Raw genomic sequence first — 576,716 nt, 5'->3', positions numbered from 1 at the left:
ACTAAGTCTCTAATAGTGGTGTTCACACACGCACAGTGATCTCTATAGGTCAAAAAGTGCACTGCAGATTAAAATATTATGTTTTTGAAATAATATATGATGTTTTTTAATTCGTTAATTAATTGAAAGTTAAATATTTTACCTTTTTTAAAAAATGTATAATGTAGTTCATAGAATAGTTCACCTAAAAATAAAAAAGTGAATGGGTGCCGTCAAAATGTGAGCCAAGAAAGCTGATAAAAACATTGATGGTTTAAATAATGCTAACTGATAATAATTTATGGGCTGGAGTCATGGATCACTTCTGGATTATTATGATTTATCAGCTATTTGAACTCTAATTCTGATGGCACCCATTCACTGCAGTGGTGAAAAAGTGATGTAATGCTAAATTTCTTTAATTCTGCTCTGATAAAGAAACAAACCCTTAAATCTTTTATATATAATGCATTGTAAAAAGTTTTAATGCATTAATTATGCCTTTATAATGCATTGTTGATGTCTCATGAATAATTGTGTCCACAGTTATTAAAATAAATTATAATTAATAGTTGCACCTTTAGAAAGTATAATGCATTATACCACAAACTCATGACAAACAAACCTTTAGATGTTATAATGCGTTTTAACTTTGGCTACAGTTATTTATAAAAAGATAATACATTATCATGTACATTACAGTAACCTTTATAATGAATTATGCATAAAGGCTTTAAGTAAAGTGTTACCACAAACTTATCTGCATCTTGGATGTTCTGAGGGTGAGAACGTTTTAAGATAACTTTGCTCACATGCAGTGCCGAGTTCAACCAAACTAATGAAAGTATTTGATGCCATTCTACTTGTCAAATTCACATTTTAAATGAGTCACTTTGCTATCCATAATATGGCGTGTTATGAAAGACAGAGCTCTTAATTAAAGACTAGAATCCCTCCACCTCTGCTGTTATCCTCCTGTGGTCAGCCTGCCCTGGACTCCAAAAGTCGAGATCAAAAGGTTGACCCGAGGTGCGTACTGATAAGTCGAGGGGCTTGGCTGCTGCTATAAACCTCTCACTCATTATCGCTGACCTGCACTAATCAGGGGAGGAAGGAGGCCATGACCCGCTCCGCGATAGACTCCCACCAAAATATATCAGCAATTATCCCAGCCACAAACCTGCTAAATTACACACCCCTGCGAATCATTTGAAAAATGCACTGAGAGCAAGACGCCCAAAAGCAACTGATACAAGTGATGTAATGTATATGGATGACAAAGATTTAAACATAAAAAGTATCTAGATTTTTATTTCTTTCATAACTGCATGCAACTGAATCTAGATTATTTAAAGGGGACATATCATGAAATCTGACTCTTCCAACGTTTTAGCACCATGACCTTCACATGACCTTTTAAAACGTTTTTGACATAAACGTGTGCATTTGACAGTTTAAGCGCAATATGACATTAAAGAGAATTTAGTTTAGTACTCACATGCCATGTGACAGCCGCTTTCTGTGTGAGCGCTTCGAATGTGTATGTTTAGAAAACGCTGTATCAGAAGTTTAATCTGATATGGCTTTAAAACGCATGATTTCAGCACGATAGGCATGATAATCAAAACCAAACAGATTTGGTCGAGTTTTTTGGTAGAGTATCTGAGGTATGAGCTGTAAAGGCACAGTCCTATTCTGGAAAAGGGGGCGGGGAGGAGCAGCTCATTTGCATTTAAAGAGATATTTATGAAAAATGCGTTGAGAGCTACACGTCCCGAGTAACTGATACAGGTGACGAACTGTATACGGACATCAAAGATTTAAACATGAAAAGTATCCAGATTTCTATTTCTTTTATGCATGCACTTTCTGTTTCATAAGTTTGACTGAATCTAGATTATTTAAAGGGGACATATTATGAAAATCTGACTTTTTCCATGTTTATGACCTTCCATGATCTCCACATGACCTTTTATAATGTGTTTTTAACATAAACTTGTGTGTATTTGACAGTTTAAGCACAATAAGACATTAAAGAGTAGTTAGTTTAGTACTCACATGCCCTATGACAGTGCGCGTGCTTCGAATGTGTGCACTCAAAAAACCCTATATCAGAAGTTTAAACTGATAATGGCTTTAAAACCCATGATTTCAGTGCGATAGACATCATAATCAAAATCAAACAGATGTTTTTTGGAAGAGAATCTGAGGTACAAGCTGTAAAGGTACAGTCCTATTCTGGAAAAGGGGGTGGGGAGCAGCAGCTCATTTGCATTTAAAGAGACGTGCACAGAAACAGCTTCCACTCAAAATAGGCATTTTCAAAATGATATAATACATGATCTGGGGATATTTTGAGCTGAAACTTCACAGACATTTTGTAGGGGACACCTGAAACTTATATTACATCTTGTAAAAAGGGACATAATAGGTGCCTTTTAGGGGGTCTATTGTTGCAGTTTAGGTTTTGGGTTTCGTCATGCCCTAAAAAACACACCATCTTTTGAAATTCACAGTTTTTTCAGATAATTAATCATGAGATAAGAAATAATGAGTATTTTCTGTGGATGGAGGTATTTTTGCCCACCTATGATGTTACAAGGTGTCAGTCATAAAAAAAAAAAAGCCTTTTGCTCAGCAATTTAAAAAATAATAAGTTTCATTTATTATTTAATGGGTGACTGGGTGGCTGACATTTGATTACATTTGAGTTTGCAGGGGTGAAATGAGTTGTCATCTGGTAGCAAATTTCCCTCGTGTAATTTACTATTCAGTAGTTTGGGGTCAGTAATATAACAGTAAAGGCCAATTCACATTGCACCGGCAGATGCCGACCAACACGGACAATCACTAGATTACAGTACGTCGCTTCTCAGACATTCCATGACCCAACAAGTGCCAATTCAGCAAGTTCAATTGGTGAAAATGAGCTCCAATAACGAACAGACACAAGGAGTAACACTGATCCGACAAGACCTGATGAAGTGTCTGTAGGCGTTTGTCAGTGCGTTGTGAACTGACCTTAAGGTGACTAAGAATAGAATAGAATAGAATAGAATAGAATAGAATAGAATAGAATAGATTGAACAGAATAGAACTGAATAATCTTCATTGTCGTTATGCACAAGTACAATGAAACTCTGTTTGGCTTCTCCCCTGTAATTGAAAAAGAAAACTAGATAAAAGCATAAGAAATCTAGATGAGAATATAAAAGAGCTAGATAAAATGATTTCTGCTTTAGGTAAATGCTGTTCTTTTGAACTTTCTTTTCAAAAATATAAAAAGAGGAATACCACCTACGCATACATGATGTGCTGTTGACACAGGAGCTGGAGTTCTGATGTAGAACATTCTTCTCTGTTAGTTCATCATCTGTATATTCTGGTTCAAGTAAGTAAGGCTGGGCTAAAAGCCTTACATCATCCTTTGTCGAAATCCTTAGACATGTTTACGAAGACGTGTGCATCGTCTTCTGCTTGTAAACAAGGCGCAGCGCTTCCTGGTTCTACATCAGAACGCTGGCTCCTGCATCAGCAGCACCACATGCATGCGTCGTAGTTCTCTCCTGAATGTACATCGAGGACTGACACGGAAGAGAGGAAATTGTTGAATAAAGTTGTTATTTTAGTTTTCTTTGTGCACAAAAAGTATGTCCTTACTACCTTTCTGGGCCTTGAACGTGTCAGTTGCATTGCTGTCTATGCAGGGTCAGAAAGCTTTCGGATTTCATCAAAAATATCTTAACTTTGTGTTCTGAAGATGAATGAGGGTCTTACATGTTTGGAATGACATGAGGGTAAGTAATAATGACAGAATTTTTCAAGAGACTTTCAAGAGAACCCCACACTTTTGATACAGTACTGTATGGCCCACTCCTGATAACTTTTTTATAGCTTTTGCCTTTTACTAAAGGAAATATTCCAGAAATCATTGCCTCAGCTCTGTTACATAGCAGAAGCACTGTCAGTGTGAAAACATAACGTGAGCCTGCTGTTGTAGGTACATTTCTGCAATGCAGGAGGCACAGCATGTGTGAAACAGACCTTAGGCCCGTAATTCTGGCGGACTCCGAAGCTTTTCCCACACATATTCTGACAGCTTGTGGTCTTGCATGTCTTTTTCGTGCTTTCTCCATCACTCTGATCCCCCGTCTAAGGCTCAGCTTCCTCTCGGACTCCTGGAGCTGTGCAGGCGGGCGAATCTGATCTCTCCGTTATACCCCTCTCCCCAATCTCCTCTCAGCTCAGCGCCGACCAGTTCCCTGATCCCCCCTAATTCACTAATCCACTTCCTCTTACAATTAATGTCTGCAGGAGATCGGCTCAGCCGGGCTTTTTCCAGCGGGATGATACTTCTCACATGGCTAAAACGAATATCTCTTTTTGCTTAGAGAAACAAGGAGGACTGAGAAATTGGATCATTTGAACAGGGTGAGGAGAAACTCTGTAGAAAGCGGATTGAGACTTCAGAAAAAGTGCAGAAGGAATAGAGCCTGTATCCGCCCCCGTTTTCTGTCTGCGGTATGTAAGTGGCACATATTCATTTTGGTGTCCTGCTGCAAGTAGCATTTCAGTGCTGAACTTATGCGATAACCCAGAAGTAATTCTATTTTCTGTATAGAGCCACAGCTCTGTTATGCAGCAGAAACTCTATCTGTGTGAAAGCTCAATGCGAGCCTGCTGTTGTAATTGTGCGGCTTCATTTATGTTCTGAAGAAGCAAGATTTGTGAAACAGGCCTAAATTGTTTGTGTTGTCAACACTAGGTTTAGAAACGGAGAACTGGATTTTATTCCGAACTGAAACATATCAGATCCCAATGATGAAATATACAGCTACCAGTGTAGTTTGTTTCTCAAATAAGTGACTCTTATGAACCATTTCTTTGTAATAATTTAAAAGCATGCTGTTTTTTTTTTTTTCATAAGTTTAGAACATACAGCACAGCCAGTATAGCCTGATACTTGATTGATTGACTCTTATGATTTAGATTTTTTTAGTGAATCAAAACTGTCTGACCGTAGTAGTTTGATTCCTAAGCAAATGATTCATATGATTCTTTTTAGTGAATCAAATGCAGTAATGAATAGACTAAAAACTGATACTGACAATTCTGTTACACAATACATGATGATGTGTAGTTAAAAATATACTGGCAGTAGTGTTTTTTAGTTGTTTGTTTGTTTTTTGTAATGCAAATTTTTATTAATATGCAATATTTTTATCAATATGTAACATTTATGCTGTCTCTAATAAGACTGAAAAATCGTTTAAAAATGAGTGTAAACTGACCTTCAGCAAGGATTTACTATATTAAAGTTATGTCATCATTTGGTAATGAAATTGCATTTCTTTTTTTTTTTTTCTCTTCCAGATTTTACTTTATTTTTTCTTCCAGTTTTCTCCCTCAGACATACTAAAAACGTATTAACTATTAAGAAATCAGATTTTAAGAGGAATGGATCTACAGGGTTAAAACTTACTGACTGGTTGTTTATTTCACCGTGTGTAGTCAAAGAAACACAAGTTTTAGCAGTAATACTGTATTTGAAATAATAATAATAATAATAATAATAATAAAAAATAAAAATAATAAGCATTTTAAATTTAATATGTTGATAAGGCCAATGCTGAATCTAGACTAAAACGTTTGGATGAACTGATTTCTGTAAGAGTTTGTTAAATTTGTTTAATATAATTAAAAGTGTCATCATTTGGTAATGAAAATCTATTTTTTTTTTCTCTAACTGAAATTAAAATATTAAAATAATTAAAATAACTAATTCTCCTGCTGAGGAACCAGATTCATTAAGAGAAAACAAATCGGGATGTGTTGCATTCCTTAAACATCAATGGTATGTTTATGAAGTGTTGAGTATGACTTTAATATTCTGTTGTGGCAAATGTCACCCACTCAGTCTCAGACTTAACTGTCAGTTGAGTGCTAATATTACAAACACCCATAATGTCACAGCGAGTCTTATGAACACATATATAGTGGCATGCTCTGTCTTTGAGCTGTTCTGTAAATGTTGGTGTTTGTTTTTCCGCTCTCAGAGGATAGTTTTGGCATTACGGAGAACATCCCTTCTCCTTCCCAGCACCACCCGATGGGGTGCTTTTTTAATGAGATGGCAGAGAGCCACACAGACCCGGGCTCTCCCAGCAGAGCAGGCACAAGTACAGACACCCAGGGGAGCGCGGATCAATCTGCTAATCAATCAGACTGGAGCACCGCTCATAACGAGGATTTATTAAACATGCTGTGCAGTTACATGACTTCACATGCAGTCATTCATGTTCAACTGCCATATCAAAAAGAATGACTCTTTATTAATTATTGAACGTTTATAGTGTCAAACGTGATTCAGCACATCTGAGCCTGGATTCTATAAACAAGTGAATTGCATTACACAGATTTATCAGTTAATAGCTGTTAGCGATAATCTAAAGCAATTTCTGCTTATTACAGTGTTCCTCATTAGGGAAATGCTTTGTAAGTTTTAGCCGGAGATTGTAAAGGCTCCTAATGACCATGCTGGTTAGGTTCCTTAGAATGTTGTTTCCTTAAACTAAAACTATTGGGAAAAAATTGTAAAAAATACTGGGAAAAAAAATCTAAATATTATATAACAAATTTAAACTTATTTCAATTAGTTGCCAAGACAAAAATTTTAATAAGCACTAGATTTAGACTAAAACAACTAAATATAATTGATATTTTTTTAACTATATATATAAAAAAAAATAATAATAATAAAATTATAATAAATAAAACTAGCATGAAAACGTAAACTGAAAATATAAAAAGAAAAGCTAATTCAAAAATGCTAATGTTTATTTAATGGTATATAGATAACACCGAAATAACAATGATTCCTGATGCAGGGACAGACCAGGATTATGGGATAATGCTTTCCTGTTTCTTCCAGATTGATTTAGCTGCCATCTCCACACACTTTAAGCTGTCACTTCTCTTTCGAGAGTCCATCCATCAATCACTTTGTCATATTTCTTACAATAAACAGTGACGAGTCAGGCTATCAGGTATGCAAGACGTAAAAAGGCAAAGAAGACAGTTTAATCTGTCAGATTTACCTTAGACAATTCAATTCATCTTGTAAATTTGCTTTTTGTTTATGCGAAAAAATTAGCTTGTAAACTGGTTGTGACAACTGATATGCACATGCTAGAAACAGTAAAGGCTATTGTAAGATAGTTTATTTAAATATTCATTCAGAACTGCATAGTTATGTACATATTTTTCAGATATCCTACCGGTTTGTGACTGATCTAAAAGCAGACAGGGTGTAGGAGGAGGAGACAGGACACTCATGGAAAAATAAATAGGAGACATTGAAATGCGAAATAAAGATTTTTTTTTGCATTATCTGAGCTAGAAATGTCACAATTGATATTGATTTAGTTATGACATTAAAACAGTTTTTAAGATTTTCACAGGTACTTTTTATTTGTTTATTTATATATTTATTTGGATATTTGGCGGTTGTGGCTGTTATCTATCTATCTATCTATCTATGTATCTATCTATCTGTCTGTCTGTCTTGTTCTCGTTCGATCATTTTTCTCATTTTATCGTTCTATTGTTTTGTCTCTCAGTATATATCTGTCTTACCATTTCTTTCTCGTTCTGTGATCGTTCTGTCATCATTCTATCTATCTGTTTTTCTATCTTTTGTTCTGTCTATCGTTTTGTCTATTGTTCTGTTTATTTTTTATCTATTATTCTGTCATTTTATCTATCATTCTATCTATCGTTCTATCATTGTTTTATTGTTCTATCTATCATTCTGTCCATCGTTCTATCTTTTTATCTATTGTTCTATCATCGTTCTATCGTTCTATCATTTTATCTATCGTTCTATCATTCTGTCTTTCATTGTATTATTTTATCTATCTATTGTTCTAGCATTTTTCTATCGTTCTGTCATTCTTTTATTCTATCATTCTCTGTCGATCTATCATTTTATCTATCATTCTGTCTATCATTCTATCTTTCGTTCTGTTGTTCTATCATTGTTCTATTGTTCTATCATACTATCCATCGTTCTATCATTTTATCTATCATTTTATAATTTTATCTTGTTGTTCTATCATTGTTCTATCATTCTGTCATTCTGTCATCGCTCTATCTATCATTTCATCTATCGTTCTAACGTTCTATTCTTCGTTCTATCATTTATTTTATCATTCGATTGTATCTTTCATTCTATCATTTTATCTATATGACGTTGTTGACGTGTTGTTCTATCATTGTTCTATCATTCTGTCATTCTGTCCATCGCTCTATCTATCATTTTATCTATCGTTCTAATGTTCTGTCCTTCATTCTATCATTTTATCTATCATTGTATCATTGTTCTATCATTGTTCTATCGTTCTATCATTTTATCTAGCGTCCTTTCTGTCATTCTATCTTTCGTTCTATCATTTTATCCATCTTTCTATCTGTCGTTCTGTCTGTTGTTCTATTGTTCTATCATATATCTATCTATTCTATGTGTCTATTGTTCTATCTGTCATTTTAGCTATTGTTTTGTCATTCTACTTTTCCACCTATCCATCCATCCATCAAGTCGCATTCATTTTTTTGCAATTAATTATTATGCGTTATTGTTATTAAAATAACAATATTTATTAAAATAATTGTCATTAATATGCCACAATTATTAATACAAATTATTTCTGCAACAGTGCTCTTTACTCGTCTCGAAGTGAATTACTATATTAATGGCTACTTTAGTAAAATGAGTGGTTATTAATATTAACTAAGGATTTGGTGTTGATGAAGAGAGAATTGACCCTTACTGAGGAAAGTGATGTCCTGTACACTTTAATTATATTACAGTTAATCACATTAATGATATAATATAAATTGTAAATAATTGTTGCTTTTTGACAGCTTGTAATTTACTCTAAGGTTTAAGAAAATGAAATTGGTAATAAAAAAATAAAATTAATACCCACCGAGAAAAGCAAACCGCTGGTAGGGGCGGTCCATTACTGCTTGAGGGGTCACTCCTCTGACTCTCTCAATCTAATCAATGGCAGACAATGAAGCAGACTCATCTAGTACGTGACATCACATATTTTTCATGGCTCTTTATCACGCTATGTTCTCCTTGCTCTCTCTATCCACTCATCTGTATCCCAGCAACCTCGTTGAGATCCCCAGGTCTAAATGAGCTGATCTTCTCTGCTTACCTTAGCCCCTATCAATCAGCCTAAGCTGGACTCGATATCCAATCAGCTGTGAGGAAACGTCTGCACTTTAGGCACCGGTGATCCAGAGTGCAGCTCCACTGCCGCTGGTCCAGAGCCAGAGAGGACTCCAGGGGCCCGGCGTGTGTGTGACAGCGCAAAGGCTCTGTGGCTTAGGCCCTGCTCAGTCAGGACTAATCCCCCCAAAAGCAATTAACACCCCGGTGCAGTGTGGGTAAACAGGGAAGGTGGCTGGGGAGGCATAACTGTCTCTCCACACAGTGCTCCAGGTGTGAGAGAGCGTCTCATTCAGCTCCGAGATTGTGTTTGCCCCTTGACTCCGCTCGCTGTGTGGGATTAGTCTGCCAAACCTTGGGAGAGAAAAGAGAGCGGGAGAGAGGGAGAATAGGTGAGTGACAGGTCAGGGGATGATCTTTTAGCCGAGGTCTTTGGTGTGGACCCAGCCATGTCATCCTCCTTATTAAAGACTCCTCTTTCTCTTCATGCACATGCCAACCATATTATCGCTATTTCTGTGACCTGTTGCCATGAAGGCCAGTTCACTGGCAGACAATCAGATTTGCTTGGCAGAATAGGCAAAAACTTGTGAATCTGCTAATGATCGACCTGGAAGAGAAGGAGCTTTTTAAACAGATTTATTTTGTGGAGATTTATTTACATATTTATGTAAATTTGCTTTGTTCATCAACCATTTCTTGCATCAAAAAATTATTTTAACAAAACTATTTTTGTAGATTTTCCCTCTTCATTTTTTTCAGTGTTTATCAGGGTTCCTTGTATCACAAAGGCATTTTGTTTAATATGGCCATTGTTGTAGATTTATTTATTTATTTAAAAATGTAATCAAATGTTCATCCAGTGCTTTTTGTGTCAAAAACAGTCATTGTTTTGTTAAACATAAACTATTTATTTTATTTTATTTTATTTTATTTTATTTTATTTTATTTTATTTTATTTTATTTTATTTTATTTTATTTTATTTTATTTTATTATTTTAATGAAAATTTGCAATGTATATCCAAGGCTTTGATTTCCCCCCCTTCATTTTCTTATGAAAATTGGCTGCATTCATCAAGGTTTCTTGCAACACAAAGGCATTTTGTTAAACATTACCATTTTTATTTTATTTTATTTTATTTTATTTTATTTTATTTTAATGAAAATTTGCAATGTTTATCCAAGTCTTTTTGTATCAAAAACATTAAAATCATTATTTTGTTAAAAATAAACTTTTTATTTATTTATATATTTGTAGATGTCCCACCTTCATTTTCTTATGAAAATTGGCTGCATTTGTCAATGTTTCTTTTATCACAAAGGCATTTTGTTAAACATTACCATTTTATTTTATTTTATTTTATTTTAATGAAAATTTGCAATGTTTATCCAAGGCTTTTTGTATCAAAAACAGTCATTATTTTGTTAAAAAATGAACTGTTTATTTATTTATTTATTTGTAGATTTCTCACCTTTATTTTCTTATGATAATTGGCTGCATTCATCAAGGTTTCTTGCATCACAAAGGCATTTTTATTAAACATTACCATTTATTTATTTGTTTGTTTGTTTGTTTATTTATTTTAAAGAAAATTTCATCCAATGTTCATCCAGTGCTTTTTTTCATTCAGTGTTTATCCAGTGTCATTGTTTTGTTAAACATAAACTATTTATTTATTTATTTATGAAAATTTCGACATACCCTAACTTTCTTGAACCAGAATACACAGAGTTCAGGCAGAGCAAGGCAAGACGAGCGTTTGACATTTAAAATTATTTAAATTGTATTATTTTAATGAAAATAACCGATCGTTTCGCTAGATAAGACCCTTCATCCTCAGCTGGGATGGTTTACAACCGCATTTGGGATCGTTTGAAGCCATTTTTAAGCTGCGTTTTGGAAGTTCAAAATCGGGGCACCATATCAGTCCATTATATGGAGACAAATCCTGAAACGTTTTCCGCAGAAAACATAATTTCTTTACGACTGAAGAAAGAAAGACATGAACATCTTGAATGAGTACATTATATGTGAATCTTTGTTTTAGAAGTGGACTTCTCCTTTAAGTCATTAAAAACAGCATCGCGTTGCACAAATTGCTGATGCACACTGTTAATGCTCCCCCTTTCCATGTCTCAATAACTCATTCACCAACAGCCTCTTCCATCATTTTAATTTGAAGCCGTCTTGTATTTTTTTATTGACTGGTGAGATATGATACACAATAGCACAGACAAATACAAATACACTAATACACACACAGACTTACAGTGTTCATGTAAGCAGAGTGGATCGTGGGGAGGCCTGTGATTGATGCTGCCTCATTTAGAATGCAGAGCACCCAACACTCAGTGAGAGAGAGAGGAGCTGGTGGCAAGGAATGGGATGTGGAAACTGACACTAATTTATCTGTTGGATTGAATCTCATGTATTACAGAAGAGCGTGACTGCTCTCTCTGATATCTGTGTACCGTGACAGATACGGGTGGCGAGAGAAATGCGACACGGGGGAGAGCGGAGCGAGTGTGTGTGAGCAGTTTGGCATTTGTGGTCAAATGCATGTGCAAACACAGTAAACTGTTAGTTTGTTTTTCCAAATTAGAGCTGAAAAAATATTGAAAGTTTCTAAGGAAACTAATTTGACTGTGCAAAATGTCAAAGCCAAATCTTCCCATTATAATCAGTGATGCTGTCTACACTAGAAGCATCCAGTGCAATTTAGATTCTTCTGAATACTTCCGTTTCTAGTTTTCCGTTTCTAGATGCACTGCATTGCTACTCCTTTTTACATTTTTATTGATTTTTTTTCTTTTTGTTTTTTCTGTCTGATTTGTTTATTTATTTTTTTAATTATATTTAAATACGTTATACATACTATATTATTAAATTATTAAATTATTTATTTATTTATTTGTTTGTTGTAGTACTGGATAATGAACACTAATTTAATAACACTGTACAAATCTTACAATGTATATAGATTTTTATACTTTACATATGTACTGTAGTCATGCCTAAATTGTTTTACTTTAAGAAATTAATTTAATTTAAATGTTATTTATTTGTTGTTTATCAGAATACTTGATAATTTGAACATTGGCCAATCATCAGTTAAAAGTCAAAACATTACAGATAATTATTGCTTATTTTATTACATTTTTAGTGTAGGTTTTTTAAATATTTTAAATGAGCTTTAATAGTTTAATTTTTATATTTTTATCACTTTTTTATATATATATATATATATATATAGTTTCAATGAAATTTTATTTATATATTTTGCGTTTTCATTTTAATTGTAATATATTTTTCTAAATATTTTTATTTTTCATTTTTAGAATATTTCTTGTTTTTTATATTTTAAATTAGTTTTATTTATATACTTATTCATTTTTGTTTTAGCTTAATTAATAGTATTTAAGTTTTTTGTATAGTTTTTCAATATTTTTCTGTTTTTCATAGCTTTTATTTATATATTTTGAGTTTTTATTTTAATTTTAGCATACGTATTAGTCATTTAGTTTTGTCATTTTTTTTTTATTCTTTTTTATAAATATGTCTGTTTCATTTATATTTTTTTGTAATATTTCTTGTTTTTTAATATTTTAAATGAATTTTATTTATTTATTTATTTATTTATTTTTTCATTTTTATTTTAGCTTAATTAATAGTAATTTACTTTTTTGTAATTTTTATTATTTTTTCTACATATTTCTATTTTTCATTTTTATTTTTCTTATTGTTTTAAATATTTTCAATTAGCTTTTATTTATGTATTTTGAGTTTTCATTTTAATTTTAGGTTAAGACAGTATTTTTTTTTATAAATATGTCTATTTTTCATTTTTATATGTTTATATTTATAATAGTTTTTATTTTTTACATATTTTAAATGAGTTTTTATTGATATATTTTGTTTTCATTTTTATTTTGTCTTAATTAATAATATTTTTTATTATTTTATTCTGAATATTTCTATTTTTCATTTTTAGACTTATTTGTTTATTTTTAAATAAGCTTTTATTTATATATTTTGAGTTTTTCTATTTTAATTTTAGCTTAAGTATTAGTAATTTAGTTTTTTATATTTCTATTTTTCATTTTTAGATTTATAATATTTCTTGTTTTTTTTTTTTTTTTTTATTGAGTTTTAGTTTTAGTATTATTAATTTTAGTAGTTATTTAGTGCCCAATATTGTTTTTTTTTTTTTTTTTTTTTTTTTTATTTCAACTAACTAAACAATTTTAATAGTTTTGGTTTTTGTTATCAATAAAAACACTGTGTTATTTGCCAGAATTTGAATGTCAGCGCATCACAAATTAGAATAACTTAACTGTAGCATTACAGCCTTTTGCTATTTCTGACCTATATGCTAATGTTATTTGTTGGCATCACCATATTTAGCAATATTAGCATTATTGGAATAATAGTAATTATAGTAGTAATTCATGTTTTTTCATTTGTGTTAATAAAGAAGAACATATACTAGAAGTTATTCAAAGTTATCACCGTTTAACTTCAACCTTCACAGCTGAGTGATCAAAGATGGAGGATGGTCATTTGTATAGAACTGGACAGCTGAACCAGAGACCGCAGACAGAAACCATCCATTCCCCCCTGTAGGGACAGTAGTTTCTATCAGCACACAGATATCAGATAGCTCTGTACAGTCAAATGTGGCCCTCGTGCATATACAGTGTCTGATTCACGGCTGTCACACTGTCCTGCGCTGCTCACGGGTCTCCTTACATTGAACTTGGATGATGGGCGAATGAAGCAGTGGGATGCATTAGTCCTCCACGAGCCTGACGCTAATGAAAGATAATGGTGCTAATGGTCTTTCTGTCTGATCATCCAGTCACTAATCATAGTATTGCTCTGACAATGTTAAATCTACTCAGCGATTGTGCATATGTGCTTTAGTCACCCGTAAAGTCTACAGAGACAATGTCAAGTTCACCCATAGTCCACCCAAAAATGCTCTTTTCCATATGAAAGTGAATGGAGACGGATACTGTAAAGTAATTTAGGGTGATAAATAATTTATTATTAATTATTATATTATTAATTTTATTTATTTATTGTAGAATACCTGATCATTTGAACAATGGCCAATCATTAGTTAAAAGCAGATAATTATAGATAACTATTGCTTATTTTATTACATTGTAATTTTAATATAGGTTTTATTATATTTAGAATTAGTTTTTATTTATATATTGTCATTTTCCTTAGTTTTTTTCTAAACATTTCTATTTTCATTTTTGTATTTTTATCATAGTTTTTATATATATTTTAAATTATTTTTAGTCATATATTTTGAGTATTAGTTTTTTTCCTAAATATGTCTAATTTTCATTTTTTAAATATTTCTTGTTTTTTATTTATATATTTTGTGTTTTCATTTTTATTTCAGCTTAATTAATAGTAATTTAGTTTTTTATAATTTTTATTAGTTTTTTTTAATATTTGTATTTTTTATTTGTATATTTCTTGTTTTTTGTAATATTTTAAATATTTATATATTTTGAGTTTTCATTTTGATTTTAAGTATTAGTAATTTAGTTTTGGCATTTTTATTAGTGTATATTTTTATAATATTTCTTGTTTTTATTTTTTTAATATTTTAAATGAAATTTTATTTATATATTTTGTTTTCATTTTTATTTTAACTTAATAGTGATTTAGGTTTTTTTGTAATTTTTATTTTTTTTCTGTGCATTTCTATTTTTCATTTTTATATATATATATTTTTTTTTATATTTGAAATTAGTTTTTATTTTTGTATTTTGAGTTTTCATTTTAATTTTAGCTGAAGTATTAGTCTTTTTTTTGTCATATTTTTTTCGTTTTTTTCTAAATGTCTATTTTTCATTTTTATATTTCTTGTTTTTTATTTAGTTATTTATTTATTATTGAAACTGTAAAGCTCCAAAATGGCACAAAAAGCATGATAAAAGTAGTCCATATGATTGTTCCGAAGTCGTACGACAGTTTGCATGAGGAACATATAAAAATTTAAGTCAATATTAATGGAAAATATGTATGATATGCTGTAGCGCTCTAATTAATTTACTCAGAATGGCCATTTGGAACTAAACCTGTAACATTTGCATTATTGTAAAGTGTTGTATTGTGAAACACAGTGTTTAGTCTCATTAGGTCATGTTTTGATGGAGAGAGGTCATAATTGGCTTGTTGTTCTGTGGGCAGATGCCCAAGGCGGCGATCCAGAGATTGCACACTGCAAACATCTCACACATGCTCATGGTGAACTTCAACAGAAACAGCCATGCTCTGTTGCTCTGCACCCATAAGAGGGGAGAATGAGAGGACTCGGTGGAGTAAAACAAAGATAAAAACTCATCGAATGAGAGAATAAAACTTAAAAATAGCTGGAAGAGAGAAAACCTGCCAGAGAGGTCACAGCCAGGGTTTTACTCAGTAAAGTCAAATTGTAATTAATAGAGGCATCAGCAATAATCAAAACATGAACATTTATTAATAAGCAATTTAAAAAATGTTTATTATTTAAAGTGCCCCTATTATGGATTATGAAAGGTTCATATTTTCATTTTGGGAGTCCCCAACAACAGGTTGACATGGATGAGAGGTCAAAAAACACCTTCATTGTCTTATAGTATGCATTTGTTTTTACCTTAATGACTCCCAAATGGTTCGCTCAACGATTCATTTCTTCCTTTGTTTGAAGCTAATCTGCGGTGATTGGTCTGATGACCCAGTCTGTTGTGATTGGTCTACTGAGTGCAGCGCATTTCAGAAACAGAATTCCCATCACCATTACTTAGCCCACAGCTCCGTGGTAAACACCCAAACAGCCATAGTATATGAGTTAGCCTAACAAAAAAGTTTTGACTTCTGAAACTTACAGGGTGTTTTCGTAGTACAATGACTTTTTATGTCAAATGATCAGGGGAATTTGGTTTTCTCAGTTCATGACCCCTTTAAAAGAGAAATCCACTTCCAAAACAAAAATTGACAGATAATGTACTCATCCCTTGTCATCCAAGATGTTCATGTCTTCAGTCGTAAAGAAATTATGTTTTTTGAGGAGAACATGTCAGGATTTATCTCCATATAATGGACTGATATGGTGCCCGATTTTGAACTTCCAAAATGCAGTTTAAATGAGGCTTCAAACGATCCCAAATGTGGTTGTGAACGATCCCAGCTGAGGAAGAAGGGTCTTATGTAGCAAAACGGTCTGTAATTTTCATAAAAATAATACAATTTATATACTTTTTAATGTCAAACGCTCGTCTTGTCTTACTCTGCCTGGACTGTTTTTTTCCTGTTAATGACAGTTAGGGTATGTCGAAAAACTCCCATCTCATGTTCTCCCTCAACTTCAAATTCACCCTATATTGCTGTTTTACCTTTTTGTTGATGGTGTTTAATCTTCTTTGCATGTTCACTTTGCAAAGACTGGTTCGGTACTTATGCAGTGATGTAGGATGATTTTGAAATGATTTTTGAAGTTGAGGGAGAAAATACAATTGGAGTTTTTCGACATACCCTAACTGACAAGACGGGCATTTGAGATTTAAAAGTATTTAAATAGTATTTTTTAAAATGAAAATACCAATTGTTTCGCTAGATAAGACCCTTCTTTTTCAGCTGGGATTGTCTACAACCGCATTTGGGATCGTTTGAAGCCACATTTAAACTGCATTTTGGAAGTTCAAAATTGGGGCACCATAGCAGTCCATTATATGGAGAAAAATCCTGAAATGTTTGCTGTCAGTGAGATTCCAACTTTGTCATGTCTGTGCTGTTATCATTTTAGTTGCGTTGTGGACTTTTTAAAAGTATATTATTATAGTTATCGAACATGCCTCGAGAGTATGAATCCCCAAATTTCCAAGACTGGTATCTTGAGCAGTTTCTAGAGGAGACACATGGTATTAGTTTGAGGCTGGAATATCTGTTTTACCAATGGCAGAAAACAGTCATCTTTTTGCAGCTCCAATTGGTGATTCTATTTTTGAGTTTTCATTTTGATTTTAAGTATTTATAATTTAGTTTTGGCATTTTTATTAGTTTATATTTTATAATATTTCTTGTTTTTATTTTTTTAAATATTTTAAATGAGATTTTATTTATATATTTTGTTTTAATTTTTATTTTAACTTAATAGTACTTTTTTTTCTATGTATTTCTATTTTTCATTTTTATATTTCTTGTTTTTTATATTCCAATATTTTTCATAGTTTTCATTTTAATTTTAGCTGAAGTATTAGTCATTTAGTTTTGTCATATTTATTTATTTATTTTTTTCCTAAATGTCTATTTTTCATTTTTATAGTTCTTGTTTTTATTTATTTATTTATTTTTTACTGATACTGTAAAGCTCCAAAATGGCACAAAAAGCATGATAAAAGTAGTCCATATGATTGACTGGTATCTTGAGCAGTTTCAGAAGTTGCTTATCTCTAGATGAGACACATGGTATTAGTTTGAGGCTGGAATATCTGTTTTACCAATGGCAGAAAACAGTCATCTTATTTGCAGCTCCATTTGGTGATTCTAGTGGTGTAGAAATGATACACTTCACCTTTAAGCAAACCTCCATTTGATCTGCGTTTGATCCCCTTTCTGTCTAGGAGAAACAATTGAGATATTACAGAGATCTCATTTCCTAGGAGAGTTTCCTGTGCAATCATGTTCCTTCGTGGCAGCTCGTTTATTAAAGAGAGAAAATAAAGCACAGCCCTGATGGGTCGGGTACGAGTGTGATGTGCACGAGGGGGGATGTTTGTGCCCTATTAAGCTCACCTTTTAGCTGCAGTGCAGCACTAATGTCTATTAGCCTGGACGCTTGATGGCCTACCGAGTGTCATTAGCAAATCATAAGGCATTTTCTCCTAGTTCGTCTCAGAGAGTGCCGTAATAATGCAGTATTCTTCACCTTATTAAATTTCACTCCTTATTTTTATTTCAGTAGTTTTGTTGATGCAGCAGAGAAGTACTGTTGTTCTTTTCTTCAGTGTTTCAAAGGAAGTTTCATTCCTGTTCCAGCTAATCAGTAGCACCACCCAGGCGTACAAAAGAGTTTTAGACAGGAACTTAAACCGCTCAAATGAGCTTGAACCACACAGACATGCACATCTTCACATACAGAGCGTGTAATACATTTTTGATTTCTTTAATGAGATTATGTTTATGGGTGGATGTGGACAATCAGTCATCTCTACAGATCCTGTGTGTCATCCATCTCTTCATTTAGGATCTAAAGGTTAGAGTAACTGAATAATTATATGCATCTTTTAAACCTTTTTTTGTCAGTGTTAGAATAGCAAGCAAGCCAATTAACCATGAATCCAACATGCAAGAATTATCTTTGAGATTTGCAAACATTTTCTGGTGTTAACTTCCATGCAGCCAGCCACAAGAGGAGGTCTTCGTTGCTTAAGCACATCTCCTCATATGCAGTCACAGAGCAGGACGCCGTACCAAGCCTGGGTTTTGCATATATTTGTGATTTGAGGATCCAGCGACAGAACTCAAAGATAAGAGAAAATGAAAGAGAGAGTGTGACACACGCAGAGCGATAGAGCACTAGTTAAAGTAGTACAGAGATCCTGGCCGCCTGCCAATCACTCTCCCCTGCTTTCCTATCTTTCCTTCTCTGTGGTTGTTTCTCCATGGGAGAGTGAGCAGGTGTGTGAGAGGTGGGTGTCGGGGCTTCTCGCTGCTCCTGTCAGCTGTGAGGAGGGTTTTCCTGCTCAACAGCACCTCGTTCCTGTTGCTCAGCATCTGATTGGGATGCACAGGCGTTTCAAAAATGATGTAAACTTTACGAAATCCTAAGTTAAAGGAATAGTTTACCCTTAAATTCATTATTATCAGTCATTATTTACTCATGTTTTTCAAAACCTGACTGACTTTCTTCCCTGGGACAGAAAAGAAGACGAATGAAAGACAAATGGTCTGTCTTTTTTTTTTTTTTTTTTTTTTTTTTTTTTTTTTGTCTATACAGTGGAAGTTAGATGTGTACTAAACTTTAGACCCCATTGACTTATGGACGTTTTTATTATTCTGCAGTAGAAAGAAATGCATTTTGTTTCTCTTGCAATCTCTGTGGTGACACTTACAGCGTGTGAAATATTCCTCATATTAAGTAAAAACGAATATGAAAACTTAAGGAACAAAATCACAACAGTTTTCTATTGTATCTCTTATATGATTCTGCAAGTTACTAAATTACTGTGTACTGTTTGTCATAAATATGCAAGAAAAAATCATTTTAAATGCCACTGATTCATTCATTCATTCGTAATTAGCAGATGTTGAAATAAATAAATAAATACATTTTAAAGTAAATAAATAAATAAAACTGCAAATTTCACACAAAAAAATGAACATTCTGTAATCATTACTCATGTCATGTTTGTTCCAAACCTGCATGGCTTTCATTCAGAAGATATTTAAAAAAATTATTTGAAGAATTTTCAACTATTTATAATACAATGAAAGTCCAATGAAAGTTTTAATACAATAAAAGTGGGGTCCGAAACAGCAGTGAAATATTCCAATATTAAAGTCACCAGTTGGAAGCTTGAGCAGGACAAAAAAAAAAAAAAAGTTAAAAGTTAAAATCACAAAAATTTTCTTTTTTGTATATTTCGTATGATTCTGTGAGTGACTGTATGACTATGTACTTTTTGTCACAAATATGCAAGAAGGAAAAACTAAATTAAACAAATAATTTTATTATATGTAATAAAATATGCAAATTACAATATTATGGCTGGTAAGAAACCTGTATTTATTTATTTGATTATTTATTCTTTTAATTATTTTCTATTTACCCACAAATGCAGCCCTTACACAAATACAGAAAAAAAAAAAAAAAAAAAAAAAAATCAGTTTTATTGCTGGTAAGAAAAGTTAAGTTTAAGTAAGTAATTATCTCTGTTTCAATGTTGGCATAGTTTGTTTTGTCCTTGTAGTTCAGTATGGAGTGAGTGAGCTAAAAACAAATTTTGCACAAGAAAATCTACACTGTTCTCTTCATTGTATGAACAAAAACTCTTTTTTGTATTCTACAGTAGAAAGAAATGCATTTTAGTTTCTTCACTCTCTGTGGTAACACTTACGGCATATATTCCTCATATTAAGAAAATACGAATATTAAAACTTAAGGAACAGTTTTCCATTGTATCTATTTTATAATTCTGCAAGTTACTTAATTACTATGTACTGTTTGTCAGAAATATGCAAGAAAAAATTAAGCTAAAAATATATAGCTATATATAGTTGTATAAAAAATAAAATGCTATTCATTCATTCATTCATTCATTCAACCATAATTGGCAGATGTGGAAATAAATAAATAATAAATAAAATGTACCAAATCGAAAATAAATAAATAAAAAGCAAATTTCACACAAAAATGAACATTCTGTAATCATTTCTCGCTGTCATGTTGTTCCAAACCTGCATGGCTTTCATTCACAAGATATTTTAAAAATATATTTGAAGAATTTTCCATTTTTAATACAATAGAAGTTAGTGGGGTCCAAAACAGCAGTGCATTATTCTGATATTAAAGTCACCAGTTGGAAGTTTGAGGGGGGGAAAAATAAATTTTAAAATTTTAAAAATCACAGTACTTTTCTTTTTTATATACTATATGAAATAATTTTATATTTCATATGAGTGACTGTATGACTATGTGCTGTTTGTCACAAATATGCAAGAAGAAAAAAACAACTTAATTAAACAAATGGTAATAAAAAATGCAAATTACAATATTATGGCTAGTAAGAAACCTGTATTTATTTGATTATTTATAATTTTAATTATTTTCTATTTACCCACAAATAAGAAAGCTCTTACACAAATACAGCAAAAAAAAAAAAAAAACAGTTTTATTGCTGGTAAGAAAAGTTGAATTTAAATAGCAATTATCTCTGTTTCAGTGTTGGCATAGTTTGGTCCTCGTAGTGCTGTGTGGATTAGTGAGCAAGCTAAAAAAACAAAACAAAAAAAAACAAACAAAAAAAAATATGCACAGAAAAAATCTACGTTGTTCTCCCAATTTGATTGCGGCCCTCGGTGTTCCAGGAGCCCAGGGGAGCAGTGAGTGTGAGCAGGGTTTGGGGACAATCCACTCTGAGTCTTGTAAATTAGATTTGCAAGACACTTACTGGCTGAAAGCAACACATTCTTTAAGAGCGTGTGACCTCTAAATGAAAGGTTTTTAATTGCTGTACAAAGGGTGGCTTTTTAGAAGCAGGGGAAAGGTAAAAGAAGAAAAAAATAGTGAAAGAATGCAATATTCTCATTTGATTCTGAACACAGAGCATGGCTGAGCCGCGGGTATCAGGAAGGAGACAGTTTGATGCAGTGTGACAGAGATCAGGCTGTGTTTAATGATTTCCTCTCTTCACTCTGCACATCTCATTGTGTTTGGTCCGTCACGCGCTTGCTCCGTTAATAACGGCGCTGGATGCATCTTTACACTGATTGTGTTTGCTGCGTGTTTGGCTGTTCTTTTCCACAGAGAGCCACAGGGACAAGGACAGACTCTGTGATTTTATCTAAAACAAAGTCTAGATAAAGGAATCTTTAGTATTCATGTGCTTAGTGCTTTCTTTTCAAAATTATATAGATATAGTGAGCCATCCAATGCTATACTGAAAGGTTTTGTAAAAAAAAAAAAAAAAAAAAACCTTTCAGTAAAAAAATAGTTCACCCAAAAAAAAAAAAACCAAAATGTTTCTTTATCAGAACAGATTTCCAGATCCAGCATTACATCACCTGCTCACACTAGTAAAAAAGTAATAGATTTAAAATGCATTTATTGTTTTTACTAAGTATACACTGTAAAACACAATTTGTTGAGTCAGCTTAAAATTATTTGTTACCCTGCTGCCTTAAAATTTTAAGTTCAGTCAACTAAAATAAGTTTAGTCAACTTGAAATGTTAAGTAAGCTGCCTTCAATTTTAAGTTGATTTAACTCAAATATCTAAGTTGTCACTTAGTATAATTTAACATTTCAAGCTGAATAAACTTTTTTTGAGTTGACTGAACTTAAAATTTTAAGGCAGCCATGTTACAAATTATTTTAAGTTGACTCAACAGATTGTTTTTACAGTGTAGTTCAAGTCTATTAACATATTTACTGACATATTACTCAAGACTTACTGATATAAAAATTGTAATTAAAATGCACTTTTTTTGATATTAAGCCTAAAATGTGTTTTAATGTCTCTGTTGATGAAGATTGTATGATCAAAATATTTAAAGTGTACCTAAAGAATACTTGCAATAGTTCCACTTTAGCACAAACAAATATACTTAGGTATCTTTAGTTGGACCTCAGCACTACTTCCACACAATTAAAGTGCATTAAGTACAAAATTAGTTGTTCTAGTTTTGCAGACTTTAAGTATACCAGTTAAAGTACACTTGCAGGGTGTTTTTATTAAGTTCATAATATGTAATGTATTTGTAGCATTCTAAGCATGAAATAAATGTATTTTAAATAGATTTTAGTATATTTAATTTTCACTGGGGCACCAATGGATCCTCTGCAGTGAATGGGTGCCATCAAAATGAGAGTTCAAACAGCTGATTAAAACATCAAAATAAGTACACAAGGAATACACACAACTCCAGTCCATGAGTTTACATTTTCTAAAGAGAAAAGCTGTGTTTGTGAAAAACAAATCCATCATAAAGATGTTTTAACTTCAAACCGGCTTTATCCATAATATTGCTTTCTTGTCTGAATCAGAAGAGAAATATTCACAGATCAAGCTTGGTTTATGACTGAGAACAGTCCAAAACTGTTAAATATAAAATATGTCAGTGGATTTTGATATGAGAGGATAACAAGGAATGGACTTTTTTCACTGGAGTAAGTGTTATTATGGATTCTGGACTGGTATTTTGGCCAGAAGCAACGGTTTAATGTGTCTTACAAAAATTAACTAGCTTTTCACTTCACAAGACATTAATTGATGGACCAGAGTCATATTATAGATTATTGTAATGTTTTTATCAGCTCTCATTTTGATGGCACCCATTCACTGCAGAGGATCCATTGGTGAGCAAGTAATGCTAAATAAATAAAAATTTTGGCCAAAGGAGGATGCATTATTGTACTGCATACTTTTTGAAACAGCCTTTGCATGCAGATAGCCTTAAAATACTGCCTGTGTAAAAAAAAAAAAAAAAAAAAAAAAAAAAACTAGATTTTTTAACCAATTACAGTATATACAATAATAACATAATCTAGAATGTAATAAGTGTGATTCTGCATAAAAATCAGTAAAGCTCTCTTATATTAATGACAGAGATCATGCCGTTTTATACATCCTGTCTGTGAGATTAATGTAAAGTTTGTCCTCAAACTAAATAGCGAATGTATCTGCTGTTATTAGTGCATATGGAGAGAAATATAATGATCTCATTAGTATTCTTAGGTGGTTTTTATGGAAAGTGCATTTCATTCTCATTAGGATAGACCTTGATACAATATCAACATGGAAAGCTTAAAATTTTACTTATATGGAAATATGGAAATTTTCCAGTTTTAGAAAGGCATGAGGCACATTAGACTGTACTATTATAATGAAATAGTTTTTAAATTGGTTTATGTTTTGAAATTAAATTTTAGTTTAATTTTAATCTAAAAATAGTTTACTCAATCTATTGACATGTCAGTCTGCTGTTTGTTAATTGGGCGGATGTTCTGCACAGAATACGTTTGATTCAGTCTTGTTTGAACATAAAGTAATTAATTTATGTGTTTGTATTGAGTTTTTATATTTTAATCCATATTTACTACTTTAGTTTAGTCATTAGCAGACACATTTTCACTAATTGTTTGTCTTTAAGTCAATCAAAAGAAATTGCTTCGTAAGGATTTGTACACGTCAAGTTAAATGTGTAAATACATTTACATTTTAGAAGCTCTCCATACGTTGGTATTGTATGCCTCAGTGCCATGCTTGTAAAAATTGAATGCTTACTTTCCATACTTTGAATACTGATTAGATGAGTTGGAGAGTAGAGGAATAAGGAGGAGTTGAGAAGCAAAGCATTTAATTGACAGCGTCAGGAAACTGAGTGATAGATTGCCTGATTACTGCCCTGGCAAGGCTGGTCTCACAGATGGTGCATTAACAGCTGCCCTGTGCCCAAACAGCATCCCGTCCCTTCATTCCTCCAATCTGCATTCATCCTCTCTCATCACCCCTACCTGTCAGTTTCCGTCTCGCCTCAGTCCTTTACGTCCTCCTGATTTAGTCTTCTCTAGAGTTCAGAGAAATTTCTTTTTCAGAGGAATTTCTTTTTAGCAGAAGGCTTTCTTTTGCCTTAATAATGTTTGCTTTGGTCAGATGGAGTCGGTGCAGTGTGGATGTTAGGATGCAATAAAAACGTAATAGTAATACTAATGAATAATGTATTTTATATGTTCTAATTAGTGCTTAGCTCATTTGAACAAACCACTAACTCTAAGTATTAAACGTCAACACACAACCTAACCATTACCGTTTATGTCAGGTGTATGTGTGTGTGCGTTTACACAGTTTGGACAGGTGCGCTCCCTGTTGCACTGTGTGGGGATTACACAGTGGTGAAAACCAGTGCCAAACTCCAGCAGCGAGAACACACTGCCCGAGCTGTGGGACCTTAATATCATATCATTAATAATATTGGTTTTTATGCACACACACATTCACTTTTCCACCACCAGTCCCTAATACTGAACCTAGAGAACAGGTAGTTATGCACAGTTAAACTATGGCGGCTATTTTATATGCTCTATATGGATATGAGTACTATATGCGTTTATGCCCTTGGGCACAAGCATTAGCCATGCCAGCAGTGTGATTCGTATGTAAAACACCATTTCTGGATCTTGTGGTGTTCAAGACTGGAGTAATGGCTGCTGATAATTCAGCTTTGCCATCACACAAATAAATTACATTTTAAATACATTCAAATAGAAAACAGCTCTTTCAAATTGTAATAATATTTTACAATAGTACAGTTTTTACTGTATTTTTGATCAAATAAACGCAGCCCCGATGAGCATAAGAGTTTTAAAAACATTTTTTAAAAATCATACTGACCCCAAACTGTCTTAAGCATAAGTATCAGTGTTGGTGGTTGGTCTAATGATTTCTGTGCACTAATGAACCTCCAAAGCACAAGATCGCAAAGCAGAGATGATTAAGTGATCAGTATGAAAATGTACTATATACAAATGGTAGCAGTGTGTTCCTTTCTTTCCTCCATGCCCTTTTCAAATACCACAAAAGATTAAGGCAGACAATAGAGACCTGAAGCAAATTTCTCTGTAAAAAGCATGTCCGTTTTTGCATATAATGTGATACTGTGCATTTGGATTGCATAACATTCATGCTTTTGGCAGATGCTTTTATTCAGAGTGATTTATAGTGCATTCAAGATAAACATTTTATCAGTTTATGTGTTCCTTGAGAATCAAACCCTTGACCTTGGTGTTGCTAGCTGGCTGTCTCTGATCAGTGCTGTTATTTTTTTACTCAGTTTAAAAATGTGGATTAAAGCAATAAGTCCCAATAAACTGGTTTACAGTCAATTTAGAACTGTTAGGTTAGGTTAAGATATACTGATAGGAACGACACAGAGCAGTACTAAGTACACTGTAAACCATTGCTTTTATAAAGCAGTTAGTTGCTTTTATAAAGCAACTGCACTTAGCCCACTCATTAAATCAAAATTTACAATGAAATTTTTTTTTAAACAAATTCTTTGGTGCAGTAATACTTATGAAATGAGTCACAGCTGTATGATTGCAATGGATTTAAACGCAGCTCAACCAGTCATAATCTGACCAGGACTATGCATTTTTACAGTGGTTTGCGAAAGTATTCATACCCCTTAATTTAATTCACGTTTTGTTATGTTGCAGGCTTATGTTAAACTGCTTTAAATTACTTGTTTTGTACACGTTAATCTACACCCCATACACCATAATGACAAAGCACAAATAAGGTTTGTAACAACTTATTAGAAATTAAAAAACTGAAAAGTTTCCATTGCATAAGTATTCATACGCTTTCCTGGGACACTTGAAATTTAGCACAGGAGCACTCATATCGCTTGTAGACGTTACTACACTTCAAGTGGCGTTAAACTGTGGAAAGTATGATTTGGAAAGGCACACACCTCTCAGAAAAGGTCTAACAGCTGAAAATGCATATCAGAGCAAAAACCAAGCCCTGAGGTCAAAGTAACTGCCTGTAGAGCTCAGAAACAGGCTTGAGTTCAGAAATCAGAAAAAAAAAAAAAAAAATCTGCTGCATTGAAGGTTCACAGAAGAATGTAGCCTCTATTATCCATAATGGAAGATGCTTGGAACAACTAGGACTCTTCCTAGAGCTGACCTCCTGGAGCTTGCTTATACTGGTGACCAAGATGCTGATGTTCACTCTAGTTGAGCTCCGTGATCATATATGCAGAAACTTACAGAAGGATAAACATCACTTCAACACTCCACCAGTCTGGTCTTTATGGCGCTGTGGCCAAACTCACTACTCATCACCTGCAGAGTACCATCCCAATAGTAAAGTGTGCTGGTATCAGCCTCATGCTGTGGGGCTGCACCAAAATATTGAGATAGCCTTAATGAAAACTCAGTCCAGAGCATTCAGAACCTCAGACTGGGCAGAAGGTTCACCTTCCAACGGGACAATGACCCTAAGCACACAGCAAGATTAGCTTATGGACAACTCTATGAATGTGCTTGAGTGGCCAAGCCAGAGCCTTGGCTTAAACACATGTTTTTTGAAGAAACATGAAAATGTCTGCCAGCCCCCATCCAAGCTGACAGAGCTTGAGAGGTGAAGAGGTGAGGTGAAGAATGACAGATAATTGCCAAATGCAGATGTGCAAAGCTTGTCGCATCATACCCAAAAAGACTTGAGGCTGTAAAGGTGCTTCAACTAAGTGCTGAGTTATTACTGAGTGAATACTTATGCAAATGTACTTATTTCAGTGTTTTATGTTTAATACATTTGCAAACTTGAAACAAATCTGTTTTTGCTTTGTCATTATGGTGTATGGAATATAAATTGATGTGGGGAAAAAAGTAGTTTAACAAGGCTGCAACATAAATCGTAAAAAAATATATATATATATATATATATATATATATGAAGGGGTATGAATACTTTCTAAAGGTACTGTAAATGAAAGTTGTATGTATTGTAATTTGCCTTGCTTTAATATTTGTAGTCAATTCTATTGATTCCAAAATACACACACCTTTAATACCTATAAACAGACAAGTGAACCTGCTTAAATTTGGTGTTGGCAGGCACTGGAGCATAAATAATTAACAAGTTTGCTATGCTTATTTCAACCACTATTTTACTTGTGTAATCATGTTTAATATGTTTTTTGTGATGCCTGGAGTTCACTTTCTACTTAAATGATTCGTGTCTTCAAAAATTGTCCATTGATTTTTACCATTGTTGTGTTTTGTGCACCAGCTCTTGAGGTTTGTGTGTGTGACTGGGTCTTGACGTCCCAGCAATAATAACAAATCATTAAGCTGTTTGAAATCTGTATTTTTAAGAGACATTACTTCAGTTTTCAGTGTCAAATGGTCCTTTAGAAATCATAACACGCTGTTTTGGTGCTCAAGAAACATTTCTTATCATTATCAGTGTTGAAAACAGTTGTTTTATATGTTTGCAGATAACGTGATGCATTTTTTGAAAAAGCGTTTACATTTTATTTAAAAGTGTTATTTTTGTTTGAAAACTCTATGTAATTGATTTGAAATTGAAGTATTTTGGAGCATATGTCATTTATGATCAATCTTTTGCATCACTGCTGAATTAATATATAATTTGACATACGTAATAAAAGTGCAGTGAACCGTACAGTGTGTGGAAATCACCAGCCTCATTCTTCCAATTCCCAACAGTCATATTTAGTAAATTGTGGAAGCAATTTCTCACATTCATCTCATGGTTCCATTTCTCTCAACCCTTTTTGCATAATTGCCTGATTTCCTCTCACGTCGGTGATGACAATTTCCTTTTCTTCTCATCCTCCTCTCTGTAGACAGCTCCATTTATTGCTGCCATTTGCAGGAGCCGCAGGAGGCTCGTCTTAGTGGACGCGCTCTGTCTTATCCTCAGCTTGGATGGTTGAAGGACCATCTGCTGTGAGGAATTTCGAGCCGTCCCGAAGTGGAGAGGCCCAGCGCGTGACGCCTCGCTGTGCAACCGTTCTTCCTCTCTTCTACCATTGTGTACCTTCTGATTCGGCCCACACACTCCCACTCACCCCCTGGCTTGCTTTCCTCTCCTTTTCTCCTCCCTTCATCTTCTATGATGGAATTAGAAAGGGTTAAGAGCAAAAGCGTCTGGTGGACCTCGCAGCAGACGGGTTGTCGCGCTATGCCTCTCAGCGTAAAGTGTCAAACGCAGCCACCTGCGCAGCTCCAGGCACTGTCTGAGGAAACAAATCGCACACGCCGCAGTCGTTTCTTAAATGTTCAACCTTTCTTTCACCCGCTTTCTTTGTGTTTCCATCTCTCAGCTCTGATCTTTCTGCTAATCTCACCCCTTCTTACTCAAACACGCGTGTACGCGCTTGCCTCCCACTTATCCGGTGAATAACTCTGCATTCGTCTGCTGTGGGTGAAGATGAGGCCATCGTTTGGGGTGTGAGAGCAGTCAGCCCAGGGCTTGGCGTTTTTGTGAAGACTTCCTCCTCAGAGCAGCTGCTCAGACCGTGTCCATCTTAACCTTGACCTTAAACATTTAACAGGTTGTCAGGAGGCTGTCAAAATGTTTCTATATTTGATCCTTGACTAGTTTTTAAGGCCCTGTGCGTGAAACAAATATCATTACTGCTTTTGTATGTTTTTTTTCTCTCTTTCTTCTCCACATGTCTTAACATGATGGGATGCTGTCAATTTTATGCTGTGCAACAATAAGTTTGAACATGCAACTTTGTTTGTAGACAGAAATTTTGGACCTTTAGCAATACTTAAAAGAAGAGAAAAGTTGTTTGTGATGTATTTATGATTATGTACAGTGCAAAAATTTGGAAACATCCAAAATTTGAGTTTTTTTTTCATGTTTTGGACATCTTAAGGCCACCTAGGCTGCATTTATTTAATCAAAATTACAATAAAAATAGTAATATTGTTTAATATTATTACAATTTAAAATAACTATTTCATTCGTTCCATTGAATTTTCAGCAGCCATTACTCCAGTCTTCAGTGTCACATGAACCTTGCTAATTAACATTTCAAGTAACATATTGAAAACATTATTATTTTTATGGAAAATACATCTAATACAAATCCTAATGAAAAATGTTGAAATAGCATATTATGGTTCCTTCCCTAGATGAGTGACTTATGATTGTGAATACATGAAGGTACTTTACGTATGTTACTGAAATGTTGTCTGACTCTTTATTTTCAGATTTACTAATGCACTTGTCATTTTATCATGTTGTGTTATGGAATGCTAGTCAGAATGAAGATATTACAGATACTACAGAGACTTGACTTGAGTTTTTTAGTATATAGAATAAAATCCATGTGCTATGGCTCTGAGAGGAAACTTCAAGAAGAATATTTTAAAGATATAATGTAAATGTTTCTTTTTATCTCTTTCTGTAAATCTTTAGTGAAAGCTTTGTTGCTTGAAAGATAGAGTGTGTTAGTATGCTTTCCTCTTTTCACTTCTTTTCCTTGTCATTGTCGTCATCAGTGAAGAGAATGGAATATGTTTCTTCTTTATTGAAGAGCTACATATTTTTATTTCATTTTATTGTGAAGTTGTAAAGAAATAACTTGCCAAAACCTGAATGACTTACTGAATAACACAGATGGTAAATATCTATATCATGCTGTGCAAGTGAAATGTGACCATGGCTGTCAAGCAAGATATTAAGTTATAATAGTTTTCCAGAACAAAAATTTACAGATAATGTACTCACCCTGTTGTCATCCAAGATGTTCATGTCTTTCTTTCTTCCGTCGTAAGGAAATTATGTTTTTTGAGGAAAACATTTCAGGAATGTTTTCGATAGTTGACTTCTATGGTGTCTGTGAGTTTGAAATTGCAAAATGCAGTTTAAATGCAGCTTCAAAGAGCTCTAAACGATGCTAGATGAAGAATAAGGGTCTTATCTAGCAAAAAATAAACAGTTTTTATACATTTTAATCTTAAATGCATGTCTTGTCGGGCTCTACATGTACTCTGTGCATTCCAGTTCAACACAGTTAGGGTATGTCAAAAAACTCCCATCTCATTTTCTCCTCCAACTTCAAAATCATCCTACGTCACTACAGAAGTCCCGACCCAGTGTTTACAAAGTGAACATGCAAAGAAGATGTTAAAAGTTCTTTCTGGAACCATTTAGACAGAAAATGTTCTTCTATGGCATTGTGAAGCACCTTTATTTTTAAGAGTGTATGGCTTCAGAAGAGTTGGAATATCAGACATGGATCATATAAATTACTTTGAAGCTTTTATGGACAGCCCCTGGTCCCCATCGACTTTTATTGTATGGAAGAGAGCAGAGGAAACATTCTCCAAAACGTCTCCTTTTGTTGTCCCATTGGGAGAATGAATAAATGATGACTGAATGTTCAGTTTTCAGTGATCTTTCACTTTAACCTCCCTCACGTTTAATGTTGCGAAGCTAGTATTGTTTTCTTTTTGTTCAGCTCTAAGTATCACGTGAGACTGTTCACCCAGAAATGGAAATGCATGAGGCAGGTAGAAAGATTTGATTTGCGTTTGTACTTGACACCGCTGGAGGATCAGGCATCCATGCCAGCAGTACGGGTCTGTAGGTTTGCCAATCAATGAAAGGATTTGGGTTTCACTGCCAAAAAGCAAAAGGAAAAAAATAAAGGCATCGCCGTCAGGTCCTACCGTTCGAAAACAGACGTATCCTCCACAAAGGCATCTCCTTGCCAGAAACACAGAACAAGTCAGTCTATAATATGGCCTTTGTGCAGGAAACAAACAAAACGGGCCCTTTTGAGAAATGAGTTTTCTTTCTCATATCACAAACGCAATATCTTTATCCTTCCTCACTCTGCTGTAGTTTTTTGAACTTCATCCCATGAGAAGTCGCAAGAATTCATATGAGATGCCTAGAGTTGGGTTGTGCAAAAATCAACCTAAACCTAAATGTAAATCATTATGGTAAAAGAAAAAAAAGTTGTTTCATATGATCAAAGCCAGTATAATCTCATACGAATGAAGTATTATTGAAGTAGAAATGTGATTCCAAGAAACAGGTTTACAGAAGAAATAATAATAAATTTCATTGATTTGTCACATTACACTGTATCTTTGTTAGTTAAAATGTTCAAAAAAGTGCTTCACAAATAAATTTTACTTAAAAAAGTTTGAATTAAATATCATGTGATGTTGCCATCTTATGAATTATTGTGAGTTGTCACAACTGTGTTGTGTTTTTCCTTCTTTTTTATGCCATTTTGGCAATTTTGAAAGCACTTGTTAAAGTGTAATTGGAATTTGACCATCAAACAAAATTTTTTAAAGAGAGAGTTTACCAAAAATGAAACATTTCATCATTTACCCACCATCATGTCAGAATGATTTTCAAAAAGTATGACTTTGTTTCTCTTTTGTGGAATACAAAAGAAGATGTTTTGAGAAATGTCAGTGTTTTTTTCAAATGAGGGCAAGTAAGCAATGAAAGAATTTTCAATTTTGTGTGAATGATCTCTTTGAGAATGTCATGGTGTTTTTGATTCTCTGTTCTTTTTGCAGTTAGTGATCTGCATTGAAATAACTTCTTTTTATGAATGTTTTTTTTATGAATCGCATGTTGTGACTCTCAGCAGTTTGAAGCAGCCATTGTCTAATAATCGTCAATGTTCCTTCCCCGCTTGGACTGCAAAATGTGCACTTCTTTTCTGATCTCTAAAAGGTCACTGAGTTGGGACCTCTCACGTATTCAATTTGTTTCCTGCCGAACATCCACCTCTTATGGGGTTTTTGTGCTCCTGAACATGTGCAGCCCAGCAGAAGCACCATATTACTGGTTCTGGCTGAACTATTTACAGTCTTTTAAAATAGATTTACTGGATAAAAGTCGAATGCAATGTGTTGCGAGCCTGTCGCAGTTCCAGGAAATATTACATCTGGGTGCCCCCGTTGTCAAGCAGTGTTAAATGTGAGATGAAAGCTTTTGTGTGTGATGTAGCCTACTCTTCTGCTGTTTCTCCTCATTAAACTATTAACGACACACTTTCCTTCGGGCCATCTTATCCTGTCAAGTTAGTCATGGAGGAAGGTCAGAAAGAGAAAGATACGAAGGAAACATATGGATTTTGAGAGCAAGTATAAGAGCTGTTAAAGACAACTGCCTCTTTATGAGGAGTAATATGCTGACGGGATGATGGATTCTTCTCATAACCCCATCAAGTTGCTTTCATGTTCACTGTTAAAGTGCCATGATATTAAAATTGAAGTTTTGTGGCTTTTAGTTCATGTCCATTAGCTTTGAGGTCATCCTTATGCTAGTGTACTCTAAAGTTGTCAAAAGTCACCTTTAGAAAATATAAGCATTTGTAATGGACTTTTCTGGTCTTCACCAGGACAACATTACAAAGATATTCAATTCATAACTTAAAGGAAAAGTTAACTTCCAGAACAAAAAATTACAGATAATTTACTTACCCCATTGTCATCCAAGATGTTCATGTCTTTCTTTCTTCGGTCGTAAAGAAATTGTTTTTTGAGGAAAAAAATTCAGCAGTGTTCTCCATATAGTGGACTTCTATGGTGCTGGCGAGTTTAAACTTCCAAAATACAGTTTAAATGCAGCTTCAAAGGGCTCTAAACAATCCCAGACAAGGAAAAAGGGTCTTATCTAGCGAAACAATCGGTTATTTTCTAAAAAAAAAAAAAAAAAAAAAAAAAAAATTATTACGTTTATATACTTTTTAACCTCATATGCTCGTCTTGTCTAGCTCTGCGTGAAATCTGTGCATTCCGGTTCATGACATTTAGGGTATGTCGAAAAACTCTCATTTTCTCCTCCAAGTTCAAAATCATCTTCATAGTTGCTTGTCAAATTGCTGATGAATTTTCAGTTTCTGGATTACTAATGTCATCAAACTGATTTGCAAAAGTAATGATTGTTGTCAAACTCGTTTCCCGCACTGTCATTGGTCGGTCAAGAAGATAGCCCCGCCCAAAACTATTGGTTGAGCTACTGATTCTATTACAGCTGTCAAACGATAAATCGTGATTAATAACATCCAAAAACATTTTGTTTATATAATATACATGTGTATACTGTGTTTATATATTTTGTATATATATAAATAGACATACAGTATATATTTTGAAAATATGTACAGGTATATATTTATATTCATATAATTTATTATAATAAATATTTTTAATATATAAACATATTTTTCTTAAATATATAGGCCTACTGTTCATGCATGTGTGTGTATTTATATATACATAATAAAAATACACAGTACAATGAAATTTTTTATTTTAAATGCAATTAATCAGTTGACAGCATTCGTTTCTATGTAATACTCAATGCTCAATAAATGATAGTATTGCCTTTATGGTTCCTTTTTTTCATCCCGCTTTTGATTTAAATTTCTGCTTGTGCATTTAAGGGCTTGACAGAGACCATCTTGTGTCTTTGACTTGATCTCTTTTTGACATGCGTACATATTCAGCAGCCCATGGTTCAGCATCTCAATTAAGCTTCAAACACACCCGCACACTCTCGTGACTGACAGGATGTAGTTCCTCCGTGCGCACATGTACGTGTCCGTCAGCTGCTGCGTCATGGAGACAGCCCTTTCGATCTGTTTTTTTCTCAAAGCACTGCTGGTATCTTCTGTCTATCTGTGTGACTTCTGCTCCTCACCCTGATTTCTGACGTCTGGGCAAGAGTGAGTGCACAGATCAGTCATGGGAGGGATTGTGAAATGTCAAATACGATCTCTGGAATTGTGATGCTTACATGTAAAGCAGCGTTTTTCAAACCGGTCCTGCGAGCACCCCCAACACTACACATTTTCTGTGTCTTCCTCATCTATCACACCTGATTCAAGTCATCAGCTCATTAGTAGAGACAGCAAGACCTGAAATGGGTGTGTCAGATATGAGAGACCTACAAAATGTGCAGTGTTGGGGGCGCTCGCAGGACCGGTTTGAAAACCACTGATGTAAAGCATTAAATTTGTCTGTTAAAGGAATAGTTCATTCAAAAATGAAAATCCTGTCATTAATTACTCACTCTCGTGTTGTTCCAAACCCATAAGATCTTCGTTCAACTTCGGGAACAAAAATTAAGATATTTTTGATAAAACCAAAGAGATTTCTTACCCTGCCAGCAACGCAACTGACAATGTTCAAGGCCCAGAAGGGTAGTAAGGGCATTGTTAAACTGGTCCATGTGACATCATTGGTTCAACCTTAATTTTATAAAGCTACGAGAATTTGTGTGTAAAGAAAACAAAAATAATTACTTTATTCAACAATTTCTTCTCTTCCGTGTCAGTCTTCAATGTTCACTCTCGACAGTACCGTGCATCATTCATTTTTGGGTGGATTATCCCTTGAAGTTAAAAGCATTGACTCCACCTTAAAATGAAAATTCTGTTATCATTTAGTCAGCCTCACGTTGTTCCAAAAGTGTATGATTTTCTTTCTTCTGCTGAACACAAAAGACAATATTTTGAAGAATATTGATAGCCAGAGTTTTGATTCCCATTGACTTCCCATTGATTTTATTTTTTGTAGATTACCAGTTATTACCAACATTCTTCAAAATATCTTCTTTTGCCTCTGAAATGACATGAAGGGGAATAAATAATGACATAGTTTTCATTTTTTACATAGACTATGCCTTTAAAGGTCCTTTAAAGTGATAGTTCACTCCAAAATGAAATTATTGTTATAATTTTCACTTAAATTTGCCATCGTGTTGTTCCAAACTATGACTTTCTTTCTTTTATGGAATACAAAGGTAGAAATTTTGAATAATTATTGCTGTAGCCGTTAGACTCATTAGAAAGGTTGTGTGATGATCATCAGTGCAGATCTACTGTGTGATTTTTATTTTTATTTTTTTTTTCGTTTCTCTGACTCATGGTCCAGATGTTTAGACCTATCTCTGTTTTATTTCTCCCAGCATGCTCTTTGGCTTTGTTTGAACACACAGCAGCAGACAGGGACAGCGTTACTGAAGGCAGAGTTGGCTGACACTCTGACAGCTTTTTTTTTTTTTGGCATCATAACTTGGTTTGACTTTGAGCTTCACAAACTATTACAGACCCTCCTGATGGGAATGCCAACAAGTCCCCCCCAAAAGTTTTTGATGCCTTTATAGAAGAGTTCATCCAAAACTGACAATTCAGTCATTATTTACTCACCCTCTTGTTATTCCAAACCAGTCCTAACTTCTTTTTTTCATGGAACTCAAAATATGTTTTACAAGCTGCTAAAGCTCTTAAAAAGACAGCAAAGCACTGTAAAATTAGTCTGTTTGACTTGTTTTGCTATTTTCCATGCCTTTTGAAATCATATTATATATTTTGAGTGAATTTAAATCAATATTAATTGGAAAAACTTGACCTTTACTATAGTTCTCAAATCATGTTTGCAAAACCAATAGCTTTTGCAAACATTAACGTGAAAAAAAAGTGTATGGACTACATTTATTGTGCTTTTAGTTTTTTTTTTTTAAGCATGAGCCCCTGAGAATGAATAAATGATGGTAGAATTTTAATTTTAGGTGCACTATTCCTTTATTGACTTTTTAATGAAAGTTATTATAAAGTATTATCAAAACGGTTCTCTCAGATGTTTGACTTTCTCATATTCTCTTTCTCTACCACAGTACAACTTCAGTCCCCAGCTTAAACCATAATTTCTTCAGCAATTCAATCTTTTACCATCTTGCTTTTACCTTCAAAACGAACCTGTCCTGCAGAACTCAAGCATGCATGAACCAGACCGCCCGAGGAAAATGAGAAAACGATTAGGCTGAAATTATAGGAATCACTGACCATTTAGCTGAAATTACAGACTACAAAGGTGATTGTCAAAACCAGCTTGGTGTCTAATAACAAATCATTTAGGCGACATTAATCCCAAGTCTGTTATTAGACCAGCCCTTTCCTCCTTGCAGGAATCAAAGCCTAGCTCAAGTTGCTTCCCTTTCTCTCCCATCTCATCTGTGGCACTAAAGGTAATGCACTTTGAAATCAGTTTTTCTTTATTTCTTTCTTCTCTGGCAGCTGAAGTTGTGAGGGTATCACGAGGACAAAGGGAGGTCACTTGTGTCACGCCGCGACCGTGCACGAGAAGCATTATGTGGATACGTGTCATATAAAAGCAGCCTGTTTCAATATTTCTCTCCGCTCTGGTATTGGCCAGATATTGTGAATCCATGACCTCAAGACTCCTGTGCTCATATGCCATATTCTCAGTCTAATAACAGATGCCAGAAGCACAGAAGAAAAGCGCTACCGTCATTTTAAGTTCGTTCTTAAAGGAATAGTTTACCCAACAATGACAATTTACTCATTTACTCACTTGCATGTCATTCTAAACTCAAATGCAGCTATTTTGAAGTGCAGACAGAAACATTTTGTAGAGCTTATGCAGTTTTTTTCTATATAAAGGCCATGACTGTCAATCTTCAAAATTACAAAATTATATTTCATGTCTTTTTGGAGATAAAAAATATATAAACCCCACACATTACTCAAGTTTGCATCATCAAAAAATATTTTAACGAGCAATGTTTAGTCAGTCGACCTTCCTCAATAAGCCATGAGGAAGCTCAGTTGACCAAAATGTTGCTCATATTTTTTTCTTATATTTTTCAAGTTTATATTGTATTGTTATGGATTGATTTGTGTGTGTGAGAGCCATTATATATTTTTAATGCCTTCTGAATTACAATTTAAGATGCTGTCAACCTAAATTTTGCCTTCAGGAGACGTGTCAATATAATGTCAAATTCTTACTAATATGTATGTAGCAGGGGCGTTTCCTTCGAGGAGGCTGGGTAGGCAATGCCTCCCTAAAAATATTGGATGTCCATTGAAAAATTCATAGTACACAAATAAAAAAAATGCCAATATTACAAAATACAACATTAAAAAGTATATAAATCACTTTTCAATCAGTCTGAACGAATAGTATAACGGTGTTAATGGAAAGACTAATTTTAAAAAGTAAGTAAACAACTCACACATTTAGATATAACTACTTTGTCACATCAAACTTAAAATGGCGTGAAAACATGATCTGTGGGAGTTTTTATTGAGTAGTCAGCTTGGTGAAATTTTAAATCTCTGTATCTGTGACCAGTATATACAGAGCTGCAATAAGTAATGATCTGAAAAAATGCAATATAGTTCAAAGTTAGCTATTAAAAAATAGCTGAACATAAGTTCTCAAATAAAATATGGGCCTTTTGTTTAAATTGTTACTGCCTTGAGTTATTTTGGAATAAATGTAAAAAAAAATAATAATAATAAAACAACAATAATACAATGCCAGTATTACAAAATATAACATTAACATTTGTACAAATAAGTTTATTATTTTTATTTATTTATTTTTTATAAAGAAACTGTCCAACGGCGACACCAGCAGGTAAAGGTACATTGCGATATGATTGGATATGACTGGTTTTGTTCGGCTGTGATTGGTTCAAGCGATAAATCCTGCCTCTTGTATTTGTGTGCAGTCCGGGTTTGCGAATCAGTCTGAATGAACAATAATGGTTTTAAATTGGAGGATTTAAAGGGTTTTAAATTAATTTTAAAAAGTAAGTAAACAACTCACAAATTTAGATATAACTGCTTTGTCACGTCAAATTAAGACTTAAAATGGCATGAAAACATGATCTGTGGGAGTTTTTAGTGAGTAGTCAGCTTGGTGAAATTTAAAATAAATCTCTGTATCTGTGAACAATATTTACAGAGCTTTGACTGATGATCTGAAAAAAAGCTAAAATAGTTAAAAGTTAACTATTAAATAACTGAACAAGTTCACAAATAAAATATATGTTTAAACTTACTGGAATAAATGTAAAATGCTTAAAAACGGTAACTTGATAAGATGCATACTTGGCTTTGATAAATAGAATATAGATTACATTGTTAGTGTAAACATAAGATAGAATTGTTTCTTTTTCTGATAGTGGAAGTTATGTATTGTTTTTATTTAAAAAGCTTCAAATTAGCCCCATTGTGTTTAACTGAAAAGAGTATCAGCATACAGGTATAGCATGAATATGAATATGAGTAAGTAATTGAAAGGAATGAGAGAATAAATAGACAGAATTTTCAGTTTTGGGTGAACTATCTTTTTAAACTGAGAGGATATACTTCATAAACTTGTTCTCCCTTGCAATTGTTCTTTTTTTAGTAGCCTTTTTTTTTTTTTTTGTTAGTTTGAGAGAACAGTGGTCACTTTGTCTGGCAGGCTAATTAGTAAAAGCATCAAAGTGCTTTTGCTGTCGTTTTAGATGTGAGAATCAAACCAAAACAGTGCTTGCATCCAAATTCAGCATCACAGACAGTAAAGTAATTAATGCTGTGGTCGCCACCTCACGCATCTTTAATTCAGCACATATTACATAAAAGCTACTTGATGTACTGTAGCCCAGTTCTGGCAGTTGGGTCTCTGTGTTCATATCTGACCCTCGAGAGAGGCCAGACATCTCTCTTTCCTTTCATATCCTCTGATCTTCCACCAGCCCCATCTTTTCATCTTAACTCTTCCTCTGAATATATCACTAAGGCTCTTATTCCTCCACTCGTTCACTCGCTCACTCCGTCTCTGCCTCTTTTCTCTGTCCTTTTGTTTTTATCTCAGTGGTTTATTGTCTGTGTGTATATGCACATGTTTATGATAAGGCTGGGTGGTGTGACTGTGTACACCAAGCAAGAGAGGAAATCTGAAAGCCGGGAGAGATTTTGCTACATCATTTATACCATGGTAGATATTACTGCACGGCTGTCAGCGAGCAGAACCGATTTTTGTTATTTGCACGTCAGAGGGATGAACAAAGTCGAAGTCCAAGGCCTTGAATGTGGTAGTGGTGTTGCTGTCTCTGCAGTGTCAGAAAGCTCTCGGATTTCATCAAAAATATCTTAATTTGTGTTCTAAAGATGAACAAAGGTCTTACAGGTTTGGAATGGCATGAGGGCAAGCAATTAATGACACAATTGTCATTTTTGGATGTGCTATCCCTATAAATGAGATATTTTAGTATCAGATACATAGCATAATAAGAGTACAAGTTTAATGTGTTTTCTTGTTCATTCCCTTTTCTCTCTTTCATTTAGCTAAACCGTGGGCTGCTGATAACCATCTAAGAAAATAAGTTTTGACACATCCAAGTCTAGCTGGAAAACTTAATGTAAGCATATTTGAATTCCGTGACACAAATAACATCTAAGTTAACTCAAATATCACATCTTTTTGGTTCGTATGCAGTTTCCATCCTCACGTGGCAGCGTGATTACATTTTCATGACTCGCTTTCAACCAGCACAACTGCTTTTACTCATCTCTATCTCTCTGTTCACAGCATATGCATTATTAGTAACTCATAAAAGTCAAGGCACACAGCATGGGGCTGCTGAAATGTGAATACTCAGGGTGATATGTTACATCCCTTCCACATTTCATCTTTCAGTCTGATTATCACTGTTGCACCTTTGTGTGTTGAAGAACTGTTTTAAGTGGCATACCTTCTGATATAGAATCTGCCAGACTTGAACATTCTTAAGGCTGGCCTTCATCTCTATCTAATACTGCTACAGGTCAACTGGTACTTCTACAGTTGAGGTTAAAAGTTTACATACAGCTTGCAAAATCTGCAAAATGTTAGTTAGTGATCATACAAAATGCATGTTGTTTTTTTATTTAGAACTGAACTGAATAAGACATTCCACATAAAAGATGTTTACATATAGTCCACAAGAGAAAATAGTAGTTGAATTTCCTTCAGGTCCTACAAATTCTATGGTTTTTCAGCATTTCTGTGTATTTGAACCCTTTCCAACAAAGACTGTATGGTTTTGAGGTCCATCTTTTTTACACTGAGGACAACTGAGGGACTCATATGTGACCCTGGACCACAAAACCCGTCATAAGGGTCAATTTTTTTTTTTACTGAGATTTATACATCATATGAAAGTTGAAAAAATGGCTTTCCGTTGATGTATGGTTTGTTAGCATGGGACAATATTTGGCCGATATACAACTATTTGAATATCTGGAATCTGAGGATGCAAAAAAAGCAAAACATTGAGAAAATCGCCTTTAATGTTGTCCAAATTAAGTTCTTAGCAATGCATATTGCTAATCAAAAAGTTTTGATATATTTATGGTTTGAAATTTACAAAATATCTTCATGGAACATGATCTTTCTTAATATCCTAAAGATTTTTGGCATTAAAGAAAAATTTATAATTTTGGCCCATACAATGTATTGTTGGCTGTTGCTCCATATTTACCCGTTCAACTTATGACTGGTTTTGTGGTCCAGTGTCACATATGCAACTATTACAGAAGGCTCAAATGCTCACTGATGTTTCAGAAGAAAACACAATGCATTTTTACATTTGAAGATCAGGGTAAATTAAACTTATTGTGTCTTCTGTGAAACATGTAAGTATCATTTGTAGCTTCTGAAGGGCAGTACTAAAAAAAAAAAAAGGTATTTAGGCAAAATAAGAAAATGTACATCTTCAATCTGTTCAAAAGTTTACATCCTCCGGCTCTTAACACATCTTTTTTTTCTTCTGGAGCATCAGTGAGCATTTGAACCTTCTGTAATAGTTGCATATGAGTCCCTCAGTTGTCCTCAGTGTGAAAAGATGGATCTTAAAATCACACAGTCATTGCTGGAAAGGGTTCAATTCCAGAAATATACTGAAAAACCAAAGAATTTGTTGGACCTGAAGAATTTTTCTGAAGAACATTGGGCAGTTTAACTGTTCAGGACAAACAAGGGACTCACGAACAACTATCACTGAAAAAAAAAAAAGAAAAAAAAAAGCTGTGAATCATTCAGGTGACAACACAGTATTAAGAATCAAGCATATGTAAACTTCTATCTATCTGCATTTTTAGTAACCCTATCATTGTTGTAATTGTGTTACTGTTCACTCCAGTGTTTATTTACAAGAATCAACACATTGCAAGTTTGAATTTCTCTACAATATTCTGTGCGATAAGTGTTTCTGCTCTATTTTATTCACGGGGCCGAGCCCCCTCTGTCATGGCCCCTGGTCCTAACCTTCATCTGGTGTAGTTGGAGAGGAACGGACCCTCTGTTATTCAGCAAAGGTATGGGCCGGGCCTGATTCTTACCTCAGGCTTCGGCCACAGCTGGTGAAGGCAGGCCTTGGCAGTTTTTTGAGCCCAGCACCAAGCTGACAGGCTTCGAGACCTGACCTCACACCCTGAAACCCACTCCAAGGTGACATGTCCTGGCCTGCCCCTTCGAGCCTGTCTTTCCAGTTTGATGTATTGCCATTATGTGGGAATGGCATCGCTTGAGGACAAGAGGACTCAAGGACTGATTGTGAGTGGGGTGGGGGCTGCAGGGGTGTTTGGACCCATAGCAAGGACCCTGTCCAGCCCTCTAAGTCCTGACATAGAGGCAGGAGTTGTGGCAGCCGGCCCTTAACCATGTGTGTGCCCAGTGCTGGCAGCCCTGTTTCTCTGCTCTCTCTCGTCCCCGTGTCAGATGGCATGATTCGGGCAACGTTCAAGAGCTGCCAACCCGACTGTCTGTCTCCCTGTGGCAGTTCCTAATCTCTCACTGCGACGGAGAGGTCACCTCCCGAACGCCAGCTGACTCTTCAACGCTCATTCTCCGTCCTCTAATATATTGCTTCTTCTTCTGCGTTGGCCATCTTATTAGAAGGAGCTCCAAGTGATGGATGTAGGTTGTATAAACAGTCGAAGATGATGTCTTCAGGGTTATCTGCTCTCTGCTCATCTGCCAAGTCATTAAGCCGAGAAGCATCCTCTACCAGTAGTAACAGCTTGCTGATTTCACACCTTATTTTTCCTCATAAAAAGAGATTGATCTGCAGAGAGTTCTCGAAGCGAAAGGCCCACCCACACACCACAAGCTGCGGCTCCTGCTTTTATTTTGCTTGTGGGTAAAACAAGCGTTCTTAAACAAGCTTGTATTGAAAGGTCCTCATAATATAGTCTAACTCTGAATATATTTTTAACATGTGACCCTGGACCACAAAACCAGTTGTAAGTAGCACAGGTATATTTGTAGCATAGCCACAAATGCATTGTATGGGTCAAAATGATCAATTTTTCTTTTAGGCCAAAAATCATTAGGATATTAAGTGAAGATCATGTTCCATTAAGATATTTTGTGAATTTCCTGCCGTAAATATATCAAAGCTTAATTTTTGATTGGTAATATGTAGTGCTAAGAACTTAATTTGGACAACTTTAATGGCGATTTTCTTAATATTTAGATTTTTTTCACCCTCAAATTCTAGATTTTCAAATAGTTGTATCTCAAATAATGTCAAACCATGTATCAATGGAAAGCTTATTTATTAATTTTTTTCAGATGATTCATAAATCTCAATTGCAAAAAAAATGACCCTTATGACTGGTTTTATAGTCCAGTCACATATAAGAATATTTTAGGAATATAATGCAATATAATACAAAATTGGGCAAAATTAAAAACTTAAAAATTGGCAGAACATGACAGAAATGAAATGACCTAATGGAATTTATGTAATCCTAATTCAAAAGAATAAATAAAAAAAATAAAATAATAGCAAGACTCCAATGTTAGAGCAGATTTTATTGATTTTAAACTTTCCATTAAGCAATTTTTGGAAATGTCTACAGAATAGGAAAATTTCTGGAACCCAAGCTGATAAAAAAAAGCGGGCTTTTTTTAACTGACTGTTTTTATCAGCTTCAAGGACAAGTGCCACGGTTCTAATAGGGTTGAAGCACAATGTCCCGAGGCCTCTTGTGACAGCAAAAGTTTGAGGAACAAGCTGGGATGTTGCTCAAATGTTGCACAGAAAGTGTTCTTATTCATGGTCGTTTCTTCTGCGCTAAAATGTTCAAAGGCTCAAGTGTATCGATTGAAAATCGAGATGTGTCTGTTTTACTATTGCTCAGAGCAGAAACGCACCAAGGACAGACATGTTAAGACTGAGTTATTAAAGACACGATTCTTTTGCCATTTACTGTTCCATTATATCCCGAATACGCAGCTATTGATTTTGGCCTGTCTGGAGAAGGATTTTGTTGATGTTGTTCGACATCTTTTTGTGTTATTAATATTCCTAAATTGTAAGCATTGCATGAACCCCATTGTTACGACCAACCTCCCATCTGCCATTTTTGTTCTCAAGGTCCATGTAAACTATAGCCAGTCACATCGGCTAGAGCAAAGCTGTTTCTGTTAGGGCCCAACCAGACAGAAAGAGTTGCCGTGCTTCTACAACATATCCACAGGATCCTGTCAATCACTCTGGAACATACAGACTTCAGACCTTCGGCTCCAAATGCCCCATTTAATCCGGAGGACATAAAAACGTCACATATGGGGAAAATGAGAGAAGCTCTGTGTAAATAGTCTTATGAGAATATATAGTATTTTAGATGTCTGGAGGCAAAAATCTAATCCTTCAGGGCAGAAAATGACATCTTGGTGCTTGCATTTCTTTTCCAGCAGGATATAAATGTTTAACTATTTAATTTTGAGTGAGACTCCTGTCCACCTGTTAGTAATTGTGCTGGAATCATGCTTTGGGGTGTTACAGGCTGTGTATACAGCAATGTGAACACTTTAGTGATGTTATCTGAGCATTGCTCTGTCATGCGGTACCATGGGATTGCCTGATGCCTGGCTGGCAGATGACTTCCCGAGGAACTCCCACAGTACATTTGCTATCAGTACTGATGAACCAGATATGAGTCACCCCTGTAAATGTCTGCAGCAGCTCCAACCAAAGGTCAACAGCAGCAGACGATGCGAGAGAACGTAACTGAGAAACCATTACGTCTATTTTAGCAACCGACTGACAGCTAGCAGAAATCATTCGTTTGAATGAGTTGCCATGAAGCATGACCGTGACTTAAAGAAATGGAAGTGATACAGAGGAAAATATTTGTTTGCTGTCGATTGGTATTGATTTATAGTATAGCATTTAAAGGAGACGTTCACTTTTAGAATGAAAATTTCCGGATTATTTAATCATCCCCATGTTATCAAAGACCTTCATGTCTTTCTTTCCTCAGTCGAAAAAAAATGAAGGTTTTGAGGAAAATATTCCAGGATTTTTCTCCATATAGTGGACTTCAATGGTGGCCAACGGGTTGCAGTTTCAATGCAGCTTCAAAGGGCTCTACAAGATCCCAGCCGAGAAATAAGGGTCTTATCTAGCGAAATGATTGGTCATTTTCAAAAAAATTTAATAAATAAATAAATAAAAAAAAAAGATATACTTTTTAACCACAAATTCTCATCTTGAGAACTGAAGTCAAACGCCCTTTACAAAAAAGTGTAAAACAATGATGTTGGATGATTTTGACATTGGAGGAGAAAATGAGATGGAGTTTTTTTGCCCTTACCAAATACAAAATGCAAAATACAATTTAAATACTTTTTAATCTCAAACACTCGTCTTTCCTTTCTCTCTATGAACTCTGTGTATTCTGACTCAAGACAGTTAGGGTATGTTGAAAAACTTCAATCGTATTTTCTCCCTCAACTTCACAAATCATTTCAAAATCATCCTGCAGAAGTGAACATGCAAAGAAGATCAAACACCCTTAATAAAAAAGGTAAAACAGCGATATAGGGCGATTTTGAAGTTGAGGGAGAACATGAGATGGGAGTTTTTCGACATACCCTAACTGTCACGAACTGGAACAAAAACAGTTAAGGCAGAGTGAGACAAGACGAGCATTTGGCATTAAAAAGTATATAAATTGTATTTTTTTTAAATGAAAATAACCAATCGTTTCGCTAGATAAGACCCTTCTTCCTCGGCTGGGATCGTTTACAACCGCATTTAGGATTGTTTGAAGCCACATTTAAACTGCATTTCAGAAGTTCAAAATCGGGGCACCATATCAGTCCATTATATGGAGAAAAATGTTGAAATGTTCATTCCTCAAAAAACATTATTTCTTTATGACTGAAGAAAGAAAGACATGAACATCGTGGATGACAAGGGGGTGAGTAAATTATCTGTAAATTGTTGTTCTGGAAGTGGAGTTCTCCTTTAATTTCTTTGCGACTGAAGAAAGACATGAACATCTTGGATGAAATGGGGGTGAGTAAATTATCAGGAAATTTTCTTTCTGGAAGTGAACTAATCCTTTAAGTCGATACTAAATATTCCTATTCAGTTTGTCCATAAGGATTTAAAAGTGCTTTTTTTTGCCGAATTAACTCTCATCCCATGATGCATTGTGAATGACATAAGCATATAATTGTATACACAAAAAAAGAAGGAAATTTTGGGTAATGTACTATTTCACCATCAAAATATACTACTGATTAACACTCATGCCTAGTACATACTGTATGTCCTAAAAGATTTTGCTAAAAATCAGTTTTTTTCTATTGAGAAAATTATGGGCAATTTTGTTTCTGAAACCCTCTATGCAACTTTTCATTAGGAAACATGTTCAAGATGATCATGAGAGTAATGAAAGAATGTAGCCCTTTTCTTTACAATAGAAGCTTCTTTTGGGGCGAACCTTCAGCCCTGAGATGAAAATTTGTTAAATAAGCTTTCATAAGCCATAACTGATGGCTGACCATGAGAAACGGCCATGATGAACAATTGGCCTGTGTACATGGACACAAAACGCGCATTCACATCATTTCAGGCTGGAAAGTATTTTTTTAAACTCTCTATCTGGAACCCTGCGTTTGCGTGTTCTGTTGACACACATTGATTTAGTAAAACTGAATTTCTTCAAATTCCAGAGGGAATGACCTAGTGTTTCATCTTGTGTTTGGGAAAAATCTAAATTACATCTGATATTACTGAATAAAACAGCTGAACTTTCATTTCACTTCTGTACAGTCTACAATGATAATGCATCTCTGCAATAGAATGAACTGTAATGAATAGGGAAGATCAGCGGCTCTGGCTCTAATCCTGTTTGTAGCGCTTATAGACATTTTGTCCCGTGATGCTGACAGGATCTTTTAGATTGCTTTGGGATTTGTGTTTGCAGAACAAACAGATGCTGGATGAAATATTTGGATATATATTAATTTGATTTAGAATACCTCTGTTCCAAAAACCTAGTCAGCAGGCCTACTGCCTAATACACACAACTACCTATTATGATGGAACCTTTTTAATGTGGATATTTAAATAAATATATATAAATAATTATATGTTTTTAAAATACATATAATAAATATTACATTAAATTCAAATTGTTTTTTAATTAAATGTTTTAATTTTTATTTTTTAATCTATATACGCTATCAGTCAAAAATATTTTTTTAAGAAGTCTCTTCTGCTCACTAAGCCTGCATTTATTTGACCCAAAGTACAGCAAGAACAGTAAAATTGTGAAATATATTTACTATTTAAAATAACTGCTTTCTGTTTGAATATATTTTAAAATTTAATTTATTACTGTGATTTCAAAGCTGAATTTTTAGCATTATTACTCCAGTCACATGATCCTTCAGAAATCATTCTAATATTCTGATTTGCCACTCAAAAAAACATTTATTATTATTATTATGTTGAAAACAGCTGAGTACATTTTTTTCAGGTTTCTTTGATGGATAGAAAGTTCAGAAGAACTGGAGTTATCTGAAACAGAAATCTTTTGTAACATTATAAATGTCTTCATTATCACTTTTGATCAATGTAAAGTATTCTTGCTAGATAAAAGTAATAATTTCTGTAGTTTCTTTCCAAAAGAAAAAAAAAAATTACACTGATTCCGAACTTTTGAATGGTATAGTGTATATTGTTACAAAAGCTTTGTTTTTTTTTCAGATAAACACTGATCTTTAGATCTTACTATTCATCAAGGAATCCTGAAAAATGTACTCAACTGTTTAAATATTGATGATAATAATATTAAAAATAATAATAACGTTTCTTGATCAGCAAATCAGCATATTAGAATGAATTCTGAAGGATCATGCGACGCTAAAGACTCGATTAATGATGCTGAAAATTTAGCTTTGATCGCAGGAATAAATTACATTTTAAAATATATTCAGATAGAAAGCAGTTATTTTAAATAGTAAAAATATTCCACAATATTTTGCTGTACTTTGGTTTAAATAAATGCAGGCTTGGTGAGCAGAAGAGACATCTTAAAAAAAACATCACAAATCTTACTGTTCAAAAACTTTTGACTGGTAGTGTATCTATTAATTTATTTTTATATATTTCCTACCTTTCGTATTTGAAATACACCTGTAATGCTGTCTACATAGGCAGCTCACTAGGTTTTGGAACAAAGCAAATTTGTATGCTTTTGACATCTGCCATTCCTTGTTGTGTGTAACTTGCTGAAAGAAAATGCATTGTATACATAATCTAACTTGAACTGTACATCTGTTTAGAAAAAGCCAGCCTGTGACTGGTACTGTCTGTGTGTCTCAGTCTCAGACATGAGGAAAACGCAGTTTGATTGGACAGTCACGGTGCCTTAGGATAAAGAGTAGCACGGCACGTGAGCCAGAGCATTGTTCAAGACTTCATCATCATAAATGAAACATTTGTGAGGCGGCATTCATTGGGTGTCATCTGGTTTCTGATGGATTCTTGTCACAAATTGGCCTCTGTCTGCTCACAGCTGTTGCGAGCTAGTAAATGACTGTCTGCGATGACATTGGCTTAGCCCCGCTGTAAAAACACTGTCTGGAGTGGATTGAGACACCCATCATTCGCTTGTTAATGTTAATGTGCTATCAGTGAACTTTCATGGCTGTGTTCAGAATAGCGTACTACCATACTGACATACAGTAAGGGGTGGTTTTGGATGTAGTTACTAACTTAGAAATGATTTATATATGGGACTGTCCTTGTAATATTTATTCTTTTGACTAGTGTGATTGAACTGCCAATACTTGAGAAATTTTACCGAACTTTGAAACGTTTAGTGTTACATAATGCATGGATTTTACTCTATATTGGCAGTATATATTGTACCTTCACAAGCATCTTTTATTCACTACAGTTCCTTATCTAAGAGCATGACTCTCCTGTATCACCAGGGGAGCATCACTTCATACAGCACTGGCTATTTTTCCAACACAGTACCACAGTGTCAGTATCTTAGGGTGGTATTTTGGCTCTTGTGTCTCTGCTCTGCCTGATGTCTGTGTTTAATGGTCTCTTCTCACTGAACTTTAGCATAGTCTGGAATAAAACAGCAGGAATGGAGTGATGTGTGTTGGTTTAATGTGATGTTGGCTTTACAAACAATGCGTCATTGACTAACTGATGCAATTCCAAGTCAAGTTCACTTTTTATCGGGGTCAATCAGTGCGAGGTTGGTTTGGACAGGTCCAGATGGATTCTCCCAGAGCTGTAGAGGTTTAGCAGATGCGCTCTTAAATGTTTTGCCTGGCCAGCCGTTCAACTCCCTCAGTACCGGCACTATGATATTTCGTCCTTGAAGCATCAGATGCCAGCTTGGTTTTACTGAATAGTAGACAGAACAGAGCCGGTAAACTGCTTTCAAATGATTTCAAATTATGACTTGACTGGCATTTTTAAGCTTGCCGTCACAGATAATTTATTATGGAAATGGTGGATGTTAAAATTTATGGAGCTTTTTTTTAATTTTGTATTACGTTTCAGATGTACATTTTCCTCTATATTGTATATGGTAACCTTTTTCTATATTTTTCTTTGCAAATTACCTGGCACCTTTACTTTAATTCTCATGCCATTTATAATGTTTTGGAAAGATTTAGTGCATTTCAGACATACATTTATCAAACATTTTTTTATGTGTATGATAAAAAAAAAAAAAAAAAAAAATATATATATATATATATATATATATATATATAAGTATAGAAATTAATAATGTTACAAAAGCTTTAAATTTCGAATGAATGCTGTTCTTTTTGAACTTTCTATTCACTGAAAAACCCTTAAAAAGTTTCACTATTTTTCTCAAAAATATAAACAACTGATTTTAACACTGATAATATTTTTTTCCTGAGTACAAATTCAGCATATTAGAATGTGGGTCTGGGTTCTGATAAAAAAATTCTTGATTCAATTTGATTTGATTCTGATTCACAAGCTTGTGATTCAATTCGATTCGATTCGATTCAATATCGATTATTTTGGATATATATCAGGTACAGTAGCTTACATGCCAATTTTTCTCAAGGAAAAAAAATCTCAACTAATGCTGTAAAATCAACATGAGAATCAGTTGGTACTACTACAGTAATACTGAAGGTTAAAATTAAAATTAACTGATTTGTATACAAACACTTAAATGACACTATTAATAATAAAGTTACAATTACACAATTATATTTCTACTCCCATTTGTTTTTAAAAAAAATTTTTAACATTTAAAGGGGTCATCGGATGCAAAACTGACTTTTACATGTTGTTTGAACATGAATGTGTGTTGGCAGTGTGTGTACACAACCACCCTATAATGATAAAAATCCACCCACTGGTATTTTTTTTTAATCTTTATAAGTAATATCCCCTTTTTCAACTCCCCTTGTTGGTGTGACGTCACACCGACCAAGGCCGCTCTCACGACAGTTGATTGACCTGGCCATCTTACCATGACCCCCCTTGAATGAGCAGTAACAGTCCGATCACCATTGTTTCGATGCCGGAACAGGGACGTAGACAACAATGGCTCCTAAGCGATTGAGGTGTTAGGTTGTTGGATGTAATAATGAACATAGTCCTCATTTACTCCTGACATCTGAGCCGCTGAAGATGCAGTGGATTGCGTTTGTTTGTGAAGGGAATGCGCCTCCCGATCTAAACAAATGCGTCTATGTTTGCTCAAATCATTCAAGATCAAGCTTCACTTACAGCAGAAGTGAGTATAAGGGTTTTTTTTATGAATCTTTGCAATCACCTTTCCTAATAACGTGCTAGTTAGCAAGTTTAGCGGCTAAACGCGGCTAAATGCGGCTAAAGTAAACAGGCTCGCCACTCCACAGAGAGAAGAGAGGGGCGGGGCGAGCAGAGCTCATTAACATTTAAAGAAACATCGACCAGGATGGTTTTTGTAGAGCTGATTTTGGCAAGGTAAAAAAGGTGTTTTTTTTACACTACTGTTGAGAAATTTTAACCAAAGCATGCTATAGATGTCATTAAAACCATAAAGAATCATATCAGCTTGTGGAAAATGGGCATCCGATGACTCCTTTAAATGTTTGCTGTCAACAAAACCATAACGTAAATATTGAAGAAACAGTAAAAGTTGTAATGAAATATGATATGTAGTGTATATATTTAGCAAAATGCTTATCAGAAGAAAAAAGGAAAATCCTGAAGGTTTAGAACAACATGAGGATGAGTAAATGATGACAGAATTTTCATTTTTGGGTGAACTATCCCTTTAATGCATTTCTCCTGCATTGTTTCTTTCTTTAAACCTGAATCATTATCATCCAATTTTCAGGCAAATCACCTCCCACGCATAGTGATCCAGTCAGAAATGCTCATTTGAGAACCCAGGTAACCTCATTTGGTCTGAAGTATACCTCCACACCTACATCGACATATTGGCTGCACGCTTACTCACACAAGATGTGACGGAGGGCACGTTCTTCAAATGAGTTTTAGTATTGTTTTGCAAATTATGAATGCCTTAATGTACCGTGCCATTTAACAGGGCTCAGACAGCAATTAAGACTCTTCTTCGGAGAGGTCGTGACAAGCTGTTGAGCTCTCAGAAGCAAGTTAGAAGAAATGGTGAAAAAGGAACCAAAGGCACGCTGGCGGCAATGAAATGAAAGCAGACAATCTGGTTTTAAATGGAATTCGGCTCTTCACGTTACCACTCATTAGAAAATACAGAAATGAGGTTGGCTGCACATGCTAGTTTTTTGAGTTTCCAAAAGTGATTATTCAGTTTGTGAACTTCGAAACAAGCTTGTTTTGTATTTCTTTGGCTTCATGCCTCTTTCCCAAAAATAAACATGCGTGGATGCTAAATTACTATACATAAATTGTAAAAATACTCAAATCCATCAGTAAAAAGCACCCATGTTGCTGTTTAGCACTAATTTATTTGAGTCTTAGAATGATGGAATGCATTCATTCCCTCAAGCAGGATCTCACCGTGAGGCTTGTGCACTTTTATTGAATTTAATAATAGACATAATGGGTAGAAATGATGCTTAATGTAGATTCGGTTCATTCTCATTAACAACCTACGAGTGCTGTGATTAGCAGGCACTTCAGTGAGGCAGCGATATAGACATCAGCTTCCCTACATCTAACACTTTACATGTCTAGACTTTAAATGGTGAGCAATCCTCACAAAAGAACGTGGAGGATTTTTAATAACATGAGACGGCCGTTTGATGGAGCATTACTTACAAGCCATTGAGTTTATCATTACACCTCAACATTATTCCACCCTCCCTCGGTTAGCGCGCAGCTCTAGCGCTGCCTAATTCACTTAATTCCTTGATTATCGATTCCACGGGCCTCTGGGCAGAAAGGTCAATGTTTTCCTTGTGCTCACCTGAAATTTAAAATGTCATTCAAAATGAGGAGGCAGCCACCAAGCAAAAATGGCCTCTTCAAAGGGCAATGGCCTACTAATAGAGACCTAGGCTGACGCTTACATGCACGTGCGCATACGCTCAGGGCTGATCACACAGGACACGTCCGCTGAAAAAAATTGGCTTGGGGTTTACTTTGAAATTCACTTAGAAATTGCTAGTAAATTTCACAGATAATTACAAAAAATGGCAAGTAACATGTTGAATTAAATGTGGAATTTTCAAATAGAAAGACTGAATTTTACAGTTTTTTTTATGCATAAATGAAACGGCTTCTTGGACTATACAGACATGTAGAGGTGATAGCAAGCCTGTAAGTGCACATTAACTGTGTCATTTGGGACATGGCTATTTTTGTTTTAGTTTATCATCTGTGCTAGTTTGTAATTGTTGTAATTATCTTTGAAACCATACTTTAAATGGTGGTCATTGCGAAACGTTTTGCTGTTTTTTTTTTTTTGTTTTTTTTTTGTCATTCATCATTTCTAGAATTAATCCTGTAAAGCCTGACATATGAAATTAAAATGAATAAATAAATCACATCACAAAGAGTTTCAGACAAATGTAAATACAGCAAAGATTATTGGACAATGTTTTACAAGAAAATACTATTTCAGTTTTGCTTCAAAATGTCAAATTAAATGCAGTGCACTTGCCATTTCTTTGTAATTATTTGAAAAATGTACTTACATTTTTTTTCTTTACAAAATGTACATAATTTCTGAATGAAAAAAAAGACAATGCACTGCAGTACACTGATGATTGTACAAAATAAAATAAATAAAATGCAAAATAAATAAATATATTGCATTAAAAAGAGTTTCAGAAAATGTAAATAAAGTAAAGATTATTGGACGTTTTACAAGAATGTTTTACTTCAAAATTTAAAATTTAATGTAATGCACTTGCCATTTCTTTATAATTATTTGGGAAATGTACTTTAATTTTTTTTAGGGTTTGCGATTAATCGCATACAAAATAAAAGTTTGAGTCTGCCTAATATATGTGTGTGTACTGTGTGTAATTATTATGCATATATAAATACAAGCACATTCATGTATATATTTAAGAAGTATTTACAAGTATATGTATTTATTGTATTTTTTATAGAATTTATATTATATATAAATAAAAGTATTTTGTACATAACACATTTCTCTTAAATATATACATTATTTTTGTGTATTTATATATACATAATAATTACACACAGTACATACACATATATTAGGCAAACTTTTATTTTGTATGCGATTAATCGTTTGCCAGCCCTCATTTTTTTATTTACAAAATGTACATAATTTCTGAATAAAATGGGAAAAAAGACAATGCACTGCAATACAATGATGATTGAGAGATGTACAAAAAATAATAAATAAAATAAATAAATTAATTAATTAATTACATTAAAAAGAATTTCAGAAAATATAAATACATCAAAGATTATTGGACTATGTTTTACAAGAAAATAGTTTTCAGGTTTACTTCAAAATTTGAAATTTAATGCAAAAAAATTTTAATGGAAAAAAGACAATGTACTGCAATACAATGATGATTGAAAGATGTACAAAATAAATAAATAACATTAAAAAGAGTTTCAGAAAATGTAAATGCAACAGAGATTATATTGGACAAATTGGACAATGTTTTACAAGAAAATACTATTTCAGTTTTACTTCAAATTTTCAAATTTAATGCAATGCACTTGCTATTTCTTTGTTAGTGTTTGGTAAATTTACTTTTTTTATTTACAAAATGTACGTAATTTCTGAATAAAAAGGGAAAAAAGACAATGCACTGCGATACAATGATGATTGAGAGATGTATAAAATAATTAATAAAATACAAAATAAATAAATAACATTAAAAAGAGTTTCAGAAAATGTAAATACAGTAAAGATTATTGGACAATATTTTACAAGAAAATACCATTTCAGTTTTACTTAAAAATTTCAAATTTAATGCAATGCACCTGCCATTTCTTTGTAATTATTTGGGAAATTTACTTAATTTATTTTTTATTTTTTTTATAAAATGTACATCATTTCTGAAAAAAAAGGGAAAAAAGACAATGCACTGCAATACAATGATAACTGAGAGATGTACGAAATAAATAAATAAATAAAATCTACAGACAATCAAGTAAACCTAAGTTGCTTCGGTCCAGTAATTGTTCATTTTGAAATATTAATAACAATATAGATACAACAGTTTCTTTTTAAAAAATCAATACAAGTTTCACAGCAAAACAACATCTGTACCACAACTTTTATTAATTTTTGCATGTTAAAAAACAAATGCAACCTCACGCTGTGTCATTCACGTTTACACACTGCATTTAAAACTTTCGTGAAGACATCATGGAAAAAATCGGATTGTTTTTCGCATCAGAAAAAACGCATGAAAAGTTCAGACTCGGTGAGTAACAACCTTTAGAATCAAATTTGACACAGCAGGCTTTATGAAATGAATAGTTCAACACAAAGCAAAACAAATCAATGTCAGTTTTATAACAATGGAGCAGTTGCATGAGTCTTGGGATGCAGCATCTTCAGTCTAGAGTGGTTATATTAACAGTGGCTGTATGGGAGAATACTCATAAATCCACCTTCCGTTCAGTTCTGTTGCATTTTGATTTTTTTAAAAAATTCATTCTGTGTTGCCTTTACTTGTTAACTAAAAATAGTTCAACAGGAAATGTGGTGTATCATACATTAAATGTGAATGTGAATGGAGAGATTCTAAAGGCGAATTCGAGAAAGTCTGTGCATTATTCTGTCTTCTGTTCACCATCCCTGATTTATTCAGCACTAGATGCCCATCTCCACACCGCCAGCACTTTTGTATTTGGTTATGCTAATCGGATCCCAGACTTTAATTCTCAGTGTAGCAAGATCACTCCAGGTGAGGGAAACCACACTATACTTCTTTATTAAAAGCCTCAATCTGTCTCAGCCTTCTCCTATCATTTTCCAGTGTTACAAAGTATTATAAAGTATCCTTATGATAGGATGTGAGGGCTTCCAGGCAATTGTACCCACATGTCTGCTTACTGAGAAATTTTATGAACAAAACTTACTCAGAAGTCAAGACTTCAAATCCATACTGGCTTATACTATCTTGTGTAATTCAAACAGAGGATGCTTAGCTATGAACAAGCCTGCACGGATTCTGCACTCACAGAATCTTCTTAGAAAGCAACACAAATTTCTAGAAAATGTAAAGTTTGAAAAAACGTAAAAAATTAGTTTAAGTTTATTAAATATTAAGGTAATTTGATGATGATCATGATATGTGTGTTTTTGTTTGTTGATGCATTTATTCGTTCAGTTATTCGTTGATTTGTTAATTCATTTAATAGATAGAATGATTGACAATAATCAAATGAACTACTATTTTTTATTTATAATTTATTTCTTTATCCATTCATTCACTCATGATTGATTGATTCATCCATTTATTTCATTATTTTTTGTTAGTCATTGTGTAATTTATCCATTCTTATCCATCCATGAACTTTCTTTTTTTCTTTCTTTCATTATTTTAGTCAGTCATCAATTAGTTTGTTCACTGATTCATTCATTCATTCATTCAGTAGATAGATGCATGAACAAATGGACATTTTTTTATTCATTCATTTTCATTTGTTTTTTTTATTATTTTATTTAATAGATTGATGAATAGATAATTGGGTTAACTTTCTTTTTCATTCACTCACTCACTCATTGATTCGTTTATTGATGCATCCATTATTTATTTAGTCAGTCATTAATTAATTTGTTCATTCATTCATACATTAATTTACATAATTTATTCATGTAATAGATGTGTTCACAAACCAACACATTTATTCATTCATTCATTCATTCATTATATTCATTTGTTTTATGCATTAATTTATTTAATAGATTGATGAATGGATAACTGGAATAACTTTCTTTATCATTCATTCATTCACTCACTCACTCACTCATTGATTTGTTCATTGATGCATCCATTATTTCTTTAGTCAGTCATTAATTAATTTGTTTATTCATTCATTCATGTAATGATGTGTGAACAAACGGACACATTTCATTCATTCATTCATTCATTTTATTCATTAATTTATTTAATAGATTGATAAAAAGATAATTGGATTAACTTTATCATTAATTCATTCACTCACTCACTTAGTCATTGATTCATCCATTACTTATTTAGTCATGTGTTAACTAATTTGTTTATTCATTCGTTCATGTAATAGATAGATGTGTGAACAAACAAAATATTTTTTTCATTCATTCATTTTATTCATTTGTTTTATTCATTAATTTGTTTAACGGATAGGTTGATGAATGGATAATTGGATAAACTTTGTGTATTTCATTCACTCATTGATTCATTCACTCATTGATTGATTTGTTCATTTATTCATCCATTGTTTATTTAGCCAGTCATTAGTTATTTACTTTGTTGATTTATTCATCCATTCATTCAATAGACAGATTGATGAATGGATAATTGGATTAACTTTTTTTTATCATTCATTCATTCATTTACTCACTCACACATTGATTTGTTCATTGATTTATCCATTATTTAGTCAGTCATGTATTCATTTGTTTGTTTATTCATTCATTCATTCATTCATGTAATAGATAGATGTGTGAACAAACCAACACATTTTTCCCCATTCATTCATTCATTCATTTTATTCATTTGTTTTATTAATTAATTTATTTAATAAATAGATTGATGAATGGATAATTGGATTAACTTTCTTTATCATTCATTCATGCATTAATTAATTCATTCACTCACTCACTCAGATTTGTTTATTGATTCATCAATTATTTATTTAGTCAGTCATGTATTAATCCATTTGTTTATTCATTTATACATGTAATAGATGTGTGAACAAACCAACGAAATATTTTTTTACATTCATTCGTTTAATGGATAGATTGATAAATGCATAATTGGATGCATTTTCTTTATCATTCACTCATTCATTCACTCACTCATTGATTTGTTCATTGATTCATCTGTTATTTATTTAGTCATTAATTAATCAATTTGTTCATTCATTCATTCACTCTTTTTATTCATTTGTTTTATTCATTAATTTGTTTAATGGACAGATTAGTTAATGAATAATTGGATAAACTTTGTGTATCATTCATTCACTCATTGATTGATTTATTCATTTATTCATCTATTGTTTATTTAGTCAGTCATTAATTATTTACTTTATTCATTCATTTAATAGATAGATGCATGAACAAACAAATTTCATTCATTCATTCATTGTAATAGATATATTGATGAATGCATAATTAGATGCACTTTCTTTCTTTATCATTTATTCATTTGTTCAGTCAGTCAGTCACTCATTGATTGATTAATTCACCCATTGTTTATCTAGTAAGTGAATCATTCATTCATTCATTCATTTTATTAATTAGTTTTATTCATTATTTCATGTAATAGATATATTGATGAATGGATAATTAGATGATCTTTCTGCTTTATCATTCATTCATTTATTCATTCGTTCATTTAACAGATAGATACATTAACAAACGAACAAATGAATTTTGTTCTTTCATTCGTTCATGAATTATGGTGAGTGAAATCAGAAGGCCGTCCTGTAATGTTTTGCAGCAGCACATTCATCTTTGTGCTCTTGAGCGAGGCACTTAACCCCGGGTTGCTCCAGGGTTATTGTTCCTGTGAACTGTCGCTTCTTACTTACATCACTTATCTCCTCGCAGCAAGAGAAACCAGTCGAACATCTGTGGAAACACGCTCTCACACACATTACACTTTTCTATTACACAACATGCTGGAATAGTCTGATGTGATTTTTGTGACTTTGTTGGAATGTTGTCATGATCTGTCTTCACCTTCTTCAAAAAGGTTATGTTATGTAAGACACTGGCCCTTTTCACACACCTATCTATTACAGCACTGTCAAATTTGGCACTGCTCGAGTGTGTTGGGTATTTTGGGGAAGTCGTCACAGTTGGACAGCATTTGGGGTCGTATTATGGTCAACTGCTGTAGTGAGGCAGGACATCACCTTTTTGGGATTGATTTAAGTTACCGCAAGCTCAGATTTGGAGTTGGAAAATATATATATATATATATATATATATATATATATTTTTTTTTTTTTTCCAGATATTTTTTTTAAATTATTTTTATAGATTTAGATGTATTATAAAAGCTTTAAACATTTAAATTGATCAATTTGTATTTTTTTAAAATACGTTCTTAATAGTTATTTGCTTGGTGTTTATAAAATAGATTTTTTCTAGGTGTTTTAGAAAACTTGTTTCTATTGTCTCCACATTGAAGAATCCAAACAAATTATACACTTCACCTTTAAGAGTAGCAGAGGTTAGCAAAAGCATCTTATCCTTCTTGCTTTTTCTTCCCTGTATTTCCTGAGGGGCTTTTCACAGCATGCCACACTCTCTGGGATGCTCGTTTGGTCTGACCGGTCCTGCTGTACTTGTCTAAGAGGAAGGAATAGGGAAAAAAACTGTCACAATGTGCAGAGTTTTCATTCCTCAAATAAAAAACAGATGCATCCGTCAAGGTTAGCTTAGAACCTATGGATTTACTGCCATCATTATTTTCAAGCAATATTATTTTAATCATTAATCTCTAACACACATTGTATCCTTCAAATGAGATTTAGAGGAAAGCAATAAGGCTTTGCCACAGCACTCAGATAATATTACTGCACTGTCAGGGGCCATGGGGAGGCAGGGCCCCAGGCCAACTGCAGGCAGAGAGAGAGAGAGAGAGAGGAAACATACTGGCTTCAAAACAAAAGGTAAAACCTCTCAGCAGTTAAAATGCTTACCAAAACTCTGAAAATATAAAACTGGATAAGTGTCTCTTGCAGAGATACTGTTTTTTGTGGTGTAAATATTTGCTCTGACAACAATTTGATTCAGGTATAATGCTTTACAGAAAGGTGAAATGCCGTTCATACTAATTTTCAGTCTACAGTTTTTTTTTTTTAATTTTATAAAAGTATAAAACAGTATAAAATGTATTACTTATTGTAGACTTTTTTTTTAAGTTAGTTTGTATATGGCCTGCAAATTTAGTCTATAAAATAAGTTATGTATTTATGTTTTAAATACGTTTTAGAATATAAATGATTGTAGACTTAATTATCATTAGATTTTTTAAAACTGTAATCAATGCATTTAATTTTCAGATTGACGCATAATAATTTTTATACATCTGTTTATTTCATTTTTAGATAAAAATTCAGTTAATTAAAATATTATATGGGAATTTTTTTATATCGCAAAATGTAATCTGTTACTCAAGTCTTTAAAAAAAAAAAATATTTTGTACAGTACAGAATTTCTGTACTGTACAAAAGTTAAATCGATATGTTGAGTAATCGGCTAAATTTAGTCTAAAAAGTAAGTTACCTAATATTAAAGTCTTTTAAAATAGCAATTTTATTTTGTATTTTTTATACAATATAGAATTGTCTAATTATGGTATTTTTTAAAAATAATTATTATCAATTTTTGACAATAATTGAATCAGTGAAAGCGATTGGAAGTCTAGCCTGTAGGTGATTTACTTAATATATATATTTTTCTTTTTCTTGCTTTTTTCTTTTTCTATATTGTATTTTTATATACACAATCATTTTATGCATTGAATTTTATTATTTATTTTTTTATTTTATTTTGACAATAATAGTCAGTTAAAATAATATATGAACTAACTTACTGAATTTAGTGTGAAGGGTAAGTTACCTGATAATGTAGTCTTTTAAAATTGTAATATTATATTGTAAATATTTTTACAATATAAATTATTGTATGCTTAATTATATTCAGATTTTAAATTCTGTAGTCAATGCAATTATTTTTCAGATTGATGCATAATCAATTTTTGACAATAATTGAGTTAAATACATTATTAAATAACTTGGCAAATTTATTCAGAAAAGTTACTCAATATTGACATTTTTTAAAATATTAAAATATATATTTATTGTAGACTTAATTATAATTTTTAATTCTGTATCCAATGCATTGAATTTTAAATTGCAGTTTAATCATATTTATACGTTTTATTTTTTTGACAATAATTCAATCAGTAAAATCAATATGTTGACTAACTGGCCAAATTTAATGTGAAAAGTAAATTACTCAGTATTGATGTCTTTTTTTAAAATATCAATTTTATTTTGTATTGTTTTATATAATACAGAAATGCCTAATTGTGTTCTAAGTTTTAATTTAATTATCAGAATTTTTACAATAATTTAATCAATTAAATCAATATGGACTAACTAGACAATTTTAGTTTGTAGGTGATTTTCTATATTGTAAATATTTTAAGTTTTAATTATAATTTTAAATTCTGCAACTGATGCATTGGATTCTCAGATTGCTGCAAAATCATTTGTACACCTCTGTTCTAATGCATTTCAGGAAAGTTTTTAAGCAACTTTTTGCTTATAAAGCAAGGAAATGCTTGAAATTGTTTAAAGAGTGAGTCTCCATGATTTGTGTCTAGAATGGTAACTTTTTCATTAGGCATCACGATTTAGTCAGCACTACAAAAACAGCAACACGCGGTTCTGTTTTTGCAGGAGCGGTCGCTCTGTGTGTGTCCCTGCCCATCGAAGCGCCACCGCAGCCAGGATCAGGTAAACCTCCGCTGAGGCTCGGGTACAGACGTGCTCTCTCTGTAATGACAGTGATAAAAGGTCAGAGCACATGTCGACCCACTTTAAAGAAATTGAGTTATAAAGACTGGCCAGTTGAAGCTCGTAGTCCTTCATTTTGTGTCATCCTCTGGCAGCCGTTTGAGCCTCAGATGTGAAGTGTCTGGGCTGGTATAATGAGAAACAGTGAGAGACGGAGCGGACGGCCCCCCTCTACGGAAACCTCCGTCCCTGCCTCACTCCGCCGCTCCGTCTCAAAACTCGTTTCCAAAGTCATCCTGCAGTTCTCTCTCGGAGTCTCTTCATTATGGTGGGTGGCAGATGGAGGGTCTGCTGAGCTTGAGCTTTATTCATTGTGACTTGTTTTTCATTAGTGCCTAATTTGACGTCAGGAAGCATAACTGCCAGGAGCCAAGGGGTATATAACAATTATGGCACACGCAGGTTAGACCCTCACACCCGCCTTCAGGTACACATGTGTGTGTTTGCTTCTAGTTAGTGGTAGACTTGAGGATTCATTAATGTTGGTGTGTTCAGCGAGCGATTGTAAATGAAGAGAATTTGTTACAGATGTTATAGGTGTCAAGCTCTTCATAATTTGTGCATCATTAGTAAGTTGTTTAAGTGGAATCTGGTCAGAGTCATGGCCTACTCTGATGCACTGAGTCATGGTACTCATATAGGCCATGCAAGTTTGAGTCTGGCTTTCACTACAAAAATAGTTTTTAATCAGTATTTTGTCTTGTTTTCCACAGAAATAACTTAAAAAAGACTAATTTGCTTTAAGACTTCAGACTATGTATAACACTAATACACTAATTATATTAAAAACAAATTAGCAATATAAAATTGCATTTTTTTTTTCTGTAACCATTGCAACCGTTTTATTTATTTAAAAATTTTTTGTATTTTTAATTTCTTTTTTTATATAGCATTTTTAACAATACTACTTTACAGTATTAAATAGGAAAACAGTGTGTCAGTAATGCAAAAGGACAACAGTAAACACTGTTTTCAGTTTTCAGTTAAAGGCAGTTTGTCATTGAATTTATATTTTTTGAATTTTTTTAAATAATTTAATTAATTAAATTATTATATGAACTAACTCGCCCAATTAAATTATAAACGTTACTCTATGTTGAAGTCTTTTAAAATAGCTATTTTATGTTGTAAATATTTTTTTACAATATAGAATTGCTTAATTATTGCAGACTTGATTATAATTTTAAATTCTGTAACAAATGCATTGAATTTTCAAATTGCAGTATAATCATATTTATACCGCTTTGTTTTATTTTTGACAATAATTCAATTAGATAAAATCAAAATGTTGTCTAACTGGCCAAATGTAGTCTGAAAAGTAAGTTAAGTATGTATATTTTATACAATATAGAACTGCCTAATATACTAATTATATTAAAACAATATAAAATTGTTATTCTAAAACTGTCGTACCAATCCAACTGATTTTTTTTTTTTTTGACAATAGTTCAGTTAATTAAATTATTATATGAAATAACTCGCCAAATGAAATCAGAGAAGTTACTCATTATTGAAGTCTTAAAATAGCGATTTTATGTTTTGTGCAATACAGAATTGCTTAATTATTTATTAATTGCAGTATAATCATATTTATACTGCTTTATTTTATTTTGACAATAATTCAATCAATTAAATTGATATGTTTACTAACTGGCCAAATTTTGTCTGAAAAGTACAGTAAGTTACTCAGTATTTAAGTATCTTAAAATTATTTTATTTATATATATATATATATATATATATATATATATAAAAAAAAACAAATATTTATTTATTTATTTATTTTCTTCCTCCAAAGATATATGCAATTTAAAATATATAGTAAAATCAATTTTTAAAGTATATTTTACTGGCAAGCAACACCAAAGTACTGATTACATTCAGTCAGTCATTTATTTATTTATTTTTGTGCTTTTCAACTTCCTGATTATTTCCATCCTATCACTGTCTACTACAGGTCTGGCTCTAAATAGAATTGGTAGGAGGTTAAAAGGTTGGAATCAGTAAACATTACAGATAGTAACACTATTCCTCTGTTCTTCTGCTGGACAGCTCTGCAGTGAGGAGGTTTTCTGCGCTCCTGTCTCAGTTGATTGGGCCCAGAGTGCACTGGGCTTTCTGTAGTGTTGCTCTGGAAGGGAAGTCTGCACGTTTAAAGAACTCCACTTAAACCACTTTTTTTTGACTGCACGTTGTCATGTTTCCCCTTAACTGAACCCAAGAGCTAAAGGCCTCATGGGTCAAAAGCATGGCAGCTCTAACAGAAGCTCTGATACTAGAGAATGCGAACAGGTCTTGCGTAAAGGTGAGAAGGTGACCGGTTAAATCATATCCAGGTTTATTATTGTTTTGAATTTAGTTTTATCTCTTTTTTTTGCTTTCAGTTAATCCTTTCAGTTTAGTTGACTTGTAGTTTTCAGTCCATGACTGTTCATTGTAACTGCAATGTTATTAGAATATATTACAATATATTTTAATTTTAGTTACTATAGTTTATCTTTTTTTAATGTGTTTTTTGTTTTTATTTTAGTTGTAATTTTTAGTATTTTTGTGCTGCCAAAATTAATCATTTACATAGCAGCATTTCTTCTTTTTTTTCTCTTAAATAAGGCAGATTATACAGTTTGAAGACTTTACAGTAGATTATGTATTCGAAGGGGTCATCGGATGCAAAACTCACTTTTATATGTTGTTTGAACATAAATGTGTGTTGGCAGTGTCTGTACACATCCACCCTAGAATGTTCAAAGTCCACCCAGGTTTTAAATATAAATAATATCCCCCTTCTCAAATCAAGCCATTCTCAGCTTCTTGGCTGTGTGACATCACACAGACCAAGGCCAATCCCAGGACAGTTGACTGACACTGCCGTCTTACCCTAGAACCGCCCTGAGTGAGCTGTCGACAGTCCGCCGTTGTTTCGTCACCGGAGCAGGGCAAGACAAGAATGTCACCTAAGCGATTGAGGTGTTTTGTTGTTGGATGTAATAATGAACATAGCAGTCATCATTTACTCCTGATATCTGAGCCGCTGAAGACGCAATGGATTACATTTGTTTTTGAAGGGAATGCACCTTCCGATCTGCATAAATGTGCCTATGTTCGTCTGAATCATTCATGGTCCAGCTTCATCTACAACAGAAGTTAGTATAAGTTTCTTTAATAATTGTTTTTGCAAACTGCCTTTCCTAATAATGTGCTAGTTAGCAAGTTCCACGGCTAAGTGCAGCTAAAGTATGGCTTGTCACCCCACAGAAGGGAGGGGTGGGGTGAGGAGAGCTCATCATCATTTAAAGGGACGTGAATAGGTCTTCTTTTACACTACCATTAAGAAATTTTAACCAAAGCATGTTATAGTGTTTTCATTAAGACCCTAAAGAATCATATCAACTTGTGGAAAATGGGCATCCAGGGACCCCTTTAAGAATAAAACTAAAATTAGTATGTGCCAGTTTTTATTTTATTTTAGCTCTTTTCGGAGTTGGTTAATTAAAATGTTTAATTAGTTTTTGTTTTGATATTTATTAACACTTACAGCACTGAACAAGCTTTATGTGTGGATTCAAGTTAACAAAAAAAAACTGCTCTCAGCTGTTTCTCTTGCAGTAAGATTGAATGGAGATCAATTACCGTGTCTGCTTCTCAGATTTTTCTCCTGAGAATATCCCATTACTATATGTTTCTGGTAGTGTTTCAGAACAAATAATGTCTTAGACTGTTTTCAAACTAGGCAAGACACCAAATTATTCAGTTCACTTTCATTTTCTATATTGTATGTCAACAACAATCTCATTTGTGTGTGTGTGTGTGTGTGTGTGTGTGTATATGTGTATATACACATATCAGATGTCCCCAGAAAGATAGTAATACCAGTCAATTCTGACCTTGTGGGGACATTTTTAGGTCCCCATGAGGAAACAGGCTTATAAATCATGCAGAATGAGTTTTTGTTCAGAAAGTAAAAGTGTGCACAGTCTCCTGTGAGGGCTAGGTTTAGGTGTAGGGTGATAGAATATACGGTTTGTACAGTATAAAAACCATTACACCTATGGAAACAACGTGTGTGTGTGTGTTTTCTGATATATATATATATATATCAGAATATATATATATGGCTTACTGTATGAGGACACAAATGTGTATAATGACATGGGTACTATAACATAAACATGGTTTATGAGGACATGTCCTGTGTCCCCGTAAACCAGAAGGCTTCAAAAACATGCTAAATTGTGTTCTATGAAATTAAAAAATGCTAGTAGTTTCCTGTGAGAGAAAAGTTTAGGTGCAGGGTGATTAAAAAATACAGTTTGTACAGTATAAAAAAACATTATGCCTATGGCGAGTCCCCATAAACCTCATATGCAAGTGTGTGTGTGTGTGTGTTTAATCTCTCCTAAAGGTGCTTTAGGAAAAAACATCTGAGATGCTTAAACGCAACCGCACTGAGATCTCCAAAAGTCTAACTTCTGGGTTAGTTTTCCTCTGGGGAATCTCAAAGTAGTTGTGCTGCCCTGGTTAAATGCATCAAGTGTCTGTAGGCTATTGCAAAGCACTAGATATTAGCATACAATGTGATGTACAGCTCAGTTTTATCGATTGAAGCAAGGCTGCCGCTGTAAAATGTCTCGTACACCCATGCGCTCTGAAAGCAGAGGTCTCTGAAAGGCCTTGTTGTTGCGTCACCGTCGGAGGGCGTATGAACTGAACTGCTCTGTTCAGCTGCCAGCTGAGATCTGTAAGTCTATTCAATTACCTCAAACACCTCCGAGATCAATGGCTGTATTTCTTCCTCGCGGTGAGTTAAGCAATTCATCTTGTATTAGTAGTGACACGGTCTTCCAAGAAATCAACTCGGCTTTCATCTTCATTCTCGTGTCCCAGGCGATGTATCGATTCCTGATAGGAAAACAGTGAGAGGGGAAAAGAGCAAGAGGGAGTGTCGGTGAGATTGAAGGAAGCAGAAAATGCGAAAACAAAGTGAAAACAGCCAGTTCTTGCTGCGAAAGTGGCTTCCGTGCCAGAAACGAAGCCCGGGGCCTAATTTCCCATGGCTCCAGGCTCAGGGCTAATTTGTGCAAGTGAAGAGACTGACCTCCTTGAAGATTAAACAATTAGCAGCTCCTGAGCTCTCAATGAACACAACCAGCGAGCCTCGGGAGAAGACGACAAATTAGAGCCGGCCCGAAAGAACCTCTGGGATGTGTGCTGCACTCCTCCTGTCTGTCCTGGGTTGGGATAACACCTGAGACCACCTTACACTCTCAGGACGTTCTTGATTGACTTGTGCATAAGAGGTCTGAATTGGATTTTTCTGTTGCAGCAGGACTTAGTTACAACAGTTGAGCCTGTAGAGGTTAGAACTGGATTGAAACTCCCAGAAATGGTTGATTAGCTCAAATGGAAGACACTAAACCCATTCTCCTTTGGCTCGCGATGCTTTAATGACTTCTCGCTTCGTTCCATTGTGTTCGATAGCATCCTCTTTCTGCACCACGTAGCCTATTTGTTCCGTTTCTCCCCAGCAGCACTGGAACAGACACAAGTCATTAATAAATGGCCAGGCGTAGCTTTTACCGATGTTACGGAGATGTAGTGGGTCTGTTCAACCTGCATTACCATCACCTGCACAACCCTGCTGTAATTCAACACCAAGGCTGAGTGTGAAGGAGAGGGAATTGCCCGGTGTGTTTGACGGGGATATTTTGGCTGGGCTGTAATAACATGTCAAATTAGCATTTCTCCAATTCTGCACGTACAAAGGCCAGGCTGTAATTGCTTTAACCTGCAGGTTCTTTGTGGTGATGTGGTAATGAACACTTTCAAACAATAACAACACATCCATATTCCCTCAGCGGCTCTGTCCTTGTTTAAAGCGTGAAGCTAATTTATAGAGCTCATGTTTGTCTGTTTCTGCTGGAGATACAGATTGTACTGTCAAATTTTCATTTTTAGGATTGGTAGCTGTGCTTGTTTGCACACTGCATGAAGATATAATGAGGAAATTAAAGGTAAAGTTTATCATTTGTGTACCTCTAGTGGCACCAGACGGCATTCCATTCTGCTTGAACGCGGACATGATTACCTTTGCCCTGAGCAGTCGTGTAGGTTGAACTTGAACTGAGAATGTGAGTTCATAGCCTGTACTAAATATGATTGAATAGAAGTAGTGCAATATCAAGAAATATCTTTTCTGTTGAGTTAAAGTTGTACCAAAAAAGTAGATAGTTTAATCTGATTCACAACCACATGGTTCTTATGAACCAATTATTTTTAGTGAATCAAAAGCATGCAGCACAAACAGTATAGCCAGGGTTGGGGAAAGTTACTTTTAAAAGTAATACATTACAATTTTGCGTTACTCCCTAAAAAAGTAACTCATTACATTACTTAGTTACTTTTTATGGAAAGTAATGTGTTACATTACTTTTGTGACACTTTTTAAATCTGGGCAGGGCTTGCTTCTTTATTTTTAATATAAAAATATATATTTTTGGCACAGAAAAGCCTTTTCACACCAAAAGTGAAATGAATTCACCTCAGGCTGAAAGAAAAATACATTCATGCAGGAGAAGATCATTCTTCAGTAATAAACAAAAACAAAAACATGAAGCACAAATGTTAGTTTATCTAACATAATTTTTGCTTATTCATGCTGTTGAACTGGATCATCGAAGGTCAGCAGCAAAGACACTGATTTATAAAACGGGGTTAAATACATAAAGAATATTTGTATTATTTAACATATTTGCATTTCACTGTTTTTATTAATTTGGAGGAATACTGAATCTGTTTTTGTGAGTGAGATAAATTAATGCATGTTCACATTTAGTCTAAAACTAACATCATGGTTACTTTTGATTTCCAGAGAAGAGACTTGTCAATCAGTAAATGGGGAAAAAAGTAACTGGTATTACTTATTTGAAAAAGTAACTCGGATGTTTCCTTAGAAATTCAAAAGTAATGCGTTACTTTACTAGTTACTTGAAAAAAGTTACCCCCAACACTGAGTACAGTCCAATTCACAAACAAATAATTCTTATTAGACAGTTTATGTATTGGATTAAAAACATGCAGCATGAACAAATAAATGATTCTTATGAACCAGTTATTTTATTGAATCTAGAACATGTAGCATGAACAGTATAGCCTGATTCACAAGTGATTCTTATGAACCAGTTCTTTTAGTGAATCTAAAACATATAGCATGAACAGTATAGCCTGATTCACAAACATGATTCTTATGAGACAGTTTATGCAGTGAATTAAAAACATGCAGCATGAACAAATAAATGATTCTTATGAACCAGTTATTTTAGTGAATCTAAAACATGTAGCATGAACAGTATAGCCTGATTCACAAACATATGATTCTTATGAGATAGTTTATTTAGTGAATCATAAACATGCAGCATGAACAGTATAACCTGATTCACAAGTGATTCTTATGAGCCAGTTATTTTTAGTGAATCAAGAACATGCTGCATGAACAATATAGCTCAATGCATAAGCAACTGATTCTTATGTGAATCGTTTATTTAGTGAATTAAGAACATGCAACATGAACAGTGTAGCCTGATTCACAAATGATTCTTATAAGCCAGTTATTTTTAGTAAATCAAGAACTGCAGCATGTGAATCAAGCAGCATGACTGGTGTAATCTGATTCAAAAAGTGATTCAGTTCTTTTAAAGAAAAGCTAAAAAAAAAAAAAAAAATTTTTAATATGTTTGAAACACTGCCATGTATAATTTCTAAAGCTTAGTTGATACTCAGTCCAACAGTGGTATTTGGGTTACCTTCTTCAAAGTTGCTTGAAAGCAGTCAATTCAATTGCACTTTCAAATGCAATTTTAATGCAATAAAATGATACATTTCACTCTTTCTATAAGAAAAAAAAATCAAGTGAACTCAGATATGAAAGTAGATCAGCCCAGATGTATATTTGACATCTATTGTAAGCAGGAAACATAATCTGGAATTTATATTCACTAGTGGTATGGCATTTTGTTTGGCACGCAAAAATTTGTGACATCAAGGTAGAACATAAAGATGACTGTCTGAAAGGCCAAAAATTTGAGCTGAAATCTCAGAGCTAGTACAAGTGGTGTCCTGCATTGCCAAGTAATCTAAAAAAGCAGTATTTTACCTTGATGGCTCTGATAGCTTTTACTGTTAGCCCTGCTTTTCATCACACCAACCCTTTCACCCACCATATACATATTATATTTTACAGGTTGAATTTGTGCCCACCTCTAATGTAAGTCTAGATTGCCTCCTCAGTGGAGTTCTATTGCTGTTCCTGCCATGACTGCATTGGCGGAGTGTTTGTATATCTTTTTAAATGCCAACCACTTGCAGTTTACATTCCTCTGCGCAGCATTAAAACAAATTATAATCGATTCAAAGCATAATGAGCAAGACAGGCCTACACAAATTAAAAGGAAACAGCCAACATCCAGAAAGCAAAGTCTAGAGCCCGTACTGGCTCTGCATGTTCATAATGAAAGAGGTCAAGGAAACCAATGCAATCCCGCTTTCATTAAAACGTTTGCGTAACCCCCCCAACCCATCTGTCATGATGTCTCTTACATGTAAAGCTCACGGCTAGGATATGAAGCGGGCCTTCAGGCAGGTTGTGATGTATGCGAGAATCATTCATCCACTTTCTGCCTTCCATTAGAAAGCACACTGAGGGAAAATGGGAGTTTGCTGATTCCGGAATATTTGTCTTTAAGTCATATGTTTTATTCCTGCGAGGTTGGAAATTGAATCCCTTTCAGTCTATGAGTTGGGATTTAAAGTCTGTGTAAAGCAATATTAAATATGTGTTCTGAGTTTATCACAGTACAGAAGAATGTGTTATTAACCACTGAGTTGTTTGCTACCTGAATTCAAATTTAGGAATTGATTTGGATTAAGTTTCAAAAATGTTCTCTGTTTCATTCTGAATGACACAGAACCCAGCAATGCAGTAACTGAGATGATTGCACTTCACTCCTTTGTTTAAATGTGCCATGGTGACCACTTTACTAGGTACAGATGGTTTCTTGCTGGAACTTCAATATAATTGAGATACAGACTTTTAATGCAGATGATGTCATATGACCGTGACGAGGGCAAGCAGATGAAATTAGCATGAGGGGGAATAGAAATGTTATGTGGTCAGACCCCAGTTTTGCAAGCTGTAAGACAGATGAATGGAGAAATGAGGAGAACAGCCCACCCTGTCATAAGTGGTCTACAGTGATGGATCGCAGAGATTAGTGTTACATCTAACAGCTCGCCCATTGCTGTGGTAGCACAAGGATTTTTGCATGCTGTGATGATTTTGGGCATTCTGCATAATTATTTAATTTTGAAGGCCTTTTGTCTAGTGACCTAGTATGAGTAAGATGAGACACTGTTTTTGTTTGTTTGTTTGTTTGTTTCCAATTAGTGGTGCACAATTTTGTTTCATTTTGCTTTGCTTTTTTTCCATTTTGTTGATGTCTTGCTTTTGATTTGCTTTTGTTTATACTTTTTTTCTCTAATTAGTGTAGCTTCTAACATAATTGACACTTAAAAGTGTGTAGCTTATTTTCATAAGCAGTCCAACTTAATTTTTTGTCAAACAGACAATGAATATGAAAAAATTAATTAATTAATATACAGTGCTTTGCGAAAGTATTCATACCCCTTAGTTTTTTTTCACGTTTTATGGTTCTAAAAGCTGTGGACTGGGTTTTTTCATCTCTATATTTCTCTCTCTATATTTTGGCGTGATGAGCTTTACTTCTACTTTGATGAGTTCCTCAGTCCCAGCATGAGGCCGCTACCAGCGCACTTTTTTTGGGATGGTACGCTGCAGGTGATAAGCAGTGCCTGGTTTCCTTCAAACATGATGCTTGGAATTGAGGTTCATCAGACCAGAGAATCTTGTCTCTCACAGTTTTTTAGGTGCTTTCTTGCAAATTCCAAGTGTTTTCTTGTGTCTGCACTAAGGAGAGGATTGAGTTTGGCCACACTGCCATAAAGCCCAGATGGGTGGAGTGCTGCAGTGATGTTTGTCCTTCTGTAGGTTTCTCATATTTCCACATATGATAATGGAGCTCAACTAGAGTGACCGTCAGCTTCTTGGTCACCACTTTAGCCAAAGCTCTTCTCAGTTTGGCCAGGAGGCCAGGTGTAGGAAGTCCTCCCTGGTGAAAAAAAACAGCATATGCTGGTGGGTATGTTTTGATGCTGGGGTGCTGGTTAGGTAGGTTTTGATGCTGGTTTAGGCTGGTCCTCTGCTGGTTTATGCTGGTCCTTGACCAGCAACATGACCAGCTAAGGACCACTGTTAGTCCACGGTTCAATATGTACCTCGGTTTTTAACCACGGTTTTCGGTTCGTCATTGCATGTCATTAGAATGGAAGATGCTCTGCGTGTGTTGCTTTTTCAAATATACGCGGGGAAGCGTTTCCTCATTTCAGCATGTGAAATCGCGGGCGCACATACAGCAAATTCCGAGAGAAATAAAACAAGGAAGTTATTTAAATGCAAAACCGCAATTCACAAGCGCGTATTGAACCGTGGATGTCGTACCGAACGGTTCGATATTATATTGAGAATTGTGACATCCCTAGTGAGCTGACACAATCTTGTTGCTATATCATATGGCACCCACCAAAAGCATTATGGCAGCAAGGTTTGCATATGTCATTTACATTTTATTATATATAAATCTAGTTGTTTTCTACAATGAAGCATTGTCACGTAAAATTATGATTTTGTATATTCAACTTGGCCGTGTGGAAAAACTGCATGGAATCCTTTACAGAATCTTCTTGTTACCTTTGGGATATTTTCTGCAGTAGCACATCTGGAATTAGGGAGCCACTAACCTCTTTTAAGCCAAGAAGTTGGTCTGGAAGCTCCAAATAAGCATTGACGGGTCATTTATTCATTCCCTGCCTCCTCCTTATCAGTCCCACATTCCACACACACAAAAACACACATTAGATTCCCTTTCCCTTGTAGTGGAAGATGTCCCTTTCCTTACAGCTTTCATGTACATTCTATTCCTGAGAAAAATTAACCGGAGAAATCCTTACCCCTATTTAATGACAGAAACGGAAGAGGGGGAGGAGCCGGAGGCTCAAGCCGCTGTAATTAATGAGGACTGTTCGCTTACAAGATGAAGATTCATTTCACAGGCCACGTGAAGGGATGAGATGGCCTCCTGCATGAAGGATACACCACAACACTCCGAGCAGGCTGGGGGTAATTGATGACGGGGGCGCCTCTGCCGTAAATGTGCTGTAAAAGCCATTAGGAAGGGTTTCAGTCACACCCGTCTGATGTCTGCACAGATAGGCCAGCTCGAGAGAATGACGAAAACAGAACAGAAGTGCTCCTCAGACACAAAGACGGTCTTTTGAAACTGAGTTCCCACCAGCTGTCAGCACATTTCTTGCACTCTCTAATTGCCAATGACCTAGTGCTCTGAAACTGAGAGTTGCCATACAGCAGCAAATTAAATGCCTTTGGTTGCGGCCTCCATGTGATGGGCCTGTGATAATAAATATTCCTGCTATTAGCGGATGACATGGATTTATGACTCGATCAACATCACCAAAAATAGGATGTGGGCCTTCGTGAAATGGGAGGATGGGAATGCGGGTCTGTCCTTGGTTTAAGCAGTCTCTGTGCCTCGGCATATGTGGCTTGTATCTATATACTGTAAATCTAGCCTGAAATTGTGTATTGCAACTAAATGCTGTTAATTATAATGGATTATTGTAAATGTAGATTCTATTTCTGTATGTATGATAATATAAGACGAGAAAGCTTAAAAACAAAATTGTTTCACTCTCACCGCGAATGCAATAAACCAAAGCTTATTCCCTTCAAATTCCTGTCAGAATATGCTGAGGCCTTTCAGAGTGGAAGTTTCCATCCTGATACATTCTTCTGTCCCAGAGGTATGTCTTTTTCTCTGCCTGGTGTCAATGAGACTGCATTTGGGATTCTGGGTAATAAGGCGTGGACCACGGTCAGCACAGCTCATTCGACTGAGAACACTGTGAACTCTAGTACTTTGGCTGCACATTTTGAGATGTAGGAAAGAGAAAACAAGAGAGATAAAGGAGCCTGTTTGCTTTCAGACTGTGCTGTCCTTCTCCAGGACACACAAGAGGCCAGCGGTCAGGAACAAATGGTCTGAGGGACAGACTGTATGCTGTAGAATGAAACATCCCTCTCCAAATAGGCCCACATCCCTTTTAGTAACACTGTGATGTCACTGATACAGAAATTCTATTGATGTATGGGTATCAGTTGCATTTTTACATTTATTGTCTTTTTAAAGGGATAATTCACCCATTTTTTTTATGTCGGTTAACCACCCCTGTGTTTCTAAACCTGTATGATATGTCTTTTTTGCCTTTTCAAGGCTCTAAATTAATTAATTAATACAGGAATACATAAATAGTTATATTTTATGTGTATCTGTCTTCTTTTTTTTTATTTACTTTTTAAATGATTATTATTAAAAGCTTTTCCCTCACTTTTATTGAACGCACAAAATATGGAAGCCTGTTTCTGCCACTGAATAAAAAAAAATTTAAAAAAAAGGTAATTGCGATTACCTCACAATTCTGACTTTTACTCAGAATTGTGAAATATACAATCGGAATTGGGAGTTATAAAGATAGAATTGTGAGATATAAGCTTTTCCCCCCTCAAAATTGGACTTTATAACTTGCAATTGCGAGTTTATATCTCAGTTCTAAGAAAAAAAGTGAGAATTGAGTGAAAAAAAGTCAGAATTGTGAGATGTAAATTCTCAATTCTGTCATTTTTTTTCCCCAGAATTGAGTTTATATCTCGCAATATCTCGACCTTGCAAGTTAAGTCAGAACTGTGAGATGTAAACTTCTTTTTTCCCCTTAAAATTGGACTTCGTAATTCTTAATTGCGAGTTTAAATCTCACAATTCTGATAAAAAAGTCAGAATTGAATGAAAAAATCTGAACTGTGTGATATAAACTCACAATTCTGAAAAAAAAAAAAGTCTGAATTGCATGAAAAAAAACTGAACTGTGTGATATAAACTCGTAATTGCAAGAAAAAAGGCAGAATTGCGTTTTTTTGCGCAATTTTTACTTTATTTCTTGCAATTGTATGTCACGTAATTTTGAGTCAAAAAAGTCAGAATTGTAAATTTATATCTCACAATTCTAACTTTATAACATGCAATTAAGTTTATGTCTTAAAATTCTGAGAAAAAAAAGTCAGAATTGTGAGATAAAAGTTGCAGTAACCTGTTTTGTTTTGTTGTTGTTTTTTTATTTAGTGGTGAAAATGGACTTCCATAACAAGAGCTGTCAAGGTGTTCTTGAAAAATAAATAAATAAATAAATACATAATGTTTGTCTCGGAGGGAAAATAGTCATATGGGAACAATATGAGAGTGAGTAAATAATGACAGAATGTCATTTTTGAATGAATTATTCAGAGTGAACTTTTTTGGGTGAACTGCCACAATATGCTGTTAAAACAAAAAATTGGGCTGACAGCAAAACGGCATCCAGTCAAAACCAGTTTAAGAGGTTTAACTCAAGCTTAATCTGAGCCCTCTAGTGAATCTGATACTATTTTCATGATCATTTCATGAGACATTTACTTGATAAATGCCCTCTTCGGGTACTTCAGAGAGCAATAAACCTATTATTTATAGGTGCACAAGCCTTCGGACAATTGTTAATGTCACTGTGTCCTGACCTCACGGCTGAGTTCAAAGCTCTAGTGCTCAGTCGGCCGAGTCAGCCCGCTAAAGTGTTTATGATACTAATATCAGCCGGTCCCATATGGAGAAGGCAGACCCATAGACTAGTGACTGGGACGGTAGAGGACACGGTTACCGGACCGTAGCCCTGTCACGCAGAGATGCAATCATGACTGTCATTATTACCATTTAGTCCTTCACCAGATGCCCTCTTAACAGGCGACCAAACCTGACTGCAGTACGCCTGCATGCATCCCACCATCACCATTCCCCTCCAGCGATCGGCTCTTCTGATCTTCCAATCAGCTCACGTCCTCTAAGCCGATGCATTGATGATGTTTACTTCAGGAAGTGACATTTGCAACTTTATTTAGTTCAATGAGTTGCCGGCTATTGGCATGACCTTTTCTGCCATTGCTGTGGGTCCAAAAAGCCTTAGAGACGCCGACTTCTTTTCTCACTTATATTGATGTTCAATAAGCCCCTGTTCTTCATTGATGAAGTCATTTTGCGCAATGCTTATGAAATGCATCGACTAATAGAGGAGTGTTTAATTCCAATGAGAATATTTATAAATATACGAGAGTGAAGTCGGAATTGATGAGAATGGAGGTCGTGTTTATGCCAGGTTGTTTATTAGTGGGTGTGATATGAAACTCAAAATGCTATTTTGTTTGTGTGCTGACAAATATTTTGGTCCCTTGTCAGGCTAGATATCAAAAATCCGTTTTTCGGGTTTAATCAGGGTTAAGTTTCACATTTGAGATGTTTTGCTGGGAGTGAATAATGACAGAATTTAGTTTTTAATTTTTTTTTTTTTTTTAGATTTTCCATCATGTGTCTCAAGCAAGCATGCGCTTACTATCCTGTTTAAATTCCCACTGGCTGCACCTTTCAGATGCAGCTCTAAAGGCATCTTTCACTGTGATAAGGAAGTGCTTTATGTATTCCGGTCATGTCGGATATACACACACCTCCCTGACAAATGCAAGGCCGGCAGGAGTTAGAACTATGGGGGGATGATAAACAGTTTTGTTTGTGTATCTGTGACTGAGTAAGGAAAGAGAGCATTTTATTTCTTTGATGAAACGCATTAGACATGTGTTGGGATTGAATCAGGTATGCTTCAGCATGCTATAGTAAGAAAATTAATTCATAAAGAACTAAATAAAAATGTTTCAAAGCTACCCATTTTTAAATCAAATTTTTTTTTCTTTGTTTATTTATAAGACTACAGAAGCAGCAAAGCAACATCAACATTTTCTTTATTTATTTCAAACAAGAATTGATTTTTTTTGGCATTGCAGTGGTTTTTAAATTTATTCTGCAAACACCATATGTCTGCAAAATACATGAAAAATGAAAAATATTCAAGGCTTTGTGCTTAAGTGCTGTTCATGTTCTATTCTCTTACTGTGGAGGTCCACTTTTTCAAGTTTGTTCTTTGTGATATAAATAATGCCACCTTTGGGGTTTAGAAACTATAAAAGTAAATAATACCTTTCCCACATACTCTAAAAATTGTGTGACAAAACAATATTTGCTCATACGACCACACATATTTATTCATTACTAGTCGCTACGTTCCAAAACCCAGTAGGCTGCCTACATAGGCAGCATTTTAAAGCATCATAGACACAAAGCCTATTAGAGAAGTTAAACCCATAATGCACTGCATTGAGCTCTGTGAGAAAAAAAAATCCAAGGCGATGGGTGAAGTATGGAAGCCCATTTCCACCACTGAAATAAAAAAAATGTAATTGTGACTTTTTCCTCACAATTGCGAGTTGACATCAATCAGGAACAATTTTGACACAATTATGACTTTTCTCAGAACTGCATGATATAAACTTGCAATTGCAAGTTATACAGTCAGAATGGCGAGAGATAAATTCAGACTTAATATTGTGTGACATAAACTCATTAAGTCAAAATTGCAAGATACAAACTAGCAATTTTTACTTTTTTTTTCAGAATTGTGAGATTTAAACTCAAAATTGCAAGTCCAGTTCTGAGGGGAAAATAGACTGACATTTTTTTAGAATTGTGAGTTTAAATCTCACAGTTCTGAAAAAATAAGTCAGAACTGCGAGTTTGTATCATGCAGTTCTGAGAGGAAAAAAATCTGAATTAAGAGTGAGATAGAAAGTCAGAATTAATTTACCCCAATGGTAAAAGAGAATTAATTTACCCCAATCCATAGCAAAGAGAACAAGATATTATAAATACATTTTTAAATCCCACAGTACCAAAATGTGTCTGTAAAGTAATTCAAATTGATTAAAAATGTATTATTTTTTTATGTATTTTATGCTTGTCACAGTATCTCATTAGCTTAGTAACATGCTAATGGCAAACTCAAAATAGATCACTTATGAGATTCTTTTTCAGATAGTATGCTTCCTTAGAAATCTGCTGTCTATGTAGAGTTCATTACGTCTTAGAACAGAGTAATAATCTTTGCATTCATTGATTAGAATATAAAATTCAGATTTGAGATTCATGCCCCAATCCATCATTTATGATCCAAAACACAGTTCTGCAGTCAGAGGCATAAACTGGAAATAAAGATGCCATTTCTTTGTGTTGTTTGAATTGTGTGCATCAGAAAGGAGGTTTGCTGAGGGGCAGCTTCTCCAGCACAGCAATCTTCTTCTTTATTGAAAAAGACAAATGAGGGGGTTTGTAAGCAGACGTGCTTCATTTTAACATCTACTGTGGCCCATGGCAAAGTAGCGTGCAATCAGCGAATGTCAAGTATGCCGTGTTGTCACGTGATATTTACCTGTGGTTTATTTACAAAAAATGAGTGTTTATAAAGAGACACACAACACCTCTTAACTCTAAAGATCAGGTAGTTAAAGCTCTGAAATGATCACAAATGAAAATTCTGACATGATTATACTTTCATTGCAGGTTGGTGGTAAAACATAGCTCAGTCTGTGATTTCAGTACAGTATATTTTGCCTCCCTTGTGATTTTGATGTTGGTAGCCTTTTTTAAAGTGGGTTGGCTGTCAGATATGGTATAGAATGAAACCTCCTCCCTAACAAAATTATATCCCACAATTCACCTGTAATCTCACAACGGAGCCCCCGAGGGTGCAATAAATGTTTATTACCACTAAGCTTCTTTCACAATACCTTCTTCTCCCTAATGCATGTTAAGGGTTATTGAAAACACCTGACCTGAACTTATTTCAGATCTTATATTCTTCTCAAAATGTGTATTTTTGTTTAGTAGGGGAACTGTGTTTTTTGTTTTACCAATAATCTGAAGTATACTGAACGGTTATTTGTGTTTGTGTTCATTACTAATGAAAATTTAGAGCTTTAAGGTTTTTAAACAACATAACAGCATAAAATCAGAATTTATCATATTTACTTTCCAAAAGTGCATTCAGTAATTTTTTTTCTTCTTAAAATGTTTTAGGCAGAGAAATAAATAGTACTTTTGACCACTTTCAAGCTTCTAAATGGATGTAAAAGCACCATAAAATATTATAAAATTAATCTAAATAAATTGTGCATTATATTTCAAGACTTCTGAAACTATACAGCATAACGAGTTAAATTAAAGTCATGAATCATTGAAAATCTGGACATCTTGTGCAGCTCTTCCCGGAAAGTTCATTAGAAAAGTGGAAATGTTGTGAACGAATCATTCTTTTGAGGCAAATCTGTTCAACAAATCATTTGAGCTAGTGCACAAAACTGGTCTCAACTTAATCATGAATTGAACTGATCTGAAGTTTAACTGAATGATTGATGGTTAACAGCAAACAGGACACTTTTCCCTCTTTTTGCGTTCCACTCAATGGAGAAAGTAGGGTTGCCAGGTTTTCACAACAAAACCGGCCCAGTTGCTATTCAAAACTAGTCCATTACTTTTCGAGGGGGTCCCCTGTTACTGTTGCTGCAGGTTGTTTTTGATGTCCGCAGGTTTAAGCGACCCCAATAACAACATACTTAGCCCTGGGATGCAAATTTACCAGGGGAACCCCAACAAAAAATTCATAGTTTACACCCTTGAAAGCGTGGAACTATCCCCCCGATTGGGCTAGTTTTGAGTAGCATTTGTTGTGAAAACCTGGCAACCCTGTTGTCGGGATTCCCCTGGTAAATTGGCATTCCGTGGCAACAGTGTTAAAGTAGCTCATTTCTGTGGGAAAACTGGAAGAAAGTCATATGGGTTTGAGGGTGGGTAAATGATGAAAAAGTTTGATTTGTGGGTCAAATATTTCTTTAAAATGAAAGCTTGCAGATGTGGCCTAGAAAAAGTAGATTTATTCTACATAAAGCGGGTCTTCCCCTCATTCTGTGAGAGCGTGTTAATGAGCACATGATAAATAAGGTCTCTGTTGCTGAATGTTAAGAAACTAGCATAACATACATTACTCAAACAGCTGTAGCTGTATATCAAGTATAAAAGGAAGATGCATAGCTGCATTGTCAGTCTAATCATATGGTGTTGTAGTGCATATGCTGACTCTCCTTTCTCTCTCGGTCTGTCTTTCTGGCGGCCACAGAGCGGGTGGCATGGGATAGGCGTGGATGTGCTCGTGGATGTTGTGACAGTGGTTCAGTGAGGCGTGAGAGGGAGGGTTACACTCTTGGCTCAAAGGCAATGCCAGCTGATGCAACAGATGGCAAATGTCTTTGATTGGTGCAAGGTGTTTGATGAGCAGAAATGGTTCTGTTTAATTACTTGTCAAGTTGTCCGTCTGGGGCTGGAGGCTTCTTGTCTGTCTTAGAGGCTTGTGGGACTTCAGGCCTGATTGAATTGCAGTGCTGGATGGACTGAAGCACCAAGCAGTTCCTGCATCTGTTGTCTGCACCATCAGAATGTAATTTCTCTTTCTTTTTTTTTTTTCTTTTCGCAGTATGCACTGGCACAGAGAATAAGCTGAGTACTCTGTCAGACCTGGACCAGCAGTATCGGACCCTTCGCAAATACTACGAGAACTGCGAGGTGGTGATGGGTAACCTGGAGATCACCAGCATCGATCGCAGTCGTGACCTGTCCTTTCTTAGGGTAAGTACTCTGAGTGAGTCTTTTCAGGTTCCCCACATGGATTTTGCATAGTATTGTGTGTTTTCCGTAGTGTTTTGATATTCTATGCCATCTCAAAGTTGAAGTTTCAAGATGATAATTACACTTAGGCCCAGTTTTATAGACAGGGCTTAGCCTAAACCAGGATTAGGCCATAGTTCAATTAAGACATTTAAGTTTTGCCTTAGAAAAAAACACTGCTGGTGTGCATCTTGAGACAAAACAAATGCACTGATATATTCAGTCAATGCAAGTTTCTTTCAGTTGAAACAGCTCAGACTTACATTTTAGTCTAGGACTAGGCTTAAGCTTTGTCTATAAAACCGGGGGTTAGTATTTTAATTACCATTTCTGAACTCAGGTGTAATTTCAACCTGCTGGTTTTTGTTCAGTTGTTGTTTTACAATAGATTGCTTTTAAAGCAATTACCCTTACCAAAAAGTGGTATACTTCAAGTTTATTACTTAAGTAAAGTTCAAGTATATTTTTAGGTATACTTTGTGTGGTAAGTATACAAATATTAGTGTACTGGTAGTATACTCATAAGTGTACTATTTCAATATTACTTGGGACTAAATTGGCCCACTTTTTTTCTAGTATATAAAAGTATATTTTTAAAGTATAGTTGAAGTATAACAGTAGTAAACTTTGAGTACACAAGAGGTTTACATCAAAGGTTTTGTACTGCAACTACACTAAAAGTAAACTTCAATGTATACTGGTAGTTTACTAATTAAATATGTGTAGCAGCATTTTAAGTACACTTTGAAGTATAGTCTCAGTACACTACTATTTTAGTAGTTTTATACTGCAAGTATACTCAAGTTTTCTTTAAGTGAACATCATACTTCAAGTATACTACTATGTCCCTATTTAGGTATTAATTTGTATATATTTTGTTATATGAATATCTGAACATACAAAACATTAAAAGAAAGAACAGGGTATCTGCTTGTAAACAAAAACATTTTATTCTAGCTTCATGCATTCTTTTTAAACACTTGAATGTGGGTAAGTTTTATAAATAAAAAAAAATAAATAAATAAATAAACAACATTTTTAACAAAAAGCTGAAAAAAAAAAAAGATTGAGTCCAACATAGGGCATATCTGCTCAGTAGGTCTGTCCAATGATATGCTTTTTCATAGTCTGCACTTTTATGCTATTTGTTCATGCAGTCAGTATTTGAAGTCAGATAAAAGCAACCAAAACGATCCTGCAATTCAGACGGGAGAGATTTCTGTGAGTTGTAAAGTGCATGGAATGAGAATGATTTGTTCACTTAAAAGATTAGAAAGTGGTTTGTTTGTGACTGAAACGCGACTAGTGAAGAAAAAACGATAGATGAGAGTCTGACCTCACTGCTCGTCTCCCCCCCATTGCAATAGCCCCATCTCCCACATATCAGTTCGTGTCATGATGAAGATAATGGGTAGTCAGAGAAAGGTCAGGGATCTTTTCTTCAGGAACAACATAGGTATAAATATTGTGTGTCCAGACGTGACTAGCGAACCTTCCTGTACTTCCTTGCGAGCACAGTGCCAGCTTGTGAATTATCACACATCCTTTGCCTAATTAATTTCAGTTGGTTAATTTGAGCTAATGAAGGAGACCTTCATTGGGTTGTTGTAGCTGAGCTCGAAACCTGATCGCATGATGAAAACGCACCTGTGGGAACTTGCGAAATATGTAGCGGCAAAATGCTAAATACGTATCGCCATGTATGTTTCGTGACATATTCGAAGCGAAATGTCCATTGATTGGTGCCAAAAGAGTGTTTGTTTGCTTTTTCCCCCAGAGCGGATAAACAGGTTTTATGTAACATTGGTTTTGTATGTATCACTGCAGTTCTGACTTGAAACGTCTGTTGAGTGGCGCTATAACTCTAATTTTAAAATAACGTACCATCTGCACATACCCAATAGTATGAACAAATGTGAATGTGATGTAAAAACACAATTACAAGCATGTTGTTTTAGCTTATTTCTCGATCTCTCATCTTTCAGCACTTTCATGGTGAGTCATGTTTTTCACGGGATTCGTACCCAAGGATTCCGCATCGTTGGTCCAATTCTGTGACGGCTGAGCTACTGAGGAAGCTTGTTACATCTGGAAAGTAAAACATATGGAGTAATCATGACTTTGTATGAAAACGATTACAAGTGCTTGCTATTTTACTGTTTCTAGTGTTTATTTCTGTTGCAAACTGCAGTGAAATGTACTTTGCAAAAAACTTCCCAAAGGTATGTTTTCGTCATTAGAACAGGTACTGTTGCTCGAAATAGTTTTGGCGGTTTAGAATAAAAATAATAAGTTGAACTAGTTGCTAATTGAACTGCTTATATTTATTGCATTTGAGGCATTAGATATTGTTTGGTTATTAAAGCTATAAAAAATTTAGCTATAGAGTCACTAAGTTGAACTCACGATTGAATCTTTTTGGTTGATTCGGTCCATACAACCAGTCTGAATAATCTGTTCACTAAAGTAGAATTTTCTGAATAATAAGTGAATCTTTCTTTTGAGTCTAATTTTGTCAATGAATCTAGTTCAGTTCAGTCCAGTTGATCCAGTTCACATCACCACTTCAGTGAACAAAGCATTCATATTGGTTTTGTGAACTGGGTCAACCGGTTAATTTAAAATAATTGATTCAAAATAAGTTTTTACTCATTAATCAGACAATTCTACTTCAGTGATCAAATTGTTCATATCAGTTTTGTGAGTTGGTTTAATCAATTCAGTAAAAAAAAAAAAAAAAAAAGATTTGATTCAAAAGAATGATTCACTCATGAACGGATCAATTTTTTTAATCTTTAAAAAAAAAAATAATAGTAATAATAATGAATTATGAATGATTCATTCCCTCAAGTAGCAATGTTCATTTCATGAGTAAATTGCTTGTTTGTGTCAGTTCTTTTAAGTGAATTAATGTATATAGTTCACAAAAACAAAAACTAAATGGACTATTTGGGTTCTCCAAGCACTGATCCATTAATTCAGGCTTAAATGTCTTCACAAATCTATTTTTTGTCAGCTTTGCATCTTAAGAAATGTGGTCACTATGGACATTATATTTAGAGTGAAAAAAGCAGCATGTAATGACATGAGGGTGAGTAACAATTTCCTGAATTTTAATTGTAAGGTGAAAAATTGCTTTTAAGGCTCAAACAGAGATGAATAGTTTATCTAAAGAGGATCTTAGTGCTCAGGACAGCATTTCAAGTTGTCCCGTCTGATATCAGCCTTGCAGGTTCATCAGTTTTTTCCTTAGAGTCTGTTTCTCCATTACTAATTGTTCTGGAATCTGTTTTAGATGAGTTGAAAACACACAACATCACCCTGCAGGTCAGGAAGACTGTGCAGCTGTGCAGGGCAAACATTGGCCTCCCACTGAGGTAATTGGCCAATGCGATAGCTGGTATCAAAGTAAAAGCGTTGATAAACTGAGTCATATTATTGCTCAGGCTCAATGGGATAATGGGTAGGGAGAAGAACACATTCTGTGCTTAGGCATCGATCTAAAAACAATTCTGGTTCATGTTTATTTTATAGGGGAGCATAGTGCGCCATAACACACTCCTAGGAAGAGGCTTTTAACATTTAGACTGCCATCTTTGTAGGCCAATGAGGTGTTGATGTATCTAGAGGCACTCAGTTGCACAGGTTAATTGAACTTGTTAATTGAAAACAACAGCAGGGGCAAAGGGTGGAGTCACATGTGTATTTTGGTTAGGATTTTTAATATTTTAAAACATTAATATCACGCATCCCCAGGGTCTTCACGTCAGTTGGGGAAAACTTCACCTTGAAGAGACAAGAACGAGGAGAAGAGAAATCTTTTCAGCAGTTGACTAGCCGTCTCTTGGGTGATGGAAACTGATGCTTTCCGTTTTAAAGATAGCTGGAGATTGATGGCCACTTCCAAAACAGCCAGAATCGCTTTAGTGGTAAACAGAGTTCATCTTCTCGTGCCTTCAGGGCTGATGAATTAAACCCTCCATGTGATGAATAACTGTAATTCTGCCCTCTTAAAATTTCCACATTTCTCTTTTAAAGGCAAAGGTTACATAGCATCCCAGAGTTGGATGGTTTGCATGGTTGTGCAGTCCATGTGGACAGTTGCTGGGTTTCCATCCCATTTATGCGCATTTTCAATTTGCACTTAAGAAAACCTGAATTTAAACACTGGATGTTCGCATAAACTCAAAATTTGCATAAGGTTTATGCACTAGGCTGAGGTGGAGTTTAAGTTGATGGAAATATTTTTCTTTTTGCAAAACAGATGTGGAATTTTCATCATTTGGGCACATTTCTGCTCTTTCTCTGAAAAAAAAAACACTTGGTTTGGCTTAATGCTCCTGTATGCTGTGCAATGTTTTGCAATCTCTTTTGTAGAATTTTCCAAAACACTTTTAAATGGATAGCTCACCCAAAAATGAAAATTCATTAATTACTTATCCTCATGTTGCTCCAAACTTGTAAGAATTTTGTTCAGTTTCGGAACACAAATTAAGATATTTTTGATAAAAAATCCAATCCACTGATGTCTCATGGACTACTTTAACCATGTTCTTACCAGTGTTGGTCACGTTACTTTAAAAAAAAGTAATTAGTTATAGTTACTAGTTACTTCTCACAAATAGTAACTGAGTTAATAACTGAGTTACATCATTATAAAAGTAACTAATTACCAGGGAAATTAACTGTTGTGTTCAAATATACCTTAAGAAAATTAACCATGGTTTTACTACAAATAAATAACAAAAAAACATAGTTACTATAGTTAAACCATGGTAACCACAAATTAATCATGGTCTTGCTACAATAAACATAGTTTAACCATGGTATTTGTAGTAAAACTATAGTTATACAAATGGTAATCAATGCATTAAAATCATGGTTGCTACACTTTTACTATAATAAAACCTTGGTTATTTTCGTAAGGGATTTCAAATAACTTGGATGCCCCAAATATAAAATATGGTACATTAATAAAACATTGTACACTAATCTAAACTATTTTTAATGTTGCTGTGGGACAATGTGAGAGACACCTTCCAGGGGCTAAATATCACTTTACTGGGGTCACTTCAACCTGTGGACATTGTGGACACTGTTAGCCCTCTGGGGTCTTACTTGTTACTGAAAAAAGTAATGCCGTTAGTAACGTTGTTTATTCATAACGCCTTTATTCCCATCATTCTGGGACTTGAACGTAGTAGTTGCATTGCTGTTTATACAAGGTCAGAAAGCTCATCAAAAAATGTCTTAATTTGTGTTCCGAAGATGAGCGAAGGTCTTATGGGTTTGGAATGACATGAGGGTGAGTAAATTACTAATTAATGACAGAATTTTCATTTTTGGATGAGTTATCGCTTTAAAAAATGCAAAACATTTTCTATGGAAATCCAGCTGTTGACACCCTCTTGTAATGATCCACCGTCGTTGATTAGGCCGTCTTTCGGCCCTCCATCGCATATAATGCATTATATGCTTAGTTCGGGATTTAATGAGCCGATATAGAGTTAATAACCGGTTATCATTTCCAAGAGGAAAGCGTAAATATTTCCACAAGGCAGCATGTCATTAGGCTGAAGATTAGATACTGCAGAGTGCCTAGAGTGTGAGGTCTGATTGGAAATATTACTAGATACGGTGTTGCCATGGAGCCCTGACAGGGACCAGAACCGTTCTTCTTTTTAATTTCACGTCTCTTTTTCCCATTGACTGTCTCTGTCTTTCTTTTTCTGCATTTTCTTTCTTTTTCCTCATGTTGTCGGTTCTAGTCAGTTCAAGTGGCTTCACAAAAAATGATGTTACTAGAATAGCTTTTGGATCCTGAGCTGAAGTGATTGCAAGTTATCTTTTGGCACTGTAGCACTGCTGTGACTTTGCTAAAGGGTCACCGGCCTTCAACTGTCAGTGACATTTTGCAGATTTAGAGTAGGAGCATATAACAAGGCTGCTAGCAGTAGCATTAACATACATCATGTCATTCCTAACAGATCAGTAGATTTGCCACTTAAAATGGTGCTGTTATGCTTTTTCACTTTTTGAATTTTAGTCAGTGTGTGGTGTATATCTTTGGGCATAAAAAAGATCTACAAAGTTACAAATCTCAAAGTCCACTCCAAAGGGAGATATTTCGTTTTTAAAAATCTCTTTTCAAGAACTACAACGATAGTGATGTCACAACGTGGGTAATTAGAATCTCATTAAATTAAGTCCCGCCCACAGAAATTTGAATTGTTGGGGGGTGGGTAGAGACAAGGTGGTGGATTAGTCTGACTTTAGTGATGCAGCACGGAGAGCTGTATATGACTTCATTCAATCTGAGTTATATTAAAATTTATCCTGGGTGTTTCCCCTCATCAGTCCAAAACAAGTCCAATAATGTGCATCCATCCATAATAAAAAGTGCCTCACACGGCTCCGGGGGTCAATAAAGGCCTCCTGTAGCAAATCGATGTGTTTTTGTAAGAAAAATATCCATATTTAAAACGTAAGAATCACTTTAATCTAGCTTGTGCTAGTTGTACACGGAACCTGCTTCTTTGACAAGGGGCGTGGCAGTAGTGAAACATCATCTAAGCTGTTCGCCAATCGCAACGCAGTGAGACCGCTAACCAATCAGAAGGCGGGCCTTCATTAAACCCGGAACTAATCGAGCCATTTGTGCCAGGCTGGGAGAAATGTATTGTAATAATGTAAATTATGTTAAAAATAACATTTTTTTGAACCACCAAGCATGAAAGCATGTTCTAGTACACCTTCAAAACAAAATCAAGACTTTGTAAAATAGCATAATGGAACCCCTTTAAATAGAATTTACTCCTGAGATGGCAAAACTGAATTTTCAGCATCATTACTCCAGTCTTCAGAGTCACATGATCCTTCAGAAATCACCCTAATTTGCTGCTCAAGAAACATTTCTTATTATTATCAAGACCAATTCTGGGTGATTTATGATTATTTCAAGTCTTACATAAGTAAATTCTAAATAAAACAATTGCAGAGGAAAAGAAACTCCATGCCCTCCATTGTTTTTCAGAGCCTGAGGCATTTCTGAGTTCGGATGGGCTGAAGGTTACTACTGTCAGATACATTCACCTCCACTTCATATAAACTTTCTTATTTGTTTGCTGACTCTAAATATTGATTCATATAAATCTTACCTTGGAATAGAGAACATTTAGGAAGACTTTCCTGGCAAATACTGTCTAAGCAGCCGTTGTTGTGTGGGTTGTGGATGCTTGGTTCTCTATTTAACCCTTAGAATATGCAACTCATTCTTATGGAGATGAGCTACAATTTGCTTCCATAAACTTCAAAGTATTTGAAAAGAAATAAGTTTTGTTTGCTTTTTTCAATAGCCTAGTAAACTACAGTCTACTGCTTATGTAGTAATAGAGCCTCATAAGAAAGCTGAAATCGTAGCTGATTATTGTTTGATATTTGTGTATAGTTGTTTTAGCAATGGTTATAAATAGCGTTAAGTTAAAGACCATGGTGTTGCTTATGGTGTTGCTTTATACAAGAACGAATAACCATAGTCTATATTTTGTGATGAAGTGGATTTCCTATTTTAGAAAAGTAAAGTCAAAATTAAGTAATGTATGAGTAATGAGTAATGTAAATACTGGATGTACTTTGAAGGTCTAAATTTTATGTAGGAATAAGTATAATTTTTGCATTAGATATGTAATTGAGTAGAAGTCAGTTACAGTAGTGTTTCTAAATTCCTAATTAAGTACAATAATGAAGTAATGGTAATGTCTAGTTTTTCCAGGGCCAAGTGCTTCAAATGTGCTGCTTTAGATCAGCTGTGATCGGAGAGACGTTTTCACAGTGCCCTTCAATATTAATGAAGACTGATGAAGTGTTTGGGAGCCCATGTCTTTCAGCTCTGCCTAGACGGGATTGACAATCGCAATTAGCAAACTCTCAAGTTCATTTCCATCACTTTAATATGACACGGAGGCAGGCTTAAAACGAGAGAAAAAAGGAGCATGAGAGAGGAGGAGAAGTTCATATGCTTTGGGAATAACATGTAAAATATTAGTGCAATTAGAGGAAGCCAAAAAAAAAAAAAAATCCTTTTCACAGAAAATCATATCTTGCCTGTCAGGTGTAATAAAGCAATGAATCATTAAAGGCAATGTATTGTTGTTATTATTATTATTATTATTATTATTATTATTATTATTATATTTAATATTAATCTATTAATAAATAATATTAATATGCAGTTTATTATTATTATTATTATTACAAAAATTTACTCAGTAGAATGATGGAGATTTAATATTATTGTTATATTTAATATTAATCTAATAATAAATAAAATTAATATGTAGTTTATTATTATTATTATTATTATTATTATTATTACTATTATTATGATTATTGGCACCAAACATGGTACTAAATCTGTTTATACCAAAGTAAACAAAAATGTACTCAACTGTGGAATGATGGAGATTTAATATAATTATAATATTTAATATTAATCTAATAATAAATTATATTAATATTTAATATAATATTAATAGTTATTATTATTTTATTTATTTATTTTAGTATTTATTATTATTGTTGTTGTTGTTATATACAAAAGTAAACAAAAATATACTCAACAGTGGAGTTCTAAAGATTTATTAATATAATATTTACTATTAATTTAATAATAATAATAATTATTGATGTTATAATTATTGTTGTTATTAAACACCAATATTATGTTTATTATTAAAATGTCAGTATAAAAGGAGAAAATATTAAAAGATACATTTTTGTATACTACTACTACTAAGAGTAATAGTAATAATAATGTTAGTGTTATTGTTGTTGTTTTTAAAATGTCAGTATTTACGAATATTTTTATTCACCTCTGTACAATAAGCAAATTTAAGAATCGTGTTGAGTTGCCACTTGGAGCCAGTTGTAAAATCTGGTTCTTTCAGTGAAACAAGTTGAGAATCGCTAAAACTTTTTACCTCATATTTATGCGTGCACAGTTTACCCGAGTTTTGGAAGAAATATAAACACTCCCACACATGCATGTAAAAAAAAAAGAGGAAGAGAGAGATCTCTTTCTCAGCTCATGGACCGCTCTAGCATCTCCTCACTTCTCCTGCCTACGGCGAATGTCAGCACAGGTTCACATTCACAAAGGCTCGGCACACGCGGCGGTGCTGCAGTCAGGGATGTCTCACTCCCCGTAATGATGAGTGTCGTCCAGCTCTGGCAGAGCGACAACACCTCAGGAGACAGTGAGTAAGAAAGAGCAGGTGTTTGAGCTGAAAGAAGAGACAGTGATACAGTGAGACAAGGGGAAGAGTAACAGGCAAGCATTATAGCATTTTATTTACCAGAGTGTTGGTTTGTATGTGTTTGGGAGCAGTCAGTGTTTGTCAGCAGAAGGAAACTCTCATTTGAGGATGGCTAGCAGATATATTTTGAGGCCATTGCATCATGATGTTACGGTCTACAGAAAGAAGGATGAAAGAAATTCAATTTAGAAGTCTACATTTACTGTCAGAATAACCACTGGAAAGTCCAGGTTGTGGTAGTTGGCTGATCCGTGCAGGAGTTGATGTGCATGACCCTCGTCCCTTCACGGCAGGAAAGTACTGCTGAGGTTGTGCTGGTCATGTGTTCAATAATGGCTGGGTCAGTGTTTAGTGGAGAGGCTGAAGTTCACAGGGTCTGTCCTGACTCTGAGTGTCAGGAAGATGTATGAGCTGTAGTCAGGGCACATCCTCCCCTCACAGTGCACACTAATGATGCTACAAGCCCTGATGGACACCTTCATTACAGTCAGATCCATCATACCACTGTTGCTTCACTCCACACCAGTCTTGAGAAAGCCACTTTCAAACTGTGTCTTGACAAACTGCAACTACACATGAAGTAATTCAATTACAGTCATGCTTCTCTTTTTAAAGAGTTTGATACAATAAACGTTATACAAGTTATGATTCATTGACTGATGTGAAGTCCAGGTGGAACTTAATTGTTCTGGATCTGAACTGTTAATTTGTAACATCTGTTGAACATGGAATTCATTTATTTATTGATCTATTTATTTATTTATTTATTTATTTATTTTATATCTATGAGCAAAGCTTGCAAAATATTTATTTTTTATTTTTATTTATTTTTTGTCTGCATATCAACATAGTATGAACATTCAGTGGGTTTTGTGTACTAAATAAATCAATTTGTGTTTTTAAATGAAAAGTCTTAAACATAATAAAATTGGATCTGTATAATAAATGTAGATTTTATCTGAAATGTTAAACTATGCACTTTTTTTTTAGTCAGGTTGAGGCATTTTACCATGTTTATAAGTAATTTTATACAATTTAATGTGTACTTTTATTGGCTTTTTATTTCATTTAATGTTACTATTTACATTTTTGCTGTTTTCTGAAATCTTTTGTGTTTCATAATTGAAAATTGTTTTATTATTATTATTATTATTATTATTATTATTATTATTGTTGTTGTTGTTGTTGTTATTATTATTGGCACCAAACATGGTACTAAATTGATTTATTATACCAAAGTAAACAAACATTTACTTAACAGTGGAATGATGGAGATTCAATATTAATATAATATGTAAAATTAATCTCATTATACATAATATTCATATTTATATCTTTATTAATAATAATCTTTATTAATAATATTTATTATCATTATTATTTTATGATGTTGTTGTTGTTGTTGTTATTATTATATTTTTTCTATTATACCAAAGTAAACAAAAATATACTCAACAGTGGAATGATGGATATGTAATATTAATCTCACGATACTATATAATAATAATAATCATATTTAATATATTAGTAAAACTTATTGTTATTATTATTATTAATAATACAAAATAATTATAATTTATATAAATATATGTAATATTAATCTCATGAGACATTAATATTTAACATATTAATAGTATTTATTATTATTATTATTATTATTATTATTATTATTGTTTTCATGATCATCTAATGATACATAATATTAATATATTGTTATGATTTTTTTTTTATTTTTTTTTTCATTTTATTTTATTTTATTTTATTTTATTTTTGACCAAACATTGTACTAAATCTGTTTGTTATATCAAAGTAAACAAAAATATACTCAAAGTATATACCAAAGCAACAGTGGAATAATGCTGAAAATTCAGCTCTGCCATCAGGAACAAATTGTATAAAATATATTCAAGTTATGTTTAATGTATTTTTGATCACGTAAATGCAGCCTTGGTGAGAAGAAGAGATAAATATTCAAAAACATTTAAATATCTTACCAACCCCAAACTTTGAAAGGTAGTATATGTGTTTACACTGAAAATATTTAGTGGAGTAAAAGTGTGACAACTAGCCCCGGTCTCTCCTCAGACAGGAAGGTGACTTTCAACAGAGTGGAGGCATGTTGTGAAGGTGACAGGCTCCTGTGTGTGCCGGGAACTTCCTCCGTGTTAACTGAGATGTCTTACACCCACCACAGCAGAGCGCACAACCTGACAAGCACTCTGCGTCTCTCATATACACTTTCCAATCCCCGAGAAAGGAGAAGCAGACAGATAAAGAGAGTCAAAGAGAAAGAGAGAGAAACCAGATAAAGACGAGGAGAAGCGTTGCTTTCTTATCTCAACAGAACAGCGGTCATTGAATAAAGAGCATGAGAGGAAAAGCAGCAAGGGAGTCACAATAGTCTGTCCGGGGCCGCACTTACACTAGCCGCCTCGTTTTCCTATCTCCCGCCGTTCTTCCATGGCGAGAAGGTGAATCTGGGACTAGGCCACGCTCGCACGCTAAATGAAATCAATTTACTCACTCCGGGCTCTCGGTATGGGTCGTGTCAGGCTCACCGTGCCTACAATGGCTGAACATACTTTATTAACCGCTGCTTCCTGATAACAAAGCCATCTGGAATTAAGTAGAGATATCCCACCATCCACACACTCCTCGCTTAAAGGAACTCGTTCACAATATGAGACGGCTTTTAGTGGCTTCTCTGGGGCGCTGTTGGGGAAGCAATTCATAATCACGTCCAGACATTGTTTTTGTCTTTAGTCCAAATCTAAGTCAAGTCTCTTTTTGGTTTTCATTTTGGTGCCAAGAGAGGAAGGTTTACATTTTATTAAAATATTTTTTTTTTCTTTTCTTTTCTTTTCTTTTCTTTTCTTTTCTTTTCTTTTCTTTTCTTTTCTTTTTTTTTCTTTTCTTTTTTTTTCTTTTCTTTTCTTTTCTTCTTTTTAAGTTTTATATTATGAACTATTATTCAGAAGTGGGCGAACAATTCATAATCACACCCAGGCATTGTTTTAGTCCAAAATCTAAGTCAAGGCTCTTTTTGGTTTTAATTTGTGTGGTTACCAAAAAAAGAGTGTTCACATTTTATTTTATTTTATTTTATTTTATTTTATTTTATTTTATTTTATTTTATTTTATTTTATTTTATTTTATTTTACTTTATAATTTTTAGGTTGCATGGTTATATTATATTATATTTTGTTATATTATATTATATTTTTAAACTATTATTCAGAAATGGGGAAACAATTCATAATCACATCCAAACATTATTTTATTTTATTTATTTATTTTTTTTGTATATTTGCAGTTGGCTGCTGGGTTGATTTATTATATTAATTGATTATTATATTATATTATATTATATTATATTATATTATATTATATTATATTATATTATATTATATTATATTATATTATGTTATTAAACTATTATTCAGAAGTTATAAAACAATTTATAACCATGTCTAGATATTATTTTATTTTTTTATTTTTTTTATTTTATTTCATTTTATAAACTATGGGAAAACAAATAATAATCACATAATCCTTTATTTTATTTTATTTTTATTATTTATATTATGAAGTTGTATTTTCTTATTGTATTTTTACAGTTGGTTGCTGGGTTGAATTGCAATATTATATTATATTATATTATTAAAGTATTATTTAGAAGTTATAAAACAATTTATAACCATGTCTAGACATTATTTTATTTATTTATTTTTAAAATCTTATTTCATTTTATAAACTATGGGACAACAAATAATAATCACATAATCTTTTATTTTATTTTATTTTATTTTATTTTATTTTTATTTTATTTTATTTTATTTTATTTTATTTTATTTATATTATGAAGGTGTATTTTCTTATTGTATTTTTACAGTTGGTTGCTGGGTTGATTTGCAATATTATATTATATTTTATTATATTATATTATTAAACTATTATTTAGAAGTTATAAAACAATTTATAACCATGTCTAGACATTATTTTATTTATTTTTTAAATTTTATTTCATTTTATAAACAATGGGAAAACAAATAATAACATAATCTTTTATTTTATTTTATTTTATTTTATTTTATTTTATTTTATTTTATTTTATTTTTATGATTTATATTATGAAGGTGTATTTTCTTATTGTATTTTTACAGTTGGTTGCTGGGTTGATTTGCTATATTATATTATATTTTATTATATTATATTATTAAACTATTATTTAGAAGTTATAAAACAATTTATAACCATGTGTAGACATTATTTTATTTATTTTTAAAATTTTATTTCATTTTATAAACAATGGGAAAACAAATAATCACATAATCTTTTATTTTATTTTATGTTTTTTTATTTTTATTATTTATATTATGAAGTTGTATTTTCTTATTGTATTTTTACAGTTGGTTGCTGAGTTGGTTTGCTGATATTTATTTTATTTGATCAAAAATGCAGGAAGAACAGTAATATTGGGAAATATTATTACATTATTATATTAAAATATTATATATATATATATATATATATATATATATATGTATGTATGTATATATATATATATATATATATATATATATATATATAATTTCTATTTTCAGATATTTTAAAAATAACTTCATTTATCTAAATTTATTTTTTAAATTTTATTTCATTTTATAAACAATGGGAAAACAAATAATCACATAATCTTTTATTTTATTTTATTTTATTTTTATTATTTATATTATGAAGTTGTATTTTCTTATTGTATTTTTACAGTTGGTTGCTGAGTTGGTTTGCTGATATTTATTTTATTTGATCAAAAATGCAGGAAGAACAGTATTATTGGGAAATATTATTACATTATTATATTAAAATATATATATATATATATTTCTATTTTCAGATATTTTAAAAATAACTTCATTTATCTAAACCAACCTCCTTTATCTGAGAAGTTGCCAGTGGTCTGTAACCTAAAATCATTTCATTTGCCTTTACATTTTTGTAGAATACAGTGTGGCAATAGATGAAATAGCAGTTTTGTAGAAGCCACTTGTTTATCTGCTCATTACGGTAATGATTTTCAACTAAAGGACATGAAACCAAAGCACCACATACTGTATGGCTGTATAATAATGCAAGAAACAAGTAACAGCGAGAGCACAGAAGACTCTTTATCTAAACTAAGTGTCAAAAATAAGAACAAATACCAGTCTCAGACTCCAGTGTTTTTATCTCTGCTTGTACTGCAGACTCAGACTGAACATAAACACTTTTTTTCTGAGTATAAAAGTGTGCTGCTCTGTGTTTAGTGAGGTAAGTGTTATCCATCGATCACATTTGTAATGGAAGAAAGTAAGTGGGTCAGAACCTGGTGCAATGACATTACCTCTTTTTCCACCTGCTGTCTTCCACAGCTGGAATTGGTAATATCTTTCTCCTTTTGGTTGATGGATATGCTTAATATTGGTCTATAGTTTTAAGATGGAACAGCATTTACAACCAAATTTACCTCTATAACGTGGCATATTTCAAGATTCAGCCCCCCTTCAAAATCTGATTACTTTGGATTCCAAAGTTATGCCGTTGGCTGAAAAAAAAAAAGTTATTGTTTATTTGTCAGTGCTTGATCTGAAATCCTACAATGCCCCTTGATAGTTAATCATAAAAATATTGTATGTCAGTCAATCTCTTTTAAATTATATAGACAGAAACAACAAATGAGAAAGTTGAACATTTGTCTCTTTTTTTTCAGTTCTAAACTAAGATTTTGTTATTCATTCTCTATGGTTTCTAGGGTGTTAGTCTACTAATTGGACATAGTATTCAATGTGTTACATCACAGAAATATCAGAACACTAAATTGTGTGTTATATGGTAAGACAGATACAATAAAACTATTTTATTGTTACTGTAATATTATTACTGTAATTACTATATTATTATTACTATTTTAAAATCAATGATGATGTTTAGTTGTCAGAAAGTAATAATAAAAATAATTATAATAATTATTATTAGTATATATATTTTTTTAATATCCAGATATTAGATATTATTATATATGTAAAAATAATAACAACAACGACAACAATATTAATATTAAATATGTTGACGTTAATATATGATCTATTTATATTAGTATATATTTTCCATTGTACTGTTTAATTATTACTGTTTTGCTCGGTCAGTTTTAATATTTATATTTTTTATTTATTTTATTTTATTATTTTATTTTGCTTGATTTTAACATTTTAACATTGTTACCTTTTATTTTGTTTTATTTTATATGCACTGATAGTATTAAACATTTGTTTTATTATTTTATTTTATTTTATTTTGCTTGATTTTAACATTTTAACATTATCTTTTATTTTACTTTATTTTATATGCACTGATAGTGTTAAACTTTTATTTTATTTTATATTAATTCATTTTATTTTATTTATTTAAATAACATTTATTTTATTATTTTATTTTATTTTTATTTTTATTTTATTTTGCTTGATTTTAACATTATTATCTTTTATTTTATAGAACATTTATTGTATTTTATATTTATTTTTTATTTATTTATTTATTTTATTTTAATTTATTAATTTATTATTTTATTTTTTATTTTATTTTATTTTATTTTATTTTATTTTATTTTGTTTCATTTTATATGCACCGATAGTGGCCAAATTTATTTTATTTTATTTTATTTTATTTTATTTTATTTTATTTTATTTTATTTTATTTTATTTTATTTTATTTTATTTATTTTATTTAATTTTGTTTCATTTTATATGCACCGATAGTGGCAAAATTTATTTTATTTTATTTTATTTTATTTTATTTTATATGCACCAATAGTGTCAAACAATTCTAATCTGGCATTACAAACTGTGATTTTGTGATGCAACTGAATCTCACTGCAGATTGGAACCTACTTTTGAGGAGGCTTGAAGGTGAACCATGAAGGGTGAAGGTCAGGTTCACTGTTAAAATGCTAATGCTTCAATTAAAAAGGAAGGTCATTTCAGAGGTAGATAAATTTTACATTTTGATGAATGACTTCCGACATGCACAGATGAACCATGCACAGCAAGACCATAAATGCAGTTAAAAAATCAAAATAAGATCAATCCGATTCAATGTTGACTTGTACGTCTTGTTTTGAAAATCAGTATTAGAACTAATAATCTCTCAGAACAAATTGTTTTCAGGTGCCAAAGAGAATAGGAAAAAAAACAATTCTGTGTTTGAGCTTGTGAAACAAGAAGAATGTGCTCTGCTGGGGGTTTTGCTGGTTTTATAGCAGTCAAGACAAAGGAGCTGGCTGTAGAAAGGAGGCCCTGAGGACGGAGTTTCAGAGGAAGGACAGAATGGGTAAACAATGGAAATGAAGACTAATACCTGCAGAAAGAGGGCTGAACAGATGCGACACGCTCTGACGCATGATAGGACTGCCTGAGCGGCGTGTCCACACCAGACCGGCTCTCTGCAGAGAGGGTGACAGTCAGACAGGTGCGTGCGAGAGGGTGTGGGTATCTGCGTGTGACAGCGAGACGCCGGGACGGCTGAGAATCCATCTTGTTTTACAGCAGTCTAGCTAAGCCACAGCCACGGCGCTCCTCTGTTTCTATTAGAGCGGGGGTCCTTGAGCGCGATGGGCTGGTCTTTGTGCCGCTTGACTTTAATTATGATTGGTCGGCGCTTGTCCCTCTGACCTTGTTTCGAGGCAGAGGAAACAAATCACGGCGAGGGAACGTGAACGAAAGAGTCTGTTTTTTAAGCAAGGACTAACCTGCCTTTAAGAGATGTTCATTAGAAAGATTAAAATATCGTTTATTCTGCTTAAACTATGGTGCGACGTAGCCTCGCCGTAATTCGTTTAGTAAACGAATGGCTATGCGCGGCGTCCGGTCTGTTTACTGCCCCCCTCCCTGTCTAACACTTTCACACAATAACTAGTGGCTGTTTAAATAAGAACTCATTAGAATTACATAGCCATTTAGCTAAGTGACATTGGGTGTAATTGTACCATCCATCAATTGCTGTGTGTAATAACACACTTGGAAGAGCTGAATGTTGATTAGCCGGTGGCCAATTTCTCATGTAGCTGAAAAATAATGACTGAGAAAAGGGCCATGGGGGCAAGGTGAAATTGCCCTCTGAGGAGCCGGTCACACTCGCTGACCTGTGCGGGCTAAATTAACTTCTTTTAAAACCAATGAAGACGTCGTCATTAGTCCCGTGTGTGACCCAAGCCGCTCGTAACTTGTCTTCTGCTGAGCATTACGCTCATAAATAAAGCGGTGACTGGGGTAGGTTGTCACACAGGGTTGTAGTATAATAAGTGTTATTGCAGGAACAGGTTTGAATCATATACGTTGTCACATTTGCTTTAAATGATTTTTTTTATAGGCTTAAACAATGAAATAAAAAGCAAACCGCAAAAATGCAATATATATGTGTGTATATGTATGTATGTATGTGTGTGTGTGTATATACATATATTATTGTTTTATTGAATGAACTTGTTATATTAGTCCAAAATTAGTCCTTGTTATGTATATATATATATATATATATATATATATATAGTATAGAGAGTATAATAATAAAAGTAATAATTTAACATGTTTGCATTATTACTATGAAACCATAAAAATGCATGTATGAATGTATTGCAAAAAATACACATTATGTATATATATATATATATATATATATATATTAATATTATATAAATATAAATAAAAAATGTTTTTTAAACTGTTATCGATTGAATTTGAGATATATGGTAAAACATAAAACTATAAAACAACAATAATAATCATAATATATATTGTCCGTTAAAAATCAACAGTAATCAGCAGTAACTGTTCAGTTGTCAGAAAATATATTTTGTAATAATAATAATTATTATTTCTGCAAATTATATTATATTATTATATATCGTATTTTGCATTTTTCATTATATAACATTAATAATAATTTAATGTTTTATTATTATTATTATTATTATTATTATTAATAAACATATTTTTCCTTCTTTTTTATTGACTGAATTTAAGCTATATAGTAAAACATACAATAAAACTATATTGTCTATTAAAAATCATCAGAAATCAACAGTAACAATTTAGTTGTCAAAGAGTAGATTTTGTAATAATAATAATAATTAATTATTATTATTATTATTATTATTATTATATACATTATTTTTATACATGTTTCGTATTTTTCATTAAATAATAATAATAATTGGATTATTATTATTAACAAACAAAAATACAATGTGTGTGTGTGTGTGTGTGTGTGTGTGTGTGTGTGTGTGTGTGTGTATATATATATATATATATATATATTGTTGTTGTTACATTTTTATATATTATTTTATATTTATATTTATAATTTTAGATTAGATTAGATACTGACATATGCCTTTTTAACTGTTGGCATGTTTCATCGTGACAACTTATCCCATACAGTGTGATGCTACTGTGGCATGTTGTCTCAAAAGGTACATTTTTAGCTTTTTTAATAGCCAAGACTTCGTTATCTGCCTGTATAGAAATTTTCAAACAAAAATCTTTCTTGTAAATATTCACTGGAGTGTGACAACTAACCCCGGTCTCCCTTAAACTAAAATCTAAACTGATTAGCTGTCTTTTCCCCCCTCATTTCAATGCTTATCTTTTCCATTTCCTGTCTTTTTTATAATTTCCTCATTTATTGCTCCTCGTTCTTAACTTGCCCTTCTCTCTTTCGTTTTTAATTTCCCTCATTCTGTCTGTTTCTGTCCTGAGGCGTTAGCATGTGCAGTGTTTGCCTGTGAGGCTGCCTCCTGTGTGTTGTTGCAGCTTAATAGGGACAACAACAGCGCCACACATTCCCCTCTCTCCTGTTGCCCTTTCTCTCTCTGCAGAGAGGACCATCTGAAATCCAATTGCCGGGCTATAATTATGGCTTTAACTAGGGACCAGTGCAGCCATTAATCAAGTTCACCAAAAAGCACAGGCTCTGCCCGGACTGTTTCTCCCACTCCTCGTCTCTGAGCATGTGTGGGCTAAAAATCACACAGAAATAGTGCTGTGGTCCTACCTGCTCCAATCTCTATTCATTGATAATCTCTCCCCCAGGAATGTCGGCCTGTTCCTCCTACAAAGCTATCGTATGGCTTCAGCACAAGTCGTAGACCACTTTCACACTGCTTAATCTGGATTCCCACAGCCTTTGACCAAAGAATTCACATGATTTTTCTTTTACAGTCACTTGTGATTACTGGATTGCTGGACTTTTTTTATCATAGTGATTTTACTTGTGAAAAGCAATTTTCTGCCATAAAAATGTGAAGTGAGAGTAACTAGATAAAAAGTATAGTATATATGCAACATACACATTTCTCTGACTTTTAAGATGGTTTAAGAAGTTTTTACCATGATTTTTAAGTTTTTCTTGAACGCTTTAGAACACTTTATTCCTTGAAAAACTTTTACTGCTGGCTAGATTTGCATTTCTTAAAGGAAATGCTAGAGCTATGCATTGTGTGATAAACAGGGTCCTATGATTTCCACAGTGCGGAAAACATGAGCAGAATCGTGGAATCCAGTCATAGAAATGGAATTTACTGTGTAACACGGAATTTGCCAAATTTGCACTTGAGCATTTTACCGTGTCTTTTGAGAAAAAAATCATCATATCATATGCAAATAGATACTTAAAGTTCTTCACAGCAACCCATCAAAATAAAAGTTTGTTTTAACTTGAAGAAACTGTGACAGAAATATATAGGCCTAATGATAGTTATTAATTTTTTTTAAAACATTCTTTTTTTTTAAGAAATATTTTCCAGAATAATTTACCAAAAACAATTTAATAAATAGATAAAATGCACAACACAGTATTTCATAAATAAATAAATAAATATGACACCATTAAAAATTCTAAACTCATTAGCTGTCTTTTCCTCCCTCATTTCAAGAAAAGTAAATCCAGAAAAGTAAAAATTAATTATAATTTATATATATATATATATAATTCATAGATTTCATAGGGCCCTAGATAAAGCTTGATTATAATTTACTATGGACAAATAAAATATAATATCTTATATAAAAATATCATCACTGGGAGGTCTTAAATCTGAAAGTGATTTTCTTAAAAGCACTCTTGACATCCTAATGTCACTAACTTTTGCCATTTATTCATTCGTTCGTTCATTAATTCATTTACTCATTCATTCATTTTTAGAATTTAATTTACATTAGCATTAGAAATGGTCTTTGAATGGATGAACTTCTGCTTTTTTTTTTACTTTATATAATTTCCACCCTAAGTGCACAATGCATTTTTAAACTTTGTATTCTTTACTCTTTATTATTCATTCAATTTGGCATGAAATGGAAACTAGTCTTTTGGCACTGGCACTAAAAAAATGATGTTTGTCTATTTTTTATTCCAGTGCCAAAACCAAAATTCAATTCTATGGCAAACTGAGTAGATATTAAAGGGTAAAGTTAAAAAAAAAATCTAGTGTCTAGTGCACCAAGAGCTAAAATTATCTCCTGAAATGAGTTGAAATGAGTTTGAATGGAGATTGGGCAATTAATTAATTGCAGAAAAGTGTAGAGGAAGAACAAAAAGACATATGAAGGTTTTTTCAGTACAATGATCACCCTGTAAGCTCTGTAATTAGGTGAGGAAATGTTCTCTACGCTTCTCACACTGTAGTTGGCCCAAGTGCCGAGGACACTCGCTAACCTCACTTTGATTTGTGGGAGCGTGAGGCAGTGGCACGGCACCTGCCCTAATGAACGGGGTTATAATTGAGATGGAACGAGCCGCAGATATATTCAGCTAAGTAACACGCCGCCCCGCCGGCTAAAAGAGTTCAACATGAGAGCGGTCCCCTTTCATTGCAAAATTTTGAAACAAAGGCTACTTCACGGGGAGGGGAAGGAGAAATTAAGACGCATTTCTCGCTTCTTCCCTTAAATAGAGGCGACAGACTAATTTAATTGCTCATCAGCTAATGATGCTGTTTTAAAGCGCTAATATCCCTCACTCTGACAGCAAGGCCGATAAGAGCGCCGACGGAACCAATGAGGGAACAGCGGTACACCAAGAAAGAGAACGGGAGGGAAAAAGAGAAATAGGGAGCAAAACAGAGAACGGTTGTGTAATTACAGCCCTTTACTGTGAAATTAAAGCATTGTCACAGAGCGTGCCAGCTCCTCCCCGCGCCAGTGTTAGGACTTCATCTTCCCCTCATAAATACAGTCAGAGCTGGGTAATTATAGACGTTTTGTATAGTTTTAGGCGCGAATAGCAATGAAAGGCAAATTGCTCGTTCTCTTTCTTCTTTTGTTCGTAAGTAGTCAAATTCAAATAATAAAAAACCGAGCGAGCGGGAAAGTGAAGTGGCTGCGTGTGAGTAATGTGCATTTGAAAAGCCAGTTATTTCCAGAGCCGCCTGTAAATCTGGATGCGGCCGGACGGAGTTCTGACAGCATTGCAACCTTTAGAAAATTTGATGATAATGCCTCAGACCTCTGAATGGATGCGGGCCTGAATTTATTGCCTGGCCGAGAGAGCTTTTCTCGGGAAAGCTCGTAAATTTACCTGTAGGGATGGTGAGCGCACTGTTTAAAGAGAGCGATTGACTGTGCCGAAACGTGCCATGTGACACCATCGCAAAACCAAACACGTGTATGTTTCCTGCCTAGACCGGGGTGAATTTTAACATTATGGCTGGTTTATGCTGGTTAAGTTACACTTGGCTGGTTAAGCCATTTAAAAAATGCAATAGAAAACTCAGAAATTGGTAGGCAGCAAGTAACAATAAATTAAACATAAGATTTTGAATCAGAAGAAAAAATCTATATTTTCTTGTAAAATGTACTTAAATAACATCTTTTTTCCCCTCTCTCTCTCTCTCTCTTTACAAATGTATGAAGAAACAGCAAGTAACATTAAATTAAAAACAAGATTTTGATACAGAAAAAAGCAAGTAATATTTTTTTGTAAAATGTACCTAATCTCCAAATTTTTTTACTCTTTACTTTTAACAGCTACGATTTTGACAAAAAAGAAAATGGTGTAGAAAACTCAGAAATTATTACTAAATTTCACAAACAGTTACAAAGAAACAGCAAGTAACATTAAATTAAACGTGATTTTGAAGAAGAAAAAAAATCAAGTAATATTTTTTTGTAAAATGTACTTAAGTAATCTTCAAATGTTTATACTCTTTTTAAAAATGTACAATTTTGACAAAAAAAAAATTGGTGTAGAAAACTAAAATTAGTTGTAAATTTCACAAACAGTTACAAAGAAACAGCAAGTAACATTAAATTAAACACAAGATTTTGAAGCAGAAAAAATCAAGTAATATTTTCTTGTAAAATGTACTTAAGTAATCTCCAGTTTTTTTTTTACTCTTTACTTTTTACAACTACGATTTTGACAAAAACAATGGCATAGAAAACTCAGAAATTATTACTAAATTTCACAAACAGTTGCAAAGAAACAGCAAGCAACAATAAATTAAACGTGATTTTTAAGAAGAAGAAAAAAATCATGTCATATTTTCTTGTAAAATATACTTGAATAAAAGTCATATTTTCTTGTAAAGTGAAGTAATCTTCAATTTTTTTACGTTTTACAAATTTACAATTTTGACCAAAAAAAAAAATGCCATAGAAAAATTAGTAGTAAATTTCACAAAAAGTTAACATTAAATTAAATATGCAGTTTTGAAGCAAAATGTTTTCTTCTAAAATGTACTTAAGTAATCTTATTTTTTTTTACTTTTACTTTTTACAAATTTACAAGTTTGACAAAAAATAAAACATTTTTTACAGTCTTTAAGTATTTATTGCCTCATATTTTGAAACCTAACAAAATTCATTGTGTAAAACCTGAGCAAACTTACATTTTTTAATTGAAGAATGTGCTTTTTTATTTCTTTATTTCTTTAATATATTTTGATATAATGCAATCCCATGCATACATTTTTAATTGTGGCTTAAATCCACAACATTTTTGGAGCCACCTTAAAAGGGCAGATGTGTATTTATAGCAGCCCTGGATCTTATTTCGTAGAGCTTTGACGTTTAGTGCACCTGAACATTGTATATACGTCACAGTGAATAAAAGAAGCTTGCTTTTAGCTGTCTTTTGTTACTAATGGATTGTGGTGCCTGATAAACTCCACTGCCTCTGTTTGAACCCAAGAGATCGGTTGTGTTTCAGCAAACTGTTTTTAGTTACTGAATCCAATCAATGCAGAGAGCTATAGAGACTTTGTGTCTGTCCAGGTGCTCTGATCAATAAAAAGGCCACATTAACCCTCTGTAAGGTGAACACGGGCTCATTGAATTAAAGACTCTTAGCGTAAAAGCACAACCCTCTCTGTGTAAAGGAGCATTCATCCTGACAGCGATGAAATCACTGCAGACCACCAGGTTATTCTTGCAATGTAGCACATTTTCAAGCCGCCGTTATTATTTTCTTAAAATAGTAGGTAAAATATTAGACTTTTGTTAAAAGAATGAAATCATATTTTAGGCTTTTTCTGTTTTGATTATAATATCAAAATTAAAGTTCATCCAAAAATGAAAATTCTGTCATTAATTACTCTCCCTCATGTCGTTCCATAAGACCTTCATTCATCTTTGGAACACAAATTAAATTATTTTTGATTAAATCCAAGATTTTTCTGACCCTGCATAGACAGCAATGCGACAAACATGTTTAAGGCCCAGAAAGGTAGTAAATATATCATTAAAATAGTCCTTGTGACATCTGTTCAACTGTAATTTTATTAAGCTACAAGAATAATTTTTTGTGCACAAAGAACACAAAAATAATGACTTTATTCAACAATTTCTTCTCTTCAGTGTCAGTCTTCGATGCGCGTTCACGAGAGTAACACGACGCATGCGTGTGGTGCTGCTGACACAGAAGAAGAAACGTAAATAAAGTCCTTATTTTTTTTCTTTGTGCACAAAAAGTATTCTCGTAGCTTCATAAAATCAAGGTTGAACCACTGTGAACACTGATGCCACATGGAGTCTCTTCTAAGGCATTGCAAGAGCTGATAAACAGTTACGTAGATGCTTCAGAAGAGTTTGCAACCAGATTTCTTGAGGGAAATCTTTTGTAAATGCTGGCCATTCTCCCGGTAGTTAATGTTGTCTGTCTCTGACAGCTAGAGAGAACAGAGAGAAAAACTCTCAGCAGCTCTTGATTTTATTAAACAAAAACCTATTAGCTTACTAGCTAATATCACTGTTGCATCTATTAAACTATTCTCTGCAGGCATCAGGATAACAACCCTGTGGCGTGAACGTTGAAGCTAAAAACTGGGTTTGCCAATAACTCAGCGTGATTTGACACCCTATTTGAAAACACCTCAGCAGTGGTAATGATTGGCTAAGAAAAAGACACAGCAGAGGTTAGGCTAATTAGCTTTCAGATCATCAGCCATCCACACAGGCAACATCCCTCCCTTTGAGTACTTTTAAAAAATCGGTGAATCAATTCACAAACCAACAATACTCAACTAATAGTCTTAGTGCAGTGCAGCAAGACTAGTAGGTGTTAGTTCCTGGCTATTTCAAGTTAGTGTGCTACGGTTGCCTCCTTGGAGTAACACCACGTAGTTTGGTTATTAACGTATGTCTGATGTCAAAAATAGGGCTTATTCCTGTTGCAAAGTGTATTCGTTTTTATTATTTCTTATATGTGACCCTGGACCACAAAACCAGTCATAACGGTCAGTTTTTTGAAACTGAGATTTATACATACTCTGAAAGCTGAATAAATAAGCTTTCCATTGATCTGAGGGGACAAAAAAATCAAAATATTGAGAAAATCACCTTTAAAGATATCCAAATTAAGTTCTTAGCAATGCATACTACATATTATAAGTTTTGATGTATTTACATTAGGAAATATTTAAAATTATGACCCATACAATGTATTTTTGACTATTGCTACAAATATACCCATGCTACTTAAGACTTAATTTTGTGGTCCAAGGTCACATATGGCATTGAAAACGTGACTTGCATCGCTGTGTTTAAGTTTCAGGTATCAAGTTCAGAAGTCAAGCGTCTCAAGAAACAGTACATGAGATAAAGTGGGTTACGTCCCATCGGTGTTTATAGTAATGGGGACAACTGAGTTGCAGGTGATACTGAGACAGATAGTTTTGACCTCAGATGCATTACGGTCTTATCTCCCATTAGTGGTAGCTGTTAAAAAAAGACTGACATGCTGGAGAGGACCTCAAAGGCTTACTGCTGAAATTTAGTTTTAGAGAAGAAAGTCACAAATGATTTTTCTTCAATATCTCAATTGTTTTATACCTTATCTATCCCTAAAGGTGCATACTGGTACCTTAAAAGTACATGTTAAAGTGTACATTTAGTTGAGGTCAAACGTTTATATATACCTTGCAGAATAAGTGTTAATTATTTTACCAAAATAAGAGGGATCATTCAAAATGCATCTTATTTTTTATTTAGTACTGACCTGAATAAGATATTTCACATAAAAGATGTTTACATATAGTCAATGAGAAAATAATTGATGAATTCATAAAAATGACCCCGTTCAAAAGTTTACATACGCTTGATTCTTAATATTGTGTTGTTACCTGAATGATCCACACCTGTGTTTTTTTGTTTGTTTGTTTAGTGATCGTTGTTCATGAGTCCCTTGTTTGTCCTGAACAGTTAAACTGCCCACTGCTGCCCACAAATTCTTAGTTTTTTCAGCATTTTTATGTATGTGAACCCTTTCCAGCAATGACTGTATAATTTGGGATCCATAATTTCAAACTGAGGACAACTGAGGGACTCATATGCAACTATTACATAAGGTTCAAATGCTCACTGATGCAAAGTGAAAACTTTGAATTTGAAGATCAGGGTAAATTTAACTTATTTTGTTTTCTGGGAAACGTGTAGCTTCTGAAGGTCAGTACTAAATGGGGAAAAAATGTGATATTAAGGCAAAACAAGAAAAATGTACACATTTGTATTCTGTTCAAAAGTTTACACCCCCCAGCTCTTAATGCATTGTTTTTTCTTCTGGAGCATCAGTGAACATTTAAACCTTCTGTAATAGCTGCATATGAGTCCCTCAGTTGTCCTCAGTGTGAAAAGATGGATCTCAAAATCATACAGTCATTGTTGGAAAGGGTTCAAATACAAAAAAATGCTGAAAAACCAAATAATTTGTGGGACCTGAAGGATTTTCTGAAAAACAGTGGGCAGTTCAGAACAAGGGACTCATGAACAACTATCACAAAAAAAAAAAAAAAAAAAAAAAAAAAACAGCTGTGGATCATTCAGGTAACAACACAATATGTAAACTTTTGAACAGAATCGTTTTTTTCTAAATTCAGCTATTGTTTTCTTTCGTGGTCAATATGTAAATGTCTTTTATGTGAAATGTCTTATTTAGGTCGGTACTAAATAAAAAAAAAAAAACATGCATTTTGTACGATCCCTCTTATTTTGCAGATTCTGGAAGGTGTATGTAAACTTTTGACCTCAACTGTATTAGTACTTGCATGGTTCATATGAGTACCCTTTGAAAGGGTACAGCCCTTATGATAGCTCTTGTGCCTTTTTCTGACGGTAGATCAATGTAAAAATGGCTGCAATGATCAAAAAAGCAGCAAACACATCTCTTAATGGCTAATATGTGATCAGGAGGCCTAAAAGGAAAGCTTATTCCTTTCCAGTTTAGTCTAATAAGACATACCATTTCATCCTCATAACACAGATCTATGACAAACAGCTAAAATTAGTTTGTGTGACTAAATGAGCAATATTCTCTCGGCTAAATGAAATCGGTGCGTAATTCAGTAACAGCAACTCGTTCCAGAGAGACTATTAGATTTACAACCCTAAAGCACGTTCATCATAACTTTACTTTGTAATATTCACAGATCACGTAAATAATTGAAAACGCTCTTATCATTTTGTAATTATTTTGGATTAATATGACAAGGCCGTGCGTTCACAGGGCACGTTTCTCTCGTTTCTATGCCGCCCGAAGGGGTTAAACTAATGAACAATGACTTCATTTAGCATTTTAATTTAGATGCAGCGGATCTTATGAATATTCATATTTTTGAAAATAAGCAATTAACCTGATGCTGTTGTTGATATCAGGGGAAAAGTCATTCAAAACCAATCAGAAGTAACGGGTTTTCGGAGAAGTTTCACTCAGGTGCATTTCGCATTAGACCGTCTCTCATGAGATGCCCAACAAAACCTTTCAGTGACTGAAAATAAGCTAGTGAATAACAAACTTATCACTGCCTTTACAGAAGCTTTAAATGGCCACAGAATCATAAACAAGCTTTTTGTGACTCTAAATGACTGTGAATGAAGCCGTTTGAAAGGCACATTGTTTTCATTGTGATCTCCATCTTCAGTCATCAGAGACGACTCTCAAGGACTACTTGACTTTGTCTTTTGTAACAAACATACAGGTTAAAATGTTAAACAAAAAACAGAGAGTTAAAAATAATGGAGATTGACAAGGCTGAAAAATAATAATCATTTTGAGATTTTATAAAATAATATAGAAATTAATTATATATTTTTAAATTTTAATCTTATATCTATATGTATATATATATATATATATATATATATATATACATATGTTTGAAAGTGAAATAATTTTTTTTTTATTTATTTGCATTATTAAAAGTATAGAAAATAGAACTAATTTTATTTATATATTAAAATATTATGTTATAATAAAAGTGTGTGTGTATACACAAAAATGCAACTGAATATTACTTTTTTTATTTAAGTTAGAATATGTAAAATTATTTGTAGATATAATTAGATATATTTTATATAATAAATATAAAAAATGTATTAATGTTAAACAAATGTATTATTTAATACAAAATAATATAAAAATGTACATGCAGTATGTAATATTTTTACAAATATATATATTATTATATTGTGAACGGCGCTCTCTGTGGTGGACACCATGCTGGTGTGATTACCACTACTGGATGAAGATGTGTAGTGAGAACCGCAGCTCTAATTGAATAATTGCCATTCACCCAAACGATCCCAGTGCGGATCCTCTTCTCATCAAAAGCGTGCAATATTAACCATGACACAGGCAGAACCGGACGGTAATTAATGCACCAAATCAATTACAAATCACTCCATTTGGAGAATTCCTGCAGGAGAGCCCCTCATTATCAGGGTACTGATGGAGTCCCGCTCCCAGGAGGAGAGACACTTCTCTTCTTTAGCTCGCTCGGAACGCAGTGTTAGATTTACACTACTCAAGGAGGATGTTTGGAGTGTCAAAGTCACAGATCTGTACAGGCTGTTCCTCTCTTCTGCTCAATCATCTGTCCTAAAATCCCTGAGATGGAGAATAAAGAAATATGATTGACATGAAAGGACATCTTAAATGTGAATGTGTCTAAACTAATGTAACACGTAAGAGGACTGTTGGTTCTTCTCTGTGGTGGGAAAGGCAGCAGTGTTGTCCTGGGCTTTCAGTTGAGGACCACTTAAAGGAATAGTTCACCCAGAAATGAAAACTACACTATGATTTACTCACACTTTTTTCTGACGATTACAATGTGAGTTATATTAAAAAATGTCCTGGATTTTCCTAGCTTTCATGGCAGTGAATGGGTGTTGAGATTTTGAAGCAAAATAAAGTGCCCCCATCCATCATAAAAGTGCTCCACTCGGCTCTGGGGGGTTAATAAAAGCTGGTGTTTTGTTTTGCTCTCTCCACTGCGCTTCCGCTGTCGCCTACATCCTGTGTCATCTAGTGTAACGTCACCCTCTTGTGAACGTGTGCACAACAGCTAGTGGAAGCCAGAGATGACTGTTTATAAAGTTTTAAATATGGATATTTTTCTAATACAAATGCATCGGTTAACGTCAGAAGGCCATTATTAACTCCCCGGAGCCACGTGGAGTACTTTTTTATGATGGATGGATACACTTTATTTTGCTTTAAAATCTCAACAGCCATTCACTGCCATTATAAAGCTTGGAAGAACCAGGACATGTTTTAATATAACTCATTGTATTTGTCTGAAAGAGAAAATATACACTTGGTTCGAGGTTGAGTGAATCATGAACTGTCCCTTTAATGGAATTACAGTTGTAAATACCCATTTATAGGCTTATATTTTGTATTTTAAGACTATTTTCTAGAAATATTTACTAATTAAATACTCATGAAATATTTACTAATTAAGGTTATATCTTTTTTTCTACCCATTATTAGAGTAATATTCAATAATGTCTGAGGAGAAATATTTTCAATTTAATTTATATTTATTTTATTTTTATTTATTTATATTTATATTATATATTTATTCAGATTCCAAAGCAGCATTAAACACATTTAATAAACATTTTAATAATTAAAAAAATAAATAAAGTTAGACTTCTGCTGCATGGTATAGCACTACTCTGTCAACTTTGTTGAAAAATGGCTATAAAAAAGTTTAGGAATGACATTAGACATTGAATTGCATTGTCAAACCATGTAGAAATGTCTTTATAGACTAATTATAATTAATGTGTTTCCTCAGAGATCAATGTGGGATTTCATCCTGGGAATTTACAAATTATTTAGTGATTTTCAGAGCACAATCAATCAATAAAAATCAAAATTTGTTCTCATCATTTGGCAGTTTGCAGTTGGAGTTTGTAGGGGTTTACAAAATTCAGTTCGGTTACGACACAGTGGTGTCATGATTCGGTACGTTTTCGATATAGCAAAAAGAAAGAAATGCCAGAGAAATTTCCTTGATTTGTTTTTTGTTTGTTTTGTTAAAACTAACATCATAAAGAATGATTTTTTTTTTTTTTTTTTTTTTTTTTTTTTTTACGAGGTAGCTAATTCGTACAAATTCGTACAACATCACTCAAACAAATTCATACAATTTTAACAAAAATGTACATATTTTATGAGTTGCACAAATGCGTTTGAATTTGTATGAATGACCTACACCTAAACCACCCCTAAACCTACCTGTCACTGGAATTGTACAAATTTGCACGAGTGAAGTCGTACAAATTCGTACGAATTAGCCATCACGTAAAATATGTACGAATTGGTCATGAGATAGCGTTGGCCGAACAACAGACACATCTCAGATCAGCAGCATGAGTCGGATTTGATTTATCACGTGAGGAGAGTGAGTCGAGCTGACTAGTGAGGTGAGAAAGACAAGAATGTGGCGAAATATTTAGTTTCGAAATAAAGTACAAAAGCACCTGCTTTAAAAATGTTTTAGACATTAGAAGGCCTTTTGACTTTTGCCGTTTATCTAAGATGCATTTTGAAGCTTTTTTTAACATTTCTTATTTGGTTCCACCGTGTTTGCTGATTTTCAGTGTTCTATATTTAAACTCTGTGTATGTTATTTGTTATTTTATATTAGGCCTATAGCATAGTGTATTTGTATTCATTTTATTATTAAATGAATCATTCTATGTTTAATATAAGTGAGTTTGTCATACTGTTTTGTTGTCAATTCAATCAATTGACGCTGAACTGCAGCTGATTTGAAAGTGAAAGTAAAATGCGCATGTACCAAACGGTACAATTATGTGTATCATTATATTAGTATGATATACCATACGCTATACCATAGCCAGTATTTGCTGCAGTGAGTGTGAAGTCGGTGTGATTGGGACGGCTGTGGTGATGACTAAGTATTTTTCCAGAAACAAACCACAAAATAGCTAAAAGTAAGTGAAATCTTAAGCGTCTGAGCGCCGCGATGCCAATAGAAGATGACCGGAACTTTTTCACAGAGCAGGAGAATCTTGATCCTTCTCGTGTCTGGAAAATCTGCTTTTCAACCCCCGTAACAACCCAGCTGAAGAGACCTTTAAAACTCAAGGAGAGCGAGCATTTTTAAATCGTGATTTAACATCTGCTTTAGAGACAGAGAGTCTGATCTGCCACCTGCCAGGGCAAAGCTCATACATCATTGTCTGCTGCCGATGATGTCATTTCCTAGATTCACTTGGCCACAAAGTTAAAAATTCTTCAGCCGCTGAAGACAAGCAGGGTTCGGGTGCAGTGCAGGGCACATTTTGACATTCTACACACACTGAGCCAAACCTCAAAATTTAAGGTTAATGCATCAGAAGCAACTGATCATTTCCTGGCAGTTTCTAGACAACATCTTTTTCCATTGAGTGACCTTTCATGAATGCAAACATCGGGATCATTTTTATTTTTTTCTTTTAAACCAAGAAGTCAAAATAACGAGGTTCACCATGTCTGTGAGAAATCTACCAAGCGTTTGAAACAGCGGCACAGGAAGTACATCTAGAACTCTGCCCTGCAATAGTGGAAATCCTTGTGGTGGCAGATCAAATAAAATTGTGAAGGTTTGTCCCAAGCACTCCAACTCTTGTCAGCATCACATATTTAACATCTCAGTGTGCAGAGGACAGGATAAAAAGGAATCGGACACAGACAGACTCTATGTCATCTGAATCAAAGAGCAAATGCTTTTGAAGACAAAATGGAGCAGATATATTCACTTTGACTAGGGGGATACTGTATGAGGATAGACGATGTCTGGAGGCAGGAAATTTCCATTTAAAGGAATAGTTTACCCACCTCTTTACCAGCAAATGTGAATGGTGATTTATGCTGCCAAAGAGAGAAAAAAAAAAATCCATGATGCATAAAACATAGAAGTAATGAAGTCTTTTTTTTTTTTTGAAAGACATTCATTCTTATATTCAGAAGGCTTGCATTAAATTGTTAAAAGAAAAAAAAAAGTAAAAAGCATTCACAATATCACAAAAGATTTCTATTTTAAATATATGCTGTTCCTGTGAAGTTTATTCATCAAAGAATCCTGAAAAAAAATCATGGTTTCCAATATAATTATTCATATTGATATTCCAGTATCAAAAGCACAACTGTTTTTAAGAATGATAAGAAATGTTTCTTGACAATCAAATTAGCATATTAGAATGATTTCTGAAGGATGCTTCATGTGATGTTGAAAACTGGAGTAATAGTTAATTCTGATAATATTTCACAATATTACTGTTTTTATAGTAGTTTTAATCAAATACACTACATGCATTCATTTGATCCAAAGTACAGCAAGAACAGTACAATTTTGAAATATTTTTGCTATTTAAAATAACTGTTTTCTATTTGAATGTATTTTAAAATGTAATTTATTCCTGTGATTTCAGAGCTGATTTTTTAGTATCGTTACTCCAGTCACATGATCCTTCAGAAATCATTCTAATATTCTAATTTGCTGCTCAAAAGATAAGACACATTTTTCACTATTCACTTTCATTGTAAAATAGAGAAGATCAAACATTCTACTGAATCTCCTTTTGTGTTTCGTGGTAGGTTTCTGGGTACACTATTTCTTTAAAGAGAGGCAGAAGTTTTTCAGTGGCAGATGTGAGCACATGTTGAGGGGAAACAGCAAAGGGAAGTGATCTGTATCATGAGTAGAGTCAGCAGGAGGAGATGGCTATCGCTCTTAATTACTGTTGTGCCCAATCAATACCATAGGAAGTCAAGCATGCTTCATTGTGGGGTGCTGAAGCGAAAGCTTTTATTAAGTGTAGATAAAACAAATAGATGAATGATTATATTAAGACATCTAAGGAAACACTCTGTTTTTGTGAGATATCTCCCAGCAGTGAATCACAATAAATCGACACGCACACACACACACACACACAAACGTCTCTAGAGAGAGGATGAGAGTGCCGTATTTAGTGTCATAGCAGTTCTGCTGTTGTGATCTTTAGTCTGCTGGGAAAAGGTGGAAAGTGGAGGAAACAGGATAAAAGACAGACTTCCTGCGGAGTGACAGGTTTTCTTTCTCGCAGTAATCAAGGCTTTTAACACACAATCCCAGTCAGCCTCCATCTTAGAATGTGGCATCCCTGTAAGAGCGCCCACACTTTCCGACCCCCTCGGAGTGTGAGATGAAAGAGTTTGTATGATCCAAAGGGACCACCCACTCAATCTGAACCGGGATCCCGTAATGAGCTTCGCACCTGTGACTAGACCTGCATACACAGATGTTTGGAGCTGCTCTTCAGGACACTGCTTCCCATTAAACTGATTATAAACTAAACAATTGTGCAAAGAAGCACAATTAATACAGACAGACAGACAGAATCTGTGAAAATGTGAAAATAAGAGAGATCATACAAAATGCATGTTATTTTTTATTTAGTACTTTGCCCACAAGACAAAAAACAAGCTGAAATTATTAAAATAACCCCCTTCAAAACTTTAGGAACCCTTGGTTCTTAATACTGTGTGTGGTTACCTAAATTATCTATGATTGGTTTTTTTGGTTTTGTGATGGTTGTTCGTGAAACACAATGCCGGGCCGGGGGGTGAAGACTTTTTGAATTTGAAGATCAGTGTAAGTTGTACTTAATTTGCCTTCCAGGAAACATGCAAGTATCTTTTGTTGCTTCCGAAGGGCAGCACTAAATGGAAAAACATTATATTTCAACAAAATAAGAAAAATTTGGACAGCTTCATTCTGTTCAAATGTTTTCACCCCCCGGCTCTTAATGCATCATGTTTCTTTCTGGAGCATAAGTGAATGTTTGAACCTTTTTAATAGTTGTGTTTGAGTCCCTCAGTTGTCCTCAGTGTGAAAAAATCATAGATCCCAAAAGATCCCAAAATCAAAATAGTCACTGCTGGAAAGGGTTCAGATATGCAAAAGGTACTGGAAAGCTGAAGAATCTGCAGGACCTGGAGGATTTTTCTGAAGAACAGCGCTCAGTTAAACTGTTCAGAACAAACAAGGGACTCATGAACAACCATCACAAAACAAAAAAGATCATCTAGGTAACCAAACACAGTATTAAGAACCAAGGGTTCCCAAACTTTTGAGGGGGGGTTATTTGAATAATTTCAGCCAATTTTTGTCTTGTGGACTATATGTAAACATCTTTTTATGTAAAATATCTTACTCAGGACAGTACCAAAAAAAAATAACATGCATTTTGTATAATCTCTCTTATTTTGTTAAAATTATTCACATTTTCACAGATTCTGCAAGGGGTTCCCAATCTTTTGCATACCTAGATAGATAGATAGATAGATAGATAATAGATTATTTACATAATGTATCAGTACATCTGGAAAATCTTGTTCAATATCCCAAAACGAGTGTCTGGGTACACACAGATGGAGCACTTCTGTGCCAGACATGTTTCCCAAACATATTTCAGGCGGTGAAATATAAAGATATCATGTTGGAGCATCAACACACGGCTGAGCCAGATGGTTTGAAAAAGCATGTTTGCTAAAACAGAGCCCAAAGCTCCATTAATGATCGGTGACATCATTGTAGCGGTGGGCGGCTGTCTGCTCCTGTGGCGTCTACTCCGTGTGAGATAGTGGTCCATGGCAGCAGTGCGAAGGAACAGGAAAAATCTCTATAGGAAGTGTTTACAGTGCTGTCAGCTCTTAGTGACAGCTCACTCCACCTTCAAAACATGTCATCCGACTCTCTCTTCTCTAAAATGACAGGTTGATCCCTCTGGAGGTGCAGCTATTAAAGCGTTTTACAACAAGCGCGGTTGTTTTCGATAGTGTGTAATCGTCCGTGTCCTGGGACTTTTAGAAGATATGAGAAATATAATTTCTTTTTTGCCTTTCAGTGATATTGCATTTCCCATTGCCATATGCACAAATAATGCACATCACCTCAGCTTATTTCTTCTTACACAAGATAGGCTTCTAACGTGTAGCCGTAAAGTTTATTGTCTCTACATCATGTTTTGTTTTGTTTTTCCAGTGACTCAGCCACATTTTAGGCCATATATTCACTACCGTTCAAAAGTTTGGGGTCAGTTAGATTTATAAATGTTTTTGATGAGTTATAAATGTTTTCTTGGTGAGTTTCTTATGCTCACCAAGACCTGATTCATTTGATCAAAAATACAGTAAAAAAGTAATATTGTGAAATATTATAATTTAAAATAACTGTTTTCTGTTTGAATACATTTAAAAAATTTGCTCCAGTCTTCAGTGTCACATGATCCTTCAGAAATCATTCTTATAAACTAATTTGATGCTCTAGACACATTTTTTATTTTCAATTTAGAAAACATTTTGAGTCATTCCATGTCAAATCAACCAAATTTTAAGAACTTCCCAGCTCAATTTATTTGGTTGAATTGACACGGAATGATTTTATTTTATTTTATTTTATTTTTTCATTATACATTTTGTTCAGGATTCTTTGATGAATAGAAAGTTCAAAGAACAACATTTGAAATAGAAAGTTTTTGAACTATCATTGTGACTATCTTTATTGTCACTTTTGGTGAATTTAACAATTTCTTACTGTATAAAAATATTAATTTCTTTCATTAAAAAATTAACAGTAATGTATTTGTGGTCAAATAAAGCAATAAGCCCCAAAAAGCTGTGGTTTACAGTGAATTTATAACAGCTAAGGGGCGTTGTTAGGCACGACGTGAAGTAGAGTGACTAAAATCCCCCTAGCTGTTATAAATTCACTGTAAACCACGGCTTCACGGGGCTTTTAGCAAATTGTTATTCCTTTTTATGTAGTAAGGTTTCACAAAATAAAACAGAGCAAATGAAGTGTAATGATATAAATAAAAACAGTAACATAAGCTGTGTCTCATTACGAAGGATGCACCCTCCGAAGGCTGCATTCAAAGACTACATACGTCATAGAGGCTGTCTCATTTCAGAAAAGCAAGTAGGACACTCCAAATGCGACCTTCGAATGTGTCCTCCTTTCACAGGAATTCAGAAGATGCATGCGGTATATTCTTTGCGTCGCCGTAACCAACGGTCATTTATTAGAAAATAAATTGCGATTCCTGGCAGATGTACACACAAGCGACGATGTGGTGTTTAAATATAAAATAATAATTTTCCTTTATTTATTTAGTGTTAGAGCTCAACTAGGTGGCCGCAGCGTGACACAACAATTGTGGAGTCCAGTGTAAACTGTTAATGTGTTGTCATAGCAACGTGATACTTCCTTTTTCCTTTTCCGTCCATCCTACGAAGGCCGTCTGTTTTAATTCTAGGCTTTAGGACACTCCGCATACGCATCCTACAGAGGATGCGACCTCCAAAGGATACGACCTCCGGAGGGCGCATCCTTCGAAATGAGACACAGCTAATGTAGTACTTCAGAAACAGTTGTGGTTTCAACAAAGTGGTTGCCAAGCAACACACTGAAATAAACAAAGGTGTATGTTTGTAGAGTAATTTACAACAGCTTAGAACACGGCTCAACCAATCAGAATTAAGGACCGGAACTATCCATTTTATAATGAGTGCTAAACTCTAACAACTTTTTCACAGAAGTGATTTTTAACACGGTTGTGCTTGTTTAATCTCTTGTATTGCTCTAGTCTTTTCTTTAATGGAATCATTTTCACTCAAATCAGTATTGTCTTGTGTTTAATCGTATGTTTCTCCCATAAAGGTTTGGATCACTTGTTTGTGACTTCAGGGTGTCTAGGAGGCTTCGGAGTAAATATGAAGAGATAATGTTTCATTGTTTTGTTTTTTTTTTGTTTTTTTTTTTACCGTCTTCTGTTGTTTTTCAGTAAGGCACTCGTGGGCTTCACAGATAGAAACAGTGTTTGTATGTTTACCTCAGAATGTAGCTGTACAAGCAGCAAGGTAATATTCCAAAATGCAGCAATCTATTTTCTTAACATGCAGTATGAAATTACAGCGAACACCTCTCTGTCTGTCATGCCTGTGCCTGAGTTTCAAATATTTGCTGTCACAGAGTGTTTTGTGGTAATCAACATATCCTGCAGGCTTTGCTTATCAACGAGCCTGACATGAGTCTGTTGCACTGTCTAAACCAATGAGAATCAAGCAGAGCGCTGTGCTGCGCCTCTCATTCACAATTCCTCTCACAATGGAAGTCTGGCGTCTCCGTCAGTCCACGCAGATTAGACAGATGACATGTTGTATGTTCTCTGGTGACAGGAATATCCACACAGGCGTTTTATTAGAGAAGTTAATTGGCTTAATGTAGCTCAAGGGTTTGTTTACATTTATCATTCCTATTCATAAAACAATGTCTTTGTGAAGCAAAAAGTAAAGTAAAAAGAGATTGTAGTTTCTTTAGTTGTACTTCGGTTTAGTTCGTTCAGGATAGAATGTCCTTATGTTTTTGGTTGAAGGGTGAGATGAAACACATCAGAGGCATCTTTGTGAGATCAAACTATCGACACAAACATTATTTATTTCGTGTGTCACTATTTGAAGTAAACGTAAGGGAGAGAAATAAAGGATCACGGAGCTGGAATGAAGAGCGTTTGATAGATCGAACAATAATAGTATTTGGGATGGGAATTGGGGAGTTCTCGTTTTGATTCAGATTCTAATTATGTCGTTTTTTGGCTATCACACTGTATATAAATCAGAATTGCAGATGCAGGAAAGTTTTGTCTTTGAAGAATTGTTAACAGAATAATGTGATTGAAGTCATTCAGCACTTGTATTATTTATTATGTTAATCAGTTATCCCACACAACAGTGGTTCTCATCCTTTTTGACTCCAATGCCCCATTGTCTACACCAATATTGGAAGGCAATGACTTTTCTAGTTGTTGATATCGGAACTCCAACTGTTTCAACGTTTGTATCACTCCACTTGCGGTATTTCTGACAGTGAGTGTCATGGGGGGCTCCCAAATTCACTATAATTTTATAAATAACACTGTTTATGTGTAACGGAATGTAGTTTTTTTAGGCAGAAATGTACTTGTTTAGACTTCAAATATGATGTTTTTTAATAAAGATGATGTCTATTTGAAAATTTGCTGTGAAGTTTTTGGAGATGTGAGCTCCAGGGTGTCAGCAGCCATTCAGGGCTCATGAAGCCGCCAAGAGCAGCCTTAACTTGGCCAGTTCTTCTGGAATTTGCTGCTGGCTCTGATGTCTCTATAGTGGTTAAAGATGAGATATAAATCATTTTGGGTAAATCTAATGGGCAGTGTTTGGTCTCATTAATCTATTATTTGTTCTAGAGCAAATAGTTTTTGGCTGAAGGCAAAGTCTCATCACACTGTATTTTATGTAACTTCAGTACTGTATATCAGAGCGCTGTCTTTGCCATTTTGACTAAATTGCCTAGCAGATTTCATGATGGCTGTTGTTGATGTTTATTAAATATTATTATTCAATACATATTTTCTATAAATAACGGTAGTATTGGGAAACTGTGTGTGTTCGTGATGTTGATTAGTTTCATTGTTTCGTCATTAGATGGCAACAAGGGACTGTTTTTATGAGTGAGCCAGCAGTAAAGACTTTTATATTGAAAGAGATTGAAAAGCTGTTGTAAACAAGGAAGTGGTTTTTACCTTCAACAACAGCTTGTAAGATGCAGCCAACAAATGCTTTGATCAGTGCTGTCATCGGAAATCACCCTTAACAGATAAAAGGATAGTACGACAAAGATATCGATTCCACAGTGAACATTCAAACTGAAGTTTTATTGTGAATTTGAGATTGAGCTAAAGAATGAATGCTGTAGTTTGGGCTCCGCTGTTAAATTGTCAAACTGAGATTTGAATCCAGGGCGGAAGGAAGTAGTTCTGCACAAAAGAGGGGTTTTAAAGACACTTTGTTATTGTTTTTTTATGTACTTAAACTGGCCGGCTAACTGTGGTATAAACGCAATAGAGGGTTTGCATTTACCCAGATGCGCGGCCATATTGGAGATACTCAGATTTAAACAACAGCATAGATTGTGCGGTTAATGTACTACATAGGTAGCTCTGCTAATTTATGCTGTCTAAACAACGGAATAAAACGTGGAAGCTGCTTAATCATATAGAAATGAACTTAGTAAACAGGAAAGGGTGCAATATTTTGACAAACTAAAATTAATAGGTGATAAAGATATGTACAAGCAGTATTTATTAAGATATTAGCCTAATATTTCACCTACCTGACTAGAAATGATAAGAAGAAACATGAATGTTGTCAAGATTCTTGCCCTGGAAATCCTGGTTCACTTTGGCCAACCACAAACGACTTCTTTCCTCAGACGGTCTTTTGCACTCTTCTTCTTAATTTGTTAAGTATACACTGTTTTGGCAGTGTATAGTACTTCACATGTTTTTTTCCTGTTCCGACCGATTAGTACAGCCCAAAACAAGACAATAATTGACCATTTTCAGCAGCAATAATTAGCAAAATTTGTGAGTTTTATCCGGTTCAGTGGCATTGTTTATGTTCTGTGCCACCAATATGGCCGATTGATGATATGGCCGTAGATATGGCTACTTGTGTGATATTGTTCATATATACATACATGCATGCAAACACATATACATATTCTTAAAGGGCCCTGTCCCGCAATATATTATAACATGGATTGCTTGCTTGAAATACATTTGTGAATGTAATACTTGATACTAGCCATGAATAGGGTATAAATTAGAGCCAAAAGTGAACGTTTGATGTGTTAAAAAAACATTTACCTTTTATTGTAGGTTCATTTTGTTAATAATAATAGTTTAATAAACAATTCTTATAAAAAAAAAAAAAAGCAGCCTTTAATGCCTTTAAAAAAGCATCAGGAAACCAGCTTGTACTATATTCATACCAAGTGCCATCTGGATGGTGAGTCAAAGAACTTCGTTAATGAATAATGACTACCAACTCTGCTAATAAGTAATTATAATAATCAGAATGAGTATTTGCATAATGATAAATATGCACTCATCATAAAACCCATATAGAAATGTAGTGGAGAGATGCTGTGCTTGTATTTTCTAAGGGTAGGATTCATTAGCATAAGGACACGCAGTGATCCAAACCCTGGAAGTTCTGGATGTATGTCTCCGCCCACCCTTCCAAAAGACACAACAAGATCTATATGTATGTAAATGAGCACTAATTAGCATAATGGTATACACAGGGTCATGGTGTCGCTATATGTTTACACTCCCTCTTTTATATCTCTCTCAATCTCTCTTTGTCTGGTCTGTCCTCCTCTCTCGTTTTCAACCACTCTTGTCTTCTCTGAACTGGAACAGGTGGAGTATTAATTATGCATTAAAATATACAGAGGACCAACTATGATCCACTCGACTGCAGCGCTGCCGCTCGCCTCGTCCTCATCTCTCTGTCCATCTCAGCTCGGTTCTCTCTCTTCATTCCACACTTGTTTGTGGATTGCAGGAGTTTATTTCCACACTGAGCACGTCTCGGGGAGTGAAAAGGGGGTTTTGTTTTTGCGGCACACTTCCTCTACCCTCGACACTCTACCGCTGAGAAAAGTCAGAATCCCTGGAAATCTAGTGAATCTGTCCATATCTCTCTTTTACTTTGTTCACTGCTGTTTTCTCTGACTGCCTTTGAATGGAAGGCCCAAGGCGAATTCACTAAACAGTTGTGACCTTTGCGCACCAGATTTTTCCACAAAATCAAGTGTCTTATTCACTAATTCCTCACACTCTTAAAAATAAAGGTTCCAAAAGAGAGTTTTCACAGTGATTCCATAGAACTAATTTAGGTTCCCCTAAGAATTTAGAACTCAGACATTTTCCACTCTAAGGAATGTTTTGTGCAACGGAAAGGTTCCATGAATGTTAAAAGTTCTTCATGGAACCCTGAATGCCTTTAATTAATGGAGATAAACATTGTAACTGACTGTACTTCCAGTATCAACAAACTATATCTAGAATCCATGTTGTAATTTGAATGGCAACATAATGTAGACTCACTTCAGATGATCTGGTCTATGTTCCTGTATCTTAAAATAACTTCCTAGTCCATATAACAGCATCTTTACCAGCACTAAGTTGTCTTTCAAAGCTCAGATGCCCTTTTCTTGTAAGTATCATGAGAGTTTGAAGTGGACCACTGTCATCAGAGCTTCCAAACCCAACATCAGGGCTCCCATATCTCCTGCTCTCTCCTCACGCCTCATGGAGGAGTGTGAGCTGTATTTATAGATTGGCTTTATCAGGACTGTAGGCCTGTTTCCTTCAACAGGCATCAGAGGGGTCCAAATGGCTTCTAGTGCTGGGTGTATCTTTAAGTGCTCTATTAGACCGCCTTTTTAAGAGTCTCTCTCATTGGCCTCTAAAAGCATCTTTGGCGTCTGTAGTTGGTTTGTAAGTACATCAGATACAGTAAGATATGTAGAAATGCTAAGAGAAATGCTTTTTATTAAGTAGAAGTACTACTTGTCAGCAAGGATGCATTAAATTCATCAAAAGTGATAGTAAAAACATTTATAATTTCCAAAAATTATTTTGAACACATTTTTAATTTCTGTATTTCATTAAAGAATGTTCAGTGTATCACATGAATCTGGCATGTTTTCAAAATTTTGAATCGTGTTTTTAACATAGAAATGTTTCTAAAGTGCCAAATAATCATATCAATAATGAGTAATTGACATAGCAAATAGCTGTTTTAAATTTGATTATTTCACATTATTATTGTTTTTGTTGTATTTGTTATTAGCATTGGTGTACCTGAGAAAGTTCTTTCAAAAACATTAATATTATATATAAAATCTGATATTTTTCTAACTATTTATTTTTCTAATGAAAAAAAAAAAGGCAAGGATTTGTCTGAAAAATAAAAATGAACAGTTTGGAATACAAATCTAACCCTGAATTGCAATCATACACATTTAAACTACTTTTTTAGACGTGTGTTTACCAAAAAAGTCCCAAAAAACCCCCAAACTTTAGCTTTGAATTTAAACAGAGATGTAAGTCTGTAAGTTGTTTTTCACTCTGTAAAGGATTGATCGCCTTGAGTGCAACATATACAAAAATGTTGAAATTTCTATACTTACAGATGAACGCATACGTCCCACACAAAGCAGCAGTGGGAGGTCGTCCTTTTGTTACAGCTAGAGGTGTTCTTGACACCAGAGCGCTAACTCTGCCTTTACATTAGAGGTAAAGGTGTTAGAAGTTAAAACAGAATGAAGCATGGCTTTGTGTGTCCATTGATCTCTATAGCAGCTCAGGTTGGATGTGTTATGTTTAACAACAGGTAGAAAGAGCTCCTCATTGATGCCATGTCATTAGCTATAAACTGTGCTTGTAATCACAACAAGGTGTTTACCTTTATTTATGTGTTTCATTATTGAGCAAACAGCAAGAAGAAAGAGGGCCCCGTCCTTTCCCTCTCCTCCGTTCTCTTCTCCCACTCTGGGAAGTATCGATCCACTGGCCTGAAAATAACAAATTAGTTTGAGAAAGAGGAATTAAATGGTGCTGGAAAGTGAATGCGGGAAGCCCAATAGGCTGCGTGGAAAATCTCTGCAAAGTAATCCTTTAATTAAATTAGGAGAAGTACAACAAAGATGTTGCTGTTTTTTTTCCTCCACCCTCTACTTTCCCCCTCTCTTTCATGTCTTTTAGACAGCAGCAGGTTCCAGAGGTTGCTAGGTAACTGGGATGGGTTTAGTTCCCGGTGGCCAGGGGTGAGGGGGTTGTTGGCAGGATGTGGCGAGTGCATTGGCTTTTTGTTGGCCGTAAGGAGAGGAAGAGGAAATGGAGGGACCACGGCAAGGTCAAAGGCTTGGCCAGTATTCGTGCTTTCATCCAAATTCAGATGCTGTGATGGGATCAGAGTATGCTAGTGGAGTGGAGTGACAGCATTTTTTGTTTTCTGCTCCTTGCTCTGGTGAAGTTCACCACATAGCCAAATATTAATGGGATGGTACCGAATTGGTTATTGATATTAGAGAATATTAAAATTGGTGCACTGATATGATCCTTGTTTGTCGTTAATATCACAATGCACATTTTTGTGACATTATGTTGACAGTATATTACAGTTTTTTTAATCTCTTGCATGCTGATTGTTAAAAGCTTGTGAAAGACAAGTTTTTGCTTCAACTGCACTGCTTTTCCATTGTGTTTCTAGGTAAACATGTTCAAGGAACTGTTTGAGCATTGAATTGGCATCTCTCATCTTTTACAGCATCTTTTTGAGGCCCTCAGGTTAAAAGAAGGTCAATTTTTTTAGACCTGTTAATTTAGGGCCCTGTGAAATCATTGTATTTTATTTTTTTCTGGATTCTATGTTTTATGATTTAATACAATTTTGTAGTCACAAATTGTGTCTAATGAAATTAATTAATAAAACTTTTAACAATTTAATCAGTCTTTCAAAATGTAATCAGATGAAAATCTAACAATTAATTTATAACAAAACTGCATTTTTAAGATTCTGCACAAGAGAATGAATTAAAACATGGGGAAAAACATGAAATAATATCTTGGATGTGTGATATATAATATATAATCCTTAATTTAATAATATTATTATAACTTTGAGAAGTACATTTCACGTTTCAGTTTATATTCAATGGTAGTGAAATGAATCAATAAAACTTTAACAATTTAAGCAGTCTTTTAAAATGTAATCAAATAAAAATATAAAAATTAATCTTTAACAAAACTGCATTTTTAAGATTCTGCACAACAGTGTGAATTAAAATACGGAGAGACAAAAAAAACATGAAAAATATGGAATGATATCTTGGATGTGTGATAAATAATAATTATAATAATCGTATTATTATATCTTTGAGACGTACATTTAATATGTTTCTGTCATAATTTCTTCAAGTAAACCAAAGGATGATTTTGGTGGTTTGTTGTGAAGATGATTTGACGGTAGTTTAGTGAAATTACTTAATAAAAGTTTAACAATTTAATTAATCTTTTAAAAATGTAATAAAATGAAAAATAATAATAATAGTAATTTATAACAAAACTGCAATTTTAGGATTTTGTACAACAGTATGAATTAAAACAGGTGGGGAAAAATACAAAATGTTAAATATTTTACCAAAATAAGAGGGATCACACAAAATGCTTGTTATTGTTTATTTGGTACTGACCTGAATAAGATATTTCACATAAAATATATTTACATATAGTCCACAAGAAAAAATTATAATTGAATTTATAAAAATTACCCAGTTCATAAGATATTTCACATAACCCATAATAAAAACGTTTATTTTTTTTAATATTACAAAACCTTGGATAGTGTCTTTCTGACACACTATTGCAATGGCCTGCTAATGTGTTACGCTCTTGATGAAGCAGCATCAGAGTTGTAAAAAAAAAAAAAAAGTGCTCTCTTCTCCGGTCCACACTGTGCTTATACTCTGTACAGGGTGTACCAATGTGTCCTCATACAGCTCCGTAGATGCTATTTCCAGCTGGTCTGCTCTCCGTACCTTCTCGTCGGAAGTCCTGTAACCCCACTTGACACAATCCTCGCAGCGCACATCAGTGATACCCCACGTACACGCGCAGGAAGTGCTTCCTGCAATGTCCCCGCAGCTATTAGAACAGTTCATTAGCCCAGATAAATGACTGAGGCTCTGACTGGCCTTCTAGCGCTGCTGCTAAAAAGAGCTCACGTCTCTGCCCATTAGCCGGACATGGCGGACGATGACAGCGGCAGGACCAGCCCTGTCACGCTGCATGGGTCCCGAGATGAAGCTTACGCTAACTGACGGCTGTCAGTGAGAACACTCCCCGATGTTAGCGCTTCCTCAGGGCTAATTCTGCCCCCCAACACGTACACACACACACATTCAGTGTCATCATTCACAGCAGGAGGCGCTCTGTCAGAATGAATGAAACTGTGTCTGCCTTAATGACAGGCACGGTGACGGCACCAGTATGTCACGGCGAGGGTCTCGCGGATGTGGTTGGATGGATTCGAGTCATCCCCATGATCATTATCTGTCTAGTAGAGGGTAGAGAGAGAGATAGTATAAAAAAAAAGAATAAGACAGAGAGCGAGAAAAAAGACCCTCTGGCTCATTGTGTCCTACTGCTGCCCAGACTGGTGCCCACTCCCAACACTTCAGCTAATGATTGTATGATGAGCCGAGTGGCTTGAGGTGACTCTACATCTAATGTTACATCACGACCACTTCACATTTCACCTGTTTTATTGAGACACCAACACTTTTCAGCAGAATCCTGTGGGAAGGGCTCTTTTTCATAAGATAACTGACCCTGCTATCTAAACCAATAACCATCTGGTCAGACAAACAATTTTTCTTGCAAGTTTTTACAAATATTGTACCAAAAAATACACTCTAGCCTTAATGGGTGCCTTAAGGTCAAAGTATACAGTACTTCATTTTTTACGTGTACACAAGGGTCCACGGACAGTGCTTCTGACGCGAATTTCATCACCAGAATAGTGCATGCGTACTGTGCGCATCGTACAGTTTTTGAAACCGCACATACTTTTGACGCACAGGTCACATGTGCGTTGACTTGGTTTTGCACTAATTAGTTATTCCACAAGGTGGCAGCACTGACCCGGGCCATTTCACAGTAGAAAACAAAACTAGAAGGAACAACAACAAAATAACGGAGACTGCAACAACAATAGACAGCCACACTGATGAGCACTGGTTTGAGAGGGTTAAGAGTTAACTAAGACTTTAGTTTAAAAAAGTACAAAGACATTTTTATCGGTCATAACTTCTGGAGAAAAATAGAGGAGATGATGGACAAAGATGAAGCTTCCTAGAGCGCATGTGTCAACTATGGAAAGCCAGCAAGCTCAACAATGTGTACACTTGAACACAAATTTGAACGTCTAAATTTGAACATCCTCGACGTGCACTGCAAAAAATGCCAAAATATCTAAAAATTCTTAAATCAAGAAGGACTTTCTAGACAAGCAAAAATTATTGTCTTGTTTTCAGAAAAAAAGAAATGAAGTTTAAGTGAGTTTTTGCTTAGAACAAGCAAAATAATCTGCCAATGGGGTAAGCAAAATAATCTTACTTCAAGCAGAAAAAAAAAGATTATTTTGCAGTGTGTTGTTTATACGTAGAATGTGTGTTGTTTGCGTATTGATTATGTATTGATTTTTCACGTGTTCTATGCGTGAAGAACGCGTTCCCAATGTGTTGTTTGCATGTTCAAATTTGCATGTTTTTGAGCTTTCTGGCTTTTCATAGTTGACCGTCTATGTTCGCATACACCTCAAATCGACTATACTTTCAAAGGCTACTCTTACAATTGTGACCCTGGACCACAGAACCAGTCATAAGTTGCACAGGTATATTTGTAGCAATAGCCAACCCATTGTATCTTTTTTTTATGCCAAAAATCATTAGGATATTAAGTATAGATCATGTTCCTTGAAGATATTTTTTAAATTTCCTACCATAAATATATCAAAACTTAATTTTTGATTAGTAATATGCATTGCTAAGAACTTTATTTGGACAACTTTGAAGGCGAATTTCTCAATAATTTTTTTTTTTTTTTTGCACCCTCAGATTTCAGATTTTCAAATAATTGTATCTCAGCCAAATATTGTCCTATCCTAACAAACCATACATCAATGGAAAGTCTTATTTATTTGTTTTTCAGATGATCTATACATCTCAATTTCAACCCTTATGACTGGTTTTGGGGTCCAGTGTCACAGTTGTGCAAAAATGAAGTATTCTTGGGCTGTTAGCTAACTAAACAGACAAAACGTGTAAACTCATTCTTGTCTGTCGTTAATTTCACAAAGCACATTTTTGTGACAATTCTATATTACAGATTTTGTCAGTTTTGATGTTAAAGTTGTTTGAAGTATGTATGTTAAAAGAACATTTTATTTAACTGTTTTGAGAAAAAAATGTTTAAAAAAGAATTTTTTTTTTTTTTTTTTTTTTTTTTTTTTTTTTTTAAAGTGTGGTTGTCACCACACTCATTTTCACCATTTGCCTCTTTTTTTATATACTTAATATTTTATGTAACTTTCTTCCTTACTGTTAAATGCTTATAAACACTGTGTACTTAATAAGTAGTGCAATTGCATTAAACAGACAAAACTTAGCTATCTGTCTAAAATTACTGATTTTAGTTTTTAGTTATCTAGGATACACACAGAGATTTTATTTCTGTACGATAAAGGATAATTTTATTTCAGTTTCTGATTGTTTTTCTATATTATATATAATAAATAATATGATTTTGTTTTGCTTATCCTTGTTTGCCGTTAATTTCATAAAGCAAATTGTTGTGATTTTGCTCACTTTTGATGTTAATGTTGTTTGAATTATTAAGTACTTTTTTATTTTCATTTTAATTTTAATCATTTTAATTAAATATTTTACTTCTGTATGGTAAAAGAACATTTTATTTTACTGTTTTGTTTTTTGTTTTTTTTAAAGGGTATTTTAATGTTTGGTTGTCCCCACACTCACTTTCACCATTTGCCTTTATTTATTTATTTATTTATTTATTTATTTAGTACATAATATTTTATGTCACTTTCTTTCTGACTGTTAAGTGCTTCTAAACAGTATTTAACAAGTAGTGCAGTTGCATTATGGGCCCTTACGCTTTTAATCAAAGAAACAGGTAACAAAAATACCTACTCTATTCCCAACCTCACACTATTCTCATACTCTCATACACTTAAAACAAAATGGTACAATATATACAGCGTATATATTTTTCCATCTTAATCTCTCTTTTTTTAATCTTGTTAATTGGTTTCCAGCACCTCCAGTTGATTCTTATTTGTTAATATTATGTTAAAGATTAATGTATATGCGTTATTCTTTCCGCAGTCCATTCGTGAGGTGACCGGCTATGTGCTTGTGGCGCTGAATCAGTTTGAGTATCTGCCCTTGGAAAATCTGCGCATCATCCGCGGCACCAGGCTCTATGAAGACCGCTATGCCCTGGCTATCTTCCTCAACTACCGCAGAGACGGCAACTTCGGTCTCCGTCAGCTTGGCCTTAAGAACCTCACAGGTACAATATAAGTCTATGAATCCATAGGTCACATGATCTGTGTTAATTTTTTTATTCTCAGTCCCTCTCTTGCTCTTCTTGTACTTAATGTACTTAATTGTGCAAAAATGACATTGCTTTGATCATCACGTCTTTGTTAAAGATGGTTTGTCGTTTGCTTTGATATCCACTTTTAATGCATCGATCCCCTCGTGAAATCACTCATCATGACATTAATAACTGCTGAGAATGCATGTCTGTCATATACAAACACATAGAGTAAATTTCACTGGTCCAGGCCTTTGTGAAGTCGGTGGGTGCTCTCCCATCTCTCTCGAAGGATAGAGAGGGGAAGTATTCATGAATATGGATATCATAATAAATTGATTTCTCACAACTTCCATCAGAAGTGCCTTAGCTGGTGTTTGAGCTGGTGGATGGATGAGGGCCGACGCAGGCAGTGAAATACAGCTAAATATCTGCACCTGGAATTGAATCCATAAAACTCAGTGAGAGGTTTGGTGGGGAACGCTGGAGCTTGACCAGCTTGATGATGGCACTGCTCTCATATGAACCAAGTCTTTATTATAGCTTAGATCTGTCAGTTTTGCAGGAGCGGTAAAGGCTAATAGACTTGCAGAGGCTGAAAGAGTTAGAGAGGGTGCACTGGATACTGTTTACATAGTACTGTAAAGTCTGTTGTAGCACAGTAAAGTTTAACTCTTTCTTTAGGCCATGTTTGTAAAATATATCATGAATATTTCAGTGGCAATTGCTTTAAGACTACTCTGGAAGTATGTATTTCCTGAAAATGTAAACAAATTTTTTCTATGTACAAATACTCTCTAAATACCATAAATACTGTATACACTATCGATTGGTGTCGTTAAATATTTTTACGTTTTTTTTCCCCCAGCCAAAACTATAATACTGTGATGCTTTTTGTACAGGATTCATTACCGAATAGGAGGTTAAAAAAAGTTTATTTATTTATTTTATTATGTGAAACATCTTTATTGTCACTTTTGATTAATTTAATAAATCCCTGCTAAATAAGTTTTTTTTTTCAAGAAAATAAAATCTTACTGACTTTTGAACTTTTGAACAATGATTTTTAATTTGTAATTTGTCAAACTCACAAAAGTTACGTAAAACCAGTAATATTGTAAAATATTTTTAGTTTAAATTGTAATATTTTAATATTTTTAAATGTAATTTTACTATAGTCTTCAAAGTAAAATTACTCCAGCGTTCAGAGTAATAATTTTCACTTTTTAATTAATGTCAACCTCTCAAAAACTGCATAAAACCAGTAGTTGTAAAACATTTTACAGTTTAAATTGTAATATTTTAATATCTTTAAATGTAATTTTACTCTAGTCCTTAGAGCAAAATTACTCCAGCCTTCAGTGTAATATATTTTTTTAATTAATATGTCAAACTCACAAAAGTTACATAAAACCAGTAATATTTTAAAAAATATTGTAGTTTAAATTTTAATGTTTTAATATTTTAAAATCTAATTTTACTCAAGTCTTAAGAGTAAACTTACTCCAGCCTTCAGATTAATATTTTAATTTTTGAATTGTCAAACTCACAAAAGCTGCATACAACCAATAATATTGTAAAAAAAATTGTAACAGTTTACCTTTTAATATTTTAATATTTTTAAATGTAATTTTACTCTAGTTTTAAAAATAAAATTACTCCAGTCTTCAGAGTAATATTTTTAATTAATATGTCAAACTCACAAAACATGACACCAGTATTATTGTAAAATATTTTAGTTTAAATATTAATATTTTAATATTTTTAAAAGTAATTTTATTCTAGTCTTCAGAGTAATATTTCTTATTATAAATGTTGAATCCAATCCATTTTATTTAGTATTCTTTAATGAATTAAAATAACATTATTCTGTGCCACTTACTTTCTTTTCAGTCAAATATTAAAAACTATCAAGGCCATTGTCATTTACATATATTCATTTTTATATCTAAAACAGTTTACAGTAAATCATCAGTTTGTGTTATCAAGTATTTATATATTTTTTTATCAGTTTGTGTTATCACATGGAATCAAACCCATGACCTTGTTGAATAACTTATACGTTTAAAATATATAATGTAAGTTAAATCTTTTTTTCACTATAGGATTGCTCATTCTTCTTAAAGGAAGAAAGCATGATGTATTTCCCATTTAGACGAGAAATAAAGACATGAGGGTAAACGTCCTTTCCATTCGTTGCTCTAATTACTGCAGTTTGTCTGTGAAGGACCTCTTTTCAACAGCCCTGCTCTTTGTTCCATCCCTTTTGCGTGCTGCCTATTAAATATTCTTTAATATTGTTCGGTTAGAGTGCATTAAAATGTTGTTCATTTCACTGCAAGGTCATACATGCAGTATATGCTCATTCAGAGGCTTTTCAATTCAGAAGTTTTTGAATCAGTAGCTAAATTTAAATGCATGCCTCACCATGAGGTTAAAAAAATATGAGGCCCAACATAAGACAGACACCAAACCTCTATGGAGTCTGACGCTGTAGTAAACAAACATTACGTACAAATGACAGTGTTTAACATCTAATTTGACAGATGCATGTTGCATAATTCAGAACAGAGATGGTGAGTTGGGGGGGTTTGATTTTTTTGAACGTTTCTCTGTACTTTCTGCTTCACTGCCAAGGCCGGTTGGAAATGTCTCTTACTCACAATACCTGATTATTGCTGTTACACAACAGCCTCGCTTCCTTCTGATTGGTTAAAAGCACATATAAGTGCATTGGCCTGACATTTACCATGCCCTGCTTTTGTCTTCTTTAAGAAATGACAAGTGGTATGTTTCTCCTCAGCTGTTCCTCCAGACACATCAATGGCGGCACAGTCTATAATAGCTACTGGAGATGGTGGTGAGAATTGTCTGTTTATTATGGCTACACTTTGGAAACTTAACAGGACCAGAACTGCATTAGATCAAACTGGTAATCTTAACCAGTGGTGATTACCAGTCAGTCTTCAGTGTGTGTAACCAAGATGCTGTTGGGCTCAGAATTGTAGGCAGTGCCACTTACTTTCTTTTCAGTCCAATATTGAAAACTATTAAGGCCATTGTCATTTACATATATTATTTTGTATTATCAAAAATAGCGTGCAGTGTTTATAGTAATCATCTTATCAGTTTGTGTAATCACATTGATTTAAATCCATTACCTTGTTGAATAACTTATATGTGAAAAAAATAATTATGGTAGATATCAAATGTGGCTTTATTTATTCTACACAAATGGTTGCTAAAACTTTTTTCCACTGAATTGTGATACACATTCTTTTTTTCTTTTTTTTTTTTAAATAAGTTTAACCACCATGAAGTTTAATAAATAATTCAAATACGTTTAGATATGGAGTTTAAAGGTGTTTTCTTTCTTTTTCTTTCTTTCTTTGTTTGTTTGTTTGTTTGTTTGTTTGTTTTAATGTTAAATACTTTTGTCTATATAGACTACCATTCAGAAATTTGGCGTTTGATTTTTTTTATTTTTTTGATCATTTTTTATTTTATTTTATTTTATTTTATTTTAATTGTTTTAATTTATTTTAATTAATTAATTTATTTATCTTACACTTCTTACACTGAAAAACAGTTTTCACTCAGAAGACATAAATAATTATAAATAATAACTAGAAATAATAATATAAATCATTACAAAGAATTGCCAAGTAAGATATTAATAAATATAAATAATATTGGCAAGCAAGACAATAAATATAAATAATATCGGCAAGTAAGACACAGAATATAAGTAAATATAAATAATAATACAAATAATTGCAAAGAATCAGCAAGTAAGACACAGAATTACAGTTTTGAAATAGAAAGATTTTATTTTATTAAAAATAGAGGGGGGGAATCAACATTTTATTAATTCCCCTGATGGCAAAGCTGAATTGAAGTCCAAAAGCACAGAATTTATTTCAAAATAGAATTTTAAAAATGTGATAGTCTTTTAATCAATTTAATGCATCCTTGTTGAATATAAGTATTAATTTTTAAAAAATTCTGACCTCAAACATTTGAACAGTATTTATCTGTAGATTACAATAATGGACAACCATAACTGCTAAAAAATGTTTATCTTTATTGCAATGCAAAGTGCTTTGAATAGTAGTATATGCCAAATGGTTGTAAATGTGTAGTGTATCCCAGCTTAAAGGAGAAGTCCACTTCCAGAACAACAATTTACAAATAATTTACTTACCCCCTTGTCATCCAGTATGTTCATGTCTTTCTGTCTTCAGTCGTCAAGAAATGATGGTTTTTGAGGAAAGCATTTCAGGATTTTTCTTCATATAATGGACTTGATTGGTGCCCTGATTTTGAACGTCCAAAATGTAGTTTAAATGCAGCTTCAAAAAGCTCTAAACAATCCCAGCCAAGGAAGAAAAATGACATGAAAAATGACATGAAAAATGTCTTATCTAGCAAAACAATCTGTCATTTTTTTTTTTTTTTTTTTTTTTGAAAAATAAAAATTTGTATACTTTTTAAGCACAAAAGCTTGTGTAGCACAGGCTCTGGGATGCGCGTTCTTGAGTGATTCGTTCATTTTTAACAGATCTTTAATGTGACTCGGGAAGAACGAGTCGTCTCGGGGAGTGATTCATTCAGTCGTTCATGCGTAACATCCTATTAGGTTCTGCACTGGAATTAGTTCACCTGTTTCAAGTCTTCGGGTTTTTCGAGTTGTTCGTTCATCTTATGAGGCTGTCACGAGATGAACAAACGGCTCAAACCCAAAAACTTTGTGAAGTGCGGTGAGCTAATCATACAATAAAGACCCAGGTAAACAATGAATTAATGTTTTCTGTTTCTTATAGCATTATAGTTTTGTCTTGTTTGTAGTGTGATCAACGTTTGTGTAAGCAGTAGATGTGTTAGGGATGTAACACGTAACATTTTAATTATATTTTGTTAAAATGAACGAAATGACTCGAAAAAAGATTTGTTCATTTTGCTACATGACTCAAAGGTCTGAGTCGGTAAAATGATCCGAACTTCCCATCACTACTACGAATCACATCTAAGTTCATCGTCTGTGTACTCTGGCTCAAAAAGGTAGAGAATGGCGAAAAACTCCATCTTATTTTCTCCTACAACTTCAGAATCGTCCGACATCGTTGTAGCTTTTTGTTTGTAAACAGCGTTTGACTTGCTTGCACTTAGTTAGTCTTTGCGCGTTCGCTTTGTAAACACTGGGTCTGTAGTTCTGCCTACGTTCCTCACGACCTTTTCGGGGCACCAATCAAGTCCATTATATGAAGAAAAATCCTGAAATGCTTTCCTCAAAAACCATAATTTCTTTACGACTGAAGACAGAAAGACATGAACATCTTGGATGACAAGGGGGTGAGTGAATTATTTGTAATTTGTTGTTCTGGAAGTGGACTTCAATATGCAGAGTCAACTACAAATCATTTGTAGTTTTATTCCTAGAAGACTGGCAGACAAATGAATAAAAAGCAACATTGTAAACAGACTGGATTTCTACACCTCACATTTTGTTTCTTTTTTTTTTAGTTTTTTAGTTTGAATAAAGTCTGTATCTGTGCCGAAGGGCAGATTATGATGTGCAATCTGCTTAGATAGTTAACCCAGCGCACATAAATGGTTCAGGAACACTGTCTCGCACTTTTGGAACAATGTTTCTGGTCCATGAAACATCTTCATTTCACTTGCTCTGACTAGGCAAAGGAAATAGAGCAGAGAGAGAGAGACATGGCATAGCAGGTCGGGTAAATAATTCAAGCCGCGTGTATTGTTCCATTTACCCAGTCCCTCTTCTAGAGTCCACTCGACGCAGCATACATAACCCAAATGCCAGATTGCAATGCTTACATCACTTAAAGCCTAACTGTGTTGCATTTCATGCTGTATTCTTGGAAGATGACAGTGTTTAGGAACGTCCAGAAGACCAGGTGCTCCCAGAGGAGCGTGATCTCCTGTCTTAGGCAGACTAACAGGGAACAGCAAGTGGAGTCAGGGAACGTTTGAAATCCCAGCCAAGCCCACAGGGAAGGAGACAACACAGAAGCTCTGCTTTCTCGTTTACTCTCTCTCTCTCATCTGTCTCTTCCTTTGCCTTCATTTATTATTTTCCTGTTCACCCAATTTTCTTTGTGAAATCTGCTGTTGCTGCCCCCTTACCTTTAACTGTATCTTTCTCTTGCTTTCATTGAGGAGTATCCACCTTTTTCCTCAATGCGGATGTAAGCCTATTGGTGAGACTTCCGGTTCATTAACTGCTATAGGGAAATAACGAGAAGTATAACAACGTGCAGTAACTGGTAAAACAGTTTGCACTACAAACCAGTGTGTTCATAATTAAGATAATACATTAAAATAATATGGTAAGACACACCAATTTGCAATATCAAGCAGCAAAACGAGCTGTTTTGTACAGCTAAAAATAGCTGGATATGGATGAGACTGGAATCCTCATACATAAAATTTACAGAAGAAGAAGGTGGATAGCGAGGGATTTTGGGGCTTGAAGAAACTGCATGTGCAATGTTAGAGATAGAGACGATCATCAAAAACAATAATAATCAAAAAGGGAGACAATGTGGAGACATTTTTTTTTTTAAAACACTTAAGCAAACAATAGCCTTTAAAAGTACTTTAAATACATATATAATAGCAATGAGGCAATGATAATTGGTTCAAATAAAGTATCAAAAGCAACTAGTCATATGGTTCTATTGAACAAAACTGTGAAAATACATTATGTATTATAAACAACAGAATTAATGTACATTATGCATAATATCAAATGCCTGCAGAGGGCACCATACTATATATTGGCCATTATAATATATTATATTTGGCCGTTTCTTTTACGATAGAAATGCTACAGCCACTGTAATTTCATAAATATGTGGACATCAAAACATGTAAACTCAAGGTGAGGGTTTGAGCTTTTATTTTGAAATCGCGACTGAGAAAGATAATAATGTATTCTCCTGTGTTTGCGCAGGTTTATAAATGGTTTACCTTATAAATCTAATAAAATGGTGCACATTGTTCCCAGATGAACGTCATAAGCAACTCATAGCTTATGCAAAGATGTAGTTATGCAAATGATAACAGATTGTGTGGAGCGTTTATTGTGAACGGAGCTGCTCTGAGATGCACATAACTTAAAAATAAATAAAGCACATATTAAACCCGCAGCGCATATAGTTATTTAACTGAATCGTACCGTGTGTGAATTCGCAATAGCATTATGCTTTATTATGATTTTTTGTGGATTTAATATGACATGCAGCATTGGAAAATAGTCTAATAATGTGTTTCATGATTTCTCATCCGTGGAATTCGCTACTTCCAGTATTTTGCTGGTTGCTCGACATTGGAAACTGCAGTTTGGCTTCCCAGCGTATTTGGGACTTACACAACAGGTACAAAGCAGTGACTGTAGTTATTTCCACCATGGTTGATAGCACCTTGTTGTTATTCGCACAAGTGATGTGATGCGTGTATTTGCTTCGCATTTGGCGGGAACAACAAAGTGCGATCAACCATGGTGGAGATAACTACGATTGCTGCTTTGTACCTGTTGTTACATTTTACTGCTGCATATACACTGACATTTTTTTTAAATTATTGATAGCAGCATCTCTGTAGCCATGCTGATAAAATACAACTGCAACTGATTTTAACTGTTTTCTTTGCTCCAGATACCTATATCATAAATTTCGAGATAGAATAACGCATCGTGTTGATATTTTTCAACTTGTGCAGAAGACACAATTGAGGCAAATATCCTACCTGGTCTCAAAAAAGTACCTGGGGGCATTTTGTCGTGAGACGTGAAATACGTAACAATAAGTACATTTCACTGCAGTTTCCAAAAAAATTAACACTAGAGGCAGTAAAACTCAGACACCTTTTACTCCTTTTCACACAAAGTATGATGTACAGTTTCGATTAATAAAGTGCAATGTTCACACAATTATTTGAAGAATATGATATGACTTATGACTTAAAAACAATTTTAATATGCTGGGAGATTTGAAAACCGATGCTTTTGAATGTTAGCATCACATATTCGGCTTCATATCTTTGGATTTTCATAGACGTAGGTTTGTTCGATAGCTTACGCAGTACGAAGATGTACTTGAGAGGTGAAGAGCTCCTGTATGAATCCTGTGTAACTACAGTTAGACAAAACAGTTCAAATCTGCACACAAGGAAGATTTAAATGGCACACTTGCGTCAACAAATGCGTTTTTATATCAGTTTATTCACACTATCGGGTAGGTTTAGGGTTGGGTTTGGTGTAGGGCATGTTTCCAACACAATAGAACATTAACTTTTAGCAACAGTCCCCGGTTATTTGAACTCTGAGCCATGTACTTGAAGCAACATAATAAAAACATAGCAATACGTACCTATATCAGTGAATAAATACATGCCAGGGTTCACGTATTGAACCTGTGTTTTAGCGCCACTCAGTAGACATTTCTCTTTGAAATTGCTGTGAAGTGTGCAGTAAGGTACGTAAAAATGGTGTTGCAGAAAAGTACCTGGCACAAATTTGCCTCTATTGCATTGACTTTATATGTATTCTGCTTGTGTGTATTCTACTTGTGTGTATTGGTGATGTGACGCAAATGTAACATTTCATCAAAGTTTACTACTACTTGTTGGAAATACTAGGTTGGAAATAAAATGACACTTTAAAGCAACAGCTAAGTTAGTTTCGTAGCTATTTTTAGTGACTTACTCCCAACACTTTTTTTAAATGTTGAACTCAGTCAGCTCCCTGTAACCCTGAGACAGATCAAAGCTGGAACAGAGCCCAGCAACATCTCTCTCGCTTTCGCTATCGACTATCAGCTTGTCAGACCTACACATTACGAGTCTTTTGATCCCCTGTCACATTATCATGTCATTCCTCTCATAGTAGTTCTCCAGAGATGTGTAAAGTGATCAATACCATCCATAAATGATATCTAAGAGAATAAAGGCTATTAACTGCTCTGGGTCTAATCCCGAATCCGATCAAACCGGCTTGTCGGCATCGCCACAACAGCTGAAATCCATGGGGGTAGAAATTGCCCTGGATAAAATCAATTTGTCGCTGGTATATTCTGATATTGCTCTATTGATTTTTGGAGAGGTGGTGTGTGGGAGACACAGTGATGTGGTGCTTGGGCTCTGGTCGCAGGACTTCCCTTGTGACTGGCTTTCAAACGTCCTCCCTGCTGGGTTATTAAGTCGGAGTCAATGGAGTGAGCTATTTGAGCTATTCATTTAAATGCGAAGTGGAACAACGCTACATTCAATTTGCCTTGAAAAGCATTTGAAACGTTTGAATGTTGTTGATTAAGGATTTTTTCATTACATAGTTTTCTCTTTTTTCATTTCTTTCTAATAGTTTTTAGCTTTTTACATCTCCTATGTCTTTTCAGCTGGTCTCCACAACATGATGTGATTTGTATAACCGACGACGTTCCTTTTTTTTGTTGTTTTTACAGTGTTTAATGTATAATGAATCAAATGCTACATTCAAACATTTTAATGTAACAGTGAATAAATAGCGCAATGTTATAATGAATTATAGCTTACTATTATTTCTGAAAAGATATAATGGATAAGAAATGTGCATCGCAATGTGTTGTGCATACAGGCTTCAGCTTCTGTCAGTCCAGAAAGAGCTGTGTCCTCTTGTGTTCGTATCCTCAAAAGCCTCGAGAGGCAGGTGATTTGTAATAATTATACCTTGTCCCACCGCTGAGGCAAAGGTTAAACTTCGCATCCTTTCTTTGACATTTCAAAGTTGTGTTCTGTTGTCATTTTCAAAAGAATTAGAATATTTTTTTCATGCGTAGACAAACATTTTTTACTCAACATTTCTGCAGCTTTGTTTTTTTTTTTTAAGCCAAACACAAATGCTGTTTAGATAGTAATTACCTCACAATAATAACAGCCTCCATAAGAACACATGGGTGTGTAAATTGAACACAGTTTTTCTCTTTGTGTTCTCCGTCTTTTAGAGTTTTTGTAGTTCTGTGTCCTTTTCTTTCTCTTTCTTTCTCTTTTGCCCTTGATGACAGCTTTTGATCACATTCTTTTCTTTTCTACCCAGAATCCAAATAGAAAATGATCAATGTCAAATGTGTGTGGTTCATGTGCACTCATCCATTTAATGATCTGTTTGTTGGTTCATTTCTTGATTTGTTTCCTCATCAATTTGTTTGATCCTTTTCTTCATTTGTTCATTAATTAGTTCATTTTTATTATTTATTTTATATACAAGCTATCAGCTTTTTTATTTTAATCTGAAAAGCTGTAGTAACTTATGGCATTGTGGGTACATCTTTATAACTGCATTCTTGTAAAGGAAGGGTGCGACTAAGCATTTACTTACTTTACTTTCCTCTCAGGAAGTGTTTTATTATTATTTGATCTGCAATTCATAATTTAGTCTTTGATTAGCCGTATTATTTGATATTATCATGAATCTCTGATTGCCTCTTACACACTCAGCGTTGTAGTTGCGCTGCTCATTATTCTTATTTTCAGCTGTGGAAAATGGGTTTCAACTTCCTGTCCTTCATGCAAGCTATTTATTTTCCTGCCTTTTAGAACAAATTATCTTGAAAGAGGACTTTGTTTTTGTCAAGGTTTGTGTCTGCGCCGTCTCAAGGTTCTGATTTTGTACTGTACGCTAGTAATTTTTTAGGATGTTATGGATTGTTCTGTCGTCTTTCTGGCCGTCTTTAACTTGATCAGAGGCTTTTTGTATTAGGTAATGGTGGGTTTTTGTGAAGTTCATGGCCTTTTGTTCACTACAAAAAAACAAAACAAAACAAACAAACAAAAACACACATACACACTTTCAGCTTTGCTCCTAACCACTTCTTAAAGGAGTCCTATTATGCTCTTTTACAAAATTTTTTGATTTTGTTTTAGGGGTGTACTTGAACATGCTCTCATGCTTGGTGGTTCGAAAAACACATTATTTTTCACATAATTTACATTGTTACAATACCTTTCTCCCAGCCTGGCACAAATGGCTCGATTAGTTCCGGGTTTGATGAAGGCCCGCCTTCTGAAAAAACAAAATGTGTTGTGATTGGTTAGCTGTCCCAGTGTGTTGTGATTGGTGAATAGCTTAGATGGCGTTTCAGTACTGCCACGCTCCTTGCCAAAGCAGCAAGTTCTGTCTGCTACGTTATAGTTAAGGATATATTAAATTATAGCTGAAGCTACAGTAGTGTTGGGTCCTATCGTCAGCCTGCCAGATCGCAATATATATTATTATCGTGCAAATTTATTTATTTACATACTTAGTTTCATTGCCCGAAACCAGCTCCAGCATAAGGCTAAAAGCAGCCAAATGTTTTTAATATGACTGTTTGTATTTAACATGACAACAATTGAATAAAAACATTATAAGTTACTAATTATAATGCTTACATTTCCTTAGTTATTCAAAAAGCAGCTACAGAAAACGAGCAAAGAACATTAACATTGTCAAAGAACATCATCATTAATTAGTCTAGCCTAGTCTAATGCATTTTAAAAGTTTATGCATTTTAAAAAACACTTACATTCTAAGTGAAACTATTTGCACTGTATAATGAATAAATCTCTTACCACACACTGCAGACATCTGCGGCGCATTACACTGTAAAAAACAATTTGTTGAGTCAACTTAAAATAATTTGTAACCTGGTTGCCTTAAAATTTTAGTTAGTCAACTCAAAAAAAGCTTATTCAACTTGAAATGTTAAATTATACTAAGTGACAACTTAGATATTTGATTTGAACCAACTTAAAATTTTAAGGCAGCTGGGTTACTTACCCATCTGTTAAGTTTAGCAAACACAAATATCTAAGTTGTTACTTAGTACAACCCCCCCCATTCTGTTCTGTTCAAAACCAGTAAGACCTTCATTCATCTTCTGAATACAAATGAAAATATTTTTAATTAAATCTGAGAGCTTTCTGACCCTGCATAGACAACAACGGAAATACATTCAAGGCCCAGAAAGGTGGTAAGGGCATTTTGTTAAAATAGTCCATGTGACATCAGTGGTTCAACTGTAATGTTATAAATCTACGAGAGCACTTTCTGTGCGCAAAGAAAACAAAAATAACATTCATTCAGTAGTTTCTTCTCTTCCATGTCAGTCTCTTCACGAGAGTACCACGACGCATGCTGGTTAGCCTATATATAATCAGTTATACTTCATGAATGAAAATGTGGCGTATTTCATTCAGTCACAACTGCAATTAGGAAATATTGGTAAATAGTCTCTAAACTTTGATACTTTCCATCCATATCCAACTCTACACACATACTGTACGTGCACGTACACAAGACCAGCCCTTTATTTTTGCTCTTTAAAATACCTGCACCTGTTCAGGGAGAAAATCTCAATGATCGTGCTTTAACCTCATTGAGTCTCATGAAAGCGTTCTGGAACAGCACACCAGAGATGAAAGACAAAGAATGAGAAAAGAGGAAGATCAGCCTATGACTGCCTCAGACACATGTCTGTCTCGTACTGCTTCTCTCTTTCCCCGTTTCGGTTCTTTTTCGGCTCAGTGCAGTCTGTGTAAAGGGACCCGAGAGGAGGAAAAAAGAAAATTACTTTTGTTGGTGCTTGCACAACACTCATTTCCATCTTTCTCGCTGAGGCTTCCAGACCCCAGGTCACTTCCAATTGTGTGTCTAATTGATTACTTCCCATGCAATTACGTTTGTGTCATACTCGATTTTTCACTGTTTGAGGCGCAGGGGAGCGATCCTCCTTCTGAAGGACAACAGTTGCACTGCAGCAAATCTAGAATGTGGCTGTATTATTAATCTTTTGGCGCAGCTGTAGTGCAGTAATAACCAGCGACATAAACCGCAAACGCAAGGTTACAGAGGTGGAAAGGACGGTGTCAATGACGGGACTTTTTCTCCCTGGGCATTGAGGAAAAAGGACAGTGTTATGATTCTGCTCATTTGCAACAGCACAAACAAGTGCTTCTTTATTAGGCCTTGGAAAAGACTGTTGCCATGTTTTTTTGTCTTAACATTTCCCACTTTCATATTCTTTGTGCTTTTCACTTCTTAATTTTGCTGACTGTTTTCAAGCTCATTAACCGAAGCTTTTGGGAATTATGTAAGCTATGAGAAAAGAATGTAATGAAATATTGATGTCCATCCACAGAAGGACTTGGGAAATTTTAATCATTAGAAAAATTTGACCCTTCTGCCCTCACAAAGGAAAGAAAAGTGTGTGGTGGTAATGTATGGAACCTGTTTTAAAAATGACCGCATACATCCTTAGTTTTTGTAATATAATTTGTTACATTTTAAGACGTTTCTTTTGCATTCATCGGTGTGAAGGAAAATAAATAGTATGTGAAATAAAATAAAATAAATAAAACAAAAATAGTTAGTTGAAGTTAAAAGTTTGCAATTATTTATTAACATTTTGCAGCATTTTTCATATGCAACTATTACAGAAGGTTCAAATACTCACTGATGCTTCAGAAGGGAACACAATGCATTAAAGGCTGGTGTGTGTAAACTTTTGAACAGAATGAAGATGTGTACATTTTTCTTATTTTGCTTAAATATCATATTTTTTCCATTTAGTACTGCCCTTCAGAAGCTACAGAAGATGCTTACATTTCTCAGAAGACAAAATAAGTTATATTTACCCTGATCTTCAAATTCAAAAAGTTTTCACCCCTCGGCTCTTAATGGATTGTGTTTCCTTCTGAAGCATCAGTGAGCGTTTGAAACTTCTGTAATAGTTGCATATGAGTCCCTCAGTTGAGCCCAGTGTGAAAAGATGAATGTCAAAATCTTACAGTCATTATTGGAAAGGGTTCAAATACACAAAATGCTGAAAAATCAAAGAATTTGTGGGACTTGAAGGATTTTTCTGAAGAGCAGCGAGCAGTTTAACTGTTTAGGACAAACAAGGATTCAAGAACAACTAAAAAAAATAGTGTATATATATTTTGAACAGCGTCGTTTTTTTTAAATTAAACTATTATTTTCTCTTGTGGACTATATGTAAATGTTTTTAATATCTTATTCAGGTCAGTACTGAATAAAAAATAACATGCATTTTGGATGATCCCTCTTATTTTGGTAAAATAATTAACATTTTGCAGATTCTGCAAGGTGTATGTAAACTTTTGACTTCAGCTGTAGACAGACAGACAGATAGATAGGTAGATGGATAGACATGGTAGTACAACTGTAGTAAATACACTTCTCTTTCTAACTGCAGTGTGTTTGTATATACAGAACACATGCAGAGTGTACTTTCTTTCTCCGTGGGGATGAAAGGATGACAGAACTGCAGAGAAGAAACAAAGCCCTGGGAAGTGGAGTAGAAAAATGGAAGAATCCCTTTTTAAAAGTTGCCTGTATTTAAAGCCTATGATGTGAAGAGAGAAAAAAGAAAAGCGGTAATTACGCAGAGATCAAATAGAGAGCGTGGGGCTAGTGCTAATACCCACTCGCCCACCCCAATCACTGGAGAAACCAGGCCCATTAATAATGAATCTGGTGTCATCATTAAGAATCTGAATGATTAAACATATCTCCTGGCTTCAAACACCACTTTTCACAGTCAAAAAAGAGAACAAAAGTCTATATACACACACATATGGCTAACACATACATTAAGTAAAACTGTAATGATGTGAAACATATATGAAACATGCTAGGGATACAGATCGTAGTATTAGGAAAATAAATCTTTCATGTTCTGCAGAAGAAATAATTATATGCAGGTTTGGAAGGGAGAGTAAATGATGGGAGAATATTCATTTTTTGCTTGAACTGTCTTTGTAAAGATGAAGTGTGTAATTTCTGCACCATTGGTTGAAGCAGAAGTTTAAATGTCAGGTGCTTAAACACACAGAACAATGTTTTGAAAGCTCCACAGAGCCCCTGAATTGCTTATTTAATATTATGTCTACACATTAATGTGAGAAAGTAAAAAGTCATTTAACTTTAAAAACTTACATGACTTTTTTGAAGTATGTCTAATGCTTTCATCTGCAAATTAGAATGCAGTAACATGTTCTGTTTAATTCTTGGTAATATTTTTAAATCCATTCAGCAGAATTTCACAAGTTTCCCTCACAATTCATGCAGTAAATGTAGAAAAAAGTGTGTGGAATATCTAATAATAACATTGGATGTCATCTGTAACTTAATGGGCAAACAACAGCCCATTCCATGAGTCCATCAACTATTCTAATGTATGTGTAGCTTTTCATGGCCCTGTAGTTAATTCAATTAACTCACTGATGCTCCAGAAGGAAACACAATGCATTAAGAGCTGGGGTGTGTAAACTTTTGAACAAAATGAAGATGTGCACTTTTTTCTTATTTTGCCTAAATATCATATTTTTTTTCATTTAGTCTGCCCTTCAGAAGCTACAGAAGATGGTTACATTTCTCAGAAGACAAAATAAGTTAAATTTACCCTGATCTTCAAATTCAAAAAGTTTTCACTCCCCGGCTCTTAATACATGAGTGAGCATTTGAACCTTCTGTAATAGTTGCATATGAGTCCAACAACAGCCAATTCCATGAGTCCATCAGCTATTCTAATGTATGTGTAGCTTTTCATGGCCCTGTAGTTAATTCAATTGCATGAAGCATCCCGAGACAACACGGCCAATTAACATCACCCCATTCTGTGTACTGTAAAAAGAATCCCGGGAAAGAGAAAGTAGAGCACACCACAGAGCTGTTATATAATCTGAGGCAGGTGGAAAGAGAACTGTGGCTTTACCATCAGGATGAACTGAGTGCCAGTGTGGGAAATAACTGCCTGATTTATCTTTGACAGATTGATGATGGGAGATATTAAGCTTTGTTCATTCGTTAATGAATATAACAGCACAGTAGAGGTTGCAATTGTTTGACCACACTAGCTGAATTAAAGGGATAGTTCACTTAAACATTTTGGCGTTATCTCACCCTAATGCCCTGTATTGTTTTATTTCTTTTTTGAATAAATATTAAAGACTTTGTGAACTGTTATTTCCATACACTGAAAGAGTATGGTAATTTATACTGCCAGTTAGGATCTACATTTACATTTAATCATTTAGCAGAAGCTTTTATCCAAAGCGACTTACAAATGAGAACAATAGAAGTAATTAAACCAACAAAGGGGCAACAATATGTAAGTGCTGTGACAAATCTCAGTTGGTCTAACATAGTAGGTTTTTTGTTTTAAATTGAAAAAATATAAAGTAAAATAGAAAGTCTTGACATGTAGACAGGAATTTACAGAAATTTAGTCCAGGATAATCTTACCGTCTGCTATTCATTTAAAATAAAATAAAATAAAATAAAATAAAATAATAAATTTTTTAACTGATATAATAGAAAGTGATTGTATTAATGGGTCAAGTGTTGACATGTAAATAGGAATTAACAGAAATGTAGTCACGGAACATGTGTAAAATACAATTTTATATACATATATATATATATATATATATATATATATATATATTTTTTTTTTTTTTAATTGATAAAATAGAAAGTGCTTGTGATAATGGGTCAAGTGTTGACATGTAAACAGGAATTAACAGAAATTTAGTCCCAAATAATCTTACCACCTGCTATTCATTTAAAATTAAAGTATAAAAATAAAATAAAATAAAATAAATAAAAAATAAAATACAATTTTAGAAAGTAGGAATTAACAGACATTTAGGGTAATCTTACCATCTGCTATTCATTTAAAATAAAAGTAAAGTGCAAAATAAAATAAAATAAAATAAAACAATGCAATTAAAAAATTAAATTTAATAAAATAAAATACAAATAAATTTAGATAAAATTACATACAAATACTTTTTTTTTTTTTTTTTATTGATAGAATAGAAAGTGCTTGTATTAAATTAATGGTCAAGTGTTGACATATGTATAAACAGGAAATAACAAAAAAATATTTCCGGATTATCTAGCCATTGGCAGTTTATATTTGTGTTAATGTGTAAAGTAAAATACAATTTATTTATTTATTTATAGACTAGAAAGTGCTTGTATTAATGGGTCAGGTGTTGACTTACATATAAACAGGAATTTAGTCCCGGATAATCTTCCTGTCTGCCTGAGCTCTCAGTAGTCCTTTATATTTGTGTTAATGTGTAAATAAAATAAAATAAATGTTTTCTCACACAAAGACTTCATAAAGCTTGGAATATACTACATGAGTTGTATATACTACATTCATGAAACTTTTATGGTGCCTATTTTCCCTTTGGTGCCTAGCAGCTATAAATCTTTACTCCTTTTCATTGTATGGAAAACAGAAGCTCGGACATTATGAGTTAAATACAAGTAGTGAGTAAAAATGATGATTGCAATGACCTTTGAAGCCTCTATCATGTCATTTGAGCTAACTTTGAGCTAGCCTGACTTCATCTTTAGAGGAAGGACATGTTAAACTGACAGAAATGTGAGTGTAACATATCATTATACCTGTGTTAGTGTGTTTTAGCTCCAGTGTTACGAAAGCTTTGACGTGCACACATTTTCGATTCCCCCATTTGTCTCCATTACCCGTAAGCCTCTGTTAATGGAGTCAAAGAGTCTCTAGGGTGTTGTTAGCACCTGACTTTACCGTTTGATTCGAGCCTTTGTAAAATCAGTCATTACGCTCCAGCCCGAATGCACGCTCGCGCAAGCATTTTGACACAAATAGAGCTGTTCTGTGACCTCACGATATTGCAAAATAACTCTGTATGTTTATGCCGTTGATTACACGTGTGCAAGCAAAAGCTCACAGTTGAGAGAAAGAGGAGCGAAAAACAGGGTGGGAAAAAGTAGAGCGGCTATGGTTGTTGAATAATTCAGGACTAGCAGCACATGGGGCTTCAGGGCCAGCCGGAGTGCAGGAACTCCAGCCACTGATGAGCAGTGTGCCCGAACCTCACCTTTGTCCTGCGCGCACACACATACACAGACACAGTGTGTATCAGCAGCGCTCATAAAACAGCAAACCCTACTCATCTGTCCACTCCGAGCTGTTTCAGCCCTCCACCCCCTCAGATATCAGACTTGGGCCTCATTAAAAGTTAATGTGAGGCGTGCGAAGAATTTTAATGTCAATTAATAATCAAAACAGTTTCCTCCACAGCCCTGCGGCGTTATTTTAGAGCCGAAAACCAGGGCATTCAACACAACGCACCCACAGCAAAGGCTGCAGGGTGCGCGAAGCATCAAACGTGACCTCCGTTATCCCGCTACAGACCTGATCGGTTCAAACCAATGCGTAGCGGGTGATCGGCGCTGGGTTGTGGGAAACGCTTCCTGGCAGGTGTGTGACGCTGTGGCGGATGTTTGAACAGCGGTGTGTTGCGCTTGCCAGCGGTTCTGGCTGGGTTTCAGTCCGTTCACAAGCCAAAGTCTGTGTCATTGGCATCGATAGCATGCAGAGCTGAAGCCTATACGCACACAAACACTTACGCTTTTAAGTGACACAGACACTACAGACTGATAAAAGGCAATCTCCATCTCCGCTAGTCCTCCTGTTCTCGATGTCGTCTCTAATTTGGCATTGTTTCATCAAGCCTGCAGCAGGAAACGTTAATGAAACATTTAAGAGCGCTAAGTCAGTTACCTCACAGACCTCTTGTTTCAGAGGGAATGTGATAGAATGATCGTTCTGCATAAGAGATATTTTTATGTGAAAATGGAAGTAGCTGACCTGTATTTATTAAAATATTTAAAATAAAAGGTAGTGATTTGAAGGATGAGAATGGTTCTGGTTGAAAATTAAATATCCTTCGGAGATATGAAGGATGCAGTACTACTCTATAGGTAGTATATATATAACACTTTACAATAAGGTTCATTAGTTAACATTAGTTAACATTAATTAATTTTAGTTAACATGAATTAAGAATGAACAATACTTTTACAGCATTTATTAATCTTAATTTCAACATTGACTAATGCATTATTAAAATCAAAAGTTGTGCTTGTTAACATTAGTTAATGCACTCTGAATTAACTTGAACTTACAGTGAACAACTGTATTTTCATTATCTAGCATAAAGAATTGAGAAGATTGATAAAGATTGATAAGTACTTTAATATTGTATTGTTCATTGTTTGTTCATGTTAATTCATGTTCAAGTCATTAACTAACATTAACCAATGGAAACTTATTGTGAAGTTTTACCAATATAATAGAAATAAAAATAAAATAAAACTATATTGAGGCTAAATAGAAATAATAATAAAAAATAATAAACATGACAAAAGCACATAACAAAAAATTAAATATTATTTACAACTTAATCTTAAAAAACATAGGAAAAAATAGGAATCTTGCCTGTTTAGTATTAAAATTACTAAAACTAAAACTGAAACACTAACTAAATAAAATGAAATATAATAACATAAACAACAAAATTAAATAAAACATTACATAAAACACAAAAAAGGGAAATTGTTGCCTTAGCAGCTAAAATACAATAAATACTATTATTTCTACAACTAAAACAGAAATACTAAATAAAATAAAAAATAAAAAAATATATATAAATATTATATAGAACTTGAACTTTTAAATTAAAATTACAATGAAAACCAAAAATATAAAATTAAAATTCAATATATAGTAATAAATACTATAATAGTATATAAATAACACTGTTTTTAGGTCTGTTTTTTGTGAGAATTAGAATTTATTATCTGATAATCATCTTCGGTTCTCACATGACACTCATGGTCAATCGTGATGCTAAAAAAAAAAAAATAAGTAAATCAAAAAACAAAAAACAAAAAACAAAAAAACAAATATAGTGCACAAGTCATATGTTATGATACGGTATAAATTACTAACCACTTTTAGTATTTGGAAAACAGCAGCTTGCACATTATATCTTTGTGCTCCAAAGGAGAAAGTGTATGACTAAAAGTTCATTCATGGGTAAACTGTTCCTTTAAATGTATTTAAAAATGTATAATCCTAGGGAGTCCATAAATAAAACAAAATTCTCCAAAACTCTCTGTATAAAGAGCAGCTGGTTTTATAGTTAATATAATGCTGATTGTGATTTGAAGAATAAGAAAGAATTTGAATGATTGTGGTTAAATATGCCTGACAATGATTTTTATTTTATTTTATTTTTAAAAATGTGTGATATTCATTATATACATTGATATTCTCAGACACATTCTAATGTATGGGGGAAAAATTAATATATTAATATATGTAATATTTTAGTATTAAACCTAAATTATTGTTTTGATGCTTACATTTTTTTTTTTTTTTTTTAAGTATTTCTTTTTTAATCGCATATATTTATATATTTATCGCATATATGAAAACAAAGTATACAATTCAAGTCATACTAGTTGTATTGCTACCAAGTGCCTCAAACAAAAAAAAAATTATTAGAGATGTGATGCCTCTAACCTGGTTACAAGTGATTAGTTCAGCACGGTGCTTTTTAAAAATTGCTTTGTTCCAACATTGACCCTTAGAAACGAATCAGATTAGAATTGGCAATTTTAGCTAAGCCTTACCATTTCTGTGTGCAATATGCATCAGACGGTCAGTGAATGACTGTTCAATAGTCCATGAGTGTGCTGGCTGAGACTAGAGACTGTATAACGTTCATTTAATTATAGAAATGCTTCTGCAATATTATGTAAAGTATTTGACTGTAGCAGTTCTACGTATACATATCATGCACAATAATCTTATTAATAATATATGGGTGCATGGCAGCACTGTAGGGAATAACTGAAAAGACTGATGGGGTTGGAAATCAAAGCAGACAAGAAAATAATTGGAAAATACCAAGAAATCACAGGCCGCCTATTAGTTATTCTCTTTTTCCTGCTTCCTGATTGGCTAGCGAGGCGATAACTAGAAGGAAGCAGGTGAACTTAACTGGGACTACCTGTCCTGACCACCACAGAGTCACATCAGACGCCACCACGTAACATGCCCAGTGACATAGAAAACAGCAGAAGGAGCAAGAGAAGCAGAAAGCAGCTGGTGTGCATCTGGAGTGGTAAATCGAGTGTGCGTCGACTCTTGTGTTTCAGATAAACTGGCACAGCAAGGTCTTTGCTGCAGCATCCCCGTCTCCCTCCGTGGCTTAATAATTAATGTATTTATTTTTTGCATAGTGGCTCACAGGGATGAGGTTCAGGGGCTGCACTGAATGCAGTGGAGGGTAATAGGACATGAATAGCCCCTGCTGCTGCTACGGCCGTCCTGCCAAGCGCTCAAGCTGCCCAGGTGGGGTCTGCCATGCGGATGAATGCTCGATGCTAAATATACCCCTAACTCCTCCCTCACTTCCCCACCTGGCCTCTTGTTTACTCTCAGAGCACATCTGAAATCACTTTTCCAAATACAGACAATTTCCTCATCCAGCCCTCTTACATCATTTTTGCAGCGCTACACGTGAACTCGTTTTTAATGTGTTACACAAGGCATTTTAAGTCATATCTAGCTTCAGTAGCAGAGCAAAGTTCTGGTGTCAAAAGTGGAGTTTAAATTCACTTTAACTTGGGATTGGAATTAATGAGTCTGGTTGTTTCAGGGATGCTTTCTTATTAGTTTTTAATAAAAACTAATTTTCTAATGTAATAAAATTATGAAATATTGTCATTACATTTGAATGTTTTTTTAAAGAATTCTTTAATGTTAATCAAGGCTGTATTTACTTTCGTAAAGCATTTTTTCAAAATAGAAATATTTTCTAAAAATATAAGTCTTTGCTATCACTTTTTATCAATTTAACACATCCTTGGTGAATAAAAGTATTAAATTCTTTCGAAAAAAGAAAGAATAAATATTTGCTGACTACAAACTTTTAAATGGTAGTTTATATTGTTACAAAAAATGTCTATTTTAAATAAGTGCTGTTCTTTTAACTTTTAATTTATTAAAGAATCCTTAAAAAAAAAAAGCACAAGTTCCAGCAAATATTAAGCTGCACAACTGTTTTGAACATTTATAATAAATCAGCATATTAAAATGATTTCTGAATGATCATGTGACACTGAAGACTGGTATAATCATGCTAAAACTTCAGTTTTGCATCACAGGAATACATTGCTGTTTTTTTCTTCCTTTTTTATAAGAAAAAAATTATATACATATGTATATAATGTATATAATATATAAATAAATCTCCCTCATATACTAAATATTATATAGTCCTTCATGTATATTTACTATATGAAGGATGTACATCATTTATATTCCTTTTCAAGCTGTTATAAAATTCAGAGGTTGATTTCAAAGGCATTCCTGGCTTCTCCTGTAGGCTAGCAGGGGAATGCTGACCTCTCCCTGAGTTTAAAAGAGGTCACATTCCAGTCATCTGTATTCAGGTGCTCTTTTGTTTCAGTTAGGCTTGGCTTTTTTTCTCTTTCTCTTTGTGGAGTTCCTGGGGACAGAGCTCATTGCAGTGCTGGTGTGGGGTGAACAGAGTCCCGCTCTGATATCTGAAGTGTCACTCAAAAGCCAACGCTGGCCCCTTCTCTCTCTACCTATGTTTTTCATTTTGGTTTTTATTTAAATTGAAGCATGCATTTAAGCTCACTTGTTTTCTCTGATTAAGCCATTGTGCAGTTAAGGAGCCGTTTTGCAGTGGCCAAAGAAAGAGAGAATGGATGTGTGAATTACTATTCAGTGTTAACAACAGGCTTCTCCACAGCAGAAACTGTAAAACACAGTTTGTTCTTAATCATTCTTTTTGCACAAAAAACAAAAAAGTGAAAATACTAAATATTACATCAAATTAATGTCATATATAGGCTATAAATCTGCAGTACATTGTTTTTTGTTTAAGTTGATTTTGCTGCTATGAGGAAAAGAAGTAATCGCGCCGGTGTACACAAACACAAAACATATCAGTTTCAGGCTTCTAGCATTGCTAACTTGACAGTGCAGTTGGTACTTTATCAAAATAAAACACAGTGAACCAAACATCAGCGCACCCGCCTCACTGTGTCACCGTTAGAACGCGACTAAAGTAAAAAGTCTACAATTTACATAATAAATAATAGTTTAGCATTTGGATGCTTTGCAAGTATGGAAATATTATGGAATATTTGGATTTGTGTCAACTGAGAGAGGTAGAGTGCGCAGACAGTTGAGTGCGCAAGCCTTTAAAATAACGTTATAGTCCTTTGTCATTGAGAGACGCGTTCAGAATCAACACATGTTCACTAGTGGGCTTTGTTTTCAAGTGCGCAACTCCTGGCATTTGCTGTTCTTCTGCCAGCGGTTATCAAATAGCGTTACTGCCGGCGCCCCCTTCTGGATTGAGGGTGAATTGCCTGTATTCGTTGTAAGGCCTTATGCACCGAACCGAGAAGCCCGTACCGTGATGGTTCGGTACAAATACATGATTCGGTACGAATACCCTCTAACAGTGTTGGGGGTAAGCATTACAAGTAACGCGAGTTATGTAATATTATTACTTTTTCCAAGTAACTAGTAAAGTAGCACATTACTTTTTAATTGACAAGAAAATGTCTAAGTTACTTTTTTCACGCCAGTTACTTTTCCCCTCATTTATTGATTAAAAGCTCTCCTGTCCCCATGTTGAGAGAAATCAGGAGTAAGATGTTAGTTCTAGAATAAATGTGAACATGCATTAATTAACTGAATGAATACACGTTTTGAACGAATCGTGTAAACTAATGATTCAAAGGTTCATTCATAAAGCGAGCCATTTACTTAATTCCTGAATGAATCAGCCATTTGAACGAATCTGATGAATGAAGGAATGACTCATAAAGGCATTTACTGCCACCAGATTTAGTTTCTTATTTAGAGTATCATGTCATTAAAAAAAAACTAATAATAAAAATAAAAACATTAAAGGGATAGTTCACCCAAAAAAAAAAAAAATTCTGTCATTATTTGCTCACCCTCATATCGTTTCAAACCTTACTTTAGTGGAACATGAAAGAAGGTATTTTGAAGACTGTTAGTAACAAAGCTGTTATGGTTTGTATAAACAAATAATGCTGAGATGTTTCTCAAATTATCTTTTTTTAAGTTTCATAATTTACGTTAGGACATTGCAGCCTAAATGTTTATGAATACTAAATTTTGTGTTGAATCAAATAAAATATTTCTTTTTAAAGCTACAATTTGTAATATCTACTTGATACTTTCTCAGTTAACACAAAAATAGCTTTAAATAATCTTTTGTGGGTATTTTCACATTCAAATGAATTTTGCGATTAATTAAATTAATTAACCGGAACAATATGATTAAAATGTTTCATCTAAATGTTCAACTGACAGCCCTAATATATATTTATATATATATATATATATATATATATATATATATATTATGTTATTTATTATTTTTTTTATTAGAATGATAGATTTTCTTCAAATCATAGAGGTCATTGAAAGATATTACAGAGAGATTATGTAACATTATCTCCTAACATTGCACTAAAGCCATATTCAGACACTCCGCACTGCTCTCTCTCTTAAAAAATCATTCATCACAGTGATGACCTGAAGTAACTGCGTTCAAATCCTCCGAATGCACGTTGTGTACAGTTTTGTGGACAGCGGTCTTAATCTGTGTTCGTTATCTGCAGACAAACCATTGCTGTATATTCCCTTTCCAATAGGCCTGTGATTCAGAAATCTATTCCCACAAGTGCGCCACTGCATGTAGTGATTTAACTGCTCTAATTCAACAAGCTCACCTACCCGACCCAGATATGTAACATAAAAGGTTATTCCAGTTACTAGAAATGAGAGTCTTACCCTTTGCCCTCGCTCATTTATACCGCTACTCCTTTCTATTCTTTTCTCAGATAAATAAGCAGATGCTCCCTGCCCTAGATAATTCCATAAGCCTTTAATCTTAGCCATTTTTCATAAAGATTCATCGGAAACAATTGCGTGTGGGATAACAAAATTTAATCAGCCAGCTTTAAACACAATTACCACCCTGAGGAAGTCAAGGGGGCAGAGAGGATTGTTGGTAAAACCCACCATCTGAAGCTGTCATCCATCATGTTTGTGTATATATACTGCATCTATATTTATTGAGCCGACTAGCCTTGAACCCTAATACACCTTGTAACCCAACAAACAACTCCAAATAAGACTGGGGTTCAAATGCTTCCGCAGTAACTGTTCATAAATATATGTTATAGTGTATTGTGAGCATCTGTCATTGCTTTTAAACCACTGTTACTACACAGTTTCCCCCTCAGTGTTCAATATACTTTCAATTCTTTCTTTATTGCTTGTATATCACACCGTCACTGTGACAATTCCCTTATAACAGTTGCCAATAAAAATTGCCCTCCTGTAGAAAGAAAGGGTGTCCTATTTTTTCCACCACCATTTTTTACTTTTTTTATTTGTATCAACCTTGGTTGGATTTGAAAGGGATTTATTTCAATGCAGCTCTTGCTTGTTATTTATTGCCTTTGTCATTGGTTTTTCAAGAGTTGTTATCGAGTTGGTCTTTGTCCCTCCACAGCCTGAGCAAAAAAAAAAAATGATGCATTGAGTACTACAAGAGGGTCCTTGGTTCAGATGAATTCCAAGGACCGAAACAGACACATGTAACCAGCAGAACATGTTCTCCTGTCAGCGCCCATCACATATGGGCCATCAGTGGGCTCCCATGATGCTTTGCCTGCCGTGGCCACTCATGCTTGAATGTCAACAGTGTCTCGTTAAAAGTGCATTTGCTCACAGCCGGCACGGCAAGAGCGCCTGCTGAACTACTCCCGCACAGGTCCTCGCCTTCCCCCTTTCTCTCTACCGAACGCCTGCGGCATCAACTCCTCATAAATGCTTTTATGTAGTTAAATTAAAGCCGTTGTTCTTTTCAGGTCAGTAGTTAAATACATAAAAGTGCAATTAAATTCAAATGGAGTCTGTCTGTGTTTTATTTCTAGTTTGCCACCCCTGTTTCTCTAGATTTATGTGAGCTCTTGTGCTCTGACCTTGGCTGAGGTGTTCATGGTAAGCCCATCATTGAAGCTTCTTATTATTTTAGCTAAATAGCATGTAAGTGAGCAGTGGTACACAACTTTAAGCTTTTGTACTATGGTTCAATAGTTTGGGGTTGGTAAAATCTTTTTGAAATAAATTCAGTTTTATTTAGCAAGTAGACAAAACATTTATAATGTTACAAAATATTTCAAAACATGCTGTTATTTTGAGCTTTCAGTTCATTAATATTCATTAAAGAATCCTGAAATCTACAAATGCATCACAGTTTCCACAAAAATATCAAGCAGTACAACTGTTTTCAACATTGATAATAAGAAATGGTTCTCATTAGCATATTAGGATGTTTTCTGAAAGATCATGTGACATAATAATAATTTCACAATATTACTATTTTGATCAAATAATTAATTTTCATTATAGTTTCATATATAGTCAATAGTTTGTCATTTGCTAATTTGTTGGTTTTACTTTTTGAAATTTCTTTTAGTTTTAATTTTATAAAATGTTACTAAAGTAACATTTTAGTGCACAGTTAAACCAAATCATCAGCGATTTTAATATATTAATTTAAAAGTGTCGACATTTAAGACAAACATGCTAAAATGGTGTTTTCTGTAAATTCTTTATACTTTTCACCAGTTTCAACTTAAAAACTTTAAGTTTAGCAGCTGCCTTAACATTTTAAGTTAAATCAACTTAAGAGTACAAGCTGTTTAAACTCATTTTATTGTAATGAGTTAAAATGACTTTTAAGGCAGTTGCTGAACTTACGTTTTTAAGTTGAAAATGGTGAAAACTTTTTACAGCATAGTTATAGATAAACTGCCGTTCAAAAGTTTGGGATTAGTAAGATTTTTTTTTTGGTTTTTAATGTTTTTTTTGTTTTGTTTTGTTTTGTTTTTTCTCTTATGCTCGTTGAGGCTGCATTTACTTGATCAAAAAAAAAAAAAAAAAACCCTGAAAAACTGTAATATTGTAAAATATTATTATAGTTGAAAATAATGGTTTTCTATTTTAATATATTTTAAAATATAATTTATTCCTGTGATTCAAAGCTGAATTTTCATCGGCCATTAGAAATCATTCTAATATGCTGATTTATCACTTTTATTATTAATGTTGTAAACTGTTTTTCTGTATTTTTTTTTTTTTTTTTTGGAACTTGTGATTCTTTTTTCAGGATTCTTTGATTAATAAAAAAAACGTAATGTGTTCAACATAGAAATCTTTTCTAACAGTGTAAGTTTATGCTATTTTTTTTGAACATTTGATATTTCAATTGAACATATCCTCGGTGAATAAAAGTATTAATTTCTTAAAAAAAAAACAGTTATAGAATAGAAAAAATAGAAAACAGTTATTTTACATTGAAATAAACATTGATAATAAATCAGCATATTAGAATGATTTCTGAAAGATCATGTGACACTGAAGACTGGAGTAATGATGCTGAAAATTCAACTTTGATCACAAGAATAAATTATATTTTAAAATACATTCACATAGAAAACAGTTATTTTACATTTAAATAGTATTACTGTTTTTTCAGGATTTTTGATCAAATAAATCCAGCCTTGATATAAAGTCAATAATAAAGTTAGTCTCGCACATTCTAAGTAGCGTGTAACTTACTTCAGATGTGCATTTGTGTGATGTAAGTTGCAATATTATGTTTATGTTGTATATCTGATTAATTTCATATGTGCATAGGAAGCATTTGAGTGAGTTAATTAACAGGCTAGCAAAACACTTCCATTTATTGATGTTCATTCACTCTTCAGCTTCAGCTCATGTAGCTCGTGGGGGTCAAATCCTGACATTGTTGATTATAGGATTATTTGAACCATTCATAATCCTCCTAGATTTTTTTTCTTCAAAAATCATTGCATTAATATCATGTGGTGTTATTTTTTTTCTCACCATATTTTCATCAGCAGTATGCTCAGTTGAAAGTCTTCCTGTAGCTCAAGCAGTAGCAATGCCAAGGTCATGGGTTCAATTCCCAGGGAAAGCAATGCAAATGCAATGTAAACTGTTTGAATTCATTTTTAAGATTAGCCATTGTTATCTGTAAATCTTAAAACACACACATACAAAAGTCCCTTGAGTAAGAGTCCAAAGTACACAAAAGTACTTGACCGATACCATTTGAAATGTATCAGCTAGTAAGAACATTTCAGGTAGTTTTCCTGAGAAATCACCCCTATCTCTGAAGGTCCTAGACTCTATAAACCATGAAAAAGATCACAGAATACTATTATTTACCTTTTATCTGCCTGCTTTTGAGTCATTTCTGTCGGTCAGTTGTGATAAGAGGCTACCAGACACAAGGAAGGAATTACTTGTGTTTTTTTCTCAAATTGGACACAGAGGGACACAAAATCTTCAAATTTCCGGTAAAAGATATGTAAGAATCCATAAAATGTCTTGCCAGTTCTCTCTCTTAGGGCTTGTTTAGCACAAAAGAATAAAGGCAGCGTGACAGATATCACCCACAACTGTGGAAAGAACTATACGTTTTGGTTAAACTACAATTAAGTGTTTATTTTTCTCACAAACTCCTGAGGTACTTGCGTTTTTTGTTCTCCTCATTGGAAAGAAAAATCACTCTGTGTTCCCTCTCGTTGTTTGCTCAACTTTACTCATTGCATTTTTTACCCAGACAGCATCTCCTTGGTAACGCGGCTGGAGAGGCCAGGCTGTGTGGTGCAAAGCCTCACTTTGATGGATGGCGCAGAAGATCACCTATTTGTACAGTGGCGGCAGGGGAAGTTGGCACAGCCTGGCATATCATTCCTCATAAGCCCGGCCAGGCTCAGTCCCTCTGTGCCACACGCAGAGCCAGACTGCTGGCAGTGACTGGCGTAAGGCCGGGGTGATGTTGGCACTCTCTGATGAATAGGCGGCCATATCTATGCCCGATTGACTTGATAACCCTATAAAAAAAAGGGTTGCAGTGAATGTGGATTAGGACTCTGTGATTGTTAAAGAAGACACTCGATTAGTGTTGATCTTCCAGTTGTACTAATGAAAGGTCCTGCGTACTACATACTACATCTCTGGCGCTAATATGATGTCCTGTTCTGGTCTGTTTAATTAAACAAAACTTGTTTTAAGCTCAAACCATCATCTGTTAGCTTACAGAGGCAGTGTTCTTTAGTCATCATAAACTATGCTTCTATCCAAAGTTGTGCAGAAAATTAGAGTATTGTATAAAACATTTGCTAATAAAGCACCGTTTCCATCTTAGGTGATTAAGAGAGCAATATCATCACTTCCTGGGAAACTGACGCAAGGTATTAAAAATAAAAATGAAAGCTGCGATCGGGAATGCTCTTTTTTCCTACATAATAAATGACTTGTGTCTACGAGTGCACAGACAAGACGCAATAACAAGCACTGTCAAGCTATCTTGTGTTTGGAGGCGGAATGTAATTGTGTGAGAGAGTTCTTGGAGGTAATTCTACAAATTCTTTTTGATGATAGACTTTCACTCAGGCATTTTAGAATTATTAAACAACATTTCAGATGGTGTGCGATGAGACTGGTGCACTCATTAGTTCAGTTATCCAATCATAGAATCTGTTGATGCACGTCATATTTTTTGGTTGCAAATCGAGGAATTTATTTAGTGAATGTGCTTCCATTGTAGTTTATGTTTCTTATCATTAACAATGTATGCACTACCAGTCAAAAGTTTTTGAACAGTTAGATTTTTGATGTTATTTAAAGAAGTCTCTTGTGCTCACCAAGCCTACATTTATTTGATCCAGAGTACAGCAAAAACTGTAAAATTGTGAAATATTTTACTATTTAAAATAGCTGTTTTCTATTTAAATATATTTTAAAATGAAATTTATTCCTGTGATCAAACCCACATTTTCAGCATCATTACTCCAGTCTTCAGTGTCACATGATCCTTCAGAAATCATTCTAATATGCTGATTTGCTGTTCAAGAATTTTTATTATTTTATTTATTTATTTATTATTATCATCAACATTTAAAACTGTTGAGTAATTATTTTTTTCAGGATTCTTTGATGAATAGAAAGATCCAAAGATCAGCATTTATCTGAAATAAAAAGCTTTTGTAACATTATACCATTCAAAAGCTTGGAGTCAGTATTATTTATTTATTTATTTATTTATTTATAGGAAAGAAATTATAGAAATGTATAGTTTTGTTTAGCAAGGATTGATCAAAATGGGTGATAAAGACATTTATAATGTTACAAAAGATTTCTGTTTCGGATAAATGCTGTTCTTCTGAACTTTCTATTCAGCAAAGAAACCTGAAAAAAATCTACTCAGCTGTTTTCAACATAATAATTATATATATATATATATATATATATATATATATATATATATATATATATATATATATATATATATATCATTTTTTTTAAAGCAAATCTGAATATTAGAGTGATTTCTGAAGGATCATGTGACTGTAGTAATGATGCAAAAAGTTTTGAAATCACTGAAATAAATTACATTTTAAAATATATTCAAATAAAAAAAATGTTATTTTAAATAGTAACAATATTTGACAATTGTACTGTTTTTGCTGTACTTTGGATCAAATAAATGCAGGCTTGGTAAACAGAAGAGACTTCTTTAAAAATCATTATAAATCTTACAGTTCAAAAACTTTTGTGTATATAGCCACGTTTCATTTTAGGTATTTATTATTAGGAATAACTCCTTGAGATGTACCATCTCGTTTTCGAGGGGGTCCCAGAACACAATGCAATACAATCACAACATAAAACAAAACAAAACACCCATTAAGAATACATCTTTAAACAACACTAAACACAAACGATAATAAAGAGGAAAAAAATAAATAAATTAAATACCGAAGTGCAGCAGTAGGAAATTCTGATTAAAAATGGCTTAAAATATATATTTACTGTGCATATTTTCTATGTGTATTAGTATCATGCCAATAGTTCAGCAATAGCTGAATAACTTTTATTGAAGTCAGTTATCGAGTTGAGTCTCCTGATTTTTATAATTCATAGAGTTGTGTTCCAAATCAGTCACTTATGATGTTCCATTTCAGTTAGGATGCTGAATATGTAAGCAGTAGACAGTAAGGCAGTTCACTAGGTTTTGGATAAGAGCCAGAGATTCTTTTTACTCTAACATGCTCCAAGTTCAGCCATATTTTTAGCGTGCAGACATGTAGAAATGATGTACATTACATGTGTTTGCATGTACAGCATTTCCCAGTGACTGACATTAATGTTTTCACTTCATTTGAGACAAAATTGAATCTGTAGCTTTTACAGACCCAACAACAAGTCAAACAGTCATTCAAATGAAACCAGCTGTCATGACTGTGGAGAGAAACGTTTTACTGAACTCAGCGCCAGTGCTGGCATCTAGACTGTGTGTGTGTGCTCTCCTACCCCTCCAGCTGTGTGTCCTTTGATACAGGTAGCTTGCCTGCCAATCTGTGCCAGCTGAGAAACTGAGATTAGGTTGATAATGTGGCCTGTTTTTACAGATTTATCTTTTAAATTTCATTTTTATGCTATAGGCTTAAATAAATAAATATTAAATGTAAATGTCAAACGGAAATGAAAATACTAAATGCAATCATTAAATCTAAAATCTAAATATCAAATCGAAATGTTAGATCTAAACCTATAAATGTTTACCGGTTAAGCACATGATTTATGGCTGACTTTTTTCTATGGAAATATTATACAGAGATATTTTGAAGAATGCTGTTGTCCATACAATGAAAGTCAATGGGGTCCAAAACAAAACTGACTTTCACTTTATGAAAATAAACTAAAATAAAATAAAATAAATATATATATATATATATATAATCTTTAGAAAACAAAAAACAGCCCTAGTCTCTGCTAATGCAAAAGTTTGAAAAACAAGTTCAAGTAAAGTACAACAGGAAATAGCATTGAGTGCTTTGAATGTTGTTTTTGAGAATGATGGACCTTTGAGTAAGGAAGTTAACTAATTAGATGGACTTGTGCAACAAGCTTCACCCGCAAAGTCTGGTGTACCATTTTCATGATGTAAACACATACCATTATTTGCTTTAGTGTTTAATCTTCTCCTGTATGATTAATGTTTTGTTATAATAACATAATAGGTGCTGGCAGAGCCTCTGTGGTCTTCAACTGCAGACTCTCTCTTTCCTTTTTATCTGATGTATACGATAAGGTTCAGTGAAGCTGGAGAGAAATTGTCCGTAGAGACAGAAAGACAGCGTTCCCGTGTCTCCTTCAACCGGTTGGGCCGTCTGAGGACCCCTGCTGAGTTCTGCCATTGCATTTATTTGTTTTTCCGATTCTTGCCTCTAGGAAAGCGCAAGACATTTGCGTTCAGCCCTCCCAGCATGTCAGATGCGGAGAACACTAAAATTAATTTATCCATTGAGCGACAGGTTTCTCAATGCCCTGTAGAGAGAGGGGAAATACACAATAACACCGTCTCCAATCATCCATGGAGTACAGTTTAATCAAGCTTTTGTTAGGCTATTATCAGTTTCAGATGGCCCGTGGTTATGAATACGTCTCATCTGTTCTTCCGCCACACGGCTAATCTCCTGTAGCCGTGAAAAAGAAATCCAGTGCAGTAAATAATGCAAATCTGTTATAAGCTCTCTAGTGTTTTTGTCCACGCAAGTGAGGATTACTCCAGACACGTTAAGATCATAATGTTCATTGTCGTCTGGTGTGCCCGAACAGAGACGTCTCGCTCGTGAACGCACGGGGAGGGGAACGACAGATTGATTTCTCTCCAAATCCGGTGATCCGTGTGAGACAGTATGATGCATATTAGGGCAAAGGATTGAGAGGCGTCTCCCTGCAGATGAAATATGAAATTACAAACCTGTTAGCGCTGCTGTCCAGAATGTCGGCACTCCAAATCCAGGATGGATCCGATTCTGACATTGTCTGGGAATGTAATCATTTCCTTCCCTCTGTTTGTGTCTGCCGGGAGTAGACATCTCTCAGAGGAGCGAAAGAAAATTGGGAGAAATTCAATGAAGAGAAAATCAAAACAAAAACAGATTAGGGTTAATAATAGTAGGAAGAGTTTAATTTGTCTAGCCTCTTTGTTAAAGGGATAGTTCATCCCAAAATGAAAATTCTGTCATTATTTATTCACCCACATGTCATTTTAAACCTGTATGACTATGTGTTGTGGTACTCTTGTGAATGCGCATCAAAGACTGATATGTAAGAGAAGAAACTGTTGAAAAAAACAACGGGCCTCATTCATGAAACACGAGCAGAACAAATTTTTTTGTTCAAATCGTTCATAAAGCCGTGCTGACGTAAATTCTCGAATTCATATAAATGTTTGTATTTTCAGAATGTTAGTTGGTATGAAAGAAATATGCACCTGCTCCTTACCACGTTTAAATGGTGCATGAAATTTTTTGTGTTCCTTCTGGCAAACTAGTGACACTGAATTTTGATTAACTGCCATAAAAATTACTTAAAGTTCATTTGCCCTTGCCCTCTTTTGAAATTTTTCATTTTTTTTTTTTTTTGTAGCTGTGTTGATAACTTTAGGGGTGTGTTCACACTTGTAGTTTGGTTACTACAAGAAATATACGTCAGAATCTTCCCTTGCCTACTTTTTCACAGCGATTGGTTGTTGCCCGGTGTTTTCCGCTCGAGATTTGCATAAAGTTAAGGAATGGCCAAGTTTTTTGATGCTCTCAGCCACTCTTAGCGCTTTTCTCAGTGCCGCTTTCAATCCCATAAAGCACCACACGAGCGTTTAAGTTCAATTTACACAGGAATGAATTGCAAACAAATTCCAATGTTTTTACTACCTTTCTGGGCGTTGAATGTGGCAGTTGCTCTGCTGTCTATGCAGGGTCAGAAATCTGTTGGATTTCATCAAAAATATCTTAATTTGTGTTCTAAAGCTTTGAACAAAGCTCTTGTGGGTTTTGAACTCAAAGTGAGTAATTAATGACAGAATTTTTATTTTGGGATAAACTCCCTTTAAGCTTTAAAACTTCAGTGCCTATTCATTGTAATTGTTTAAAAATAATGAGGAGTTCAGATGCTAAAGACTCTAAATCCATCTGACGTATTTCTTTAAAATTAGCATTTCTTTCTGGCTACTTTGTATAGGTTTCTATGTAAGTACCAGTACTTCTGATTGGGCTGAGGCTGAATTTTAGCGAGTTTGAAGTATAAGTATTTGATGGATGCATAGTATGTGTCAGGAACATTCACTCAGTATCATTAACTCATTTTTGACCAAGATGGCTTTTAGCTGGATTTGCATCTGAACTCTTCAAATGACTAGTGCATCATTCAAAATTTCACCTTTTGTGTTTCTCACAAGTCATACAGGTTTAAAATAACATGAGGGTGAGAATTTTCCTTTTTGAGTGAGCTGTTCCATTAAAGCATCAGTCTTATCTGTCTGTGGATTCCAACCTGAGAAGTAGGCCAGTACTGACACTAGAGGGTCAAAAAGAGTCATTGAGTGAAGAAATCAAATTATTTTATACATTATCTTTGCTCTCCGGGGAGCCTCACCTTGTTCTTTCCATGTAACGTAAGATAGTGATGAGGTCACCTTCAGTGGAATGAAAAGCTCAGAGGTGTCCGCTGACATAAGTCATTAAGTAGTCAGTAGTGTTTTATTGTTGTTGTCTGTGTTTTAACAGAAATTCTGAATGGAGGGGTGTACGTGGACCAGAACAAGTTCCTGTGTCATGCCGATACCATCCACTGGCAGGATATAGTGAAGAATGCTCGTCCTGATCACCTGGTTGTGCCATCTAATAGCAGCAGCTCATGTGAGTACTGATCAGTCAGAGTGTGATTTGTTCAACCTGATCTCACAACGAAAACATACCTGTGGTGCGAAATACGTTCCACCATGTACGTTTCGTGACATTTTTGATGTGAAATGTCCACTGAGTGGCATTAAAAGTGTTTTCCAGAGGAACAGATGAACATACATATAGTATGTTTTATGTGACGTTGGTTTTGTACGTGTCACTGCAGTTCTGACTTGAAATGTCCATTGAGTGACTTTTTTTCAAATAACGTACCATCTGCACTACACCTAAACCTACTGGATAGTATGAACAAAAGTGAATGTGATGTAAAAACACAATTGCAAGCATGCCGTTTTAGCTTATTTTTCGATCTCTCATCTTCTACTCTTTTATTGTGAGTCATGTTTTTCAGGGGATTCGTACCCAAGGATACCGTATCGTAAGTCCAATTCCATGCTGGCTGAGCTACCAAGCAAGCTTGTAACACTCGGAAAGCAAAACATATGGAGCTGTAATCATAACTGTGTACAAAAACAATTACAAGTGCTTGCTGTTTTACTGCCTCTAGTGTTCATTTCTGATAGAAACTGCAGTGATTTGTATTTATTGGTACGTATTTCGTGTCTTGTGAAAAAGGTCCCACAGGTACGTTTTTGTTATGAGATCAGGTAGGATTTGTTGATGCACTACTGTTCAGGTTTGCTTACCATGGCTGCACTTATTTGATTCAAAATACATTGAAAATATATTGTGACATTTTTTGTATGCTAAAATTTTATCACTGCGATTGCAAAGCTGAATTTTCAGCACCCATTACTGCAGTCTTCAGTGTCACATGATTCTTCAGAAATCATTATAGTATACTAATTTGGTTCTCAAGCATCTTTTATTATAATTATTAATGTTGAAAATAGTTGTGCTGCTTGATATTTTTGTAGAAACTGTGATACTTTTTCAGGATTATTTGATGACTAGAAGTTTCAAAAGAACAGCATTTATTTGAAAAAGAAATCTTTTATATCAGTGTCTTTATAATGTATTTACAGTCACTTTTGATCGATTGTGTCCTTGTAGAATGTAATGAATTTCTAAAAAAAAAAAAAAAAAAAAAAAAAAAACATACTGACCCCAAACTTATTATAAAAGTATAAAAGTATAAAAGTATCCACCCACCTATCCACCCAAAATTAAAATTCAGCCACTATTTACTCAGTCCACACCTACAGTTGGGGTCAAAAGTTTACATCCCTCTTTCAGAATCTGCAAAATTGGATCATACAAAATGCATGTTTATTTAGTAAAAGCTGTTTACATATAGTCCACAAGAGAAAATAATAACTGATGGACTCATATGCAACTATTACAGAAGGTTCAAATGCTCACTGATGCTCCAGAAGGAAAAACCATGCATTAAGAGCCAGCTGTAAAAACTTTTGAACAGAATGGAGATGTGTACATTTTTATTATTTTGCCTAAATGTCTTTTTTTTTTTTTTTCATTTAGTACTGCCCTTCAGAAGCTACAGAAGGTAGTTGCATGTTTCACATGAGACAAAATAAGTTAAATTTACCCTTGTCTTCAAATTCAAAATTTTTTCACTCCCCCGGCTCTTAATGCATGGTTTTTCCTTCTGGAGCAACTATTACCTTCTGTAATAGTTGCATGTGAGTCAGGGCAAAAAAAAAAATTGCATTTTACTGGACACAAAAAGAAAAACTTGTTCCTTTTTTATCATACAATGAAGCTGAGCTGTCAAGCTCCAAAAGCATTTTAAAAACACCATTACACAGTTCATGTGACTATTTTATGCTGTTTTCATTTGGTCACTATAGGCTGTTATTGTATTTTTAAAAAGAACAAAATTTCACCTTCTGTGTATCATGTTTAACAGCATATGGCACAAGATGAGGGTGAGCTGTAATTTCGGGGTTAATCTTTAAAGAAAAGCTCATTTTTACAGCTCTTAATAATTTGGAGAACGTGTCCAGGCTCACGTTATATCCAATCTATCAATATTCTTGATTTGTTTTGCATCCCCACTCTCCAAATCAAGGGTGTTGAATTTGTAATCCACTATAATCTCTTAGTGTTTTGGGGGAGGGATTGTCCTCATTGATTTTTTTTAGTTATTTAGTGAGTGTATTTACATTGGCTGTTTAAAAAAAACAGCAGGGAATAAGCAGTGCACCTTTCACCAATTAAAATGCAATCCTGCCCTTCAAGCCAATGCTTATCAATTACTGTTTTCCAATATCTGTAACCTTCAGATTAGGTTAGAAGCAAGAATGAGAACCAAAGAGAAGCAGATTGTGACGATCAATGTAAACATTAAAATCAACCTAATAAGACCTTGAGCATTTCTGTCATTATTTAAGTTCAGTTTCAAACCTGAATGACATTCTCATGGCCAGGAGCTTCCAAGCTCAAAAAAGCAGCATAAAAGCTACTACTTTCATATGTTGCTCTTGGGTCCTCTTTGGAGCTATACAGTGTGGAACACCATCTAATTTCCATTGTATGATAGTAAGCAAATGAAGATGGAATTTTCATTTAGGCTGAGCTATTAGAAAGGCAATGGAGCAGCCCTTTCTCACCATATTTCATGAAACTTTACAGCGAATGACAGAGAAATCAAGTACTGAGAGTGTAAAAAAGGTGATGTTTAAAAAGAGGAGATAGTCAAAAGTGCCTGGCCCATGTAGTTGAACAGACTAAGCCACTAGTGTAATTACTCTTAACTGAAGTGGAACAGGGACAGAGGACAACACTCCATCAGTCAGCCATGCTCACACTGCAATTACCCAACAGTCAATTAAGCTTGGGTGGCAGAACAGCCACCGCAGATGAGTGTAGCAAAGCCATACGGGCCATCTCCTCTGGGGCAGGGAGGATTCGGGCAGAGCTCTAGAGAGTCGGGGAGAACATTGTTCTGTCAGTCAGCGACGACTCTTTCCCGTTTCATCAGAAAAGGGTCAGTGCGGATGAAAAGAGTTCTGTCCTAAAGCGGAATGATCCAGATTGCCGTTACTGCAATGAAACATTATGACAGTGTATGAGCAATATGATGACATAATGGTACGGATAGTGTGATGAGAATGCACACCTAAAAATGTAATTTTAAGTCAACATTTGACTTTTTAAAGACACTGAGTGAATGTAATTTTAAATAAATATTGTTTGTTTGTGTAATATTTTAGTAAAATGCAGTCATCTGTAATGACTAAATGTTTTATCTTTCCTGGTTGCAGGTCAGAGGTGTCATAGAGGATGCAATGGACGCTGCTGGGGGCCAAAGGAGGACCAGTGTCAGAGCTGTGAGTATCAGAAACTCATTAATGACTTCATAATGGTCAAAAAAGTGGGTCAGTGAGAAATAACACTTCCAGAAATCCTTGCATTCAAATTTATCCTATTGAAATGAATGGATTCACAACGTAAATTCTACTTTTCAGTTACCAGACCAGACCTTTAACCAATACACCACCATCCTTTTGATGATCAGAGTTTTTTTTTAGTCATTTTGCTATTTGAAAATGAAACAATAAAAATAAAAAGTTCTTATCCCAGAATCATGGCCTAGCTTTTATCACACATGTGCTAATGATCTGCTAGTGTTTATCCAGGCAATATGAGTTCAAATCTAGCTTGTGTCATTTCCCAGTCCCATTTCCCAGTTTTCTGGTCTTTATACTACTGTATCCACCAAATCAGCCAAATAAGTTGCTTTCACAATATGTTAATATGTTGCTTATTTGGTGTAACGGATAGAACACTTTCACATTTATTGAAGGAATTTGAACTGAGTTTAAATATTATATTATATTATATTATATTATATTATATTATTAAACGCCTAATTAATAATTGAACTGTTCTGTTTTTCTTTTTTTAGAATTTAATTATTATTTTGTTCATATATTCATTTTTTTTTTATTTTTCTAGGTTTAGGTAAAGAATGACACAGCACTGTAAAAAATATTTTCTTAGGTAACATAAAAATGTAAAAAAAAAAGAAAAATTCAATAAGTATATCAGCTGAAATTTTAAAAAGCTATAACAATATTTTTGTGCGTAGAAAACTAAGATTAAAATTAAAGGTTAAGATTAAAATTAAAGGGATGGTCTACCGGCATTTTTCGAAGACTTGATTGTGTTTATGGGGTGTAACCCCAGTAGCATGTGTATGCTTCGTTTTTTAAAAAAATCACATTATTTTTCACATATTCTACACTGCTGTTCTGTTCTCCTAAACACAGCCTGTTGACTTCCTGGTTCCTCCCTCAGAAATTCGCAGTGGGCTCAGATTGGTTTGCTGGCCCAGTGTGTTGTGATTCGAAAAAACGACTAGTGCATGTGTGCATGTGCGTGCGCCCCTTACCATAACAGGAAGCTGCATGTTCCTGGTGGCGGGGTTTATGTAAATTTCAGGGTTTGTGATGTCACTAACCCAGGAAGTAGCTTGTTGTAAGCCTTAAAAAGCAAATTCTGTAAAAGACCATTTCTCCCTTTGCATTGAACTTTGAGCGTCGTAACTGTTTCTTTGCAGATGGTGTTTATGCTTAAACAGCCATATTTCACACTAACTAAAGTTAAAAAGGTGAAATTGTAATCTATGACCCCTTTAAGTTCAACCACTGATGAACCACATGAACTAGTTTAATGATGTCCTTACTACCTTTCTGGGCCTTGAACGTATCAGTTCAAAAAAATCTCTCAGATTTCATTAAAAAATATTATAACATGTGCTCCGAAGATGAACGAAGGTCTTACAGATTTGGAACATCATGAGGGTGAGCAATTAATGATAGAATTTTAATTTGGGGTAAATATCCCTTGAAGTTAAAGTTACAAGTTAGAACTGTAATGTTTGGTATAACGTATGGTTTTGCTCAGCAATAAACCCAACATTGGTTGAGACCATTTTATAAAAGCATTAGGCCACTCAAAGCCACGCATTACAGTGATTTTACCTCAGTTTAGGGGGATTTAGGCACTCTATTTTAAGGCTCTAGAACACTGTAACAAACAACCCTTTAGTGGCTTTTTAATAATTTTAATATTTCATATTACTTTGCATAGCATACCTTATCAAAAAGAATGGAGTAAAAAAATCTCTGTGTAGTAAGTTTTACTCATGAATATAATATCTAGAGTCTGCAAAGGTAGCCGCCAGAATGAGGTGAAGAGTCGTTCCACTCCGTGAGAGTTCTCCAGCTTTCTCCGCAGGCTTGGTACGGCACCTCCAGCAGGCCGTGGCACGTCGCTGCCCTCCCAGTGGGGGATAATTTAAGAGAAAGAGACGGGCAGCTTGACTCTCCCTCTCCTCTCACATGTAACAGCAGAATCCAGCTGCACTTAAAACTATCGAGATTAATTACTTCAGGTCCCTCAAAACTTTCACACGTTGCCAGATCCTCTGTCTCTGTCTTGCACACTTCCTCTCAACAAGCTTGATCACAACACGCTATAACTCTGATTTCCCCTGATGTGCTCTTATAATGCAGTCAAATGCTAAGTCAGACTGCTCAAAAACATGTCATTACCACTGCTTCGAAAATCTCACTAATGCATCCGTAAGGATCTCTTTTTAAGGACAAAACACTCAACTTGTACTGGATTTTTTTTGCCACTCTATTGGCAGTTAGTTTGCATTACAGTCCTCTTGTGTCATTAGCATGAGCTGGAAGAGATGGAAAGCTAATAGGAAGGCCCACACATAATATGCACAAGATCATTTCTGCAGAAAATGTTCCACTACATTTGAATGCCTTTCATTGACAAAGTTATAGATATTCCCATATTCATATGCAGTTCATATAGAGCCAAACAGGAGTTTGAAACCATCCTGTGGTCTCCCATCACTGTTTTATTGAATTTAGGGGTGAATTTGTCAATATTTACAAAAAATAATATATATATATACATAATTAATATAAAATATATATAAATATATAATATATATGTTTTACTTTTTTTAGCATAAGCTTTATTATTATTATTTTTTTTACGTTTCAAGATTTTCTGGATGTTTCAAGTGCAGAAAATCTGGTGATTCTGTCTGGACCTGCTAATAGTATTTCTGTGAGAGCATGTATCTGTATTCACGACAGTTTCATCACACAGATGAGCAGAGCAGAGCAATTTCCTTTTCCAGAATGGCAGGAAAACTCATGTACCTGAAATTTGTACTGCCCTGGTGATATCATCATTTATTCATGTAATGGACAATCATTTTTATAGACTTCTCCATATAGTAAAATTGTATGGCGGGTCAAGTAGGAGAAGATGAGCCTTTCCCTTTCACAAATACACCCTAATTAATCATAATGTCCCCCCTGCTTCCTCTTTCCTCTCTTTTCTGCAGATGTACCTGTCATTTCACTCTGTCCCTCCATCTGGGTACCAACACACCCTCATTCTTCTCGCTCAGTTTTGTTTTCATTCCATCTTCAAGACCTCTGAGAGAAAATCTGTTACTGATATAGAGAAACCATTTATTTGAACAGGCGCTTCTGTCTCTCTGTGGCTGTGTTCTAAATCTAGCAAGCATACTAACTAAAATGGAACTACATAAGTAACAACTCCAAACTTTGTGCACAATAGACTCTGCACACAGCTGTTTTCAGTAGAGTTTTGCATTAGCTTGTTGCTAAGTTAACTTTGTGAAGCTCCTTACAGTATACAGTAAATGTGGTTCACAGCACACAATATTGAAAAGTAATGTAATATAAAATATCCATATTCTTTATTACATTTTATTTGTTGAATTAATTGTTTACAGTACTGTTCAAAAGTTTGGAGTCCGTCATTTTTTAAAAAGAAATCAATACTTTTATTTAGCAAGAATACATTAAACAGATTTTTTTTTTTTACATTATTGCAAAATACTTTTATTTTTTCTTAAAAATGCTGTTTGTTTGAATAAAAAAACTGTTATTACAGTTAACACTTATTCTAATAATATTTCACAATATTACTAGTATTTTTTAATCAAATAAATGCAGCTTTGGTGAGCATAAGAGACTTAAAAAAAAACCCTGAACTTTTTAATATATTTATGTTATTTTTAAACAAATTAACACTTTTATTTAGCAATGATGCTTTAATTGATAAAAGATATTTATGATGTTGTGAAAGATTTAAACTGTTATTTTGAATTTTCTGTTTATCAGTGAACCCTGAAAAAAATGAAATTATTGATTATTGAAATAATTGTATACAGTACTGTTTAAAAGTGTGGAGTCAGTATTTTTTTAAAAATAAATTAATACTTTTATTTAGCAAGGATGCATTAAACTAAAATAAAAAAAAAGATTTTTACATCATTACAAAATATTTCTATTTTTTTTTCTTTTAAAAAATTCTGTTCATTTGGAAAAAAACAAAGCAGCACAACTGTTTTAACACTAATCATACTAATAAATGTTTCTTGAGCACCACATTAGCATATTACAATGATTTCTGAAAATTCAGCTTTGCCTCCACATGAATAAATAGAATTTTAATATATAGTAAAATAATATAATTGTAAATTATATTATTCCATTTATTTTAATTCTAACAGTTATTCTATTTTTTTTGTTTTGTTTTTTTTTGTTTTTATTTGTTTGTTTTCAGCTTTGGTAAGCATAAGAGAAAAAAAGAAAGAAAAAATCTGTAGTAACCCCAAACGTTTTTATTATTTTATTTTATTTTAAACAAATTAACACTTTTATTTTATTTATTTACCATTTATATGGTAAAGTTTGTGTAACTATTTTCCAAAAACACACATAACAGCATATAGGTTTGTAACAACACAAGTAAATAATGACAAATTTCAAATTTTTCTGTGATCTAAAAATGTTGCAGACATAAGCAGCTCACTAGGTTTTGGAGCAGAGCCTGTTCTCTCGTTCTTTTTTTGTCTAGTATGTTCTGATCTCATTTAGATAGTCCTAAGCAAACCTTTGCACCACCTCCACAAAGACACTACATGTCACCGCACTGCACCAGATAAGTCTGTTCCCTCTCCTCTCCCCTCATCTCGCCATCCTCACCTTTCTTCTCATCATGGCGGTTAAATCCGCAGCTCGCCTCGCCACCAGCCGCCTAGCTTGAGTAGTCTTAATTGTCGAAACGATAAGGACGAAGTAATTGGAGAACTGTGCGACTGTGAAATGGATTTGAGTTCCATCTCGCACTAATGAAGCTATTTAGTAAGTTGAGAGCGTTAAACATTCTCGTCGGATTTTTGCCTAGCTTTCCTGTCATTTTTGCAAACTTAAATCTGAATTTCTCTCCAACCCAGTGGATACTGAGTAAATATTTCAATCTAGTGTATTCAAATAATGTTTTTTTTTTTATAATTAGATTTGGAATCAATTTGTGAATTGCTAAATGGGGATTACATCTAAACAAGAGCGGCGCTTCTTGACCTAAAATGTGTCTGCGCCATAAAACGCGGCAGTTGAACTGCTAATGAAACTCTCAGAGGCTAAATATTCTGTGCTTTATAGTCTTCTGTGTACTTTATCAGATTGATGGTGTGTAATTGCCAGAGCCGGATGTTTTTTAAAAAGCGTGTTTTATGGCAAATGAATCAACATATCATCGCTCTTCTGAGTGGGCCTTTAGTTCAGTGCGATGTCTTTTGTTTTTGTAAAATAGCCCATTTTGTGTGTATGCCGTAATGGCTTGCGCTGCCATAATGGCAGTGGTAAAGTGGTGTCTCAGAGGAAGGCCAGTTCACATCCATTGAATCTGTTCATATAAAAACTTTTATACACATGCCTCTCATAGTGTATTGAATATGTATCTTTGCATAGAAATACATATTGTTCAAGTCTTATAGGGAGGCTGTTATGGCAAGGGACACTTATGTATGTTAATAATTCAAGAAACTTTTCTATTGACATTTGTGACCCTGCACCAAAAAAAAAACTGAAATTGAGAATACATCATCTGAGTAAATAAGCTTTCCATTGATGTATGGTTTGTTAGGATAGGACAGTATTTAGCTGAGATGCAACTGTTTGAAAATCTGGAATCTGAGGGTGCGAAAAAATCTAAATATTGAGAAATCACCTTTAAAGTTGTTCAAATTAAGTTCTTAGCAATGCATATTACTAATAAAAAAAAATAAGTTTTGATATATTTACAGTTGGAAATTTACGAAATATCTTTATGGAACATGGTCTTTACTTAATATCCTAGTGATTTTTGGCATAAAAAATCGATAATTTTGACCAATTTATGTATTGTTGGCTGTTGCCTTTAAAATGACTTAAAATACATATATAATAACAAAGAGGCAATAACAATTAGTTCAAATAAAGTATTAAAAGCGAGTAATAATCATACTGTTTTATTGAACAAAACTGGTAAAATACATACCTCCAGTTTCACGGACAAGGCTTAAAGGAGAAGTCCACTTCCAAAACAAAGATTCACATATAATGTACTCTCCCCCTTGTCATCCAAGATGTTCATGCCTTTCTTTCTTCAGTTGTAAAGAAATTATGTTTTTTGAGGAAAACATTTCGGCATTTTTCTCCATATAATGGACTGATATAGTCCCCCGATTTTGATCTTCCAAAATGCAGTTTAAATGCGGCTTCAAACGATCCCAAATGTGGTTGTAAACGATTCCAGCTGAGGAAGAAGAGTCTTATCTAGCGAAATGATCGGTTATTTTAATAAAAAATAATACAATTTATATACTTTTTACTGTATAAACACTCATCTCGTCTTACTCTGCCTGGACTGTTTTTTCTGGTTCCATCTCATGTTTTCCCTCAACTTCGAAATCGTCCTATATCGCTGTTTTACCTTTTTTGTTAAGGGTGTTTGATCTTCTTTGCATGTTCACTTTGCAAAGACTGGGTCAGTACTTCTGCAGAGACGTAGGATGATTTTGAAATGATTTTTGAAGTTGAGGGAGAAAATATGATTGGAGTTTTTCGACACACCCTAACTGTCTTGAGCTAGAATACACAGAGTTCAGGGAGAGCAAGACAAGATGAGCGTTGAATTGTATTTTTTTAATGAAAATAACCAATTGTTTTGCTAGATAAGACTCTTCTTCCTCAGCTGGGATCGTTTACAACCGCATTTGGGATCGTTTGAAGCTGAATTAGGAATTAGGCTACACTAACGCTGGGGAACCCCACCAAAAAATTTGATTTTTTTTTTTTTTTTTTTATTTATACATATAAAAGCTGAATAAATAAGCTTTCCATTAATGTATAGTGTGTTTGAATAGGACAATATTTGGTACAGTTTGGTACAGATACAGTTTGAAAATCTGAAATCTGAGGGTGCGAAAAAATCTAAATATTGAGAAAAATGCCTTTAACGTAGTCCAAATGAAGTTCTTAGCAATGCATATTACTAATCAAAAATTAAGTTTTGATATATTTACAGTAGGAAATTTACAAAATATATTCATGGAACATGATCTTTAATTAATATACTATTGTTTTTTGGCATAAAAGAAAAATCGATCATTTTGACCCATACAATGTATTGTTGGCTATTGCTACAAATACACCAATGCTACTTAAGACTGGTATTGTGGTCCAGGGTTACATTTTAGTTTAAATGTTATAGAAACGTATTTGGGAAAGTGTGTATAATAAGAGCTGAGATACTCACTATAAATTCCCTGTTAGACTTTGTTACAGTTCTTTTAAAACATTACTAATTTTTAGTTTTTAATGGCCATTTTACTTTCTCTCTGATCCTTAACAAATAAACAAGTTGTATCTGTTTGACTTTCATCGTGACTGGGTGGGCCATGTTTCTGATCACTGATGTGTAAATGCGGATGACCATGTGATAACTTATTCATGTAAAGTTGCAGAAGTTCACAGCTTAGTTTAAATAAATTCTCTTTTTGTACTGTGAAACAAGTTCTTAAAGTAATAGCATATTTCGGTAATCAGTGCATCTTGCATGAATATTTAAAATATAAATATTCACTTAGCATGAGATCATAAAAATTGGATGTATAGTAATTATACTAAAATGTTTTAAGTAGTTTTAGATGAAGTGTAGCATGTTACCCAGCAGGAAACTGCTGCCACAGCTTGAAATTTTTAACAACACACCCAGATCTGTGTACGTCTGAATTCTCTCACGCTTAGAGAGTCTTACGAACTCTTGATAAGAATTAACACACATTTGAAAAGGGGCTGTGTGGTGTGCAGTCAGCCCGAACAAGCATGCACATACAAATGCTGCTGTGGAAATCCAATTACAGCATTTTACAACCACCATGCTAGTAACACACACACCCTCACATTCATGCGGGAGCTGAGAGATAAATAACAATGACAGTCTTTGTACGGTTTGAGTAAGGAAAAACTTATGTAAATGTGATTTTGTACATTGCTGCGTTCCAAAACCACTATTCATCACGTAACCATCACAGTGGCTAGTTTCAGGTATCTTTCAAATTAGCTTTTGAGATGGAGCAACAGTTACTGAGTAAAAGTCAACATGTATACAGCTACTTCTGTTCAACTTCTGCTCAAAAGTTCAGAAAGGTCCCTAAGATTTTTGTTCACAGGTGAAGGTTATAATAAACCCAAACTCACAGCAATATGCAGAGATGGAGTTTAAGGTGCTCCACACATGTAAATAATCACTGTTTGTGTGAAGCAGATTTAACTCACTGGAGCCGCTCTAAGACGCATGTACTTAATCTGCACACATGAAATTGTAGCGTTTGTGAATTCAAAATAGTATTATGTTTTAATTATAAGTTTTAAATGCGTTTAGTATATCATTTAGCCTTGGAAAACAGTCTTATAATGCGTTTAATAGATTCTCGTCTGTGGAATGCGCTACTTCCGGTATTTTGCCCGTTACTCGACACGGGCAAAATGCAGTCGATGATTTTTTTTTTTTTTTTTTTTTTTTTTTTTTTTTTTAAACGAGTACTCGAAATGTATGGAGGAATCATGACAGTCCTAATTGTATTTAATTCCAAACTAGTTAACGCTTTTCCTTAGCAAGGATGCCTTAAAATAATAAAAGTTGGCAGTAAAGACATTTATAATGTTATGAAAGATTTGAATTCTGTTCTTTTGAATTTTCTGTTTATCAAAGAATTCTGAAAAAATATACTGTATTTCAAATTTCACCAACGTATTAAGCAGTACAACTATTTTAAATGATCCTGGCAATCCTGGCAACGTACTAAAAGCTACAGTACGTTAGCCAAGCTTTCATGTCTGCGTTTGCATCCTTACGGTTCATAAAGGATATTTCTGGCCTTATTTCAGAAAGCTCCCCAAGCTCATTCAGCAGCTACACCGGAGATGTATTTTGCGTGCCATATGGTAGGAATTACTGGGAATGTCTATATTCATTACTATGAGGATCACAAGCAGAAATAGGGAAGCAGCGCTGCTCTGTGATCACCATCACTCTGCAGTTAAAAGACTCCACATCCCCAAATGTTCTCCTTGGTTAGAGCTCTGTTTACTCACAGTATGACTCTTACTGGCATCCAGACAGCTGTGTGGTACGATGAGGCGTTATGGTTAAAGAAATGCAAACTGTCATCAGAAAATGCATATTTCACTGACACTATCTCTATTTCTTTCTCAGTGACGAAGACAGTGTGTGCCGAGCAGTGTGATGGCCGCTGTTTTGGGCCGTACGTCAGTGACTGCTGTCATCGTGAATGTGCTGGGGGCTGTTCGGGACCAAAGGACACAGATTGCTTTGTATGTCTTCAGTAACACTCGCAAACACTCAATCATAGTAGGGACTGCAGTGTCTAGTCGATTAGCTCTTATACTAGGTGATGTTTTTGCTCTGTGTTGACTAGTTACAGATCACATGACTTGAGTTTGTTCTATATGGTGACAGCAGGACGAAAATTCTTCTGTCCACAAACTGTGTCCTTGTGTATTTGCCTGTCAGTAATCCAATATGAAGAGTTTCAAAGACTGAGTTCACTAGCAATTTTGCATGTTACTATTTTAATACCATTTCTTTTATTACACACAATGCACACAGCTGTATTATGCCCATTTCAGACCATTACATGTCATCGTTTCTCCACTGCCAAAGAGGATGTGTTAAATTGGACAATAGGCCTTGATATTAGAGGTACTAACATAAGAAAAGCCAAAATTTGAGCAAGTAGATCTCTATTAATTTTTGTGAATCCATGCTCTCTTTTTATTCATAGTAAGATGCCAGTGATGCACGAAGGAAATAGGATAAATTAAACTAGAAATTCTCGAGGGCACAAAAAAAGTTTCTTGTGTGCATGCAAAAGTCTGTGTTTTTTAATATTATTTGTTTTTTATTTTAGGGGCTCTGTATGTTGTCACTTCGAGAAAATCAATGAAAAAAACCTGAGAAAATACAAATATTTACAGATGACTTGACTGTTTACCAAATATGAAGTTGAAAGTAATGCTGTTTGAATTATTTATGTTACATATGGACTACAAATCTACTGAGAGTTTTGTATATTTGAGTCTGGAAAAGTATGGACTTTTAAAATGGAGAATGTTTAGGAAATCTGGCATCATAACTTGAGTAAAAAGTTAAAGGTAACATTTAAAAAAAAAAAAATTATCAACATTAGTTCACCCTCTGGGTTCTGTGGGATTTTTGGACCCCAGCAGACAAAATGAACTAACTTTTGATCATAGTTAATGTTCATTTCAACATTTACTAATACATTGTTAATAAAATTATTTAATGGACCTGAACTAACATTAACTAACAGTGAAGAGTTGTTGTTGTTGTTTAACTCCCTGGGTTCGACAAATGCTCAAGCGCGGTTTGTGACAGTTTTTTTCTGATAACTCCTAAAGGAACTTCAGTTACTCATTTGTCATTTTTGATCGTACAGATAAGAGCAATAACTGTAAAAGGCCTACTTTTATTTGTATACACATAATAATAACAGCAAAACTTTGTGCTTTTATAAAATAAAGAAAACAAACAGAGGTTAACAAAGATTAATAAATACTCTGACAAATATGTTGTTTATTGTTTGTTAATGCATTTAATAATGTTAACTTGGGACTTTTTTTATGGAAGCCTGTTTCTGCCACTGAATAAAAAATTATAAAGGTAATTGTGACTTTTTATCTCATAATTCTGACTTTTTTCTTACAGTTGTGTTTTACAAACTCACAATTCTTACTTTTTTTTTATATGAACTTTTATATGTAATTGTGACTTTTTTCTCAGAATTGTTTATATCTCGTAATTCTGACTTTATAACAATTGTGTGTTCAGTCAGAATTATGAGATATAAACTCACAATTCTGAGAACATATCAGTCTTTTTTTCATATCATATCTTTTTTTTTCCCTCTCAAAACTGGGCTTTCTAACTCTCGCAATTGATATCTTTTTTTTCCCCTCAAAACTGGACTTTGTAACTCGCAATTGTGAGTTTGTCACACAATTTTGAGAAAAATTTAAGAGTTGTGAGAAAAAAGTGAGAATTGCAAGATATAAACTCAATTTTTGCAATTGTGTTTATATCACGCAATTCTGAGAAAAAAATTCTGAATTGTGAGTTCATATCACGCAATTCTGACTTTATAACTTGCAACTCTAAGTTTATATTCCACAATTTTGAGAAAAAAGTCAGAACTTTTAAAGTCAGTTTTTTAATGTCAGCAGCACTTGGGCAGTGCGAACTTCACAAACTTTTATTGAACCTGTTTATAATTTAAGAGGATCCAAAGAGCATCTTGAGCTTCAAAGGAAGCAACAACATTTGATTCTTTGTACAGAGGAGTTAAATATGCTCAGTGACACAACTTTTATTTGTAAAGCATACAAATATTGCAAAATGTAAACTTTGTTTTATTGTTTTTGTCATTAAATTTTATTTTTCTAAAAATTCAACAAACATTTCACTAGTCATCTGGGTTAATTGTCATGTAGTTGTACAAGCCCTAACTTTACATCCGGCGTCAACATACCCACGCACAGCCCTCTTACAGATGTCTCAGTATGTAATAAATTTTTTCCCCCAAACACACAGACACTCACACAGGGTCTGTCAGTCATCTGCAGCTTTATCAGCCGTCCCATAAACCTGCAATTGTAGAAGTGTTTCAGTAACAGCGGTAGACCCATTCCAGCTCCCTAACCTTATCTTTGAGTTTTTGTTCAGCTGTGATATTCACTTCTTCAAAAGAGATCCATGTTGCCTACAGATGACTCGCTTTTGACCAGAAATCTCCCTATAGGAAATGTTCTTTGCACTGGAGATACCATTAAAATCTCATTTCCTCCCACAATGCCTTGCTGTGAATGAGAGTGGGGGCCACACCTCCGTAGATCTTTTGTTACATGCTGCCTGGGCAGATCCCGACCGTCTCTGACTGCTCCTCGCGCCTCCGGCCCTTGGAGAAAGCGATTTATCGCACCTCTCTGGTTTTTTAATTAGTTATCCTCAGCTGTAATCATTGATATTGTACTTCTCAATTGTTCCCTTTTAATTGAAAACGCACTTTCACGGCATGCATTGGGATTTGGATCAATGCCTTTAATTTTTTTTTTTACATCTCAGCAACTCTAAGACAGAGAGCAGTTCTCATGTGTTTCTGAAGTCTGATTTATAAAGCAAAGAGCTTTTTCTATTCCATAAGCCTGTTTGAATCAGTATTTATTAGTAGCATTGCTAAATATTGCTTTTATGTAATATTGGTTTTGGCTGAAATACCTTGTGGGTTGAAGCTGATTAGTAAAGCTGTTTTGACATTCTTCTAATGTTCAGTTTGTCAGCAGTTTTATTAAATAAATGTGTATTTCTGTCAATAACCTTGTTTCTTTCTGTCTAGGCCTGCACTAATTTCAACGACAGCGGTGCGTGTGTGACGCAATGCCCTCAGCCCTTCGTCTACAACCCCACCACGTTCCAGCTGGAGCACAACCCGCGGGCCAAATACACATATGGAGCGTTCTGCGTCAAAAAATGCCCACGTAAGACAGACAAAGAAAACGAATACAAACATGTGTATGCTCACACGCATGCTTCTAGCCAGATCTTTCACTCACATAAATGGATATCAGGTGCCACGTCGAGGCGCGTTCACATTCGGGAATGTAAGCATGTTTCAGATTGAATGCAAATGAGGCGGATCGGCTGCACCTGAGTCCTCGCGCTCCTCTGAGTCCCTGATGTGGTGTGGGACGCAAGTAGAGCCCCAAGAGTGAGACTGTCTGCTAAATCTCACTCAGCTTCTTCACCTCTGGTTTCCCCATTGACTTGAGTGAGAAAAGAAGGAAAGAAAGAAAGTGTATTTGTATGCCAGGGGTCTTCAACAGAGTATCTGTGGCGGTACTGCAGGGGGTCCACCAATTTTTGTTTGATCTAAATATAATTAATGTGAAAATATCAAAATATGCATTTAAAAACTACATTAAGTTAACCCTCATGTTCTGTTGAGAATTATGTTTATTTTTGATTCTAGAAACCAATAATATTTCTGTAAAAATTTTACTAAATTTATTTTATATTTGCATGATTTTATTAAGTTACTTAAATCTTAGTAGAGCGACATTATAAGACGATGCATCCTTTTTTTTTTTTTTTACCCCTTTTCATGTGGTTTACAGAAATGTGACTGGGATCAAATATTTATTTATTTATTTATTTATTTATTTTTTTTATTAGCGCTTTTTTCACGATACATATCGTCGCAAAGCAACTTTACACCAAATTGACATTTTTACAATATATGTAGTAGTAGCTTGATGTACATATGGTAGAGATGTGTGGTAAAGATCAATTAATGACGTAATCAAACAGACAAAGAACACTATAAATTAGTAGCAGAATTCGGTAGTGCTGTATGATGTTTCAGGGTTGGTATCATCTGAAGTCCTCTGTGGGGCTGGCATCATCTCTTTTGTCCCCAACAAAAGCACAGTTTTCACAGAAATATTAAGCAACAAAACTGTTTTCAAAACAAATGGATCTTGATCATCAAATCAGCATATTAGTATGATTTCTCAGAATTGTTTATATCTCATAATTTTGACTTTATAACACACAATTGCTAGTTGTAAAGTCAAAATTTTGAGATATAAAATCACAATTCGGAGAACATATCAGTCTTTTTTCCTCTTAACACTGGACTTTATAACTTGCAATTGCGAGTTTATATCTCACAATTCTGAAAAAAAAGTGAGAATTGCAAAAAAAAACAAAAAAACAAGTGAGAATTGCAAGATATAAACTTGCATTTTTGTGAGTTTTTATCTTGCAGTTCTGACTTTATTTTTCACAATTGTGAGAAAAAATAATTTTTTTGTAAGTATATATCACGCAATTCTGACTTTATAACTTTATAACTTCCTTCGTAAAAGTTTTTATCACGCAATTCTGAGAAAAAAAGTCAGAATTGCGAGATAAAAACAGGCTTCCATACCTCTTTGAGTGCTACCAAATTAAATTCAAAACTAACATGAATTTCAGAATATCAGAATTTTTTTTCATTACAAATTATATGATCAGATAGCATCAAATATTTTGTCCCCAACAAAAGCACAAAAGATCTTGATCATCAAATCAGCATATTAGTATAATTTCTGAAAGATCATGTGACTCTGAAGACTGGAGTAATAACTGCTGAAAATTCAGCTTTGTCTTCACAGGAATAATTTACATTCTGAAATATATTAATTAGAACACAGTTGATTTACACTGTGATATTTCATAATATTAGTATTCTTACTAACTGTAGTTTGATCAGATCAGCCAGCCATATGAAACTTAAGCGGTTTATAAAATGTTGTGTTTAATCAGAAATGTCATAGATTATCAACTTGATATTTTAATAATCAGTATGTTTTTGAGCTACTAAATTGTCTAAGCTATTTAATTGCCTGAACTAAATTCCCACAGTCATAGATAACCTCGCAATATCAGGGAATTTGAAACTGTAATTTCCAGGTTATGCAAATGAACAAGACCCTAAAATATTTAATTGGCTAGCAGGCTAGAAATTGCTCTTTTTGAGTGGCAACTCTATAAATATCATGAACATATGGAAGACTAATAGAAATTCATTTGTTGAGACGTGCAGGAATCCTGCTTGAGACCCCAAACAGAACATAAGGGTTAACTTCAACCACAGCGCAATATTTTATTGTCCATTGAACATTAAAATGTATCAAATATAATTGAAATGTCATGTTTTATTGGCTTTGCAATTTCAGCACCATGACAAAGAATGTAATGCAACACATTTTTAAAATAGAGGATTCCGGTTTCTTTTCTGTTTCTCTTTCCGATGAGAATCAACCTGATGGTAGGGGTGGGTGATATAACACGATTAACCAGTAGAAATTTGTCATCGGTAGAGATCTCAGATACACTCTCACGTGACTTTGCTGTGCTACATGGTCATGAAAACTTATCGTTTGCATGTGTTTTTAAGCACTGTGGTTTAAAATCAAGTGATTTTAAGCTGTTGTAATGCAATCGGCAGCAAAAGAGAGCTCATTTTGCTATATGTGGGCGCGCATGTGAAGGTGGTGCTGATAGAACACGGAGGTTATTTTTCCTGTTTAATAGGCCTTGAACGGTTAAATGCACACACTTGTATGTGTCTTTGCAAGTATTCTCGTAAACACAGTAAATTAGGTCTAAAGTAGAAGTTCACTTTTAGAGCAAAAAATTCCAGATAATTTACTAACCCTGTTGTTTTCCAAGATGTTCATGTCTTTCTTTCTTCAGTCGTAAAGAAGTTATGTTTCTTAAGGAAATGGTGCGACTCTGTGTAATCCGGGTCAAAACAGTTAGGGTATGTTGAAAAACTCCCATCTCATTTTCATCCTACATCGCTGTTTTACCGTTTTTTTGTAAAGGGTGTTTGATCTTTGCACGTCCACTTTGTAAACACTGGGTCTGTACTTCTGCAGCAATGTAGGACGATTTTGAAGTTGGAGGAGAACATGAGATGAGAGTATTTCAACAAGATAGACAAGATGAGCTTTTGAGGTTACAAAGTATATAAATTGTAATTTTTTTTAGAAAATGACCAATTATTTCACTTTATTTCATATTTATTTTTATTACCAATTATTTCACCTTTTTCTTTGGCTGGGATCATTTAGAGCCCTTTGAAGCTGCACTGAAACTGCATTTTGGAAGTTCAAACTAAGGGGCACCATAGAAGTCCACTATATGGAGAAAAATTCTGGAATGTTTTTCTTAAGAAACATAATTTCTTTATGACTGAAGAAAGAAAGACATGAACATCTTGGATGGCAAGGGGGTGAGTTCATTATCTGTAAATTGTTGTTCTGGAAGTGGACTTCTCCTTTAATAAGAAGAAATATCAATTTACTTTACACAGTGAAGAATATGCAGTGTTTTTATACATTTAATTATGCAATATAGGTGGCATATCTTATTTATTGTTCTGCAGTAGTTTTTTTTTTTTGTACTATAGCTTGTAATTAGTTTATTTAATCGCAGACTGTTTACTTGTTTTCAGTGAGCTTGAGTTGTTTTTTTTTTTTGTTTTTTTTGTGATGTTGACACTAGCGACAAGAATTATGAAAATTCTTTTGCATCAAACATTTTGTTATCATAAAGACCTTATTTGAAGCAAATATATGTATATTGTGATATATACAATATCACCATTAAATAAAACTACTCATATCGTCATATAAGATTTTGGATATATCGCCCACCCCTACCTGATTGGCCAATTATCTAGGAGTAGGAATCTGTCATAGCCCCTATCATATTTTTCATTGAAACAATGAAAGTTTCCCTTGAACTGACCTGACTTCTTTAGAAAAGAGAGAGAACGGTGAAAAGAGTAACAGCGGAAGAATGTAAGGGAGCTGTGATAACAGTGATGATAGGTGAGCATGAGTGCCATTATTTCCCTTTGCTGGACCGCCACTGCTGCAGAATGAAGGGTTTGCACACTGACAGACGCCCACTCCAGTGCTCAGTCCATGATGTATGTTATTGCGCAGTACTCAGAGACCCTGCCCAAAACCCAAACCACCCTCCACAGTCACGCAAGGCCATTTTATTCAATGTGGTGACAGTGAAATTCTCAGTTTGGCTATGTTTCTTTTGCCTGTCAGGGTTCTGAGGGTGAGGGCTGTGTTTTTACCTAGGGTTATTTGTTCTTCTGGCGCACATGTTAAATCTAGTGCCACGTAGGAGTCTGAGATTCACGTTACATGTAAGAGGTGAAGAGAGACGTCCATCTTTCTTTATCTGTCCCTCCCTGATCCCCTCTCTTCTCTCTGGTGATGGATGCCACACTGCACAGTCACCGCCGGAAATGGGCTCTTTCCATCACGCACACACACACACCACAGTCATGGTCCCCACTGCGTCTGTGCGGATGTGTTAATGGTTTTTGTCTGAGAATGGATGTTTCTTCTCTACCATTTCAAAATGTCAATGGCCTTTTTCACAGAGATTGCTTAGAGTTTGTTCAGGGGCACACCGGCATCTGACCGTTTGTTCTGCCTCTGTGTGTGGTGTGACAGATAACTTTGTGGTGGACCACAGCTCCTGTGTCAGAGCCTGTCCCAGCAACAAGATGGAGGTGGAGGAGAACAGGATCAAGATGTGCATCCCCTGTACTGATATCTGCCCAAAAGGTAATTACATGCATCATCAAAGCTCACCAAAATGCCATACATTAGGGCTGCCACAAAATCAAATTTCCAGCTGTCAGTGCCAATACTAATGAAATTTAACAATGTGTGATACCAAAACAGAAGCTACTGAACACACTCCTTTATTTGTATAATTTTAGCATGATTTATACACATTTATAGCATTTAATAATATATTTATTATTTTAAGTTTATATTATATATTATAAGTTTATATATTTACAAAATATTAATATACATTTATATTATATCATTATTTATATATACTGTATACAGTCAAACCAAAATTTATTCAGACAGCTTCAACATTTCTCACATTATCACAGTTTATTTGCTATAGTTTAGAAAATGGTAATAAAATATGAAAAGAACTCAGAGTTAAACTGTGTCAGAACAAATTCATCTTTATAATGTCAGATAACTTTGATAGAAAGGTATGTAATGGATTATAATCAACCAAAAATTCAGACAACTGTAGTATGACAATATTTACACAACTATCAGTACTTTGTTGACCAATTACCAAGCAATGCTTAATTTTGTTCAGTCTCTGGTGTAAAAAGATTGCATTAGCAATTAAAGAAAAACACATGGTCAGGTCAGAGTGTCTAAATAATTTTTGGTCCCAAATTTTTATCAATTTTACTGGTAGTCCACTGTACAAAGAATTTTTGGGTGTAATATCTCACAGTTTACTTTATTTTGCTATCACTAGTTACATAAATGAACCATAGTGTCCTGCACCCTCTAGTAAAAAAAAATCAAAAATGATATCTGTTGTCTGAATAATTTTTGGTTTGACTGTACATTTTTTCTTTGAAAACAAAGAAATTAAACTATTGAATGTAATATATAACTAAATGACAGTTAAAACTACATGATACTACCGATGCTAGACTGGTATTGTTTATTTACTTATTTATTTATAAGCATAAACTTGTAGTGAAGTTTTCAAGTTACTCTTTTTATTTTTACTACACCTACCTTTATGGCCATTAGCTGGTCTAAATGGATGATGAGCTAGAAAACGTGCTAGACCTCAGGTTAACATACTGTAACATACTTTGGTTAAAATTTCTCAATGGTTGTGTAAAACAACACCCTTTTTACCATGTCAAAAACAGCTCTGTGCACATCGACTTTCGGGGCATGTCTCTTTAAATGATAATGAGCTCCAGCTTATCCCACCCCTCTCTTCCATGTATGGCTCAGAGGTAGTCTTATTCAAATAGCTAACTATCTACATAGAAACTGACTGCAAATTGAAACAGCTCACTGGATGACATAGTTTTAGACTCAGGAAGCCCATAACAAACTGCTTCTCTGAGCTGGCAGATACGCCAGAAACCTAACTAAATGCAAAAAAGCTAAAAAAGTTCAAATTTTATCTGATGTCCCCTTTAAGTTGAAATGGCCTGATTTTCAATAAGGATCTGGATCTTCTTCAACCAGTGCAAGATGCTTTCAGTATCGTATCATTTTAGCTCAGTTGATTTTTTTTCATGACAGAGGTGATGAACACAAAGTGACCACCAGCCTCGAAGAATAAATAACTATCAAATTAAACATTTTTCAATAGTGTGACATGTCATTCAGCTGTTATCAGGATAGTGCAGCCCTTCCAGTAAACAAGCTACTTTGTCCAACAAGCAGCGGTGTATTGTGTCAAAACAATGCGTTACAGTACATGTATTGTGCACAGCGAACAGAGGCAATAAACGGTCTTCTAGAATGTCATCGCTCATTTAACATAGTGTAGTCTAATTAATTTAAAGTACTGCACTAACTGCGAAATTAAAAAATCTCTTTATGTATTTAAAAAGATATTGCTCTTTTAAATAACTTCTTTGTTGTTAAAAAGCTAGTTCATCCCAAAATGAAAATTCTGTCATTAATTACTCATCCTCATGTCATTCCAAACCCCTAAGACCCTCTTTCATCTTCAGAGCACAAATTAAGATAGTTTTGATGAAATCTGCGAATGCACTGTGAGGACTAACATGGAAGAGAAGAAATAGCTGAATAAAGTTATTTTTGTTTTCTTTGTGCACAGAAAGTATTGTCGTAGCTTCATAACATTACAGTTAAAGCACTGATGTCACATGGACTATTTTAACAATGTCCTTATTACCTTTCTGGACATTGAACGTTTTGTGCTGCTGTCTATGCAGCCTCAGAAAGCTCTCAGATTTCATCAAAAATATCTTAATTTGTGTTCCGAAGATGAATAAAGGTCTTGCAGGTTTGGAACGACTTGAGGGTGAGCAATTACTGCCAGAGTTTTAATTTTTGGGTGAACTATCCCTTTAACTTTTTCTTAGTAGCTTGGAGCATAGTTAGCTTAGTTAGTTTCCCCGAAAGTGTAGCTGACTTTAGTTTAATGACTTCAGATAATGAGTAGAAAAATGAGTTTTCACAGTTTTACAGCAGTAACAGTAATGGTATATTATAGAATGTTACTTTGGTCAAAACATTGCCTACCAATTTCTGACATTCACCACTGAGTAATTATTCTTTCTCCCATTTTCATCAAACATGATCTGAAATCTCTGTATTACAAAACTTTCTGGTATGTTTCAGCATGCGACGGGATCGGCACTGCCAGCCTTCAGATGGCTCAAACGGTCGACTCCAGCAACATCGACAGATTCATCAACTGCACCAAGATCAACGGAAACCTGGTGTTCCTCATCACAGGCATTAAAGGGTGAGAGTGGCTCCTTCACACCCTCCGTCGGCTCGCTTCACATCCATTACACTCTGCTTTACAGCTGAATATCGGATATTGGATTGTCGGAAGCCATTTGACCTATCCTGCTTCTTTATATCAGATAACATCAGCTTTAATGATACAGGAGGGGATTCATGTAGGAAAAAAAGCACTAGAGAAACCCTTCACATCATGGCTGTGTAAAAGAAAAAACTACACTGGCCGGTTTAATAGCACGCATTAACAGCGCCATTAACACACTTTGCGAGTTTAGACAGTCAAGCAAGACCTACGAGACCCTCTACTGATTCTCAAGACGGCTGCAGTTAATGTGATTTTATATGAGAAGTGCACTGCCCCCTCTTTATATAAGTGCTGTGAAATATTTGATTGTCAGACTGTCAAGAAGTCATTTGACCTCTGGTTGACCCATTCCCTCCAGTGGCCTTTTTCTGATCCTGCTGCGCCTGATTGGCCGGCCCTCTAACCTCATATAGCTGACTCTGCTCTTAAAGAGCAATCCAGGGCCAACAGCCGCAGCATGCTGGGAAAAGCCATGTGCACATATACACACATCCTGATGACAGATGACATCATCTCCACCACAAACTGTGATATGGAGTGCACATATTTCTTACACGTATTCCCCACACACACTCTCACACACGCTGCGTCAGCAGGTGTTCTGGACACATCCTCCCCGAAGATCTCCAGCTCAGTGGTGCCTTTAAAACCTGCTGTACTGCTCAGCAGAACAGCATAGAGATTTGACTTAAAGAGAAAAATGTAGACAATTCAGCATATTGGGTCAGCTGTTGATAGTTTGCACTTCTTGATTCTCTAATAATAATGGGCTTGTAGTTAGGTTTGGGAGCTTGTTACATAATCAGCTTCATCTGTTAGCAAAATGGCGGTAAAGTGGGGTAAGATGATCCATTTTTTACTTATGTGGTCCTCAAGATAAGGGAAAATGAGGCAGAAGTACAATGAAAAGATATATAATAAATTCAGTTTCCTATCAGTTTAAGTTATCAGAACGTATCTATGACAAAGGGTTCTAAAAATATAGTTTCTTTAAAAAAAAAACTGTTCCTGTGGCTCAATTTGCCCCAGGTTAGGGGTAAGTTGATCCGAGTCAGGGGGTAAGATTCACCATATGGGTGAAAACTGACCATCTGACTCAATCTGATTCAGACCCATGTGAAATTTTAAAGATAACTTACCTCTTTTAAAAACATAATAATCAAATTTCATTTTACAAAGTCATATTTCTTTTCTTAAAGCTAACTTAAAATAAAACCAATCAAATGAAGTTTCATTTTCAGTCTTTAAATGTTTGCATTTGTGAAACAATGTGTTGAACGCCAAAGTTTTAATCTTCCCAGAACCAGACTAAGCAGAGAGTTTGCTGAGTAAATTTTAATAAATAAATGAATTAGAATAAAGAAATAAATGTCACTGAAGCTAATAAATATTTTAGTGAAAAGATTCTTGGCATGGGACCTTTTCTGCAATGTCCATCCAGCCATTAGGGACTACAAGTGGAAAGGTATATTTGATTATAATGTGATGAAAAGCATCTTCTGGTTCTCAAAGCAAGATTTGGTGCACTTGTACACTATCCCTATCAAATAAACTACAAATAATATCTGTATATATAATAAACAAACCCAGTTGTGTAATATCACATTAAAATGCCAGTTTATACTTAGAAATCTAACTTCAGCATGGGGTAAGTTAAAGTGCTGACTCAACTTACCCCAGAGCATTTGGCTCACTTTGCCCCATAGCTGGCATTTTCGAAAAAAAAAAAAAAAAAAAAAAACTAGCTTGTTTACCGATTCAGGCTAATATTTAGCTAAATGATTTGCATGGTTTTATACTTTGCTAAATCACCTAAATGCATCACATATTTTTAGACCTGGATACATTCGTTTTGAAGTAACAGCCATTACATCTGTTATGCTAAAATTTTACTTTGACAATCCAAAAAATAGTTTTTAGAGTAAATGCCTTCCACACCTCCCATTTTTCTCCTTTTCACAGTCTGCCAGAAATGATGTGTTATTCCAAAATACATGGTCACATGACAGTAAAAGTGTACAGTTGCCAAGACACAGGCTTGGGTCAACTTACCCACTGGCTCAACTTACCCCACTGTCTCCTACTGCATATGTATATTTGCATCAATCTGCATGTCTTTTACAGGGATGTGTACCACAACATAGAGCCCCTGGATCCAGAGAAACTCAACGTGTTTCGCACCGTTCGAGAGATCACTGGTAAGTTACAGTAGTATAGTATCATGTTGTTAGCTTAGCAACGTGCTAACACAAAGTGAAATCAGTCGCTAAATAGGTTCCATAACATTTAGGGTGCTAACATAGAAGGTAGGAAGCAAATCATCATCTTATGTTTTAGAACAGAGCCTTTAATATGCTTTCATAAAGAAAAAAAAAATAGCTGATTCACATGTCTGGATTTACATAATCCACATGTCTTATTGAGAAATACATAAAAAACACATGGAACAAAGCACAGAGGAAGATGTAGTGTTTGTGCGTTTGTAGATTTGTGTGTGAGGGAGTGTGTGTTTGTACGAGTGTCCATTTCTCAGCGGGGAGGCCCTATATATGATGAATACATGATGAGGGAGATTTCTTCAACTGAGGAGTGCTTCCCAGAGGAGAGCAGGGTTCTTGGCTCGCAAGAAACATGAAAGCAGTTGAAAACAGTTCGCTCTCTCTCTCCCTTTCACTCTTTACCTCTCTCGTTCTCTCTTGCGGTGGTGACAGCGAAGAGGGCTCTCCAAGTCAGTGAGGCATGCATGTCAGGCTGTCACATCTATATGCAGGTGGCCACAGTCTCTGACAGAACAATGTCTTCACTGGCAAGGTGTTATTTCTGCTCTGTGACCCCAGCTTGAAGACTTTGACAGATTCGGAGGCGCCTGCTATATGTATTTCTTTACAGTGGGTTTTTAAATTGAATGTGTTTACTCAGTTTGACTGAATTCGGTGTACTTTTTTGGCTTGAAGAAAATTCTTCACATGAAGAAGGTCATCTAGCTGTCGGGAGTTGAAGTTGCAAAGAAAGACCCTTCAGATGACTGTAAAACGCAAAACCCCTGTTCCTTAGCACCAACCAAGTCTGTTATTTAATTTTTGTATGACTTCCAGTAAACCCCAAACAACTCTGACTGACATTAAACGAACATTTCACAGCCTCACTCGGATGCTTCCCCACCAGTATTTGAAGATTTGGGGAAATGCCTGCGGCTCTTGCCAGCACTGCCTTCAGCTCAAGCCCTGTGTGAATCATTTCTCTAGAGAGATGGACTGAAGAGGCTGACCTGATTTACCCTCTGCTCTGTCTAAAGCCTTGAGGGAGGGGTTAGCGCTGGGAGATACAGCTAGAAAAATATATCACAGTAGTTTGCAGCCTTTTAATAATGATATCTGATATATTTCTCTAAGTGTATTTATTTCATGTTTGTGCTCTAAAATTGGCTTGAAAGCATGATTTGGTTTTTTTAGTTTGTTTTTTTGTTTTATTTTTCCTTGTAAATCCTTTTTTTTAACCAACCAGACAGTATTTCAAAGTATATTCAGAATGTTAATTGCAAAAAGCAACAAAATCCAATTTCAAATGTCTTATACACTATTTTTTTCTATATGATAATTTTAAATATGTATAATATAAACATATATATATATATATATATATATATATAATTTTAATTATTTATAAAGTTTCAAAGTTTGAGGTTGGTAAGTTTTCTTTTTTTATGTTTTTGAAAGAGAGTTTAAAAAGCGAGCATGCATTTCAATGCATTTCAATGCCCCGCATATTAATAGCAGCTCCCTGATGCCTGCAATTTATATACAGTATAATTACCTAACAATATAATTGCGAGAGAAGGCACTGAAACATTTTATTTCTCCCATCGTGTACTTATTCCCTTTAGGGGTTCTGTAGTACGTCATTTCCTTTCCGAACATAGTATTTGGATTTGAGCACATCCCTTATGCATCAGTCTAAATCATCAATCAATGCCTTACAATCTAAAATAACTTTTTTTATTTTAATATATTTAAAATAGAATTTATTCCTATGTTAGCAAAGCTGAATTTTCCATAATCATTACTCAGGTTTCAGTGTCAAATTATCTGATTTGGTGCTTAAGAGACATTTCTTATTATTATCTTATTATTTTTTTCTTTTAATTGGGATTCTTTGATTAATAGAAAGTTACAGTTAGAAACAGCATTTATTTGAATTTAAAAACTTTTGTAACTTGTAATAAATGTCTACATATTGTATTTTACTAAACTAAATGTGACCCTGGACCAATAATAAGTAGCACAGATATATTTGTAGCAATAGCCAACAATACATTGTATGGGTCAAAATGATCTATTTTTCTTTTATGCCAAAAATCATTGGGATATTATGTAAAGATCATGTTCCATGAAGATATTTTGTAAATTTCCTACCATAAATATATAAAATTTTACTTTTTGATTAGTAGTATGCATTACTAAGAACTTAATTTGGACAACTTTAAAGGTGATTTTCTCAATATTTTGATTTTTTGCACCCTCAGATTACAGATTTTCAAATAGTTGTATCTCAGCCAAATACTGTTCTAACAGACCATACATCAATGGAAAGTTTATTTATTCAGCTTTCAGCTCAATTTCAATTAAAAAAATATGACCCTTCTGATTTTGTGGTCCAGGATCACAAATAGGTAAAATATGTTGGCGCACATCTATAAACTCTCTGTTGTCAGCAGCTGCATTTTGTGTTACTCAATCTCATTTGCAGCAGTTCCCTTTGCGTTTCTTGTGTGCAATTCATTTGTGGGGCAGCATCGCTCTCCTGATGTTAGTCTGGAGCCGACAGGTGTTCGCTGGGACCTCGTTAGCACTATTAGCATGATGAAGTCTTGCCTCCACACATAAAATAAACAGATTACAACACAGACAGGCAAGCAGCCCACTCTCAAGGCACTGCACACACACTCCTTCAGACTTCCCATCGCACAGTTTTGTCATTAAGGCAATTAGTGTCAGCAGACACCACGCTAACGACACCTCACTGAGGCACTTCCTCTAATGTGCTTTCACAACCTTAGACGAAATGACAGCAGGAAAATAGAATATCTGAAGCGTTTAACCCCATTTCAGACCTTGAATCTGAAACGATCAGTTTCTAGAGTGAACATGATTGCATTAATAATAAACAGCCTGGCTATCAACAACGTAAAAAGAAACCAAGAACTCAATTAATGGCAGAATATGTCAAATTTGGATGGTTTATGATTTATTGATGCCATTTCTATCTCTTTTAGAAAGCCATCACTGGAGGCAAATGTCTTCATCAAAGGGCTACATTAATATTTACTGTAGTCCGGTAGACATGTTAATGAACGTGGAATCCAAGCTTAATTTTAATGAAGCTCAACAAAGCAGGCCAGGATTGTTAACCGCAAGTTGTGGGCTAGAGATATGACCATAAACTCTGAACAGGAATAATATTTGCATTAGCCTTTTAACACAATGCCCTCTGAAAGTAATAAATTAGTTCAAAGGCAATCAAATATCAGTTGTTACTGAAAATATGCACCATCCATCCTTTGCATTGTTAAAGTAATTGGAGTAATTTATGTTCTCCTTGTCCTTGAATAAGAAAGTCCTCTCTTTTTTTCTTTCTTAGGGCTTGTTTGTCTTTTCTTGGTGTATGCACAGAATTGTCTTCCTTTCAATAATTCATTTTTTAATCCATTATTAAAATGTCTCTGTGATCTATACCTATCAGCTCTTCAATCTGCATTAAATAAGCTGAGGTAGATGCAGGATATGAGCATAAAATATAGCTAGGCACCGTATAGCGGTGTATATTTTTCAAATAACTCTTTTATTGTCACTGTTAATGACTTTAATACCCCTTTAATAAGGGAATCAAATTTTTTGAAGTACTACATTTCACTTCATGATTACATTAGGTGAATCACTTGTGTCTGCTGTGTTGGCTGATGGTTTGGCTCACTGAGTGTGTCATCTTGTGTTTTCCAGGTTTTTTGAACATCCAGTCCTGGCCAGAAAACATGACTGATCTGAGTGTCTTCTCTAGTCTGGCAACCATTGGAGGCAGGTCTCTCTACAGGTAAGATCCAGGGCTCACTCTTTGTTGCCAGCTCCAGAACTAATCCCCCTTTTTCTCCTATTTCCAAAGGTCTATTACTGCTTTCAGGTGCACCTGGGAAACTCAAAGTCAGGCATTTATTATTACATGTCATGCATTCAAGTCGGAAACATAACATGGAAGTAGCTAAACAAACTCTAAAAATTATATTGTGAACAATAAACCTGAATATCTACATCTGAATTCAAAATAGTGAGAATTATTCATTTCTATTACTTATGTACACATGGTATGAAAAGTAAAAGGTTTTACTATGAAATGTGATTGTTTTAGCCTAATTGTGTCGTCCTTTTGCGGTTCCGTAATCTAATTAAAAAAAAAATGCAGTTTACAATATTTGTTTCCCTAGTAAAAAAAGTAATGTAAATACATTTATTTTATACTAATTATAGTTCAAGTCTGTTAACCTATTTACTGACATATCGCTCAAGACCTACTGATATAAAAATTTTCATTAAATTTTATTTAGAGTACTGCTTGTGCACAATGCACATTTCTTAACATTAGGACTAAAATTTGTTTTTAATGTCACTATTGATGAGGATTGAATGATATTTAAATGATACCAGTCTTTAAGTGCAAAGTATTTAAAGGAGAAGTCCACTTCCAGAACAGCAATTTACAGATAATGTACTCACCCCCTTTTGTCATCCAAGATGTTCATGTCTTTCTTTCTTTAGTCGTAAAGAAATTGTTTTTTGAGGAAAATATTTCAGGATTTTTCTCCATATAATGGACTGCTGGTGCTCCAAGTTTGAACTTTCAAAATGCCGCTTCAAACGATCCCAAATGCAGTTGTAAACGATCCCAGCTGAGGAAGAAGGGTCTTATCTAGTGTGACAATTGGTTATTTTCATTTTTAAAATACAATTTAAATACTTTTTAATCTCAAACACTCTTCTTGTCTTGCTTTGCCTGAACTCTGTGTATTGTGGTTCAAGACAGTTAGGGTATGTCGAAAAACTTCAATTGTATTTTCTCCCTCAACTTCAAAAATAATTTCAAAATCATCCTACATCGCTGCAGAAGTTCCGACCGAGTCTTTGCAAAGTGAATGTGCAAAGAAGATTGAACACCCTTAACAGAAAAGGTAAAACAGCGATATAGAGTGATTTTGAAGTTGAGGGAGAACATTAGATGGGAGTTTTTCGACATACCCTAACTGTCATGAACCGAAAAAAAAGCAGAGTTCAGGCAGAGCAAGACAAGATGAGTGTTTTATATTAAAAAGTATAAAAATTGTATTCTTTTTTTAAACTAACTGATTGTTTCGCTAGATAAGACCCTTCTTTTTTGGCTGGGATCATTTACAACTGCATTTGGGATCGTTTGAAGCCGCATTTAAACTACATTTTAGAAAGTTCAAATTCGGGGCACCATATCAGTCCATTATATGGAGAAAAATGCTGACACGAACATCTTGGATGACAAGGGGGTGAGTACATTATCTGTTCATTTTTGTTGTAGTGTCAATCACTTTCCTTTAAAGTAAAATCAATATGCCTAAGTATACCTTTAGTTGGACTTTAACACTACTTCCGCACAATTAAAGTGCATTAAGTACAAAATTATTTGTTCCAATTTGGCAGACTTTAAATATAGCAGTTTAGTATACTAAAAGTACAATTGCAGGGTGTTTTTAAAATATGTATGTTTTTTAATATATTTAGCATGAAATAGATGTATTTTAAATACATTTTAGTCTATTTATTTTTCACTAGGGGAAACAGAGAATGTGCAAAGGTATAATTTATGTGTTATCAATAGTGATTCACAAGTTGGCTGGTTTGTGTTCACCAGCACTAATGTTGTGACTAATTTTTCTCAATTTCTTTTCTAATATTTGCTGTTTACTCATCTGCATCATTCTTTTAGTAAATTGGGCTAAAACAGCGCAGACGGCATGTGCAAGTAAACAGTGTAATTCATTCTTAGCGAATCCCCTCTTTTGAGTTTTCTAAAGAGGCTGAGGCTTTATTGCCAAGAGTTCAAAGAGTACGAATGAAAAGCTGTATTCACACAGTGCAACACCCATTTGCTTAGAGTTAAAGAGTCAGGAGAGACAGAAGAGAGCGGGAGCACAGATCCGTCAGGCTGTTTTAACATTTGTGGGGTCATTTGTTGAAAGCTGTACCACTGTACCAATTACCGTCTGTCACATGATGAGCTCTGTGTCTGATGTGTCTGGCACTGGCTTTCGGCCCAAAACGCAGAGAGAGAAAGGTAGAGAGAAAGAGAAAAAACAGAAGGGAAGTCTCTAAGAGGCAGATCAGCGAGATGAGAGCGATGTCAGTGTCTGAGTGCACCTGCACGTTCGGCTGCCGCTCTCTGACTCTCCACTGACGGCCGTCTCAAAGCCCCTTTGATGTGCTCTTCAGCACGCCTGCCTGTGATTAAAAACACCGTTGTGATTACGCCTCGGCATTAACCGATCTCATCACATCTGAAGTGGGAGATCCTCAGCGATGCTAGATAGGGGACGCAAGCTAAACACTTGCTTTAGAAATGCAACAGCTTCTCCCAGATTGACAAATCGCCCGTGCCTTTTGTTCATGAAGCCATCAACCTGGCTTTCTTTGTGTCAGATCTTATTCTTTTGTTTCATTCTTATTCATTCTGATCTTTTTGTCAGAATGTGTCTCAAAGTCTGCAAGCTAAACAAAGTTTGGTCTTCTTTGTTGTTTTGGATGTTAAAATTATGGCTGTCAGTTTATTTTGTTAATATAGATTGGCTCGTTATTTAAAAAGTAAAGAAAAAAGTTATTATATTTGATTTATTTTAATAGTTTTTTCAGATAGATAGATATAGTATTTCCTAATTTTTCTGTGTGTTGGAATTTTCACACCAAAAATGATGTTCATTATTTAAAAAGTAAATAGAAATAAAAAAATTATAAAATCTATAAAAATATAAAATTGAAAAAAAAATTAAATTTTTGCATTTTTAGATTGTAGTTCCTAATTTAATTTTTGTGTTTATATATGAAGTTTATTTGCAAAAACAGATAACTGTTTTTTTAATTTTATTTAATGTGTATTATTTAAATTATAAAATATATAAAAATATAAAATAAAAATTGTTGTATAGTTTATGTTAATAGTTTTGCACATCTATATAGATAGATAGATAGATAGTATTTCCTAATTTGTGTGTGTGTATTGGAATTTTCACAGCAAAAATTATGTTCATTATTTTATATGTTATATATTTAAATATGTTTTAATCATTGTTGAATTTTCACCTCAAAAATTTTATATGTGATTACATTGATTAAATATTGTGTATTTGTGTGTGTAAAATGTGTATTCAGTTATGACATTTGTAACCCTGGACCACAAAACAAGTCAATGTTTTAAAATAGAGATTTATACATCTCTGAATAAATAATAAATAAGCTTTCTATTGATGTATGGTTTATTAGGAAAACTATTTGAACATCTAGAATCTGAGGGTGCAAAAAAATCTAAATATTGAGTAAATCACCTTTAAAGTTGTCTAAATGAAGTTCTTAGCAATGGATATTACTAATCAGAAATTAAGTTTTGATATATTTACAGTAGGAATTTTACTAAATATCTTCATGAAACATGATATTTACTTAATTTCCTAATGATATTTGGCATAAAAGAAAAATCGATAATTTTGACCCATACAATGTATTTTTGGCTATTGCTACAGATACCTGTGCTACTTAAGACTGGTTTTGTGGTCCAAGATCACAAGATTCATAATTAAATGAACCCCTCATTAAAATGTTAAGCGTAACCTCTTCTGTTTTTTCTCTTGTGTCCAGTGGCATCTCTCTTCTGGTGCTAAAGCAGCAATGGATTTCCTCACTGAAGCTGCAGTCTCTCAGTGAGATCAGCGCTGGAAACGTGTACGTCACCAACAACAGTCAACTCTGCTACTACAACACCGTCAACTGGACGCGACTCTTCCGCACCAACACCCAGAAGGCCCTGATCCGCAATAACCGCGACCCCAAAGAATGCAGTGAGTCCATCGCTGTGTTTTACTACAGTTCCATTCGGCTTTAAGATAAATTAGTCATAGCCTAGCACAGCAAGTTATTTAAGTCAAGCAATACCTACTAAGAAAAAAAGCAGTTATTGACAAGCATCAATCTGCAGCAACTGACCTTAGAGAAGATGTCTTAAGGTTAGGATCATTTTCAGGCTCCCAGCTGCTGTTTGTCCTGGTTCACCGGAGCCACCGAGAGAGTTCACGACGTCTCACGCTGAGCTTGCTGACTTTGAGGCGGTAAACTCGGTCACTTTGTAAGGTGCTGGTGCAGCTCCCTCATACCTGTCGTTCTGCCTGGGTCAGTGCACCTCACTGAGCCTAGCAGGGGTCTTGAGAGCCCCGGGTTCCTCTGCAGATGGAGGGGGTCAGGAGGTGTCAGATGATCAGAGTCTCACTCTGCTGTGAAAGACGAGTACTGATGCAAGCCCCCTACTACGTACTCCCTTTTTACCCTTCAAAATCACCCCGAGATCCAGAACACAGAGTTCTGTGAGTTTTTCTTTTTTTTTTTTTTCCTGAAAAAAGACCCCAAATGCCTCAGGTTCATGCGAGGACCGCCAATGTAATTGCCCATTCTCTGCTTTAAAGGAGAAATCCACTTCCAAAACAAAGGTTCACATATAATGTACTCACCCCCTTGACATCCAAGATGTTCATGTCTTTCTTTCTTCAGTCGTAAAGAAAAGAAATTTTGTTTTTTGAGGAAAACATTTCTGCATTTTTCTCCATATAATGGACTGATATGGTGCCCCGATTTTGAACTTCCGAAAGACAGTTTAAATGCGGCTTCAAACGATCCCAAATGCAGTTGTAAATGATCCCAGCCAAGAAAGAAGGGAACGATTGGCGAAATGATTGGTTATTTTCATAAAAAAAAAAACAATTTAAATACTTTTTAATCTCAAACACTCATCTTGCCTTTCTCTCCCTGAACTCTGTGTATTCTGACTCAAGACAGTTCAGGTATGTCGAAAAACTCCAATCGTATTTTCTCCCTCAACTTCAAAAAGCATTTCAAAATCATCCTACATCACTGCAGAAGTACCGACACAGTCTTTGCAAAGTGCACATGCAAAGAAGATCAAACACCCTTAAAGGGGTCATCGGATGCTAAGTTCACTTTTACATGTTCTTTGAACATTAATGTGTGTTGGCAGTGTATGTACAAATCTACCCTATAATGATAAAAATCCATGCAGTGGCTTTTGATTAATCTGTAAAAATAATATCCCCTTTTCAAATCGAGCCATTCTCAGATGGCTGTCGTTGTGGAGTCACACGGACAGAGGCCGCTCCCACGATAGTTGATTGACATGAGAGTCTTACCTCAGATCAGTTGTAACAGTCCAACCTCCATGTTTTGATGCTGGAGCAGGGATGTAAATTAGACAAGAATTGAGCAATTGAGGTGTTGTGTTGCCAGATGTAATAGTGACCGTAGTGGTCGTCATTTACTCCCGACATCTAAGCTGCTGAAGATGTAGTGGATTACGTTTGTTTGTGAAGGGAATGCGCCTCCAGATCTACATATATCCGTCTTTGTTTGTGCGAATCATTTGTGATCCAGCTTCACTTACAGCAGAAGTGAGTATAAGGGTTTTTTTTAATGAATCTTTGCGATTGCCTTTCCTAATAATGTGCTAGTTAGCAAGTTTAGCGGCTAAATGCGGCTAAAGTAAACAGGCTCGTCACTCCACAGAGAGAAGAGAGGGGCGGGGTGAGCAGAGCTTATTTGCATTTAAAGCAGCCTTGACCAGAATGGGATGATTTTTGCAGAGCTGATTTTGACAAGGTAAAAAGGGTGTTGTTTTACGTTGTCATTGAGAATTTTTAACACAAGTATATTATAGACTTTTCATTAAGACCCTAAAGAATCATATCAACTTGTGGAAAATGGGCATCCGATGACCCCTTTAACAAAAAAGGTAAAACAGCAATATAGGATGATTTCGAAGTTGAGGGAGAACATGAGTTTTTTCAACATACCCTAACTGTCACAAACCGGAAATAGTCCAGGCAGAGTAAGACAAGACGAGCATTTGGCATTAAAAAGTATAGAAATTTTATTATTTTTATTAAAATAACCGATCGTTATGCTAGATAAGACCCTTCTTTCTCGGCTGGGATCATTTACAACTGCATTTGGGATCGTTTGAAGCAGCATTTAAACTGCATTTTGGAAGTTCAAAATCAGGGCACCGTTTCAGTCCATTATATGGAAAAAATGCTGAAATGTTCCTGAAGAAGGAAAGACATGAACATCTTGGATGACAAGGGGGTGAGTACATTATATGTGAATCTTTGTTTTGGAAGTGGACTTCTCCTTTAAGTCCCTCCATAAACGATCACAGGGAATTAATTGCAGAGAGACCCTGCAACAATTTCTGACATTTCAGATGATTTTTTTTTCTAGGGGAAGCTGTAATCACCACAGGGAATTTACTTTCACCTCTGTCTTTCTTTTCTCGCTGCTGAGTGATGTTTATGACTATCTAAAAAGCAGTTTTTCCCCCTTCTTTTCTATTGCACAGGATGTTGTGATGCAACAGCAATCATTAATGTCTCGCAGCAACCATAGCCTTTTGTAGGGCTTAGCGATCCCCCTGGCTCTTACCTATCTCCCTGGAAACCAACCCAGCACTGCGCTTGACGTCAACACAACCCAAATTGTGTGTTTTCAGCCAGGTTAAAACTTTGAAGTTGGCATCTTTTTGATCCATCTGCCACAAACGTACAGCTGAAAGGGCTTCCCACTTCTCTGTGTCGCTCCTCATGCTGTTGGGTACCTGCTCTAAGCACCAAGTTGGTCCTTGAACTCGTGCATGCTGTTCAATTGAGAAATGCTGGGCTTTTTCTATACTGCTCTCTGGAGTGCTTTTGCATGTTGTTGCTCATTCATTTATTGATTTTTGCAAATAAATGTAACTGTGAGAAAAATAATTCCTTGCAGGTGTTCAGCAGTGCTTACAGTAAAACAAAACTCTCCTTAGGGAATCAGTCCTTAAAATAACATTGTGGAGGTTTTCATTCTTTTCTAATTGAAAGCAGTTTTTTCCCTTACATATTTGTTAGCAGCATAACTATTTGAGTGAAAAGTTGAATTTAAAAGCATACATGTATGTCGAAAGTTTAGTATTTAAAATTATGGTCAATTTGATTAATTATTTAAAAAGCAAAGTTTATAAAATGTAAAAAGAATATATATATATATATATATATATTAGGTTGCTTTGATGAATAAAAAGTGAAGAAGAACAGCATTTATTCAAAATAGATATCTTTACTATCACTTTTTATCAGTTTAACATATCGATGCTGAATAACAGTATTAATATCTTTCAAACAAAGAAAGAAAGAAAAAATTTACTGACCCCAAATTTAAAACGGTAGTGTATATTGTTACAAACAACCATTTTAAAATAAATGCTGTTCTTTTTAACATTTAATTCATCAAAGAATCCTAAAAAGGTTTCACAGTTTCCAAAAAAAAGATAATATATCAGCATATTAGGATCATGTGCCACTTAAGACTAAAGTAATGATGCTGAAAATTCAGCTTTTCATCACAGGAATAAATTATATTTTTAAAACATATTAAAATAGAAAACTGCTATTTTAAATTGCAATAATATTTTACAATATTACTGTTTTTTCTGTAAAAACAAATGCAGCCTCGATGAGCAGAAAAGATTTCTTTAAAAACATTAAAAATTTTACTGATCCCAAACTTTTGAACATATATATATATATATATATATATCATATGAATAATTATGACTTCTAATACATATAATAATATAATAGTAATATTTTAATAAAATATTTTATCATATAAATAACTGTAAATTATATAGTTTTAATTAATAAAAATGCTGTATTTTAGTTATTTAATTATTTAGTTATGATTAAAAATCCCCTAAATTTGTAATTTGCATTATTTTCATTTATTTATTTTTAAATATATTAGCTGCATAAATTTAAAAATGGATATTGACATTTCTAGTAATTGATTTGTCCCCATTTTTCACAGTTGTGCTGCTTAATATTTTTTTGGAACCTGTGATACTTTTTTTCAGGATTTTTTGATGAATAAAACATTCAAAAGAACAGAATTCATTTAAAATAGAAATCACTTTCCAAAAAAAAAAAAAAACCTGTCTCCAGCATTGATAATAAATCAGAACATTAGAATTTTTCATGTGTTTTTTCATTTTTTTTTAATGTTTTTTCAATTTTTCGTTTTTCATTTTTCATGTGTCAATTTCATGTGACACTGAAGACTGAAAAGTAATGATGCTGAAAATTCAGCTTTGCATATGGAAGAATAAATTCTATTTTTTTAAACATATTAAAATAGAAAACCACTATTTTAAATTGAAATAATACTTCACAATATTACTGTTTTTTCTGTATTTTCAATGAAATAAACGCAGCCTCGATGAGCAGAAAAGACTTCTTTAAAAAAAAAAATTTAAAAATCTTACTGATCCCAAAATTTTAAACAGCAGTGTACAGTGTACCCTCCAAAAGTTTGGAAACACCCCTGGCAAAGTGTGGTTTTGGACGATATCAGCATAAATCCTTATCATTTTTTGGTGCAAATACATTAAAGTAACTTGACATTATCATTGAAGACCAGCAATAATAATTTTCATTTTGATTACATAATAATGGCAATATATACATGTCAAAGTCAGACATGTCCCTTTGCCAGCTGTGATGCCTGGTTACTGGTTTAAACTTGGCCCAGGTTTTTAAAAGATTTTTGTGTCAGCACACCTTAATAGCTTCAACAATTGATTGGCAATTACAACTTTTGGAGGGCAATGTGCAAATCATATGAATAACTATGACTTATATATATATATATATAATTTTAATAAAAGTGTTATGTTATAGTTATACTTCATTAATTTCATTATACATAAAACCACCAAATATGCAATTTGTATTTTATATATATATATATATATATATATATATATAGTACTAATGTTCTTCTTACATATTATATTAGCAGCATAACAATTGGAGTAAAAGTTACATTTGAAGATGTACATGAATGTCGAAATTTCTGGTATTTGATGTGTCCAAAGTTTAGTCGTTTTTGTTGTTTTGTATGTTTTAAAATTATGGTCAAGTTATTTTATAAGTTATTTTCTAAAATAAATAAAAATATTATATCATATAAATAACTGTAAATTATATAATTGTAATAACAAATGCTGTATTTTAATTATTTCATTATTTAGTTATGTCTAAAAACCCACCAAATTTGTAATATATATACATGAAGAGTTCAGATGCAAAACCAGCTAAAAGCCATCTCGGTCAAAAATAAGATAATGATACTGAGTGAATGCTCCTGACACATAGTATACGTCCATCAAATACTTCTACTTCAAACTGGCTAAATTCCAGCCTCAGCCAGTCAGATGGATTTAGAGGCTTTTGCATCTGAACTCTTCATATATATATATTTTTTTTACATATTATATTAGCAGCATAACCATTTGGGTAAAAGTTACATTTAAAAATAGATGTTGAAATTTCTAGTAATTGATTTGTCCCCATTTTTCTTTAATGTCAGCAGCACTTAATCAGCATGAACTCCACAAGTTCTTACTGTGAAATCCAGCCCCCTGAGCTTAAATGGAAGCAAGCACATCTGACTTTTTGCTCACAAGTGTGCTTACATTTGACCCTCTGTATGCTCTTTGGTGATGAAATTCTCATTACGAGTTCCAGAAGTTTGTCTGTTAAAGAGGACGTCTGTGAGACATGCAGAAGTTGTGTCAGCAGTTTTTTAAAACGCTCTCCCAGCTGCTGCAAAATCCAGCGCCCCAGTGGGTGGGCGCCTGGACCATCCTGTCCTCATTTCAAATTGAAATACACCGGTTCATGTACAGCCAACTTCTTACAAGCGTAATACATCCATGACCGGACAAGTAGCATTTTTCACAGATGGTGTGCGCATTGTGTTCAATCACAGTTTTACACAAGATCTTTTCCCTCTATCAACTGGATGTTTCCCAGGGGTGGACTGACAGCACCATTCTGAGACAAATGTGCTGTAGATTGAAATGCAGCTACGGAGAGAAATTAGTTTTCCTTCGTGACACCTTGAAACAGGTGATGTTTTGTTTGGGTGGAAAAAAGTAAATTAGAGCAATCACCCTTTAAAATTGTATTACTGATTTAGAATGAATAAATATTTCTTGCACAATTTGCATTTAAGCAAACATAAATTCGACATTTTACTCTAAAAATATATTAGTATGGAATCTATTGGAATAATATTTATAAAAATAAATACGAAATCTAAAAAAGAAATTATATTAAAATTACATTTAATTATATACACATTGAAAACTTAAGAAATGGTTCTCTGTGTTTACAAGTGGTGCATTTATTTGATCAAAATATGGTTTAAAAAAGTAATATTGTGAAATAGTATTAAAATAACTTTGTTTTTTTATTTAGTTTTAATATATTTTAAAGTCTAGTTTATATCTGAATTCTTCTTTAGAAATCATTGTAATATTTTTAGTTTATATTTTTGTAGAAACAATGATACATTATGGATGAGAATTTCTATCAATTCTATAAACGTCCAATTAGAAATGTATATACATTTAAGAGAAAGGCATTAATGCTCTTGTATTAATAGTCGGCATATTTTTTGCAGTTTTGGATCGTATGATATGTGACCCGCTGTGCTCTGATGCTGGCTGCTGGGGTCCGGGGCCCGACCAGTGCCTGTCCTGTCGCTTCTTTAGCAGGGGACGTACCTGTGTCGAATCCTGCAACCTGCACGAAGGGTAAGTTGTCAAATGCCAGACTCCCACAGATATATAATATACAACTCCGCAACACTTTATTTGTGCAGAACTTTAACTACATGAATCTACAAATCTCAAGTATCACAGGTGCACCCAAGCTGTGTTGTAAAATTATTTGCATACGCTTCGAGACATTGTTTATTAATGTTCGCTTGTATTCCTAAGATTGAACTATAGCTAGCTCCGTTCTCCAGGGATTTCACCAAGATTCATGTCTCCATCCTTTAGACAAACAATAACAAAACAGCAGAGCAGCACGTCCCCTGGCTTTGGAGAGCAGGTTGCAATGATGAAACATAAGCTTGGTTGAGCTGGAAAACAAATAACAGTGTTTGGGTGAGCTAGATGAGCTGGGTACATCTCTTACTTCATATGACGTCTACACCAAATACAGTGGTGTGTGGAGCAGCGTGACAGAATGAAGAACTGAGTAAAGCCTTGGTTTTGTTTTCACAAAGGCATAAAGATTTAGGGCAGATAAACAGACACACGCACGTACGAGTGTTTCTTCAATTATGGGCACTTTTGACCCTGTGGACTTTTAAAAAATAAACTTGTTTAATAAACTCTTAAAACACTTTTTAAACTTACTTAGTTTGTGTCTACTAGCAGTGTCCGACAGCAGATGCATGAATTATAATGTCATTATTTCTTTGGGGGGGGGGAATCACACGCAATAATAAGTGGTTTTATAACATAATTTGTTAATAACTTTAAGACAGTAAAGGGTTAGTTCACACAAAAATAAAAATCCTGTCATTAATAACCTGTAAGACCTTCGTTCATCTTTGGAACGCAAATTAAGATATTTTTGATGAAATCTAAGAGCTTTCTGATCCTGCATAGACAGCAATGTAATTACCACATTCAAGGCAGAAAGGTAGTAAGGACATCGATAAAATAGTCCATGTGACATCAGTGGTTTCAACCATAATGTTATGAAGCTACGAGAACAATTTTCATGGACAAAGAAAAGAAAAATAATGACTTTATTCAACAATTATGTGTGTGGTGCTGCTGACACAGGAGCTGGCATTCTGACTTATGTTTGACAGACTGGTGACAAATATAAAATAACATAATCTAAATTTTAAAGGTATAGTTCACCCCAAAATGTAATTTCTGTAATCATTTACTCACCCTCATGTCATTCCAAACCTGTATGACTTTCTTCTGTGAAACACTAAAAAGGTCAAAAAATGCCTCACTGCTTTTTTGTTCAAGCAATGCAAGACAGTAGTGTCCAGTGTTTTTTTTTCTTTTTGAACCCCATTGAATTTCATTGTATGGACAAAAACAGTTGAAACATTTTTCAAAACATCTTTTTTGAAGAAAAGAAAGTCATGCGGGTTTGGAATGACATGAGTAGGGCCCTATGAAATTCCGTTTTATTTTTATTTTCAAATTCCGTTTTAATTTTTCTGGACTCCCTTTTAATGGTTACATTAAATTAAATTAAATTAAATTAAATAGTAATAATCAAAAAGCATGTCTAATTAATTAAAATCATGAAGCTTAAACAATTTGTCATCATGTTACCAAATTCTTTTTTAACACGTCTAATTATTTGAATGCATAAAAACAAGTTTAATTTATTCTTACAATGTTTTTTTTTTCTGATTATCAAATGAAGGCATAAAACATTTAAGTTATCTTTTCATTCATGAAAATTAAACCAATTTTATTTACTATTACAATTAAAACACTGAAGAAATATTGTATGATTATTCCTTAAAAAAATAAGCTTTTAATAGTTTTAGTAGTAGTATTACGTACATTCTGCTGAACAGTAGGAATGTATTTCTGCTACAGTGAAATCACCACAAGCGTCACGCACTTCAGTATGAGTAGTAAACAAAACCGCTAGTCTGCACCATTCATTAACACAGAGACACACAGAACATGCAGGATTCATATTTAAATAGTCTTTTTGCAGCTTAATATTTACAAATGTTAGTAAATATCACGATTTGATTGAAGTATAATGACCTTCTTTTGATTAATCCATACAAACTTTGACCAATTCCGTGACTGTGTTTAACTGTGTTAAACTGTAAATTCCGTTTTTATGACTGGATTCCATGATTCTGTCTGTGTTTTCCGCTTCGCGGAAATCATAGGGTCCTACTTGAGTAACTTGAGTTACTTGAGTAATTGTAACTTTGGCCATGTCCACACTAATACGTTTTCATTTGAAAACACATATTTTTCTCTCCGTTTTGGCCTTCAGTCCAAACTGAGAACGCATTTTTGTTAAGGAAAACTAAGCTTTTTGAAAATGCTGTCTAAAGTGGATAAATTAGAAAACGCCGTTTTCACGTTGTAGTGTGGACTTGTGAAAACGGAGGCTTTTGAAAATAATGACACTTGTTTAGTCATTTGATGCATATTGTACCAATAGACATCTTTATACCGGTAATTGTGCCTGTTATGTGCTATTCACTTTCACGCCGTTGCTAAAAATAGTTACTTTGTACACTCTTGAATTTACAGTCCTAAAAAGATGACAGATAATTTACTTACAATTGCTGTCCTACGGCTAAACATGAGGGCAGCTGCTTTTTATATCAAACCTGAGTGAGTGCGACATTGACGCGTCAGTAAATTACAAGATATTTCCGTAAATATAATGGTCCTGCCAGAAAAATTGCGTAAAAACCTATCCCGTCTGTCCCGTCTGTATCATCTCAGTGAACTTTTATGAGGTTTTACCCATGCACAATAAGGCAAATTTAATGTTTTCCAATGTTTCAGTGTGGATGAGAAACTTTTGGAAAAAGCTTATGTGGACAGAGAGCGTTTTAAAACGAAAACTCCTTTTTCAGATACATCCGGATTAATGTAGATGTAGCCTTTAAATGATGAACTATCCCTTTAAAGGCATTTAAAAAGTAGGAAAATATGTAGTAAAATATGTTTCAAGCCAGATGACCTTCATTTAACAAAAAACGATTTAATAAAAGCAAAGATGCTGTAGATATACAGTACAGTGTTTGACTAATCACACATGAAAGTAGAGTGGGCGGATTATGTAGGGCAGAGAAAATTGTGCCAAAGCACTCTAGAAAACATATTTTGTAAGTCTGTGTCTTTTCTTGTTGTCCTTTCTTGTTTTGTGTGCAGTCCGTAATATATAGACAGTTTATTTATTTATTTATTGTCTTTGTGTTATTTCACAGTACCCAGTGTCTTTATCTCATCATAAATTCCCTAAACAGCTCAGGGTAAAATGAATCATTTTTGTTTTCAGCGGCAAGTTGTGTTATGGATGCTGGTGTGCTGATGTCCTCTCAAGCTGCTGTCTTAACCAGCCAGCTTACCTATACCAGAAAACCCACCAGCACTAACCCAGCACTGAAATGATTTTTGGTTAGCGATTGTCTAATTCCTCAAAAAAATGGTTTGGCGTTGTTAAGCTCTTTCAGATTTGAAATAAGTAAACACTAAAGTTGTTGATCAGTGCAGTGAAGAAGGTAATTTACAGATTGGTTTTGAGTTCCCTTTTTATTTGTTGTGTGCTTACGTACTGCTCGAAGGGAAGGACGAATATCATCTTTTGATTGATTTGACTGAGCAAAGCAGTGAAATTTATTTTCTCCCTTGCCCAGAGCTAAAACAAGACAATAAACAAACAGCATCCACTTTCTAAAACAACAGCATCTGCCCGTTTAAAACGGGAGCTCGTTCTCAGTTTTAACTAGGACAAACATGGATGCATGCCTGTTTTTTTATATGTATGCCATATCCATGTTGGTTGATAGTGAGTCAGCACCAGGGATCGTGCACCCTGCGATCGTCCCACATGATTTTTTTGCCTTGCAGACTGGCCAGCTCTAGGCCCAAGCTGCTCACCAGGCCCTATGTGGTCGAGAAGCGGGAGGCGGGTTTGGAGAGGTACGGCACTGCCACAGACGCATCACTGTCTCGCACTGTCACGTCTGCCTACTCACCCGTCCCACACACGTCACCCAGTGCACCGATATCTGTACTGTTTGTGTGTGTGTGTGTGTGTGTGTGTGTGTGTATATATATACACATATATATATATATATATATATATATATATATATATGTTTTTGCAGGGTGATCTCAGAGTCTGTGTTTCTCTGTCTCTCAACTGGTTGTCGACCTCTGCGGTCACACTCGCTGTTCGCACAAGATGATTCACTCTGTAGTTGGGAACAAACAACCAAAAAAAAATGAAGAGAACTGCTGTGGTGTGTTTGAGCTTTGTATGAAAGTTTTTGAAGATGATTATGACAGTTTTTGTTGTGTGGTCTGCACAACTGGTCTCAGGTGATTGGATCACAAGTGGTTAGTGATAAATACAGGTAAATCATATCCAGATGGCTTTGTGATCCAGTCACTCTAATGCATCGCATTTGTAATTGCTAAAGCTCAGTTTTCAGTGTAGAAGGGAGGACATTATGATTCTAGAGTTTGGGGTCAGTCAGTTTTTATACAGTAAAGGATTAGTTCACTCCAGAATTAAAATTTCCTGATAATTTACTCATCCCATGTCATCCCAGAAGTTCATGTCTTTCTTTCTTCAGTCAAAAAGAAATGAAGGTTTTTGAGGAAAGCATTTCAAGATTTTTCACCATATAGTGGACTTCGATAGGGACCAATGGGATGAAGGTCCAAACTGCAGTTTCAATGCAGCTTCAAAGGGATGATCCCACCTGAGGAATAAGGTCTTATCTAGCAAAACGATTGGTCATTTTCTAAAAAAAAAAAAAAAAAAAAAAAAAAAATGTATGTACTTTTTAACCACAATTGCTCATCTTACACTAGCTCTGCAATTACGTCTAAGACTTTGCGCATTGTGTAGTTAGAAAGGTCACGCACGTCTGTACTCCGGTACAAAAGGGTAGAGTAGGCCGAAATACTCAATGTTATTTTCTCCTCCAACTTCTAAATCATCCAACATCGCTGTTTTATCTTTTTTTTGTGAATGGCATTTGACTTTCTTTGCACATTTTCTTTGCAAACACTAAGTTGGTACTTCCACCTACATCACACGTGACCTGATTATGTACTGCGTGAAGTTGAGCTAGTAAAAGACAAGCATTTATGATTGAAAAGTATATTCTTTTTTTTTTTTTTTTTTTTTTTTTTTTTTTTAGAAAATGACAGATTGTTTCATTAGGTAAGACCCTTATTCCTCAGCTGGTATCGTGTAGAGTCCTTTAAAGTTGCATTGAAACTGCAATTTGGATCGCTGATCCACATTTAAGTCCATTATATGGAGAAAAATCCAGGAATGTTTTCCTCAAAAACCTGAACATGAACATCTTGGATAACATAGGGTGAGTAAATTATCAGGAAATTTTAATTATGGAGTGAACTAATCCTTTAATACTGAAATATAAACTTTTATACCGCAAAGACACATTAAATGTGCATTAAAAGTGACAGTAAAGACATTTCTGACATGTTACAAGAGATTTATATTTCAAAATAAATGCTGTTCTTGTCAGCTTTCTATTCATCAAAGTATCTTGGAAAAATTCTATCAACTTTTAACAAACATATTAAGCGGCACAACTGTTTTCAACTTTGACATCATAAGAAACTGAGAATATATCATTCTGACCCCAAACTTTTGAGCAGTAGTTTATCTTTGTATTTAGCTTGTGAATAACACTTCTGCTGTTATTCATGAATTATTTCAGCCAGGTCATGTTAATATTTTTTCCTCGTAGTATTAATACATTTCATGTTGGATTTTAGAGAGAACACAGAGTGAACCAGAAAACATGTGGTAGAAACCGAACATGCAAACACCACTGAGCCTGTGAAGTTAACGTTTACATAAAGGGAAAAAGAAAAGTCCTTTAATGATAAGAGGGTCTTCAAAAAGCTTTCTTCACAGTCTATTTAAAATGTGCTGTGCCTTTTAGATAAAGAATAATTAATTGTCATTTAATTTAGCACTCATTGAGGTACCACGTCAATAGTAATAAAAAAAGTCGTCTTTGCTATGCATATTTCTCTCTCTCGCTGAGCCACCATCCACCACTTGTCACGCCAACGGATGTCAGCTTCTAAAATGTCACTACCGTCTTCAGAGGAGTGATGGGACCGGGAAGCGACTTTGTTTGCCCGTATTGAACCATTTTGTGATCATTTGTTTCAGAGGTCCCTGGCTGATTTCCTCAGTGTGGTGCTTTGAGGTGTCCCTGAATGTGCTTGATGAATTGTCACCTCGATAGGTGGTGAAGGCTGACTGTTTGCTTTTGGTCAATAGTAACTGTGTTTGCCAGCTGTGGCAGCCGTCTGAGAAGTGCTGTAAACACCCGGCGGATGTGTTAGATTCCACTGTTGCCTCCCTACGGCCTTGCAGCGCCTCAGGCGCTGAATTCCCTTCGGCTGCACTTTCACAATCTACCAGTCTGTTTGTGTGTGATAGTTTTTTTTTTACTGCCTGTGATTCAGCCTTTCCTCATTCAAGTCTTAAAATCTGAAGTGTATTTAATGACCTGCAATATCTGGTCTGAAAATGGACTGTTGTCTTGACTTTAAAAGGCTAGTGATTGAATAGTCTAGATCCTTGGGTAAGAATTCCTGGAAACTTTGAAAATTGACATGCTGTTTTTTCAGTCTAAACCTTGAGTGTTCTGAAGTGGTCGTTATATGTCATTGTATGTCATTGTGTTATGTTTCCTCATGTTTGTCTTTGTTCCCTTTCTCTTTCTGTTTTATAGGGATGTACGTGAGTTCGCAAATGGTTCAGTTTGCCTGGAGTGTGACGCGCAATGTGAAGTAGCAGATGACGACGGTCTTACTTGCACTGGGCCTGTGAGTTCAATCTCATTTCTACCCTGCTACACTTACAAAACAATAAGCTTATAAGTCTTTAAAAACAACAAGACAAGCAAAAATGTACCATGGTGTTTTAGACATTGTTTTTGAGAGTGCCACCATAAAAATGAAAGTCTGTCATTAATTACTCACCTTCATGATATTCCAAACCTGTAAACCAAACTTTTATTTTGACGGGTTGCCGTAAATACCTTTACATTTCTGTGTGTATATGATATGACGATAATTTCTCTCAAAAGAAACTGCAAACTGCTCATGAAGAAACTTCACAGCAGTTCTGGAAATGTTGTTCATGTATTTATGTGCTCATTTGGTGATACAGCAGATGCTGAAATCACTGCAAGCGGCAAGCGCTTTTCAGTATGTGTGTAGTAAACGAAACCACGTATTGTCGGCCATTCACATACATGGAGACATGAAAAACATGAACGATTCATATTTAAATAGTCTTTTTGCTTAATATTTAGAGATACTAGTCCATTTCACAATTTGATTTAAGTGTAATGACCTAATAATTGATTAATACATCCAAACTACATAAAGGATATTTGTTTTATTTAACATATTTAATTATTGTAGGGTTGCATCATATTCTAAGTTTGCATTTCACAGGTTTTTTTTTTCATTTTGAGGAGTACTGAATCTGTTTTAATTAATGCATGTTCACATTTAGTCTACACTACAGTAACATCATGTTTACTCCCAATTTCCCGACAGGAGACTTGTCAATCAATAAATGGGGAAAAAAGTATTTGAAAAAGTAACTCAGATATTTTCTTAGAAATTCAAAAGTAATGCATTACTTTACTAGTTACTTGAAAAAAGTAATATTATTAAGTAACTTGAGTTACTTGTAATGCGTTACCCTCAACACTGGTCACATGGACTATTTTAACAACGTCTTTCTGGGTCTTGAACGTGTCAGTTGCGCTGATGTCCATGCAGGGTCAGAAAGCTCTCGGGTTTCATCAAAAATATCTTAATTTGTGTTCCAAAAAAAAACATTTAAAAAATAGAATCCAGAAAAATTTAAATGCAATTTGGAAAAAAATAAAATGGAATTTGGGAAAAAGTAAAGCTTTCATAGGGCCCTACTATCCCTTTAATGCAACTAAACAAAATTGCTGAGACTATAATATTATATTATATATATATATATATATATATATATATATATATATATATATATATAATAAACGTATGTATACACTACCCTCCAAAAGTTTGGAAACGCCCTAGAAAAGTGGGGTTTTGGACAATATTGGCATGAATCCTTTTTAATTTGTGATAATTTTGCACTGATAAGTGACATCACAAACTACGAAAACATATTTTATTACATAAACAGTTTATACATAGAAAAAACTTAAATTTTCGATCCATCAAAATATCCACCATTAGCAGCTGTTACAGCTCTGCATAATCTGGGCCTAAATTCATTGTATTCTAAACTTAATTGGCAATCAATTGTTGAAACAATTAAGGTGTGCTGACCCAAAAATCTTTTAAAAACCTGGGCCAAGTTTAAACCAGTAACCATGTATCAAAGCTGGCAAAGGGGCATGTCTGACTTCGACATGTATATATTGCCATTATTATGTAATCAAAATAAAAATAATTATTGCTGGTCTTCAATGATAATGTCAAGTTACTTTAATGTATTTGCACCAAAAAATGATAAGGATTTATGCTGATATGCAAAACCACACTTTGCCACTTTTCCAAACTTTTGGAAGGCAGTGTGTGTGTGTGTATATATATATATATATATATATATATGATATTGTTTAATTTATATATATATATATATATATATATATATAGTTTTAGGTGTTTATATATTGTGGTGGCTAAAATAAAATAAAAAAATATATCTGTTGTAGCAGAAAAGAAAAGAGCTTTTATTGGATATACCATTTGAATCTTTTTGATCTGATTCTTTCATGTCAACAAGTTGTTGTTATACTGAGATTTTGCAAGTTCACTCACCAAAGCAGATTTTTCTTGCATTTGGCACTTGGTAATTGTTAATTTTGTATTCTGTGAGTATGTTTCTTTCATTTCAGTGCAATCTCTTTCAATATCTATTAGCTTAAAGCACAAACAGAGCTGAACAGCAGACACTGCCTTCGATTGGCTTGGTCCAATGATTAATTGAATCCCTTGTTGAAGTGTACTTTTGCTGCCGTGGGATTGATTTTGCTTCTTGTTAATTTAGTGAGAAAGTAGATTAAGTTGCCTAATCTTGGCAAGTGTTTACAGAGAGTCCTGCCCCATAGGAGACACCTGAGAGTGGGGTGAATAAGCTGTTTGGATGTCCATGAATCTGATCAGGTTAGAGAGACATTACCACAGATGGGCTGTGTGCTCAGCACTGCCCCTTTTTCAAAACAGCCTCAAGCACTTTAAATTGATGACTACATGACAAGGTGTGTACGGCCGTATGCTTGAGTGTGTTGCCGAATGAGGATTTAGCCGATCCGTCTCTAATGCGCTGAGGCCTCAGGCTGTTGTCTGCTTGAGTCAAACAGAAAGGTCTCGCAAATGACACGATCATGAGCCCTCTGAGACTCATATCAGCGCAAACATAGACAGAAACAAACTCTCTAAAACTGAGTGCGTGTCCAGAATTGCTTTTTCCCCCCTCTAAGCCTGTGCCTAAAAATTTTGATGACAAATTCTCTTTTTCATGCAGATTTTGCTTGATCACAGCCTGTTATCTGTTCATTTCTGAAGTGGCACTAAATGTGCCGCCAGCCAACCAACACAATCGATCAAACTAATTTCGCAAAGATTTCTGTTGTCAAATTAAAGTCAAACTAATTTAGCAAACTAACAATCAAACTAGTTTAGCAAAGATTTCTTTTTTAAAATATAAAAAACATATCTACACGGTCCTAAATTAGACCACGAGACAAAAGAGAGGCACTGAAGTTATCAGACTTTTTCCAGTAAGGACTTTTAACACACATACACATACATAAGCCTCTCAGGTGTAGGCCAGGCTTAGCTAAGCTGTTAAAATGTTTGTTGTTATTAGCATAGATTAACTGCTGAGTGTTGTAATCTACCTGTGAAACAATCAGCAACATCTGTTTCACAAAGGCATAATTAAACAACACCAACAAACAGTGTTTTGTGCATGGAGAGGAAATGGAGATTTGTGTGCAGCAGGTGTCTGGAGAAGTGGCACAATTAACAGAGAAAGTGATTATGCTTTCTAGCTAACCTAGCGTTGGAGGAGCTTTACATCCACCTTTATCTATATGCCAAGCTATGCATGATTTTGGCGCTCTCAGTGTCAGAAAATTGATGCGCTGGGCCATCGTATTTCTTACCAAGAAGTACAGTTAATATAACGCGATGTACATAAGGTGTTTGATTAATGCACTATGTGTTTTATCTTACGCATCCTCAGAGAATGATGGGAAATGTAGTGCTATAGAAAAGCTTGTCATCTCATAAACCAGTTAAATGTAGTATTTTCTGGCAAGCTTTATACTAACGTGCCGTGCATGCAAACCAACTTGTACAGTCAACATTCGCAATTAAAACTTAATTATGACCAATACTAATTTGCTTCCGCTAGGATTCTTTAATTAATGTGCCCCCAAACTCAATGAATATCCATAGTTTCCCCACTGGTAATTACGACATTCTGGTGATGTTCATGCATGCATGCTATTCTCATAAGTACAATCATTTTGATAAGACTTGAAGGTAGAATAAATGCAATAGATTTATTAATATCTAAAATGAATAATGCATTGCTGAACAGAGCAGCATACTAGTCATGAGAGATTTGCCCTAGTTGTGGATGAATGTTTATTCATTTATTTTGTTTTTAGGCACTTAATAGCAATAGTAGAGGCTGGATGAGAAATGATGAGGATAGCTCAGCCAAAAATAACATTTCTGTCATTATTCTCATGTTGTTTCAAACATGTATGAGTTTTCAAAAGAAGATATTTTGTAAAATGTCTTTTTATTTTATTTTATTTTATTTTATTTTATTTTCAGTTAATGTGTATTTTATTTCCAACTACAAAACCGTTCAAAAGTTAGCAGGCTACATTTACTTGATAAAAAATACAGTAAAAACAAATTCTATTTTTTTTTTTCATTTCAATTAGAGTGTATTTTATTTCCAACTACACAACCATTTAAAAGTTGGGGTCTGTGAGATTTGCTCAGCAGGCTGCATTTATTTGATAAAACTACAGTAAAATCAACAGTTTTCTGTCATCATTCTCATGTTGTTCCAAACATGTATGACTTTTCAAAAGAAGATATTTTGTAAAATGTCTTTTTGTTGTCTATACAGTGAAAGTATTGTGCAGGCCAGTATTTTATTTTTTATTTTTTATTTTTTAATTTTATTTTATTTTTCAGTTAATGTGTTTATTATTATTTCCAACTACAAACCGTTCAAAAGTTAGCAGGCTGCACTGACTTGATAAAAATACAGTAAAAACAAATTTTATTTTATTTTATTTATTTTTATTTTATTTTATTTTATTTATATATTTTATTTGTCAGTTAATGTGTACTTTATTTCCAACTACACAACCATTTAAAGGTGGTAAGATAAGCAGGCTGCATTATTTTTATTTATTTTATTTTATTTTATTTTATTTTTCAGTTAATGTGTTTTTTATTTCCAACTACAAAACTGTTCAAAAGTTAGCAGGCTGCATTTACTTGATAAAAAATACAGTAAAAACAAATTTTATTTTATTTTATTTTATTTTATTTTATTTTATTTTATTTTATTTTATTTTATTTTATTTTAGTTAATGTGTTTTTTTTTTTTTTTTTCCAACTACAAAACCGTTTAAAAGTTAGCAGGCTGCACTGACTTGATAAAAAAAAAAAACAGTAAAAACAAATTTTATTTTTTATTTTATTTTATTTTATTTTATTTATTTTATTTGTCAGTTAATGTGTATTTTATTTCCAACTACACAACCATTTAAAGTTGGGGTCAGTAAGATAAGCAGGCTGCATTTATTTTATTTTATTTTATTTTATTTTATTTTATTTTATTTTATTTTATTTTTCAGTTAATGTGTTTTTTATTTCCAACTACAAAACTGTTCAAAAGTTAGCAGACTGCATTTACTTGATAAAAATACAGTAAAAACAAATTTTATTTTATTTTATTTTATTTTATTTTATTTTTCAGTTAATGTGTTTTTTTTATTTCCAACTACAAAACCGTTCAAAAGTTAGAAGACTGCACTGACTTGATAAAAATACAGTAAAAACAATTTTTATTTTATTTTATTTTATTTTATTTTATTTATTTTATTTTATTTTATTTTATTTTATTTATTTTATTTGTCAGTTATTGAGTATTTTATTTCCAACTACACAACCATTTAAAGGTGGGGTCTGTAAGATAAGCAGGCTGCATTATTTTTATTTATTTATTTATTTTTTTATTTTATTTTATTTTATTTTTAAGTTAATGTGTATTTTTATTTCCAACTACACAACCATTTGCTCAGCAGGCTGCATTTATTTGATAAAACTACAGTAAAAACAATAATATTGTGAAATTTCAATTGAAAACAGTTTTCTATTGTACAATAATATAATATATAATATCATAGCATAATTTATTTAATATTCTTATGATGCTGCATAATTTTTGGGGGCAACCATGATACATTTTTTCTGAACCTTTGATGTATAGAAAGTGCAAAAGAGCAGTGTTTATTTTAAATAGAAATTTTTGTAATATTATGTTTTTTGTTGTTGTTGTTGTTGTTTTTTTTTACAAATTGAAATATTTATTTCTTTAAAAAAAATAACTTTGAACAGTAGTGTATCCCTTTTAATATGGATGGAAAATTGTAGGTTGGTGGACCCAAAGCGGCGTCTGTTGCGCGTCTGGGTGCCGTCTACAGCTTTATTGCATCAGAGGCGGTTTACAGCGTGAAATGAAGAGCAGCTGTAATTGCTGCAAGGCATTTATTCATCTCTCACAAGAGATTCACTCATAAAGAAACACACATCAGCCTCAGTCTCAATGAACACAGACAGATGCACTCACATACAGATGTTCCTCAAGGTTATGTGGGCGCCGTGTGCGTTTTCCACCCTTAATAGAACAATACAGAGCATCTCTTCCTATTGTCCAGGAAGCGTTATTTGTCTTTCTGGTTGATGAGGTGCTGGGATGACTCAAAGGGTGCTCATATTGATATCCAAGCTAACAATTCCCCCTCTTCGGTCTCCCCTCTCCATATTACCGCTATAAATCCTGCGCCGGCTGATTGTTATGGTCATTGTGTGTGTGGTGAGGAATGGTTATTATCCGCAGTTGCTGGTATTTTATGTGTCTCTTTTCTCCTCTTTCTCTCTCTCTCTTGCAGGGTCCTGATCACTGTGTTAAATGCCTTCACTTTAAAGACGGACCCAACTGTGTGGAGAAATGCCCTGATGGCCTACAGGGAGCAAACAGCTTCATCTTCAAATATGCTGAGGCCAACAATGAGTGTCACCCCTGCCATGTCAACTGTACCCAGGGGTATGAAAGTGTTTGTTAAATGTTTGCAATTTGTGAGTGTGTGGGAAATATATCTGCAGCGGTCCAACTACTTCCTGTGCTTGTTTGCCACGTCAGTCCTAGCCTCAGGAAGTTCGGCTAGCCTATTTGTCAGCGCACTGACCCTTTTTAGAGCACTTGTGTCCTCGGAGCTGGCTGTGCATAAAGCATCATTAATTTTAGAGGAAGGAGTTTGCCCTTGCTGCGTCTCTGCCATCCAACTTTAGTTTAAATGATAACCATCAAGCTCTCCGAATTTATCCGGCTGGGCACCTGCAACTTAACCTCATCCCCTTGGGGTTACATAAGAGACGGCTCAGATTTCCTGCAGGAAAACATTATCCGCTCGAGGAATCTTCACACTGACTCATGGATTCACTTTTCTTCCTCCTGTGTCACATGAAAGCCCTCGACTGCTGACTGTCGTATCTTGAATCTCTGTCAGCCTGGGACGATTAGTGACGTTGAGCCTTGAAACGCTAGCGGTGAGCTGACAAAGCTGCGAGCATCAGGATGGAAGGGCAGGCGCTCAGATGTCAAGGAAAAGACTGAAGAGACACTGTTATTAAAATAGGTCTAACACTGTTAGATTAGTGATGAATTGTGGCAATATAAAATTAAGGAGCACTGAAATGATTTTAATGTGCTTTTTATTTGATCGTTAAGTTGTCTAAAGATAGTCATTAGATTAGATTGACAATCTTTACTTGTCTTGCGAGTATGAGAGCATTTAGATGGAGGACTTTGATGTAAACAGCATCTTTGATTTAAACTTCAATAGCAAGAATGTTGCTGTATGATGTTCAAGAATATTTTTAAACTGTTTTTTTTTTCCTCAAATTGATTCTTAGCTTAAGACCCTGATACAGTGATTCATGTGTAAACATCAGAATTTTTTATTTTTTAAAATAATTAAGAAATGTTCATAAGTTCAGCACTTTTATTGCCATAAAGACCATAAATGTACAATATTATGTACAATATAAATAGTATAAATACTTATAATTTCTTATACATATATATTTATATCTATCTTTATGTGTGCCATCATTTCAGAAATGAGGGGGACAGAAATGTCAGATATAATATTACCTTTTTTATTATTCTAACTGACAGGTTTTATTTATTTATGTTTGTTTGTATGTATGTATTTATTTGTTTTTTTTGTTTTTTTTACAGTTTTTTTTAATCAAAAAAATTGGCAATTTTATTATTTCGTTATATACTACACTTTTTTTCCATTTTTATCACAGAATAAGGCAGGAAATATATTTTATAGTTTCTGTAGGCTACTGCTACACACATAAACCATACAGTATATTGTCGCAATCGTACATATTGTCTTCACATTTTTTATTCTACTTAGCTACAGCGTTAACTGGATGTCTTTGTCTATATTAGTTTTGTTTTTGTTTTTTTAATTATTAACAAAAACTAAATACATGTATATAACAGACATTATACATGATATAAACAATTTTAGACTAGAGGGGCTGTACGAATACAAGTACAAATTTATATAAAAAAATATTGAAGCATTTACACATTTTCACAGTTTTAATTGCTTTTTGTTTCATAGAAAATCGTATAGTATCAATATAATGCTCCATTTCCTTCCTAAAGGAGAAAAAACACAGGAGAACTTACATATTAGGGATTTCCTGGCACGTCATAAGTTATTAATTCTGTGAGTCCATTTTGGACTTCCTGCATGACAGCGCCCTCCGGCTTCGAGTATGAATGAAACATATGCTACATGAGAGTGTTTAACGCTCCATAATGGTCACATCGCTTCATTTTGCATATGAATAAAACACCAGGTCATGCATAGACTGTTTTCTCTATAAATTTAAATCTAGATTTATTCACACTGGCCCCTGAAAACCTCTACATTAACACACTTGCAACCAAAAAAAAAAAAAAAAAAGCGGGAGATTCTATGTTAATTTAACGAATTTATAGTTAATTTAAAGAATTTGTAACTAGCTTTGTATAAAGACAAAAGTAATTGGAATCACCGCATTTAGATTAAATGTGACCCTGAATCTGGAATCTGAGGGTGCAAAAAAATATATATATATATATTGAGAAAATTGCCTAAAAGTTGTCCAAATTAAGTTCTTAGCAATGCATATTCCTAATCAAAAAAAGTTTAGTTTTATATATTTATGGTAGAACATTTACAAAATATCATTATGGATCTTTACTTAATACTTTTATTGGCATAAAAGAAAAATTGATCATTTTGACCTATTAATGTGTTGTTGGCTATTGCTACAAATATACCCGTGCAACTTATGACAACTTATGGTTTTGTGGTCCATGGTCACAAATAATTGTGTGTGTGTGTACTGGTATTCACTATTTACTATCCAAAGTACAGTAATACCAGTAAATGTAACAGTCAAGTACATTTTTTAGGTCCCAATGAAAAAACAAGCTTATAAATCATAGAGAATGAAGTGTTTTGAAAATCTAAACATGCAGAAAGTTTTGTGGTTTAGAGGTAGGGTTAGGGTAAGGGGATAGAAAATACAGTTTATACAATATAACCATCATTATGCCTAATGTCCCCATAATGACACACACACACACACACACACTGGAATACCAATATATAATGTATAATATGTGTGTGTAGCTCTCTTTATGTTTACTTTGTTTTATGTTAATTCATATTCTTTATCGTTTCAGATGCACAGGACCTCGTCTGCAAGACTGCATTGGCATGATGGACAGGTACACACATTTTAATATATATTTGGGTGTTTTTCACCTTTAATGGACAGGACAATATAAGAACAGACAAGAAACAATGGAAGTGTAGAGAGCAGTGCAGGACCGGGAAAGGACCTTGAGTTTGGACTCAAACTAGGATCACCTGCGAATCCAACAACACACATTTTTAATATATCATTTTTATTGTACCTACTACAAGTCCAAACTCGAACAGCAAGATGTCCTGTAGCAGCACTGCTTTCACACACATACACACACACACACACACAGTGACTTCCACTGTCAGAAGGTTTGCAAGGTCAGAATTCTGGCACCAGTTTCTCTCTCATCTTTATTTTCTGTCTCGCTCGGCCTCCCTTAAGCCATCATTTATTCATGGCATCTATTTTGGTGTTCTGCCCAATGTCCAGCACTTGATTCTAGTCACACTGGCATCAATAGAAAATCACTGTGTCTGGAGATCCTTGACACCACACACTTCTACACACACACACACACACACACACTTTGAGTTATGTCATAGTGGTAATTCAGCTGCAAGACTACATTAAAAATCTCAGGGTTTTTTTTTTTTTTTAAGCTCTAAAGAAAAGCACTCATGTAGAAAGAATAATTTTAATATTTAATAGCTAATTTAATGTTTAGTTTTTTTATTTTAATTATTAGGTCACTCACTAAAAAAAAGCTAATTTGTGATTTTGATCAAGTTTTGATTCAGTTATAGTACAATATATTAATTCATTTATACAATATATGTTATTCTACAATTTAATTGAATTTAAAAACTCAGAAAATAGAGACATTTTCACTAGTTGTTTCCCATTGTACATTGAAATTCACTCTCCACTGCTTGCATACAGTACAAAGCTCTCGGTTTGTCAAACCCAGCTGCATCTGATTGGTTCATTCTTGTGCTGATGACATCATTAACACACACATGGCTCACTGTTTTAACGCCAGCTGCCTTTCAACATACAGCTCTGCTTTAACACAAGAACGTGAGATGGAGAAAAGGAAAGTTATATAATGACCAGGCCACAGTTCTGTGATTAATGTGCTGCTGAGAGGCCTGCGCGTGTGTGTGTGCATGCACATTTGCTTCATGGCATATTTGATAAATTGATATCACTTTCTTTTGCTCTCGTGGGAGAGCTGGAACAAAATACCATTAACTGCTCAGAGCAAATGCGTTTGCTGTTTCAGATCTGCCATTATGTTACACACAGTCCTGCCAGGGCAGGGAAGCCGAAGCTAGAATTCATTTGTCTCGGCCTTGGACGTCACAAACACAGGCAGTTCACGGGATCACTGGCTGCATATTGAAAACAACTAGGGCAAAAACTTCTCACAAGCTTCAGTCTGATTGTCTCTCTTTAGATGCTTGGAGACAGGGTGCACAGGTTGATGTCCACTTGTTTAAAGGTTCTTCATTAAGTGCTTCTAATGATGTTTTTTTGTGCCTAGAATGAGCTGTAATGTGAACTAGGCTTTATATCAAGACTGTGTGCTTTCTCTTTCACACACATACATAGTTCTGTCCTGCCCTAATAGTGTATTATAGAACAAGAGTGTGTGCTGGTTGTTTGGACAGACTATCAAAGTAAAGGCTACAGGGAGTAATCCTGATAAAACACATGCTATCCTTGGAGACCAAACAAGCTCAGGAGAGAATTGAACATCTCTAGTGTGGATGAGGTGAGAGGCCTCAACAGCCTGTAGATTCAGAAAAAGATGATGTTTTTACAAAAAAAAAGCATGAGTGACCATTTAATAATATTTGTATATACGCTGTGGTTCAAAAGTTTGGGATCAGTATGATTTTAAAGTTTTTAAATAAGCCTCTTATGCTCATCAAGGCTGCATTTACTTTATCAAAAATACAGAAAAAATATTTATTGTGAAAAATATTATTACAGTTTAACAGAATGTTTTTTTATTATTATTTTAATATATTTTAAAATATAATTTATTCCTGTGATGATCATTATTCCAGTCTTCGGTGTCACATGATCCTTCAGAAATCATTCTAATATCCTGATTTATTATTTTTATTATCAATGTTGGAAACAGTTGTGCTGCTTATTTTTTTTTCAGGATTCTTTGATAAATAAAAAGGTAAAAAGTATAACACTCATTCAAAATAAAAATCTTTTCTAGCAGTATAAGTCTTTGCTATCTCTTTTCGTCACATCCTTGGTGAATAAAAGTATTAATTTCTTTCAAAAAGAAAGAAAAAACATTTACTGACCACAAACTTTTAAATGATATTTTATATTGTTACAAAAGATTTCTATTTTAAATAAATGCTGTTCTGTTTAACTTTTTTTACATTTATTAAAGAAACATAATACAGGTTCCAACAAAATATTAAGCAGCACAATTGTTTTCAACATTGATAATAAATCAGAATATTAGAATGATTTCTATAGGATCATGTGACACTGAAGACTGGAGTAATGATGCTGAAAATTCAGCTTTGCACTACATGAATAAAATACATTTCAAAAGAAGACACATAGAAAATGGTTATTTTACATTGAAATAATATTTCACAATATTATAGATTTTTCTGGATTTTTGATCAAATAAATACAGCCTTGATGAACAAAACAAACAACAACTTCTACTTTTGAGAGGCAATGTACACTGTAAGTATATTTAACATTTTAAATGTATACATATTTCATATAAAACATTGAGTCATTAGGCTACATATACGGTCACAAAAAATAGTCATCATTCACTATCGTTCAAAGTTCTTATGTTGGCCAAGTCAACATTTTTTTTTATAAAAATACAGTAATATTGTGAAATAATATTGCAATTTCAAATAGATGTTTTATGTATTTTAAAATGTATTTTACTCCTGTGAAGGCAAAGCTGAATTTTCAGCAGTCATTACTCCAATCTTCAGTGTCACATTATCATTCAGAAATATTATTTAAATTTATTAAAAAGAAAAAAGAAAATTCCTCATTAACACCCCAGTTTTGAACAGTAGTGCATATATTATTTATATATTATATAATATTATTAAATTTAAATATTATGTTAGGTTGTTAAATTATGTATGTATTATTATTTTTCTTCTTGCTAATATAATACTATCACAAAAAGGTTTCCACATATATAATATGGGATGAGTGGGTTATGTCTTGTCTTGTCTGTGGCATTAGAATCACCACCAGACCTTCAAAAATCCCATCTTAAGCTCTCTGTAATGTGTATTCTAAGTGTTTCTCTCCAGACTCTCTCTTGCACATTTGGAAAAGACATGGCAGGTTACATAAAACAAGATGTCAGACATCCTGTCCTCCTTCCCCTGCAATATACGGCAGTGCCACGCTACGTGCTGACAGCAATGCAGCATCAACATAATTGCCTGCTCATTGTCAGTGCGAGAGAAGCTCCCTCACGCATGTGGGATCTATACACTCACACAGGCTTCGGAGGGTGATGGTATGCACTCGGCTGTGGTGTCCGTGGCTCATAAGCTTTGTATTGTGACTGCAGATCAATATCGAATTAACGGGAGAGATTCTCATCTCGCCCAGAGATAATCTAGCAGTCTTTCGCTCGTCATGCCTGGGCAATGCTTCACTGTCCTCGCCTTATTGGGTGGGATTTCATTTCCATTCCACAAACATACAGTTCCAAATTTACACAGGAAGAAAGACCAAACACAAAGGCACTAAACCCTTTCGTATAGAGCTATACACACAGATAGCATCTGGACAAGCACAACAGAATAGAGCAAAACACAAGCGTTTCAGGATGCATTTTAAGTCAAGGCTTGCTGCCAGCCTGCTGTAAATAAGATATTAAATGTGCTGTAAGTGATTTGTTTTATTGAATTAAAAAAAAAACAGTGAGATATCACTGAAATATGAGCCCTGAGAAATCATTACTCTGTAAACAGCAAAAAAAATGTCATGAGGCCAGTCTGCACTTTTTTAGCCAATCCTAAATATGCAATGCATGCAATAAAAAGTTATTTTGCGTTTTATATGCTATTTTAAACATGCAGTGCTGGATCTAGTTTTGAGATGCCAGAGATTTCCATCTGATGCATGTTTATAAAATGGCACATTCTTTGAGCATTTATTTATTTTCCCCTGATAAACTAAAAAAAGACCTTAATTTATTTGTCCTGCCTTTCTGATGGCAGCTCTACTTTTTATCCATGTGATGTTATCAATAAGGATGAAGAGGTGCAGAAACAATTAGATAGTAAGATTGGCAGTGCGAAGAGTTGGGTCTTAATGAAAGGCCTTTAATAGGACAGCGTAAGCTGTATATTGTATGCAGTCGGTGCTGATTTAGTGCTACTGTCTTCTGTGCTAACTGAATTAGGCCTTTCATTAATGCTAAGGGAACACTTTTAGATAGAGATTCAAACTGAAAGCTCAAAGTACAGCCCAGAGAAGGCTGATGCAAGATGACAGCAGTCGGAAAGGCTTTTTGCAGATACATCCAACCAAATATCTCCTTTCCGTCTGAGAGTAGGCTTTGTTCCGGTTCCTGCTCATTTATGGGATATTGGCAATTCTCAGCCCCCATCTCTGATGGCTTTCTCTACTGATCTGTTCTGCTCTTTTGTTCTGCTGTAGTATGTCAGTGTCTCTCAACTGTAAAGATACGCCTGCTGAGGTTTTCTGAAAGTGTTCAATTTAGTAAATGAATAAATAATTAAATATACAGCACAGGTCGTTATTTATTTAGAAATAAGTTTCTTATGCTCACCAAGGCTGTAATTATTTTGTTCTTTTAAATTGCAATAATATTTCACAGTATTACTGTTTTTACTAGATATTTTGCCTTGGTGAGCATAGCAGACAGTATTATGTATCCCATACTTTTGACTAATAGTGTAAATGATTAAATAAATAATTAGATGTTTTAATTTTTTTATGCCAACTTTTATTTTAAGAAAGTCTGATGTTCACATATCTTGGTCATGAAGCAGAACCAGTTAGGAAGCACTGGTTTGTGTGTTATGAGACCAATTACCTAGTACTTTATTGTTATTGCACATGGCTAATGTTTGTTTTCTCCCTTATGTTTCCCTCAGGACTCCCCTCATTGCGGCTGGGGTTATTGGGGGGTTGTTTGTGGTGATCATCGTCGGCCTGAGTGTTGCTATATCAGTGAGGAGGAAGAGCATCAAGAAGAAGAGAGCCTTGAGACGCTTCTTGGAGACTGAGGTTAGACACAGTCCATCTTCTTTTCCTGTTTTTTTTTTTTTCCTGTTTTTTTGTTGTTCAAGCTTGGATTCAGAAAACAGACAGAAAACATCCTAAAGACTATTCTCTCAGCCAATTCCATGGGGCCTGAAAACCCGAAGGAAAATGAGAGCAAATCAGAGACAGAACAAGAAACCAGAGAAGCGATGGTGACCCATGGCACTCTGTATGTCTCTTAAGATGGTTCCTTTGAGAGGAAGTACCCACCAGCAAGAGAAGATGAGTCAGGTCATTTCCTGATTAAATTTAGAGTTTCATAAGTTGAGAAAGCAATCTGTGCTGGGTTAGTCATTGTATTCTGTTTGTTTTACACAAGGCAGTTTATGAGCCTCCCTCCATGTTTGCAGTTCATAATCAGATTTTTTCGTTTTTTTTTTTTTTTTTGGTTAACACATGAAGTTATCCAAAAATAAATAAATAGAATAAAAAACATATTAAAGTAGGATTTAGTGTGTTATTATGCAGTTGGTTCCATGAATGTGGTAGACTTTGTTTTACGTTTTATGTACCCCTATTTTGCTAGGGTATTGTAGCTGCATGTGAATGCAAACAATCTGCAAAGTTGTAAAGCTGAAAGTGCACGATATTGTCTCCCAAAAGAAAGAATTGACTCTGAACAGCCTGAGTGAGCCATTAGTAATTTGAATCCCACTTCCGTTATGGCTACACGTTACGGCATAACACATTTGCATAATGCTCACCTGTGTTCTACATTGGTCGGGTGCGAACAATTTGACCTGCCCTCGAATACGTCATTTTGCTGACGTCTGCTTCTCGAATCTTAGCGAGTTCAAAGCAGGATTCACGAGGCGCTTGCTCTTGAAAGATGGCTCAGTACCCAGTTTATTGGACCAGCTGGCTCCACTGAATCATAACCTGTAAATATGATAAATAATAGATGCTTATATTTGTAATCAAGAGTTCAAAATATGAAATTATGACAACGTGCGCATCTTTTCTGACATGCACTGTACGTAGTAGAATGATCACAACAAGACTGGGCCATCTTACCAGTCAGGGCAGAGTAGGCTCACAGAAAGGAGGGGTTTAGAGAGACTGAATCTTTGAACTGCTTCGAACGATTCGTTTGAGAATCACTGGAAAATGAGGTGATATTATGCATATTTTGAGAAAACAAAAGCATTGTTTGACTTTTTATGCATGTGAATTTGTAGAATATTCCCAAAACAATATTATGAACCTTAAAATTTTTGAAGCTTTTAAAGCATTTTAAAGCTTTAGAGGTACCCCATGTTTTTGTTCAAAGACCTGTTAATTGATATTGTTATTTGTATGCAATTATCAAAAGCTTAATATTTATTTTAAAATATTTTTTATATCATTTTAAATGACAAAATAGCAAAATTCACAAATTAAGGTATTAAACTATATTTTAATGTTCCAAATTTTGACAGCAAATTTGCAAAAATTGCAAACCTCGTAGAAAATAAAATAGAAACTAGTTCATGTAATATTCAGTTTGACCTCCTGAGCTTGTTCATCATCATTTTATGAAGGTTAACTACTTCCTTCCACCAACATTTAGTTAAAAGAAATTCTCTTTCAAGCCATCTTTTGTAACCTATTTATGGAAAATGGCAATTAACTATGATTTCAATAACTGAACAACAAGTTCTTTGGACAATTAAAACCTCATTCAAGCTGCTTTTGATTACTACATGAACCTATGAACATTTTATTCCAGTGCCGAGGATAATAGCCTTTACTTGGACCTTTTCTAAAGTGATTGTATGTGTTAATTAAATAAACATTAATGAAAAATCTTGTCTTAGCTAGTGTGCTGATGGCCTCACTTATGGCTTATTTTTTCCTTTTAATGCTTACTGTCTTTCCTTCTCATTTGCCTTTTTCTGTCTGTCCATCCTTAATATCATTTTTTTTTTCATATCAGGATAATTACATCTCTTTGGAGCGTTTTTAGATTGATTTTATATGTTAAACATTAATGAAAAATCATGTCCTTGTTAGTGTGATAATGGCCTCTCTCATGGCTTGTTTTTTCCCCCTTCTTAATGCATACTGTCTTCCCTTTTCACATATTCATTCCCGTTCTATCCATCCTTCTAATATCATGGTTTATTTTTCATATCACAGTGTGGGTGGAGGGTTCATAAGAGTGCAGGTTGCGCAAGGATCCCGCGTTCCTGTGCCCGAAGGTTCTGACCCCTCCTCTTCATGCATGCATATATCCGTATGGCCTCAGGCTTTGAATGGAGAGTATAACACTCTCCTCAGACACTCCACAAAGTGATCTGGAGCAAGCCCACGCATGCCACATAAGAAAGCACATGTGTGTGAAAATGGACATCATTATATATGCCAATACCACATGAACATTCCCATATCTCCATTTTCACCAGAATGGGGTGCTCCCATCACTATAAATTCATATTGCTTTGGAGCACTACAGTGCCGCCAAGGTTTCAGCACCACGGACAGCTCCTGGTCTGTGTTTCAGCACCGCCTGCAGCGGACAGCTCCCCGGATCACAGCTCGTCCCTCCCCTAGCTCTCCTCCGCCTTCTGTGTCCAGGCTCCTGATTTACAATTCCATTTAAATGAAGAAGCGCTATTGTTTTTTAATCAGGCGGATGTGATGAGCCGAGGGACGCCACAAAGGGTCGATAGAACGGCTGATTTACGCTCTCACTCGATCTCTCATTCTCTCTTACGCTTCCCAATCTCTCTCCTACACACTCTCTCCGTTCATATTTTTATCAGGTTAACCTTCTCTCTTTCTGTCTTTCTTTCCTGTATCTTCTCTCGTTGCTTTTCCCTCTTATCTCTGTCCCCCTCTCTCTCGTCGCATTTCAATAGTTCTCTTATCACCAGGGGTTTTTATGCATTGATTGAACTACCAAACTCTGATATGCGCCACATAATGGCACAGAAAGACAATAAATTACAGGGAAATCATACACTATGGTCTATGCTCTTCAATTTATTTGAGTTAAGGCCGAACGTTCATTGATTGTCCAGATTGATTGTAGCATCTCTGACGGCGTCTCCCTTGCTTTGTGTGTCTCAGTTGGTGGAGCCTCTGACGCCCAGCGGTGCGGCCCCGAACCAAGCACAGCTGCGCATTCTGAAAGAGACCGAGTTGAAACGGGTGAAGATCCTGGGAGCCGGGGCCTTTGGTACAGTTTACAAGGTAATGACATCAGAGAGGAAGGGAACTTAAATACATAGTTCACTCAAAAATGGCAATTCTGTCGTTAATTACTCACCCTGTTGTCGTTCCAAACCCGTAAGACCTTTGTTCATCTTTGGTACACAAATTAAGATATTTTTGTTGAAATCCGAGAGCTTTCTGACCCTGCAGTCACTGACATGTTCAGTAATATTTCACAATATTAGTGTATCTATCAAATTAAAGCAGGTGTTAGTGAGTTTTTTTTTATTAGTATTTGAATCCGTTTTTATTTTTATATTTTTAGTTAAAATTGTAGGAGTTTTGTTGTCTGTTTTTGTTATTTATTGTGTAGTTTTTTGTTCTATTTATTTATTTTCAGTTTTAGTAATTTTTTTATGTAATAATATTTCACATTATTGGTGTATCTATCAAATAAAAGCCAGTGTTAGTGAGTTTTGTTTATTAAAATTTTAATCCATTTTTATTTGTATATTTTTCTTTTTAATTTTATTTTTAGTTAAAATTGTAGTAGTTTTGTTGTCTGTTTTTGTTATTTATTGTGTAGTTTTTTGTTTTATTTTATTTATTTATTTATTCATTTATTTTCAGTTTTAGTAAATTTTTTGTGTAATACTATTTCACATTATTAGTGCATCTATCAAATAAAAGCCAGTGTTAATGAGGGTTTTTTTAAATTAATATTTTAATCAGTTTTTATTTTTATATTTTATATATTTTAATTTTAGTTTTTTTTTTTTTTTTAATTGTAGTTTTGTTGTCTGTTTTTATTTATTGTGTAGTTTTTTGTTTTATTTATTTATTTATTTATTTATTTTCAGTTTTAGGTCATTTCTATGTAATAATATTTCACAATATTAATGTATCTATCAAATAAAAGCCAGTGTTAGTGAGGTTTTTTTTTTTTTGTTATTAATATTTAAATCCGTTTTTATTTGCATATTTTTCTTTTTAATTTTATTTTTGGTTAAAATTGTAGTAGTTTTGTTGTCTGTTTTTGTTATTTGTTGTGTAGTTTTTAGTTTATTTATTTAGTTATTTTCAGTTTTAGTTATTTTAGTACATAAAACGAAATTAGAATGAGTGATGGTGCCTTGGCACATAGCTCAAATTTATTTATTTATTTGTGTTAACTTTTGTGTTACTTTTTCCCCAAGTAACAAAAATGTCTTTTAATGGTTTTAGTAGTAATTCAGTTTTAGTAAACCTGAAAAAATAATAACCCTGAGAAATTCAGCCTTGGTGAGAGACTTTTTTCAAAAAACATTAAAAAATTGACCAACACAAAACTTTTGATCTGCAGCATAGTTCAAATCAAAAACGTGAAAATATCCAACAGACTCACTTTGAAGGAGATATTTGAAGGTAGGCTTTTTTAGTCCACCTTGCAACCAGCTGAAATTACCTAAAAACCACCAAAAACACCTTAGCAATGTGGTAAGAACATGGCAGAAAACCATAACAACAACCTAGTGAGTTTTGCATTAGTTAGTTTTGTGTGAATTTTGCATGAACATTCACATTTTCTTCAAAAATAACAAGATGCATTTCTACCCGGTTCGCACTAAGAAATATCTTTTTGTAATTCCAGGGCATCTGGGTACCTGAGGGCGAGACTGTGAAGATTCCCGTTGCCATAAAGATCTTGAACGAGGCAACGGGCCCCAAAGCTAATGTAGAGTTCATGGATGTAAGTGTCACCCAGTTGCAAGGCTTGCAGCTGTAGTTTGTGTAATTCCACTAAGCGAATATTCAGCTCTTTGCTAGTTCAAAAGGAAAAATGCATGTAAACCTCAAATTGGCCTATCCACTTAGATGATGCAAGGACTATGAAACACTTACCAAAGGCCTTTCGCACCCATGATGAGTGCAATCTAAAACAGGTTACTTTTGCCTACATGTTCACGTTTGCTCACTTACATGTAGATGCGGCTCCGTTTCGACGGCATGTGTTTGTCTTGAGTGAGATATCTGTGCATATGTACATGTATTGAGAGTGCTCTCTCCATGACTCCCCCATGTAAGGTATTTCCCACAATTCATCAATGTTAATGGGCAGAATATTCTTAGGGGTTTGCAGATGAACAGATCCACTCATACTGCGCGCAAACCGCACAAGCATGTGAAAGCAGATCAGACATGTAGACGCTGACCCCCGCTGTTGATTGGGCGAGCAACGTGCGCGTACGCAATCATCTCAGCAGCTGGAGAATAGCAGGAGCATGAATGCTCATTATATAACTGTCAAGTGTGTAATTTTATGTAGTGCTCAGATAATGGGTTTGTGTGTGTGTTTGTGGATGTAGGATGTGTGTTACATACTGTTTTAGTTTTTTAAATGTTCAAACAAACGTAAGAGGATCCCTCCAAGGCCTGAAATCATATTAATGGCAGAGGCATCTTTTATTGCAGTAATATAACCTTATGGCCTGAGGTTTGGATATTATTTCTGAATTATCCCCTTAGCTGTTTGTGGAAATTATATGTATTTTTTACGTTCTGTGTTTTCTTAGTCCCTGATACTTTTATGCCCTGTGCCATCTATTGTTTGGACCACAGGTTAAATATGTTGGATATAAACTGGAATTAGCATCGTAAATGTGCTCTCGTTTAGTGCGATGCTGCACACACATTTCTAATTTCTGTGCTGAAAGTAACTGAAATAGGCTTAGGACTCTTTCAGAATATCATAGACGATCATTGTACGTATGCATTGTTAGTGATTTATGGGTAGTAAGGCTACGTTGTAGATTCTCCAGCTTATGCAAGTGTCGTTAAACAAAGCGAATAAATTCTACACTCATTTTGCAGACTATAACTATGGGGCTGTTTCACAGATGAATCTCAGTGGGACGTCATGGGTGTGTGTGTGTGTGTTTCTACATGCATGAAGTGTTTCAGAACCAATCTGTGATAAATTGTCTGTACTGAATCTGTTTGTAAATGTAAGACGTGTGCACTTTTGAAAATTGAAATTGAAGCATCCTGTCATTTGGTAAATATAAGACACTTTTATTCAGCAACAATGCATAAACCCTTTAACTGTCACCATCCCGTTGGAAAGGTCAAAGACTCCTTCATAGATATTTTACCGTATTTTAGTGTTACAAATTATGTAGGAAAATTAATAGATTAATATATGTCAAGAGTTCAACTTAAAAATATCTACATCATAACATGAGTTCTGACCTTTGTCAGAAAAGACTTTCTTTGTTGCCTTTTTCCCTATCACATTTTAGAAATCCTAAGCAATTATATATCAGTTCAAAACTTAAAATCTCAAAGTTCATCCTTTGAAAGGCATTTTAAAATCAGACATTGCATTACCATGGAAAATGTACATCAAAATCATATTACAAAATGTTTTTATTCATGAATTATAAAAATGTAAGTCTAAAAAGTGCATTTTTAAGTCTGTGTTTCAAAAATGGGAGTGACAGTTAAAGGGCTAAATTGACCAAAAGTGACAGGAAAGACAAAAAATTACTTTTTGAAATAAATGCTTTTCTTTCATTTTATTTATCAAATAATGGGGAAAAATGCATCAAGGTTTTACCACAAAAATGTTAAAGGAGAACTCCACTTCCAGAACAACAATTTACAAATAATTTACTCACCCCCTTGTCATCCAAGATGTTCATGTCTTTCTGTCTTAATTCGTGAAGAAATTATGGTTTTTGAGGAAAACATTTCAAGATTTTTCTCCATTTAATGGAGTTTATTGGTGCCCCAATTTTGAACTTCCAAAATGTAGTTTAAATGCGGCTTCAAAGGGCTCTAAATGATCCGAGGAAGAAGGGTCTTATCTAGCGAAACGATCTGTCATTTTTTTTTGGAAAATAAAAATTTGTATACTTTTTTAGCACAAAAGCTGGTGTAGCACAGGCTCTGGGATGCGCGTCCACAACACTACGAACTATTAAATCATCGTTGAAAGGTCACGCGGAACTACAGACCCAGTGTTTACAAAGCGAACACGCAAAAACTAAGGAAGTGCAAGTAAGTGTGCTACACGAGTCTTTGTGCTTAAAAAGTAAACAAATTTTTAAGCACAAAAGCTTGTGTAGCACAGGCTCTGGGATGTGCGTCCACAACACTACGAATCACATCTAAGTTCATCGTCTGTGTACTCCGGCTCAAAAAGTTAGAGTATGGTGAAAAACTGACATCTGACATCGTTGTACCTTTTTGTTTGTAAACAGCATTTGACTTATTTGCACTTTGTTAGTCTTTGCAGGTTTGCTTTGTAAACACTGGGTTTGTAGTTCCACCTACGTTCCACGTGACTTTTTGACGTGATTCAATAGTATGTAGTGTCGTGAACGCGTATCCTGGAGCCTGTGCTACACGAGATTTTGTGCTTAAAAAGTAAACAAATTTTTATTTTCCAAGAAAAATGGCAGATCGTTTCGCTAGATCAGACCCTTCTTCCTCGGCTGGGTTTAGAGCCCTTTGAAGCTGCATTTAAACTACATTTTGGAAGTTCAAAATCGGGGCACCAATGAAGTCCATTATATGGAGAAAAATCCTGAAATGCTTTCCTCAAAAACCATAATTTTTCCACGACTGAAGACAGAAAGACATGAACATTTTGGATGATAAGGGGGTGAGTACATTTTTTGTAAATTGTTGTTCTGAAAGTGGAGTTCTAAGCAGCACAACTGTATTCAACGCAGGTAATATTAAAGGGATAGTTCACGCAAAAATGAAAATTCTGTCATTAATTACTTACCCTCATGTTGTTACAAACCCGTAATTCATCTTCGAGAAACAAATTAAGATATTTTTAATGAAATCTTTCTGACCCTGCATTGACAGCAATGCAACTGATACGTTTAAGGCCCAAAAAGGTAATAAGGACATCATTAAAATAGTCCATGTGACATCAGTGGTTCAACCATAATTTTATGAAGAATAATTTTTTGTGTGCAACAATTTCTTCTCTTCCAAGGTTCAGAAAGTACCTTGATGCAAAGTATTCTCGTAGTTTTATAAAATTATGGTTGAACCACTGATGTCACATGGACTGTTTTATCGATGTCCTTACTATCTTTTTGGGCATTGAACGTGTTAGTTTCATTGCTGTCTATGCAGGGTCAGAAAGCTCTCGAATTTCATCAAAAATATCTTTATTTGTGTTCCAAAGATGGGTTTGGAACGAAATGAGGGTGAGTAACTAATGACAGAATTTTTATTTTTGGGTGAACTAATGCTATAACTAATGTTTCTTAAGCACCAAATCAGCATATTAGAATCATTTCTGAAGAATCATCTAGCACTAATGACTACAGTAACGGCAGCTGCACATTGAGCTGTTCCATCGCAGGAATAAATTACAGTTTAAAATATATTATATATATAGACTTTCAAAAGTATATAGGGTACAATGGTGCTAAAGGCACACCCTAAGATGTGCTTTTCACTGCGCCCAAAGTGGATGATTGCAGAAAAATATATACATTTGTATTGAACATTTATGGAGCAACAGATTTTGTGTGAAAATAAATCATACAAGTCATTTATTTTGTTTAAAAATCTTATAAATGTATGAGGTGGCAAGGGGGGCCTTTTTACCTCATACACAGGGTAAAGGGCTCACCAGCGTAGGGTAAAAAGCATGCAGTATTGATACAAATACTTTAGCTAAAATAATGTTGTTTTTTTTTTAAATAATGTCTAAGTTTAGCACTTTAGCGATTTTTCTACTTTTTCTGCTTATTTTGATCAATAAAATATTAGTTTTTGTTCAAAAAATACACTGTCATTAAAATATGTTAATATAAAACATATTTTAAATTACACAAAGTCATTTTAAAATGTAAAGATTCTGAAAGCACTGAATGAGATCCCATAGTAATTAAATATAGATTTACAGTAGTAACAACAAAAGATATTTTATTATATGATATGATTATTTCATGTTTTTAAATATGATGGTTTTATTCTAAACATGGTGATTATCTCTAAGATGAACACCCAACATAATATATGATGTTTACCATCTGAATCTGACAATGTCATGTCAACAAATGGAAAAAAGTCAGACATCTGTTAATTATCATGTTAATTATTGTGCCTTTTAGCCCCAACAGCAGGGGCGCCTTTTACCCCAAATACCATACTTTTACATGTTCTTTCGTTATTTAAAAACTGCTGCTTTAATTATCTTAATTATCGATTCTCATTTGCTAATTAAATCTGCAAAATTTCAAAAACACCAAATTTTAGATCAAGCAAGCACAGAATTGACTTTGATCTGCTGCCTGCAGTCGCGTCAGAGATCAGGCAAATTTGCATGTGTCTCTTGAAAAGCAGATGTTTTTGAAAATGGTACGCCACATTTTTCTGCCATCTAGTGGGTTAGAGGAAAATAATATCAAAGGTGCCTTTTACCCCGGGGCGCCTTTAGCCCTGGTCTACCCTGTATTTTTTTGAACGTTTTCTGTACTTACCAAGCTTCAGGTGTTTTATTTACGTTCTGTAAAATCGGTTATAGTTTCTTGTGCTCTGAGCTCATTTTTTGTTCCCTCCAGGAGGCTCTGATCATGGCCAGCATGGAACATCCTCACTTGGTGAGGTTATTGGGTGTGTGTCTAAGCCCTACCATTCAGCTGGTCACTCAGCTCATGCCCCACGGCTGTCTGCTGGACTACGTGCACGAGCACAAAGATAACATCGGCTCCCAATTACTGCTCAACTGGTGTGTTCAGATCGCCAAGGTAAGACTTAAAGACCATGAAGACCACTCTTACAGTATGTATCTAATCTTTTTGCCTTTGATATGGCTCGTGTTTTATTAAAAGGACTACTAATTTCATTAGATGTGAAAAGAAATTAGAAAGAAATGACTTGCTGCATGTTTAAAGTAAAAGTGTTAAGATGTGTTTGTTTGTCTGCTGTTTGAACTTGCATTAAAAAACTGTTCAGATGTTCACTCAATCCTCCCAGTCATGCAGCGAGCATCGTTTTGCCATATTTCTTTGATTTTGGACCCCCACCCCGTCTGCTGTCTGTACCGCTCTGTTTATCTTCCTCCCACACCAACGGTGGTCATATTTCCTCCTCTCTGTTTTTCCCAGACTAGGAGTGCATGTGAATGATCTCAGAGCAGCAGCACCTCAAAGGCTGCTGGGATAGATAAGCCGCGCACACGCACGCTCTGTCTGATCTGAGCTCCACGTTGTAACTGTGAGCTTTGCTTTGTGTCACTCGAGAGGAAAACTTCTGACACCTTTGAGATGCAGAACTGTACAGTATATCAGCTCTGTGTGGGGGGTTTGAAAAACAATGATTTAACAGAACAGTAACAAAGCAGCTATTTCAGGAGTGATTGTTTACAAAACATTCTTAAAAGGGAAGAAAAAACGGCTCTTGAATGCAGTTATACAGGAGTTGCATCACAGCAGGTGGTAGCTGACATGACAGTTAATGCAATGACTGCAGTATGAACTGATGTACTTTAAAACTTTAAAAGTATTCACAGTCTGAATTGTATTTGATGATTTTACAAAGACAGTGATAAAAGGAAGTATACATGCACTATATTTTAAAAGTTTGGGCTCTGTAAGATGTTTTTTTTTATATTTTAGAAACAAGTCTCTTATGGTGACCAAGACTTGTTGTAGAAACTATAATAAATGAATAGAAGACAGTACTGTGTACTGTCACTTTTGATCAATTTAAAATGTCCTTGCTCAATGAAAGTGTTAAAGTTCTTAAAAAAAAACTGCCCCCTAAATTTTGAACAATAGTCTGAAAACTGATTTGACTTTTTATTTAATTTTCATTTCATTGAATCATTTAATTTTTACTTTGTATATAGTATATACAGGCTGTAGGTGAGCATACCCATACATTTCAGCACAATTGCAAGTGTAATATTGCATTAAGAAGTTATAACTTAGTATTGCCAGTTACCTTGTCTATTTTTGCTCTGCCAACAGAAATAATTCAGAATGAAAAAGCCAAGGCACAAATAAATCAAGTGTTTCTAAATGAAACACTTGAATGAATGATTCAGTGACTCACTCAAAAACTTGTGTGGCTCCCGAATGAATCAGTATTTTTGAACAAGTCGGTTGAATGAGTGATTCAGTGACTCACTCAAAAACGTGTGTAGCGTCTGAATGAATCAGTGTTTTGGAAAAATCGGTTGAATTAATTATTCAGTGACTTAGTCTTAACTTGTGCAGCTCCTGAATAAATCAGTGTTTTTGAACAAATTGGTTGAATTAGTGATTCAGTGACTCACTCAAAAACTTGTGTGGCTCCTGAATGAATCAGTGTTTTTGAACAAATCGGACTCACTCATAAACTTGTGTGGCTCCTAAATGAATCAGTGTTTGTGAACAAATTGGCTGAATGAATGATTCATTGACTCACCAATAAACGTGTGTAGCTTCTGAATGAATCAGTGTTTTGGAAAAATCAGTTGAGTGAATTATTCAGTGACTTACTCTAAACTTGTGCAGCTCCTGAATAAATCAGTGTTTTTGAACAAATCGGTTGAATGAGTGATTCAGTGACTCACTCAAAAACTTGTATGGCTCCTGAATGAATCAGTGTTTTTGAACAAATCGGACTCATTCATAAACTTGTGTGGCTCCTGAATGAATCAGTGTTTGTGAACAAATGAACTGAATGAATGATTCAGTTACTCACTCATGAACTTGGGTGGCTGTTGAATGAATCATTGTTTTTGAACAAATCGGTTTAAATGATCCAGTGACTCAAAATGAATGAATCAATGTTTTTGAACAAATCGGTTGAAGGAGTGATTCAGTGACTCACTCATCAACTTGTGTGGCTTCTGAATGAATCAGTGTTTTTAAACAAATCGTTTAAATGAATGATTCAGTGACTCACTCATAAACTTGTGTGGCTTCTGAATGAATCAGTGTTTTTTTTTAACAAATCGTTCGAATGAATGATTCAGTGACTCACTCATAAACTTGGGTGGGTTCTGAATGAATCAGTGTTTTTGAACAAATAAGTTGAATGAATGATTTAGTGACTCACTCAAAAACTTGGGTGGCTCAGAATGAATCAGTGTTTTTGAACAAATCGGTTGAATGAATGGTTCAGTTACTCACTCATAAACTTGGGTGGCTTCTGAATGAATCAGTGTTTTGGAAAAATCGGTTGAGTGAATTATTCAGTGACTTACTCTAAACTTGTGCAGCTCCTGAATAAATCAGTGTTTTTGAACAAATCGGTTGAATGAGTGATTCTGTGACTCACTCAAAAACTTGTATGGCTCCTGAATGAATCAGTGTTTTTGAACAAATCGGACTCATTCATAAACTTGTGTGGCTCCTGAATGAATCAGTGTTTGTGAACAAATGAACTGAATGAATGATTCAGTTACTCACTCATGAACTTGGGTGGCTGTTGAATGAATCATTGTTTTTGAACAAATCGGTTTAAATGATCCAGTGACTCAAAATGAATGAATCAATGTTTTTGAACAAATCGGTTGAAGGAGTGATTCAGTGACTCACTCATCAACTTGTGTGGCTTCTGAATGAATCAGTGTTTTTAAACAAATCGTTTAAATGAATGATTCAGTGACTCACTCATAAACTTGTGTGGCTTCTGAATGAATCAGTGTTTTTTTTTAACAAATCGTTCGAATGAATGATTCAGTGACTCACTCATAAACTTGGGTGGGTTCTGAATGAATCAGTGTTTTTGAACAAATAAGTTGAATGAATGATTTAGTGACTCACTCAAAAACTTGGGTGGCTCAGAATGAATCAGTGTTTTTGAACAAATCGGTTGAATGAATGGTTCAGTTACTCACTCATAAACTTGGGTGGCTGCTGAATGAATCATTGTTTTTGAACGAATCGGTTTAAATGATTCAGTGACTCACTGATAAACTTGGGTGGCTGCTGAATGAATCGTTGTTTTAAAATGAATCAGTTGAATGAATAACTCAGTGACTCATAAAATTGTGTGGCTCATGAATGAATCAGTGTTTTTGAACAAATCAGTTGAATGAATGATTCAGTGACTCACTCAAACTTGTGTGGCTCCTGAATGAATCAGTGTTTTTGAACAAATCTATTATGAATGATTCACTCATTCAAACAGACTCACTCCACCTACTAGCATAGTGATGTAGCATGCAAAAAGAGTACTTTGAAATATTTTCACTTAATCATTTTAACTAAAAGAAGTTCATGTCAGTCACTAATGATGTAAGTGTAGCTTTGTATTGTACAGATGAATAGAGAAAAAGCAGTGCTGCATACATTTAAATGTTCGATTCAGTTTAGATGAATCTCATGCATTTAAATCGTAGCTTTAGAAGGCTAGTTGGTATTCAGGCATTTTGTTGCTGTACTCACATGACCACTTCACAGGCTTTCCAAATCAGCCTTACAGAATAAAAATTTTAGGCGCAATACTTTTGAGAAATGTTAACCTGAAGTGATACAATTGGAGGTTATTATTTATGTATTAGACTCACCTCATAAGAGGCCTTTCTAAGAGCGGGCTGCGATGTGGGAGTAAAATCAGACTGTGTCTGCCCTGTTCTTTTCAAGATAATGGGTAAAACGAGCCAAGGCTTTAGAAATGTCACCTCATATACTCATAGTGTTAAATTGCTGGCTTCAGAATAATACCTTAAATCGACCTTTCACTGGTGCATTATACAAAAATATAGAGGGATATTTTAGTGAGCCAATTTTTTGGACATATTCAGTATATTAAGCCTCATTGCAAACAGTTGCTGTGATTGTTGATGCCGTTAATCTTTATCAGTAAAATAGGGCTTTAGTATCTCTAAAACTGTTCATACTTTTTATTTTAATCCACTGCACAAAGTTGGCCAGTTACTGTGCACACTATACACAACTCATTTTGAAAAGAAAAAATATTTTTTTTATGTTTTGTTTTGGTCCATACATTATTGATGAAGCAAAACCGTGGTATATACATTATTTACAAGTACCTTATTACAGACATAGAACATGTTGTTTTTGCAATGCCCTCTTCATGCAGCTCCTCTGACATATAAACCCATACTCAAGCACAGTGTTTGTGAGTGTGTGCCTGCTTGTGTGTGTCTTAGGCCACCTGGCTGTGAGGGGCTTCATCTAATGAGGCCAGAGGAAAAGAAAAACCGTCAAATAAACAAAGAAAAGAGACAGTGAAAATGCTGTCTTTCACCAGGAGAGTTTTGAGCACTAGACTTGAGAGATTCTGTGTTTTATAACAGGAATAGACACAGTTGTTGGAGACAATGGTGAACTGTCCATTGTCCAAGTACAATTGTACTTGGACATATTTTAACATGTGTGTCCTTCTTCTTGCAGTGTACAAAACAGTCTTCTTAATACTTACAATGCAAGCCTCTAAAAGTGCTTACAAACTTAAGGGCTTGGTTTTTTTTTTCAATGTCCATTCTGGTCAGTACTTTACATTTTTACTTGCCCTGCAAACTTTTTCTCTGGACCCACCACAAAAGAATAGCATTACCTATTTTCATTCATTCAAGAAACTTTCTATTTTCCTTAAATGTTTAGTTTTCTTTACACCACTTATTGTGCATTTATTTATTTATTGCAAACACAACTGTAATGTTGGCTATAATAATGATGGACAAAAATCATTTGTAGTTTTCAACACAGTGTTATTGATACTTTAAGTCTGTTTTTGCACATTTGACAAAACCTCAACAGTGTTAGCCAGATGGATATCATTATTCTGGTGTCAAATCAGACAAATTTGCCACAAAATAGTTTAAAATACATCACAGAAACCTAAACGTTACAGTTGCAATTTGTGATTTTCTGTGAGAACATAGCACTGACCCAAAGGCTGGCCTGAAACTCTCTTACACTGACCCTGGGTCAGCAGGCCAAGTTTATTGTTGAGCCCTGCAAAGTATTGTCTACTGGAACCTGACAGAGTGATTGTTCTTCTGGAAAGGGTAATGTAAAGTAGCACAAAAAAGAGAGAAGAGAAAGAGATCAAATAAAGTGCAAGAGTAGGATCTGAAGAAACATTAAACAAAAGTGGTTTTAAGAAGTGTCCTTGTAGAAGACTACAAGCCTATTTTACATGGTTTGTCTAACTGTGCCCAACATGTTAATGGCAGAATGAGAGTCAGTGGACTCTTTATGCAATTGATTATTGATGAAATCAGGCATGAACATAATTTTGATGAGTTGATTATTATGAGATGAGATTGGCTGGAGGTGCACTAAATCAGCATTTGCACTTTTTAATTTCTTCCACACGTGCTCTGTTAATGAATTGCACATAGATGTCTGAAATAGAATCTGTGTGATCAGAATCTGTGAGAGACGGCTACAATTTATTATCAAATATCTTTTAAAAACCTGGGCCAAGTTTAAACCAGTAACCAGGCATCACAGCTGGCAAAAGGGGCATGTCTGACTTTGACATGTATATATTGCCAATATTATATAATCAAAATGAAAATTACAATTGCTGATCCTCAATGATAATGTCAAGTTACTTTAATGTATTTGCACCAAAAAATGATAAGGATTTATGCTGATATCATCCAAAACCACACTTTGCCAGGGGTGGTTCCAAACTTTTGGAGGGCAGTGTACTTTCAAAGTACTAAAATATACCTTTAAGGTACTAATATGTACTGTTTAGGGGTAGGTAAGGTACCAAAATGTACCGCCCCAGCGACAGAACTGTGCCGTTTTTTCTGAGAGTGTATGCTGAATTATCAACTAAGATGTTAATTTTGTTATGTTAGTTTTTGGTTTAATTTATATTCAAACTAATGAATCCTTAACTTTGAAATCAGTATGATCAACTTTTTGCCTTTTACAAAGTAAAATTGGATTAAAAATACAACAAATCTCATAAATTACACGTGAAATATTGTTAAACATTTATTTGCTATGTATTTACCTCTAAAAAAAATTAAATAAAATAACAAAAAAAACATCTATATTTACGATTTAGATGTAAGTAAAATCTTAATAGGTCAATATAACCCTTCTAATTAAATTATTATTACTGTGTTTCGGTAGTGACAAATTTGGAGAGAGGACAAACTTTCTGAAAATACAATGTGAGAAATAACTGTACAGTTACTAAAATTGTGTACCTTGGATGTTATATAATTTGCATACATACACATTTTTTTTTCCAAGATGTTTCCATCTCTGACCTTTGACCAATTCTGCTGAATGGCCCATATCAGAATGGCTTAGTAATTATTAGTGAGCAGGTGACATCTTCAAGTAAAGATCTTGTCGAGTGGTACAAAGCAGCACCATCTTTCAAATTAACATTGTGGAGCTGACAACCATCTGCAGCCATGCAAGACTGAAGTTCCCCTCAAAATACTAATTGTGAGGCACTGTACCATAACATTCATGCAGTAATTACACATTTGGTTGTTGTGTTTTGAATGTTTACCACTAGAGTCTGTATTTTCTAAGTGGCATTCAGGAAAGCAGCTTAGAGGTGTAATTGTTAAGGAAACAGACTGTGACACACGACAAGCGACAGCACAGGCAAACAACAGACACACAGCATGAAACAGCAAAATGTTCACACATGCCTGCACACTCATTAAGCCTGCATCCCATGAACTGATTTTTCAGATGTAAAGCTTCATCTGCATAGTCGTTCGAGAATCAGAGAGAGCCGGTTTGTGTGTCTGTGGCTTTCAGGGAGTACTGAGTTAATGGCCCTGCCGACTGTCCGTCAGTTTTCAGCAAAGCGTATTTCCTACAGCAAGCCCCAAAGGGACAAACACACATTACAGTAGTTTCAAGTAATTAGAAGTTAAAATTTTGGTAACTGAAAGTGATGTCTGATTTGTTTACTTTATAAGTAGTCTTTCCATATCTACAAGTTTGACTCACTTTGGCTGATATATATACAGTTTACATACACCTTGCAGAATCTACAAAATTTTCATTATTTTACCAAAATGGCAAGGGTGAAACAAAATGCATGTTTTTTTTATTATTATTTTGTATTGACCTGAATAAGATATTTCACATAAAAGACGTTACCACAGAGAGAGAATAACAGAAAATAATAGTTGAATTTATAAAAATGACGAAGTTCAAAAGTTTACATACGTTTGATTCTTAATACTGTGTTGTTACCTGAATGATCCACAGCTGTGTGTTTTTTTGTTTGTTTGTTTGTTTGTTTGTTTAGTGATAGTTATTCATATTCATGTTTGTCCTGAACAGTTAAATTGCCTGCTGTTCTTCAGGAAAATCCTTCAGGTCCCAGAAATTCTTTGGTTTTTCAGCATTTTTGTGTATTTGAACCCTTTCCAACAATGACTGTATGATTTTGAGATCCATCTTTTTACACTGACGACAACTGAGGGACTCATATGCAACTATTACAGGAGGTTCAAATGCTCACTGATGCTCCAGAAGGAAAAACGATGCATTAAGAGCCGGGGGTGAAAACTTTTGAACACAATGAAGATGTGTACGTTTGAATATCATATTTTTTCAATTAGTACTGCCCTTCAGAATCTCCAGAAGATACTTGTTCCCCAGTAGACAAAATAAGTTAAATTTACCCTGATCTTCAAATTTAAAAAGTTTTCACCCCCCGTATGATCTTTCTTATTTTGGTAAATTAACATTTTGCAGCTTTTTTGTTTTTTTACTGTGTCGTTACCTGAATGATCCACGGCTGTGTTTTTTTGTTTAGTAATAGTTGTTCATGAGTCCCTTGTTTGTTCTGAACAGTTAAGCTGCCCGCTGTTCTTCAGAAAAATCCTTCAGATCCCAGAAATTCTTTGTTTTTGGGGGTTTTTTGTGTATTTGAACCCTTTCCAACAATGACTGTATGATTTTGAGATCCATCTCTTCACACTAAGGACAACTCTTATGCAACTTTACAGAAGCTTCAAATGCTCACTGATGCTCCAGAAGGAAACACAATGCATTAAGAACAGGGGTGAAAATTTTTGAATTTGAAGATCAGAGTAATTTTAACTTATTTCGTCTTCTCAGAAACATGCAAGTATATTCTGTAGCTTCTGAAGGGCAGTACTAAATAAAAAAAAAAAAAAAAAAAAAAAAAAAAGATATTTATGCAAAATAAGAAAAATGTCTTAATCTTCATTCTGTTCAAAAGTTTACACCCCTGGCTCTATATATACAGATATTTAAAGTCAGATATTTTGCATCCAGTCCCTTGCCTCCTCTGTGAAACAGACTTGACATAGTTCTGCCGTCAGGAAGAGAAAATTTCATTGCAGGTTACAGGGTTCTTATTAAGTTCAGTAATCATACTGATACTGTCACAGGCAACAATTATGCCTTTTATCCTTTCATGGTTCATTTCATCAGAGGAAATCTTGGAATCAACCCATTCTTCATGTCTGAAGTTAAGCCAATTGAATTTTCAATAGATGAAATTAAATAGACGCTTGATATTCAATGGTTTTAAGTTGAGATGACAATCGTCTGGCTTCCAACGTGCTAATTATAAGCTTCAGATTGACCATAGAGTAAGACATCTAAAGATGTCTTGCAATTACACCTTTCCTGAACAATGTAACCTAATTAGCTAAATAAAGCCGTAATTTAACATTGTGGATATGTCAGCCCACTTGGCTCGTACCTGAACCTAGATCTCTCCTGTTTGAATTAAACCTTTAAAGCATCCACTGGGTGCTGCCAACCCAAGACAAACAAACGCATGCAAAGCAATTTACTTTAAAGGCCATCCAGACAGATCTTTTCCAATATTCATATGAAATATATTTTGTCATTCTCCCACACACAGTCATTCGTCTCACATCTCCTTCCTCTTCACTCTTTCTCAATCTTGTTCTTTTTCGATGTGGGTCTCCTGAAATTTTAAACAGGTAAGAGAGAGGAAGACAGCACAGGTCTCAGGGAACATGGAGGATTTCTCAGCTCAGTAGACCTGCAGACACTAGAGCGACTCGCTAGTGTTAGAGATGAAGTTAAAGGGGCACCAACAGTTTAGCAGGGGCTTCGCTTTCAATTATCTGGATATCAAAACTGCCATCTAACAGAGCAGCTTTAATTGCTTTGACCTTGGTGGATCTGGCAGTGGTTTGTGGTGGGAAATAGAGGGTACATGGTGCTGTCGTTTGCCCTGTCATTTCTGTGAGCGTGTGACGTGCAAACAGCTGCAACTTTCCAAAGAGATGAACGTTTATTGAGTTGAAGAAAGGAAGGATGTTTATGTTTTGTTTTTGGTGTGTTCTAAACCCTAGTGAGTAGCCTACATAGACAGCATTTTAAGGCATAACAGGCACACTCCTCTCTAAATGTGTCACAAACATTATCTTCCCCCGTATGAGACTATTGCAACGTAGCTTTGCATGTATTATTAAGCAGGGCTGTTAAACTAGACTAAAATTATTAAAACTATGCTAAAACTAAAACTATAAAACATTTTTGATAGTTGAAATACACTTGAAATAAAATTAAGTAAATAATAAATGAAAAACTTAAACTAAATGAAAATTAGAAATGATGCTTAGCAAGTGAAATAAGTTTGACATACTGATATTACTAACTGGAGAGAAATAAAAACTTTTGAACTTAAACTGATGAACTTAAACTGATATGAAAAATTGAACTTAAACTGATATAGAAAATAAATTAAATGATTAAAAAAATAATTAAAGCGTAACAACATTACTAAAGTAACTAAAATGAAAGCTGAAAATATACAAATAAAAGTGAATTATAATAAAATCAATTAATAAAAAGTGTTAAAATGAATGCAAAATTAATGAATAATGTTAAAATAACACTGATTCTTAGCAGGTAATGCGATCCCAAGATGCACTGTGACAAGCTCAGTGAAAGAGAAATATTATATCATGGATATATTTTATTCAGTATTATTATTCATTATATTATATTTCAAATCAAGTTAATCAGAAGTAACCAGAGAGTTACAAAAAATAGATATTTCAAATAAATGTTCTTTTGAACTGTCAATAAATATTATTATTATTATTATTAATAATAATAATAATAATAAATGTTTCTTGAGTACCAAATAAGAATATTAGAATGATTTTTAAAAATCATGTTAAAAAGGCTATTTTTAATTACATTAAAATATATATATATATTTATTTATTTATTTATTTATTTTACTGTTTTACTGTTTATTTTATTTTATTGTTTTATTTAATTTTATTATTTTATCATCATCTAAATTTTATTTTATTTTATTTTATTTTATTTTATTTTATTTTATTTTATTTTATAATGTAATCCCAAGATATAGTGTGATAAGCTCAGTAAAAGAGAAATGTAATATCACAGATATATTTCATTCAGTATTATTATTCATTATATTATATTTCAAATCAAATTGATTAGAAGTAACCAGAGAGACTTGTACACACAAAAAAAATATATATTTCAAATAAATGCTGTCCTTTTAAACTGTAATTTTCAACATTGGTAATGATGATGATGATAATAATAATAATAATAATAATAATAATAATGTTTCTTGAATAACAAATAAAAATATTAGAATGATTTCTAAAAAAAAACAGCTATTTTAAATAAAATAAAATAATTTTCAATAAAATAATTTTTAATGTTATCATATTTCACAGTTGTACATAGTAGCTAGTTTTGTTTTTTGTTGTTTTTGTTTTTGTTTTTACTGTATTTTTCATCAAATAAATGCAACCTTGGTGAGCATATAAAACTTTTTTTTTTTTTTTTTTTTTTTTTTTATCATTTTATTTTATTTATAATGGAATCCCAAGATCCACTGTAACAATGTCAGTGAAAGAGAAAAAAGATCACGGATATATTTCATGCAGTACAATTATTGATTCTATTATATTTCATGTAATATCAGGGTTGGGTAAAAATCACAATTTAAAGGAACAGATCACCCAAAAATGACAATTCTGTCAGCATTTATAATTTCCAAAACTGTATGACTGACCTTTTTCTGAGGAACATAAAATAAGATGTTTTGAGAAATGCATTTGAGTTATTTGTCCATACAGTAGACGTGTGTGTGTGTGTGTGTCAGAGAAGAAAGAAAAATCAGGTGATGACAGACAGGTGATCAAATTTTTGGGTAAACTATCCCTTTAAGACAGGGGTGTCAAACTCAGTTTCTGGAGGGCCGCAGAGCCCTGCTCCAACACACAAAACATAGTTTTTAAATGAGCCTGAAGGACGTGATTAGCTGTATCAGGTGTGTTTAATTAGGGTTGGAGCTAAACTGTGCAGGGCTGTGGCCCTCCAGGAATTGAGTTTGACACCCCTGCTTTAAGAATTTGGACCCGTATTGAATTGGCTGCACCTACTACAGGATTTTGAATTTGTATTGGAATGACAAGAAGCGAACATTACTCATAATTGCTTTTGTCAGACTTAAAGAGCAATAGAAACATGTGAGTCATTTGCAAATGCAAATCTAAACGTCTAATTTGAATATAAACGGTTTTCCTCTTGCCGTTTCATCAAGGCCTCTGCAATTAGCTGGAGACGATAATGACTTGGATCGATTGTTGTGCTATTTCATCAGGTCAAGTTAGCCATATTTACCACAGGCAGCCATCTGTTATGCTCTAGCGTGTAGAGAAAGGATGACTAGCCATGTGGCTGCATTCAGAGCGTATCACGGACTGCTCACTGGCCGCTCGCACGCAGACAGACAGCTGGGAGCACAGATGCACATTTGGAGCTGAAATGTCTGGGAAAATACAAGAGGTTTCTGAATCTCTGACTGACACTTAGCGCTTGTCGGTTGCTATTGAGCTTTTCCGCCAGGGCTGCAATTCCCTAACACACAGGGTTTTAATTTGTTTTAAGTCAGTGCTTTGAGAGCTTATGGGTGGAAATAAACTGTGGAAATATATACACAGCCAATATGAGACCCCCTGAGGCACATGGACAAAATTAATGATTAATAGACTGGAGCTTAAAGAAAAAAAAATGTTGTTCCAACCTGTATTTTCTCTCTTTAGTGCAATAAAAATGGAAAAATAACAAAAACGAAACTGTAAGAGTATAACAGAATTAATCCATATGATTAATTGTTCCTATATTTAAAACTTGGAGCTAAAAATGGGATTTGTTTTCTCCCCCTTCTTTAGCATCATCTTCATTTAGCTCTGACACACAGTACCTGTCTGGCATGATCTCGCACCTTTCTCCCACGTTCTTTTGTTTTTCTATTTTCTCTATGTTTCTGGCTCGTGCGTGTGTAGTCCGAGCCAGGTGTTTGCTGTCAGAAGGAGTTTTTTTTTTGGCTCTGAAACACAAAATGCGCACACACTTGGCATAGCGCTTTAAGTTAAAGGAGCGTAAGAATGGATGTGCTGTGCCGCCTCAAGCAAAATGACTTTTTCACTTCTCTCATTTTTCTCATTTCTGAACAAAATGCTTTTTGTTTGTTTGTTTTATTTTTCTTCCAGGCATGCGAACATCAGCTGAGCCATCCATATGCAGAGGCCTTTATGGGCTTACAGATGAGTTTAGTGTCACGTTCTTGACCTGTAAGAGGAAAAAAAAGAGAAATGCTGATAAATCGCCACAGAGAACTTGAAACTGGTATTACAGTCATGAATGGGTGGTGATTAGCGTAATTTGTTTTTATTCAGCAAGGATGAATCAAATTGTTCAGAAGATAGATTTGTGCGTTGTTACAGGAAAATCTATTTCAAATGTTGGTCTTTTGAAATTTCTTGCGCACCAAATAAGAATAATAGAATGATTTCTGAAGAATTCATTCAGAGACACTGAAAAAGGCTGTTTTAAATAAAATATTTTTTTATCAATTTATTTTTTATTTTTAAATATTTTTTTCATCACATAAATGCAGCCTTTTTATTTTATTTCATTTTATTTCATTTTATTTCATTTTATTTCATTTCATTTTATTTTATTTTATTTTATTTTATTTTATTTTATTTTATTTTATTTTATTTTATTTCATTTTATTTTATTTTAGATGAGCTCCAAATAAGTATATTAGAATGATTTCTTAAGAATTATGTGACACTGAAAACTATTTTAAATAAAATATTTTTTAATTTAATATAATTTCACAATAGTACTATTTTTTTACTGCATCAAATAAATGCAGCCTTGGTGAGCATAAGAGACTTAAAGATCTTACTGAATCAAATTTTGGAACCTTTTTTACAAATATAATTACATTTTATTTTATTTCATTTTGTAATTTTTTTTTTTTTAATTATTTTATATGAGCACCAAATAAGTGTATTAGAAGGATTTCCTAAGAATTATGTGAATTTTTTTTTTAAATAAAATATATTTTTTTAATATAAAAAACATTTCACAATAGTACTTTTTTACTGTATTTTTTATCAAATTAATGCATTATTGGTGAGCATATGAGACTTGAAGATCTTACTGACACCAAACTTTTGAGCTTTTTTTTATTTACTTGTTTATTTTTTTATATATTTCTATTTCTCTATCTCTATTTCACTTTTTACTTTTTTTAATTATTTTATTTTATTTTAAATGTTTATTTTATTTTATTTTGTTTTATCATTATTATTTTTTCACTTTAGATGAACACTAAATAAGTATATTAAAATGATTTCTTAAGAATTATATAACACTGAAAACTATTTAAAATTAAATATTTTTTAATGTAATAAAATTTCACAATAGTACTGTTTTTACTGCATTTTTCATCAAATAAATGCAGCCTTGGTGAACATAAGAGACTTAAAAATCTTTTGCCCCAAAGTTTTAAACGTTTTATTATTTATTTTATTTTATTTTATTTTACTTAATTAGCACCAGCCCAAAAGATTATTTATAGCGAACCGTTAAGTCTACCACCAGCACAAAAAGTTACATAACGCAACAAAACCGTAAGACATCATAAATATGATTGGACAAGCCTTTGTAAAATACCCAATATTCACACACCAATGACATTTCATTACATTTCCCAAAAGCCTTATGCCGATGCCCTTATCATGGCTGCCACAGAGGTTTACTCATTGTTGCAGTGGAGCCAGAATGGCCTCAGAGGAAAGGCACGTACATCCCCTTCCCTGAAAAAAATACATACAGGCCCCCGGCGCCAGACACAACCTGCAATATTGATTTGCGAGACCAGCTCCTAACAGACACTAGAGCACCGAGCTGGGTTTTGAGGAGGAGACAGGTGTGTATTATTTACTGTGGCCCAAGGAAGGCCAGACCTCGCTCTGAATCTGTAAACAATTGTTCATGCCGGGTCATAGACAATGAAGAACTGGGGGGGAAAAGGAAAGAAAAAGACTCTAAAATTGGGCAGAAGCCAATGTTGTTAGAAGGGAGAGGAATAGGCTGACGTGCCAGTGAACTATCTGAGATCATATCGAGAGTAAATTAATCACCCAGTAAATGAGAGTTAAGCTCTTCTTTGTGCCCTGGTGTAATACCACATGAGACAAAGGACGACTGCATGACCTTACAGCAGATGAATTCATGCTGGATTCAGTGCTTTGATTTAAAGGAATAGTTTGGAAAAAACGGAAATGATGGCATTGATTGCTCATCCTTAAGTTTCTTTCTTCTGTCGAACAGAAGGATGTGCATTTCCATACAAATATAGTAGAAAATCTCCAAAAAAGGACCAAAAAGTAGTCTGCATGTCTTGCACTCATACATGACTGAATTTATTCTTTCTTTCTTTTGAGGTCTTTGCACCAGCTGTGACCTCATTTTGCTCACATAATCCAGAATCTTTCCATTTCGGAGAGTATAAACAGAGAGAGCTCTTTATGATGATGGTTACTATAGATTTAATATTTGAATTATAGCTGTCATTTGAAACCTGTTCTGTCATCCGTCTTTTTTTGTCACTCCCAGTGTGATTCCCTAAGAATGTGTCTTCTCCCACCGAACGGTTAATGTGTTGCCAGGCATCCGTTACAGCTTAAAGAGACGCATCCAGGCCAGCAAATTGAGCAGTAAATTGGCGGATATGAGGTTCAATTAACAGCAACAAGTCATTTGAAGAGAGTGACGGCATCCTAGAGAGAGTGCGAATGTGTTTATCATTATCATTCATTTTTCCTTAAACGTTTAAGTCTGAAAAGTGGAAGTCATTTTTAACCTCAAAACATTGAGCTCCATTTTGGATGGCATTTCGATTTGTATTATATTTATTTTTCTAAATGTTCTTCTGTAATAAACAGTTATATACTGCTGCTCATAGCATCACTCATAGTAGATCTTGGGAGGTTTTAATTTGATTTTGATTTTTGGGTATTGCTGGTTTTGTGGTCTAGGGCCACATATGTAGTAGAAAACCCATAAAAGATTTACGTCATTTAAAAAATCCACATCATTTTATACATATTTTGGATTATAGGAGGCACCATTTTTTCGATGACATCAAATGGTTGCACTTGGTGATCTACTGGCACTACATGTCTATATTTTTACTGCAACACAACTCGGAAAATAAAACACTGATACAATGCCAGATTGTGCACTTTCGGTTGTAATTTTCAGTCGAGGGGCAACAAGAAAAGCAGTTTAAGTCTTCACTGCTTTCCTAGCGATAAGAAGAGGAGAAAAGAATGGGAAGATGCCTGTGGATGAATAAAACTTCCTAAAGACCCATGTCTTTGTTCTCTTAACTTTAGCACTGATTCCTTTGAGGCTTTAGTAGAAAGAGCTCACAAACGGCAGAGCTTACAAACACTAGATGCCATCCTGGCAGGATGTAAACATGCAGACGCTTGTCATGACACCACAGCCACCGAAGGAGTTTCTTAGTGCATTTCACTCAATATCCGGGGGCATTTAGACTTCTTGTGGGGAAAAATACATTGCCCTCCACAAATATTGGCACCTTTGGTAAATATGAGCAAAGGCAGCTGTGAAAAATAAATCTGCATCGTTTATCCTTTTGATCTTTCATTTAAAAAATTCACAAAATTCTAGCCTTTCATTTAAGGAAAGTGGGAGAAAATCTCATAAAGAAATAAAGAAATAAATAAGAGGAACACAACGGCCAAATTCCATTAATTGTCCATCACAATGAGTAAAACCTTGTAGTTCTGAACACACACACACACACACACACACACACACACTACGAACACACCCCTGTGCCATTGCTCTAGTGCCCGGGGAGCAATTGCCTTGCTCATGGTATTGAAGGTGGAAAGAGCACTGTTCATTCACAATCCTCACCTTCAATTCCTGCCAGTGTGGGAATCGAACCAGCAACTTTTGGGTTACAAGCTCGACTCTCTAACTATTAGGCCACGACTGCCACTGAGCTTCACAAAATATAAAATGGCTGTAAAATAGAGCTAAAGCATTGAAAATCCCCATTTCCACCATCAGAGCAATAATTAAGGATTTCCAATCAACAAAAGATGTTACAAATCTGCCTAGAAGAGGACATGTGACTATATCGTCCTAATGCACGTTGAGGAGGAGAGTTTGAGTGGCCAAAGACTCTTCAAGGATCACAGTTAGAGAAATGCAGAGATTAGTTGAGTCTTGGGGCCTGAAAGCCTAAAAAAAGGTCAAATATCCCTACATCACAACATGTTGTTCAGGAGGGTTTCAAGAAAAATCCTGCTTGCTCATACAAAACCAAACTCCAGCATTTTCAGTTGTCAGATGCAACTGAAACTTCAAATGGAACTTGATTCTATGATCAGATGAAACAAAAAAACACTCAAGATGGGTTCGATGCAGCAGGGATAAAAAATCCCCTCATGCCCACGGTTAAATGTACTGCAGGGTCTTTAATGTTGTGGGCCTATTTTTCTGCCAGAGATCCTGGAAATCTTGTTCAGATGCATGGCATCATGGTTTCTATTAAATACCAACAGATAAAAATCTAAACCTGACTGCCTGACTGCCTTGGTTAGACCTTTAATCAGGACAATGATCCAAAACAAACACAAAAATGTGTCACTAAGGACAAAATGAAGCTTTTGCCATGGCCGTCCTAGTTTCCTGAACCCTATAAAAAAATGGTTGGGGTGAAACGAAGAGGGAAAGCACCAACATGGAGCTGGGAATCTGAAGGATCTGGAGTTATTCTGTATGAAATAATGGTGCCAGTATTTGTGGAGGGCACTGTTGATGGTATGGCATTTGGTTTAAGCCTGCGCTTATATCCATCGCCACCTGTAAGCTCAGTAGCTGTGGTCATCCTGTCAGTATTTTATTTTCCAAGTTGTGTTGTGATATAAATAGTAACAGGTAGCACCAGTAGCCACTTCATCAAAATAATGGCGCCCCATGGTCTAAAATATGTATGTATGACTTTCTTCTGTGGAACAGAAAACAAGATCTATCAAAGAATGTCTCAGGTTTTTCTGCAATGAAAGTCCGAAGTAGTTTGGGCCTCAAAATATCTTCTTTTGTGTTTGGTGCAACATGAAGGTGAATAAATGATAACAGAATTTTTATTTTTGGGTGAACTATCCATTTAAGGAGATCTTGTGCTAAAATATGGTATGGAGGAGGCTTTGTTGTATTTGTACTTATGACTCCATTGCATGATTCAGTGTTTGTAGGTCAGATCAGAGGACAAAAAAGATGGTGTGTTTTGGGTGGGGGTGATGCCCCCTCTCCCCTATTGTGCCCCCCACACTGTGTCGTTAATGAATTTGGCCCCCCACCCCCAAGGCCTCCACAGGTCTCCAGGTCTCCAGGTCTCACCTGATTGAGAGGAGCACGTAGGTCTCGCTCCTCCCTCACACCGAGCACATTACCAAGCCCATCTGGTGCCCTGTGCCCCATGCCAAGTACAGCCCAGTCCGTCAGGACAAGGTCATGTGTTGGCATATGTTCTGGCACACCGTTTCCTTCCCTGAAGGCCCAATACCTGAGATCAGAGCAGTGTGCTGTGAAGCCAACTAGAGGCGTCACTAGATGTAATGTTACCAGAGAAAGAGAGAGATCACTGTAAAGGACTAGTACAAAATCAAAATCGGTGTTTCAGTACTGCCACGCCCCTTGTCAAAGAAGCAAGTTCTGTGTACAGCTGTTAGCGCAAGCTAGATTAAAGTGATAATTATGTTTTAAATATGGATATTCACTACAGGTGACCTTTATTGACCCCCAGAGCTGTGTGAGGCAATTGTTATTATGGATGGATGCATATTATTGGACTTGTTTTGGACTGATGAAGAGAAACACCTGTCTATGCAGTTCTAAAGCTTGGGAATGCCAGGATAAGTTTTAATATAACCCTGATTGCATTCATCTGAAAGAAGGAAGTCATATACACCAAGCATGCATGGAGGGTGAGTAAATAATAATACGCTACAGTAGTGTTGGGTCCTATCATCAGCCTGCGAGATTGTGCTAATTTATTTTAATTATTCACATATTTAGTTTCATTGCCCGAAACCAGCTCCAGCATAAGGCTAAAAGCAGCCTAACATTATCAAAGAACATCATCACTGATTAGCCTAGCCTATTCTAGTGCAGGTGTATGCATTTTAAAAAATACACTTGCGTCATAAGTGAAGCTGTCTACACTGTATGATAAATAAATCTCTTACCACACACTGCACACGTCTGTGCCGCATTACGGCTCCGACGCGGCAAGCAGAGTAGATCGCGGCTTCAGCATGTGTTTTGACCCCCTGTACTGCACACGTCTGCGGTGCGTTACTGTTCTGAATCGGCCACTCTAGACAATGCTTGTGTTTATTCCTGCCGCGCTGTGGCTCGTTGAAGCAGCTCTCTTCGCTGCATTGCTAACCCACCCCCCAGCAATTCAAATTTCCGTAGGTGGGATTTAATTTAATAATATTCTAATGGACCGTGTTGTCACAACATTGCAATCGGAAAACAAACGCTGTAGTCCAAAGGAGCTGTTGTAGTTATTTAAAAGGGATTTTTTAAAAATGAAATATCTTTCTTTGGAGTGGACATTGCGATTTGTAACTTTGTAGATCTTTTTTATGCCCAAAGATACACACCACACACTGACTAAAATTCAAAAAGTGAAAAAGCATAACAGCACCCCTTTAACTAGAAGTCATATTGGATTTTTACTTTGTTTTCTAATAAAAATGTGACCCTGGACCACAAAACCAGTCATAATTGAACATTTTTTAAAATTGAGATTTATACATCATCTGAAAGCTGATATAAGCTATTCACTGATGTATGGTTTGTTAGGACAGGACAATATTTGCCTGAGATACAACTATTTGAAAATTTGGAATCTGAGGGTGCAAAAAAAAATCAAAATGTTGAGAAAATCCCTTCTAAAGTTGTCCAAATAAAGTTCTTAGCAATGCATATTACTAAGCAGAAATTAAGTTTTGATATATTTACTGTAGAAAGTTTGCAAAATATCTTCATGGAACATGATCTTTATTTAATATCCTCTTGATTTTTGGCACAAAATAAATATTGATAATTTTGACCCATGTAATGTATTTTTGGCTATTGCTGCAAATTTACCTGTGCTACTTAAGTGTGGTCCAGGGTCACAAATAATATCTATAACTTAAATCAGGATTTCTCATCCTTTGTTTGTTTGTTTGTTTTTGGTATATCTTTGTTTTTAAAAGAAGTCTCTGATGCTTTCTAAAGCTGCATTTATTTTATCAAAAAATACAATCAAAACTGTAATATTGTTAAATATTATTACAATTCAAAATAACCATTTTCTTTATTAATATATTTTAAAATACTAAATTTCTGTGATGGCAAGCAGCTATTACTCGAGTCTTCAATGTCTTCTCACTGTGTTTTTGCGACTTTTAATTTAACTGCTAATATTATGTATTATAATATGTAATATTGTCTTATTTATAATTATCAGATAAATTATTATATTTAAAGGATTCTTATTTCTTTACTCATTTCTTAGATCATATAAAACAATCAGATTAGTTTTCCTGGTTTTAAATAGGGGCATCACCCTATAAAAATTAAGATCCACTGCATCAAATAATTATTCTGGCAAGTAGTTTATCATAAATAAAGGTAATAATTTATGAGAAAGGTAATCCTATATACCAGCTGTAACAGCTTCATTTCTGTCTAATGCAATCAGATTTTAGAGCTACTAGAACGCCACACACAATACAGTGCATGCAGGCCAAAATCAATTCATCAAGACGAGTAAAATCTGGGAACACTTACAATTCACCACTTATATCATTAGAAAGACATTATGATGACAAGGCTGTGGTATCATTATCATCATTATGTAATTTTCACTGGCGTATAAGCTTCAAACACTGGGTATACAAATGTACAGCTCTTTTCATGCTTTTAAAACTGACTTAACTGAAAGAGTCTGAACTTCAAAAGTTGTTTTTTGTACGTTTTTGTTAAAGCAAGCAGAACTGAGCAAAACATAGCGTAACTAACATAGCTCAGCACTATATGTATGGTGACTCTAGAGTCTTGGCTGTAATGGATTAGCTGTAAATAGGAATGACAGATTAATGTTAATTCCATGATTTACAAAGCAGGTGTCAGTGATATGTTGAAGGATGTGATCAGGGTCCTGCCTCTCCTGCCTTATTCTTTTTCTGTCAGCGTCCAGCTCGGTTTCGCTGTGGCCCGGTTGTCCTTCTCCTGTCTAAGTTCCCTATTGGTATTCTGTCACTCTGAGCGCTGCTGAATGGGTAGTGAAGTGTGACGGACAGAAGCCAGGCTCTCACACACAAGGGCACACACACACACACATATACACTCACACCGCTACAAACAATGACACACACTTCCAATTTCCTCTTTTTGGTCTCTTTCCCTCCATTTTATTGAATTTGAATGCTAGGTAGGGAAATAAAACAACATGCTTGTCACTAAAAACTCTTTCTGTAGTAAACTTGTTCCGCAAAATCATGTTGGTGTTGATTAGCATGGCCTTGTTTCTCTGTGTAATACTTGCTGGAATTGCTCTTGGCAATTATGTGTGTATGTGTGTGCCCTTTTGTAGTTGTGTATAGAAACTGAGGAGAATTTGGAAAGAAATCACCAACTTTCAGCATACAGAACTTGGAAACGGACCACTGATTTTTACTAAAGTAACCACAATCCCACCATAAGCTGCACAATGAAAGAAAATAGCACAGAATTATAAAGGCTTAAAGATGATGTAAGACAGTTCAGTTGTTTTTCTAACTTCCTTTGGAATTAAATCACCCACGTTACAATGTTGAACATTTATTCACAGGCTCAGAGTATTGAAAAACAGAGCATGATGATTGACATGACAAAAGTGGCAGTGTACAGTAAGGATGCTGCCAAGTGGATTTTGAATGCAACATTCAAAGAAAAATGTACAAACATGTTTTTATATATATAAATTAAAGGGATAGTTCACCCAAAAAATGAAAATCAGCGCTCCAGGGATCCTAGGTGTATATGACTTTCTTCCTTCCTTCTTTCAGATGTATCCAGTCTGTTATATTAAAAATTATCCTGGCACTTCCAAGCTTTAGAATGGCAAGGATGGGTGTTTCTCTTCATCAGTCCACAACAAGTCCAATAAAGTGCATCCATACATAATAAAAAGTGTCTCACACGGTGATTAAATCTAGCTTGCGCCTACTGATGGTACACGGAAGCCTTTCAAGGCAGATAATGTACGTCGATGATTAGTGATGAATACAAATGCGCCTTGGAGATAGGTAAACACAGCACCGGTCACAAATTATAAGTTCAAAACGAGGATTTGTAAAGAAAAATGTTGGAGGATTCAATATAAACCAAGAAGAGAAAAGTTTTCCTTTGCTCCTGTAAACAAATGTTGGTTTGTGTGAGTCACCGGCGCAACGCCGATGTCTTACGTCATCCACCCGGAGCTGCTTCCATGTACGACCAGTTGACGAAAGCTAGATTAAAGTGATTATTACATTTTAAATATGGATATTTTTCTCACAAAAATGCATCGATTTGCCACAGGAGCCCTTCATTCACCTCCCAGAGCCATGTGAGGCATTTTTTATGATGGATGGATGCACTTTATTGGACATGTTTTGAACTGATGAAGAGAAACACCTGCCTATTGCCATTCTAAAGCTTGGAAGTGGCAGGATAATTTTTAATATAACTCCGATTGGATTAGTCTGAAAGAAAGAAGTCTTATACACCTAGGATGCCTGGAGGATGAGTAAATAATGGGTTAAATTTCATTTTTGGGTGAACTATACCTTTAATACTTCTATTTAGTAGGGATGTATTAAATTGATAAAAAGATTGAAAGTTGAGACTTGTTTGTAACAAAAGATTTTTATTTTAAATAAATGCTGTTCTTTTGAACTTTCAAATATTTAAACATCAAATCAAATATTAAATATATCAAACATCACATATTGTGTGTAAGTAATAAGTGTAATATATACGTCTAAAATGCTGAGGCAGAAATTACACATTGACACTGAGTTACAACTTCATTTTTAAGACATCCTTAATTTCATGCCTAGTATTTAAAAAATTTAAAAAAACCTGTAACCAATCCTGAATTTGACTGTTTTCGTGTCATTAACACCACAACATGGCTATTTAATGCAGCACAGCTTGCAGAGACATAGAGACTCATGCTGTAAGACTTCCTGAATAGTTTAAAGCATACTTATATTTCTACCCTTAATTTCTCTTTTGTGTATTATCTCTATGTACTGTTCCTCATTTCTTTGTTGCCATGCTCTTCTCTCTCTCTCTCTCTCTCTCTCTCTCTTTTTCTCACCACCTGTCATTGTTTGGTACACCCCGTCCTCCTCCTCTCTGTGATTGCACCAGTAGTCTTCAGTGGCATGTTTACACAAACTACTTAAACAGGCCTCTCTTTTGTCAGCCATGTTGTGCTGCTCAGCTTTTAATTAGCCCTTTGTCTGTGCAGCATGCCGCTCTTTATTATTTTTCCTGTGCTTGCGTTGTGTTCTTTCCAAACACTGGCTTGAAAATTGGTCACAGAGGGAGTGTATCGCCTGCCTTCTGCAGCCAGTGTGTGTGTGTGTGTGTGTGTGTGTTTTGAGAGATTCTTTAACCTCTATTAATGCACAGTCCAGGTGCTAGATAATAACATGCTTGACAGAGGAAAAAGAGACATCATTTCTAATAAGCATTTCTTATTCCTAAGAAATGTCTAATTCTTAGTCTAATTCACCAAGCAGTTGTACAAAACAAGGGGGACCAGAAGTCTCAAACGAGGACACACAGACTGTCTTTAGAACTAATGCAAATTTTTTAAATAAACATATTACTTCATGGTTATTCACCGGGCATTTAGTTAATACAAGTGTAATATGATCCTTCAGAAATCATTGTAATATGCTGATTTGGTGCACAAAGATAATTTCTTATAAATGAAATAGTTACGGAAACCGTGATACTTTAAATGTTTGAGACAAGTAAGATTTTAAAAAAAGGACACTATTTCTTTTATTCAGAATAAAGGATGCATTAAATTGATCAAATGTAACACAAATTGAGAATGTTACAAAAGATTTAGAATGTTACAAAAGTTGAAAAAATGCTGTTCTTTTGAACATTCTATTATTCAAAGAATCCTGGAAAAGTATCACAGTTTCCACGAGAATATTTGGCCAAAAAAAACTGTTTTCAGCATTGATAATAAGAATCATTATTAATAACTGAGCACCAATAATATTTGATAACAATAAAGTATCAAATCAACATACTAGAGTGATTTCTGCAAGATCATGTGACTGAAGACTAGGGTAATGGCTGCTGGAAATCAGAGGAATAAATTACATTTTAATATATATATTCAAACAGAAATCTGTGGAAGCCCATTTCCGCCACTGAATAAAAAATTAAAAAAGGTCATTGCAACTTTTTTTTCACAGAATTGTGAGTTTGTGTCTTGCAGTTCTAATTTTGTAACTCACAATTGCAAGTTTATATCATGCAATTCTGATTTCTTTTCTTAGATTTGAGTTTATATCTTGCAATTCTGACTTTAGAACTTACAATTGCAAGTTTATATCATGCAGTTTTGAGAAAAAAGTCAGATTTGCGAGTTTATATCACAATTCTGAAAAGAACGTCAGATTTGTGTTTACATCTCACAATTCTGACTATATAATTTGCAATTGCGAGTTTATATCACACAATTCTGACTTTATTTCTCATTTATCATCTGTTAATTTCTTATTCACAATTTTATAATTGACTTTATATCTCACAATTCAGAGAAAAATTCAGAATTACGAGCTTGTATCATGCAGTTCTGATAAATAAGTCAGAATTGCGAGATGCAAACTCGCAATTACGAGAAAAAAGTCAGAATTGTGAGATAAATGTCACAATTACCTTTTTTTATTTCTTATTCTGTGGCGGAAACAGGCTTGCCTAGAAATCTCCCTAGAAATTTTAAATTCTAGTAATATTTCAAAATACTACTTTTGAATTAATTCAGCATTTGACAGCTTAAGAGATAATTAATTCATGAGATAATACATACATACATGCACACTTTAGACCAATAGTGTATATTAAGCTAAATCATATTTTTGTAAATCATAGCTTAAAAAAAAAAAAAAAAAAAAAAAAAAAAAAAACCTTAAAGGGGTCATCAGATGCCCATTTTCCACAAGTTGATATGATTCTTTAGGGTCTTAATGAAAAGTCTATAATATACTTTGGTTAAAAATTCTCAAAGGTAGTGTAAAACAATACCCTTTTTACCTTGCCAAAATCAGCTCTGCAAAAATCATCCTGTTCTGGTTGAGGTTGCTTTAAATGCAAATGAGCTCTGCTCGCCCCGCCCCTCTCTTCTCTCTGTGGAGTTGTGAGCCTGTTTACTTTAGCCACATTTAGCCACGTTTAGCCGCTAAACTTGCTAACTAGCACGTTATTATGAAAGGCGATCGCAAAGATTCTTAAAAAAAAACCTTATACTCACTTCTGCTGTAGGTGAAGCTGGATCACAAATGATTTGTGCGAACATAGACGGATATATGTAGATCGGGAGGCGCATTCCATTCACAAACAAAGGTAAAACACTGCATCTTCAGCGGCTCAGATGTTGGGAGTAAATGACGACCTCTATGTTCATTATTGCATCCAGCAACACAAAACCTCAATCGCTCAATCAGAGATATTCTTGTCTAACTTACATCCCTGCTCTGGCATCGAAACAATGGAGGTCGGACTGTTACAGCTGATTTAAGGCGGGTCTGAGGTAAGACGCTCATGTCAATCAACTATCGTGGGAGCGGCCTCTGTCGGGGCAGGCATTTCAGAATGGCTCGGTTTGAAAAAGGGAATATTATTTTTACAGATTAATTAAAAACCACTGCATGGACTTTTATCATTATAGGGTAGATGTGTACATACACTGCCAACACACATTAATGTTCAAACAACATGTAAAAGTAAACTTTGCATCCGATGACCCCTTTAAAAGGATAATTAACCTAAAAACAACAAAAAAGAATGTTTCAACTGCTTTTACACTGAAAGTCAGTGGTGTCCAAACTAACACTGAACCCTACTGACTTTCAATATATGGAGAACACAGAGATATTTTCAAAATGTCTTCATTTGTCTTTGACAAAATTAAGTCAAACAAGTTTGGAACAACATTTTGGCTAAACTATCCCTTTAAATCTGATGCAGTTGGAATGCTGATGCTCTTAATGTGCTAAGATGGTCAATACAACCTTTTTGGACATGACTGCATTTTCAGACAGGAATTTGAATAGCCTGAAACTTTCAAGGTCAAAGTCCCTATTTTGTCCTAAAAAAGGGATCTTGCAATATATTGGAGTTAGTATGACAAAAGTTATAATCGATAGTGAGATCTCCCCTCCAATTTTTGTTGATTGTCATAATTTTTTTCAAGCGGCTGGTTTGTTGACAGTACTGGAATTAATGGAATGGTTTTGTGGTGGTAAAACTGTTCAGAAAGGACATTCGGAATGCTGATGATGACACCTGCAAGGGTAAGCCTATCACACGGCTCTGCGCAACTGAAATAGCAGGGACAGATTATTTCGGGAAAAGATGACTGAATCTAATCCCAGTCAGATGTGGTTACAGGTATAAGAGAGGATAAAGAGTGTGGATGAGGGTGAAGAGACAGGAGGACTGAATCACTTTCTCTGCGGTGGATCCTCACAGGTCACCTTCCTCACTCTTTACTCAGAGATTATTCCCAGTTTTATTTCACAAGCACACATCCTCCACAGAGACAGGAAACGCACAGAAGGCTTTAGGTTTTGAATTCGGAGAAGTTCACATCACTGCAAAATGACAAACACTTAATAAGTGACAAACACAATTTAAATCTGTCTCTTAGGGAATGGAGGACATCATTCAAAAGGTCAAAAGCGAGTTGGGAGGGAAGTTAATTTAATCACAGCAGTTTATGGGGGAAGCAGTATGGACGTAGATATAGTAATCCAATAATGATGAAACAGGAGGATTTTTCATTCCTTTAAAGCTCTCGTTTTGAAATATGATTACTAAACATGGAGACAAATCCTTTCTGAGATTCCTTGGGTGAGTGCAAGAATGATCTTTCCTTTCTGAGGGTCTTCAACAGAGGCCCATTGGGGGGTCTGTCATGGTACTACAGGGGAATCGTTGATCTGTTTGATCTTAACCTTGTTTTTCGGGGGGAAGATGAAAATATGCATTACAAAAATTAAATATTTAATTCAACTGAGGCTAAAGTAGAGCTAAATTTAAGCAAAGTATGCATTTTCATTATCCTTCCAGCATTAAAATGTATTAGGTCAATTAAAATGTAATATATAAGTAAAACTGGTTATCAATGCATATTTCCCAATTCACTGTTAATTTTTGATGTTCATTTTGCATATTATAAGTGAGAAAGAATTAGTTATTGCTGCAAATTATATTAGGAACTCCCTTTATAATTTACGCCAATAGTTAAGAATGTGTTTAAAAATCTTGCAGGGAATTAACTTTGTAACATTCTGAACATATATGTATATTAAATATTAACAGCAGGCTCAAACCTATGCACTTTAGTTGCTATTTAAGAGGTAAGTCAGGATTAGTGGTGGGTGATTTTCAGTGACTCATTCAGGAATGAATGAAGTGACTGTTGCAGAAAGTAAGGTGTTGGATCATTTACTCAAACGAAGGGGTGTGCGATAATGACAAAAATGATATCTTGATATTTTCTGTATTTTTAATTGATCTTAATTAGATCATATTTTGCTGAGCGTGTTATTGTGCTGGTACTTTGGCATGTTTAGGACTGCCGTGGATAGCTGACTCCCAAAGCTTCTGATATTCTACATATTCTATGCGGTGATTCGTTTGCAGGAGTAACAAAAAAGAACTTTTCCAATATGGTTAAATTGGTTTTTACTTTTTATCTGCATTCTTACCTTTATAAGGCCAATGTTTTTCCAACCTAATTAAAAGTATACATCTTTTGTGTAAATGTTTATCTTTTGTGTAAATTCTTATATTTGAGTCATTGAGTCATTCATTCAATCGATTTGTTCAAACAGCTCATTCATACAATAACAAAACACAATTGTGTTCCTCAGAGACGTAAACAGTTCTGCTGTGGCTTTTTTTGAAACTATTTTTGTTGACAAAATAAGGCCAAAACAGGAATTTGCATCTAAAATGTAAGTCAGTTAATATTAACTTGTCTTTTGGACATAATGTCAAATTGCATTTCGTTCAATCAAGAATTGCGATTTTATCGTAGACCATATATATCACACAACCCTGGACCAAAAAAACAGTCATAACGGTACATTTTTTAAATTGAGATTTCATCATCTGAAAGCTGAAAAATAAGCTTTCCATCAGTGAAAAGTGGTTGGCGTTTTTCAGTGACTCATTCAGGAATGAATCAAGTGACTGTTGCAGTAAGTAAGGTATTGGATCATTTACTCAAACGGGTGTGTGATAATAACAAAAAATGATATCTTGATATTTTCTGGACTGAGATTTCATAATCTGAAAGCTGGTTAATAAGCTTTCCATTGATGTATGGTTTGTTAGGATAGGACAATATTTGGCCAAGATACAACTATTTGAACATCTGGAATCTGAGGGTGGAAAAAAAAAAATCTAAATATTGAGAAAATTGCCTTTAAAGTTGTCCAAATGAAGTTCTTAGCAATGCATATTACTAATCAGAAATTAGGTTTTAAAATATTTACGGTAGAAAAATTACTAAATACCTTTATGGAACATAATCTTTACTAATCTCCTAATGATTTTTGGTTTAAAAGAAAAAAATGATAGTTTTTGGCTATTGTTACAAATATACTCATGCTACTTAAAGGAGAACTCCACTTTTAGAACAACAATTTACAAATAATTTACTCACCCCCTTGTCATCCAAGATGTTCATGTCTTTCTGACCAATCATTTCGCTAGATAAGACCTTTCTTCATCGGCGGGGATCGTTTAGAGCCCTTAGAAGCTGCATTTAAACTACATATTGGAAGTTCAAAATCGGGGCACCAATGAAGTCCATTATATGGAGAAAAATCCTGAAATGCTTTCTTCAAAAACCCTAATTTCTTAACGACTGAAGACAGAAAGGCATGAACATCTTGGATGACAAGGGGGTGAGTAAATTATTTGTGAATTGGTGTTCTGGAAGTGGAGTTCTCCTTTAAGACTAGGGTCACAAATAATTTGAATTCACTGATTTATTCATGAATGATACACCAGTGCCAGTGTGTTTCTTGAAGACACAAAGCGGTTCCTATACTGCCTTTGTTTGGAACTATTTTGTTGGTAGACTAAAACTAGACACATGGCAGTATTGTGTAGAAAATATAAGTTGCTCTGCATTGACTTACTGAACTTCTGAAAAAAAAGCAACATCCCAGCGTTCCAGCAATATTCAGAACAACCAGTATTTGTAACAGCAGTCTTGCACATGTGATATTGTGCATATTGACTATTGTATATCCCATTTCCTTTTAGTTGATTCAGTGACAATTTGATAAGACTCACCTTTATGCTCTGAAAGAATAGTTCATAAGAATCATTTGTTGGTGAATTGGACTAGTGATGCTTTGTTTCTTTGTATAGTCCACAAGGACTGCTTAAAAGAAAGACATGTTTTCTTGCCATTGTTTGGCAGTACATGCCCTTTTTATTCCACACTGAAAACATAAAACACTTAAAACATGACATCTTTTGTTCATTACGCACTTGTGTCACAAAGCAGTGCAGTAAACAAGTGGTACATAAGGAAAAATATTTAACAATGTTAAATACAATAATATGGCACTAAATGCATGTTGCAGTCTATTAGTTTATGATTAATGTTATGTTATAGGCCAGCAATACAATTACACAAACAAAAATTTGAAGACACATGCTCTATACTGCTACATACTAACTTAAAGTGATTTGTGGTCACCCATGTTTTGTATTAACCTTGAACAGCAATTTGTGTCCCTTTGTAAATCTCTGCTGGCCCTTATAAACACATTAAGATGTAGAATCCCCAGACTGAATGTCATATTTAAAATGGGGTTGCCTTCAGCTCTTTCATAAAGTCACTTGTTCCCTTGTCAGGGCTCTTCATACACATTCTCACGTATACAACAATCTCTGTTGCTCTATCAGCACGTCCACTGCATTAATGGACTGTGTGAGCCATTGATTTCTAATTACACTGAAGTCCACTCTGGGGATAAATATTGTGTGGCGCGGCCATCTTGTGGCTTATTGTAATCAGAGTGGGTATTGATTGGCTGTCCAGGCTGCAGAAGTAATCTGTTTTAAATACACTGGGACCGGAGTGAATGGGCCAAAACGGCCTGTGCTCTGACTGTGGAATGGGTTCAGATTTAGTCCTGCGAGAGACGTAAAACAACTGAGAGGAACCGCAGTGCACTGCTTACTCACACTGAACTATAGGAAAACACAGTGCAGCTTGTGTTTTTAAATACATGAGGATATGATAGTTTGGGTTATCAGGATGTTGTTTGAGAGCATTTGGCTCTGTTCCAAAACCTACATAAGCAGCATGAAATGGAACCTCATGATGTTTTGGAACACTTTAATTGGATTCAGAATTGGCTTTAAAAGAGTTTGGTGTCAGCATGTTGCTAAACTAAGAAACACATACAAATTTTGGGTATAGTAGGCTGTATTTAATTCATCTAGTTGACTGCTATACCTAATATGTGACCCTGGACCACAAAACCAGTCATAAGTAGCACGGGTAAATTTGTAGCAATAGCCAATAATACATTGTGTGGGTCAAAATGATTGATTTTTCTTTAATGCCAAAAATCATTAGGATATTAAGTAAAGACCATGTTCCATTAAGATATTTTGTACATTTCCTACTGTAAATATATTAAAACTTATTTTTTGATAAGTAATATGCATTGCTAAGAAATTCATTTGGACAATTTTAAAGGCCCTTAGATTCCAGATTTTCAAATATTTGTATCTCGGCCAAATATTGATCTTAACTAACCATATATCAGAGGAAAGCTTATTTATACAGATGATGTATAAATCTCAATTTTAAAAAAATGACCCTGGGTTTGTGGTCCAGGGTCACATATTTCTGTAACGAAAATCCTTAGTAAATATAACAGTCAGTATACAGTAGTCAACATTTGAAGTGGATCAAAACTTTTCATCAAAGTTGTCCAAAAACCAAAACATAATACACATTCTTGTCTTAGGTCAACTTTGATGATTTTTTGTTTGATCCACTGCAAATGTTGACTACTGTATAGTCAATCTATTTGAATAAATATAGACTATAGGTTAATATTTCTGTATTGTATTTATAGATTTTACATTACCTAAATATAAAATACATCACTTTGAAATAAAAAAAAAAATGTGCGTATGGTTTTAGGGTTCACAAACAGCCAGGAGTCGATTTTAAAATCTGACCACTGCCAATGAATTGTTTTTGACAAAATGCTTTTTGTAGGACTAAACCTTTGTCTGTGTGGCTCTGGTGTTCTCCCCTGACTAGTATGGCTCTTGAGAGCACTCCAGCTCTATCTGTCTCCATGTTTTTGAGAGGCCGCCATGCTAAAGCTGCCTCTGTCTGTGGCCTAAATGCAAAAAGTGCTTCCCTTTTTCCTGTCTCTTAACCTTCCTTAATTATTGCAGAAATTAAAACAGCTAAATTGATGTAAAAAAATAAGACTTGAAAAGCCATGCCAGCGTGACGTAATCACTTTTTATGGGGTACAAACAAGCACTTTCCCCATTTGCAGGTACAGCTGTGCAGAAGTCAAGATTATTTACCCTGAAACGTACATTTCCCTCCTCTCTACCTCAGCTCTGCAAACGCAAAGATAATTGCATTTTGATAGACGATTAATGTTAATGTAGGCTCATTAATCTTTGAAAAGCTCTTAAGACCATGTCTTTGGTGAGACGTGCCTGCAGTGCGTGCAGAAGGAAGGAGAAAGGCAACAGAAAGGCTGCCAGTCGTGGTCATTTGTTCTGATTGTCACTTCCTTTGTGTATGTTCATGTTTGCTTCAGAAGCCTGTCATTTTCTGAAAGCATTTGGTTTTTGTATGAGCAAAAGTATGTTTCTTCAATTCTGTGTGCTATGTACAGTACATCAAAAAAACTGTGAACAGACTGGAATACATAAATGTGCTGTCTGAAACTAGTTTATTGCTAGCTAATGTTGTGTGATTGATTTTAAATGGGGACACTGGAGCAAAATTCACTTTTACATGGTGTTTAATGTGTCTTAGCAGTGTGTGCACAACCACCTGCAATGATAAAAATCCATTTACTACTTTATTTATTCCCTAAAAACCTTGATAGTCTTAATTATCAAGCCGTTGTAATTTTCTGAGCAGTATGATGTCATATTGCTCAAGCCCCGCCCACGACCGCTGACTGACTGTCCCGTGTTAGCATGTTCTCGCCCTCAGCCAGTTGTACACAGTCCACTGTACATTTTCTATATGAATATATTTTTTAAGTAATTTATTCCTGTGATGACAAAGCTGAATTTTCAGCAGCTGTTACTCCAGTCTTGAGTGTCAAATGATCCTTCTAATATGTTGATTTTGTGCTCAAGAAACATTTTTATTATCAGTGAAAACAGTTGTGCTCCTTAATATTTTTGTATGAACTATGCTACATTTATCAAAGTTCCAAAGAACAGGATTTAATTAAAGTAGAAGTCTTTGTAACATTCTAAATGTTTCTGCTGTCATTTTCAATCACTTTAATGTGTCTTTGCTGAATAAAAGCAATCATTTCTTTAAAAAAAATCTTACAGACCCCAAACTTTTGAATGGTAGTATATGTCTAGATGTGATACAGTCCTGTGAAATGTGGTTATGGTTGAGTATGGAGAGAAGGAAGTGAATTTCTTTTCCTTCAGCAGGCACAGAGGGTGTAATCCCCACACCATTACCTCGGATTACACTTGCTTGCTGGGGAAAGATTGCAGACGCATGGCATAAAGAGATTTGTTCCCTCCTTCTCCACAGTTCTGCAGATATTTGTGTATTTCAAAGCAGATTTAGCATTTCTTGCACAACCCTTTAGGACTGGGGTGCCCAAACTCGGTCCTGAAGGGCCGGTGTCCTGCAGAGTTTAGCTCCAGCCCCAATTAGACACACCTGAACCAGCTAATCAAGCTCTTTCTAGGCATTCTAGAAACTTCCAGGCAGGTGTGTTGAGGCAATTTGTAGCTAAACTCTGTAGGACACCCTCCCTCCAGGACTGAGATTGGGAGCTCCATTGGACTGGACACTTACCTCAACCCTGAGGGACATTAAGGGCTTATTGTTTCATTATCTTCTACAAATCCCATTCACACTATCCTCATATGTGGCCGTAGTCACTTTTTACTGTGGGAGAGACATCATAATGGCTTGTGTTGCATGAAGACTTGACCATTATTTTTCTTTCAGTATTGAATGAATTATGTATATTTATAGTGATTATAATATAATGCTGTACTGGATTTATTTCCTACTGATTTAATCACAGTGCATTCTGGGATTGCTACAAAGGCCATAATGAGGTATCTTTAGGGACAGCATAATTAAGATGCTTAGAAAACAATGCCTTTGAAACCTGCCTCTATAGGCAGCTCAGTTGGTTCTGGTAAAGAACATTTGTTTCTGAGCAACATGCTAGTCTTGTTAGTAAAGCATCATCCTCTTTCCCAGCTTAACCCAAACCCATTTGAATACGGTTGAAATAAACCCCTTTCTTCATTCTCAGCCAGTCCACTCATATTCTCGGCTCATCTTAAATTGGGGGATTTCTCTTTCAAAGCTGCTGCTGCCATCATGTTAATAAGTACAGTGGGAAACGCTCTCAGATCTGTCTGTGCTGCAAGTCTTGAGTCTAGACTGTTGACATGCCGCAAAGCGAGCCACTTTCCTCATTCATTATATGTTTTATGTGTCAGTGGTTTGTTCCCAATTAGATATGAGCTCTCACTCAGGTTTGACATATAACCATTTGATTAGCATAGATATGCTTTTCCTTGGGAAATGAGAAGAATATCCAGCAGATTTGGCTATTTTTAAAGAAAAGTACTCCTTTTATGTGTTTTGTACTTCAAATAAAAGCAGAAAATCAGATTTTTATCTCCAGTCATTTGAATTTAAAAAGTCCATTGAAGACTACAGTGCATACAAGCAGTTTAGCAACAAGATGATAAGAAACGCCTATGGAACCACAGGTATAAATAAGTGTTTTGCATAATTTGTAGTCTGACGCTAAACCTTATTTAGCATAACAGTAAGTAAATAGTAAGATTAAAAAAAGTGAATGTCATAAAATTAGTTCAGTTGAAATACAGAAGAACTCTGGAACTTCTAGTTGTATATGAACAGCATAATTGTTCATATTCTGATATTATCAGCAGTTAAAGGAGAAGTCCACTTCCAAAACAAAGATTCACATATAAGATGTTCATGTCTTTCTCTCTTCAGTCATAAAGAAATTATGTTTTTTGAGGAAAACATTTTAGGATTTTTCTTCATATAAATGACTGGTATTTTGTTTTGGAAGTGGACTTCTCCTTTAATCAGTGTTGTTAACTACATATATAATAATAATAACGTGATTAAAATATTTTAACATGCTGATACTGCTCAACGGACCTGTACAGCAAATTACAGTCCATACAGTTGACTGTTGATAAATATGATGCAGGGCAACAACTTCAAAAATTGAGTTATTTTAGATAAAATTTGTTTTATCTATTTACATACATCACATATCACACAATATCACACTGGCAGCAAAAGCAATATGACACGATTGCTAATTTTGTCCTGATCTATCACAAGCTTAAATGTGATTTTATACAACAGATTAGTAAATAAGAAGTTGGTATTTTGTTATGTTTCTGAATGAATCTTCGTTTTGTACAAATCGTATCAATTAATGATGCAAAGGCCCATTCAGAAACAGGGCCATTTACTTCATTCCTGAATGAATCGGCCATTTGAATGAATCGATTGAATGAATGACTAAGAAAGACATTTACCGCCACCTGCTGGCAGATTTAGTTTTTTATTTAGGGTATCATTTAATTTAAAGAAAAAAAATAGAAATATAGACATTAAAGGGATAAACCCTCATTTACTCACCCTTTAATGTTGTTTCAAACCTTTCTTTTGTGGAACATAAAAGAAGGTAGTTTGAAGACTGTTGGTAACAAAGCTGTTTTGGTTACCAGTGACTTTCATTGTATGAACAAAAAATACTGAGATGTTTCTCAAATGATCTTCTTTCATGCTCCATAGTGTACGTTAGGTCGTTGCAGCCTAAATGTTTATGTGTAATAAATTTTGTTGAATCAAATACAATTTTTAAATTAAGTCAAAATTTAAAATCAAATACAAAATTTAAATTTATGAAGCTACATTTGTAATGTCTATACTTTCTCATTTAACATGAAAATAGCTGTAAATAATATTTTGTGGGTATTTTCAGTCAAAATATATTTGGCGATTCATTAATTAATTACATTACATCATGTAATGAATTAGATTAAACATTTTAATCAACTGACAGCCCATTTTAGTTGTCTTGCAAGAAAAGTTCAGGGTTTTTGCTTTATCATGTGCAAAAGACACAAAAATGTGAGGATTTTTGTTCCTTTCCAGAAATAGCCGAATCTGTTATTTCCCTTCAATTCCTATAAAAATGAATGCACTACAAGGATTTCCCCCAGTATATGATGCATTGCCGACTGTGTCTATAGCAGCAGCAACAGCAACATGGTGCTTTAAATGTGATGTAATACACTTTCCACCTATGAATAAATTCTCACAGCTATTTGATATTAAAAGCGCTTGTAACCAGACTCTTTCTGTGATGACGGACGCAGTCTTCTCATCTCAGAGAGCACCTGTGATGGGCTACACTGGACCTCTCAAATTGTATTTCCCCACTTTTACAAGCTCGCTCTCACTATCTCACTTTCTTAGTAAAACCATTTTACCACAAGCTGTCCTTAGCTCTCCACCAATCACATTAAGATTTAAATTTCATCCAGCCAGCGGCTCAAGGGCACTTGAAAGCCCCGTTGAAGGAAGAGTAGAGAGGCTGTTTTCTTGCGAATGGATCGTGGCCCTGCCAAAGGCCTCCATGCTGTGGTTTGGACTTAAATCGATTACATGCATTGTTCGCTCCTCCAGAAAATTGATGTCTGGAGTTTTCATTGTTTTGCGATACACGGCCACGCCTGAGAAGAGACTCATCGCTTATCAATGTGAACAATCTCCATTAATAATACTGTGGCTTTTTTCCAGTGCAATCCCTCCACAAAGTGTCTTTGAAAGTGATGGTAGAACAAACAAACTTTGATTTTACTGCTAATGCCTTCTTCCTCACCGTTTAATTTTAAGGCTGCAAACTCTTCCTCATAATGAATCTTCATTTTATCTTGACACTAATGCAGAAATACATGAAGAATTTGCTTAGCCTATGAGAGCTAATGACGCTATCATATGGATTTAAATGTATATTTTGCAGTAATATCTTGTAGTCTTGCAGTACACCTTATTTAGCACCTTAAGTAAATAATAAATAAGACAAAGTGGATGTCATAAATTTAATTTGTTCAACTGAAATTTTCTTAACCAGCAATCTGTAAAACTAAGTACTGCAGATGTACACAATTTTATTCAAATGTCTCCAAAGTTTGGGATTTTTTTTTCTTTAAGTGAGTAGCTTGAGATTGTATCATCACACTTGTGGTAGTGTTAATGATGACTCTGATTGTCACACAATCAAACCATTAAGCTATAGTCACTGTAATTGATCATTTTAAAAATGTGTGTGTTTGTGTGTGTGTTGATACAGGGTATGATGTACTTGGAGGACAGGAGACTTGTGCACAGGGATCTGGCAGCTCGGAACGTCCTAGTGAAGTCACCCAACCATATTAAGATCACTGACTTCGGTCTGGCTCGCCTTCTGGATGCAGATGAGAAAGAATACAACGCAGACGGGGGCAAGGTCAGTGTCACATGACCCCGACAAGACAAAGGGGAATTCACTGACCTCTTTGCATAGCATCATTTTTTATATACTCTTTGTGCTGGAACAACAATGCTTTGAGTAATCAAGAAAAATGCTGCACTTAACATTCAGCTCTGGGTTTTAGAACACAACCTCTAATGACAGGCTAATTAACAATGGTTGCTAAGGCCAAATGTACACTACAAGACAGAAGGTTGTCTCTGTGCATGCATTTTAAAACTGACAGGTTCTTAAAGGGATAGTTCACACAAAAATGAAAATTCTGTCATTAGTTACTTACCTTTATGTTGTTCTAAACCCATAAGATCTTTATTCATCTTCGAACACAAATTAAGATTTTTTTTTTTTTGAAAAAAAATGAAATAGATGTTTACATATAGTCCACAAGACAAAAAAAATAGCTAAAATTATTAACAGTTGTAGATCAGCTACGTTCCCAAACTTTTGAAGGGGGTTATTTTAATATTTCAGCTATTTTTCTCTCTTGTGGACTATAGTACTATAGTAGCATCTTTTATGTAAAATATCTTACTCAGGACAGTACTAAATAAAATATAACATGCATTTTGAATGATCTCTCTTATTTTGTTAAAATTTTCACAGATTCTGCAAGAGGTTCCCAAACTTTCGCGTGCCACTGTATATTGTCCTCTAGTTTTATGTTAGCAGCATAAATGTTCATAACTGTTGTAATTAATATACCAAAACCAGCTTTTTGCATTAAAATGTAATCATAACCACCATGCTATTACAGGTGGTAAAATATAAAGCCACATGATGAATAAGTGTTTATTGTAAATGGCCTTTCCCTAAAACATGGCCAGTACTAATATAGACAGTGCACAGGATCAAACACACAAATACAAAACACCATCAGCGTAACTCACATGACACTAACATAGTGCAGAAAACATAAACTAAATAACATAACATGTTACATACATTAATGGTAACAAAAATGAGAAGATACCAAACTATTTGTTTAAAATAAATTGAGAATGTCTTTTTATTGTTCTGCAGCATATATTATACAGTTTTTTTTACTGTAAGACAACATGTTATGTTAAACCATTTACAGTTTTCACTGTATAACTTACAGTTAAAGGAGAAGTTTACTTCCAGAATGAGAATTTCCTGATAATGTACTCACCCTCATGTCATCCAAAATGTTCATGTCTTTCTTTCTTCAGTCAAAACGGATTACAGGATATCATTAAAGGAGAACTCCACTTCCAGAACAACAATTTTCAGATAATGTACTCACCCCCTTGTCATCCAAGATGTTCATGTCTTTCTGTCTTCAGTCGTAAAGAAATTATGTTTTTTGAGGGAAACATTTCAGGATTTTTCTCCATATAATGGACTGATACGGTGCCCCGAGTTTGAACTTCCAAAATGTAGTTTAAATGCATCTTTAAACGATCCCAAATGCTGTTGTTAACGATCCCAGCCGAGGAAAAAGGGTCTTATGCAGTGAAACGATCGGTTATTTATATACTTTTGAATGTCAAACGCTCGTCTTGTCTTGCTCTTCCCGACCTTTGTTTTTTTCCAGTTCATGACAGTTAGGGTATGTCGAAAAACTGCAGAAACTGCATTTTGAAAGATCAAAATCAGGGCACCATACCAGTCCAATATATGGAGAAAAATCCTGAAATGTTTTCCTTAAAAAAACACATTTTCTTTATGACTGAAGAAAGAAAGACATGAACATCTTGGATGACAAGGAGGGGTGAGTACATTGTCTGTATATTGTTGTTCTGAAAGTGGACTTCTCCTTTAAAGGATTTTTCTTCATATATTGGACTTCAGTGGTAGCCAACGAGTTGAAGGTTCAAATTGCAGTTTCAGTGTAGCTTCAAGAGAAGAAGTCTTATCTAGCACAATGATCTGTCATTTTCTAAGAAAAATACAAATGTATATACTTTTAAACATCAAATGCTCATCTTGCACTGGCTTGACCTCATGCATTGTGTAATCATGCACATGTGACGTCGGAAGTACCGACCCATTGTGTACAAAGCGTGCAAGAAATTCAGACGCCCTTTACAAAAAAGGTAAAACAATGATGTTGGACAATTTTGAAGTTGGAGGAGAAAACGAGATGCATTTTTTGCCCTGCCCTACCTTTTTTAACCTAAGTACAGAAGAAGAACTAACCGTGCATAACTTTTACAACATTATTACACAATGGGTGAGGACGCGCATCGCAGAGGTAGTACAAGATGAGCATTTGTGGTTAAAAAGTATATACATTTTTAATTTTTTTAAGAAAATGACCAATCATTTTGCTAGATAAGACCCATACTCCTCAGCTAGGATGGCATAGAGCCCTTTGAAGCTGTAATGAAACTGCAATTTGGACCTTCAACCCGTTGATCCCTATTGAATGTTTTCCTCAAAAAACGTAATTTCTTTGCGACTGAAGAAAGAAAAAAAAGACATCTTTGATGACATGGCGGTAAATTAGCAGGAACTTTTAATTCCGGAAAATGAACTTCTCCTTTAACCAAGTAACAGTTTTTCTGTATTTTTTGCCATATCCTGTATACACAATATAATTAGACTTTTGATGGGTGACCAATAAGGACTAGTAACTAGTAAGGAGCTAGTAACCACAAGTAACCCAATAGCAACACTTAAAAAACCCTAAAATCGTGGTGAAGAGTTTTTCACAAGCAGGCGTCACTCTTCCATCCTGTACCTATTCATTTCAAACAAACTTCCACCCACCTGCTACTGTGTCCTTTTCCTGCACTTCTCTTCATGTACACACTGATTCAGTCTTATCCCTCTGAATCTCCCACTTGGTGCTGTACCAGAATAGAGCACCCTGGGACTGGATCTGTTCTGTTCAGTTCCATTCATCTACCATTTTAAATCAGCCATGTTTGTTCTCCTACACAGGAGAAACTCTAAAGCTTCAGTGTGGTTTGATAGCGAGCAGCACTGCACACACATTTAGCCCAACCTGTTTCTTATTTTCTCTCCAAAGCAAAAGATGAAAAGAGTCTCAGATATCACTGATTATTCCATTGCTGAAATATTAACTTTGCAGACTTTATATATAATTCATGATTCTGTGATAAGGTTTGGTTTTAGCGATGTAAGCTTTGAAGAAACTTTGTCAAGCTGCGTAAATAAACAATAAAGCAGTGCTTGCTGTGCTTACTTGATGAATGCTAACTTTATTACATTTTCATGTACTGTATCATCCACTGATATGTTCCCTTTTGTTTGGTCAGATGCCTATAAAGTGGATGGCCTTGGAGTGCATCCACTATAGGAAATTCACCCACCAGAGTGACGTATGGAGTTACGGTGAGATGAGCCTTTTTTGCAGTTAGCTGCAACACTGACCTGACAGTCTCAGCACACGCCTACAAGCTTTGTAAATGATGTTTATTGGATTTTCTTCCAGGAGTTACTATCTGGGAGCTGATGACATTCGGAGGAAAGCCGTACGATGGCATCCCTACCCGAGAGATTCCAGACCTGCTGGAGAAAGGAGAGAGGCTCCCTCAACCTCCCATCTGCACTATTGACGTCTACATGGTCATGGTCAAATGTAAGGGAGTTTTGCACATCTCAGATTATTATTTTTTTGTTGTTGTTCTTCACACCCATGATACATCTTGGTAGAAGGAAACCTTATGAGTTTGTAACACAGGTCAGTGATCTTTGAATCTTGTAGTTGCACAAAAGTAAACTGCTACATAAGTATCGATAAGAAATTGTAGACTCATAATTAAGACATTTTATGATGTAATGTTTTTATTGTGATAAAAATATTTTATTTTATTTTATTTTATTTTATTTTATTTTAATTATGATGACAGTGTTTTAGTGTCATCCTAAAAAATAAAAGTTAAAAGTTAGTCGTAATATTTTGAGAAAAAAGTCCAGACTACAAGAATAAAGTCGTAGCAATAGGAGAATAAAGTCAAAATATTTTGAGAAAAAAAACGTCAAAATTATGACAATGAAGTCGTAGCAATACAAGAATAAAGTTGAAATATTTGGAGAATAAAGTAATTGTTCATTGAAATAAAGCTGACATGAAATAAAAATAAAATAAAATAAAATAAAATAATTTCAGATAAATGCTGTCAAAGAAGTATAAACTCCTACTTGAACACTAAATAAGAACTGCTACCAAGATGTGTTATGGGTGTGAATTAAATTAAATCAAATTAAATTAAATTAAATTAAAATATCAGATGAAAAACTAAAGCAAAATTAGATATATTGCACAGGAAACTAAAGTAAAATTAAGTAAAACATTGTTAAAATACAAAAATTTTAAATACAAAAAAAAGTTGACAACTTAAAAAAAAAAGTAAAAAATCTGTTGATCAGTGACACTTTTTCAGTTCCAAACACTCCTTCAGATTCTAAACAACAGTGTTGTTATTGTTAACTAAAACTATTGAAATTGTTAATTGAAATAAAGCTGACATCAAATAAAATAATAAAACCAAACAAAAAACTTACAAAAATTACAAAAACTTAACCTGAAATAAAAGTAAATTACATTTAAACAAAAAAATATTAATTTAAATGAAAAAAACTATTATCATATATAATATATTTACAGCTCTTTTTCTCTCAACTTGTTGATCAGTTTAAGTGTGTCACGAAAATAAAATAAAATAAAATAATAAAATAAAAATATCAGATGAAAATGTAAAGCAAAATTAGATATATTGCACAAGAAACTGAAATAAATTTGAAAGTAAAAAAACAAAAAGGTAAAGTATAAAAATGACTAAAACTGAACGTGAAATAAAAATAAATTACATTCAAACAAAAAAAAACAAGTTAACTGAAAAAATATATTTTTTCATATTATATAATATTATTTTTTTACAGCTCTTTTTTTGTTTCAACCGGTTGATCAGTTTCAGTGCAATGTCATGTAAAGAAAAGAAAAGAAAATAGATCAGATGAAGACTTTGAAGCAAAATTAGATATATTGCACAGGAAAATGAAATAACATTTAAAGTTAAAAAGAAAAAAATGAAAAGTTCAAACTAAATCTGAAACAAAAATGAATTAATTAATGCATTAATTAAAATGAAAACTTACAAATGTGAATGAAATTAAAATGAAAACTGAAAATATAAAATCTAATTAAACATATCTAAATTCTATTATTGTATATAAATAATAATAAAATAAATGACAAGCAAACACCAAATGGCATAACTCACGGTGTGCTGTAGTACTACAAAAAAAACACACACACACATGATCCTAAACTTTATCTCCATACCTAAATCTTTATTTGGTTAGACAGTGATTAATCTTTTCTGAATCATTAAAATATTGGTGTCTGGGACACTGTGAGTCATGAACTAAACAGCTATGGAAATGTATTCTCACTTGAAACAAAGTAGAGGCTTGGACCTGGAAACAATATTATGGGACAGAATTATGTTTACAGAATTTACCAATAAAGTCTCTGAAAAATGTAATTCCAGAAGAATTAACTTAAGAAATATGAAGCTTGCAGTTTTGTTAAATGGCTTATTTTAATTGCTCCATACAAAATATGTTATTTAAGTTGTTAATGCACTCTACTGTTCTAGGCGGATGAACTTATCAACTTATCAACATATTATGTGCAGTATTGTAAACACATTTTCTATTGTTTTAAAAATAGAGGGGAAAATGCATTTCACAGATGCTGAAGCCAGAACCTTCTTTTAAACGTACAGAAAGCTCACAGCATTGTTTATCCATTGTGTTCTACTTTGCTGACTGAAGTTGTGCTATGCGTTTCCCTCCAGGCTGGATGATAGATGCAGACAGCAGACCCAGATTTAAGGAGCTTGCAGCAGAGTTCAGCCGAATGGCAAGAGATCCACAACGTTACCTAGTCATCCAGGTAAGAGCCTTACAGCTGGGCTCAAATGGCTATGATATGCTCTACAATAATAAAATATAAAACTAAATAAAAGAACAACTGATAAATAAAACACGTAAGTGTCATAATAGCTTGTTTCTCCGTATAATACATGATATCTCAAACCTGATGCTCTCTGTGTCAGGGGGACGACCGCATGAAGCTTCCCAGCCCCAATGACAGTAAGTTCTTCCAGAGTCTGCTAGATGAGGAGGAACTGGAGGATCTGATGGATGCCGAGGAGTATTTGGTTCCACAAGCCTTCAGTATTCCTCCGCTGGCATACACAACCAGATCACGCATGGACTCCAACAGAGTGAGTGTACTACCCGATCACACAGAGTAATTTAATAACCACGCTCTGTCAGAGACAGTATAGCAGAGACGGGCCTCTTGTATTACAATGAATGGGGTAAACTGAAATGCCCAATTTAAAAGCGCTATTAAAGGAAGTCATGTCTTCCAAATAAAAGAGCCAGTCTGCAAAGACATTGCCTGGTCTTTACAACAGCTCGTGATTTTTTGTGGCAAAATGTGAACTGGCTAGAACAAACCTGAAATATAATAAATGATTTTTTTTTTTTTTGTGGTGAGTGTTTATATATATATATATATATATTATAAGATGCATACGTTTTTTTTCCAGCAAGGATGCATTAAATTTATCAAAAGTTAAAAGATTTTTACAGTTGCATTTCTGAGAAAAAAGTTAGAATTGCAAGTTTTTATCTCACAATTCTGTGGGAAGTCAGAATTGCCAGATATTAGTTTTTTTTCTCAGAACTGTGTAAAATAAACTCGCAGTTATGAGTTATAGTCAGTGTTGCGTAATATATACTCACAATTGCAAGTAAAAACTCAGAATTGCGAGATTTAATCTCACAATTCTAAGTCAGAATTTGTGAGATATAAACTCACAATTGCGAGAAAAGTTCAAATTGCAATTCTGACTTTATAACATGCAATTGTGAGTGATTAAGTCATAACTGTGAGACACAAACCTGCAATTCTGAGAAGGTCAGTCTTTTTTTCCCCTCAGATCTGGACTTTATAACTCACAATTGTGAGTTTATGTGTGAGTTATGCAATTCTAACTTTATTTACCACAATTGTGAGTTTAAATCCTGCTATTCTGACTTTATCGTGCAATTCTGATTAAAAAAAAATCAGAATTGTGAGTCTATATCTCACAATTGTGCATTTATAACTGTCAATAGCCAGTTTATATCTTACAATTCTGAGGGGGAAAAAGTCACAATTGTGAGACAAAAAACTCACAATTACCTATTAATATTTTTTATTCAGTGATTCATTGGATTGTCATCATTGCAGCTCTTCAAAGTTCTTATCACTTCATCTGAATACTTGAAATCATAGTAAGCCCTAGGTTTCTATTTTGGTAAAAAGTTTAGAGAGAATCAATTCACTTTGGTGGCACTCTTCAGGATAGCATGAATCCTGTCAAATATTGAAATATGTCTTTAGCAGGCAAAGGACAAGAGGTTGTTGATGCGTTGATACATACATCATGCATCCACATTTGGGTATTTTGCACATATTTACATATTTTAGGATACCTTTTACATTTTAATGCACTTTTAGTTCTCACTCCATGAAGCTCTATTTATTGCTTGTCTAAGGCTGAATTGAGTTTTCAGACGAGTCCATCATCTAACTGACGTTGACCTTGGAGTGGATGGATGCTCCCCTAGCCAATTAAGTGCCGCCCACGCGAGCATCCCAGAAAGCCCAGCCCACCATTCCTGCGCTGACAGATGCTCCGCTCTCCCAGAACGAACCTGTCTGCCGTTGAAATAAAAAATCACGAACGCAATGACAAAAGAAAAGGAAGTCTCATTCAATAATGCCCCCCTATTGATAAATGCTAAGATTCACACAGTCTTTATTTACAGGTGCTAATTTGTCTTAGCATTTTCAAAAGCAGCAGTGCTTTTGTGACATGCATTAAGGTTTTTCTGTGGAGCGGAGGGAAAAAAATAAAGTTGCCTCTAATACGTGTACCTATAATGGGCTCCACGCCTGGGCTTTCATTACAGAGGCATGCCAGTGTAAATAACTGGGTCCTCACTAAAGTGAAGATGATATTTGCCCATAGACAGGAAGTCCAGAGTGGGTATTTGCTTTGCGTTAGTCAGCCATGAGCATGTTATTAACTGTTGGTGTGCGCAGCGGCAATGGGAAAGGACTTCCGAATTGGGAAGCGTCTCGAACAGCTCTTAACTGTAACTTAGAAAGACAAAATCTCAGGGTTCAATCAGTCTTTGCCAGGGACTTAGAGCGGATTTAGCAAGGGTGTGAGTGTGTGTGGGAGGGGTGGGTGTGATGAAATGTTTCCTCTTTTCGCCTGGACCGTGTTCGCTAACTATGTGTGCCATTTTGCATTCTAACTTGCGTTTTGTTTTCGTCTAACTGGGAGAGAAAAGAGAGTGAGCGGTATGAATATCAATGAGGGACATCAATCCTTCAGAGCCTCTTTGGAACATTACAGAAATCTTTCGCCTGCAGTTTGCCGTATAAACTGAGCTTTGGGAAAACAAAACTCTGCCAAATAACCCAAACAGCGGATTGCAATATTAACTCAAATTCATCTCTACTCAACATGTTTTGAAGTTTGAGCATAATGGAAAAAGCACATTTTTGTGCATGTGTATTTGAGCTTGGTCAGTGGGTTGTAAATGTTTAATGGGATACTGGGATAAAAGCTAACATTAACAACTAAACAACTACTTTATATATATATATATATATATATATATATATATACAGCAAAAGCAGTATTTTAAAATGTAATTAATTCCTGTGATCAAAGTTAAATTTTCAGCATCATTACTCCAGTCTTCAGTGTCACATGATTGTTCAGAAATCCTTCTAATATGCTGATTTGCTGTTCAAGAAACATGCTTTTCATTATTTTGGGAAGAAATTATAAAATGTAATGCTTTTATTTAGCAAGGATGCTTTAAATTGATCAAAGGTGATGATAAAGACATTTATAATGTTACAAAATTACAAATTTCCATTTCAGATAAATGCTGTTCTTCTGAATTTTCTATTCATCAAAGAAATCTGAAAAAAATCTACTCCGCTGTTTTCCACATAATAATAATAATAAATGTTTGAGCTGCAAACCAGAATATTAAAATGATTTCTGAAGGATGCTAAAAATGTGAAAATGACAGATAAATTCATTTTAAAATATATTTAAATAGAAGAGAGTTTTTTTAAATAGTAAAAATATTTCAGAATTGTACTATTTTTGCAGTACATTGGATCAAATAAATGCAAGCTTGGTGAACACAAGAGATTTTGACTGGTAGTATGTATAGTCAAAACCAGTCATAAGGGTCAAGTTTTTTTAAATTAAAAGCAGAGTAAATAAGCTTTCCATTGATGTATGGTTTGTTAAGATAGGACTATTTGAAAATCTGGAATCTGAGGGTGCAAAAAAATCAAAATATTGAGAAATGCGGCTTTGAAGTTGTCCAAATTAAGTTGTTAGCAAAGCATATTACTAATCAAAAATTAAAGTTTTGATACATTTACGGTAGGAAATTTACGAAATATCTTCATGGAACATGATCTTTACTTAATATCAAAATGATTTTTGGCATAAAAGAAAAATTTATCATTTTGACCCATACAATGTATTTTTGGCTATTGCTACAAATATACCTGTGCTATTTAAGACTGGTTTTGTGGTCCAGGGTCATGTATATATTAGTAAATAGAGTTAGTAAATTCCTCAAAAATGATATAAGTATGGCTGTGTGGTATGAATGAATGTACCTTTTGATTGTAGAAATTACTTTAAAATGTAAATATTGAAAAAATGTTTTTTAATTCATTATTAATTTGTGTAAAATATATTGTTTTATTCCTTGCATTCTGCAAATTTAATTTACTGAATACTCAAATGCAATTTCTGAGGCCTTTTATTCACAAGGTTATCCAGTAATGGGAATTACCATACTTATTTAAATATACACTTTCAGTTCTTTGTAAAAGAAATTGCCTGCTATTATATGTACATACATACAATTACTCATTTCGTGATAGGACATTTTAAAGGGATAGTTCACCCAAAAATGAAAATTCTGTCATTAATTACTCACCCTCGTGTTGTTCCAAACCCCTAAGACCTAACCCTTTAATTAGTATTCTCTTTAAAAACAATTTAAAATACCATCTTATACCCTAAAAAAAATAGTCCTTGGCCTTTTTGATACAGTCCTGCTGCCACAGTACTTAAGTTCACAGCAAGAACAGGAAACAAAGAAAAGCAGATGGAGAGAGTTTAAGGATTAGGAATAAGAAAAAACAAATAGTTTAATTGTGATGAGATTTCTAATTGCATCAGGAGAGCTGTGTTCCTACACTCTCGTCTGTTCATTCACTGTTGCCAAGTTTTCATTAAATCTCATAAACTGTATTAATATTTGGAGCCTCGCTAGCATAAAATATTTGCCTCTCTTGAAGTGTTTAATTGTAAAGCAAACAGAAATAGATCATGTCGAAGATACTAAAAAGGCTCATTTGTGTTTCCGCAGAACCAGTTCGCGTACCAGGACGGCAGCTTCGGCATGGAGGAGATGATGGCCACTATCCCGCGGGTTGTGGCTGTGTCCGCGGTCAGCCCTGGCTGTTCCACTCAGAAGCAATCTATGGCACAGCAGGGGGCCTCGGGGCCCTCAGAGGCATTTGAAGACAGTCGCTGTAATGGTACTCTCAGGAAGAAGGCTTCACCCAGGGCGAGCACTGGGGAGGACAGCAGTGGCCAGCGCTACAGCGCAGATCCAACTGTGATACTGTGTGAGCGTGGAGCCAGAGCTGAGACCGACCAGGATGGATACATGAGCGCCATGCAGGACAAAAAGCCCTCAGGTACTCGAACGATAAACTAGAGCGAGCAAGAGTGATAAAGGAGATCTGTTATGCTTTTTGCACTTGAAATTATTTATCTAGTGTCATTTATTCTCAGTTGTCTTTGTTCAGTTATTCACACTGTACATGTTTTTACCCAGTGGTTAGTAATTAATCCTGTGTAGTCATGTTTTGAGATTTTACTTTGTAAATTTAAAAACCCTGGGTTAGTGTTCTCGCATATTTACAAGGTTAATAATATTGCCTGAACAAATACAGTACAAAACCTTTGCTTGTTCATCTGTGTAAATTTCACCTTACCCACTCTGATCATTTTAAAAGGATAGCTCACCTAAAAATTTAAATTCTGTCATTTACTTACCCTCATGTGATTTCACAACTGTCTGACTTTCTTCTGTGGAGCACAAAAAGATGTTTTGAACAATGTTGGAAGCCAAACAAAGTTGTGGAGACCACTGACTTTCATTGTACAGGCACAAAAATACTGAGACATCTCAAAATATGTTCTTTTATCTTCCAGAGAAGACAGAAAGTCATACAGTGAATGATGACAGAATGACAGAATTTGCTATCACTGTGACCTTCCCTTTGACTTTCCCTTAAAGGAGAAGTTCACTTCCAGAACAAAAATTTGCAGATAAGGTACTCACCCTCTTGTCATCCAAGATGTTCATGTCTTTTTTTCTTCAGTCGTAAAGAAATTATGATTCTTGAGGAAAACATTTCAGGAATTTCTCCATATTGTGGACTTCAATGGTGCCTTGAGTTTAAACTTCCAAAATGCAGTTTAAATGCAGCTTCAAAGGGCTTTACACGATCCCAGCCGAGGTAGAAGGGTCTTATCTAGTGAAACAATCGGTTATTTTCTAAAAAACATTTACAATTTATATACTTTTTAACCTTAAATGCTCGTCTTGTCCAACTCTGTGATGCACATGCGTACTTTGTGTAATCTGGGTCAGTATATAATAGTATAAATTGTAAAAAAAAAAAAAAAAAAAAAAGTATAAAATAAAAGATCCCTTCTTCCTCGGCTAGGATCGTGTAGAGCCCTTTGAAGCTGAATTTAAACTCCATTTTGGAAGTTCAAACTCAGGGGCACCATTGAAGTCCATTATATGGAGAAAAATCCTATAATGTTTTGCTCAAGAAACATCATTTCTTCACGACTAAAGAAAGGAAGACATGAACATCTTGGATGACAAGAGGGTGAGTAAATTATGTGTAAATTTTTGTTCTGGAAGTGAACTTCTCATTTGTAGGGAACACCAGGTATTAAAACTTGTAAGGCTTAATATAACATAAATTATGTCTCTTACTGAAATATGTGAAAGATTTACATTATTTAAAAACAAAAACACACAGACACATTGTTTATACATATTTTGGACTATGGGGGGAATATGAATATAAGCGTAGGCTTAAACCAAATGCTGTAACATCGATTTTCCCCACAAGGAGTCTAAATCCCCCAGATACTGAGTGAAATCTGCACTAAGAAACTCCTTCAGTGGCTGCTGCATCATGACATGCGTCAGCATGTTTACATCCTGCCAGGATGGCATCTAGCAAGATGTTGATCTTTAGGAAGTTTTATTCGTCCACAGGCATCTTCCTATACTTTTCTCCTCTTCTCATCACTAGGAAAGCAGTGCAGACTTACATCGCTTCTCTATTTGCCTTCGATTGAAAATTACAACCAAAAGCCGCACAATGTTGCATTGTATCAGTATTTTATTTTCCGAGTTGCAAGTTGTGTTGTGGTAAAAATAGCAACAGGTAGCGGCAGTAGCTTACAGAGTGCAACCATTTTACATCATCAAAAATATTGGCGCCCCCCCATAGTGCAAAATATGTATAAAACTATGTGGATTGTTTAAATAATTTAAATCTTTCATGGGTTTTCTACTACATATTTCAGTAAGAGACATAATTTGTGTTATATTAAACCATATGAGCCTTAATACCCAGGGTTCCCTATAGGCTACATTTACACAACAATGTAGCCAAAAACTAACCCCTGCGCTTTTAAAAAGTTTTACATATACACAACAACATTTTCAAAACGATTCACATTTACACATATCTGCGAAAACTGCCAAAAACGCTGTATTACTTATGCCAGGCCAGTAGTTGGCGTGCTGTTTGTTCGCGCTTGCCTTTAAAATCGACACATACTGTGTGTGTCTACATACCTAGCACATACTACGCATGCACATGACATAACCGTTTTCAAAGATTCCAGTTTTGGGTGTTTTTTAAAAACTTGCACTTTGAAACCCGTTTTCAAAAGTATGCGTTTTCAGTCCCCAAAACCCCATTGTCGTGTAAACGAACAGGCAAAATGCATAAAAGGTTACCTGTTTTTGACCGAAAACACTGTCATGTAAACGGCCCCTAAATGTTCAAACTATTTTGCATTACATTGCTACACACAATTTGCTACCACAAATTAGTTAGTGCCCACTAAAGCTGTTAAATGTATTATCAAGCAGTTTTCATAACACTGGGTTCAAAGCAGTGATTAATCCCTTTGAAATGTCAAATAAATGTTACACGTTGCTAAGACATTAAGAGTTCAGGATAGTTTGAAAAGAAGCTATTGAATCTTGGGCTAATTTGTGTTAATTCTTGCACAGTCATGGGCTCACTAGCACACTTTGTAACCTCAATAAAAATTTGCATTCTTCTGTAAAGTATGCTGAAGTAAACTCTAGGAAAAAAATGTTCATGGAAAGAGCTATAACTCTAGGACTTCAGAGAGCATTCTGTTGAGCCTGTATAGAAATCCTGCTGAGATCAATGGTAGTCGGCTTTACTTTAGAGCACTAGCTGCCACAATGTTCTCAGCCTGCCATCCTCCTCTCTTCTGACAGCTCTTTTCTTTTCTCATACAGATTATCTCAACCCTGTGGAGGAGAACCCCTTTGTCACCCATCGCAGAAACGGAGAGGTCCACACTCTTGAGCGAGGTTACCACAGTACCGCCAACGGGCAGCCCAAAGTGGAGGACGAGTATGTCAATGACCCGCTGTACCTCAACACCTTCCATAACTCTGGGGAAAAGAGTCACGACGTATTGCGGAAGAACGGTGTCCCGGCACACACGGCAGCGGCGGCGGTAGCAGTAGTAGCGGCAGCAGCGACTTCCAACAGCCAGAGCCTTTCCCAAACCATGCAGCCAGCGGCATCCAATGCCCACGTCACAACACAGCCTGTCTACCAAGGCAAACAAAGCATCTCCACCCTCTCAGGCCACACCCTCCACTCTGCCCATCCCGGGCACACCCTCCATCCAACACACACCCTCCATCCCGCTCACTCCGGGACCATCAAGGCCGACATAAAGCCCAAAAAGACATTTGACAATCCCGAGTACTGGCAGCACAGTCTTCCCCCCAAGGCCACTCTACACAACCCGGAGTATCTGCAGGACTGCAGCACACGCTTCTTCTACCGGCAAAACGGTCGGATTCGACCCGCCGTCGCCGAGAATCAGGAGTACCTGTCCGAGTATGCGCTAAAACCGGGCACCGTGTTGCCGCCTCCGCCCTACCGCCAGAGAAACACTGTCGTGTAGCAACAGCGGCCGAGACAAACAAGGAAAGGTTGAGGTAAAGAGAGAGTCTCACCCTGGCTCTCACACCAGCATCCCGATCTCTCCGCTCCTCTCTGAACTGGATTTAACACCCAACCTCCAATGACCTGGAACTGATTCACTTGAGTGAGCTTCTCATCCAGAGGCATTGGTCACAGATGGCCACATCAATCAAAGCTCCTTCCTGCTTGTCTCCTCACTTCAATCACCATTAAGACCTGTTTCCCCCTACCTGAGCCCAACTTTTGAAAGGCGAAACTCTTCCCAGCATTTGGTAGAGTTACACTCATCTCATTGAAAGCAAGTACTGACATTGACGTGCAACGTGGGTCGATCCATTCTTTTGTGCAATTACATAAATGTTTTGATTTGAAGCTACAATATGATCTGCTGTAATTTATGACTTCAGTTAGCATAGTTTATTTTATCACTCCATACATTTAATGTCGTATTGGGAATATCGTTGTGGGCCCCAAATGGTCCTCAATGTCGCCTACTAATTGAGACTCAAACAAAGGCTGTATACTACGTGCTGTTATGTACAACCAAATGTATGTTCTTTACAGCATGGTTTCAACTGGGACCTTTGATCACCACGTTCTCAAATGGCACATTTTCAAAAGACATTCTGTTCAAAATATCTCCATAATTCATCTACACATGCTCAAACAAGACACTTTTTATTACTTCAACTAAGCTGTTCTCTCTCATTTTTGATTCGTGAGTAAAACTGGAACAATTCCCAACTGGAAACAGTCCTATGGTCCGCATTATACGACATGCGTAAATGCAACTTGATGAAGACAAGCGCTCCGTGCTGAGAACAGTATCAGCCCGCATATGAATGAGACCGTACAGCAGCCCACCACAAAATCAATAACTTCATAAAAGCAGATCTGCAACAGTCTACTGTAATAACGTTTTTATTGTTGATCTAGCCAGCATTGATCTGTATGCTCGCAGAATTGTCACCTTAAGGTAGCCTTCCTTATTTTGTCATTTAACGTGTGGAACGAAAACCCAGATTGGGTCTACCTTGAACTTTAGAAGCTGAAATCAATACTAGCGATCCACGTAGATGGATGTACGGCGGCAAATGGATATTTACACAGCTACGGAGGCCTAGGTTTGCACGGACGACTCGACAGCACACGACGCCTGGCTCCTCTTCTGAAACATGGCCGGAAAACTGTTCTAACTATATAAACTTCACCCACATTGTGAGTCGATGAGGTGCACAAGACTTGCGATCAAGATGGCAGCTTTTTCTAGCTGGGTTTATTAAAACTGCAACAAGAAGACAGGAGTACCATCATGCAGTACCGTGAGGAACAAAATGAGAAGGTACGAATGGAATATTTGCCCTGAGGTCAGAGATGAGACTGCTTCAAATCTGTCAACTCCATTTGAACTGTCTCCCATAAGAAGCGTCTCATGGAGCTTAGTCGGGCATGTTGTTTTTCTCAAATGGTGGAAATCAGTTACATCTTCAGTAAAAACCACGCCATCCAGGTTTCTACGGCCAGATTTGTGTATAGTTTTGAACACTGCCAGTCACTATGCTTTTCCGCTAAGAGGAATAATGATGTTGTTTTGCTGGTTTGGAGATGTGAAATGGTTTTATAGCACTTAACAGCCTGGCACAGCCGCATGAGTTTGTTTTAAACACCAACGGCACTGATTGAATACTCATTTGTTATAATCATAGCTACATGACGATAGCGAACACCACCCGCCCACATACGTTTGTTTTGCTCTATCATTTTTTTTCTCTTTGTATGCTTTTTTTGTGCTTATGAATATGAAGGTTTACGGTTACATGGAGCACTTTAATTAATGAACATCACAAAGACAGAGCGGAGTTCTTTTCATTGTGGGTATTGCTGTTCCCATGTGATAACAGATTAGACAAATGACATTTTTGGCTCTCTACTGGAAACAAAATCAGGGAATGTTAGTGACGCGCAGTAATTTTGCCAAACACAGATGTTTACTAATTGAAGTATTTATCTCAAGCTTTTAACCTTAAAAATAATGCAGTTAGAGCAGAGTTTAAGGTGGGTCGCAGTAAATGAGTGCTAAGATTACCTATATAACAATAAGACGAGATGTCTTTACAGGACAAAACTGATACTTGAAATTGCTTCATTTTAGCTCCTATAGAGTTTGGAAACTAGTTTAATTAGCAGTTATGAAGTAAAGTGTGTAGAACTAAGGCCAAATGTTATTTTTTTCATCTTTCTTGTATTTATGATGAACCTGAGGATTCTGGTTGAGGTTATGAAAAGCCCAAAGAAGTGCAACCTCTATTAAACCCTCTTGCGTACAGTTTCCAAGACGGTTGAAGCTTTCAGTTACCATCTCTTAACCCAATTAAAGGCAAGGACCATGTGCATATGCTACTGATAAAGTCACCACAGGTCAAAATCTATATATGTAGCAACTGCTGTGAATACAGGGTGGGTAAAGATCTAAATCCATCAAGTGAGGAACAACTAGACCAAAATGGAGGTAGGAGAATGCCTGAAATGTAAGGGTTACTGTTTGCGAAGACTTTCACTTCTGTTAGAGACTGTTAGAGGATGGAATTCATTCTCTTTGGAAACATTTCCACTTTCTAGAAACTATAGGAAATGAGGTTTGAGCACAAACATTTTGTCTCGCTGCACATTGTTCATTGGTGACTCACTTTTAGCTGAATCTAGAAGAACATGAGAAGACATTTTGACATGAGCTTGTGTATATATACTTGAAGGGGCTTGAAGATAATTATGTGAAGAGTAGCGAGATATTGGTGAAGGCTTATATTCCACTTTTTTTAAAAAACATTGCTTTAAATATATGAAGGCTGAGTTCACTGAGTTCCAGTGCTAGACACTTGAGTCAACTCTTTGAAGTGCTTAAGTATGCTTTATTACACTGCACATCTAGATGTAATGTCTGGCTGTCATGCTCTTCTCCATTATTCAGTCAATGGGTTTCCATTCAAAGTCAAAGAGAACAAAATCGTCACTTCCTGATAAACTAAATATCACTAGGAAAAGTAGGAGAAGCCACTGAATATAATAATTTTCATATATAATAAATTACTTGAGCCTCAGAGTGAGCAGACAAAACACAATAAATGCAGTCATTGCTTCTTTCGGAAGTGGATGCCTGTTGTTAGGGAACGCAGTCGAATTATACAGACTTTGCTTGGGCATTTAAGAATGGCCATAACAACATTTCAGAAGCTACAAGATCGGTCCGCTGGTTAGTCAGGTTATGCCGTGCCATAGCACAAAGTCACATGACTTATTTGCTGCGCATGAGTTTCCATCTCCTTTTTTTTTTTTTTTTTTTTGCACAAGTCAAAAAACACCTCAAGTGAGGTTTTTTGTCAAGTGAAATTTTTTGCGAATTATTAATAATAATAATTAATAATGCACAACACTGTAAAAATGTCTAATGGGCCATTCACACAGAACGTTTTTCCATTCCAATGCGCTACTTTTCTATTATTTTTCTGTGTAAACACGCGATTGACGAATGTGCATGACCTTTACGGTCGCATCTTGCGTCTTTTGCAGCGCCTCTCACATGAGCGCCGCGTGTTCAAGACGCCTTGTCAGCTTAATAAGAATTTCAACTTTTACATGCAGCACCGCTCATCAATGTCAGTTCCAAAGCAGTGGACCAATCAAAGAATACCCTGTTTGTATTCCCTGAATTATATAATCTTTCTTTAAGCGATTATCACAGAAATATCTCTGTCAACTGAATATTGTCGTTATTGCATCACGTCTCAAAAGCGCGTCTCGAAAACCTTGCGTTCTACGCTGCGCTTTTTTAAAAACCATTCTTGAGCGCTGCGTCTCACGTTTTTAGGCGCAAAGACGCATTCTGTGTGCATGGAACCTAAAAGGAATTTTAGAGTGCAACATGAGGAGATCTAAATGTAATGCCGCAATCGACACTTTCTATTCATTTTCACTTTTTTAGCAACAGACGTAATAGATTTTATTTATGCAGGGGCATTTTTGTCCAATTTAGTGGCATTTTTGCCCCAAGTCCCTGTGGCCAGGGAAAGGCTAATCCTTCCCCAGCCTTACACACCTTACGCTGCCTATGATTTTACAAAATTTTGTATCTGGTTAAACTGGATTGTTGAAAAATGTGGCCAGAGTTGCCAGGTTTTCACAACAAAACACATCCAAGTATTACTCCGAAGTAGCCCAAACGTGGCCCAATCGCGTTTTGTGGTGGGTCCCCCAGTAAAAAGCACGTTCTGTGGGGGTAAAATGCACTTTTTTTGGTGGGGTCCCCTGGTACCATTCGCATTCCTGGGGCTAAGTATAACATTTTTGGGGTCGCTTCAACCCCCGGCAACAGTGTTAAAGTAGCCCAATTCCACGGGAAAACCGCAGACTTGGCAACACTGAGTGTGGCATTTTGAGTTGTGTTAAGTGGCACAACTGTTTAGTGAATTCACCCTTTGATCTTTATTAATTAGGTTTTTCTCCCTCATTTTTGCCATACACATCAGCTAGTTGCAATATATATGATTTAGGCACATACAATTCCCTTAAAATGTTTTAATAGACCCTACAGCTCTTTTATAATGATCATGTCATCATATATTTTACAGTATAGAGAGGCAATAAGCTTTACAAAATAGTTTATTACATTACTGTTAAGGTACAGTATGTTAGGGCACTTAATGTTTAAGACCAACGATGAAATTAATTTGCAGTGTTATTGAGTCTGCCTTTGCGTCAGATGCAAACAAGCAGAGGTTTGTTCTTTTGGGTCCTTTTCATGTGCCCCCCCCTTTCTTTGTATTTCCTTTTATAATTTCTTTAGAAATGCTCACTGGAACTTATTTTGCATGTGGCAAGGTAGTCAGAAAGTATCGGTAGACTAAGCACAGTTAAAAAAAAAACAAAAACATTTTATATTACAAAGGACAAATAAGGGGAAGAAAAACACCTTCCTGCAACTGACATTTGGAATGGTTGTTCCTCATGATTTTACTACTGTATGTCAATGAGAAAATGTGAATAGTATTTTTATAGACAGTTGAATTGGCCAGATGTATTTGTAAATAGCTGGAAACTTATGCTCTTTTTGGACTGACCTTTTTTCCCATTATGTTTTGTTCACTTATATTGTGTGTGACCGGTTATTCTTATTTGATGGCTGTATATATCTGTAATTTGAACAGCACATATTTGATTTTGTAGATCTTGCAGGTTCTTTTAGTACTTCGGTGTGTTTTTTCGTGACCGTATGTAGCCCGGCTTGGTGCTTTTTGTGTTCCTTAACCTCTGCCCGTGTTCAAGAGGTAGATGTTTTTGTTTTTTGTTTTTGTTTTTTTTCTGTCAGGTATAGCCTCTCTCCATCACCCCACAATTTTCTCTTTTGTACAGAATTCAGCGTGGGGAATCTGCAGCTGTGTGACGATAGCATTTGTATCTCCCAGGAATCTCTCTCAACTCCAGTTAGGCTTTTCCTGACTTTAGTCCTGGTCATATCGGTAGTGTCTAGCTCTTTCTCAGTATGTAATTCATATTCATGCACAATCTCCCATCTCTTCACATCTGCAGCCAACCGCGCCGTGAGCTCAGGCTTAGCCGAGGGCTCAGAGCGCAAAAACGGTGAAAAATGACAGTCGCCGAGCTCAGCCTTCTCAAATACATCCGCCATGGTGTTCCTCCAAGAGATTCATAAGTCAGAGTGTATTACTCACACTGTCAAGTGGACTAATTGCCTGGAGTGTTCATTTGGCCGCGTTGTTATTGAGCGACGGCTCATCAAAACTAAAGTCAAGTCTTGTCATTTTTGACGCCCATCTTCAGCGCTGGTCACAGTAAATTTCCTCACCACAGCTTTCCCATTCCCCAAAGCTAGAGCATTTAAATACTGTTTCACAGTTTTGTTACCTGAATCTATATTTTTAATTTAATATAAATAAATAAATAAATACAACACCTGATGTGTGCGTCCGAGTGTTTTTTTTTTCATCTGATGCGAATGCATCTCACGTTCTTTGCACATGACATTAAGATGGCTCAGAGATTTTTGCTTTTTGAATGTCAGATTTTGACATTTTTTCCACAGCATTTTGAATGTCTTGATGGATCGTGAGAGTCCGTCAAGTCTGCATCATCTGAAGGCAATGATTCAGAATTTCACTCTGTTAAAATCAGATATACCGCTTCCGAATGCTTTCAGATTTTAAAATCACATACTTTGTAAGCATCACAAAAAGGTGGGATATAACATCAAAATGTCACAGTGAACTGCTGGATGTTCTGGCCGTGTGCTGTTGACTGCATATTCATCGCTTTGCTTTAACAGAAGAACTCAGAATTGTTTTATATGGAGATGTGAAGTAGTTTCAGCATTTATAGTTGCTAGTCAGTGCTTTTATTGTGCTTTACACTGCAATCTGATGAAAGTTCTTGCACTTACCTGAATTGCATTGCAACCACCTTAAAACTTAATATCTTTGATAATCACAACACAAGATGATAAAGCGTGATTATTTTTGTTGTGTGCTTGCATGACAGATTCTGCTCTTTTCCCCGCAGTGACATTTTATGGCGTTGTCACTGGAAATCCAATATTGTAAGAGGGTGTGATCAGTATCGTCTTTCTTTTTTCCCCCCTCTCATACTGAGTCAAATCACTTTTCTCAAGCACATAATTGAGTGTGATAGACGCAATCCATCATTTTCCCAGCCCTCCCTTTTTTACCTGTGACACTCTGTATGGATTTTCCCTTGAAGAGAAATGATCAGAATTTCTGGATCTAAATACGACCCAATCTCTCCAGCTGTGACGATTTACTGCCGCTGTTTTTGTACCTGTTTTTCTGAAAAACTGCATTCTACCTTAAAATAATTCGTTTGATTGGGTAATATGTTCTAAATTAGGATCAAATTAGATGCTTTCATATTACTCATGTGTGAACAGAACCTGAAAAATGCCAGAAAATTAACTCCAGCAATCCTTCGCCTGCATGCATAAATAAAAATTCTGACATCATTTACTCAGTATGGTGTCATTTTTTATTTTTTCAAAATTTCTTAAGATTCTCCACACAAATAAAAGCATACAGGTTTAAAATGACATGGGTGAGTAGGGGAGAATAGGGTAAGATGAGCTATTTTTTACTTGTGTGGTCCTCAAGATAAAGAAAAATGAGGCAGAAGTACAATAAAAGTATATCAAGTAATTTCAGGATGTTTCTTATCGTTTTAAATTATTAGAATGTATCTATGACAGAGGGTTCTAAAATTATGGCTTCTTATTTCAAAAAGTGTTCCTGTGGCTCCATTTGCCACAGGTTAGGGTAGTCAGTGGGTAAGATGAACCAACTTGGTGAAAACTGACCGACTGAATCTGAACTTAATAATCAAAACAGTCATATTTCTTTTCTTAAAGCTAACTTACAAGCTAGCAAAATAAAACCAATCAAATGAAGTTTAATTTTCAATCTTTAATTGTTTGCATTTCTAAAACAATATGTTGAACAAGTTTTAATCTTCCCAAAAATAGACTAAACAGAGAGTATGAATTAGAATAAAGGAATAAATATCACTGAAATTATTAAACATTTTAGTCAAAAGATTCTTGGCATGGTAGCTTTTCTGCAATGTCAAACTGGCCATTAGGGACTACAGGTGGAAAGATACATTTGCTTATAATGTGATGAAAAGCATCTTCTGGTTCTCAGGGAAGGATTTGGTGCGCTTGTAAACTGCCCCTATCAAATAAACTACAAATAATATCTATATATATGATAAACTAACTCAGTTGCATAATATCACTTTAAAATACTTCAGAGATTTAACTTCAGTACCTTATGGGGGGTAAGTTAAAGTGTTGGCTCAACTTACCCCACAGCATTTGGCTCACTTTGCCCCATAGCTGGCATTTTGGAAAAACTAGCTAGCTTACAAATTCAGGCTAATATTTAGCTAAATGATTTGCAAGGTTTTATATGTTGATAAATCACCTATATGCATCATAAATATTTTTAGACCTGGATAAATTTGCTTTGATGTAGCAGCCATTACATCTGTCATGGTAAAATTTTACTTTGACAAGCAAAAAACAGTTTTTTAAAGTACTGTAAATGGGTGCCTTCCACTCTTCCCATGTGTTTCTCCTTCTCACAGTCTGGCAGAAATTATGTGTGATTCCAAAATACATGGTCACATGACTGTAAAAGTGTACTGTTGCCAAGATACAGGGGGTGGGTCAACTTACCCCACTCCCCCCTAAATGATAATAGAATCTTCATTTTTGGCTGAATTCATACAATTTGTACACGCTCACTAAAATTAGACAATAGAAGATTGGAAAGGGGCTTACCTGGTCTGATGAGTCTTGACTTCTGTTGCGACATTTGGATGGTAGGGTCAGAATTTGGTGTTAAACAACATGAAAAGTGACCAGAAAACCAATCATAAGGTTCAATTTTTTGAACATCAGATTACAGAGATTTAACTTAACTTCAGTGCCTTATGGTGTGGTAAGTTAAAGTACTGGCTCAACTTACCCCACAGCATTTGGCTCACTTTGCCCCATAGCTGGCATTTTGGAAAAAAATTAGCTAACTTACCAATTCAGGCTAATATTTAGCTAAATGTTAGCTAAATGTTAGCTAAATGTTAGCTAAATTTGCTAAAATTTGCTTGATGTAACAGCCATTAAATATGTTATGGTAAAATTTACTTTGACAGCCCAAAAACATTTTTTTAAAGTACTGTAAATCCGTGCTTTCCACTCTTCCCATGTGTTTCTCCTTTTCACAGTCTGGCAGAAATGATGTGTGATTCCAAAATTCATGGTCATATGACTGAAAAAGTGTACAGTTGCCAAGATATAGGGGGTGGTTCAACTTACCCACTGGCTCAACTTACCCCACTCAACCCTAAATGATAATAGAATCTTCATTTTTGGCTAAATTCATACAATTCCTACACGCTCACTAAAATTAGACAATAGAAGACTGGAAAAGGGCTTACCTGGTCTGATGAGTCTTGACTTCTGCTGCAACATTCGGATAGTAGGGTCAGAATTTGGCGTTAAACAACATGAAAAGTCACCCTGGATCAGAAAACCAATCATAAGGTTCAATTTTTTGAAACTCAGATTTATACATCAGATTACAGAGATTTAACTGCAGTGCCTTATAGTGGGGTAAATTAAAGTACTGGCTCAACTTACCCCACAGCATTTGGCTCACTTTGCCCCATGGCTGGCATTTTGGAAAAAAATAGTTAGCTTATCAATTCAAGCCAATATTTAGCTAAATGTTAGCTAAATTTGCTTGATGTAACAGCCATTAAATCTGTTATGGTAAAATTTTACTTTGACAACCCAAAAGCAGTTTTTTTAACCTAAATGGGTGCCTTCCACTTCTCCCATGTGTTTCTCATTTTCACAGTCTGGCAGCAATGATGTGTGATTCCAAAATACATGGTCACATGACTGTAAAAGTATACAGTTGCAAAGATACATGGGGTGGGTCAGCTTACCCAGTGGCTCAACTTGCCCCACTCTCCTCTAAATAATGATAGAATCTTCAGTTTTGGCTGAACTTTTCCTTTAAAAAGTTGTGAGAAGGCTGGAATACACTGGTTTTCTGGTTTTGTGTGTGAAAGTAGCTAACGATCACTTCAATAATATTATTAGTTGTTCATTACGTCTCTCATATCCAAATTCAAGACTACAGTGTTTGCTTTAGTAATCCTTTTTAAAAATAGCCCATATTATAAAGAATCGCCTTTAGAAGTTACATGTACCCAGATAATATACTGCAGCTGTCTGCATTAATGAAGCAACTAAACCATGGAAGAGGGCAATGGTGTTCTTTTTCACAACAGCGCAATGCTATTCTATTTTTCACATTGTGGAACTGAGCATCTTCTTTTCCATAAATGCAGAGATAAATGTTGTGCTTCGTCATGTGGCAAGAAAGTGTATGGCGCTAAAGGCGATAGAAGGCATTTTCCAGACTACGCAGCCTGGTGTTACTGAAAGCCCTGTCGGTACATCAGCACGCGCTGCGTTCGTGATTGAGTGGGCCCGGTATAGACCACTAAGCAGAGGAAGAGTTCCCCTGAGAGCTTTCATTATAGGACGCATATTACATTCCCTGCAGTGGAGAGATGAGGCGCAAAAGCCACCAAGCAAGAGTCTTTCATTTTCCCTCAACGTGCCCATCGATATGCCTCAGCCTACAGGTAACCTATGGGCCAATCTCTAGAGCAATCTCACTGACTGAATCCCATTACAAAATATAATTTTTGAATGTAACAGAATGATTGCCACCAAACACTTTAGCATTTCATATTGGATATTTTCCCAGCTGCTGCGGTTGAGAAATGCTATAGTCTGCTAATGTGTTAAAATGTAATGAAAGCTCATGCATTACAAGTTCACATATATATATATATATATATATATAGTTTGGCTATTTACCTTATCATTGTCCTGTCAGCCCCTGCAGGAAAAATATCGTAACTTCATCATCTGCCAGCAACAAGCATTTTTCTTCTCTGACAGCCATTCAAAAGTATTTGTGCATTGAAAAAAAATGGCAAGCAATATATAAATCACAAACGTTTCATTATATTATATAAGATATTTTACCAGTGCACTTAGGAGCATGAAAAAGCTTTTTCCGGGCTCTCAAAATCATGAAAAGCGTTCTGTTGCCTTTGACGTCAAAGCTGAGATAGTCACCAGTGAAGGTTGTGTGTGTGTGTTCTTATGGTGCCATCAGCCAATCACTTCTGTCATGATATAATTTTTTCTGCGTCTCTTAGTCATAAGTCACATAGCTTCTCATGATATTACAGAACTACTTGGTTTTACCCTGTAAAGCCTGACATATGAAAAAAATAATAATATATGGAACAGTTTATTGAACCTTTAATATTTCTAAAAAGAAATCTTAAAAGTTTGCATATGTTTCAAGTATTACTATATTTGATACATGAGGCTTTTATCATAAAAAAATAATATGGAGCTCATACTAGGAAGAAAAAAAAATGCATTTACAGAGAATGTTCCAAAAAAGAGAAAATATTGAGTGAGCAGCAGTTCTGTGGGTGAAAATGCCTTGTTGATGCTGGAGGTCAGAGGAGAATAAGCAGACTGGTTTGAGCTGATAGAAAGGAAACAGTCAACTCAACTCAAATAACCACTCGGTACAAACAAGGTATGCAGAAGAGCATGTCTTATATGCACAACACGTCAAACTTTGAAGTGGATGGGCTACAGCAGCAGAAGACCACACCGAGTGCCTCTCCTGTCAGCTAAGAACAGGAAACCATGGCTACAAGTCATACATGCTTGCTAAAATTAGACAATAGAAGATTGAAAAAGAGATTCCTGGTCTGATGAGTCTCGACTTCTGCTGCGACATTCGGATGCTAGGGTCAGAATCTGGTGTTAAATAACATGAAATGTGACCCTGGACCACAAAACCAGTCATATTTTTTTTTTAAAAAAAGGCTTAATAAATAAGCTTTCCATTGATGTATGGTTATGGATAGGACAATATTTGGCCAAGATACAACTATTTGAAAATCTGAAATCTGAGGGTGCAAAAAAATCTAAATATTAAGAAAAATTGCCTTTATAGTTGTCCGAATGAAGTTCTTAGCAATGCATATTACTAATCAAAAATTAAGTTTTGATATATTTACAGTAGGAAATTTACAATACATATTCATGGAACATGACATTTACTTAATATCATAATGATTTTTGGCATAAAAGTAAAATCAATCATTTTGACCCATACAATGTATTTTTGGCTATTGCTACAAATATACCCATGCTACTTAAGACTGGTTTTGTGGTCCAGGGTCACAAATCATGTATCCATCCTGCCTTGTATCAATGGTTCAGGCTGGTGGTGGTGTAGTGGTGTGGGGATATTTGCTTGCCTCACTTTTGGCCCCTTAGTACCAATTGAGCATTGTTTAAATGCCACAGCCTGCCAGAGTATTGTTAATGACCTTGTCCATCCCTTTATGACCATAGTGTACCCATCTTGTGACAGCTACTTCCAGCAAGATAATGCGCCATGTCACAAAGCTCAAATCATCTCAAACTGATGAGAGTTCACAATACTCAGTGGCCTTCACTGTCAATAGATCTCAATCCAATAGAGCACTTTTGGGATGTGGTGGAATAGGAGATTCACATCATGAATGTGTAGCAGAAAATCATGCTATCATGTCAGTATGGACCAAATCTCTAAGGAATGTTTCCAGCCTTTTGTTGAATCTATGCCAAAAAAATAAATGGATAGTTCACCCAGAAATTAAAACTACCCCATTATTCACTCACCCTCAAGCCATCCTAGGTGTATATGACTTTCTGCTATTAGACGAATATAATCAGAGTTATATTTAAAAGTGTTCTGGCTCTTCCAAGCTTTAAAATGGCAGTGAATGGGTGTTGAGGTTTTTTTTTAGCAAAATGAAACGTATCCATCCATCATAAAAAGTCCTCCACACGGCTCCGGGGTGTTAAAGCGGTCCTATTAAGTCTTTATTTTGTTTTGGGGATGTACAGGATCATGCTCTCATGCTTGATGGTCTGAAAAATGCATTATTTTTCACATAATTTACATTATCACAATACCTTTCTCCCCAGTCTAGCACAAATAGTTCATTTAGTTCCAGGTTTGTTGAAGGCCCGCCTTCCAAAAAACAAAATGTGTTGTGATTGGTTAGCTGTCCCAGTGTGTTGTGATTGGTGAACAGCTTAGACGGTGTTTCAGTACTGCCACACCCCTTGCAAAAGCAGCAAGTTTCATCTGCTCCATTATAGTTAAGGATATATATAGTAGGTATAGTTGACGCTACAGTAGTGTTGGGTCCTATTGTCAGCCTGCAAGATTGCTTATATATGATATTATCGTGCAAATTTAATTATTTACATACTTAGTTTCATTGCTCGAAACCAGCTCCAGCATAAGGCTAAAAGCAGCCTAAAGTTTTTTATATGACTTAATTTGTATTTAACATGACAACAATTGAATAAAAACGTACATTTCCTTAGTTATTTAAAAAGCAACTACAGAAACGAGCATCATCACTGATTAGTCTAGTGCAAGTTTATGCTTTTTAAAAAAACACTCATGTTATAAGTGAAGCTATCTGCAATGTATAATGAATAAATGTCTTACCACACACTGCACACATCGGCGGTGCGTTACGGCTTGTGTTTATACCAGCCACACCAGCGTCCCAGAAGCGGCTCTCCACGCATCACTAAAGTTAGGCTAATCCCCCACCTCGCCGCTACCCACCCTTCAACCATTAAAATTTCCGTAGGTGGGATTTATTTTAATGATATTCTAATGGGCCACTTTGTGACATCATAACACCTGGAAAACAAAGCTGTAGTACAAACAAGCCGTTTGTTGTAGTTCTTGAAAAAGGTTTTTTTTTTAAAAAAAAAAAAAACGCAATATCTCCCTTTGGAGTGAACTTTGAGATTTGTAACTTTATAGATCTTTTTTTTATGCCTAAACAAACATACATGTATGCTATGCCTACATCTAACTTCATCCACTGGAGCACCACTCTCTTGTAAACGCGAGTATGATGGTTAGTGGAAGCTAGAGAATACAGTTTATAAAAATTAAATATAGATATTTTTCTTAAACACATCGATTTACTTCAGAAGGCTTTTATTAACCCCGGAGCCATGTGGAGTATACTTTATGATGGATGGATGCACTTTATTTTGATTCAAAATCTCAACACCCATTCACTGCCATTATAAATCCTGGAAGAGCCAGGACATTTTAAAATATATATATATATATATATATATATATATAACTCCAATTGTATTTGTCTGAAAGAAGAAAGTCATATACACCTAGAATGGCTTGAGGGTGAGTAAATCATTTTATTTTTTGATAAACTATTCCTTTAAGGTCATTCCGAAGGCAAAAGAGGTCCAACCTGGAATTAGCAAATAGCCAGTGTGTGTACATACTGCAGATATGAGTGTGATGCGTAGGCTATATATTTGGTATGATGTTATGCCACATACCTCGGTAGCACACTTGATTGCACCAGCAGCTGCTGAGCCTTTGAAACACCCATTTCCAAAGAGAAAGTTTTCAGTGCAGAGGGAGGGAGAGACTCTGTTGAACACAATGTCTCATTAGGCTGAATAGGGAATGATGCCCGTCTCATTTTATTCATCAAACCTGGAGAGATGCAACAGAGGTAAACTGTGGTTATAGAATTGTCTGTCAATTTACAATGACTGTTTTTTGTTTTAGATTTCTTCCTGCGCATACTTGTTTCTCTTAAATCTTTTCTTTCCCTTTTATGAAGGAAACATCGTTAGAAATGTTCATAGTTATATCTTTAAAAAAAAATCATGCAAGCTTGTCTAAGTGGAACGGCTAAAGCGAAGAAAATTACCCCAATTATTTCTCTCCCACAACAGGATCATTCTCCAGGTCAGCTCCATCCTCAGGTGCTGCTTTTAATCACAATTAGCAATCAGGAAACAGCCGTCATGCAAAGCCGTGGCAGGACGTGCGTTTGCATGTTTGTCTTGGTAATTACTGCGCAGCCTGCGTGTGCTGCGCCAGTCTGAAGTGATCTGATCTTCAGACGTTTGCTGCCTCATCTTTCTTTCTCTGTGTAATTGTTCCATGGCTTTTTCGAGGAAGCTCACACATTTGCTCTTTGTAAATGAGCTGAGAGTCTTTCTGCTCGCTCGTGAGCATGATCAGCAGCGTTTGATTGAGAATTTAAGGCCTATCAGTTCTATTCTTCAAAGGCTTGAGTCAGCGTTCAGTTCGTTTGGTTGGTCTACAATGCTTTTAGGGTGTGTTCACAATTCTAGTTCAGTTCTCTTGGTTCATTTTGTCCGGAACTAAAAAAGAAAACAAAACATTTGGTCCTGGTCTGCTTAGAGTTCACAGGAACCTAAAGATACCGAACCTAAAAGCATAGTGATATGTTCACAACCTGATTGGTCGGGTTGAATGACATATATTTCATGACAGAACTCGTTGCGTGTACATGTTATTTTATTTTCACTACCTGTGAACTTTATCTCCTTGTTGCCCCACGTTTCCATTGTCAAATCATGTCACATAGCGTCACAATTTATCATCCTTACATCCTGTTTTTGGTTCGTTTAGAAGTATTTGGCCTGTGTTCCCTTCATATTTCATTTGAACCGCACCAGAGTCCTTTTGGAAGCGGGCCAAGACCCATCTTTTTAGTGTTCTCATTCTGCTTGTTTGGTGCACACAAGGGTTTGGATGGCAGCGTTCACAGCGTCCAATATTATTATTATTATCCGTCAGAAAGAGGCTAGGTGCTTAACTTTAACAATGTAGTGTGGACAGATGCTTCTGGGATGTTTCAGAAACTTGGCGCGGAGTGGCTGGCATAAACACAAGCACTGAGTACTAGAGTGGCCGCGATCTGCTCCTGTGGCCATGTCAAACAGTGTAGATAGCTTCACTTACAACGCAAGTGTTCATTAAAATGCATAAACTCGCACTTGACTAGGCTAGACTAGTCAGTGAAGATGTTCGTTGATAATGTTAATGTTCTTTGCTTGCTTTTTGAATAACTAAGGAAATGTAAGCATTATAATTAGTAACTTACAATGTTTCTATTAAATTGTTATCATGTTAAATACAAATTATTCAAATTAAAAAACAGGCTGCTTTTAGCCTTATGCTGGAGCTGGTTTCAGCCAATGAAACGAAGTAAATTATTAAATAAATTAGCACGATAATATCATGTATCTGCGATCTCACAGGCTGACGATGGGACGATACGAAAATCACCCAACACTAGTCTCTGCCTGCTTCCACACAAACTCTGGTGCAAACTCTGGTGCAAATATGAATGCAACACGGCCCAAATACTTCTAAACGAACCAAAAACAGGATGTAATGACAAGATGCGACACTATACGACATGATTTGATGACGTGAAATGAGCACTGTATGCAAAACAAAATAAGGGCAAATGTGGAGCATCAAGGAGGTAAAGTGCCTTTTATGAGCTCTTTGTGAGTTTGCAGGCGGTGAAAATAAAATCACGTACACACAACAATAAGAGCGTTAGTCACATTGGGTATATTCAAGTTCAAAGCAGTGCTGAGCAGACCAATCAGTGAATGGGTACTTTGGTGTCATAAACCAATCAATCTGCGCAGCACTGCTTTAAGTCAAACACACCTTTGAATTCAATCACAAAATATATGTCATTCAGTCTGACCAATCAGGTTGTGAACATATCACTACACCTTTAGGTTTGATATTTCTAGATTTGCTGTCAAAAATGCCAGTGTGAATACTAAGCGGACCAGGACCAAATGTTTTTTTTTTTTTTTTTGGTCCAGACCAAACGAACCAAGAGAACTGAACTACAAGTGTGAACGAACCCTAAAGGTTCTTGCACGCTGAGTCTGAAATTTTCATATGCGTTTCTTTGTATTTGTTAACATTTGTTACGCACAGAACATCAAGGTGTCCAAACACCTCTCAAAATGCTTGCTACAGATGTGAAAACGCAGAAAATAGAACACGGTCCAATTTTTTTAAGACAGACAAAAGTTTCTGATGCAGTGTGTAAACATGTCGTATTTTTTTTTAACATGCAAAAATTTCAAATACCAGTGCTGGGGAGTAACTAAGTAAAAGTAGTGACACTACTAACTTTCACTACATTTTTCAGTAGTGTGAAAGTTTCTGATGCAGTGTGTAAACCCCTGGTGAAAAAACCAGCATATGCTGGTAGCTATGTTTTGATGATGGGATGCTGGTTAGGTATGTTTTGGTGCTGGTTTAAGCTGGTCCTTTGCTGGTCTATGCTGGTCCTTTGCTGGTTTATGCTGGTCCTTTGCAGGTTTATGCTGGTCCTTGATCAGCAACATGACCAGCATAAACCAGCAAAGGACCAGCTTAACCCAGCACCAAAACATACCTAACCAGCATCCCAGCATCAAAACATAGCTACCAGCATATGCAGTTTTTTTCACCAGGGACATGATTGACACAACGTGAGGTTGTATTTTTTTTTAACATGCAAAAATTTCAAACGACAATTTCCGACTCAGCAATTACCTTAACAATACACCAGAGTTTGTTTTAATCGAACCAAACATGACACGTGTGAAAACACCCTAAATGATGTGAGCTGTATCTTTGCGTGCTTCCGATCACACCTATTCAGATGCAAGCAGCTATGTTTTTCTGACTGCTGCTTGTAACCAGATAATTTGTTTTCGTGTATCAGTTCAGTATTCTTTGCATTTCTCGCAATGCATCCCTGGCAGACAAACACATCTTTACAGCGTCTTCTACTGTATCATTCATTTTTCGTGTGACAGTCTTTCTTTTGAACAAACCTGCATTACGTTTGCTTCAGAAACAACTACATTAAAACCAGAATATTTCACACAATTTGTACACTTTTAATTGTGTATCAAAATGTTCAGCTATTATTATTATTTATAGTCGCCTTTTTGGGTTATTAGTCATCAAATCCTCAGTAAAAAAGTGTAAGTGTATTAGTAGTGATATGAGGTGCACATTTAATTTATCTGATAAACAAGTTTATTCACCAGATCATTTTTATGTTTCAGGTCTTTTAAAGTTTTATCTGCACATGACCAAAAGTGATGATGTCCGAACATTTTAGTCTGTAAGTAGCCCATTCATTTTCACCAGTTTATAAGCTTGAACAGTCACTTACAAAACAGTGGTTTAAACGTTATTAATTTTACATTTTGTGATTACATTTTACATCCAAAGTGACTTACAATGCATTCAAAGTTGTTTGTTCAGTTATACTTTTGAAAGCAGCCTAAATAATTGTCAAACCAATCCTCAATAGATATACATCTGAAGCTGTTTTTTTGTTTGTTTGTTTGTTTGTTTGTTTTTTGAATTGTAATTATGTCAGTGATTAAAAGCATTCATTTCAGTTCTTCTCTACAATTGGAACCACTACCAGCCTCAATTTTGTATGTAATATCAAGCCAAAAGGCTTCCTTGGTGCCTGGCAAGTAAACAATCCAAGACGTGGCCTTTATGACCGCTAGTGCCAACAAACTGCTCTCTCATGAGTCATACCTTCCGTGCTGCAGGTGGGTGATGAGACACATCTCTACAGAGACAGCCGTGAGAAACTACGTGTGAGAGAAAAGAAGCCCAGAGGTCCTTTGGCCATCCTAGGTCAGCATCATCTTCCTCTTCCACTTCATCACCTCTCCATACTGCCGCATGGAGATCAGCTGCTAGCTCCAAGAAGTTCCTGAATATAGTTGTCAGTCCAGAAAATGTCTTTACACATATCCCAAGAGAACAAGCAATGAATGGAAATTTATACAATGAAAAATGCAAGGCACTGGGAAATATATTCAGTCATGAACTCTACTAATAATGTCTTCATGGCTACAGATAAATATCTTCACAAAAAAGCCAAAATGGCACATGCTGGAGCCAAAACAAACCTCCAAGGAAACCAAACACTTTCTTTTTCTCCCTCACACATATGTGCTGTAAATACCAGTGCTGGGGAGTAACTACGTAAAAGTAGTGACACTACTAACTTTCACTACATTTTTCAGTAGTGTGAAAGTGCGTTAAAAATAGTGTAGCTTTTTAACAAGCATTTTTCCCAAAAGAAACATGATAAAACATTACATGTATTTCTCACACTGAGCAAACAACTTTGCAACAGAGCCAATAATCAAACTTGTTCTCAAATATTCATTTATTGAATGAGTCAGAATAAGCTGATTTTTACCCAGTTGTGAGCATTTAGCTGTTTAGTACAACATTTTAACACTTTAGTTTAAGTTGTAAATTAAGCATGGTTTAGTAGTAGTTAAATCTTAAATGTATGCCCATTAATATGTTTTTACATTATTAATTTCTTCATCTAAAGTATAGTTGTTTAGTCTATTTAGTAGCTTATAGTAGCTGTTTGTTTTCAAAAGAGAAGTTTTACTGTTATGTTACTACTTTTATATTATGTGTAGCTTCCCCAACACTACAGTTTTTCCTTCATATCTATATGACTCCCTGTAGATCCTCCATAGGGACAGCAGTATCAAAGATTGAAGATTTTCCACAGATTGGTGGTTGGTGCTGAGAAAGGGCCGCCTACTCTTTCTGTGCCTTATTGGTCCAGTTTTCCTTTAGAAAATGAGCATCAGCCTAAAGCAAACTCTTGGGAGTTCCTTCAAAGCAGTAATATCCCTGCAGGATAAATGCGAATGTCCTCTGACAGCGTTATTGGGTTTTTAACGCCGTAATAACCGCTTCAGTGCTGGGTCTCAAGTCAACATTTCCCCGTCTATGGCCTTTCGCTAAAGCAAAGTGGCTTCAGTAATTTCAGAGCGAAAGCTTATGTCCAGTAATTGTAGGATCTGAGCCATTATGACTAGGCCCAGAGCCAGAGCGAGCTGCTAATGCACATCATTAGCATGTCGCTCCCGCTCATAAACAGTCGTCCGACCGCTGTGTTGACTGCATGTTTGCGTCTGGGTTCTAACAAAGTGATGGCATTGGATGTGTGATGTCAGCGACTAATTCATTTCCATTCTGCTCAGCCTCAGCCCCGCCGGTGACAAATTAGCCCAAAAAATCTGAAAAATGAAATCAACCGTGACATCAGTTAATTAATTTCCCTACATATTATCATCTCATATTGTGAAAGTTTCATCTAATCAGGAAATGGAGGGGTTATGTCACCTTTGTGGCTGATATTAAAATAACCTCACTCATTCATTTTTCCATATGTTGGATGTTAGAATTTTGCTGATATAAGATGAACACAGATTATACTCAGTGGTGTAGCAACTTTAGTCCGAATAGACCAGTATTGTTGACCAGGTCAAAAGTTTACATACAGAATCCGTGAAATGTAAAAACTTATTTTACAAAAATAAGAAGGATCATACAAAATGCATGTTATTTTTTATTTAGTACTGACCTGAATAAGATATTTCACATAAAAACGTTTACATATAGTCCACAAGAGAAAAAAATTGTTAAATTTATAAAAATGACCCCGTTCAGAAGTTTACGTACGCTTGATTCTTAATATGCTACCTGGATGATCCACAGCTTTTTTTTTGTTTGTTTGTTTAGTGATAGTTGTTCATGAGTCCCTTGTTTGTCCTGAACAATTAAACTGCCTGCTGTTCTTCAGAAAAATCCTTCAGGTCCCATAAATTCTTTGGTTTTCCAGCATTTTTGTGTATTTGAACCCTTTCCAGCAATGACTGTATAATTTTGAGATCCAACTTTTCACACAACTGAGGGACTCATATGCAACTATTACAGAAGGTTCAAATGCTCATGATGCTCCAGAAGGAAACACAATACATTTAGAGCCAGGGGGTGAAAACTTTTTGAATTTGAAGATCAGGATAAATTTATCTTCTGTAGCTTCTGAAGGGCAGTACTAAATGAAAAAATAGGATATTTAGGCAAAATAAGAAAAATGTACACATCTTCATCTTTCAAAAGTTGACACCCCTGGTTCTTAATGTATCGTTTTGTTTGTTTGTTTGTTTGTTTTTTTTTTTACTTCTGGAGCATCAGTGAGCATTTGAAGCTTCTTTAATAGTTGCATATGAGTCCCTCAGTTGTCCTCAGTGTGAAAAGATGGATCTCAAAATCATACAGTCATTGCTGGAAAGGGTTCAAATACACAAAAATGCTGAAAAACCAAAACAGCTGTGGGACCTGAATGATTTTTCTGAAGAACAGCAGGCAGTTTAACAAACAAGGGACTCATGAACAACTATCACTAAACAAAATAAAACAAAACAAAAAAACACAGTATTACACAGTGAAATATCTTATTCAGGTCAGTTCTAAATAAAAAATAACATACATTTTGTATGATCGCACTTATTTTGGTAAAATAATTAACATTTTGCAGATTCCACAAGGTGTATGTAAACTTTTGACCTCAACTGTAGCTTTTATTTATTTATTTATGCATTTATGTATGTCCATATGTATTTCTTTATTATAATTTTAAGTTTTAGTTATTTTACTACATCAAGTTCAACTAAATAAAAATGAGAAATGTTGACCTGGCAACTGTCTGAAATAAAAATAAATTACCGTTTTAGTTTTAATTAACTATAATAACCCAGGGATTTAATTTGACAAATAAAGACAAGACTGTGAGGGATAAAAGCAAATTCTATCTGTTCGATAGTTTGTATCATCTAATTAATATTCATGAGCCAATCTGATATGTTCCCTCACTTTGTCACCGTTTCCACACCCCTGATTATGAGACACCATCTTATCCTCTCATTTCCCTTCCTCTCATCCAAACTACAGGCAGACTCCGGTAAACAGACGTATTATTTTATTCTCATCACAGAACTGTACCTCCAATTACCTCTGCTTCAGACAAGCCCGTAGCTCTAATGGCGGTGCACACACATACAGCATTATTACATAAATATGCCCACAGACAGCATAAACACACAATCATGCATCTCGGTGCGAGCTGGAGCCTGTGGATCATTAGCGCTTTTGAAGACATGCTTAGCTCCACACTTTGCACAATTTGCCACAGAGTTTTGTTTACTTTTCCATACTGCTGCATACCGTGCTAATAAATAATACATTTTCAGAACAAATGGACAATAACGTTGTGCTGCGTCCTATACAGACATGACAAACTAAAGAGATAAAAGCTGTCTGTTTTATGCAAATCTCAGTTCGGAGTTCAAGAGCTACAGGCGCGTAGCCACACCCATCATGGATTCTTATTGGTTGGTTTTAAACACCTAACATCATCCTGTTATGACTGTCGTTGCATGTCGTTTAAAAACGTCCAGACAATATTTTTTGCTGACTGATAGTGATGGGAAGTTCGGATCATTTTACCGACTCGGTCCTTTGAGTCTCGTTCAGCAAAATGAACGAATCTTTTTTCGAGTCATTTCGTTCATTTCGTTCATTTTAGCAAAATATAATTAAAATGTTACGTTTTACCTCCCTAACACATCTACTGCTTACACAAACGTTGATCACACTACAAACAAAATAAAACTATAATGCTATAAGAAACAGAAAAGATTCATTCATTGTTTACCTGGGTCTTTAGTCTATGATTCGCTCACCTCGCCTCTTATCTGACAAGTTTTCGGGTTTGAGTTGTTCGTTCATCACGTGACAGCCCAATTAGCTAACCAACGCAGTCTGAGCCGGAAAGAGAATTGATTAGTTCATCTCTCGAGTCCTCGGGTTTGAGTCGTTCGTTCATCACGTGACATCCCCGTAATGTTAACCTATGCAGCCTGAGCCGGAAGGAGAATTGATTAGTTCATCTTTTGAGTCTTCGGGTTTGAGTCGTTCGTTCATCACGTGACATCCCCGTAATGTTAACCTATGCAGTCTGAGCCGGAAGGAGAATTGATTAGTTCATCTTTTGAGTCTTCGGGTTTGAGTCGTTCGTTCATCACGTGACATCCCCGTAATGTTAACCTATGCAGTCTGAGCCGGAAGGAGAATTGATTAGTTCATCTTTTGAGTCCTCGGGTTTGAGTCGTTCGTTCATCACGTGACAGCCCCATAAGGTGAACGAACGACTCTAAAACAGGTGAACTAATTCCAGTACAGAACCTAATAGGATGTTGCGCATGCGCGACTGAACGAATCACTCCCCGAGGCGACTCGTTCGTCCCGAGTCACATTAAAGATTCGTTCAAAATGAACGAATCGTTCAAGAACGACCCATCACTACTGACTGATAGCTAATGGCTGTTGTTTCCTGAACGCGAAAGTCTCGTCTGACTGGAACAATGCTTTACATTTCTGGTCTCTGGTGTTTCTTGTAAAATAGGGGTTATGCGCCATAGATATGTATAGATGCCCCATTCGACTGCTCCAAGCATGTAGATGTGTCTGTCATCTTGTAATGGTCAACTTGACATCCTTCACCATACTATGGGTTTGCAGACCATCGGCTGTGCAGGTCTCGTGGCTTCCGGTTCACACGTTTTGCATATTCTTCGTTAAAGGAGAAGTCCACTTCCAAAACAAAGATTCACATATAATGTACTCACCCCCTTGTCATCCAAGACGTTCATGTCTTTCTTTCTTAAGTTGTAAAGAAATTGTTTTTTGAGGAAAACATTTTTCTCCATATAATGGACTGATATGGTGCCTCGATTTTGAACTTCCAAAATTCAGTTTAAATGCAGCTTCAAATGATCCCAAATGCGGTTGTTGTATCCCAGCCTAGAAAGAAGGGTCTTATCTAGCAGAACGATTGGTTATTTTCATGAAAAATAATACAGTTTATATACTTTTTAATGCCAAACGCTCGTCTTGTCTCACTCTGCCTGGACTGTTTTTTTTCCGGTTCATGACAGTTAGGGTATGTTGAAAAACTCCCATCTCGTGTTCTCCCTCAACTTCAAAATCGTCCCATATTGCTGTTTTTTATTTTTTTGTTAAGGGTGTTTGTTCTTCTTTGCATGTTTACTTCGCAAAGACTGTATCTGTACTTCTGCAGTGATATAGGATGATTTTGAAATGATTTTTGAAGTTGAAGGAGAAAATACGATTGGAGTTTTTTGACATACCCTAACTGTCTTGAGCCAGAATACACAGAATTCAATGAGAGTTTCTTCCAAGTGAATCTTTGTTTTGGAAGTGGACCTCTCCTTTTTTAAAGCTGTTTTACTCAATATACCTTAAAAGTAGATACCAAAGATGATCATAACCAATGTCCATCACATATGTGGACTGATATCTAAAAGTTTATTTTTTATTTTTATTCTTTTCTTTTTTAATATTTAGATATAAAAAAAATTGAATAAAACGTGAACAATAAAAAACAGCTAGCTAGTTTAACTGATTACCTTAAAAGTCAATAGATATCACCATTATTTAATACGGCTATTAACATGTTCTCTGACAAGTGGATGTGATGAGACCTGTTTCCAAGGTTTGGTAAGGTGACGTTCAACATATACCCTATTAACGTTTATATATATATATATTATTCCGAGCCAATAATATAATGCTAAAGTTTGCGGGATTTTGTCCACAAAATGATAAGAGCGAGCATTATTTTTAGGGCTGTCAAACGATTAATCGTGATTAATCGCATACAAAATAAAAGTTTGAATAAAAGTATATGCGTGTGTACTGTGTGTAATTATTATGTATATATAAATACACACAATTTAATGTATATATTTAAGAGAAATATGCTATTTATGTAAAAAATATGTGTATTTATATATAATATAAATTATATAAAATTATAATAAATACATATACTTGTAAATATTTCTTATATATGTACCTGAATGTGTTTTATATATATTGTATATATATATATATATATATATACATAATAATTGCACACAGTACACACACATTTATTAGGCAAACTCAAACTTTTATTTTGTATGCGATTAATCGCAATTAATCATTTGACAGCCCTAATTATTTTATTATTTCACACAAAGTATTTTAACTTAAGTGCTGCAAGCCATGCTTGTTTTTTTTTTTTGTCATCGTTATGCAAGGCATACAGTGTCAAACACAGACAGATTTGCTGGTGTGCAAAACAAGTACTTTACAGGAATTCCTTAAACTTAGTAATGTTACTGTGACAGCCAACAACTATGGAAGCCCTTTGCCGCCACTGAATAAAGAATAAAAAATGGTTATTGTGACTTTTTATCTCACAATTCTAACTTTTTTTCTTAGAATTGCTTAATACAAACTGCAATTCTGACTTTTTTTCTCATTGTGAGATACAGTCTCACAATTCTGTGAACATATCAGTCTTTTTTCTCCTCAGAACTGGGTTTTATAACTCGCAGTTGCGAGTTTATATCTCAAAATTGCACGAAATAAAGTCAGAATTGGGAGATATAAAAATTTCTTGCAATTTTGAGTTTATATCTTGTAATTCTGACTTCATAACTCACAATTAGTTTATATCCCACAGTTATGAGGGGGACAAAGTCAGAATTGCGAGATAAAAAGTCACCTTTTTTATTTTTTTTATTCGGTGGCATAAACGGGCTTAAACAACAGCACAGCTTAACCATGCGTACATTTTCACATTTAGTTATATTAAAAAGTCTCCGTTTAATTAAATCAGTCAATATTTTCTACACCTCGTTTTAACACGGATTTCTACGGAGATCGGAAGACGAGATCATATAAACGGAAGTTCGAATCCATCATGGCGGCGCTCATCGGTCACTCATGCAAAAGGAGAATAACACGTGCCAACGAGAAAAGCGAACGTCTCGATTGTGAATGAACTTAATGTTTCATCTTGTTCTTGAAGGAGGATCTGCTGTGGTGATCCACAAAAAAATAAAAGGTAGCAGTTATTCAATTCGTTACGTGAGTCAAACAAGAGAGAAGGAGGGAGAAAATTATGAATATGTAAGCACGACTGGTGGAATTCAATAACATTTTTGTAGGCTTAAAAAAAAAAACACTTAAGATGCTTAAATACTATTTGGAGTATCCCATCTAACGTTTGTAGGCACGTACATTTTAATAAGACTAGTTTTGGTTGATCGACTCTTTGAATGATTCAAATGACTCAACTATACACTAAAACACCGCATGTAAATTATGAACTCTGTGAAATGAATCAAAAGATTCGACTCATTGATGAATCAATAATGAAATAAACAGCCAAACACTAACACACGGTTATACTGTAATATCTTTTAATATTTGTTCACAACTAGGTCTTAATAACTATATTTCTCGATTTACCTCTGGCTGTGAATCTCATTTCCTTTATTTAATATGTTTGTATTCATACTTCCAACTAATGCTCAAAACGCTTCCCACGTGGCTCTTAGTTCTCACATATAAAGTCCATGGGTATCAGGCAGTCCTGCTGAGAGCTGTCTCTGAACGGAGTCCTTTTTAATGAAGGATTTAGAGTCCACTAAGGCTTGTGTTACTGCTAAAGAGATCTATCTGCTGTAGCTCACACGTATATATTCAGGTTTCCACTAATTTCTTCAAGAATCAGTATTGCCAGAGTGTAGAAATTATGCCCTTGTATGCAATTTATGGCAACAATATAATGTGCTGTGATAGTTAGCCATAAAACTGAAAAGGCAAGAGGGTTATTTTTGTATTGTTTATCTTGGAAAGGCTAATTGAAGTGTCACAATTCATTATACAAGCTGTGTCCTCCACCCGTCCAATGGCAAACGACAGTATCAATCTCCCTCTTTGTCTCCTCACATCACTATCCCAGCATGACTTTGTGTAGGAGTACAAGTCTGTTTCTATATTCAGAAAACTCTTCCTTCATCTCTTTCATAAGTTTGATTCTCAGGGAATGCAGGAACTGCATGAATTACTTTGTTAGCTTGAATTCTCTGCTAGTCACTTAGGATAAAAGCATCTGTCAAATGCTCAAATGTATGTGTTGTGACGTCAAAAAAGGCCAGATGTTCAGATGATTTTCAGCATGGTATATTATTCGTTTAGGTGCTGTTAGAAGCCGGAAAGAAGAAAATGCTGTGAAAGTCGCTCTTTGTAAAATCGCTGCACCCTTGGAGGATTGCTGTCGGAAATGACAAACTTTCAGCGACTGGTTGAGCCAACAAGTGTTCCAGACACTCATAGAAATGCCAATCCATCCAAAGGTAGGCTCCCACGGGCTTCATACCATCTTTTGTTCTTGAAGTGAAATAATATTATATCAGCCTGGTCTCCCACCCGAGCTTCATTTGTTATTGCCAAGCATATTGTGGCAATGCTGGATGTTAAAATGTCAAAGAATTACAGTGCTATCCCGCACAAATGAGGGGCATGAAATGTTATTGCTTTTCTCATCTGCAGATAAATCAAAGGTGATGACATGTTAATCCGGGCTGATAGACTGATGACATGTCTTCCTGACAAATGGCTACTGTACGTTCAATTCGCCCTTTTTTCCTGCTCTGTTCCACAGTCCTGTAATTGCCATTTAAAAGTTTTTAGGGTTAAATTGATGGATGTCAGTCTGAACAGTGCGTTACGTCCTTCTATTGCACTTTAATTTATCCTGACATCAATCATTTACCCCCGCAAGCTTCATTACGGACAAACTCTACGAGAGGGAGAGAGCGCTCTCGGTTTTGTCCTTGTATCAGAATTGCCGTAATATCAAATCCTGTTTTCTCTCCTGAGCAGCCGAACAAAGGGATGCGTTATTACGTATTGCGTTCATGCAATAAACATCACTGCAACTCGACCCTCCATTCCAATATTTTTAATCGTTTGTAGACATGCAGCACAAGCCAAACAAAACCTACAGGCCTACAACAAGCAACAAATTTGATCGGGCAACTATTGTAGAGCTTCCCCTACCTTACACTATAACAATACTTATACACTTATAATGAATGCAATGACATGTAAATCAGTTTTAAAGTGAAGTATAATAATACATGGTTAATAACTTGTAATCCAAATTTAATTAAAACTGCAAGCGGACGTCATGACACAACTAGATCAAAATTAGATCAGTCCCACTATAATCAACAACGCTGTCTACATTTTAAATACCTGGCATGCAGTTTAGAAAGTTAATGTGAGTGATAAAGTTTAGTTGGTTTAGTTAATGTATATGTCCTTCATACAATGGAAGACAGTGGTGTCTTATGTTGTTTAGTTTTAGAATTATTTACATGCTAATTTAACGTCATTTTTGATAGTTTTTGTTTAAATATTACTATTGAGGTTTAATTAAATCATTAAATTAAATCGCCCAATTAGAAGCAAATCATTGCAGAAAAGTTCTCTGGAGTCTTATTAGCAAAAGTTGTTAAAACCAAGTTGAAGTTCTATTGTTGATTGGAACAGGATGTGAAAAACGTTCGAGTTACATTAGAAAGTTTGACCACTTGGTGGCACTATAACAGGAAAAAAAAAACATGAAAATTGCTGTAACTATGCATGTGTTAGTCTGAGTGACTTGAAATTTGCCATGCAGTGCCTTTGACCAAGGTGCCACCAATACGTAGGAGGGGATTGGTGTACATTGAAAAGCATGGCTGCCATCAGCCAATCAACTTTGAGCACCTATTAGATAAGGTTAACAGAGGCCGACCGGAAAGAAACTCAATGGGCCTGTTTGACTCATGGCCCCAGGGGTCTGTGAGAAATTTGAAAGAAATTGGTCACTAGGTAGTGTTGTCGTGTTTTACGCCTCGTATCCACCTTTTTCTGAACACGGAAGTCTCGCCCGACTGGAGCGGTGCTTTATATTTCCGGTCTTTGGTGTTTCTAGTCAAATTAACATTTTTTCCGAGCCAATAATATATATAATAAGTAAAATAATATTCTTTGGCCATTTTAAGACCCCTTCTTGAATCAGGCATGTGTTTTTTAATCTACAAATAAATGCAGCCTCGCTTGAGCAGAAGAGACTTTTTTTAAAACATTAGAAAATATTAAAGATCCCAATTTGAACACTATGTTTTATCTTAACAGAGCAACAGTAAGATTACAATACTAACATTTATGAATGTTGACTTATTTTGGTGGAAACCTGCAAGAAGACCTCAGAGCTTCTTTTTGTTGGCAGCAGCAGATTCATAAATGATTCTCATTACGCTGTTTCAGCGCAGATTTTCCTCATGCTTTGGACTTGGAGCTCTGGCTAACGAGCTTGTGCAGCGCTGTCAGAATACATGCAATTCATGCATGTATTAGAAAACAACGCTCAATGACTTCTATTGCTGCATGTTGCCAGGGACTGGTGACGAGAGGTTACTAGTGGGTGTTCTCACCACTGTTTGCCTTGACAGGTAATCAGGTTTCTTGCTGCTAAATTCAAACATTTTAGAGGCAAACGACTAAATATAATATAAATATAAATTAAATCTGTACATACAAACAAAAACGAATGAGAAGCAGAGCCTACTTTTTTTCATTGAGTATGTTTATCTATGGCTGAGAGAGGAGAACGATCACATGAGCTCTACCGTCTTCTTTCCTATTGGCTGTCGCTCCCGAAAGTCGCTCTTCATTTGCATAAAGTTGAGGGATTCTGAACTTTGTTGCGTCACTGGACACGCCCCATCCGGTCGCCAACGGTCGCTGTAGCTCGATGTCGTGCTTGTCACCGGAAATCACCAGCTCTCCATTGAAATGAATGGGATCGCGTCGCTTTGTCGCTGCCTGTCGCTTGTAGTGTAAACGGGGCTTCACTCTCAATGTCACTTTGTTGCTGCCTGTCGCTTATAGTGTGAACGGGGCTTAAAGCGGCAAGAAACGTCCACTAGCAACCTCGTCGCCAGCCCCTGGTGACAGAAGTTGCTACTAGTGTGAATGCAGCGACAAAGCGTCACAATCCCATTCATTTCAATGGAGAGCTGGCGATTTCCGGCGACAAGAGCGACATTGAGCTACAGCAACTGTTGGCGACCGGATGGGGCTTGTCCAGCAACGCGACAAAGTTCAGTTCAACTTTATGCAAATGAAGAGCGACTTTCAGGAGCGACAGCCAATAGGAAAGAAGACGGTAGAGCTCATGTGATCGTTCTCCTCTCTCAGCCATAGATAAACATACTCAATGAAAAAAGTAGGCTCTGCTTCTCATTCGTTTTTGTTTGTATGTACAGATTTAATTTATATTTATATTATATTTAGTCGTTTGCCTCTAAAATGTTTGAATTTAGCGGCAAGAAACCTGATTCGCTGTCAAGGCAACCAGTTGTGAGAATGCCCACTAGCAACCTCGTCGCCAGCCACTGGCGACATGCAGTGACAGAAGTCACTGCTAGTGTGAACGCAGCTTTAGTGCGCACCTCTATTTGATCGCGTCACGGTTGGACCACACTAATTTTCACTGCATAGACAAAAATAGTTGATAGAAAGTCCATAGTTTAAAGTGACATGGTTTTGAATGTTAACAGAATTTTCCTTTAAATTATCCCTTCATGTACTGTTAAAAAGAAACCATTGCATTCAGATTTCAGTGTACTTAATGGCTTTGAGGATTGGATATGACAGTGTGTTTCCCCTGCAAACTTTTTTTTTCTGTAGATCAAACAGTAGAGCATGGCACTAGCAACGCCAAGGCCGTAGGTTTGATTCCCACAGAATACATTAACTGATAAAATGTGTACTTTAAATTCAGTGTGAAGTTGCTTTGAATTAAATTGTCTGCCAAATGCACACATAAACACTAAAGAAAGGCAAACAGAACACTAGCATTTGTCATGAGAAGATTACTATAACAGCAGAAACAAAGGTCGTGCTTTTGTGCGCCACAGGGCAGTGCCAAAAAACTCTAACCGTCGCTATAGTACCATGAGTTGTTTTCTCCAGCGCTGTGCAATTGAAGCCTTCCTGTGCAAACCTTTGCTCCTCTTTGTTTGTCTTCCTTTACTAGCAATTAGACTCATTAGTCAGAGTGTGTGTGATACAATCATGAATTAGGATGCTCATTAGTGGAAGGAGTGCTGATGAGCAGGCTCATTTTACTGATGTAAGGTGTGTAACGTCTCTTGTCTCCGAGCTGATGACTGTTCTAGTGGGACGTGGCATGGACTAATCTCTCTTTCTTAACTTTTTCTCTCTTGCACACTCTCAAACAGCAGAACACTTTTAAAACACTCCTGGAAAACTGTTTTGGAATATCTCGGACCAGCAACAAACCATCTGGTCATAGCAATGCAAGCTGGTTTTTGGAGTAGTAATGGCCAGCTAGAAACCATCTACCATGTTCTTAAACACAACCAACATCTAAAGCTGGATTTTCCAGCAGGACATACACCCTCTAGTGTAACTTTTGGGTGTAATGAGGGTGTATTATCACAGAATGTGTCATACCAAGGTTTGACGGTTCTCTCTCAGGCTCCGAAATAGACAACAATAAGGACTGTCTTTCTTTCTGGGGTAATGGTAGCTCTCCTCCTGGTCTCACCTGTGCTCCTCTGAGAGAGGGTTATGGTGTTGCACGCTTCCCTATTGCTTCAGTGATGCTAAATTACTGCCGTTACTCAGTACCGGAGAGAAAGAGAAACCCAGGCAGCGCTCACAGAACTCACAAATTCTTCATAATATTGTAATTATGGAAGCAGGAGGCGGACAACAAAGCAAACAACAAAGCTTAGAGAGGAAGGCAAGGAAAGAGAGGTCGAAGGAACAAGGCACGTGTACAGATTAACTGAAAACAATTAATATCCCCTGATTAAAGCTCTTGATTTCTTTTGTTTATATTACTCTGGCCTGAAAATGCTCAGACATACTTTTCTCTGACGGCTGTGTTCTATTTTAGCTCTTTTTAGTATTTCTCAAGCAAATCCATTGCCCTATAAATGTTTGCCCTGGGTTCTGAAGGAGTTACCATGGTTACTGCTGCTCTTGTAAGTTGGTAGACAGGAAGGAGGCTTGAGTTAAGCTGTCCGTCCAGGGCTGATGGCAGACTCAACACCACCTTGAGGACAAGGAAAATATTGCAGTGTTTTTGCCTACATTAGGGGTTTTCTAATTGGGTTCCAGGGACCTCCAAGAGGCCTGCATGCGGTCAGTGGACAATAACAGTATAATATATAACAGTATAATACATAAAAACATAAATAACAGTCTAATAACAAAAACAAACTTAAATTAGTTCAAATGAACGTTGACATTGTTTACTGTTTATGTTGGTTTCTTGGTTAGAAATAATGAATCACTTTATTTTATTAGTCATGGCTGTTAATATAATGAAACAACTGATTAATAATTGTGATTAATTGTAAAATGATTGTAAAAATGTAATAATTGTAAAAAATAATTGTGATTTATTAATTTCCTCTTGGGTTTTTGTCTAAGAGAGCTCTAATGTGGAAAATGGAAATATTTTTTCCGGTAATACTTTACAGATTTTATATATTTTTATATCTTTTTTTTTTTTCCATTTTAAAATATTATAAGTACACTTCTAATTAAGAAATTATTTAATTTTACTGTGCTGGTTTTTGAACAGATTTTTAATGCTTTTTAAAGAAGCCAAAATACAGCAAAGCAGCAAAAGAGCAGTAATATTGTGAAATATTTTTACAATTTTAAATAACTGCTTTCAATTTTAATAAATTTTAAAATATAATTTATTCCTATGATTAAATCTAAATATTCAACATCATTACTCCAGTCTTCAGTGTCACATGATCCTTCAGAAATCATTCTAATATGCTGATTTGCTGTTCAAGAAACATTATTATACTCATTGTTATTATTATTATTATTATTATCATCAATATTTAAAACAGCTGAGTACATTTTTTTGAGTATTCTTTGGTGAATAGAAAGATCCAATGATCAACATTTATATATGAAATAAAAAGCTTTTTTAACCTTTTAACCTGACATTTGTGCTTTTTTCAATTACATTGAAACAATTACATTGTTTCAAACTTTATATAGACATTTCTAATGTAACATAAGATTTCTTTTTCAGATACTGTAAATGGTGTTTTCTGAACTTACTATTCATCAAAGAAGCATGAAAAATTCTACTCTGCTGTTTTCAACAACAGCAACAGTAATAATAATAATAATAATAAATGTTTTGAGCAGCAAATCAGAATATTAGAATGATTTCTGAAGGATCATGACTGGAGTAATGATGCTGAAGTTTCAGCTTTGAAAACACATCACATAAATGACTTTTTAAAATGTATTCAAATAGAAAGCAGCTATTTTAAATAGTAAAATATTTCAAAATCTTACTGTTTTTGTACTTTGTATAAAATAAATGCAGGCTTGGTGAGAAGAGAGTTCTTTAAAAAAACATTAAAAATATTTACAAATACTTTTGGCTGGTAGTGTGTATATGAATATATCCAATAAATTGTACAGTATAAATGAGTCTTTAAATATTAAAATGTATTTTTTTATGGGGGTCTGTGGGAAAACCACTGACCTGAATTTCCTCTGTACCTCTTTAAGCCAGTCGTATCATAAAACATCAATTTCTTTTTGATCTTTTGAGATAAAAGAACTTGATGTATATTAAAACATACTACAACTTTCTCTCCAGTCCAAAAGAATTACTGAAAATAAGCTACAAAAGCATCTCATTCTGTACTAGTGCAAGACAAATGTGTTATTGCTGCTATTAAACGAAAAACTCAATGTAGAGACCCAAAAATCACTTTATTTTATGTGTAGAACCTTATTTCGTGCTGCTTATGAGTGCGTGTGACAGCCGTACGATCCTCTCATCTTCTTCCTTTCTTCTGTCTAATGACCCCTGTGTTAACACATTCACCTCTATCCTAAGATGAACAAAAGTTTACTGACTGCAGTGCTGTTCTTCCCTTAATTCACAGCTGAACTGTGTACCGCTGTGCCGCATTCTCACCTATTGCACATGTTTGGTCTGTGGGGATGCACTTCTTGACCTCTCCCTCCTCTCAGTTTGATGCGAGTGTCTTTTCTTGGCTCCATCCACCTGTTGTACCTAGAAAATTTCAAAGAAAGTTCACTTCCAGAACAAAAATTTACAGATAATTTACTCAGCCCCTTGTCATCCAAGATGTTCATGTCTGTCTTTCTTCAGTCGTAAAGAAATTGTGTCTTACACTTTTCCAAAATGCAGTTTAAATGTAAATTCAAAGGGCTCTAAACGATCCCAGCCGAGGAAGAAGGGTCTTATCTAGCAAAACACTCTATTTTCTAAAAAAAAAATTACAGTTTATATACTTTTTAACCTTAAATGCCCGTCTTGCCTAGCTCTGTGATGTGCATGCATACTCTGTGTAATCCGGGTCAACCTACAGGTAGGTTGAAAAACTCCCATTTTTATTTTTTTCCCCTCTAACTTCAAAATCGTCCTACATCGCTGTTTTACCCTTTTTTTTGTAAAGGGCATTTTCACCTTCGTTGCACGTTCACTTTGTAAACACTGGGTTGGTACTTCCGCAGCGATGTAGGAAGTTGGAGGAAAAAATGAGATGGGATTTTTTCGACCTACCTAACTGACGAGCATTAGAAGTATATAAATTGTATTTTTTTTTTTTTTTATAAAGATAGCCGATCGTTTTGCTAAGATCCTTCTTCCTCAGCTGGGATCATTTAGAGCCTTTTGAAGCTGCATTTAAACTACATTTTAGAAGTTCAAACTCATGAGCACCATAGAAGTCCATTATATTGAGAGCATTTCTGATTTTTTTTTTCTCTCAAGAAACATCATTTCTTTATGACTGAAGAAAGAAAGACATGAACATCTTGGACGACAAGGGGGTGAGTAAATTATCTGTACATTTTTGTTCTGGAAGTGAACTTCTCCTTTAATGAAAGACACATGTTCATTTACGTTCGGTCACGTTCCACATTCACAGATTATTAGTTACTGGGTTAAGCCTAATGTTAATGGAGTAGGAAACATAGAAGAGGCTGTAGATAATGAAAGGGAGCTGCGTGAGGTCCAGAAATTAAGGAGTTTAAGACATTTGAACCTATTAAACAGATTATACGTCTATCCCTTATAGCCATTTGCATTTCATTTGCGTACATCTAAATATGATGTCTACTCTGATTAAGGTCTGTAACCTTACTTCAGCCTTGCTCCACAGTGTCTGTATGTAATTCAGTAATGTTGGACCTGGAGAATTGGTCTGTTGACTGACGTATCTGGTCTGCTGAATGATAATGTCGCGTATACCTGAGATCTGTCTAAAAATAAAAGGAGTTTCATAGCCTTGTGGATTTCTCCAGGGGAGGTGCCATTTGAAAAGTGCCCTGTAAAAGTTATGCTCACTATGACAGGCATATATGCCTGGGGTGGTGGTGAAATTGACTTCAATATTGCTGTTAGTCAGTAAATAGAGCATTGCGAATATTGGCTGCTATTTTTACATTTTTAGAGATCATCTGGTACGATCATCTTATATAAGACAATATCCTCACGTACTTGAAAGAGAAGGCCTCTTTAGGAGATGGCAAATGTTTTATAAAACATCTAAAAATAAGATGCGATCATTTTTTCCTGACATGTGCTTTCTAATCTCGTCATTTGTATTAAAATGTCTTTGTTTTTATCTTTGTGTCATATACTGAATTTTCATCACACAAAGTAAGAAATTCTCAAAATCATAAAATAAAAAGGTTAAGTCTCATTCTCACTGAAAAATTATTATTTTATTGTATTTATACATAATGGGTGTACTGCTTTTAGCTCCATCATTATTTACATTTTTAAATTTCATTTTATTTAATAGTAGGGGTGTAACAATACACTCACTTGATTCAGTTTAATATACAATATGGTTCTCGTGATGGGATGCTCTCAGATATGCTGATACCTTTGATGTCAAAATAGAGTTAAAATTACAGTATTTTATGCTAAATTAAAAATCTGCCAAAATTAAATTTTGGGTGAACTGTACACAATACATTTTGTTGCTATCCATGATACATATTCTTGCCTTTTTGCTTTTTTTTGACACCCTTAGGGCTGGGCGATAAATCGATAACGTTAATTATCGTGCAATATAAATTTCCTTGATAACCGATAACAAACGATAACAGCCACACTAACTATCCGCTCGGATCAAAGTTCAAATGAGTCTCGGTCACACAAATTCAGCAAAGAACACAATAACTTTGTTTATAGCCAGATGAAACAGTGCTGGCAAACAGGAGAGACACTGTGCGCAGCAGAAGCTTTTTAATTTACAAATCGCCATCATTTAGTATAGATTTACTGTAGTAGCACAAACTGCACCATGGTATTTTGTCAGAAATGTGGGTATTGGTGTCAAATTTTATTATATTATTAATGTAGACGTATTAAATGTATTGAAGGAGGAGTAATGGAATATAATTACAGTATGTTTTTGTGATTAAGCAATAGTGTTTATGCATTTATACTAAATGTATTTAGACCATTTTTTTTATACAAGTACCTAGAAACCAAATTAAATTTTTACCATGGTATTGCTATATTTGTGGTTTTAACTGTGATTATCATGATCTAAATGTATGCTACTATGGAAGACCAGTGGTTAAAAAAAAAACTGTCAGAATAATTAAGTTTCACTCTATAAAAATGAAGTTGCTACAATTTTTACAGATTTTGATAATAAACATAAATCTACATCTGCATCCTAACTCAAGCTGCTATTAAATGTGTATTTTTTTTAAGAGACCAAAAAAATTGTTATTATTAATATTATCAGGCAACACAAACCTGTTTCTTGATTTGAAACAATATTACTTATTAGAACATGCAGAACTAAGAAGTATTTTTTTCTATTAAGATATTTTGTTATGGAAAAATGACTGGAAAAATGTAAAGAATTCAAAAACGTTTGTCATTTTCTGATGATAAAGAATAGTTTAAAACCACAGTTAACCGTCTGGTTTTTACAACTTTCACATTGGAGCAAGAATCTGCCTTTAAACTTGAAGAAATAAAACTTTGAAATTTATCGTGATAATTATTGATATCAACTGATATGAAAAATGATTGTGATCATTTTTTGGCCATATCGCCCAGCCCTAACCCTTATACAATAGTATGTTATTTTAGACTTTTCTGTATTATAATAGAAAAATTATAATCTTCTGAACACAACTCTGCTTTATGATGCATTATGTAAGTGTTATGTGTCCCACCCATTATGATAAAAATGTCACTCGCGATACAAAAAAATCTTAATGGTCCTAAAATGGGTTTAGTTTTTGTTATGCAGAATGTTAAAGTGATAGTTCACCCAAAAATAAAATTTCTGTTATATTAATTACTCACCCTCATGTCGTTCCAAACCCGTAAGACCTTTGTTCATCTTCAGAACACAAATTAAGATATTTTTGATGAAATTCAGGTGTAATTAATGACAGAATTTTCATTTTAATTATTTTATTCGTTTAGTTGATTTAGGAATGAAATGTGACCTGCATTCTTATTAGTTACTCCACGTTAAACCGTCTGCCCTCTGAAAATGAATAGCATACTGTACGTGAAGCTTGTGTTAACAGTGAGAATTGCATCACGGGCTGAATGTAACCTCCCCATAAAACTATTCTTTTGACACTGCAATTCTGGGATTCTGACGTTACAGAAATCTGATAGACTGAACAAATAACGCAGTTCAGCGTTTGGGATTTCTTTGCTGTCGCAAGGATGCAAACGAGTGAAAACTCTTTATGCGTGAGAAGAAAATCCACTCTTAGTACTTAACGTCGACTGCTTGACATTATTTCTTGAGATTAAATAAACAATTTGCCACAAACAGACTGACAGGTCTGTGAGTAACATCTCTCTGGAGTGGTGCACTGAAAAGGGAGTAATTTCATTTCATGTGTAAATATCTGCTTGGTGTCGGCAAGAGTAGATTCACCAAAAGCTGAGCTGACAGCCCAGACAAGCAATTACTGTTCGTTGTATAGTTTACAGGTGATGGACATGGAGCAGAGAACCTCAGACCAGACACGGTTCGCAAACGGATGAGGACAACCTGCGAGAATCAATGTGCGCTTCAAATTCAGAGCCTAGTGACAGGGAGATGAAGTGTGTTTGTCTGCATTTCCATACGTGCTGAGACTCCAATCGAGTTATACACACACGCAGGGAAGATATCTGTTCCGGGTGTGATGTCATGTTTAGGAGTGTGTGAAGTAGACGGTCTCCTGCGGTGGAGTTGCTTTCACTTGCCAGCATGCTTGTTTAAGAACTCACCTGGCTAAAGGCTGAGATCATCTCCAGATTGAAGATTCTTTTGGGTCGATTTTTTTTTTCTGAGTGCACATACCCAGCATGCTAGAGAAGGGAAATGAGGTGGAAAGAGATTAGCCCACCCATTGATCAGTGCTGCTCAACTGTTCATCCAGAATTTTTACTCTTACTGCCTGTGCAAAAGGTCTTTTTGCATATCATGATGGCAAGATTCAGTGGCTGTGTACATGGTATTTCATTCCGGTGGTCTGGGATGTTGATTGCATATGGCAAGTGATTCCTCTTAAAGAGACAGTCACAAATGTTTGAATGAGAAAGCTAAATTATTTCTAAAAGGAACCCTGGGTATTAAACTCCTGAGACCCTGCGTCTTATATTTTAGTGTATTTCTCTGAGACTGTACATGCCAGTTTGTCTGTCCTAGCTTGGATGTCCTGTGCAGAGCACATTCAGGGCTTTTTAGAGATACTGAATGTTTGGATGTTTCACCATCACCATTACCACTCCCTCTCCTTGGTCTTCAAAAATGTCTAATATTTATTTGGTGACACTCTTATGGAAATATGATAGTATTTTGTAATTATCATTTAAATCTGACTAATTTTTAAAATGTGTGTCATAAATCAACATCTCAGGAAAATGTTATGGTGTTTCAAATCAAAATATGATTTCTGTTACGAAACGGGACGTTGATTTCATACATGTCCTCATATGAGGACACTGGGACTAATAGCATGTTTCTAATGCATTCTGGGAGACAACAAATGAATAGGGAAAGAATTTTTTTTCAATATTCCTATGAAATATATATTATTATGAAAATCTTGTCAATTATTACTCCCATTATTACACTTCTTTTTTTCATTACATGTTGCCCCAAAAACGCGTTAATATCCAAATTAGATTTTATAGATTTTATAGAATTTGGAGTTTATAGATGCATTGTATATAATTAGTGAAACAGTTTATGGCCATTTTACACAATTTGCATGAAGAAAAATGGTATATAAAATCATTCTATTATAACATAGTTGAGATTCATCTTTATGCAAAGTTTGGTTTAAAAAAATCCTAAAAACTAAAAGTATTGATTTAAAAAAAAAAAAAAAAAAAAAAAATCAATTGTTTTTGCCAATATATGTTTATTCATGTCGTCCTGATGTCCTCTACCAAGAACATAGCATAACCTATGAATGAGATAACATTTACATTTTTTGTTTTCATTTTATTAATGCTCTAAACAATGTAATGACATTACATACATACAAAATACATTTTTTTTACTAAATTCTTTTCCCGGGTCTTAGGAGTTTAAGACTTGTATGGCTTAACATAACGTAAATGATGTCTCTTACTGAAATATGTAGTAGAAAACCCATGAAAGATTTGCGTTATTTAAAAAAGAAAGACATCTTTTTAGAAAGAGCTTACAAATGGCAGAGACAAGAAACGCTAGATGCCATCCGGGCCGGATGCAAACGTGCTGACGTCTATGAAACTTCATGACGCCGCAGTTTCTCAGTGTGGATTTCACTCGATGTCTGCGTGGGTTTAGACTCTTCGTGTGGAAAAATCAGTGGTACAGCATTTGGTTTAAACCTACGCTTATATCTATCGGCATCCATTAGCTCTTTCAGTAGCGTTGGACATTGCTTTATTATTATTTTCCAAGTTGCGCTGTGGTAAAAATAGCAAAAGGTAGTGCCAGTAGTTCACAGAGTGCAACCATTTCACATCATCGAAATAATGGTGCCCCACATAGTCCAAAACATGTATAAAACGATGTGAATTTTTTTAAATAACGTAATTCTTTCATGGGTTTTTCTACTTTATATTTCAGTGAGAGACATCATTTGTTATATTAAGCCATACAAGTCTTAATACCTGGGGTTCCCTTAAAGGGTTAGTTCACCCAAAAATGAAAATTCTGTCATTAATTACTCACCCTCATGTTGTTACAAACCTGTAAGACCTATGTTCATCTTCGGAACACAATGTAAGATATGTTTGATGAAATCCGAGAGGTCTCTGACCTTCGTAACAGACAGCAACAGACTGCTTTTGGTTAATGGTACTACCATGTTTAAGGCTCAGAAAAATACCAAGATGATCTGCAAAGTAGTCCATGTGACATCAGTGGTTCAACTGTAATTTTTCGAAGCTGCGAAAATACTTTTTTGCGCAAAGAAAACAAAAATACCGACTTTATTCCACATTTTCGCCTCTACTGCGTCACTTGTTCATGAGAATACCCCAATGCATGTGTGTGGCAGTGCTGACCCAGACCAATAGATTTCAATAGCTTTCATTGAGCGTGCATCTTTCTTTGCGTTTAAACAACGTCATAACAGCGGATCTGGGTCAGCGCCGCCGCCATACGCTTGCCTTGTGGTAACGTGCTCTCGTGAATGCATGTCCACAAGTGAAACAGTAGAGACAAAAATGTGGATTAAAGTAATTATTTTTGTTTTCTTTGCACAAAGAAGTTCTTGTAGCTTCTTAAAAAATTACAGTTGAACCACTGGTGTCACATGGACTACTTTGTTGATCATCTTGGTACTTTTCTGAGCTTTGAACGTGGTAGTACCCTTGCTGTCTATGGGAGGTTTTGGTTGTGTAGTGTTTTTGTTTTCAAGGCTGTTACTTTTGGTTAATGTTTTATGGCAGTTTTGTCTTTCTCTAGCTTGTTATACATGTCAACTTGACTCACCATACCACTAAATTATTCAAACTGAGCTTCTCGTCAAATAGAAACATTAAGTATGGCTGCATCCAAAAACGGATACTTCTCTACTATATGTGACCATGGACCACAGTACCAGTCATAAGGGTACATTTTTTTTAAAAATGTTATCATTCATTGTCTGAAAGTGGAATGGTTTGTTGGGATAGCACAGTATTTGGCCGAGATACAACTATTTGAACATCTGGAATCTGAGGGAGAAAAAAAATCAAAGAACTGAGAAAATCACCTTTAAAGTTGTCCAAATGAAGTTCTTAGCAATGCATATTACTAATCAGAAATTAAGCTTGCATATATTTACGGTACGGAATTTGCTAAATATGTTCATAGAACATAATCTTAACATCTTAATGCTTTTTGGCATAAAATAAAAATCTATAATTTTGACCCATACAATGTATTTTTGGCTATTGCTACAAATATACCTGTGCTACTTAAGCCTGGTTTTGTGGTCCATGGTCACACATAGTAGGTGAAAAGCAGTACGTGAAAATAGTATGTCAGAATTCACAGTATTCATAAAACAGTCAGGCTGTGTCTAAAATCACATGGTCTCTGAGTAGGTGCTTCTTTGAATGAGTAATTACTCAGGGACCGCTACAGAGGCTGCTGCTTTGCATTCAAGTTATCGTTCTACACGACTGGTTACAAACTGTTGTATTGTGGCCAAGAAAAACAAAGCTTTTGAAACATAATGACTATTTCCCAAAAAGTTTTCCACACAGAAACGCCCATATACATTTTGGATATATTCTAACAAATCACATATTACTTCCTAATGGCAATTTATTCTCAGTTCCTTGTCACAGAGCGCTGTCTGATTGCCGTTTAATGAAATACTTTCACAAATCGTGTCCTGTGGGAAATGTCCTAGTGCAGCGCCGACGAAGCAAGAATCCTCGATAAGGTAATTGATAGATTGAGTGTCCCACCTCCCCTCCACTGAGCTGAAGAGTGCCGCCCTCTTCTGTGCATAAAGGGGCATTATGGGTGAAGCTGGTAAGGGAGAACATTTTTTGTTTTGGGTTGTTCCATTAATGTGATTAATGAACTAATTACTGAGATGGGAAACGAGAGGTGAGGTGTGAGCATGCATGAGGATGCGAGTATGTGATTGTAAACCTGAAATAGTGTCGCACATAAACACAGACAGCATAACAATTATGTGCAGACACCTTTGCTGTGTTCCGTTGATCTATAGCCGTCGCTGACGTAATGCAGTTTGAGTCGATAAATGCACCCACTGTAATATTGTTACAGTATGTTGTCATATTGTCATACTTTTGCATCAGTCTATAACAGTTGCACAGGTCCTCAGGAGCTTTCCAAGAGCTGGTCATCTAGGAGATTTATGTATAGGCTGAAATGAACACTCCAGGGAAATGGCTCCATAAATCCAATGAAACTTACATTTGTACCAACAGTAATCACACAAGCCCAAAACACTTTTATGGATCCCCTCTGACTCTGGTTTAACTTCTGCCCCTGGCAATGGAATGTTTTGTAGGCCTATGACGTATGGTTCTCATAAAAATTTAGTTGGGAACATATGAGCTTTATGAAGGAATAATTGAACATCTAGTTAAGAAAAAGACAAGAGCTCTGTTATTTGTTTACTAGGACTTTAAATGGGAATGCAGGGGCTTCTAAGTGGGCAGTTACCTTTGCGTCCTCGACTGAATGTTGCATAAGATGATGCATAAGTATGCTACTGAAAATGTGTTGTGTGACTTGTGTTGTATTTCTATAATTTTTTAACTTATTTGACAGTCTGACATGTATTTATTTATTTTTGTATGAGAGAAGTATAACATTCTCACTTAAACTACAGTTGCAAAATGGCACTAGAAATGGAAGGATGAGTTCTTATTTGTAAATCACTTCAAACTTATTTTCAGTGAATCGTTTTAAAATTTATTAGAATTGTCAGAAATGTTCAATTTCTTTGACCTTTTTTCATGTATACTGAAAAAAATATTCTTGTAAAATTCTGTGTTATTTGGTGTTTCTCTGTAATTATGTGAAATGTAATCACTATTTCTGAGTGGATTTAAATTTTGCAAAGTTTCAAAGTACATCCTACACCATTTTTTCAGTGTATTAAATAATTTTATAAAAATATATGAATAAAAATAGCTGTATATATTGGTGCACATAAGCAAAATTAAATTGATTCATCTGACAGAAAAATATTCATCTTTTTACATATACTAAATACTACTGTGGCCTTTTAGCGCCACATTAAAAAATCGAAGATTACGAGATTAAAGTCAGAATATTTCCAGAATAAAATTGAAATGTTTTGAGAATGAAGTCGAAAACATTTTGAGAATTAATTCTTAGCAATTACGTTATAAAGTTATAATATTTTGATTCCGGTGGCCTGGCAACTTCTCCCAGTGTTCCCAATCCGTGACATTTGCATGCGCAGGCTATACTCTCAAAATATTATAACTTTAATTCCTAATTTCAGCTTTATTCTCGAAACATTCTAACTTTATTCTTGAAACATTCCAACTTTTCAAAACATTTTGACCTAATTCTCATAAATTCACTTTATTCGCGAAACATTCCGACTTTCTCGAAACATTCCGACTTTTATTCTTGAAACATTTAGAATTTTTTTCTCAACATTCCGTCTTTATTCTCGTAACATTCCGACTTTTCAAAACATTTAGACTTAATTCTCATAATTTCACTTTATTCGCAAAACATTCCGACTTTATTCGCAAAACATTCCAACTTTCTCGAAACATTCTGACTTTATTCTCGAAACATTCCAACTTTTCAAAACATTCCGACTTTATTTGCGAAACATTCTGACTTTTATTCTCAAAACATTCCGACTTTATTCGCGAAATATTCTGACTTTCTCGAAACATTCCGACTTGTAATCTCAAAACATTTCAAATTTATTCTCGAAACATTCAGACTTTTCAAAACATTTCAACTTTATTCTTGTAATTTCGGCTTTATTTCGAGTTTATTCTCAACATCTTTAATTATAAATTTATATTCTTATAATCTTTAACTTTATTTTTTTTTAACATGAAACTAAAACGCCATCATAGAGTACTATAGCAACGAAAAGTTGATAAATATCTAGATCACCCAGCACTAGTTAATGTACGCACAAAGAGCATAGCAAAAGCAATAAGAGTAGGTCTACTTTATGTATTAACCTCTGCAGAAACATGTCTTCATGTACCTTTTTATTTTGTTTTGCTTTGTTTTCTGTTCTGAGAACAGCTAAATCTCTATAGCAAACACAATAAAGTATTAAACTTCCCTCCAGGAGCAAAGTCTACAAAGCTATTATTGTTTTTCCCATTACTGGTTTCAAACAATCCCACATCTTGTCCTGTGCAGAATTAGTGGGTTGGCTTGAAGGCCTGTGACGGACGTGAAACAGTCTATAAGTTAAAATCCCTATAAGCAGTTATAGTTCGCCTGTCTTCTTTGTAGTGAATCCATTGTTGCCATTTTGATATTAGTGGAGATTGCGTGCCAGCTGCCATGTCGAGGAGTGCCAAGGCAGATGGGATAGCAGCAGGAGGTATTTTGGGAGTGAGGAAAAATACATGCAATGTGGTGAGGAATCTGTCCTTCCTTTCTCTCGTTCTTTTCTTCTCACAGTAAGGGCTGTTTAATCCACTGATTCCCTACCTGGCCACAGCAAGGAGAACACTCCTGTATTCATTAGTAAAGCACTACTTCTCTTTAATATGGAAAGTAGATTTTTGATCTTTTACATCTCTTTCCACCTCAAGAGTGAATAAAAATTGTCACAAATCAATTGCCCATTCGCAAAGAACCGCCCCCTCCTTTTGTTACTGTTGGTATGTCTGACAAGCCATCTCTGACAAGCACTCTCATGCAACACATCAGTGAAAAATACATTGTGGAGCAAAGAGGACACTGACAATGTGCCGACACACAAAACAGAGCAGGTTACTTTAGGTATGAAACAAAGTCTCAGCTTTTGTCATATACAGTTTTGTGGTTCTTGTGCGGTGATAAATCACAGTAGCACCTCAGTTCAAGTGGCACATGTACCGATCATGTCTTCCTTTTTACTGGTTACAGCACAAAATAAACATGAATGAGGGTGTATTGTATGAATTTTATAGCCCCCTCCCCCTCAGCTACGTAACTAATGACATGCGAGTGCGTGAAGCGTTCAACATTCCACATTTGTTTTTTTTCATTAAGTGCATCATCTGGGTATTTAAAGTGCACTTTTTTCTGGAATCTTCAGTGTGTGTATATATATATATATATATATATATATATATATATATATATATATATATATATATATATATATGCGCAGTGGTAAGATTAACATTTTACTTTAAGATTTAACATTTGTAGATGGTCTAAAGCAAAACAGTTGTAAAAATTCATAAAATCTTTTAGAGCACGTAATTTGTTTAAAAAATGTAACATATTACACATAAATGAATAAATCAGTATATATAAAATTATTTAACTTACAAGTGTCAGGCTGCTGTACATCGATTCACAAAAATAAACTGAATGAAAAGATTCGGTACTGAGCTTGTTTTGAGTTTGAGGATGCTCACTAATAGCGATTAGAAGTCTGATTTGTTTCCACGAAAAGGTTCTTTTGGATAGATCTTTTTAATGAACCAGTTCAAAAATGATTCAAAAGTTATTTTACAGTGGAACGGCCTTATATTGTCTGGTTTTGAGCGCTGCACGACAGAAGTGATCGAGGGTGTTGATCCTATTTCCATCTTAAGTAAAATGCAATTTTTTAAAACTTTCTATCAGCCAATGATAATTCTGAAAGAAAACGCAGCGAGCACAGATCAGTGGCCGAGAGCGCATCTGATTGACACAACCACGAGCTCTTATATCAGTGGTGTTGTTAATGTTCTGGTTATTTTGTTTCAGTGTACAGTTTAATTTTACGCAAAGCATACCGTTGAAGTAAACATCATTCAGCTGAACTGTGCCTTGCTCGATTTATGCAATAAATATACGTTCGATTTATGCAATAAACGCATGTCCACTGCTGCGCTGTGGGCTATGACTAATTTCAAGGCCAGTGCAGACATTCAATTTAAATACAGAAATGTATCATAATTTTTAAAAATAAAGCTTTGTGATATGGCTCCTTTCTAAGACCTTTATAACCTACAGTCATTGCGAAATTAGGTTCCTCCACTCTAAAAAAAAAAAAAAAAAAATCGAAAACAACAGTGAGGAATCGATTCTTGGAATCGAATCCTATCGATTCCAGAACCAGGAATTGGAATCAGACTTGATTCCTAAATTTTCGGAATCGAACAGCCCTACTGTTTATAGTGTAGGAGGCGGGACGCTTCGGATTCTAGAGAGCATTTGATTGGACAGAAAGTTTGATGAAACGCTAAAGTGCAGGTGATGCCATCAAAATCATTGATTCATATTGGCGTTAGTTAGAGACTGTAAGTTTTGAATGCTTATATCACGTAAATGTGAATTTTGTCATAGTTTTGGAGCACACTAGCTTATAAACAACCTTAAGGCTAACACATTCATACTAAAATCCAAAACACTTAAGTTTTGATTTCATGGGGACTTTAAGTGAGTGATCCTTTTTCCTTGACTATGTGAAATAAACCACCTCTGAGTTATAAGTCCGCTCTGACCACCCTTATCCCTTGTTTTATTTCATTTATTTTATTATCGGTTACTTTTGTTTTTTGTGTATAATTTAATTAGGTTTTTTTGTATTCGTTTGTTTTTGTTTGTTTGGAAAGGATGACGAAGCATCCGTCTGTGGGTCATAATCTGCTGTACGGTGTCAACAGCGCTAATTAATTTCATCACAGACTCCCTGCATAATATAAAACTGCTGTTTGCAGCATGTCTCTGCTATGGTTGTTCTGAATTAAAGTATCGCCTCAGGAATGAAACTATTCACTGGTTTTAAACACCCAGTGGATGCTTCTGTTACGATCACAACTGTAGTCAGCTGTACTTGCCCAGAGGGGACGGCTGTCACCACGCAAAAACGCAACGCAGACAACCGTACTGTCAGTTAAAATAGACCTCACACTTTCACACGCTCTCTATGTCAGTTGTCCCTCGTCTCAGAAGAGAAAAAAAAATCCCTTCTCATGGCATTTCCAATTGGGACAGAGATTTTGTGTTTGTAGAAGATTCTGTTTATTTTCTGTCTGGCCCAAAGCCTGGATCAGAGAAGATGAAAAGGCTTAGTTGCGTAAAGCTCTCCTCCTTGCCGCTACATTTGCAGTAGTTATTCATTCATGACAAAACCCATTCACGCCTTGACAGGTTACGCTCCTCTGATGTATGGCGCCTGTTCCCAGTGATGCACTGCTCAACCCTAGGCTCGCTCGCCCGGTAGCGCTTCGTGTCTGACGGCTGCCGTCGCTGCTGGCTCGGGTGGGCAGAGTACGGCGCTGGCGTTTGATACACAGCACAGGAAACTCGCTGATGAGGGCAGCCATGGAGAAATGTGTTGAGATCACTTTTACAGAGTAATAGCTGGTCGCTGCGTTATGAATATGAATCTGTCGGGAAAATCAAAGTTTTCCTGCTTGCTTGTGCCATTTATTCAGATTTCACCACCTGAACACAAATCCTCCACTGTTTATTTGTCAGAGCTTGTGATTGCAGAGCTTCATGACTCAACGTGATTTACTGTAGCCACCTGAAAACTTTAGCGCAGGTCGTTTTCCACCCAGTGGGTGACATGTAATACTACAAGAAAGTTTCTAAATAATGTTTTTTTTTGCACATGTACAAATATCATTTTGAATATGCAAAGTCATTGCATGTGCACTGATGCAGCATTGCAATGTACAGCGCAGGACCAGGATTGAAAACCATCATCTAATTTCCCAAATTTAGGACAGGTTATCACTGAGGAAAAGTCCTCCTCTTTTTTTTTTTTTTTTTTTTTTTTTTTTTTTTAATCAAATGCAAGTTCATGTCCCCGTCACATTTTCTTGGTTAAATAAACATTACTTACACTATCAGAAAAAGAAGAAAAAAAAATTATTTTGTATTTTTACATTAACAGTGTAATCAATATTCTGTTTATTAAAGCAATGTATGAATCTCATCAATCTCATCCAAAAAAAAGCATTTTAAATATACTCAAAATAAAATAAAAATAACTCAAGGCAGTAACCATTTAAACAATGTATTTTATTTGTGAACTTATATAACTTGTATAGCTTCTCTATTCTTTTTGTATTCTATTTATTTGTTTTCTTTTTATTTATTATATAATAAACTAAAAAACACCTCTAACACTAGCTTGCTCTATTCATTTTCTATTGTTTTTCTTTTCATTTATTATATAATTAACAAAATAAAACCCTTGCTACGTGCACTGCATTAGGCTAACTGAGACTTGTCATAGCACTTGCGTATCATTGCTCTTTTGTTGATTTTGATTGCTTCCATTGTACTAATTTTTAAGTCGCTTTGGATAAAAGCGTCTGTTAAATGACTAAATGTAAATGTACACTACCGTTCAAAAGTTTGGGGTCAGTAAGACTTGTAATAGTCTTTAAAGAAGTCTCTTATGCTCATCAAGGCTGTATTTATTTGATTAAAAATATAGAAAAAAAAACAGTAATATTGCAAAATGTTTTTACAATATAAAATAATGTTTTTTATTTTAACATACTTTAAAATAGAATTTATTCCTGTGATGAAAAGCTAAATTTTTATCAGCTGTTACTCCAGTCTTAAGTGTCACATGATCCTTCAGAAATCATTCTAATGATGGATGCGGATTTATTATTAGAATGATCAATGTTGGATAATATCAACAGTTGTGCTGCCAAATATTTTTTGGAACCTGTGATTTTTTTTTTTTTTTTTTTTTTTTTTTCAGGATTCTTTCATGAATAACAAGTTTAAAAAGTACAGTGTTTATTCAAAATATAAATATTTTATAACAATGTAAATTATTTATTATTAACTTTTAATAAACTTTTAATTATTAACTTAATACATCCTTGGTGAATAAAAGTACTAATTTCTTAAAAAAAAAAAAAAAAAAAAGAAAGAAACAATAAAAATGAACTGACCCCAAACTTTTGAACGGTAGTGTATATTTAGCTATTCTTTGTTTTTGAATTTCTCAGATCATCAGACATCAAAGCTCGGCTAATATTGGTCACAGACACAGAGATTTACTTTTTTATAAAACTGATTACTCATTAAAAACTCCCACAGATCATGTTTTCATGCCATTTTAAGTCTTATTTTGACGTAACAAAGTGGCTATATCTAAGTATGTGTGTTGTTTACTTTTTAAGTTAGTATTCCCATTAACGCCATTATATTGTTCATTCAGACTGATTTGTGCACACAGATCATGTACAAAGACAAGAGGCAGGATTTATTTCATGAATGAATGATCATGGCCGATCACAACAGTCATATCACATCACAGTGGAGGTATTGCCTCCTCTCATGTGACTTTCCCCCATTCATTCTTAATTACCCACCCCCACACACACACCAAACTCACCGAATCCTTTATATACAATTTTAACATTTTTAGTTTAAATGTGCTTGTGCCAGGTTTACAACACATGACTCGGTTTCATAGTTTTAAAATAACAAAAATATAGATTAATATCTACTCTGTGCTGTGCTTGTCTGGGTTTTAGTAATACATTAAAAGTCTGACAACATTATCTCCATTCCGAATTTATTTTCCTAAAATTAATTCACCTCACCAGTGTGTGACAGTGACAGAACCTTTGGAGCCACTGCAAAATTACATACTAACATTATGCATGGCTATGAAACACTTTTATTTTTTTATTTATACTTTTATTTATTTATTTCTTTTACGTTTATTTATTTGAATTGTGTAACATTTTTAAAGGTTTTAAAGCTTTATCATCTAATTAATACAGATACTGGAAAAGATAAACTGATTTTGGCCTGGGAACATATTACTTATTAAAAAACTGCAATAAGACAGTATTTTTCGTTGTAAAAAGTCATGTACTGCATACTGTAAATGTCTACATTTACAGTCATTGTACATTTTAGTTCTTGCATTCTCTTGTTTGACTTTTGACTTATACAGTTGAGGTCAAAAGTTTACATACACCTTGTAGGATTTGCAAAAAGTTGCTATTTTTTTATTTAATACTGACCTGAATAAGATATTCCACATAAAAGATACTCACATATAGTCCACAAGAGAAAATAATAGTGATTTTATAAAAACGACCCAGTTCAAAAGTTTACATTCACTTGATTCTTAATACTCTGTTGTTACCTCTTTTTGTTTAGTGATATTTGTTCATGAGTCCCTTGTTTGTCCTGAACAGATAAACTGCTTGCTGTTCTTCAGAAAAATTCTTCAGGTCCAACAAATTCTTTGGTTTTTCAGCATTTTTATGTATTTGCACCCTTACCAACAATGACTGTGTGATCCATCTTTTCACACTGAAGACAACTGAGGGACTCATATGCAATTATTACAGAAGGTTCAAACACTCACTGATGCTCCAGAAGAAAAATGATGCATTAAGAGCCAGGGGCCGGTTGCACCAGCTAGGCGTTTAAAAAAAAAAAAGCTGGGTGTAAGCCCTACGCTGGGCTTTGCAACGTCCAACTTTACGATAAATATTTACACCTGTTGCACCAGCTAAAACTACGATCAAGTGCAACTACTCCCAGCATAGACGATGCGAGTCCACGCCAACACATTCTTCTGCAGCGATATCTGAGACAGCACCCACGCTGCAATGGCTACAACTACTAATATAAAACTGAATTGCTCAAGACATCATAACAAGTGAAGCCACCGCAAAATAGTTTCATTAACTAAATATTTCCTAACAAGTCCATGTTTTTGTATCTGAGGTTGCCCTGCACATTCATGACTTTTCACTTTTCACACCTACCTTTGACTAGGCGTAAGATTTAGTCTCAGACGTAGCACTACACCGAGATGCAACGTGCAACGTGTATAAATTCTACGCACGACTTAAAACGCATTTTACGTCCAGCCTAGTCTTACAACTGGGTGTACGTCCAGCTGGTGCAACCGGCACCGGGGCTGTAAACTTTTGAACAGAGCGAAGATGTGTACATTTTTCTTTTTTTCCTAAATATCATATATATATTTTTAAATTTAGTACTGCCCTTCAGAAGCTACAGATGATACTTACCTAATTTTTAAATTCAAAAAGTTTTCACCCCCTGGCTCTTAATGCATTATTTTGTCTTCTGGAGCATCAGTGAGTGTTTGAACCTTCTGCAATAGTTGCATTTGAGTCCCTCAGTTGTCCTCAGTGTAAAAAAGATGTATCTCAAAATCATACAGTCACTTTTAAAAAATAGCGGCCCTAAAGTCTGTATGAGTTAGTTAATGAATCATTCACTCATCAGATTTGTTCAGACACACTGATTCATTCCATAATTAAACAAGTAACTGCCATTACGAGTGAGTCACTGAGTGTTTACCTCATTCAACAACTCTGATTCATTCAGGAACAAAATACCATTACTGTGTTCAGTTTTTTAAAAAACCGAGTAGTAGGTAGTTAATTACACAAAATAGTACCTACTTGTAATCGCCTATTTGGTAGATGGAGTTTTCTGTCCATAAAATTTTTTGAACGACCCTGCAACTTTTCTATTTATGTAGCAAAAAACCTCTTGTCATGTTCCATCTACTCAGTGACTGTTACCCAGTATGTTCAAACTGCATTGAGAAGCAGCAGCAAGGCTCTGTCTGCAGAGATGAGAACACTATGCTACACTGCCAGGCTTGTGTCTCTCCTCTTTTAGCATATTCCTGTAGTCGCCTCTCGTTCCTCGTCTCTGGTTCTCAAGCCCAGGCTAGCATTGTTCCTCATTTCTTATACATGGTTTTCTCTAGCGTTGCTGCTCCTGCCAGACAGCGAAAAACGAGCCCGGCCCATTAAATCTGTGTTTACTAGAGAACTCTTCTACAACGCTGCTGAATGCTACACGCAGATGAATAAAACATCGCCCCTGACTCTGCCTAGGAGAGGCTGACATCATAAGTCAGGACGAGACTTACTGTCATAGTCCTAAAGTAGGTAATGAAGTCAGGTTTGCTGCCGAGGTGCCATTCATGTGCAGTCGGCTGGTATAAGTAATTCTCTGTCGTTTTGTATAACAGCAGTGCAAGCTACACTTTAGTTTTGAGGCCAGAACAAAGTTTGTCAGGTCACTGGTACAGTACCAGACAATATAAAGATGTTTTTAACAGTACATGACATTTCAATTTTATTTCCTAATATGATTGGAACGCTTTGTTTTCTGGACATTTTTTTCACCAGAGCAAAGCATTGCAATCTTCACCCAACACGTGCATTATTTTACAACTGCATTCATTCTGCACTAAATATTTGTAATTCATTTACCAATTCCATTAATTTACCAATGAGTTATATGAACAGAGATATAAGAAATAAACAGAGATACAAATGCTGTTTTATTGTCAGTGAATTCACTTACATGCACCATAGAATACAATACTTACACTAATCACCCTATTAAGATTTGCAGCATGTTTTCATTTGCTAGTATTGAGCTGGTGAAGCCGTGTCTCGAGCAGCATCATTGCATTGATGCTCAAGACGGCAATCAAAGCTTGTTGCCTTGGTCGAGTACCATGTAAAAGGCTCTTAGATCAGCTTATGGGACTCGCACTGAAATAATGCAACTTGGAAACATACTTTTGCCTCTGTCATTAACAAAACGCAACGACTACATAAAATTCAGTCCCACAAAAATTACACTTACATGTGTTGTAGTGGACTTTGTCCCCGTGTTACCTTATTACCATGGCAACAGTGAATTAAAATCAGATGTTTGGAACCACAAAACTATTTGGAGGTGAAGAGAGGATTCTGCGGGCGAAGGTCAGAGGCATTTCGAACTAATATTAACATCATTGATGGCAACTAAACCGCATAATTACAAACCTCTCACCAATGCAAATCCATTGTAAACAGTGCCATGACAACACATTACCCCTTCATTTCCAGGTTTGTGTATCCACAGAGAGTTAATATTAGCTTCAGGAGAAGCTAATGGTCCATCTCTGTTTATATACTTTGTATGGAGGGGGAGGTTTTTGCTAATTGTCTCTGTTGTTGGCACAATATCAGACCAGGACTCTTTCCAGCTGGTTTAGCCAGTGGTGCAAAAAGAGAATAAAATAAGAAAGAATAAAAAAGATCAAAAGCACTTAATCTTGAGCCTCCAGAAAAGATAGTTCTTTGAAAAGATTTGAAAGCAGAAATTTTGCAGCAAGTGGACGCAACACTTTAGTTCAATGGATCTCTGTTGTACGGTAAGAATGCTGAAATTAGGAAGCTATTCAAATGGGCTTCTTCAGGGAATATTTTACTTTGTATCTGTGTGATCTGACCTCTGCCATGCTTTCAGAGTCTTCTTTTGAGGTTTTCAATTGAAGAACTGGTCCAAATTCCTTGGAAGGATATGAATTAAACCCCTTCTGTCCTTCTGCCAAGCACATGACCCTCTCTTCTCGAGGGAAATGGCTTACTGGCTGGACTTCCCACCATAGTATCTCATGTTTATCAATGACCTACTCAAAGGCTGGATGATAAAATGTCTCTATCACATGATTTGCATTTTTATATATACAGTGCAGGTCATTAGGGCAGACTTTTGAAGGGATTTTTAGCTGTAATCAACAGATTAAGATTCTAATGAATGATGTCAAATGTATAGGTTTGAATTAATTAATCATACATTAATGCATGCATATTTGGATGTTTCTATAGTTATTGGTAACTTTATTAAAATTAACAAAACTAAAGTTTTTGTTACATGAGCCATTTGTCCACATCTTCATTTATTCTGTTCTTTTCAAATACTTTTCATGTTTATATTTTAATTATATAACCTTGTCTCAGACCCATACTTTCAATTTTAAGTTATGAAAATATTACCCCAGTAAGAAATAAAGTATTCTTGAATGCACTACAATACTTAAATACAAACAAGTAGATTTGAATTACATTCTTGTTTTTTGTACTAAATAAAATTGTAAAAGATATACACAATACTAATTAAAAGTATCTACTTCAGTAGTACTTTAATGCACTTGAAGAAGTAAACTAAATACCACCAATATTTAAACAGATTTTTAGTGCATGAAATAAAGTATACTACTGCAAAACATATAGAGAGGAGTTTTATTAGAGTATTCTTAAAGTGATTGTTCACCCAAAAAATAAAATTAGCCTATCATTTACACACCCTCCAGGCATACTAGGTGTATATGACTTCTTTCAGACAAATCCAATTGGGAGTTAAATTAAAAATTGTCCTGGCACTTCCAAGCTTTAGAATGGCATGGGTGGGTGTTTCTCTTCATCAGTCCAAAACAAGTCCAATAAAGTGCATCCATCCATAAAGAAAGTGCCTCACATGAGTGTACTGATGCGTTTTTGTAAGAAAAATATCCATATTTAAAACGTAATAATCACTTTAATCTAGCTTGCGCAAACTGGAAGCACTTCTGGGAGGATGACAATACTTCGGCATTGCGCATGCGCCAGTGAGTCTCGCACAAACCAAAATTTGTTTACAGGAGCAAAGGAAGCAAACCAGTCTCCTCTTCGCTTATATCAAAATCCTCCCACATTTGTCTTTACAAATCCTTGCTTTGTACTTGTAATTCGTGACCATTGTTTTGTTTTGATCTCTCCATGGCGTGTTCACGTTCGTCCTTTCTAAATGTGGCGCATGTGCACCGTCGACCTCCTATGTCATCCGCCTGGAGCTGCGTCCATGAATGACCAGTTGGCACAAGCTAGATTAAAGTGATCATCATATTTAAATATGGTTATTTTTTCATACAAAAAATGCATTGATCCACTACAGGAAGCCTTTATTCACACCATGTGAGGCACTTTTTATTATGGATGGATGCACTTCATTGGACTTGTTTTGGACTGATGAAGAGAAACACCCACCCATGCCATTCTAAAGCTTAGTAATGCAAGGATGATTTTTAATATATAACTGATTGGATTCATCTAAAAAAGGAAGTCATATACACCTAGGTTCCCTGGAGGGTAAAGGAGTAAATAATGGGCTAATAATATTTGTTGGGTGAACTAACCCTTTAAAATTGTGCTTTGAATGGTTTAAAAATGAGTTCAATCTTAGTAGACTTTATACAGTGATCATAAGTACTGCTTAAGAAGTACTAAAGAATCATTTTTAGTATATTAAATACAAAATTAGTGTGAGAAAATAGAGAACTTTATGGAAGTGTGCTAAGTGTTCTGAAATAGTGACGTTAATTATGATCATACATATAAAAATCAAACAAATAAACCTTTTATTTAGACGTCAATTAGTGTCTTTTCCATAACTACCAGTTCAGTTTGTTTTTTGTATGTCTGTTTACTGAGGAAAATGTGTGGGATTTATAAATCATCTGAAAGTTGAATAAGCTTTCCTTTTCCAAAATACAACTATTTGAAAATCTGGAGCCTCAGGGTTCAAAAAAATCAAAATATTGAGAGAATTGCTTTTAAAGTTATCCAGATGAAGTTCTTAGCAATGCATATTACTAATCAAAAATTAAACTTATTATCCTAAAGATTTTTGGTATAAAAGAAAAGTCAATAATTTTGACCCATACAATGCTTTTTTGGCTATTGCTACAAATTACACCCATGGTACTTAAGACTGGTTTTGTGGTCCATGTTTCTAGTATATTTGAGTCAGTGATATTTATAGAGTCAGTTACATTAGTAGACATAAATAAATCAACAAATAGATAAAAAAAAAAAAAAAAAAAAAAAAAAAAAAAAAAAAAAAAAGTAGTGCAAGTTTGTTTCTGAATTTCCACAAGGCATTTTTTAAATGCATTTTTCCCTAAATGGCCATGAGCACTAATAAAATATGTTAGATAAGCAAAAGTCTTAAAGAGTTTCTTCCACTAGAGCAAAAACAGCTGCAGTCTGGTGTCCTCTGGTGACAGACTTCTTCCACAGAAGCAGCCCTAAATCAAGCACTTCTCTAATGTTCATTTCTCTCTTCCCCTGCTGACTCCCCCAGAAATGATAGTATTTACTTGCTTTCGGAGCCTTCTCTAACCTGCTATATCCATCTCTGAGATATACCATCTGATGTCACCCGTGTAACTCATTGAACCTATCCTGTAAAAAATGAGCGGCTTTGCATTGGAGATGAAAGCGCTGGCGTCTGCCTGCTGTTCAGATGAGAGGGGCTTTAATGTGCTCAAACCAAGTTACAAATCTTCAGAGACAAGCGCAGCCACAGAATATTAACGGACGGTGGGGGAGGCAGAAAAACGTTGACGCAACCAGGTGATAGCAAAACAGTTTGTTGTTTTTCTTAGTGCTACCGCAAAGTTCCAGTTAAGTCCATTTTTTGCCAATGTTGTAGACTGTCAAAAAGTTGGACTGTCTTACATGATAATATGATGTTTTTGGTTCCCTCTGCAAACACTTTTGAATGTGTGATCCACACTTTTACCGTTATCACACCTGAGAATATAGGTTCATATCACCCTATAGCAAAACAGAGGGAAAATGTGAGTGTTATTTTTCAAAATTCAACAGACTGGACAGAAAATGTTATGAATATATACTGTACTGCATGAGAAAAGATAAATTTCTTTGCCTTTATTTCCTTCTATTCATTTCATTATACAATACTATTAAGTGTGTGTTATATATAATACATAATATACACAAAATGCATTTTCTGTACATTTTTCCAAACAACCAAAAAAGAAAAAGAAATACATACGCTACCAGTCAAAAGTGTTTGAACAGTATGATTTTTAATGTTTTTAAAGTCTCGTCTGCTCACCAAACCATTTATTTGATCCAAAGTACAGCAAAAGCAGTACAATTTTGAAATATTTTTACTCTTTAAAATAACTTTTCTATTTAAATACATTTTAAAATGTAAATTCCTGTGATTTCAAGGGTGCATTTTTAGCATCATTACTCCAGTCACATGATCATTCAGAAATCATTCTAACGATCTATTCTGATGTGCTGCCCAAAAAAAAAAAAAAATAAATAAATATTATGTTGAAAACAGCTGAGTAGATTTTTGTCAGGTTTCTTTGATGAATAGGAGGTTCAGAAGAACAGCATTTATCTGAAATTTTGTCTTTATCATCACTTTTGATCAATTTAAAGCATCCTTGGTAAATAAAAGTATTAATTTCTATAATTTCCTTCCCAAAAAAATCAGCATATTAGAATAAATTCTGAAGGATCATGTGACACTGCAGACTCGATTAATGATATAGAAAATAAGCTTTGATCACAGGAATAAATTACATTTTAAAATATATTCAAATAGAAAACAGTTATTTAAATAGTAAAAATCAATAATTTTTTTCACAATATTACTGCTTTTGCTGTATTTTGGATAAAAAAATGCAGGCTTGGTGAGCAGACTTCTTAAAAAAAAAAAAAGAAAAATCTAAAAATTTTGACTGGTAATGTAGATAAACAAAGTAAATTAAAAAAAAAAATGTAAAGAAAAAGAGAAACATTTTGTTTTGTATCATTTCCATTTCACTCAAACTTGTATGACTTGTATGCAAGACAAAAGATATTTTTGCAAACACTTTAGACCCCACTACATGAAAGGACCAATTACAATTTCAGAAAGCCTAGTTCAGAAATGTTTCTTTCACTCTGGCAATTTCATCCAAAATCTCTGAATTGGATTGGTTGTCATACTGACTAGGGAGCAGACCACGATACCCGGTTTGTTTATTGTAATGGAGCGTTCTTGTGTTGTGACGTTCAGTATCACTTTAGTTTCCGGGTCTCTTCCTCTCTATGTGCAGATGTTTAAGCAACAGATGGTCTCACTCTGATTTCATGCTTACCACAACTCCACAAGGATGAAATCCCTTCTGGAGCAGTCACAGCCAGCAACTACTGTGGTGAATAAAAGTCATTTTGGCTGTCTGCGGGTAAATATCTATTGTGAGTGGTGCGCTTTTAATGTGTCGCTCCCGGCAACAGAGTGAGATGTTGCTCCTGAGCTACGTGTTCAGAAAGACAAGTGTGTCTGATCGGGAAAAAAACTAATTGAATGAATGTTAAATAGAAGAAAAGAACGAAACAAAGCAAAATGTGAATTAAATAAATCTGGTAGAGGTCATGGCATTAGTGAACTTTCTGAACTCTGCTGATCTTTCAAATAACTGATTAAAGGCAGCACTGCTTTGAGATTCCTCAAGCATTCTGGACTGGGGTTTGTTCTAATCTCTAACCTTAAGTAATAAAGTTCTGTAATTAAATGAGCTGCTTAAAGGAATAGTTATCCCATAAATGAAAATTTGCTTAAATTGTACTCACCTTCAGGCTATCCAAGATGTAGATGAGTTTGTTTCTCATAACATAACAGATAATCATAATCATAACCGATTTGGAGAAATTTAGCATTACAGCACTTGCTCACCAATGGATACTCTGGAGTGTATGGGTGCAGGGCAGTACAAAATTAAATAATATGACATTTAGACAAAATAAGAAAATGTACACATCTCCATTCTGTTCAAAAGTTTTCACCCCCCAGCTCTTAATGCGTTGTGTTTCCTTCTGGAGCATCAGTGAGTGTTTGAGCCTTCTGTAATAGTTGCATATGAGTCCCTCAGTTGGATCTCAAAATCATATAGTCATTGTTGGGAAGGGTTCAAATACACAGAAATGCTGGAAAACCAAAGAATTTGTGGGACCTGAAGGGTTTTTTTCTGAAGAGAAGCAGGCAGTTTAACTGTTCAGGACAAACAAGGGACTCGTGAACAACTATCACTAAACAAAAAAACACAGCTGTGGATAATTTAGGTAACAACACAATATTAAGAATCAAGAGGATGCAAACTTTTGAGCCAGGTCTTTTTTTAATAAATTCAACTATTATTTTCTCCTGTAGAATATATATAAATATGACTTTTATGTGAAATATTGTATTTGTATTATCCTTTTTGTTTTTAAATAGTAAAATAATTAACATTTTTAATGATTCTGAAAGGTGGATGTAAACTTTTGACCTCAACTGTAGATGTTTTTAGCAGATATTCTGATGACACCCATTCACTGCAGAGGATCTGTTGATGAGCAGGTGTAATGCTTTATTTCTCCAAATGTGTTCCCATGAAGAAACAAAGTCATCTACGTTTTGGATTGCCTGAGGTTGAGTACAAAGGACTACTTGACCCAAAAATGAACCTTCTGTCATCATTTTTACTCTTTCTTCTGCGGAACACAAAATCAGATATTTTAAAGACTGTTTTATCTATATAATGAATGTCAATGGATTTCAAAACAACACTGGACCCTACTGACTTTCAACAAACAAAAAAAAGACTGTGTCAAGCAAAGTCATTCAGGTTTGGAATGATGGGAAGGTTGACATGAAGACGAAAGAATTTTCAATTTCATATTATCTTGCATGTAAAAGGTGGCACACATAGCGAGTCCTGTGACATGCCTGTCCCTCATATGGCACCGTCTGATCATCTGACTGTCATCTGGGGTCACACTTCATAAACCAGAACAATGGCTTTTATTAAATCCGGCTCTTTCACTCTGATCTCTCGCCCTCTTACACACACACACAGGTACGTGGGGAGGGAGCGCATTGTCTTTGAGTGTCACACTTCTGCGTAGATGTGCTATCATCGCCAGCATGTATCAGTCACGGTAATGACAACAATGATGATTGAATCAGTTTGTAATTATGGATGCGTGCCGCTTGTCTCTTTGCTCCTACACGGATAAATCGGAAATGCTTGAAGGAACAGTGAGAGCCAGGAACGTGCTGCGCCTTATCATATCCAAAAAAGGCTGCATGCAGAATAAATAGTCCTAATTGGAGGAAGACGACAGCAGCAGGCGTCTTTCTGTGTAACCTCATTTGAGCTCACGGCGCTTGTGTTTGCTCATTTAGTGTAACCTGATAAAAAGAGCTCTCAGGTGTTTCTGTCGAACAGTGTGCTCATGTCCTGAAAAAAAAAAAAAAAAACAATCAAGCAGAACAAAGTATTGAAGTGACTTCAGATACTTGGTAAATATGTTCAATGGGTAGAAAAACGTGTGATGAGTCCTGCAGATCCTTACTGCCTGTTTTGGTCTATTTATATGCTTTTCTAATCAGTGTAAAAGCAACTGAAAGGATTCAGGATTGGTTAGTGCTATGCAATAATGCACATATTCAGTTCACATATTCTGAACTCTTCAGGTCAGGTGTAATGGCCATCAGCAAATGAGTGTTTTGTTACACTTGAGTGCTAGAGTGTGTTCAAAAACTTGCTGCCTACTTTAAGATATTACACTGTACAAATAAAGAGCGTTTCAAAAGGTACTGTAGTTAGCAAAATTGTGCTTCCTCTTAGTCTTAAGATAATCACATATTTACCAAATTCTAAAGCACCAGTGCATGCAACTTTTGCAGATGGATTTCTAAATAATGTGTGGACACTTTAGGGTACTGGGACAGTTCACCCAAAAATGAAACTTACCCCATGATTTACTCACCCTCAAGCCATCTTAAGTGTATATGACTTTCTTCTTTCAGATGAATACAATTGAAGTTATATAAAAAAAATGTACTACTCTTCCAAGCTTTAAAAATGGCAGTAATTGAGTGCTGAGAATGTAAAGGAAAATAAAGTGCATCCATCCACCATAAAAAGTACTCCACACAGCTCCGGGGGGGTTAATAAAAGCCTTCTGAAGTGAATCAATGCATTTGTGTTAAAAAAAAAAAAAGTCATAAACTGTAAGGTCTAGCTTCCGCTAATTGTTGTATGCTCATTTGCGAGAAAGTGACGTTCCAGCAAATGACGTGGGCTGTAGGCGAATGTGGAAGCACAGAGGAGAGAGAGCAAAACAAAACACCAGTCACAAATTAGAAATACAAAACAGGTTTTTCAGAGAAAAAATTCAGAGGATTTTAAATACAAGCCAAGAGGAGATTGGTTTTTCTTTGCTGTGAACAAAACTTGGTTCTTGCAAGACTATCATATTCTCACTAGAGCTTATGCTACACATATGATAGTTAGTTAAAGATTACGGTTTATAAGGTTGTAAATAAGAATATTTTTCTTACACAAACACATGAGTTTGCTTCAGAAGGGCTTTATTAAAGAAGTCCACTTCCAAAACAAAGATTCACATATAATGTACTCACCCCCTTGTCATCCAAGGTGTTCATGTCTTTCTTTCTTCAGTCATAAAGAAATTGTTTTTTGAGGAATAAACATTTATGCATTTTTCTTAATATAATGGACTGATATGGTGCCCCAATTTTGAACTTCCAAAAGGCAGTTTAAATGCGGCTTCAAACGATCCCAAATGCGGTTGTAAACAATCCCAGACGAGAAAGAAGGGAACGCTTGGTGAAATAATTGGTTATTTTCATGAAAAAAAAAACAACAAAAAAAAAAAAACAATTTAAATACTTTTTAATCTTAAACGCTCGTCTTGTCTTGCTCTCCCTGAACTCTGTGTATTCTGCCTCAAGACAGTTAGGGTATGTCAAAAAAATTTCATTTTTGTGTGAACTATCCCTTTAAATCACCTTTTTTTCTGTACATTGTAAGAATGTGTAAATTTAATTACATTCAAAAGAAAATGAGAAACCAGCTAGCATCTTTTTTTTTTTTGTTTTGTTTTTTTTTGTTTGTTTTTTTAGAACAAACATTACTCTTGCATACACTTGAGGTATTAAAGAATTGGTCCGCTTTCAAAAAAAAAAAAAAAAAAATCTCTTGATAATTTACTCACCCCCATGTCATCCAAGATGTTCATGTCTTTCTTTCTTCATTCGCAAAATCACATTCAAGTAAGGGATCCGCACTCGCTCAATCTTTTCAATCACTATTAATCCATTTAAATCTTGCAACGGTGCATTCAACAATCAGACGTTTTGGCAAAAAGCCTCCTTCAGTGGATCATAGTGACATTTCCCCACAAGAAATTTTAAAAAAGTAAAGTACCAAGATCGCCCAGTAGAGAGTCACATGACAGATGTTCCTAATTATGGCCTTAATTGATCAATCAATTAAACAATTTCAGAACAAGCAACCAAAGATAATTCCAAAACACTCACCACACCGAAGCAACACAACAATACAGGCACAAACAGAAAACACACATTACAAACAATCCATGAAAATGAAAAAGAATCTCTATCAAAAAAGTGGAAGTGGGGAATGAGCCGACGCAGCCGTTCATTAGTCCGTATCGTATCGCCCCCGGTAACCAAACAAAAACAGTGTTAAACATCTTTTTCGTACCTAAAGAAAGCAAGAAAGATCAAAATCCTCATTTAAACCCAAGGGAGATGGACTTTTTAGTCTAAACATCCAATAATCTGTTACCACCTCTTCTGAAAATTGTTACTTTTTCGATACCTATACAACTTAAATCCTTAATGTTATGACTGCAATCATGAAAATGTCTTGCTATTGGTGAATTCACATCACGTCTCCTGATAGCAGATTTATGTTCACCAATACGAATTTTTAGCTGGTGACTCGTTTTCCCTATGTAAATAAATGGACATGGACATTTTAACATATAAATCACATTAGATGTAGAGCAGGTAATTAGTGATTAACTTCATACTTTAAACATGTTTGTGTATAGCTCTTTAAACCCATGCACAAGGTCTTCTGTATTCACAAAGAGAATGATCTGTGTTATAATTATGAACACATCTGAACAAATCTGTTACTTTACACACACTGGCATGTTCCCAACACCTCTGCACAGATCCAAGAGCCTCTAATTGGTCATACCTCCTCCTGTCTGGGATCAATAATGAATGTATCTGAGCTAATAATAAGCCTAATTTGGATGGAGTGCAGTATAGGTTCAGATGAAATGATGATATGTACACTAATGGCAAGGAGGTCCTTGAAGTATTTCAAAGACCAGCCTCTCTGAGCCAGAAGAAAGACATGAAAATCTCAATGGCAGCTGTACTAAAGACTCTGATATCTCTCTCTTTCCCCTCTCCAAATGAGTCTTAGCATTCATGTTTATATAACAGTGAAAGACACGCAGAAATTAGAACATATATTAGTCACGGATATACACGTATCATGAATTTGATCACTATATGTATACGCATATGGACAGCTCACCTAAATAAATGCTGTCATCATTTACTCACTCTGATTTCATTCCAAACCCATATGACTTTCGTACTTCCACAAAACAGCAAAGGAAGATTATGCACAAGGTCTGAGGTGCTCTCTTTCATAACAATGCAAGTGGATTTGAGTTTCAAGGCGAGAAAACGGCATCATAAAAGTCATCAATACGACTGCTGTGTCTTCATCAATATGATATTCAATGGAATTTATTCAATGGAAATCTAACTGGACAGCGGCAGTCACCATTCACTTAATGGAAAAGAGCAGCTTGATATCTCCTTTTGTGTTTTATAGAAGAAAGAAAGGATTTCATAAGACTTCATTTTGACTCCAACTATCCCTTTAACACACAGTAATGAATTTTTAAATCGCTTTCTCTCTGTAGAGCGTCAAAAGAAGGCTGTCAGCTTTGTGCTAACAAACCTGTTTAAATCTCACAGCGCAACGAATTATATATATATAAATTCTAATATTTTCCCGTTTACATCATATCCCAATGAAAGCATTATCTTAGTAGGGTGAAAGTGTGGTTTGGTCTTTCCCCTTTGTTGCCTAAAATAAAAACAGCATTTGGTAATGTGTAATTTGGCATGCGTCGGTACCGGTAAAAATGTATGGCAACAGACTTCAACGTGGTCTTATTCAAGAGCCTTAAAGTCTTACTAGATAAACTAGTGATCATTTCGCTTTAAATTCTTGTTGACATAAATTTCTTATTAACTGTTCCAAGCTTTGAAGTCTGGGCATTAAAGCATCCAAATGTTGCAGCTGCTCTGTTTTCATCCACTGCTCTTTAATGTTTTAAGAGAGCCAAAAGGGTACATGACTAACAACACCCTATGTGACTCTCACATGATATCATGTGGATGTTTTTGATAAGGTGAGTGAGGAAGGTTGACAGCTATGTCAAGAACAATTTTTCAGACCCAGAAGCAGCAATAGTGCCCTCTGCTGGTAAAACAGCCCTACTGAGAGCACAGCAAAGGCACAAGGACTGACAAAAATCATGTCAACACCCATTAGTAGTAGAGAGGTTAGTGTAATTTCAGTAGACTACAGGGAAAACAAATGTTGAGAATATCTTTTATTTATCTTAATCTTGTCTAGTTTGCATCTTAATTGTTCAGTAGTGTTTAATATACTGTAAGCCATAGTTGACTTGGGTGACTTCCAAAATAGACAAATTCAAACTCAACAGCCCAATTTTTGTTTTGTTTTAACAACAACAGTCTTTACAAGCTTGGCTGCATGAATGGCAAGACTACATCACAGGAGAAGTAGTGGGGTGAAAACCAAAACTAAATGATAGGAACCATTGAACACCAAGAAGAATCATGTCCAGACAACAGAACTACTACAGCAAAGGGACAGCAATCCTCAGTGGGATTGGTCACCCAAAAATGAAAATTCTGTTATCAGTTACCCTCATGTATATGGGTGGTATGGGTATATGGGCTTATATACCTATAAGACCTTTGTTCGTCTTTGGAACCCAAATTAAGATATTTTTAATGAAAGCTGAGAGCTTTCTGACCCTGCATACAGTAAGGGAAACAATTATTTGATCCCCTGCTGGCTTTGTACATTTACCCACTGACAAAGAAATGATCAGTCTATCATTTAAATGGTAGGTTAATTTTAACAGTGAGAGACAGAATAACAAGAAGAAAATTCTAAAAAATGCATTTCAAAAAAGTTATAAATCAATTTTTCCTTTTTAATGAGTGAAATAAGTATTTGGCTGCATCAATATTCATTGACCACTGGATATTTGTTAAGTTGTTAGGAACCTTATGTCAGGTTCAGCAACCTTTAGTTTAAACTGATTATCATTTGTTTTACTCGTGCTTCCCTATTAAATCCATTCACGCTGAAAGCTCTTTTGCCACTCAGTCTGGCTGAGGAGGCATGTCCCGGCGGGAAAGTGACGTCAATGCATACCCTCTATACTCTCTTAAACGGAGTGCTCCTAATCTCAGCTTGTTACCTGTATAAAAGACACCTGCCCACAGAAGCAATCAATCAATCAGATTCCAAACTCTCCACCATGGCCAAGACCAAAGAGCTGTCCAAGGATGTCAGGGACAAGACTGTAGATCTACTCAAGGCTGAAATGGGCTACAAGACCATTGGCATCAACTCAAATAATCTTCTTCCCTCACTGTAGACAGCAATGCTACTGGCACGTTCAAGACCCAGATAGGTAGCAAGGGCATTGTTAAAATATCTATGTGACATCAATGGTTCAGTTGTATTATGAAGCTACGATAATACTTATTGTGTGCAATGGAAAAAAAAAAAATAGCAATTTTTTTGGCCAGGCTTACTTATTTGAACTAGAATATACAGGCAATACAGGGGCAGTCATGGCCTAATGGTTAGAGAGACGGGCTTGTAACCCAAAGGTCGCTGGTTCAGCACTCTTTCCATCTTCAATACCATGACTGAAGTGCCCTTGAGCAAGGCACTGAACCCCTAATTGCTCCCCGGGCGCTGGAGCAATGGCTGCCCACTGCTCCGGGTGTGTGTTCACAGTGTGTTTGTGCGTGTGTGTTCACTTCTCATTGCTGTGTGTGTGCACTCGTGATGGGTTAAAAGCAGAGGACCAATTTCGAGTATGGGTCACCATACTTCACAATACGTTGTCACTTTCACTTTCAATAACTAAAAAGAGATCAACGTTTTACATCAGAACGTTGGCTCTTGCATCAGTAGCACCACATGCATGTGTTGTGTTACTATCTAGTGTTGCCAAATTGGATCAATGATTTCCAGTCCAAAATTTCAATCTCAAACCCACCCACTCCAACAACAACAACAACAACAACAAAAAACTGTAAAAACTTTAACTGTCAATATAATGTGATGGAATATTATCATGTCACTCAAAGTTAATAAGGACCTTTTTTAACTACTTAAAACAAAATATAAATAAATTTCACAGGTAAATGGATTAAATCAGTAACAAAAAACATGAGAGAATGACCAAATATGATTAATATGGTCTTTGCAAGCAGACACTGTCAAAACGGCAACAAAGAAATTAACCGACACCCTTGAAAAAACACATGCCTCCTTTTCAGTTTTAACAGTCAGAATAAGCCATTTTAAAGTACCCAAGTGATTGAAAAAGAAACATAATTAGCAGGTATTTCACACTCGTTCATGCATACACCATGACAGTCAGAACATTCATTAATACATAGGCTACTGTACGATAATCCGACAATAAAAAATTAACAACTATAATGCGCTTACCTTCGTGTAGCACTTTAACTTCAGACAGAACTAGAGGAAGTCTTTTGTGAAGTACATATTTTAGAACCTAATACTGAACTTTGCACAGTCGGAAATAATCAAGTCCAGCAGCTTTCAAGGATACCAATCTGGAATATTTAAAATATAAAAGAGAGGATTGTATAGACCAGGGGTGGCGAACGTCGGGAGAGCCGCAGCCCTGCAGAGTTTTGCTTTAACTCTAATCAGACACACCTGAACAAGCTAATCAAGGTCTGAAGGCTTACTAAGAAGCTATAGGCAGGTAAGTTTTATTAGGGATGGAGCTAAACTCTGCAGGGCTGCGGCTCTCCAGGACTGGAGTTCGCCACCCCTGGTATAGACACAGATATTTAGTTTTGATTTTGATTAATTTATTCAACTGTGGTCTGATTTTGAAGTTGCAGTGATATTAAAGCGTCATCTCTTTCCACAGGTGTGGGGATTCACGTTTTGAGAGTTGAGAGACTCTCCCACTCTTTACCATGTATTTATATAGGCATTGTGATCACTTAAACATTCAATTATTCAAATATCATAATTCAAATATCATAATTCAGTTATACATTCAAATTCAGTTTTGAATGTATAACTGAATGTATCATAATTCAGTTATACATTTAAAATCTGATCTTTTATCATGCTAAAAACCCATCACTCGTGAATCATCATATCTATCTGCTGATCCCTAGTGACTGGCTATAAGTGTGGCTGTCTACGTCAACATCAGCATCAGCAGCCTCTTCAGGCTGTGTGTTTAGTAATGACGTGAATACTGACTGGATGCAGTACATGCACACTTGGGCTTGTTTGTTAACCATTTAGCGTATACAGTTTAGATGTTTGAAAACTGCCAAACTGACCCCAAACCAGCCCAAGCCAATTTTTACCCGCACAATCAAATTCAAAACCGCCCAATCTGGCAACACTGGTACTCTTGGTACTAACACGGAAGAGAAGAAAGTCATTATTTTTGTTATTCTCATAGCTTCATAAAATAAAGGTTGAACCACTGCTGTCACATGGACTATTTTATCGATGTCCTTACCTTTCTGGGCCTTGAATGTGTCAGTTGCATTGCTGTCTATGCAGGGTTAGAAAGTTCTCAGATTTCATCAAAAATATCTTAATTTGTGATCCAAGGACGAACGAAGATCTTATGGGTTTGGAACGACATGAGGGTAATTAATGACGGAATTTTCATTTTTGGGTGAACTATCCCTTTAAGACTATGTTTCCACAAAAAAAACAACCACAGTTCACCCTAAAGACTTGCTGTTGCTAAAACTGTAATCACAGACACCAATGCTAAAATGCCATGTCATGATCATAAAACCTGGGCAGTTAAACTTCAACATCTGCCCACTTGAATATTATCAAACCAGCTGGGGCAATTTTAGAGAAGAGTCAGAAGCTGATTCCCTCCTCCAAAATTTCTAAAGAAACTGGCAGACAACATCCAACTGGAGACTATTCAAAAGTTGCAAGATTCTATTCTAAGACCTCAGCAAGCTGTATTGAAAGCAAATGGTGGTAAAACAACTAAATAGACCAATATTTTCTATTTCCCAGGTGTTCAGTTCACATTTTTTCCAACCACTGCAAATCTGTGAATAATTTCAATGCATTTTTATTTGCATAGTGCTTTAGTGCAAAATGCATAAAAGCAAAACAGTAGCAGACTATAGTTAAAATAATAATAATTAAAAAAAAAGCTGCACACTGTATGAGGCATATGTTTACTGAATAGCATGCTGGAACAGTGTGTGATCCAGTTGCATATACAAGGCCATAATTTGGCATAGAGGGTGACAACCGAACATGAGAGCAGGTGAAGTGCCTCCTGATGGATATAGGAGGATCTAGATTGTTGGAATGTTTGGCCTTCCCTTGAATTTCTGAGCAGATTCTGATCTGCGATTTACCAGAGAACAATAAAGCATCTGGTTGTCATAAAGTCCCTTTCTATGTGGCTGTTTCGCAGTCACTCATTGTGCCTGGTAATTCCAGCAAATTATCCATCCACCATCCACTCGGAGAGCGTACAATGTATTGTTCCCATGTAGCAATTCAAGAGCACTGAACTGTAGAAACTTACTTTTAAAGTAATCATTGCAAAACCAAGCTGTGAGAAAACCACAAATCTGGGTTGCTTGTGCCTTACTGAATGCACACTAAATGAATGTGCGAATGTGTGTGTGTGGGCGGGTGTGTGTACGGATAATTGTGTTTGTTGTGGTGGCTGTCCTGCTCATGGACTGACGCTACTGCAGGTGTGTGTGAGGAACAAGTGAGACTCAAGCAGAAGGGTGATGTGATCACACTCACTGTGCCCAGCAGGGGTGCGGAAGTCCGGCACTGGCAACATGCTAGTGACATGTGACGGACAGGAGGGGGTTTTCACTGCACATCCCGGTGCCAGGAACATGTGCCAGGCAGAGGACGGCAGGCAGCACTGCCTATGCCAACCTGTCTCTCCACGAACAAGGTGCAGGTCTGGAAGACAAAGTGACACAATCACAATTAGGGCTGGGTAAAAATATTGATTTCCCAATTTATTGTGATCTTCATTTGAACATTTCTCAAAATCTCAAGATCGATTTCTCACTCTATGTACACTACCAGCCAAAAGTTTTTGCACAGTGAGATTTTTAATTTTTTTTTTTGTTTGTTTTGTTTTTTAAGAAGTTGCTCCTGCTCACCAAGCTTGCATTTATTTGATCCAAAGTACAGCAAAAACAGTAAAAATCTGATATATTTTTACAATTTAAAATAATTTTCTATTTAAATATTTTTTTAAAATCTAATTTATTCCTGTGATTTCAAAGCTGAATTTTTAGCATCATTACTCCAGTCACATGATCCTTCAGAAATCATTCTAATATTATGATTTGCATGCTTATCTTTGAACAGCAAATCAGCATATTAGAATGATTTTTGAAAGATAGTGTGACGCTGAAGACTGGAGTAATGATGCTGAAAATTTAGTTTGATCACAGAAATAAATTACATTTTAAAATATATCCAAATATAAAGCAGTTTTTTTAAATAGTAAAAATATTACACAATATTACTGCTTTTGCTTGGTGAGCAGAAGAGACTTTTAAAAACAAAAAAAAAAATCTTACTGTCTGAAAACTTTTGACTGGTAGTGTAAATGCAGATGTTACTGCTTCTTGATGAACTTTACTCACTTGACTGCATAGTTTGGGGCACTGCTGTTAATTTACAAAATTAATATTCATAATATACCAAGTTAGGGTCCAATAATAAGTAATGGATTTTTGTGCAGGAGACCAGATGTCACTTTTAATTGATGTCAATGGAGAAGAGGTTTTTTTTTAGGCAAAACAACTATCATTTTATAAATGGACAGCCTTTCTGCTAATCTTCAATTTGTTTTGGATTAATATTTAAATTTTTTTTTACTATTTTATAAGAGATGTCAGGGACAGTTTTTGTCAAAGGTTTCAGTTTATGGCGCTGCTGTCATGGTGTACGCAAACAGTGATTGGCTGTCAAATCTGATAGAAATTCAATGAATTTTTACGAATTTTTGTTTTTTTTTGTTATTGCACACAAAACATGTTTTTGTAGTTTCATAACATTACGGCTGAACCACTGATGTCACATGGACAATATTAATGATGTCCTTACTACCTTTCTGGGCCTTGAATGTGTCAGTTCTGTTGCAGTCTATGCTGGGTCTGAAAGCTTTCGAATTTCAAAAATATCTTAATTTGTGTTCCGAAGATGAACAAAGGTTTGGAACGACATGAGGGTGAGTAATTAATGACAGAATTTTAATTTTTGGGTGAACTGTTCCTTTTAAGCATTTACCAAAACAAAACAAAGGCCAGGCAGCTTTTTTTAATATTTCATCTGGATGTTGAAAACAACCTTGAACATCTCGTGACAAATGGCTAAATATTTGACAAATAAAGAACACGATTCTTAATGCGGTCTTCTTTAGCTCACCTTGAAGAAGAGAGAATGCTCCATTCTTGTTTCTTTATGGAACCAACCAACATTTTTCCCAGCAACAGACATATTCCACAGTGTAGCTTATGAATCGCCAATTAAATATAAGAGCAGTATTGCTTTTGCAATTAGGTGTTGATAGGGTGACAGAAATGATAAGACAGGTGCGTTCTGCGCTTGTGTCTCTAAGAGCCATTTCTCAGGCCTGTTTTAAAGTGGAGTTTGTCTAGTAAAAAAGAAAGGGACATCAGAGAGTGCGGCCCTAAAGCACGTACCATGTTCTCATTACTGCTAACAGCCTTGAGCCTGCCTTCCCATTATGGAGAATTACGTACAATTGTATCAACTATTGGTCACGCAAGGCAGAGCAGGCCCGTTCTCTTTCCCTTGATCTCATGTGGGGAGTTTTTTTCTGCTTTCTGTTTATGGATTTGTCCTGAATCTCTAATGGCAGAGTCCTGCTAAATTATGCTGGTTTGGTACTGGTCTAGCTGATAGACTTCTAGTGTTGGTGACCCTGGTATCTTTCACTTTTCAAATAAGAAATTTTTATCTAGCCATCTTTTTAAAAACTCTCTCCTCAGCTTTAAACAAAAGTATCATCACCTTTTTTCATCCTCCACTTTACCCCATTCAGCATCTTGTCTTCCCACCCCGTCCCTCTCTCCGGCTGCAGGTTGGGAATATGAATTACCTGACTGGCAGTAGGCGTTCTGCTTGGCTGACAGCTGTCATGAACACACGGGATGGATGGAGAGAGACAGAGAGGGATGAGCCTGTCAGTTCCCCTCCCTCACTCGCTCCCCTTCCTTCTCTCGAGGCATTTCACTCCTTTAAGCAGTTGTATAATGAAGAGCTTCCTCCTGCGGTTCTTCCTGTTTAACACGGGGCAGTGGAGCAGGCATTGTAGGCCACCACCTCTCTCGCTCTTGAGCAGACTACTTACTGCGATACTGCACTTTAGGGTAATTCCCCCAAAATCACTGGGTCTCTGTGGTGCTGTCAACACATTACTCTGTTTAAGTCGGACATATCAACATTAACTCAACCAATCGTGTTGGTTTGGGGCAGGACTGTATGTTTGTGTGACAGATGGAAAAGTGTTTGGGAAACCGGTTTGAAATTATTTTTTGCAATTGTGTTTGGTTATACTGAAGGGGGTCCTTGTTTGGTTGATTAGTAGGGTCCCATTAGCACATTTTTGGATGGTTCTCAAAGGGATGGTTGGATGGTTTTCCAAAACTGACAATTGTGGTCATCATTACTCACATTCATGTAGTTCCAAGGCTGTATGACTTTCTTTATTCTGTGAAACATAAAATAAGATACTTAGACATCTTTTAAGCAGCAGTATAAAACATTGAATGGAAGCCCGTTTCTGCTACTGAATAAAAAATAAAAAAGGTAATATTGACTTTCTCTCACAATTCTTACATTTTCTTAGAATTGTGAGAGATAAACTCACAATTTTGAGTTATAAAGTTAAAATTGCAAGATACAAACTTACAGTTCTGACTTTTCTTCTCACAAATGTGAGCAATTCTGACTTTTTTCTCATAATGGTGAGATATAAACTTGCATTTTTTTTCAGAATTGCAACATTATTACTCACAACTGTGAGTTTGTCACACAATTCTGAGAAAGATGTCAGAATTACGAGTTTATATCACACAATTCTGAGAAAAAAAAAGTCATAATTCTGAATTTGTCTCGCAATTCTGAAGAGAAAGTCAGAATTCTGAGTTTATATCTCGCAAATTTGACTTTCTCACAATTGTGACTTTATTTCATGCAATTGTGAGAAACATGTCAGAATTATGAGTTTATATCACACAACTCTTAAAAAAAAAATGCACAATTTAAACTTGCAATTGCAAGAAAAAAGGTCAGAATTGTGAGATAAAAAAAATTGCAAATACTCTGTTTATTTTTTACTCAATGGCGGAAACGGGCTTCCATAACATTGAGACATTTTTCAATTTCAAATAAATGCTGTTCCTTTGAATTTTCTGTTGTTCATAGAATCCTGAAAAAAGTATCACAGGTTCCACAAAAATTAACACAAGTATCACAAGTGTTTTCAACATTGAAGAGTCAGAAAGTTTCTTGCACACCAAATCAGAATATTAGAATGATTTCTGAAGGATCATGTGACGATGCAAACTGGAGTAATGGCAGTTGGAAATTACATTTTAATATTGGCAGCCTTGGTAAGCATAGGAGATATTTTTGACTTACCGACCTAAAACATTTGAACGGTAGTATGTCTTTATACAATAAAATCCGAAGTAACAGCATATGATATAAAAATTCTCAGATTATTCCTACAAACTACAACTGAGAAAAATGCCAACGATTAGCTTTTCTCCATAGACCTCTTGGGGTCACATTTCATATATAAATGGCTAAAAAAGGCTAATGGGACAGGTTGATGCTTTGGTGCGACTGGTAGCTGAAATGGCCGTGGGAATTCTTTGCGAACATGCCCCGTGCGTATGGGCCATGAAAACTAATTAATCCAGATAGTCTGGTAAATGTCACAGGCAGACATATGGAGGAACAGAGGGATCCACGGAGCCCCGTCCTCCTCGTAAATTACCAAGGCCGCTGAGTAAGATGCTCCAGCACTGCCCCAAAGAGATAGGGCCCGTACATTTGATTTTCCCCCACTTAATCTAAGCTAACCATCTGTGAAAGAGGGGAGATGTGGCACTCCAGCCAAATGGGCTGACTTCATAATCAGGAGGTCCTTCCAATTATTGCTTAATGTACCACGGTATTATAGTGCGTGCCATTCTGTCCGGGCAGCTTTACATTTCAGTTTTCCCGGCATCCATATCACCGTTACAGTGAGCAAGCTCACGGTCATCCTCATTAGCCGGCTGGTTGGGTCCAAAACGATAAAACCAGCGTAAAGAGCTCTCTGGAAAGCTTCTGCTTCCCTCTGTGCAGCGAAATGGCTTCCTCTCGAAACCGGTGTAAATTGCATTCGCCGTTCTGGGTGACTTCATCGTGCGACTTACAGATTTGCCATTTGAAGCAAATGGCGCAGTCATAAAGTCAAGGCAAAATTTTGAAAGCTCACAAATCTGCAAATAGGATAGTTGTGGGCGATAACTGCGGGTTCATGTGAAGTGTCGGTATTCTTTCACCGAACAATTCCTTGAATTGTGCGCAAACCTACTGGTTGATCTCTTGTGTAACGCATTAATATTTATAGTAGGCCTGGGTTCGAGGGTTTCGCCGATTCTCAACTCATCTTATATGATCCCTCTCTTCAACTCTGTTGCTCTCTTCATCTCTCCTTTCTTGTGACTCCAGTGTCTTTTAAGGAGTGCAGTCATGCAAGGATCCATTAGGCAAAAACCAATTTCACACAGAGCCAATTTCATAAATATTGAAAGTGAGCCCACCCTCAGCCCTGCTTGAGTGGCTTTAGAGGGATATACAAAACCATCAACAACAGGCCCGGCTTTAGCACCCCTCTCCACTCACGCATTTTATTAAGCTTCACTCAACAGATTACAAAAGCTCACCTCACAACAGCAAGATGCCAAGCCTAACTGATTGGCTGCTACATCCGAATTTTTTCCCCACACAGAGAAAGTTTTTTGCTTACCATGAGGACATTAGTTTATTAGGTACAATGTGGAAGCCCAAAATAATCTGCAAATACTGTACCATGAAGCGTTAGTTGGCATCTTTGAGTCTACTGTAGTACCTTAAAATGTTACCTACATGTTGGTAGGGATAATGCACAGCTAGTTGCTGAAAAAGATTCTGATAAACATTTGCATTCAGCCTGCCATGTAGATAAGAGACCCAGCTCCTGCTGCAGAAAACATCCCTCAAACCATGACACTTCGTCCTCCATCTTTCACTGACGTCTTTACACACTTAGGCTTCGGTCTTTCCTCAGCTTGACATCAGACTTAAACTTGATCTCATCTCTAAAGTAAACTCGGACCAGTTCTCCTCTCTGCACAATATGCTTCTCAGCAAAGGTGAGCTTAGCCTTTTGATTCTTTATGCTTTCAGCACTGAACTGGCAAGCAATTCCAGCTGCAGTGCTGAACCGATTCCTCATTGAGAGTCTGCTTTATCCTGTCTTCTTGTGTATTTGTCTTACATGGGTGACCAGCCTTTTTGGGGAACTTAAATTCTCTTGCAAAAAAAAACAAAAAAAACCAAAAAAACACATTTGTGAGCAAACACAAAAACATTAAAATATAATTTTTCTCCAATAAAAATTTTCTCCATAATTTTTTTTTTGTTGCTGTTAAAATCCCCAAGTCAAGATACCACATATCATAAAATGAATGACAAACTCTTTAGGAAAATTGGTTGCATAATAAAGGCACATTAAAATCAATTACAATATGCAATGTTTCATTTTATATTATCAGTATGAATATTCAATATAGTGCCTAGCCTTATTACTGTAGCATATAAGCTGTAGTGATTAAATTAAAGGCCACAACGCCCATGAATAAAATAAAAAAATAAATAAATAAAAAAATGGCATCCATTACATACGGAATGTGAGTCTAGTGCACCTTGCATATGCTCTTTACTATCAGTTCTGAGAAAACATTCTTTCACATCGCAAGGAGAATTAATATTTTAAAATTATATCTCAAATAGAATTAATTATTCAGTGGGTGTTTGTTAAAAAGAGATGCAAAGGGAGGGAGCAGGTTCAGTGCTGTGAGAAAGGAACTCAGAAAGAGACTGAGATAACAGGAGAGAAAAACACGACGTAGCAAAGAGAATTGGATGTGGGCTGATGTTTAACTAAAAGTCACAGAGGAGAAGTAATCAGCCTGTAAGCATCTTGTTTCTCCCTCTCTAAAAGTGTCTAGCAAAATGAAAACATGGAAATGTAGGCATTACTGTATACTGTATGCACGCTGGAGTTTGTAGAAAACATTTCAGAACACAAGCAACATAACACATCAAATACATTCTTATGTAAAGGAGAAATGAGCAGAATAAGACAATCATTAGAAAAACTTTGCATAATGAACAGAATGGAAGTGAGAATTGAAATGATACACCTGTAGAGAATCCTTGAATAGATCAATCATGAAAATATTTGCAATATTAGACTATGTCTTTAGTTTTATCAAGTAGCAGTGTGTGAAAATTGTGTTGTCATATATGGAGTACTGCAGGGCTCAGTATTAGGACCATTACTTTTCACCCTGTACATGCTACTCTTGGGCACTATATAAATAAAGGTGACTTGACTTGACAACTTCTATGTATGTTGCAGCTATGAAAACTTCAGCACTGTTTAAAATCCCAAATATTTTAAATAGCCAACGCAGAGAGCTTCCTTAAGCCAACCACTATGGGTTTTCAGAATGAAAGATTCTTAATGTTATACATTTGGCCACCCCAGTCTTGAATATTTGATTACATCTTAGAGAAAGATATTGCAACTAAGAAAAAAAAAAATCCTCAATTTGAAGATAACCTTGAGAGAATTATTAGGATACAGAGCACATGAGCGCATGTCTGGAGGCAGGGGGATCCTGCAGCTGACTGGTACTGGGAAAAGGCTTTTGAGAATATTGTAGTTCAGATATTGATTATCCGCCCTGGTCTATTAGCTGACACAGTTCATCAAGTGCAACAGTTGTAGGAAAACAGCCTGCAGAGAGGAACAGGTGAGAAAAGGGAAAGACCCCTTCTGCTCTACATACCCATGGTATGAGCCACATGTTAGGAGAAACATTACAGCTCTTACTGGCAGTCTTTAGGGGTTCAAGCACATAGCGCTGAAACCCTATTGTAACTGTTAGAATGGCCAAGGATCTGCTATCATCGTGTAAAACTGCTCATGCAGACCAAACCATAAGTCTAGAGACTTGAAACTTGGCAGGATCACTCATAACTCCTAAACCGTCAGTCGTAGGCTCAAGTGTCTAATGCAGTTGGAATCCTTGGCTCACACCGGACAAAACGTATGCCTCAGATTCAGTCGTGAGCTTGCAAAATTTTGGGGTATTTTGGATTTGGCTACTTTTTTGACGAACTAGTCCTAGGTTTTCCACCCGATCGGAACCAGACCAGTGCAGAAAGATTCACTCTGGAGAGTGAATATCTATAATTAAATTTAAAAAGTTGAACTTTTGACTCACCGTCGCAAAGAGACTCCAAAACGTTTGAAAGGGGCTTTTTGTAAAATTTTAGTAAAATGCCTGTAACTCCTAAACAGAATGTACACATACGTAAGAGCTCAATCTGAGGTCACAGGAAAAATAAATAAAGAAATCATGGAGTGTGACCACTTTGTGGTGCTATAAGAGGGAAAACCCTTAAAAATGGCTATAAATACACAACCATTTGTTCTATCAACATGAAAATTGCTATGCACAGTCGTGGTCCAAAGTGCCACAAGGAAGTTTGAGCACCTATTAGACAAGGTTAACAGAGGCCGATCAGAACAAAAATGGCAGGAAATCTGTAGCTAAGTGGAAAAAGAATTTCCCTTCCCTCTGTGCTCTGTTGGATGCAAATCTGGCCAGATCACAATGTGTGTGATGCAGAAGAGAAACAGCTTGATGGTGGTGGCCAATTTTGTTCCAAGTATGGCAGTGGCTCCTGTATAAACCAAAAATAATGTTACTTTTATAAAATTTGTTCTCATTTTGCATTGTTCTGTTGTATCTATCTATCCGTGTGTGCGCACGTGTCCGTGTTTTTGTGACATATCAGGACACAAATCTGTATTATGACATGGGTATGACATGGGTATTATAAGGAGAGGGCTTTGAGGACATTCTTCTTTTCAAAAGGCTTATAAATCACACAGAATGATTTTCTTTTTTTTGAGAAAGTAAATATGTGCAGTTTCCTGTGAGCGCTAGGTTTAGGTGTAGGATTGGTGTGTGTGTGTATATATATATATATACAGTACTGTGCAAAAGTCTTAGGTCACTAGTATTTTCATCAGCTAAAAAATGGTTTAAAGTCAGTTAAATTCGGTCTTTTGCTGTTGTGTGTCAGTAGGAAATATCAGGTTACATTTCCAAACATTCATTTTGCCATTAATTGTAATAATCCAGTGAGATTTTTGTTTGCACAAGGAGTCTGACAATAGCGAGTGCTCCACACAGAGATCTGATCTCATCATCATCCAGTCTGTCTCTGGAATGACATGAAGAAACAGAACAAACTCAGACAGACTAAATCCAGAAGAACTGTGACAAAGTCTCCAGGATGCTTCAAGAAACCTACCTGCGAAGCTGCAGCACTGTTAAAAGTTTTAGGCACTTGTGTAAAAATGCTGTAAAATGAGGATGCTGTCATAAACAGATTTTCTTTATCAATTACCTTCTATTAACTAAATGAAATCAACATTTGGTGCGACCATTCTTTGCGTTTACAGCAGCTTTTGCCCTAAGTGCACATGCGCAAAATTTTTCAGGTAGCTTTGTAGGTAGGTCTCTTGAAGCATCTTGGAGACGTTGCCACAGTTCTTCTGGATTTACTCTCAGTTTGTTCTGTGTCTTCATGTCATTCCAGGAAGACTGGATGATGATGAGATTAGATCAGTGTGGAGCACTGGCTGTTGTCAGACTCCTTGTGCAAACAAAAATCTCACTAGATTATTACAATTAATGGCAAACAGAATGTTTAGAAATGTAAACCGATATTTTTTTACTGACATACTACAGCAAAAGATAGAAATAACTAACTTTAAACCATTTTTTAGCTGGTGAAAATACTAGTGGCCTAAAACTTTTGCACAGTACTGTATATACATATATACACCTCATTTATCCTTTTCTTTGTATGGGTAACGTTTATGAAGCTTTTGTTGTATTTCTTTTTTTTTTTTTTTTTGTCCTTTTGAAGATAGCTGTGGTCACTATGAAAAATACTTGTATAAAAAAAAAATATTTTTATTATACAGACAATAATGATGTATACATGAGGATGACTAAATGATTAAAAAAGTAATTTTAAAAACTATGCCCTTAATAAAATCATTGTATTATTGAGTTTAACCACCACAAACAATGTAGCATGATTTAGGTGTTTTTAATCCAAACAGGAAGTCCATTTTCAGGGCCCTGTGCATTTTTTAATTTTACTTTAAGCACAAGTTTGAGTTTAACGGCAGTACTGAGTGTCTTACTGTCGTTGGAATACAAATCACTTCTTTTAGTTGTGTCTAATTATTTATATTTTCATAAAACAAGGGAAGTAATACTACAGGCAGTGTTGTTATATGAAATGCAGAGTGGCTCATTTAGGTTTTTTAAGTCGTCACAGAAAATATGACAGGGAAATTGTCGAGCTACGTTTCTGGTTTTCTGAGACAAGGTATGACTAATTAGGGTTTTAAATTCTTCATAAGAGACAGTAATTTTGAACAGTAATTTCAGATAAGAGCACGGAGAAAATAAGAAGTGAATTAAAAAGCGGACAAGTATGAAACCAAGCTGTGAGCAGCATCAATTTACAATAACAGACATAAAATGGCTTGTCTTTGTGTGCAACACATTGGCTCCTGCAGTGATTTAAGCATGCTCGTATACAGCTGTTTCTTGCTTGTTTGTCTACATCAGCACCTATTGTGGGTAATAATGCACAGGATAAAATGTGTTGACGTTCACTTCCTAGACTGATTGCTCATATTGAAGGCACATTAGAAACAGCCTGTTATTCATCCGACAAATGTGGTTCTTTGAATGGGAATAAAACAAATTGATCATCATATTGCATTTCTACAGTATACCAGGTGAGAATATACTTTATGCGCATTAGATCAGTGGTTCCTAAACTCATCAATTAAGATCCGTTTATATGGTTAGATGCATTTTATTACCATTGTGTAGAAGAATGTACAGTGTTGTAGAGCTAATACCACATACTATGAAATTAGAAAATCTAACTGAACCCAGCAAATGAAATAAAAATCTTTAACAATTACAAAAAGGATATCTTACCATGTGTTTTACAGGAACTGGTAGATGTTGTCCTATTAAAACGGCAGGAAATCTGCAGCAGAGTAGAAAAGGAATTTCCCTTCCCTCTGTGCTCTGTTGGATGCAAATCTGGCCAGATCACAATGTATGTGATGCAGAAGAGAAACTGCTTGATGCCTGGTGGCCAATTTTGTTCCAAGTATGGCAGTGGCTCCTATATAAACCAAAAATAATGTTACTTTTACAAAATTTGCTCTCATTTTGCATTGTTCCGTTATTGACCACCTGTTAGACCAGATTTTGGAATTTTGGAAACACCTACTTATGCTTTATTATAAGTTTTTTCCACGATTTAGATTATGGTAAAGTCTGAAACAAGACAAATGGAAGCAATACAATACAGTAAAACACAATACTGTTATATATAATATAATATAAAGCAATTATGCACTGTTCTAAAGCAGAACGATACATTTAAACATCAAAAGGTAGAAAAAGGGGAAAAAAAAAAAGTCTCCATTGTTTCCCTATTATTAGAAATTGAGCCCAAGCGTACTAATAGCCTGGAGTTCTTTCAATGCAATGACAACCATCATGGTAATGTCATGAGTTGAACATGAAAGACGTATTCTGTAATTTCCCTAAAGAAAAAAAATTGATATCTCCCTTTCCTGACATCTCTTCTAAGTGAGATCTAGGAACATAATGGCCAAATAAATCAGATGGCACTTAAAAACACCTATCATTTATCTATTAAACTCTCTTGAAGATACCAGCACGTACCTTACAGGACGGTACGCGCCATGCCTCATCCCTGCCCCATGGATAATTCATTAGCACAGCATGAGAAACCAATGTCAATTAGCGGGCCGTTTTTTCTTTCTTCTTCACACAGCAGGCCTCCTTCAGCTCAGGCAGGTGCCGTGCATTATTCAGTATGGCTGAGTCTGCATGCTCGATCAGCGTGGGGACAGAGACAACTGCAGCTGCCCGGCCTCCTCCGAGATCCTTTGAGAGATGGCTGAAGGTTAGATCACCATCGCCACGACACTTTCCTTAATGAGCTTCAGCTCAATTTGTTCCCACCTGCGGTGAGGCAGCAAGAGTAGCATCACGAGCTTCACTCATCTGTGCTAACGGAGGGTTAAAAATGGCAAAAAAAAAAAGATGCAATTACAGTCATCTGGGTTTCTTTTTTCCGCAGACCTTCTCAAGCAGTGATAAACCACTGAATTCAGGCTATTCAACTTCAGAAAGTTCAGGGACCACAAAGCAAGGACCAAGTTCCTGTAGTAATTATTTTATAATATTAAGGGGGAGTTTGACCAAAAGCTGATATCGCACTGATTTAAACAGTATGCTTATGCTTTTATAAATATTGTATTTTAGTAATGCCTATTTTCCAAATTAAAGGTATTTCATATCAAATGATTCTTAATTAAAATACAATTTTTTAAGAATTCTCTTATGCTCATTAGGGCTACATTTTCTTGTTTAAAAAAACAGTAATATTGTGAAATATTATTATAATTTCAAATAGCTGTTTCCTATTTTAATATATGTTAAAATATAATTAATTCCTGTGATGCTAAGCTGAATTTTCATCAGACATTACTCCAGTCTTCAGTGTCACATGATCCTTCAAAAATCATTCTAATATGCTGATTTTATTACTTATTATTATATAATTTTATTATTATAAATCATTTTTCTAACAATATAAGTGCTTTGCTATCACATTTTTATCAATTTAACACATCGTTGATGAACACATCTTTCAAAAAAATTAAGAATAATAACTTACTGACCCCAAACTTTTAAATGTTATGAAAGATTCCTAACTTAAATAAATGCTGTTCTTTTTAACTTTTTATTTATTAAAGACTCCTGAAAAAAGTATCGTAGGTTCCAGCAAAATATTAAGCAGCGTGACTGTTTTTAACATTGATAAATTAGCATATTAAATGATTTCTGAAGGGTCATGTGACACTGAAGACTAGAGTAATGATGCTGAAAATTCAGCTTTGCATCGCAGGAATAAATTCTATTTTAAAATATATATTAAATATATTAAAATAGAAAACCACTATTTCAAATTGTAATAATATTTTGCAATATTACTGTTTTTTTCTGTATTTTTAATCAAATAAACGCAGCCTTTATAAGCAGAAAAGACTTCATTAAAAGTCATACTGATCTCAAAATTTTGAACGGCAGTGTATATATGTGTATGATATATAATAGCTTGTCAAGACATTTAAAAAAAAAAATGAAACTGAATGAATTTATGAATGTGAAGTGACATGACTTCACAGCTTAAATGGAAATGTTAGTTACATGGCCCATGTATGAGCCAAATTACCTAAACTGCAGCATGCAAAGAATGTCAAATATAGATGAAATATGTATTCTTTGCCTCTGGCGTATACAGATGAATGGCAGCGCAATCTCCATCCTGAGGCAAAGTCTACATCTCCATGTGCGATTGGACCACATTTAATAACATACGCACACACACATAGGCCTACATATATAGAGCAAGTCTCTTATTAATCTCTGGCTTCTCAGAGCAATATCTTGGGGCTGTACTGATAGCCATACTAACACATTTACATGATGTCTTTCATTCCCTCTGAACCCTAAGAGCTTTATAGGTAGGGGGAAAAGCACTCTGTATCTCATTAAAGAGCTTTTAGGTTACATGTACCATGGTACAGTGGGATCAACATCAATCTAATATCATTCTAATCAACGCTACACTGCTTTTTATAATATAATACACCGCCGACCCTCAGAGAGGCAACTGTGATTCCGTTCCCTTAAAAGTACACCGCTCTCCTGTTGGCCTTGTTTAAGTTTCTTATACAGTAATCTCAACCCTATCAAATTTCAACATTTAATTTTCCCAGCTAAATTCAATCAAACGTTCAGCCTTGTGTGACTAGCTAATCATGACCCCTGGAAGCTCAGCATACAGCGCTCTAATCTCAGAGGTCCTCACCGAGAGGCAGCACTAAAACTCATTCATGTATAATTAAAAGTTCTCACCGCAAACGGAATATCGAGGCACGTCGGAATCCTCCGAGAGGTTTCGCGTGGCGGGGAAAATATCACGCACGCCGTAATGTGTCTCGGTAATTATGCTCGGCAGCTTTTCTCGCCTCTGTTCTCCCTCTATCGCTTTTCATTTTTGAGTGGTAATAATATGAAGAGGGTTAAGGATCCATTTTGACACTGTTGTCAGCAACGATGTACCAAGTGCCCCTTAGGGTCCACAAGTCATTACTCTGTACGCCCATTCTGCGACAGTTTAGCTGCTAAACAACAGCCGGAGGCGATATAACATTTACGCGGGCAAACACAAGTCTTATTTGTCACATACGGCCTGTTTGGTTTTCCTTATTCACCAGAAAAATAACTACACAGTATTTAGGGTAGTTTTACACTATAGCACTTTTTTTTAACTAATAAAAGTAATAGCTTCGCCCTGAGTCTGGCAACGTGAGAGATGCTTATTAGCATATTATCCTCTTGTGGGCTCTTTTTATAGACAAATTCTGGCTAATGCCGCGAGTTTTCTCTAGGATGTGTTGAAATTGGATAGGACTATTAGGTGAAGGCTGAGATAGTTTGAGTTCAGCTTGTTTTCGAGCCTGTAGACTATTCCTCACAGGGTCTAACGACAAGACGCGTTGTCCCGTCCTTTAGACTTAATGGATGTAGACAGGTCTGTGAAAAAGGATGCTATCTGTGCAGTCCTGCCATCTGTAAAGAACTTAATCAGAGCCCCTGACTAAAACAAATTAACCTCCATTTGCTTAAAGAACACAGCAAGACCCCGTCAAACTCTTTGCGCGGTAAACACAGCGCTTTGCACTTTAGGCAAATTTGGATCATTTGATTCTTTGGAGAATTAACTTCAGTTGCTGTGTGGCGGCTCTGTTCTCTAACCCAGAGCACATAGGAAATTAGCCTGAGGCAGATCTTCAGCAAGTCTAAACCTGCACTAATGACTGAACAGGAAATGCACTGCCTGTTCCCTCACTGGCCTACATGTTTTGAGCATTCATCACACAAGTCAATCATACAGAAACCATCAAACCCTAGTTTTATACATGAAAGGAAGATAACACTTTACAATAAGCTTAATCATTAACTCACCTTCATGTTGTTCCAAACCTGTATGAATTTCTGTCTTCTATGGCACTAAAAAGATATACTGTTATACACCACTGTTCATTGTTGCTTTATATTTGATCATAATGCTTTGTTCAAACTAATTTTAATTTATATAACTTGAGTGAAAATGTAAAAAATGCTGTAAATGTACTGTCTATTGTTATATAGGGCACATGTCCTCTTTTTGGACCTACGGTCGCCATTCATTGTCTGCGTTTTTGTATTAAAGCCTTGCACGGGACTGTTTTCTTAAACCCGCTCCCGCAGTCATTCTAATATTCTAGTATTAAAATCTAGTTTAAATCGCTTTAGATGCAGCTGGTGTTTGGATGTAGGGTTGCCAAATCCACATTTTTTCCACAGAACTGGGCTGATTTTAAACTGTTGCGGCGTCTTGATTTTCTCCCGTGGGTTAAAGGTTTGAAATATTGCATAAATTACATCTGACTGAAATGCTTGTGTTAAAACATTTTGCGTTCTACCTATGATAAAAGTCTGGTTGATAAGTTTTGTGAAGGATGGCCACTGTGATAGCTAGGGGAGAGCGGGGACGAAAGTACCATTTTTCAGAAAAACATAATTTAAAAAGATAAAGTTGTAGACAGAGATATATTTTTGCTGTGGCCTATAACTCAGAAGTGTGGTCTTTTAATACCAGGTGGTATTTTGTAAAAATGAAGAAAGACTTCAGTATAATTTCAGTTTGAACATAGGTTGCACAGTTACTTTTGACCCCGTTGATTGGCACTACGGGGGTACACACAGGTGCAAAAGTAACACAACAATAAAAGCTAGATTTTTTTTTTTGTGTTACTCTTGATTTATTAAATATACATGATGATGACCTTGTTAATATGTAACTGCAAACATACTCTGTCCTTATTCTTTGCAAAAAATGATTACATTTTCCTTTTAAATTTGTTTAATCAAATGTTTCAAAACTTGAATTGTTTAAATTATTTATTTATGCAACTTTTTATTAAAAAAAAATAACAATGAACAATATGAAAATTAAATTAGCACAATATAAATTCTCAACATAATTTAACAGTAGGCCTATTTATATTTCCATCTAGTTGTTTGTATATATGCATAAATTCAAAATGTGCATAAAAACATCTGGAAACACTGCAAATTCATAGGTGGAGGTGGAAAAGCTAAAGTATGGCTACAACCTAAATATGACTAAGGTAAATGCGATGTAGCAACAGCCCTGAGACTGATATTGACTGATAGGCTTATATCCAGAAACGCCCAAAGTGGCTGAATCAGACCTTTGTCTGTCTTTCTGATCCTCACTCTTGGCACATTCTTTTGGTATAATACAACACAAACATTTATAATAAATGTTTTAATAAACGATGCAAGACACAAAGTGCAATTAGCATGCTTCGGGACAAAAACACTTTTTGTCACTGTAGGGGGACAAAAATAACAAGTATTACTTTCATCCCGACAGGAACTCTTGACATTTAAATCCGATTTACTTCTATACTGAAAAACTCTAAAAAGCCAAACTGCAGGATGTATTACAGCACTAAATAACATGTAAATTAATCATTACTGTGACACATGAAATGAGAAACAACACAATTAATTTGAAAAAAAATTACCGGTTCCATAATTTACTTACTATATTTGAAAACTGCTTTCCAGACCTAACCGCGGGAAACAATGATGAAATCACGTGATATTTCTCAGCTCCATCAAGGGTTGCATGCTGAATGTGCTGTCATAGCGTGGAAAGCAAATATAGTCCGGGCTCTGAGAATATAGCGTTACTTTCGTCCCCGCTCTACCCTAGTTTGTGTTTACAATTAATCTGCATAAAGGTGACTGTAAAATATGTAGTTCAGGTATGGAAATGACATATTTTGAGTTTTGATATAGAATATGTAACAGTAACATTAACAGTAACATTATGAAATATTTTTGCAATTTAAAATAAAAATAAAAATTTCTCTTAATATACTTTAAAATACAATTTCTGTGACACAAAGCTGATTTTTCCAGTCTTCAGTGTCACATGATCCTTCACAATTTTTTTGATTTATCAATGTTGTAAACAGAATGGTTTCTGAAGGATCATGAGACACTGAAGACTGGATTAATGATGCTAAAAATTCAAATTTGCATCACAGGAATAAATTTTATTTTACAGTATATTAAATTAAAAATTGCTATTTTAAATTGCAATAATATTTTACAACATGTTGTTTCTAGGGTTTTTTCTTTCTATTTATTTATTTATTTCCCCACTAATTTATGTGTTATCAGACATAAGTGGCAGTAATGGCAATGCGATAAAGGTAAATATAATAACCACATTAAAGTCTGAATTAATATAGTTAATTACTATTGGTAATAAACCTATATCACAATGTTTAAGAGTGCTAAACAACTTGCACATAAACTTAATTGGTTTATCTGGTGTACAGCTGCTTAAAAATCAACTTAACCACTTAGATTTCAGAAAAGGGTTAAAAAAAAAAAAAAAGTCATTCAACAGTCATAACCCTACACATACCTACCTTTTAGGCTTTCATTTGAATAAAATGCTTTATTTAATTAACCTTGCTATGCTCAACTTCATTCCACACATTACAATTCTGCAGATTTTCCCCTCAAAATCAAAACAGAAAATGGAATTTAAAAAAAGAGCGAGTTTCCGTCTGGGCCTGATAATAAGCAAACACAAATAACACCTGTTGCCGCTGCTGCGTGTTTAGGCTGCACAGAACCTGCATTAGGCTGTTTGTTTCATCAATATATTCTACAACACAGTAAAATAACACCAGGTTTTTATCCATTTGTCTTCCATTTGAGCAGATGTACAGCACGGAGCTGTTTTGATCCGACAGCTGCAAAATAGCAAGAGGGTCAAAATGGGCACATTCAGCATAATGCCTTAACATGCCCCGCTGTAAATGAATGGCCATTAGCCAATACGAAATGGCTTAAATATGAACTCCATCACTGCCACATGGGTGCCCCCTCATCTGGCTGGCATAAGGTGCCATCTGCCTGCTGGTGTTTCAAAAGCCTGTGTGCCAGTTCAGTGATTCCCATTGATCTAATGAACCTAAAGATTCAATCTGTAACTGCTTAAACAGAGATCCTCGAACCATAAGAACTTGCATTTAAGAAATAGTTCACCCAAAAAATTGTCTTTATTCACTACCATGATGTGAAACACAAAAAGTGAAATATTTCAATCTTTCAGAAGCAAACCGTCCCTTTAAGTGGTCAAAAATATATAGATTTCTCTGGTTTCTGTTTGTCTACAAGTACTATAAAATGACTTCTCACACTCTACTGCTGTTTTTCCCCAATTTCGGTTTAGTTTATCCCTTTCTGCAATCTCTTCGTTATGAGCTGTGACATGTAGCATACTTAGCTCCCACACAAACACAGATGTGTTAGGATTTAATTATGGCATCAATATCTAGACCGCTAGATAATGCGCAACACTCTAGTGAGCTGTTTGGTCATAATATTAGCTTTTTCCAATTAGCACAGAGTTTAAGTGATGTTTAAGTGATAAACATAATGTGTGTGCAGAGTAATGCTAATAGGTGTGCTTGATATTTCTATTACTGGCAGGCTAATAAAGCCGAATGAGGAATCTCCTAAGAAGCTTGAAATGTTTCACTCATGAATGACAGTTTGAGGTTAGAGTAAATGGATAAATAACATTGCACCAATTAGGAAGCTGCTATAAATGTTCTACTTTTAAATCCATGAATTTATCTGAACTCAATATCTCCCGTTTGTGATTTTCCAGTAAGATGAAACATTTCAAATTAAAGCACGAAATAAAAGGCTATGAAATGGTGCATAAATATTTTGAGTCTTTTATTAGATACTCCATCTCACTAAACATGTTAATTATAAATGACCTGTTCTTGAAGATCTGCTCTAGCGTAAAATAACTTTCTGTGATGTTCGTTAATATTTATTGAGGAAAGTCTAGACATATCCTCCGATCTCACTCTGGTAAGAGGAACAAACATAGACGCATTTGTAGAAATCCTTATCTTTTTGTCTAATCGTCTGCTACTGTGTGCTGAGAACAGCAGTTTCTCGCTTTTTGGTACACTGAACAGACAGTGCTGAGTGTTAAAAACAGCCAGAAAGCTTCAACACTCTCACATTGGCATGCCACATTCAGCCTAATACATTTTGGATACAAGTAGGGTTCAAATGACAGCTCGCCTGTCTTGGTCTCTTACTTTTTCACCTAAAAGAAATGTGGACATTGAATATTCACAGATTAAGAGAAGTGGACAAACATTTAGAAATACCTGTATTTGTGACAACGACTGTAGCAGGGCTCAACAATAACGACAGACCGGTATGGTTTACAAGTTGATATGAATTTATAGCTGTCATGGAATTACTTTTTTGTAAAGAAATTCATGTAAAATAAACGTTCAAATGAATTAAAAAATATAAATATTAATACAACTTCAATTCAATACAATAAATATTATATAAATATTAGGGCTGGGTTTTGACACAAATGCCATGATTCGATTTGACTCTGATTCACAAGCTTACGATTTAATTTGATTTCCAATTCGATATCAGTTATTTTGGATATATGCAAGGTACAGTACATGGCTAATTTTCTCAAGGAAAAAAAAAAAAAAAAAAAAAAAAAATCTTTAAATGAACTAAAAAAAAAACTTTAAAAAAACTAATGCTGAAAAATATACATGAGAGTCTGTTGGTACTACATTACTATAATACTGAAGGTTAAAATTAACTGACACTTAAATTACACTCAATGAAATTTTTATAAAGTTACTATTACATAATTATATTTCTACTACAAATTCATTGGTTTTTGAAATATGAACATTTATAGTTAAGGGCAAAAGTTTACATACACTGTGCAGAATGTGCAAAATGTTAATTATTTTATCAAAATAAAGTGAAATCATACAAAACGCATGTGATTTTTTTTTTTTTTTTTTTTTTTTTTAAATGTATTTTTTTTTTTATTTAGTACTGACCTGAAGAAGGTATTTCACATAAAAGATGTTTACATATAGTCCACAAGAGGAAAATAATAGTTGTATTTATAAAAATGACCCTGTTCAAAAGTTTACATACACATGATTCCTAATACTATGTTGTTACCTGAATGATCCACAGCTGTGTTTTTTGTTTAGTGAAAGTTGTTCATGAGTCCCTTGTTTGTCCTGAAGAGTTAAACTGTCTGCTGTTCTTCAGAAAAATCCTTCAGGTACCACAAATTTTTTGGTTTTTCAGCATTTTTGTTTATTTGAACCCTTTCCACCAATGACTGTATGACTTTGAGATCCATCTTTTCACATTGAGGACAACTGAGGGACTCATATGCAACTATTACAGAAGGTTCAAATGCTCACTGATGCTTCGGAAGAAAAAACGATGCATTAAGAGCCAGGGGTGTAAACCTTTGAACAGAATGATGTGTTTTTGTTATTCTGAAGAAGACAAAAGTTATATTTACCCTGATATTCAAATTCAAGAAGTTGACACCCTTGGCTCTAAATGCATAATTTTTCCTTCTGGAGCATCAGTGAGCATTTGAACCACCTGTAATAGTTGCATATGAATCCCTCAGTTGTCCTCAGTGTAAAAGATGGATCTCAAAATCATACCGTCACCATTGGATAGGGTTTAAATACACAAAAATGCTGAAAAACCAAAGGATTTGTGGGACCTGAAGGATTTTTCTGAAGAACATCAGGCAGTTTTAACTGTCAAATGGACTCATGAACAACTATCATTTAACAACACAGTATTAAGAATCAAGCGTATGTAAACTTTTGAACGTGGTCATTTTTATAAATTCAACTTATTTTCTTTTGTGGACAATACACTGGAAAAAAAAAAAAAAAAAAAAAAAGCAACAACTTAAAATTTTTTGGGTAGCATGAACACTAAGTTGAAACATTTTTTTTTTTTAGTTAACTCAACTCAAATATTAAGATTTTCCATGTAGCACAACTTAACATGTCATGTTGACTAGACTTAATTTTAAGGCACCAAGAACACAATTTTTTTTTTTTTTTTTTTAAACAGTGTAAACGTCTTTCATGTGAAATATCTTATTCAGGTCAGTACTGAATAACAAAAAGAATATACAGAATTTGAAATCTGAGACTTTGTTTCATGTCAAAAGTAACAAATCACAAAGCTTATTCCAATTTATTGGATGGAAAAAAGTGCACTGCAAAGTTCTGTTCTTTAACTGAAAACAGACTAGACTAATCGATTTTCATGGGATTTACTAATATCATTTCGTAAAAATGAGAATTGATTAAAACTGAGAAATCAATATTTTTTTACCCAGCCCTAATCAATACACACCACAACTATAACAGCACATTGGAATAACTTTGAAGTGATTTTCACAAATTTTTTTCCCCTATATGATGAACTATTAAAACAATGACAGCCAATCAGAATCCATCTTGCTTTGAAGAGCTTGAGCATTTGAAGCAGCAGATATAACTGCAGCTTGTGCTTATCATAAACAGAATGCAATCATGCGTTGGTATGGAAGCTACATTACATTAACTCATCTTTATAGTTATCTTGCTTAGTGTGAATGGCTTTTTACTGTTGAGCCCTGTCTAGTTAGATTTATGATTTATAAAAACAATTGTTCATCTGACCCCTGATGGATAACACCAACTGGCTAATTTTTGAGTTAAGTCCCCTGTTTTAGAGGTTACAAGTTAACCATGCAGCAGAGCTCTCCGACAGTCTGGGCTCACGTTGGCGGTAGTGGAAAAGGCTGGTGGCGTCTAAGTCACTGGAATACCTAATGGCTTCTGCAAACAGCTTTACTACCTGCAGAAAAGAGAAACGGGTATTTAATGCTAGAACAAAAATGATTTATGATACATTTAAGAGAGAAGGCTGACCTGAAAGTTAGTGATAAGTGGTACTCCATAATCCACCGCCATTCTGCGGATCTGGAAGTTGTCCTTGAGGAACTTGGTGTTGTTATTAGGTAAGTTGACCACTAGGTCAATGTGTCCTTCACTGATAAGTCTATTCAGAACATAATGCAAAGAGTGATTTATTAAAAATCTTCTTACAATTTTACAGTAGTACACTAAACCTTAAACTGTGATCCCAATTCTTAAATAATGTACATTAAGACGCGATAATAGCTCGTTCTGATTTCTAAATGCAATTAGCCAAATCTGTGATCCAACTTTAGTAAACAACAAAATAGTGTAATAAGACTGCAACCCTTGAGGGTTGATGGCAGACATACTTGAAATATCTCAGCATGCTCGAGTGCTAGAGTGAGCTTTCAATGAAGGCATTTTGCTACGACAGAGCTGTGCACCAGAGTAGAATGCTAACGTAAGTGACACAGATACTTGAACGCCTTAAAAATGACTGGATCTGCTGTTGACAGACTTGGCTTCTGGGGTCTCACAACAGCCGATCGGTGACTGTCATAGCTAAATGTTTCCGATAAACAAAGCCAACAATCAGGGCATGAAAGCAGTACTAATATAGCATGCAGCAGTAGTTATGTGTAACACAAATATATAGTACTATGCAGTACTACTGTAATGTACAGTAGCGACGCTACAAATTTTTTTCCAGTCACTCGAATGCTATTTGAATGTTTGGGATCATTAACAAAAAACAGTTACCACTTAGCACCAAAGCACATTAAAATGTTTAAAAGTGACAGTAAAAACATTTATTATATTTCATAAGATTTTTATTTCAAATAAAAGCTGTTCTTTTGACATTTAAATTAAGCTTCCTAGGAAAAATTTCATTATTGTTTACACAAAAATATTAAGCACCACCCGCTTTCAATGTTTAATAAGAAATGTTTCTTGAGCACCAAATCCGCATATTAGAATTTGCCATCATAAAATTATACTTTAAAATAAATATACTTTAAATTTGAATAATGTTACCCAATAATTTACATTTTTGATCAAATAAATGCAAATAAAATAAATGCTTTGATATATAATATATATTTGGTATATATAAAAACTACCAACCCCAAAGCTTTTTGCACAATGAGTATCACAGTCTTCCAAAAATATTAGTTACAGACAGGCCTAATTTTAGTTTTCTTTTCTTAAAGGAGGGTAAATTGTGAATTTTAAATTAAAATAGGGCTGTCAAATGATTAGTTACAATTGACTGCATGCAAAATAGTCTTTGATTACATAAAATATGTGTGTGTATATTAATTATGTATATATAAATACACACACATATGATTTAAAAATATATGAATATTTATATTTGCATATTTTATATTTATATACTAAATATTGATATGTACATATAACATTTCTTAAATATATAAAAGCATCTGTGTATATACACATAATAAATATACACAGTATACAATATTGTAGGTAAACAAACTTTTGTTGTTTAATCACGATTAATCATTTGACAGCCCTAAATAGAAAAAAAAAAAAAAAAGTAATTTTTAAAAATTAAAAAAATAAACAAAAATGTAAATTAAAATCAATCAATAAAAAGTATTTATTAAAGTGCAATTTTTATTTTGTTAATTTCAATATTTCAATGCATGCATATATATATATATATATATATATATATATATATATATATATATTTTTAAAATGTCTATTAAAGTGCTATACAAATAATAATAATAATAAAAAAAAAAATATATATATATATATATATATATATTATTTTTTTTATTATTATTTTTTTTTTATTATTATTTTTTTATTATTATTATTATTTGTATAGCACTTTAATAGACATTTTAAAAACATTAAGTTGAATATTTATATCAATTGAAAGCTGTACTAGAAATAAAATTAAATTATTTGGTACTCCGAAAGCCAAAGTACTCACCTGCTGATGGTGGGTAAGGCTGTATTTTTGCTTTCACTGCTCGGCCAAGCAACAGGGATTGTTGGAACATCATTAGCAATGAGCCAAGCTGATGTACCCTCTGTGGCATAGAGCTAAAGCCAGAAAAACACAAGCAGATTTGTTCTTTATCCATGCAACATTTGATTCAGCTAAGAAAAAAAAAAAAAAAAAAAAAAACTACTACAGAGTGTGTGCAACTGTTTTGGTTCATGACTGTAAATCAAACCTAATGAAGTGAATGGAAATAACACCTTAAAGCCCTCCTCATGAAGCTGATGAGCAGTGGACAGGAAGTTGGGCCTGAATGAATGCTGGAAACAAAAATGTAAAATAACTGAGAAAGCAGAAAGAAAAAGATAAGCGCACAGAAAAACACTTCAAAGCTAAAAGGTCAGGCAGTCTGTGTGGATGGACGTAGAAGAGAAGACTATTTCTAGAAGAAAAGTCTTCCTCTAAGCACTTCCAGATCAATAGCGTAGCTCTGTGTTCACGGAGACTTAACCACGGGCTGGTAATCAGGCTTTAAAAAGCATGTCAGATCTGCAGTCCCCAGGTACGGCCATCAGGCATGTAGCATCACCAGAAACCAGGGGTTTGTTTCGAATGGGAATTTCATGCTCTCATTCATACCTGAGACTCCATTAGAACACAATGCCGTCTGAACATCGTCAATGACCCTGACAAGATATTTGATTTCCACGCTGAGATTGGGCATGAATCGTAAACATCTGAGAGAGCACAGGAGGAAATGAAAGAGGGCATGTCGATGATGATATTACATCAAAACATAAAACAAAGCCTCTGAATTCCAGTGTTATGGTCAAGGAATAAAATGATGTGTGAACATCGCACAGTTACACCAAAGGAAGGTGCACAACAAAAACATTTTGCCTATAGAAAACCAGAAAAACGGACTAAGCGCTTAGTATTTTAAGCTTTTCAAAATTTCTTTATAAAGCCTGTTTTCATCATGAGGTTTAGTTGCACTAGCTGAATTTGGTAAGACATTTCACTGTGATTCTCAGTCATCTGAAACCCACCAAAATAAAAAAGGAATATTGAGAGTACATAAAACACTGTAACAGAGTGATTCAGGATGCATTTCATGAAGTAACTTTACCCAGTGAATATATGTGATTGTGTATTCACCCCTTTGGGACGGTTACATGTTTATGTGCAGCTTTAGGGAGATTTACATGCAATAAATGTAAACTGTTCTGCACTTGCTTGCTTATTTTAGTAGTTATTTATGGATAGCAATCAAATTTTGTAATACGTGGCTCCATGTTGGATGAGGAAAAAATTTCAAGGAGTACACAGAATATATGCATAATATACATTCAGATTAACAGTCTGTCATGATTGATCTGATCACAGTTATTGGATCCAATCGCAACTAAGATAACTGCACAATTATTATTATTATATCAAAATGTTAATTCATACAAAAAAAAAAAAAAAAAAAGCCTTGTGAGTTTCATCAAACTGCATTATATTATATCATATCATATCATATATATATTATATTATATTATATTATATTATATTATATGTGACTCTGGACCACAAAAACAGTCATAAGTAGCATGGGTACTCACCTGTAGCAATAGCCAACAACATATTGTATGGGTCAAAATTATTGATTTTTCTTTTATGCCAAAAAACATTGGGATATAATTATTATATCATAATATGTCATATATTATTATTATATTATATTATTCTTAATGTGCCTTAAAGGGGTCTTCGGATGCCCATTTTCCACAAGTTGATATGATTCTTTAGGGTCTTAATGAAAAGTCTCTAATATACTTTGATTAAAAATTCTCAATGGTTTTGTAAAACAACAACCTTTTTACCTTGTCAAAATCAGCTCTGCAAAAATCATCTCATTCTAAGTTGTTCCTTTAAATGCAAATGAGCTCTGCTCACCCCGCCCCTCTCTTCTCTCTGTGAAAAGACGGTTTACATTAGCCGCTAAACTTCCTAACTACCACGTTATTAGGAAAGGCGATCGCAAAGATTCATTAAAAAAAAAACAAAAAAAAACCTTATAATCACTTTTGCTGTAAGTGAAGCTGGATCATGAATGAGTCGCGTGAACATAGACGGATGTATGTACATCGGGAGGCACATTCCCTTCACAAACAAATGTAATCTACTGCATCTTCAGCTGCTCAGATGTCGGGAGTAAATCACGACCACTATGTTCATTATTATATCCAGCAACACAACACCTCAATCGCTCAATCGGAGATATTCTTGTCAACATCGAAACAAAGAGGGTGGACTGTGACAGCTGATTCGAGGTAAATCGCTCATGTCAATCAACTATTGTGGGAGCGGCCTCTGTCGGTGTGACGGCATCCGATGACCCCTTTAATTGTACAAGAATGGAAAATTAAATTTGCTAACTATGGTAGAGGGCAAGATTTTCTGGAAGAAAGACCCTAACTTTCAGTAACTGTACATCTTTAGAAGACTATTTAGGGGGAATATAGTGCACAAGTAATGTTGACCATTTTCATAATACTTTTATGAAGCTGTTTGACATTTTTGTAGCTTGACAAACCTAGTTGCCATTCACTATTATTGTATAGAAAATAACAGAACATTCTGCAAAATATCTTTTGTGTTTTACAATTTTGTAATGATGCAAAGGTTAGAAACAGATATTTTACATGTGGATTTTGTCATTAACACTCTTGGGTCGACAAACGCGCTGGAGAATTTTGTGGCGTTTTTTTTTTTTTTTTCCTAATAATGCTGAAAAGAACTTGAATTACTCCATTTTTGATTGTACAGAACGAATACATCATTCAAATCTGTGAAGATTCTACTTTTTTGCATATACTCATAACAAATTCTGTGCTTTTGTAAAATAAAGAAAACAGTGTGCTTTCCGCTGCCTAGGTCTCCATGAACTTTTTCTGAAACTTGTCACAAAAATGAACCAAAACTCAGAAAATACTTGACACACATATCTACTTTTAAATGAAGTCAGTCATGTCGAAAACAAATATTCTCTGCTAAAGTAATTAAATCGTATAAAACCAAAGAGAAATCCAGTCTTTCCTGTCTGAGCTCATTATCTGTAATGTGGTTACAGTCAAGCGCGCTTTTCATGAAAATCGTCCACATGAGATGAGCAAACATGTAAACGCCAACATCACCTCCGTAAACAAAGCGGGAAGATTCATTAAGGTCAACTTTTCATTTCTGGAAGGAGACACACTGAGAGGAATGACCCAGTATTTACCTCAGAATGCTATGCGACGTATGCAAGGAGATCATTTCTGATGAGTAAGTCTTTTTTTTTTTTATTAAATTAATTACTTTTTTTTTTTTTAATTCAAAAATTAAAAATTCTGTCATTAATTATTCACCCTCATGTAATTCCAAACCTGTAAAACCTTTGTTTATCTTCAGAACACAAATTAAGATATTTAGATATTTATTTTTGATTAAATCTGAGAGCTTTCTGACCCTGCATAGACAGCAATGCAACTACCACACTCAAGGCCTAGAAAGGTAGCAAGGACATTAAAATACATGTGACATCTGTGGTTCAACATTAATTTTAGACTGCCACAAAAGAGATGAAATAATTGAATAAAGTCACTATTTTTGTTTTCTTTGCATAACAAAGTCATTCTTGTCATTTTTTAGTGGTTCAATTATGGTTGAACCACTGATGTCACATGGTCTATTTTACTGATGTCCTTGCTATCTTTCTGGGCCTTAAACGTGGCAGTTGTGTTTCTGTCTATGCAGGGTCAGAAAGCGCTTCATTTTTAGGTGAACTAGCCCTATAAGCTTTATAATGTGCACTAAATATATTTTAGAAATTGTTTTCCTACTCGAAAACCTCATATTATAGCTTTTATCATTTTATGTAGAAATAACCTGCTCTGATCAAAACGTCAGAAATGTTCATGTTCTACTGAGTAGATCTGAGAGGATGTAATACAGACAGTCCTCCGAGATTCAATCCTTAAGGAAATTAAAAAAAAAAAAAAAAAAAAAGTTTCTCTCTCACTTGTATCCCAATGAGAATCCCCTTCTGGGGAAGCTTGAATCCCGTAGAGAGCATGGCCTTCAGGAAGGCAGAGTAGATGTTCGGTCCAAAGCAAGCCACCTGCAGAGAGCAAAGGAGAAAAACAAGAGCAAGAAATAAATATCCTGATCTTTAAGATCATGAGCAAATCCGCAAATATTCATCATACAGTAGCACATAGAAACTCCTGGATAAATTATTCATTTATCTCCATTAGTACAATATTCAAAGCCAAGGTGAAATAAATCAAACATATTAAATATGTTGCTGAATGAAGGTAGACTGGTGTGATATTACAATTATGAAAAAAACGGACAGAATGGGGCCATCATAAAATCTGGGGTGGAGATATTGTACTTCCTGCTCTAAAGCTGGAAATCAGTGCTGCGCGATAAAAACACTCCTCCTGCTTCATTGTCCTCCAGGCTGGTTTCTATGGTTTTCCCGTTGCCAGGGAGAGCAGGTAAACCGGCCCGTGTGGAAACATAAAAATGCTCTTGGACAGAGGATGGAAAAACTAGATGTTTGTATCTACGAGCATCATTGAACTAATAAGGCTACAGTTCGTAAACAATATGTAAACATTTATCCCTAACGGTGGGACTGATTCCCAGCAACCTGTGATGAAAACACAAGCTGGAGACACTTCGGATTTTATGACAGATATAACATAATCAATGTGCCTGAAGCAGCTCTATACTATACCTCTCCGGTGGAGGCCATCTCACAACGCAGGACAGGGTCAGCTTCTCTCAACCGAGGCCAGGAAAACATCGGAGCCTAACAAAGAGTAAAAAAAACATTCAATTTCTATTTTTTCAATATATATATTTTTTTAAATGGCTGATCCATATATGATACAAATGTCTTAAATGCAAATTAGCATTTAAGGGTTTTTAAAATGTTTTAGAAAGAAGTCTTATCTCATCAAGGCTACATTTATTTGATAAAAAAAAAAAAAAGAAAAAAAAAAAAAAAAAACTACCAAGATTTTTAATGTTTTTTCTTCAAATTTTCTTCTGCTCACCAAACATGCATTTATTTGATCACAAGTACAGCAAAAACAGTAAAATTTTGATATATTTTTACTATTTAAAATAACTGTTTTCTTTTTGAATATATTTTAAAATGTAATTTATTCCTGTGATTTCAAAGCTGAATTTTTCATTACTCCAGTCATATGATCCTTCAGAAATCATTTTAACAGCTGAGTAGAATTTTTTTCAGGTTTCTTTAATGCAACAGAATTTATCTGATAGAGAAATCAATTTAAAGCATCCTTGCTAACTAAAAGTATTAATTTCTATCATTTCTATCATCATTATATTATACTGACTCCAAGCTTTTAAATGGCATGGTGTATAATGTTACAAAAGATTTTTATTTCAGATGCTGTTTTTCTGAACTTTCTATTCATCAAAGAAACCTGAAAAAAAAAAAAAAAAAAAAAACTACTCAGCTGTTTTCAACATAATAATAATAATAATAATAATAATAATAATAATAATAAAAGTTTCTTAAGCAGCAAATCAGAATATTAGAATAATTTCTGAAGTATCATGTGACTGTAGTAATAATGCTAAAAAATCAGCCTTGAAACCACAGGAATTAATATATATTCAAATAGAAAACAGTTATTTTAAATAGTAAAAATACTTCAAAATTTGGTCACACTCTATGTTAAGGTCCAGTTCTCCCTATTAAACCATTAATTATGGCTTTTGCCTTAATAAACCTCTAATTCACTGCCTATTAATAGTTAGTAAGTTAGTTGTTAAGTTCAAGTATTGGGTAGGACTAGGGATGTAGAATATGGTCATGCTGAACAGGTGCTTTATAAGTACTAATAAACACCAATATGTTAATAATAGGCATGCTAGTAACTAGTTAATAGTAAGAATTGTTCCCTATACTAAAGTGTTATCCAAAATTTTACTGTTTTGCTGTACTTTGGATCAAATAAATGCAGGCTTGGTGAGCACTGGAGACTTCTTTAAAAAAAAAAAAAAAAAATACAAAATTTGACTGGTAGTGTATATATGATGAACAGAACAAATGAAATGTACTACAGTTGATTTCTTGTACTACTCTGTCATGCATCTAGAATGATTTTGATTTGCATGTACAACTTCAAAAGAAAGTTTGCTATATATTTATGCAACTATGTAGGCTTCCATTTATTTAGAAAATCCATCTGATACAAATGCTGTTTACCTCCTGACACTTATCTGTGAAGCATTATTGCGCAGTGCTTATCACGAATCCTGGAACAAGAAAGCGAGAAAATGTATACAAGCCTAATGAAAGTCTAATGTGACTCTTTTTATTATAGGGTTAATGGTTTCAAGAGCATTTGACATGTTAGGGTGCTTCTCACCAATCAAAAGATATTATATGAGAACTTCTCATATCAAAACTGTAAACCTGCTACACCACTGCCACCCACAGGCCAAAACATTAGCAGACCTGAATCATCCACACTGGGGGCATTCAAAAGCATCAGCTTGTGGAAGAGGCTCAACAATAAATTCAAAAGACACAGTGAAGCGACTTAAATTGAGGTACCTGACATTTTGAATAAGCAGAATGCATATGTCAAAGAAAAAAGATGCTGGATGAATTTCAATATTGGTGTCGTCTTATAGTACATGGCGAGACTGTTAAAGTCTCAATGTTTTAGACTGGACCAACAGGGGAGAGGTTTGACTTCTACTGAAGCAGTTCTCAAGAGACGGGGTGAGCTGATTGCCCTCTGAGAAGTGACGTCCTTATCTCTCCAATTAAAAGGAGACAGCTCCTATTACCTGCACAGGGGACGCGGGACGCAGATTAATACGCCACCGCGGCCTCCACTGCAGAGCGCCACCAGAGGGAACTCATCCTTGAAGCCATCTAATCAGCCCTGGATAAGCCAGCCTCACTTACGCATATAAATGTGAGAGAAGGCCGCACTGACGGGAATAAACACAAGCAGCTTTGATTCATCCTGGTATTGATGCATTGTTGGCTGTTAATGTGGCAGGAATCCCAGTAGGCACCTCCAACAGACTGAACTGTGGAGGTGAAGGACACTACTACTTCTACTACTACTATTATTCTAAACCGGGCACCATTCCTGAGCCAGTTCATCGTCATAGAAGATACATTATTTACTACTGAACCCCCTGAGGATTCACACTACCCTGCGAGGAGAATCCCAGAACATCTTGGGTGAAGTAGCAAAGAGTGGTCTTCACTATTACCAATTTATAGAGCTTCTTTTAAAGGCCAGTGGTTGGCATGGAAACCAGGCCTTCCTGGTCCCAACGGGTTACTGCATACATTACAAGAGAAAAACTGAAAATATTCTACACCAACAATTGCATCACATAATGCCGGCGGAAAGCTGTAGAGAAATCAGTGAGCAAATTTATATTGGATCTTTACAGAGATAACAGGATCACCTTGGTGGACCTATTTCCCGAAAAACCATGGTTCTGTGGTTAATGTGAGGTGCAGAGATTTCTGAACAAGGATAACAAGCTTTTTCATGAGACACAAAGGAGTGTGTCCATACACTCTGAAAAACTCGAACATGCTGACCTTCCTGCAACAGCCATCTGTGAAGCTGAGGAAAGCGGGTTAAGACTTTACATTAGATACTTGTTAGGCAGGAAGAGCAGTGTTTCTCAGATGCTAGCCAGCAAAAGAAACATGAAACATGACCATGTACCGATGTGGACCCGCATCTGAATACTCAATTGTTCAGTTGTGAAGTGTTCAATTACTTTATAGTCCTTTTACCTTTACTATCGTTACACTTTTTCTTAGGTGCCACAGATCTGTTTATTCTGAACAATGCCATGCAATATAGAAAAAATGATGATTAATATGTATACACTACTGTTTAAAAGTTTGGGGTTGGTAAGATTTTTAAATGTTTTTAACAAAGTCTCTTATGTAAGGAAGCCCGTTTCCAGTTTCCACCACTGCATACATTTTTTTTTTTTTAAAAGGCAATTGAAACTTCTCACTTCTCACAAGAGTTTTTTCCTCAGAATTGCATGATAGAATCTCGCAATTGCAAGGAAAAAAAAACTCAGAACTGCAATTTAGAAAGAAACTTAGAATTGCAAAATATAAATTTGATCTTCTAAGAAATCAAATAGAAAAGAATTGCAAGATATAAACTCACAATTTTAACTTTTTCTCAGAACTGCAAGTTTCTAACTCGTAATTTTGACTTTCTAACACGCAATTGTGAGTTTGTGTCAGAACTGAGATATAAACTCGCAATTCTGAGAACATCACCCTTTTTCCCCTTCATAAGTCGCAACTGCGAGTTTATCCGACAATTCTGAAAAAAAATCAGATCTGCGAGATACAAACTCGGATTTGTCAGAAAAAAAGTAAAAACTGCAAGTTTATATCTCGCAATTCTGATGTTTTTTGCAGTTGTGAGATTATATCCTGCAATTCTGACTTAATAAATCACTATTCTGATTTATAACTCGCAATTGAGAGTTTATATCACAGTGGCAGAAACGGGCTTCCATACTTATGCTCACCAAGCCTGAAATTAATTGATAAATGCAGTGAAAACCAGTAATATTGTGAAATATTATTAAAATTTAATATAACTTTCTATTTAATATATTTAAAATTTAAACATCTTTACTGTCACTTTTGACACATTGATTCATGTCAAAGATTAATGTGTGAATGTTAAATATAAGTATTAATTTTTCTAATGTATAACTGTATGTATATTATATATATATATATATATATATATATATATATAGATATATAGAGATATATATATATATATATATATATATATATATATATATATATATATATATATATATATATAGATATATAGAGATATATATATATATATATATATATATAGATAACTGAAATTAACACTAAGATTATTAAATGCTGTGGAAGTATTGTTCACAAGTATTGTTCATGTTAACTAATGTAGTCAACTAATGTTAACTAATGAACCTTACTGTAAAGTGTTACCATTATTTTATACATTTTCATTTGCTCTTGTTGTTGACCAGGAGATGAAACAACTGACTTGTGAGTGAGTTTTCGTTCATGACATTTTTCTCTTATGGGAACCTGAAGAAAAAGATCACGAGAGATACATTTGAAAAAGAAAGAAAGAGAATGAATCTTTAATCTTGCAAGAGAGTGTAAATCCCCTATACGTCTCTCTCCAACAGAAACATCCAGTTAGCTGTTTAAAATTCCTCTCAGCACTAAATGAGGTATTTAAAACTTTGAGATTGGCAGGAGACAGGGATTATTCCCTTGTGATTGGCTCCTCTTTGCGGCTATTGCACTGAAACTCCTTGATCATTTCACAGGAAATGACTTTGGGAGAATAGAGACACCATTCAGGCGGCAAGTGTCTTAGACTCATGTAACTACTCTGACTACTGGACCTGTGATACAAACCAGCACTAACACTCTCGTAATTTAATTGCACAATCAATCGCTTTTAAAGCCGATTAACTGTCTTGCTCAGTAAGTAGTAACTAGTTACATAACAAATTAACCTCTAAACAATATGTGGTATGCTATATTATGCTGGGAATGCATGTTGTTGGGTTTTTTTTTTTGCATTAAATCAGCTGAATCTTACTAAAATGACAGTAAAGATTTATGATGATAAAGATTTCTGGGCAAATGTCAACCTTACAATGAAAAAATAAAGTTTTTACCAAAGGTTTTTACTATACTGATAGCACAGATGTCAACATTTGTTGGTTCGAATACACATGTGAGGTCTCTCTTAAAGTTTTTAGTGCATGATTTTCCATAATCTGGAAAGTGCTATTTTCAGGCTTGTCACATCCATAACAGTACATATTCTATACTTTAAAATAAAGTAACAATTATATGTTCTGTGAAGAGCCATCGCTTCTCTATTTGTTGGGTATTATTGCGTCTGGTTTGTGCATTTTAATTTGCAGAAATCCTACAAAGTATATAGTTTCCTTCAAAAATGGTGTCCCTTTTTGTCACATCCATAACGGATTATTATTTTCCTTTTTTAACATAGAAAACTTGCGCATAGACTGATATTTTTCTGATGTTTAGACTCTATCAACAAGGGTTTATTAAAATATAAACAGATGGTTCGGTATATTGGTAATACATACATTCTCTAAGCATTTATTTGTTACATCCATAACGCTGGATTTGCCCTTCTGTTTTAAATAATATTTCACAGTATTACTGTTTTACTATATTTGATCAAATACATGCAACCTACTGTATGGATAAATACATAAATAAAATCTTTTAAAAATAAGTTTACATACATTTACAGTACTTTACTTGACATGCATACCTTAATGCCAACATAGTCGACTGGAATGATTGGGTTTTCTAGGGAGGGCAGACGAGATTCGTCCAGCGGCTCACCCACCATGACCCTTGTGGCCACGTCGATGAAGTCCACACCAATAGTTTTAGAGACGAAAGGGAAAGATCGAGAGGCACGGAGGTTACACTCAATCACCTATGACAGAAACGCACAGTCCTGAGTAACCAGCAGACATATTTTACAAATTACAATATAAAGCTTAATAAAAAGCTCAGCATGATTCATTTCTTCTTTACAATGACCTAATGTTTTTTAAGGAAAGCATAATTTACAGAGTAAATAAAGAATGGAAAAAAGTTATAATATAATTCCGGATCAAAAATGTTTCTAAATGTTGTCGGTTCACTGGCCATGAAAAAGTAATGTTCAAATTCATATCTTAAAAGTCACAGACACATTTTTCACGAAGCACCAATAACTTACCATTACATCATTGCCTTTCACCAAAAATTGAGTGTTAAATGGCCCTGAAATCTCAAACGCCTTTGCAATTTTCTGCGTAGCAGTCTTCACCTAAAATAAAAAAAATATATATTATAAAAATATATAAATAAAACCTACAAGTAATAGCTCAAAGTCTTTACATATGAACAGGCAGAAAGCATCAATCACTGTCTAAGTTATGCATGTCCGCTCAAATACCAATCAAATGCACAACATTTTAGGAAGAGCAGAAAGTTTAATATCAACTCTGATAAACTGAGGGAGCTGAAAAGAGAAGGCTTTGATGGACGGCTGGCCCTCTGAGAGACTGTTCGTAACTTTGCTGGGAATAAACACGCTTTGTCAGATGTGTTTTAAGAAGTGGATTTCACTATCACACAAACTATTTTTGACAGTCGGCTTTGATTCAGCTTTAGGAGACTGAAAAGTCACATCTGTGGCTCATAAAATACACAATCAAGACCATACAGTCCTGAAGGGAAAGAAACTTTAGATTAAAAATGACACCAGCAGGTGTTTTTATATATATATATATATATATATAAAGCCCGATTTTATTTTTCCTGTTCAGACTAAAGGTGTTTTAGTAACGATGCAAACTTTAGTAATGGATGTTTTAGCATTATGTTCTTCATTAGGACAGAATGCCAGATTCAAAAACAGGAAAAGCCACAATGTTTTAAAGAAAACACGATGCAAAAACTTCTACAAATCGTGTACAAAAAAAAAAAATCAGAGACACAATAACAAAAAATGTTCTATGCTATAAAGTCCATTCGGATGAGGCTTGCAAAAATGTGTTGATATGAGATGGAAAGGCAAAGGGGAAAAAAAAAAAACAAAAAAAAAAATGTCTGTCTGGACAAGGTGGAAACCAGCTTGCTTTGTTGAATGGAAATGAGGTTGAGACCTTCTCCAGAGCTCCCTGGCTGATGGTCTGGGTGGGCAGCATGAGTGTGGCGTCTCCTGAGTGCACTCCTGCGTCCTCCACATGCTCTGTGATAGCGTGAGCCAGCACCTGTAACCACAACCATATTTGTGACCCTGGACCACAAAACCAGTCTTAAGCCGCTGGGGTATATTTATAGCAATAGCCAAAAATACATTGTATAGGTCAAAATTATTGATTTTTCTTTTGTGCCAAAAATCATTAGGAAATTAAGTAAAGATCATGTTCAATGAAGATATTTTGTAAAAATTCCTACTGTAAATATATCAAAACATAACATTTTTGATTAGTAATATGCACTGCTAAGAAGAACTTCATTTGGACAACTTTAAAGGCGATTTATTCAATATTTAGATTTTTTTGCACCCACGGACTCCAGATTTTCAAATAGTTGTATCTCAGCCAAATATTGTCCTATCCTAACAAACATCAATGGAAAGCTTATTCAGCTTGATTTATAAATCTCAATTTCAAAAAATTGACCCTTATGACTGATTTTGTGGTTCAGGGTCACATTTAAAAAAGCTTGTATTTACTTTTGCATTTTTCAAATCATGGATGGGCTTGTGTCTTTCATTGCACCAACAATATTGCAACAACAACCTGTACCTTGAACTACCACAGTCACTTAAGCACTGGGTAATTTCCAGTAGACTGTGGAATAGGGGTGGGAGAATTCTCCGATGCATCGCGATTCTCTCTTCAACAATTCTGAATATTTCACAATCAATTCTGAGGTAGTTTTTTTTCCCCACATGTGGCACATGTGCGCGCTAGAGACGTGGAATTTGTGCTGTGAGAAGCGCATGTGCACCAGTGGTTGGCTGACGCAGAAACAAGCCATCCTCACGTGGCGCAAGCAACTGAAATGAATGGGTTTCGCAGCGCTTTCCATGTTCAGCATAAACGCCACTAGACACATGCGCATTGATTGACAGTGTGTGCTTCCACTCATTTTTACTTTAGATATGCTCTCATTAATGCGGTTTGGAACGTAGTATTATTCGATGCACAAAACTCGCGCACTGATGGACTGTCATGTGCGCTTTGTGTTTGTTGTCCTGAAGATCGACTGTGGCTGCGGTTAAATGCACTTCCATTTTCGAATACTTTTATAAGAAGTTTATGTTTGCACAGTCAGTTATGTTTTCAAAGCAGGACAAAACATCTAATATATTGAAACAGATCTGTGTATTAGTGTGAACGCAGTCTGTTAAAGCTGCCACTGTCTATGATCTCATCAGCAATAATCAAACAGCAATAATGCTGAGGAAAAAAGAAAATCCCAAAACTATTGTCTGAAAACTTTCGATACTTAAAGAACACTTATTTTAAATAAATGATTGTTTTAAAAATATAATATAATATAATAAAAAATGTATATTAAAAAAAAAGTTTGCACAAAATAAATTTGATCTAAAATTTATATGAAAATGTAGCCATGTGCAGTAATATTGAAAACTGAGAATGTGATGCACAGTGATATTGAGTTGATAAGGAAAATTGTAATTTAACTGAATCATGAAACGATGAAGTATCAAGAATAGTTTTGGAATCGGATTGTGACTTCCGAAAATCGGATCAGATCGTGAAGTGCCTGAAGATTCCCAACCCTACGGTGGAAGTGATATCGGGTCCTTAAGAGCTGGGACTAAAATAGGTCATTTAGTTGTTCCAGTTAGCAAACACAAATTTCAAGGGGTAAGGCCCCATTTTTATGAGTCTTTTATCTGCTTTTATGCAGAAAATTTTAGGTGTGATTTAGAGTAGCGTTGGGTTTTGACACAAATTTCACGATTTGATTCAGATTCAGAAGCTTACGATACGATACAATATGACGATACAATTCAATATCAATTACTTTGGATATGAGGTACAGTACATACCAAATTTTCTCAAGGACAAAAAAAAAAAAAAAAATTCTCAAATAAATGTTAGTCGGTGCCACATTACTATTATATTGAAGGTTAAAATGTACCTATTTTGTATACAAACGAATTACACTCAATTAAGTTATGAAGTTATAATTACATAACTATATTTCTACTCCAATTAATTTTTTTAAACACTAATTGAGCTATTACATGAAACAGGATATGGATTTTGGTAAGTTGTTTACAGTATGTTTGAAATACCTTTGGATGTTCATTCATGTTTATTTCATGCTATACCTTGTATTAAAGTGGAGAACACGATCTTTGCATGTGCGCTTTGTGCCACCACTTCTCCTAAACTGAGGCACTACAGCGATCTGTCACTCCATAATACACAGCACCAAAATGCCAATTATTGTTTCAATACTGTAATAAAAGAGCAGTAATTGAAATCTGAGTTTCATATCAAAAGTAACAAAGCTACAAAGTGCTACAAAGTTCCGTTCGTTAACTTAAAACAGGCTAGACTAATCGATTCTTGGAATTTTAAAAATCAATATTGTTTAATAAAAATGAGAATCGATTAAAGAAATCGATCGAGAAATCTTTTTTTTTTTTTAATCCAGCCCTAGTGTGATTTAATAGTTATTACACACCAGGACTGGGATAGCCTCGGTTTATTAGGTGTGAGCAGTCAGATTCTTTGTTCAGCCAAACAAAAGACAGATTTTGACACAAGTTTAAACAAAAACAGCCTACAGTTAAAGGGACAGTTCACCCAAAAATAACAATTCTGTCATCATTTACTCACCCTGACTCAACCAAACAGTTGTTGGTAACCACTGACTTGCATAGTATTTCTTTCCATATGGAAGTCAATAGATACTATAAAGCAGGCATGGGCAAACTCGGTTCTGGAGGGCCGGTGTCCTGCAGAGTTTAGCGCTGATTCTGATAAAACTCACCTGTCTGTAGCTTTCTAGTAATCCTGAAGACTTTGATTAGCTTGTTCAGGTGCGTTTGATCAGGGTTGGAGCTCAACTGTGCAGGGACACTGGCCCTCCAGGATTGAGTTTGTCCATACCTGCTGTAAACTGTTTGTTACTGACATTCTTTAAAATATCTTCTTTTCTGTTCAACAAAGAAACTCATTCAGATTTGGAACAACTTGAGGGCAAGTAAATGATTTTAATCACTTAAGTGCAAAAACTTAATGTCTTGCAATCATCAAAATTTTACTCCCCACAAGAACAAAAAAATGTGATAAAGCCATGATAAAGGAAGAGATGGAAAATGCTAGAAGCATTTTCAAGACAGAAGCAGCCTGAGCCCTTTTTCATTTTGGAATTATTTGGTTGTCTTGTTTTTGTTATGTGTGGGTGTGTGGGATAACGTAATGTTCTCAAAGGTCTTACACAACAAATTGTATCCTCTACACAAACCACTGCAACGTGGATCTTCGATTTGGGAAAGTTTCCATCAAAATCATATTTTCCACTTTCTGTGTTCAGATTTAATGCCTGGCAAAGTTATTATACTCATTTCACCCATTTTCTCTTAGAAAATTATTCGAACATCTCTCACCTTGCCTGTTCTGGCCACTGCATCCACCTCCACTTCTCTGGCACCACGGATGAATTTGGTGATGACCACGGGATGATCCTGTTCCAGAGAAAATGCTGTGAATAACACTGTTGCTGAAAAACGTCTCTTGAGAATACTGCAAAGGGCATCGAAAATACTGTATGGAAAAGCTGATTCAAAGGGCCTTTCAAGGCTATAGCTGTACATTAACAAGGACAGAGTGTTTGTGAAATGCTTCCCAGAATTGTTAACCCTCTCTTACAGCCACACCAACCAGGGCCATTCTGTTACTTAAGTGAATACAAGCATAATGCCATGTGGAACTGAACCCTTTCACCCCTCAACTGTCTGAAAGACCTGTCTCTATTCCAGTCTTATGATATCCATTAGCCATCTGACTGGCTATATGAGCTGTACATATACCTGACAGACACTGAAAATAATAAATTGATGGGAAAGTGAAGCTTTCAGGCTTTTAGATTTTCATTGAATGAGGTACTGACGCACAAATGCGGATATTGATTATTTCAGCCTTTTACACTGTGTAGTTACCACTGTGTGGCAGTTGATTTATCATACAGTAAATAACAGGATGACCCTTTGGCGAGTATTTGTCTTGAATATCATAGAAATGAATTGAATTTTAAATATATTTTTAATATGAAATAGATAATTAATAGTAATATTTTACTGTTATTTTACTGTTTTTGAACAAATAAATGCAGCCTTGGTCAGACTTTTCACAAACATAATCAAGTCTTACAGTTCCCAAACTTCTGAAAGGTAATATATATAGTGTATGGAGAGGAAGAGAATAAACAGTAAATGCACTAAGCAAATATATCTCTACCTGATGAAAGATGAACTGAGGCTAATTGAGTGCTTGAGAACATTATGTGTTCAGCTCAATCCAGCCTTTTCATTTTACCAGAGCCATAAAAGGGTTCACAACTCTCTATAAATCTATATATATCATTGATCTGCACCGTTATATGGCTGTGAAGTAAAAGACCTCATGAAATCACTGATGGAGTTCTGTGGCTTTTAGTCCACATCTGTTGGTTTAGAGGCTATCTATATGCCAAAGTTAAAGTCAACAAATTTAACTTTTAGCACATTTTTACACATTAACAGTCTTGACTTTTGGCAAAATGGAGTATGTGATTGAATGAATAAGCAGAAACATTGCAAAAAAGCATTCAGCCATTGATGAGGCATTTAACTTTATATCTGAATTGTGAAACATAGCAGGTTGCACATCACTTCATATCTTAGAGTTAATAGTTGTTTACTGGCAGAGGTTTATCCATTTTGGTTTGAAGTAGAAAAATGTTTGATTTTATAAAAATTATTGCTGTGAACTGCAATACTTCAGTAGTTCTTTATATCCTGTATCTACAAGTCTGCATAATTTATAAGCTTTACAATATGAAAACTAATTAAATTGCTAGTGATTGGAATAAAAAATAAAATGGTGAAAAAATACTCAGTATCTTTCCTTATGTACTCAGGAATGGCTCAATGATGGTGACAGCGATGGTAAAGCAGTTTTGCTGGACTCAGGAAAACTATTGCACTCTTAAGTGAAAAACTGTAAGGGGCAGCAGGAACAGCAGATGAAAATCAATACTGGCCCTGAGGTACAAGAAAACCAGAGCTGCTGGAAATGCCCTTGTTCTGCCTTTAAAAATAGAAAGGGGAATATTTTCCTAAAGGGTATGTTTAGATGAGGATAAAATGTAATTTCAAGGGGATCATTCATTTGTGATAATGGGTAAAAAAGGCATGTTACATAATTCATGAGTGAGCTGTTGCATGATTCATGTGGCAAAACCAACACGCCTCACATAAAGTTATTTAAGCGGAAACCGGGCCAAATGGTTAAATGGCCAGATCTCACCTGTGACACCTGCGTGGCTTCCTCCAGGAAGCGTTTCATCTCATCTTCACCGTACACCACATTCATGGCTGAGCCACTGAAAACAGAAAGATTCTCATCATTCATCACTCTGACATTTAAATGAGCCCATCAGGAGACGAAAAACATGATTCGACGGTGGTACAGTCAAACCCAACAGATGGGAAGATATGTAGAGTTGGGTAAATGAAGAAAGAAAGAGAGAAAAAGCAAACTAGAGGAATATATCTGGGTCAGCTGCTCCTCAAGGCGATCAGCACTGAATGTGTTTCATATAGAAAGAAAAAAAAAAAGAGAGAAATTTTTGGTGATTTTAATGCATAAGGGAAACCGCACCTGATCAAATGATCATCCAAATATATTAACAATACATTAATCATTTTATCTAGCAAGAATGCATTAAATAGATCAAAAGTGACAGCAAAGACTTTTATATTGTTTTGTTTTTTGGGGCATTTTTCAATTTGTCTTGACAGGACAGCAGAGATGAGACAGAAAGTGAATGGGAAAGACAGAGGGGGGGTGGGATCAGAAAAGGTCCACGAGGCGGGATTCGATCACGGGACACCCGAGGCGCAACTGCACCACATGTCGGCGCACTGCCCACAAGGCTACTGGCGCTGACAAAGACTTTTATATTGTTACAAAAATCTATTTCAAATAAATGCGTCCTTTTGAAGCTTCTATTTAAAGAATCCTGAACAAAAAGTCAAAAAATTTTATGTTTTTCATAAAAATACTACCAACATAATGTCAACATTGATAATAAATTTTTCTTGAGCTGCAAATCAGCACATTAGAATGATTTCTGAAATGTCATGTGATATTTAAGACTGGAGTATTGGCTGCTGAAAATAGTAAAATTGAAAAAAGTTATTAAATATTAAATTGTAATATTTCATAATATAAGTTTTACTGTATTTTTGATTAAATAAATGCAGCCTGTGTGAGCATAATAGGATTCTTTCAAAAACATTAAAAAAAAAATAAATCTTAGCAATCCCAAACTTTTGTTTTCAGATAAGTATTGACTTCATTAGTTTCATTAAATGATATCATATTATCAAACAATCAAACTGTAAATCAATCAATAAAAAAAGCACATTCATTTCAATGAATGACCCATTTTTCCTCAAATGTAAATGCAAGTTTCCCTCAATTCAGTCACTATTGGCAGGTATAGAAAAAAAAAGCCCAAAAGTTCATTTTAAACTCTGGTTTCATCTCATAATACATTTTTACAGCAGGTGATCACTGCTTACCTTTACACTATTTAACTGACAGTCAGCAATATGGTTTCACCAACACATCAAAATACAGTGAACACAGAGAGGCAAGTGGGAAATATACTGAGACAGCCCTAAGCGTCTCTTCAGTATGAACTGTTCCACGGTCCAGATGAACTGGCAGTGTTTCTGTCAGGTTCTGTGTCGGAGCTGCAGTCCCTGAGAGTCTGAGCCTCAGGCACGGGTTTAGGCAATCTAACGATGCCAAACCACAGCTGGCACTAAACACCCTCAGAAACACAGAGCAGGACTGAAAACATGGGTCTCAACTGAGCAGCTAAGCGGCGATGGAGTCACACGGGGCAGTAAATATTCAAACGAAAGAAGTGAAAAAAAGTTGTGGTTTTGGCAGTTGGGTTTTCTTGAAAACTACACGCAGATCTCAGCAACTGTATGATGGTTTATAGCAAAAAAATTGAATAAATATTTTGCTAGAGATAAAAATGTGCTAAAGCACTTTATTTTTATTTTGCTTTAGTTTCATATGTTGTCAATCTGGTTGAAATTTGTGCTCTGCACCTTTCCCTGATAATTATTACCTTCACGTTTGGCACAATATGAGTCTCTGTAACTGCTATGACTGCTGCGGTTCCCTGAGAAAAAAGCTCTAATCTTCTCTCAAAACACAGTAACCTTTGAGGCAACATCTAATGAGAACTCATAGAAAAGTGCTCCACTGATGAAAGCGCTTTTATGATTGAGATATGTATTGGGTAATTGTAAAAAGCTGAATTTTCTGGTATTTCTGTATGTGCTCATGCTGCACAGCAGACTGGGTGCCTGGTTTAAAAGGAACTTAATTTTCTCGTTGCGGCACTCAAAATAGATGCCTGCTGTCTGATTATCTGCAAATTAGCTGTTCGAGTCCTGCCAATCTGAGAATCTTATAATATGAATGAACTGCATCTTACCCAAGATTTCTACAGGCCGTTATTGTGAAGACTGGATTGACATTTCTCTGCTCCTAACAAATCAGCAGTTGACTACTTTACATTGACAGATGCCTACTTTCATTTGGTTCAGGGCAATCTACTTGAACATAAGTGAGCTATTAATTTCAATCAAAAATTAAGATTCTTTAATCTTAGGTTCTAAGCATGTATGCTGATTTTATTTATTTATTTATTTTTTTTTTTACTGAAACACGACAAAAGAATATTGAAGAATATTAACTAACAACAAACAAAAGTACGAAATCACTCTTAACTGTCAGTCGCAGGCTAAAGTGTCTTATGTCGTTGGAATCCTTAGCCGTCAAAATGCATGCCTCAGATTTGATTGTCAACCTGGCGATATTTTTGGGTATTTTTGATTTTTTTGAAAAACCAACTTTTGCAAACTACTCCTAGGTTTTTCGCCCAATCAGAACCAAATCAGTGCAGGAAGATTCTCTGGAGAGTGAATAGCAATAATGATCAATAAAGTTGAACTTTCAACCCACCGTCACAAAAGGAGGCCAAAACATTTGAAAGGGGCAGGGCCACTTTTAGTAAAATGTCCATAAAAACTGAACAGAATGAGATATCTTCACCAAACTCGGAACACCTATGTAAGAGCTCAATCTGAGGTCTGAAAAAAATTTGGAGAGCTTGGCCAATTGGTGGCACTATAAGAGGGGAAAAAAACAAAAAACAAAAATGGCTATAACTACGCAACCATTTGTCCCATCAACATGAAAATTGCTGTGCACGGTCTTGGTCCAAAATGCCACAGGTGTCTATAAGGACATTTGCGTATCAAAAAAAAAAAACCATTGGCCAATGAATTTTGAGCACCTGGTTAAGGGGGAGCTGATCAAAATAAAACTCTGTGGGCCTGTTTGACTCATGGCCCCAAAGGTCTGTGAGAAATTTTAAAGAAATCGGACACAAGGGGGCGATATCACATTTTTCAAGGCCGTAAACGATTGTACATGGTGCGGATTTTCGCACATACACGTGATATTCACATTATATTATAGAACTCCTCATTCCGGACACCTTTGCCTCTAGGACCACTGCTGTCAATCAAATTGTTTGTTTGTACTGCAGTACAATTCTTTGGGTCAATAATTATCCAAAAAAATGTTAAAAATTACTCTTTGGGAAGCTATAATGGTCATTTAGAAAAGGGGCCTGTCCAGATTTACCCAAAATCCTATAAAGCCTAAAGGAAAACTCAAAACTTTGTGAAACCTGGTGAGCACATGCGACAGGTGATTCTAAACAAGCATGCAAAGTGTTAAGGAGATCGGACCACAGCTTAAAAAACATTAAAAAAACATTTTTCTATGGTAAATTACCTGGATTTGCCAAAAGTATTTTCTAAATCAGTAATGATCAATAATTTTATCATATGCGTAAATAAAATGCTTGACCCCTGGTAATCGAAAAATTATGCCCTATGGAGCTGAACTTCAGAAATGGATCAGTGAATCACTCTTTTGAGATCTTTTTTTTAAATGAGCCATTTGAATGATTCATTTTCCAGTCAAGCTGATTTGCTCACTGACTTACTGATTCAGTCGTAGTTTTCTGATTCTAGTTTTCAATCACTGGAAGGAAAGCTTACTAGTGAAATGTTATTAATCTTTTTTTATTACATAAAACTAAAGTATGACACCGGAAAACTTTTTTTTTTGGTCATCTTAACTGCCATTGTCAACTGCATGAACATTAAAATATCAGAACGAAGAAAGTCAAACAGGTTTGGAATGACATTAGGGTGAGTAAATGACAACCTAATTATAATTTTTTGGTGAACTGTTCCCTTTAAAGGGATTGTTCACCCAAAAATGAAAATTCTGTCATTAATTACTCACCCTCATGTCGTTCCAAACCCATAAGACCTACAGTTCATCTTCGAACCACAAATAAGATATTTTTATGAAATCCGAGAGCTTTCTGACCCTGCATAGACAGTAATACAACTGAACTTTTCAAGTGGCCCAGATATGGGTGAACTAACCCTTCAAAGCTCTGTACAAAAAAACTTTACCCAAAAGTCTCTGCCAAAGTGATACAGATGCAAAAGCATCACATGAGGAACTGAAACTGATCTTCCATACTGTGCTTGTGTCCTGAATTCACCGTTCACCTTGTACTCACCTCAAAACATAGGATGGCCGCAGGAGGCAAGGGTAGCCCACACTACTTGCAAAAGAAACAGCATCTTCCTGAAAAAGACAGAAAGTTAGAGTTCTCTTTGCCATCAGCTGCATGGCATCACCTAGTCTGCGTTTCAGATGAAGTCAGGCTTCTTGTGTTCTTTTCTCCATTTGAATCCCAGACTGTGGGCAAAAGGCCAGACAATTACCGTAGACCACATCTATTCACCTTACTTTTTAATGCTTTGTGAACTGGCTATTTCACAGAGAGAAAAACTATAAGATTGCACAACCCTCTATTGGAGTAACCCATTATTAGCAAGTGGAATTATCTTTTGCTGAACATACTGGAGAAAGTACTGCCTAACTACAGTTAAAATGCACCCATAAAAACTTCATATTGTACAAATGGATGTGCTCACTTCTGATTTATTACAAATCTTCTGATTCATTAAATATTAACATCCAAGTATCCATTTGAGAGCTACACTAAAGGGGTAAATCAAAAATTACTTACATACCATCTGTACCTCACATAAAGATATAAAAATGCTGCAAGTATGACATATTTTGGTAAGTCAATCCAGAAGTTAGCATCACCCTGTTTTCTTTGGTAAAAAGACAATCTACCAGCTGGATAATTGAACTTACAATGGTTCACATGAACGGGAGTATAAAAACGAGGAGACTGTAAAAGCAGACTAATGAGTAGATGAGTTTTCATGTTCAGCATGATGATGGTTTAATAACCAGACAACCTCCACAGTCCAAAACCATATTAAAGCTTACTAAAAAAGTATTACTGATGTATTTTATGTTGTAGAATAAAATATGAAAATATTCTGCAATACAATTCGAACAAAAGAAAACCCACCGAGTTTAGGACAATGAAATGGAAAATGCTTGCACATTATATGGAAAACATGAGTGCAGATATTCTGCAATTTTTCTGCATTAGAAGAAAAACCTTACAGTTCTGGAATGCTGACTAAATGCTGACTGAACTTGCTTTTTTTTGGTGAACAATCAGTGTTGCCAGATTGGATGGACAATTTCCTACCAAATCCACTTCCAGAACAAAAATTTACAGATAATGTACTCAACAACTTGTCTTCCAAGATGTTCATGTTTTTCTTTATTCAGTCGTAAAGAAAAAGTGTTTTTGTTGAAGAAAACATTTCATGATTTTTCTCCATATAATGGACCGCTATGGTGCCCCGATTTTGAACTTCCAAAATGCAGTTTGAATGCGGCTTCAAACAATTTCAAATGCGGTTGTAAACGATCCCAGCCGAAGAAGAGGGGTCTTATCTAGTGAAACGACTGGTTATTTTCATTTTAAAAAATACAATTTAAATACTTTTTAATCTCAAACGCTCGTCTTGTCTTGCCTGAACTCGGTGTATTCTTGTTCGAAACAGTTAAGGTATGTCGAAAAACTCAATCATATTTTCTCCCTCAACTTCAAAATTCATTTCAAAATCATCCTACATTGCTGCAGAAGTACCGACCCAGTCTTTGCAAAGTGAACATGCAAAGAAGATCAAACATCCTTAACAAAAAAGGTAAAACAGTGATATAGGATTGTTGATGGGGAACATGAAATACTCTCCTTTAACTCCCTAAAACAAAATAATGACAACAAAATATATATATGAATCAAATCAAGGCAAATACATTAAAGTGATCTGCCAAATATGATTAAAATATGCAAGCAGAAAATGTCAAAATGGCAATCAAGAAATTAACTGATACCCTTGGAAAAAAAAAACACATGCATCATTTTCAATTTCAACAGTCAGGATAAACCAAATTAAATGCAAAAAGTGCCCAATATAAGTGATCGGAAAAAGCTACTTAATTAGCAGGTATTTTACACAAATTCATGCACACACAGTTAAAAAAAATAACAGCAATAATGTGCTTTCCTTTGTGTCGTATTTTAACTTCAAACACAACTAGAGTCTTTCCTGAAGTAAATGTAGAATATAATACAGAACTCTGCAGTCAAAACTAATCCTCCAGGAACTGAGTTTGACACCCCTAGTTTAAAAGATAAAAGACAGGATCGCATAGACCCAGATTCGATTCGATTCTGATGAATTTATTCAACTGTGCTCTGATTTTGGAGTTGCAGTGATATTAGAGCCTTCGTACCATCTTCCTCCACAGGTGTAATTCACGTTTTGAGAGTTAAGTCACTCTCCCATTCTTTGCTGTTTTACTTATAGACATTGTGATTACTTAAATATACAGTTACTCATTCAAATATCATAATTCAGTTATAAATGTAACATTTGATCCATTATCAAGATAAAACCCCTCACTCATGAATCATGTCTGTCCTTTGATCCCTAGTGATTGGCTACAAGTGCGGCAGGTGACATCAGCATCAGCCGCCTCTACAGTGTTTGTGTGTGTTTAGTAACATCGTGATGACTGACTGGATGCAGTACATGCACACTTGAGTTTGTTTGTTAACCAATTAACCTTTACAATTTAGATCATTGAAAACCGCCAAAATGACCCCAAACCAGCCCAAATTTTGTCCACCTGCCCAAGCCAATTTTTACCCGCACAATCAAATTCAAAACTGCACCTTTAACCGAGCAGGAAAGGCTGGGTGACATAGGGAAGCAACCGTATCCTCTCCTCACCGTTCCTAAGCACTGGCCTTCTAGCCAGAAACAGCACACCGAGCGGACTGCAGAATCCCAAAAGATTCTGCTGATCTCTACTGCCTTTCTGGCTTGTTTCAACAACAGGGAGACCATTAAAATGCTGGATGTACCCTCAGCAGCGAGACAGAAACCGGCGGAGGGTGAGTGGGCAGCGCCGTGGGGCAGAATGCCCTCTCTCTCCCCCCTTCATCACGACTTCAGCTCTTCGCTTCCATGGCCCGCGGCAAGAAGGCTGGATGTAGCTAACGGACGAGCGAGCATGCTTCTAGTCAACATGTTTCAGCACTTCTAATGTTTGCTGTTTGAAAGCACTCTGACACCTCTGGAGTATTTAGGGTGAACGCAGCATTTGAAAAAGTGAAAAGTCTGGAAATGCAGCTATATTGGAAGAAAGGTAGCATGACGGCGCGAGTGGGCGATTTCTTAAAAGCCTAGAATGAATAGAGCAATAAATGATTAATTAAACAAGAAAATGCATAAATAAAGCAGGTGGTGTTCACTATTACTGGAAAATCACATCTGCATTACTCAACTGACCTAAATCAACAAACTCTGGCAAATCCTGTCCCTTTTATCCTTGAACATGATGTGTATCATCAAGATAGCGGCGTACAGAATAATTATTCAGCGGTTCAATTAAAAGCATTTAAAATTAAGAAGCAGCAACACTAACCCTTTCATCTCTCCTGAAATAAACCACAGATGAAGTGTGTTTGAAGTGAAACTGGCCTTACCAGCGAGCTGAGAGCCCTCCATGGGGCCTGGCCTACACCCAGATCATCCAGTATGGAAGAGAATACAGATCTCTCTTCTGCACGATCAATTTGGAGAGGACTGGTTCCCAAAATCTTCACCCCATTCAGGTGCAGGGGCATGGCCAGGTTATTGGGGATCTGCCCACCCACAGATACGATACAGCTGGTGCAGGCCTGTGGAAAGATGGAAAGTCTCTGCAGTCTTAGTCTTGCATAAAACACTATTGACTATCAGTGTACATCCTGATCCACACTGCAATGTATTCTGGTCAAGAACAGTGCTCATAAATGGCAAGAAACATCTGATTGGCATATAAAGTGACCATGACGTGAATAATGAAGATCCACAGACAGGAAGGAGAGGAAAAAAAAAAAAAAAAAAAAAAAAAAAAACACTTCAAGGGATAGTTCACCCAAAAATGAAAATTGTGTCATTAATTACTCACCCTCATGTAGTTCCAAACCCATAAGACCTTCGTTCATCTTTGGAACACAAAGATATTTTTGATGAAATCCAACAGCAACACAACTACCCCGTACAAGGCACAATATTTTGTTGATAGTGTGAGTGAAAATATAACAAATATACATACTTGTAAATAATTCTTAAATATAATGTGCTTGTATTTATATATGCATAATAATTACACACAGTACACACATATCAGGCAAACTTCAACTTTTAATCGCGGTTAATCGTTTGATAGCCCTAGTTCTTACTACTTTCTGAGCCTTGAACGCAGTAGTTGTGCTACTGTCCGTGCAGGGTCACAAAGCGCTCGGATTTCATCAAAACCATCTTTAACGTTTTTAAAAATAATACATAAAATTTATAGTTTGAGATAACATTTGATTTGAAACAAAGAAACTTGTGGCTGCAGCACAATCACATCATTTTTAATACATTATATATTTTTTTTCTTTTTAAGTTTGAATGTATACACCTCCATAACAGTCTGAGTAATTCAAGATCTATAAACTTTCAAAGTGATGATACATGGGGCAACTTTTTTGAGCCACGTTGCTTGAACACTTTCCCATTGAGAACAAATGTGCAACATATTTCTATGTGGACACTTTAGTACAGACGTTGGCCCTGTGTCTCATCTGGTTGCCTGTATACAGCAACACTGCTCAAAAAGTCGCCCTGTGTATCATCATCGTCAGGTGCTGGCTATTTTGTCTATTCAGAATGACTTGTGAGTGGCAACATTTTTATTCTGGGTACGTCCTTTATGCCTGCCTTGCAAAAATGTGGGGAGCTTGAAAGGGGGTTAAAATATTTTAAAATAAGCATAGCTTAATTCAGCATGGCTGAATTTTCAAATTTTCATTACTTCAGTCTTCATGACACTTTAAAATCATTCAGAAATACTAATTTGGTGCTTACGAAACATTTCTAATTGTGAACCTAAACCACAAAACCTGTCATAGAGGTCAGTTTTTTGAAATTGAGATTTATACATCATCTGAAAGCTGAATAAATGAGCTTTCCATTGCTGTATGTTTTGTTAGGATATAACAATATTTGTTGAGATACAACTATTTGAATATCTGGAATCTGAGGGTGCAAAAAAAAAAAAAAACAAAAAAAAACAAACGCCTTTAAAGTTGTCCAAATGAAGTTCTTAGCAATGCATAATAAAAAAATGAAAGAACATCATCTACAGCTCAACTTGGCAAAGACTGAGCTCCTTATTTTCCCTGCCACTCCGACTCTACAACATGATTTTACCATCAACTTAGGTACTTTAACAATTACCCCATCAAGTTCTGCCAGAAATCTTGGTGTTATCTTTGATGACCAGCTGACTTTCAAAGACCACATTGCTAAAACTGCTCGATCTTGCAGGTTTGCCCTACACAACATTAGAAAGATCAGGCCCTTTCTAACTGAGCAGGCCACACAACTTCTTGTCCAGGCCCTGGTCATCTCCAGGCTGGACTACTGCAATGCTCTTCTAGCCGGTCTTCCCTCATGCACAATCAAACCTCTACAAATGATTCAGAATGCAGCAGCACGACTGGTCTTAAACGAGCCCAAAAGGGCCCATGTCACACCTCTCTTTATCACCCTGCACTGGCTCCCAATTGCAGCTCGCATCAAATTCAAGACACTGATGCTTGCTTATAGAACAACCACAGGCTCGGCGCCCGCCTACCTCCACTCATTGCTACCAATCTACACTCCCTCCAGAACTCTGAGATCCGGTGAGCGACGCCTCATTGTACCATCACAAAGAGGCACAAAGTCACTTTCCAGAACATTCTCTTACACCGTTCCTGGCTGGTGGAATGATCTTCCCACCGCTATCCGGAATGCCAACTCCCTAACAACTTTCAAGCAACTGCTGAAAACCCATCTCTTTCGACACTACTTGACTTGGGGGGGGAATTCTTTTCTACTCTTTTCCCTTTCTAGCTTGTACTTATTTGAACAATGCCTGTTATATGGTATTTTGAGCACTTCGTAGGTCGTTTGGCTTCTTTAGGACAAATCGCTTGATGTATTCCCCACCTGTAAGTCGCTTTGGATAAGCGTCTGCTAAATGAATAAATGTAAATGTAAATGTAATCAAAAATTAAGTTTTTATATATTTATGGTAGAAAAATTAAACGTAAAGTCAGCAACACCAAAGCTCCAAAAGTATCAAATTAATAAAAAAAAAAAAAAAAAAAAAAAAAAAAAAAAACCTTCGCATAGCGTGTGACGTTTCTTCATCAGACATTTTTTTTTTTTTTGTTGCCGACTACTTGTTTTAGTCGAGCACCCATATGAGATTGATGCGCATGCTTTTGTTTGCATTTTATATATTTACGGTAGGAAATTTACAAAATACCTTCATGGAACATGATCTTTACTTAATATTCTAATTATTTTTGGCATAAAAGAAAAATCGATAATTTTGAATAATACATCATGTAAACAAGACCTACCTTAGTCTGTGCAACATAAAGGTAGTCATCCACCAACAACAGTAAAAATGGCTATTTAGACAACCTTACAGCTCAAATAATAAACCGTTTTTCTGCCTAACTGATGCACTTTACCAAAAAGCTTCAAAATTTAGCTTTCATTGTATGCACTGTAAATGCACTTCCTGTCCTGTTTTACAAAACTGAATGACTAAATTTAGACCAAGTCTAAATTGTCTGTAATAACCTACACCATGACTAAGCTGTTGGCAATAAACCTAATTATTCCTTTCAGTAAACATACATCTACAAAATGACAAGTGCTTTTTATAATTACACCGTTTCAACTCAAATTAACATGACTGATTGTATCCGTCCATAACTAAAGACTACAAATTCTGCTACTTATGAATTCAATAAAGCACACTTCATCCTCCAATATGACAGAAAGTTTGTTTTAAGCAAAGCTGTTTTGACAGAAATTACTATAACCATTTCTCATTCGTTTCATGAATTCACAATGATTTCCTGTTCCACTCTTTTTATCATTCACTGATGTTGTCTTTCTCTCTCTATTTCACAGATGAGCTGTGGTCCCAAGAGCTGACCCTGGGACATGACATGGCATTATTTTACGCTCTGAGAGCCGTCGTATACCTTCTGATCCCATTCATGACATTCCTATGGCAACCACATGTGTGCGCACTTCACCATTCACACACGGTTCCCTCCAGGTTTATCAGAGCATGCTAACGTGATGGTAATAAAAGCGGTACACAGCACCTGGGAATTTATTACAACCTCTGAGCAAAACAACAAACACTTGATCAACCCATGCTTTAATCACCACTCTAACTAGCTTATAATGTGTCTGAATGGAAAAGTCAATGGCTGTTAGAGAGGTCAGATTTTGCATCATCAGTGAAGACTTTAGTGGCTCTGTCTCTATAAAGGGAATAGAAATGAGCTTACCAAGCGTTGCTTAGATGCTGCTTAGAGGCATTTCCTGGTTACTCTCTTGAGATAATGGCATCTAGGACTAAAGCTGCATAAAAAGTATGCTTCTTCTCTGTATAGAGAACCTTCGCACAATATCATTTAAATCTTTTCACTCAGAGGTTGTTAAGTGATGGCATATGATTGTGTAGCAGTTTGATTTCAACTTCATTTAACAGTTTTTTTTAATTGCCAAATTCCCGGTGAAGAACTGCTCTACACAAACTGAAGAATGACCAATCACAGACGTTTATGTTACCGTGGAAACAGAAACTGCAGCAAAAGAGCTCAGCAGTGACTGCTCATTCCCATAAAACTTTTCAAATGACATAAGTATAGGGCTGCTAGGAATATATACTTATACAAGTACATATAAAAATCTTGCAAATAATCGCAAATGCACAAATCACAATATGCATTTGAATGCGTCATGAGTCATCCATGTTGTTTATACCATTTTCAGCTTTCAATAGATTTACAGCGCTGTACCACATTTCATATTATATAACATTTTTTATCACATTTTTCTTCATTATCAAGCATATAAATATGTTTATAGAGAAAAAAAAAATTGTTTAAGTAGTATTCTTGTAGCTTCATAATATTATGACTGAACTACTGATGTCACATGGACTATTTTAACAAAGTCCTTACTACCTTTTTGGGCCTTAAAGGAGAAGTCCACTTCTCATATAATGTACTCACCCCATCATTGTCATCCAAGATGTTCATGTCTTTCTTTCTTCAGTGGTAAAGAAATTGTTTTTTGACAAAAACATTTCAGCATTTTTCTTCATATAATGGACTGATATGGTGCCCTGATTTTGAACCTTCAAAATGCAGTTTAATTGCGGCTTCAAACGATCCCAACGATCCTCAAACGGTTGTAAACGAACCCAGCCGAGGAAGAAGGGTCTTATCTAGCGAAACAATTGGTTATTTTCATTAAAAAAAACAAAAAAATTAATTTAAAAACACTTTTTATTCTCCTTGCCTTCACTGAACTCTATGTATTCTGGCTCAAGACAGCTAGGGTATGTGGAAAAACTCCAATCGTATTTTCTCCCTCAACTTCAAAAATCATTTAAAAATCATCCTACATTGCTGCAGAAGTACCGACCCAGTCTTTGCAAAGTGAACAAGCAAAGAAGATCAAACACCCTTAACAAAAGAGGTAAAACAGCGATATAGGGCGATTTTGAAGTTGAGAGAGAACATGAGATGGGAGTTTTGCGACATACCCTAACTGTCATGAACTAGAACAAAAACAGTTTAGGCAGAGTGAGACAAGACAAGCATTTGACATTAAAAAGTATATAAATTGTATTATTTTTATGAATATAACCGATCGTTATGCTAGATGAGACCCTTCTTTCTTGGCTGGGAGTGTTTACAACTGCATTTGAAATTGTTTGAAACTGCAATTAAACTGCATTTTGGAGGTTCAAAATCGGGGCGCCATATCAGTCCATTATGTGGAGAAAAATGCTGAAATGTTTTCCTCAAAAAACAATTTCTTTACCACTGAAGAAAGAAAGACATGAACATCTTCGATGACAATGGGGTGAGTACATTATTTGTGAATCTTTGTTTTGGAAGTGGACTTTTCCTTTAAATGTGGTAGTTGCATTGCTGTCTATGCAGGGTCAGAAAGCTCTTGGATTTAATCAAAAATATCTTAATTTGTATTCAATGAACGAAGGTCTTACAAATTTGGAATGACATGAGGGTAAGTAATTAATGACAATTTCATTTTTGGGTGAACTAACCCTTAACAACCTAAAACCACTGAGATGCTACTACTGTACCTATCATATTGTATTTTTGAATCTGCATGTTGTAAAATACCAGCAAACATACTAGTATTTACAGCAGAATTAGTACAGAATAGTAGTATGCTATTCTGAACATAGCTTGTCTATTTTTCTGGTTTTCAAAAACATTTTTGCTGAGAATCAAATGCTGTAATGTTGTGATTCATTTTGAATGCCTATGGAGAAAATGAATGGGAAATGTAGCTGAAAACGTGTGCCATCTCTGTTGTACTTGAATATCACTTTTTCAAAAAGTGATGAGATTTTAAAATACCAGTCCAGACATTAAAGAATTCATATGCAGTGGAAACACAATGTTGTTTGTATAGCACACTGCTGCATAAACAGTCTAACGCTTTTGGCAACGGCACTGAAGTAAGTCCTGCTGTGATATTCATATTAAGACCAGTGGACCAGTCGGTTCTTGTCTACAGTCACACACTGCTGAACATCAAAGAAAAAAAAAAAAAAAAAAAAAAGAGGAATTGTCAGCATTCTACAGTCTGTCTGCTGCCGTTTTTTATAGGAGACGGTGCTACTTTTCCACAGCGTAAAAAAATAACACATTTACACTTATATACTTTCAGACGCAAGATAACAGGGGAGTTTGGAACATTGTATTAAGCAGGTAATTTCTTATGAGGCAGGGAACAAAATGGGAGAAAATCTATTTCCACTGTTCGAAGACGGTAGCAGGCAGCCTGATAAGATCAAGCTTCTTTTTTGGGATGCAAATGTGGTGAACAAAAACAGGTACGGTTTAACATCAATGCATATGCTTCATATTGAACTTAATGCCTGTACTATTATCAGGGCTCTATGCTTACTTTTCTTTTTAGGAGCACTAAGAAACTATATTTTATAAGTTTTTTGAAATTTCTAGTTAAAACAACAAAATAAGAACAAGCAGAATAAGAATAAGTTACCTATCAAATGAAATCAGTATTAACAAAATTAATTTGTACTACAGAAGTGGCACAGAAGTGACTTGTAGGTGTTTTTTCATGTTTAATGAGGCTCGGAGGTGACATGAGTGCAATCAAATTCATGAATTCATGTTTAGATTAATGTTTTAAATATACAATTTGGAATATAGAAATATTTAAATAACTGAAAAGATCATTTAAAAATGAATCTAAAACTGCCAGTAGGTGGTGGCAAGTCAGTGATTTAATTATTGAATCATTCATTCTTTTGATTCATTCAGGAATAAAGCAAGTAACTATGAATGGGAAATTGAATCGTCTCACTAGATTCGTTTAAAAATGCATGTTCATTCATAAACTAAACACTGCTGTGTTTGAATGGAGATGCGCAGCGGCTCAGTTGTGATGTGTTTCAGACTATTTTGACGACTAAGAGCAAAATCTAGCTATTATGTTACAGTCAGACAATGTAAGTCACTTAATATTAACTTCTTGTTTATTTAACTGTTGTATTAAATCAGTATCTCATTTACAAACTCTTAAAAATCATCAAAAGCTGTCACTCATCTTAGTTCATCACGATCTCACAAAGTTCCATTATAATCAACAAAACTCTCTACACTACACCATGAATCTCTTATTTACACTCTGTCTACACTTTGTTTATGAAAGGATTGGTGAGATATGTCTGTGATACATTACTCGACGTTGCAAAAACACGTAGATATCTTTGAAGCTCCCCTCAGCGCAAACACAAATATGCTGATCGGGTTAGTTGCACTGGTGCTCCTAAATATTTTTTCATAGTCGCACACAGTAGTAGAAATGGTTGCACTGTAGAGCCCTAATTATTGAAAAGACTTTCTACTTTATACTATTTTCGCTACAATAATTTAAAAATGTGTAACTAGAAATGGTGCCTTGGCTAAAACTAAATTAACTGAAACAAGTTTAAAGGGCCCTTATAATGTCCCTTTTTACAAGATGTTTAAAGCTCAGGTGTCCTCAGAATGTGTCTGTGAAGTTAAAACGCTGTTTTCGCATGTCTCTTTAAATGCAAATGAGCTGCTGTTCCCCGCCCTCTTTTGCAAAATAGAGCTGTGCCTTTACAGCTTGTACGTCAGATACTCTGCTAAAATACATCTGTTTGCTTTGATTATCATGTCTGTCGTGCTGAAATCGTGTTTTAAAGCCATATCAGTTTAAACTTCTGATATAGGGTTTTCTGAGTGCACACATCAGAAGCACAAGAACTATCCACTTCATAATTCAACTTTCAGGAATCAGACCACATCATAATGTCCTTGTCAGATATGTAAGTGAATAATACCTTTCAGTTACTTAAAGGCACCAGGTGCACGGGTTGAACTTTGACCTCTCACCTCCTGCTGGGTGATGTCCAGGATGCGCTCCAGGGTTAACTCCTCAAAGTACAGACGGTCACACTCATCAAAGTCCGTACTGACCGTCTCCGGGTTATGGTTCACCACCACTGTACACTTGCCCATCTGTCTAAGGGCACGGATACTTGACACGGCACACCAGTCAAACTCCACACTGCTGCCTGTGGGGGGAGTAGAGCGAAACGCTGCCCTGACCCACTCTTGCACTAATTGCTCATTAAAACTAATGAAGATAATACATGAATGGGTTAGTGTGAAATGAAAATCAGAGGATGGTTCAGTAAAAAAAGGTTTAAGCTCACCAATGTGATATGGACCACAACCCACAATCATGATACCATGATCCTTAAAATCCAAATCATGCTCCTGTTGAAAACAACAAAACACAATTGGGTTCATCCTCACACACACTTCATTTATTTTATTTTATTTTATTCCACAAGTGTCAACTTCCACAATGAATTTCCAAATTTTGTATTTTTTATATTTTATTTAAACGTTTTTGTTTTATTTTAAGCATCAATTTTATTTTATTTTCCTATTCCTTTTTAGAATTTAAAATTACGTATTTATATTTTTTTTATCTTATTTTCCCTTTTTAGCTTACATACTTCTTTATTTACTAAATCCATCTAATTTATTTTCTGTATTTAGGCACTTTAGGTAGTGCATGTCATTTGGCAATGCAGATAAAGCTTTACCTCAATTTCTCTTGTGTACTACAATTGTCTAGAAAAATTGTGCTACTGTGGAAATTTGTAGATACGGAAATGGACAAAATCCCCGACACTTCAACCATCAAAGACCCTACATAAAGTTTGGACAGAGTGGTTTACCTGACCATGGTAAGTGCAATACAAATAGTTGGTGGCTGCCGGGTATTCAGCAGCAAGTGTATCAATCTGAAAGTAGGCACAAAAATCATATATTATGGAGCAAAGGTCATTATAACCTCTTGATCTTGATCACAGATATTTCTGGCAATGGCATCAAACCTGTTTGACCCAAGGTCTGATGTTCTGGTTGAGCCTGAGTGTCCGAGCTTCTCCCTCTGAGATGTCAAGAGCCTGGCCGACCTGTCGGTCTGAGAAACCATCCATCTTAGCCCTCAGAAGTAGATCTCTTGGCACTGTGGCGCTGAGAGCGAAAACTGCATTAAGAAACTTATAAAGACACAAATGCACTGACCTTAAAAATAAGCAGAATATTAACTATTTATTGCACTGTACTGTTTGGTTACATAGCGTTTTCTAGGCTGGGTTTTATTTTTATTTATTTATTTATTTTACTTTTGGTAAATACATGCAAAATCATTAGAGGAAAAAATGTTTTTAAGATAAATAGCAAACTGTGGACCTTTGATCATCAGAGAGTTAAAGCTTCAGTGTACATGGAAGGAAAGAAAATCTAAAAAAGAAAAAAAGTAAAATCCTGGCTAAAGATGCTTAATACTTATTTTTTAAATCAATACAACATTTGAACAAAGATCAAAGAGAACTGGAATCAAAACTTGTGGATTTTTCTTCCTTAACATTCATGTTTCATAAGTTCTGTGTGGACCAGAGGTTGCGCTACACTTCAACATTGTCCGTCATTTTGACGGACAGGGTCGTAAAAATTCCGTCATAATCTATCATTACTCGTCATTATAATTTTCATATTTTAATTAGAATAAAACATTTAATTGCTTTTATTTTTTGTTCACATTTTCATTTTTAATCACGAACCTACAGGACGACAGCGCAGTGTTTAAAAACAACTAAATACGATAGGGCTGGGCAAAAAAAAAAAAAAAAAAAACGATTTCTCGATTTTAATAGATTCTCATTTTAATGATCCAAAATTGATTCTTAAATCACAATTGATCTTTTGGTCTATGCTGTTTTCAGTTAATGAATAAACAGTACATAGTTCGTCTTCCTTCCAAAAAAAATAGCAATAGTCTAGGCTTTGTGTTACTTTTGATATAAAACAAAGTCTTAGATTTCAAATTTTGTCCATTTCATTAGGAAATTCAAACAATAAATACCGTTTTGGCGCTCTTTAATGTGGCGTGATAGATCATTGTAGCTTCTGTGTACTCGCCTGTGCGTAATCAAACACACAGGAAAACATTCGTGACAGTTTCGTTTTTGTTCTGGATCCAGTTCTCTGCTGCTACATTGGAGCACACTCGCCACCAAATGGACAGAGGTGGGAATTACAGCTACAGTTTTACAATAGATCACCCTCAGTGTAATCTGTCAAAATGATGGACAGCCTTCAGATTTTTCTGTAACTGATAAAAAAAAATTCCGTCAATGATGGAGAATTTTCAGTTGATGCGACCTCTGGTGTGGACATAAAACATTTCAGGTGATTAAAACATCCGTTAAACTTTTTGAGCTATATTAATGTAAAAAACAGTAGCCTTAAAAAGTCTTCAATTCATTTTTTAAATGCATACAGTAAGCCCTCAGTATATGTACTTGTCCAGGATTAAATCTGGACATTGTTTATTAAAGTAAAGATCATTAAAAACAGCATGGGACAGCAGGAGTGTGAGACGGTAAAGTGTCAGTCGCAATGGACAGAGACAAACAGTCCTCACTATCCCACGCACCAAATGTGAGACTTCACTTCATACTGTGCTTAAAGAGGTCAGCGCTCACCTTAAAGTACAATAGTCTACTGGTTAAATGTCAGGGTGGTAAATAAAAACCTGAAGGTTCAGTCTTAGATTTTTGAGTCCTTAGCTGGAGCTCAGGTTATGCTCTAGACGGCAGCTATGTTTTAAGTTATATTCTAAAGTGCATTATCAGAATATGGCTTGAGTGAATCTGTGAAGCAGGCAAAGTGCTGGAAATTGGTTTCCAGGAACAGCCAGTCAATTATATACTTCAGTGGTCATTACACAAAAAAAATCTGACCCCAGACTATTGCAACTGACCAATCAGAATCAAGATCCTGTTTAATAATAAATAATTAAGTTACACAATGATTTTGCATAAAAAAGTGTATGTATAGAATGTATAGAACCATTAAGATATTTTGAATTTATTTATTTATTTTTTTTTAATCACAATTAAACCTATTTTTCCATCACAAATTCTCAGAATTAAAATGTGTCCAGACATTTTATGTATTTTTGTAATACAGTAATTTTTTAAAGTAATACAATGAATACTTATCACATGTAATTTCAGTAATTTAATAAATCTAAGCATTACACTAGTGAGAATGACTTTTCAGAATAAGAGTAATGAACTTTTATTAATGCAATGCAATGCAATGCTAAAATAAAAGAAAATAAAATAATTTTTCCACACCTAAAATATTCCTTATTTCCACTGATTTTGGTTTAAAATGATTGGGACATAATATTTATTGTCTTGTAATTGCTGCAATGCAATGCAATACAATAAAAACTAAATTTAAAAAAAGAACTAAATAAAATAAAATTCAAATAAAATTTTGCATAAATAAAATATTCATTATTTATTTCCACTGATTTTGGTGTGAAATGACTGGGACATGATCTTATCAAGTAATATGATATTCACTCTCTTGTACTTTAATACATACAAGTTCTCTCTGACTATAAGCAATAATAATAATAAAAAAAAAAAAAAAAAAGAATAGTTTGTAGAAAAAAAGTGATTAACTTTTTATTTTGGTTTAGTTTCTCCAAGTTTGGAGGTCAAGAGAGTGCAGTATTATCTATTAATATCAGTTATGAGTGTCTGAATGTAATTGTTGCTCTCTCACCTGTTATACTGACCCAGGAGCTGCTCCATTGCAGTAATGTGCTTCAATTTGTGCAGGAACCATTTGTCTATGGCAGTGAGGTCATGGATCTGATCAACGGTCACACCACTGTGCAGGGCCTTGAGAAGCAAAACAATCCACATAATGCCTCAAATCAGCAGACGATACTATAAATGGCATGAACATAAACAGGCTTTTCTAATAAATGATTGTAATCTGCAAGAAATTGTTGGGTCATTGTTAAATGAGAAATAATGGCTCTTGATTGTTGGCTGTTAGCCTGTGGTGTCCCTTGAATACAGAGCAGAGCCCAATGAGCTGTAACTGGCTGTTGCAGTAGCGCTGTGGGGGGGACAGGGCTCCTGGCCAATCAGGATACAGCACTTAATAGCCTGTCTGCTTAATAGGAGGCATAACCTGCTCTGAATGAAATGATGTGCCTAGAGACTAACATCAAACTCCAGTACTACAAGCGAGACCAACCTTGAGAGTTATTGATGTCTCATGTCTTGATAGGATTTGCCCTATTATTCCTTAATAAATCTGCCAGCATCAACGTGTTCATTTGACACACATATGGCTCATTTTTTTGATGAAAAGTAGGTTGTTTTCTCTTTAGGCAGACAGGTAATTTTCATTTTTAATAAATGGCCAGAAGATACGGAAGGGTCTTGTATCACCCCGAAGGGGTGCAATAATGCAATAATGGCAGACTTGAAAAGAAAAAAGAGAGAAGAAAGCTGAGAGAGAAGAGAGTTCATATAAAAAAAATAATAATAATAAATAAATAAATAAAACAAGAACTTTGTTGCTAGTGACAATGGGTCAACTATATACTTCAGAGGTCAACATACAAAAATATTTGATCACAGAATTCTGTGACTGACCAATCAGAATCAGGGCCTTTGACCTTCATTGCACATTCTCTTTGTAAACACTGGGAATGTAGGACGATTTTGAAGTTGGAGGAGAGAATGGGATGGGAGTTTTTCAACCTACCCTAACTGTCTTGAACTGGAATTCACAGAGTTCACACAGAGCTAGACCAAGAAGAGCATTTGAGGTTAAAAAGTAAATAAATTGTCAATTTGTTTAAAAAATTACAGATCGTTTTGCTCGATAAGAAAAAAAAAAATCTTAATCGACTGAATAAAGAAATAGATGACAAGGTGGTGCGTAAATTATGTGTCAATTTTTTTTCTAGAAGTGAACTTCTCCTTTAAATAATGTTAACAAACACAATTTGTGATTTTAATAATGCATTAGTAAAAGCTGAAATTAACATTAAATAAGATTAATAAATGCTGTAGAAGTATTGTTCATTCTTAGTTCATGCTAACTAATGTAGTTAACTCATTTTAACTAATGAACCTTATTGTAGGTAAGTGTTACTAACAATTCTTTCAAAGGCTTACATGATTTTATACTCCCAAAGGATATTTACCCAATCTTTTACATTGGATTACTATTTCCTAAGGTAGTTTTGCCATTTTCTTTGTCTTAGGAATCAACATAAGTCTAACATGAAATGTTTTACATTAGTTTCAAAAGTACAGTAAAACTGTATTTATTTCATTTTATTTCACATTTCATTTTTCATTTAGCTGAATTATATACACCTTTTAAAAGTGTGGGGTCAGTAAGGTTTTTTAATGCTTCTGAATATTTTTACTGTCTCTTAAATGCAGTAAAAACAATTGTATTTTGAAATATCACAATTTTAAATAAGAGTTTTCTATTGCAATATACTTCAAAACGTAATTTATTTCTGTAACGATCAAGCTGAATTTTCAACAGCCATTAATCAGTGTCACATGACATGACCCTTCAAAACTCATTCTAATGGTGCTCAATAAACAAGTATTACTTTATTTAAAAAAAAAAAAAAAAAAAAAAAAAACATCTCACTGACCCCAACTTCTGAATGGTAGTCTAACCTGAACACAAAGGGTTAGGACAGATCTAAAAATGGTTGAGTCATTGATTCATAAATCATGAGCCTGAATTAAACATAGCTGTTATATTGATTTGAACACAATCTGAATCTATCATCTAGACTCTAATGCACTTCTCTTAATACTCTGGGTCACACACCTGGGCGAGGGAGAAGATACGAGTACTTGAAGGCAGGGAGAGCTCTCGCTCAAGGTCTCGCTGTTCTGCCCAGGCTTTTTTCAGTGGCAGACGTGGTACAAAGCCGTCCACTGAGGGGTGGCACATCCGCAAAGCCTTCTGGATGCTCTCCTCAAAGGTTCGGCCAACTGCCATGACCTGCGAAGAGAGGAAATAAGAGGAAAAAATTAGAGGACGGAGACAGAAGTCTTTCTATTTATGTAAATTAACACCAGTGAATTAACTGTGATACAAACTTTAACGAAATTGGCAATGAAGAATCAAAACTATAATTTGGTCCTGGATTAGTTTTAATCTGTGTTAGAAAACGCCAGAGTTCGGTCGCCATGGCAACTCGCACCTCTCCAACACTCTTCATGGCGCTGCCGATCTCCCGAGACATCCCGTGGAAGCGATCCAGATCCCAGCGAGGTATTTTGGTGACAATGTAATCCAAACTGGGCTCAAAACAGGCCGTGGTCTGCTCCGACACCGCATTCTTTATGTCTGGCAGTGGGATACCCAGTGCTAGTTTAGCAGCTACAAATGCTAGCGGATACCTAATGAGAAAATTATGTTATGATGAATAACACAGAACAATAGTGACAACAGTAACAACAGCTTAAATATCTCAACTGTTTCTCCTAAACAGCAATGAAATTTCATGGAGAGCAAACTGTGGCTTTTTGTGATTTAATTTCACTCTTGAGTTTCAGAAAGATCTCAACTGTGTTCTAGTTTGTCAAAATACCAAAAATGGTAAACATTTCCAAGGCCAAACTATCTAAACTGTGATATCCATTTAGTGATATTACCAGATATGATTTTTTATATTTTTTTTAACTAGTGAGTGGAGTCATTCTATAGAAATGTCCACTTTTGGTATGGCAAAATGTCTTAAAATGTATTTCTTTTTCTAACATTTAAACTTAGACCACATTGTTAGATACCTTTTGACCTTATTAACACACATAAATGACAACTTAATGATTTTTTCTTATCTGTTTTGTGGATTTATTTAGCCAAAGTGAAGGTGACACCAGTGACAGTAACACCAGTGACAATTTTCGTGAAAAATGTATTTTACAAAAAGGCTGCTGCAAGGTATCAATGTTGTCATTCATGGTATACTAAATTAAGTGGTTTAATCCATTTGTATTCTAGTTTTTTTTTTACAATTCCCTAACAATAAAGTAGGTCATACCAGTGAGTTCAACTAAAACTTTATATAAAATAATGAGATCAAATTTCTGAAAAATGAAAAGAGTCAGTGGGCTTATCATGGGCCTTTCTTCATGGATCTTCTGGAAATAGGAAGGAGGAAGTCAAGTGATGTCGTCAGTGTGATTTTTATTTCAAAAGTCAATTTCAATTTTTGTTAAACAGTAACACTAGTGACACAACTCCAGGGGACCACTACTTTCATTATATATTTTATAATATTTATTCAGCATTTTGTTTTTTGTTTTATCCCATTCACATCATATATTGCATAGTTATGAATACATTATAAATGGTAGAAAAACCTGTTTTTGACCTGTTTTTGACCTCAAAATAAATAATTAAAAACAAATATTACCACACTGATAGCTCAAGATGGTATAATTGTTCAAATAACATATTGTTTCATTTGAAATTGCAACCCTAACGTGTTTTTCTAGTGTAGTATTTCTGTAAAGGCTAGGGACAGAAAAATGGATATTTACATAGAATGACCCACATACCTTTCAAAGTTATTTGACATTATCAAGATGAATTGACAGTTTAACTCAGTTCTTGTGATATTTTACTACCATTTTCTAAACTTTATCAAATAAACTATGATAATGTGAGAAATTTTGAAGGTGCCTGAATAAATTTTGGTTTGACTGTATATCAGTATCAGGTACAGTACAGGTACAGGTAATTGCAAAGAAAAAAAAAAAAAAAAAAAAAAAAAAATCAACTAATGCTGTAAAATATACATGAGAGTTTGTACTACATTATAATGTTGGAGGTTAAGATTAACTGATTTGTATACAAACACTTAAATTACACTCAATAACTAACTTTATAAATCACATAATAATATTTCTACTCCAATTAGTTTTTTGAAATATAAACATTTAAACGGTGACTATCATAAAAACTTATTTAAACGTAATTTAATTCGTTCATTTTTCTAGCTGACTAACGTGTCACGTTTTTTTTCTTAGGTAAATGCGACATTATGTGAGTTTATAAGCCGTTATATTGACATTTTTACAAGGTTGAAACACTGATTTTGGATTTCAGTAAGTTAACTCTTTATTAACATACCTCCAGATGTTTATTCATGTTTATTTTGCGCTAAAACTGGTTTTAAAGCGGAAATGATCAGTTCACGTGTGTTCATTTATGTTTCTCTTGAACTGAGGGACTACAGCGAACTGTCACTCCACATTAAATCATGCTAAAACAGCATTTATTGTTTGAATGTTGTAGTAATATGTAAATAACTTTATTATCTGAGACTTTGTTGCATATCAAAAGTAACAAAACAGAGCTTATTGTGATTTATTGGATGGGAGGCGCACTACAATGTTCACTTCATTAACTGAATACAGGCTAGACTAATTGATAAACTTGCTACTTGAATTTTTCCTAAAGAATTTAATAAACGTTAAAAAGTTAAAAATTAATAACTTATTTAGAACCTAAATTAATAATCTTAAATTAAAATTACTTCAATTTTCCTCTTGAGGTTTAGCAAAGACTAATAAACCTGCTCTAAGCACTGCTTAAAGAACAATGCTTTCCAAAAACCCTCCATGATTTTTAGAAAAAAATAATAATAATTGCCCCACAAGGTATTAAAACTATTTTTGCCTCTTCACACTGATCTTTTTATAAGACAACAAAATCTGTTCGGTTTATTCCACACAATTTGTTTGTCTTCTTACAGAGCGTGTGGCATCGATGCTTTCAAAAGATATGGATTCATTTCACACTGAACAGACAGAGTGGTGGGTGGGTGTTTTTTAGAGTCTGGCTCTCAACATACACAGAACTTTGGCTGCAGTCAGTTCTCAATATTTTGGTGACAAAAAACGCAAAACCAACGACGGTGTGAAACTGACACCTTCAGCTGATCACAGGGAAACGTCTGTTTTGCAGGTAAAACTCTATCCAAGCCAAAGAATTTACTCTTAAATCTGTACCATACAGCATTTAATGAAGTCAGATACAATGTAGTGAAGTCCCTAAAGACACAACTAACCACCCATAATGCTTGCATGCCTATTTACTTTAAAAATACTGACATATCATGATCTCACCCTGTGGCTTTGGAGGCCAGTGCTGAGCTTCTGGAGAGGCGGGCATTCACCTCAATGATACAGTACTCCAGAGAGGACGGATGCAGGGCATACTGGATATTGCACTCTCCCACAATGCCCAGATGACGCACTACTTTAATAGCAGTCTCTCTCAGCATGTGGTACTCCTCATTGGATAGAGTCTGGCTGGGTGCAACCACGATGGAGTCACCTTTGGGATGACCAGAAAGGGCTATTAACTGAAGCTCTTGAGGATTTACAATGCATGTCCTCACGTGATGCATTTACTTGGCTTTATGGGTTATGAACATGAATGCGTGTATGCAGAGATCAATGACAAACATAATGTCAAAAACAATCATCAAAAATGATGAAAAGGAGACGTCTTTTGAAAATCTAGTTTAACACATGTACCACATTCTTAAAAATATCATTTTTGATTTAAAAAAAACAAAACAAAAAAAAAAAGAAAGAAATTAATTTCAACAACAGTTTTGATTTAATGACTACATTAAAACAGGTCAGTTAAAGGATTAGTTCCATCCTGAATTTCTTGATAATTTACTCACCCCCATGTCATCCAAAATGTTCATGTCTTTCTTTCTTCAGTTGAAAAGAAATTAAGGTTTTTGGGGAAAACATTCCAGGATTTTTCTCCATACAGTGGACTTCAATAGGGATCAGTTCTTTACCTTTACCTTTCTGGAATCCACAGACGAAGAACTAACCAATCGTTACCTTTTCATCATGATTACGTAATGCATGAAGTCGCGGACGTGCATAGCAAAACTAGTGCAAGACGAATATTTGTGGTTAAAAGTATATAAATGTTTTTTTTTTGTTTTGTTTTTTTCTCAATCGTTTTACTAGATAAGACCCTTATTCCTCAGCTGCGTTTAAAGCTGCGTTGAAACTGCAATTTGGACCTTCAACTCATTGATCCACAAGTCCACTATATAGAGAAAAATCCAGGAATGTTTTCCCCAAAAACCTTAATTTCTGTTCGACTGAGGAAAGAAAGACATGAACATCTTGGATGAAGTGAGGGTGAGTAAATTATCAGATAATTTTAATTCAGAACTGAACTAATCCTTTAATGTCACCTTAGAGGTAAAAAGTAATAAAATGCTTTCCTTACACCCTGAATACATGCAAGTCTTGATTAATATTTTCAAAATTATTTAATTAAAAAATATATACATTACAAATATCACTGGAGCTTTCTGAAAGGAAAATTAATTCCATTAGACAACCTAAACTAACCTTAAAATATGTTAAACATATATTTCAGATATTACAATCTTGATAATGTCAAATAACTATATATATATATATATATATATATATATATACAGGTGCTGGTCAACGAATTAGAATAATTTGAAATAGTGCAATCATTAAATTCTTTGAATGCATTGTTTGTGCAGAAAGAAAATCAGGTGTTCACCGCACCTGTCCTACTCGTTAGAGTAATCACAGAACTCGTTACCTGTAAACAATTTGCTCAGCTGACCTTTCCAAAAGGCCCATTTAGGCCATTTAACTGTGAGATTGTTGTTTCATTGAATTAGAATAAAGGAGAAACCGTTTCATTGAATTAGAATAATTTTTATTATAATTAGAATCATCACTTTCTCAGTATTTTGTGGCTGCCCCCTTGGCTTGTATGACTGCCTTAAGTCTCCGCGGCATCGATTTGACCAGCTTGTCGCAAGTTTCCGCACTCACAGCTTCCCAGGCAGTGGCGATGTTCTGCTTCAGTTGGTCCAGCGTAGTCGGCTTTCTGTCGCGAATTTTCCGCTTGACGATGGCCCAAAGGTTTTCAATGACATTGAGGTCAGGCGAGTTGGCCGGCCATGGCAAAACTTCAAGCTGTTTTCTAGTGAACCAATCTTTGGTCGACTTTGCTGCATGAGCCGGTGCAAGATCCTGTTGAAATATGAAGTCTTCTTCGCTGAACTGTTCCTCAACAGTCGGAATCAGGAACGTTTCCAGAACATCTTGATATACGGCAGCATTGACAGTCTTCTTGAGGAAGCAGAGTTTCCCTACACCCCGAGCGGACATGCATCCCCAGACCATAATGCTCTGGGGAAACTTGACGGATCTTTTCACGCACTCGTGGTTGTAGGTTTCGCCACCACGACGCCAGACACGAGGACCTTGGTCACCGAAGGAGATGCAGAAGCGTGATTCGTCACTGAAGACCACTTTCTGCCAGTCTTCAGCAGTCCACTCGCCGTGTTGTTTGGCCCACTTCAGCCGTTTCTGCATTTGTTTCTTGTTCAGCATCGGTTTTACTGCTGGAACGCGAGATTTGAAGCCGAGTTCGCGCAGACGACGGTAAGTGGTTGATCTGGAGATGTCAGCGCCGGTCTGCTTGTTCCACAAGTAGGTGAGCTCAGAAGTGGACTTGAACCGGTTGCTGACTGCGATCTTTCTCAGCTGCTTGTTGTCGCGAGCAGAAGTTTTTCGGACGCCGGAACAGTTGGTGCGCTTGCTGCAGTTTTTCTTGAGAGCTTTGCAGACGGAAGACTGGCTGATGCCGAGCTGCTCAGCAATTTTAGTTTGCCTCAAGCCTTGTTGGCGAAGGGCTTGAATTTGAGCCACTATTCCGGTTGAGAGGTCGTGCTGCTTACCCATGATTGATTTTACTACTTAGAAACTCTACTCAACCCTGACTTTATACTGCACAGTGAACACTCTTCACAGAAAACAAAAATTCTAGCATTTATTCTAATTCAATGAAACGGTTTCTCCTTTATTCTAATTCAATGAAACAACAATCTCACAGTTAAATGGCCTAAATGGGCCTTTTGGAAAGGTCAGCTGAGCAAATTGTTTACAGGTAACGAGTTCTGTGATTACTCTAACGAGTAGGACAGGTGCGGTGAACACCTGATTTTCTTTCTGCACAAACAATGCATTCAAAGAATTTAATGATTGCACTATTTCAAATTATTCTAATTCGTTGACCAGCACCTGTATATATATACACACACACTAAATTATATATATATATATATATATATATATATATATATGTGTGTGTGTGTGTGTGTGTGTGATATGACATTTTTTATTTTTTTTAAATAATACCAAAAAAATAATAATAATAATAAAAAATAATAAATAAATAATCAATCAAACCTTAACCCTTTATTTACTGAATAATGTAACAAAACAATGAGCATAACATCACTAACCTGCAAGCAAGATTATGTTCTTACTTAGACAGTATGGTACCTGTATGGATGCCCAGAGGGTCAAAGTTCTCCATATTGCAGACAGTGACACAGTTATCAGCAACATCCCTCACCACCTCATATTCCACTTCCTTCCAGCCCAGCAGGGACTTTTCCACCAGGATCTGGCTGCTCATGGCCAGAGCCTGTAACAGAACAGAGCAAGAGTGAACAGACTTAACGCACTTTCATCATGCCAAACCATCTCGAAAGCGGCCATATCAAGAGGAATCAAATTTTCCTTGATCTTCTTAAGATAAAAGAGTGCGCTATGAACACACACTGTAACTTTCAGAACTCAGCGTCATACCCAGTGAAAAAAAAAGCATTTATTGAGACTCTAAGCTGCAAAAATGCGGGGTTATTGATGGACGAAGCAGTTAGAAATGCAATCGTACCCGACAACAGCCAAATAAGTTAAAAATATATTTAAGTGTCTTAAAAACATTCATACATGGTAAAAAAAAAAAAAGTCCATTATCAAACATTAAACAACCTTGAACAAAACTCTTTGTTCAGGCACAAACATTCAGCATTTTTGCCCTATACCTGATCATAAAGCAGATTATTTTAAAATTCAGAGCATCAGTATTAATGAAATGGATTAACATCATGTTATGTCATGTTTTACAGGGTGTTTACCTTGCGAGCAGTGTCCTCTAGCTTTTCTTTATTAGCACACAGGCCTGAGCCAAGGCCACCCAGGGCATAAGCTGATCTCAGCATGACAGGGTAGCCAATCTCATCTGCTGCCTTCAAGGCATCTGCCACCTTCCAGACAAAAACGATCACAAGTACATACTCACAAACAAATATCTATTCAAACAGTATCCAAACATAACATCTAAACTGAAATGTTTTCAGAATCACATGCAGCACTTTAAGCAGTGCCACTACTTAATTTTGCTAATGTGCATCTCACCGTTTTAACAGCAATACTTGGAGCAATCTTTTCATTGATCTCCATTAGTTTATCTGAAAAGAGCTGTCGGTCTTCAGTGGCCATGATGGACTCCACAGGTGTGCCCAAAACTTGCACTCCATGCTTCTGCAGGACGCCACTCTGAAAGAGCTCAACCCCTGACACAACGTACAGGAACATAATGCACCATCAATTAAGCCTTTCAGTGTTGGTAAAATTGGTAAAGTTTGATTCTAAATGCTCACCACAGTTGAGAGCCGTCTGTCCTCCCATGGAGAGCAGGATGCCGTCGGGTCGCTCTACTTTGATCACCTCCGTCACAAACTCAGGAGTGACGGGCAGGAAGTACACCGAGTCTGCCTGCTTGGTGCCAGCCTCGTTAGTCTGTACCGAGGCAATGTTGGGGTTAATCAGCACTGTTTGCAGGTTTTCCTCCTGTAGACAGAAACAAGAAATAAGAAACACTGCTGTGAGCACAAACACCAATACTGTTGCTTCATGTAGGTCAGTGGTTCTCAAACTGTGGTACACAATACGACTCTGGAAAATGAACTCTTTTTGTTAAAAAAAAAAAAAAAAAAACAAAACAAACAAACAAAAAAAAACACATAAAATAATATACACTACCAATCAAAAGTTTTTGGACTGTAAGATTTTTATGTTTTTTTTTTTTAAGAAGTCTTCTGCTCACCAAGCCTGCATTTATTTGATCCAAAATACAGAAAGCAGTATATAATTTTACTATTTAAAATATCTGTTTTCTATTTGAATATATTTTAAAATGTAATTTATTCCTGTGATCAAAGCTAAATTTTTAGCATCATTACTCCAGTCTTCAGTGTCACATGATCCTTCAGAAATTATTTTAATATGTTGATTTGCTGGTCAGGAATCACTTTTATTATTTTTATTACTAAAATAAAACAGCTGAGTACATTTTTTTCAGGATTCCTTGATGAATAGAAAGACCCAAAGATCTTTTGTAACATTATACACTACACAAGTTAAAAGCTTGGAATCAGTAAAATTATATAAATCTAAAAATTTATTTATCAAGGATGCTTTAAACTGATCAAATTTGATGATAAAGACATTTATAATGTTACAAAAGATTTCTATTTCAGATAAATGCTGCTCTTCTGAACTTTCTATTGATCAAAGAGACCTGAAAAAAATTATACTCAGCTGTTTTTAACATAATAACAATAATAAATGTTTTTGAGCAGCAAATCAGAACATTAGAAAGATTTCTGAAGGATCATGTGACTGGAGTAATGATGCTTAGCATTTAGCTTTGATCACAGGAACAAATTACATTTTATTCAAATAGAAAACAGTTCTTTTAAATAGTAAAACATTTCAAAATGGTACTGTTTTTTCTGTACTTTGGATTAAATAAATACAGGCTTGGTGAGCAGAAGAGACTTCTTTTAAAAAACATTAAAAACTGATTTCAAAATTGATAATGATAAAAACATGGCATTATGTGTATGTTGCTAACAGGCCCTAAGGTTGCCCTGCTGTTGTGTTTTGGATGCTGATGTGCTAGTGCCCCAACTAGCTTAGCTAGCTTTACCAGGAAGACTTCCCTGGTTAACCAGCTTCACAGCAAAAGCATTTTTGTATTATAGTATAGTACACCAGCAACAAACTAGCATTAACTAGCATACACATTAGACCTGCATAGAAATTTATGCTAAGGCCAAAATGTGTGATCTGATTTCATCAAAGGTGGTACATGGCCTGAAATGTCCAAAAAGGCCAAAGAGGCGCAACCAGCAGAGGTTAACAAAACTTCTCACCTTCATAGCTTTGACAGCCTGGGATCCAGAGTAGTCAAACTCTCCCGCCTGACCGATGGACAGGCCTCCAGATCCCAGCACCAGCACTTTGGACACCTGAGTAAAACAAGGACAGCAAACAAGTATCTGTATCTGTACTCAACACAATGTGCTTGCAGACAGGAATTCCAACTTATGTAGTTTGTCTCCCCCACCTGGATTCTCTGAGGAACAGCAGGTTTCTTTGGCATCACAGATGCGATGCTCCCCTCCTTCCCCTTCCTTATCAGAGAGATGAAAGCATCAAACAGGAACTATAAAAGATAATTGAAGAAAGTGCTCAAGTACACTTGCTGGTTTTTAATGAAATAATCAGCACCCTGCTGTGTAGGCCAGTCATGTGTGAATCCCTACAGAGGATTCAACACAACGTGATCAAGAGAGAACATTCAGCCATGAAAAACAAAAAGATCAGACTCTTCACCATCCTCTGACAGTGCTGCGGTACCTCTGTGTCTGTGGGTCCTCCTTTGGCCTCGGGGTGGAACTGCGCTGTGAACACTGGCTTAGTATTATGCATAATGCCCTAAAAGAGAAGAAGAGAAAGCAGGGTTTGGCTTTAACCCAGATTCCTCTAAAAACAAACCAACGCTTTTTACAAATATAAATCTTTTCTACACAGCCTAAGAGGCTGTTATTTGCAATAATGACAGATGCCATCAAACCAATGCTGAGGCATGCCACTTTAACAGCAAAATGCATTTTTAATAAAACCTTCCAGGCTCCTGTAATTAAAGTCTTGCCAGGCAGTCACAGTTCAAGCAAAAGTTCACCCAACAATGAAAAACTTTTCTGTTCTTATGTTTTTTAAAGCCTGACAGACCGAGTCCCCATTACTGTCATTTTACAGAGAAAAGCCAACCCAAAAATTCACATTTTCACACACATTCCAAAGAGGAGAGAAAATCATACAGGTTTGAAATGACATGAGAGAGGTTAAATTATGAAAAATTAAATTCAGACCTCATTGGTTCCATCATTTGCGTTAATGAAGAGAGGACTCCAGCCTGGAGGAAGGGACTCGCTGTCTATGCCATACCCATGATTCTGCGCTGTGATGAAGGCTTGGCCTGTCATCACATTCACAACTGGCTGGTTTTGGCCCCTGCACAAAATCAGAACAAAGTCTTTTTAATTAAGAACAAAAATTACGAAAATTAAGCTTTCTCTTTTTCTGCCATAGTATTTTTTGCAGTGTAATCCATTCCCAGACCCAAATTTGACATATAATCTGTAAACTGTGGTCTATTTGGCATAAAATAGGATGTATAACAATATTTTGTACCTGTTTCCCATTGGTAGTTTATAGGACTGTGCACCAGCTGCCAGAGCTGTGATCTGATTCCCCATACAAATACCAAACACTGGCTGAGGACGGTCACTTTCCAGTACCTGAAGGTCATTATGATGGTGGGATAAAAGATGAGCATAGTGTGACAATTTGTGACCCAGAACCACAAAACCTTTTGTAAGGATCAGTTTTTTTGAAATTGAGATTAATACATCATATAAAAGCTGAATAAATAAGCATTCCATTAATGCATGTTAGAATAGGACACTATTTGGCAGAGATACAACTATTTGAAAAACTGGAATCTGAGGGTGCAAAAAATCTAAATATTGAGAAAATCACCTTTAAATCACCTTTCCAAATTAAGTTCTTAGCAATGCATATTACTAATCAAAAATTAAGTTTTGATATATTTATGGTGGGAAATGTACAAAATATCTACATGGAACATGATCTTGATATCCTAATGTTTTTTGGATTAAAAGAAAAATTGATAATTTTGACCCATACAAATGTTGTTGACTATTGCTAAAAATATACCTATGCGACTTATGCCTGGTTTTGTGGTCCAGGGTCACTTTTATTGATTTTCAAATATCCATTTTAGTTAATGTGGCTAAATTCAATCTTTTTTCACTTGTTTTCCAATGTAAAAAAAAAAGCGTTACTTTTGTAATATGACATTTGTCCAAGAAAAACACATAAAAAATGTACTACTGGTTACTAGTGTGGCCTAACTGATGTCAGCAGTAAATGCTGTTTCAGATGAAAGAGTTAAAGACAATGCTATCTATCATTCTGTACCTTGCGAACATTTTGAATCAGAGTCTTTGCCAGTGAAGGATCTCCTGGGCCGTTGGAGATGAACAGACCATCATATTCCAAACTCATCAGGTCTTGGTCCCATGGTACTAAATGCACCTCTGCTCCACGCTAGGATATAAAAATGAAAGTCTTGAAATATGACAAGCTATTGTCTCTACATTTTTCTAGGAGGAGATCACAACCACAATTTCTTACCTTGACAAGTAGTCGTATAATGTTGTGCTTGATTCCACAGTCAATAGCAACCACTTTGATAGGATTGCCTTTTCCAAACACTTGAATTTCCTTAAAGTAGGAAAAGACATGGTGAACACTTACTGAAAATGCAATGCAAGTGCAATTCAAGTATGCTGGCTACCTTGGTTGAGACCTCAGCTACGAGATTTCGCTGGTTTGGGTCTGTGATCTCCACTGGCTGTCCATCAAATTCAATCTTCCCCAAAATGGTACCCTTATTAGAAGACAAACAATAGGAACCTTCAGAATGTATTTAAACATCATTTTGGACAAACTGCATACTTTAAAGCAGTGCAAATGCTCACCTTGTCTCTAATGATCTTTGTCAGCATCCTGGTATCTATCCCAAAAAGTGCCGGCACCTGCATGCACAGGAAAAAAATTATGTGCTTTCAATACTTACTGCAGAATTGAATAAAAATACGAATATACGAAAAACCCACCTTTTCTTCCTGAAGCCACTGTGCCAGTGATTTCACAGAGGTCCAGTGACTGTACTCAGAACTGTAGTCCTGAACCAGCAGTCCTGACACCTTCCGACAACAAATATACAAAAAGAAGCCATCATTACTGCAGATAAGCATTGAAAATATACAGTACTACTGGTCAAAAATTTGAATATTTTTTAAATGTTTTTAAAAGAAGTTTCTTAGTCAATACACACAAAGGCTTCAATTATGTGATCAAAAAAGAGAAAAAAAAAGCAATATAGTGAAAAGTATTACAATATATTGGAATATCTGATTTTTGTAATGATTTTATCTGACACTGAAGACTGGAATAATGGCAGCTGAAAATTCAACTTTGCATCACAGGAACAAATGACATTTTAAAATACATTAATATAGAAACTGTTATTTGAAATGTAAATATTACTGTTTTGTTTTTGATCTAATTAATGCAAGCCTTTGTGACTTCTTTCAAAATCATTTTAATTATTCCAAACTTCTGACAAATAATGTATATTTACATTTATGTAGTTGACAGACTATTTATCTAAAATTGACTTACACTGCATTCAAGGTATAAACAGTATTTTGTCATTTTCTACATTCCATAAGGAATCAAACCCATGATCTTGGCATTGCTAGTACCTGAATGCGATCAGACTCCACATTTTTCTTCAATCCCAGCACATCCAGTTCCTGTGTATTGGGAACACCGTAGTTTCCCACAATGGGGTAGGTGAGGGTCAGGATCTGCCCTCTGTAACTGGGGTCTGTCAGAGCCTCAGGATAGCTGGAGATGACACACAGCCTTTAAGACAAAACTAATACTAAACTATCAAAAGCTAATATGATAACATTAAAACTAGAAAAGGAAACTGGGAATACTGACTTGACAAAACCAAAGCATTTAGGTCTTAAGCAGCTAAATCTTTTGAGAAGAGATTTTAAGTTTGAAAACTGTGCTTGCAAGAGTGTTCTGGCTGGCTGGTAGACTGATGCTAGCCTGAAGGACTTGAAGATTTAGGAGTTACAGTTTAAGTATTTGGACTCAAAAATGGTTTTACATGTGTGTTGCCAGTGATTTGTCATTTGTCAAGTTGTTTCTTTTGCCAAAAAAACTATGACCACAGAATGTCCTGTCTTACCCAACTAGTCCTGTGTTGAAGACCAGCTCTCCAGCTGCAGAGCGATCATGGCCAAAGGAGTAGCCCTTCATCTTCGTGCCATCTTCAAGCACCAGGTGCGCAGTCTGAGCCTGGAAATTAGATTACTGTATATTTAAAGGCAACAAATGTGTGGATTCATGATGTACAAGCAACAAATGTAAGACAGGTTTCCAGGATTCTGACTGTCAAGCTTCCTTACCTCGTATCACTCAACCAATTAACTCAAAGTGAACACACCTTCATGCTGAGCAATCTTGTCGACGTTCTCCAGTTGCGCCATCCCAGCCTCAGTGATTTGGCAACTCCACAAACTGTTAAAATTTTTGACATATTCTGTCTAGAAGTGTTCTTTTCTCCTACTGTCAAACTACCTGTGAATATCAACTATGACAGGGGTTAAAATATTTCCACGCACCGGTGAATACAACGAACTCTGTTCACCTGCTGCCGCTGTGAGTAAAGTTGTACATCAACTCTAGAGCGCAGGAGAGAACGTCACTCTCTCATCGGTTACTCAACGCGCTGTGCTCTGATTGGACAGTTTGACTTCGACGGTTGAGGATGATAATCAGCGTTTTAAATTTGTACATATTGTTTAGGCCTCCTTGTGAAATAATTCAGCAAATTCGACGAAATAAGTTTGTTGAAAAGCTAACATTTCTAAAAACTAAATTTGAAATAAATCTAAAATAGGTTTTTTAAAAAAACGAATAAAAACGACAAAACATAAATTAAAGCTAATTGAAGCTAATTCAAAATATTAATAAATACTGAAATGTATAATACTAAAATAACAATGATTAAAAGCATTAATGCAGTTTTTTGTGTTACCTGCATGGCGAATTTATAGTAAAAATAACATCTATTAAACTTCAAGTATGACCAAAAATTGTAATAGAGAAGAAAAATAAATAATAAAATATAACAAAATGTATACATCTGTCTAGCACTTCAACAATATTGTCATCGTGCAATTTTAAAATGTTTTATCAATGCAATAGGTTGTATTTTTACACAGTATAGAAGAAAAGGGCATGCTATATGACAACAGCACATCATAATTCTAGAGCACTGACCCTACCAATAAATGCATCTTCAGTGAACTACGAATATGACTTTTCCATGTTTTCAACATGAAAAAACCTTTCATCAGTTTATGTGCTTGTGCAAATCACAGGCTCCAGCAAATGTCACATGTTCTTACATGTATGATTTTTAAAAGAAAGCTGTAATATTTCTTCTAAAGGAGATGCACACACTTCTGATGAAACTATGGTGCTCTCCAAACATGTATTCACATTTGCAACTCAGATCCACAGTTTGCTACAGTGAGCAAATCCCTGCTCTTTTCCTCTCCTTCTGACAATAGCGGGAGCCCCTATCAGGGGATTAATGCTGGTGCAGGACTTTTGCTGAGCATGCTGGGACGGCTCAGTGCCAAGGCCGCCACTCTGGTGGATTCAGCAGTCTGTCAGAAGCACACATAATGTGTGGCACCATTCAGCAAAGATACAGACCTTAGACTGGAACAATATAAAGCAACTGTATGAATTAAATGACCCCTGAGCTAACATGTGGAGGTCATAGGTCAAAACTGCGGCAGCTTGTAAGCAGTGTCAACTTGACTGCAAACTATGGTTGGCTATGTGTGTGTAGTTAAAATCCACATGCATGAGTATAACTTATCCTACCAGTAGTTTGATTTATTATTATATTAGTTTATGTATGTAATTTATGCACATTTTAAACTCTTTAAAATTAGCCTATAAAAATTAAGAATATTGTCATATACACTACCTGTCAAAAGTTTTTGAACAGTAAGATATCTGGGGTTTTTTTCGCCTTTTTTAAAAGTATGAAGTACAGCAAAAGCAGTAAGATTTTACCATTTAAAATAACTGCTTTCTATTTGAATATATTTTAAAATGTAATTCATTCCTGTGATCAAAGCTAAATTTTTAGCGTCATTACTCTTCAGTGTCACATGATCCTTCAGAAATCATTCTAATATGCTGATTTGCTGTTCAAGAAATATTCAATTATTATCAATATTTAAAATAGTTGAGTACCTTTTTCAGGATTCTTTGATGAATAGAAATCAGCATTTATCTGAAATTAAAAAAAGCTTTTGTAACATTATACACTATACCATTTTTTTTCTGGGGAAAGAAATTATAAAAAAATTGTACTTTTATTTAGCAAGGATGCTTTACATTGATAAGTGATGATAAACACATTTATATGTTATAAAATATTTCTATTTCAGATAAATGCTGTTCTTCTGAACTTTCTATTCATCAAAGAAACCTGAAAAAATTCTACTCAGCTGTTTTAAACATAATAATAATACTAATAAATGTTCTTTGAGCAGCAAATCAGAATATTCAAATGATTTAAAACCACAGGAATAAATTACATTTTAAAATATATTCAAATAGAAAACAGTTATTTTAAATAGTAAAAATATTTCAAAATCTTTAAAGGCATATGTTTGTGCATAGTTTTTTGGAATGCTGTTATATAACACCTTTTGTGTTTTGGATGGACAGATATTTTAGGCTGCAAAGAGGAAATGGTAGCATCTATAATAATAATTGGAATAATTTTCATTTTATATGTTGTTTATAGCTACTTTTTAATAGCAGTCGATAGCATGATTATAGTAAGCTAAAACCATAAAAAGTATGAAGTATATATATGTATATATATATATATATTTTTTTTTTTTTTTTTTTTTTTTGCAGTTACAACCTCTGCCAGCAGGGGCTTTGCAGTAGAAAACAAGCCAAACCCTGATCTATTGTTTTACACAGTCCACTGCCCTCTAGTTGTCATCCTATGAAAACTCACCTTCTTTTGAGATTCCTTGAGACAAATCTAATGTGATGATTAAACTCAATCGGTATTTTAATTTTACCATTATTATGAGGAAATGAGGAAAACCCCACAGGTAAATTATTTCAGCATTGTGCTTCAGTGTTTTGTATCTTAAATAGCCATATGTTATGGGATCAAATCATCATGTTTACATAAACTAATTCTCCTGCTATACGATCACTGTGTCTACAGTACATGAGAAACTGAATGCAGAGAACATCCCTATCTTAACATAGCCTTCAGTTCTTCTGTGCTCCTTTTCTATTCTAAGAGCCTGTTGGCATAATAAGATGGAAAATTGCTAAGTGATTAGAGGGTATGGGGGTGCTTCAGAAATGCATAGCTTTCTATTACAGCTGAGCATTAAATTCTCACACTCTACTGCCGTCTTAACAAATACGGTGAGATTCTCCTTCTGGATTTTGGCTGAGATCCCATTTGCTGTTTTCAGAGATCCCCAGCCATATACAAGGGTCTGAAAATAACCAAGGCCATGTTGGTCTCAATCTAAATGCTCATTAGGCGTGTCTCTACTCCTTGGATGACAACAAAATAAAATGAATTACCATTTTTTATTACCAAACAGCAACTTAAAGGATGCAGGTTAAGTTTATATTAATATATTCTTATATTCATATTCACAGAAAAAATATATATAGCCATTTTGGAAGATTCAATTTCAGAAATTCTTCTAATTAAATAACAAACAGGCTACTATATAAATAATTTTGATTTATGGGTTAGATTTGGGGCCTGACAATGTAATAGGTGTTTTTTTTTACTTTCATCATGTTGAAGATTGTATCCACATCTCAGGATGGCTAATGCAGCAAAAGAACATTCTAGCAGCCTCCATGATATGCAAATGATTACTTTGTATTTAACTCCATCTCAACACTTGAACCAGAAGTGATGGGCAAGCCTTTTTAATGACGTGTGTTTGTGACTTCAGCAATTCCAAGGAACTATAATAGGCATTCTTTTACAGTAAGAGCTGCTCTGAGACCCTCACTGGTAGTTACAGCCATCTTCCAAGGCTGTGTGCTGCTTTGTTTAGCTTTACCCTTTATAATCTGTCTGAGGCGGCTTTTAGGGACAGGCAGGTGACGCTGAATCAACCCCCTTAAGGAGTTGTGGCCCCCCCTCAGAGAGATCCCAAGAAAACTTCGCACCTCTTCAGGAAGGGCTATAAATAGGGCCCATCTGTCCAGGGGCTAAGTTACAATCCCATTCCTTATGGAATTAGTAAGGAGTCCAGGAGGGTGAGCGGCACTGTTAGTTATGGGGGGCTCACATCAGACCCATTGAGGTCTGAACTATGCAGAATCTGTGACCTCCAAGTCACAATGCTTCTGTTGCTCTGCCTTAAGGTTATCTGAAAATAACGCCGCTCACTTCCTGCTCTATTCTTAAGACAGCGGCACCATGTTTCGTTCACCAGAATGCAGTCTGACCTTCAAGATCTCTTAAAGATCTCCTGAGTCATATACTGAGGTACATGCACACTGTTTTATATGCAGGGCTAGAGAAAATGTCCACAAATCCATTGTATCTATGAGTGGTACTTAAAATATATCTAGTCATACATTATACATACTTTTCAGGGGAGTGTTAAAGCCCCAAGCTCAGCTGTACTTCCTGTTCTAGACAGGAAATGACAGAAAAAAGAGAAATAATCAATTCTGAACTAGGGCTGTCTACTGATTAATCACGATTAATCGCATTCAAAATAAAAGTTTGTGTTTATGTATGTGTGTGTACTGTTGTACTGTTGTGTATATGTTGTATGTGTTATTATGTATATGTAAAAACACACACATGCATATATCTATATATATATATATATATATATAAGAAAAAATATATTATTTTATATATAATTATTTATTATATATAAATATATTTATATTTATCTATAAAAAATATATATTTATATATAATATAAATTATTTATATTTTTTCAAATATACATGTGTGTGTATTTATAGTATATATATATTATGTAAACAAACTTTATTTCGATGTGAATAATCGGTTGACAGCTCGCACGTCTACAAAATAAAAGTGTAAATAATAATAAAAGATAATGTGTTTGTACTGTGTATTTTTTTTTCAAATATACATGTGTGTGTATTTATAGTATATATACATAATAAATATACATAGTACACGCACATATATTATGTAAACAAACTTGTGATTAATCGCGATTAATTGGTTGACAGTTCACACGCATACAAAATAAAAGTTTGTGTTTATATAATATGTGTGTGTACTGTGTATATTTTTTCAGATATACATGTGTGGTGTATTTATAGTATATAAACAATAAATATACACAGTATACGCATATATAATGTAAACAAACTTTTTTATTTTAGATGCGATTAATCGGTGACAGCTTGCATGCATACAAAATAAATGTTTACATTTGTGTGTGTACTGTGTATATTTATTATGTGTATATAAATACACACACATGTATATATTTAAGAAAAAAAATATATTTATATATAAAATAGTTATATTTATATATAATATAAATATAAATATATATATATATATATATATGTATGTATGTATGTATAGTTAAAATATATGCGTGTGTGTGTGTATTTACAATATATATACATAATAAATGTACACAGTACACACACATATATTATGTAAACAAACTTTTTTTTATGTTGGATGCAATTAATCGGGGGTTTTGAGTTGTGGGTATATACAGATAATAAAATATGTTTCATTGACATGTTTATTTATTTATAATTGTTTATTGGATTTAGATATTGCACGTAAGTTCTTAAAAATTTCATGTTGTCTATGAAATACTGTCATCAAGTTCATGAGGCTGTATCTACAGTATGGCAGTGGCGGCCTGTAGGAAGAAGCATATTGGTTGAAAACAACTAGAGGAGCTGTTTTTGAAAACAGTGACTCATATCTGTGTCTCTTAATGTTATAAGACACCCATGACTAATGCCTCAAATAGTTTTTCAATATATTTAGACACAGGAAAGACACTCCGTACTAATCAGTTTGACTTTATGTGTCGTTCTAGCCATGGATATGTCTTGAACTTAATCTAGGATCAAAAATGTTATTTAGCAGCTAGAAATCGTGTGCTATCGAAGAAAAACACTGTAATTTCCCCAGCCACACATGGAGAAGTGTTTCTCTGAAAGACCTTTTCACCTTTCCTTGAAGTGTCAGTCTCCTCCCTCACGGCTGGCACGTCTTCCCTCTTGCACTCATGAAAAGATACTAAATTAATCCGGAGATGTGCGTCACTTTGACATGACACACTGCAGGCTTTTAACTGTATGATGAGCGTAAGCTCGCTTACCTCATTAGCATAGGTTGTGTAGTTTGAAGAGAGTCAGATGGGGTTGTTTTCATACCTGAGTTGGAGTAGCATGTTTATGATTCAGTTTTTTTATTGATGCTTCGCTGATGTTTGGAAAGCTCTATCTCAGGTTGCTGTGGAAAACAGGATATTCTTGTGCAGATCACATGATATACCTTAACTGAAAACATATGATTGAATGACGTAAAACAGGCACAGGTGTTCATACTATTGGTTTACAATATGTCGTTTCATACTATTGATTTACAATATGTCATTTCATCTTACTGATTAATTTTATGTTTTAACTAAATGAATGACTTTTGTTATACATTTAAACATTAAAGTGACAGTCCACCCAAAAAAATTCACCAAGAATCAAGTTTTGTTTTCCACTGACTTCCATTATATTTTTACAGATTTTGAAGATTTTGTTGGTAAGCAAACAGTTTTGGTTACCATTGTATTTTTTGACCATACAATGGAAGTCAGTGGGAACTAAAAGTGTTTGGTCACCAGCATTCTTCAAAATATCTTCTTTAGTGTTTCACAAAATAAAAGTAAATCACACAGGTTTTGAAAGAAGGCCAAAAATCTCTGGTATGCCAAATCTGACACATACTACAGAAGTTATTTTGGGAAATCTTGCGTATTCCAACGAACTTAATGACTCCTCCCCACCCCAACAATCATATCAAATAACCAAGTATGCTAAAAGTGAATTAGCTGCTAAAATCATTAAGGGCTGGAGAGGGGGTTGTTGGTTCTGGTGGGCAGGTGGATGGGACGAGAGAGGGCAGGTTTTTAAGAGAAGGTGCTTCTAGACGGCAGGGGTGAGTCCTGATGACAGCTGGGGGGCTGCAACTGAAAGGGGGTCAGAGAAAGCGGGTCCAAGGGGAAAGCAGGGGGGTTGAGAAGGGTGAATGAATATCTCCAGTCTCTACGTTACTGGCCCACCTCTGGGGTGGGGAAAGGGCCTGCAAGACATATTTAGATGGGAGAGAGAGGGGGAAAACTCACTCTGTGCACTCTGTGGAGTAACAGGCATCAGCAGCTGAGGCCTCCTTAAGACGTCTAGGCTCCATTAACTCCCTTGATGTCTAGGCTGAGATGAACAAAGACGTTTACTCACTCATTGTCACTATCAGCTTTCATTCACTTCACAGTTATATTTCTCTCTGCCTCTCTGTATAATTTCTCAAACTGTCTGCACTTTGCTCATACACTTCCATATATATAATGATGACGAACACTAACGAATTTGGATGCTGGAAGAGTTCCACTCTTCAAATGACATCTCTGTCTGCTCTGATGACCCATAACTGTAAAAACCCTTGGGCTTTGAGCATGTAGAGGATGAGTCTGATAAAGTTTGCATTCAGTGCATGGGAATTTTTTTAAACTTAAATTTTATTTTGAAAGTGGAAAATAGAACCAAACACCACATAAAGTAGTGAAGAACAGAACAAAATATTCACAATGTTATCACACAAATGAAAGTGGCAAACAAAAAAACTGAAAGAAATGAAAACTTATACAGTATAGTTTTAAATTACATAACCAGTCAAAAGATTTTCAATGCTTTTAAAGAAGTCTCTTCTGCTCAGCAAGCCTGCATTTATTTGATCCAAAATACAGCAAAAACAGTAAATTTTTTTACAATATTTTTACTATTTAAAGTTGTTCCTGTGATTTCAAAGCTGAATTTTTAGCATCATTACTCCAGTCACAGATCCTTCAGAAATCATTCTAATATTCTGATTGGCTGCTCAAAAAACTATTATTATTATGTTAAATTAAACAGGTTTCTTTGATGAATAGAAAGTTCAGAAGAACAGCATTTATCTGAAATAGAAATCTTTTGTAACATTATAAATGTCTTTATCATCACTTGTGATCAATTTAAAGCATCCTTGCTAAATAAAAGTATTAATTTCTATAATTTCAGGAGGATCATGTGACACTGAAGACTGGAGTAATGATGCTGAAAATTTAGCACAGGAATAAATTACATTTTAAAATATTAAATAAAATAAAAAAACAGTTATTTTAAATAGTCAAAATTGTACTGTTTTCGCTGTACTTTGGATCAAATAAATGCAGGCTTGGTGAGCAGAAGAGACTTCTTTAAAAAAACATTAAAAATCTTACTGTTCAAATACTTCTGACTGGTAGTGTATATCCTATATTTTTGCTTCAACAAAATAGCCACCTTTCATTCACTCTATTCAAAGCTGTACATTTTAGATCAATTACATTTAGTTGATCATTGATGTTTTGCAGACGACTTCCTTGTTTGGCTTTTGTCATGCCACCTTCACTTAAGTGACAACATACCAGCTTACTTTCATTTATTTTGGAGAAAGTGGTCACATTCTAGCCACCTGTCCTGGTATTTATAGCCATCAGCTGGTCCCATTCCCCAATCTTTAAACCATTATTGTTAGGATGTAAGCATTTAGTAATTACATGACAAAAGGTTTTGACAAATAAACTGTAGAAATAGAAAAAGTGCTTCATGTAATTACAGCTAACTTGCTTTATTCAGGTAAAAAGTACATTTAATATGACTGATTCACTGATTCAATAGGCCTACAGTGTTTTTGTTTTTTTAATGTATAAGTTTTAAAGAAAACACTTATGATATATATCATATTTAAATGTAGGCTAATAAAGATACTGTATATATCGAAAGTAATTTCTGTGAGCAACAAAGATGCAAATTTCGCATCTTTAATGAAAGTGTTTGTTTTGTCAAATTATAAAGAAAACTGCTGTAACGACTCGTTTTTACTATGGTAGCTTTTACCTCACGCGTTTTACCTCAATAGATAGCCTAAATGACTACAGTTTTGTTTGTAAACTATATACACATCATAAATATTTTACAAAAGTCTCCCAAATAAACGCCGCTTGCGTCATCTCTTCACTCCTCACGTGAATTACCAATATTACAGTCAATACCTTGAAGAAAATTCCCGGGTACTTGTCTCCTCCTTCAGTTGAAATGAGATTTACGACTCTCGACTCTCCCCGCGCTTCGCCCCCTTCTCCATTTCGGGCGCACAAGCCCTCCTCTCTGTGACCAACGACCCAATCCGCTTGTGTATCAGTCTGACATCAACTCTGAAGTAAATTATACGCGTATATAAACATGTATACTTACCTTGAGAATGCTGAGTATCCTCCAAGCTGTGGTCCACTCCCTGTGTTGACTTCCTTCCCGGCGAACAAATAGACTAAAAAAATGGCACCTAAGAAGGACGCTAAGAAGCCCGAGCCTCCCAAGAAAGCAGAGCCCGCACCTGCCCCAGCTCCCGCACCCGCACCCGAGGCCCCACCTAAACCCGCCGCAGTAGATCTGTCCGGCGTGAAGGTAACGACCACTCCTGTGATACATGACATCAAACAAATAGATGTGCAGTGAAAGTTCTTTGAATTTTTTCTTCAGACTTTAAAATGATTTTTTTTCGTTTAACTAATTTTTTTGCACTATTTACTAAATTTATTTATTTATAATGAATGCTGATTGGTTAATGGTCCGCATGACTCCAACTCTGCACCAGAATAATGTTCTGTTATTATTTCCATGTCAGTTATTACAATTAAGCAAAAAAATCAATTAGATTTGTATTCTAAAACCTGTCGTCGTATTGGTTATTTATGAAAATGCCTGCATTAAGGTAGCCTTACACTTTATAATTGCTTTCATAAATGCATGTAATCAGATTGAAATGGAGCTGTCATGAAAGTTTGAGCCATATTTAATTATATAACCTACTGATCTGTGAAGCATATCATATTTGTTCATGAATTAAATAATTATGCAGTTGCCAAAGGTTGTTCCGTGCCTGATGACTGCAGAAAGCATCTATTATTGGCGGATGATTCAGCACCACGGATAGTTCAGGATAGGCTAAGTTCTGTTTTTCTCTACGTAACTACAATCAAACGTAACACCCCTTTTCTGATTGGCCCTGATAGCCAAAAGTGGAGTAGGTTCACATGGCCAAACATGGAGCTCCTTACTGTTCTGTAAGCAGCTGAGGAACTAAATTAAGCATGCCAAGATCTGGGGCTCTCACTCTTCGGGTTTTCTATTAAAGCAGCTGTTTGTGAATGACTCACCTGTCATAACACTGTGATGGATTTTCTGAGGTGCTGAAAATCATTCCACATCTTCAGGCCATGCACATGGTCTGCCTGATAGATGTAGTGGAAAATCAATGTGCATCACTGATTATTATTTTGCAAAATAAAATGTGCTATTCTCAATATATATTCTTTGCCTATGTAGTATAAAGCAGATTTAAATAGCTGTCATGATGCCATATATTTGAAATTGCATAACAAGCATCTGTTAAGCATAGTATACTATGTTTGACTTATGAGACTGAATAAAAAGTACCTCTGTTTTCCTGCAGGTCGATTTCAGCCAGGACCAGTTGGAAGGTGAGATTATTTTTTATAGACCCTATGACTTTTGATTACAAATAAGAGTTTATATGGGGTTTGGTGCTTAAAATAATGAAGAATAGGTAATAGGTGAATGCAGTAAACCACCTGTGTCAAATTCCCAAAGTGTTCTGGGATTTACTTCTGTTGTGCTATAAAGGTCAAGCAGTTCCATGCAACTTGACAGTTAATTTGCACCATTGTCCGGGCCTGCGTGTTACGTGGAAGAATGTGATCGTTGCTCAGTGAGAGGCAGCTTTCAGCAGCCTGGGTGTGAGTTACACTGCAGTCAGCATTCTGCCCTCACATGGTACTGCCTTTATATGGAGGGAGTTATATTCTTGGGAGCGCATATCAATTCCAAGACGACTCTTTGAATGTCTCCCCCCGCCCCGTCACGTCTTTGGTGGCAGCTGGCTTTGTTCGGAAATCAGATGAAGCTATTAATCTTTTAGCAGATCATCTTCCAGTGAACCAACAGACTCGTCACATTCATAGAAATAGTGAGCACTGATTATTCAATCTGCTCATTTTTGGTTTAAATATGAAGAATGTAAAAAGCTTGATAGGTAAACATATCTTATTTTGAGATATCCAAATAAAATACATGGTCTACAAATAAAAACACGATAACTATACGTTTTATTTTTTAAATGGTTACCAAAACTGAGACTATAATTTCTATAGCAGACAACTTTATCTCAATATGTACAGATTTAGAAAAAACTGAGAGTGAAAACTGACATTAAATCAGTAAAAAGTTCAATCGTTATCAAAGTTAATGGGTTTTGCTTTTGTTGGGGCAGAAATGTTCTTACAAATGGGCAAAACTTGTTTGTTTTTTTAATATTCAAAATACATTCAAAAGACAAAAACACACAACAAACTTACTGAAACGTTATCTAAAACCTAAAAGCAGAAAATATAACAATAAAATCTAACTTAAAATAATAACAAAAACTATTCTATTTAATATTTCAACTATACATTCAAATTGCTTCATTAAAGGTAATTTGTCCAAAAAAAGCTTAACTATAAGCCATTTAGATGTTGATCCGCAACAGGGTTGTTATAGTTAACTAAAACTAAAACCATAAAAACTATACTTTAAACTAATTAACTGAAATAACTTAAAATATATTTTAAAAAACATACATAAATTTATTTCAGCTAGGTTTCAAGAAAACATTTTCATGTACTTTAACTTGATGTAATAATAAACTGAAAATAATAAATATGAAAATAAACAAATAAAAATGAATAAAACTATAGACATTTAAAAACAACAAAAACTAATAATAATGACAAAAACACACAACAACATTACTAAAACTTTATCTGAAACTGAAATCAGAAAATATACAAATAAAATCTAATTTAAAATATTAACAAAAAACTATTCTATTTAATATATTAATATTTAATCAAATGATTAACTGAAATAACTTGTCAACTGAAATACAATAGAATATATTTTAAAAAAGTACATTAATGTATTTCAGCTAGGTTCCACGGAAACATTGCACCTTTTCATGTACTTTAACTTGATGTAATAATAAACTGAAAATAATACATTTATAATGAAAATAATAAATATGAAAAACTGAAATAAAAATTAAATCTATATATATTTTAAAACAACAAAAAACACCTAAATTACTAAAAGATTATTAGCTAAAATAAATGGGTTATTAAAAGCCTTGCACATGTAAGTTAAAAATGGGCGCATCCTCTCTTAAAAATCAGGTGTAGAGCGCAGTGTAAATACAGTAGAATTGCATCAACCAAAAGTGTGAGTTGTGGGTGGGATTATCGTATGAACCACCAATAGCAGAGAGGCATGTATTTAGGAAACCTGTTTGTGCACAGAAATTACACATTTCATTTTTACCTAAAACAATATCTCCACAATTCCAGATTACAGGGAGGCCTTCGGACTTTTCGACAGAGTCGGTGACAACAAAGTAGCCTACAACCAGATTGCAGATATCATGCGTGCACTGGGACAGAACCCAACCAACAAAGAGGTTAACAAGATCCTGGGCAACCCTACCGCTGATGGTAAGTGGATTTGTTTTTTTCTTTTTTAAAACTTTTAGTTAGCTACTCCCATTAGCACTGTCGGGAGCTTTTGCGATAACATATTTCAGATGTCTATTTGTTTAACTCATTGAGATAGATTTGGTGACAGGTGCTTGCGGTTCATTTTTTCACTACTACATCTGCCCTCTGTGACCCCTCCATTCACTTTTGACCCCATTTACAGAAATGGCAAACAAGAGAGTCGAGTTTGAGGCTTTCCTGCCCATGCTGCAGTTTGTGGTCAACAGCCCAAACAAGGCAACATACGAGGACTACGTTGAGGGTCTGCGTGTATTCGATAAGGAGGGCAACGGAACAGTAATGGGTGCTGAGCTGCGTATCGTCTTGTCAACACTGGGTAAGCGGCCAAAATGAAGGGGTTGATTGCATTACTACTGTACTTCCATATCAGTATCTTTGTTGGAAGTGGAAGTGTTGTTAATTGGAAACAACATGTGACCCACTCCATCCGTTCTCGACCTCTTTGAACCTCATTTAAATTCATTCATTTATTTATAGGCTGGTTCAGTGATGTTAAGTATTTTTGAATTTAGATATTACCGTTTTTTTCAAAGTAGTTGAAAACCAATAATATCATAAACAAATTTTGGGAAAATTACCTGTAGAGATATTAAACAGTTTCCCCATGTTTTGACAGAATTAGGAGATTTATTCACAATTTGAACTGTATATTTCCACATACAGTAGCTTATGTTTTCATGCTATAACTTATTTTATTATGAAATTTGAAAGACATTGTTTATTCAAAAATATTACAGTGAAAATCTGGAAATTCCATTTTTTTAATAAACTCCTTTTGCCACAAACAGCTTGTTAATACTTTGAAATAATTCATAGATTTCGTCAAACAACCTATATCAGTTTAAATGCATTTTTATGATATGCATCAGTCTGTTAAATGACTTAACCAACCTATTTTCCTTTCTTTTCTTACAGGTGAGAAAATGAATGAAGCTGAGATCGATGCTCTCATGCAGGGCCAGGAGGATGAAAATGGCTGTGTGAACTATGAGGGTCAGTTAAAATACTTTCTCACTGAACATTTCGTAACTACAGTAAAAAAAAATGAATGATTGACAATTTATAGAGATAATGTTTGTGTTGTCCTGTAATTCTAATTCTATCTGTCCATCCTAAACACAGCTTTCGTCAAACACATCATGTCTGTGTAAGAAGTCGGAGTTGTGAAGAAACTGAAGTGTTTCTCCAGATTCCATGATGTCAGGACATCCACACAATGTTTCCAAAACCAACTCAGAAACGGATGAAAGGGACACGGGATGTTAGTCATAAACAATTATTTTGTTATTTGTGTTTCCTATTTTTTTTGTTCCACTTGACTCCCATTTCTTTTGTCCATTCTTGGAAGCCATTCATATTTTTTTCCAGCCGATTTTCTTGGTGTTGTTCGTGCCGGGACAAACCTCTCCGTAGCGGAACGGTTGTGAGGGGTGGGGGGTTGTGGTGGTCGGGGGGGCATCGTAGTTACACAAAATACAAACCACCCCCTTGACCCCTCACTGCCTGGATCGCAAAGTCAAAGGTGCTAAATATACTGCCATTAATGGACTGGCTGCATAACCTCCTTCCCCTTTCCCCAGAGTCTTAATTTATTTTTTGCCTCTGTCAATTCTCATAATAAACTTTTCACAAACTAGCACCCTTATTGTGATTAATGTTGTCATAGTCAGCACACAAGACAGAAAGGCAAGTCATAGGTAAGTGGAACAGGTGGGTAAACACGACTGATCATTTATATAGCTCAGCAGTAGTAGACTTTAACTCAGTTCGCTAGGGATATAAAGTTAACATGAACATTTATTCACAACCCTTTTTACTTCCATGATTTGTTTTGATTCAGAATGAAAGAGGATATTCAACATGGAAAAAAAGTAGAGGATGGGACTTTATTGATCAGGACTTAATTGGATCAGGAAAAACAGGAAGGTTGTGGCTGCACGTTATTTTACAGTACATGTACTTACAGTGTACTTACCTAAGAAAGTACTGGTGATATAATGTAACTACATGAGGTATATTATTGTATAGTAACTAGTTATTGTAATTATTTATAATAAGTACATAGTGTGTACATGAGGAACAGGACTGTAAAATAAAGTGCTGTCAAGATTGTTTACAATAAGACCAGAAATGTGTGTCAAGAATGAAAAAAGGAGCCAATTTTGACTTAATGCTGACTTTAAGTTAACATTACGATAGCCTAAATAACCTGCAAATAAATATCCAATGAAACACTAGACTGAGTCGAGACTGTTTTCATTAATTTACTGTTGGTTATGCTACAAATGACTTAAAATGACTAAAATGAAAAGACGATCGGAGTTGGTTAAAAACTGAAAGTTGCAAATTTGTCAAATTTTGGCTTTGTGACTTGCATTTAAAATGCAATATAAGCCAACAACTGCATATAAATCTGTTCTCAACATAAGAGAAGCTTGAAAGTTACCATCTAGTTTTCCACCAAATTTAAAAACGGTTTAAGTTTGATAAAAGCCAAAAAGACAGCCATAAATATTAGTAATGTAATCTTACTGTTGTTCTGTAAAATTATTATTAAACATTTGTTTTGTTTTGTTTTTTGTGTTCTTTTTATAGTAAAATATTTATCTATGGTAATATATTGCCTTTTTGATTTGTAATTTAATTTAAAATAAATTGACTGACAGACTGCAACGGTTTGAGTTAAAAATCTTCGTTTGTGTTCTACTGAAGAAACAAAGTCACCTACATCTTGGATGCCCTGGGGGTAAGCAGATAAACATCAAATTTTCATTTTTGGGTGAACTATCCCTTTAAGTTTAAAGTGAGTTTCTATGGTTAAAGGATTAGTTCACTTCCAGAATAAAAACTTTCTGATAATTTACTCACCTCTATGTCCTCCTAGATGTTCATGTCTTTCTTTCTTCAGTCAAAAAAAAAAAAAAAAAAGTTTTTGAGGAATAATGATTTTTCTCCATATAGTTGAGTTTAATGGTGGTCACTCAATGCAGCATTTGTGATTAAAAATGCTGCATTTGTGGTTTTGAGCCCTTTGACGCTGCATTGAAACTGCAGTTTGGACCTTCAACCCGTTGCCCATCATCGAAGTCCACTAGATGGAGAAATTCCTGAAATGTTTTCTTCAAAAACCTAAATTTATTTTGCAATGAAGAAAGAAATACATGAACATCTTAAATGTCATAGGGTAAGTAAACTAAAGTGAACTAATCCTTTAAGGAGCAGTTTTTTTTGTCTTGGACTGTTTAATTCACAACAATAGATTTCCACTTACCTTTTCTAAAATCACTATAACGTATGGCTTATAATGTCCTAGAACGTGGCTTATTGGTTTTTACAGTTTTTTAAACCTGTAAGGAGGCAACAGTACCACAACCATAAGTCATTGAACACTTCACACACACAAAGTCTAAAAAAAAAACAGATCGTTTTTTTGTTGATTTTCTGTATTTTTATTTTCATAACTGATAAGGGCATTTATAATCCGTATCATACCAACAGGAGAAAAACTGCGTACATCTATGTGACCTTTTAAATACATTTACAGCAGCTGAGGGAATCGGGAAAAGGGTGGGTAAGGCTCAGAGGGGCCGAGAAAACACAGAAGCCTACGAATGACAGCTGATCTAGAGGAAAAGGGGCAGGGGAGAACCACAAGTGACGAGAAAAAATATACTGGAGTACTGTGTTCAAACAGATGCAAGCGGAGTGAGTTTCCTTTTTAATGTTTTGATTTGTCTGTTTCTTTTTCCACTTCCTAAGAAAGAAAACTAAGCATCCAAGCAGGAATCGCAAACGAACACAGGGCCTAACACACCGACAGAGTCCCGAGGAGCTGCTCCCTACGAGCAGGTCTTACATGATTCACGTACACCCGGAGCCCTTGAATATCTTTGCGTAACCGTAACGTCATCGTCTCGTGTAAATCGAAGCACGAATCTGCTTAAACTGTGTTTAACCGACAAAGATCCACGGAAGCAACGGTTTCTTAACGACAGCAAAAGCAGGGGTGCGGTCATCCGAAATAATGTACAAGCTAAACATCGTCGCTAGTATCTACAAAACATGATGTGTTCATTTTATTCAATGTTTCAGCAAATAACTTACTAAAATCCCTTGAAATAGAAAATAGCCTCTTTTGTGTACTAGAATACATGCTCGTCATACTATCTAGTGTTTTTTTTTTTTTTTTTAATGCAATTGTACAGGTATAAGTTACCGGAGGAGTAATCGTTTCTTTTTTTTTGATTGAGCATGAGATGTTGAGACAAAGAGCTGGCATAATTATAAATATATTCCCTTATAGTGTATATCGTGTTTGATCGTACGTGACTCGCAGTTGAGATGTTTTAGAGTCCATGCACTGAATGGGCAAAATAACACGTGCAGCATGAGATCGTCGCGCCACATTCCCATATATAAAACCGACTTTTACGCAACACGCTTGACACTGACCCTAAACCAGCTTTTGAGGCCACTGTCTGTACACAACCATAAAAAGTCACATGTAACATGGGTAATAAAAAGCACTGGTACCTCTCTAGCTAATTCATTATTCATTAAAATAACCAAAACAAAAAAAAAAACAGATCAATTTTTTTCCATTTCAGATAGTCACAACAGGGTACTGCGAGACTGTTGGTTGATGAATAGGGAAGTGTGAAAATGGGAAGTGAATTTGTAGTCTTCCATAAATACCAGAGGGAGGAAAGGTGAACTGTGACACCACTGAAGGGGACTACTGGAGATCAAACAGAGACTTTTGGGGAATTCACAAGCCTTGTTTGGCCAGGGCGGCGGTCACATCCTCGGCCAGCGTGGCCAGCTGTGGCGACTCGAGCATGTTGATGCTTCCGGACGAGGACATGTGGCTGTGCCGGTGAGGAGAGGTGCCGCCCGACAGCCTGAGTGTCTCGATCATAATCTCCGCTCCGTGATCCACGCGTGCTTTAGCCACATCACGGAACATCAGCTTATGGCTTTCGATCTTGGGAAGGAGGAAATAGGAAGTCATGATGGTCACTTAAAGAAGAACTCCACTTCCAGAACAACAATTTACAAATGATTTACTCACCCCCTTGTCATCCAAGATGTTCATGTCTTTCTGTCTTCAGTCGTGAGGAAATTATGGTTTTTGAGGAAAGCATTTCAGGATTTTTCTCCATATTATGGCCTTCATTGTTTCTGATTTTAAACTTCTAAAATGTAGTTTAAATGCAGCTTCAAAAGGCTCTAAACGATCACAGCCGAGGATAAAGGGTCTTATCTAGTGAAGCGATCTGTAATTTTTTCCAAAAAACTAAAATTTGTATACTTTTAAGCACAAGCTTGTGTAGCGCTAGCTCTGGGATGCGTGTCCACAACACTACGAATCACGTCTAAGTTCATTGTCTGTGTACTCCGGCTCAAAACGGTAGAGTATGGCGAAAAACTCCATCTTTTTTTTTCCTACAACTTTTAGTTTTTGTTTGTAAACAGCATTTGACTTACTTGCACTTCCTTAGTCTTTGCACATTCGCTTTGTAAACACTGGGTCTGTAGTTCCGTCTACGTTCCGCGTTACCTTTCGACGTGATTCAGTAGTATGTAGCGTCGTGGATGTGCATCCCTGAGCCTGTGCTACACCAGCTTTTATGCTTAAAAAGTATACTTTTAAATGACGGCGTTTCGCTAGATCAGACCCTTCTTCCTCGGCTGGGATCGTTTAGAGCCCTTTGAAGCTGCATTTAAACTACATTTTGGAAATTCAAAATCAGGGCACCAATTAAGTCCATTATATGGAGAAAAATCCTGAAATGCTATCCTCAAAAACTATAATTTCTTTATGACTGGAGACAGAAAGACATGAACAACTGGGATGACAAGGGGGTGAGTAAATTATTTGTAGACTGTTGTTCTGGAAGTGGAGTTCTCCTTTAAGTCATCTTCGTGTATGATGTGCGACGGGTAGGTAAGAACATCTGCTTTTGTGTACTCACCTGTACATGTCCTCCTCCAGGCATATGGTGGGCATTATCCAGGGAGCCCACCTTTGCATGGGCTTTTTCTCTGAAGTCCAGCTTCACGCTCTCTATGCGCACATTACCACCGCCTGAGACACAGACAGAGTCATAAAACATTCACATTCAAATCAACCTCTCGTTTCTCTGCTGGTGCAATCTTAAAGAAACTAATTACCAGACCTTTTAAGATTTACACTACAGTGTCAAGATTTACACTACAGTTTAAAAGGCTAATATTCTAATTTACTGCTCAAAAAACATTTATTATTATTATTAACAATTAGACACACCTGAAATAGCTAATCAAGCTCTTACTAGGCAAACTAGAAACTTCCCGGCAGGTGAGTTGAAGCAAATTGGAGCTAAACTTGAAGGACACTGGCCCTCCAGGACCGAATTTGGACAGGCATGGGCTAAATCACTTGAAATGGGTTTGGCAAAGGATGACATTAAAAACTTAACCACAAGATGGAACTGTTGTACCACCCAATAATCTAGCTTGGTGTTTTATGCTTTAAAAGCAATCTGAATGACACTGCAAATTTCCAGTCTGTGGTTAAAACTCATTAGCATGCTCACCTGGCCTGTGGCGGATGTTGTCCAATGATCCGCACTTAGAGGTCACATGACTAAGATCAATCTTCTTAGACTGAATATGAACCTGTGAGAAACACCAGAGGTTGAGAACATTACATAAAACATAAACTGGATATAAAACATAAGGAGTCACCCAATTCTTCTTCACATATGATGTTGCGATGTAAAAAAAAAAAAAAATTACTGAGCAATAACTGATGATCTTAAAAAGGCACAGAGAACTACTCCAGAGCTAAATGCATTAAAATGGTTAACTGAGCTGCAAATCAAGCAGAACTGATCCATATGCTTTAAATGCCACATATCACAAACACAGCATCAGATCACTGAATCAAATAACAGACATTCAGCTGTTTAGATGTACATGGCAAAGTTAACACTGCAGTGGGTGGATTCTAGCTTATTTGGGCAAAAACAAAGTCAAACTTCAGTTATTTCAGAATATTAAATAACTGTTCTTACTGAGAAGCTTGGTAAATATTGATAGAAATCTTTCATTTCCACCAAATAAAAGTGATTTAGGCCTCAACCTAAACTAAACAGACAGCACAAGTAATGTTTTCTGCTAATCAAATCCATGACCTTGGCCTTGCTAGTGTCCTGCTCTACACAGTGCGGTCATTATAGCTTTGTTGTAATAGTCACTCACACTGACTGACTGCTGCTGCGAGGGAAAGAAAAAGCAAATGTGATTGAAGCACAGACATGACTCAGCACAAACCAGCTCTGACATTTCGAAAACACCGGTCAAGACATTTCTGTTGGCAATATGCACAATCAGAAACAAAGGAGAGACTACGACTCTGTCCCAAAACCTAGTGAGCTGACTATGTAGCATCATGGCCCTTTTGGATTTTTAGGCATAATGGTACTGCCGGTCAAATTGTGAAACATTGTTGTATTTATCCTTTGCAGCGAAAGCAATCCCAAAAATGCACTGCAACAAACTTCATAAAACAATTAGGATGTCGGTTTTTGTAATATACATAATTTAGTGTCGAAACTAAATAGTAAACTACTCTAATCTAATTCAACATTGATTATTGTGACACTAAAGACTGGAGAAACAGCTTTTCCATCACAGCAATAAATTACATTTCAAAATACACTACCAGTCAAAAGTTTCAGATTTATAATGTTTTTAAAGTCTCTTCTGTTCACCAACCTGCATTTATTTGATGCAAAATATGGCACAAAAACAGTGAAATTTTGAAATAGATTTTACTATTTAAAATGTTTTCTATTTGAATATATTTTTTAAATGTAATTTGTTCCTGTGATTTCAAAGCTACATTTTTAGCATCATTACTCGAGTCACATGACCCTTCAGAAATCATTCGAATATTCTGATTGCTCAAAAACTTCTATTATTATTATGTTGAAAACAGTTGAGTAAAAAATTTTCAGGTTTCTTTGATGAATAGAAAGTTCAGAAGAACAGCATTTATCTAAAATAGAAATGTCTTTATCATTACTTTTGGTCAATTTAAAGCATCCTTGCTATATAAAATTTAAATTCTACCATTTCTTTCCCAAAAATGATAAAGTTTTTATTTCAGATAAACACTGATCTTTGGGTCTTTCTATTCATCAAAAAATCCTGAAAAAAACCACCGGAATAAATCACATTTTAAAAATTATTCAAATAGAAAGCAGTTATTTTAAATAGTAAAAATATTTGACAATTTTACTGTTTTTGCTGTACTTTTGAAACAAATAAATGCAGGCTTGGTGAACAGAAGAGACTTTAAAAAAAAACATTAAAAAATCTTACGGTTCAAAAACTGTTAGTGTTAGTGTATATTCAAATAGAGAGCAGCTATTTTAAATTGTAATAACATTTGACAATATTACTGTTTTCTGTAATTAAATAAATGCACCCTTGGCAGCAGACAGCAAGGCAGCTAACTAGGTTTTGAAACAAAACCCAACAAGTACGTGTAATAGAGGAGATCTTGAAACCTAAAGAAAACAAGAACAAGAAGCTATGAAGGTTGCTGCAACTACTCCATGATACAGTCTGTCGAGCAAAACTGTAAATACATAAAGTAAATATACAAATGAACACATTTCTTTCTCAAACAGAGAATTATTGAAAAGAAGGTTGATGATGTGTTGTCTAATTTTGATATGACTTCCATACAGTCGACACACAAGTGTTGATAGGTCAACATCAAACACCTGCATTACAGTCTACAAATATATACATATGGGGTGTATATATTTTCACAAGATGAACAACAAGAAGGGACTTCAGTATTGTATATTAGTCGATATACAGGTTTTCCTGTGTACACTTTGTCCTAGCTGTAGCATTGAGCATTCAGTGCAGCAGAAATGTGTCTGGAACATTTCTAAGTTGAAAGTCTAGCACCCTCAGATCCGGAAAGGGAGCAAAATGTTCAGATTTAATCTGACTGGACAGAGTAAAGGGTCACAAACCGTGGAGGTCTATTGGCTTTGGGAAAGAAGGAGAGAGAGACATAGGGAGAGAGGGAGCAGTACATACATTGCCTCCACGGGGCGAATGCTTCAGATTATCCTTGGATCCGCACTTTGACTGTACGTGACTGAAGTCCAGCTTCTTGTTTAAAATTTGAATCTAGAAAAATACAAAGATATGTGGCTCTTTTAATGAAGATGGAAACACACCCACAAACATGCACACGCACATACGGACAGCCGTTAGCCGTGCATTGTTGAGACAGATCAGTATTCAAAGGCGGTAAGCTGACAACCCACAACATCAACCAAACTCAATGTGCTCAGCCAAAAAAATCAACCAGGCAATGCCTAGTCCATAAAAGTGAAGCACTGACAAAGCAACAAAGTTGAGCAGAGGTCAACTTTATGCAAAAGTGCACCAACACAATGTGGCGACAACCAATTCGCAGTGAAGAGGAATGTCTGCCTGCTAGCAACCAACAGTGCAGAGACAATGTGATTTAATCACTGTCAGCATGAACACCCCTTAAGGGTTAAACTGCAACTGTATTCATTGTTGACACTGTTTCCCACACTTAGACCCCCATATGCTGCATCAGCACAAATAAGAAAAGCTTTCACTTACTTTATGCTAATTAAAGCTGTAAGTTTCTCCATTTGGTGGAAGCATCACAATGAAGGGCTGAATGAACACCGAGGTAATTCCGGCTAACATGTAAAACTCTCCCTCGTCCTAACTCCTGCAAATGTCAGCTTGACTTCTTGATGGGGTCCTGATTAGCACCATTTTCAAGAGTGCCCAAGAGATCATCCTATTAAGTATGGATTTTGTGAGTCACTCTGCAGGACTCACTAATTGACCATATGCACGGAGCGTTCTTTAGAACTCTCGTATAATGATAAGCCAGCTCGTAAATTTCCGGTGTAGCTCATTGTATATGTGCTATATATAGGTGGAGACTCTTGAGGCTACTCTCCTGCCTCGTTCTTATCAGAAACGGATAGGGGTGTGACGAGACACTTATCCCACGAGACGAGACACGAGATTAGGTTCACGAGATCGAGACGAGACAAGATTTTGAAACTTTTCTTAAGAAATCCTCAGTGATGTTACAGTGACCAGTGTTACAATCCATTTAGGTGTTACTGCAGTGGAACAGACGACTTCAACAGTGCACTCACTATCAAGCTGTTGTAGTAGCATGCTTTTAACTGGCCTCAGCTGTTTTCAAAGACAGTGTTAATTTATTAGGGAATAGGGATTTGGACCTGGGCTGGTTCAGAAAGCAGGTCAAAGTGAGCAACTGTAATCAATGTTGCTGAAATCTCTTGAACACACACTCGTACACACATATCGGTCTACCGGGAGACTGCAAATCTGAAGGAGGTGCACATAATACTGATGCAGAGGGGCTGATGGAGAACAAAACACAGATGATGACCCTTCAGGGAGAGAGACAGCTCCACTAGAGCCTGAGTAAGCGTCTGTGTTTGGTGTCCAGAAATACATGAGTCATGAAAGTTCATGACTCTACATACACTCTTCAAGCTATGACATACTCAAATGTTGTAGGTTCAGCTGTGAGTGATCAAATGTGCCACGAAACATACACAAACACACATACACAGATGATGTTAAATGGGTCATATAATGAGGGAGCCATGAGCATGTACTGCAACATTCAGAACTTAAAACTTCCACCAAAGTTCAGAGCATTTCTTACCCTGGACCACAAAACCAGTCTTAAGTAGCACGGGTATATTTGTAGCAACTGCTAAGAATACACTGTATGGGTCAAAATTATCTTGGTTTTTTTTATGCCAAAAATCATTTTGATGTTAAGTAAAGATCATGTTCCATTAAGATATTTTGTACATTTCCTATCGTAAATATATCAAAACTTAATTTTTGATTAGTAATATGCATTGCGAAGAACTTCATTTGGACAACTTTAAAGGTGATTTTCTCAATATTTAGATTTTTTTACACACTCAGACCCCAGATTTTCAAATAGCTGTATCTCGGCCAAATGTTGTATTATCCTAACAATGAAAAGCTCAATGGAAAGCTCATTTAACAGCTTTCACATGATGTACAGTATAATTAAAAAAAATATGACTGTTTTTTGTGGTCCAGGGTCACATTTATTGAATTTAAGATACAAAAAAGCTCATTTTAAATGTGCATTTTAGCGACAATATTTTCAAAGTCTTAAAAGCACAGCAGCACAAACAGCAGAACAAAAAAATATATATATATATATTGGGGTTGCAAAGTTGGAAGTGAAATATAGTCATGAAAAACTAAACTTTGAAAACTGTTAAAATCACTAACAATTTAAATGGACCTAATGGACTTTTATGATATAATCTCAACAGGATTATTACTATATTATTACTCACTTTTGGGTGGGAAAGTTAGAAGTCAAATATGGTCATGAAAAACTAAATGTTAAAAAAAACTTGGGGAAAAAAAAACACTAACAATTTAAACGGACTATTACTCTACAGGACTAATTGGTGACAAAATCGTTTAGAAATAGTAACTTTTCTCTCTTTACATTTTAAAATAATAGTGTGTGTAAATATATGACCAGTCAAATAAAATAAAATAAAATAAAATACATATTAAAAACAATGCTGATCAAGGCACAAATGGACTTTTTCTTTATTTTTCTGGTTATACACTAAATTCTAATAAATAATTTCTAAAGTCTTATACTGTATACTAAGATTTAAGAATTAAGGTATGATATGATCTCAACAGGAATGTCAAAATGTTATATATTGTATGAAATAAATATAATCATTAATTACACTACAAATTAAATATTTAATATTGTCTGTTATGATGAAAAATACTTTGGAGGAGAAAGAAAAAAGGTACAACATCAAAATCACAATCATTTTTAAAATGATAAATTAAATGATCAAATACAAATTACTACTAATTATATTTGTAAAGTATATTTCATAACACTTTACAATAAGGCTCCATTAGTTAATGTTAATTAATGTACTAACTAACATGAATGATACATTTATAACAGTATTTATTCATCTTTGTTATGTTAATTAATAAAAGTACAGTCATTGTTTGTTCATGTTAGTTCACAGTGCGTTAGCTAATGTTAACAAGTACAATTTTTTTTCAGTTTAATAATGTTTTAGTAAATGATGAAATGAACATTAAGATTAATAAATGATGTACAAGTATTGTTCATTTTTAGATCATGTTAACTAAAGTTGTTAACTAATAAACCTTATTGTAAAACGTTTCCATATATTTGTAAAGCAAAAACATTTTAGATTTGTTTAAAAGAGAACAGATGCGAATATCTACATAACACAGCTCTAAAATCAATGCAGCTTTTAGATATTTTACAATATTAATCTAATGAAATGTCCTGACATTTTTAAACATGCATATGCTTTCCGAGTTTATTTGATTTTCAAATCTTTTTCAGACTGTCCCTGTCCGCTTCAGTGGTCCTCAGTAGACATATTATGTCATTAAGGCACAGACAGGCACGGCACTCTTACCCAGTCTCACACTTGGGCAAACACAGACTGGCAGTGGCCGCCACATGACCGGTCACTCAACCCTGAGAGACTGTGGCTCATGTCACTGTCTCTTAGACCTGTTCTGTGAGTGACTATGCTGGGGAGACACCCGTTGTCATCCAGGGGTGAGGGAGCATTTGGGCCCAGACAGATTCAGGCCATGGCAGAGGTTATACAACACGCCCCTCCTCAGGGTGTCCTGAGTGCCCTCAAATGAACTCCAAAGCCATTTTCACTAGATGACTCATCACTGTGAAGTCTACAGGACTCACAAGGACTTGAGAAACTAGCGACAAACTTAAAAAGTGATGATGACTGAATTGCTTAAATCATGCAGTTTTAATCTTTGTAATTATTTTGAAATAAAATGAGGTTTTCTACTACTGTACTATTAAAATCAACCTTAAATCAAGGTCTCACACACTGTATTAAGTTAAAATCACTGTTAATTATTATTTTGAAAAAACTTTTTTTCTGATGGGAAAAAAACTAACATTATTAATATTGTTAATATATTACTAACGTTAGGCCTATTTAATCTATTCACTCTCTGATCTTTAGAATTAATTTGAAATATTTTTTCATTAATGTACTTTTAACTTTTAATTCAACATAAAATCAAAGTTTTATACAATGTTTTAAGTGGATGCAACTTACTCCACTAACACTACAAATGGACTTCATTGGGGGGGGGAAGTTTTAAAAACAATATCATAATAATACACCCTCAATAGAAATCTTAGCAAATTAATAAAAAAAAATAATTAATTTAAAAAAATACTAAATATTTTTTTAAAACATATGTAAGTGGCCACTTTTCCCAGTCGAGTAAATCAAGTACTGTCTAACATTTATCCTTAGTTAATATTGCTTAAAACTGAATTAATATTAAGTTTTTACTTCAAAAGTGCAAGAAAGATCTTTCCCCCTTAAAAAACAACAACAACAACCACACAATTTCTCAAGAATTGAAATCTTACATACTGTCTCTAAGACATACATGACAGACAAACTCAATTACTCCAATGTCACTTAATGTCCTTCCTTATAGTTTTTCACTGCAGTCTTGACCCCAGTAACCTCACAATCTCCCACTCCTCTGGCTGATGAAATCCTTTTCTCTGCACTGCTGCACTCTGCCACAAGCAAGACATAAACATGTCACTCCAACACGCAGCCTACACCCTGGTCATTATTGCAAGCAATGCATGAAATGACCTAAAAACACAAGGGGTGTTTACATCACAAGCCTGTCCCCATTGTCCCTGCTGAACTCTGTTCAACCCAGGAAACAAACCTTCCGGTAAAGACCAGGGGTGTGTTTCCCAAACGCACACACGGTTGCATTGGAACTTACAACCATAGTTAGCTAAAGATGCTTTTGGGAAACACACCCCAGTATGTCCCAGACCTAGGAGGAAAACCACCCCGGTGTATATCTGTATGTGCATTTATGTGTTTATACTCAAATTTTCCACAATCCCAGAATGCAATCCAGTTGTTGTACAATCTACTACATAATACAAGAATTCTGAAACAGAGTTCTGTAACAGAACAGTCTAAAATACTAAACACAGTCACACAAATATCACATAACTTATTTTTCAGTTCTCAGGCAAAACTTAATTTTTTGAAAGTGTTAAAAAAATGTATATATTTACATTTAAATACATATTTTTAAACTACCATTCAAAAGTCTGGGGTCAATACGATTTAATGTTTTTGCAAAAGTCTCTTTTTCTCACCATGACTGCATTTATTTAATCAAAAATACAGCAAAAACAGTAATATGGTGAAATAACTTTACAACTTTACTTGTTCTATTTTAATATATTTCAAAATATTTATTCAAATGCTTCATTTGTGTGTGTTTTAATACATTAATTTCTTTTAAAAAATCTTACTGACCCCAACTTTTGGTATACTAATATCAAATATACCATAAAAATAACATAAAAAACATATAAAAACATAATGTAATAAATGATACATTTACTATATATCATGACTATAACTTCGGTGTACACTACCAATCAAAATTTTTTGAACAGTAAGATTTTTAATGCATTTATTTGATCTAAAGTGCAGCAAACGCTAAAATTTTAAAATAATTTCAGTATTTAAAATAGCTGTTTTCTATTTGAACTTATTTTAAAATGCAATTTATTTCTGTGATTTCAAAGCTGAATTTTTAGCAGAGTATAATTTTTTTAGGTTTCTTTAATGAATAGAAAGTTTAGAAGAACAGCATAACAGCATTTATCTGAAACAGAAATCTTTTGTAACATTATAAACATCTTCATCATCACTTTTGATCAATTTAAAGTATCCTTGCTAAATATTAATTAAATATTAATTTAATTGAACTAAATATTAATTTCTGTAATTTATAATACTGACTCCAATATTTTAACTGGTATAGTGTATAATGTTACCAAAGCGTTTTATTTCAGATAAATGCTGATCTTTAGATCTTTTTATTCATCAAAGAATCCTGAAAAAAAAATGTATGCAACTGTTTTAAATATTGATAATAATAAAAAAAAATGTTTCTTGAACAGCAAATCAGCATATTAGAATGATTTCTAAAGGATCATGTGACACTGAACACAGGAGTAATGATGCTGAAAATTTAGCTTTGATCACAGAAATAAATAACATTTTAAAATATATTCAAATAGAAAGCAGTTATTTTAAACAGTAAAAATATTTCACAATATTACTGCCCTTGCTGTATTTTGAATCAAATAAATGCAGGCTTGATGAGCAGAAGAGACTTCTTTAAAAAAACATTAAAAATCTTACTGTTCAAAAACTTTTGACCGGTAGCGTACATTTTAATTAGGACCGTCAATTTAACAATTAATTATAAAAATATACAATTAATTGAATCTACCTGGCATATAAAGGTTTTTTAATGACTGACAGCCCTAATATTCATTTATAAGAAGTAAAGAGCTATGGTCTGATGACAGGTAACATGAGTGATAATGTAAAGTCATAATTGTTATCTAAAAATATATAAAAAGAGAAAATCAAATGAAATATCTTATGTTAACACTGTTCTATTAAATGTGGCTATTTTAGATATTCAAATAACAGGAGGTAAAGTTTTGGACCAAGTTTTGCTCCATGTGATGGAAAAAAAAATGCCATGTCATAAGAATACATTACCTTTCAGTCAGGCAAGAAACAAGTCAATCTAAGACGAGTGAACTAGCCCAACAGCTATTATGTGCAGCCATTAGTATGCACACGGTGAATTGATACATGCGGACACAAGGCAATAGTGATGAGTGCGAGACACAGTAAAGCACACTTGAAAGGACAGTGTGCCCACAGGGGACAGAATCGACCCTGAAGGAGCATAACAACAGCAAGAAAGACAGATGGCGTAGGGGAAAAGAGAGTGGATAGCTGGCTATTAGCATCAGCTGAAGTGTAATCAGGACGAATTGTGAGCATTTGGACTTGCCTGGCCCCCCTTGGGCTGGTACTTGATGTTGTCAGTAGAACCGATCTTGGATTTGACGTTCTTGAGGTCAGGCAGTGGCTGGTTAATGACGCGCAGCTGTTTGGGTGTAGTCGCCGGGGATTTCGGAGGTGTTCGGATGATGGCCACTTTCTTTTCCTGGGACAGCAGGCTGAGAGATTTGGGGGTGCCCGGAGTGTGGGGGGTGCCTGGAGTACGGCACGAGTAGCTGGGAGGGGTGCCAGGGGTGATGGCCGTGGACCCGGGCGTGCGGGGTGTGGAGGTGCCACTGCGGGCCGAGCGGGACCGAGCAGTCTCGACGCCTTCAGTGGAAATAGAAATTAAGCAGTTTAAATGCTAGGAATTAGGAAGTGCAACATCAGCAAACGAATGCTCATATTTTCACACAGAAAATAAACAGTGGAGTCTAAAATCCATTAGTCAAAATGCTCCTATTATGCATTTTTTAATCTTTTTTATATTATATTATACAACAATTATAGAGAAAGCAACAGCAACACTGCATAATGTACTGAGATACTGAGACTTGTTTTCATAAAGTTGTTTTTAATATACACTGATTATATGCATGTTTTGTTTGATCTTTGTTTTTTTTTAAGGAATTATTTATTTTATTCAGCAAGGATGCATGAAATTGACCAAAATTGACATTTATTTATAAATCTACATAACTTTTATTAAAGAACCTTGAAAAAAGCATCAGTATTTCCATTGTTCCAATGTTCCAATGTTCCAATGTTATTGTTAATAAAAAATGTTTCTTAAGCACCAAATAAGTATATCAGAATGATTTCTCAAAGATCAAGCTATTTTAAAATACAATCAAACAGAAAATTGTTACTTTTAATGGTGATAATTAGTAATATTTCCCAATAGTACTGTTTTATAATATTACCTAAGATCACAATTTTTAAAATATATATTATATTTAATATATTTAAAAATATATTAATTATTTGGTCTTTAAACTGATTTTTTTTCACTTGCTTTGTATAAAAAAGTTCCTTTAAATGGTAATACTATTTCCCAATGTTACTGTTTTTATTAAATTAATAAATATTAAATAAATATGGACCTGGTGAGCACAAAAGGCTTCTTTCAAAAGAATTAAAAAAGTACCCAAGACCACAATTTTTTCAATAAATAATACAATATATATATATATATATATATATATACACACACACATAATTATCATTATTATTGTTGTTATTATTTTTAATATTTGGTCTTACTACAGATTTTTTTACTTGCTTTGTATAAAAAGTAAAATCTGAGTCTTATGCAATGTTGCTTCTCAAGCAAGTGCAACTTGTTTTAAAGATTTTTAGATCTTTTTATTGTAAAACAAGTAAAAGTAGACTAGTCAGAAGTCCATTTTTCAGACTTTTGATCCCCACTGTAGGCCATAATGCATACAACCATTTTTAATGGACTTGAAATGGCACAAACACAGGAGAAATGTTTATACTTACATGCATAACGGAAAAGCTAAGATGTAGACATAAAAGTAAACAAGACTTATGTATAACAGTGCCTATGAAAATTATTCACCCTTTTTGGATTAGTTTGAATTAGTAGATGAGTTGTGAACTTTGTGGTTCCAAAGCTGTAACAAAATGTGCGACTGAGGTGAATAACTTTTAATGGCACTGTATGTTTTGATGGTGAATGTTTCCTTGTACAGGACTGCAGGTATGAAAGACTGACCACAAACAGGGTAAAAACATTAGGGACTGATCCTCTATACCTGTCATACTATGAGACCTGCCTGTCCTGTGCTCTGCTTTGACTTCAGTACGGAACGCTACAGGAGCAGGGGAAGAGAGGGGGTGAGTATATAGTGACTATGAGTTAAAGAAAGTGTGTAGATACGGAAGTAGAGGTTATATAATAAAATGTATTTGAAATACATTTATTTCCTGCTAAGTATACAGTAGTCAACACCTGAAGTGGATCAAAACTTTTCATCAAAGTTGTCCTAAAACTAAAACAATACCTGTTCTTGTCTTAGGACAACTTTGATGAACTTTTTTGAACCACTTCAAATGTTGACTACTGTACTACAAATACATGTACATATTCATGTACTTAATAAAATACCCTGCAATTGTACTTTTGATACATTAAACCAATAAATTCTTAAAGTCTACTAAACTGGAAGAGCTAATTTTGTACTTAATACACTTTAATTGTTTGGAAGTTGTGCTTAAGTCCAACTAAAGATATACTGAACTATATCTGATTGTGCTAAAGTGGAACAATTAAATGTATACTTACGTAACCTTAAATTTCTTGCATTTAAAGACAAAAAGATCAAAGATCATACAATCCTCATCAACACTGACATTAAAGACATTAAAGGTTTAATATTAAGAATGTGCATTGTGCACAAGTAGTACTCGAAATACAGTTTAATTATAATTATTAATATCAGTCTCCAGCAATATGTCAGTAATATATGATAACTATACTTAGTATGAAATAAATGTATTTCAAATATATTATTTTTTACTAGAGAAAATAGATGTGAATGTGTCCAAAAAGCTGTAAGGAAACACTTCAGGTTCTTCAAGAACCTCACCAAAAGAGGTTAGATTAGTGCTTCTTTCATAAATTTTGCAATGCATACTGGCTTTTTATGACAGAAAATATGCATAATAAAACAGGCAATATTGATAAAATTATTCACTATTTTTATTTCTATCTAGAGATAGAAACAATCAAAAATATACAGTGATTTTACAGTTACAAGAAAATGGCTCTTACATGTGGGCCTGCGTGGTGCTGTGGACCCAGAGCTGGTAATGGAAGTGGAGCTCTCCTCATGATCAGCCATGTGTGGACGGCGGGTTAGTATGGATGCTGGCCGTGGAAGGGACGACCTCTTCTCTGGGCTCCGAGAACCACCATCCTGAGGACAGAGCCATTAATCCTGTTAGAAGCATGGTGAACGTAATGGGATTGTTCACCCCAAAATTCAGATTTCCTCCCCTCATGTCATTTAGCATTATTTCTTCTTAAATGTTATGGAAAATACCTCTTTATAATTACATTATAAACATTTATTTTTATTTTTCCTTTTGTATTCCACATAATAAAGACATTAAGATTTGCAACAACATGAGGTGAGAAAATCATTTATTTTCACTTTTAGGTTAACATATTTTAGGATGGCTTGCTCTTTGGAAAGTTCTAGATTAGTTACTATTGTGCAGAAGCAAATAGTTTTCGAACCATCTCGCTCCCTGCTTACCTTTACAGCATATGAATTTTGTGATACTTGTGGGCCCGCTGAAGAAGGGCGGGGCTCATAAAGATCTGCCTCCACCAACAGGCTCCTTTTATTGGAGGAGCCGGCCGAGTTTGGCCGGGCCGGCAGCAAAGCCTCGGCCCGAATTTTAGAGGTGGGGATCTTTGTTAGTGTTGTGGGATTGGAGGTCTATGATGAGAGGAACACGGACAGATGAGCCATTCATGCACAGTGAAAATGAAACCAAAAAAATGAGCAGAAAATGATGAAAATCAGCATGACAGCATGTTTAACCAAACGAAATGAGCAACATCTGACCACACATTTGCGGGATACAAGGGCATACACCAGAATGTAGAACAAAATAGACAAGCACAAAAAAAAAAAAAAACATGTCTAGTTTCTCTAAATGTAGTGTTAGTACATGCTTGAGAGGCCACTATGTGTCTATATCTAACTATAAGATTAAAGGAAATAAGGTAAAAAAAAATCATGCAAACATGTAAAACAAACACAAAACAGATATGAGATGGGATGTACAGGCAATACAAGAATGGAAACCAGGGGCGCAAAGATGCTATATACAGTTGAGGTCGAAAGTTTACATACACCTTGCAGAATCTGCAAAATGTTAAGAGGGATTATACAAAATGCATGTTATTTTTTATTTAGTATGGACCTAAATAAGATTTCACATAAAAGACGTTTACACATAGTCCACACAAAAAATAGTTGAATTTATAAAAATGACCCGGTTCAAAAGTTTACACACACACTTGATTCTTAATGCTGTGTTGTTACCTGAATGATCCACAGCTGCTTTTTTTTCTTTTTTTGTTTAGTGATAGTTGTCCATGAGTCCCTTGTTTGTCCTGAACAGTTAAACTGCCTGCTGTTCTTCAAAAAAATCCTTCAAGTCCCACAAATTCTTTGGTTTTTCAGCATTTTTGTGTATTTGAACCCTTTCCAACAATGGCTGTATGATTGAGAGATCCATCTTTTCACACTGAGGACAACTGAGGGACTCATATGCAACTATTACAGAAGGTTCAAATGCTCACTGATGCTCCAGAAGGAAAAACAATACATGAAGAGCCAGGAGAATAAACTTTTGAACAGAATGAAGATGTTTACATTTTTCAGAAGCTACAGAAGATACTTACATATTTCCCAGAAGACAAAATAAAGTAAATTTACCCTGATCTTCAAATTGAAAAAAGTTTTCATCCCCTGACTCTTAATGCATTGTGTTTCCTTTTAAAGCATCGGTGAGCGTTTGAACCTTCTGTAACAGTTGCATATGAGTCCCTCAGTTGTGGATCATTCAAGTAACAACAAAGTATTAAGAATCAAGCATATGTAAAATTTTGAATGAGGTCATTTTTATAAATTCAACTATTATTTTCTCTTTTGGACTATATGTAAACATCTTTTATGTGAAGTATCTTATTAAGATCAGTATTAAATAAAAAATAACAGGCATTTTGTATAATGCCCCCTTTTATTTTTGTAAAATAATTAACATTTTGCAGATTCTGCAAGGTACATGTAAGCTTTTGACCTCAACCATATGTATATACTGAATTCATCTGAATGCACCATTTGTACCACCAGAAATTATGCCTTAACAAATGACAAAATGAAAAAGAGGACCTTTCGTACGTTTTTCTGTCATTGTCAAGGTTATTTGATTTTCGTGAAATGTTTTGCAGTTGATTAAAAAAAATAATAAAAACCAAGCTACAAAGTGTCTTTTATTGTTAAAAATAGCTGTTATTTCTAAGTACTTGAGTTGATCTCTAGTGTATAAACTTGACTATCTATCAACAACCTATTGATAACCTAGTTTTACACTTGAATTGTAATTATCATATTTGTATATGATTGAAATCTAATGTGATGCTTACAGATGCCCGGTCTCTGGAGTGCCTGGCCACACTAAAGGGCAGTCGACCGTCTGCAGACACTGCAAAGAAAAAGAGAAAACAGAGGGTGGGAATGATAAAGAGAAGAAATACATACTGTGACCATTACCATGACCATTGAGTTAAATGCTTTCCATTGAAAACAAAACAAACTGAACGTTACACACAAGCAAATACACTGCAAATGCAATCTTGTACACAAAAGCAGCCACATGTGCTTGAAATTTGCTTTTTTAAACACATTTATTTTACACTAATTTTGCCCCACCTCATGCCATTGTTGCTATCTGAGTTGGTCAGATGTTCCAACTAGCAAAGCAATCTTCTGAAAGCACCACAGAACCAGTGTTTAACGTTTAAAGCAAATAAAAAAAAAACTTTAGTTTTCAGGACTTAACCACCATTGGGTTATTTTTTGAAAATGCACAAGCCAAGGTAAATCTAATTGGGCTATTTAGGATCAAAAATGAAACTGACTGTTACCCACAGCTAAATATTTTGTAGCTACTGGAAGGAAAGCTCTGCTCTGAAACTACTTGGCACAGAATAACAGAGAATTTGAAAACTAACTGTATTACATAAAAGGCTGTTCAGTAAAGTCTAATTGGGGCATTGCTGCAATGTATCAGATGTCTACCACAAATTCAAGCACAATTCCCAGAAATCTAACAGTGGAACTTCATTATGGCACAGTAAGTTCCTTTCCTTCAGATTTCTCTGAGCACCCAGAACTCACTCAAACCACCAGTTGCCTGGCAACCAGAGCAATTGGTCCCTGAATGTTGTACACAACAGAACAGAAATGTTACAAAAGGAGAGGAAATAGTGATTACCTCATAAATTGTCTAACACATTTAAGTCCAAAGGACATCCTTTAAAATGAACTCACAGACAAACACACACACACAAAATGATTGGGTGCACCACATTTTCACAATATTCAATAAGCAGTGCCAATTTGAAAAGAAAACCAAGTGTGAATAAGCGTGGAAACTGAGAGAAGACATGCAGACAGCAAAAAGAAAGGTCAAGCTATAAGAAAATGAAAACATTATAAACAAAAAATTTAATAAAACACCAGAGAGCCTCTTTACAAACACTGCATCAACATTACATAATACATATTGCTGTATAAAACAAATAAAATAGACAAGCATCACTCTTAAAACAACATGCCAATGCCCATGTTTGCCAGCCACATTGCAAACAGCTTGTGACAGAGATCACCTGTGGGTTTCCGCTTAACACACGCATGATGTTGGGTAGGTCTGGGGTGCCTTACGGTGGCCTTTAAAACACTCTTCCGGGAAGGAGAGCACGTCTGAATATCAGATTTTTTTGTGAGCTCAGCCTTCTTAATCACAGCTACAAGAGGGAGACACAAAATCAAGGACAGGCACAATAGCAGTACAATTCAGGACGATAGGAGATCCAGTCACAAAAAGTCACAGTCACAAAATTTAATTCAGAATAATATAACTACTGTAAAATTGCATGCACTTTGTACAGGTTTAGTTAAATCTGACCCTCCCTTGTCTAAAAAAATAATGAAAAATTAACATAAAGTTTTAATTTTAATTAATACAAACTTTCCAATTTTATACATGGCATCTGACATGATTTAAACATTTAATTTGTTGAAAAATGTAACAGGTTATAAGAAATGTCATAATGGAAAAAAAATACATAATATGCAAAGAAATGAACAGAACTACAATGTCACTCCAAGCAACAACACCTTTTTTCTTCTTCAACTCATCCTTCTGGATGGGTATTGGCTCCTTGCGAACAGGTTTGCGTTCAGGGGTGGTGATGCGTCCCTTGGTCCTTCCACCTTTACCCCTTTGTTTCACTGGTTTCTCTGCGGGTGGTTTCTTGACAGGGCTCATCATTCTGGGTAGAGGTTCAATTTTCTCTGTGGCCATGCTCTTATCATCATCTACAGGGTACATGAGGTGAAACAGGCAAGCTACTCTTATACCAGGCTGTGAACATGCATTTACTTAAAATCCAACATGGCCCTCACAGAAACAAAAAAATCTCAAATGCTATACTGGCAAGCCTACTAATGTACAACTGTTACCTAAAAAGATAAGGAATAAGTTAACTTCAAGATAATTCTGAAAGGTTTTGTCATTTGCTAAGCCAATTTTATGCTAAACAGATATTGATACCTTGAGTATCCACCCAGGAGCTGTCTAAGATGGAGTCATCGATAGTGGTTTCATCTTTGTAGTCATCATAGCTTTGGGTTGGGGCCTCGCTCTCTGGTACTTCTATCTCTTTAGCTGGACATAAAGGAGGCTCAACAGGCTCTGGAACATCTATGACTTCCTCCAAACTGGGAGCCTCCATCTCAACTTCCTGTGCCATTTCTACAGACCCTCCTCCTCTTCCTCCTCTTGGAGGAGCTGTGGATGTTCCTCCTCAGAGGGAGCTGAGAAGCGTACACTGTGTCCAGAGACTTCGCTCTCATCGATTGTCTGCACTACCGTAATAAAATCATCTTCCACTGTCACTACTGACTCAATCGCAGCTCTGGGCTCAACAGTGTCTTCTGCAGCCTTGGCCCCTTCCAAGACTTCCTCGTCTTCAGCTTCTTCTTTTTCAACCACTTTTTCCTCCTCTTTTTCAACCACAACCTCAACTGGTTCAGGCTTTTCTTCCACTGGCTTTTCTTCCACTGGCTTTTCTTCCACTGGCTTCTCTTCCACTGGCTTCTCTTCCACTGGCTTCTCTTCCACTCGCTTCTCTTCCACTGGCTTCTCTTCCACATTAGGAGCTGGTGTTGGTTCTGGCATGACCTCATCAGGCTCCTCAGCAAGCTCTACCTCTTCCTCTACTTCTTGAGTCACATTGGCCTCAGGAGGAGCCTCGTCTGTCTTTGAAGGAGGTGGCTGAGGTTTCTCCTCAGGAACTTTCTCTTTGAGCGGCTGCACTGAGTCTTTCTGCTTTACCTCTTGCTCAGAAGGTCTCTCTTCTCTAAAATACTTCTCAAAAGACCCAACTGGAGATAATCTGTTAGGATCTGTTTTAAGAGCCTCTTTCTCACCTGGTGATCTAGGTTTTTCAGAGTCACTAAGATGCATTTTCTCCTCATCAGTTGCACTTTCTACAGAAGATGCTGGGGATGGTCTGATGGGCCGAGCAATTCGGTCCTTCGCAGCTCCGGTGAGCTGGTACACATCTTCTGCATCCACCTCTTCATAAGCTTCCTGATGCACAAGGTCTGGTTTATTCTTCACCTTCTCCCTGAGTTCCTGGAGCTCCCGTTCCTCCTCAACACTCAAAGGTCGGTCCTCCATCTCCAATTTGCGAATTTGCCTCTCATAGTCAGCAATTTCTGCTTCGGTTTCAGCTGCAAGTTTGGAATCTGCATCCAGATCAGGCTTTGCTTCTTCAAGAGTAACAGTTACCTTTGGTGTGATAAAGGTTTCAGGTTGTTTTTCTACCTGTCCTTTTTCATTATCAGGTACAGTTGGACTCTTGGTTTCTTCCAATTGCTCAGTCTTCAAAAGATCAGACTCCTCTTGCTTAGTCTCCACAGAAGGTTTTTCAGAAGGTTTTTCAGAAGGTTTTTCAGAAGGTTTTTCAGAAGCCGCACTCTCAGTTTCAAAGGAATCTTCACTCCTTGGCTTTTCTTCTTCTGGTTTTGCCTGTGGTGCAACAACCTCTGTTGCTTTTAGATCTTCAGTTGTTAGACTCTCCTGTTTTCCAACTGCAACAAGACCAGTTTCCTTCTCCTCTGATATCACAGTGTTGAAGATTTGAGGAGATGAGTCCATTGGACTGTGCACATCTGCAGGTGACGGCATAGGACCAGAGTATTCACTAAAGACGCAATATCCTTGCTCCTCCAACTGCATTTCTCTCTTTGTAGCCATCTGGCCGTGTTCACCTTTGAACAAATGTGCTAAAGAATCACTTACTAGAGAAGACATGTCCATTGGGACAGACTTCCTTCTCATAATCTCTTGGTCTGTGTTGTCAGATGTCAACCTTGATCGAGTACCTGCCAGGTCCAACATTTCAGGCAGGTCTGGGGCCATGACGGTGCCATTCTTGTAACAGCTCTTAGCTTGGACAGGGGATTCTGGAGACTCTGTCTGTGGACTCATCTTTACATCAGTGACTGTTGCCAGGGGAGGTGAAGATGATGGACTTATGGCAGAGGCAGCTGTCTCCAGGATCAGTGGTGGAAATTGAGGGAGCTTCTCTACTGAGGGAGTGGTGACAGGAAGGTAATCGGCAGATTCGTCAAGGCTTCCACTAGTATGAGACATGATGTCAGTGGCTAACGGAGAGAAGTTTCTTGGGAGTCCTTGGGCATCGCCATGATCCATTGCCCCAATGGTAATATTTAAAGAGTAACTTCGTTGCTCTAGTGCTAGTTTCCCAGGAGATAGTCTGCAGTCATCTCTTCTGTCTACAGGTGAAGTGGCGTGGAGTGTGTCTACACTACTTTTCTGATCTGGTTGGACTTCCAAAGACTGTGTTTGAGCCAAGGTGCTGTAGCTGATTTCAGGAAGTGGTAGGTTACCAACAGAGTCCTTTTGTTCATCTGATTTAGTACTCAGCTCATAATACCCTTCTCCTTGAGACCCAGAGGCATCTGTCTTAATTGTAGTGGTCTCAAAATAAGCAGACATGCCAGATTTGTCTTTCACATCCCCCTCCGTTGTTATTTCCATTTGTTTGTCTTGAATTTGCTCTGGTTTGACCTCATGGATATTGCTGGATTCACACGTTTCAGTTGAAGGCTGTTTCACAGCACCACTTTGTCCATCGGGCTTTTCAGTTGGAGCCTCGCAAGGTTCTTTGGCATGAACCTGGTCACTTGGAGGCATTTCAAAATCCTCCATGGGGCATGTTCGAGCAAAGGGGCTTTCTGGCATATCTGTGTCTCTGGCAAGGCTCTGGTAAGATGGGAGTTCATCATCTAGATGCACTGCAGATTCAGTGAAGTCCATGCCAATGGGATCTGTCCTCTCACTGTCCGGTCGTTCTGCTTCCATCTTCACAGCTGAAAGCAAATCTCAAGTAGTCTGCATTGTATAGTATTATTAATAATTCAAAGTACAACATGTTTGCCAGGCCAACCACCACACAGACAGGCAAAGCTCTGGGTCAAATGAACTTCCACTTTCAAATAGCAGCAGCCGATGAGACACACATACCAATTCAGTGATGGAGTGATGGCATGGATATGACAGGACCAGCATGCAGACCCAGAACATTAAATGTTGCGTGGATGAGGTCCAGAAAATGAGGATGAAATATCCAAGGAGGTGGTCCGAACAAGATACTGACGTCATTACAGCAGCAGCGTGATGGAAATGCTGATCTAAAAACTTCTGCCAAATACATATTCAGAGATTATGGAAAATGCATAGTGATTTTAATTTTCATATAACCAAATATTACACATATACATGTGGCTATAATTGCCACTAAAATAATACAGTGTATTCAAATTGTTCTGCATTTTGCATAATTAAAAGATTAAAACAACTCCATGTGAAATGACAATGCTTCGAAAAAAAATGAAATGAAAACGAAATACAATTTCAAATTAAAATAACTGCACAAGCTTAGCTTTTCAAATGCCTTTGAAAACGAAGCATAACACAATATCACATTATCACAAAACAAAGGATTTCCATAGAATCCCATATGTGAAAACACAGGTGTTTTGTTGGAGCATGCAGCAAAAAAATCACCCACAAACTGGCAATGTAGCTGGCAAATAAAAATCAACTGAGCAATGGATAACAATATATGGAAGCGGTCGACCTGGCAGCAGTAGCATCAATAAAGAAACAAGCAGTAAAGTTCAGAAAAAGCTTAATCGGATAGCTAGCAGATGGGAGCTGCTCTGGGAAAAGCTTTTAAGAAGAAAGACATTGACAGACAGACACACAGCTCTGGCCACAGAAGCTGGTCACCATCAAGCCTGTGTTGCCTTGCAGCATCAGCAGATAGAGGAGATACTTGAGCCATCCACCCACATTCCCTTAGAAAGCTTTCACGATGCTTTCGCTTTGCTTTTTATTGTGATGGGAGAGAGAAACATGCAGGTTGTGAGAAGGATGGACACACCTTCTGCAGGGCTTTCTTGCCCCCCTGCCTCCTCAGCTCTACCATTAGGGGCCTCGTCGGCAGCAGTAGCTGCCTGTGTGTGAACCTCAGCCTGCAGGCCGGGCAGAGCCTGTGCTTCGCCTATGACCTCTCCCCGCTCTAGGAGCTCAGATGGGGGTTCCTGCTCAGGCTCCTCCCCACTCCACTGCTCCTCCTCCTCCTCTTCCTCTAGAGCTGCTGCTGTTGCTGCGGCTTCTGAAGTCTCCTCCTCTTCCTCCTCCGCAGCTGAGAGACTCTCTATGGTCTCCTCTTCTTCATAGAGAGGGAGACAAGTGGAAACATCAAGACTATAGACAACACAGACTTGGGTTATTTGGGAATCAAAAGGTGGGACACTTTCAGCTCTATCAGTTATGAGGACATATCCAATGCAGTTTATGACTTGTAGTGTTTTCTCTGACCTTGAGTATATGAAGTGGTGTAGATAAAGGTGAATAGGGAAGATGTTCATGCACATCAAACAAGATTCGTATATATATATATATATATATATGTTGTTCCTCCTCAATATAACAACTATGCAAACTAATTAGAATTGTATGTATTACCAATTTAAAGTGAAAATAACACAGGTAACCGAGTCTTTCCTCACAATTATAAAGAACCGCTTGTCCGTTATTGTGGTGTTCCAGACATGCATAAGATGATTTTATTTTGGCTTTGTTTGGAATTATTTTCATTAGAGGAGCAAAAAGAGACAAAATACTGGCCATATTGTGTCTGAAATAAAACTTGTTTATAGAACTGCTACCTGCATCCAATAACATAATGCTGATATTGAATAGAAAAACCAATCTCGCTTCTGTGATCATACTTAAATCAGTTTTCAGACAATAAGCAATGGCAGTTTCCTATAGGCTGAAAAAATGACAAATTCTAAAAACTCTAAAGAACCAGATTATTTATTTCCAGGTACATCTCAGTTACATTATTAATGCTTATTTCAAAAGTTTATGACAAATACTCTATATCAGCTCCTTCATTTGTTCAATTTTATTCTTGAACATGAAAATATGACTTGCACACAACACACTTGCACAAAATGCTGTGTGTTACTGCATTGTTTCTCTTAACTGAGACTGAACAAAATGCACAACGGCATAATAATGCCGGTCAGGGAGTTATTGAGATGTCAAAATGAATGTGAAACCGGGGAGGTTATGAACAAAGCTTACGATGTAGTTTATTGTCAGAGAGAGAGCGAGAGGGAGAGGCAGACAGAGAGAAAGAGAGATAAGGAACAGCAACAGTCTCTGCTGGGAGCCAGGCTAGATATGGAGACGTAGACCACACCAGGTCATATCTCAGCAGGATGCTGCAGTGGAACGAGGGATGAGGGATGAGAGAAGAGAGGGTATATGAGGGAGAGAAAAAGGGAGAAGAGGACAAATTGGCAGCAAACTCAATGTCAAATGTTTTAGGGGATTTAATGGTTCTAATTCCACTTAATGATCCCGGTAATGGATTATTTTAGTACTTTTAAGGAAGCAACACAACCTACTTTAAAAACTAAAAGTATTGCTAAAACAAAACAAAGAAATAAAATTAAAAAATAGATTAAAAACTTTAACTTAAAAATATCTGAAAGCAAATTAGAAACATTGCCTTCACAACTAAATGAAATAAAATGAAAGTACTAAAATGACTAAAATAAATACTACAAGAAAAAAAATAAACAGAAATATTAAAAAACTAATAAATATGAATAATGCATGTAGCAAAACTTAAATTAATAAAAAATAAAAACTACTTCAAAATATGATTACACACTATAATTGTATATAATAGGGCTGGGCAATAATATCAATTTCTCAATTTTTAATTGGTTCTCATTTGTACAAAACAATATTGATTCTTAAATTTCAAGAATTGAATAGTCTAGCGTGTTTTCAGTTAATGAATGGAACAGCGAACTTCCAATCCAATAAATCGTAATAAGCTTTGTGCTTTGTTACTTTTGATATGAAACAAAGCCTCAGATTTCAAATTGTGACCATTTTACTACAATATTCAAGCAATAAATGTCATTTAATGTTTAAATGCTGTTTAATGTGAAGTGACAGATCGCTGTAACGCCTCAGTCAAAGAGAAGTGGCTGTGCGAAGCGCACATGAACTGATCATCTCCAATTTAATACCGGTTTCAGCACGAAATAAACATGAATAAACATCAGAAGGGAATGTTAAAAGAAAGAGTAGGCCTAAAACTTACCGAAATCCGTATCCTGTCTCATGTAATTGCTCAGTGTTTCAACCGCGCAAAGAACTCAATATAACAGCTTGTAAACAAAGCAATGTTACATAACGTCACATTTACAATACTTGTTAGTCAGCTAGAAAAATGAACACTAGATAGGAGCATTTTGCTAAATATATGCAGCATATAACATATTCATTACAATTTTTACTGTACTTCAGTATTTAAATCTGTCAAGCTTTTATGACAGCCACCATTTAAATGTTTATATTTCAAAAAAAAGTAGAAATATAATTATGTAATTGTAACTTTATTATTATTAAAACTTAACTTAGTGTAATTTAAGCATGTGAACACAAATCAGTTTAACCTTCAATACTATAGTAGTACCAAGTGACTATATTTTACAGCATTAGCTGAGAGATTTTTTTCCTTAGGAAAATTTAGCATGTACTGCATCTGATATATATTCTAAATATTCAATACTGAATCAAATCACAAGCTTGTAAATCAGAATCGAATCATGTAATTTGTGTCAAAACCCAGCCCTAGTATATAAATAATACTAAAATTACACTGCTTTAACTATAGTCATATTAGTCAGTAATCTCCCAAGCAATAATCATACATAACTCATTAACAATTTTCAGTTCATTTCAACTTGGATGTAAATGAGAGTTGTTCACTTATTAATTAAAAGGCCTGCTTCAGTCATTCAATTCAACCATTAATTGGACTGCAACATAGATTGCAGCATAGAGTGTGTTGTCAGTTTACTGTCTTATTTATTTTGCACAAAGTCTTTCTCATCACATTCAATTCATTCAGATTGCAACCTCACATCTTAGCTAAAATGAAGCATTGAAGATGTTTAGAAACCAACAAAAAAGCTGAAAAACATTTGTTTCCAGTATTTTCTAAGTTCTTGATACCCAACCCAAGTTAAATTGGAAACACAACCCACAGTGTAGAAATCGTGTGATTAACCCTTCTTCCCTGATGCAATAAGGTCAGAGATGTGTGTGTGTGTGGGCCACCATGTGAAGAGCTGAAAGTCTTCCTGTGATCTACAGCATGTGTACATCAGCAGGTTGGAGAAATGTAAGGGGCCTGTTGAGACGCATGGGTACGTTTTGGGCCTGATGAGGGACAATCAAAAATACAAATGGACAGACAGGCTAACGTACGGGCGGACAGATGCAGAGACAAGAAGACGGCAAACAGGCAAAGGAGAAAATGTGCACAGCATGCACAAATGTCCTGCTGATGCTGCAAGTCATTTGGATTTCATTTTCAGAGTCAGTGATTTTCCTTCCTAAACCGAGCGCTACATAGCAGCGGGGATTTTGCCCAAGAACACAAGCGCTCGTGCCTTTTTTCTGCATGGCACAAAAGTTGCGCAAAATCCAAATGACTTGCAATGAACAAGGTACAAAAACAGATACCACCCCCACAAGACACGCTTCGGTCAGAGTGGGCACGACACAACGGAGACAAAAGACAGGAAGAGGCGGACCAGAGAGAGAGAGAGCGAGAGTGAGAGAGGGAGAGGTGTTGATGCTGAGCTGAAGAAAGAAGTGGAAGGAAAGAGAGAAAAAAAGGAGGAGGAGGGGAAGAGAGAATGGCAGAGAGGAACCATGCGAGGTTCACCTTCGATCTGTCTAAACGCGGCGGCCTGCCCTGGGGGGCGAGAGCCAGAGCGCGTCCACTCTGGGCTGAATAAAGGGTGCTCATAGTATTCCTCGTCAGAGTGGTAGGGGTCATCCTCAGGCACAGACACTGAGATGGAGGGGGCGAGGAACTTGCACCTCTCGCGAGAATTTTGGAAGCGGCGGAGAGGACCTGCTTCCTCCTCATCCCCTACATCTACAAATAGACACAAGGAAAAGAACTGCAGGGAAATCTGGACAAAGAGACAGAGACAAAGAGACAGAGAGGAAGAGGAAGGAAGCTAGAAAGGGTGGAGCAAGTAAGGGAGGAAAAAAGAAACAAGTGAAAGAGAGAAAGGAGGTGAATCAGAATATTCTAAAAGTGAGAACTGAGGGGAGGGGATAAAGAGAGAGCTAGAAAGAGAGAGAATAAAGAGCTAAAAAAAATCAGGTGTAGAGAAATAAAACAAGATAGGAGTATGTGTACGAAAAAGAGAAAGACACACACAACACAAACACACAGTGTCGAGAAACACAAAGTGTGACTGTAGTGGTGCTATGCCATAACCAGAGTCTGAACATCCTGAATGGCATTTTAGAGGTTTGTCTAAAAGTGAGAAAGATCGAAAGCAGATGAAACTGCATTAATATTAAGTTTCTGCTTAAAGTCAACATGAATTTTACTTCTGTTACGTGACATATTATATGACTAGTAAAATAATGTCTGATAACAGTATGACAATAATTATTTTCGATAACTGGCTAATATAAAAAATCCATGTAATATTGCATAAAAAAGTTAAATATAAAACACACAAGAAGTAAAACAAATAGTATTCATTAAAAATAATTCTGTTAAATCAATTAATATTGATGAATGAATGAAATAACTTAAGAAAATATTAAACAATTTTGTATATATATATATATATATATATATATATATATATACAACATTTGAGATAAAATGCCTCAATGTAAAATTGGTGGAAATAAAAATAAAAAATAAAAATAAACTGTAACACTTTACAATAAAGTTCATTAGTTAATATGAACTAAGAATGAACAATACTTTAACAGCATTTATTAATCTTAGTTAATGTTAATTTCAGCATTTACTACCCTAATAAAAAGTAATAGATTTAAAATGCATTTATTTTATACTAAGTATAGTTCAAGTCTATTAACATAATTACTGACATGTCGCTTGAGATATAAAAATTGTAAACTTTATTTGCAGTACTGCTTGTGCACAATCTACATCTTAATATTAAGCCTAAAATATGCATTAATGTCACTTTTGATGAGGACTGTATTATCTTTTAATAACATTGGTCTTTAAATGCAAAATATTTAAAGTGTAATAGTTGCAATACTTACACTTTAGCACAATCAGATATACTTAAGTATATCTTTATTTGGACTTCAGCACTACTTCTGTACAATTAAAGTGCGTTAAGTAAAACATTTGTTTTTCCAATTTAGCAGACTTTAAATATAACAGTTTAGTACACTAAAAGTACAATTGCAGAGTATTTTTATCAAGTACATAATATTTAAACGTATTTGAGGTATACTTAGCATGAAGTAAACGTATTTTAAATACATTTTAGTATATTTATTTTTTCACTAGGGTAATGCATTATTAAAATCACAAGTTGTGTTTGTTAACATTAGTTAATGCACTGTGAACTAACATGAACCAGCAATGAACAACTGTATTTTTATTAACTAGCATTAACAAATATGAATAAATAGTGTAATAAATGTATTGTTTGTTTTTGTTAGTTAATACATTAACTAATGTTAACAAATGACACCTTATTGTAAAGTGTTACCAAATAAAACAACAACAAAACGTAATATCAGCCAAAAACTGATGGTGAAAATAGATTCATCCCTGATTAAGCTGTTCAAAAGATTGCTAAAAATAACAACGAATTGTGCGCAATAATACCAGGAACATGTATTAAAGAGTCGATTTTGATTTCATGTTGACTTTAAGTATGTGCTTAATGACTGTGTTTAGCGTGGCTCCTCCTGAAAGCTGTTAGTGATTGTGTTAATGACATTCATGATTAGTTTAGTAACTCAGAAAGTGATCTGAGTATGGCATCGACCTACCACAGGCAGAACAGACAAACACAGTCAAAATGACGAACGAGCACGAGCGCATAACATCAACAGCACCTACGACACAACATGCAAAACTACAGACAGGGACGCACAGAGGAACTGAGAGAGGTTTGGAGCAATCAACAGATCTGGTTTTGGAGAGAGGATGAGCAGGCAACCTGAATGCCACACCATTTCAGCCACAGCCTAGAAACATCAGCTGCAGGTGAGACAGCGCAGCATTCAGTTCAAGGTTTAAGGCTTTCATGCAGGGCGGAGTCAAGATCCATGGTTGGGCGAGGTATAAGGAGGGGTTGAGTTTGATTGGTTAGGAAGACTGGAAAGGGGCTGGGTCACTTTGGCGTGAGTTTTTGATCAAGATAAGCTCCCGGAGTTAGCAATGATGAAGATGAGGCCATGTTTAAGAGCTGGAGATGCTGGATGAGGAAGAGGAGGTCGACTTGAATGATGTCAACATAGGAGGCAAAGTTGATCCTGCAAACACAACTCCATCAATCTTTGGACCAGCCCCGCAGATCAGCGGAGCGTCTGTAGGGCACTGTGAGAGGGGTGAAATCAGCCTGGAAGGGGTGGGACTAGCAGGCGTCCCAAAATAGAACACCCTCATTCAAGCCAGGGTCAGAGGGTGACCGGAATACTCATGGAAAAAAAGGTGTTTAAGTTCTTTCAGTGTGTTTCTCACCTCACCTCTCTCCATACACACATGAAGAATGACCCTACCTTGATCCAAAGGCCCAAAATGCTCTGCTGCTGGGGACGGAGGAGGTGAGGGCGGCAGGTTTGCAGAGTCCTCCACTGCAAACAAACAGAGGAAAAGAAGAAAAGATCAAGACAGTGTTCAAGATCAGACCAGCACATTTACAGTTCGGGCGTCCCATTGTGGTTCTGTGAACTGCCTATGGAGGAAGAATTTTAAGGCATTATAAGACGTTTGAAGCAAAGTTATAAAGTTCTTAAAATTCTAAGAGAATGTTGCTTGTATCCTTCATAAAGAAGACAATCAGACAAAGCAAAAGAAATTTGATCATACACTAAAAAATGCTGGGTTTTTTTTTTTAGAGTGCAGTTTTTCTGGGTAGTTTTTCCACACTCTAAAAATGCTGGGTTATTTTTTAAACCCAAATGCTAGGTTCAGCTTGTTGGGTCATTTTATTATATCGTTTTTAATATTTTGTACCCAGGTGCTGGGTAGTTTTTCTGCACTCTAAAAAAATTGCTGGGTTATTTTTTTTTAACCCAAATGCTGGATTCAGCTTGTTAGGTCGTTTTATTGGGTTATTTTTAATATTTTTTACCAAGGTGCTGGGTAGTTTATCTGCACTCTAAAAAACAAACAAACAAACAAACAAAAAAAAAAAAAACGCTGGGTCATTTTATTAGATTGTTTTTAATATTTTTACCCAGGTGCTGGGTAGTTTTTCTGCAAAAAAAAAAAAAAAAAAACACTGGGTTATTTTTTTTTTTCAACCCAAATACTGGGTGCTGGGTTCGGCCAGCTGGGTCATTTTATTGGGCTGTTTTTAATGTATTTACCCAGGTGCTGGGTAGTTTTTCTACACTCAAAAAAATGCTGGGTTATCTTTTTTAACAGAACAGATGCTGGGTTCGGCTTGTTGGATCATTTTATTGGGTTATTTTAATAATTTTTACTCAGTTGCTGTGTAGTTTTTCTGTAACTAAGCTGCTGGGTAATTTTAATGGGTTATTACAGTAAATATTGGGTTATTTTTTCTACCCAACCTCTGGTTTCAGCCTGACTCAGACGAAACACTCCGACGCGCGGGCTTTTTGCATTCTCTACAGGGAAGAGCAGTTTCTCAGCACCAATTTGGTACACTTCTTCAGCGAAATAAAGGATTGTATACATTTTATTTCATTTATAAAGTCTTGATGTAAATTATAAATCTTTTACACAACGCAACATACAAGGACGAGTTGTCAGTCAGCTGCGTCAGCATCAGTCTTCTGCATGATGGAAACGCCTTTTGCCTTGCATAAAATAAATTGATTTTATTTGTTATAATACTGAATTTAATTTAAATTGATGTTAAAATATGTTCTCTAATCTCAGTACTGTTTGTTTACGGGCAGGTTATGGAGTCACGGCATCTTTCATCTTTGTGTGAAACACAAGGCGGCGGTCTGAGATTCACAGTTCCCCTGGCGAACAGCAGCCCATCACCAGCTTAGATTTCGCAGACACAACGTCACGAGAATTAATTTTTTAAACAATTAGCACTGAATTTGAAACAATAGTTGGCTTAAATAAAACATCTCAGCACGTTGGGTAAAAACATTTAACTCAACCAGCTGGGTCAAAATAACCCAGCATGTGTTCTGTCCAATATTTACCCAGTGCTGGGTTGCAGCAATCCAGCATTTTTTAGAGCGTAACTGAACAAAACGAAACAATAATAATAAAAGGTAGAGAAAAATACTTTTATCTAAATAAAAACATGTTTTTTCCCCAATATTTATATGTGCCATGTATTTTTATGCTTACTGGAGTATCACATCATGAGCTTGTCAAAATACTGACAATAAACTATAATAAACATATGTTCCAAATAAGTTTTTTTTTGTCTATATAGACTGCAGTGTAAAAGATTAGGGTATCTCTATCGCTCCCTTTTTTTAATCGACACTCTAAAAACTGCTGGGTTAAAAACAACCTAGTGCTGGGTAAAATATGGACAAACCCAGCGACAGAGTTGTTTTGACACAGCGGCTGGGTGAAATGTTTAGTAACCCAACCACTGGGACAAAACAACCCAATCGCTGGGTTTGTTCATATTTTACAAAGCACTGGCTTGTATTTAACCCAGCAGTTTTTAGAGTTAACTTTTACTAAATTAGGATGCATTACATTGTTCAAAAATCACAGTAAAGACATTTATAATATTGCAAAATTAAATACTGCTATAAAGGCTGAATGTATCACAGTTTCCACAAAAGCATAACTGTTTTCACCACTGATGAAAATACATTTTTCTGCAGCACCAAATCAGCATATTAGAAGCGTTTATGAAGAAATGGCCCTAAATTTTTGAACAGTGTAGTACGTATAAGCAAGGAAACTCAATAGGTTTTGTATTATGAGCCTACAATTGTATTTTTTTTTCCTTTTGACCTTTAAATAGTAACTGTAGTAAAGAACAGGCTGCTAAGGATGATGAGAAGTAGAGAGATGAAGATGAGGAAATGCAAGCCAGCTCTGATGTGACATTTTCTTAATCTTAAGTATGCAAAATTTCTGTAAATGCCTACACAAGATAAATAAACCCTGTGAAACCCAGTGGGCATGTTTTAACAAGGAAAAACAGATTCATGAAAGAATAAAATTGTATCTTAAAATGCAATTAGCTTGTATTAGCTTATAAAGGGACTCCAAGGGGCAAGCAGTTTAATAACAATAGAATAGAATGTAAAAATTCCCCCACCCCCAAAGATATAAATGGGGTTGTATGTGAGAGAGAGTTATTTCTAAGGATATGCTGAGAAGAGAGGAGTCTGGGCTCAGGATTGGTATGCTGAATGCTTTACCGTCTCTAATCCTTTGAGCTCTTCTGACAGAGAGACTCAACATCAAGCATGTTAGTGCAGAAATCATTATCTAATTTTGCTGACTAATTCCGGCACAGCAAGTGGAAACTTGAAGCTATAGATTTTATTTCATTTTTCCTTTTTCTTTTGAAGTCTGCCAATAAAGCATCTGAACATTTTGGACTGCATTTGTAATAGAAAAAAGAAAACCTGAAAATCACATTCACGTGTGCCATTATATGTACTGTCTGTATTATTTCAGCTTTGTGAACATCTATGTATTATCACATACAGTTCTGCAATAAGTTTACAACCTAATGTCACCAGCATACTGCACAGTCCTCATAAAATCACTGTCAAAACACTCAAATTGACATATGGTAACAACACATGCTCACAAATGAACTTTTAAAACCATGAAAGCGCAGATAAAACCACGTCACAAAATACATGCAGCACGACCACAGAAACCAGGAGAGGAAAAAAAGCCCACCACTTTTACAATGACACCAGGCAGCCATTAAAGACAGAGAGGGCTAAAGGCTCACCCTAATGCTGACCCTCTCTGCCCTGTGTTGGTGCACACACATACAAACACACAGATAGCCAGGGGCGGGTGGGTACAGAAATCAAGCAGAGAGGAGCTGGGACAAGCCAGCTGTCAGGACAGATATGCCATTATGAAGGAAAAGAAAGTGCCCTGCTGATGCTTTCCACAGCTTTGATCAGTTTACACACAGAACGAGGAACGGACACACAGAACAACACTGACCACATACCACAGAGATAGGAAAGCAAAAATAAATCTTATTTGAATACTGTCTCTTCATGTTGTGTTGAACAAACATGAAAATACGTAAACATTTAAAGGAACAGTTCACTTGAAAATGAAAATTAACGAAAAATGTTAATATCTGCACTAGCTCTCCTAGCTTGTGAGAAGTAGTGGTATGTGACCCTGGACCACAAAACCAGTCATAAGTAGCATGGGTATATTTATAGCAATAGCCAAAAAGACATTGTATGGGTCAAAATTATCGATTTTTCTTTCATGCCAAAAATCATTAGGATATTAAGTAAAGATCATGTTCCATTAAGATATTTTATACATTTCCTACTATAAATATATCAAAACTTAATTTTTGATTAGTAATATGCATTGCTAAGAACTTCATTTGGACAACTTTAAAGGCAATTTCTCAAGATTTTCAAATAGTTATAGCTTGGCTTTCAGCTTTCAGATGATATATAAATCTCAATTTAGAAAAAAAAAATTGACCTGTATGACTGGTTTTGTGGTCCTGGGTCACATATCTGATTCATGAAGGGTTGTTATTTTAAATAAATATTTTTAACAAAACTGGTCCAAATGAATAAAATTAATGAATCTGACTGGTCTCCACTAGTTCATGACAGCTATTGTATGATTTTAGAAGATTTGCAATGCACCACACAAGACACCTGGACTACTTTTCTCATGCCTTTATGGTTCTTTTGGATTCTTTCTGAAACTTAAAAGCAATAGTTTCTAATAACTACTAAAGTACACTACTGTTCAAAGTTACAGTAATATATAGTTAGTAATATGAAATATTACAAATTAAAATAACCCTACTAATAAATACAACTACTATTCTACTTCAGTATATTTTAAAATGGAGACCATTTTCATTTTTAGGTGAATTATAATTCACCTTAAAGGGGTCATCAGATGCAAAGTTCACAAAGTTCACTTTTACTTGTTGTTTGAACATTAATGTGTATTGGCAGTGTACGAACCTAATAATATCTGATAATATATAATACAAAAATAATATCCCCTTTTTCAAATCGAGCCATTCATAATGAACGTAGTGGTCGTCATTTACTCCTGACATCTGAGCCACTGAAGATGCAGTGGATTACATTTGTTTGTGAAGGGAATGCGCCTCCCGATCTACATATATCCGTCTATGTTCGCCCAAATCATTTGTGATCCAGCTTCACTTACAGCAGAAGTGAGTATAAGGTGTTTTTTATAAATCTTTGCAATCGCCTTTCCTAATAACGTGTTAGTTAGCGAGTTTAGTGGCTAAATGCGGCTAAAGTAAACAGGCTCGTCACTCCACAGAGAGAAGAGAGGGGCGGGGCAAACAGAGCTCATTAACATTTAAGGCAACCTTGCCCAGAACAGGATGATTTTTGCAGAGCTAATTTTGGCAAGGTAAAAAGGGTGTTGTTTTACACTACCATTGATAATTTTTAACACAAGTATATTAAAGACTTTTCATTAAGACCCTAAAGAATCATATCAACTTGTGGAAAATGGGCATTCGATGACCCCTTTAAAAATGAAAACGGCTCCATGATTTACTCACCCTTAAGCCATCCTACACTCTTAAAAATAAAGTTGCTTCACAACAATGCCATAGAAGAACGATTCAATCAAATGTTCTTTAAAGAACCAGCTCTTTCTTACATTTTTATAATCTGAAGAATTAAGAACATTTTGTGCAATAGAAAGGTTCTTCAGATGTTAAAGGTTCTTTATGGAACCATTTAGGCAGAAAAGGTTCTTCTATGGCATTGTGAAGCACCTTTATTTTTAAGAGTGTAGGTGCATATGACCTTCTTATTTGAGACGAATACAATTAAGTTATATTAAAAAATGTTCTGGCTGGAACGCCACTCTACAACAGTTAGCAGAAGCTAGAGATTATGACTAATAAAGTGTTAAATATGGATATTTTTCTTACAAAAATGCATCATTTTGTTTCAGACTTTATTATTGTTTATGATGGATTTATGCACTTTTATTGGACTTCAGCCATCCAACTTTATCTTAAACTCCATTCACTGCCATTATAAAGCTTGGAAGAGCCAGGACATTTTTTAAATATAACTCTGATTGTATTAGCCTGAAAGAAGAGAATCATATACACCTAGGATAGCTTGAGGGTGAGTAAATCATGGGGTAATTTTCATTTTTGGGTGAACTATCCCTTTAAGGTGTAAAATAAATTACAAAGACTCACCACCCAAGAATATGTGATTATAAACTGTAACTTTGTAACTAAAGTCTGTACACTTTGCTAACAGCCTCTGAGAAGGAATTCAGGAACCAAAAAAAAAAAAACTCTTACTGTTCCCACTGCCTCATTTTTATTTTCTCATCTCTGCATGTCTCACCAACACAATAAAGTCCTTTAAGAGCATCCTCCAGTACCCCAGGATGCTCTCCTGCAGGCCTACCTGATGGCAGCCTGACGGCAGTGTCCGGATGCAGCTCCTGCTCTCCCTTCAGTACTGCTACTGCTTCAGCCGTAACCTCCTGCACGATCCGCGCTGATACTTGCTCTGTGCGACACATACACATACACACACACATCAACACACGCCCACATGAGTATGTTCATGGGCAAATATTCACACATACTTTCTGAATCAATCCAGGCAGGATTTTTTCACTTCTTTTGTTATAATAAACTACTTTTAACCAAACAAACAATCCCTGCAGTCCTTACAAAGGGCTGCAAAGAGCTCTGAGCCAATGAGAATGCGACTCTGTCAGCACATTGTAAGAAAGCCGTGCACACATACCGTATGGTGGCACACACATTGTCACACACATACAATTATGGTCTTTATTGGTGTTAAAAATAAATATGAAATGGTTTGAAACAATATTAGAAAGGTCAATTTTAGACGATCCTTCAGGAATCATTCTAATTTGCTGATTTGGGAAATGTTCCCAGGCACAGAAACGTAGTAAGGACATTGTTAAAACAGTCCATGTGACATCAGTGGTTCAACCGCAGTTTTTACAAAGCTATGAGAATACTTTTTTTGTTTTCTTTGCAGCACAACAAGTATTCTCGCAGCTTGGATTTCAGCAAAAATATCTTAATTTGTGTTCCAAAGATAAACGAAGGCCTTACAGGTTTGGAACAACATGAGGGTGAGTAATTAATGACAGAATTTTCTTTTTTGGGTGAACTATTAAAAAAGAAAACTAGGGCTGGTGATAAACCGATAACAATAGCTATCACACAATATAAATTTCCTTCGATAAACGATAACAAGAGTTCGATAAATGTTTGATATAATGTTTTTGCAGCAAAGGCAGAATGAAAGCACGCTAGTCATTTAAAGTGCACCACTCGGACCATTTATCCGCTCGGATCAAAGTTCAAAAGGCGGTGCTGCACAAGTTTACTAGAGCAGATGCGTTCACTCGCTGATGAGTCACGCGACCACTAAACAGTACTGTGAAATCCAGTGAGAAGCGCTTGATTTCAGCAAAGAACACAAACAACTCGGTTTAAAGCCAGATCAAACAGCGCTGACAAACAGGAGAAAAACTGTGCACAACGATACAGTCAGAAGGCTTTTTAATCTACAAATCACCATTATTTACCATAGATTTACAATAGTAGCACTAACTGCAAAGTGGTATTATGTCAGAAATGTGGGTATTGGTGTTAAATTTCATTATATTATTAATGTTGACATGTATTAAATGTATTGAAGAAGGAATAATGGAATATAATTGCAGAATTTTTTGTGATTAAGCTATAGCGTCCATGCATTTATACTAAATGTATTTAGACTACTGTTTTTCATACAAATACCTAGAAACCATATTACATTTTTACCATGTTACTGAGGCGCTATATTGAATTAATGTATGCTACTATGGAAGACCTATGGTTAATTAAAAAAAAAAACCTCAAACAGTCAGAATAATTACGTTTCGCCAATTTTTACAGATATTACTGATTTGGATAATGAACATAAATCTACATTTGCATCCTAACTCACTACTATCAAATGTGTATTTCTAAGAGACAAAATTTTTTTTATCTCATTATTAATATTATCAGGCAACACAAACCTGTGTCTTGGTTTGAGACAATATCACTCACTAAAACACGTAGAACTAAGAAATTATTGTTTTCTAAGATATTTATTTTATTAAGGAAAAAAAGTGTATAAGAATTGTGAAGTGTCTGTCATGTTCTGACCATAAAGAATAGTTTAAACTTTAAAGCCACAATTAACTGTCTGGTTTTACAGCTTTCACACTGTAGCAAAAATCTGCTTTTAAACTTGAAAGAAATAAAAATTTGACATTTATTGTGATAATTATCGATATCGACTGATATGAAAAAAAATTATCATGATAATTTTTTGCCCATATCCCCCAGCCCCACTTGTCGCTTCAGTTAGGATAGAGTGTTAGAAACTACATACTTAATATCAGCAACTAGACAATCCAAAGACATAATTGCACATTATTATATGAGTCAATCTACAAAACTATTCTTCTCTATAATTGCCTAAATACAATTTCACACCAAATAAAACGAACTTCCGATGTGTAATTCAGTTTTATCTATGTCCTTTCAGAGGATATTAATTTAAAACTCTAACTCAGAGGAAAACGCTCTCAAAAAAGAAAAAGAGAAAGCTCAAAATGGCAAGAAAATTGGCAGCACGTTGAGAGAGTAAATTGTCATGGTAACAGCAGATTGGGGAGGTATAAGAAGAGACTGCAACCGATTAAGCAGCGGGTGGAATACAGCCCACGGATTGGCTGGCAACACGCGTCCAGGGATAGCTTCTGCTTTAAAACAGCGCTATTAAAAGTATCCCTCAGCTCTTGAAGACACTAACACACTTGCATTAACACATCAGATAAATTTCAGTGGCGTCAACAGTCTGATTTTAAACTCAAGATGGATCTAGACAGTGTTGCAACGGCCACCCATAGCTGATGGCAGCCATTTACAGTGCCTACAAACCAACTGTTTAGGAGTATGATTTCAAATGCATCCCAAAAGCACATCTAGTGCAATAGCAAGCTCAGCATAATGTTGTAAACAGCCATGAATCTTTGTTGTTTTTGCAATATTAATCAAGCAAGCACAAGGTGAGGCATTTCAGTATAATTGAAGTTGATGCTGCAACGATCAGATGACATGTGCTGAGACACGAGACCGACACATTAGCACCAATGGAGAAAAACACAGCAGCAAGGCTTACGTCAAAGCTTTCTGAAGAGATGCGAAGTGATTAAGGGCCATTTGCTACTCCCACTCTCTCTCCAGTGCAAACAGACTGCATGATGGGAGTCAGCAATGCACTGCTTTTGTTTCTTGTGCACTTTTCAGGCACAATTTCCGCCCACCTTACAGCCCCGGCATCCGCCCACCCACTCACAGACGCACATACACACACAGAAAGGGAAAAGAGTTTTGCTCAGATCCCATTAGAATAATGTTCACCCACGCAGACTCGAGTTTGTGGTACGCCATCAACCCGCGGTCAGACTCCTCTAGAGAGGAGAGTCACAGTAAATAATTCACTCAAAAATGACAGTTCTGTCATTATTTAGTCACACTCATGCCGGTCCAAACTTGTATGATGCTGTTTTTTTTTTGGTTGCTGCTTTTAAAAAGGTAAAAGCAACATTAAAGAACTAGCAGACAAGTCATTTTGACTGTATTACAAATACTCTGATGTTATACAACAGATTTGCATGACAAGCAGACTAAAACGTAAGTCATTATTCAATGAATCTCTTTCATAGAGCAGCGGATCACTGAAACATTGCGTTCAACTTCATAAATGAATCATCCAAGCCTCATTCTTTAATACAGCTCTTCTCTGCACAACAGAATGAGATTTGAGACAAATTTAAACAACAAATTTAATTTTATTAAATCACACAAGAGCATCGTGTGACTTCAGATGACTTGGAATATAGTGCAAAAGTCATTTGGACTACTTTATTATTTAAAAATTGTCATTTTAATAATTCTCATAAGGAAAAGAGCAACATGAAGATTCATTAAAAATTTGCTAACACTTTGCAATAACTAAATTAGTTAACGCAAACTAAAAAATAATAAACAGCAACAAATGAATTGTTCATTCTTAAAATTAAAATTAACCCATGATTTACTCACCCTCAAGCCATGATAGGTGTATACGACTTTGTTCTTTCAGATGAATACTGAAAAAAGTCCTGGTTCATCCAAGCTTTATAATGGCAGTTAATGGGTGCTGAGATTTTGAAGCAAAATAAAGTGCATCCATCCATACTACAAAGTACTTCACGTGGCTCTGGGGGGTTAATAAAGGCCTTCTGAAGTGAATCGATGCATTTGTGTTTGAAAAATATCCATATTTACAGTTGAGGTCAAAAGTTTACATCCCCCTTTCAGAATCTGCAAAATGTTAACTATTTTACCAAAATAAGAGGGGTCATACAAAATGCATTTTATTGTTTATTTAATACTGATCTGAATAAGATATTTCACATAAAAGATGTTTGCATATAGTCCACAAGAGAAAATAATAGTTGAATTTATAGAAATGACCCTGTTTAAAAGTTCATGTGCTGTTACCTAAATGGTCCACAGCTGTGTTTTTTGTTTAGTGATAGTTGTTTATGAATCCATTGTTTGTCCTGAACAGTTAAACTGCCCATTGTTCTTCAGAAAAATCCTTCAGGTTACACAAATTGCTTTTCCAGCATTTTTGTGTATTTGAACCCTTTCCAACAATGACTGTATGATTTTGAGATCCATCTTTTCACACTGAGGGACTATTACAGAAGGTTCAAACGCTCACTAATGCTTCAGAAGGAAAAACCATGCATTAAGAGCGGGGGCTTAAAAACTTTTGAACAGAATGGAGACATTGGTACATTTTTCTTATTTTGGGTAAATACCATTTCATTTAATACTGTCCTTTAGAGGCTACAGAAGATAGCTGCATGTTTCCCAGAAGACAAAATTGGTTAAATTTACCATGAACTTCAAATTCAAAAGTTTTTACCCCCTGCTCTTAATGCAAGGTTTTTACTTCTGGAGCATCAGTGAGCGTTTGAACCTTCTGTAATAGTTGCATATGAGTCCCTCAGTTGTCCTCAGTGTGAAAAGATGAATCTCAAAATCATGTAAACTTTTAAACAGGGTAATTTTTATAAATTTAACTATTATTTTCTCTTGTGGACTATATTTAAATATATTTTATGTGAAATACCTGAAATACAGAGATTTTTCTATTTGAAATCTGCATTTACATCTAGAAGACGTATTTGTGTTTCCTATCAGATGTCAACTAGACGTCTATTAGATGTCTTTAACATGTTTATGATATAGAAGTATGTAAAACTGACATCCTGTCAGATGTGTGTAAACAACAGATGCTTTCTAGATCAAGTGATCTTTAACAGACATCTTGCAGACGTACGTGCGCTGTCTGGGCTATTATTTCGGTCAAATAATTAACAGTTAGCAGATTCTGACAGGGGGATATAAAATTTTGACCTCAACTGTAAAACTTTATAAACTAATCTCTAACTTTTGCTAATTGTCGTACGTACATTCACGAGAGAGTGGTGTTACAGCAGATCATAGGAAGGTAGGAGTAGGCGTAAGCTCCAGTGAGAATATGCTTGTCTCGTGAGAAGCAAGTTTTGTTCACAGCAAAAGAAAATCAGTCTCCTCTTGGCTTATACTGAAACCCTCAGACATTATTTTTTCTCTCCTACAATCCACCCTAACATTTGGATGGATGCACTTTATTGGACTTTAAAATCTCAACACACATTCACTGCCATTATAAAGCTTGGAAGAGCCAGAACATTTTTTAATATAACTCTAATTGTATTCGTCTGAAAGAAGAAAGTCATATACACCTACAGGATGCAGGATGACTTGAGAGTGAGTAAATCATCGGGTAATTTTCATTTTTGGGTGAACTATCCCTTTAAATTAAAGTTAGTTGAAGTTAACTACTCAAGTCATGTTACCTTTATTTAAATAGTGGTTTATACAATACAGATTTCAAAGCAGCTTTATGGTAATAAACAGGAAGCTACAATGGGGCGTTATGGTAAAGCATTAACAAAATTTATACGCTTTATGCTTTGCAGAAAAAAAAAAGATTTTTTGCAGGGAACAACATCAGAGTGAATAAATAATGACAGGAGTTTTCAGTGAACTGTTTCTTCACTCAAGTGTTTTCATCTACAAATACAGCTGCTAAAGTCTAATAAATTGCCTGGAAAAAGATGTTTACTATGTAATGATGAATTTGAAATAACAAATTACATAAGCTGATCTTCACAGCCAATTACAGCATGACTCAACAGGAGGGCAGAGACTATAACCATGACCAGAGAGTGAGTGAATTGATTCATTTATATATATATCTAGCTCTCTCTGGTCTAATAATCATTCCCTGACAAAACAGATGAAACCGTACGGCCTGTCAGCTTTTTCCCACTATATTTTTTAACATCTCTCTGTAACCGCCTACTTTATCGTTGCACCATGCAGTAAAGCAGTGTCACTATAGATTCACTTTAAGGGTAAACCTGACCAGTCTATCAGCGTCTTTGTGTCTGACAGATGTGCTGGTGTGTCTACCCAGCATCCCCCTCTCTCCCCCCTTGTGCCTGTCCACACCCGTCTGCGAAAGATGTGCTCGGATTGCTGATCAGATGGCTTTGCCTCCAGCACACAATAGCTCACATCTCTGAGACATCAGCACACATAATAAGTAAATACCCCAGAAAGTAGCTCAAACACAGCCACACACAAGAAGATGAAGAATACTGCATGACACACATCTGTTATTTACATGGACAGTCATATCTTCCCCTTAGACATTGTTGCAGAAATCAAAGTCAAATCTATTTGCCGGCACTTTTAGCAAACATGCAATACAGACACAAAAAATCTGTGCTATTCCACAAGTGCAAATACGCTAACAACCGGTTATTATCAAGTAGCGATGCCACTTAAGCCTAGAGATAGAACCTCTAACCAACAACCAGTTGGAAAAATCAAAGCTCTTACCAAAAAGTGAGTGCCGGTTATCTGGTTGTCTGGAGGCAAATGCTTCCCTGTGCACTCTTAGTCGTGTCTGCCTGCCAAAAGCAAGCCGGGAAGGAGGAGGGGGACGGCTGGTACTCCATGCCAGGACTCCCCCGCCAAAGAGCAGAGCTGTTGCCACAGCAACACACAGCCTGGGCCCAATCTGAATGGTCTCCCTGCATGCTTCGGCTGTGGGTTTTGCCGCCCTCGGTGTGTGAGTGACACACAGCCATAATACTGACTCTCTGCATCTGTGCTGCTATCTCATGGTTACTCTAAATCAGTGGATCTCAAACCGTAGATACGTAGCATGTAGTTCATGATATATTCCAATACACCACTTCACAATAAGATGTAATTTAGTGTTGCATCAGGTATCTAACTAACATTAAACTCTTTTACAGCATTTTTTATCTACTGTAGGTAGTATATGTAAATATACCACTGTTCATTTTTGATTCATGCTTGTTCAACTTGAAACAATAAAAATGTTTAGTGTACTGTAGAACTGTTTAAATAATGAATTAAGTTAATTAAAATTATTGTTTTTGCCTGGTTAAGAAACTTAATCTTTTCAAACATATTGAGTGACGGTGTTACCAATTTCAAGTGGTCAATGGGTTGTAAAATAAAATAAAATAAAATAAAATAACAAATATATATATATTTTTTTTAAATAAAATAACTCATAACAGTAAATTCATTCCTGAATAAAGCAACAAAATTTGAGGTTTAATTCAAGTCTGTTATGTCTAGTTATGTCAAAGTTTCACACCCTAAATGTAAGCATAAAAATAAAATAAAATAAAATTGATGCTAAAATTATTAACTAACTCATAACAATAAATTAATTGTCATAAAAAGCTAGATTTGATGTATAATCCAAATTTATGTTGTCTAGTTATGTGTCAAAGTTTCATAATAAAATTTATTACATAATTTAAATTAAATTAAATTAAATTAAATTGAGTTTTTATGTAATTCACACCATTCTTGTGCACCATTCCAGGCCGGCACGCTTTTCAGTCCAGCCCCTATAATTCAAGCCAGCAGCTGCCTCAGCAAGCATTCTCTCTCGCTCTCTGCTTCTCAAGTGTCCCGTTCTTTATGCAAAGCAATGTCATATGTCGCGCTGTCAGTATCTCGGTCTAGCGCCTCTTGTGTGTCTGAAGGGCCCTTGTACGTGCTGGCCTTGCCAATGCCCCTTGGCTCAAAAATCTCACCATCACGGAGTCACAGAAGCAGAGAAACTATTTTCAGGGAAGGTCTTTCTCTCCACAGGGGCACATCATCAGACCCGCTCTATAGAATACAGCAGTTTTGCTCACATCAATAGCAAACTCAGAACTGAAATATGAAAACACAACCTGGAATCATTAATTAAACACACAGACGTAAGCAAAAGGAACAAGTTCGCTTGCCTCACAGTGATTTATAACGGCAGGTTTGTTAATGAGAAACGCATGAGCGATGTTAACACACAACCCTGGCTGAAGGATCATTAGCATTAGAGTTGGGAAGTCCATATCCATCATTCACTGTCAGGGATTGGTGCGGTGATGCTTTCTGCCTGGCTTTACGCTGTATTAAGTATTTATGGAGGTGACAAGGGAACTGTGATGATTTATACAGAGGACAGAGATTACTGGAAAGCACAGGCATTTTATTAACACATAAAACTGCTAAGAAAAACATATGATACGTTGCCTACTGTACACTTCACTATTAGAAGTGACATATACAAGGGGTAAACTGTACATGAAGAGAACGGTATCTAGAAAAATGGATTCTGTATATAAGATGTATTTTTCATTTTTTTTTCAGTATACATTTTGATATTCTTAAAAATAAGTCATATAGCAAGGAATCAAATTCTCTTGATCTTTTAAGATGAAAGAGCTGATGTACTATGAAAACATACTATAACATTTAAAACTCAGAAAAGAGCAGTTAGTAAAACTAAGCTGAAAATGACTTTTTCTGCAACTTTTTCTGCAACCCAGTCATGGTGAGGTGACAAGGATGAAGTACAATAGCTGCTATTCTGCCTAAAACAAGAAAAACTAATGTGGGAAAACTTCCATGACCTCAGCACAGTTGCTCTTAAAAAGTGCATATGCAGTTTTAGGTGAGCTGTCATACTATATTTATATTTGATTGAGATGTGTGCAGACGTCAGAGCATTGCTTAGGTAAGTGCAGAAGGGCACTTAGAACAACCTGTTATGCATCTGTCTCTTCATCTGTCCATCTAACTTTTCTCCCTACCTTTCATCTACACATTTCCACAGCAACATTTCTGCTGATGTGTCCGTTCTACCACTGACTGGACTCCCAGAATGCCTCTGCTCAACCCCTCCTGCCCTGTACAAATTCTATCATCAGTGCAAAGCATATGACAAAAAAAAATTACAAATATATCTGTTAAAGCCAAAGTGATAGTTCACCAAAAAATTAAATTCTGTCATTAATTACTCACCCTCATGTCCTTCCAAAACCGTATGTCCTTCGTTCATCTTCAGAACACAAATTAAGGTATTTTTGATGAAAGCCGAGAGATTTCTGACAGCACGTTCAACTACCATGTTCAAGGCCCAGAAAGGTAGTAAGGACATTGTTAAAACAGTCCATGTGACATTAGTGGTTCAACCATGATGTTATGAAGCTACGAGAATACTTTTTGTGTGCAAATAAAACTAAAATAATGACTTTATTCAGCAATTTCTTTTCTTCTGTGTTGTGATTTCATAAAAATATCATAATTTGTGTTTCGAAGATGAATGAAGGTCTTACATGTTTGAAATGACATAAGGGTGAGTAATTAATGTCAGAATTTTCATTTTTGGGTGAACTGTCCCTTTAATTCCTTCCTGTAGACACAAGTGTCATTAAATGGAGTGAAAAATGTAGATATTTGCATTTCAACATTTCACCCCAAAATCTAAAGGAAATGTTAGAAATCCAGGTAATTTACCACAGAAATATGATGTCTTTTAATGTTTGTGATTGTTATAACACCAGCTGTGGTCCGATCTCCCTAAAATTGGCATGCTTGTTTAGAATCACCTGTCGCATGTGCTAACCATGTTTCGTGAAGTTTTGATTTTTCCTCTAGGCTTTAGAGGCTATTGGGTATATTTGGACAGGCCCCTTTTCTAAATGACTCCATTATAGTGTCCCAAAGGGCAATTTTTTTTTGATAATTATTGACCAAGACAAAGAATTTGCAGTGTTTTTTTTCCAGATTGAGCAAAAAACCTAGGACTAGTTCGCAAAAGTAGTTTTTTTGCATCTTCTCCATCATTTAACAAATCATTTGATTGACTGCAGTGGTTCTAGAGGCAAAGTTGTTCGGAATAAGGAGGTCTATCGTATGAGCCATGTGTATGTGTGAAAAACTGCACAATATACAATCGTTTCCATCTTTAAAAATGCAATATCGCCTTTGTGCATTTATAGACACTTGCGGCACTTTGGACAAAGACTGTGTGTAACGATTTTCATGTCGATAGCATACAGTATTTAAAGGGGTGCTATTATGCTTTTTTACTTTTTAAACTTTAGTCAGTGTGTGGTATGTATCTTTGGGCATAAAAAAAGATCTACAAAGTTACAAATCTCAAAGTCCAGAAAGTCTTCAAAAAGAGATATTTCGTTTTTAAAAAATCTACTTTCAAGAACTACAACGAACAGCTCCTTTGGACTCCAGCGTTTGTTTTCTGGACGCAATGATGTCCATTAGAATATCATTAAATTAAATCCCGCCCACGGAAATTCGAATTGTTGGGGGGAGGGTAGAGATGAGGTGGGGGATTAGCCTAATTTTAGCGATGCAGTGCAGAGAACGGCTTCAAGGAGCTGCAGTGCGGTGGGTATAAACACAAGCATTGACTAGAGTGGCCGCTTCAGAGCTGTAACACACCACAGACGTGTGCAGTGTGTGGTAAGAGATTTATTTATCATACAGTGTAGATAGCTTCACTTATACATAGCTTCACAATAACGTGAGTGTTTTTTAAAGTGCATAAACTATCACTAGAATAGGCTAGGCTAATCAGTGATGATGTTCTTTGATAATGTTAGGCTGCTTTTAGCCTTATGCTGGAGTTGGTTTCGGGCAATGAAACTAAGTATGTACATAATTAAATACATTAACACCATAACATCATGTATAAGCGATCTCGCAGGCTGATGATAGGACCCAACACTACTGTAGCGTATTATTTACTCACCCTCCAAGCATCCTAGGTGTATATGACTTCCTTCCTTCAGACGAATGCAATCGGAGTTATATTAAAATTTATCCTGGCACTCCCAAGCTTTAGAACGGCATAGACAGGTGTTTCTCCTCATCAGTCCAAAACAAGTCCAATAATGTGCAACCATCCATAATAAAAAGTGCCTCACATGTTTTTGTTTTTCAGAAGGCGGGCCTTCATTAAACCTGGAACTAATCGAGCCTTATGTGCCAGGCTGAGAGAAATGTATTTTTAAATAATGTAAATTATGTGAAAAATAATGCGTTTTTTGAACCACCAAGATTTGAAAGTTTGTTCTAGCACACCTCCAAAACAAAATCAAGAAAAAGAGCATAATAGGACCCCTTTAAGCATTAAAACTGCATTAATTTTCACTCCACCACTTAGTAGCCTGTTAGTAGAAAAAAATGTATATGATTTTATTTTGTGCTTTTGGAATAAAATCTGGGGTAAAGTGTATTGGAAATGTGAATAGTCATAAAATAATCTTATACATGCACTGCCATTCAAAAGTTAGCAAGGTTTTTAAACGTTATTGAAAGAAATCTGTTACGTTCATTCATTTAATCAAAATACAATTAAAAAGTAATATTGTGAGATATTATTACACTTATAAATCACTGTGCTCTGTTTTAATATATATTTAAATGTAATTTATTCCTGTGATACAAAACTAAATTTTCAGCATCATTACTCCAGTCTTCAATGTCACATGATCCTTCAAAAATCATTCTAATATGCTCAACAAATATTTCTTACTACTATCAGTGTTGAAATAGTTGTGCTGCTTAATATGTTTGTGGAAACCATAATAAAACACTGTTCTTTGATTAATAGTATAATAATAATAACATTTGAAATAGAAATTTTGTTGAATAAAAGTATTAATTCCTTTAGAAAACTTTTTATCAGAAGTGTATTTTTTGAACATCAATTTTGGGGTGAAATTTTTGTGAGATTCTTTGTTAAATGCCTGTAAGTGTGCACGTGTTCTTCTGCCTGTGTGTACTTGTATACTCTTACAAATGTACATCAACTCCTGTATTGTTTGTGTGTGTGTAATAGCCAGTTATGATCCATCATTACAGCGGTAATTAACAGCAGCTCTCCCTCCCCCCACACAGGGTTCACAGCAGCAGCTCTCACTATCAGAAGGTTGCCATGGCAGCTACTCCCCTGCAATTTACTCTGCCAAACCTTTGTTCAGCATCCCTGCAATCTTTCCTTTTACATTTTTGTGCTGACATGAGAGAAGTGCCACCTCATTTTCTTCTTCGTACACCCCTGAGGCCTCACAAATACCCAGACAGAAAAGCTCTGGCCTAACTTACTTCCTCATGCCAGAGTCGTCTATACTCTCCAGTCTCCAAAAACAAGATTAAACTGCTTCGGAGACATAAGTGCAAATGTACGACACACCATGACTTTTAAAATGGCAACACACTGTTATTAACCCTAGTCTGTCATTGCAATGGGAAAAACCAGACGTAATTGTTCACTCTTGGCTAATTATGTAGTTCCTTTCGCTTTACATTAATAGCTGTCATGCACGATGGAATGCAGGGAGCATGTGCTATGCTTCATGAAATATAGTATGTAGTTTGGCTGCTCAAAACTACAGGATCTATTATAACATTTCAGTCATGTTGAGCCTCCAGCAACAGAAACTTTGAGTTTGCAACCACTTATGCAAAATATATAAATACAATAAAATAATACACAGTGTTGTTTTTGCTTTTGACCTCTTGACCTCTAGTTTCAACCTCAGACAGCAGTGTCTGATCTGTGCATATTGCATGAAAAATCTCATCTGCTGGCTGAAATCAACACTTTTAATTCACTCAAAGTGACTCACATGCATTATTTTTTTCTCCATGCTGGTCTATTATTGTAGTTTAATATATTTTAAGTAACACAGCCTCCTCCTGTCTAAGTGGGCAGTTCTTGGCCAGAAAAAACAGCAATAGGGACCAGACGCTACGCCACAAGTCACACGTCTGCCTAGACGAGACTATTTGACCTCTATCATATGACAACTTGGAAAGGCAATCCTTAACAACTTACACTTCAATTGCAGTGTAATAAACTGAAGTCAGAGCTAATCATCTAGCACTGATTGAAGACATCAATCATACAAGTCCTAGGGATTCCTGTGGACAGAAGCTCAAGTGAAAGACATTTTCTGGCTCTCACCAGCAGTCACAGCGTGTCCAGAGGTGAGGTCTCCGTTGAAGCCGTTCTCTTTGGCGTAGGAGGTTGCAGAACCAGCGTGAGCACCGCCAGGCTGGCAAGTCCTGTAGGTAGAAGAGAAGCCGTTCTCTCCATGCCCACCTGGGGGGGATGAGCCCTGTGCTCCCGGAGATGACCACTGGGGGCCGCTGTCCTCAGGCTGCCGACCGTCTGCCATCTGAACCAGAGGGGAAGGGGTCACTCCTTACTCCTGAAAGATCAATTCGATATTTTTAAAGTCAATTAAAATTCATCATCTACTCGTGTAGAAGTGTCAGTGAAAGAAGGTATATTCAGATAATATAAGATTACTACTAAGTAAATACTGCACATACAGCTGAGGTCAAAAGTTTACATACACCTTGCAGAATCTGCTAAATACTAATTAATTTACCAAAATAAGAGGGATCATACAAAATGCATGTTATTTTTTGTTTAGTACTGACCTGAATAAGATATTTCATGTGAAAGACCTTTACATATAATTCACAAGAGATATTATAAAAAGGATCCGGTTCAAATGTTTACATGCGGTTGATTCTTGTGTTGTTACCTGAATGATTTACAGCTGTGTTTTTTTTAATACTAATTGTTCATGAGTCTCTTGTTTGTCCTGAACAGTTAAACTGCCTGCTGTTCTTCCGAAAATCCTTGAGGTCCAACAAATTCTTTGTTTTTTCAGAATTTTTTTGTGTATTTGAACCCTTTCCAACAATGACTGTATGATTTTGAGATCTATCTTTTCAAACTGAGGACAACTAAAGGACTCATATTCAACTGTTACAGAAGGTTCAAACACTCACTGATGCTCCAGAAGGAAAAACAATGTATTAAGAGCCAGGGCTGTAAACTTTTGAACAGAATAAAGATGTGTACATATTTCTTATTTTGCCTAAATATCATATTTTTTTATATTTAGTACTGCCATTCAGAAGTTACAAAAGATCCTTACACGTTTCTCAGAAGACAAAAGTTTTGCCCTGATCTTCAAATTCAAAAAGTTTTCACCCAACCGGCTCCTAATGCATTGTGTTTTCTTTCTGAAGCATCATTTTATAAATTCAGCTATTATTATTATTTTTTTAATTTTTTTTTTTATTTATTTTTTTTTTTTTTTTGTGGACTACTGATTTTACGTTAAATATCTTATTCAGGTCAGTACTAAATACAAAATACTGCAACATGCATTTTGTATGATCCCTATTATTTTGGTAAAATAATTAACAATTTGCAGATTCTGCAAGTTGTATGTAAACTTTTGACCTCAACTGTATATGCTCTATATATCAGAATGCAGTCTACAAAATATATTAAAGGGACAGTTCCCTAAAAAAAAAAAAGAAAATTCTGGGTCAGAAAACTCTCAGATTTCATCAAAAATATCTTAATCTGTGTTCTGGAGATGAACAAAGGTCTTACGGGTTTGGAATGACATGGGGGTGAGTAATTAATGACATAATTTTCATTTTTGAGTAAACTGTCCCTTTAACAATGAAGATTAAAACAATATTAAACTACATTATGCCCTCATCACATTGCATCAAATTCATATATTATTTAGCATATTATATATAGTAAGAAAAAAAAAATACTTTTACTGAACAAAGAAAGCACTAAATTGATCAAAATTGACAGTATATTTATAAAGACATTTGTAATGTTACAAAAAAAAGGATAATAATATGACTAATAATAAGAAATATTTTTGGCTGCTGAAATTTCAGCTTTGGCATCACAGGAATAAATTACATTTTTAAAATACATTAAAATAAAAAAATGTTATTTTAATCTGTAATAATATTTTACAATATTACCATTTTTAAAGTATGTTGATCAAATAAATATAGCCTTAGTGAGCATGAGATTAAAAAAAAAAAAATAACCCCAAACCTCTGAATTCTTAACACTTAAAATATTATAATTATAGTACTTGTTATATAATACATATATTAAGTATATGTAATGTTTAAAATGATTTTAAAATAATTCCAATTTATTTTTAGCAGTCCTACCAAATATTGAGTAAAATCTTCAAATGATAAAGAGATGCTAATATTAATTTTCCTTATAACCAGGATTACATGCCATCACTTGAATTTTACATTACATTTGCATAATCCATTTTCAATTAACCTGCCCCCAAACAACACATAAAAAGAAAAACTGCTTATTAACTTTACACATCGTCTCTTCCTTCCTACATGAGCAATTGCTAAGATACAAACAGGACCAGACAACATCAGTAGGTGCCAGATATAATTTGCTCTATATTGAAAAGTCACACTCTGACAGCAGATTCTTGAAAAAGGACAGCAGCATGTCAGTGTGAAGTGCACTTTCTTCACATCTTCCTCACCTGTCACAACATATATGAAAAATGAGGGTAAAGAACGGAAGAGCAGCCTGTATTTTGATGATACACTTGACAGAACATGTGTTTCCACTGATTTTGGTGGGTTATTGCAAATGTCACAGTCTCCTGTCGGCTATGTAAGGAACACGGGCAATGAAGATACAACATATACCACAACAAGGGCATTTACCTTTCATAAATAAGAAAGAAAGAGTGAGACAGAGAGGGCGAGCCAGGCCGATCCAGTGTGCCAGCAATTAAAGCTGGAGTTTTAAAGTGCAGCAGTAGCTTGTAAATCTTAATTTGTAGTGTCTGCTCGTGTCTGAACTCTGCCCTCTATCTCTCTCTCTCTTGCTTTTGCCCTGAAGTGGATTTTTAGATGACTTTGGGCCACCAGAGATGTTTATGATATCTTAATTGCTCTGTGGGGTTGTTGAGCAGCACAAGCGTGTTGGAGGGGAGTGTGCCTGCGCTGCTAATGGAGGCTTTGATCAGCCACGACTCATTCCTTCTCTCTGACTGACAGTAACTCCTCGAGGGAGGACGCCTTCCTTCCCTCGCACTCCCTTTCAATCTCAATCCCTCACTCGGTGTTACTGAGGGTCTTTCTCGAGGCTTTTAGGATTATTGCAACTCGTTGATTATAGGAAAAGTTTCTGTCTGATTGCTTGGAGTAACTCCTCAGCAAACCTCTGTGAATCCTGGTGGAAGGAAATGACTGTGTAATCCAAAATTAGGTATTATGTTACTTGAATTTAGTGGTGTTGCTAAGGCAAGCATCACTTTGCTAATATATAGGGTTACATAGGGATTTGGGCAAATCGCCAAACCCTAAGTACTGCATTTCAGCATGTCCTATGGACATAAAATCATGCGGTTTGATGAGGAGGGGTGTGCTATACTAAGTAGAACACAAAATGGGCAAAAGAACCCATAGACTTACATTGAAGTAGAAACCCAAGCCATTTTAAGTGACAAGTATTTGCCAAAAAAATTATACATAAAATATAAAATAATGAAATATAAAATATTAAAAAACGAAATAAAATATATATATTTAATGAAACAAATTATATGACGTCAGAATTGTGAGATAACTCGCAAGTAATAAAGTCAGAATTGCTAGACATAAACTTGTAATTCTGAGATGTAAACTCACAATTCTGACTTTTTTCTCAAAATTACGTGACATAAACTTGCAATTGTGAGTTAAAAAGTCAGAACTGAGATTTTAACTCACAATTCCGACTTTTCTCAGAATTGCAAGATATAAACTCGGAAATCAGATTGTTTTTTCTTAGAATTGTGACATAAACTAGCAGGTCTAAGACATGAAGTCAGAACTGCAAGACATAAACTCATAATTTTGAGATATAAACTTACAATTCTGAATTGAATTCTCATAATTCTCATAAAAAGTCTGAATTGCAAGAGAAAAACAATTCTGGCTGTTTTTCTTAGACTTTTCTCTGAATTGCGAGATATAAACTCGGAAATCTGACTTTTTTCTCAGAATTGCATGATATGAAATCGCAAATGCGAGTTATAAAGTCAGAAGTGCGAGATATAAACAATTATGACTTTTTTATCAGAACTGCATGATATAAACTCATAAATGTGAGTTATAAAGACAAACACAATTCTGGCTGTTTTTTTAGAATTGTGATATAAACATGCAATTCTGAGACATGAAGTCAGAATTGCATGATATAAACTCACAACTGCGAGTTATAAAGTCAGAATTGCAAGACAAACTCGTAATTCTGAGATATAAACTCACAATGCTGACTTTATTCTCAGAACTGCATGATATAAACTCACAATTGCGAGAAATAAAGTCAGAATCGTGAGTTTAAAGTCACAATTGCGAGTTTATTTCTATTCTGACTTTATAGCTTGCAATTGTGAGTTTATATCACGCATTTCTGAGAAAAAAGTCAGACTTGCTAGTTTATATCTCGCAGTTCTTGTTTTTTTTTTTTACTATATTTTATGTATTTTTGTGAGTTTATATCACACAATTCTGACTTCATGTCTCAGAATTACAAGTTTATATCTCACAATTATGACTTTATAACTCGGAATTGTGAGTTTATATTTCACAATTCTGAGAAAAAAGTCAGAATTGTGAGTTTGTATCATGCAATTCTGAGGAAAAAAAGTCAGAATTGTGAGATGTAAACTTGCAAATGTGTGAAAAAAGTCAGAATTGTGAGATAAAAAGTCACAATTACTTTTTTTATTCTTTATTCAGTGATGAAAATGGGCTTCCATAGATTCGAATGCTTGGTTGTTGTTGTTTGTTTGTTTTTATGGCTATTTACAGAGTCTAAGGTTGACACAGAGACAGCTGTTATACTGCAACACTTACTTTCAGTGATTTCAGTGATTAGAATTAATTTCTTATGTGTTGCATTCGATACAAGACATTCACTGCACCTATTAGAAACAAACATTCTGATTGTAGAATAATGTTGCAGATTAATGACATCAATTCTCATATGTAGAACATTTAGCTTAATTTAACTTGTAAAACCAACTGCAATTGCCAAGGGCAATGCCAAAGACTCACATGAGTGACTCATCCATATCATCACTGTCATTTATGCTAAATTTCTAATCATCTAACAGATCGTCCTCTAACAGCAAACCTCATGTGCTGAAGGCCAGATACACTGAGACTACAGTCTGATAGCTCGCTGGGTATCAATGGTGCCGCAGTCATGACAGAACCCCGCTGAGAACTTGATTAACCGGGAATCGTGGGAAAGCATTAAACCTAGCACTAAAAATTCAATCTAATGCAGCACTCCCACTGGCACTTTGCACCAAAAGTATTTCAAATATGTGGAGTTGAAAACTGTTTTACAAAGTTTGAAAAATATTGAAACTCCTGACTGAATAAAAACACCCCCATGTCATCCAAGATGTTCATGTCTTTCTTTCTTCAGTCAAAAAAAAATTACGTTTTTTAAAGAAAACGTTACAGGATTTTTCTCCATATAGTGGACTTCAATGGGGATAAGTGGGTTAAAGGTCCAAATTGCAGTATCAATGCAGCTTCAAAGGGATCTACACAATCCTAGATAAGGAATAAGGGTCTTATCTAGCGAAATCATCAGTCGTTTTCTAATAACAACAACAAAAAAATGTATATACTTTTTTAACCACAAATCCTTGCCTTCCATTGCCAATGGCCACTGCTGGTCATGTCAACTCATATCGCCAACTCTCACTAAAAATAAATGCTTCTGGTCTCTTCAAATCACTGCATCTGTGAAAGTGTCTCCAAAGCAAAAGAAAAAGACAAGGACATTTACAACAGCTGAAGACATCTCCTTCAGAGACTTGAGTTATTTATTGCGGACTGACAAGGACTCTCTTTTTATTTGCTCAGAGAAAGCACTCCCCACAGAAAATCAGTACACAGGTCATGCCTCAATGTCACTCTGTAGCTTTCTCTCCCACTTCGCAGTCTGTACATGATCAAGGTCGCATCAAGCCTTTAGGTACACCGGCGCACTCACAAACACACAATTTTGTCAATCTCACTGCAACAGAGCACTGAGCACATTACAGTATGAGCATCAGTGCAATATTTCTCTGAGAAACAGCACACTCTGGTGGACAGCAATGGCAGTAACACTCAATAAGCTTGAGGGGGATTTGAAGCGACAGCAGGTATGGTACACTGGGCAAGGTACCAAGTCTGAGAGCCAGGCTTCTGATGATCTTGATCTAGAGAACGTATGCTGGGCACTGTGAAAGTACCAGGCGTGAGGCCAGCCAACAAATCCGACCTACCAGCAAAGATGCAGAAGGCAGGTCCAGAGTACTGCTCCCCAAACAATTGTGATGACTTACTAAAGCCAAAGACTGTGTTAAGAAGAGCAAATGGACTGCTTGTAGAAAAATGAATGGGGGAAACCTTTCAAAGCAGCAAAACATTTACATCTATGCATTTAGCAGATGCTTTTATCCAAAGCAACTCCAATAGACGAGCATAAACAATCTGTCACAGAGCCAGCAATATTCAGTGTACAATGCCAGGTCTATTATAAAGTCAGATTAGGAAACAAGCTGAGCAGAGAATGCAGATTAGAGAGAGTTGTAAGAAAGGATGTCCCGCCTTTAAGCCCAAGAGCCAATCGTCTTACTGCTAAAGGCGTTGTATTGCTCTAGAAATCACATTTTTGTAGGCCAAAAATGTGCATCCCTGCTAAAAAACAATGGAAATCATTACAGAAATTCTAATGGTTTTCACTACAAATACCATTACAAACCATCAACTTTTAACCATTAAAACCACTAAAATGTTTTTTTGTAGTGTGTTTCAGACCTATTCCATTAGGATTTAGTAGTTTTAACAAGCCACCAACAGAAGGTGACAAATTACCAGTAGAAATCCACAGGATCCATATGGATATTTTTATTACAAAAATGCATCGATTCACTACAGGAGGCCTTTATTCACCCCACCGAGCTGTGTGGAGCACTTTTTTTATTATGGATGGATGCACTTTATTGGACTTGTTTTGGACTGATGAAGAAAAACACCCACCTATTGCAATTCTAAAGCTTGGAAGTGCCAGGATAATTTTTAATATAACTCTGATTGGATTCATCTTAAAGAAGGGTTTTTTATTTAGGGGACCAGAGACTGTGCTTGTTTCCTCATCATCACTGATTATCCCTGCATCACTGCAGCGCTCTATTGGCAGGACTGACCTGAAATGATTTCAGCTTTAGAAGCAAAATGCATAATACTTTAGTCTGATTTTATTACCAATTTGATGTTTAGCCAACAGTTTTGGAGAGATTTTAACATTTCCTCATACAAATAGATACAAGCTATATTTGTACAACCATTGCCTAGACAAAAAAAGGCATCCCAGGGCATTTCCCAAATGCCCACGATTGGACAGACTTACGTTAAAAGTGATTTCGCCAAAGCTATTAAAAATAAACATAACTCGAACATTTGAGCTGCATCTGATTCCACAATTCATATCAAACTAAACCCATATGCCATTTGTTTATTCTCAACAAATCCATTATAAATCCACAAGGAAAAAAACTGAGCTGGAATAGAGAAAACAGCATCACAAGCATCTGTTTATGACTCTCTGTGTATTTGAGATTTTGCAGCACTGCAGGGCCACTTCCTGTACAAGCAGACAGAGATGGATGAATAACTGATACAGTGGATATCTATGAAAAGACAACTTGCGTAAAGGGCCACAACACATTCTCCGTTCTCGGCCTGCCGGGCTAATGCGTGAAAGTGAACTTCAGCAGAAACTAGGTTGATCATCACGCATCCCCCAATGTAAGCTTTGTGGTGCATTCTGGGAAATAAGCACCACAGGAAGCCAACCTGTCTGCTGGTCCCCAGCACAGAGATTAAGTCAAGAACAGGACAAGCTGTTACGCTGTCCTCAGACGACCCCCAAAACCAAGCGTTCCTTCTAAAAATAGAAGAAAAACATGACAGGATATCAAAAACATGCACTTCATTTTAACATCCACTTCCTTTAAAAATACTTTCTGCTTTTCGGTATAAACTCAGAGCAACTTTTTCACTGTTGCGCTAGTCTACAAATGCTTTTAAGCAATTGCTTACACATAAATTTAACTATTGTACAAAGTAGGATCAAATTTGACTCTGAGTTAATAAATTTGAACCTAGATGATTCATATCACCCACTGATACAGTTGTCACAGTAAATAAAGAGAAGCCGAACTTGTAGCTGATAATCCGCCTATAGCTGGTGCCATACCAAAATTGAACCCCATGCCCCCCAGGTAGTCCCAGCTGCGATTGGTGGATGAAGTGTGGCGCTTAGGAGCACGCTCTAATTGGCTGAGAGAGGATGGCAGTCGGACGAGCCATTTCTTTCAACCCAGATGGAAGTGACAGCTCTGACCTTCTTTTTTTCCCAGAAAGGGAAGCAGGAAAAAAATCTCAAACTCTCCCTGGGTGAACCGGAGCCAGTTGGCAGACATCTACGCCCCTGGCGCTCGCACGTCCCTGAGCAGACAGTGTGATATGTGCACCCTATCCAAACCCTGCAACCTTTAGGGGTGTCTGTGAAGCTGTGAAGTCAAAGCCCCAAACTGTTTTGGTAGGGATTTTGTTCATGCTGTCAGAACTCTCTACTGGGTATGGCATTAAATCGCCCCAGAAGAAGATGAACATTTGCATTGACATTCAAAGACTTTAACTTTTCTATTCCTAAAGTTCAAAATAACTCGTGATAGATCCCAAATTTGAATAGGCGCACCACGGCGGCTGGGATTAATCCTTGGAATATGGCACGTACTGACAGTAAACAGTATTTGAATAAACGAAAAAGCAATTGCGTCTGGATGAACATTAAATCCAAACCCACACGACAGTAGAAATCCTCACTTAAACCCTTGTTTAAACCCTTTTGTACACCATTTGAAAGCTATTCAAGCACGTGGCAAATATGCGAGCAAAAATATGCAGTGGAATTCATATGGAAATACATGAAATCCATATGGAAATGCTAATGGGGTGCATTCACCAATAAATAAAGGTTCTTTATCAGTGTTGATGGTTCCATTAAGAACTTTTAGTATCCATGGAACCTTTCCATTGCACGAAAAGTTTTATAAACTAAAAAATTCTTTAGATTATTAAAATATTCTTCACATTAAAGGCTGGAACACTTCATGACTTTTACAGTCTGGACAAGTCGACACTAGATGATAAAAGTCAGAGCCAGTCTGTAGATTTTGGACTTTGGACAGATTCACAGAATATCACAAAGTGTATGATTAGTACAGACTCTGATTTCTTAGCTTCGGACTTGATTCTATTAACGCAGAGGATATCAAACAGGTTTGATATTCTGAGCTGATTTTAGAACACATATTGTTTTCATTTGTCATGTGTCTCCTACCAATGAGTCACGCATTTTGTTGCTAGAAGTTGTTTTCGGCATGACTCGAAAAGTCTGTTAATGTGTGATCCTCATTTGGTTAGTGTGTGATGCCCAGTTTTTCTCTGCAACCATTTACAAAATTGGCAAGTGTACGATGCCCAGTGTTTTAAAATATTTTTGTTGTTTAGTTGTATAGTACATTCCAGGAATTAAAGTTCACTTCCAGAATAAAAGTTTCCTGATAATTTACTTACTTACTCAGCTTCAAAGGGCTCTACATAATCCCAGCCGAGGAATAAGGGTCTTATCTAGCAAAACGTAAAGGCTGTTTGACTTTCTTTGCATGTTTGCTTTGGTACTTCTGAAAACGTCAAGCTTGACCATTCCACCGTGACTACATAATGCATGAAGTCGAACTAGTGCAAAACAAACATTTATGGTTCAGAAGGTTATTTTTTTTAGAAAATGAATGACTGTTTAGCTAGATAAGACCCTTATTCCTTGGCTGGGATTGTGTAGAGCCCTTTAAAACTGCACTGAAATTGCAATTTGGACCTTCAACCAGTTGGCTCCCATTAAAGTCCACTATAAGGAGAAAAATCCTGGAATGTTTCCCTCAAAAACCTTCATTTATTTTTGACTGAAGAAAGAAAGATATGAACATCTTGGATGACATGGGGGTGAGTAAATTACCAGGAAATTTTTATTCTGGAAGTGAACTAATCCTTTAAGAAAAATGTTCTTTTTTAAGAACTTTGTTAATTCAAAGGTTTGCTGGGAAACTCAAAATTGTTCTTCTATCGCTGCAAAACTATTTGCAGGTTCCTGAAAAAATGCACCTTCAGAGGTACAATATTTGTCACTGGGACAGGACAATATGTAGCCCTAAAAGGACCGTTCACCCAAAAACAAATATTCTGGCATTTATTTGCCGTCATGTCCTTTCAAAGCTTTATGCCTTTTTTTTGTGAAACAAAAGAAACATATGGAAGCTGTTTCCGCTACTGAACAAAAATAAATAAATAAATAAATAAATAAATAAAGGTAATAGTGACTTTTTACAAAAAGTTTACATCTTTTTTTCTCAGAAACTGTGTTATACAAACTCACAATTCAGACTTTTTTCTCCAAGTTCTGATACACAAACTTGCAATTGCATGTCAAAATTGTGAGATAAACTAGCAATTCTGAGAAATTAAGTCAGAACTGCGTAATATGAACTCCCAATTGAGAGTTTGATTTATGAGATAAAGTTACAATTCTAACTTTTTTTCTCAGAACTGCATGATATAAGCTCACAATTGCAAGGAATAAAGGCAGAAATGCACTATAAAAACTCGCTATTCTAAGCTTTTTTCTAACAATTCTGACTTTTAACCTCAGAATTGTGAGATATAAACTTTATAAAACTTTATAAAACCCAATTTTGAGGGAAAAAATACTGATATGTTCTCAGAATTGTGAGTTTGTATCTCACAATTCTGACTTAACTTGCAATTGACTCAAAAAAAGTGACAATTGTGAGTTTATATCATGCAAATCTGAGAAAAAAAGTCAGAATTGTGAGATAAGAGTCCTCTTTTAAATATTTTATTTAGTGGCAGAAAAAAAACTGCTTTTGTTGATATAATTAAAGTCAATGGGGTCAAAAGCAAAGTCATACAGGTTTGGAATTATATGATGATGAATGAATGATGACAGAATTTTCATTTTTGACTGAACTGTTCTTTCAGTGTACTAATATGCATCCTTTAGAAGTAGATAAGGTACAAAGCTATATACCTTTGGAGGGTAATGCAGGGTACTGTCGTACCTTAAAAGTCTTTTTCTGAGAGCACACATCATAAATGCAAAAACTCAAACTGTCAGTCACATCACATGCACCACTACTAATACATGGATTTTGTGCCAAATTCCAAGTCAAGTGTTTAAAAACACTCAGCTTGCCAAGACAAGCACTGAAGAGCTTCTACACACGAAAGTAATCTACATAAAGAGTACGCTGGCAGTTGCTGCTAACTGCAGGTTAAATATGTACTATCCTTCATTCCTTCCCCCACTCTTCCTCACTCCATACAGATACCTGGCTCACTCCACTGCAGCTGCATTGCAGAGCTCTCGGTGCACACATACACACTCCAAAAGGAAGACAGAACTGCAACTGGACTATGTTAGATGTGGACTGAATGGTGTTACTGCACAGTGTTGCGAAATGAGGACACTGATGCAGGTTTTTACGGGCCTTTTTATTTGCTACAGGAAGAGGTTAACATAAACCTGTGGGTTTTATTTAGATAAAGAGACTGCCTGTCGGCCAAAGTGGAGCGGGCAGCATAAAGAGTGATACATCATGTTCTATTGAAACACAGCTGAAGTACCGTTTCCTCTTGAATTATTCACTCAGGACTGTCACAGTATCTGTGAGAAATTCAATCTACCAAGCTGGGCATTCAGTATCCTGTCAAACATTTTTTGTGTTTCTACACTGTGGAGAAAGCTTATCCACACTGTCAATATCATTTAGGATTGGGTTTTTGTGTGATTTATCAAGCAATTCATTGTATAAGTTATTATAAAGAAAAAAAAAAGATATTTGTATTGAATACAAACTCAGTCTCTAAAACTTTTTGTTGTCTGTGTTGTTTGTTTTGCCTGATGTCATCTGGACCATACAGGTGGGGGAAGTATTAAAATATTAAAAACACAAAAAAGGTGTGCACATCTCAGAAACCCAATGAGGGCTCAGGTGCAGGACAAAAATGGGGCAAATACAAGCAAAAAAACAAAACAAAAAGACAAAATGTTCACACACTGATATAACTGCTTCAAGTTTATTAAACTCCAAACTTTTTTGAAACATGTACAATATTTTGACCATCAGATCAATATATATATATATATATATCACAATTTTTGGCATTGCCATTAAGTAATACACTAATTCAGTGCTGGTTAATGTTAATAGCATAAATTGCACCAACAATAGCAAATAATCAAATTGAAGTAAATTCAAGAAAACTCACTCAAAACATATCAAAAGTGTGTGTATTACCTGCTGACACTCTTTCAGGACAGGGGGTAGACCTTCACAATCCACTTTAAACTACATTCAGGCTAAATGTTGGTAAGGAAACCCCGCTTTTCACAATACAATCTACTCCTAAAATACAAAATTAAGACCTGTCCTACATATTCATACAGCTGAGGTCAAACGTCACCCTTTCAGAATCTGCAAATGTTAATTATTTTACCAAAATAAGAGGGGTCATACAAAATGCATGTTATTGTTTATTTAGTACTGACCTGAATAAGATATTTTACATAAAAGATGTTTACATATAGTCCACAAGAGAAAATAATAGTTGAATTTATAAAAACAACCACGTTCAAAAGTTTACATCCCCTTGATTCTTAATACTGTGCTGTTACCTGAATGATATACAGCTGTGTTTTGTTTGTTTAGTGATAGTTGTACATGAGTCCCTTGTTTGTCCTGAACAGTTAAACTGCCTGCTGTTCTTTAGAAAAATCCTTCAGGTCCCACAAATTCTTTGGTTTTTCAGCATTTTTGTGTATTTTAAACCTTTCCAACAATGACTGTATGATTCTGAGATCTATCTTTTCACACTGAGGACAACTCATATGCAACTATTACATAAGGTTCAAACGCTCACTGAGGCTTCAGAAGAAAAAAAAACATGCATTAAGAGCCGGGGGGTGAAAACTTTTTGAATTTGAAGGTCAGGGTAAATTTAACTTATTTTGTCTGCTGGAAAACATGCAACTACCTTCTGTAGCCTCTGAAGTACTAAATGAAAAAATATTATATTTAGGCAAAATAAGAAAAATGTACACATCTCCATCTTGTTCAAAAGTTTTCACCCTCCAGCTCTTAATGCATCGCTTTTCCTTCTGATGCATCAGTGAGCGCTTAAACCTTCTGTAGTAGTTGCATATGAGTCGCTCAGTTGTCCTCAGTGTGAAAAGATGGATCTCAAAATCATACAGTCATTGTTGGAAAGAGTTAAAATACACAAATTCCTTTATGTGAAATATCTTACTCAGGTTTTTTTATTTTGGTTATTTATATTGGTAAAATAATTAACATTTCGCAGATTCTAAAAGGGGGATGTAAACTTTTGACTTCAACTGTATGACATTACAGAAGTAAAAATGGGTTCTGAATGCCATTTCATGTCTACCTTGAGAATCCTAATAGGCTAGCCTAACAACTAAATATCCTTTTTAATCTTAAAGTCCTATTTTTGGTATATTTGTACAGAATTTCAGGTTCTTAGCAGATTCTTTAAGATTCTTAGGATGCTTTCAAATAATTCTATTAGAAATCCTACACATTCCTTCTGGATTTTTTTAACTAGCGACAGTAACATCACTCATCTAGTTAACTTGCATAAAACTCATCACAAAAGAGTGACAAGTGTCTATGCATATTATTTTGTTTTCCCTCTGGTTTTCCTCTAATTTTAAAATGTAAAATTGTATGCTGCGGGGGCTGGAGCAGTTTAAAAATTCACAGTGGGACTATTCGAATCTGCAATACGAATGATACTGCTATAGCATCTTACACATGCAATTAAAGCCTGCAGGCTAGATTACACATCTGCTGTGAAACCTGTTGAAAACAAGCTTGCATAAGTGTGGTCGTGACACTGCAGTATGCACCGCTCTGCACTGCCTACGGTCTTGATATGGATGCTAGTGCGGCGGAAAGGGTTATACACTAGCAAAAACGGAAAAACTAAGAAAGATTTATTAAATTATGTTGTGTATAGATGCCAAATTAGTTTCAAATCTTCATTCACACAGCATGATACAATCACTGGAATATCCTCTAATGTGTGACTCATGGCTGACTCATAAAAAGAAAACTGGTGGCTTAATCCAAAACATTACAAGATTAGCCTTTCTGCTAATCTTTATTTATTGGTGAAGATTAGTCACATGTATCCTGTAAATGAGCATGCATTTAAAGTTTATCAACATGTAAACACTCAGACATATATGTGCAAACATCTATAAAATCAACAGCTGCACGTGTTTTTGTCAGCTGAGGGAGGAAAAAACATGACAGGAATCTCATCTCTTTCACACGTCTCTGTGTGGGCGTCCGCACATGTGAACATCGACCCGCCAAGCCACGTCCTACCCATCAACACGAACGTGTAAACATTCATTAGACCGATCGGAAGAACCTTAGCCTTTTTCCGTCTCTCAGAGGGCCCGATGTGCATTCAAAAGCAGAGAGAGGAAGGCTAATGAAAAGCCCTTCTGCTGCAGCTTCGCATGAAAACAGAAGCAGAGAGAAAAGCAAAGCGTCGCTTATTAACTGGCTTTTGTTTTGGTATTTCGCGGGTGTGCGTCACGCTCATCCGCAGCTTGAAGGGCTCTCTGCCTCCCGCTCAACCCACTCACAGCTCCTGTGTGCTGGAGACTAAAAACATGCTCTCCACCTCTATCTGCTACTGTACTACAACAAACTGTATTACATTTTAGGGTTACAAGGTTTTTGGATGTAGATCTGAGGCAGTTTCACGCAGCCAGACTTTTGATAATTATAGTCTGCTCCACATTGCAGATGCTTGAAAGAATATTGCAGGTTCAATACAATCAAAAGCATTTGTGGCATGATGTTGATTACCATGGAAAAAAAACAACTCGTGCCCAGTGAGGAAATTAAATGTGAGTGAATGGGGCCCATTTTCAGAGGATTTAAAATCTGAAATTTGAAGCTTTATAGGCTTTTTTAAGTGGTTTTAGGGTTTTAGACGTTATGTGGTCATGACGATGAAGTTGAAAAACTGGATATAGCTGTTCAAAAGTTTGGGATCAGTACGATTTTTTGTTTTTTAAACTCATCAAAGTTCCATTTATTTGAACAAAAATACAAAAAAAAGAGTAATATTATTAAATATTATTGCAATTTAAAAGGGTGGTTTTCTATTTTAATATACTTTAAAATGTAATTTATTCCTGTGATCAAAGCTGTATTTTCAGCATCATTACTCCAGTCTTCAGTGTCACACGATCCTTCAGAAATCATTATAATATGCTGGTTTATTATCAATATTGGAAACAGCTGTGCTGCTTAATATTTTTTTTGGATCCTGTGATACTTTTTTCAGGATTCTTTGATGAATAAAAACAGCATTTATTCAAAATAAAAATCCTTTCTAACAATATAAGTCTTTACTATCACCTTTTATCAATTTATCAATTATTTTATTCCTTGCTGAATAAAAGTATAAATTTCTTTCAAAGTAAGAAATAAAAAAAATGACTGACCCTAAACTTTGAAAGGTAGTGTATGTTGTCAGAAAAGATTTTAAATAAATGCTGTTCTTTTTAACGTTTTATCCATCAAAGAATCCTGAAAAAGCCACTATTTTAAATTGCAATAATATTTCACAGTATTACTGTTTTTTTCTGTATTTTAATGAAATAAATGCAGTCTTGATGAGCATAAAAGCTTCTTAAAAGCTTCTTAAAAGCTTCATAAAAGCCTTCTGGAGCATGAGTGAGCGTTTGAACCTTCTGTAATAGTTGCACATGAGTCCCTCAGTTGTCCAATTATACAGTCATTATTGGAAAGGGCTAAAATACACAAAAATGCTGAAAAAACAAAGAATTTGTGGAACCTGAAGGATTTTTCTAAAGAATAACAGGCAGTTTAACTGTTTAACTGTTTAACTGGACTGTTTAACAGTTTAACTGAACAAACAAGGACTTAACAAACAAGGGACTCATGTACAACTATCACTAAACAAATAAAACAGCTGTGGATCATTCAGGTAACAACACAGTATTAAGAATCAAGTGTATGTAAACTTTTGAACGTAGTTGTTTTTATAAATTCAACTGTTATTTTCTTTTGTGGACTATATGTAAACATCTTTTAGGTGAAATATCTTATCAGATCAGTACTAAATAAACAATAACATGCATTTTGCATGATCCCTCTAATTTTGGTAAAATAATGAACATTTGCAGATTCTAAAGGGGGGGGTGTAAACTTTTGACCTCAACTGTATGTAATTCTTAGTCCCTCTTGGAAATACATGTCATTACAAAAGTAAAAATGGGTTCTGAATGCCATTTCATGTCTACCTTGAGAATCCTAATAGGTTAACTTAACAACTGAATATCCTTTTTAATCTTAAAGTCCTATTTTACTAAAAATCACTTTTGTTTAATGAAAACAAAAAAAACTGAAATAAAATGTAAATATCCAAAATTAGAAATGCTGCCTAGTAACTAACAGAAGTTTAAAATGGCTGAAACTGAAATAAAATAAAGCTAAACAGAAATATAAAATAAGTAAATAAATAAATAAAATGACAAAAGCACAAACAATTATTAAACATTAAACTAAAATTAAAACCGAAAATATAAAAGTAAAAGCCCATATGATTAAACACTTTTACGGTATACAAATAATACCAAAAATAACACTAAAACAGTTCACTTCCATTATAAGTGTCTCACTGTAACCCTGATTTTAAAAAAATAATAATAATAATTTTTGTACAATCAGCTGGTTCACACTGATCCAACATAAACAAAAATGTAATTTTGTTAATGCAGTGTGAACTAAACATCAGACAGGATGTCTAGCTATCTGGGAATCATGTTAAGCCACCAATCACACTTTGGTTTTTTTACATGACATTTAAAGGCAGAATAATGTGAAATCAGATATAACACTGTAGCAGCCTGGGAACTTGCAAACATGACTCTGTTTCCCAGAGGACTGATAAAATCCTGTGTACCCTAACTTTGAGACTAGGGCTCTATCCAAAATGACCCATTTACATAAACTTGCAGTCTTATGACCATCGCTTGAATGTTTCTCTGATGGTCACAACACTGTATATCACATTTGTCATTTTATGATTCATAAAAGGTGCCTGGATAATATGCTATTTGTGTGCATCCATGCTTGCTTTTTAGAGGTAATATTGCCCACAATCCCCTACCAAGATGTCCATCAAGCAGACTGCCTAAAGGGAATTTGGTCTTAATGCTTAAAACAGAAACAAACTGGGATGAATCAAAGATAAGGGGTGCTTCATGCCATGTTATGCCACATGTTAACGTGGGAAGAGCTGTAATAAAGTCTGTTGTGATTGGTCATGGTAGAGCTGCAGGGATTGGCCGGTACCTGTTTAAGTGGTGGTACTCCAGTGACGATTGGTGGTGTATTTAGGAAGAGGCTTCAGGGCCCTGTAGAGTCTCTCAGTGGGAAAAACACCTGCAAACAGATCAGATCAAAAAAACACGTGTGTTAGTTGTGAAATATATACATAATATTTTAAAGCTGTTACTGATGAAGAAACTGTCTGTATAAAGGTGCGAGGAAGAACATATGGGAGTATGTGCTATTAACACACAGAATGAGCTCATTAGTTCTTTAATGAGATCACAACCTAGGCAATCAGCGTACAACTGTGTGTGACAAACATACACACACCTGGATAAACCACAGAGACAGGCCTTCATTACAGCACACACATTAGTGTTGAATGGCACACCTACAGAATACAAAAACCCTCCATTCTCTCGCCTACACAGCCAAATTCTAAATTTTCAGCTCCAGTTTCCAGTCACATGATCCTTCAGAAATCATTCTAATATGTTAATTCATTCTAACAGAAATCATTCTAATAATACCTAATATTCAAAATCAGTCGCGCTTATATTTTAAGATGCTGCCTTAGTAGAAAGTTGCCTTCATATACTATAAACATCTCAATGAAACAGGATTTATCTCCTTCACACACTCCATGGCCATAAAGAAAGCCTGACATAGATTTTCAGTGCATCATTCTGTAAGCCATTCGTGGGCATACACACGTCTCTGATGGAGGCACAAGAGAACATCTCCACAGGCCTGAACTAAATAAAGAGCTCCAGTTATCAGCGTATGACAGCGGCTCTGACACAACAGTCACCTCTGCTTAACTCCATTCACAGCCGCTTCAACATGTCTTTATTATAAAACACACTGCAGCTTTGGTTCCAGATAAACCTGAACAACTCCATATTCCCATCGGCTTTTGAGACTGTCCGTGTGAGTGATAGAGTTACAAAGAGTGTCAACAGTAATAACCAGAAAAGCTTGAAGAGAAAAGATGGATATACTGGTGTGTATAGCCATTATCCATCAACCCCTAAAACAGCAATGCACTGGTGCAATTGTGGACTCGTATTTTGGCCAGAACCAATGGTTTGTAATGATGGATTTTTTTACTTACAAACATGAAGCTTTTAGCTTCACAAAATGTTAATGATGGACTGGAGTCATGTGGATAATTGTGATGATTTTATCAGCTTATTGGACTCTCATTCTGACGGCACCCATTCACTGCAGAGGATTCATTGTGAGCAAGTGATGCTCCAAATTTTGATAAACGTTTTGATAAAGAAACAAACTCATCTACATCTTGAATGGCCTGTGGGTGAGTACATTTTCAGTGAATTTTCATTTTTGGGTGAACTACTCCTTTAAAATTTGATGCTATTACACTAAAAATCAATCATTTTAAATGCTGAAAGTGAATTTAGGCATCACAACATATTAAATATTAAATATTAAAGCTGGGAAATGCATGTAAGAAGTTGATAACTTAACAAAATAATACAAATAGCAGATCTATCTACTGCATGTATCCTATTCTGGTGGGTCAGATCTCTGAACTCTAAAGTCAGAGCTCTGACTTTCTGCTTGTGCTTAAGGGCATATGAGGTGGAAAATGCAGCGTTTTCCTCTCTGCCACCAGATAATATGCAGACGCTCCACACACTGACTCACACTGCATGAACATGAGAGCCTTTTGCAGCATGTTCACACTGAGAACTCCAACGAGACAGAGTAATACCACCCTCACAGGCACAGAGAGCCCCACACGGGTCCCAGAACCAGCAAACTGACATACTGCTGCAGCAGATGGGATTTAATGCAGCCTTAACACACACCAAGACACGCAAGCAAACAACTGTCATGCATACACACTGAAAGCAAGAGTACATACAAAAAAAGTACTTCATTCCAGACTATAATGGCAACTAAACTGAGAAAAGCATTTTTTTATCTATCCATCTCTTTATCTATCTATCTATCCATCAAATTAAAAACATTAAAAAAATTACAAAAATGTATGTATGTGTGTGTGTGTGTGCATAATTTAAAAAGAATTATTCAACTCTGTAATGGTGACTACACTGAGAAAATGTAACGTATTTTGTATTATTATATCATTTTTTAATTAATCATTTTTTTAATTAAATATATATAATGGTGTGCCTAAATATATGCAAATAAATTACAAATATGTATTTAACATGTAATTTATATATATACTGTTGTTTGGGATCAGTACGATTTTTAATGTTTTTTTTTATAGAATCTACTATGCTCATCAAGGCTGTATTTATGTGATCAAAAATACAGAAAAAAATAATAATATTGTGAAATATTATTGCAATTTCTAATATTTGTTTCCTATTTTAATATACTTTAAAATGTAATTTATTTTTTTGACGACCCGCTGAGTTTTCATCAGCCATTACTCCAGTCTTCAGTGTCACATGATTCTTCAGAAATCATTCTAATATTATGCTGATTTATTATCAGTGTTTACACTGTTTGGAACCTGTAATGCTTTTTCTTTGATTCTTTAATTAATTAAAAGGTAAAAAGCAGCATTTATTCAAAATAGAAATATTTTCTAACAGTACAAGTTGTTACTACCAAATTTTTATCCATTTAACACATCTTACTATAGCTTAATAAATATTAATTTGTTAAAAAAAAAAAGAAAGAAAAAATGTACTGACCCCAAACTTTTGAATAGTAGTTTATATTGTAACAAATTTTCTCTTTTGAAAAAACACTGTTCTTTTTACCTTTTTATTCATCAAAGAATTCTGAAAAGAAGAAAGAAGTATCACAGGTCTCAAAAAATATTAAGCAGCACAACTGAGAATATAAATCAGCATATTACAATGATTTCTGAAGGATCACGTGACACTAAGACTGAAGTAATGATGCTGAAAATTCAGCTTTACTTCACAGGAATAAATTATATATAAAGTATATTAAAATAGAAAACTGTTACATATATATATTTTTTCTCTCTCCAAATCTGTTTTGATGAACATATTTAGTTTATAATATTTCATATAAAAATCAGTAGGGGTCAGATCATCATTTATACAACTATACAATTTTACAATTTCAACTACAACTAAGTAGTTGAAATTGTATATTTGTATAAACGATGATCTGACCCCTACTGATCAAGAAAAAATTTGTCATAATATCATATAAATATATACTATATGATATTCTCAATATATACCATAACTTCAAAAAATAAAACATTACTTGTCAGTTTAATTTACTCGGCAAAACCAATTCTTACCAGTATTGGCAGTTGGCGAGTGTCAATTTTGGTCCCTGCATACTAAGCAGTGAAGGCAAAGGAGGACAGTAAGAGGGAGGAGGGTGGGCCCAATGCTGTCTGGAAAAGATCTGCGTTAACCGCAGGCTCTGGTGTGGCCATTGCGCTTTCTTTTCAGGATGTCATTATGTGATTTTCAGAGCAAGCAGTGTCTAAATTAGCCCTGTGCCTCCCTCGACTAAACTCACTGACTACACAGCCCAGAAAGAGAAAGACAGAGAAAAAAAGAACTGCATTAACTTGGAGAAACTCCAAATTAAGCACATTATTCAAAAAACTAAAAAAGGCAGCAACCGGAGTGAAAAATAGACACATGACAGCAGAGCTGCTTTATGGCTGAATGTTCAGAGCAGATCTGCATGTTTAAAGCAGGAAGACTGGCAGATGGCGTAAATATGCTTCTGCTGAACTGCTATCTCACCCCGGCACTGTGGTCTATGAACACTACACGTCCAACAGACGTTCTTTATGCACTCCAGAACATCGGTTGCATTATGTTCTCTCTCATACTGCTCTTCAACTTTATTTGTCAGAAGTGAGCTGGCAGTTTAGATCCCAAGAAGCCAAAATAGTTTAGTAAAAAATGACATTACAGAAGCAAGAAAAGTCTCTGAAGAGTTCACCTAACAACTTTGGGATAATAACTTCCTGATCTGGTGCTCATCTGCCTGTCGTCTTCCTGACTGAGAGGAACATCTTCAGAGAGGATGTCTAGAAACAAAAATCAAAGCTGATAGAGTGGATCTCCCTTCATTTTTCGCTCTAATTTATAATTCGGTTCAGCCCCTGCTATGAGAAAATACTTCCAGCACCCACCTGGTGCATCGTGTAATTTAATGCATGCAATAAAGTCATAAAGAAAACAGCTAATAAAACATCTCTATAATCCACAAGTACCTCACATGACTCCAGTCCATCAGTTAACATCTTGAAGCGCACATCTGTGTGTTTGTAAGAAACAAATCCATCATTAAGATGTTTTCAACATCTAATTGTCGCTCCCATAGGGCTGCAACAATTCCTCGATTCTATTGGAGTATTCAATTTTTAAAAATCCTCGATTGCATTTCGCCCGTGTCGATCGAGTTATCAGCAAAATATCGAAAGTTGCGCATTCCACATATTAAACCCATTTAAAAATCTAAATAAAGCATAATGCTATTAAGAATTCACAAACGCTACGATTCATTTAAAGAAATATATGCAATGCAGATTTAATATATTCGCTTTAATTATTTACATGCATGTAGGTTACAGTAGGTTACCGTAAATGCTGCTAAACAAACTGTTATCTTTTACATGTGTGGATGGTCTCAAACTCCATCTCTGCATATTGCTGTGCAATGTTCATCTGGAAACGCAACTTGCGTTATTTAATCAGATTTGTAAGGTAAATCATTCCTAAACCTACGCAAACACAGGAGAATACATCATTATCTTGCTAACTGTTTATCGCGATTTCAAAATAAAAGTTTAATCCCTCACTCTGAGTTTACACGTTTTGATGTCTTCATATTCAAGAAATTACAGTGGCTGTAACTTTTCTATTATAAAGAAATGGCCAAATATTAAAGATCAAGTGGACATTTTAATTAAATGCTGGTCATTTGTTATAATACGGAATGACGTTAGCTCTATTGTTTATAATACACTATGTATTTTAACATAAACATAACATTGTTTTGTTAAAAAAAACATATATTCACTTGCTTTTTATACTCTATTTGAACAAATTATTATTGCCTCCTTGCTATTATATATGTATTTTAAGTCATTTTAAAGAATATGTTCACTTAGGTCTATTTTTATTACTACAAAAAAATAATTATAATTATCAGATTAATCAGTTAATCATCAGAATAAATCGACAGATTACTTGATTACCAAAAAAATCGCTAGTGACAGCCCTACTTCCAGCTAAAATACAAAGAGTCCTCTATCCATATTGCTTTCTCCAATGAAAAAAATCATCTCGTCTGAATCAGAAAAGAACCATTTACAAGCTAAAAAAAGTGAATTTTTGGACTTTTTTTTTGCACCGAAGAAAGCATTATTATGGATTATGGACTGGGATTTTGGCTGAAAGCAACAATCTAATGTTAAAATCCTTTAATGGTGGTTTTGTTTTATAAAACTTTTCACTTCACAAGACATTAATTGATGGACTGGAGTTTTTTTGTGGATTTTTGAGATGTTTTTATCAGCTGTTTGGAGTCTCATTCTGATGGCACCCATTCACTATAGAGAATCCATTGGTGAGCAAGTGATGCAATGCTAAATTTCTCGAAATCTGTTCTGATCTTAGATGCCCTGAGGGTGAAATATTAAGCAAATGTTCATTCCTTTCAAAACTACTCCAAACTATTCCTTTAAGAAAATAAGTAAGGTCTGCTACCAGAAAACTTTAATGTGCAACATAATTCAAAGGAAGAGAGAGTTTCTGATTGGCTGAGTGCAGCTGATTTGCTGTTTACAGTGCCCAGGGCAGTCACAGAGACAGGTGTGATTTTTCAGGACACCTATTTTTAGTGACATCTGTCAGGTAGAGGGGACATTTTGTGCATGCCGTCCTGCAGGCTTACAGCATCTTTTTTTTTTTTTTTTTTTTTTTGAAGACCAAGTGAGGACAGCCATTAAAAATCAGAAAAAAATAAGGATCCAATTAGGATATTTTTTTTTCTATTGTGAAGACTACACTGTATTCTTAAACATACTTTAAAAGACCTAACTGCATCTGAAAATTGCAATCATAATAAAGATACCACTAAACCAATATTAAACAGCCTTATGATTTTTTTCAAAGTCAGTCATCTTATTTCACTCTCTTGTAAAGATACTAATAAAAATGACAATCTCATTTGATGTACTTTGGATTTATCTTTCATTATACTGCAATATGATCTGAGCTATGGGCTTTCCTAATATCTAAATTATGAGATTGTCAAGATGCCTGTCTCTGTCTGGCAGATGAAGGCTTGGTAATAAAGTCTGAGACAGCTTTCTTCTATTAAAGAATAATTATTTGCTAACAAGCAGGGGATAATAAACATCACATTTCTGTGTAGAGTTGTTGATAAATCATGTGAATGTGGGATTGTTGTTTTAAGAGGCAGATTTCCCACAAAATATGATATAAACAGACAGATAAAGTGCAATTTATCAGGATTTGTTTTTCAGTTTTGTTTTACCTTTGACATTTTTAGCTGTGATCCTTTAAAGGGAGTAAGATGTTGGTCTGAGAGAAAATTCTCCCTGTTTTTCCACTTCATGGATTTAACGAATTTAACAACAAATTTTCTTTTATTATGCATAACCCGTACTGCTTTAAAAGTCAAAACTGACAAAAACCTGAAATTGAGTCTCTTAGACTATTTATTCTAGTGACAGATGGGTTCGGATCAATTATGCTCAGATTCTAAGAAAAGGGAGTATAAAAACAAATATCAAATAAAGAGAATAGAACATTTTTTTAAAGGGATAATCCACCTAAACATTAAAGTTCTGTCATCATATACTCACACTCACAATGTGCCAAATGACTTTCTTTCTTCTGCAGAACATAAAAGAGGATATTTTAAAAGAATGCTGGGAACCAAGGAACATTAGTATGGAAGCCCGTTTCCACCACTGAATAAAAAAAAAAGTTTATCTTATTATTCTTTTTATCTCATAATCCTTTTTTGTCAGAATTGTGAGATATAAACTCATAATTGCGAATTATAAACTCAGAATTGTGAGATATAAACTCATAACTGTGAATTATAAAGTCATAATTGTAAGATATAAACTCACAATTCAGAATTTTTTGTCAGAATTGTGAGATATAAACTTATAACTGTGAATTATAAAGTCAGAATTGTGAGATATAAACACTTAACTGTGAATTATGAAGTCAGAATTGTAAGGTATAAACTCACACAGAATTGTGTGATATAAACTCGCAATTGTGAGTTCTAAAGTCAGAATTGTGAGGTATAAATTCTGACGCAAATGCGAGATTGTATCTCGTAATTCTGACTTTTGTGTTTCTGAAGTCTGTGTTTTTTTCTCAGAACTGTGAGATAAAAACTTGCAATTGCAAGTTATAATGTCCAGTTTTTTTGGGGGGAGGGGGGGTCTAATATGTTCTCAGAATTGCAAGTTTATATCTCACAATTCTGATTTAATAACTCGCAACTGTTATAAACTGTTATAAAGTCAGAATTGCGAGACATAAACTCTCAATTCTGACTTTTTTTCTCAGAATTGCTTGATGTAAACTTACAATTGTGAGAAATAAAGTAAGAATTGCAGGATAAAAACTTTTCCCCTCATAAATGTAGTTTGTATCTCACAATTCTGACTTTTTTTCTTGCAATTCTGACTTTTTTTGCAGAACTTGCAATTGCGAGTCATAAAGTTAGATTTGCGAGATATAAACTCGCAATTCTGACTTTTTTTTTGCGAGTTTGTATCTCACGATTCTGACTTTTTTTCTAACCGCAATTCTGACTTTTTTCAAATACGAGTTTGTATCTCGCAATTCTGTCTTTTTGACTTCTGACTTTTGTCAGAATTATAAAATATAAACTCATAATTGCAAGTTATAAAATCCAGATTTGAAGGGGAAAAAAAGACTGATATGTTGTCAGTATTGCGAGTTTATATATTTAAAAAATTCGGACTTAACTCGCAATTGTGTTATAAAGTCAGAATTGTGAGTTTATATCTCACAATTCTGACTTTATTCTGACTTTATAACTCACAATTGTGAGTTTATTTCATGCAATTCTGACCTTATTCCTCAGAACTGCAATTTTATATCTCACAATTCTAAGAACAAAGGTCAGAATTTTGAGTTTGTATCATGCAATTCTGAGAAAAAAATCAGAATTGTGAGATGTAAAGTCGCAACTGCGAGATAAAAGGCAGAATTGTGATAAAAAGTTATTTTTTTAATTCAGTGGCAGAAACAGCTTCCATACATCATAGCCTTTTGATTTTGGTCAAAATGAAACATTATATATTAATATGCATTTCAAATATATATAAGGAAAAAAACAATTCATACAGTCCACAGTCACAACTTCTCAGAATTAAAGTCAAGCAGCTGAGGTATGGAATATAAGTATGGGAATATAAGTATGGAATGTGGAACATAAGTATGGGAATGCTCTGAAACAAGTTCACACTATAATTTCATGGAATGCACTGAATAACTAAGCATGATCACATTGCAGAACCTGGTATGACATGAGTTCCTGACATGAGCGGTAGCTGTGATAGTAGCATACACTTAGACTAACGGAGCATCAGTCTTTCTCGGCCAGCAGGCCGAGAACCGTGCCCTCCCTGTCTGTCTGTTCTGCCCCTGCCAGACAGAGAAGAAGGGGGTGACCAATCCCCCCTTTTGGGCATTACATCATTGCTTTCCCTGCTGCAGTGCCTCCCAATGAAAGAGTCTATGTGCCTGCCAAGTAAACAATTCTGTCTCCTCACATGCTTCTATACCGTACTGAAGAGTTTAAATATATCATAACTAACACAAGGCATGATACAGCAACATAAAAACACGTACCCATCAGCTAATGTTTGGCATAATACTTTTTTTCACATACAGAGCATGTTGAAAGGGACAGTTCACCATCACAATGAAAATTCTGTCATCATTTACTCAACCTCATGTCTGATTTTCATTCTTTTATAGAATAAAAGTTTCCCTTGAGTGTATGATGAAAATAAAATCCTGATATGGGTTTAGAATGACATGAGGGTGAATTAATATACAGAGTAAATATTTAATTGTCATTTTTGGGTACACTGTTCCTTTAAGAAAAGGAAAAATGCAATGCAAGGATGCACAAACAAATCCATTAAGAGGCACATGCGCTTCTTTCTTCACAGAACTCATATCCAGCAGAGAATGACTGGAGGTCTAATGTCTGTGCTGCAGTGCCGGCTGAGAAAATACTGAACAGAAACAAATCAAACTAAAAACTTGTATTTTTACTGTATTTACACATGACAATAGGAAAAAGAAAACATTTTACAACAGACTAAGATCTCTAAGAATGTCTCTAGCGATTATTAATTATTAATATTGATAAATGTAACTGCTGCTTTTCCCTTAAATTTCAGACTAGACTGTGTTTCAGTGCAGCAGTCGGTGTCACTGTGGACAGCAGTTGGTTCCTGCATCCAGCCACTGATGGCAGGCAGCTATCTGCCATTACAGCACTGCAGGAGAGGAGACAGACAGCAGACAAAACGCTCCTCCTGTGCTTCACTGGCCTTCTGGCATGATGCATGAAGACTACAGTCACCTGTACCGTGACCTTATTCAGCACAGACACAGCGGGGTGCTGAGGGACATGGATAAATGGATGAGAAAAGGTCACGTTGCACATGACACATGCTTTCTGTCATGAACACAAAGATTGGTAAAGGGGTGGGCAAAGAAAGAAGATGGAGTTTAACAACAATATAAACCAAGAGCTCTCTTGTCAACATCCCTTCTTCAACACTTCGGTGACAAAATGGTGTCTAGTGAGATTCTGAGATCAGACGGTTCACCAGTGCAACTACAGACTGTGCGGTGCAACCCATACAGTTTGGTGGCGTGATGGTATTTAAAGGGATAGTTTACCCAAAAATTAAAATTCTGTCATGAATTACTCACCCTCATGTCGTTCCAAACCCATAAGACCTTCGTTCAAAAAACATTTTTTTATTATTATTATGTTATTATGATGTTGGAAACAGCAAGTTTCTTCTTTTCAAGTTTCTTAAATGAATATTTAGTTCAGAAAAACAGCATTTATCTGCATAAGCATCCTTGCTAAATAAAAGTATTAATTATTTCTTCCCCGACCCTAAAAAAATGATACTGACTCCAAGCTTTTGAATGGTAATGATTTGAGTGTATAATGTTACAAAAGCTTTTTATTTTTTGATAAATGCCGATCTTTGGATCTTTGAATCCTGACAAAATGTATTCAGCTGTTTTAAATATTTATAATAATAATAATAAATATTTATTGAACAGCAAATCAGTATATAAGAATTATTTTCTAAGGATCATGTGACACTGGAGTAATGATGCTGAAAATTTAGCTTTGATCGAAGGAATAAATTACATTTTAAAATATATTCAAATAGTAAGCAGTTATTTTAAATAGTAAAAATATTTCACAATATTACTGCCCTTGCTGTATTTTGGATCAAATAAATGCAGGCTTGGTGAGCAGAAGAAGAAGAAAAGAAAATTAAATCTGAAATATATACACAGTTACCATGATAAACAATTACTCATAATTTCATAAATGATTGTAGATATAGCACCCCTACTGACCGACACCATCATTAAATCATTGCTACCATCACCGTTATGTACCTGGACAGTCTGGTGATGCTAATGGCAGGTGTCTAGACAGGCACCATCACGCCACCCTGAATCCAACAAGCGTGTTATACCGACCGGCAAACACACACACACATACAAAATTCCATGACACACATAAAACACATCTGCTTCAATGTATCCAGCATGTAGAGCTATGAGAGCATAACTAGTTAACAGGTACACATATGCTCAGAAAACTGCAGAATAAAATGCACAGACAATAGACACATCAATGAAGAATATTAATGAAGTGTTAATTCACAAAATAAAGAAAAAAGCTGATAATAGCAAGAAAAAGAAAGAAATGTGAAGATACAAAGAGCTGTGAGAAGAAATCAGAATGCCGGTACTGCCCGTATCAGCCTGTCAGATTCTCACACACCTTATGTGCCAGAGCGTTACACACAATGACGCAGCATCTCTGCAGCACGGCGAGCAGGGAGGCAGAGAACAGGAGAGAGACAAAAAGAAAAGCGAGAAAGAAAGGCTAAAGAGCTTACCTGATGAGATCTGCTTGTAGGATCCTGTTCTTCAGCGTGTAGCACAGCGCAAGAGAGAGAAACACAGATGGACCTGGAGAGACAGAGACGAGAGGAAAGAAATGTGGCAGGTGAGCTCAAGGTGTCCTCAGAGTTCCCTCGTTTCGGACACGTGACCTCGACAGCTACAATACACGTCCCTCATCAATGGACAGAGACACACATGTGTGAGTTTAGTATGCGCTGTTCATACTGCCACCTTCCAGTAAGTGGGAGAGCGGTATGAGAGAGGGGAAGGGCTGTCTGTGTGTATGAGAGAGAGAGGAAGTGTGTGTGCAAGTGTGTGTGTGACTGAGATGGTAATATAATTAACAGCCTGATAGACTGTAAGCAAGAGCCGAAGTAAAAAATTCATGAATCAGTGAGTGAGCAGAATGTTCCAGAACCACCTCAGATGTTCTCAAGCTACAACGGAGTGCAAATGTATAGAATGACATTGCACATAAAGGTTTTTCTACAATACAGGATCTCTCTATATTTTAACAGTTAAAAATAATGATAGTTTCCAAACAGGTTTTCCCAAACACAGGTTTACTGCCCACTCCACTGTGGCTTCAATCTGATATTGTCCACTTAAACGCATGGCCCCGCCCTAAACTCACACCATTGGTCGAGGAGCCTGCTCGTCAAACATCAAAAGTCCCATTTTTGAAACAGCTCTAGTAATAAAATCTGACAAAATATCATAAAATGTATTTCAGGCTGGTACAGCTAGTGTGTGTCCAATAAACAAATTGATGATACCAAAAGCTACTGGGGTAACATTTTAGTTTTGCGCTGAGGGGAGCTTCAAAGGTTTCTACGTGTTTTTGCAATGTTAAGTAATGTATCACAGACATGTCTCACAAATCCTTTCATAAACAAAAGGTAGAGAGAGGGTAAATAACAGATTCACAGTGCAGTATAGAGAGCTTTGTTGATTATAATGGAACTTTGTGAGATCGTGATGAACTAAGATGAGTGATAGCTTTTAATGATTTTGAAGGGAGTTTGTTAATGCAATACTGATTTAATACAACAGTTAAATAAACAAGAAGTTAATATTAAGTGACTTACATTGTCTGACTGTAACACTATTGCCTGATTTTGCTGTATTTCGGCGTCAAAAAGTCTGAAACAAGTCACAAATGAGCCGCTGCACATCTCCATTCAAACACAGCGTTGTTTAGTTTATGAATGAACGTGCATTTTTAAACAAATCTAGTGAGTCAATGATTCAATTTCCCATTCATAAAGACAGTCACTTGCTTTATTCCTGAATGAATCAGCCGTTCGAACGAATCAAATGAATGAATGATTCAGTAATTAAATCAGTGTCACCTACTGGCAGATTTAAATTAAAAGTATCTTTTCAGTTATTTAAATCTTTTAATATTTCTGTATTCAAAATGGTATATTTAAAACATTAATCTCAACATGAATATATGCATTTGATTGCACTCATGCCACCTCTGAGCCTCATTAAATATATGAAAATACACCTACAGGCCACTTATGTGTTCTTCAATGCCACCCCTGTAGTACAAATTAATTTTGTTAACACTGATTTTATTTGATTGGTAACTTATTCTTATTCTACTTTTTCTTATTCTGTTGTTTTAATTAGAAAATAAAAAAAAAATGACATAAAAGGTGACATACTTTTAATAAAGTGAGAAAAATGCCATTACAAAGGTAAAAACAAAATTCCCCTGTAAATCACTTTAAGGAGTCAAACATCACCTCGTAATGGGAAGGATAATTTTTGATCAGATTTTTTGAATTAGAAGGTGCTCCTAAATTTTAAGTTAGGAGCATAAGTGAGTAGAGCCCTGATTAGCATGCCTATTATTACCATATCGGCTGTTTATTAGTACTTATAAAGCACCTATTCTGCATGACCATATTCTACATCCCTAATCCTACCCAATACTTAAACCAAACAACTACCTTACAAAGTACTAATAAGCAGCAAATTAGGAGTTTACTGAGGCAAAAGCCGTAATGGTTTGTTAATAGTGAGAACTGGATCTTAAAATAAAGTGTGACCACAACTGTCTCTTTTAACTGTAAGAACAGATAGCTTTAGCAATGATTAACATGGTATTACAACAAATATGGCTAATTCCATAAGTGGGGAGTACTGTACAAAAACCTTTAAAGCTTGAGCCTACATGAATTATGCATAAAGCAAGGTTTTCTACTGTGTAAAATATGTTCTCTTCTAATGCTCTATGGCTTTAATTGTCTTCAGAACTGTACTTTAATCATTAAGAGCCTGATTACAGCAAAATCTGTTGAGGAGATTCAACTCAGTCCTTCTATGAGAATATTTATAAAAGTGTGTGCTAAATAGCTTGCATTTTTAATGTTAATTTAACAAATCAGGAAACTCCAGTCTGGGCTTATTCTCACTTATTTTTTCTGCTGTACAAAAGTGATCTCTTCCCCCTCTATTCCCAAGTTGGCCACAGCTGTCACAGACCCTATGAAATACCAGAGCAATGCAGGCAGGAAACTTTGATTGGAAATATGACAGAAGCTGGTGTTCAGATGGCCTCAATATTGACTCCCTCCCCTGACTGACTCAACACAATGCAATAAGTCCTCCAAACAGCTCTCTTGTGATCGTATATTGAATCGGAAACAGTTTTTTATTCAGCTGGATGGTATAACGATTGTTTGATTAAAGGGATAGTTCACCCAAAAACTAACATTCTGTCATCTTTTTTACTCAACCTCATGTAATTTCAAATCCATATACTGTTAGTTTTTATGAAACATGGAAAATGCATCACATGAAATTTGGACCATGGTATTTATAGCTGTATTTTCGTCCTATATGTGAGCTTCACAGCTGTGGTCACTATAAACTGTGGTCGTACTGAAATGAGCTATATGAAAAATCCATGTAAAAATAAATAAATAAATAAATAAATTGTAATAAATATAATATTTATTTATGCTTGAAATGAGTTTTAGATTAGCTTTATAAATACAGTTTTATATTAAAATTTTTGTAATTTAGCTTTTGCCATTTTTACTAGTTTTTATTTTTAAATATTTCTCATTTTAAAGAAGACAAGAATGTGACTGAAGTTTCAGCTCAAAATCCCCACAGATCATTTATTATATCATTTTGAAAAAGCCTATTTTGAGTGCATGTCTCTTTAAATGCAAATGAGCTGCTGCTCCCCGCCCCCTTTTTCAGAATAGAAATGTGCCTTTACAGCTCATACCTCAGATATTCTACCAAAAAATATGTTTGGTTTTGATTATTATGTCTGTCACACTGAAATCATGAGTTTTAAAGGAACACTCCACTTTTTTTGAAAATAAGCTCATTGTCCAACTCCCCTAGAGTTAAACAGTTTTACCGTTTTCGAATCCATTCAGCCGATCTACGGGTCTGGTGGTAGCACTTTTAGCATAGCTTAGCATAGATCATTGAATCTGATTAGACCGATAGCATCTTGCTCAAAAATGACCATATATAATGACGATATTTTTCCTATTTAAAACTAGACTCTTCTGTAGTTACATTGTGTACTAAGACCGACTGAAAATGAAAAGTTGCAATTTTCTAGGCTGATATGGCTAGGAACTATACCAGGGGTGGCGAACTCCGGTTCTGGAGAGCCGCAGCCCTGCAGAGTTCAGCTCCAACCCTAATTAAAACTCACCTGCCTGTTGCTTTCAAGTAACACTTCAGACCTTGATTAGCTTTTCAGGTGTGTTTGATTAGGGTTGAAGCAAAACTCTGCACGGCTGCGGCTCTCCAGGACCGACATTCGCCTACCCTGAACTATACTCTCATTCTGGCATAATAATCAAGGAACTTTGCTGCCGTACCATGTGTGCAGCGCAGCGCCTGAAAGCGACCGGTGTTTTAACAAATAATGCTACCTGTCAGATTGTGCTACCAACACTGTGTTTTTCATACTGTAATGTTATGTTTAGGGTTGGGGTAGGTGTACACGTTAATAAAGCCTCACACAATATTAATATCATGCTGGAAGCAAAATCTGATAGGTAGCATTTTTTGCTGTCGAATTATGCTACCATCTGTTTTAATGGGAGGTAGCAAAATCTGACAGGGTAGCACAAATTGTCAGAACACCGGCACTAAGTTTGTGTAGATGCAGAGTTGCAGCCGGCAGAGTTGACGGCTGCATAATATCATTGCGTCTGCTGCACCCATGATACGGCAGCAAAGTTCCTTGTCTTTGTACACGATGTAACTACAGAAGAGTCAAGTTTTAAATACGAAAATTATCAAAACTCCTTGGTCATTTTTGAGCGAGATGCTAACGGTCTAATCGGATTCAATGATCTACTGTATGCTAAGATATGCTAAATGTGCTGCCAGACCCGGAGATCGGCTGAATGGATCTGAAAACGGTAAAACTCAACAGTTTAACTCTAGGGAAGTTGGAAAATGAGCCTATTTTCAAAAACAGTGGAGTGTTCCTTTAAAGCCATAACAGTTTAAACTGCTGATAGAGGGCTTTCTGAGTGCACACGTTCGAAGCAGGTATACAGAAAGCGGCTGTCACACAGCATGTGAGTACTAAAAGTTCTCTTTCATGTCTTATTGCGCTTAAACTGTCAAATACACACAAGTTTATGTTAAAAACAAAAAACAAAAAAGTTACGAAAACCGTCAGTTATGTCTGTGAAGGTAGGCAGCTGGGAAAGAAATTGCATGTTCATATTAGATCTGTGTGGCAGCAGCGTAATATACAGTAAATAAATCAATAAATCAACTGTTTTCTTAGTTAGCATGTTAGCATGCTAACTGTTAGCATGCTTTGTTCAAACTTTTGCCATGCTGTTAGAACTGGTACACCACTGTTACCTGCGAAAACATAATGGTGATGCCCTGGGTTGAAAATTGCAGATTAAGGGGCGGTAATATTATAATAAGATATTATAAAAAATCTTTGTTTTTTGTCCCAAGTTGCAGAGAAAGGCTTACCAAAAACAAATGTACTGGCTTTTTCACGTTTTCTGGTTTGGTAGATGCACTGGGGACCCAATTATAGCACTGAAACATGGAAAAAGCCAGATTTTCATGATATGTCACCTTTAAGTTTTCATTTAATATTTGTTTTGCATCCTTGTAATAGCAGTTAACATCTGATAACAACACTGATAAAGATTTGAAAAGATGTGAGTAAATTATGACCAAAAATTCATTTTCACTTGATTTCTTCTTTCAAAACATTGGCTTCTCTCTGACATTTCTCTCTCTCTCTCTCTCTCTCTCTCAAATTGCTGATGTTTTGCTGACCGTCATTATTAGGGCAGAACAAAGATTTGTCTTCATTCATCTTTCCCCTTCGGCTGTTCATGCTCTCTCTCATCATCATCATCTCAACAATTGTGGGACTCTGAAGGCACTGCAGACAGACAGAGGGGCAGAGAGCCCTCTAACCCTCCTAAAAACCCCACCCCAAACCTCACTACGGATGGTTATCCCCCGACCGCTCAATGAATCTTCTTTCATGCTTATAGCTTCCAAGGCTCTAAGGCCCGCTTATTTTCATGCACTTTCTTGGTAACATGGGCGTCTGCCTTCCCGAAATAGCGTGTCTGATGGGTTTAGCCGTGTGTGGTGTGCCAGCGCCGCATGGAGTAGAATGAGGGTGGGCCATGGTAATTCAAAAACACATACGGTATGTCTGAGCCATGTAAAGCGAGCATGAACGCTCCTATTTGTCTGAGTGCTGATTTGCATTGTTTTCCCTGACCGGCTTCCTTAATCAAGTCTTAAGCAGTATTCTGATTCACAGGGTTTGTACACAATGAGCAGGGAGTTTCTGTAGTTAAAAAATTAATTACAAGGAATGCCCTGCAACATCGTCAAACACTTGAGTCATGCAGATTAGGGGTTTTAAGTTATGTGATGACATAATATAATTTTTAAATAAACCTTAAAATAAAAATAATTAGAAATAACTTCAATAATTATAAAAATATTGTAATAAACATTTTAAAATAATAATTATAATTAATATAAAATATATATTAATATAAAATTAATATAAAATATAAATGTATAAAAAATACCATATATATTACATTTTAAATAATTAAGCAGATTAGACACTGACATGCTTGCCACAGTTTTCATACAGTGCATCCAAAACTGTTCAGAAATTAGAAAAGAGTTACAATTACAGTGGTTACAGTTTACATAAATGGGTTTAAATTATAGACATGGTCATAAACATCCAGTAAAAGCCCCAAAGTGTTGGTTAAAGAACAAAGAACAAAGCCTCCAGCCCAAACAGTTCCAATCAATCATTTGCAACAAAGACCTATTAGAAACAGAGGTGGCGCTATTCTCCTTAAAGAACATTCATCCAAAATTAATCATGGCCTTTTGTGTTTCACAGAATAAATTAAGTCATTTAAATTAAATTAAGAATAAATTGTATGTAGCGCTAATGCATATTTTTTTGTGTTGCCTTATACATAAAATTTATCCACAATGGCCCTTTTAATATATAATATAACATAATATAATTTCTAAAAAAAAAAAAAAAAAGTAAAATATTTTGTCATCTCAACAACAATTTTCATTTGCAAACAGACAATACTTGTCAAAAATAGTAGAGGGGAATATTTTCGCCCTGGAATTAATTTACAGGGGCATTTTTTACATTCATGAGAGCAATTTTTATAATCACTGTATTATTATAATCACCATACTACGTTGTCTTTAATATCAAACACATACATTTACCCAATTACTTTAATCAATATTTTAAAATGATGTCAATAACCATGGTAGACTATAATAATAGACTATTTAAAACTGTATCTAAATTAAACATGTTAAAAAAACAGGGGCTCATACGGCTCCAATATTATGACAAAAACCATTATTGTAAATTATTGCTCTTTATATTGTAATAATGATTATTAATATCGATATAGAAAACAATACAAAATGTTTTTGTTTCGCTTTGGGCACGTCACATTCTGGCTTCACAGACAAACATTTCGGTCTATTACGTTAGCCTACTTTAGCACAAGTCATGCAAAAACTCCCATTATAATCACTGAAGCTACAAAATTAATCTTTTATTTACATCGTATCTGCACTGTTTTGTTTATGATGAGTGAATTCGTGAGCATGCACACTCAGCAACAACTCTGGGATTTTCAACGCTGACTAATCTATGTGCCTCTGATTGGCCAATGCATTTCTAAGTTCAGCAGAAATGCATTTGATTGGTTATAAAGCTCAAAGATGCACAAAACAGCGTGTAAAAGCAATCTGATGCAGCGTAAATCTAAATGTAATTTTGCAAACTGACACTTTTAATTCATTTTCACATTTCATTTTAATCACAACAGCCGTAAAACATTGTTTAATTGTGCATTTTTTGCCTGTTAGTCTTCAAATTATGGGGCACTTTAGTTCATTTTTGTGGCATTTTTGCCACAAGCCTTTGTTAATTTCTGACCCTGCTTCTCAATAAATGTGTCAACTGTCCAGCAATACTCAAAAATGAAGTGTTGAAATTCAAGCAATTATCAAACCTGAAGTGTTGAACATCAAACCAGATCCCTTAGACCATCTCAGTCATTAGAACAACAAATCTATCTCTTCCCAAGCAGGATCTAGTCATAATCTTCCCTAGACCAGCCTATCACAGCATCCCCACAGCAGATGCTCATGTATACAGACTGAACCATGCCTCTGCTATGGTGGATCAATCCTAATTAGCCTGATGGCTATTCCATCCCACACGAACTCCAGACTGCGTCAAGGCGGACTAGCTGCCCCAAGGTTAGGCCTCCTGTGGGGTGAGTGTGAGGAGGAGAGACATCCTCTAATCCAGCAAACAGCAGCTGCACCCCAGATCTAATCCCCTCCCTCCATCCACAGCCTCAAGCACCGCCAAACACGAGCAAACTGTCAGGCGTCCCACCTGAGACCCGCAAATGTCAGACTTATTCATTATATCACGCACTTCTGCTTACAAAGCTGGTGTATTTGTCATCGAGTGTCGATTTAGGCCTCTCCTCTCTTGTGAGAAACTATGTTGTCTTTGATGCTGTTGTCTAATCTTGCAGTGAGACAGCTGAAGGTACAAACAAGGTTTCTCTGTTTGCTGTTCAATGTTAAAACGCAAATCACAAATGTTTTTCAGGAGTCAGAGAGCATGTTGTGCTTTGATGTACATCCGTCTGTTTAATCCGGGGTTGGTTGTCTCTTAACTGCGTATACTTTGTACTGCCATGACTAGATCTTCAAACATGAATGCGTCTCTGATTTATCTCAAGAATACAGTCTACATTGCATTTGATTCGAAATTCCGAAAGAAATTTCCAGAATACCTTTGGCATTACAAGATAGAACAACAAAAACACCAAGGCTAAGCCATTGACTGTGAAATGACAACTGGGAATATTGTCCCAGGCCATAGGATGTGGGACGTCCCACCTCATAAATATTTATGATAATTTGCATTCTATTTAACACATTTTACCATATCTAAAATCATTTCTGCACAATTCTGCCAATTTGTACAAAAAATGCAGTAGTGGTGTAACGATGCACTTGTTTTCTTAATTACAAATCCTGCCAGTGAATATGTATCAATCTTGAAACATGGCTTCATTCAAAAGTTGCTAAAATTCAGAGAAAGTTGTGATTCGGTAAAGTATCACTCAACATTAAGTAAACATTAAATAACCAACATGCACAAATTGTCAACATGAATGTAGAGTTGTTTACTAAATTGAACTAAATCATTCCTAACTCAAACTGAGAACCTATGAATTGTGAATTGAATCGATTCGCTGTCTAACCAAAGTTTCCCAATAACTGCTCCTGGTTTCTTTCCTGAATAAATTAGTGTATTTGAACAAATCGGTTATGTGAATGAATTAATGACACTGTCCTGAATGAATCTGTGTTTTTGAATGATTCACTAGAGCAAATGATTCAATGACTCACTTGTTTAATTTCTGAATGAATCCTTATGTTTGAATGAATTGTTTGATAGAATAATTAAGTAATTCACTCATTAGGACTGTCACACATCACCACCTACTGATATAACAATAGAACTTTCAAACAAACAGAAAGATCACCACCACAATGCACCCAAATAAAGCCTGAAAACAAACTAATAAATAAATAAACAAACTCTTTTTAATAATCAATAAAGCCTATCAGAATTTTACCTATTGTAAACATTAAAAGTTGTTCATTTCATTGTGAATCAGATCAAATTAAATGATTCCTGAATCAAACTGAGAACCTATGAACTGTGAATTGAATCAATTTGCTGTCTAACCAGTGACTCACTTGTTTCATTTCTTAATGAATCATTACATTTGTACGACAGCGTTTTAGTGCCACGTAAATTAAAGTCATAATATTTTGAAAAAAAGATAAAATTAAGAAAATAATGTTGAAATATTTCGGGAATAAAGTTGAAATGTTTCGAGAATAAACTTGTTGTGTGCGAAGTTGTTCATTTAATTGTAAATCAGATCAAACTGAATCATTCCTGAATCGAACTAAGAACCTATGAATTGTGGATTGAATCGATTCGCTGTCTAACCAAAAATTCACACCACTATAGCACAGAAAGTCAGGCTTGGAGGGAGGGAGGCCCACTCTGGCTCTGTATTTTCAAGCGACGGACCTAAATAAAGTGACTTGCAAAAGTGGAATACCTTGGCTTTTGAACAATGGAGCTAAATGACACAGCGGTTGTATTCACACATTAATTAAGCCTTTTGCCAAGACAATCCTCGAAGTATTCCTCCAAAACAGCTAGCGAGCATATCTACATTCAGTCTCCACACAAACTAATTGGTCTCAAGCGAGTGTGGATGGATGAAGAGAGAGAGAGGCTGAGGTGTTTTACCACTGAAGCTCTTCAGAGCCATGCATAAAAAAAGAAAATATGGACTTCATTAACATAACGGGGCTTTCATCTGGGTCAGGCCTTTAATCAATACGTGCAGGTTAACCACACACAATCACATAATAACTGCACAGGCAGAAAGCACACGCGTTGACTGGCTAAAAGTTAAGAGCACGACCGATTCAAACACAGCGATTCACAAACACTGAAACAAACAACGTTATCCATACAACGTTACACAAACTTAGATAAATTTTGACATTTAAATTATGGTGCGGTAAATAAACAACAAGTAGTGAGAAGCAAATTATAGTATGAAGGAGTGGATGCACTACTTTCACTTTCAGAACAAAAATTTACAGATAATTTACTCACCCCCTTGTCACCCAAGATGTTCATGTCTTTCTTCAGTCGTAAAGAAATTATGTTTTTTGAGGAAAAAAATTCAGGAATGTTCTCCATATGGTGGGCTTCTATGGTTTTTACCTTCCAAAATGCAGTTTAAATGCAGCTTCAAAGGGATCTAAACAATCCCAGACAAAGAAGAAGGGTCTTATCTTGCGAAACGATCTGTTAATTATTTTTTAAAAAAGACAATTTATATATTTTTTAACCTCAAATGCTCGTCTTGTCTAGCTCTGCGTGAATTCTGTGTATTCTGGTTCATGAAAGTTAGGGTATGTCGCTGTTTTACCTTTTTTTTTTTTTTTTTTTACCTTGCACGTTTAATTTGTAAACACTGGGTCGATACTTCTGCAGCAATATAGGGCAATTTTGAAGTTGGAGGAGAAAATGAGATGGGAGTTTTTAGACATACCCTAACTGTATTGACCCGGAATGCACAGAGTTCATGCAGAGCTAGACAAGACGAGCATTTGAGGTAAAAAAAAAAAAAGTATATAAATTGTACTTTTTTTTTTTTAGAAAATAACTGATCATTTCGCTAGATAAGACCCTTCATCCTCTGCTGGGATCATATAGAGCCCTTTGAAGCCGCCGTTAAACTGTATTTTGGAAGTTCAAACTTGCTGGCACCATAGAAGTCCACTATATGGAGAATTTTTTTTTGGCCTCAAAAAAACATTTTCATGAACATAACATGAACATCTTAGATGACAAAGGGGGTGAGTAAAATTATCTGTACATTTTTGCTCTAGAAGTGAACTTCTCCTTTAACTTGAATTAAAAGAACACAAACTTTAAAGCTTTAGTTTTGCAGCATTGCAGGAGAGTGGAGTACAATGTTAATTTTTTTTCATTTTGAACTCATTATTACTTGTATATGCTGAATTCATGGTGAAGAGCAAAGTCTTATACCAAAATATAAAACAAAATTTTATTTAATACAAAAATAAGTAGTACGGACACTCATTATCCTGCTTTTTGGCCCACCTTATGGTCAATTTGGATTAACGATCTCTAAAGTGTTGACCACCCAATATAATCCCTTAGAAGTATAGGATAGATGTAACCCATGATGTGTCTGAACTAGACACTAATTCTGTGAAGCTCTTGTATGTAGAAGGCACTGACAACAACATTGACCTTAATCTCTTAAATGGGTGTGAAAGAATCACCTCTCCAACCAACAGCCACGGGTCACTGTGTTACAGATACACCTGACTTTGATTTGACTAATTGATTTACAGCAAGAAGCACTAGAATCTACAGTCTAAAGAACACACGCAGATTTACAACCACACAATAATTTTTCCAAACATGATGGTTTAGTGGTCAATGGCATCATAAAATGACAATGCAAACATGCTAAACATGTTAATACAGCCGCAACAAATCTGCCATTTGGGGCAAGATTACTCTGGAGTGACTGACTAATATAAACTGCTTTAGATAAAAGCAATATCATATTAAACAAACATCACAGAAGTGAGAGTTGTTCCAAAAGTTAATACTGAGTAACATTTTCGAATAGTACTGAGTGAATAGACTGAGTGAATAATAAATACAGGTTCTTGTTTTATTCCAGAATGAATTAGTGTGTTTGAACAAATCAGTTAAGTGAATGAATCAATGACTCTGTCCTGAATTGATCTGTTTTTGAATGATTCGCTAGAGTAAATGATTCAATGACTCACTTGTTTAAATTCTGAATGAATCATTATATGTTTGAATTAATTGTTTGATTAAATACTTAACTGATTTACTCATTAGGACTCTCATGTCACCACCTACTGACATTATGATATAACTTGCAAACAAACTGAACAATCCCCACCACAACGCACCCAAATACATCCTGAAAACAAACAAACAAATAAACTATTTTTAATATTTAATAAATCTATTGGAAATAGAGAATTTACTGTAGAAAATTTAAAATATGATTACACAGCAATTGATGCTGGCCAGGCCTGGGCCACTGGGACAGCTTATACGATTTGACCCTGAGTAAGAGGGACAGTAAATATTTCATGACTTCTGCCAACTGAAGTGCACTGAACGCTACATTGACGGGTGAGGTAATCACTGAAAGCAAACACAGCCACACTGTAACTAAAGCATTTATAAGACTTGTCAAACAAGTGATTCTCGAGAGGGTTATATCTCATCTCTATTAAGTAGGATAACAAGGCTGCACACAGAGTAGTGGCCACACAACTAATATCAAGCAGCTCGGTGATACCTCTCCTCTTCTGCTGGATGTTCCTTCACTGTTGGGGATTTCAACTGGAAAAAGATTGTGTTGGCTGTGGGCAGCTGCTAAGTGAGATGGAAGAGAGCATGTCTTGAAACTCCCATATTTGTAACAAAATCAATCTTGTCAAGCTCATTCTTGTCTTGCGGTTTAATGTCTGGAAGAAGCTCTCAAATACAGAAATGTAGTGTTAAAGTCACTTGAAACCTCAAGCTAGCTCAGAAAGAGCTCCCATTTTGCAAAATCCAATGTTATCCATGCTATTTCAAATCAGAGAAATGGAAAAATGGGCCAAACGTTATTGAATCTTGACTTAAATCCCTGGAAAGATTATCCAGTTAGTTTTGATTCATCATTGAAGCTCAGAAGTGAAATTACCCAGGCTCATGATTATTAGAAATTATGAATAGCACAGAATTAATTAGAGGATTTAATTTGAAAAATATTCACATCTCTGTCTGGAAAAGCAGACAAATTAGTATGCCACAGATCGAACAACAGATACGATAGATAGATAGATAGATAGATAGATAGATAGATAGATAGATAGATAGATAGAGCCTTTATAAAAGGGATAATGCAGTTTGGCAGCATCCTGTTAGGAAACTTTAGTGAGTTTGTCTCTAACTGAGAGCCTCCTGGACGGCAGATGGTTACGCTACTGCAGTCAGAAGTTATCAGCAGGTATTAGACGTCTCTCACTAAGACTTAAGCTTGATGTGATCAGTTAGAAATGTCCACTTTAGTTAAACAGATTGCTTTACTCACTGTCACTCCATCCAGCAGCTACAGTTCTCAGTTATACTGGGTATAACTCTCAGTATAACTAGGTTTAGACTAGGTATAGAGCTGCCGGGCTATAGACCAAATTGGAGCAGATGTTACAGTGACGTAACTTGCAGCTGCGCGCACATAGTGGTTGCAAAATAACACTGGTAACAAGTGGAGGTAAATGGGTAAAATCCATGGAACAAGAGAAAAAACTATATTTTTGTGCCTGTACGTGGGGCGTATTGTATTACCCCTACAGTTACAGCATGAAATATTATACTATTAACATTTTTCATAACATTTATTTATTTTATCTCACAATTCTGACCTTTTTTTCTCACAAATTTTCTCCTAATTCAGACTTTATAACTCGATTTAACTCGATGACGAGCTGTTTTTTCTTATTAGAATTGTGAGATATAATCTCAGAATTGTGAGAATAAAGTCAGAATTTTAAAATATAAAATAGAATCTACCTTTTTTTAATTCTTTTATTCCATGGCTCCACTTGAAAACCGCCCACAAAAAAACCCTGTTTCGGATCTGTAAGACTATCCCACTATCTAACATCAATTTCGTTAAATAACAGTGCTTATCGCTGGGTGACAAGCTCTTGTAATATGCTAAGAATATTTTGAAAATGACATCTAATCAATATAATCTATAATCTTTTAAAATCTAACTATTTTGTACCATATCCGTGTAATTCTCTAGCCGTAAAAGGCTATCTCTCCCGTTTTTTCTGCAACCATGATGCGCACATCCTGAATGTTTACAAACCGATAATTGGTCTATATGTTTTAAATGTGATCCTTCCCAATGGGAATTGTTATAATGTTGGGTCCATTGCATTAAAATGTTTGAAAGCTCCTGGCCCATCATGTGGGGGGAAGATGTTCAGGTGTATGACAAAAAAAGAGTTTAGTTGTGAAACAGAAGTACAGCTGAACCACTGTAGGCAATGACAGTGGGATTTGGGATCTTCATCTCATTGCCTGGAGTCCTGCCGTCTGTGAGATTCAACCCTAAAGAGATAAAGATCAAGACTGACAAATGGCCCGCAGTCGAGCCTGAGAACTCCAAGGAGCCAGAGGATGATGTCAGACCACATGGCAGACATGACAAGAGAAAATGTCATACAACCACAGCTCTGTGGCAGCTCTGTAACACCCAGAAGGCCCACAGGCATTACCACAACATGATTATTATTCATTTGTGAGATTCAGGCATAACTACAGTTATTAATTATACAATAACTCACGGCTCACTTTAGTTGCAACAGTGATTTATTTATAAAGGCCTTCATGGCACCATATCACACTACTCAAGACTAACAAAATAAGCACAACATGCGTACTGTTAATTGCTCTGAATTCGTTGCAGTCTAATTGTATCAAGCTATAAAGTGATATGCAATGTATGGTCGAAAGGAGAGCAAAGCATGATAGGATGATGCTCCTCCCGTCCCTTATCGTCTTCTTATTGTTTTGATTATGTGCATCCATGTGTAAAATCAACCTGGAACAATGTTTTCAGTGTAAGCCGTCCATTTGGAAACCTGCTCTAGCCTCATGCACATTCTGTTTCATAACTGGACAGAAGATCTGGCAACCACATCACAGTGATGTAACATTTCTATCTGAATTATTGAATTATTAAATCACTTTTTAAACTAAAAACACACATTTCAAGCTGTTTGTGAAATTCATTTTTTAAAATATACCAGTAAAATAATACATTAGTAAGTAACTTTTTAAAATGACAAATAAAGACATGATCAACGCTGCTTATTAATGTTTAAAATGTTAGTTAGATTCACCAAAAGTTAAAAAAAATATATAATAATAATGTTTAAATACCGTAACAATCTGTTGGTTTTTCTGAAGCCAGCTTTTTATGTGCAGTTGCTTTTCTTTGGGAGCAACTGTCAACACTGCATTGTGTTACTGATATTTTGTATTAAAATCACTCAAATTTACACATTTTAATCACTTCCTGATGCTTTGTCTCTGCAAATTACTTTCAGAGTAAACCCTCCTTAAAATGGCATTTCAGAGATAGTCCATATTAAAAAACACTATAGAAGAGTATATATCTGCCTTGCTCAAGGGTCCAAATGTGATATTTTATGGATAATCTCCTGCAGGGTTTGAACCTACAACCTTTAGATTACCTGCTCAGTTTGTTAAAGAAGCAAATAAATGCCTCAGAAGCAGTCAGTGATGTAAGCACACTGCAGTCCTTTGAGTGGGTTTGAAAGCAAACAGAACCAAAAGTGACCGGTGGCTACCTGACAGGTCAAAGGTCAACAGGCTTCAGCGATAAACCTGTCTATTCAGCACAGGCACCCATATAAATATGACCTTACGCTTTATAAGAAAGAAAGAGGAGAGAAGTGAAGATCTAGCTGGAGTAAATTAGTCAGCTCAAGCCAAGGCGTCAAAAGAAGCTCAGAGTTCCGATTTCCTCTCTCTCTCTCCATCTCTGCCTTTTATAATCTGCCTCCGTTCTGCTTTGTGAAGAGCACAGGAAATTCCTCTCAAGTGAAATACTCATCCCATGGGCAGATTCAGAGCAGAGACTTATACATATGAGGGCGGGAGACTGCAAAGAGGGACAATTCTTAAAAGAGAGAGAGGGAATCCTGTTGGAAAATCAGGTTTAGACTAGTAACTGGGTTTTGAAACATGACAAGCCAGCTTGTTGCTGGTTTAAGATGATCTAGCACCTAATGACAATCTAAGACAAGCTAGAAACCATATTACAAAACACGCACATACCAACTTAAGCTGGAGTTTTCATAATGAAAAAGAACAGGAAAGCTGAATAAAACTTGAGGATAAAATATATTACCTTAATATAGATGAAAACGTGAATAGACAGTATGCATGATAAAACTTTTTTGGACTATTTTACTACCTTTCTGGGCCTTGAACATGGTAGTTGGGTTGCTGCCTATGCAGGGTCAGGAAGCTCTCAGATTTCATCAAAAATATCTTAATTTGTGTTCCAAAGATGAACAAAGATCTTACAGGTTTGCAACAACATCACAAGGGTGATTATTAATGACAGAATTGTCATTTTTGGATGAGCTATGCCTAAACTGCATTAAAGGGTCCCAGCTTGGTCAAGACCAGCTAACTAGCTTTGAATGGTTTAAGTGTTTTTCAGCAGGAGGGTTTTCTCCTGAGGCCATTAGCTGCTTGCAAGGCATTTGAGTAGAATGGAAAAAGCGCCAAACCCCTTTATGGCCCAGAGCAACGCTCACCCTGCCCACATCACTGAACTCCAGGGTGCGGCCGGCAGCACTGCCCAGTTGGCCTGACCTGCAAGTCCACAAAACAACTAACATAACAGGACATTCCCTTTGATTAGTTCCATATAAAAAGATCCCAATCCTACACCAACACGACAACTGCAATAAGATGTCCAAATGGCTCCAATTCACCTTTGAGAGCTTTTCAAAGTAAAACGAAACATTAGCTGTTCCAAAACCTACTGAGATGCTTTTCTGCACTGTCTAAATGGGGAACTATCTTTTAAAACATAAAAGGAACACCATGTGACTTATTTAAATACAGTACATCACATAAGCTACAAACTGCTGCCACAAGAGAGACACAACAGGGTTTGATATTAGCATGTTACTAAGCTAACAATAAAAAAGCAGACAAATATTGTTCCATTTTGATCATATTTTGATCAGTTAGCTCTGACAAGTTTGGTCTATATATGCACAGAGACTGTGGTGTTATGTGAAACGGGTTTGGAAAGGTGTTCTTAGTTTATTAAAGGTCCAGAATTGTGTGTAATATTACATGTTGTGTGATATATGTGCGTAACCATCTGCTGAGCTGTTTAGTCCCAGAAGTGTAGTATCAACTTAAATGATGAAGTCATTATTGCTTTTCTCTATGCTGCAACTACAGTCTATGTATTACTTTATAATTGTGACATTAATAATAATGGTAACACTTTACAATAAGGTGTCATTTGTTAACATTAGTTAATGCATTAACTAATATGAACGAACTATGAACAATACATTACGATATTTATTCATCTTTGTTAATGTTAGTTAATAAAATTACAGTCATTCATTGTTTGTTCATGTTAACTAATATTAATAAAGACTTTAATTAGTAAATTCTGAAATTAGCTAAGATTAACAAATGCTATAGAAGCATTGTTCATAATGTTGTTAACTAATGAACCTTATTGCAAAGTGTTACCATAATAACAAATGCTCTTAAGAAGTTGACGTCTAATATTACAACATGTACATTTATAGTTTGCATTTCCATCTTGGATGCATTTTTACTGAACTCATAGCAAATTTGTCTTAAAGAGCAGGTCATATGGTATTTTAAAGTGTCCTAATATTGTGTTGGAGTCCCCTACAACAGGTTTAAATGGATCTATAGTGAGAAAACAGTGTAATTTTCTCAGAATATACATATTTCAAAACAATTCGTTCGTTTACAAAACGTAAAGTAACCCCTCCCTTACATAAGCCTACTTAGCTCTAATTTGTCAGCTGGCCAAACCTGTTGTGATTGGTACAGAGAAGAGTACTAAGCAAGGTAGCGATCGCTGCCATCACTGTTGCCAAGTATGCATGGTTTTTGATGTCTGCAGGTAGAAGCAACCCCAATAACGTCATATTTAGCCCTTGGAATGCGAATTTACCATGGGAACACTGACAAAAAACGTGTATTTTACACCCCGGAACGTGATTTTTAATGGGGACACCCTTCAAAACGTGATTGGGCTAGTTTAGGGCTAGTTTTGAATAGCGATTAGGCAGGGCTTTTTTTTGTGTGTGTGTGTGTGTGTGAAAACCTGGCAACCCTGGCTACCATTGACAAAGCAAGCACCAAAACAATAATATAGTGCTCTAATCCGTTCTTCAAATAATAAAACATTTGAACACTTACGCAATGGAATTGTGCCCACAGCTAAAGTTTAGCTGCTAAACTGTAAACACTTAACAAAACAATAACGGTGGATACGTTAGCCGAGTGATAACGTGAGTAACTGATGAAACTACACAGTTTGTAAACCAAAATATGTCTATATTATTATTACACGAAGTAATTAAAAACAACCACAGTCTACATTAATCGACACAATCTTAGGAAATAGTGGGTTCACAGTTAATTATCAAAACTACTTCAGTAAGACAGTAATATCGTGGTTAAAAGTTACCTGTAAACCTAAAGCACAAACAACTTGCTATTTTGAGCACTCAGTTGAGAATGTAAACATAACATATCAATCGTACTTACAGGTTGTGGTTCGGAGACGCTGGTTGGTCCAAATAAAGAAGAAAAGCCAACAAAGATAAAAGCCAAGATAATACAAGCAGTCCTCCGTAAAATAACGAGCACAACAAAATAATTTAATTGTATTGCTGTGGTATCCTGGAAAAATTTAATTGAACCACTGATGCTTCACATCATCATCTTTTGGCAATGAAAACAAAACAAACTCGTTTTGATAGGGCAGAACACACTAACTAGCAGCGTTTGCTGCCAGGTGGGGATTATGCAAATGTTTACCTAGTAACTTATATCATAACAGGCAGAAGATTCGAAAATATAATGACTCGTTAAGGCGGCTCTGAGTGGACTCTCTCTTTTGAGAGACTATATCTTTGCACTTTTTTTGATTAACAACTTTGCAGACTGTTTACATTAAAGGATAGCTACATCACAAACTAAAAAAAAAAAAAAACATTTTTAAAAAACCCATATAACCTTTTCTTTAAAATTTACTTGGGAAACAACACTACATAAGACAATAAGACTTGTTTTTATAGACTGCATCTTAAATATACAGTAAGTGTATTTTATCTTACCGCTCTGACAGATTCTTTCAATCGTTTAATGTTTCAGTCATTTCAACTTAAGACAAGTAAGTTAAAACAAGTAAAAGAATCTACTAGTGCAGTAAGACAAAATACACTCTGGTGTTGCTTCTCAAATCATTTTTGATGATTGTTTTAAACCAGAAAATAAGACAAGAGTTCTTTGAAGGAATGAGAATATGATTTTTGTTGTTGCCCGCATTTTGAACCAGCTTCCACACGATAACTTAAAAATGCTGTCTAGGTAGGCAGCTCACTAAGTTTTGGAAGTTTTTTCTCAAAGTACAGAGAGTTCTTTAAGGATACATCTGAAAGTGTGTGAGAAAAAGAGAGTACAGAGCGATACAGCCATGTCTTACTTCTTCAACGCAAAGTAAACAAAGCGTTTGGCTTAAAGCTGTAGATTGATCATCTCTCTGTTCTGGGTGCCGCTGTATGACTCTTTCCAAAGCAATTTCTCTTCCACATTTTTCTCTCACTTTCTTTGCTCCCATCCACCTTCATTCAGAAATAGGAAAAGATCTGCCCTCTTCTCTTGAGGAACCTGGAGTACTTCAAAGACACACCACAGGCAAAGTCCTTCATCTCTGCAAACTGCATCCGTAATGAAGGTGTCTTCCTGGCACTTAGCAGTGTAATGGCACTGCAATATTTACTTGACTCATCTTTCGCGCTTACTGTTTGCAAACAAAACTTGTCTTTTCAACTCACCAGATTGCCAGTGCTGCACTCCAAGGACATTCCCAGGCGTCAGATTGAGAATAATCTCACCCATTTTCCTTGGTGGAAAAATTGTAAATTCACAGCCTGGCTGGAAATAGCCGAGTAAATTGCACATTTAAGTTTTTTCCCTTTTGGAAAATCCATCTCAAACTTATAACTGCAACATGGTAGGATAAATGATTTCTAGTTGTACTAAGATGGTCATAAACTAGTTCAAGCTGGTTAACAGTTAGAAAAACCAGCCTGGGCACTTTGGTAAGTTACACATAGCTGGGTAAATTACACTTTTAACTTTTTCCTGTGGGAAAATCCATCTCAAACTGGTAGCTGGAACATGATAGGGTATGTAATTTCTAGCTGGTCGAAATAAGCTAGTTCAAGATGGTCATTAGTTACAAAAAACAGCCTGACCACTTTAAATTGGTATGACCAGCTGGTATAAGATGGTCTACCAGCTTGTAATGGCCAACAAATGACCAAATCATACCAAAATCTGGAATTATCTTCCTATTTTGGTTAGACAATTTGATCTTTTTTTGTCTATGTGATGTACGTTTTGCACTGAAAGACCCTCAATCACAAAGCAGGAAATGTGACCCCGACCCAGCTGCTGTCCCACAGCTCCAATCCAAAAGAAAACACAGATACCGGACACCAGATGGCCAAATCACAGTGTTTAATTGCTCTACAATGATTTTCACTACAGCAATTCATTCAGAGTGTTTATGGGAGTATATGAAATTGTTTGCAGTGGTTTAAGAGCCACATCCACACACACACAGTAGACAAGGGTCCTTTCAGCAGGGTCTGTTTTCCTCTCGTAAACAGTCGTGCTTCTTTACTAAATGGGCTTCCACCCCCAGCTCCTCTCATATCCTCCTCACATATGGACTCCCCCACAGAGAATGAGAAGGAGGCTGTGAAAGAATTACAAGAGAGGGGGTGGATTCAGAAAGACGTGACTGAAAGAGGAGGAAGAAGAAAGGAACAGCGAAATTCAGAACAGAATTATTTAAGATGGCAGTCCAGGACAATAACAGAGTGGGGCGTTTCTAAAGAAGTAAATGTTGAAGTTCAACTTGATGGTATCCTAATGCTGGGGAAAATGAAACAGGAGGAGGATTGCACTGTTTTTTACTTTATACCTCATAACCTTCTGTCATGACTAAATGTAATCACATATCTGCTGTTCGACACTAACAATGCAACGGTAATCAGTTATCAGCTAATTTTTCCACATACCACAACTCAGAAACAAAATCATTATGTTACATGAGGCAGCTTTAGACCAGCTGTAATGGCTCCATGGAATAGACTAGCAAAAAGGACTAATCAGCAGTCTGTGAATGTGTTTAAGGATTCCTCCCCAATTGTAAATCATCCCCACTTTCACATGCCCAAAAAAGAAAAAAAAAAGCCCCATGAGATCATTATCGTAACAGCCCCAGACACACATCCGGGGAGAGGGGATTTCACTAGCCATAGCTCACTCTTGACAGAGGAAGTCCCAGACTCCAGCTGCAGATCTGGAGAGGTGATGAAAACAGATGAAATCAGTTTCTGCAATGCAATTGATATAAAAATGACTCCTCTGGAGTGATCATTTCATTCATTATACTAAACGAAATTCAGGTGTTACAGTAGTTAAAGAAAATGAGGCATGGAAAAAAGCATGGAATTCACTCAACGTGTAATAAATATAAATTAAAAAATAATAAAACGATATAATATAGACTACCGTTAAAAATTATGAATTAAGAGCCGGGGGATGAAAACTTTTGAATTTGAAGATCAGGGTTAATTTAACTTAATTTGTCTTCTGGGAAACATGTAAGTATCTTCTGTAGCTTCTGAAGGGCAGTACTAAAAAGACAAAAATGATATTTAGGCAAAATAAGAAAAATGTACTCATCTTCATTCTGTTCAAAAGTTTTCACCCCCGGCTCTTAATGCATCGTTTTTTCCTTTTGGAGCATCAGTGAGCGTTTGAACCTTCTGTAATAGTTGCATATGAGTCCCTCAGTTGTCCTCAGTGTGAAAGTATGGATCTCAAAATCTTAGAGTCATTGTTGGAAAGGGTTCAAATACAGAGAATTTGTGGGTCCTGAAGGATTTTTCTGAAGAATAACAGGCCAGTTTAACTGTTCAAGACAAACAAGGGACTCATGAACAACTGTCACTAAACAAAAAAACACAGCTGTGGATCATTCAAGTAACAACACAGTATCAAGAATCAAGTATGTAAACTTTTGAAAAGGGTCAATTTTATCAATTCAACTAGTTTAATTTAATTTAACTCTCTTGTGGACTGTATGTAAACATGTTTAACGTAAAATACCTTATTCAGGTCAGTACTAAATAAAAAACAACATGCATTTTGCATGATCCTTCTTATTTTGGTAAAATAATTAACATTTTGCAGATTCTGAAAGGTGTATGTAAACTTTTGACCTTAACTGTAGCCTTGAGAGACCTAAAATATTTTTTTAAACAACATTTTTAAAATATAAACCTCAAACACTTGAACAGCAGTGTACTTTAAGAAAAAAATGTAACAAAAAAATCTGCTACTGTGTGAACATAAACATAAACAGACTAAAGTAGAATGCAACGCAATATTTTCATAATGGCTGAGAATCCAAAGTTTTTGTTTTTAGAGGTTCTCATTAGCTCCATGTACATGGTTATTGATGATTTCTGAATGTACTGTTTACTTGAACATAATTTCAACATAAAATTGTTGTAATTCAGGCCCTGGAGAAGCCAAACACATGAGCATCATTTACAACTAGTATGATGACTTTAGATGCTGCAGGACCCTCCCAGGGGAACCTAATACTTTGGATCCACACGTACCTTCATTATCAATGATCCATGTCTGAATTATTTATTTAAGAGCTAATTAATGGATATAAATGACGGATCCTGACAAACAATCAGATTAATGAAGCATACTGTAAATACGGCACTCGCATAAACAAACGAGTGAACGAGATTCTGACTCGTAGGAGGGGGGTTTCTGTCTGCCAGGATGAATCACTCTCACGCAACTTCAGAACTTCTCTCCAATTGTGCTTCTCTTGATTCCAGACCATACACAGGGGTATTGAACCAGCGCTTGCTCGTAGAAAGAACCTAAACATTACCACATTGCTGTGATGAGGCTCTGCTTCTGCAATTACTGCTGAACATGGCTCTGTGAACCTCTGAGCATTAACCAGGCCAATAGGAGGGGTTGGGAAAAAGCCCAAAGCCATAGTGGTGTTGGGCATGTGACATTAAAGGGTAGACAGATCTTTCGCAGTTTCTTTACAAGCTATGGCATACGCAAGCCGTGCAATTACAGCCTGCCAAGCTAATGAAGTCTTCTCTTGCTAACAAGCAGACAGCCAATGATGCTTCATCTTGGGAGATCATTAGCATTTGTCAAAACATTTCTCGAACACATCACACAATATGAATTACTCAGCGAGGTGACACTATCAGGACTAAATAATGCTTTGGTGAGTTGCTAACTAAATATTAAAGGATTAGTTCACTTTCAGAATAAAGATTTCCTGATAATTTACTCACCCCCCATGTCATCCACATTTTTGTAGAAAACGACTGATCATTTCTTTAGACTAGACCCCTATTCCTCGGCTGAGGTGGTCAAGAGCCCTTTAAAGCTGCACTGAAACTGCAAATTGGACCTTCAACCCGTTGGCTCCCACTGAAGTCGATTATATGGAGAAAAATCCTGGAATGTTTTCCTCAGAAACCCTTAATTTTTTTTCAGCTGAAGAAAGAAAGACATGAACATCTTGGATGACATGGGTATGAGTACATTTTCAGGAAATTTTTATGCTGGAAGTGAACTAATCCTTCAAAGAAAAGTTTACACTCTTGTATGGCTTTCTACTTCAATAAAACACAGAAGATATTATGAAGAATATTTCTGCTGGTTAATAATGTCTATACAATGTAGTCAATGGGCTTCAGAAACGAAGAAACGTAGAAAAATTAATCCACACAACTCTAAAGTGGCAGTTATTTTAAAATATTAATAAATGCATCCATACAATGACTGCATCAAATATGGCAACACATACTGCAAACTTCATTGTGTTTGGTCACATGATGTGTAGGAACTAGGGCTGCAACGATTAGTCTGTATTATCGCAAAACAAGTGTTGACAAAAATTCTGTTGTCAAATTCTGTTGATCCCATATGACCTAATAAAAGAATCTGCAAGAATGCGGTTTGAGTGTGTCGCTGTAGCGCAAGACCATAATTCAGCCCTGCTGCAAACGAAACTGAACCAGTATCCACCTTATTTTTGTCATAAGAGCGAGCACGATCATTTGTAAATGTTATGGGTTTGGCTTCCAGTCTCTATATCACTGTTTTACCTTTTTTGTTAAGGGTGTTTGATCTTCTTTACATGTTCATTTTGCAAAGACTGGGTTGGTACTACTGCAGCAATGTAGGATGATTTTGAAATGATTTTTTGAAGTTGAGGGAGAAAATACGATCAGAGTTTTTCGACATACCCTAACTGTCTTGAGCCAGAATACACAGAGTTCAGGCAGAGTAAGACAAGACGAGCGTTTGAGATTAAAAAGTATTTGAATTGTATTTTTTAAATGAAAATAACTGATTGTTTCGCTAGATAAGACCATTCTTTCTCAGCTGGAGAAAGCCGCATTTAAACTGCATTTTGGAAGTTCTAATGAATTAAATGTTTTCCTTAAAAAACAATTTCTTTACGACTGAAGAAAGAAAGACATGAACATCTTGGATGACAAGGGGTAGAGTACATTATCTGTAAATTTTTGTTCTGGAAGTGGACTTCTCCTTTAATGTATTACCTTAATTATGAACCCACTTTTTACTGTTTACACATTATTCTTCTCGTTATTTCCCTATAGCGGCTAATGAACCGGAAGTCTCGCCCATAAGATTACTTCTGCGTTGAGGAATAACGTGGATAGAGGGGAAGTTTTTACAAAATTAAAACTAAAAATGTGTATGAAAAATGCTGTCTTGTGTAAAGGCCTCGATGTACACAAGCAGCAGTTTACTGTTAGCGACCATCCTGACACCGTTAAACGGATGTATGTATATGAATATGTACAAAATATGGTCAACTCAATGTCAACTAATTGCAAAATCTGAATAATCTATCAAACACTACTGATTAATAAATCATTCTAATAATCAATTATCAAAATTGCCTGTTGCAGCCCTAGTGGAAACCAATGGAGTTTGTGGTTTTTGTCGCCAAAATTGATGTAGTATGTGTATGCAAGACAGGGTTTTTATTTTCAAGTCAACTAACAGATGTCCCACTAAGAAGTTCATGTCCTTTTACACAGGAGGACGAAGTGGATCTGCACCTCATCTGCGAAGAGACCACTGACAGCAGCTTCCCGACAGCTAAAACAAGGCACAGGATGTATACATAGCCATCCAAATTACACATGACTTCCTTCCATCCATGCGGCGTGTGCCGCTCTCCACAGGCGGCCCGCGCTTACCACATCTTCTGTTCAGACCCAGCTGGGATATCATTTACACAGCAGCGCCAGACGCTAAACCGCTAAAATTCATCACCTGCCTACAGCCATCCTCACTTAATTTCACTTAGGCTATTCATTAAACGTGATGTCTTTGGAGAAATAAGTGACGGCAGAACAATGCGAAGCCTTCCAGCACGATCATAACTAAACGCTAAGGCAATGAGAAGTAATGAGACTTGCCCTTGAATTAAACCAATAATATCCAAGCAAAATAATAAGATGTTGAAGATCTTCACAAACGGACACGCTGGGGTGTTTGTTTTGGCCAGCTAAGCTGCTGACTAACCCTTTCCTAAATACTGAGCAATGCGGGTTGTGCAAAGGCTCTTCTGCTCCAAGCAGTGGGTGGCTGGCAACCAGAACTGTTACCAGGGCAACACTCAGAGAGTCAGTCTCCATGGCGACAAATAACAGCATTAGGAAGACCTTCAAGAGAGCGGATGGAAACAAAAACCGCCGGCAGTAGTTTCTCCTGGGCTCTGAATGTCCCTCAGATGACTCGCTTTGATGCTTTGCCTCTCTGAGGATGGATAAATATACTGTAGCAGTCATTGCTATTACACAAATCCTGTATATTAAATCTGTTTCGATTTCACAGTCCACAGTGCTTTGGGAACTGCCTGCACCGTATGGAAAGGGCATATCAGCCTTCCAGGGTTGCGTGCCTTTGAGAATTGTATTGAGAATGGCTTTTGAATTCTAATTCAGTTGCTGAAACTGACTGTGCAGTTGCGATTCAAATTCAAACGAAAGGAAGTAGAATTAAAATTTAATTACTTTTAATTTTTACACACAATTAGATAAATGCTCCATAGTGGAAGAATGAACAGATGGAGTTTATATAATTTAGTTTAATTTTGCCCAAAGGCTTCAAAATGAATTGAAAATAAACTAATTATTTAATAAAGGGCCAAAGTGAATTAAAAATGAACAAATTATTTTATTTAAAATGCATAAACCTGAGACGACGAATTTTAATGTATCTTTTGAGGTCATCCCTTGATATTTGCATAGAAAGCCAGAGTAATTTTTGGTCTATGGTTCCTGTGTGCCCATTTGTAAGTAACGGCATGGCACGGCCATTAAAAATTCACAATAGTATTACTGCTAATTACCTCTGCGCTGCTTTGGACTGAAGCAATTTTCATATCTTTGGTCGTTAATCACCTGCGTTCATATACCTCATGAGATTCTGACCTCTGTCTTCACCCTTCTTTCTATAGAGGTGATCATTATGAACTGTGCTAGAATGATTTTCATTTTTAACATACAGTACAACAATTAAAAACAGCTATTTACACTCTTGCTTTAACACACAGTCTCAGGAGACAGGAACCAGGCTATTACCTGACACTTCCTTCTGGTAGCATGCATGAGCCAAACAGGTCATAGAGGTCACAGCTCCCGCTGACCCCAGGGCCAGTTTAATACGCGTTCCACTGAGAGCGATCATTCTTTCCACGAGAAGGACTGTCTTTCATGGCAGTCAAACTCCAAACTCTGGGATGCACATGTCAATATCTACGGCCAGGAAACCAAGCAGAGCATGCAGCAGAGACTCCAGCTGAACAATGTCTTTACCAGCGCAAAATGTAAACGGGCTAGTTTTCAGCTTTCAAAGGAAGCTTTTTAAATTTTATGTTTAAAGCTTTAAAACAGGATGTCCCACAGAAAGAGCATTGGGTTAAAAAAGCCTGCATGCGTTTGGCTTAGTTAAGTTAGTTGAGATAGCTGATCCAAAAATGAAAATCTCTTTTAGTCACTCTCATGTTCTTCCAAAACATTTCTTTCTTTCGTTGAACACAAAGGAAATTGACCCTTTGCAAAGATCCACCTCCCCCAAGTTACTGTTTATTTAGTTACTATCACGCTACACATCATGTTCTCACGCAGTGAAAAATGCATTGTGGAGCAAAGAGGAACCTGACAACACGTCAACAGACAATTTTGCTGATATTTTTTCTGAAGAAAGATAGACATGTATAGTGATGAAAGCCAAAATATTTAACATTGTGGATGAATATTTACTGAGTAATCCACTATTTTGTGGAGGGGGGTAAAAATGGCAATTTTCACTTGAGATTTAGAGCCAGACAAACATGGCAGCGTCATAATGTTATTTTTACACAGTGATTGGTAGTTCTGTTAGTAAAATCTGTCGACTTTACCAATCTTTGTTGCATTATGAGCCAATGGTGACCATTCAGAAATGGAGAAACAGCACTCCAAAGTTTGCATGTCTGCAACTCAAAAAGTATTAAAGATATCTCAATTCCCTTTTAAATTTTGGGTCTTAACAAATTTTCCATTTGGCATCTTTCAACCTGTAAGGTTTGGTTCCAGAGATACTTCAATTTTATTAAGGCTTCAGGAGTTACCTAATCGTTAAAATGTACACATTTCAAAAACCAAATGTGAGTCAGTTTGCAAAAATATACTACTTTTCTTTTAAAGAGGAATGTCTGAAGAACAAATAATGTTGAAACTAGAGATGTATCTTGTTTCCCTCTGTCAAAACAACCACACTGAACATAACTGAGTGCAATAACTATTATTTTTCCAAAGTTTGCATGCCTATAACCCAAGAAGTTTTAAAGATATCACAGTAGGGTTTTAGATTCTAGTTGTTAATAACGTTTTCTGTTGGAATCTCATTTTTCAAGGGCCTGTATCATTCAGTCCCAGAGATATGGGGATCTCAGTGAGGCTCCATGTCCAGATTGTTGAATATTACCCATTTTCAGTGGTTGAAAACCAAATGTTGGTCACTTTGTATACAGCTCATACTTATTTTATTTAAAGAACAATGTCTGAAGAAGAAATTAGAAATGTATCTTGTATCTAAGCAAAAGAAAAAAATTTGAGTGGAGGACCTCTGGTTGAGTTGACACAGAATGACCCTATTGCAAGAAATAACCATGAATGAACATCAAAAGGTTTGTTTCAACCGCAGAAAGATGTCAAAACACAAATTTTCAAGTGCAAGTCCACTAACACTGATCTACTCTCCTGTCTCGTTTGTCTGTTGGACAAAATGTCAGATTCTGGAATATGATTGGTCAGATCACCTGTCAATCAAACTCATGGCGAGGAGTATATATATATATATATATATATATATACATGCTCCTAAAATTAGGAAAAAAAAATAGGAAAATTATTTTTTTATTCAGTTTTTGCTAAATAGAGATGCAGGATATTTTGGTTCTGGTCAGCAATTATTATATATAACATATAAAATGGAAATTTTATAACACTAAATGCTAAAAAACAAGCATTTTCAGTGCAATTTAGGCATCAAAAATGATAAAGTATCAGAAATGGATATTCATTTTAAGATTTTCCTAAAGATTACATTCATTAGTGTTATCATTAAATTATTATTATTATTATTAAAATACTAATTTTATATGAGCTTTCAATGGTGAGAATCTATATGGATAAATACGGCAAATGAGCTTTAAAAATATAGACATATCACTATAAATGTCTAATATTCAGCCAATAATCATTATAGTACAAATATATTATGCATATAATGCAAATACATTTTTAATTTTTGTGAACTGTTCCTTTAAGATTAAGAGAAACTGTCACAACTTAAACACTGTCTGCTGGATATCTTCAGTGCTGTTTTTAGATATCTGTTTCTTTGTCCCATGATACACTGTTCCTCTGCAGAATGCATTTAAAATTGTTTTCATGTAGAAGCATGAAAGCAGTAGAGATTCCCTCATCGATCTAAGCATCACATACAAGATGAAACATTACAGATTTAAATACAATCATAAGCAGATAGGAATGCAGATTATCTCTGAGGTAAACACAACTATATCATAGTGCTTTCACTTCATTTCACTCCACACCCATTTGTCTTTTCCAGTCCAGCTTTTGCATTCTTCAGAGAGTCGCAAAGAACCAACTCTCATGGACATTTCATATTCCTGTCTTCTCTTAGTGGGGTTTTTAGATGTAATCCACTGGGACCTCACAGCAGCTCTGATTGGTTCAGCTACTACTTTCCACAGAAACCACACAATCAAAGCTATGTGTGAGGAGAAACTACGGACAACTTAAACAAGTTCAGAGGGGAAACGCACTTATACAATCATGCCAGCGCATACAGATCCATTTGATCCTAAATCAAGTTCATTTCAAAGACTTTTTAATCGGCATGGCCTGTCAGCAGCTGTGACTTGGGAGAACGCAAAGATGTTTTTCTCAGGGCTTCTCCTTCCTCTGGCATTCAGATCGACAGTTAGAGATGCTTCAAGAAACATATGCCTTGGATAAGCAAAACAGAGCACTGACACCGCAAATAAAAACACAAAGCAGCTACTATTTTCAATATAGGAAGTTATGTGGGAATAAAAACACAAGAGCATAAAATAAGTCAGTCAAGACATTTTTTGTCACTTCTCATTATATGTTATTCTAGTACCAACACATCAGGGAGTGAAAACATGAATTCAATGATGGCTCTGTATTGCTCCTCCAGAACCACAGAAAGCATCATAAAAGAATCATAAAAGTTATCTATATAACTTGGGTGTACTATATTCCAAGCCTTGTGAAGTCATACGATAGCTTTGGGTGAACAAAAAAGAACTGAATTTTTGCAGTTACTCAGCTGACAACTAGTCACATAGTCTCAAACATAGCTCTCTTTAGTGAATTCATAAGAAAATTACAGATTTGTAAACAAACCATTGTTTATGTTTGATCTTTCCAGTGAGTCAGCGGATCCAGAACAAGAATAGTCTGAATCATTAAGCAAATAATGAATTTTTAAATTGTTTAAAGGTATAGTTCACCAAAAACATTAAAATATAATGATTAGGTTCAGGTTTTTTAAGTTTTTATTTTTGTGTGTGAACTATCTCTTTAAGTTTTTAACAAATTGGAGATGACAGTAAAAGATCACTGACTGATCATGATGACTGATCTTGTAATGGAGTTTAAAGGGACCTTTGAAGCTCAAAGCTTTGATTTGCTTGGACTGTTCCCAGAGCTGGATGGAGGAAGACGTATGATGTATGGAGGTAGCTGGATCCTATAAACATGATGAGAAAATAAGGAGAATTGGGGGACACAATTCATGTTTAATGTGGAAATAAGCGCAGTGTATAAAGACATCTTTTTAAATAACACAATTCTCATGACTGAAGGAGTCTGGACTGCAGCATGGGGAACTCCCTTGCTCAAAATCTGCTGCTTTGTGATTCTATATACAATACTGTTTAAAAGTTTGTTTGTTTTTTTTCAAAGAAATTAATACTTTCATTCAGCAAGAATGGATTAAATTGATCTAAAATAACAGCAATGACATTTACAATACAATTAAGATTTCCATTTCAAATAAAAGCTGTTCTTTTGAACTTTCAAAGTATTCTGAAAAAAATGCATCAGTTTTCAAAAAATATTAGGCAGCACAATTGTTTTCGACACTGACAATAATTTAGAATGATTAGAATGATTTCTTAAGGATAATGTGACACTGAAGACTGGAGTAATGGCTAGTGAAAACTCTTGGTGAAAATTACATGTTAAAATTTACTGAAAATGAAAAACAGCTATTTTAACTTGTAACATTATTTCACAATATAACCCTTTTGACTGTAAAAACATTCCAAAAACAAAAATTTTAAAAAACAAAAACATTAAAAATCTTACCAACCTAGTATAGTGTATACTAAACTTCATGACATCCTCCACAGATGTGATCTGAGCAGTGTAAAATGGTTTTACTGTCACCATATTTTTCATATGCCTAGTCACAAAATAGCAGGCCCAGATTAAGAACACATAGGGCCGGAGTCAGTTGTTCTCTTGATTCACTAATCAAACTGTGATTTGAGTGAGTGATTGTGAGTGAGTCATTCATTAATTAGAGTTTAACTTACTGACTCAATCATTCATTCCCAGCTGTTCTAAGTGCATGGTCTAAAGCGCATGGCGCAAGTGCACTTAGGGCGTGTTCGAATCCACTTTAGCTATTTTAAGGACGGGAAAAACGGTCAGCGTGCTCTGCGCATGGTCTAAAAGGGTTGTCCCTATTCTCTTAATGAGTCACGGGTGTGTTTTGGGCGTAACGTGCATTAAACCAATCAGAGTCTCACCTCCCATTCCCTTTAAGAGCCAGTTGTGCTCGCGCCATGCCCGATTCGCTATTTCAAGGCCCAGAAAGGTGGTAAGGACATTGTTAAAATAATCCATGTAACATCAGTGGTAATGTTTTGAAGCTACAAGAATACTTTTTGTGCGCAAAGAAAACAAAAATAATGATTTTATTCAACAATTTCTTCTCTTCTGTGGCACATGTGTGTGGACCCAACGTTCTGATGTAAAACCCGGATGTACTGCGTCTTGTTTATAAGCAGAGGAAGACACGCTATACATAAAACAGTCTTTGTTAACATGTCTGAAAATTTCGACAGAGAGGATGACTTGCAATTTTTTGCCCAGCCTTACTTATTTGAATCAGAATATACAGACAATGAATTAAGAGAGATAGACATTGTCTACCTACCTGCATCAACAGCACCACACACATGTTGTGGTACACATTTAAAAATAAAGGTTCCAAAAGAGTATTTTTGCAGTAATGGCATAGAAGAACCATTTTTGGTTCCACAAAGAACCTTTCAGTGAACAGTTCTTAAAAGAACCATCTTGAAGAATATTTTAAAAATCTAAAGAACCTTTTTTGACTATAAAGAACCTTTTCTGCATTTGAAAGGTTCCATGGATGTTCAAGGTTCTTAATGGAACCATCGATGCATCAAACACGTACCGAAGACACGGAAAAGAAGACATTGTTGAATAAAGTCAGTATTTATGTTTTCTTTGTGCTCAAAAAGTATTCTTGTAGCTTCATAACATTATGATTGAACCACTGATGTCACATGGACTATTTTAACAATGTCGTTACTACCTTTCTGGGATTTGAACATTGCGTTGCTACTTATGCAGGGTCAGAAAGCTCTCAGATTTCATCAAAAATATCTTAATTTGTCTTCTGAAGATGAACGCAGGTTCATTTTTGGGTGATTTATCCCCTTAACTCAAGAACTGCTGAGAATGAATGACTGAGTCAGTAAGTCAAACTCTGATTCATGAATGAATCATTCACTTAAATCACACTTTGAATTTAGAGCATAACTTGTATAGACTACTTTTATAGCACTGTTCTCATTTTAAATTCTAAAAAATGACCTCTTTTCACAAGAGGTAACATAACTCTCTGATGTGACATTTTTTATAGCTTGTTAAAATTGCTACTTTTAGGATATGAGCCAAAACTGTTTTTGTGTTTGTCCCTTTAAATGCAAATGAGCTGGTGCTCCTGGAGAAGAGGGCGGAGCTTCAAGAGCTCACGCTCCGGTGCTGGCCTTTGCAAATAAACATTCCACTATTAGTACAAGCCTGTTATGTTTACAGAAAACATACTTGGTTTAAAAGTCAGTCATCTGATTCGACAATGCATAATAAATGCGCGTTCATTACACAAACTTCATAATCCCCACACATTGCTTTCACATGCAATTTTTAACTACCACATTCCTATTTATGATCGTTCTGGTAACACGTTACGACAGCTTAAAACAGGCAGAAAACAGGCAGAGGCAATGGTAACTTAGCTTTAGCAACATTAGCCTTACAGAGTGCCAATATGTTTTATTCAGTAAGGCAATTTAGAAAACAAATGTGTGATACTTACTTTGTCTGAAGCTGACGTTCATGCACAAAGCTTTAGTATTGATCCCTAAACATATTAAACTAGAACATGTTAAAGAACTTTAACAATTTTTTCCAGGACAATTCCTTTGATAATGAAATTTAACCACAGTGTCCTCAGCAACTCATATACAGGGAGACTTCTGTGTTTGTTGGTGCATCATAAAATACAACACTTGTAATGCCTCTTTGGCGCTGACATTACATGTCCCCAGTAATGGTGGACTGCTGCTTCTCACTCCGGGCTGTGTTTATGCTAAGAGCACAGAGATTGTCACAAATGGGCGGGACTTTTTCCCTAAATTGACTTTTACGTAGGGAGAATCTGAAATTGCTTGTTCTGAGAGACTGTTAAAGATTTATTGGGATTATAAAAAATTAGTGGGTGGATTTTTACCATTATAGGCTGGTTCAAACAGCTTATAAAAGTGATTTAAAAAAATTCTTGTTTGTGGAAAAAAATCTTACAGGTACAGCAATGACTGAATGAATCATTGGGTGAGCTATTGCTTTAACATACCTAATTAAACACAAAAGATGTGAGCAATGCTTCATTAGTCAGTTTACAGTCTCAACATCAGCCCCTTCATAGGCACAATAAATCTAAAAACATTTTGCAATGGAAGCTTGTGAAATTGTTATTTGTGCCGCCAAAATGTGGTCAGAAACTCTGAAAATTCAGTCACGATTCACAGAAACCTCGAGCCACCTTGCGCTCGTGGCACGCTTGAGAGTGGTCCGCCCCCGACAGATGAGGGGAGAGCGATCTCACAGGCCTGGCTCTTTAACAATACACATTTACAGAGCGGCAGCCCACACACTGCTGCCTACACATGGGCGTCACATCTCCCCGCACAGCTCTGACACCCCTTCTGGCCACACCGTTTGAGACAAAACGATGTGCGGAATTCTGGGTAATGGCAAAATGAGTCACTGTGGTCACTCTGTACCCCTCGGCTCCACCTGCCTACCTGCACCTATTCACAACCCACACAGAGGACGCAACACACAGTAACGTCTTTCAGCCCACACATTCACTTCCAACACACACACACACTTGTCTTTAGCCCACACACAATCAAGTAGTTGCTCAAGGAACGTCCTACGCCTGCCATTGCTGCTCCTCAAATGGCTTGCAGTCTCTAGGATGTCTGTCACAAAACGCAGTAAATGCACTCCTTCTTGCCTTTGAGAAACAATCACTATAGTGGGCATAATGAAGCTTTGTGAGAAAGTGAGAAGTGTGTTAGACTAGATAAAACTGCTTCTTTATCTAACTGTACAGGACACACTTGCTGTAGCGATGTGAAGGAGTCAAATTTTCAGTGGCTGAAAAAAATATATATTTCAAGGATGAATATATATTTTCTGTATAGATAAATTTGACACTTTCACACTGTGACCAACTAATAGTTTGGGGTTAATAGGATGGATGCAGTATTTTATTTATTTTATTTTATCATTTGATTTGATTTGATCTGATTGCATTGCAAAGTCTTGTATTTTTACCAAGGCTGCATTTACTATCAAAACTGTCTGCCCATAATATTTGCTACTGTTTGCGTAGAACAAATTGCTAAATGCTCCCATTCCAAATTTCCCAAATCATAACAAATATTTTTGTACTGATGAATCAGTATTAGTGCTTATTATCGTTCTTCACATTTCTGCTTTTAAACCCTCCAGGACGCCCCACTGACGTTATTTTAAGTGCGTTACTAAACAGTAAGCTGTTTTTGTTTGCTTTTGCAAATTGCGGGATGAGTACTGATACCACAGATGCTTTCAACAGAGCTGAACTCACACTAAACCAGGAATATTTACAAAAAAATGTTTTTTTTTAAAGCAATCAAAACACCAGAAGTCACTATTGACATATAATCAGGGAAGTGTTTCTCAGAAGTGTAGAAAACCTCAGCATATCATAAAGCAATAAAACATAGCTTCATGAAATTGAGTGCTTGCTGCCACATGAAGGCGATCGCACAGCCATGTTAAAAGCAGGCCTTTGGCTATGTCTCATACTGCACAATTTAAACTCAATAGCAGATCTATATCACCACAAGTCATGCATTTCAACTATATACTGCAGTTACTGCCCTCTCTGACCTTGGTATTATAAATTTCTTTTACTGTGTCATTAATTTTTTTACATCATAATAGGTCTCAAAGTGCTCTTTATTTAAAGCATCCAAAGATCCAAACATCTGACGTTAGTTGCTACATCCTGCACTAGTACGACAACGACCATAAAGTGCCAATTTGTGGCCACTTTATTTGCCAAAAACAACAAGAGACCACATTTCAACTGAGACCGACTATATTTTTTCACTGAAGGATGACTGGCTACTGTTGAAGATCCTGTTAATGAAGAATATGAGTTTGAATTAAATAGGAAGAAACATACAAGTTGTAAAGGAGTGTTAGAACTAGGGGTAGGTGATATACCAGTAGACATGATTAACTAGCAGAGATTTTAGAGATTTTGGACTATCACCTTTATCGCGGATGTTGCTGTCCTACATGGTCACAAAACTTGTCATTTGCACACGTTTTTAAGGATTTCGGTTTAAAAACAAGTGGTTTTAAGCCATTGAAATGCAATCAGCAGCAAAAGAGAACTCATTTCACTATATGCACATGCTGTCTGAGAAACTGGCAGTGAGTGCTAGCAGATAGGCAAGTAAATGGTGCTTATAGAGTGCGTGAAGATTGAACCGAGTTATTTTTGAATTGCTATATAGAGCAATTTAGAGTAGACGTCACAGTCACCTGCGGCTGTGCATACATTGTAGTGGCAGAAAAACACTGGTAACAAGTGGCGGGAAATGGGTAAAATCTATGGAGTAAGAGAAAATGTATTGTTGTGCCTTTGGATGTCAGAAACATAACATTACGTAACATACATAACTATTTTATCTCAAAATTCTGACTTTTTTCACACAAATGCAAGTTTATATCTCTTACTTCGGACTTTATAACTCAGTTTAACTTAAAGGGGTCATTGGATGCCCATTTTCCACAAGTTGATATACTCACTTCTGCTGTAAGTGAAGCTGGATCATGAATGATTTGCGCGAACATAGGCGCATTTACGTAGATCGGGAGTTGTATCCCCTTCAAAAATAAACTTAATCCACTGCATCTTCAGCTGCTCAGATGTCGGGAGTAAATGATGACCACTATGTTTATTATTACATCCAGCAACACAACACCTCAATGGCTCAATCGGAGATATTTTTGTCTAACTTACATTCCTGCTCCAGCATCAAAACAATGGAGGTTGGACTGTGACAGCTGATCTGAGGTAAGATGCTCATGTCAATCAACTATCGTGGGCGCGGCATCTGAAAATGGCACGATTTGAAAAAGGGGATATTATTTTTACAGATTAATTAAAAACCATGTAGAACGATGTAGAATTGATGCGCTATATGTAAACAATATTCTTTGTTGTATTTTCCTGTCAAAATAACGTAGTTCCTTTGGAATTCTTCAGTTTTTAAGAACTGCCAGTTTCTCCAGTAGTAGGCGGAACTAATGTGCAAATGGCAAGCTCATTGGCTGGCGCTCATCTATTATCATTAATATTCATGAACCCAGCAGCTCATTAATACGTAGTGTGTTTTATATTGTTATTAGTAGTAGAATTCGTAGTAGTTTTGTTATCTTATCAGTACTATTTGTAGTTTTTTTGATAGAAACACTAAATTACAAACAATATCTTTAGCACCACCACCAGTCTTAAGTTCAGTCAGCATAACAAATATGCATTCATACATGCTTATTCTAATTACTGAAGTTCTAATTACTAAAGTTTAATGCTAAATTATCATAATGCCATATATGCATATGCATATTATAATGATTTACTGACTGATGCTAAATGTACTTTCAGATATTTAAAAAACTGTGCCATTCAGCTTTATATATATATATATATAATAGTATATCTGATATTTAATATTAGTCTGGTGAGTAAACTAAAAATTGAATTCATTTCATTTAAATTTCATTCATTTAATATATTTATTATTGGGGTCATTCAAGTTATTTGACATATTTGAACATTTTCCCTGGTAATTAGTTACTTTTATAATGATGTTACTAACTCAGTTACTATTTGTGAGAAGTACTAGTAACTATAACTAATTACTTTTTTTAAAGTAACATTCCCAACACTGTTCATTTTCTGCCACCAGATAAGCTCCACCCACAAAAACATAATCAATGTTTACAAACACTGAATTGGTCTACAGGCCTTTAACGGTTAAATACACCCACTTGCATGTGTCAAAATGCCCTTCTTTTCGAGTATCCTCGTAAATACAGTAATTTAGGTCTTAAATGAATGCAAACAGCTGGAAAAGAAAACTATAACAGTATATTGGATCCAGGCAGCTCTTAAAGTGACAGCAGTCATTTATGTTAATCAAACAACAAATGAGAAAAAAGTCTCACTGCTCGACTAAATCACTTTCGTAACTTTCGAAATAATTTACACAGTGAAGAATATGCCATGTTTTTATACATTTGATTACTTCATACAATTATACTTTGTTCTACTGTAGTTTTTTGTCCTTTTGCTGTATTTAGATTCTTATTCTTATTTAATCGCTAACTGTTTACTTGTGTAAAGTGAGCATGAGGTTGTTTGTTTGTTTTTCTTTATTTAGGGTAGCATTAGTTAGTGATATTGATATCACGTATCGTGTGAGGAAGGGGCGAACGAAGACGAAGGACAAAGATAAAGTCTTTATTATATTCCACAGATAAATCCAAAACAGGTAAAGCCACAGCAGGAGGGTAAAACCATGCATACCTTTACGAGACCAGACAACAAACACTGAACCAAATGCAACTTATAAAGACAGGTGATTATGATGAACATAATTAAGGCACAGGTGACACAAGGTTAACTAACGATGATTAAACGAGGACAGGAAACAGGAACAACCAAATATGGGCACAAGAGGGAGAAACCAACATAAACAGTCCACAGGGGTGTGACAATTGACACCGGTGAGAAGAATTACGAAATTTCTAAGGTATCAAAAACCTTGACATAAAGACCTTATTTAAAGAAAAAATAACTATATTGTGATATATATTGTTACCGTGAAATAAACTTACTTATAAAAGAATGAACAACATTTCCAGCCTTGAATGCAAAGCAACTAGCGTTTACAGTAAAACCGGTACAGTAGGGCTACAATCACAATCACGTCTGCCAAATAAAACTTGACGGTTATTACAATCAAAGTATCTGGGTTACAAATGAGTGGTTTCTCAGTGGGTCACAACTGTCAGTTATACTACGCCTTAACCCCATTTCACTTGCAGGGTTTCCCCAGCGGCCAATCTAGCACTTGAACCGAAAGTCCAGGCCATCTTCTGCGACCTAAACGTACTGTGATCCCAGGTCCTCAACGGTTTACTTCCACATGGACACATTTTTGTAGAGGCTCCTTTGTGTGCTCCACAGTCTTCATTACTCTAGAGTCACATGGCTGCTGTTTCCATGGCAACAGCTGCCATGGTGACGCATACATTCAGACCATTAGAGGTTTGCGCCATTAACAAATGGCACTAATGCTTATATGCTAAAGGGCTTCATTAAAAGAAGAGAAAGTTTTATGTTCCTTCAAATTCCATTTAAAGTTTTGTGCTTTTCATGCCTCACAGCTGTTGAGAAAGCATTTCGGTGCACCGCTAAAAGATCTGACCAGCAGAACGGAAAGAATGTGTGTTCAATGGAGGCTGATAATTAACAAACACAAAAAAATTGGACAAGGTCATTATAGCGCAAACAAAATGAAAGTCAAGCAGGAAGGAATCTTTAATTGACTGACTGATTAGTGAGAAAAATGTACAAAGCAATACAGCAATGTTATCAGATAAGCTTCATGCAGAACGCTCACAGATTTATTAGACCTTATCAATAGAAGAGACTACAGAAGATTATTGTGTGCTATTCAATACGCACACACTGAGATATCCTACATTAGGTTTGAACACAAGTATGTAAGTATTATTGAATATTTCGGGTATTTAGATTTTCAAGTAATTTTTACTTGTATCTTTAGTCAAAATGTAATTGGAGAAAATGTACTCAAGGGAACTGTTTCACAAGATGTGAAATACATACATTGCCATGTACTGATGTCTACTGAGTGGCGCTATAACTCTAATGCCCTGTGATGTTTTAAAATAACGTACCATCTGCACTACACCTAAACCTACCTAATAGTATGAACATAAGTGAATGTGACATAAAAATGCAATCGCTAACATGCTGTTTTAGCTTGTTTTTTGATCTCTCACCTTTCAGTTCTTTTATTGTAAATCATGTTTTTCATAGGATTCGTACCCAAGGATTCTGCATCCTAAGTCAAATTCTGTGACGGCTGAGCTACCAAGCAAGTTTATTACATCTGGAAAGCAAAACATATGGAGCTGTTATGTAATAATAACTGTGTATGAAAACGATTACAAGTGCTTGCTGTTTTACCACCTCTAGTGTTCATTTCTGTTGGAAACTGCAGTGATATGTACTTATGATACGTGTTTTGTGTCTTGCGAAAAAGTTCCCACAATAACTTTTTTGTCATGAGACCAGTTAGCATATTAAGTACGTTAGCAGCCACTTGTCACCACCAAACAACGTAATGAACATTACAACAACAAATGTTATTTGAAGGGCCAATGTGAAGCGCCAATACTTTCAAAAGATGATTTGCTGTATTTTGATCACTGCCATCAACATCAGTGTTTATATCAGAACTATATATTTTTTTGTAATCAAAAACTGGGTAAATATTGGTCACAGGCACAGAGATTTACTTAAAATTTCACCAAGCTGATTACTCACTAAAAACTCCCACAGATCACATATTGATCACATTTTGATTACTTGTTTACTTTTTTAATTAGTCTTCTTATTAACGCTGTTATATTGGTAATTCAGACTGATTCGCAAACGCTGAATGTGCACAAACACAAGAGGTGGGATTTATTGCATGAACCAATCACAGCTGAACATAAGCCTCCTCTCACGTTACTTTTCCCCATTCATTCTCAATTACCCCCCACCAAACTCAGTGCACGCTTTAGGGGGTCTGTTAAAACTCTATGGGCTCAGGAGAGGTGAGCGAGACATGGACTACTGCTGTAACTTTAGCTGCTGGTGTCACAGTCGTACAAGGTGATTTATACACTTTCAATGTTATATATTTTAATATTCACATTGTTTTATTTTTGTACTTTTTTATACTATTTTGTGCCTCTGAAGACACTGTTCAAATGTTTGGGGTCAGTGAGATGTTTTAATGTTTTTAAAAGAAGTCTCTTATGACAAAATTGTACTCCTTTATTATATTTAAAAATGCTATTTATTTTTGCCATATAAATGCTGAATTCTCACCAACCATATTCCAGTCTTCACTGTCACATGATGCTTCAGAAATTATTCTAATATGCTGATTTGATGCTCAAGAAACATTTATTATTATTAGCTGCTTAATTATTGTGAAAACTGTGATGCATATTTTATCCAGTATTCTTGTATTCAGTATTCTCTATAATGAACAGAAAGTTCCAAAGACTGGGATTTTTTTGAAAGTAGAAATCTTTTGTAATATTATAAATGTCTTTACTGTCATTTTTGACAGTTGGAATACTCAATGAATGAATTTATTAATTCCTATTAAATTCTTTAAAAAAATCTTACTGGCCCCAAGCATTTGAGCAGTAGTGTACTCTAGATGATATTTGTACTGTAGATGGTAGGTTTGCTTGAGTAACAAGTGCACATTATGCAAGTAATAGCATCTGCATTTGTGTACTTGCCTATAGTATGTTTCTGGCCTCAGCATTGACTGGAGTGACAGCTCAGTTGGAGGTCTTGTGTAAGCGCCTTCCCAGTGAGGCTGAGCTACAGCAGCCAGATAAAACTGTCTGGAGCCCAGACTCTGACAGGCTTAGCTTCTGCCTCACCCTACTCTTCTGCTAGCACAAACCAACACCCACATACTGCTCCATAAAAAAAACTTTCATGGTTTCCACAAAAATATTAAAGTATAATTCTGTCATTAATTACTCATCCTAATGTCGTTCCAACCCCATAAGGCCTTTGTTCATGTTAAGAAAATTTTGATTAAATCAAAGCTTTCTGACACCGTATAGACAGCAACACAACTAACACGTTCAAGGCCCAGAAATGTAGTAAGGACATTGTTAAAAAAAGCCAATGTGACATCAGTTGTTCAACTGTAACCAAGCTATGAGAATACTTTCTGTGCTCAACAAATATATATATATATATATAAACGTCAGTCTTCGATGGTTTGGTATTTTTAAAGTATGAGATACTTTGGTTTGCCAAATTAACTCAAAACAGATCATATAAATAAATAAAAATACTTTAATTAGGTGAACATTCATTTAAACTGTAAAATATTTTAATTACATTCCACAGACTGGAAATGGAACAAAGCACCGGTTATGATTCCTTTAAAAATGTTCTTTTACAGTTTTTTAAAATGTCACATAACATTACATTTTCAAAGATTAGCATAAAAAATGTGACACATAAAAATTCATTTTCACCTCTTGTTTAAAAAGAATATTTTTTTTTCCTTACTTGTCATGCTTAAATGTCAACCACCCAAGTTTCTTGTCTAAGATGACAGTTATTTAATGTATTCAGAAGGTAACTCCTGAAGTCTCTCTAAAAATGTTTTCTGGAGCAGATCCTGGTCTGGGACACACACACACACATACACACACTGCATGACATAAGGCTTTGGCAGTGAAAGGGATCATTGAGGCTGCAGTTATGCAGGGCGGGAAGAGTCTGTTCATGGATTAGCTGTACGTCACCATCACAAGTTACGTAAATCCGTGCCATAAGCGTTACATGCTGCCTGTACATAACAGGCAGAAGCATCCAGAGCTCGATCACTTCAAAGAGTTTCACTCTGCCACTCCAAAGCCTACAGCAGAGTCAATAAACACCATCACCCAGAACAACCCAAGGGTCACTTACTGAAACTTCAGTACCCAATATAAGTTTCTGACTCACCTAACTCTAATTATTTACCTGGAGTGACAGTGCAGTCACACATCTAACAGCACGAAGATGCCTGCTAGTCAGTTTAAGGCATGTAACAAGTTCAAAGGAAGCAGTGAAAAGTGGCACAATATATTTTATGAGATATAACAGCAACTCGACACCGGCTGAGCTCTCATATAAAAATATGAAAATGCCAATATTTCTAGAGAGGGAAATACTGTATCTGAAACAAAATAAGTGAATACCGTGGGCAGTTCTATTAATGAAAGTCAATACTGGGGCTGTCAAACTCAAAAAAATAACAAAAAGCAGCATGAAAATAGAGCTGTGACTATAAATCGATGCATTGCAATACATCAATCAATTCTGAACGATTCACGATTCTCTCTGGAATCGATTGTAAGCTTATAAAATAGCTTCACACTAATGAAAGAAGTGACAATGTTCAATTTATATACAAATCTTCTTTTTAAATGAATCAGTTGATCCAAAACACCTGAATGGTTAATTTATGAATTTATGTATAACTAAAGCTAATGTGAATAATAATGAATTAAAGGTATTTTATAGTATACATTGTAAAAAATAAAACACAATTTGTTGAGTCAGCTTAAGATAATTTGTTACCCTGCTGCCTTAAAATTTTAAGTTCAGTGAACTAAAATAAGTTTAGTCAACTTGAAATGTTAAGTTCAAAATGTGTTTGCTAAACTTAACAGATGGGTAAGTAACCCAGCTGCCTTAAAATTTTAAGTTGATTCAACTTAAATATCTAAATTGAAATTAAAATATCAAGTTGAATAAACTTTTTTGAGTTGACTGAACTTAATTTTAAGGCAGCCAGGTTACAAATTATTTTAAGTTGACTCAACAAATAGTTTTTTACAGTGTAGAAACAATTTTATTTACCAATTTATAGAACCATTTATGGTACTTTTTTGTCTTTTGGAGTATTTCAAAGCACCAGTTCACTATATTAAAAAAAGGAAGATATTCTTCAAAGGTTTGGGAAAACATGAACAATTATTTTTAAATGTCCCTTTCACTGTGAATGTATTAACCCTGCTGAAAAAGCCAGCTAAAACCAGTCTAAGATAGTTAGCTGGTCTAAGATGGAAGTAGCCGGTTTTAGCTGGTCTCACAGCCTGGCCAAATTGACTGATCACAAGCTATGTTTATGGAAGTTCAGGTTCAAGACTTTTCCCTGCTAAAAAACAGCTAAAACCAGCTTAAGCTGGTTGGCTGGTTTTAGCTGGTCTCACAGCCTGGCCATGCTGGTTTTAGCTGGTTGGCTAAGCTGGTCTCCCAGCATGACCAGCTAAAAAAAAAACCAAAACCAGCCTGCTGACCAGCTTGACGACCAGGCTAGATGACCAGCTAAAACCAGCCAACCAGCCTAAGCTGGTTTTAGCTGTTTTTTAGCAGGGAAAAGTCTTGGACCTGAACTTCCATAAACACATCTTGTGATCAGTCTATTTTCATATTGATAAAACTATAAATGGTGCACTTTAAAACACATTCATGCCCACATCACATCAGCCAAGCTCTGAATCGCTCACTACAGTTGCCCAACTCAATACATCATTGACCCGTGTGAAACATGTGCACGCTAAAACACTCCCAGACACACATTTATCTTTCAGGCAGATGAGCTTACAGAGAACATCTGCCTGTATGACAATAACACATTCATCATGCCCAAACCGAAACTGATATACAATGCTGCAAAGAAATGTTCTCCTTCAGAGGTCAGACACATAAAATGATTATAAACTGGGTGTGAAAGACCTTCATTACTAATGCTGCCCTCCAGCCCTGGGGAAATTATAGGGATATGGATCAGATGGGGTGATGGCTCTCCTGCTGATAACCGGCTTCCTCTTCATCAGCTGCCTACAGTGCAGGTTCAAGGTATAGAGAAAGACGCCGGTCCTTTGTTCTGCCCCATGCTTGGTGGGGGAGGGTTACGGAGAAAGAAGAACCCATGGACGGCTCAGAGTCAAACAGTGGCAGACAGATTAGACCACTAGACAGCTTAGTGCAATCCAAAATGACAACATCTAACTTAAGACACTACCAGCAAAGCAGACATGTTTCCATCCAGCACACAAGCTTAGTTCACATTTTGTAAATAAATAAACAAACAAATACATTAAATATAAAGTATATAATAATTATTATTAATGTAAATCATAAATAATAATAATATATTATAAATTGTTTTATTTTATTCTCTTCAGATAATAAAGAATAAATTAAAAAAATAACTTTTTTTAAGATTAACTGTTAATTTCTTATATCTTAGTTAAGCAATTTGAGTTAATGTTGTACATGCTGAATGACAGTTAAAAAAAAAATTAATAATTATTATTATTATAGGCTTTTATTAATATCAATAATATATTCTGTCCAAACAATAATGTAGAAATAAAATAATTAAGAAATAAATATAATAAATATAATTTACATTTTAAATCTAACTGTTAATTTCTTATTCGTTTTTTATAAGAAATTATATTTTAAAAAACGTAAACAGTTTGAGGTGATATACTGAATAGTTGTTAAACAATATAAGAAGAAGAAGAAGAATTATATGATGATGATGATTTTATTAATCTAAATAATATATTCTGCCCAAATGATAATGTAAAGGTAAATAAATAAATATAATAATTAAAATGCACTGAATTATAACTGTCATTTATATAATTCTATTAGTCAAGCAATTTGTTGCTGAATGATATATATTGAATATATTTTGTCCGAAAAATAATGTAAAAATAAAGAAATAAAAAAAATAAATAATTTAAATGCACTGAATTATAACTGTTAATTATATACTATTTCAATACGTCAAGCAATTTCAGATGATATACAACATGCTGAATGGTTGTTAAAATAATAATAATAATAATAATAATAATAACCTGTGTTTTATTAATACAAATAATATATTCTATACAGATAATCATTTATAAATAAATCACTTATAATTAATATAAATTAATATAATTTCAATTCATTTAAGTGTAATTATATATTTTTTTTGAGTCAAACAATTTGAGTTAATATAATATAGGTGCTAAATAATGTAAATAAATAATTATATTGTTAAAATAATGTGTATTTTTGTTGATACCTGAATGTGTACATAGCTCACACTTTTTTTTACACATTTTGACATCTATTCCTGTGCAATTCAATTCCTTATAATGGAAAAAAATGGCAAACGTGTAGGCCGAGGCAACACTCATTCTACATTTGTGGAATGTGCATTATCTAGTGTTAGATGCTTGCTGTAATTGGGTGTAGAGGTGACCTGCTTTTAGGGAGTCCACAGGGAGAACAGTGAGATCATTGTTTTGGGGTCCACAGCACTGCAGCTCATTTTCCACGAACAGTTCTCCAATGAAAGCGCATACCCATGTTCATTTACACAAGCCGAATGAACTTCCTGCTCTTGCACACACTGACTTTACCTGCTCAAAATTCATGTAAATTCATGTGGTACCAAAGGTCAAACCTGTCAAAGACACAATGCCTTTGTTAAACCTGAGAAAGCCATGTACTATACAAAATGGCAAAGAACATTTAACACATTTCCCTGACTTCAAACAGTATAGTAAGAAAAGCAGTGATTTTGTTCTTATTAGCAGCAAGCAATCAAGGCAAATTAACCAAAATCCCCATGATTTCACTAACTTCAAGCAGTGCTAAAACAAGTTAAAAACCACATGCCAGATCCTGCTGCCAGGGCAAAGCCAATACTACAAAATTACAAGTATAGTGACTCAGATTCCTTGAGTCTCCCTGAGGACTCATCATGTCAAGACCTGAGCATTACATCTCTGCCTGACTCAGGGAATGTTCTAGACCCTACAGCCTCATTGATCCAGCGAGCATGAGGTGCTGGGATTAGTGCCCCGCTACCATTTCATTAGCGATGCACTATGCATATACCTGCATCTTCACAGCATTCATGGCCAATGGAAATCAATGATCACAACATCATACTATGCAAATCTAATCAGGCTGGGTATATGACTCAATCTCTTTTCTGAATAACACAGCTAGTGCTTTTTTACATATTCCGCTTATACGGTTTGAAATGGAGTAGTGCTCCAATATCCGTGTTCATAACAGGTAAAACCAGGGCACAACAACCACTTCACTATGACAGGCTGTCATACAAAGGTGCTCTTTGAGTCCGGATAAGCAGAAAATGGCCAGACAAGGACAAAGACCATTCTCTTTAAAATGTTAATGTACTCATAACACTGACTGAAGTGGAGGCGAAGCAATTGTTTGAACAAAGGTTGTAATAATGTAATTGGGATCTCTTTGTTTGCACAATACACGACTTGTTTTGTATGCTCGGTGTACCCCCATAAACCCAAAAGTGCAGCTCAAGGACAACTTCATCAATGAGAAACGTGTTTCTTTAATTCTCACTGGATATCATTTTGCCGTACTTTTAGATTTTATATGAAACAATCAATAAAAATCAATAGTCTGGGTAAAAAGTGACTTACTGTACACTACCAGATTTTTAATGTTTTTTTCTAAAGAAGTCTCTTTTGTTCACCAAGCCTGCATTTATTTGATCCAACGTACAGCAAAAAACAGTAAAATTGTGAAATATTTTTACTATTTAAAATAACTTTTCTATTTGAATATATTTTAAAATGTAATTTAGTTCTGTGATTTCAAAGCTAAAAGCTGTCACATGATCCTTCAGAAATCATTATAATTTTCTGAGTTGCTGCTCAAAAACATTAATCATTATTATTACGCTGAAAACAGCTGAGTAACTTTTTTTCAGGTTTCTTTAATAAATAATAAGTTCAGAAGAACAGCATTAGTCTGAAATAGAAATCGTTTGTAACATTATAAACATCTTAAGCTTTTGAATGGTTTTATTTCAGATAAATACTATTTTTTGGCTCTTTCTATTCATCATAAAATCCACAAAAATGTACTAAACTGTTTCAAATATTGATAATAATAATAAAAAATAATGTGTTTCTGAAATGTTTCTTGAACAGCAAATCAGCATATTAGAATGAGTTTTTAATTATGTTGAAAATTTAGTTTTGATCACAAGAATAAATTACATTTTAATATATATTTAAATAGAAAATAGTTATTGTAAATAGCAAAAATATTTCAAAACTGTACTGTTTTTGCTGTACTTTGAATCTAATAAATGCAGGATTGGTGAGCAGAAGAGACTTCTTTAAAAAAACATTAAAAATCTTACTGTTCAAAAACTTTTGAACGGTAGTGTATATTCTTCTACAATGGCATCCATACAAATTACAAGGAACACAAACAAAAACCATTAGGTTAATCAAATTTCAGAAACTTTTATCCAAAAATCACTTTTACTGCATTAAATCAAACCCATGACCTTGCCAATGCTAGTGCCATGATCTACAGTTTGAGTTACAGGAAGGCTAATTATTTTTAATTATTATTAATAAGAATAATCCATTATTACTGTTAATATTTATTCATGATCAATAATAATTATTATTGACTGTTAGTATTAATAATAATTAACATATTTTTGAATTGATTAATTTTCTTGTTTTTACAGATTTTATAAGCAAAATAAAGACCTCTAAAACCTGCTGAGTGATAGTTGACTCAAAACTGATGTCACCAATTGTCATCGTAATTTACAAAACTTATGTCATCCCAAACATGCATCACTTTTATTCTTCTGCAGAACACCAAAACATTACTTCAAAAACATTTTAAACATTAGGACCCTTTAGAAAACCTGAAAATTACCTACATTATGCAAACCAACACATGTCCCTGTGAAGAAATTTCTTACTAAACATACTAAATAGCATCTTAAAGGGATAGCTCACCCAAAAATGACAATTCTGTCCTTAATTACTCTCTCTCATGTCGTACCAAACCCATAAGACATAAGAATTCGTTCTTCGTTCAACACAAATTAAAATATTTTTGATGAAATCCTAGAGCTTTCTGGACCTAAATAGGCAGCAATGCAAATTAACTGTTCCCAGAACCAGAAAAAACAGCATAAGACCCAAATAAAATAGTCCATGTGGCATCAGTGGTTCAACCGTGGTTTAGTTGTTGAATGAAGTCGTTATTTTAGTTTTCTTCGCGCACAAAAAGTACTCTCGTAGCTTCGTAAAATTTTGGTTGAAACACTGATGTCACATGGACTATTTTAACAGTGTTCTTACTACATTTGTGTTTCTGGAAAAGTCAGTTACACTGCTGTCTGAGTCAGCTGTTGGATTTCATCAAAAATATCTTAATTTGTGTTTTGAAGACGAACGATCTTACGGGTTTGGAACGACATAAGGGTGAGTAATTAATGACAAAATTATCCTTTTTAAGTGAACTATCCCTTTAATGAAATCATTAAAAAGGTTTGTGTGAGGGTTATGTTTAATTGTATGAACAGAAAAGCAGTAGAAGTCAATAGAAAATCCTCACTAGGATACGTGCGTGTATGTGTGTGTGTGTGTGTGTGAATGCAGGGGTCCAACTTTTTGTCTTCTTTTGAACATCTGTTGTATTTGATGAAGAGGGCAGTCTACTGACAGATGGTCAAAGCATCTGACCAACGGTGTGGCGTTTAGACACGCTAACACTTAGATGCCATTGGACTTTATAGGATATATGGCTCACACATATAGGAACACAAAGACTGCGCAGATATCAGTCATCCAGTGCAGGGCGCTGCATTAAACCTCACAGCTCTCTTTTCATGAATAAGCGTGAGCCGGCAGACTGCCAATGCAGGAATGCATCATGCCTTATCAGAAAAAGCATCATCATCACTGATAGAGTATTTTGTATAGTCTCAAGGCGACGGTGAAGAAAGCATAAACCAATTCTTATCTTTTTCAGCATAGCCTTTGATGGCAGGTGTATAAAGACTGGGAAAAAATGCACTTATCAAAGGCAACCACAACCAGCTTCATATACCTTCATTTCAGGAGAGACAATAGAACATCAAAATCAGTACTGGTAAAAACAGGATATTTAGGTGCAGAATAAGTCAGTGGTGCTTAATACTGGGTAGCTGTTGTTTCAGCACCATCTCTGCTGGACTGCAAAATCTCTTCTGCGACAAAACCAAATCATGAGCAGGTCCCCTCCTTTTCATGTACAGATCAGATTCTTTTTATTAATAATACACCCCCTTAAAGAAAAAGACCTAGATCGACAGATTTCAGCACAAAGAAGCATTTTTAAACAGATGAAAGTGAAGAATTTAAGCACTTCTTTAAGAATGAAATGAACTTGGCTCAAATTCCCAAAAGTTAAGCATTGTATCTGAGGGAAATAAGGACTGCTGTGTGTTCTAGCAAGGTGTAGCACAGTCTCTATCAGCACCATTGCAGTGAATGGAACAATGCGTCCTTTCTCAAGCAATAAGGATTATCTGTCCAATTAACATCTTCAAAAGCGCGGATTAGAGGAATTGAAATAGCAGCGTGTCAGGGAACTTCAGAGAATATGCAAATGCACCTATACAAATTCTGCTGACCGTTTAAACTCGATATTATGGCTTTCTGTAAATAATGAAATATAGCGGTTTACCTGTTCGGCGTGTTGCGTCCGCTGCGGGCTTCCTCTCGGAGCGCAGTGAACGCCAGTGGTGAAGAGCCGCCCACGCTAGATCCCGCCTACTGCCGCGTAACCCCGCCCACTACTGAATAATTACCGTAAATCACAGTGTGGACGTTCCCACGTAACTGCTGCAGTGTTGCTTTACGTACAGACATCCAGAGAAAAAAGACATACAATGTATCGAGGCAAAATAACAATGCTAAAATAGGTATTATTAGTAATATTGCAACATTACTAATGCAACATGTCAGCAGCACATCTGTTTTCAATTTTATTTGAACAGATATTCAAAGAAGCTGTACAAAACAGCAGTTTTACTGCTTGATATTGCAAATTGGTGTGTCTCCACATGTTATTTTAATGTATTATCTATCTTAATTATGAACACACAGGTTTGTAGTGCAAACAGCTTTACTGCGGCCATTTGTAAATTTTATGGGTGTAGCTTCCGGTCTCATTCGCCTTGGTCTATTTTTAGCTGTAACAAAACAGCTGGTGTTGCTGTTTAAAATTGCAAATTGGTGGGATACCATATTATTTTATTGTATTATCTTAATTATGATCATATTAGTTTGTAGTGCAAACAGTTTTACCGTTAACTGCACGCTGTTATTCTTCTCATTATTTCCCTATAGCAGATAATGAACTGGAAGTCTCACCCATAGGCTTACTTCTGCACTTCTGCACTGAGGTACTCGAATGTAAACAACAGCATTAACTGCTCGGTTAATGTACTACTGAATATGTTGTTTTGCTCATTTATGCTGTCTAAACCAAGGGAAAAAACATGGATATGGCTAAATCATGTAAAGGACTAAAGGGAAAGGCTGCAATATTTTGACAAACTAAAGTTAACAGGTGGTAAAGATACATACAAGCAGTATTAATTAAGATATTAGCCTAATATTTCACCTACCTGACCGGAAATGATAAGAACAAAGATGAATGTTGTCAAGATTCTTGCCCTGGAAATCCTGCTTCAGTTTTTGCACTCTTTTCCTTGATTTGTTATAACTTTTGGCAGTGCATAGTACTCCAAATGTTTTTCCCAGTCTGAACAAATTAGTACAGCCCAAAACATGACAATATTTGACCATTTTCAGCAGCAAAAAATCTGCAAAATATGCAAGTTTGTTCTGTTTAGAGGCATTGTTTACGTTCAGTGCCGCCAATATGGCCGATTGATGTTGCGTCGTGAAGAAGTCCCGCCCATACGCTTATTTAAAGAATAAGGTAGAAATAACTTTTAAATAGTAGTGTATATTTATGCACTGTATAAAACAGGCCTACATAAAAATATAACAATTTCCATTTTTTTGGCATGGTGAATTATCCCTTTAAGTACTAAATGTGTGACCTTAAATTGGACATAAAGCCAAACCCTTAGGTTTAGGAGCATGTAACACACCCTCACTTAGGCTAACTACACGTCTCAAATGTTAGGCAACACAATCTCAAACTCAACGTAACCACATTCATCTCCGGGCGGAAATTAGAGACCTATAAATAATGAATGAATCTCGAGAGACCTGTTAAAACGACTGACATGTTTACACCGATGTACATTTTAGTTGATAGTCACAATGGGTTTTCTTTTCCAGCTCAGTAAACAAACGCCGCCCTTCAAGCCTCGGAAGCTTGCCTGCATTACAAAGCTAAATTAAAAAGATATTGTTTGAGTCATGTTGTCATAGAGACAAAAATATAGTGGCGGCAAAGTGAGAGAGACACTCAAAGAAATGAGACGCTCTTCCGTCCTCTCTACTTCCTTAAATTAGAAAAGCTGAATGAAGGCCCTGTGCACATCAAGAGCCCTTATCACTATGGAGACAGCCAGCCCTGCATCCAAGCAGGCAGACAGGGTGAGACTTGAGCGTGCATTAGAATTTGATTGAGGAGAGTCATTGTATCATGTCTGTCATCTCGGTCTCTCACAACAGTCGGGGCTCTGGTTTAATCAGCTGACATGTACAGAGAGCTGATTCTGACACATCAGTGTGCAGACAGAAAACTCTCAAGAGAATGAACCCTTCAGTCACTACTATTGTCCACCAAAAGTGAGTAAAATGTAGGGGCAAAATAGTTTCTGTTATCAAATGTTTTATATTTGTATCATATTGATGCTACAAATGTTGTGGACTAAATATACATCTACAAATGTTAGATTTGATAATATTTATTTTGAATTATCTTTTATATTTAGCTTTTCACTTTTATGCAATTAAATTGCTTTTAAAGTATTTCTATTTAGCTTTAATTTATTTTTCATTCAGTTTTAGCTTTTTTTTTTTACTTAATTACATTAGTTAATGTAAACTAACAATGAAAAATACTTCTTAAGCATTTATTAATCTCAGTTTATATTATTGCAAGATTTAATAATACATTATTAAAATTCTAAGTTTTATCTGTTAATATTAATTGGACCTGAGCTAACAAGATTTATAAGTACTTTAACAAATGTATTGCTCATTGTTAGTTAATATTAGTTAATGCATTAATTAACGTTAATTAA

General features: G+C 35.2%; 4 protein-coding genes and 2 long non-coding RNA genes across 12 annotated transcripts in view; 3 read left to right on the top strand and 3 right to left on the bottom strand.

Moving 5' to 3' along the window:
• Positions 1-288,732, top strand: part of LOC127170958 (receptor tyrosine-protein kinase erbB-4) — a 391,542-nt gene extending 102,810 nt beyond the window's left edge. Inside the window, exons 2-28 of one of the 3 annotated variants that reach the window (XM_051119331.1) lie at positions 79,439-79,590; positions 127,597-127,783; positions 162,477-162,608; positions 165,842-165,907; positions 175,191-175,309; positions 178,408-178,549; positions 183,098-183,211; positions 185,810-185,936; positions 188,148-188,221; positions 192,020-192,110; positions 195,944-196,143; positions 202,862-202,994; positions 206,838-206,909; positions 209,723-209,816; positions 216,221-216,375; positions 219,088-219,132; positions 224,204-224,336; positions 227,424-227,546; positions 229,138-229,236; positions 234,083-234,265; positions 270,802-270,957; positions 274,227-274,302; positions 274,403-274,549; positions 276,774-276,871; positions 277,035-277,205; positions 281,458-281,791; positions 284,689-288,732. In XM_051119331.1, the coding sequence (XP_050975288.1) occupies positions 79,439-79,590; positions 127,597-127,783; positions 162,477-162,608; positions 165,842-165,907; positions 175,191-175,309; positions 178,408-178,549; positions 183,098-183,211; positions 185,810-185,936; positions 188,148-188,221; positions 192,020-192,110; positions 195,944-196,143; positions 202,862-202,994; positions 206,838-206,909; positions 209,723-209,816; positions 216,221-216,375; positions 219,088-219,132; positions 224,204-224,336; positions 227,424-227,546; positions 229,138-229,236; positions 234,083-234,265; positions 270,802-270,957; positions 274,227-274,302; positions 274,403-274,549; positions 276,774-276,871; positions 277,035-277,205; positions 281,458-281,791; positions 284,689-285,371 (4,106 nt within the window). In that variant the 3' untranslated portion in view covers positions 285,372-288,732. Of the gene's footprint in view, positions 1-79,438; positions 79,591-127,596; positions 127,784-162,476; positions 162,609-165,841; positions 165,908-175,190; positions 175,310-178,407; positions 178,550-183,097; positions 183,212-185,809; positions 185,937-188,147; positions 188,222-192,019; positions 192,111-195,943; positions 196,144-202,861; positions 202,995-206,837; positions 206,910-209,722; positions 209,817-216,220; positions 216,376-219,087; positions 219,133-224,203; positions 224,337-227,423; positions 227,547-229,137; positions 229,237-234,079; positions 234,266-270,801; positions 270,958-274,226; positions 274,303-274,402; positions 274,550-276,773; positions 276,872-277,034; positions 277,206-281,457; positions 281,792-284,688 lie in introns of all 3 variants that reach the window. The other 2 variants (XM_051119330.1, XM_051119332.1) reach the window with 2 other exon arrangements.
• A 21,913-nt stretch (positions 288,733-310,645) lies between these two features.
• Positions 310,646-392,736, top strand: LOC127170389 (uncharacterized). 4 transcript variants are annotated; one of them, XR_007828365.1, is made up of 4 exons: positions 310,646-310,795; positions 311,935-312,092; positions 365,146-365,277; positions 365,455-365,633. It is a non-coding gene; the product is annotated as an uncharacterized LOC127170389 (long non-coding RNA). The 4 variants fall into 4 exon arrangements; XR_007828362.1 differs by lacking the exons at positions 365,146-365,277; positions 365,455-365,633 and adding an exon at positions 392,607-392,736; XR_007828364.1 differs by lacking the exon at positions 365,455-365,633 and having other exon boundaries at positions 365,146-365,420.
• Positions 374,511-430,049, bottom strand: cps1 (carbamoyl-phosphate synthase 1, mitochondrial). 2 transcript variants are annotated; one of them, XM_051118250.1, is made up of 39 exons: positions 429,956-430,049; positions 429,778-429,851; positions 429,520-429,629; positions 429,020-429,164; positions 428,369-428,458; positions 428,231-428,287; positions 428,047-428,139; positions 427,884-427,973; positions 427,668-427,796; positions 426,858-426,964; positions 426,536-426,677; positions 426,021-426,098; positions 425,728-425,826; positions 425,534-425,629; positions 423,977-424,166; positions 423,732-423,889; positions 423,452-423,580; positions 422,811-422,955; positions 419,565-419,775; positions 416,630-416,828; positions 416,251-416,427; positions 414,157-414,275; positions 411,405-411,546; positions 411,246-411,311; positions 410,712-410,775; positions 410,389-410,570; positions 402,334-402,528; positions 398,920-398,987; positions 394,530-394,605; positions 392,630-392,707; positions 389,133-389,240; positions 388,202-388,291; positions 387,743-387,913; positions 382,096-382,170; positions 381,373-381,471; positions 377,585-377,644; positions 377,313-377,425; positions 375,353-375,482; positions 374,511-375,278 (listed from the first exon to the last, which is right to left on the bottom strand). In XM_051118250.1, the coding sequence occupies exons 2-39, from the start codon at positions 429,781-429,783 to the stop codon at positions 375,150-375,152; spliced, it is 4,416 nt and encodes a 1,471-aa protein (XP_050974207.1). In that variant the 5' UTR covers positions 429,784-429,851; positions 429,956-430,049; the 3' UTR covers positions 374,511-375,149. The 2 variants fall into 2 exon arrangements, with proteins under 2 accessions (XP_050974207.1, XP_050974205.1); XM_051118248.1 differs by having other exon boundaries at positions 429,778-429,991.
• Positions 430,050-436,525: 6,476 nt separating this feature from the next.
• On the bottom strand, positions 436,526-438,867 carry LOC127170390 (uncharacterized). Its single transcript, XR_007828366.1, has 3 exons — positions 438,731-438,867; positions 436,787-436,871; positions 436,526-436,630 (listed from the first exon to the last, which is right to left on the bottom strand). It is a non-coding gene; the product is annotated as an uncharacterized LOC127170390 (long non-coding RNA).
• Positions 438,868-438,939: 72 nt separating this feature from the next.
• Positions 438,940-443,981, top strand: myl1 (myosin, light chain 1, alkali; skeletal, fast). Its single transcript, XM_051118251.1, has 6 exons — positions 438,940-439,142; positions 440,191-440,218; positions 442,139-442,282; positions 442,488-442,661; positions 443,261-443,338; positions 443,468-443,981. The coding sequence occupies exons 1-6, from the start codon at positions 439,014-439,016 to the stop codon at positions 443,494-443,496; spliced, it is 582 nt and encodes a 193-aa protein (XP_050974208.1). The 5' UTR covers positions 438,940-439,013; the 3' UTR covers positions 443,497-443,981.
• Positions 443,982-446,055: 2,074 nt separating this feature from the next.
• map2 (microtubule-associated protein 2) lies at positions 446,056-574,217 on the bottom strand. Its single transcript, XM_051118247.1, is given in 21 exon segments — positions 446,056-447,329; positions 448,321-448,433; positions 448,924-449,005; positions 451,451-451,543; positions 458,426-458,745; positions 460,194-460,250; positions 461,213-461,357; positions 461,700-461,885; positions 463,604-463,662; positions 464,849-464,986; positions 465,360-465,560; positions 465,796-466,000; positions 466,003-468,644; positions 469,721-470,011; positions 473,606-473,821; positions 476,461-476,535; positions 482,515-482,619; positions 495,607-495,853; positions 513,086-513,175; positions 524,268-524,340; positions 574,172-574,217. Coding segments are annotated over 18 exon segments (5,358 nt in total). The 5' UTR covers positions 495,821-495,853; positions 513,086-513,175; positions 524,268-524,340; positions 574,172-574,217; the 3' UTR covers positions 446,056-447,113.
• Positions 574,218-576,716: the final 2,499 nt, after the last annotated feature.

This window comes from Labeo rohita, chromosome 9 (assembly GCF_022985175.1).
Source record: "Labeo rohita strain BAU-BD-2019 chromosome 9, IGBB_LRoh.1.0, whole genome shotgun sequence".
Lineage (NCBI taxonomy): Eukaryota > Metazoa > Chordata > Actinopteri > Cypriniformes > Cyprinidae > Labeo > Labeo rohita.
Note: the sequence above shows the minus strand (reverse complement) of the source record. Positions and strands in the feature narration are given on the sequence as shown.

What these genes read in the sequence shown, in the direction of transcription:
- myl1 (XM_051118251.1), top strand. Translation starts at nt 439,014, where the DNA reads ATGGCACCTAAGAAGGACGCTAAGAAGCCCGAGCCTCCCAAGAAAGCA. An exon ending in TATCGTCTTGTCAACACTGG is followed by an intron (nt 442,662 to 443,260) that starts GTAAGCGGCCAA and finishes CTTTTCTTACAG; the next exon opens with GTGAGAAAATGAATGAAGCT. An exon ending in TGGCTGTGTGAACTATGAGG is followed by an intron (nt 443,339 to 443,467) that starts GTCAGTTAAAAT and finishes TCCTAAACACAG; the next exon opens with CTTTCGTCAAACACATCATG.
- cps1 (XM_051118248.1), bottom strand. Translation starts at nt 429,870, where the DNA reads ATGTCAAAAATTTTAACAGTTTGTGGAGTTGCCAAATCACTGAGGCTG. An exon ending in CAAAGATCATTAGAGACAAG is followed by an intron (nt 428,140 to 428,230) that starts GTGAGCATTTGC and finishes TCTTCTAATAAG; the next exon opens with GGTACCATTTTGGGGAAGAT. An exon ending in CTGTTCCTCAGAGAATCCAG is followed by an intron (nt 425,630 to 425,727) that starts GTGGGGGAGACA and finishes TGTTTTACTCAG; the next exon opens with GTGTCCAAAGTGCTGGTGCT.